Raw genomic sequence first — 522,819 nt, 5'->3', positions numbered from 1 at the left:
CGGGCCCATCCTCATCGCCCTCAGCGCCCTCCGCCTCCCCGCCCGCGCCCCGCGCAGGAGCGGCCGCGCCGCCGGGAACAGATGGGCGCGAGGGGGGCCGCGCGGGGCGGGGCGGGGCTCCGCGCGTGGGGGGGGCGTGCCCGGGAGGAGGGAGCACCAATGGGAAGGCGCGATCGGGCAGGGGGCGGGGCGGAGCGGGCCCGGCGGGGCGGGGACAAAAGGCGTGAGGGCGGGGCGGCGCGCGGCCGTGCACGAGGAGGGGGCGGGGCCCGCGCTCATCACAACAACAGGCCCCCGGCGCCCGCCCGGCCGCGCCCACTGGGGGCGGGGCTAGAGCGGTGGGCGGGGCGCTCCCACACGCGGCGGCTCCGCCGGTCCCGGTCCCGGTCCCGGTGCCCGGTGCCTTGGCTGGCACCGGGAGCTGCCGGGGATGGCTCCTGGTGCAGCGAACCGCTGGGAACCCCCCAGGATTTCTGTTCCCACTTCGTGCCTCTGAGTGAGGGAGCCCAAGCGGCGCTTCTTGTTGTCCGCATGCGGCTGCCACGAGGAGCCGGACGCGCTCCGGTGCCCAGGGACAGCTCTGCGTATCCCCCACACTCCCGGTGCCCCCGTTCCTCCCGGCTCGGAAATGAAGAGCAACGCTGCCCTGTTTTGAATTGTATTCCGGGAAAACGTTCAGCGACAAACGGGGATTAATTACCTGCTTGTGGAGCTGCGTTAATGGGACGAGTTCCAGTGGAACACCGAGCAGCTGTGACCTCGTGTGCTGTCACTGCAGCACCTGACAAGCTCTCTGTGGCCACCGCAGTCCAGCTTCAAAACAGCTGCCAAGGATCACTGTGCCCAGCTCTGCCTCAGCCTAGGCTTAGCTCCAGTGACACCAGTGTGAAATTGGAGTTCAACCACAGCAGAGTTAGGCTGTGGCTGAGGGCAGCTCCTTCAGAACCGCACTAATCCCACAGCCTGGTCTCAACTAGCGTGGAGGCAAGAAGCAGTGAAATGCCCGAGTTGCAGTGGGAGGGGGATATCCCCTTCCAGGAGCAGCCTGAAGCTCCAAGGGTTCAGGCTGCAGATTCAGGTTCACCCATTCCAAGTTCCCTGCTCTGTCTCTGATTTGGAGGGAAAGGCTGGTGGCATCACTCAGTGCCATCCTAACACCTGCTGACATAAAGCAGTCTGATTTCAGCACGCACTTCTGAGATCTCCAGGGTTTCCTCTCCCTTTTTCCACTCAAAATGACCATATCAATGGAGAGTAAGGTGAAGGTATAAGCTCTGTGCTGTGTCTCAGGCCACTGCCTAACAGCCTGACCAGGGAAAACTGGCTGAGGATGGGAACGAGCTGGTTTAGAAAAGAAACAAATCAAGGAGCAGCAGCGTCGCTCAGCAAGAATGAACAAGCTCTAATTTCATTGCCCTTTTTCCTATTGCAGGATCAAGGGATACCCAGTGAAATTGGAAGGAAGCGAATTTAAAATGGTGCAAGGAAATATTTGTACCATGTGTAATTAACACATGGCATTTGTTACCATGAGGTTTCATTGAGGCCAGGAGATTAGCAGGATTCAGAAAAGGATTAGACATTTATATGGATACCAAGAACATTCATGGTCACATTAGACAGGATATAAATAAATTTTAGAAGGGATATAAACTGTCAGGCTTCAAGGCACAATATAACCACTAACTGATGGAGAGGGATTAGGGAAAAACTTCCCTTGTGGGCGGGTTATTCTATAATTGTCCACTATGGGGTTTCTTGCACCTTTCTTTGAAGTATCAGAGGGTAGCAACTGTTGGAGTGAGAAGACTGGATTAGGAAGGCTACCAGGCTCATCTGGTGTGGCAACTGCTGTGCTCTTTGGGTGTCTGGGAGGGTCACTTGAGAAACGGCATGGCTGAGAGGATGGCACAGGAGGTGTCATCAGACACCTGATTTTTCTTCAAACACAGACCTTGCTTTCCTTCACTGTAAATTGCACACAGAAAATGGATTTCCTATGCCTTCCTCACCAGGTTTTTGCCAAAATGTACTCTATTTTTTAAGTGCTTTATTAGTTATCTTCCTAAGTTCAGCCTTTGCATCTGTTTTCCCTAAAAGCTTTTGACTTGGTTCATTTATTGTTTGAAGGAGACCAACATGCTATACTGAAACCCTGCCTGTGTTTCAAGGCACAATGACTGCAAGACTTGGTCTTGAGCAAGACAGAATCTGATCTCTTGTGTATTGTGTCTGCCTGCACTGGATTGAGCCAGCTGCAGCTCCCTGCAGTAACTGTGAGAGGAGAGGGCAGGCCAGCTCAGGGCACTCTGTCAGCATGCAGGATCACTATAAAACACCAGCAGTTCTGTGTGAAAGATCTAGGGGTGACAATTCCTCAGGCACAGTTTCCTCTGGGCTAGTTACAGAATTCTACACTATTACCTAACGCCCAGTTCTTCCATGGAGCTAACTTTTGGTGCCCTGGCCATGTAAGGGGAGTTTATGTTGCATTTCTGTCTTGCTCGGTGCTGACATTCCTCCCTGAATTCCTGCCATGTCCAGCTGTGGCTTATCTTACTGCTGCATCTTTGCTTGTTCTTGACACTGGGTCAAACAGCTTTGTAGTATCCCCACTCTCTACCCTGCTAGGAGCTTTGTGAACTTTAAATGAAGACTCTTAATTCTCTCTTTTTGTCAGAAGATCTACGGTACCAATTTTGCCTAATGTTTTTTTGAATTAATTTGGCTCCCTCTATCGTCACCATTATTTCTGTTGGACTGTGTTTTCTCTTGTATTGTTCTTTTTATTCCAGGATGCTAGGGGCTGCCCACAATCACTTCAGGTTGTTTCCTTTTTCTAGATTCTTAAACTATTCTTAAAAGACTTCTTTAAACTTCTTGTTCAAGCACAAAAAGCTCTGCTCTCCCTCTGCTATTCAACAGTAGGCAGAGCCTTGGTGAATACACTATGGCATTTCCTCTTCTTTGATCCATGTACTCCTTCTCTTCCAAGCCACCTTTGGTTGTGAGTTTCCTGTCCATAACTAACAAAACCAAAGCCTGCTCTGGCCAGTGTCCTTTCCAAGTATACTATATTCTTCCTCTGATCTTTTTTTTTTTTTTTTTTTTTTTTTTTTTGCCTAGGCTACTGGTAAGGCCTTCCCCTACCACTGATTTTTTAGCTCAATATCCAGTTTTGGCTGTTCACTACCTTCCATACTTAACCTCCTTCCCTGTCTTCTGTGCTTTTTCTCATCTTTTCTTCCCAAACTGGCTGAAGGTTGAGTCCTTGTACCATGTAGAGTCACACTGAGGCTGATGGACCAAATCAAAGCCTCTCATTTTCATTGTTCCAGGTCATCTCTGGATTTGTGAGCTCACTTTGTGGAGGGAAAAAATAAATACCAAATTCAAAGTGCCAAAAGCAAATTTACAAAAAGATTGTAGAGTTGCAGGGACTGCATGTCCCCATTCCTGTATGACAAATCATTTAATCTAGAAACAAAAAATAAGGGAGGAGTGTTTTCCACTTTCTCCAGAAACACTGATCTAAAGCTTAAATGTAATGCTAGGTTGATGACAGGTAGATCTCTTGTAGCCTGCCTCTGAAAGATAATGGATTTCTGACAGGCACAGGTCAGTTCCTCACCAGCTGAAGTGATATTATCATTAATAAAGATCTCTTTTGAAAGAACTCTTAACTTCCTTGCATTTCCACCACCTGGCTTTAAGCTAAAGCCCAGTGGACTATGTTCCTATAAACTAGGTTCAGGAGGAATTGCAGTCTTCCCTTGTAAGGAATCAAAAGGAAGGAAAACTTGCAGAAAAGACCCACCAAACCTCAGATTCTGTTCTTACTGGCAGCACATTCTCAGAAGGACTTGGCTCTGGGAAGGTCAAGTTTTCCTAATTCAGGGGAAAATGATTTAACAATAGATAAAGCCTAAAATTTCTGCTCCTTCAAAACAGAACTTTTGCATTTCTGGCTGTGAAGAGCTTCATCTTCCTTTTCTAGCCTGTCTGAATTTTACTGCTTCCTTCTTGTGTTGTCCTCCCTCAACAATCTAACACCATCAACTCTCACTGCCTTTGCTTCTTTTTGCTGAGTTATGAAGTAGAAGACAGATGTGATTTAGCCACCTACTTTCACCCCAAGCTACTTCTACCTTCTAGGATTCTTCATATTTTGATCCATCTTCAAGTCCCTTGTTCCCTTTTCAATGCCTCCTGAGCAAAGAGGTTTTAGTTTACATAGCAGAGTGGAAAAGTGTTCCTGAGCAGGGCAGAGGCTGCAGCATTTAGCACTGGGAGGTCTGGATCTGCTTTTCCTTCTCAAACAAATCAAGGAAACTGAGGCACACATAGTGAAAATGAAGGCGCAGATTTTTCTGCGTAGTGGTAGAGCTGGAGTCACAGAGGCAGCCAGAGGGATCACAGAAGAGATGTGGAAGCAGATGAGAATTTTTAACTAAACCAGGAGAGTCAAGAGAAAAGAAAGCTATGTTGCATAATTTTGATAATTACTTCTTTTGAGCCACTAGTTATGATTTCCTAAGAAGCAGGGAAAGCAGTGGCACACAGGGGGCTGACATAAGAGGAGTGGTTGAAAGAGAGCAAAACAGATTTGAAACAGAGGACAGTCAAGAGACTGTGTAGGATGAGAGAGACACAAGGGATGAGAGAAACTGGTGAATACTCTGAGAGGGGGAAGTAAATACTAATACTAATTAGCAAGGAGTAAGGAAAAGTCTGTAGTCACAAACACTTGAGGAGTGGAAGAAGCTGGAATGCTGTGAGGGGGAGAGAGAGAGAAAAAAAAAGAGTGGGGAATGTCTGAGAGATGGCAGTCAGGGAGGGATAAGCCGGATAAACCAAGAAATGCACAGTGAAGGCAAGGTCTGCTGGTGAGTGGGATGCTGCAGGGCTGCATGAGAAGGTGAGATGAGGAAGGTAGAAAATGTGCAGTCTCAACAGCCTAACAATATGAAGTTTTAAGTTATCGAGAGAAAAGATGAGGGAGTCAATAAAAAGGAGAGCCAGTTGTTCAGGCAAAGAATAGAAAAGAGATGGGTGGGCACAGCCAACAGCTGTGAAACGGAGGCATGAGAGAGAACAGGGACAGTGCTGGAAAGCGTGGGAGACAGGAACTGGAAACAGAAGTAGAACAAGAGAAAAGTGCCATTCCCACTGCTTTTGGCATTGTGGTGCAGTGAACCAGCTTGCACAGGTCTGTTGCTGAGGTTGGATATGTGGTACCAATACACTTCAACTTCAGCTACCACCAACAGGGCTGCAGCTTTAGCTGGGACACAAACACTTCTCTCCAGCTTTGAGTCACCAGAAGGGTTTCCATGATTCCTGCAGCCTGCATCCTGAGCAGTGTGGGTTTGAGGTTCTGCTGAAGAACCTGCTGCTTGGCTGGAATGCACTCTCCAGCTCCTCAGGTGCAGACCCAGCTGTATGCCATGGACACATCTGAAAGATCTGCTTCTTTTGTCTTCTGGATGTACACATTCCATTTGTCCAGTGTGAAAGCAGCCACTCGGGGAACCTGACCTAGCATCTGAGAATCTGATGGATTCTCTTTGCAGCACCCCAGATATTTACTCCACAACACTATTTTCAGCTGAACAAACCACTGGAAAGGAGAAGTAATTTCACATTACTGAAGTGGAGCCACACTTTCCATGAAGCAAAGCAGCAGTTGCACACACCACCATTGGTTTAGGCAGAAAATTAGCAACATTGGGCCTCTTTAGCTTGCATGGACTCTCTTCCTTGAAAAGCATCTCCCTGCTGGGAATTTGGCTAGCACTGATGTGGCAAAGCACCCTCCATCACAGCTCCTCTCCTGTGTGCTTTACTGAACTACATATCAAACCAACAGATCTAAGCCTTAGGTCTCAACAGATTTTCTGCTCCTAACCCATTGGGGCTGAAAACCACAGGTTGTAACTTGATGTTTTGTCCCCTAGAGAGCAATCACCAGGCGAATGAGAATTTGTGGCAATGGATTTGAAGGCAGGGAATGTGGATCTTTCCCCAAAGAGCAGCAGAGAGAGGGGCCTGCTACTGCATGGGGGTTTGTTTGTGGTCATCCATGCTCACAGCTGCTGCTGGGTACATCTGGCAGGGACATGAGTCAGACACAGGCTGCCTTGAACAGCCACAGAACAAGATGGGGAGCCAGTGATCTGCCCTGGAAACCTCATTGGGAAGCAGAGTGGAGACACAAACCCCTACACTTCTGTGCCTCCCCAGGTCTGCTGTCCCTGCTCCTGCTGTCCACAGCTACTCCACAGGCAGGAGCAGTATTTGGGCATAAACAAGGAGATGTTTAATTGTTTCCAGAGCAGCAGTGCTGATATGTGTGCTCCAGGACTGGCTCCTGCAGCCTGCCATGAACAGCAGTGAGGGCTCACTGGGACTCACCCACAGCCTGAGCTCCTCTGGCTCAGGTGCAGCACTCTGTGCTGAGGGGTGAAGCACTCACAGGCAGAGAGAACAGCCCCAGACAATGCAGAGGATGCTGCACAGCAGGGCAGTGCTCCATGCACAGCACCATCCTCATCAGTCACTCCAGCAGAGATAGATGATGTTCCTAGAGGGGAGTTAAAATTCCATTTTGCTTACAAGCCACGACAACTCAGGTCTCTGTTCCTTCCTAGATGGGGATTGGTGGTGTGTGAGCAGAGCTGGCAGAGTGGCTGAAAGTCTCTTTGTGGTAACCAGGTCTTGTAGCCTGGGCCTGAAGAGGTGATGTGAGGGAAAGCTGTATTTCTGGTGTAAAGCTGCTGATCTCACATGCTGTGAGAAGAGCTGAGCACCTCCTGCACAGAGGAAAGGGGCTCCTGCTCAGTGCTGGTGCCAGTGCTGTGCTCCCACCAAGGTTTCTGGGCCAGATGCAGTGTTGGTGTAAACCACTGAGCCCACACAGGTTAGAATTGTGTGCACACCAATTCCTGCAGCTGTGGTGGGGTTGGAAAGGCAAAGCCTGTGGTGGTTTCAGCCTTTCCAAAGCTTTATTTGGCACCCACCTGCCAGTTGCTTTTCCTGCTGTGCTGCTTCTGTGGGGAATGCAGCTCTCCAGTGCTAACTTCTTGTGACTTCAGCAGCATCCATTTCCAACATCACCAATACCTCCACACTTTGCTGCTGCATTTCGCTAGAGGGATATTCAAATCCATTCCTTCCACAGCAGTCAGCAGAAATTGAAAGTGATTGATCTCTAAATCTTGCTAAGGATGGGATACCAAGCTGTGCTGGTGCACAGGTCTAGAAATAAGGTAGAGCCTCACAGAGGGCTGAGCAGCCATCCAAACATTAGCAGGACTGAGCCATGGTCCCAGCTCTTTCACTGAATTGCTCTGCGAGTAAATCAATTCAGGTATATCTTCCTCATCTATGAAATGGGAATGGTCATATTTAGATACCTCAGGGAAGTTGTGAGACTTAATTAGTTAATGCTAGTGCCTTGTCAGTTCTCATTACCATGGTATCTGTGTTTATTGCTGTGAAATTGTAAAATGCTACTTACATGCTAAACATTATTATTCTACATGAGGTGGAGTGACTTAATCCAGTTTCTCTGTAAATACCAAGGGCAGGGAGTTGACATTCCCAGTATTGGCTTTAGTGAGAGGTCTGCCTTACTTGTAGAAAAATCTCCCTGACATATAACAAAAATTATTTATTTCCAGATTCCTAATGTAGTTGGTCTTGAAACAGTTAAGCTGCACTATTACTGGTTTACCTAATTTGGTATGTGTAAATAAATTCACCTGGGATAAACATAATTTAAACTGGTTTAGATAAATGTTGGTTCCAGTGTCAGGGAAACAGAACAAGGTCCATGAAAGACTTTCAAAACCTGTCAAGTCACTTGGAGGAAAGTGACTGTAGCAGCCTGAAATGGGGGATGGCTGGCAGATTTATGGGCTGAAGGGATTTTGGGTGTCCAGCCTCCAAATAAAAGAGCTAGTGATTAATCCAGTGAGTCATCTCCAGACCTTTCCCAAGCAGTCCTGCTTGTAACTGGGGAGTTTTGAGATACTCAGCTTTTTCTGTCATGGGTTAAGAGAGCCTGAATGCCCACAGGAGCACAGTCTTGAACCTAGGGGCTGTTAGAAAAGACCTGAGATGCTGAAAGTGGGATGGGGGCTGCCTGCACCCCTTCTCACCCCAGCCTCTCCAGCAACTGGAGGCAGGGGCTGCTCCTCCCACTGCATTTCCACAGGGGCTGGGAAATGGCTTTACACTTTGCAGGTATCACCTTCATCCTCCAAGTCACCAGAAGCACACCCCTGTACCTCAGCCTGGTACTCAGCTCAGAAAACCAGCTCAGTGCCTCCCCAGGGCTGGATGCAGCCACACAGTGACAGTGGCTGCTCAGCTCTCTCTGTCACCAGCCCAGTTTAAACCAGCAGTGCAGAAGTGGAAAGAAGAGACCTGCTTGCACTGTTAGTGGCCCTGTCATCCACTGACTCCTCCACTTTCAGCAGCTCTCACCCAACACCTGAGCCTCAGCTCCAGAGGTTCCCATGCTAGCAGGATATCACTACAGTTAGGCAGGAAGGATGCTGCAGGCTCCTGAACAGAGATCTGATAAACACATCACAGTGTTGGCCAGAAGAACCTCTAGGTTCCTGTTCCCAGCTCCCCAGAGAGCTCTGCCAGTGCACTTCTGCTTTTCCCTGAGTTCAAGATGAGGATCCTGCTGCAAACCACCTGCCTGTGGTGGAACGGCTGTGCCTGTGGAAGCACTGGCTTGTTTCAAACCCGTGACCCAGTGAAAATACAAGTAAACAGGCAATGGAGAAAGGAGAAATTGGCAAGAGAAGGGCCAGCTGATTTATTCCTTCTTCTGCACTTCACAGCTTTCAAGGTGTGGGTTTCCTGGTTCACCCTCATGCCTAAGCCTCATTTTCCTGCTGGGAGGAGAGGGATGAATGCCAGCAGCTCTGTCTGTGTGCCCCAGCCCCCAGGATACTGCCTGCCCTGCTAGACCATGGCACCAGAAACACCCAGCCACTCCAAGTTAATCACCCAGATCAACAATCCCATTTGCAAAGTCCTCAGCACCCAACCATGCTGCAGCTATCTGAGTGGCCACCTCTGCCTTGCCTGCTCCCAGCAGTGCAGGAAAAACGGGGTGACTCTGCTGGCAGCCGGGTGATCCTACTACATGCTCTCCTGAGGGCAGAATCTGCCCCCAAGCCCCAAAATGTGGCAGGAAGGCTTTGATTGATACATCCAGACAGAGCCCCACAGGGAACAGCCATATGGAAATAAAACCTATTATGCTTTACAATTAGAGAGGGGAAAAAGCTTAGGGTTAAAATATGAAGTGGCCAAGCTATTAACCTTCTCATTTAGAATGAATGGTCACTAAATTACAGGGCACATCCCCTCCCTCCCACAAAGAATGGCCTTACGAGGAGTAGCTAAGTGTATTCAGCCTGGAGAAAAGGAGCCTCAGTGAGGACCTTATCACCCTCCACAACTACCAGAAAGGAAGCTGTAGCAAGTGAGCGTTGGTCTCTTTTCGCAGGTAACAAACGATATAACAACAGGAAACGGCCTCAAGTTGTTCCTCAAGAGGTTCAGATTGGATATTAGGAAAAATTTCTTCACCAAAAGGGCTGTCAAACACTGGAACAGGCTGCCCAGGGAAGTGGCTGTGTCACCAGCACTGGAGATATTTAAGACATGTAGATGTGGCACTGGGGACATGGTTTGGCAGTGCTGGGTAATGCTTGGGCTTGATGACCATAAAGGTCTTTTCCATCCTAAATGATACTGGTCTGTTATATGAAGCAATAAAACATAATTCATCCTGTCCTGAAAATATGATCAAATCCTTGCAGTGAGCCACAGCTGAGCCTGAGGGGGCTAAGGAACTGCAATCAGAGAACCAGCACATCAGGCAAACAGCAAATCCTCCCACCACCTCTTGTCACCACAAACACCCAGCTAGTGTTTGTGCTCCTACCAGTGACACAAAATGTGCAACCTTACCTAGATTCCATGGGGGGAGAGCTCAGTTTCCACAGGGAAAATGTGCATTTGGGGAGGGAAGGGGATGGAGTTTTCAGGGATCCTATTTTCTCAGAAGCAATGTTGTACATAGATTTTAGCCAGTCCTGGTGGTTAAAATCTCCTTGGTAGTGTTTGGGCACAGAGGGATGTGGTAGAGAAGTGCTCTCTCACCCACCTCGGGTGGGAGATCTATGGTGCAGGATTTATCAGTTCCCTTTCTAATTCAGAGTTTCTGAACAGCCATCACAACTCCACCCTCATCTTTCCAAAGCAAATACTTTGTTCAGCTGTTTTTCCTTTCCCGTGAGAGAGGGCTACCATTTGTCTAAAGCAGCATCATAGAAATCCAGTTGAAAGCAAAGCAAAGCAAAAATTCATTCATCGAGCAAAACATTCAGATACCATTACAACAGTGATATTAATTATAAACCAACCAGACAACCAAAATTCCCCTGCAGCCTTTCCAACCCCAACTTTGAAGACCATCCTGGGGAAGATTAACAAACAGAAAGAAAAGCAAAGATGACTTGAAATAAAAAAAAAAAAACAGCCAAACTAATTCCTTTGATCCAGCTGAGAAAAAAAAAAATACAGGAGGGAAAGAGCTAGCAAAAATAGTATCCTTTGGGGTTTTTTTTAGTGCTGTTAGTATCAGTGATCATTCTGCCTCAAAATCCCAGTTCTCACAGGGCGTCCTTCATGCCAGCCTCCACAGCTCCAAATTTCCTCCCACCTGGGGCTGGGGACACAGAGGAAGGCAGAACTCTGCAGGGTCAGAGTCAAGAAGTATTTTAGGTACTCCCCATCCTTTTCCTGCTGTTGGCTGTGCTGTTTGTTTGTAACAGAGGGGGAAGCACAGAGGCAGATTTGTTTTTGAGGACTCACCAGTGCTCACTGTTGTTCACCAGCTCCTGTCTCCAGGCAGGGCAGATACTCCCATCCTTCTCTTGTCATTTCCTAGGGAGGTGCCTTTTATGGTTTAGTACCAATTTCCTAAAAATAATAATGAACTTAATAAGGAATCAAACACTTATTCCTGTTCTAAAACCTATTCCACCTGCCCATTTTGGGTGAATCCAGCCTGTAAGTGCCTTTACTTAAAGTCTACAAACTGCCTGAGACTGATTTGTTCCACATGTATGTGTTTTACCCACCACCTTGGGCTCTACCACTGGGGTTTGATGCACAACCACAGCTGAATAAAACAGCTGATCTGAGAAAAACTTGATCTGGAAGGACAGAAATAGTTGTGTGATAGCACAGGGAATAGTTCCGGTGTTCACTTATGCCTTATGCCATACCTTTAGCAAAAAAAAACCACATCTAATTTTTAAAATTAAGCTGGCAGATGCATTTGCTCAGCTGTTTCTGAAGTTATGGCTATGAAACAGCAGATCAGTGTCAAGCCAAACTCTGTCACTGCAGCCATACCCACAGTGCCAGAGCCTCCCTGTCTCCCCACAGAGATCTGCCCTCAGAGCCACACCAGCAAGGCACTCACAGCACGAGAACAGCTAAAATTGCAGTGCTGGGACAAATATCTGCCCCTCACAAGGTGCCTCTCCAAATCTGAGCTGAGAGCACCTCCAATCTCTGCAGAGGAGCAGAACCAGCACATCCACCCTTCCTGCAGGACATCCCTACCAGCGCCACCACCCAAAGGCACCCAGGGCCCTGCTGCCAGCAGGGGCTGGCACAGGGCACAAATCCACCTCTCACCTATTTATTCTGGAGCCATGTGGGGGTTAAGGCTCCCTTTCCCAGCTGCAGAGTGACCCAGGTGGGAATAATGAGTGCCTGCCTTGCTTAGCTAATTAGAAGCACTGAGAGCAGCAGGCTGCAGTTCTGGGCTGGGGCACTTGCAGAGGAAATATAGGGGCTGAAGGGTTTATTTCTAGATTTGTTTCTTTGTTTTTTGGGTTTTTTTTTTTGTGTTTTGTTTTTGGTTTGGTTTTTTTTTTTTGTTTTTTTGGGGTTTTTATTGTTTTTTTTGTTTGGGGTTGGGTTTTTTTGTTTGGGTTTTTTTTGGTTTTTGTTTTTTTGTTGGATTTTTTGTTTGTTTTTTGGGGTTTTTGTTTGTTGTTTTGTTTGGGGTTTTTTGTGTTTGTTTTTGTTTTGTTTTTGGGTTTTTTTTCCTTCCTTGTGGTCAAGTTAAAAACCTCTGTCAGGATAGCACAGCACAGATGGGAAAGAGCAGAGGGAGGAGGCTCCACAGCACTCTTCTAATCTGTATTATTCCGTGGCATGAGAAGGAGGCAGGAGTAAAAGATAAGGAAGCTGGACCATTTGTTCCCATTCAAAGACAGATTTTCAATGTGTGATCTAAATCCTTCAAAGGCCAGCCCAAGCCTCCCCCCCACTTGCACAACTCACCCACCTCAGCAGAGTGTGGCACAGCCTGCACTCTGCCCAGGGCCATTCTGGGGGACACTTATGGACCCCAAAGTGCTCTGCAGGGGCTTCAGCCTCCCTCCCCACCCGTGATGCATCTTCCTCTCAGTGCTGCTGCCCGAGGATGCTGAAGGAGAGCCTTCCCCAGCAGGAATGTTGGGAGAAACGGAGCAATTACAGCTGCTGGGCTGGGCACTCCTGCCCTGCCCTGGCCCCTCCCGTTTGCACATCCCCAGAGGGTTTTGCCATTGGGGCACAAGACCGCGGACAGACAGACAGACAGACGGACTGACAACCGAGAGCCAGCGCTGCTGCCTGCAGTTCCCACCCGGCAACAGCCTGGGAATGGAGGGCAGCGCTGGTGGGAGGTTCTGCAGCACGGACCGTGCCCAGCGGGGCTGAAATCGCCTGCCAGGGAAGGTTTGGGGTGCAGGAGCCCAGGGCAGGGGGTGATGCTGGTCAGGGAAGGTTTGGGGTGCAGGAGCCCAGGGCAGGGGGTGATGCTGGTCAGGGAAGGTTTGGGGGGCAGGGCAGGAGGTGATGCTGGTCAGGGAAGGTTTGGGGTGCAGGGCAGGGGGTGATGCTGGTCAGGGAAGGTTTGGGGTGCAGGGCAGGAGGTGATGCTGGTCAGGGAAGGTTTGGGGTGCAGGGTTGATGGTGGTCAGGGAAGGTTTGGGGTGCAGGGCAGGAGGTGATGCTGGTCAGGGAAGGTTTAGGGTGCAGGGCAGGGGGTGATGCTGGTCAGGGAAGGTTTGGGGTGCAGGGCAGGAGGTGGTGCTGGTCAGGGAAGGTTTGGGGTGCAGGGCAGGGGGTGATGCTGGTCAGGGAAGGTTTGGGGTGCAGGGCAGGGGTGATGCTGGTCAGGGAAGGTTTGGGGTGCAGGGCAGGGGGTGATGCTGGTCAGGGAAGGTTTGGGGTGCAGGGCAGGAGGTGGTGCTGGTCAGGGAGGTAGTGGCCAGAGCTCTAAGGCTGCTCTGGCTGTCCCATGTGTGGCAGTGGGCTGGCCAGAACGTGACAGCTCGAAGGGATCTGGGTTTTATTACAACATCACCTCTATCATAACACACCCAAAGAAGGCCTTCAGCTGCTGAGGAGCCTGCCCTGTGCTCAGAGGCTTGACCTCAAAAAGTTGTGGTCTGAGCTGTCTTTTGCCTGCCCAGCCCTTCACCTACAAATTTCAGCCACTGCTGAAAGGTGTTTCTTTTTCACCTCTCTCTTGCAAGCTGCATTTCCCTTGCCTCTTTCTAGCTGTTATTGAGTTCCCTTCGTGTTGTTTTCCCCTGGCTTTTTCTTTGTTTCTTTCACAGGAAGCAGCACATCATTATGGCTGGTCTTTCTCTAGGGCTCTCCTAGCCCAGGTCATTACTTAGCTGGGGAGATCCAAGGAGGTGGCTGTTTGTGCGGCTCTGAGACCTGTGAAAAAGCAGCTAATCAATTCAGAAAATCATCTGGGTGGTAACCCCACTGTCAGCTTATTTTCTTCCCTTCCACTTAGACATCAAACTGGTTGAAGAGGGCTCTGGGGAATGAGGCAGGCACTGAGAGCTCCTCCTCTGCAAACACATCTGTGTCTTTCATCAGCAGGGCTCAGGGAATACCACTAACTGGAGAGGGGAAAAATCTCTTTGGAGCTGAGAGGCTCGTGTCTCCATCCTCCTGTCTGAAGAGACCCTGCCCAATGGGAAGCAATCATTTGAAAAGTGGCTAATGCACTAACGCTGCTTGGCAGAAAATGTCACATAACAGGCAGAACTGGGCAGGACAGGGACCAAACACACAGCAAAGAGGGTGTTAAGTTATGACAGTGAGCAGACCCTGGCAGCCCAAACAGCCTGCAGTGGCTAAGTGGAGCAGCAATTGCAATAGGACATGCAAATGGCCTTCTGGTGAATGAACTTACTAATGGTTGCACTTTGCTTTCACTCAGCCTTCCTCTGGTTTGTGTCTTTGGGGGACTGCATCAGGACAGGGAACACTCAGAGCCATAAAGCCTTTACCGTGGCCAGTTTTTAGGCTCTATTAGAAATGGAGATGCACAGTGCCTCATACTCTGGGATTTTGTGGTGTCATTCAGCAGAGATAAGCCATATCAGAAAGGCATTCTGGGCCAGCCAGCCCTCTGAAGGGGAGTGTGTCACACAGCCACAGAAAGGTTTGTGTTGGGAGGGGCCTTTAAAGGTTTTTCAGCTCCAGCTGCCCTGCAATGACAAGGGAGACCTTCAGCTACATCATACTGCTCAGAGTCCAATCCAACCTGACCCTGAATGTTTCCAGGGATGGGGAATCAACAACTTCCATGTGCAACCTGTTCCAGTGCTTCACCACCCTCACCATAAAAAAACTTATTCCTTACTATCTAGTCTAAATTTAGTCTTAGTTTAAAACCAGTACTGCTTGTCCCATCACAACATACCCCACTAAAAATGTGTTCTATCTTTATCTTTCTTATAAAAACCTATTTCAGTACTAAAAGGCCACAATAACTTCTCCCTAGAGCCTTCTCCAGGCTGAATAATCCCAGTTCAGTAGTTCCTTAGAGGAGTTCTGTCCTGCTGATCACCTTGCACAAGTCTCACTGCCATCCATATCCCCCCCGCTCTGGGAACTGGCCAAAATTTCCAGCCCAGGGCATTGCCACCCTCAGCCCCCCAAACCTTCCCCATCCCATGAGGGGTCAGGGAGGGTGTTGGGGCCAGACTGGGACATGAGGAGCCCTACATTCCATCCCAGGGGACCCCAATCCCAGGGCCAGAGCCAGCACCCCCAGAAGTCCTTAGCAGCCACCTGCCATGGGGACCAATCCTCCGCTTTGTATCAACAAGGATTTTGTCCCACATCCTAAGAAAGGTGGGGAGGGAAGAAGGGGATTTTATACTCCTTTGGACTGAAATGATTGAAATCATGTAGGTTGCTGTTGTGTTTTACTTACAAGCAAGATGTCATTAAGCAAATGTCTTTTCCATAAGCAAGGGACACTCACACATAGCCAAGCATTCCCTATTTTCCATACACAGTAAAAAAAAATATCTGCATTGACTTAGCAAGAATACTGGACCCTCTGCAAAGATTTGCTGTTAAGTTCAGAATGGGAGAACAGCCTGAATTTGAGGTTTCCTTCCTTCTGCAAGGTTAAGTCACATCCTTAGGTCTCCTTTTAGAAAGCTAACAAACCATGTTAGAAGAAAGGGAAAAATCTTTAATGGAGAAGCCTTGCACTCAAGGGAACACAAAACACTGACCCAGGCCACAGTTCAATTCTTGGGCTCATTTCCTGCAGAGACACACAGACAAGACAACTGCACACCTTTTTTCCTGTTAGAAGCAAACTCTTATGCTCTTCACAGCCAGACAACTTTGACAAAGGATCTCAGAGATAAATGAAAGGCTTTAATGTTTGTGAAGAGTGAATTAGTGCAAACAAATTCCTTGAAACTACTGTTTTAAAAAACCCACCTCAAATAGAGGGAGAAAGCAGGAAGCTCAACCACCTTTAAAGACAGTGCCATCCTACAGAGCAAGTTCTGTATAAAATCAAGATGTGCATTTGCTTCCTTTGGTGACTCGAACACTTAAAACAAAATAAAGCTTTTATCCTATTATATTTTAAACCATGACTGACAGCAGAAAAACAGTTCTTGCCTTATTTCCTCTATTTTACCAACATGAAATGTTCTACCCATGGATTTGGCCAGTAGTCTGGAAAATGTCAAGGTTAGGAAAGGCTGAGCTTCGTTTGCTTTTCACAGATCTGAGTAATGAATTGTTCATTTTAAAGTATTGTTCTAGCTTGAAAAGGGAGTCTGTAGTGCTGGCATCATAGGGTTCCACATCTGTCTCTTAGTTGCTCTGGACTACATTGGCTCAATTTATTAAACAGGGAGGGATTTTTATGTTCTGCAACCCTGCAAACTAAACAGGAGGCCTGGGGCTTTAGTGGGGTTTTTCTCTTCATATGCACTTATCAACATGGCAAATTTTGCTCACTAACACTTCAGATCAATCTCCTACACTGGCATTGCTATTGCAAGAAAACTGACAAACCCAACGTGCAGGAAAGGTAAGAGCATCAGGAACTTATTTTTGACACTAGACAGAGTACTTATTTATAATTATAAATGCAAATAGGAAGCAGAACCCACAGTAAAAACAAAAGCAGAGTCTCCAGACAGAGTTGGGTAAAAGTCATTGTGGTTGCAGCTTGATAAAGCTCCATGAAAGAATGAGCAGCTCAAAAAGATTCACTGGGAACTCATCTCTGGGTTTCATTGTGTGAAAACCAGAGATATTCAATTACATTAGAAATCATATGAGGGCAATTGGAGGCAGTCCCTTTTCACACTGTGCACATTTACCTATGGAATGTGCTTCTGCCATGTGTGATGGAGCCCAGGGGTCTCAGCAGGATTCAGAAAAGAGTTCAGCAGGTCTCAAACATTTTTATAGGCAATATTAAAAGCTATAATTAAAGTAACAAAGGCTGCTAGTGATGCAAGCCCTGCTTGCCAAAGCTGAATTCAACCTTTCCCGGTGGAGTGTGGGAAGTGTTTCATCAGTAGGGATGCTCTCCTGCTCATACCTACAGAAGATTTTTGTGTCCCTGCCCATGATGCAAAAACAAAGATCTAGAGAGAGCAAGAGTTAGTCTTATCAAATCAGTTTTTCTATTTTGTTTAAACTGCTGAGCATCAAATATGCCCCCTGTAATCCTGACCAGTCCTAAGGGCAATGCAAGGTTGGAGGGGTGGTGTCCACTGAGCCCTGACCCCCATAAGGGCTTGTGTGGGGCACTTATGAAAAGGTGCAAAAAAAATCCTTTGCCTTAAACAAATGTCTTGGGCCAGCAAGTTCCACAGCTTAACTACCTAGGTGGGAAGCAGAAAGGCAAACTTTCCTTTTATTAATTTCTCACAGAGGTTGATTTCACTGGCTCTGCTGCAGCAGTGGCACTTCCAAAGAGAAAGCTCCTAAATGTTTTCTCTCTTAAAGTGCTTTACCTGTTTGAACACCCCTGCACTGTGCACATACCACCTGCAGTTGCTGAAGGGCTGCTGGCCCAGTGACACAATTCCCCTGGGTTGGAACAGAGAATAAGGGTTTATCAGCACCCAAAAAGGGCCCAGCCTGGTGGCAGCTTGATTGTGTGAGAACCACTGGAGTTACTCCCCAACATCCACACTCTCAGTGGTTTCCACACAAGTGCTGCCAAGCACAGCAGAGGAGTGAAGGGGGAGAAGAGCTGCCCCAGGCACAGCAGGACCCCAGGGCAAGCACGAGGGTTGCAGCCTAAGCAAGGCAAACAACCCGTGTGAGCCTGCCTCAGCCAGGTGGATTTAGTTCCTTCCAAGGCTTCCACTTCTTTCCTGGCCACTGCACACAGCTTGAGTGGGGCTGGAGCCTTGCAGGAGGAGGGTGAAGCACTAGAGGCAAAGCTCTGAGCATCCCTGGGGAGGCTGTGCCTGGGATTTGCAGGGGGATATGCTGGAGGTGGGGAGCAGGTGGCACAGTGCTGAGCTGCTCAGCTGTCGTGGGGCTGGAGAGGGACAGACACAGCTGGGTGAGGGGAGGGAAGGGAAGAGCTCAGGGTCTGGCAGTGCTTCTGCTTTCCAGAGCTGAGGAACAGCAGAAAGGGATCCAGCAGGGATGCAGGGCCCTGCATGGTTCTGATCCCAGGAGGGGCAGTGCCAGAAGCACCCTGCAAGGGACACACACAGGGTGTGTGGCAGCCCTTGTGCTGGGTGAGTACCCTGGCACAGCCCCTGCTGTGTGCCAGCAGGGGCCTTGGCAGAGCTCTCTGGGGCATAGATTGATATCTGTTCATGCAAATAACCTGGAAGTGTCCCCCGGGGTGGGACAGCTGGTCCCCGCAGCGCTTCTGGGAGCATTCTTTATGTGCCCATGTAAGTACCCTGGCAATCTCTGCTGGGGCTTGCCAGCAGGGGCCCTGGCAGAGGCCAGGAGCAGCATCCCCCTGGCTGAAGCCATGCCAGCTGAAGCTTTCCAGCAGCAAGGCTTTCTCCTGCCCTGAACAAAGAACCAATGTGGCCAGCATTATTGATTTGTTTCGTGACTCGCCGCTTTTAGCAGGAGTGTGGCAGGAAAAGACCAAGAGGAGTTTTAATTTGTCCAAATGGTTTTAGACAAGGTTAATAAAGCTCATTGATAAATGGCACTTTTCATTAAGTTTTAATTACAGTGTCATTCCAACAGGCTGGATGTGCATAGTTTGATTTTTCCATTTAAGGTGATGCCTCAGCAAAGTTGGTGTTGTTTGGTTTTTTCATTTAAGATGTGCTTCCCTGAGCTCAGTGATTAATTTCCACTGTGGACCAAGGAGCTGCCAGGTTGCTGGAGAGCCTGACTGACTCAGTGAATTCTCTTTGGCCCCCATCCCATGCTGTGAATTACAGCTATTTAGGCTAAAATGTGAGCCTAGCACACTTCTGCACCTTGAAACATCATCATCTTGGTCCAGAAAAGGTGCTGGTTGCTGCTAGCCATCTCTCCTCCTCAGGGACTGGTGAGGATGCTGAGTGTTTCATCTTTCCTGCTGTCTCCCAGAAGTGGGTTTGAACACCTGAAAGAGAAGCAGACAGGATCTGGTTCAGGTCAACTCATAGCAGGGTGAACAAACAGAAAATACCAGAACCACTGGTCAGTTAGAAGCTTGGTTTGGCTGATAGTTCTCCCTCTTCAGAGTGAAAATCTGAATATTGTTTTAGCTTAAGAAGGTCTGAGTACACACATTTATCTCTGAGACAGTGCTCCCTCCTGTGCACTGCACTTCTGTCCCCAGCTCCGTTTCACAACTTTGTTAAAACAGCTATTTTTAAGCAGTTTACAATGTCACTATTTGCTCCCTTTCTTAACAGCAAATTTCCACATTCTTTCCATGTTATCATTATAGAAGTGGAGAAATTCACTGCTGCAGAAGGCAGAGGGTTGTCTGCTAAAGACCTTTCACTTTAAAATGTCCACTGCTGTTTCCATCAGCATTTGAGGAGCTGTGGTGCCCCAGCCTGGGGATTGGCAGCAGATTATATTCATCCCTTGCATCTCCACCTGCCTTCTGAAGGCTCACACAGCATGGTAGCTGCTGCCAGGGCTCTGAGATCATCCCCTGGGGGCTTGACTGCCTGGGTTCAGGGCTGGCTTAGATAATCCCACAAATGCCTGGTGTCCAAGAGAGCTCTGCAGGAAAGCTCTGTAAAAAGCCCTGGTAAGGGCCTGTCAGGCTGCTCGCTAGCTGAGGTCTTGCCCCTGCTCCCCAGCTGGGCTGCCTTGCCCCTACAGCTGTGCCATGGACCCTGTTTGTGTGGACCTTGGCCTGTGGGCTTCAGTCCCTGAGCTGACCTTGGGTCCGTCTCGTCACCGTGGGCTGGCCTGGCAGTCACTGGGCTGTGCCTGAGCCTGGCTGCCATCCCCAGATCTGCTCTGCTCTTCTTGCCTGGGGACTGTGTGCCTGCACCTCTGCCACTGCCCCACCCCTGCCTTCTGCCACCCCCAGCTCCAGGCTCACCTTCCCCCATGGAGCCAGCCCTCACAGGTCACACCCTGATTTATGCCTACATCCCTGATGGTGCCTGTAGTTTTGACTGGCAGAGTGAAACCACAGCAGGAAAGAGTGACCCTGTGTCTGCAGAGGACATATTGGTCAGGCAGAACAGAAAGGAAGAAGCTCTCCAAGATTATAATTTGAAGCAGGAATGGGCAGCAGCATTCCTGCACCCTTGTGCCACACACCAAAATCTCCAACTGAAGGAGGCCATGGGAAAGTGGAATTTCAGGCAGATGGTGAGCCTGGAGAAAAGGAGACTCAGAGGTGACCTTATCACTCTCTACAGCTCCCTGAAAGGTGGTTGCAGTCAGGTGGGGCTGGGCTCTTTCTCCAGGAACTGACAGAACCAGAGCACACAGCCTCAAGCTGCACCAAGGGAAATACAGGTTGGATATTAAGAAAAAGTTTTTCACAGAAAGAGTGATAAAGTTCTGGAATGGCTGCCTGGGGAGGTGGTGGAGTCACCATCCCTGGATGTGTTTAACAAAGCCTGGATGTGGCACTGGGTGCCAGGTTGAGGTGTTGGGGCTGGGTTGGACTCAATGATCTTTGAGGTCTCTTCCAACCTGGTCATTCTGTGAATTCTGTGAATAATGGCTCCCCAACAGCCAGTCTGAAGGGCTGTGCTGGCTGTGCACTGGGGTGCCAGGGTGGGCTGGGCCCTGCAGCTGAGCTGGCTCCCACAGCTGGGAACAGCACAGAGCCACTCTCAGAGCTGGCAGTGTCAAGAGACAAGGCTTGCTCACCAGCATTAAAACAAGGTGGACTTGAGCTCTTTGTTTCAGCCCCTAGGGTGGGCTGAAAAGTAGCTGCATTCTCATGGCTACCAAAAGACACGGGCTGTTTGGGTCAAAGACGCCACAAGCCTCCCTAAAGTCTCAGTCTGTGCCTGAACTTTGTGAGTTCAGTGATCTCATTGCAGCTTATTGCTGAAGGTCTTGTAAAAGTGGCCCTGGCTGTGTGCTCCATGCCTTTGTCACCCTGTTAGGGTGGGTGCCCTGGGGACTTGTCTGCTGGCTGCGATGACGCAGGCAGTGCTGCAGTGCTTTAGGGGAAGAGCATCTCTCAGGGAGATGCAGGGATTTAACCAAAGGTGAGATTGTACCAATCACTACCTGCAGGGTAAGGCTGGGAGGGGACAGGAGTGTGTTGGGCTGGGCTGAAATACCTCTGAAGAACGGGATGAACAAGTCTAGGCATGCCAGAAATGCCCTGAGCTTTGTCTGTAACCATCACAAGTGGCTGGGCTCTGCTGTTTAGGGTGTACCCTGCTGGGATGAGCACCCTTCACCTTGCTTTAAACTCTGTTGCTCAGGTGTTGCCACAGCTGAGAGCAACACAAATCCCTGCAGAGCACAGCCCTGCCTAAGGAGCTTGGGGGAATGAGGTTTTGCTGGCAGGGCTGCTAGTGCTGACTGGCTTGAAGCCAGTGTCTGCATTTGCAGCATGGTGCATGGAGGTACCTCTAAAGGGAACTGTGCAGAAGCCTTGTTTTGACATCTCAAGGCTTTAATAAAGTTTGGATGTTTGCCTAGGCAGGATGAAGCTTGGCTACAACGCAGGCACTTTTGGCCAGTTGTGTTTTAACTCAAATGCTCCTCACTACTGTTAATTTTTTAGTATAAACCCGTTCTAAATGCTGACTTGCTTGTCTCATGCACAGAAGGAAAAGAAACCATGCAAAATGGGGTGACTCCTGAGCAGCTGAAGGTCAGTGTACCTGCTGATCTGCTTCCCAGCCCTTGCTATCCTCTCTTCCAAAATATTTCTAGAGCCTTAGAGTATAAGATAGCTCTGGGATGCAATGTAAAATGTCTCTTCTGGTGAGACTTCCATGAGAGGCTGGGGTCAGAGAGAGAGAGAGAGAGAGAGAGAGAGAGAGAGAAACATGGTTCAGTGTCCCTGCAAGGCCTTGCACATTTTACTGATTGTGTTTGAGGTGTGTGTGATGGTGGAGCCCTGTGGGTGATGCAGACACAGAGAAATGGAGAGGCAGGGAGATGAGGGGATGGCTGACATGCAGAGACAGGATGTCCTGGCAGAGGTCAGGGGGATGCTCACAGCTGCAGAATGACCACAGATGAACTCAGATCCTCTGTGATGGACCCCAGGGACAGAGGTGGAGGGATAAGGACAGAGACACGGTTGGCTTTTGGTTCTGTTTGGGGAAGTCGGGTGGGAGGAGTAGGAGGCTGGGAGTGGGGAGGATGTTTATATGGAATATAGCTCCTAGGAACAGGAATTTTGCCTGCTTTTATGCTAGGGTGAATCCCTCCAAAAGCACTCTAACCCGTGTGTATCCATCCCCCAGCACAGCCTAGGGATGGACAGACACCATAGGTTGGGCAGGAAACCTGACATGACTAACACAAAAAGCAAGAAAACACTTCCCATGGTAGCACTGGGCTTCCACCCTCCCTAAAGTCATCCCCCAGAGAGAGAGTCAAGTACACTTACGAATCCAGGATGTTTTGGTCGCCTAGTCTGCTCTCCTTTTTGTCCCTGTGGGTAGGAGAGGAAGAGAATACAAGAATACAAATAATAGACTTGAGGCTCTGGGAATCTTTGCACAGAAGGCTTGGTGTCAGCTTGGGACCTGCCTTGGATGGCACTGAGCCCCTTTCCCAAACACCCAAAGCTCTCAGCTTGTGCCCTGGGAGCCCTTGGCAGGCTGCTGTTTGCCCCCAGAGCAGTGGGGTGTTAACACTCACCAGCTCACTTGGTTTTGTGCTTCCCCTTCCCAGGCCTGCAGGGTGGGGTGACAGCAGCAGGGAATTGGGCACCTGTGGAAGGTTGGAAGGAAATGATGCAGTTTCTCTTATTTATCTGCATGCTGAGCTCCAGCAGCAGCAGTGACAGTGGGCTGACTGCTGAGCCCCTCTCCTTAGAGGGCAGATGCTGATGGAGCTCTGAGCCCCCCTGCTATTGTGAGCAGGATTTGAGCTTTTGCAGGTGTGCTGGGAACAGCCCAAAGCACCTTGTCTCGGTTGCTGGTCAGAGGAATTCATGGCTATTCTATCTGGGAGCCAGGCAATGATTACAAATCAATGACTCCACTCCCAGAGTGATTCATCATTAACCTGGGAATTTAGCCCTTTCCCTGGCTCTCTCCATCAGCAGCTCCTGCTCCTGTGGCATCTCAAGTGTCTTATTCATTTTGAATCATTGGATAGTTATGGATGCAGCTGAGGAGGAGTGGAAGAACAGATGCCCTGAGACATGGTCAGGCAGCCGAGGGGAGGGAGGGCTTTTGAAGGGGCATGGGCCACCTTGAGGGTGAGCAGAGCTTGGCTGTAGACTGGGGAGCAATGCTGCCAGCAAGACTCAGGGCACAGCAGCATTCTCCCTGCTGTAGGGATCCCACTGATGTCCCTGTTGGGCTGGGAAATGCTCCATGGTTTTGTCTGCCTGGGCACAAAGTGGGGTGGAAAGAAATAAAAACACCAACCTGTGCCCAGCCAGACCAAATCAGGGGTTATGTAGCACTCCAGTGGGGAGGTTTTAATGACCCCAAACATCCCAGGACAGACTATTCTTAGTAATAATTTACAGCACTTAGCACTGTTACATGTCCTTAGCATTTTTCAGGCATGAACCAGAGAGTGGGACTGCTTCAGAGCAGGGACTGGCACTGTGGTCTCACCCAGCCCCAGCAGAGGGAGGGACTCTCCAGAGCCTGCCCTCACTCACCTGTGCACCTGCCCAGCTCTGGCTGTTTTCCTGCCCCTTGTCCCACCTCATGCTTTGCCTCTCCAAACTAGATGATGTCTCTTATGCAGACTTGCTTTGCAGCAGCTGCTGACCCAGGGACCATGGATATTGCACCAGAAAATACAGCAAATAACCATCACAGCTAGGCAGGGAATTGGTTCCATTTCACAAATGAGGCAGCTGGCACAGAAGGAATAGCTAACTGGTGAGCTAGGAACACATTTCCCAGCTCCACTCCTCTCTTCCTGGCCTTACAGCGATATTTCCAGCAAGCAGCTTGGATTACAACATGTTCAGAGAGGCTAGGAAGCTAAAAGGCAGCCCCACCCTCTGTGCTCTCAGAAATGCTCTTGTTTTTGCATTTGGCTCACACAAAAATGGGTTTCCCCCACAGAAAACACAGCCAGGACTGCATCACCCCTAGGCCTTGCCTCTGCTGGATTTAGCACTTTTTTAGCTTCTGCTGTCACCCACACACTGCCAGGCTTTAACTGGGGCTGGGAGCTGCAGGGGCACACTGCACTGCAAGCTGACCCTCCACAGCAGCAGGAGGGACTCTGCAGGACCTGAGCTGAAAGATGAAGTGAGAACCACACATCTGCAGGCCCATTGCTGCTGCCTCTGTGGTCCTTCCCCCTTCGTGCACCCCCAGAGCTGCCCACTCTCCCTGTGCTGCTGCTGCTGCCAGGAGCAGGCTGGTGGGAGCTGTGGCCACAGCAGGGGACAGGCAGGAGGGAGAGGTGGGGAAACACTCTGGAAATGGTGCCTGTCACCTTGAAGGGCCTCCAAAGGGTTGTAGGAAAGCAGCTCACACGTGGAACTGAAACTGAGGCAGGGGGAACTGGCTGTGAGCACCCAGTGCTGGCCACCAGCTATTTAAAGCTTCAGATGCCTCTGAGGTGCAGCTGGGTAAAAAGAAAGGGCACAACTGCAGCTTGCACAGACACACCCAGGACAGGGGCTTTGGGACACTGCTGGTACAGCTGCAGCAGCTGAGAGGTCAGCAGGGGCTAGGAACCAGCCCAGAAACCAAGGAAGAGCTGGGCTGTTTGAAGGAGCAGGGGATGCCTGGCTGAGCAGCACGTGGGACCAGAGCCAGGGAGCTGAAGATTGTTCCAGGGGCCACACAAAACTGGGCAGGAACTGCAATCATGCTGCTGTGGACAGACACAGAGCTATTGCAAAACCTCCAAACAGGCTACTTGGTCCTCAGGAAGAATGCAAAGAAACTGGGAGAGGTGTTGGTGTGGAAATGACAACTGTAATATTCCTGTTCGTTCTTGAGACAGGCCAAGTCTTCCTATACCACACCTCAGTTCCCAGGAAAGTCTGAAGCCAGGGTTTTGGCTGTCTGCAAGTACTAGACAAACCCAATCCTCCCCCAGATGGGGTTCCTGGTTGCCCTCTTCTCCCTCTTTCCACCTTTCATGTCCAGACAGATCCCACCTAAAAGCAGCTGTAGTCCTATTTCACCAGGATTTTTTTATTTTCAGAGCACACACCACATTTTAATAGAGAGCAAAGCATCTCAAACACCTGCTTATTTCCTAGTCCAACCTATTTCCTAGTCCAACCCCTGCAACATCTGTACAAAACTCTCCTGGCAATGTCTGCAATTGTTTGTGTGGAAAAGCCACAAAGAAGTGTTTGAGCACTGGACTTTGGTTGTGTTTTCCAAATGTGATTTGAAAGGATGAACCACTACAAATCTCTGATGCCCTCTGGCAGGCATTGCCAAGACCCCTGCCTGGCTCTAAGCTATTTGAGATCCCTCACACAGCATTTTAACCCCCCTCAGTGCTCCACAGTGGGAACCTGTCTCTAGCACCCAATTGCTCACCACAGAGCCAGTTTTCCAACTGCCTGGGCTGAACTCAGTTTTATGGAACTAATGCTGGGGTTTACTACTACAAGAAAATGAAAGCAATTCCCTTCCTTCCCTGATATTGCTCCCTTGAAGGTATTTGGAAGCAGAACTCCTGTCCCTGCTGAACCATCCATGTGCTTTCCTCCTCACACCTCCCACCCTCAAGCTGCTTTCATCAACCAATAGTTGCTGCTGAGCATATTTGGGTCATCTTTCCACTACAGCGATCTCCCTTTTTGGGAGCAGGATCATCTGGAGACTCAAGGAATACCCATCCTGCTGAGGAGCAGGCAAGGGGGCACAGCCACCCTCTGGCCATGCTGCCATGGACAGGGCTCAGGGGGTATTTGGGATCCCTGGCTGATCCCTGCATGGATGCTGGGGCTGATCTCAGTGACAGCAGAGAGTGAAGGGAGCAGGAAAAGCTGGCAGGTGTCTGGCTGGGACAGTCAGGGAGGGGAGGGTGGGCAGCCTGAACACCCTGCTTTCAGTCTCTTGTGCCAGCTAATGAAATTTAACCTATTATTGACCAGACTCTGCTGTCTCTGCCTCAAAAACAATCTTTGTGACTGCTGTGAGTTGTTTTCGATAGTTCTTAACTTACAAGATCTTTCTTTTTGTTTTAATATTTAAAATTATTTTATTTTTGGACTAAATTAAACCAAATGGACTTTGTTCTCCCCTGGAAGCTGTTTATGTAACATCTCTTTTAAGTGGTTTTAAACTCCTAAATTTAAGTAGTTTAAAACTCCAGTTCGTTGGACTGTGTGAAATAAAAGGCTGAAATCACTGTATTTGTTGTGATTTTTTAGAAGTCCATCCCCCTCTACCTGACTTGCTTCCCAGGCTGGAGTTTAGCCCTGTGTCTCAGTGCAGCCGCCTGGATTGATGCCTGCCCCATTCCCAGAGCCGGCAGAGACCGGGCAAGACCATTTCGAGGTACAAATTGCTGTTTTCTCAGGTGTAAAGGCATTAGCGAGCAGAGTTTGCAGTGTCGCGGGCATTTAAAGGCTCTGTAGCACACCAGGATTAGATATCCAAGCCCGTGTATTCCTGGGACAGCGAGCAGGGTGCGGAGTCTCCCTGCACCAGGAATGCGCTTCTCCCAGGGTATTTAAAAGCGAAATGTGCGCGCCAGGGAACGCGGCACGGCTGCACAGACAAACCCCCAGAGATGCCCTCGCTGTCAGGCACTGATGGGTTAAAGATCTGGGGGGTTTCCCTGAGTGACCCCGCTTTTTTGGCAGCCCCGCTCCCCCGCCGCTGCCCGTGTCCCGCTCTCTCATAACCTCGCCCGCCTCCTCCTCCTCCTTATATATTCATGAAGCGGTGCAGCTGGGCTGAAATAAAAGCTGGGCTGCACAGGAAGAGGAACTCCGTGTGCCTGGCTCGGCACGGCCCTGCCGGGACGGACCCCGCTCTTTTTCTCTCTCTTTATCTCTCTCCGTGCCGGGGCAGCGCTGGGCTGGAGGCAGAGCCGCTCCCGGGCAGCGGCTCCGTGAGCTCTGGATGCCGGGAGGAGGAGGAGGAGAGCTGACAGTAAGTGAGTCAGTCCCAGCACGGCTAAGATAACACTTTCTGGGGGACGTTTCCTTTCCTAAGCTCAGAGCCAGGCCTGGTGTGGGGCTGCAGCCACCCCTGCTCTGTTTGTTCCCCTTCAAACCACTAAAAGGGCTGGGGATGTTTTCCTGGACCTACAGGTGGAGGAGAGCCTGGAAGGAGAAGACACATGCACAAGCAGAGCCTTTCTATGTAATTCACATAGGCTTATTTCAAAATACTGAGCCCTTCTCCAGGCTGTTTTGCTCCGGAGAGACTGGCAGGGAGGGTCACTGAGCCTGGTGTTGAAGGATTATATTGCAGTTGTGCTTTTTTGGGGGGAGGGAGAGTGCTCAGAGTTCACAAGTGCCTGCCTCCTGGGATCTCTTACTACTCCCATGGTCTCACTTCCATCCTCTTGCCTCTGGGATTGCAAGGAAAGGACACACCTCTGTTACTGCAGAGAAAGCCTTGGGGTATCCTGCCTGTAAAGTAACCCTTGGGATAGCTGGAATATACTAAAAGGGTGCAAGAGGATCTTCTCTCAGCTGGAGGGAATAGGGATCTGATCAGCTCAAGCCAAGCCCCTTAGCTGGACATCATCAGCACACCAGCACCCCTTATTCACTGAGAGCTCCATCCCAGCTTGCAGGCAGCATCCTGAGCCCACCAATCCCCCATTCCAGGCTGGCCCTTTGCCTTACTGCATGCCAGTATGGTCCAAGGAGCAACATCTCTTCACCCTTCCCAGCCTTGCTGTGTGTGTAATCAGCAGCCATAGGCAGTGTGCTGATCCATAGCCCAAATTCAGGGGACACTGGTACCAGGTGTCCCTGCCAGTTCTGAGCATCCCATTAACCCCCCGCCTCTGCATGATGTTGTTGTTAACCCAACAACTTCACATCCCACTGCCAAGGCGCTCCCTTCTGACCTCTGCTAATGCCTCAGTCTTTTCTCCCTGTCCAGGTGCAGCTCTAAGATGAAACCTCCATCTGGGCAAGGCATCAGGCTGGCATGCCTGCTCCTGAGTCTGGCTGCCCCCTGCCTTCCCAGCCCCCTCTGGAAGGACAGGGACTCCCTGATGCAGCAGGAGAAAGCCCATCAGACAGGTGGCAACTTGGTGCTGAGCAGGCAGGAGCAGCAGCTCAGTACAAAGCTGGCAGACCTCAAGAAGAAGGAAGTGGAAGCAGCCATAACTACAGGACAGTTTCCTCCAAGCATGCACTTCTTCAGGGCAAAAAGCCTCATTGACCAGAGCAAGGTGTTCAGCATCTTAAAGCGCATGCCTAAAGGTAGGCTTGGCTTAAGGAGCCTCATCTTACTCATCCTTTCTCATCTTTTGCTTTCTGAGCTGGGACAAAACACAGGATGTGGGAGACAAGCTTCTGAGAGCTGTAAATTGTGCTCTTTGGGTTTCAGGAAAAGCCCTGAGGAGAGGAAGAGGGGGATGGATTGGGTGAACACACATTTCCAGCAATTGTGGCATTTGGTTTAACTTACAATATGGATCTTAAGTCTTTCAAGAGTGGAGAAGGGACAGAGGAAGCAAAGACAACAAGAAATACCAGACATCCCTATTTACTCAGCATGCTCCAGCCAGGGCCTCTCTTTTCCCACATACACACTCCATGAACAGGCTACCAACCTTATTCTGTCTCTCAGCCAAAAGTGCTGCATCCCCCAAAAAGGGTTTCTGCAGGTGGCTCTGTAGCAGACCTGAAGTGTGCTGGAAAGTCTGGGGGCACTAGAGGAGGAAGGGGCTACCTCTAACACTGAAATCTTTATGTTCTTTGCTTGTTGTGTACAAGTCAAAGCCTGTGTACTACCAGCACTTAAAGTGAGCTTATAAAAGGGAGAGAGAGCAACATTTTACACGGGCAGGTAGTGACAGGACCAGGGGGATCAGTATTGAATTCAAAGAGGAGAGATTTAGATTAGATATTAGTAAGCCTACTCAGAGGGTGGTGAGGCACTGGAACAGGTTGCCCAGAGAAGTTGTGGCTGCTCCATCCCTGGAAGTGTTCACAGCCAGATTGGATGTGGCCCTCAGCAACCTTCCCAACTTCTCCTTCCCAGTCCCTGCTGTGGGATGCAGATCCCAGTCTTGCAGCATCCCAACCATTAACATAAACAATTAGTATGTCAGAAATGTCATTATCCTTTCATGGCTGAATTGAACAGTTGGAAATTTAAAAGTACTCCCCTCTTCACCTCCAATATCATTGATACTAAGTGGGAGTCAAAAAAAATAATTAACACTTGTCAATCCTGGCAATGTTTAAACAGGCTCTTGGATACTTGGCAAGGGCTGTAAGCTTTTAGGGCCAAGATCACATCCTTGTAGCTGTTTGAGTAGGATTTGATCAGAGCCCCTGGGAGTTCCTGTTGTTTCAAGCACTACTGTAATGTCTGTTGCTGCTCTCATAGGGAAGAAGGTGACATTGCCAGGCAGAGGAGGGTCAGACAGCTGCAGCATGCCCAGCCTGGTGCACCAGCTCTGCTGAGAGCAGCAACCACAGCTCCTCAGCATCTTTACAGCCAGACCCTCTGTAGAGATGGGTCATAGACATGACTCTATATTAGATTAGTCCACTGTAAGTTATAGTCTGGAACCTAATCTAATGTCAAATACATACCAGTCTTGTTCTTGCTATTCCTGTTCTCCCTTTACCCTTCAGGGCATCAAAGCTATTTAACTGAGAGGTCTCCCCTAGACTAATAAAATACATATCTAAGACTTCAGCTATCCCAGTGTCTTCCCTTTACAAAGCTGAGGCTTAGTTCAAGCACCAATAGCACCATGAGTCTTTGGAAAATGAGAAATTTCAGCAAAATGAAACGATAAAGAAGGTGAGCATACAGAGGATGCTTCCTGTGCCAGGAAGACTGGCAGCTGCCAACATACTGCACAATAACAGAGCACCCCAGAGGCCCTCTGTGCTGGCCAGCAGCAGATGTACAATGTAAGCAAGCATGCTTTTGATAAGGCACAGAAGTAAACTGTACTTCTGCATCTGAGTGCAATTCCCCAGAGTAACATGGTCTGGGATTTTGGTGTATGCCAGAGCTCCAGAGAGCTGAAAGAAGAGACACAGACTAGGCACAAAAGTTGAAGCTGGGATCCAAACAGCTTAGATACAGAGCTTTGCTTCAGGTGTCCTCCAGCCAGCATGCCTTGTGAACTGCTGCCTCCTGTGCAAGTTTCTCTTTAAAACAGTGGGGCCTGAGCCAGCTCACAGCGAACTCTGCCTGAAAGACCTTTAATAACTCGGAGCATTTTCCATCCCAGTGGAGCAGCAGAGCTCCCTATCGATTCCCCCCTCCCTGTGCTCCCAGGGAGCTGTCACGCTCTGCCTGCCCAGTGTCTGATGTGGAGGGGGGGGGGGCACATCCTCCAGCCGGGGGGAGGCAGAGCAGCAGTGCAGTCTTTGCTGGGAGAATTCACTCACAGCCTTCTAAAGCATTTCCAGACACCCCTAGATGGGCAAACAGTTACCCCATCATACCTGGGCAAACAAACTGGTACCCCATCAAACCCGGGCAAACAAACTGGTACCCCATCAAACCTTCTCCCCAGCTGCCTGGGCTCACCAGGACATCCCTGTGTCCCCCACCAGGTGCTGTGCTCCACCTGCACGACTTCGCCATGCTGAGCGCGGGCTGGCTGGTGTTCAATGCCTCCTACCTGCCCGACTGCTACATCTGCTTCACCGCCGCGGGCTCCGTGCGCTTCCGCTTCTCCCGGCCGCGCCCGCCGCCCGCGCCCTGCTCCCCGTGGCTGCTGCTGGACACCTACCGGCGACAGCTCCGCGACGTGGCCGAGTTTGACCGAGGGTGAGTGCAGTGCAGTGGCCTCCTGGTGCTCCATTCTGGGCCAGCTTTCCCGTTTGCACGCTGCTCTGCGAGTAAGGAACTCCGTGTGGGGCTGAAAAAGCAAATAGCAATGTATGGAGGGGGGGCTTGACGGCTAGCTTGCAAGCAAAGCTGAGTCAATAGAAGAAATAACAATTGATGATTTTTGAGTTTATCTATAGCAAAGAAGAAGACAAAGCCATCAGCATAGAAACAGATTGGAAACTTTTTTCTTCTTAGACCCTGATCACGTGTGTATGTCACATCCAACCTAACAGTGACAGCAACGTAAGAGTTTGAAGGCTGCTGCATTAAGTGCACCAGAGTCAGGGACCATAAAAACTGAATTTTTCTGTGCACACATGCTGAGGACAGAAGTGGAAGTGGATTTATGAGACCTGGCCCCAGCTCTCCTCAGCACTGAATGGGGTCTCAATGTGGGACAGGGCTACATGGTGCCTCAGCCAGTGAGGTATCCAAAAATTGGATGGGGAAGCCAGGTAGATGATGAACAGGCTGTCCCCAACAGCAGAAAAGTGCTTTGCAAAGTCATTGTTTTGATTCAGAGCAAGAAGTTGGGCAAACTATTTATGTTAATTACTGCACAAGCAAAACCCCTCAACTTCCCAAAATAAAACCCAGCCCAACTGTCCCTCCAAACACCAAACTTGTTTTCTGCCTTTGAACCCCAGTGGCACCCACCACCTGGAAGCATGAGGCACTCATTCCCAACAGGCACCAGGAGCTGTGGCTCACCCTCCTGGGCACTGGCTGAGCCAAGGAACCCCACACACAGGACCCCTGCCTGATTTGGGGGCTCCTTCCCCTCAAACACCCTCCTGCCAGCAGGGCTCCTGCCCTTACAGGCAAAGCTCCTGCAGCTGTCCAGCTGCTCACACCTCAGCTGGCTCCCCAGAGCATCACTCACCCTCCTGCAGGAGCTCTTCTCCCTGCAGGCAGCTCCTGCCTTCACTGCTGGCAGCCTTTTATCAGGACTGGGCTTGTCTGAACCACCTGGCATTTAATCACTTACAGGTGGCTGGGAAGAGCCTGGCTCCCCCTCTAGCCACTGGTGATGGGAACACAGAGTCCTATCTCCCCATCCAGGGGCCATTGATCCCGGGACAAAGCCCTGCTGAAAAGGCCAAGAGAAAGCATGCAGCTCTGCTGTGGTGTGTGGGGGGCTGGAGAGAGCACACTAAATAATGCATGAAGTCAGACACTGAGCGATGAGGACAAAGGAAAATATTGAGTAGCCATCCATTGAGAGGGCACTGCTGTCCGTGGCACTCTGGGGGCTGGGGTCTGCAGGAAAAACAGTGTGGGGTGTCATGAAATGACACACAGTATTGCCATGCCAACACACAAGGAGAGGGCTGGACTGAGGCAGTGCAGATGACCCTAATTCCAGCATTTCCCAAATGCAACTTGGTTGGTTTTACTGCAGTGCTCTCCAGTGAGGTTGTGTGCTCTTAAATGGAGACCTTTTAACTCTTAGTGAGCTGGTGTCCCCCCCCACATGGAAGCTGTCTGGGCTCTGTGCCCTGCAGGTCTGGGAAGGAGGTCAAGTTGGGAAGCTGAGGAGCTTCCAGACTCGTGGCATGGTATTGCCTTCCCTCCCCAAAAACAGCAATGGGCAGGGCAGAGGGGTCTGACTCTCCAGGGCATCCACCATCCCTCTCTTCTGGAAGTCCAGGAGAAAGTGATGCCAGACCCTGGGCTCTTGACCGTTTATACCCTGAGGCTCAACTGCCCTGACACCCGTGATGGACGAAACAAGATCCAGTGAGAAGTCACTGATCTCTGTCTTCCAGAGGGAAAACTGGTTCCCGATTAGCTCCCTTCCATTTCTTCTGGGAGTGATGAGGAAGGAAAGATGACAGCAGCAGCTCTCTTCAACCACACCAGGAGACCCATAAATAACGTGCAAGAGATTGGATTTTGAAACAGCTTCATTTCCTTAAAGCCCCAGCAATTGCAGTGGGCATTTAGAAGTGTCTCAGGAGCAACGCTTCATTGCTTTTGTTTTTGGTTGTGTTTCCATGGCATGATGCCACTTTCTGCCAGAGGCTGAAGGGCAGGGCATCCTGTACACCCTGTACACCTGGGGCTGTGCCTTGTGTGGTTCCCTTTGCTCCTGTGTGGAAACACTTGTTTTCAGAGGCAGTAGTGCCACATTTCTCTTCTTTTGTGTTTGCCTGACAGTGTTTAGTGGCCACAAGTCAGAGCAGGACTTCAGAGTGGCAGGCACTGCACAGGGACACAAGACAGAGCCTCGCTGCAAGGGTCTCCCCAAATGTAGAGGGGCATTCTTTTGCCTGAGCCAAGAACAAACTTGGATCTCTGGCATCCTGGGTGCTCACTTATCCATTTGAGTATGTTGTCCTTCATTTCTTGCCCTTCCATGCTCATCACCACAAAATCACAGAGGAGTCATTAGGCATAATGTGCAAACACACCAACAACAGCCACACAGAGGCACTTCCCCTCCTTTTCTCATCTAATCCCTGGGCACTAGTCTAGGGGTTAGGAATGTTTTTGGCTGTCTGGAAATAGGTCTCTAGCCAGGAATAGGCCCCAGTCTGTTCTGCTTCTCAGTTTCTGGAAACTCTCCCAGTCTCTTGAACATGTGCATCCCAGGCTACCTCTCTCCTGCACTCCTCTTTGCCCTTGAGCACTGACAAGCTGAGAGAAAGCAGATGTCAGAGGAAAGAACGGATGGATAGTTGGGTGGTTTCAAGGAAGTGTCAAGGGAATATGGCAGCAGGGAAGGGCTCTCATGCAAGGCAGGGTGGATCAGCAAATGTGAAGGAACAATGGAAATGTTTCTGAGAAGCTGCACCTCTTTCACCTTACAGTATTTCTGACCAAGAAGGGGTGGAAGAAAGGGAAATCTGCAGGATTTTTTTTTGCTGTTTGCATTTTTACGTACATAGACGTGTGAGTGTGTGTGTGTGCTTTGGAAGTGACTCCTTTTGTTTGTTTCCCTCAAGAGAAGGTCTAATCATTCCTATTCAAAGCACACATCTCATGGGCCAAGACCCTGGAGTATTGTGTTATTGGTGAGCTTCCAAAAGGATGCTCTTAGGAGAGCCAGGAGACCACGGGCCAAGGGGCAGGAAAGGAAGGGAATTTTGCTTTCCTACTTAAAAGGAAAAACAATCCTCACTTATTTTCTTCACAATCAATTATAATGCAGGAGAATGTCATTCTTTCCCTCAAGAAGCAACATAATGGCTGCCACCTCCAAAGCAAGAGCATGCCCCCAGATATTTAGGGAAGCAGCATTGACATTCCAGCTATTTGTAAAATACCACTGCACACCCCCCACCAGCAGCACAAGGACTGAGGCTGTGCCCAGCAGAGCTCTCTATCACCAGGATGAAGTCATCTGTGAGGGAGCTGACACCACGGCCCAGGCTTCAGGGACAACTCCCCTGGGCACTGGCGGCTGCCCCGGCTGCCATCACCTTCCCCTCCATGTCTTCTGACTGCCTTATCTCACAGAAAAATAGGGCAGTGTGCGCAGTAAGAGGGGGGGAAAAAGGGAATAAAAATCCACTACAGAAACAAAGCACTCCACTCCCTCTACAAGTCTCCCCTTGGGGAGAAGAAGAGGGGATGAGAGAGAGCGAGAGCAAGCGAATGAACCACATGTGACAGATGTTAGTCACACTATTTAATGCACCACTGGAAGACATTCAGATAGCACGGTGAGGAGAAGGGCATAATTACCCATCGAGAGCAGAAAAAGGAGCAGGAAAAAGAATCCCTTTAAAAACAAGGCAACAAAACCTTTCACTTCTGGATTATATAGCACAGGAAAGGAAAACAGGGAAAAAACGCAGGAAAAGAGAAAGCAAACCTACAGTTGAAAATAAATAATCCTTGGCTGGTCATTTTAGCTGTGGCCCTTTGGGCATATGCATTGCAATAGCATTGTTCAGTGCATATATGACATGACATGGAAGGCTATTTGTAGTCTGCACCTGATCACTGGCCAAGGCCCATTCCAGAAAAGAAGCAAAAAAGAATGCATTTATGAAGCTTTGCTTCATCTGCATGAGCTACTGATGGCAAAAGCCCCCGAACCCTTAGGAGATTATCTGGTTATCAAGGATGGATCACTATTATGCAATAAATCTTCAACAGTTGTAAGGATCAATAATCAGTCTCAAAGGGAAGGGGATTATAAAGAGAAGCACAATTTGATTTATGTGCTTTTAGGAGCAGGGTGGTGTGGGGATTTATGGCTGTTTCTAGCCCAAGAGCACAGGCTAAGCAAACAACCACGAGTTTGTAGAGGCAGATTTAAAGGCGGGGAGCGGAGCCCTGCGTGCGCTCATTGCTGGAGGAGCCGAGTTCTCACAGGACAAGGGGAGAAAGCGGTGGGAGCCCGACTGAGCACCCATCCTTATCTGGAACGGAGCTGCCTGCAGCGGCGAGATCGGGCTTGCACGGCCTTTTGATCCACGGGGAGGTTTTTCCCGGAGCCGCTGGGAACGGCCCCGTTCGGCTCCCGGCTCCGGGCAGGTGCCGAGCTGGAGGGGAGCTGCCCTTCGGCCACGAGGGAAGGGGAAAATCCTCCTTTCCCCAGCTCTTCCCACACGAAACCTCCCCGATGAGCAGCAGCACAGCCTTTCTGCCCCCCTCCGCAGCTCGGGCAGCTGGATCAGCGCCTCCAGGATGCTCCTGACTCCTGCATTCCTGGTTTCTAGGGTGATGCCGCGGTGTCTCCTCGCTCCTCGCCCCTTCCGTGGTCCAGCTCGGTCTTCTCTGCTTGCATGGATTACTGAACAGTAGCTGGGGTTGCCCAGTGTCCTGCGATAATGGCACCAAAGGCCCTATTGTAATGCACAGGAGGGCAGAGCCCAAGTTGCTGTGGAAACCTTAACTCTGAATTTTCCTGACTGTTGAGCATTTAAAGTCTCATCCTTAACAGTAGTAGCGTCTCTTTTATGTACAAGGTTTGCTTCTAAAATTGTTGCTGGCAAAGAAATGAACAGAGTGAGGAAGAAATGAAACTGCAGGCCCTGGAAGAGAATCCTTAGAGAGTGAAACAGCAGGCAAAACCTGGGGGAATGGGCTCTGCTTTATGGGCAGGATGGAGGGATTCAAAAGGCATATCTGCCCAGGATGTCTTAGTTTATGAATTTGGACCAGATCACATTTTACATCTGTAGGGGGGCTGTGGGGGTTTAATTCCATCCACAGAAGTGTCCTGGATGAAGATAATAAGATCACAAATCAAAGCCACACCTCCCATATAACAGACCAGAGCACTGCACGAGGATGGGGGCCAAGACATCAAACAGGAAACATTATTAAAGATCAGTAGCTGTTATTGAGGGGTAACAATATACCCAGATGAAAGCTGAAGCATGGCTGAAGGTATTTCTATCTGAACCTGCTTAGCCCCTGACATGAGATAAGCACTAGGCCGGCAAGAAAACATCTGTAGGTTTCTGTGATGGCTTCCATTTGTCCACCCAGGAATGAAGTTCATCACCCCTGCTTTGCCATTTAGACTTTGCCCACTGGTAGGAGAAATTTGTTATCAACTATTCTTCAGGTGGAAGAAGGAGGGCTGTTGCCAGAGGCAGGGCTTCAGGTGGGATGAAGGCTATCAGCTTGCCAGAGGATGGTGGTGTGGCACAGATGCTCACCCTGTCCTAAATGCAAGCTGTCACCCACAATTAGATATTACAATTTACTGGCTCCCTTAAAGTCTGCTTGATAAAACTACCCACTGTCTCTCTGGATTTCTGAAAGAGGCTCATATGCCAGCTGAGTGGATGGAGGAAATAAATACATTTCCATCACAGTAAGGAAAAGCCAGGACTGAGATGCTTATCAGCTGTTTCCCTGAAGTAGCTATCAGCAAGGCAGGTGGGGAGTCAGGCTTGTTCTCAGTGGCTGGGAAAAATGATTTCTGATTCAGAACTGTCTTCCCCTTGCATTTTTTTGGATGGCATATTTTGACAATACAAAGGTACCAGGACAACTTACGGGCTCAGCAAGCAGGCTGGTGGTGGCCCAGCACATGGCATCTCCTGTAAACTCAGTCTGCCTTTTAAGTGCTGAACAAAAGGCCAAGTGTTGTGACATTTTATGTGCATTGAAGATTCTTGGGAAAACATTGTTTGCAGGAGTAATGTGCATGCCTGCTTTCAGATTAGGGATACCCTGGGTAGCAGAGTAAGATTTTCAGGTTAGGGATACCCTGGGTAGTCGAGTATAATTGATATAAAGGCACCATACTTGCTTTTGTAATTCTGTTCCTTTAAGCACCTACTTCTACCCTGCTTACAGCTTAACATGCATCATACAAATTCTGTGCCAGCCATTAGAGGAGTAAATACAGGTGGCAGAAAAATGACCTGAATGCTTCCTAGTTGCACCAGCCACTGTTGTACTGCAGTGCCAGCAGGCTCTGTTTGCTCTCCTCATTCCTTCTCTTCTCCCTTTTCTATAGCTTGCTGAGAAACCTGACCCTGGTGACAGATACCCCTGAGCTGGCCTACCCTTCTCAGGCTTTCATTTGGAAAAGATTTGAAGAAGTCTTTCTCATTGCCTCTGGACTTATCTGCTATGCACCTGTGTTCAAGGCCTATTTCTACCAGGGGCTGCTGGAGCTCTATGAAGATAACATACAGTATGTTGAGATAAGAGCTATCCTGCCTGCGGTACGTGGGGTTTGGCTTCTCTAGCAGTCTTTTAAATCCTTATTTCTCCATAGCTTTTCTCAAGCCCTGTCTTGAATTTAGTTTTTGGATGTTTGCATACCTGCCCTTCTAAGGATGCTGGAAAACCTTGATCATATTCAAACATCTTTCTTGGAGATTTGCATAGGCAAGGGCTTGAGAGATTCTTTGTTCTTAATGGCTAAGGGAGATACCTGCTGTGACATAGGCACAAAACTACATTGTACAGACTGGGAGCTGGGTCAAAATCTTGCTCATTGGGAAGATGTAGCTCAGTTTTGCACCAGAATCACCTGTTCTGTGGCAGCTGCTCTGAACAAATTTCCTGTCTTGGATAGAGACTTATTCTGAATAGTTATGCTATTTTAAATCCTCAGCTTATTTCAGAATGATTACTCTGAATAGGTGAGTCAATCAATTGGCAAAACACAACCTCCCACAATTTGCAGACAACCCAAAATTTTGGCTGTGTGTATGAAGTACGAACTGCTCTTTCATTGCCATTAATACTAAAATCTGGTAATGGTTCAGGCCTTTCACCCAGAGCTGGTCTGGTTGTCTTCCAAGCCCACTCTGCCCTAATGCCTCCCCAAGCACCAGCAGACCACACCACCCAAAGTGTTCCCACTTTCCCAGTGACAATTTTGTCACTGCAGACATACCTTTCCCATGCAATTCTCCAGCCAAGCTCTATGCAGGACTCCATGGGGGTGGGAGTTCTGTCAGTCTATCATACCTGAGAGGAGAAGGAAGTATTGCAAAGAAGGGAAAAAAATGGACGTGGAGAAGTCCACAAAGTTTTACACGGGTCTTACTTTGCTGGGGGTTGCCATAAGCCAGTTGCTCTGAATTCAGCCACCACCTGTCTTTGGGGTACCTGGAAAGAGAAAATAACAGCAATGTCAAAATGCCTGTGCATTTTGTGAGGCATCCCCCCAGGCCACACAGGTTTCCAGGCCAAGAGTATCTGTCATGATACAAATGCGTGGGCCTGCCTGGAAAATACCCTGCCTTTACCATCAGCCCTTAGACACGGTTGTGAGTCCTTTTGAAGAGAGGCTTGGCAGGGAAGATTTGCCTCCCATCCAGCTCCTGATGCTGGCGGCAGCCGTGGGAGCCTGCAGAGCCCTGGGGTTCGCCCGCAGCTGGCAGCTGTGAGCTGCAGGGCTGTGAGCTCGAGTTCTGTAAGCTCCAGGGCTGCGAGCTGCAGGTACCAGAGCAGGGAATGCCAGGAGCTGTGGCCATGCCGGGATGGAGGGCAGCATGGGCAGCAAAGGGACAGCCAGGCTGAAGCTGGGCTGAGAGGGCAGGGAGATTCTTCATGGGCAAAGTCAAGGTGAGCAGGGTGTGACAGGAATAGCAAGATGCTCGTGTGGCTGGAGAGCCTCCACAAGGCTCCACAGCAGCGCTGAGGCTACAAAAGCTCTCCTTGCAGCAAAGCCTTCCAGAAGCGGCCCCGAGGTAAGTAAATGAAACTGGGATTTAGTGTGAAACAGCAAACACTGTGGAAAAGCCCCCTAAGCCCAGCTGTGTTTGCTGATTCAGCTGTGTAAAGTCTCACATTCCCATGGGCTGCAGCTGGGGAAAATTCCCTCTGAGCATCTGCAGCTGCCCCATGGCTGCTGGTGCCTGCAAGGGAGACACCGCATTGTGACAGGGTGTGGGGCTTTGCAAGGGCATCCCTGCAAGGGACAGCACCAGAGGGGAAGTTAGGGGGTGAAGTGGAGCAGTTGAAGGCTGGAGGACGAAGGTGACAGAGAAAAGGATGGTGAGAAGGGTGAGAGGTGAACTGATGGAGTGGTTTCAGCTGCTGTCTGAGAGTGACTCCAGGCAGGGCCTTTGTGGGTTAGTATCAATTCAGGGTCTCCACCCCTGCTGAAATCAGGGCAAAAGCCCTGAAAATAGCCCTGGTGGAGAGAAACTTCAGAGCAAGTTGATGAGACAGAGCATGCCAAAAGGATTATTTTTCCCAGTTTGCAGCCAGAGACCTGGGAAAGCATGGCAAGACGAAATGACTGACTCAAGGTCATGAAGCAAACCTCCGGCAGAGGGGAGCAGGAGCCCAGCTCAGCTGGTAGCTTATGGAGCTCAGCCATTGCGTGCCTTGGGGCTGCCTCAGCTGACAGATTGCCACTGCAAGGCACAGAGCATGTGTGAGCTGCAGACAGCTGGACAAAACACTGCAGTGCTGGATGCAGACAGGAGTAAGAGGTCATGGTCTCCAAGGGGTTCTCAAGGGCGTTTGCTTGCCACGTCTGAACACGGAGAAACTTGTATCACATAGGAGGGGGGAAACCCGCTCCTTGGTTCTTGCCAGCTGGTAAAAGCTTGAAGAAGGAAATGTTCTGCACAGATTTTACCGCTTTTGTTTTCCTGCCCTGTTGTCAGGACCACAGCACTCTGCTTCTCCCAAGGCTTTTGTCACTTCATTTCTCCCACCTTCCAGTAAAACACCTCTTCTAACTACTGCTTCTCACGCTGCAGGTGTATGAACTGGATGGCACCAAGCACGATAAATCATGGTCTGTGGCAGCCTACCGGGAAGTGACCAGGCAGTTTGTGAAGGAGCACCCAGACTTTGTTGGAGCCAAGGTTATATTTGCAGCTCACAGGTAGAGGCTGAGCAGGGCTGAGAGTGACCGTGCCTCGTGCAGGGCAGGGGGCTGGGAGAGGCAATGCTGGGCTGGAGTGCCAAGGTTGGTTGGCAATGTCCACGTGGGTTGTTGGAGCTGGGGTGTTGCCTCCTGAGACATTCCCTGGCACGTGTGAAAGACTGAGGGTGAGAATTCATCCACGTGGGTCTGCCTATGTCCAAGGCAAGCACCAGAGGAGCGTCCATGAGCCCTGGGAGTGGGAATGAGCCCAGGCAGGGCTGCCTGTGTGTGTCTCCAAGCCATGCCTGCTCTCCTCTGAGCCTGGATGCACTGTCCCACCCTGCAGACACTGAAGCAGTGAGGGCAGTGCCCGAGTTTGGGCACCTGGCGTGGCAGAGGTGCCCATGGGACCTGGCACACACCGCTGCCCACAGCCTGTGTACGGCACGTTCGTGCTGCTGCCCTCCAAGGCAGGCAGATGCCATGAAGTCATGTGAGGTGATCCTCAGCAAGCAGAGCAGACCTCAGCAGCACTGACTCGCTCTGGTTTGGCACAATGCCCTCTCCAGTTCAGAGCTGGCTTGCCTCTCTGGCCACAGTCTGCAAAATGCACCAAGAAGTTTAAGTCTGATAGAGCTGGAAGAAACCTAAATGGAAAACTCTCTTGAAATGCAGTTACTGCCTCACCTCCCAACAAAACAGCTGGAAGGAAAGAAAAAAAATGAAACATTTTCTCTCCACATTGTTGTGTTCCCTTCCCTGCTTGGTAAATGGGAAATCCAGTGAGTTAGACAAGCATGCCTCAACTCAAATGACAGCAGGGTCTAGCCAGGCATTTCCTGGTCATTCATGGGTTTCGTTTCATAGTATCAATTTTCTACTGCTGTTCCTCTAGAGACCTGAAGCTGGTTGTCAGATTCAAGAGCAACTTGCATTTTGGAAATACCCCTGGGGGCCCCGTTTCACAACTCAAACCCGGAGAAGGCAGGCCCATGGGAGTCAGCTTCTGCAGCTCTTTCTCTCTCTTGCTCTCTAGGATGCTGAATGTCTCCCAGATTAAAGAAGACATCATCACTGCCATGGCACTCAGAGCCCGCTTCCCAGACACCCTGGCAGGCTTTGACCTGGTAACTGAATTTCTTCTGACCCCTGCTGATATAACCACATATATCCCATGGCATATGTTCTATACCAGAGCCAGAACCTCTGCTGCTGTACTGAAATCAGTGTTAATGAATTGCAAATCCTCCAGCTAAGGATTTTGTTCAGGGTAATTGACAAAATCCCCTGAAAGAATCAGCTCCCTACCCCACAGCATTGTAATTTCAGCACAGCTGGCACCTAATTTATACAGAGCTGTAAGTCCCACCATCTTCCCAAGCGTGCTCAAAAATACCTTTCTTCTTTCCCCCAGGTTGGTGATGAGGACAAAGGTCATTCTTTATGGGAGCTGAAGGATGCCCTGACCATCCCATATTCCATGGGGGTCAACTTGCCATACTTCTTCCATGCTGGGGAGACTGGTGAGCATGAGGACTCAAGGCTTGTTACTGCTTGCAGAGGCAAGACTGAAATCTTGCAACGAAGCAGCAAGCCTGGCTTGCTTGCTGCCTGTATCAAGAGAATGTGTGTGCATACATGTGCACATAACCAGCTTCCCCTAAGCTTCTCCCCATATCAGTTTGGGGCTGTGGCATTCCCACACAACCCCTCCCTGCTTTGGACTGTAGGTATCACATTGCCCAGCATCTCTGAACTGGTGTAGGAGTTATTGCTGGTAGCCATTTCCCCCTTGGAACAGCACTCACTTCCCACCCACAACAGCAGCAGAGTCCCCCAGCCATCATTTTACAATTTAGGGTGAAATAATATTTCACCTTAAAACACATCTCATTCTAATGCACAGGCTACTCCCCAATAATTGTTACTTCTCTCCATTGACAAGTAATGGAGTCCAGCATAATTAACTCTGCTGCAAGAGCAATACTGTAAACATCTAAAGCCAGGTGAGATGAGTGGGTATCTCTATGCTGGGCAATATCCTGGGCAGATTTAGATCCCTGTTTCACTGAAAATGCAAGTGGAAACTCTGAGCATGAGCAACCCTCTCACCTCACAAATGGAACCTCTATTAATAACATCATCTAGCAGTTTGAGGAGCTCTATTTCCTCACAGCACTGCAGTGACTCTTGTCTGTCTCTGCTCAGACTGGCAGGGCACCTCTGTAGACAATAATGTGCTGGATGCATTGCTACTGAATACCAGCAGGATTGGCCATGGACTCGCTCTCATTAAACACCCAGTAGCCAAAAATTTGTCTCTGAAGAGGGATATTCCTGTAGAAGTCTGTCCCATCTCCAACCAGGTATGTTGCTATGTGGCTGGGCCACTGTTAAGGGGATCACCATTGCTGGGAGGGTCAGCTGGGGGGCACCTACAAGTTCTGATGCACATAGGCTGGCTTAGTTTCCTTTGCAGCACCTTACACTGCACTTTGCTATGTAAGGTGTTGCAAAAGTGAATATAGTTAAGGCTTGTAGTGCCAGTCAGCAAAAAAATAATTTAAAAGCCTATCAAGAGAAGTTGGGAAGGCAGTCCTCCCTAGTGGAGATGAGGCCCAGAAACACAAAGGTGCCTTTAGAGACATAATTGAAAGTACTTCAAAACCAGGAGGGCCAGAGGCTGAGAAGCAGGGATTGTAACTGGAAGTCCTTGGTTTTGCAGAATTCATAACCAGTGGGAACTCTTTTGCAGCACATTAGAGTGGTGCCATTGTCCCCTGGGTGCAGCAGGAAGGACTTTGGGTGGAGATTTACTGGTGTGAGCCTTAAGGGAGAGAACCCTGATACCAGCTCCAGATACCTCAAGCTAAGCACCACAGCAAATGTGTAACCAAAAGACTGTTCCTGAATTGCTCGCAGTCAAATTGTTCTAAACAAGCACAAGTTATTCACCCCACCGGACCTGATTAGGGTGATTTATTTAAGAAATTAATCTCCTTGTACAGTCAGTGCAGACAAGCTGCTTCCTCCTGCAGCAGTTCAGAGCAGAAAACATTCTGAGCAGTCCTCTGGAGCCCATCCCTCCCTGACCACTACCTGGCTGGTCAGTGTGACACAGCTGCAGCAATAACCTGCTGAGGTGCTGTCTCCCACTCTTCCCCACCCAGGTCCTGCTGCTGGTAGCTGACCTGAGGAGTCACCCTGCAGCTGACCTCATGGCTGAAGGGCACCCCATTGTGGTCAGCCCCGATGATCCCTCCATCTTTGGGGCAAAGGGAGTCTCTTATGACTTCTATGAGGTGTTCATGGCCATTGGAGGGATGAATGCTGACCTGAGGACCCTAAAACAGCTTGCACTCAACTCCATAAAGTAAGTTCATCACCTCTCTCACCTTGCCATAGTAATCATAAGGAGACTATCAGCTTTCCCCCCTTGCTTGCATTTGGGTTTTGGCCTCAGAGTCTCCTCTACCACAGGAGCTGGGCTTCTGTCAATCCAAAATCTCCTCTGTGTGTCTCATCCAAAGGCAGGACACAGGGAGCCCAGAGGCTCCTCTGCCTGTGTTCTCAAGTACCTTTCTCTGACTCCATGTCCCAGTGTATTCCTCCTTTTCCACTCTTTGGGAACTTGCTTCCACCACCTGGTTCTGGGTTTGGGAGAAATTCTACGTCTTTGTATCGCTTGTCTATTTCTGCCAAAATTTTACTTGCTGCAGTGTTTGCCATCTGAGGAACACAGGAAAACAATTAGCATTTAGTTTGGGTGTGTTTAACCCCTTTTTCTATTAACTGTTCTGACAGTTCTGAATGTCCAAAAATAGTTTGGATGTGATGCCCAGGGTCCTCCTGCACATTCCTTGGCTCCTGCCTGTTTTACACCACATTACTCTGCATGGTGCAGGCATGTCCTGCAAGGGTTAATCTCTTGCTGCCTCCTGCCTTTTCATTTCAGTGCTGCTCTTGAAACAGCTGCCCCCTTGTCTCCTGCCTGACACTGACTTTCCTCCTCCTCACAGATACAGTGCCATGCTACCGGATGAGAAAGCCAAGGCCAAAGAGCTCTGGCAGAAAAAATGGGACCAATTTGTGGCTGACCTCTCTGATAGCTTTCTAAGGGAGCTGTAGAGAGGACAAGGCTCATCTCAGAAGGCATTTGGCAAGCTAGAGTGAGCCAGACTGATTGCTAAGAGGGAGACTGCTTCTTCCATGTGACCTGAGCAGATGAATGGACGTCAAAGTCTCACCTGGCCACCCTGCTAAGCCGGGCTTAATGGGCTTAAAGCTAAGAAGGAGCTGCACTATCCTGTGAACATCATGGGCTGGAGGTAAAAGGGAGCAGTGAGCCTTTAGAGCAACCACAAGAAATCACCCTGCTCAAAAGAGTCAAAACAATTAAAAATTGCCAATGACCAAACCCTGACATCCTTATTCAGGAAAAATACGCTTTCCAATTCGAGTCAGCAGGAGATTGCCAACATGAGGATCTCTGAATTTTGCCTTATCATTACAAAATGCAGACCTTGGCTGGAAACAGCAAAGACAAACATCCAACCATTTGGGCCACTGACCTTCAAGAGAGCAAGGACTGAAAATGACTCTTGTTATGTTTAACCCTGGGCCTGCTGCCAAAATAGCACTGCTAGGTCGAAGAACCAGTCATAGGTCTGATGTCTGCTATTTCAGGACCTACCACGGCTGGAAACAAGCTAGTGGAACTTGCTCCCAGAACATTTAAGCCTGGTTGCACAGTGATCATAAAGGCAGAAGAGAGGTGCCTCAGTTGCCAGCAGTTTTTTTACTACAAAGTCTTTTCCTTCCTCTGGTCAAAAGGAAGACAAAACACATTTCAGGTTAAGTCAAAAACATCCTGGCTTCCCAGACCCAGCTTGATTAAAACTATCCCCCTGCACAAGGCTGTGTTAACACAGACATTTATAGGAAACACCTTTTGGTTTCACTACCAGCCTTTGTTGCTGTACTCATCGTGCAAATGTGGCTTTATCCAGCCTGTCAGAGAGATTTTCACCTTGGTAGAGAACTGCTGTGGGTATCCACAGGGCTCATTTGGACCTCTGTGTTTTCCAGGTCCTTGGCAAAAAACCCACAAAACCTACATAAGAAATAGTCTCTTGACAAGCTGATTCCCTGTCTTAACATCATCAAAAATATCAGGAGGAGAACTAGTTGCAGAGGAGACTAAAAAAAACCCAACAAAAACCAGAAAACAAAACAAAACAAACCCAAAAAATCCCCAAAAAAACCAGAAAAAACAGAAAAAAGAAGTCTTAAGCAGATTGCTAGATAAATTCAGAAAAATCTTTCATCACACACATGCCAAGCATGCAGCCAGGATCAAAGACCATCTTTCCCTGACTTCAGTACAGTCATGCTGCTTTGCATCAGTCAAGGGAGAATTGACAAAAATTCCTACTGAAAGACATCTCCCTTCTCTGAACCACACACTTGCAAAGGCTGTTGTTTGCTAATCTGACCAGCCTGGGCCAACTGGCTCTCTTTATGCTTTCTGTTAATTGTCTCAAGCAGCTTGGCCACTGTGCTTATTTCCACTGACCTTGGCTGGAGCACCTTAGCAGGAGGCAAACGCACTTATTGCAGAAGTGGATCAAGCTGCACAGCCTGTGTGCCCCTGTGTGAAATTGCCCACAGTTCACAGGCTGCAACCTCATCTCTGGTTGTCCCAGAGAAAATAAAAACCATCTAAACCACACACACTACGAACCCCATCACAGAACACAAATAACATCACAACAAACCACAGGTGTGTGCATTGCAGAAGGCAGCAACACAAACCACAGAAATGAAAAAGTGAGAACCCAGTCACACCCCTCACTAACTAGGGGGAGTTTAAGTGCCTTACACCCTCAGCCCTTTCCAGCCACAGCTACCTCTGCTCCAGCTCTCTCTGCCCACACCCCCAACATCTTCCTCTGAAGCATCCTGATGCTTTTTTTGCAGACTGACCTCTCCTGGGCCTTGATACAGATTTGGTTCTGGGAAGGAGTTTTAGACTGGACGAGTAGCCAGAGCAGAGCCACCCTCCCTCCTCCTGCATGGGTGTTGCACCCAGAGCTCAGACTAAAGGCCTCAGGGTAGGCTTTGGTCATGGCCAGGTTATAAATGCTGACTTGGGAAGTGCTTTTCTTGCTAAGCAGAACCACTGCAGATGAGCAACAACCCAAAGCCCTTTCCCTCTCAGCAACCTGATCTTTCAGCTTTGCTATATGTGGATGGATGAAGACCTTTATTTGCCATGACTTGATTCTCCCTTAAATAAGCCTCTTTGCTGCCAAGGTGAAGCTAATCATTACAGAGCCATTGTGGGAGGAGCTGAGCTCCTCAACACACAGGTTGACCCATGCCCCTTCCTTTCCTACCACAGCAGAAAGCTTTCAGCCCTTCCTGCACGTGGTCTCTTGAGGTCCTGAACCACTTTTTGCTTACCTGTAGTCCTCCTTTCTCCTCATTACCTGCAGGAGTTGCAGGGCTAGATCTTCCATTTGCCAAATGCTTGCTGGAACCAGTTGACCTGTTGTGTCCACTCTGTTCTTGCTTTCCTAGGAAAAGCCTGCTGTGCACATGGCCATTTACCTACTTCACAGCTGTGCTGTGATGGGGCCAAGTGCCTGGAGCCACCAGGGTGTGATGCTGTTCAGGATTACAGCTGAATCTGGTTTCTGCAAAAATCACAGGGGTTTAAAATGGCACAGGTCTGATGGAGCCCTCAGAAATGTGTGAGAGAGAGAGGGCCTGCCTGCCTTACTGCTCGGAATCTGCTCTTCCTTAGAGCACATCTTAATTGGGAGAAAGGTGCAAATTGGGAAGCCCTGGCTGCATTCTCACCTCTCTAACTCCAGGTGTGTAAAAAAGGAGGAATTTAGGCTGGAGCACAGCAGTTATAAAAGATCAATTCATTCAGCTCCATTCAAGCTTTGGGTAAATTTGGCTGCAGGGACTCAGCATTTAGTAGCAAAATTCCAAGGGTTTTGCTGCCAGTCTACTCCCTTTTGCCCAGTACCTTGGCTCCTTGCTCACATTTGTTGGCAAATACATCACATACAATGCTCCCTTGCTTGTCTCTTTCAGAACATAGTCTATAATTAAATTTTCAAACCTGTCTTAATCATGGGTTTTTTTTTTTTTTTTTTTTTTTTTTTTTTTGGTTTTTTTTTTGTCTCCATGTTAAAAAGAACAGAGGATACCTGGATTTGATGGGGTGTTTTAATCTGGAACATGCAGTGGAGGAGGATGTCTCACATCACTCAGCCTGGAGTGATCAGGGAGCCTGAAATGCCTTCTCAGCATGCTGCAGAGGGCAGCTTGATCTGTAGAGCTAACACAGTGTTAAGCCTGAGTCACCTGGCCAAGACACTCCCCAGGACCCCTGTTCCCCCTTCCCCAAGCCCCACAGCAGCTGCACCCAGCTCAGGGCTGTGTTTTGATACAGAGACCACCTGACAGACAGGATTTGCTCGTGCTGCCTCTCCTCCCACTACAGTTTTGTACCATCTCTGTGGCGGTTACAGCACGGGAAAGTAAAGGAATGACTGGAGGTCATTTAACCTCCTTTTAGCATGATTTTAGGAAGGGAAGTGGGGAGAAGGCTAAATGATCAGCCCATTCTTTTCAAAGAAAGTGAATTCTTTTCAAATAATTGCCTTGTGGAGCACCAGGTGACTCCAGGGTACCGGTGAGGCTCTTTGCCCAAAGTGCTGCTGGTGGGCATGGGAAGAAAGTGCCACCTTGAGAGCTTCAATATCTGAGATGAAAGAGGAGGAGGCAGCCACAAGGGTGGTGGGAGGCTGAGTAGAGCAAACATAGAGGCAAAAGGAGCCTGCTTCAGTCTCCATCCAGACTCAGGAGGAAGGAAAGAGAGTAGAAAATCCATGGAAGTTTCTATTACAGTTACTTCAAGCAGCCATAGCAATACTTAAAGCTTTATGCCTGTTATCTCCCCCATCTGTCACTCCCTGTGGCCTCTTCAGGTTCAATTTGTTTGAATGGGAGGTGGATGGAGCTTTGTTTGCAGCACAAGTGTTCGCTGCAGAGCATCTTATTCTGCCTTTGGGGCAATTTAGAGGATGAAATGTTTGCCTCCTGGTCACTGCCTGCCAGGAAATGGCTGATCCAGCACTAGTGGTTGCTGTCAAAAATCATGCCAATAAAAACAGAGGAGCAAAGTAAGTGGTTGAAAACAGAGATGGGCCTGAGCAAGCAGCTGGATCTATCTGTCATGTGAGCCTCCATCACTGCAGTGGGACTATGCAGGTGCCAGATGCTAAGCAAAGCCCTCTGGCCATAAAACACGGGGCTGCAGATGTTTTTTTCCACCAGCTCCAAATGATCAGCCTGCTTCAGGTTTTCTTCCTATCTAAGTCTCTGAATTAGCCTCTTCACAGGTAGCAGAAGGACATTTCTTTGGTCAGAAACCTGTGGCTCTAATTGGCTCAGTCCTTCATTCCTTTCTTTCCAGGCTCGCAGCAGTTGCAATCACAGCAGGTCTATCAAGTGTTTTCTGTGCACTGAGGGACAGGCAGGTGAAGGGTCTGGCTCTCAATTCTCCTGGTTTGTCATTTTTATCAGGTTGTGTCCTCCCCCTTGGTCATTACAGGATAAGAAAGGCATTTTACTGTATTTTCTCAACCTTTAGCTTGTCCATCATTCCACGAGCAGGCTGCAGCATGGGAAGAGGAGAGATAAACTGTGGGGGGAGGGTTGCTTCAGGCCATTAGAGCCTCTGCAGTAAGGACAGAGATGGAAGGTAGGGCTGCATTCGAGGGGGGTGTGAGAAGGTCAGGAAGAGGGGGGTGATGACAGGGCTGTAAGTCCAGGGAAAACAGAGCTGCAAAGTTTACACAGGCACCCATGGGAGAAGGCTGTGGGCAACTGCCTGTTTTGCTTGTCTTTATAGTGAGCTGTGAAAGGAGATGGGAGACATCCAAGCACGGCATGGACAGGGGAAGAAGAGGGAGTCTCCTGTGGGTGGTGTAAGAAGGGCAGACAGACAGACGATCCCTAGGGGTATTTGGGGTACAGCTGTTACCAGATGTGCCTGCAGAGGACATCACGAGGTCCGTCCATGTACAGCTCACGGAATGGGAAGCTCCAAGCAGACACAGAAAAATTCCCAAAGCTTGAAGGGAAAAAGACACAACGAGCATTCAGCACAGGGATGATGGGCTAAATCCTGCCTGCGGGTGCAGGGAGGGCTGGGGCTCGGCAGGCTCTGCACAGCGCGGGACTTGGCAGCCCTGCCGCTGTCGGTGCCAGGCTCAGCCTGTGCCCGCCCGCTGGCAAAGTCCCCCCGGGTCGGTTTAAAAATAAGCGCTCCAGCCTGTTGGACAGCCTTGCTTGGAAAAATAAACACGGCAGCGCTGGCAGCCCGCAGGGCAAAGCACACGCACACTTTGGGGACACCTCTCCAAGGGCGGATACCCCCAGAGGCCCCCTGGGAGCAGAACAACGGGTTCCCTTCCCTCCCTCCGCGTCCCCACCCGCATCCCCCGTGCCCGGAGCCCCCGAGCCGGGGCGCAGGGAGCGCTGCGGGCCCGCCCGTGCCGTGGAGCAGGAGCGCCGCCCGCAGGGATGCGCCGGGGTAACAACCCGCATCGGGGGGATTAAACCCTCTCCAAAACTCCCACCCCCTTAACCCCAGCCCCAAAACCTCCATCCTCTAAAACCCCATCCCAAAAACCCCCACCTCCATTAACCCCACCGCCAAAAACCCTCACCCCCAAAATCCCCACCCACAAATCCCTCTCCTTCAAAGCCCCCACAACCCCCAACCCCATTAGGCCCAGCCCCCAAAAACCCCACCCCCATTTAGCCCACCCCCAAAAACCCCCAGCCCAAGGAACCCCAACCCAAAAACCCCCACCCGCAAAACCCCCACCCGCAAAATCCCCCTTTCCCAAAAACCCCCACCCCCAAAAGCCTCCACCCACAAAACCCTCACCCCCAAAAACGCCCACCCCAAAAACCCTCTTTCCAAAACCCTCCACCCCCAAAAACCCTCTCTCCAAAAACCCCCACCCCTAAAAACCCCTGCCTCATCCCCCTCTTTCCCCTCCACTGTAACTCCTGGATATTTAATACACTAATTTTTTTTTCTTTTTTTTAGCAATGAAATCTCTGTGATAGGGGACAGGCTGGATGTCTCTCCCAGCTCTTTTTTATGCCTCGGGAACAGGAAGAAAGATGCAAAAGTATCCCTACACTTAAAATAAAAGGGACTGAGAGACCCCCTCAATGCAGTTCAGTCTAGATGCACCGAAACCAGCAAGCAAAACAACCCAACCTGTCTAACTTGTGAGTGGCTGTATCATTAAAAGGCCATAAATCCACGTTAGCAAATACCCTAAGCAGAAATCACAGCAAATCCATCACATTTTCACTCTGCCAGGAGGGACCGCCCTCAGGTGGACGGGTGAGCAGCACTCGAGACAAGGCTCCTGTGTTTGTCATTAATTTCAGAAAGTCTTTGCCTCTCTCTCTGACTATTTTTCACTGACAGCCAGGGAAAGTGAGGGTTGGAGGCCTCTGGTTTGTACATAGCTGGGAAGGCACACTTCAGAATAGCTGTAGTGTGTTGATGGAAGAAAGTTTTAAACCCAGTTCCTCACAGAGCTAAATACTTTCAGTAATGTCTCCAAGGCCAGCATAAATTTTGCCAGAGCAGGATGAGCTGCAAACACTTCTGAGAAATTAAAGTGATCCTGGCAAATTGAGGAAATTACAAAAAATAAACAGTAGGTGATTCAGTTAAGGCAAAAGCACTTAAGGAGGAATAACCATCTGTACAAATGTATATCTCTGAATTGCCACTGCTTTAATAGCTCAGCAAATAGGGCTCTAGGTGTTAAAGTGGGTCAAAAACAAATTAAGGTTGGTGTTCATGGCAATGGAAGCGTAAAAACAAACAATTACAGTGTGTAATTGATGCCTAAAGTCATACGTGTTAAACCTGCCCTGTCGAGGGACTCAGGAGATCCTAAGCCCAGTCAGAAAGCAAACAAACATTGCTTCATCTCCATAGATGTGAAATGAACCTTTTACTTTCCCCACGTTTGGAAAGGCCTCAGCTGAATTCAGCATCAAGATTTCTGTTCCAGGGTGCAGGAAAGAGGGATGCAAGTCTGTCAAAGGGTAAAAAAAGTGACCAGAGTTTTAGAGAACCTTATTTATCTGTAGGAAAAAGGGTTTGCACAGAAAAGGCTGAGCAAAGGCAGGGCAGCAACTTACAGAATTCTTAAAGTTGGAAAAGACCTGCAAGGTCATCAAGTCCAAACTGACTGACCACCAATAGACCTTGTCAACCAGACCACGGCAGTCATTGCCACATCCAGTCATTTCTTGAACACCTCCAGGGATGCTGATTCCACCACCTCCCCGGGCAGTCCGTTCCAATACCTGACCACACTTTCAGTGAAGAAATTCTTCCTGATGTCCAGCCTGGCACACCTTGAGCCTGATGTCCAGCCTGGCACACCTTGTCCTGTTGCTGTTGCCTGGGAGAAGAGCCCGACCCTCATCTCAGGGGGAGGTCAGGGAGTTGTAGAGAGCCATAATGTCTCTCCTGAGCTTCTCTTCTAGCCCCAGCTCCCTCAGCTACTCCTCATAGAACCCCAGACCCTTCACCTTCACTGCCCTTCTCTGGACTTGCTCCACACCTGAATTTCTTGTAGGGAGGAGCCCAGGCCTGGACACAGCACTCGAGGCGGGACATGCCCAGTGCCAAGCACACGGGGACGATCCCTGTGCCCGTGGGCTGGCCGAGGTGCCAGGCTGCGGTGCCATTCCCGGGCACGCAGATGGCAGGCAGGGCGAGCAGTCACCAGTCCGACTGAGGCCAGGCCGCGCCCGGGCCCACGCCTCCGTCATCACGGAGCAGCTCCGGAGCACTTCCCTCACAGACCGAGAGCCTCCCGTTCTTTGACTTTGTGAAGGGCTGAGATAAACCCACTGTGACTGCACTGTAGGGCTCAAAGCCTTTGGCTCCCTCCTGCCCAAATCTCTACCTACAAGAAAATATCTAATTCTCCATGGCACACCAAGCACATTCTCATCACATAGTAGACCCTAGCCCCTGACCTATCCTAGGAGCAGCCGCTGCTCTCCTAACCACCTCAGGACTAACAATACGATTCCACTACAACTCCCCTCGACTCCTTATTCTAGGCCTACTCTCCACTGTTCTCATGTTCCAATGATGGTGTGACATTGTACAAGAAAGCACATCCCAAGGCCACCGTACTCCCACTGTACGAAAAGGACTACGCTAGGAATAGCCTTATTCATCACATCAGAAGCCTTCTTCTTTCTAGCATGGCTCGCCGGGGATTCTGCACGCCTCTAGCGTGGCAGGGCTGCTTGTGGCCAGCGCACTCCCTTTCCCGGTGGGTCCCGCTGCTTCCAACACCCGCTCCTCTCTCCAGCTCTCACCGAACCCGCTTTGCCCCGAACCAGGGGTAGAGCCCTTCCCTGGCAGCACCATTGCCCGCAGCCGCGTGTGGGCAGCCCGGCAGGGCTCCGGCCGCTCCCCGCGGGCCGGCAGCGGCGGCGTGCCCGGGCCGCAGGGGCGGACGGGAGCTGTAGTCCGGGCGCGGCGGGAGCCCGAGGCGGCCGGGGAGGATGGCGCTGCGCGGCTCGCTGCGGGCCGGCCGGGCGCTGCTGCGCGCCCCGGGGCCGCCCGCCCGCGGGCTCTGCGGCCGGGTGCGTGCGCGGAGGGGCGCGGGGCGGGCGCGGGGCGGGCGGGGAGGCTCCCGGCTGACCGTGCCCTCCGCTCGCCTTGCAGCCGCCGGCCTTCGGGTTCCTGTTCGATGTGGACGGCGTGCTGGTGCGGGGCAGCCAGCCCGTGCCCGCCGCCCGCCGCGCCTTCCAGAGGCTGGCGGACGGCGGCGGGCGGCTGCGGGTGCCCGTGGTGTTCCTGACCAACGCCGGGAACTGCCTGCGTTCGGACAAGGCCCGAGAGCTGTCCCAGGCGCTGGGGCTGCAGGTAACGCTGACGGGGCGGCGGGAGGGAGCCCGAGCGATCCCGGCAGGGCAGCACCGCCAGTGCCCGGCCTGGCCGCGGCCCAGGGGCTGCAGAGGGGCAGCTCCAGAACCGCCGGGAGAAGGGGACAGGTCCTACCTGCGGGTCCCAGCCGGGCTCCCTCCGTCCCGCAGGTGTCTCCGGAGCAGGTGATCCTGTCCCACAGCCCCCTGCAGCTCTTCAGCCAGTTCCACCAGAGGTACATGCTGGTGGCCGGGCAGGGGCCCGTGCAGGAGAACGCCCACAAGTATCCTTTGTGCCTGGTGGTGCTCTGTGTGCCCTGCTAAGGCTGCTGCTCCTGCCCCAGCCCCAGCCCTGGCACGCTCTTGCTCAGCTTCTGAAGCACAAGGAGACACAAAGGTCACCGGGCTTACCTTATGGGGCAGCGTCCTTATGGACAGGCTCAGGTGCTGTTGATGTCCATGGTGGTCACTGCCTGGCCCACCTGTTTGGTGTTTGGCTTCTCACGCTCATGACTTCTGCTGTGATTGCTGTTCTCTTGATGGGATGTGAGCATGAGGACTCCGTCAGCTTTAGGTGTCTCATTTTTGAGATAAAAGTTGTGCTCCTCCCGTTCTTCCATGGCAAAACCCATTAAAGGTCACTCCCAACTGTCCCATGGATGAGGTTTTCCCCAGAATCTGACAGCAGTTGAAGGAACTGAAATATGATGGGGCTTTGAGCAGTCTGCTCCTCCTGTGGATGGCTGAAGCCAAGATGCCCAGGTGAAAAGCATGTGTGGTACTTGATTTAGCCCATTTCATACTCCTCTCGTGCAGATGATCTTTCCCTACTGTGATTTTTTAGCATTTGAATGCTTTAAGAGTTTGATTGTACAATGTAATTAACGGAAGGTGTTTTTGTCTGGCTGAAAGCTTATACTTTACCACACTGCTCTGTTACTAGGACTTGCATTCCTTAATCCTGCAGATGCTTCTGCAAGTAACTTACAGAAAAACTGTCACTTAAAAAAAAACCAAAACCAAACAAGCCAGTCTCCACAACATTCCTTGATGGTCTGAACTAGCCTGGGGTTCAAGCACGTGGTCACCATAGAGGCCCTGAGGAAGGCGTATCCCCTGTTGGACATGGTGGACCTGAGCCGCAGGCCGAAAGAGCTGGTAATTTCCTGAAGCATCAGCAGAAGGGGTGATCTGGGGCAGGGTGGTCACAGCACACAGCAAAGGGACAGGGCAGCTGTCACTGAGGTCCCTCAGCAGGAGCCTGGCACTGGCACTGAGCAGGCAGCCCCTCTGCTCTTCCCAGTGTTGGCTCCTGCAGGAAGGGCAGTGACTCTCCCCTCCCTGTCTCTGCCCTCCATTGCTGTTCCTTGCAGTGAGGGGTAAGATGGTTTGGTTGGCATCTCCAGCTCTGAGACAGGAGTACAAGATCTGTGAAATCCCATCTGGGATGAGGGAGGCGGAAAATATTAGCATTAGGTTTTGCATTACTAATCCAGCCTTCCTTTTTTTCTGGCAGCCTCCTCCTCCCCCCACTGGCTTCCCCACTATAGAAGGTAAGCAGAGGCCTGTGTTTACATATGAGCAGCAAGCAGAGCTAAGAGCAAGGCAGGCCAGCTGGGCTGGGAGCTAATGATGTGCTGTCAGCTCACTGCTGTCCATGGGCAGCACATGCAGAGGGCACAGCCAGGAGGCAGCCTCACTGCTGGGAAAAGCTGGATCAAAGCAACTTTTCCCTGTGCCGTGTGCCAGTATCTGGAACCAGAGGTGCACATGGTGCAGAGATGTGCAGACTGGAGCCCTGGCACCAGCCACGTTCCACTGGTAGCTGTACCTACCAGGGCAGCCCAGCACAGGAGGGGTTTTGTTAGCAGGTGGCTTTTGGATGCTGTGAGTTTCCAAACAGCTCTCAAAATCTTGCAGGGGTGATTCTGTTTGGCGAGCCAGTGAGGTGGGAGACGAGCCTGCAACTCATTGCTGATGTACTCCTGAGCAATGGGAACCCTGGGGCAGAGCTGCAGGATGTGCCATACCCTCATCTGCCTATCCTGGCCTGCAACATGGACCTCCTGTGGATGGCTGAAGCCAAGATGCCCAGGTGAAAAGCACGTGTGGGATTTGGTTTAGCCCATTTCACACGCCTCTCGTGCAGATGATCTTTTCCTACTGTGTTTTTTTAGCATTTGAATGTTTTAAGAGCTTGATTGTACAATGTAATTAGCAGCAGAAACATGAAAGCTGTATGAGAAATAAAGACTAAAACCTGGAGAGCAGCAAAAGCCAGACCACTGTCTGTGGAGGGGCGTGTGGGCACCATATCCACAACAGGCAATAACCAAGGAGTGCTTGCTGCCTCAGTGCAAGCAATGCTGGCAATGCTGATGACCTCCTTTCTGGGGCAGGTTTGGCCATGGCACTTTCCTTCTCTGCTTGGAGAGCATCTACAAGAAGGTGACAGGCAAGGAGCTGAAGTATGAGGCCCTGATTGGCAAACCCAGCCCCATCACCTACCGCTATGCCCAGTACCTGATCCAGCAGCAGGCAGAGAAGCAGGGCTGGAAGGCTCCCATCCGACGCCTCTATGCAGTTGGGTAAGAGATTTTTTTCCTGCTGGTTTCCTTAGGGAGTTGCAAACTGACTGCTCTTTAGCGGTGGTGGGGTTTTGTTGGTTGTTTGGGTTTTTTTTCTGACTTTCTTCCATTTTTTTTCCTCTCTGGATATTTCTAAAGTTAATACCAAAATTCCAATGGTATTTCTGGAGCCTCGCATCCTGGAACAGAGGCTTGCTGGCTTTTTGTATCCTACACAGCAAAGCTGTGGACTAGAGGATGCAGAGTGCACAAAGAGTGACTCAAAGAAGACAAAACTAAGAGACCCAGATGTAGCACTGTTAGCTCAGTTTGGCCAAACACTTTGGGCAAATAATCCAGGGATATGATCCAGTCATGGCTGAAACTGCTCTGGGTGCTTGGGATGTGCTGTGTCCCCTTTGAAAGGTGCACATGTCCTGAGCAGGGCTCATTGGCCTACTCCAGCTGCTCCTCTTGATGTTAGCAACTATCTCCCACCCCTTCCTCCTTCAGTGCTGTCTCAATCTCAGTCCCCCAGACCCAGAGGGCTTGTTTATCATTTCTGAGCCCATTCTCATGGGCTTGTTTCTCCTTTCTGTTTCACGCTGTGACCTTATCCAGGGATAACCCCATGTCTGACGTCTATGGGGCAAACCTCTACAACAACTACCTCAAGTCAGCTCAGCAGAACCAGGCCCAGGCTGGGCTGAGGAGGAGCCCACAGGCAGCCAGTGCCCAGGCTGAGTTTTCCCTGGAGCTGAGGAATGACTGCAACAACTCAGTGGAGAGCTGTGAGTCCATCCTGGTCTGCACTGGGGTGTACCGCCCCGACGGCGCCGCTCCCAAGGAAACAGAGGAGACAGTGTTCCATGGACACCGGGACTTCTGCTTCGACCCCAGCCTGCTGCAGGCATCCCACATAGTGCAGGATGTGGATGAGGCTGTGCAACTTGCTTTTAAGAAAGAAAACTGGAGCTAGGGGTTCAGACAGGTGTGCCTCAAGATCTGCTGTAAGGGGTTTTATGTACCGGAAAGAGGGCAAGAACGGGGAGGGACCTGGGGTGATTTTCTAATCTAGCTAATGTTTAAGAAAACTCCCTGTTGCAGCACTAAAAGCCCCTTAATTTTTTTAATACTCGTCTGCCCACAGAAAGTCTGCCCACAGACTTACAACTGTGACTGCACATTGCTGCCAGCCATAATTGAGCCATAATGGAAACAGGGTATAAGGAGTAGGCTTGTCCCAGCAATCCCAGTTTTGTTCAGCTCCCACAGCTCATTCTTTTCCACACTTTGAGTGCAAAGATCAGGGGAGCCCACCCTCCTCTTTGTGGGGTGTTTGAGGGCAAAGCTCTTCCCCACACAAGGAGCCAGCATCAGCCATTTGTAGAATGTGCTGTTTGTCCAGGCTGTGACTCGAGCACACCAAAAGCTGGGCTGTGATGGCTCCATGCCAAGAGAAGGCTTTAAGTCTTAACATTCTCCTCGTGAAGAGTAAGTGCCTACAGACTTTAACAAATTCTCTTTGCCTGGGGATTTGCCACTGCATCACTGTCAGCCTGAAACAAAGTTCTGTTTTGCAGTCATCTGGCAGCTGTGGAGAGGCAGAGCCCCTCAAAGGAAGCTTCAGTAGCCAGAGCAACTTGCTGCAGGGCTGAGGTGAAAGTTATATTGTTCCCTCCCCCCTATTTAGCATTCTGTGAACACCCCTGCCTTTTCACATCCCACCAGGGAGCCAGCAGCCTGTGCTCAGCAGCAGAGGAAACCACCACAGAGTTTGAATTGGCAGAGTTGTCTTTGCCCAGAACTCAGTGCTGCAGCAAGAGGCTTTTTTGGCACCCACTCTGATCCCAACTGTTGCAGGGAACATCCACCTGCTCCAGCTGGCACAGCTTCCAAGAGGGGCCCTTCTTTGGAACAAGGGCCAAACAAAAAGAGTCGCAGTCCACCTTTGCTCCTTCCTTGCATGCAAAGATTCAAAGAGAAGATCAATCAGGCCAGGATGGTACCAGAGCCCCAGATCCCCAGGCCTGATCTTTTAGAATACAAATGTCTGTGTCTTCCAGTTCTTTTGTTCCTCTCATCCCTCATGTGGTTTGCAGCTCAGGGATACCTCATACAGTCTGACCTCTGGTCCCTCCTCTTTCTTTAACATGCAGGTAGAGTCCCCCTAACATGAATCAGCAGCTGGGACTTGCCTGCCCAGGAACATTTCCCCAACACCATGCACCTTCTATTGCCTCTGTTCTCCTAGCTCTCCTATCCAGAGAAAGATAAGACTTGTGTCTCCATAGACATTCCAAAGAAAATAAGCAAAGTTTGCATGAGAAATTAATGTGGAAGATTGGGCTTAGCAAGGAGTGTCTTAATTCCAGAGGAGCACTGTGATTTTAGAAGCACAAATCAGCCTGTGTATATGAGGAAATGCCTTGGAGCCAACACAACTGACTTGATTTTCCTAATTACACTCAGCTCACACCACACTGAGGTATCAGAAATGGGTCTGCTCTGCCTCTTCTTTCCTCCTTCCTGCTTTTCCAGGCAGCTCCATACACAGGGTGCAAACATGTTCTGCACAGAAGTTTGAGTTCTTGATTCAAGTCTCAGCATCCATGTGCACTGAGATTCTGCTCCAGCTGCTCTCCATCCTCTCAATACCCATCTGTCTTCTTAGGAAGGTCATTGCAGCCTAGGCTCAATTCTTAAGTTGTGCCAGGCTCTGTGTGTGAGGCAGATCAGGTGCTCTTTCAGTTATCCAGGCAAAAGAGTTCCTTCTCTGTTTCTCTATCCTTCCCTTCCTGAATAGGAGCAGAAAAACACCTCTTTGCATGTGTTTCCCTCAGTGAAATCCACAATGGGAAGCAGTTTCTTCCGCTCTTACCATTACTTGGGGTAAGACAAGAATTGCTTGGCTGCTTCTAAAAGCAGCTGTAATGGGAGGAACACAGATTTGAATCCTTTTCCTTTCACTGCAGAGAGAAGGAAATTACCATTTCATCTCGTTGCACAAAATAAGGGCTTGTCTCCAGTTCCCAGAAGAGCAGGCACAGGGAAGGACTTGGGATATAACACAGGAAGGTCCTTTAGCTCAGCACCTCTCCAGAGTCACAGCTGTACTGTGCACCCAGCCTGCAAGGCCTGAAACTGGAGCCTAAACCCCATTTACTCACAGGGTGGCTCCAGTGTCCCTCAGCCTCCCTTTCCAGGGGTGCCATCCACTGCAGAAAGAGGAACACTCCCTTTCCTTGCAGTGCTTGCTGACTTGGGTGCTGACTTTCCTGGCATTCCTGGGAATGGTGCTCATAGCCAGACCTCAGGGAGGTGTTTGCTGGCAGGAAGAAGGAGCCACACCTCCAGCGTGGTGAGTGCTGACTGCAGAAATGCTGAGGTCTGTCCATCTGCAGCCAGCCCTTTGTTCCTTGCTGGAAGTGTGGTGCCAGTTGCTCAGAGAAAAGGTGCTGCTGAACCACTGTGCCCTGAGGGCTGTGGCACCTCTTCCAAGGAAGGAAGAGGTTTGCCTTTGCACAGAGAGGGAGCCAGGCATCTCCATCGTTGGAATAGCAGCAGAGGTGAGCTGACTGATGTGAATCTGCTTCAGATTCCAAATCTGCTTTTAGCTCTGGATCAGTTTAGGTTTTTTTTCCCACCAGTCTTAAAAATGTGTAGGAGGAACTTCAGTGATAAGGAATTTTAAAAAAATGCTTTGCTTGCGAGTTGAAATTGAACAGAAGGGAGGAGAAGGAATCTAGAAATATCTTGTACCCTTTGCCTGATTCATACCAAGTAAGGTTGCATAAAAAACTCTGCTTTGCTGCTCTCTGCACTAATTAGCCAGATAGGCTGCCCTTGGTCTGAGCAATGCAAAGACCTTTCCCCTCTTCCCCTTCTTGGCTCCTTGAAACAGTGCACTTTGTCCAAGTCCCTGCCTGGGAATTGCATGGACCCACTGGATGGAGTAGGAAGTCTGGCTTCTCCAGCTGCTGTTGGACACTGGCTTGATTCTGAAAGGTTTCTGTTAATGGCATTGCTTGGCAGGTCTCCTCTGTTCCATGAGTTGTGCTAGAGTGTTGTACAGGCTTGTAACTTATGTCCAGTTCATTTATGGACATCTCTTATTGCCAGAATTCAGTGAAATCCTTTTTCCTTGGAACTGCAGCTCCCTGGAATTAGCTTCCAGCGTGGCTGGAAGGAAACTCTTCCTTTGTCTCATGTATTGCTCAGATGAGGTGTCTCCAAAGCAGTATTTCTGTTCTTTGCAGCTGTCATCCTTCTGTGCAGATTGTGCAAGGGACCAAGCAGGAGAGGGGACTTCACTGCTGATCCAGTACCTTAAGATTTACATGGTGCACTGCCCTGTACAGCAAGCAGGGCAAAGACCTGATCCTAGCAACTCCATCTTCCAAAGATGAACAGGTTTTAGTCAAGCCAGAAGGGAGCTTGCAACTGAGGCTAGCAGGAAGGAACCAAGGGATAGACCTTGTTCTGGATCTGAAACCAAGAGCTTTTTTGGCATGCAATAACATGGTGGCCAGAGAAGTCAATTCCTTTCTTCCACAGGACACATGCAGCTGCTAACCTGGCATTCAGGGCATCAGATAACACTGCTGTCCCCTTCCTTCCAGTCCTTACCCTGCCATGTCTTTCCCCCTCCAGGAAATGGTAATGTTTCAGATTGTGTCATGTGCACTGTAGAAGAGTGATTATATATCATTCAGAGAAATCACAAACTGTGATTATTTTAGATTTCATATTAATTTCAATGCAGTTACAGAGTTGCTGCTTTGTTCAACCACATATGTAAAATAATAAAATATGTTTTCTTTGAGATTGATTTTAACTTCCTGTGTGTACATTTAATGGGTATTATCCTGCTCTCTTTCTAATCTTTGCCCTAGAAGATTATTGGGGCAAATTATGTTTACTTTTTCTTGTTTTTCTCCCTGTTCTTCAAGATATTACCAGATTTTCTTGAGGGAACCACCCTGAAAGTTACCCCTTCAGCAATTAACTGGCAAACTTTCAGACTAGAACCAAAAGCTTCCCCTGATTTCAACAGAAAATTCAAAATCCTGCTAGGTGAAACCATCATCTTTAATAATCTAGAAACAGCCAATATAAAAACTTGCATTGTTTTTTATATTTTATCAGAAAGTTTCCCATCTACAAAGTTCACAGCTCACAGGAGGCACATTAGACAGCAAAACAAGTGCGAGGCAGATCCTGAGAACTTGGTGTTGAAAGCAACAATCATAAAGCAGTTTTGGAGGGACTGGACTAGGATTCCAAATTTCAGCAGAGAGAGGATATATATATATTCAGAATATAACTGAATTATATTCTACATCCTGGAGAAGTGACCTACAGCCCCAGCCTCTAATAAATAATGATAAGTGTTAATCAGCCTCCTCCTTTTATCCAGTGCTTTGGTAGTTGGAGCAGTCACCCAAGATAGGGTTAATCAAGGTTTAGTTAAGCAGGGAGAGATCACAACCTGAAGCTCCCAGGTGCTTTTAATCACTACTGTCAGAGCACAAGGGCAGCCTAGGGTGAGGGTGTCCCCTGTAGGAGAGGCTGAGCTGGAAGTTGGAGTCCCCATAGAAATCCTTACCCAGCCCAAGGTGCAGAGTTAAACACTGAAGAAGAACCAACCTGAAGAAAGGATTGAGAGCCCTGGAGGAGTTTAGGAGTTTGCTCCCAGGGGAATGCTGTGAGAAATGCCTGCCAGGGTAACCCTTGGGAAGTGCTTGGTCCCTGCTTGCCCTGATACCTTTAGGGGCCTGTCCAAACCCTTCTATTGCCAGGCCTTCCTAACCCCAATTATAAAAGCACAAATCTGTATGTTTTTTTTTACTGCTGCAGTTAATTTGATGAACACTATGCACTTACAGACCTGCAGAGACCCAGTCTGCAACAGTTTGAAACCCTGCACCAGCAGGGCAGCGATGTGTTCTCTAGGAACCAAGCCTCCATCAAGAAAACACTTAATTCACTGTAACACACATACTTTTCCTTTTCAGTCATCTAAACTATGAAGAGCTTTCACTTTCTCCTCAAGGTCAGCTCATATGCTAAGACTGAGTAAAGACAAAACACCAAAAGCAAACCCCAAATCCCCTCTCCAAGCCCCCTACCCTGCTACAAGCACGAAAAGAACTGTCTTGGCACTTTCTGCAGGCATTGAAAGCTCTTTGAACCGAAATGTAATTACAAGCAATAGACTGTTAACACTTCAATATCCTTTTGAAGAGGATCTGCTTTACCTGAACCATAACACCAGGATCAGCAGTTCAGATACAAAGGCTGCATTTGGAAGCCAAGGCATCGTTGAATTTTGGTGCTGGCCAGGTGAAACTTTTTTACATTTATCTGTCACTTCAGCCCTGACCATTTGAATGGGTTAGATAAGTGCAGCACAAAGTGTGTGTCAGAGAATCCCAGAAGCTTCCTTTCCCACACAAAAGGCATTTTAAGTATGGTTGGAGCAGATTATGCTCGAACTCCCTGAGATCAGCTTTGCCTCTTTCCCTCCCACTGCTGCCAGTTTCTGACAGCTTACTGCAGGGTATAATTAGGTATCTAGTTTCTGGTCTTTCTTTCAGGCATGTATCTGCCCTGTTTTTCTTTTTTTTTTTTCCTTCCCCCAAGAAATTGAGTCATTATTTTGTTTCCTCCCAAGTTCAGCCCTCAAGAAAGTTTTGCCTTCCCCCAACAGGGGTATTTTTGAGGGCACACTTGTTTCCATTTGCAGTGTACACTAAAAATGGTAGCATTTTAGATATTCAGTATGACTATTGCACAAAACTCTGTCTGCTGTTTCCCTTTAAATATATGTATACACACACATCTCTGTGCATACACATCAATACATAAAAAAGCCAAAAACATAGCTTGGGAGCTACTAAAGAGTAGAATCTATTTATAGTTTAGCTTTTTAATGTTTTAACAGCAATGGTTAAGCACTAACACATCCAAGGACTGCACATTGCATTAAATAACTGGATCACATGGGAAGCATCATCTTGTCATATCCCATCCTACAGTGTGCTACAAAAAGCTCTTCAGTGCTTTCTTCAGTAGAAGTCACTTTTCCCCTCATTCCCGTTTTGAAGCAGAGGCACAATTTCTGCTTCCTTTCCTACAAATAAGCTCCTTTCTTATCCTCACCTCTTTGTTTTTGTTGTGTTTGCACTGCTGGAGCCCATACTCAGCCCAAGGAAGCCCTTGAGCTTCCACCCTCCTTCCTTTGTCCCCCCATTCCTTGTCATAGCTCCCCTTGCTGTGCCACCATGAGTTCTCCCTGTTCCCACCTACCTACCTTGGATGCAGGATCCTTCACAGCCCCAGCAGGCATCCTGTGGTGTCTGGAGAACCATTTCCACGAGGCTGCTCTTGCCCTGCTCACACAGCCTCAGCCCAGCAGGCCCCCTGAGCACCCAGCTCCCTCCCAGCTGCCTCAGTTCCCTGCTCCCAGCTCCCCACATCACCTGGGTGGCAGGGTCAGAGCCCATTTCCCAGCTCTGCACGCCAGCTGTGGGTGGCAGCCCTCCCAAAGCCCAGGGATCCCCACCCAAGTCCCTTCACCCCAGCAGGGGGGACACCACACAGCCTCCCAAAGCTTTGGGGAATCTTTGTGAAATGAGTGCCTGGATGAAGAGCGGAGCTGTGAGTGCCTGTGGCAGGCTGCCAGGGCAGCATGTGGGCATGTCCAGCCCGTGGCACACAGGGAATTGCACTGCTCAGGAAACCCAGAGCAGAGCTGTCACTGTCTGCTGCCCAGGCAGGGCAGGAACAGCCCTCTCTGCTTGAGGGCTGTTGCCCCCAGCAGCACAGATGGATGCTTGGTTTTCACTCCACATCCTCTTGTAGGAGTGGGAAACTCCCCTTGCAGCAGAATGTGGCAAGAGCAAGACAAATTTAATTCTGAGGGCTGACCACACATGAATCATGGCTTACCTGAGAAGAGTCAGGTGAAGGCACTCACCCACCTTGGATAAAAGCCAGGATCCGGAACGTAAGGATGTGGTTTTACCCTCTACCATGGGCCACACGGGCTTACACTGCCATCCAACCCAGCCTTTATGTGGAAACCACATGAGGAGGCACAGATGGTGCCATTCACATCACTCTGAGCTGTCCTGAGCTGGGCAGCTCCCAACACCAGCCAAGGAACATGAAACAGCACCAGAGAGAGTAATCATCCTCCATGGCCATGGACCCCAGCCTCCTGCTCCCCATCAGAGCCCATCCACAGAGCCTTCAGAGAAATCTTTGTGGGGCTGTACAAAAATTCTAGACTTTTGTAGACAAAAGTCTAAGCAATTGTTTGGCCAGGGGTTTTTCTTAGGCAGCAAAGTCAAAGAGAGAAAGCCTTCCCCTGATTGTTGCTGTGTGGCCAAAGAAATCTTTGTGTCAATCCACCCCAAGTTCTCCCTTTCCCTTACTCAGTTATCTCTTTGCTTCAAGTTTAAGCATGAATTCTCCTTGTACTCCAGACTGATTTCTCCTTGTAGCCAAGAGCAGCCAGGGACATTGACTGGAGCAGGGCTCCTCAGGGAGCCTGCAATAACATGTATTAGATGATTGTCACTGCTGTCCTGGATGTCCTTTCCTCAGCACCAAGCAGCATTTGCTCAGTGCCATGTGTTGATTCAGCAACATGCTGAAAACGTGAAGCTATTTTGGATCTTTATCACAAAGTGTAGTTAATACAGATGTTTGTGGAGACAGTTTATTTGATGTGCTGCACATCATTGTCAGGCAGCACCCGGCTCATCACTGGTGGGCACAGGTACAGATGAGGAACTGGTGTCCCAAGTCATTAGTGCTGGTGATAAACAGATGCAGCCAGCTATTAAGCTCAATTCGAGGCCATTAATCGTGGGTCAATAAAGGTCCCAATTGTTGCTTTCAGTAGAAGTAAGAACTCCAGAGCTATTCATATCAATTCAAAGGCTCTGTCCCATCATGGCAAACTGGGCAGGGCCCTCAGCATGTGGATTGGCTCAACTCGGAAAGCTGGTGGGATAAAAGACACTACTTTGATGAACAAACACACCAGACCAAATGTGGGGGCCGATGAATGTCCAGCAGCACAGATGAGCCACAAATGAGCACTTCATTGTAGGCTCTATGCCAGGCCAACTGGTCTTTGTCTTGGCCAGCCTGGAGAGACCAGGGGAGGCTGAGGCACTCCCGATGTTACGGAGCAGGTGCCGCGGGGCTGTGGCTCGTCCACGGGGGCGGCTCGCGGGGTTCCTGCGGGGCAGGACGCTCCCCGAGCTGTGGAAGGGGAGCATCCCGGGGGACAGGGCGGGGGCGCCTTCCTCACCCTCCCGTTGTCGCCCCCCTCCTCCCCTCCCCCGGCCGCGCAGCCTCTCCCCCAGCCCCAGCCCCAGCCCCAGCCCACCCACCGCCGCCAGCCGCCCGCCCCGGCTCCGGCAGCTGCTGCGGCTGCTGCTCGGCGCCGCCCCCGGGCTCCCCCGCCGCCCGCCGCCGCTCGGGCTCTCCGCACCGCTGCCGCCGCCGCCGGGCCCGGGGCCGGTGCGGGGGGCGGGCCGGGGGCGGGCCGGGGGCCGCGGCGCGGCCGTCGGGCCCGGCGCGCCGGCTCGGGGGCCGGGGAGGACCATGCACCGCGCTGCCTCCAACCAGCGCTCGGTCTCCTCCTCCTCGGGCTCCTTCCAGCCGCCGCCGCCGCCGCCGCCGCCGCCGCCGCCGCCGCCGCTGCCGCCGCACGCCGCCGACCGGCAGCCCCTCTTCCAGCGGGGCTCCAGCAGCGGCGGCAGCCGGCGGGGCTCGGGGTCGAGCTCGGGCTCGGCGCGGGCCCGCCGCCCTCGCAGCCCCCGCAGCAGCGCCGAGGAAGAGGAGGAGGAGGAGGAGGAGGAAGAGGAGGAGGACAGCAGCAGCATCAGCAAGCCCCTGGTGCCGCCGCCCGCCACCCCGCTGCCCGCCGCCGCCTCGCCGCTCCCCAGCAGCAGCAGCAGCATCAGCAGCGGCGGCGGCGGCGGGAGCCCGGGCCGCAGCATGACGGCGGCGGAGCTGTACGGGGCGGCGGCGGCGGGCGGCGGGGCGGGGGGCGGCGGGGCGGCGGCGGGGGCGCTGCTGGGGCCCGGCGGGGCGGGGGGAGGGCGGCGCTGGGGCTTCCAGGCGCTGTCCCTGGTGCTGCTGCTGGGGCAGGGCGCGCTGCTGGACCTCTACCTGATCGCCGTCACCGACCTGTACTGGTGCAGCTGGATCGCCACCGACCTGGTGCTGGCGGCCGGCTGGGGCATCTTCTTCTGCCGCAACAGCCGGGCGCGCCGCCGGGAGCGGCCCCCGCCGCCCCCCGGGCCGCCGCCGCCGCACCCGCTGCTGCTGCACGGCCCCCCCGGCGGCCGCGGGGCCGGGGGCCGCGGGGCCGGGGTCCCCCCCCGCGGCGGCGACTTCGCCTACGCGCACCTCGCCTGGCTCATCTACTCCATCGCCTTCACGCCCAAAGCGGCGCTGATCCTGGGCACCTCCATCCTGGAGCTGATCGAGCTGCGCCTGCCGCTGGGCACCACCGGCTTCCGCATCACCCTGGCGCTCTCCGCGCCGCTGCTGTACTGCCTGCTGCGGGCCATCGGCACCGAGGGCGCCGGGCAGCTGCTCCTGCCGCCGCAGCCGCCGCCGCAGCACCGCGCCGCCGCCGCCTTCCTCGCCACCTGCCTCGACCTGCTCGACAGCTTCTCCCTGCTGGAGCTGGTGCTGCAGCCCGGGCGGCCGGCGCCGCTGCCCGCTCCGCTGCGCTACCTGCTCATCGCCGTCTACTTCCTCTGCCTGGCCTCGCCGGTGCTGTGGCTGTACGAGCTGAGCGCCGCCCGCCCGCCCGGCGCCGCCCGCCTCGCCCTGCACCTCCTGCTGCCCGCCGGGCTGCTGGACGCGCCGCTGCTGGCGCTGCGCTGCCTCCTGCTCCTGCGCTACCAGCAGCCGCTGTCCCTCTTCATGCTCAAGAACCTCTTCTTCCTGACCTGCCGCGGCCTGGAGGCGCTGGAGACCTGCTGCCTCCTCCGCCCCGCCGCCGCCCCGCCGCCCGCCAAGTACGGCCCGGCCGCCGCCGCCCCCGCCGCCGCCCCGCTGGCCCACGGGCTCTCCGACGTGGACGTGGGTCCCCACGGGTACGTGAACGCCTTGGCGGTCACCGCCCAGGGCTGAGCCCCCCCGGGCTCGCTCCCGGCAGAGGCTCTGTCTCTGCGTTCTGCTCAGGTTCCCTCCGCCGTGGCCGAGCAGGGGAAGGGGACGTGGGTTTCCCTGTCAGACTCCCGTTCCCCTCCTCCCTTCCTTTTGGACAAACCCAGCAGCGGAAGCTCCGCACAAACCCGACTACCTGCAGGAGCCTACGGATGACGCTTGTCACCAGAAAACGCACCGGTCCTTCATGACAAGATTTCTTCCAGTGCTTCTGCATCTCTACTGTCTGGAGAGTCCCACTCTTCATCCCCCCCTCCTGCCCCAGGACATTGTGTTGCTTTGTCACCGAAAAGGTTCAGTTTTTTTCCTTTCATCCTCAACAGGGACCAGTCCATTTTGTCCCCTCCTTTAAGAACTCCTGCTGACCACAATAATGAGATGCAAGAGGGGCCTGACCAGCAGGTGTTGCCTCCAGGTGTGGGAAGGACAGAAGGAAGCACGCTTTGGTTTCCCTAGGTCCTGCAAAGCTGCTGCCTGTGTTTCCCAGGCCTTTGTGTGCCAGCTAAGGAACCTCTGGAAGCACGCTGGCCACTCGGTCACTTCAAGCCCATGAGCCACCTTCTCCTAGCCAAAATGTCTACCTCTGTGCTTCAACCTTTTGCATCTTACATTGACTTCACACGCTAAAGAAACCAGTCCAGCATGGACTCAGACCAGGGCTTAGGCCCCATTTCATAACCACCAAGACATTTATTTCTGGTGAGAACAGGGTTTACAGCAGCCTCCTGCTGGCATCCCCAGGTGCTGGGGCTCTCATTTCTCTGTGAATATGCATGTTTACTGAATCAGCGTTGGTTTTCTTTTACACGGAGCGTAGGGTCTTCCTTTACACAGCCAGAAAGGCTGGAAAATTTCCTCTGGCCCCCTTCTATGCCTGCTTGAGAGAGCAGAGATGGGGCTAAGCCTGCAAAGTGCCCCCTCTCCAAGGGCAGAGCAGAGCAGAGGACGCTGGCACTGCTCGGGGTGGGCTCCATGCTCAGTGAACCAAACGTTTCAGCACAGAAAGCAAAGTGCTGCAGGAGCTCTCGGGGCAGAGGGGCTCTCGAGCTTTGGTGAAAGCCCATGGATCAGCATCCTGTCCTCTGTGTGCATGTGGTTTAGGGTAGGTGGGGAAAAATTGTTAGTAACCTCTCATAGGAACACAGTTTTCTTTGGTTTTAAGCTCCATGAATGTTGGGGGGTTAAGGCCTGCTCTTCTGCCTGGCTGCCGCTGCTCCTGAAACCAGCCCATGGAAGGAGGAGCACACAGACCACGTCTGGAGGAAGGACTTTGCCCCTCCCAGGCTTATATTTTGTTATCTGGGCAAGGCTGCAATAATTGTGAAAAACAAGTTTCCTGTTGCAAGTTTTTTTTTTTTTTCTTTTTTTTTCAAGCTGTCCTGATGGGAAGGGGAAATAAAGCACAACCAACTGCTACCCACAGCAGGACTGCAGGTGCAGCCCAGACTTCTTCCGCACACACATTTATTCTTTCTTTCAGGGCTTGGGCTTCAGAGCCTCTGCCCCACCTTCCTTGTCACAGAGTGGGATCAACTGCCTGCTCCGGTGGACTGCTACAACAAAATGTTTACAGTCTGGTGACTTCCAGCTCCCAGAGGCAGAAGTGGGGCTGCCATGGGGCTCTTCTCCCCCAGCTCTCGGTGGCTGATGGGTTTTGAGGGGCTGGAAAAGCCCCATGAGAAGATGGGTCAATAGTGCTGTTCTGTTCAGAAGTGCAGCTAGGATGGGTGACTCGCTGCTCTCCTCGTGCCAAATGGAGAGTTGGCAAAAGCTAGGCTTAACTTTCCCACCAGTGCTTTATTTTTAACCTGAGCCCTTACATGGGCAGTTGTGTGAATTTTGGCCAGTGGCCTTTCTCTTCGGTAACTTCTTCTTGTCTGGACAATCTTGGTGCTGTGAGTGACTGTGATTGTAAAACTTGGTACTGTGAACTTTTCCTATGTGATGTGAAATGTGTTGAGGGGATGCTAAGTTCCTGGCCAAAGGAGGTGTAATTACAGGCATATTACGCTTGTACAGATATTTGTTTCCTTGCACCTTCCTTTCTCAGCATTAAATAGGTAGTGGAAGCTCAGAAATAATTATTCAAGAGAGAATAAGGTGACACCCAAACCTAGGACTAATCCATTCTTCAGTCACACAGCTGAAAGGAAAAAAAAAATCCCCAACCAACTTTGCTAAAAAGAAGCTGAAGGAGAAAAAAAGCTTTTCATCACCAACTATGTTTGGCTGCTCCTATGGCCAAGTTCCCAATAGCACCAAAGTGCTAATCCCTAATACACTCAAGCATGAGCATAGTTGAGACATCAAAAGAATCACAGCACAATTATTAATGAGTCTTACTTCAGTACCCCTTCATAGCCCATAACAAAGTTGCTGTTTCAAAAGTGAGTGCCTTTTTCCAGTTAGGACGTTATTGAGAAAAATGGCATATTTGAAATTTATCTGGCCGTGGCATTTTTAACCCATTGGCAGTGAGCTCACAGTTCAGATTTTTCCAAGGATGAAAAGGTTGCCCGGGACACACGACCCTGCAAAATGACACTTGTGTTGCATAGAATTCCTTTGTAGAAAAGTTGTTCTTTGTGGTGCCATGGTTTCTAGGTTGTTAGGAAATGTGCTGTTTGGAGAGTGTTAAAGCTCTTGTAGTTGCCTATACTGAAGCCCCCTTGCAACTAAAAGGGCAGCTCTGCTGCTCCTGCAATTACTTACTACGAAAAAACATTTAAAGATCTTCAATGTCTTGTTTATAAATTTGCTCCTCCTCTTGAATTCCCTCCCCTTTGGTAACTGAGCTCTTGCTTCCTTAAACCTTTCTGTTTGCAGAAGAGAGCTGGTGGTACCACGGAAGTGCAAACAATACCTCTCCTGATGCACCTTGCACAACTCCCGTACATTGTGCCAACATTCAGTTACTGCCCAGGTCAGTAACACTTTGCTGAACGAATTTGTGCCATACTAAGACACAGGTCCCTTGGGATTCTGTTACACAACTCAGTTATTTAGCATTTTACTGCTCTTTGTTTGCTATCCTGACAAAAGAGATGACTACTCCCAGGAGGGGAAATGGAAGTGAGAGATAAGGCCTGTGGCTGATGGACACTTGGCATCCCCCTGGCATTAATCAGAACTTGTATTTTTTAAAAAGCAAGATTGTTAAAATAAAATTAGAAACTTGTGACTGATTTTGTTCCTTTTTTCCCCTCCTTTGATTCCTGCTGGGCTATTTGATTTTGTATTGAATAGGGACCAACAGATGTGTTAAAGTTACTTGTTTTCCTCATACTGGATTGGTAAAATAGTGTCTGGATTCTCCCTTCAAACAAACTTTTTGTAAGTGAAAGCAAATTCTAAGTGCTGTAACACCAAGGGAGTTATTTGAGACGGGAATGACTAAGGCAAGGAAATTCTGATGACACTTCTGAGCTTCCTATTTAAGTGATTTATAGGAATTTATACCACTTGAAAAAGACTCACGGGGGGAAAAAAAAATCAGATTTACATGTTAATTGCTGTAAGATAAAAGAAACTTTTAGAAGTGGGATCATCAAGATGGCAATTACTGACATAATCTGGGAAATGGGTTCTCACTAGAGAAGCATTGAGATCACAGCTGCCTCTTGCTTAGCTCTGTTGGGTTAGACTGGATTCCTGTTGGAGCAGGAAGGCTCCCAGCCTTAGGCCTGGATCCCTGTAGGGACTGTCCCTTTGTTATTAAGCTGTCCTAAGAGTCCTGCATGGAAATTACAAACAATTCCTTTACCACTCCTTCTGAAGGGATGTAGGGATGCTTCCCATGGCTGCAGGCCCTCAGCTCTGTCCAGCTCATCTCCATATTGTGATTTGCAGGAATATTTTGACATTCATGAGCCAGTTCAGTTCTGGCTCAGTTTTGCCTCAGATTCCTGTAACAAATACTAAGAACTCAACATAAGGAGTTAGGCAGAATTGAGGACACAGAAGTATTTAACTGAATATATCCAAAAAAGTATTCTTCATTTTTAATTTAAGGAAAAAAAACCCCACAGGTTTGACACAAAATTATAAAATACACACAATACAAAATAAATTGCAAGAGAAAGAATAGATTCTTTCGAAGACATTAGATTTTAAAAAAGCTGAGATAAAAGATTTTTCGACAAGTTAGATGGATGAGAAAACAACAAAGGAAAAAGGCCTGGATGTGTTTACATCTCACAGGTTGTTATCCAGTGATAAGAAACAGGGTAAATGCCAGCCTTACCATCACTGCTCCTGGAAGATCAATCCCTTAGTCTGTTCAGCATTCCACTGTGGTTAATCTGAGCTACCTGTGCTTGAGCTTAAACCCACACAAGTACATCTTACAGTGGTTTTTGCTCAGCCTCCCTTAACTCAGATTTAATTTCCACTCTAAAACAGCATCTGCTGAGGCTACACTTTATCCTCCTCCAAAACAGTCCTTTATTTCCTTGTGTGTCACTATCTATATCTTCATTTCACATCTTCCTGGTGCTAAGATATCCAAAAGCAAACAGCACTGCAGCAGTGTGTCACAGAATACACCAGATTCCCCTGATTCTGTATTCAGCTCCACATTTCTTAAAACTGTAAAAAAAATCCCAAATTCCATTTCTTGGTCTCCTCTTCCCCCTTCACTACTGTTGCTGGTTTTCAAGCACATAGCTCCCAGTAGAGAGGCAGGAAGAGTTATGGAGACTCTCAATTTAAACATTTATCCTACTTATTCTCAGCTATTCCACTTGATTTCCAAATGACCATGGAAATGCAGCTGCAAATGAATGATGAGTGGGGAAAAGAAAATCTTAGGCACATTTATCAACCAGGGAGAGACAGCCCTAATCTAGCCGAAATTTAAGGCATATGTCTTTAATGCAGTATTTACAAGGAAATGTTCAAAATGTGTATTAAAATGGCAATGCAAATGTCACCATGTTATCTAAACCTATTTTCTAAACCATGCCTGTGACTTTTATCCAGTGCAATAGAATCAGCACAGCTGGAGGGCATTTTGAAGGCACGAGTGGATGAGCCACAGTAATTTTTCTGCCATCCATCAGTGAGAATTCAGAGTAATGCTTTTCCCCAAGGAACAGAAGCACTGCCTGTTCTTTCACAGGGGTGGCCAATACTCCTGGCTTCTCTCCACAGAGGAGCAACATTCCACATGTGCTGGGCAGTGCTGCATCCCAGCAGCACAGGAAGGTCCCAGCACTAAGCCATTTACAATGCAAGGACAAGGATAGTGCTGGAAATGCAGTCTCAGTGCTGCTCTGCATGGGACCACCTTCCATCCCTGTATTTCAAACAGGGCAGGTCCCAGGCAGAGCCTAAGAGTCCTCCAAAGACTGGTCAATGTCCATCACCTCTGCTGGATAGCTCCAGCTAGATTGCCTCTGAATGTCCTGGAAAAACAGCTGCTTCTGGAGGCTCTTCAGACTGTTCAAAACCTCTGGAGAGAGCTCGTGGAAGCCCCCCTGTTGTTCCTGATCCTCCTCCTCTTCCTCCTCCTCCTCTAGAAGGTCCTCAGGAGGCAGAGGGGAACATCTGGAGATGTAGCCCTGGTCTGACTGCACTGATTGTCTCTGGTCTTTGCTCTGGTCATCAAAGACCAGCAGGTGCTGCTGGTCAGCCTCCCCCTGGCAGAGATATGGCTCTGAAGGGATGACACTCTGCTGATAAAGAGGGCACATGAGTCCATCCAGATGGTCACTCAGCTCATCTGACAAGTTTGCAGGACTCTGGTCAGCTGCTGAAGCTTCAGAGCCTTCGTGGAGGATAAGATTATTCCTCATTGGAAAGCTTGTCTCCAGAAGAGGAACTCCTTCCATACAGTCCTCATTGCTCAGCACATGGTGACTGAGTATATTTCTACCTTCCATGGAAGAGACTGGCTCCACTACCTGAACTGGAGGAACATCCATAGGAAGGACCACAGTCTGGGAGTTTGGGCCCCCACATGGATTAAGCTGAGGCTGCAGCTTGCAGCCTGTACTTTCACCTTCATGCACGTGGAGGCTGATGGTGTAACAGGGGTCAGGCTCACGCAGGTGCAGCTGGTGTTTCACAATTCCACCTGGCTCACTCAGCAGTGAACCCACCTGGCTCTCTCTGCTCAGGGAATGCAACTCTTCATCACTATCCAGGCAGATGGTTTCACTCTCAAACCAGTCTGGGTGCTCAGTCTGCCAGTTCTTGAACTTCTCTATGGCCTCTTTCAGCTTCCTCCCACTGGGGGTATCGATGTAATTTTCAGCTGTGATTTCCTGGATTCGATGGATCCGCCCAGGTTCAAACTTCTCCAGATCCTGAATCCGAAAATAAATATCCTCAAACTTGTCCATCAGTTGGTATCTGGATGTGACATTGAACAGATCAGGTATATCTCTCTCACTGCTTATTCCCTCGAAGTAGCAAACTATGTACATCCCAAAACAGGCTGGCTTCTTGAAATCTGGCAGGATCAGGTTCAAGGCTGGGGTGAACAGGTCTCCCACTGGTTTTTGCTGATCTTGCTTGAGACACACAGGCTCACTCCCGAGCATGGCCTGCCATTTGGCCTGGGTGCCCCGAGAACACAGGATGATGATCTTTGAAGACAGCTCTTCCATCTCCTTCTTCTGCCGCGTGAGCCAGGGTAGGGGCCCCAGCTCTGAGATGTGGTGGTCCTCCAGCAGATCCAGGGCCACAGCAGTGCCACAGACTGTCATCAGGAACTCAGCAAACTTCAGCACCACGTCCACGTAGAGCAGGTGATCAGCGGAGTACACGATCCAAACCTTCCGCTGCTTCAAGGGTGGCAGGGGCAGCTCGGTGTACGGTGCTGATGGAAGGCAGGAAAATGTTAATTACAGCCACAGCCCCCAAATTGTAAAGGTGTGAGTCAGCACTAATCAGCATAGCAGGCTATTAACAAAACTTTTAAGCTTTAATGCCATTTTGGCAAGGTATGTGGACAACATCTCATTTAGTAAATTTAATATGAAAGTACAGGCACAGTGAAGCTGTGATTTATGATAATGCCCAGATGATTCATCAACTTTCACCTCACAAAAACACTGCAGCAGCTTCAAGAGGTTTGCAAATATTGCTGTATTCTCTGGTGGAGAGCTGAGTGCACCCACCCCAAACCAATCTGCTGTTGCTATGGCCTAGATGATTAGCAAAGCTCCTTCTGCTAGTACAGCCTTGGCTGGGTAAAAAGTCTCCCCACATTCCAAAGCAATTACCTCCCATCTCACAAATACAGCATTTCAAATTCCGTATACAAAGCTCCTTTTAGCTAAACAGGCTAACTTTTGGTTTTGAGAAGCATCTACAGAGTAGTTAGAGCCGACAAAAGCCCCTTCTGGGCAACAGTGTGAGACCTGCATGAGAAGTGCTTGACCAAGCACAGTTGCATCTTACCAGCTTGCAAATGGTCATGGTTGCATTTCCCTCGCCGGCGCTCTGGAAGAGAGAGAGTCACTGTCAGTTCTGAAAGCATGAAGTAAGATTAAATGCTTAAAATCACACCACCTTCCATAGATTAGGTTAAAAAAATAAATCTTTAACTGCGTAGGGAGATAAAGCTTTAAGGAGGGAGAAGCCTACTAAAAAAAACATACTGAAAGATTAAAGACTCTTCTACAGCCAGTTCTTGCTAAATTTTTCCTTTGAGAGGAGACAATGCACTCAAAATGAACTTTCAGCTTCTTCCCCAAATCGTGGCAGTCTCAAGTACAGAACCCCCAACTGTCCTGTGACCTCTCTTTAAGGAGAAGAGGCTTTTAAAATACGGCTTTTTCTTAAGAAGCTTCTCTGAAGGGGTGACTAAAATGTCCTTAGCTGCATCTTATAGATGAATTTGATGTTAAGAAACTTTCCAAAAGATGGTCAGTTCTTCCTTTCATGTAAAAAGAAAACAAAACAAGCAGTGAGTTACACAGCTTCCCTGAGATAACTGCCTCATGGCTGCAGCACAGAAAACTAGGAGTTAGCCCTTAAGTACCCAATTTTCCAAGTTGCTTGATGCCTCTGTCCTGTTTTTTTTTCCCTTCCACTTCAATTGAAAAACCTTATCCAATCTCACAATAGTATAAAATTAATTTTGCAGAGACTTTGGGGAACAAGGGGAAGACTACAGTGTGGACAAACAGGAAGCTTCTGTTCAACAACACTCTTATGCAATGCAGGGGGAAAAAACGTGCAAAAATCTGCAGGAAACCAAGGGCTGAACTACAAAATTCCTTTTTCCCTTCATGACCTCTGAAGTGCTATGAACGTGGAGCATGAGAGAGGACAACCTGTGGAAGGCTTTACTTATCTAGAGGATGGAATAAGGACATTGCAAGTCCCATAATGTAAAACAGAAGATGAGATAATGTTAGGCATTATCTCAGTGGCAAGGCAGCAGAACAGAAAGGAACTAAACCACAATAGGAATAGGTACAGAAGGAGAAAAAATATTCTTTAGCATTGGATTTTTTCTTCCTGGCTGGTATGAGTCTCACCTGCTCGTTTTTTAGTCATACACAGCACAGCTGTGATGACTGACCCCACCAGCAACACAGAGATCCCAGTGATACACCAGTAGAGCCATATCATCATATCATCTGCAAAACAAAAACACTCCTCAGACACAGTTCCACCAAAGAGCAGAAGGTCCTAGAGCAGCAGAAGCCAAGGGAGGAGGAGCCTGGCTTTGCTGAGCAGACCAGTACTTCCCCCTTACAACCCACAGCCACTTCTCCAAACCAATTCCTGCTTGCATGGTGCTGCTGTACACCATAAACTTGCTCCACACAAAGAACCATATGTGCAGCACACTGAAAACACAGATCAAGAACCTTCCTCTAAATAGCAATGTTTACCCAGCTTTGACAGGCATGCCGCCCATGTCCTGCCTGTTCATGTAATCTAGCTTAAAAAAAAAATAAAACATCCCTATTTTGGGTCAAGAATTTCAATTTGCAGGTGTTTTTCCTTTTTAAAAAAAAAATTAATTTTGGGCAAAAGATCCTTACAGGTGTTGCAGCCAAAAAAAAAGATGTCAAATCATTATGCACAAGTTATCTTGACATTCATAAAAATGAATATATGCATGCTATTCTCTCCAAAAGCTGCTTTATATTATGCAAATTTTTTAACACTGAGCAAAGTGACAGAAAGTATTTTATATTAAGACTCTTCTTGTCAAAACTGCTTCTCAAAGAATTCTATGCAAGTGAAGTGTCTCTCAAAAAATTGCTCTTTAAGGTTCACACTGCATACAAATACTTGCCTCATTAAATCATGGTGAAGTCATTCTTAGCACAATTAATTCTGAACTCAGTGTTACAAGGGGACTGTTAAAGAAATTTTAGACACCAGGCTCTCATCTCCATCAGAGATTTACTGCACATATTGATTATGATATATATATACCTGGCTGGGTGAGCTTGGTGGCTCAAAGAGGGACCCTGAACAAAGAAATCCCTGAACAATTAAACCCTTATGACCTAAACTCTCCATCCCTCACATGACAGTCCAGACCAAGAGCATTATTAGGCTCTGGGGGCTCCCTGCTCTTCATTGGTTTGGTGCTTTGTTACCAAGTGGTTGCCACGTGCTGATTTTCACATTCTCTGAGGTTTCAGTGGGAGCTTTGGTAGGGTTCCAGTTATGGTTGGTACAGTTCATGCACCACTTATGGGCTGTCCACTATTTTCAAATAATATAAAATTTTCAACAGTGATGTTTCCTGCCCATTGGGTCATTTGCAGGAAGGATCATTTCTCATTCTACACAACAGAAGAGCAGCAAAAAAAGTTTCAGGGTGTTGCAAGAACTTCTTACCCGATGGTTCTGTACCTGCAAAAGACAAGAGTTATGTTAAAAATTCAGTTCTCAGCTGTAAAACAATGGGAATCTAATTCACAGAGAAGTGGTTCTCACTTGGAAGTGGTTCACATGGGATGGAAGCAGAGTGTCTCAGACAGTCTGTGCCACAGTTTGCAAAGAATGGCTGAATCTGCAGTTGAAAAGAATCCAGAAAACAGCAGTTATTCTTAAAAGAAATTTTGCTGCCTGATTTACTTTCTCCCTGCCTCAATGTTCCTTGTATTTTAGGACAGAGACACAGAGTTCTCATTTCCCTTCCGAAAACAAGATTAATCAAGAATTCTTACACCACACATGACAAAAGCTGTCAGCTCCTGAGGCTGCACATTTGCCATTCTCACTCCCATAATCTCTGACTTGGCAGCCCTGCACTAAGGAAAAGCCACTGACTACAGAGAATACCTGTTGTCATCTTATGGCAGGGGTTCCATGCTGTTGTCTCCTTATCACAAAGTTTCACACCTTCCTGGTGTTTCTCGTGGGCAGCTCCTCAGAGCACTGACTCTTTCTCCTTCACAAAGCAGCAACTGACTCCAGTTCCCTTCTCAAGGGCCCGACCCCACTCTTTTATAGCATCTTCTTCTCACTGGTCACAGCTGTGGCCTGTTAAACTCAGGCCTGTTCTAATCTTTGATAATTGGCCCAGCTGCAGCTCCTTAGGGGTAAGATTGCTTTCTACACCATCTTTATTATCTTAGATTCTATCCCCCTACAAATACCTATATAAAAATTCTTTCAGTCATAATATTTCCCTGATGCAGGTAATTGCAGATTAGCCACTCTCAGAACAAAACACTGTGAAAAACTCCTGACATTCCTAAGGTGCTCACTGCCTTGACTGGGAAGGAAGGACACAGGCACAACAGTGTGATCCCACCTGTATTTTGTATCTGCAGCAAGCTTTTATGTTCTCTATTTTGATTGTGACATTCACTTGCTGTTGCAGTCCATCCTGCAGAAATCAGATGCAAGTTATAAGGGAAGGAATAAAACCAAATGAAAGCAGGGAAAAAAGAAAAAGCTGACATGTAAAAATGGAGTGGTCCAAAGAAGCAGAAGCTATCTTTTTTTCCTTTTGAACAAGAAGCCCAGAGAGAAGAGAATGGGTAAAGGTTCTGGCCCCACCTCTGCAGCTGTCCTGTGTGAGAATGCAATTAAGACAACAGGCCAAGATTGCACAGGTAACAGGAAATAATTAGGGATGTACCTGGTACAACTTCAAAGGAGTTAAAACTTACATTTTCTTAACAATGTAGATGTCTTCAGCTCTGTAATGTGTAAACATTAACAAGCCTCCTTGTTTAATTAAAAGCAGCTGCCAACACTACTTCTGACACTAGAACAGGCAAGTAAGTTGCCCTTGCTACCTGCTGTACACAGTCAATATCATGATAACCTAATTCTTCACAGTGATTAGCAGATACAAACTCCAAAATGAGGTGTATTCCCTTCCACCAGGGAAATACTCACACAGCTGTCCCATCTGTGTCAGTAACAGCTTAAACTTACCAGTGCAGGCAGTACTAAGGGTTTTAAGTGTTAAGGAATAGAAAGACTAAACAAACTGAATGCCAACATATCTGCCCTCACACAAGGAAGGGTGGAGAGTGATTCCAAATATTCAGTATTTCTCCTCCCTCAAATGCCTGAAGGGAAACATTTTTTATATCAGAACACAGTCTGGACACTTTAAGATTCTCAGCAACACAGACTATAAGACCTACAGAAATTGATTCTCAGCTTGAATGAAGCATCTGTTAGTAAATCACTCATTCTTTATATAAAAGATTTAATTAACACCTTCCTGTGATCATCTTTGATAAAGTACTTCAATGATTTATTGAAACTTTGCATCTCAATTTTGGTTAATTTGCTTAGTCTTAGCTCCCCAGGCACTGGCTTGAAAAAAGTAATAAAGCCCAGATAGCCAAATATAAAATTTGACTTTGCAGGTGTTTATAGGCTGCTTTATACATTATAAAACCTCTTTTTTTGATCTTTTACCTACCAAATTCCCCTTTCCAAAAGCAATTAAAAAATAATTCCTTGAAAATTGTTGTTCACATGTCCTGGTTTAGCAAGCATTTAAGATGTTTGCCCAAATCTCCAGAGCAGGTGTGACCTGGGAAGGGACTTACCTCAGTGAAATCCTGTGTGGTCATTTTACACCTCTTCTCATGCATGTAACTGGCCACATGGATTCGGTACCTGGCTGGCTCCATCCATGGGTGGAAGCTCACAAGCAGAGTTGTATCATCTAGAACTTCACCCTGGATCCTGGGCTCCCACAAGCTGCCTGGAAGTAGGGCAGATATTGTCGTGTTTCTCAGCTGTCAAACATTCCAACAGAGCACCCATGTCTATGTGACTCAAGTATTTTTACCTGTCTTGATACACGGGATGGTTCTTCTCATCAGAGAATCGCTGCAGTCTGCAAGAAAGACCATCAGTAGTCAGTCAGAAACATTGTAGCTCCATTTAGGAAAAAATCACATTTTTTATCAGAAGTCAGAGACCTAACCAAGGTCTCCTAAATGAGCAGACACCTTTGTTCTAAAGCAGTGACAAAATTCTGTAGAAGAACAGTACTGGTTTCCAGTCCACTCACTGATGTCATGGGGTGTTTGGTTCTTTTTCTTCTCAGAACCAAAAACATACCACACTACAGCAATAATGTAACACTGGTGCAAAAAGGGTGACAATAGTGGAATTAAAACCTCATATTCATCCCCACACCTTGTAATCACACCTCAGCAATAGATTCTTTCAAAGGCACTCTGACACAGGAAATCAGGAGGCTGGAATCTTTCTTATCCTGAAACACTCCTCCACATTTCTAATTCCCTTTATTTAGCAGATTGGCCCTGCTTTTTGGGACTTGCTTCACAGTTAAATCCAGAGTTACATATTCAACATTTAGCAATGGGGGATTTACAACTCTCAGCCTTAAATTATGCCTCTCCTCCAGGGTTTGGACAAAGGAAAAGTAACAACTCCCTGCTTAGACAGTTGACATAAAACATTTCACATCTCAAATTTCCAACTTGCAAAGTTACCAATTTAAACTTCACAAAGTTTATGGATTTACAGTGTCTCTGTAATTCATGTGTAAGCTCTAACCAGCAAAGCTCCCTGCAGCTGCTGAGCTTAACACCACGCATCAGGTTTCTGAAGAACAGTAGAGGATAAAAGCCTGGAAGTTCTTAGTGTGAACAGGCAGAAGAAAGGGTATGAAGGCTGAAAATTGAGTGATCTCTTCTCCTTTTCCAGCTCACATTGGCTGACACACTCCACACTTTGCCATTTTATAACTACAAAGTCAGGTTGACAACTATGAGCAAGTTAAGAAAAAACTTAAGAACCAGTTTTCAATATCTGTATGAAGCACTAAATATTTATGAAGCAGTCAGTGCAGCCAGAGGGACCTGCAGATGCTCAGCAACCTTGGGGAACACAGTAAAAATTCTTTTAGTGATAGGAAAACTTTCACATCGACAAGAAAGGGTCAGACACCCAGCACTACCAAATTTCTTGGTAAATTATGCCTAACTGTGCCTTTGAAATTGACCTTCACATGTCTAGGACTTAGTACTAGAAGCCAAACTTCTGATTTGGAAATTCTGACCTGTAATTCCAGCTGCATCAAGCAGAGGGGTAGCTCTGAGAGATTTTAAATGAAGTAGAAGGAGCAGTGATGTCAGGCCCACAAACCCCCACATTCCTGCCAGAGGTCCACAAACCACCACGTTCCTAAACTCAAGGCCTAAGTGAACTAAATCACCTCTTACCAGGCATTGTGAGAGACGTGGACTTGCAATTGTAGTCTCCATTTACACCCAGTTTGGGCAGGTGATACACAGTCACTTGGTAAGTCTGGCCAGGCTCTACTTCAAAACGGTCAAAAGTGAAATTCCACTGAAAACAAAACACATCCACAAGGACTTTAAAGGACAATTTAAGCACTGAAATTAACAGCTGACTTGGCCCTGTTCCCTCAATCCCATGTAACCCTTTAACTGAAGCTTGACTATGAAAAATTGGAACTCAAGTGTATTAAACACACTTGTCTCTTTCTCTGTCTCAATTCTTCTGTTTAGAATTAGAATTTTTCTTGGGATCTTTGCGCTGATACAACAGTTTTACGCCAAACCATTGTGTGGAACTTCCACCAAACTACATTCTGAACTGAAAAGAGACCAGAATAAAATATGCAGTTTCAAGATGGAAATTTCAGTCTAGTATGAATTTTGTAGCACTGTGCAAGTGCTAAGCATTTAGAATTGCACTTATACATATGTAGTTCTGTACCTGGCCATTCCATACATATATTCTTAAATCTACACTGTCTTCTACATCAGCAATGCTGTGCAAATTCTGGGAGAGGCACTCTGGGATAGTGGTATTTGGTAAGTGGCAAGCTAACTATGGCCAAATTCTGTGTGGTTAAGGAATGGAATCCTTACTGTTTATATTCCTTACTGTTGTAGATGCTTAGCACTTTTCTGATGAGTTCCCTAGAAGGAGTGTAATCTGAATGACCATCCCCAAGGTTGGTGCTTTCCTCAACAACAAGAGAGTACAAGAAAGAAGTGGAAGCAATAGTAAGAGTTGAGTTTAAAAGCTATAAAATATCATGCTCTGAAGCAGAATGCAAGAACCTGTCACAGACATGTTTTATGAAAAATCCTTTCCTTAGGACTTTTTCTCCTGAGAAGCTGAGAGGCCTCAGGAACGAAATGTAAACAATGATTATCTGCTGCTGTGGAATGCAGCAGGTGCATCTGTGATTGGTCTCATGTGGTTGTTTTTAATTAATGGCCAATCACAGTCCAGCTGTCTCGGACTCTCAGTCAGTCACAAGATTTTATTATCATTCCATTCCTCTCCTTTCAAGCCTTCTGATGAAATCCTTTCTTCTATTCTTTTAGTATAGTTTTAATATATCGTTTTCTTTTAATATAATATATTTATCATAAAATAATAAATCAGCCTTCTGAAACATGAAGTAAGATTCTCATCTCTTCCCTGGTCCTGGGACCCCTGCGAACACCACCACAAGAACCCCTACAATGATTTGCTTTAAGCAACCTCCCGAGTGGTGACACAGGCCAGGCAACTAAAAGCAGCAATTCTTAAATCCTGAAGGATGGGCAGAGTGACAGAGAAATGGGAAATGACAGCAGGTCTCAAGTCCAACACAGACTCTAAGCAGCCTGTACTTTTTAATCAACAACCTTGCCATGAAACAGTGAAAGCAGGAACAAGTCCACAGACTAGAAAACATAATTTGGATCCCTCTGCACTCACCCGGCCTCCATCTGGACGGACCTGAAGGGGCAAATTGTTCAGGAAGTCAAACTGGGCACAGATCTGCTGGTTGCTGCTGACCTGCATGACGGCGAGCTCGGCCCCTTCCAGAGAGCGGATGCTGGCTGCAGGGACAGAGGGACAAAGCTGCTCACCTTTCTCTCTCTGCCCATGGAGAGGCTGCAGCCCCCCACAGAGAGCACTGCTGTGTCTGGCCTTGCCACAGTTTAACTGCTTTCAGGGGCTGAGGATCCCAACGTGAAGATAACTGGCCATGGGAAAGGGAGCATGCAGGGCTGACTAACAGCACTCAGCCTAAAGGATGTCCTGCATGGCAGAGCTACATCTGTGCGAATGAAGGAGCAGAGGAGAAGGTGACTGCATTCTCCACACACACCCTGGCAGTTCCACAGATGTGGTATTGTGCTGAGCTCTCTCCAAGCTGCCTTGTTCAGCTTGGGTGCCAAAGCAAACATGCCTTTGCTTTGGTACACACGGTCCCAGTGAGAGAGCAGACAAGCACAGGTGAGTTCAATGACTGGGTTACCTGAGTCACACCTGCTTCTACACCACCCTAGCTAGAGACCATAACTCTACAGCCCTCAGACAGCCCCTGCAGAAGGAAGAAATGAATGTGTTTAATTCTGTCTTAAAGCAGTGCAAAACTTTGGACAAGAGTATGCAAGGGAAGTATCATTTACAGACAAACAGTCCAAGATTTTTGGGGAGTTAGAAAATGTGACTTATTGACAGTAATTTAGGCTCCAACAATGAGACAATTATTGCTTTACCAAGGCGCACAAAGACGAGATTACACCCACCAAACAAAATTAAGCAGCCAACCTCTCCACTTCCAAAGATCTGCTTTCATGACTTGAAATCATAGTTCTCCTCTCTATCTGTTGGAATCCTGAATGCTGAGAATTTTAAACTTTCTGTACCTAAAGGCACAGACCCACAAGAGAACACTGCATTTGACCTGAGGCTGTGAAGAAGGCTTCCAAAATTGATTGATAGCACTGGAATTACAGGGGTGTGTAGTTGGTTAGAAGTGTGTGATATGACAGGGTGGAAACTTAAGAGCTTGGGATTTTAGAATATAGAAATAAATATGAAGCAAAATGGAGGTTTTAGGGTGGAGGCAGGTTGTTCTTCTTACCTTCTTCTTCATGGGTTTGGGTGAGGTGTTGTAATTGGGCAGACAAGTCCGCACTGGGGCTTCCAGGGATCAGTTACTGGGTTAAAAGGGAAAATGATCTAGGTGTCCTTTCTTAACTGGATAGTTTAGTCTTAAAAGACCTTGTAACAAAAGGTAGTTAGCCTTTTTGTGCCTTGCTAATGAAAAGCTGCCAAACTCATGGTTGTGAAACTGTTTTACTGATAGAGATAATCAACACCTGAGTCTGAACATGAATTACTGTCTCAAGTGCCTTCAATCCAGACCCAGAGAAACCATTATCTATCCTTACTAGATCCCACCTTTTTCCTCTGCTCCAGGCTCAGATTAAACAACCACCACTTACCATCTGTGGCCACTTTCCACTCTATCTGAAGCACAGGGACCAGTTTTCCATCCTCCTTACGGAAAACATCAGAAGAAACGTGGAGACTGCTTGGAGCAGAGGGAGTCCAGGCAGCAACCTGCAGCCAGCTCGACTCCATGCAAGTGCCTGTCCAGCAAAGGAAACCCACATTTAGACTGGGGCTGAGCAACCTCTGCTTAATTGCAATTATGATCTGCTCTCTGGGTCAGGTTTAATCTGAGGGGAAAACTGGGTGACAGACTGCTTCCAGCTCAGAAAATTAGTTTTCTGTATGGAAGTTCTCTGTAAATTGCCTGTAATAATCTAAACTTATTCTAGTAACTTCCACTTCCTTTTTTCCTTAAAATCTGTTAGTACTTGTCACTATCAGTGTAGTCAGGCAAAACAGATCAAGTAAGTTTACTCAGTATTTCCTTAAACTTTCTGCTGAAACAGGCCTATGTTAGTGCTAATTTCCAGCCTTCCAGTGATAAGAAACCTGTCAGATACCCAGGGAAATTGCTCCAATAGTTAATTACCAAACTGCTTTTCCTCACATTTGAATATACATCTGAATTCAGCTTCCAACAACTGCCTGTTATGCCTTGCCTAAATTAATGAGGTCCCTGGACAGAAAAATAAACTGTGGTTGTCAGCAGAGAGTTAGGGAGAGCTGGTCCTGTAGCATCATCAGAAAGTGAAATCAGGTATGACAGGCATCAGACAGACATGATCCACTTAGGCTTTTGTAACACATCTGACTTCTCAGAGCATGTTAAAAATAGCAGTCAGGCCCCCCCTAAAGTACACTTTGGGTCTGTTTTGATGGATATGTGATGGAAACAGGGGAAAGTGGGCACTTCAGTCAAACAGTACGGCTTTAGGCTTAGGAGTAATTAGACAATCCTCAAATGCTCATTTTACAAAAAAAAATCTACAAAAAGCCTGACAAGAATAAAGTACCTTTCAGTAAAGAGTGTACTAAACACTAAAAAAATCCCAGATTTCCCCTAGAGCAGAAAAACATAGCAAAAGCCATAAAGCAGAATTTAAACTAAATTTTTAACCTAGGCAGCATTTTTATGCTGGTGCTGCAGTTTGGCTTAGCCATGTTGTCAAGCTGTATTCCAGTGGCTGTGTGCCAGTGGGAAATATCCAACCTGATCCCACCCAAACCCTCTCCTGCCAAGGAAGTTTTAAATCTAGTTATTTTCAGCATAGTCCTCTCCCTGATTTGGCGAGCCAAACACAAACACACTGGTACAAAAATCCTTGTGTCAGTATGACACAGGGCTGGGCACGGAGGCAGGAATGAGCTTGCTTAGAACAAGGGCTGAAAGGGAAAGCCAAGGAGCTCTGCAGTGCTGCCCAGCTGCCTCCAGGTTCCAAAGGGACAATTTCAGAACACTTTCCTTTTGTTTTACAGAACACTTTTCACAACATTACCCATAATTATATTAAGGTCTTGTAGAGGCATGCCATTGCTAAGACTTGACCCCTTACACCCAATAATTTACATTAATTGCTCTCAACTGCACCCCTCTATGCCCCTTTTTTAATTCTACTTCATACACTAATTTTTCATCAAGTACTATCATAGTGGCTTGTAATGAACATTTACTTGTCCTTAAATCCCCATTTCTTTAAAAACTGATGATTCCAGCTTTAAATAGAAACTAAAAAAGTTGGGTTGGGTTTTACTCATGCCACTCCTTCCCCCAAACTCTATCCCAAAAAAGACATAACTTTCCATTCCTCTTCTAGCTGGAGCTTATAATGGATCAAAGTGTAAACTCCCAAAGCAGGGCATGATAGCAGTGTTTCCCTTTACAACTCTCTGATTCTAGCAGGAAAACATGCTGTATGAACCCAGTTAAAAAAAGAACAAAAAAAAAAAAAGAAAAAAAGCGCATGATCTGATGAGAAAACTGCAACAAAGAAAAAAATTACTTACTATTTCTTACGATACAGTTTAAATCCTGTGGGGGAAAGAAACAAGAATATTACTCTCAGAATAAAACTGACAGCAACTTGCTCGTGCTCAGTGCTGGGAGAGGGGCAGGAAAGAGCACTTCAGTGATGCACACAAATTAGAAGAATTAACCATGATGGAAACACTGGGCTGAGCTGCTAATCAAACAACCAAAGACACAGAGCATGAAACTTGGGCACAATTTATGTGACATCTCTGAGATCATCCAGTCCAACCCATGACCAAACACCACTGTGCTGAGGAAAGAAAAACTCATCAGAATTAGACACTTTCTTATTAAGAATAAAGATGCCCTGATCATAAAGAAGCAACCAGAAGCTATGTGGGCTCTGCCTGGCTTCTCCCAGTTATATTTTGATTACACTGGAAGGCCCCATGGTCACCAGAGAGAAGCAGGGTCAGCTTGCTTGCTTAGTGTGAGAAGGAAGCCTGAAGCTGCCACTGACAGGGAAAATCAAGAGGAGGGCTAGGTTTGCTCTCACTCATTTCCTGTGCCATGACAAATAAAGCTGGGTATCATGGTCAACCATTGCCACCATATAATTCATTTCAGTGGAGCAGGGAAGGCAGCTGGGTTTTGAGCTCTCTACAACTTCCTAATGTCAACTGCAAATGTATTTGGGGCTATGTCCAAGGGTATATTTCCATTTTTAGGGAAGGGTGCTTGAACAAGCCAGCTGTGCCTTTTTGGCAATGAAAATACCTCAGAGATCAATGCTTACGTTTCTGCTCATGTATCTGTTCCTTGGAAGGAAAGCAGGAAGATTTGCCATTAATCCTCATGCTTATATAAAGAATAAAACCTGAAAATCTCTTCCAGGCTTTTGCTACACAAGTCCAGAACAATACACACAGGTATAAATCCAGCCTTCAGGCACCCTTCACAAGAAACACATCCACACTCCAATTACTGCACCACAAATGCAGCCAAGATAGAGGTATATTGAAAAACAGCACCTGCAACCTAAATCCTTCAGTAATGGAAAAGAAAAAAAAAAAGAAAGAAAGAATAAAAGAAATTAAAAGCAAAGAAGGAAATGCTGATGAAACCAAACTGGCTAACTACAAACACTGGAAAAGAGAAAAATAAAAATTGTGAATACCTGTACGGAAGAACAGATTAAGCTATGAAAAAAAACAGACCCTCAATCAGACTTTTTAAGGTAAATTATGTGGCCTGACAAAGCCCTTATGTGAAAAGGTGCAGTGGTTTTATCTGAGATGGAGTTAATTTTCTTCACAGCAACTGCTACGGTGCTTTCCACTGAGGGCAAAGAGTGAGTGGCTGCTCTGGGATGAACCCTCAAAAGGAAACAAAAATAACTGGCAACCAACCATAGGGATTTTTTCTAATGTAATGATTTCTGTTAAAGCCTATCACTTAATATTCAGTCATTTTGTCCTTGTTCTACTGCAGTCATCAGTAATTATTGTACATGGCATCACAACAAAGCCCTTATAGAAAATATAAGGCATTATTAGCCTGAAAAGCAGCAACAGCTGCTCTCATTTGAGTGCTGGTGCTCTGTGTCAGAGCTGACAACACAAGTGAGGAAATGCTGCATTTCCCCCTTTTTATTAATGATCAATATGAATATTGATCCAGCAGAGCGTACAAAGGGATCCTCTCTTCCTCCAGGTCTATTATCCCAGGTGAAGCCTTCACAAGGATGTTCCCAGCTTTGATGAGGCTGTTGTGCCCTTTCTGACATTTATTAAAAACTCCAGAGCCCAGTGAGGAGCCATCTGTCTGTTGATGAGGATTCAGAACTGACACTTGCTAATTAAAGCCTTTCTTATCTTTTCAACACTGGGTTTCTATGGGGAAACAACAGTATTTTATCTGGTATTTTATCACCAACAGTATTTTATCACCTTTCCCCAGCCCCACTCAGAGTTTTCAAGGGACTACCTACACAAGTGCTTTTCCTGCCCTGTACTAACCCGCTTACCTGCTGTGCCAGCAACTTTTTTTTCTGTGTAGCTGATTATACTGAAGTGTTTTAAGCTGCCATCAGTTAGTCAAGCATTTAGCAGGTCTGCCACAAGAAGAGGGAAAGGATTCTCCCACTACAAGGCACCAATTAACTTCTTGGTCCTCTCCCTTCCCAGTCCCCAAGCACTACAGGGATGACCCAAGAGCTGAAAATGCTTTTAAGAACAACTCCTCCACACAGGATGTCCTCACTATTGGCATAAAGAAGCAAAGATAAAGGCACACTGCAGGCAGAGGTTTCAGAAGCTCAAGGAAAGGCAAGTCCTAGAAAGCACTTGCCATGAAAACCCCCATCTCCTTTTTGCAGAGTACCCAGGTGAACAGGTCTGGGCATAGCTGAGGGCACACTTTTATACCAAAACGTGTAACTCCAGACAATGACATTCAAAAGCCAGGAAGCAATCAGAGCAAAAGACCAGTTTGGTTTGCAGCACACTAAGTTATCCACTGTCAGATCTGCACTGGCTCCCTCCTCAGCACCTGAGGGAATACTTGCTGGCTTCTCCTTGTAAAGGTCCAACCAACACAAAACCTTACTTGATGCACTGGCTCATCCAGAGTACATTAACAAGGCTCTGGACAGCAGAAATATTTAACCTAGTTTCCCTACTTGAGTGTGCTGTAATGGAGTTAATTTCCTTCCCAGTAGCTGGTATGGGACAGAATTTCGGATTTGGGCTGGAAACAGTGTTGATAACAGAGAGATGCTTTTGTTCTTGCTGAGCAGGGCTTGCACAGGCCATTTCTGCTTCTCCAACACCCCTGCCACCAGCAGGCTGGGGGTGCAGGAATCAGGAGTGAACACAGCTGGGATTGCTGACCCCAGCTACCCACAGGGACACTGTAAGGCATCAAACTCAGCATCTAAAGCTGGGGGAAGAAAGATGAGGAGGGGGATTTCAGAGTGATGGTGTTTGTCTTCAGAGTCATTGTTATGCACGATGGATCCCTGCTGTCCTGGAGGCAGCTGAACACCTGCCTGCCCAGGGGAAGTGGTGAAAAACAACTCCTTGTTCTCCTATGCATGGCTTTTGCTTTACTTATTAAATGGTCTTTACCTCAACCCACAATTTTTCTCACTTTCACCTTTCTGGTTCTCATCCCCACTTCCATGGTGAAATGAGTGAGTGAGTGGCCATGTGGGGCTTACTTACTAACTGAGCTGAAACCAGGGCTGAAAATCAAAGCTGCAGACATGGGAGGCATAAATATGAGAAGGGATGATTTTGAGGTGATGCTGAAACTATTCTCAGCAGGACAGGCACGGTCAACTCTTGTCTACTTGCTGTATTTTCACAAAAAGTTAAGCAACTGTTTCACTCTTTTTAAATGATTTTTGTTTTGCTTTTGACATAAAAAAAAACCCCAAACAGACTATATGCTGTGGAGAATTCTAAGAATCTGAATGAAATAAACCTGGGAAACTGATTAACAGCATCATCCCATAACAATTCAATTAAAGTAATGGGAGGCAAAGATTTCCCAGCAGGATGCTGTGGTAACTAGAAAGAAACCACTGGGAGCCAGGCAAGTGTCCAGTTTTCCTTTAAGGAGTAGCTGCTGAATGGGAAGGGCTCCAGCTTTCCAAAATCTGCCTTTCACCTTTGAACCATTCTATGTATCTTCTGAGGCTTAGATGATTTGAAGTTTACTGCAGTTTCCCTTTTCTAACTCCTTAGCAAAAAGAAGCAGAGATTAACACACTACAGGCATGAATGCTGAAGGATGATTTGTTTAAGGCTTGTAGGAAACCAGCATCTTTTAGAAAACTTTTTAATTTTTTAAAGCATTTTTCTCTACAGGTTCTAACTTTTTATCTTGCCCTCATATCAATTCTCAGCAAAATCAAATCCAAATTCAAAAGTTAAAATTTCTTCATAACAATCAGTTCTAAAGTTGTCTTTATAATATTTTCATAGTTTTGCTCGGTAACCCTTTTTATGCTGAAGTTCGATAGTTTTGATCCTGAATCCCTTTTCATGCCAAGGAGTCCAGAAATACTTTACCAGCACTCATGGGTTGATCATGGGTTATTGTTAACATCCTACAGCAGAAAGATGCCACAGAGGGGAAGGACAGAAGTCAGTCAACAGCAAAATGAACAATTTGCAAAGGAGAGCAGGGAAAAGCTGTCCTCACATGCACCACCATGGCAACATCTTCATGGAAGATGTTACATCAATTCTTCTCCAGAGACTTCCAGTGAAGCAAGCTGGCAAGATAAATTTCAGAGACCAAACTATGTACAGCTATCCAGCCCCTCAAAGACAGCAGGGCTACAACCACTGCATTCCTCCAGGACCCCCAGGCATGCCACATCCCACAACAGCTACAGCACAACAACTGAACACAGTGATTTAACACTTGATGGTGAAAAAACAGATGGGTATTTAAGCTGTGGGATGTTTTTTCCCCCTGCACATAGGAAAAAAGCCCCTGCAGATGACATATACAAGCAATGGTTACTGGTGAGAACTGGATTTGCAGCTGTGCTATTCAGCCCTAGTTTGATGGAGTGGTGGTGAATAAGGCCCATTAAGTGCATTTTAATAAGATGAGCTATTGACAAGCATTTATTTTTCCTTAGAGGTGTCCATTGATACTGACTAATATGACACTTTCCCTCCACCACTTCATCTCCCAAGCAGGCCCTGCCTCATGAGGGTTTTGCTGAGGAAGCTGCCATGGCTCAGCCTGACCTGCTCCAGAGCTCAGCAAGAGCAGCGTGAGCAGGGTGGGTTAGACAAAGGAAGAGGCACTCACCCACCCTGCTCAGCTGCAGCTCTGCCTCTGAGCCACGCCACAGCCACACGTTGGGAGGGAGGGTTACCAAACCACCCACTGAACACAGCACAGCCCACAGAAAGGGAAGGGAGAACTGTTTTCAACTGTCACAGCTTCAGTTGGTGATGGGGCTTTCTCCTACGTGAGTCAGCAGCTTCAAAACTGCTTCAGGAGGCTGCTCCTGGGCTTAAGCTGACTCCTTTTTCTTCAGTCTATCTGCACTTTGGAAATTGGCTTTTTGCTAGAAAGGGCCAACATAGCAGCTCTTTCACACAGCCCAGCATTCACTGCTCTGTGTGCACACCAGAGCACGGGGCAACACAGCTCCTCTGTGAAAGTTGGTGATGTTCTGGTGAGCCCTCCACCCAGTTACTGTGGTCATACTTCCTAAAAAAAGAGGGACAGGCAAGACAAAGTCAGTCAGAGCCCAACCATCCAAGGACTTGCAGAGACTCTTTAATATATTACTGTCAATCTCTGACTAACAAGGTTTGGGATATCATGGTTTTGTGAGATGCCTAAGCAATATTATAATTTTCCCTTTGCCAAAGTTTACATTTTGTAACTCTACAATGTCCAGCCTAAAGTAAAATTGCAGAACTGGTCTGTTTTCTTGGGGTCTCTGAATAAGAGAGAAAGCAGCAGAGCAGAGGTCTGGTAAAACAGGGGTAAGGATACAGTCAAACATTAGGAGAAGTGCAAGACTAGACAAAAGACAGGAAATGTGAACAGGAAAAGATTATAGAAGCTTTCACCCCAAAGGACACATTTTGTCTATATAGTCCATAGCTGTACCTGACTATCTGTCTTTTCCAGACTGCTGAAAGTGCACCATGGCATATAAAGCTTAGACAACAACTGCCCATTTTCCTGCCTCACTGCTATTGTTAACAGAATTAAAAAGCAAAAGCAGATCTCTTCCACCTCCTACACACTCTGAAACAAACAAAAAAAACCCACACCCCAAAACAAAACAAAAAAAAACGATCAACAAAACAAATCCAAAGCAATCCTCAAAAACCACCAGAGAGAGTGACCAGCTCGGAGTTCCTACTCAAAGTTCGCTCATGTTGGTTGTTCACTTTTTACAGCGCCGCTTCATTGGCAGCTCCTGTCTGGCCGGTTTCACAGGGAGAAAAGGCAACCAAAACCCGCCTGCTCAGAAACCTCACGCACATGCAATGTTCAATTCCCCGCGCACTCCTAAAACCTCCTCCTCTGCAAGGAACTGGTTAAAACTTTTAGGACATTGGGCAACGTCAGTTCTTAGCACAGACTCACATCCTGCTCGGGGACTGCGGCCGCTTCCCGCACGGCTCAGCCGCGGCCGCTCCGAGGTGCCGGGGGCAGCAGCGCTTCCCCGGCCGGGGCACCCCAGAGAGGTGTGCGGTGTTCTCCGGGACACCGACACCGGGACGGCGACACCGGCCGGCCCCGAGCCCCGTCCCACCACCCCGGCTCCCGCCCGGGCCCGGCGCTCCCGGCGCCGCTTACCGGCTGCGAGCATGTGAAAGGCGGCGCGGCGTCCAGCAGCAGCCGCAGGGCCGCGGCGGCGGGCGGCCGGGGCAGCAGGAGCGGCAGGAGGAACAGCAGCAGCGGAGAGAGCAGCGGAGGGAGCAGCCGCGGCCCCGCGCCCGCCATCGCCCCCGCACCGCCGCCCGGCGCTTCCGGGCTCGGGCCGGGCGGGGCCGCACCTGAGGAGGGGCCGGGGCGGCGCGGAGCGGGGCCCGCCCGCCATGTGGGGCCTGGGCCGGGCCGGGCCGCGGGAGCAACGAGCGGCTCCTCCCCGCCGGGAACAGCGCCGGTCGTGCGCTGAGCTTGGGGTTAAAGAGCCAAACCTGCTTCGAGCTGGGGGTCGTGTTCCTGTTCGCGGGTCGGCGGGACGTTCCTGGGGTCTGCGTGCTCGTCACGGGATCGCCAGGGTTGGGAGGGACCGCTGGAGATCATCCATGCCAACAGCCCTGGCAAGGCAGAGTCACCTGGAGCGGGTACGGGTGGGTTCGGGGTGTCTCCAGAGAGGGAGACTGCACGGCCTCCCTGCGCAGCTGTCCCAGGGCTCTGCCACCCTGGATGTAAAGAAGTTCTTTCTCTGGCTTCGGGTAAATGGCGTGAGCTTTAAAAACTGACATCAGCAGTGCTCTGCAGCTGCCGAACAAAAAGCGTTGTAGGTGTGTGCTCTGCCTTTCCAGCTGTGGGGCTGCTCTAAATGCATCCACTTCACAGGGGACTCTGCAAACCTGTTACTCGTTCCTGAGGCTCACCCCGTTTCAGCTGTCTCACAGGTTTCGCTCCAGGTTTCGCACTCTTTTCACACTGCAGCACGCCCACAGCCACTTTCACCTGTTCTCTGCCATGGATTTCACCTAATGGTCTCACACAGAGCTGTAACTCAGCTGAGCTGCCAGCTCAGGGAGTTTTCCAGCAAAGCTGAGCCCTTTGCTGGGCATTGACCAACAGCCATGAGCACGGTGGTTTCCTATGGTTTTGTGGTGGCAAATGTCTAACTGGTGGCCAGTCTGAGCCTGCAGATAATGAGGTGAGCCTTCTGCCCTGCACTGATAACACCTACAGGTTTCCATCACCCCCTAGATTTTTAACGTTTGGTGCCACCAGATATTTAATAGTAACAGCAGAGCCTGCAGTTCTGACAGTTGTGTGCAAGTCAGGGAAAAATATTTATATATACACATGTAACTGTAAAAAAAACATTCTTTTTTCTTTAGGCATTATTTTACCGAATCTTAGACTGATGTACTTGGGCTGAGCACGCTGTGATTTATAATGCTGCAGCACAAACACAGTGCTCAGCTGGCATTGCAGTGTAATTTCCTGATAACCGTGGTAGAACGAATTTGCTCAATCGACAAGCAAATGCGTGGAACGTTACTTGTTATCATCCCATTAGCTTCATGGCTTATGTATATACTAATTACACTGTATTTAAGCTGAGGGCATTCATTTTCTGTTGCATGTGCTTGGTAAGAAGGAATCCAGTAGAGAAAATGTTAAGCGTGTGGTTGCACATGAGTCACACGCTGGACATCGTGACACGGCAGAATTTCTGTGGTGACAGCAGCACAGACAGCGGCTGGATTTCCTAAGCTGCTGTTTAGTGGGGCAGGCTGTGGCTGTCCAGACCATTCTGCAGCCCCTTAAACAGGGACAAGAGCCCCTGAATGGCAGCAGGGCCACCGATGGGAAATAAGGGGCTGCAGGAAGCTGTCTTTAATTTTCAGCCACTGCTGGTAGGAGGGAGCAATGTCAAAGGAGTTTTGATACCATTTACAATATTGAACAAATCTGGACATTGTTTAGAAATTTATTAGCAATTTTAAAATAACATCATTCCTTAGATAAAAATGCAATCTTACAGGAATATACATTTGTCCCACACAGAGATGACCCTATAGCTCACTGAGGGCCATTCGCTCTAACTTTCCTCTGTTGATTTTAAAACGTGCGAGAGGGCAAGACGGACTCTGGCACTGATGACAGGCTTACATGACGGTTACAAACTGTACAGCAGTATTTACAAAAGCATTTCTGTGGGTTCATGAAAACTAGATATAAAAGTGTGGAAGGAGGTAAAGAATTGAGACAGGGAAGGGCTTGGGTGGAGGTGCAAGGGAGGGCTGGGAAGGTGGGCAGGGAGCGTAGGGAAGAGTAGGAGAGGAGGTTTATATCTGGACTGATTTATACTTGAGAGAGGTCATTTTACAGCTCTGGGCAATTCAAATGAAGGCAAAACACTTATATTTATCAACATTTATAGCTGATGATCAGAGCAGGAAATGGTGTTCCAGGGCCTGAACTGAAGAGGTGCTGAGGAACCCCATCTTCCCTGAAGTCACTGGGAGACACTGGTATGCAGTACCTGCTGGGCCAGACCCAAACCATGCACAGACAGTACCCCCCAGACCTTAAACCCTTTGGATCCTGCAGTGCTCAGTCCTTGGTGCTGATGTGAATTCAGACTGAGTGAGAGATCAGCTCCTCAATTACACTTTACTCCTGAAACCGGACTAGTTCCAACCACTTCTTGCCACAATTCACCCAAAGTGACTCATCCCTTGCTCTATCAAGCGGCAATTGTTTGGAGGGAGATTCATCATTCAGAATTGATTTTTAAGGCAGTTTTATAAGTATCTCCCCTTTTTTTTTTGTGTGTGATGCAGCAATGTTTGTCAGAGATATTTACAATGTCACTCCTCCTCCTCCAAAATCTTCCCACATTCAAACTGTTAAGACTAAATAAGCTTGAAACAATCATTTCTATGAGCAATCATAAAGTTGATGATGCTTAGATAGTATTGGCTGCCAGTCTACCTAGGTGCTTGAGATGGGAACAGACTGACTTAGGATGTTTAAAATACTGAAAGCATTTCAGCCTAATTGGGAAAGAATTAACAGAAAAACACAGGTATTTAATCACCTGGATGATGATGCCAGCAAATGGTGTCAGAGTTTGTGGTTCTGTCTCAAATAGGAAAAAGCTTTGGAAAGGGGCTATTGGAATGCTGGCAGAAAAATCTGTGGTTCAGTGGAGTGACGCCTGCTCTTGCCTGGGCCTGTCCCAGCTCCCCTGGGCCTGGGATGCAGCCTCTAATCCTGGCCTAAGGAAAGGACCAGGCAGAGCACTGCCAACTTCAGGCCGCAGGAGTGGAGGCAGAGTGCCTGACACGGGGCAGAAAAACAACAGCATGGGAGTGTGGAGACAAGCTCCTGATCCTGCCTAACTAAGCCCTTGGTAATGCTAATGAAGATTCCCTCATTACATCAGTCATTGGTGCTGCTCCTCTCAATTAGCCCTTTAGAAAGGGACTTGATTAAGTTGCCCAATTGTCCCCTGCCACCTGAGATCTCTGCCGTCCTCTGGGGCTCTGTGACACCAGCCCTGCCTGGGCCAGAGCTGTGCCTCTCCCCACCAGCTGTGGCAGACCTGGCAGAGGATTCTGTAGGGTATCTCAAATGGCAGTGGACACCCACGTTTAGGCAACTGAGTCGAGCCCTGTGCCCCCAAAGAAGGCCTGGTTTTTATGCTCAAGTGTTAAGCTCCCCGTAAGGGGGAGGAGAAGAATGGAGAATTTAACTAGAACACTAAAGTTTGTATCAGAAGAGGGTTTTTTTTTTCATTCCAGTGTCATGCTACTGAGTTTTCTGAAAGCAATTGGAGCCCAATCTGTCTTCAGACAGGACATATCTCCTGCTGTGCTTCTGCCCTCACCCACCCAACCTCAGGGAGCTGTAGCAGCAAGGCCAGAGTGGTTTCAGCTTTCCAGAAACAAAGCAGGAACAGAGACAAAAGCTCCACGGACTGAGATCCCATTGGAAACTTTCTGCATCCCTGGGCTTGCTCACCCAGAGTAAAACTTTAAAAGTTTCACAACATTCAAAAGAAGAAAAAAAGAAACCCTGTGCAGCTATTGAGGATTGTATTTCTTAGACTCCTTTGAAGAAGAAAATAAATGGGAGAAAGATGTAATTAAATTTTTCAGGGCCCAATTCTGTTTTCCACATCCTTTGCATCAATACAACCTCCTTGGCCTCTAATGCCCTCACGTTAGCAACATGGGAATCGAGGCTTCTAAAGGCCTGGAATGTTTTCTTTATATGCACTACAGTTTTCATTATGAGAACTGGCAAAATCTCACTGCTACCAGAAACCCCCAACTGGATTCTGCTTCAATATTGTTGTGCTCCAAATTCCCCATCGAGTGTTGCTCTCCCCCCCAGTGCCCCTGCTGTGGGGACAGTCACAGCAGGACCATGGATGTATCTCAGGATACTCAGTTCTGTCTCAGTAGGGCTGCTTCACTTCAGCTCCCTGGACCAGTGGGTTGGGGTTTCTCATCTACTCACACAAAGCAAGGCCTCCAACTCCACCTGTGACACAGGTGACCAACCCCCACGGGCTCTGGGTGCTGCCACCTCGTCTGGTTGTGTCTGTGTGCAAACGCGCATACATTTCATACAGCAATCTGAAACTCAGGCAGAAAAGACACAGGAGCCTGGCTGAGACCCATACAACTGTTATATTGGCGTCAGTCTAAAGAAAGCAATGATACATTGCTTTGGAAATTATCAAGAAATGTAAAAAATGCATTTGCCCTTTTTTTTTTTTGTTGTTGTTGTCGTCGTAGTCACTGGGGCAGGGTTGTGAGTCAGAAAACAAAGCAGAAATAGATGCGGTTCTGTACATGGCGCCTCTCTGGCTGTCCCTCCGTGCTGGGGTGGGGTGGGCAGGGCAAGAAAACAGGCGGGACCCCTGCAGTAGCAGCAGCATCTACACACCATCATCGTCCACATGTCCAGCTGAAGAGGCAGATGATGCACAAAAGGTCTGTGGACAACGAAACTCCAGCTCTGGATCATGAGTTCCACTTGCTTTCCCATCACGTCAGCCACACAGAAATAGGGAAGAAAAAAAGAAATGCACCCGATGTGGCTGACCCAGTACTGTCTGGACTAATGAGCAGGAGTGATACAGGGAGGAGGTTTGTTGTTTTATAAGAAATGTCTTTAGTCTGCAGTGTCCTCTCGTGAGTCAGAGATGCTCAGAGGCAAACAGCAGATCATTTTCCCCATTCTTTCCTTCCACGCCACTTCTCAGCCATTGGTTCCTTCAAAGCTTCCATCCACAGCACAGGGATTGTACCCACCATCCACTCCCATACACAGGGAAACACTCCAGGAGCTAAACCTGCCCCCTCCTTCCCACTGTCCCCCAGACTCTGCCTCACTCGCAGGAGGCAGCAGCTCTTTGCTCAGGCCTGTCACAATGTGCACATTGGAAGTACCTCAAATGAAAAGAATAGAAAAAAAAGCCACCCTCCCCAGAAAGAGAAGTTTGCACAGCTGGCACCAGCAATTACTAAATTTAACACCTACCTCTCAAACTGCAGAAGTCATTTGCGTTCTCTGCTAGCCATACATTTTCCACTCTGCAGCACCTATGGGGTCTTCCAGGAGAGAGTGGGGTTTTCCCTGGCCATAGGCCCTGACCCCCGAGGGAGCAATATCTTTCACTGCCTGGGGCATAGTCCTTCCTGTCATTTTCCTTCCCATCAAGAAAAATCCTAAAAGATGGGCTGTCAAGCGTCCAAAATATTCCTTGTCACCACTAATTTAGGTAAGCACTGTTTTTCAGGAGTGAAGAACCCCTGTCTTCCATTGGGAGGGTCAGATGGACTTTGCAGTGAAAGAAAATGAGTTAGGGAGCCCTTACACAGCATTTTCAGGAACAGCCAGGCACGGGCATTCTTCCCTTTCGAGTTCCTTTGGAGCACATCAGCAGCAGCAGCAAACTCACAGGGAGACACACGTGTGTGCCCATCTCCATACAGGCACCAGGGATGAAAGGATGAGACTGACCCACACCAGCTGGTCACTTTCTCAGGGAAGCCTTGAATTATGACTTTGATGACAGATGCTTGTACAACTGGATTCATATTTCTCTACTATTTGGTTTTTTCCAAGGTATCTTGAGCTGATACTGGCCAGTTCAAAGAGTACAGACAAAAAACACCCTTTGCTATTTCTCCTTTGTGCCCCAGAGAATCGAGAAGAAAAACAAGAGTGTCACAAAAATAATGTAATCAATGTATGCAGTGAAGGGTGTTCTTGGACATCTGCAGAAGCTCAAGATTTGAATCAAAGTTTAGCTCTGAGTCAGATCACACCTCAGAACTGATCTGCAAGTTTGTGAATCATCCTGAGGAGGGAAAAAAACCCAGCAGTAGTCTAGACAAAAACCGGTTGCATAAAATCTAACAATACCTGCCTGTTTTTTCAGCCTCTCTCAGGGTTAGGGCCAACCGTCAGTGTGAGAGTTTCACACCTACTCGTCAGGAATTGTGGCTGGGACATGCTGTGCTGCCAGATGTCTTGTGACTTAGTACCCTCCACTAAAGTCTGGGAAGAGGATTGAGACCATGCATAGGAACACCAAAAAGTCACTTGGCACCTGCATCTTGACCAGCCTGCAGCAATTCTCCTAATAAAGATCCACAGCTCTCTCCCTCTCCCTCTGCTTTCAGCCCAGACCAGGGTTAGGTAACTTTACTTTGCCAACTGTTCTGATTCTTGCATTTCTTATCCCAGGATCCTGCTAAAACTGATCAGGGTTCAGCTATTTAATAAAATAATTTCGAAGCCAGATTTTTTCCGCCCCGCTCCTTAAATTGCTGGTGCCAGCTGAACGTGTAGGATGGATCTGCCAAATGGGCTTTGGGGGTCTTGTCACCCTTGAGTGGGACAAGACCTTTAGAGGAACTGAGCAAAAGGAAAGAAAACAAAGCCTGAATAAAATGTCCCAGTCTTGGGAAGAAAGATTCTCTACCGATAAAGTCATCGTGCACGTTAAAAGGGAGTGAGGAAGAAGGAAAATGAACACAAGATATGCAAAATCAGTAACGTTCAACCTGTCAGTGGATTGCAGAATAGTTACTTACACCAGGTACACTTTGTTCATCGTACAAATTAAAAAAGGAAAAAAAAAAAAAAGTAGTACCCTTTCCCCAACCACACGTAAAAAAGCACTTAAAAGTTCAAAGGTAAAGCTTGGCACATTCCAAATACGAAATGACTCACTTGACATGCAGCAAAATATACAAGAAGTGATTCTTTTTTTTTCTTTTTTTTTTTAAACAAACTTAATTCAATTCATTATCTTTGCTTGGCACAATTGCAATTCATTTTAAAAAAATATTTGAAAAATACTGAAACTGACCTGAATTCAAGTATAACGGTTTCTTCAACAGAAACATTATCAATGCAATAAAACATCACACGGAATATATCAAAGCGTAACGTCTTCTGGTTTGTTTTTCTTTTTTTGTTTCCCCCCCACCCCCGTAAATTTTTTTCTTTTTCTATACAGTTTTAATGCCGACACAACTTACAATTTTATTTTAAAATTAATATTATTGCATTGTTTTTGCATATCTTGTGGAACAGAAAATGCAAAGTTACTGATTCCCTTTTCGAAAGCAGAGACAGTGGTTTGTTTTTGCATTCGAATGGCCCCAGATACAGATCTCCTGCAGCTCAAACCAGGACGTGGAGAACTGCTCTTACACACACACACACGCGCACACACACATGCGCTCACACTCGGCTCCTATTGCTCCCACACTCACAGATACACTTAGCACTAAAAAGAACCCAAATCAATCACTCAAATGTGCAAGACTATATCAAGTGCATTGCCTACTATCTTTAAATTATAAAACAACAACAACAAAAGGTTTCAGTTGCTAGTAAATAAAATTACAAATCCTCGGTGTACATAATGGTTGGCAAAACTCATCTATCATTATACTTCTACCAAATTCCAATGGAGAAACCACCCCTACCCCGGTTTAAATAATAATACAACATGATCAAACCAATTTAACATCTGCAAAGGTGAAAATAAACCAAAACAAAAAAGGTAGGTGATTACAAAACGCTGTAAACACTCCCTTCTCCCTCAAAATAATAATAATAATAATAATAATAATAAAATAGTCAAAATAAAAACTGCAACATGCTTTCAAGAAAATACCAAACTGCGAAACAAGAAGAACTCTGCACAGGCCTGGCGGCCTCTCAGCCCCGCCGCCATGCCTGCTCTCCCATTGGCTGGCACAGCTGGCGCGCTAGCTCTGATTGGCCAGCAGAAAACCGCCTAAACTCGGATTGGCTGGCGAGTGACCGCCCGAGCTCTGATTGGCCGGCAGGGGCCGCTGCCGGAGTCTCAGCAGGGCTGGGCCGCGCCTCGGGCTTCTCCTGCTTCCTCCTCCCCGTGGCCGTGTGGGAATCCACAGCAGAAGTCTTCCTCTCCTTCCGAATCAAAGGGCCTTGGCTTTATGGAGACGGTGAGGCTCATACAGAACATGTGCAAAATGATTTTTACAAGCAAGGTTGAAAGACACCCGTTTGGCGCAGGGTCCTTTTGGCTAGGGCGATCCACAGGAAGCTGAGGTTCCCCTTCGTGCTCCGGAGGCAGCCGTCGTTCCTTGTGCAGGGACTGAAAAAAAGAGGGAGCTGGCTCTCCTCCTCTTCTTCTCCTCCTCCTCCTCACTCTTCCCTCATGGACACGTGCTGGGGTTATATCCGCTCCTGAAAAGCTTTCTTACACCACCCAACTCTGCGACTCGTCCCAACAGAAATGAATGAAGAACGCTGTTCCGGTTACTCCAGGTCACGAGAACAGTGAGGCACTTCTGAAACAAACCCATTAGGAACATTGAAACAAATAAAAAACCAGCATCGCTTCCAGCCCTGGCAACTACAGGCTGCTGATATAAATCCTGCTGTCCTTGAGCTCCTCCTGACTTATCCTACAATCCGGGTTCTGCACCTCTTCCTCTTCCTCTCCTGCACTGTCCTGCCCTGGGTCCCTGCAGTTAGCAAAAGGCAAGAGGTTGCCATTGGGGCTCTGCTTGCTGTTACCATTGAGAATGTTGTCTGCTGCATTTTCCATCTCTTCTATCGTCATGTCGCAGGCGTCTGCGAGCTCCTGGGTTGTGACCTCAATGAACTTTGGATCTTGAGCAAACTGCATCAGTCCTTCCGAAATCAAGACCTTCAAAAGCAGGTGGGGAACCAGAACACAAAGACACATGTTAGTACCCTGGAGCGCCAACGCTGCCGCACCTCCAACACAACCCTCTTCACTGCTGTGTTTCCTCCTCCCATTCATGCTTCTAAACCCGGGAAAAGGGCTCTCCTACTCCCGGCATTGCGAGCAGCAGCGGATCTGCCGCCCTGCTCTTCCAGGGCCATGTTCCTAGCTGGCCGTGCCCCAGCATCCTCGGTGCCCGTGCGTTCTTACCGCTTCCACCAGGCTGCTGGCGCTGCCGTGGAACTGCCGGCTGCTCCCTGCGGTGGGGCTGGGCACGGTCAGGGACACGGGCCGGGCTCTCCTGGGGCTGCCGCCGCTCTCGGGGTACCGGGAGCCGCAGTGCACGGACGGCAAGCTGCTGTTGAGCTTCTCCGAGGAGTCCGCCCCGTCGAGGCGCAGCGTGGGGATGCTCTGTTGCGGCCAGCCCCGGTTGCAGGGCGTGGCCGGGGGCGTAGCACACAGCCGAGAGAAGGTGGTGGGGGAATGGCTTCGCTGCAGCAGGGGACTCAGGCCGGCCACTGCCAGTGCCTGCGGACACAGAGGGACAGCGTGAGCGAGGGACTGCAGGGCTGGAACAAGGATATAGTAGGTACTTTCGCCCCCGATGAGAGGGAGAGAATGATGCATCTGACTCCATCTCCACTAATTAATTACTTTATTATACTATGTTATCCTGTATTACATTACGCTCTATTACATTACATCTAAACTGAATCTGCCAGGCACTCAACTCTGCACACAACTGCCTGAATCTCGTGACTGTCACCCGACAGTCCCAACTCACACACACACCTGGCCCTGACAGGCCAAGGAAACAAAACCCCATCACTCTGGGTAAACAATCTCCGTATTGCATTCTTCTTTGGCACAACACAGGCACAGCAAATGAGATAAGAATTGTTTTTCCTTTCTCAGAGGTTCAGATTTTCTCTGTGAAGAGAAATGTGGCTACACAAGGAGGTGCTGGAGAAACCATCCGAGAAAGGCCTGGAGAGTCTCGAGGCTTGTGAACACAGCTGCCAGCTCCTTCAAGGGTTTGGATGTGTGCTGCAAACTCATTTTGCAAGCTTTCCTTTAAATGGTGTGCCCTGTGCTAGTGCCAAGCACTGGATTGGAAATTATCAGAACCACAGCTCTTTAGCCTGGGAGCCATGACACTGCCTGGAGGATGCAGCCCCATTGCCACGGCACTGCATGGAGGATGCTGCCCCATTCCCATGGCACTGCCTGGAAGATGCAGCCCCATCCCCATGGCACTGCCAGGAGGGATTCAGTCCCATTGCCACGACACTGCCAGGAGGGATGCAGTCCCATTGCCATGGCACTGCCAGGAGGGATGCAGCCCCATTGTCCCAGCACTGCCAGGAGGATGCAGCCCCATTCCCCACAGTTGTCCCAGAAACACCACCTCTTCTCCAGTGGGGGAGACAGCAAGTCATTTTCCCACCACTGATACCACACACAGCACAGGCTTTTATTGCCAGTTGCTGTTTTAAGTGTCTCCTGAGGAACCTGAAGAGATAGATACCAGATATGAATTTTAGATGTGTGTGCAGTTGGCAATAGCTTGAAATCCACCACTGGATTTTAGGCATCTGCTGTTGGTGGGAGGATCAATATCTGATGATTATACTTTCAGCCATCCAGTCCTACCTGTAATCATATACACAACCTCTGAGTCATTCAGCCTCCTCTTAAAATGAATTCCTCTTGTTGCACAGGGCTGATGTGATGCCTTATTGATGGTGACTGTTTCCTTGTTCTATAAGCAAGACTGTCAGAGTCATGAACTCATCTCACAGAGCTCATGGCTGAGCAATGAAATAAATGCATAGAAACTACAAAAGGGTGTGGATTGTGTTGTGTTCAGGCTGGGGCAAAGCTCTGTGTGTAGTCTAAGCTAACTGTGCAGAAAGGCACTGGCAAGCCTCCCTGCTCTTCAATGCCTGCCTGAAAACACTGCCTCAAAGACATAACTTACACAAGATTTAAACTTAATTTGCCCTTTGGTGATGCTTCTTCCCTCCACTGACCACAGTGGGGTTGAACTGACTAATTTAAATTAGCTCACTTAAAGCTACCTAATGTTCAGTGAAGCTCAGTCCATCTGCCACTGAAGTCCTTGGGAACTGATAATTATGTTGTGCTGGTGACTTCAGTGTCAGAAAAAAATAATTTTCATTCTGAAAAAAATAATTAATTCTTAGTCACCTGCAAGTTCAGTGAGGTTTTCTCAGTAATTAGATGTCAGACTCCTATCAAATTTCAGTGAGGAAGAAAGCCCTTAAAACTTCTGAATAAGTCATACCCTGCAGGCTCTGATGGCCTCAGCACATCCCTTAAACTGCCAGGACTTCAAGGAGAGACCTGGATCTGTCAGGCAGGACAATAGAACCAATTTTCCAGCTTGTTGCCAGAAACTTACACAAAATGTTTTATCAGGAAGGTGAAGGAAGCTCTGTAAGATTGCTTTGAACTTCAGCTGAACACATTTACTGATCATGATGTACAGGTATTCCATGGGAACACCTCTTCAAGCCTTCACAGCAACAGAATCCATTAGGTTTAGCAGAGGCAATCTTTCCATTCTGTGGTCTTATTTTGGGTCCTGTTGTTGGTTAATATTTTTGTAAACAGGAACATTTCTGAGTGTTGTCAGCTGGCAGCCAGATGCCTCTTTCAGGGTAGCCCTTCAGCCTGGCTGAGTGACACTTGTGCGGGCAGAGCCCCGTCCCTCCAGGTTTTGGGCTGCATGGTGGGATGGGGAAGGGTGAAGAGGTTTGGAGGGAGGTGATTCTGTCAGCTGTGTGGGCTGGCAGGGCTGTGTTCCCTGTGTTCCCTCTGCCTGGCCTGCCATGGGAAGGGAGGAAGTCTCAGGAGGGCTGCTGCTGCTGTGGTGAGTGTGGGAATCTGTTTCCTGACCAACCCTCCCTGCTCCAACATGTTTTCTGGTTGTCCCTGCCACAGCTGTAACTCTCTGCAGACCACTGCTTTCTGGAGCTCAAGAATTAAAGGATAACTGTCTGGAAGTAGAGGTGGGGAAAGCCAGGGAGCCTCAAGCCCACCCCTCTCTCACTCCTCAGACTTCTCACTCCTCCCAGTCCTGCTGTGTGGCATTTCTGCCTCTGTGGCAGCCTCAAGAAGCAGCAAGGCCATTCTACCCTGCCTGGGGGGACTGCACAGAGCAGGATGCCACACCTGCAAGGCTGGCACTGCCATCTGCACCTGTTTCTTTTATGGTGACAAAAAGAGACATCATCAAACCAGAAGACACAGCTCTCCTTTGGAGCCTGACAGCTGGCTGATCATCCAGTAGTGTTTAGGCATGCATTTGCTAGGCTGCTGAACACAGTTACAAAGGGCTTTAGAAGCTGATTGATGACATGTAATCAGTTTGTGTTTTAAAATGGTTAATTACACTTACTGGTTACCTTTAACTAATATTAAAGTAGACTGTGCACACTTTATTCATGTGCATACTGCCATCAAAGGCAGTGTAATTGCACTGCAGCATGCAATGTGGGTAGTTATTTTCATCTTTTTGCTAGAATTTTCTTCATTCATGAGCATCAGACAATGATAACTGTGGCTGACTCCAAGGGACATATTCCTGTAGCATTCTGGGAATGATAAAAATCCTGATTGCTAAAACCTGGGCCTTTGGTATGGGTGAGAATCTATCTCAAATGGTTTTTAAACCATGGGTTGGGATGTTCTGGGGGGCACTGCAGGTGGCAGGGGCCATGACTGGTTTTTAACACTCACCTGATGATGGACCAGATGCAAAGGCAGGACTGTCTTCTGTGAGACATCCACACCCTGGTTCTTCTGTCTTTTCAAACACTCTAAGTGAAAAGATGCTCTTCGACCTGAAACAGCAACACACACAATGTGTCCATCACTCATAACACACTACAGGAAATCTGTTTTCAGTTTCTTTTAGTGCAGTCCCACTGGACACACAGCAAACACACATACTTCAGGCTCTTCCCCTCAACACTGAGCCCTTTCCAAAGCAAATGTATTTACAGAAAGCACTCAGGCATCACAAACCAATCAACTCCACCTCCCAAGCAAGCTGCAAGGGAGGATTGCTGCAAGGCAGATTCTGAGCACTTTTTTTCTGAACACTTTTCTCCTTTAGAGCACGTGCAGCTGATCTCCCTCCCAAGCAGTGCAGTGCTCTCAGACCTCTGTGGCTGAGGCAGAGCCCTCAGCAGGATGTGACAGCTGAGACTCTGGTGCTGGGCAGGCAGGGACATTGTGCTGCTGCTCAGGTGACACTGGCACCCTGCTTGCATGTGATCTGTGTCCCTCAGCTGCCAGGCTCACCACACTTTGTGAGACTGTGCCTATAGCAAGGTCAAGTGCAACTGAATCCATCAGTGGGGAATTTACTGGTGAATGGAAGGTGACTTAGACAGAAATGAAGCATTTTTGGAATTTGGGAGGAAGGGGAGAGAGAAAAAAACATTTTAGAGGGAGCTGCTGAAACAGTCACAGTTGTTTACTCACTATGAAAACTTTAATTATATAATATATATCACATATATCACATATATCACATATAATACATATATTATATGTAATATATATAATATATAATATATAATATATAATATATAATATATAATATATAATATATAATATATAATATATGTTTCATATTTTTAAATATATTTAATAAAATTATATTAAATTTTACTTCTCTAAATATGAGAAAAGTACTCCCAATGAGAAATTTAAAACTACTGAAAAGTATGTTTATGATCAAGTGCTTTACTTCTGAAAAATGGCACATAAATTCAGTATTAAAGATTCATGGCACACTAAAATATTTTGTGGTCTTCTTCATTTTGTTGACATTTTTCTAAAGAAGGAAAAGCAATCAGAATTCGGAAAATAGTAAGTATCTATAATATTGGATTGCTGAGAAAAAGCCCTCTCAGGCTTGGAGAAAATATGTTATAACCCAGAGAATGAATGTTACAATGCAGGTTAAAAGTATTTCCTCTTTCTAGAGAAAAAACTCAACTACTAAAATGAGTATGACATCAGTATATAAATATTCACTAGAATGTAGTTGGTGAAGCACTGTATCAAGGGCTGACTGCCTTACAGATAGATATAGAAGTTGTCATTGCCTAATATTTTAAGATTTGAAATAAAGTAAATGTTGTTAGAATGGTGAAGCATCCTGAAGAATTTCAGTGAAGGCTCAGTAGCCTCACTTTAAACATGACTCTACCAGTCTCTCACTGTTATTCTGTAAAAATGTATTTCATACACACAATTCTTTTTAGTTTCTCCCTTCAATGCCCCTTTTCACCACACCAATACTCAGAAAAAGCCTGAAAAATGCTATACTTAAGAGTTCATTTTGTCACAGACTCTTGATACTTTCATAAAACCTTATGATTCATGGGTTTCATCTCCCAGTGAAGCACTTGAAAATCTCCAGGTACAATTAGAGCAGAAGGCAATTGTATGTTGTATTAACTTAATCTGACATTCAGTGTGCTCCTGGCAGCAGCCAAAGGAGACAATCTCTCATTTCTCCTTGCTGAATACACACAGAGCAGAACACTGTAGGCTCAAGGCTCACCCATTCAGTGACTCCCTGGTGATTGTTTGGAGAGTCTACAGCTCTCAAATAAACTGTCCTAATTCACAGGCAGGATTGATCAAACACATCCCAGGGACTGTCCAAACAGCTACAGGTTCATCTGCTGAAGCCAGCAGAGCCATGTGCCTGATCAGGATTGCCTGCAAGCCCTGGGATTCCTGCTCTCATGAGCTGCATGCAGCAAACAGCAACACCCAGGCTGGGATTCCTTCAGGGACATGTGGGAACTCCATCAAGGTGGAGGAGACCCAGCCCAGCCCTGCTGGGAGCTTACCTAGAGCTGAGGAGCACAGGAACCCCTTCTTGGGAGAGTGTCGGGTGTCCTCTCCTTTGCTGTGTTCTGGTGGAGTGAGTTGTCTGTTTTCATCATCTTGGTATGCAAGCCTGGGGAGGAGAGCAGAGGGATTTAGAAAAGGAATGCTGATATTGGGCAGAAAAAGCCCCTCTTCCAGCAAGGAAGCCAGGAAGGTCATGCTAGCAAAGGGATGCAAGAGCAAGCTAGCTTCAAACTATTATTGGTCCAGGAGCAGGAACAAGAGACCATGAGACAGAGAACTCTAAAAACCAGCTCTGGGAACATCAGGAAGTAGAAGTGAATGTGGGGGGCAGCCCTGAAGATATCTCATTCAGAGAAAGAAAATCTAGGTGAAAAATAACCTTTCCAATGTTACTTCAAGGGCTGAACTAGAATTATTTTCTCATATTTGAGTTGTCTAAAATTTTCTGACCTTCTCCCATAAATTGAAATTTCTGTAGAAAAATGTCACCTCTTCCCACCTCTCCCCCTTAATTAAAGAACCACCCAAACACCTTGACTAAAGCTGCAAAGCTCACATTTCGGTAGAGAGCAGACTTGGTTCACTACAGTACTCAATGTCTTCATTCAAATTTTCATCATAAGTCTCATCCTGAGACACTTCCTCTTGGCAAACAATTGCCAGCTGGCTGTCTCTGGAACTGGAGCTAATGAGCAAAAAAGACAAGTCAAGATATGGAGATGGTAAAGACAACGTGTTACAAAGACAAGAATGACAGGCTCCATCTGTCCCAGTTTATTATAATGCTGAAGAGCCTTCATAGGAAAATCGATGACTGAACAGAGCTGCAGAGTTCACAAATACAAGGCAACAATCTTTGTCTGTGTCCTCTTTCTTATACTGTAAATGTATTTTGTCCTTTGTGACTACCTGCACTCTGTGAATGTGCACATCACACTGATCATTTCCAGTGATACATCTCACTGAACTCACAGTAAAATCTGGGATGGGCTCTCAGGAATAAGCTTTTTCCCTTGTTGCCAAAGACTTGGTTATGGATTTCAGAGAAGCCTCCTGGACACTCACAGCAACCTTCTCATCTCTGTCATGTGTGGCCTTTGCCTCCCACATCCCTCAGTCTGCACCAGCTCTGCCCTCTGCCTCCTGGTCATGTTCTCATCCTTGCTGGCTTTTCCACCTTTTGTCCCTTTTTTACTGCAGAGTGCTTCTACTGAATTCAGGATCTGTTCAAAGTCTCAGGTGTGCCAGCCCTTAATTCCCTGCTTGCCTCCTCTCTGTCCTCCTGTTTCACATTTCAGCACTAGAATTTCGCTTCATTTGGACTTTGCTTTTTCTAAGGAGTAAAGTAAAATCTGGAGGTAGCTTGAATCTTTGAGGTATGGACATGGAGGTAGTTGAAACTATTTCAGTTTCTTACTAACATTTGCAGAAGAGAGCAAGGTGGCATATTTTTTTTTTTTACCTTTTAGGTTCTGGAGGGGCAACATTATCTTGTCATGTGGTTAAAGCAAAAACCACTGGGAGAAATGTGGGTATGCATTGTGTGAAAGAGCCTGTAGGACAGTGCTGCAGTGACCCTCCTCTGAAATGGGAGGCAAGTAAAACTGCTGAGGTGCAGAGGGGAACAAAATCAGTACCTGGCATCTCCTCCTGTTCAACTGTCTGTGTTTAGCCAAAACCATACAGAATTTTTGCATGGACATGCCAGAGTGTACTTCACTGTGTTGTGATCAGAGGATGTATAAATGTGTGAGCCCCAGCTAGAATCTCTAAAAACCCCAAATCGAGAAAATAGCCAGAACATGGACCACTACTTGCCCCGAGTGGGGAGTATTTTCTGGAGCTGTCATGGTGCTCAGTATCTCTATTCCAGCCCTACTGACACCAAAAAGGAGAGGTCATATTCAGCATTAATGGGAATTTGGAGTTTGGACAGGATGAAGACAGTGGGTCTTACAGCCAGGCAGGATGAGAGGGGTATGAAGAACACGTACCGTGCCAGTGTCTCGTAGTAATGTGTCCTAAAGCAAGGAACGTGCCCAGGGAAGCAAGGAGAGAAAAGAACACCCTGTTAGCAGTGTCACACCAGCACGAGTTCAGCAGGGAGGAGGGCAGAGGGAACACATCTTGTGCAACACCCCATGGCCTCCCTCAGGAAGGCATGAAATAGAAAAACCACAGGACTCTTCACTTGGGCAATTCTGCACCCACTGAAGCTCCTCTGTCTCATTGTCCTATTCTGTCCTTTCTGGGGGCAGCATTTGGCCACCTTTTCACACTGTTCACTCTCTGCACTGAAAAAAAAATCCACCTCTTGCCTGCTGTTTCTGAAAGTATTAAAAGAAATCCCCCACTGAGAAAAATTATATTCCTTTTGTGTTAGTCATCTGTGTGTAGAGAGCCTGAAAACTCTCCAGAGAAGGGGATTTTCTTCACTTCTTTTCTGAAAACCTTGCCTCCCTCCTCCCAGAATGCCTTTGGTGACCTCTGTAGGGATGTGACCTGCTAAATGAAAACCCACTGACTTCAACAAAGCTCTCTATTGGGCTATTAGGACATGAAGAGCAGTCTCCTTCAGTTACCAGTTGATAAAACACCTCCCTGTGGTGAAGAGGGATAAATAAGGTTCCCTTTGGATTTTACAAAGGTTTCTCCTGATAAATCCCAAAGAAATCACGTGTGTTGGTCAGTAAGAGTGCTGGTGCTTTGCAGTGGCCAATTGGTGCATATCTGTGGGCTTTGGCACAAGTGGAGCACCAGAGGGCTCAATCCAGGCTGCAGGCTGGGCAATGCCTGGGAGTGACTTTGGCTCGGCAGCAGTGCTCTGGTGTTTGCATGCACCTTCCCACACCTGCTCCCTTGGCTCCCTCTCTGCTGGGACACTTACCTTTTGGAGGGGAGCTTCCAGGGAGCCTCCTGCACGCATATGGTGGGTGACAAGGGTGTCCCATGGCCTTCCACCGTGCTGACAGTGCTGGGGTAGCTGGGTGGGCTGGGGAAGCGACACAGGGCAGTGTTGTTGGCGTTGTTGATGTTGGCATTGGAGCCTGAAGATGAGTAGCTGCTGGGAGTGAAGGTGGAGTCCACCAGCTTCTCGTGAGATGGAGACTCGGTGTCGCCGTGGTTGTTGCCAGACTTGTTGATGTGCAAAGGTCTCTGGGTGGTGAATGTCTGGGGGAACCCACTCCTGCCATCACTTTGGTAGTAGCTCACATGGTTTCCAAACAAGCCTCCAGCTCTCTGCCAGAGAAACAGGAAGGATTTTTCCTTTGTGAGTGAGATGTGCAAGGGCCCTGGCGTTTTCCTGCTTAGACTGTTCTTAAGGAAAAAAATAAGGACCAAAGTGAGCATGATGGCCCTGGTGCTGTCTCTTCCAGAAGGCAGTGTGAGGACTTCTGTCACAGAGACTGGCTACACACAGGCTGGGATTTCAGAGGACTGGCAGCTGTATGTCTCCCACACCTCCCACCAGTCCTGGGAGTCCAGGACAGGGTATGGATGCAAGAACCTGTCTGGTTTTCCCAGTGCAGTTACAAAGGAACATTTAGATATGAGGGGGAATTTGAGAAGAGCACCAAAAACTATTAAGTACCTGGAAGAAGAAATGAAGAGAAATTTAATGAGCCAGTTATGTACTGTTTAGATGGGTAATGAAAGGGACTGACAGCATATTTTTGTAAAGAAAGGAGGAAAATGCCAAAGGAGAGGAAAAGTTACCAAAGAAAACAATTATAAGAAACAGGAATGAAATTCTGAGCTAAGTTGCTCAGAAAATTTTCCCCTTCCATAGGAGCTCTGTTGTGTCTTTGTGTACTTTTTGGAAGGATGCTACCAGTGCCACTGAAAGGAGTGAACAAAACACTAAATTGTGCCTGGCTGTTGCTCTGCAGATTGCAAGATGGCTGCACTGATCTTTTCTTTAATTTAGGTTTCATGAAGGAATCTTCCAGTGAGAAGTTTCCCTTGAGAGAAAGAGAGAAGGAATTGGGATAAAACTGTGCAAAGACTCTAGGACCTTTCACTTAGGACCTAGGTCCACCGCTGTTTTCTAGTAAGATCTGCCAAACAAGGAGGGCCCAGCTGAAACACAGAATGAGCAAAAGAGAATGTTGTTGCGTTGTGATTTCGGGGTTTACCCCAGAACCTCGTGTCCCTTCCTGAAGATTCCCTCCCAGGTGTATCAGTCACCTCTCCTTTCCCCTCCCTGACCCCTGCTGAGCGCTGTCTGTCAGTCCTGGAATTCCAGAAGGGTGTGGAGTGATTGGCAGATTCAAAGGATGCCCTCTACCCCTGGGGGGGCATTGGGCCATCCAAGTGTCCTTTGTCCCTTAAGACCTCCTCTCCTGTACCTGGTTGGTGGATTCCTACCCCTTCCCTGCCCCTCTCCCCGGGGTTAAAGGAACAGCAACCACGCGTTTGGGGGAGTTCTATTGGAGCTGTTGCTGCATTCAGAAGCCTCTGGGCCAGAATAAAGTTCTGGATCCAAACCCTCCATCAGAACCAATTCCTTTCCTTCACCATCGCCTTAAAGCTTCTCTGCCAGAGGGAAACCCAAGGAGCAGACCCTGTTATGGGGGGAAAGGTCCATCCCAGAGCCACCAGAGCTCCTGCATGCCTGGACTTGTCTCCAAAGCACTCTGAGCTCAGCCTCAGCTCGCAAACTTGTTCAGAACCTACCCGGAAGATATCATCTTCAGAGGCAGCAGAAACAGCTTCTTTCATGGCCTTGTCCAGCTCCTCTTCAGCTGTCAGGTCTCCAGAAATGGCTCGTCGGATCTCGGGCCCGATGTCGTGCAGCGTGCGCAGCCCAGCCTGCAAAACAGCAAACTGTAGAGCTTCATATCTCCGAGTGGGCACAGGAGAGACAGCAGCACTGCCATTCCTTCCTCAACACTGTGGGGCCCCTTCAGTCAACACAGCACCCCCAGCTCCTAGAGAAACACCAGCAAACCCTGTTCTTGCATCTCCACCTCAGGGAGAGAGAAACTCCTGGCAATACAAAACAAGGAATGTTTGTTGCTTGTCCTTGGCTTCATCACAGCAGGACATAGACATAAATCCACAGGCCTGACTAAGCAGGTCTGCGTGCTTTCAGCTCTGGGTTCTCAGATCCACAACCAGAAGCTCTAGAGCAGCCACAGTTCCAGCTGAACCATGTACTTTGGTGCTTCGGAAAATCTCTTCTTTTTAATCGGCAGCTTAAATACGGATTTAACAACAAAGCTTCTGGCATTTGGACCTACTAAGTCCTCAAACTCCTCAAACCCCTCACTGACTGGAGTCTGTTCCAAAGAGTCCATCCAGGGTGGTAAGCTGTGGGTGTACTGAGGCCTTGCTCTGTGTTTGTGCCCACATCACAACACTTTGCAGCTTGCTGAAACTCCAGAGCCACACTTTTTTCTCAATGTATCCTCAAGGGACATAGATAGCACTGCTTGTGCAGTCAACAGGGTTTTCTCTTTCTGTCACACAGCCTGGTAATCTGCTGAGTGAACATGTATCACAGTGGGGAACAAATCCCAGTCCTTAAAGTCCATACTGTCCATTGGATGGCCTTGGCATCCAGGTATGCTCTTTGCTTTTTAAGTGATTTTGTCTCCTAGAAACATGCCCTCAAAATGGGTCAAATGTTTGTGGGAGTAAGCAAATGTCTGTAGGACACTTCATACCAGTCCAAAGGATCCCAAATTCAAATATTACTGGCAGACTGATAAATTATGATTATGCCTCACCTGTGCCTTCCAGAGCGAAGGGATTATGAGCCCATGGTACACAGGTATTTATCCAAAAGGACTGGAATGATAATTCAAGGTGTCTATGAACTCCTTTCCGGTAGGGATAGCCCATTGCAACCCCCAGAATGGTTGAAGAGGGAAGTGGGACCACCTGTCTCTACTGTACCACCCCTGTCCGCTCGGGGCCCGCTTGTCACCTGTAAGGAGAGCGCGTTGCGCTGGGAGGGCTTCCCCACCAGCCCCTGCTCTTTGCGCTTCTTGAACTTCCTGAAATACTCCTGGATCAGGAAAGTGGCGTAGAACTTCCCCACGGTCACCTCATCATCTGCGAAGGCGGGGGTGAAAAAATAAATTAAATAAGCTGCTGATTTATTGTGCATTTGCTAATGTAAGCCTTGCAGAAACACTGGGCACTGCAGTTCATCTCTGCTTTTTATGGTGTCAGGATGCAGGGCTGAAGGGAGGGGTTGCTCTGCAGCCAGAGCTTGCTGTGAACAGTCAGGAGCAGAGGTGCAGGTGGCATTGGGGCAGACTGGCTCTGCTGACACAGAACCCCTGCAGCAGGAGCACATCTAGCCTGTGCAGTCTCTGGTGTTGGTTAACCACAAAGGATCTCGTTATAGCAGCAGCCTCCCAGTCTGGTCAACACATGCTGCTGTCTTGTGACAGCCTGGGGTAAGACTTATTCACAGCCTCTGACTGATCATCCATCCCAGGCCTGCCCTGACCCTTGTCTGCACTGGAATTCTGTCCCTTTGTGCCTAACATAGGTGTAAGTGAACAGAGGAGACCACCTCTCCCCTGAAATGCAGTCACAGCTGTGTTCCAACACAATAAAAACTGTCAGCCAGCCAAAATGTGCACTGTGTTTTTCTCCAGGTAGCTCTCCTCCTTTCTGCAAACCCACTGGAAATTTTAGAAGACATGGTCTGCTGAGTTCAGAGCAGGCTGAGCAAGGCTCAGGACCTGGCTGCTGCTGCTGGCTGACTGCCAAGGGCTGCTTTGTGCCCATGGGGCCACCTGGAAAGTCAGTGAATGCCACACTGGATGCCTATGCACCAGCTCCTATTTATGCACATTTTTTTTCCTTTCTCTGATTTCTCAGCAGTAAGAACAGCATATTCCTGTTAGTATAGAACAGACCTCAGCCTGATGAAACACTGATAGCTTTGAGAAGAAAGTCTGTCCCCCCTAGTCCACCTGATGATCACGAGGTGCAGTAGGACAGGACAGGTGAGGGAAAAAACCAAAGATATTCAGAGACAGGGACAAGATCCTGCACTCACCACCTGCAGGAGGCACCACCTGGTCCAGCAGCTTCATACTGGTGCGCTTCCAGATTTTCTTAATTATTGCCCTCAGCTCTTCGTTGGCTTGCTCCAGGTTACCTGCAGGGTGAAAATCATCAGAGACAGGAATTAAGCAGACCCTGCAGAGGAGCAATTTAATGTCTGGCATGGAAATCTCAGGAGGTAAATATCAGAGCGTTTACAGTAGTGGAAAGTTTTGGGCCAAGAGATGCTCTGACCATTCCTAAAGCTCCCTCACAGCAAGAGGTCTTCTTCCTAAATGTGCATAGTCATCTCTGGGTAGGGAGGTGACTTTCCTTCTAGATACCCATTTCTTCTCAAATGAGTTGTCTTCAGTTTTATTTCTTGATTTATGTACATTCAAACCCCTCTCTTGTCTCTCTCTAGGTGTCTGAAACCAGTATCTTGTCCTCCTAAAGGTGTTTTTCCTGCAGTTTTTCTTATTTCTCCCCCGCACTGAGGCTCCTGAGGGTGCTGCACAGGGCTCTGCATGGCAGTAGTTCTTGTAATAGGATGCAGTGAAGATAGGGACATGGAATAACTTGCTGAGGATGCAACACATGGACAGCATCAAAGGCAGAAATCTGACACAGCAGGGCTAAATCCAAACTCCTACCCTGACCACTTAAAAGATCCTGCTAAGGCAAGAGAGAAAGCAAGCAGTTTGAGGCTTTAGATGGTTTCCCAGGAGTTTACTGGCAATGAGTCCAAGAGTTTGAGGCTCTCTCAGACAGAAAACTGAATCCTTTTTGGGTCTCTGTTTCATAAGACACAAGATGTCTTACAGGGATTGTGGGTGGCATTTTCTTCTTCCTCAGAAGAGTCTCTTGCACTACAGTCAAATTCTGTTTAGCACAGTTTTCAAGGCCTTAATATAATTTTTCATTTTGCCACTATTTTTTTGGCTCAGCAGTGTACAGCTGGCACTGTAAGGCAGAGTTCTGCTGGTCACTGCTTCCCCATGCCTGAAATGAAATGCAGCCACTCCTGAGGCAGAGGTGTTTAGCTGTGAATCACAGACCTACACTCTCTTTCAATGCATCTCATTAATACATGAAGCCAGATTTTGACTCAGGACCAATATCTTTCATTACAGCAGGTGACAGAGAGCAACAAAGAGGACAAGCTGAGTCCCGAATCTTGTCTGCTTTCCTCAAATATACCTGCTGTCTATGCAAAGCTATTAACAGTCCCTTTATTCCTCATCTCTCTTTACAACACCACTGTTAGTATAATGTAATGTTCACTCATGCTAATGGAAGCACAGGAGGAGTTTTTGTGAGATGAGACCCTCCAGTCCAAGCTCTTTTTCCTCCCTTGGACTGGAAGATCAGTGGCAACAGCAGTCAAGAAGTGGCTCAGCTCTGCAGACAGGGTACAAAAAGGAGGCTTCTTTGCCCTTCTCCTAATTGCTGTGTGAGCAGACATTGATCTAAAACTTTAAACTTTCAGACCACTATGAAGAATGTGATCAGTAATTTGAGATGATAATACAGGAAGCACCAGCTTCCTAGGCAGTGGGAAACACTGTGCTTTCCCTAGAAGATATTATTCCTCCAAACCTCTTCACATAGCTTTTTGTCCCACGTGCTGCATATGAGTAATTTGGATCATTTGAAACCAGTTGGACACCTTGGCACGAACACCTTTGTATCATTCTAAACAAGATGTCCCTGTTGGTTTATTCCAACTCAGGACATGATCACCTTTGTATCCTTGCAGTGAGCAAGCTTCTCACCTTCTGTCTTGATCCTCAGTGCTGTTCTGACCAGTGCAAAGAGAGTGGCATTGAACATGACGGTCCCATCGCTGTTCAGTGGCATATTCATGGAGACAAGGCGCTGTGGGATGAAGAGGAGAAAGAACAATCACTGCCACACATGGGCTGAAGCATGCCCCTCCTCATGTCCTCATGATGCCCTCCAGACCTGCCATCCCTCTCATGTGAATATCCATGGCCTGTAGATTAGTTCCACAATGAGAATGCCCTGTTATTTCCACCTCTCCTAATGTGTCTGGAGATGGGAGTTTGACAGTACAAGCAGAGGTGTGTTCTTGGTACTTGAGAGCTGAATTTAGCACAGATGTGCTCTCCTAAGCAGACCAAAGGCTGATGGCCCTGAGAAGTGCACAACCCACCTGCTGGTGACCCTCCAGCCCTGGACTGGGTGGTTGGAGCCCAGAGGAGCTGGCGAGGGGCACAGGGCAGCCCAGGGGTTGTTCAGACATGCTGTTGCTGGCTCTGCCTGGTGGGCAGCAATGTGCCCAGTGAGTGAGGCAGGGTCAGCTGGAAAATGCCACGGCAGGCTGGTTAGTGTAAAACAACTGGCCTGGTGCAAGGCAGCTCTGCCAAGCACGGAATTAGAGGGCTGGAATTAGATGGGCTTTACGGTGCCTTTCAGGCCAAACCATTGTGTATTCTCTGGCTGGTTCTCTGGTTTAGCTGCTGTGAGCCCAGGCTCCCAGAGCAGCAGTGCCTTACTTTGCAAGCCACCCGGTGAGGGCAGAGCTTCCCGAAGCCCAGCGGGGGCTGGATCCGCCGCAGCAGCGTCACCACGTCCAGGTGCTTGATCCGTCCCCTAAGGAAGAGAGCACAGGCAGGGCTGTGTGAGAGACAGCTGCTCACTTGGAAAATTAAAAAAGGTTTATTAAGCCTTGACAAAAATACAACAAAAGGACTACATAAGGAAAAAGCTGCAGCACTGGGAACTGCTTGTGTGCACACCACATGGCAAGTTCATCTTCAAGATGGATGCTCAGTCTATTATACCCCTGGGGCTTGTATCAGCCAGCCCTGGCCCCTCCCAAAACCTGTCAGGCAGCTTTTCTTTGCCATTTACTGGTGGAGACTGCTTTGTAACTTGATTGGAGGTCAGGTGTTGCCATGCCTCACCCCCTAAGCACCAAGCTTTTCCATTCCCAGCTGCCCCATGCAAGGGACGTGTGCAGCCTCCTTTGTACCTGTCCTAGACAACTCAGGCTGTCTGATGGCAACAATACAGGGGGGGAAAGGGAACTATGGGGAGAACAGAGGACATCTAAACTACAACATAACTATACATACATCACTTAAAGCTTTTCTTAATATTCACACAATAGTTATCTTTTAATTGTGAGAGCCAATCATCCCATTGTCCATCTATAACAGGCTGCATCCTGACCAGGGCTGACCTGCTGGCCCTCCTACAGAGTGCAGCTACAGCTAAAGGTGTCACTAAGGTCTCTCCAGCCTCATGCTGCTGCTCCCTGTAGCCCAGGCATAGCTTAAAGTATTATTTCAGGCCTCTTGCACCTGGTGCCTTCTGCAGGATTTGTCTGGCACTCATATGTCACCGTCATATTTTCTGGAAAAATCTCCTTGCCCAGGACTTTCTCCTGGAAGCTGAGAAGCCTCAGAGAAAACAGAAAACAATAATTATCTGATTCGCTTCTCCTGTGTTTGGCTGCTTTGGAATGTGTTTGGAGATTGTTTACCCACAGGTGATTCATTGGTTTAATGTGAATTGCTTTTCACTCATTGGCCAATCAGGGCCAAGCTGGGTTGGGACTCTGGAAGGAGTCATGAGTTTTCATTATTATCTTTTTAGCCTTCTGTAAGTATCCTTTCTGTGTTCTTTAGTATAGTTTAGTATAGCATTCTTTAATATAATATAGATCATAAAATAATAAATTAGCCTTCTAAGAACATGGAGTCAGATTCATCATTCCTTCCTGCCACGGGGCACCCCACAGATACAACACTCATATAACTTCTACTAGTGCAGAAATCCCAGCTGTCAGTCATACTTGAGTCAATGCTTGCAAGAATTGACCTCAGCCTTTTCAACGTTGCGGTTTCTTAGTGCAGGAACCGATAAGCTGGGGTTCTCTTCCCATCACTGACCTGCTCAAAATAAATATCTGCTTATTTACTTGTTGGGCTGAGGCCTGTAGCAGGCAGAGAGGTGTAAAGGGTCTATTTCTTTGTGGTTTACCTCCCATGTAAATAGCCCCAAGCCACTGCCTTTTAATACTTGTTTATGCTTTGGGCTGTTTTGTGAGCACAAAACAAAGCACTGAACTTCCTTCACGGCAGCAGTTGGGTTTCTCTTAAGTTTGGTAAATGGCATCTCAAAAGAAGAATTCTGTCAGGGAGGGAGGAAAGTTAGCAGAGCCAGAGGAGGGGCATGGGACATGGATGGCGAAGAGGAATGAAAGAGATTCCCATTTATAAACAGGGAGGAGCAGGATGCCATCTGAACTGAGTTATATTATATGGCTTCAGTCACTGCAGTCTGGTCTTCAAGGAAGCACACATAGTAGCATCTGTTTTGTTAACAAATGGTGTGTTTATTACTAGTCTGTGCTTATTCCCCATCCATATCAAAAGTCCCCAGCCCAGGAAGTCACCATGAAGGTGAAGAAGTGTTTAAATTCATGTGTCACTCTCATAATGTGACACACCCTCACGTATGGCAGAACCTAAGCCCAGACTAATCTCAACACTTTGTCTCCTAAAGAGATCTGCTTTCAGTTTACACCCAAATCTCTCTCCATGGCTTTTGCATTATGAAGGGGGCTTTGCAATTACAATTGTCAACTGTACAGTAATGCCACAGGGATCTAATGCACTTTAAGCCTAAGCATGTGTCAAACAGAGCATATAATACTGAATGCCAGTTAAGCCCTCATGTGAGTTGTTGTAGTGTAACTTTATATCCCTGCAAGTCTGCTCTTGTGAATAACCCTGCAGACAATGTAATGCAGCCATGTGAATGTACAGGCTGTGGTGGGCACATATGACGTAGAAAAAGATCAGAGATTTGAGCAGAGCAGCTCTGCTGTGAGCACAAAGTCAAGCAGAAGAGTCACAGCTCAATATCACAAACAAGTACATCAATACTCCAACCCCCTAATCTCTTTTTCTCAGTCTCCTGCTCCCCTAAGTCTATATCTCCCTGACAGAAAGTAAAGCAATGGCCTGACAGGGAACAGTGCAGCCTAAATGCTGAGATTTCTGTGAGTATCTTTGCACTTTGGGCTTATGGATTCACCAGCAGTACCTAGTGGTGATATTTGTTTTAGGAGTTTTGTACAAAAAAAAAAAAAAGAAAAAGTGTTCCTGCAGGAGGAACATGGCACTTACTGCACTGAGTCTAGAGAACAGAAAATAATGGGCCTGTTCTCCCGAGGAGCTCTGATATCCAGGCTGGGTTACTTACTTAGCTTCAGGGTCATACTCTGCCCAGATCCTTTTAAATTCATCCAGGTGGTGTGGTCCTAAAATGGACCAGTCCCGTGTCAGGTAATCGAAGTTATCCATTATAACAGCTACAAAAAGATTGATGATCTGCAAACAAGGACAGAGATGATGTGATGGATGAGGCAAGGAACAGTAAATTTTACCAGGTTCTCCATTTAAGGTCTGAATTTGGACTCACAAAACTAGGAAGCCATTTGGGTTAGCTTCCTTATTCCCACATCCCAGCCCCCCAGTTTAAATGGGAAGAGCCCAGAGGTGGAATATTCTCAGCTGGTTACATTTTTCTCCTCCCTACTAAATGGACGACACACAAATTTGCTGAATTCTTATTTCTGCTGTCATGGCTTTTTATTTACCTATGTCTCTGCCTGGCAGAACGAGGTGGGATTTATCTTCAATAGGCAGTGGGGCTGAGATAAAAGTCCTTTCTTCTGGCCCAAGACCAAAACTTTAGAAATGCTGCTGCTGTTCACTGGGAGGGTTTTGGGCACTGCTGCCAGCTGCAGAGCGTGTGCTGTCGCTCTGAGCAGTGCTGCACTGCCAACACGGAGCAGATGCAAGTGGGATATGTGTATTCTCACAGTCATTGCTGCTGGCAGAGGAGGAAAAACCTGCTCAGCAGCCAGAAGGAAGGTAGGAGGGAAGGTGGGAAGTGTGGCTGAGGCGTTGCTAGCCTCAGCACAGCCCACAACAGACTAATTTGGTTTTCTCATTTAGGGGGAGGGGGAAAGAGCACTCCTTTGCCCTGCACAAAGGACAGGGATTGGAAGCAGAGCATCCCCCAGAGCTGGAGGGAGGCAGGGAAGGGGTGTTGTCACTGAAAGGGTTCTGCTGGGAAGGACCCATGGGGAGATTTGAGATCCTTCTTGTCCTGTGCATTGCTGATGTGGGGAAGCAGAAGCTGAGTCTGCCAGGGAGGGTCTGGGCTGGGGCACTCACCAGGAAGGCACAGAGCATGTAGAAGCTGATGAAGTAGAAGACGGCGAAGCTGCTGCCGCACGAGTGATCGGCCTCCGTGGAGTTGGCCGGCTCCGACTCCGGGTCGCACTTCTTGTCAGGGAGACATGCCAGCATGATTTCCTGCCAGGCCTCACCTGTGGCACACCTGGGCAAGGCAGAGGGCAGGGGGAGACAGCAGTGACCTTGGATGGGACAGGGACTGCCACATTAGCAACCTGCTCCTGATCCCGTGAACGTTAATGAGACTTTTGCCACTGAGGTCAATTAAGAGCAAGTTAGGCTTGTTAGGGTGTCAAAATATGGCTTTGACATCCCCTGGCATATCCTGCTCTGTCACTGTCATATTTTCTGGAAAAATCCTTTCTTCTCCTGGGAAGCTGAGAAGCCTCAGAAAAAAAATGAAAACAGTAATTATCTGATTTGCTTCTCCTGTGTTTGGCTGCTTTGGAATGATGTTGGAGATGGTTTATCCAACACGTGAATTGTTTTTACTTAATGACCAATCAGAGTCAGGCTGTGTTGGACTCTGAGGAGTCAGTCATGAGTTTTCATTATCATTCTTGGTAACCTTCTGTCTGTATCCTTTCTCTATTCTTTAGTATAGTTTTAGTAGACTATCACATCATATATCATATCATATCAAATCATAATAAATTAGCCTTCTAAGAACATAGAATCAGATTCATCATTTCCTTCCTGCCATGGGGGACCCTGAAAATACCACACTGCTTGTGTGCTGCTGATGATGGCAACAAAACCTCTGTTTGGTTTTGTTGCCATCATCAGCATATAATTTCTGACTGGCTTAGGCTGCTGTGGGTACGGGGCTCTCACATTCCAAGCAGAATCATGGAGATATGTGTGACATGGCTGTGGATTGCATCTAAAGAAGTCCTTCAAAATTCTCATAGTGTTGAATTTGTGCCAGCTTCCCACCCCTTCAGCACCCCTCTCTGGCCTCAGCTGGAGTGGGATGATGAGCTCAGTGCTAAGCAGAGCTGGACATGGCCGTGCCTAAGCACGAGTTCATCATGTCCCTTTCCCTGCTGGAAGTCACACTGGCCAGATTTGAATCAAAGAAGGTTTTGAGGCATATCAACCTTGGAGAGCACTGGAAACTGGCTACCTTCCTTCTGTGTAGGAAGACTCATGTCCCTCCCCAGCACCGAGTGTAACCAGGGTGAGCTGCTGGGCTACAAGAGACTCAATGCACTGCTCCTTCCGTCTGACATAATTCCAGGCTCCCCCACTGAAGGACAACATGTTACTACTCACCTCAGGAACATGACACGGTAGGAGGAGATAATCTGTGCCCGAGAGCAGAGGAACGGTGCTCCCAGGCTGACACAATGCAGAGCTGTGGTGTACCTACCTGAAAAGCAGCAGCACTGCCTGGGGGAAGGTCTGGAAGTTATTGTTGCGGTTGATTTCTGTGGTGTCGTTCAGCGCAATTTTACCAAACACCTGGCAGAAAGCAAAGGTCTTTTCAGATTAGCCCTGCAAAATCCCCAAACCTCTTGTCACCTGTAGCTCTTGGCCTCCCTCTGACTCTGATATTTAATGAAATCTGCTCTTCTATTAAAAGAAATTTTCCTGTGTCTTTCATATTTTTTGTTGCTTCCTTGGCTTCTGCTTTATAACCACAAAAGCACTAATTTTGCAATAAGAAACATCTTGTGTCAAAACAAGGTGTCCTTCCTTATTCATACACTGAATACATGATATGGGGCATTGTTTTAACAGACACTCAATTGGGAAGGGAGTCCAGCTGAAAGAAATCAGTAACAGAGAAGAAAAGGCTCCTTCCTTCATTGCTTATCTATCTTTGTCAGGACAAAATGATAGCAAAGGACCAGCAGCTGCAAAGCCTTGAGCTTCCATCTCCGTGGGGGGCCTTGGATCTTCACAAAACCATGTAAATACATTGCCTTGGATCTGCAATTGTCCAAATGCCTGCCCTTCTATAGTCATGCTTGTCTCCAGCAGGTGTTTCAGGGGTCCTCCCAGATTGCAGCAGCATGAGATGATGACCAGATCTGCCTAGACAAGGATGCCCTAGAGCTTCCTCCCATGCCACATCAACCAAGCCTGCAACCATCAGCAAACCTTTTTAGGGGCCTGTCTTTGGGTGTGAAGTCCCCAGTGCAGCAGTTTCAGGCTTCTTTAAAAAACCTTGGATAGCTGTGGTACTTTCAGGCAGTGAGACTGAGAGGTTAAACAAACCTTGTGTGGCAGAAAGGTCTCTACACAGCACAGGCAGGACTATTTATTCCCCACTGATAACAACGTGGCAGAGATCTCAGGGGCTGAGAGCTGTAATCTCTCTGTAGCCAAAACAAGCAGCAGGAACAGAGCAGCTCGGAGAGAACACCTAGCTTCTTTTCAAGGAAATGTCACTGATAATTAGCACCCCCAGAGAAACAGCGACACGGAGAGGAGCACAGGGACAATGGTGGGATGGCTTTGCCAGACGGGAGGGAGGGTCAGCACATGGCAGTTTTCCTCAGGGGTTCCTCATGGATACATGGGGAACTTCTGCCTGGCCAGCCCCATGCCACAGGCAGCTCTGACTGCCCCATTGCACCGAGCTTGAGCTGAGACAGCTCATATTTTTCATTTCAGGCAAATGTAGATAAGGGAGCTCCTCATGATCCACCCTACAGCTTCCCTCACACAGGAGGCAGCAGCTGCTGTGGGTGTTTTGCATTAGGCACCTGGGAGGAGCCATAAGTGGGGGTCCTCCCTCACAGCCTCCCCAGTCTGTGCCTCCTGGGCCTTCCCAGAGCAGCTCCATCCATCAGCATTAACCTGGATGTTTTCCACTCAAGCACTTTAGGTAGTGAGGCTTGAACGTTGTTACGCTCCAGGTTGTGGCAGTAGCTGACTTAAAGTAGTAGGTCTCCTTTATATGGGCAATTCTGATATTTTTATCAGTTCTGGGACATCCAGTCTTTCATGGTAGCTGCTTAATGGAGTGAGGGATGATTTTCCTTCCTATGTGCCCCTGTGTGTGAGGGAACTCTGTGTGTCAGCACGTTCAAGAGAGCTGCACACAAAATGTCTGAGATGCCATTTGGACAAAAAGTGATAATCACAGGTCTGTGGGCTCTGGGCAAACAGGGAAAATTTAAAAAGTTGGTTTTCTTATTGGAAGACATGAGGGCATGAAGGGACCTAGTAATCTAGATCAATGTGAAAGGCAGATGTATGACTTTCAGGCTGCTGAGATGATTTAAACAGAGGCTTGAATGTAAGCCAAGGGTTAAATAGGTAACTTAGAACTAGCTGAAAGAAAAAGGAGTAGAATTACAGAACAAAGCATCTGGTCTTGGCAGTGCCCTGACCACTGTAGACATATCTGTGTGGGTGCTTGGAAGTCACTAATAATGCTTCGTGCAGTGATGTAATACCAGCTTAATACTCTGAAGTGATTTTCTGTATAGCACAGGTAATTCTGTAGGATCTTGGCCATCTTAGGTATTAGAGGCAAAACTGGCAAGTTTGCAGTATGAGCTTAGTAGAGTAAAATGACAGCTGTGATTACTGGGGCTATTGAGATAACCTGTGATAATTCAAGAAAACATTAATTTTATCTTTTACAGTGGGACAGTGTAGATGGAGTTTGTGAAAACATATGATTATAATAACAGGAAACAAATTAAAACAAGGTCACAGAGGTCAGATGAATTTCATTACAAATTCTGTTGCCATTGTGAAACCAAGAAGCCTGTCTCGTTTGAAGACCTCTGGAAGCAATTATGCCATGTCTTTCCATACTGTGGCCTCTGATCCCAGATGGCTGACTTGTCTGAGAACTTTGATTAACATGGAAGTGGAAAGTGAAGCTTAGCTTGAAGAGCAGCACAGCAAATGAGGCTGGGACTGTCACAGGCTGTGCCTGTATCCCTTGCTGTCTTCAATGGTGTCTGTGCAACATCAGTTCCTTGCACAAGTGAATGCTCAGGATGATTCCAAGCACATTTTGCAGACTGAGTAAGATGTTGTGTTGATGTGAGTGTTGGTACATTGGGTCTGATCCCATATTTACCTTCATAGGTGTAGATCAAAAGCTGCTCTTTACAACTCAGTGGAAGTTGTGCCAGTGTGAAAGAGATGCAAGGGAACATTTTGGTTTGCTCAGTGCAGCATGGCCATAAGCCCACTTAAAAAGCTGTTTTGGACCAACAGGCAGGGCAGTAAATCTTTGTGGATATTCCTTCAAGAATGTGGAGAGCAGGCATGGTCCTTTTACTGTTTGCATATTGTGTTCTGCCCTTAAATGGGTCAATTTTTTTTTATTTCCTTGCTTTTTTTTCTGGATCATGTTGGAGGTACCCAGTCAGACAATGTTCTCCAGCCAAGGTTAGCTTCTATCTCACCTTACTAGCCCCCACAACCACACACTGATCTAGTTACCCTGTAGTCCTGTTCCCATGCTCTAGCAGGAGACAGACACACCCGAGCTCTTTAGGCATCACTTACCTGCATCCCAATCACAGCGTAGATGAAGAACAACATCACTATTAAAAGAGCCACGTAGGGGAGAGCCTGGAAAGAAAAAAAGAGAGGGCTGTGTCTCTGCCTGGTTCCTGCCGCTGGCTTTGGGACAGGGGCGCGGCTGTGGCTCTGTAGTGCGGGCAGTAGCCACTAGATGCCTCTGCAAGCCCACGCTTGGTTTGCCCGCCCAGCCCAGCCGGCTCGGCTCTGTGCCATGGGGGATGCATGGTGGAGGGATGGATGGATGGATGGAGCTCCGCTGCCTTCCCGTCACTCCTGCCCTTGACCGAGCCAGAAAAGAGGGAAAACCAGTGTCTACACCTGCTTACCAGGAGGAGAAAGCTCTCACAGCCAGCACTACTCTGGCACTAATGGCAATGTGATATTTCCCTGTGTCTAGAATGGTGAAATAAAAGATGCTACAGCTGCTGGAATCTTAATTCAAGGCTTCTGCTATAATGGCTGGTACCACCCTAAGTAGCTAAAGCAGCATCAGCACCTTCCTGTTGAGTTTAGGTGTCCCTGATGGTGCCTGCCATGCAGCGAGTGTCAGTGATCAGCTGCTGGAGAGGAAATGCAGAGCCTTGATAAGCACAGCTGCCTCCCAGGGAAGGGGTCAGTGCAATCAGCAAGTGCTGAGTGCTCCCGGTTTCCTCTACCACTGACAGGAATCAAGGGCTCGGGACTTCATGGGCTCAGGCTTTTTGAGCAGGAATCTTTTGAAATATCTAGCACTCAGAGCAGAGGCTTTCAGAATTTGATTCAGAGGAAATGGGTGGACACATACACTCTGAAAATGTGAGCACAGTCCCTGATCTAAAACACCTAATTTCAGAGAATATAGTGAGCCTACAACATTATCAGAGGGCTGCAGCACCTCTGCTATGGAGACAGGCTGAGAGAGTTGGGGTTATTCAGCCTGGAGAAGAGAAGGCTCCAGAGAGACTCTAGAGTATCTTCCAATACCTAAAGGGGGCCTACAATAAAGACATAGAGGGATTTTTTTCAAGGGCATGCTGTGATAGGAAAAGGGGTGATGGTTTTATACTGAAAGAGGGCAGGTTTAGATTAAATATTAGGAAGAAATTATTTACTATATGGATGGGTGAGACATGAACAGGTTGCTCAGATAATCTGTGGCTGTCCTGTTTCTGGGAATGTTCAAGGCCAGGTTGGATGGAGCTCTGAACAACCTGGTCTAGTGGAAGGTGTTCCTGCCCATGGCAGAGTGGTTGGAACTGGGTGATCTTTAAGGTGCCTTCCAACCCAAACCCTTCTGTAATCCTAAATTCAACACAACTAAATCCTGCAGGAAAAAACGAGGGAATATTTTCACTGGCCACCATGGAAATTTGACTAAGATCAGCATAAATCATCTTGAAGAGATCTGAATATTAAAATGGCAAAAAATAATCAAATCCTTTGGACAATGTCTGTAATCATCACCTTGAGTCTCAGGACAGATTCCTCTGGCTTTTCATTGGGCCAGACAAATCGATATAGTTACCTCACAATGTCACTGAAGAGACCACCAGCTCAGAACTGGGCTCCAAACATTTTGTGATGATTTAGGTGGGACTTGATACACACAATACCCAAGAGCTCCTGGGATAGTGTCCAGACAGGATCTGAGGTGTATAACCTTAACAGTACTTCTAAGGTGTATAACCTTAACTGTTTTCTGACAGTACTGCTGTTTTTCCCATCCAAATGGGGGTGGGAAAGTGTTTTCTGTCCTCCCTGTCTGCCCCTTCACTTCCTTTTAGTGTTCTGCTCAGTCCACTCCTCTCCTCTAACGCACCTTCCTGCTCATCCCTGCCCCTTGTTCCCCATGGCTACTTCAGCTTCCCGTATTCTCCATTTCTGTCTCTGTCCTCTCTGGCTCTGTCCTTCCTTGGCGTTACCACTTTGTCCTTGTCATTCCCACGGCCCTGCCGTGCCCTCAGCACCCTCTCACTTCCTTCTCCTCCTCCCACTCCCCAGGCTGACCCTGTTGCTGTCTCTGCAGACAGCAGGAAACCCCATGGAGCATTTTCCCACCGCTCTGACGGTGCCCCAGCTCCTACGTCAGCACTTCATGCCATGCCCAGGGCACCTGGAAGCGACCATGGGATCTCACTCCATGGGTCCCTTGCTTGTTGGGCTGCCCTGTGTGAGCAGAGATGCTTCCTGGAAGCATGTGGGGACACTGAAGAGCCTGTGCCAAAGTCTGCTGGGATCCCACATTCTGACGGTGGGAGCGGCACAGTGGCTATTCTTAGCTGCCAAAGGAACCTCCCGGTAGTTGCAACAGGAAGAGCTTGGAGCAGAGAATTTCATGTTATAAATGGATAAAGGCTTTCAAGGGAAAAGGCACTTGCTTGCAATGCTGCCTGTTTTTTCCCCCTCCCCTGCTGTGGAAGATGCCTCCATCCTTTCTCCCCCCACCCTACAGCCCTGCCTGAAGTGACTCTCCAGTTGAAGAGGTCTGGAGGTCACAGGAGGGAAGTTCCAGGTGCTCCCTTTCCCATCCATCTCCTCCTCTCCAGCCATGAGCCATGACAAGTTCAGCTCAGGGCAAGCTATTGCCAAAGAGGCAGGAGGGGGCACAGGGGCAAGGGGAGGAGAGGCAGGAACTGGAAAGTGTGACTCTGTGCCCTGCCTCGGGGCTGGCTGAGCTGTGCCAAGGGAATCTCATTCCTACGCACGCAAACAAAATGGTTCCCAGTGGCACTGCTCAAATAACAACCTGGAAGTTGGCAACTCTGCAAGCAATGGAAAAAGTCACTGTGGAGTGGATGTGCCAGAAACCTGCTGTGCAGGGTTAGGTCCTCTGACAGTCAAGGAGTGTGCAAAATGAGTCCTTTGCATTAGCCTGGTGGTCTGGCTACTGGGACCACTGAGAGCTGCACTGGAATAAGCCTGTGCTGGTCCCTGGTGTGCACCTGTGCTGCTTCTGCTGAGAAGAGACAGAAGTTGCAATGAGCTGCAGCACTGCAGGCTTTGGCCCCAGCTTGTGTTGTCACTGGTGAGGTTCAAGTTTTAAAGTATGGGTCAATTCCTTTTCCATTTGAGTCAATACCAAAGCTATTGACCACTTACAGCCTCAGTCTGAGGGCTACATAGGTGCTGTTTCAAGACTTGTGTGTTGCACAAGTTACTCTTTCATGCTTTTGCCCAGTTGTGTGTTCTGCATATTTGCTCATGTTTAGACCACCATTTGTATTCCTGTGCTGTGTTTCCCTGCCGATTCCTTTGGATAAGCCCCAGCTAACATCCAGGTTGTGCTGGTCCAGTAAATCCAGGTCAAGTACTTTTAGAATGCAGGAATATGCCATGCTCCATCTCTATTATTTTACTATATGTGGCTAGGTTTTTTTCTAGCAAATAACTGGCGTGTTTGTTTTCCTCCAAAGGTGATGATTCTTATCCAGTCTGATATTCCTCACTTCCTCCTATCTACTCTGGAACTTTATCTACCACTAAAATGCAACCTGTCTCCAGGGAAGAAAGCAGCAGCAATTTAATAACTTGGCATTGTTACCAGCTCAAAAGAGTAGGGCTAAAAAGATGAATTCTTCCTGGATGAAAGTATGGAGGCCACACACCTCTAATACTCACTGGAAATCCTCAAAACAATGCTTAAAGGAAACTTAATTGAGACACAGGCCTTCCCCCAATAGCTGTGTATTTCACTTAGAGTTGCACATATGAAACACAGCTCAAATAAGAAAAAAAAAAAAAGCTGAGACTGAAGGGTTACAGACAGGCAGTAATTGAGTTGAACTGAGCTATTAAGGCTGTTCAGAGGTTCTCCAGCAATTCCTCATGCTTTAAAGATGAAACTCATACCCAGGCAGTCATTCCCTGCGAGTTCCATTTACTTGACTCATTTGTGCCACCTCTCCCTGGGCACATTTGAGCTCAGGCACTGGGGTGAAACCTCTCCCTGAGAGGCCACCGAGGGAAATCAAAAGGAGTGGGGTCTTTCTTAGAGATGAGTGAAGGAATACCTGGAAGGACTTGATGAAGGTCCACAGCAGTGTCCGGATGCCCTCCCCTCGGCTCAGGAGCTTCACGAGGCGCATCACGCGGAAGAGTCGGAAGAAGGTGATTGAGATGCGAGAGTTTTCCTCTGCGTTCTGGAAGCCATTGGCACAGAGGCAGAGTTACAACAGCACGAGAGCAACCGGGGCCCTGGGCCACAGAGGAGCCTACGCCGAGGGTTCACTGCACTGTTCCTTGTCCTGCTACTGCTCCCTGGGCTTGCACTCCCCGGCACCCCAGGGACAGGCCGAGGCTGCTCCAGCCTGCCCTGTCCCCCATGGTGGTGAGGCTGCTCTAGGGGGCCTCTCAAGGCCACCAGCCTCTCCCTTCAGTTTGCCTGGCCTTTCAGGGATTATGCTCATGCCTCTCCAATACATCTCCCCACATCGGAAAGAGGCAATTCCCCTTTGACCTTGCACTGGAGGAGAAAGACACTTTCCCTTTTGGCCTGCCTTGAGTGTCTCACCCCAGTGGGTGTCTCAGCCAGCAGTTCTGCTGAATCTGGTGTCAGGCACCAGCCATGTTCTGCTTGCTCTGCTGGGAAACAGGAGCAGGTCCCAGATTTGCCCCTGGCTGCAAAACCCCACAGGGGCACCCCATGGTGTGTATTGGTGTCACTGGCACCACTGCCAGCCTGGCTGTCCCTGTGCTCCTGTGGCTATGCTCCTGTGGGCTGGCCCCTGGTCACTCTCTCCCACTGCTGGGCCTTTCTCATTTCTCATGACCCCTTTGTATTTCCCACAGTCTGCGCACTGACTTCTGTTTTTTTAAAAACATTTTCTTTTGGCTTCGCTGCTACTGTTCGAGTGTGGAGTATTTTAAAATAGTCTTTCTTCTGGCCTGTTTTTTCTCACAGCATCTGCTTTGTCCCTAAGCATTTTCCCCTGGGGTTGCAACCAGCTCTGACGTTCCTCAGCCTTCACATGTGTGAAGGCAACATCCATCTGAAGGCTGCTGCAGCAGCAGGCTCACCTGGCCTTGGCAGAGGACTTGCTGCCTAGCTCAAGGGCACAGCAAATGCCAAGTTTTCCAGTTTATTAACCCCCTAAAATACTGTGCCAAGCCTGTGAAGCTGGTGCCTTCCGGTAGCAGCACTGTGGGAATGTGACCTCCTGTCACAGGGGGAGATAACACTGTCACCCTGCCACTTGACCTGCTGTGGAGCACAGTGAATGGAAACCCCCTCTCTGTCCCCACCCAGCTGCAAAGACTGCAGTTTGAGTCTAAACACCACCAAAAGAGCAACATTTAGGAGGAAGAAACAGTGCAGATCACCCCTGCTGTTAACTACTCACCACTGTGTAAACCAAGAGAGAACAGACCCTTTGGATTTCCTGTCACTGGGCAGTGAAAACAGCAGCCTGTCTGCTTCTGATAAAAGCCAAGGCACAGGAGCAGCCTGGGTGGATGTTTCTGGGATTAAATGCCCAGATGCAGATGTGTACCTGGGTGTGCTCCTGTTTCTGAGCTGACTGGTGCTCAGCTCTGTCCCTGTCTCTATGCAGGGGCTGTAGCTCGGTGCTGGGTGTGACCCCTGCTTGCACAGAGAGCTCAGCACCATGTGCAACAGATCAGGATTGCATCCAGCTGCAGCTTGTCTGTCTGTCTGTCTGTGGTGTGTCTGTCACCAGGTAACTTCCACCAGGCTGTACCAAAGGCTGACACTTGCTGCCCATGGAATAACTGGGTGAAAAAGATTAGGGAAACAGGCTGTGTCATGAAAAGCCTGAGTGCTCCCTACCCCTCACATCATCCTGGTTTGATTACTTGGACATCAGGCTGTGGGTTTCAGCAGATTGGAGGGAGCTGCTCTGAGGTGAAGGAGGGAATGTGACCTCCAAGGAATCAAAAATCATGGCACTGAATACTCTCAGTGCTAGAGTCCCAGAGGGATAACTGTAAGGTCAAATACCTCTTCCAGTCCTTTAGAAGCCAAGCTCTAATACCATGTAATACCATTTAAAACAGAGCTGAGGTACCAATCTAGAGGTTGTATGGACAGCAATCATGCTCTGGTTGTGACTAAAAAAACAGAGTTTTCTTATTCTACCTGCTGTTCTTCTGGTTGGCTTGGCTCTTTAGGTGGCAGCAAGTGGGGACATGGGTCTGGACAGAGGTTTTAGTATTCCTTTGTCCTTCCTTGCTGAGAGGAGGCAGCTACTGTAGGCAGAACTTTATCTCTGCCCTCCTAGTGTCCTGCAGCAGGCAAAGTCTCAGCAGCAGATAAAATAGAACAAATCCCTCCCTGACGCAAATCTGCAACTTACTGGCATCAAACCACTTAGCCAAAAACTCTGCCATGCCTCAGAAGATTACAGTCATTTTCAAACTAGGTGGCTGTAGATTAGCTGATGCTTGAGTAGTCCTGCTTTCTTCCTCCTGGCTTTCATCCAGCTTTTTGAAGGCCTGTCCTTGCCAGAGGAGGGAGGTTCTGCAGAGTGGCAATCCAGAAACTGGAGCTCTCTGGGGGTGGTGTGGGAACTTGCACACCAGGGCAGCAGTGTTTTGTGCACCATTGCACCAGCTTCTCTTTTTTTGTGCAAAATACGAACTCAAGTGTTATAATGAATCACCTCATTGAAGAGGAGCTTCAGAGTCCCGACTCTTTCTTTTCTGGAGGCTTGGACATGAAGTCACACTGCAAACTCATTCAGCGTCACATTGACAGTGACACAGGGACATTGCGGCTAACAAGAAATCTTACCAGGTCCAGTTCTCTCTTGGTGGTTCATTAGAAGGCAGAACAACAGTTAACTTGACCAAAGGAAAGCTCAGGATGCACAAGAGATACACATGTGCAGCATATTCACAGCTCATGTGAACACCAGACTCACACCAATACATGACATGGCAGCTTCATGCACAAATAACTAGGCTGGGCTTGGAGAGAGAACTTGTGATCACGGAGAAGAGAAAAAAGGAGTGTGTTAGAAAGAGTGTCACAGAAGCTGGGAGGGAGGTCTGTATTTTTGGTCTTACCATAGAGGAAGAGCATTGGGTATGTTCAGCTGGCTTTAAAGAAAGGCAGACAGAAATAAGCTGTAATAAGTCTCCAATCAAAAGCCCTAGTAAACTAGGTCTTGGCTAACACAGGAGCAACAAAATGGCAGAAGAGGGCAAAAAGGGATTTGAAAGAAATGCACAAGAGGCTGGGCTTATTCCCTAGGATGCCCAGGATCAAGGCTGGCCATGGCAGAAGTGGGTACAACTGCCTCTGAATTTCATGTAAGCTCTCTCCACTACCACCACACGTGAGTCACACCCAGTGTCTCCTGAGTGCTGGACACCCTGGCAGTGGAGGTACTGTAGTGGTAAAATGTTTCTTGTATCAGCACTATGAGTTCAATACAGGGGCTGATTTGGCTCTCCAGCTCAGATCCAGGCCATGTCTGCACAGGGACCAGCCAGCTTCCAGTGCATCCATCTGATTTGTAAACCCATTATATCGCAGTGCTAAAGCAACACTTTCTGTTTCTATATCCCCATTCCCTTACACACAGTTCTGGGTTGGGAGAGTCTAAATGGCTCTTGGCAGCCCTACAACACCCAGCACCAGCTGTGGAATGTGGGTTGGTGCAGCTAATTAGCTCACTCTGCCTTTACCCACCTCACAGCAAAGCCCTAGGCACTCAGTGGATGTGTTCTTGGAGGCCAGGCTGAGCTGAGCCCAGCCCTGGTCACGCCTGGAAGAGTCAAATTGTTGCAGACACTCTGCCTGATATTCCTTGATTAACCTCTGGGGCCATTTCCAATACTGAGAGCAATTCTAAAATATACCCAAGGCTGCAAGTATCCTTAGGTGTAAGAAGCAGAATTGTAAATTAAACGGAACTGTCTTTATTAGGAGTCCTTCAATTCAATAGTAACATAATCCTTCAGGGCTAACCTCTACCATATGCCAAACCTGTCTGCTACTTTAGCAAAGTGGGAACTGATGTATTTCTTCTTCTGCCAGTGTCAGAATTCCCCTCTAGTGCCATGGAGGTCTCCTGCAGCTTGCTCCTGCTCTCCAAGGATGCTGCAGGAATCAAACTGGCATTGTATTACCTAAAAAAACCCCTGTAGTTTGGATGCACGGCCTATTTTGGTGACATGGGCAGATGAGAGCAATTAAAAACCCAAGGTAACCAGCTCATTTAATAATTTGGGTTAACTCATTGGTTTGGTTGTGTCAGCTTTCATTTTTTTCATCCTCCTCTTTCACATGTTTGCTCTTGTGTTTTCAGATCACATACAGGCAAAAGTTGGCTTGAATACCAAATGAAGCAGCAGTGCCCATAGAGACATTTCTTACAGGTCAGGCATAGATTCTGATTTTGTGTTGCTAGGCAAACATCTTTCCAGCAAAGTATTTCTCTGTCCCATCCCCCTTCCTCTTTCTAGTTCTGCAAATCACCTTTTCTAACAGTAGAAGGACCCTTATTCTGCTGCTTGCTGCATTCCTGGTAGAAGGTACAAAGGTCCTTCAAAATAACTGAAGGAGGCCTGAAAATTTTCAGGATTCTCCATCCTTCCTGGCTGATGGTGTTTGTGCATCTGTGACTGACAGGCTGAAGAAGCCTTTTGAGGTGCTGTGGGATATTGTGCTTTCACTGTCATTTCTTCTCCTATTCCCTGAGCTAACTGGGCTGTGTTTTAAGCTGTGGTCAAAAATGTACCAAATTATATCACTGTCTATGGTAGAGGCTCAAAAGCAGCACAGGGAAGGTTCTGCTGATGCTGGCAGGCAGGATTTATACAAACTGTGGCACTGTGGGCTGAGGTGCCTGCTATGCTTGTGTGAGTTCATGAGGGGGAAATCAACCCCCAGCTTTGGGTTGCTGAATGCATATTTGGATATCCCCAAAGGTTTCAGAAAGGAGACAAATCCTACCACCTGTGCCAAAGGGGCACCCCATGGACCTGAGCACGGGAAGCTGAGAACCCATTACTGGAACTTTCGAGTGTGGCCATTCTGAGCCCTAAAGCTGAGAGAGCTATTGCTAGATTATCCAAGAATCTTCAGCCTTGCCAGTGATGTGGAATGCCAATTTTAGGACAAGGACAGGCAACTGGCACCTGAGAATGCAATAATTCCCAGAGATGGAAGCGTGGTGACAAGTACTTGGAATTAAAGCCAGTGTCTATTGCCCATCTGAAGTGGACAGGATTTCATTTCTACAAATCTCAGAACAATGTGGAAAAACAAACCCTCATCTGTTTGATGTCTCTGGAAGAACTTTTGGAGAAGCTACACCACTGAGCAGAAAGCACTCTTGGCTGTGTCCCTGCTCCTGCATGGTGTTTAACCTGCAAAGGAGCTTCAAGACAAGACTTCTGTCCTGCCCTTCTCCTTTGAGACATGAGTAGCGTGAACATACTGAATGGGAAAGGTCCACAGCAGGGACATCAGTCAGAGATGATGTTCTGAGCAGTTTCCCTCGTACAGAAAAGGGATCTGAAGTATACATCACAAGTCCAAGGCCATATTTGGAGTGATACAGAAGAGAACCTGCAGGCTGAGTGGGAAAAGAAATATCTGAGGCAGGATGCACTTGTGTAAAGACACTCAGGGGGATGAGTGCAATGAGAACTGTTTGGGTATTTTTTTTCTTTCTTTTTATGTCACTATATTTAAAAAGGCAACAGACATGTTAAGGAGCAGAAGAGGCCAAGAAAGAGAAGAGAACGTTCTAGAAGCCCGAGTAAAAATTCAGTAGGATAAAAACTGAGTGATCCCTGCAATATGTCTGAACACTTCCTCAGAATATTGTTGCCTGCATACATCTCATTCATATTCAGAGTGTAACAGAACACCAGCTTTTTAGGCAGATAAATTGCTTCACTTGCTGCAAACCTGTGAGCATTCTTAGAGCCCCTACAGGCACAAAAGACAAAGTCAAAGCTTGTGCCCATCATGAAGTCGGGATCCCAGGTTAGGAAGTCTCTGGGAAAGAAGCCAGGTTTATTCAATGGAGAGATACTTGAAATCTCAGAGGCCACAGCACTGGATAAGGGAACTGTGTTCCTGGTAATCCTGCTCTGCCTGGGTAGGTGGCAGTGAGGTTTACTGGGAACTGCTTGTGAGGAACACAACCCCTCCAGGTCCTGTTGAACCTCCATAATGTCTCACAAATCAAACTTGGTGTCTGAAAAAGTTTCTAATGCGTTGTGCTTTGGAAGCTAGGAGAGGATAAAATTTGCACTCCAGAATAACCAGTCTCTATCTTTCAAGAGCAATATGTAACAGAGTCAATATAGTGGGATATTTATGCTGTAATGCAATCCATTCTGAAATTCTGAGAAGGGATGATGTGGCTTTTCAGACCTCTAAAGACAGCAGCAAAAATATGAGCAAAAAGGCTTTGTATATTCACAGTAGTATCAAAGTTCCCTGTAATATCCATGGCTTAGAATATCTTATGGATAAAGATTTGGAAGAAAACAAGAAAGTGTGTTAATAGGCAGATTCAAATGAAAGTTTCAGTAGGAAATTCCAGAGAAGAGATATTAACCCCACCTCATCCTTGTGGAACACTGGAGACAGAGGACCATGTTGGGAGGTTTGAGCTCCTTTTGGCTGGTTTGCTGACAACTGTAATGGCTCTGCAGAGCAGCAGTCCCTGGAAGTGTCTGAAAGGCAGCTTCATTAGGTCTGTACAGAATGTGCTTAATCCACATCACCATGGAGGCTCCTCCACTGCTGGGTAAGTGTCAGTAGCTGTTCAGTAGCTGCTGATGACAGGACAGGCAGGCAGCATTCCCATTGCTGATGGTAGCAATTCTACACCACAGGACACACTGAAGATGAGTTCAACTCCCTTGGAGTGGATCTAGCCTTTGCTACGAAGTCCGAACTGATCTTCTCCCTGAAGTTTGAGGAACAGAACTTCCTTGCTGATAGCTTTTTACTTTTTAACAGCATTTTTTATTCGCAGGGAGGAATCTCTTTTTTGCCAGAGATAATTCAAGCTTTGTGTTGTGGAGAGCATTTGAGCAGCTGAATGCACAATGTTATAACTGCTTCACTGGAGTTGTCTCAGTCAATGCAGAGGTACAACTGCAACCTTCTAGTTATGCCTGATAGCTCTAGTTTGGAAGAGATGAGAGGAAATGTGTCTTTGAGATGCTGGCACCACAATATGACAGAGTAGCTCCATATTTCTCAGGAGAATGAGTGGTCAGATGCTTATGCTGCCTTTTGTGACCAGCAATCTGTAATGCCCTTTCTCCACTGAGGAAACTGTGGCTCATGGATGAAGCTTCTAGGAGCCCACTAAGAGCACTGGTTGCTGGTGATGGATGTCTGCTAAGGTATTTCCTTGACTGTTGAATTTGGAGAATGAAAAGTTACCCATGAAGATGCCATATCTGTTGGAAACTTGACAGTTGGTCTGTCAGCCTTGTCCCATGAGGATAGGGGTGACACATATTCTCTTCTTGCTTTTTTCTTCTCACTGCAGGAAGGGTGCCTCTAAGAACCTGCTCTGCAGAGCTTCCTGAGCAGGCTGAAGTGTTGTGTAGTTCCTTGGCATTTGTAGGATATTGGTCCTTTCTAGATCAAGGTCTTTAGATCTCCTCCAAGAGTCCGACTTCAGCCATGCTGCATCTGTGACTTAGGACACAAGATGAAGTATGGCAAGAGACATTCTGGGGAAATGAACTCATCAAAGCTGTAGGCAAGATGTGGAGGGGAATTAAAAGCACACATTTGGCAATGAGAAACCACACTGCTCTTCTGGAGATGTTTCCTTCCCATGTGGTTACACTGAGATGGGATCTGCAAGGTTGTGAGTTTCAAGAAGAACAAGAATTTACCAAAGTATGGGGGAAAAAAAAGAGGTTTAGAAGTTATCTGTGCCATAGAGACATGGTAAAAGAAGACACTAGACATCCTCTTGTATTTGTAGTGTCAAAAATCTGAAGTGACCTCAGGAGGCTGAGTTGCACAAGTCTTTGTGGAGAGCTGGAAAAAGTCAGGGCTTCAAATCAACCTGACTGCTGGCAGGTAATAGTCTGCCATTCCACTGGGGAGTTACCACAGCCCCTTCCAGAGCCATCTGTCTGCCACTGCTGTCTGAGGTTTTAATCACAAGAGCCCTGGAGATAACCCACCAGCCACCAAAAGTCCGTGAGGTTATTATGAGGCCAGGCAGAAATGTATCTGTTATTTCTCTGACAGGGAATACTACTCGATTGCAGATGGCATAATAGTAAATTCCCACAATCTTACAGTGAAATCAAATTATTAGCAGGGAAAAAAAAAAAACAACCAAAAAAAAACCCCCAAAAGTACCCCCCCAAAAATACCCCACAAGAACAAATCAGAAAAGCTTCTCAAACTGTGCCATCTTCCTTTAAGTAAGGAGCTCTTTGAAAATTTCTGGGAACATTTTGAATAAAACTAGCCAAAATTCATTTTTTTCCCTCCTGCAAAAATATTTTCTGTTAGAAGAATGCTGATGCTGAAAGTCAAATGTTCTGTAGAAACATGCCAATTCTGAAACAGGCATTTCAGAAATGTGAGGTTGAAATCTCACATTTTGTCCTCACACATTTTAATTTGGTTTACATTTCCATTATAAATCATATATAACTGAGAAAAAAAAATCAATGCCAGATTAAACTGCTTTTACTTTACTTAAGCATATGTCTTGAATCTTGATTATTTCAATAAAAATGATCTTTTACTGAAAGTTTTTCAACTTTAAATTTTCCTTCTATTTTAAAACAGAAAAAAATGTTACAAGGGGCTTTTGGAAACAAAAAAAAATCCAGCCTCCCTGTAGCTCTAATCTGGGTGAAGCACTGGAGGCTTTTTTGGATAATTTAATGCCTATTAGAAAAGGGCACCATCTTACAGGAAAACTGGGAATTGAGGGGTGTGATGCTGCCTTTACTGGGGCAAATGGTGAATACCTTGTGGATTTCCCTGGAAAAAGCTCTGAGGGTGTTCCAGTGCAATATAAAATGCTGATACTCAGCTCTGCAGAGGAGACTGAGCTCTCCTGCAGCAGGGAGTTAAAATTTCATTTGTTGCAAGGAGGGGAATTGGGGAAAATGCAACATCTGCAATGAGGTTTGCCATTACATTTCTGCCTGCATTAACTCATGGGGGCCAGGAGACACCAAGTGTCAGCTCATCCAAATGCAATATATATGCATTTATACTTCAGTGATTCCACATGATCTCAGACCTCAGGGGAAACATTACCATATCCCTATGCAACAAAAGCCTGTTTTGAATACAGTTAATAAGGGCAAGGTAACTTCTTAAGCAAATGAGTCCTGCAGCTATCAGTTTTTTTTTCCCTTCATTTCCTATGGATTCTAAGATTTTGAAATTCTGGAGCTTGCTTTTCTAATTAGCTTCTAATATGCAAATCATACAAATTTGAATAGCTTATAAATTATTTTCATATATATATATATATATCCAAAAATTGTCAGACAGAAGTCTTATGGCTCCAAGTGCTTAAGGTAAATATAAGGAAAGTCAATTGCTTTTATTTGGTTATGCAGATTGCCCTAGATTGACAATTAGAGACAAGTAATGAAAGGGCTGCTTTTCACACAGCTAAAAGCTCTAACTTTTCCCCATGACTTTCAGAAAAGCAGAACAATTGGTAAAGTATATCTATGCAAATTATTCTTAATTTTCAGGATATTTTAATAATCCCTCTCATTAGCTTTGGGAAATCAAGCCTCATGGTAATCAAGCCTGGGAGGCTCCTGAGAAAGAAGCAGATACTGACCACTATCAGAGATGTAGTGCTCATCTTCAGGTACAGCTACTGGTCTGACTCAGAGAGGCAGGTGCAGCTTGCCTGTGCTTCATCATTTGAGTTCTGTGGGACAGACAGCCAGAAGAAGCCCTAGAACATCTGGATGAGAAGGTGCTAAGGAAATTGAGCCATGAAAATAAATGTTGAAAGGCTACATGTGTGCAGGGCTTTTTGTTTTACAGGTGGAGAGACTTTGAGGATCTTCTGTTCGAGTAAGAGAGGAGAGGTTTTGCTGATTTGAATGCCTCTGCCAGGAGCCATGTGTGATGAACTTTTTTTTCATTTAACTTGGCTTTTCATCTGACCAGTTCTTGATTCACAGGGCAATGGCTCCCCAAGGAGATGATCAGTCTGTCCCAGCCCAGAGCAGCCTGAGGGGGATGACCTTGGGAACAGAACAGGCCACTGAGCAAGAAGGAGAGAGAGCAAGAGGGAGAATTCAGCTTTCCAGCTTTCCTCACTTTTATTACCATCCATGCCAACAGTGTCCTCATTTCTGTTCCTGAGCAGTCCAATGTGCTTCACTGCATTTCCTGAGGCAAAGTTAACATGGCTTTTAAACATCAAACTCAGCAGTGTATTTATCACTGTGCTGGAAAAGGCAGTCTTCTTTTCCTCCACCTCTTTAGAGAGATTTATGTTCTGAATTACATTATTCATTATTCTTTCCTCTTTTTTTCATTTTCTAGGAGGGAAGAGGGAGAGAAACCCGTGGACAGGTTTTCTGAAAGGAGCATGGCCTGTATCTGGTTTTCATTCCAAGTAACAGATATTTTCAAATCCAGGTTGTCCCATCCCAAACACCCAAATAAATCCATCATCTTGACTTACCTGCAGCAGTGTTGTGAAAGCACAGCTGCTCTGGAGGGCTGCAAGCTGGGAGATGTTTTCTGACACACTTGGCCTGCTCAGGTTCTTGTCTACTAAGAGCATGACACTGATTTTGATGTCAAAATAAAACAGAAGAAAAGGACTGTTCAAAACATCCATGCCAGTCCAAATGACTTTGTTGTGCACTGTGTAAGAACTGATTTTTCCATTTCTTGTAGCATCCCACAGCCTGCCTTGGAAATGAGAATGGCAACAGAGCTCTTCTCTGAGATGAACTTCCTGAGCCACTGATAGGAAGGAACTTTGTGTCCAACACTTGGCAATGCTCCATTTGTGCTGAGAGGGTGAGTGGCATCTACAGGCTTCTTCTTCCCTGTAGACTGGTGATTTATGAGGATTTTGGTGATTGATGAGGAATTAAACAAACTCCCAGAGGCATGTCCTTCTGCTGCCATGGCTGTGTTTGTCTTCTCTGCACTGGATGTTTGAGCACTTCTGCAGATCTTTGTTAATTATTTCTGAATTGGCTGATGGGATTTCATGGTGTGGGAAAAGGACAAGGAAGAAGGAAAAATGAAGAACAGAGTGAAACTTGGTGCTGTCTGTGTATTGGGTGTTTCTGGGGTTTCTCTGGTCAGCCTCAGGCTGAAAGGAGGAGGGAGACCTTTGGAATTTGTAGGGTTCCAGAAGCATATGAGTCCAGAAGGAAATTTCAGTAGCTTCTTTGTTGTACTGCACAAGTCCTGATTACACTGGGGGTGTTAAGGTTGGAAGGAGCCCTGTGGTCTGCAGCAAAATCCCCACTCCTCAGTAGAACTCTGGGGAGTGCTGGAGCCAGAGAGACTCTGGACCAGGAGCGGGTTTTCCTGGGAAGGGAGGCAGGTAGGCTACCAGCTGAAAGATTCCACATGCAGTGTTGCCAGGACCCATCCTTTGGAAAGCCCAGAGGCTCTGGGAGAGTGTGGAGATGGATGGGCCATCTTGTGCTTTGATGAAGGTGCTTAAAGGAGCTGCACATGCTGGTGGAAGCAGGAGAAAACCCAATCCACCTTGGTTTCAAAGCACTGGGTCTGTGGATTGCAAGAGGCTCTGGATGACTGTAGGTGAACTATCAGCCCCAGTCAGTTTTGTGTAATTAATCTTTGCTCAAGGGAGGATATCCAGAGATACCAGCAGCCCAAACAGAGAGATTGTTATCAACCATTTTCATCTGAGATTTGTAGCAGCTACTTTTAATTCCCAGTCTATGTCTTTTCATTGCCTTTTAAATTAGAAAGTTATTTAATGTTGATACAGAACATTTTCCTAGGAAAAAAGCAGCCTACAGTCTCATTGGATTCCTGTGTGATATTATGGGATACAATAAAGTCTGTGCATGTCATTCTGGGATTTGAAATGCCCATCACAGGCATTATCAGAAAACATTAGAAGTGGTCATATGGAGACTGGGAATAGATCTTACAAAGCTACTTAGCAACATTTTCTTGTTCTACACATCTTTCCAAGAATAAATTATTATTGATTTGATGAATTCTTTGGTAAAAAAACCAAACAAGGATAGGGACTGTTTAGATGATATGTAATGCTCACTCTGTGTGATTTACTGTGTTCAAGTATGGTCAAACAGTTGAGTCTCAAATTCCTTGTCTCTAAACATCAATTTGTTTTGATGTTTTCCTATTAACAAGTATTTCTTTACAGATGAGCCATCTTTGCCTTCATGTCTGTTCATCTTATATAATGATGTCTGGCTTTGGATGAAGGAGATTTTCTCCCAACCCCTCAGACAAGGCTCAGCAGGCAGCACTGCTGGCTGGTGTCTCAGAGCTTCAAAGTGGAGCTGGAGACAACAACTGGGGTGCCACCAGCTGGGATGTCCCATTACCCTGCAACAGCAATTGGAGCCAAGTCACATTTTTTGGCCATCAATCAGCTGATCATGAGCTGATTCCAGTCCCCACAGCTTGGTCATCTGGCTGCAGCAGGGAATGGGTCCTACTTAGCAGATGCCCAGGGAGATAGATGAAGCAGAAGTGGTTTTGTTGGCATCTTGTGCCAGACAGTCTCCTCAAAGAACAGATCAGGGATTGAAGGTAAGAGCACAGCCACTTACAAACCAGATGTCTATGAAGAAATAATAAAAGAACCACCCCTCCTGTGTTTGCCTGGCTGGTGTATGAGAATGTAGAGGAAGCAAGGCAAGAGATAAATGAGGGTGCTATATTGACTATATTAGAAAGGGTAGAATTAGTTTATATGTGTTTACCTTTGATTACAAATCTGGGTGAGCAGCAAAGCCCCCACAACTGGATGTGTATTTGAAGGGAGGTCTGTACTTTTAGGTTTGCAGACTGGTACCATCCCCATGCTGAAAGGCTGCCCAGTGCCTCACAGAAAAACGCTCACCAAGGGGAGCAGCTCTTCCCTGGACTGATGGGATCTGGCTGAAGACAGAGAGGAAAATCTACTGCTAGATAAGATAGAGGGGAACTTCCTACTGCATTGCTGTAAATGTCTGCTGCCCAAGATTTCAGCAAAATTCTGAGAAAATCACTAGGGAAAAGAAGATGGGGGAGAAGAGCAAGTTAAAGAAGAAAAAAAGTAAAAAATGCTTGTGTGTGTCTTCCCTTCTTCCATCACCTCCGTTGCTTTCATTGCAACTGGCAGTGCAGCCTGGGATGAGTTAGAATTTATCTAAATATGTACAAGATGGTGCACACAGTGAGGTCTTGTACACCAATACTAAAAGCTCTTGTGATTTGCATGAAGAGCAGGAGCTAGCTTGCTGCTTTTTGCAGCAAAACTGAGTGAGTGAAATGCAGGGGTTTTTGCCCTCTCTGTTACTGCAGCTTGTGTATGGAGAACAGCAACACTGGAAAATTCCTTGGGCATTCTCAGCAAGGTAGGTCTGAGAAAAAAGAGAATTAAATGCCAGAAACATCTTTCACTGCTTCAGGGAACTGCCAAAGATGACAGAACCAGCTGGATTTGAACTCACCCAAGCACCTTTTTGACCATGGAATTTAGGGTGCTTAGAGATCATTAATTAACATTAATATATTTAGAGATGATCTTAGGAATATAAGAGTCAAGAAAAAAAATCAAGAGATTTTCCTGTGGATTCATATAAAGATACAATCTCTATTAGAGTTCAGGGAAAGTTAAAAGAAACTTCTGCTAGGCAAAAGGAATGATTTATCCTGGCTAGCAAGCCAATGGAAAAAAATAATCAGCTTGGGGTAGCTCTTTTTAATTTGAGTGTTTTAACTAGCTTTGTGGAAAAACACATTGGAATTAAGAGGAAAATGAAATATAACTGTAATATATCACAGATGTTGAGGCCAGAATATTGTAGTGGGTTTTTTCTTCTAAGTACTGGGATAGAAAAATGACAAGTAAAATTAAATACTGGTCAGAAAACCTGGATATAGGCTTTTAAAAGAGCTCTTTGTACTGAAATGTAGATGTCATGCACTTATTTTTACTACTGAACCAACACAGGACAAGGTCTGTGGTTCTTTGTGTTTCTACTATTAGCTTTTACTATTATAGCAATAATTTACAGTCAAATAAGAAAAGAGGACTTCTGCTCTAAAGGCCTTAAAACCCTGCAAGGTTTTGGGTATGTGCAAGCCTGCTCTAATTAAAAGCACAATTCACTCCTCAGGGCAGTCAGTGAGATGCTGTGGGCCACCAATTTAAACATTTTCACTCAGAAGGACTCCAGACAGGTTTATGCATCAGGTCTTACAGTCACAGGGCTGTCTAACTTTCTTTTTGCTGCTTTCACATTAAGCTTCTAAAAATTTGTTCTCCTGGATTCTTTATCTTTGGTTTCTCCTATTTTAATTAACGAGAATATGTGTGGTTAAATTTTTCCAGTAAGACAAATTTATTTTTATGCTACTCTTAAGTCTTCCCTGCATTAAAATACATTCTGATTTTTCCATGGGCCTGGAGTAATGTCAGAAGCCAAGTATAACAATTTTGTGGAAATCACAATATTGAGGTACATCCTTAAAATTGGGTGGTGTGAAGAGTCTTTCAAAGTGGGAATTACCTGCCTTCTTCTTACAGTGCTAGCACTGCTAGCAACACTTCAAATACTCAGATAAACTGAGGAAGGAGTCATTTGCATTTACTATCCCTTTCTTTTGCAGAAAATACATACTTTTTTTCTGATAATCCATATTTCATACAGATTTCCATACAGAAAAAGTTGTGCAGTTACCAAAATCACCTCTTTTAAAGAACATCTCACATTATGAACTCTGGAAATGCACTCAAAATACCAACATTTTAAAGAAAAGAGATTAAAATTAAAAAAACCAAAAAACAAAAAAGAGGCCCCATCATCATGATAAATATATACATAAATATAACCAAAAATAACCCTGTTCAAACATGGTTGTGGTTGGGTAGTCATACCATACTTCTTTCTCACCAATACAGGGTGAAAAACATGCACTAAAATTGTTGATTAAGCATGGGAAGTGATCAAATTCAAATTGACCTAAACCTAATCTGTGGAAGAGTCCAGGGCAGCTCTCCTGAAGTTCATCAAGGCAAAATAAAGCACTTGCCACTGCTACAGCTCACAACCATGCTTCAACATGGTTTCCTACAGCTGGAGCCACCGTGGTGTGTTACCTGAATTATTCCAGTGATAGAAAACACCACCAGATTAAAAAAAAAAAAAAAAGAAAAAAAAAAGGCAAACTCAATCCACCCTCCTTCCCCCCACCAATTTTAGCAGTAGTTTTTCCAGAAAGAAAACAAGTCATATACACATACATATACACGCACACAGGGAGAGCTCAGGACTACGGACAACTTCTGGGATGGCAGCAGTAAGGGAGTGACAACACAGGATGTCAAAAGAAGCCACTGTGCTTCTCCAGCCCTTTGCTACATAATTTGGAGGCCTCTGCTACCCAGATGGCATTTGAGAGGGGGAGAAAGGAGAGTGGGGGGAGATCTTTTCTGCCTCTTTCAGAAGGTTTGGTTACATGAGCTTGCGAGTTGTGGGAACCGCAAAGATTTGGTGGCGGCAGCCGACGGCCAAAATCTGAGCAGCAAAGGGCGTGGAAGCGGAGAGAACCAGACAGGCAGAGAAAGACAGACAGACAGGCACAGCGACAGAGATGAATGGCAGTCCCAAGTGAGGTGCAGGCTGGATGCAAGTCGTCCTTCCCGCGATCCTTGCTCCCTTGGAGGGAGGGGTGTGTGCCCAGGAGGGCGGCAGGGCCGCGCGCTGCAGTCCTGGCGCAGGCGGCGCCGCCTGGACGAGGACTGCAGGGTCTCAGCCCTGGTTCTCTGCCTTCAGACACATTGGTTGGGAGTGAAAATGAACTCAGGGGGTTTAGTGTGGCTGGAGAAGGGGAGAGGAAAGTGAGGGAGAAAAGGAAGAGAGGCAGGGTGTGGGTTAAAAGGGAGAAGTGCAGGAGAGGGTGAAAGGGAGATTTAGGTATAGGCTTTCAGATATTCTAAAGAATGGGAGCAGGAGCTCGTGGCAAATAATATGAAGCCTCTTGACACCAAAAGCAAGATGATTGTAAAAAAAGGCCTCATGCGCCTGGTTTAAACATCAGAAATAAAATAGACTAAATGAGAAATCACTGCACAAGTCTCCAAGTTTTGGGAGCTCAATGCTTTGGTATTTCTCTGGCCTTACTGCACTAGTACTCAGGATTCAATCAAGCTGCAACCCTCTGCTGACTTCTTAAGAGAACTTGGAAAACTTTCCAGAAGTGCAAGGTATAAAGTACTCAGCTCTCCTGAACACCTGAAGGACAAACATCAAACCATTACCCATAAGGCTGGGGCAAAACAGACCTCACCAACATTTTTTAGGGAAGTAACACACCAAGGTGGGGTTTGTGTTTCCCTAACTTTCACAGGGGGGCTACTTCCTGAGACACCCAAGTCCTTTGTCTCCCAGATGCCCACACACAACTCTGCACTCCCTTCCTGTCATCTCTCCCATTAATGCCCCACCATTTCCATCTCAAACCATTTGCAATGTTCACTCTTAGAGAAACGTGTGCTGCTACAACAGGAGGGCATTTTATGCACGAAAATATTCCATTTTCACAAAAACCCTCAAGTCACCAGTTCCCTACCCCTGACAGTTCTCATCTTGTAACCATGCTCACCCCCTGGCTCATCACATCTGCTGCATGGCCTTGTGTACCTGTGCTGGGTAACTCCTCCTCCCCTGTGCCTCCTGCAGGGTTCACAGACACACTCAGACACTGTGCAGCTGTGGCACTGAATGAGCAGGCAGGGTGGCCACCAGTCCAGATGGTTTTTCTCAGTCATCCTCATGCACCCCCAAGCACAGCTGACAAACACAGAGGCACCTGCACATGCAGATGTGCTCAGAGGTACCAGCAGAAGCCCTCAGAGACAGGCCCACAGATAGGCACAAACTCTCCCTCCCTGACAGCCTTTCCAGACAGACAGATGGAATCAAACACTCAACACCCCCTCTGTCACTGTGCTGCTCTGGAGACACAGGTGTTCCCACCTGGACATGCCCCTGGAGCTCTCACAGGCCATGAGCCGCCCTCTGCAGCTGGATGAGCAACCCCCAGAGGCTCCTCCAGCTCTGTGGGCACGGATGTGAGCCTTGCTTTGGTGGCAAATGAGCACTGAGCCACGCAGTCTCTTTGGTCTGACCCTGCCAGGGGGAAGGATGAAGGAAAAAGGACCCTGTGGACCAAGGCAAAGTCAGTTTTCCTCTCTGACCAAGGGGAAGGAGGTGACATGAAGAGCTTTCCCAGTGACTCAGGGTGTAACTGTGTTTCTTTCATCACTTTGGGCACTGTGGCACCGCACAAATGGAACTTGATTTTCCCATTTGATACAGAGCAACAAACAATAATGAGAAACTTTCTTAGCCTGAAGGAGGGGACAGCAGGCTGTTAGTCACCTTTACAGCACTCAACTCCAGGCTGTGTCTGCTGACGTGGAAAGGAAGGAAGTGCTACTCTGTGCTTGGGGCTACTTCTGGGATGATACAGTCCAAACCTGCTGGGTTTTATTCAACTCCTATCAGATTTATTTCTAATTATAATAGAGAGTAATAATTTTTACCACCTCAACATTTTCTTCTAAAGGGGTTTTGCAAACTCTAATAATACTTTTTTAACATAAGGAATAATAACAGTCTCCACGGTTGGGAAGACTGAGGTACAGGGATCTAATAAAAGTCCAAAGAATATAATCCACAGGCCCTACATCCCAGGCCTCACACATTATACCATTTTTCATCTTACTCCCCAAAACCCATTCTTTGTTTTGAAGACAGCAGTAGAGGTGGTCTCTGCCTTGGAAGTTCTTTTGTTTAACAAAAGATTAAGAAGTCCTTTCCTCCCTCTTTAGTTACTTAAGAAGTGGCACAAGAGTGCCCCAAAACAGAAACACTGAATATTTCAAAAAACTTTTTTAGGGGCAAAAACAAATCTTAATTTTGTGGCTAGAAAGTTAGTTGTACAGCAGTCAGTGAGAGGAAAGCTCTGAAAATGCAGCTTCAGAGTGATACAATTTAAAGGTGAATTTGGCAGAAACTGTACCACCCTGAAGTTTTCAAACCCTCCAGATTTTGACCTTCTCTGTGCCCTTTGCACTTCCTCAGTTGTGTGAACTGCCTCTGTGTGTCTGTGGAGCTCCTTGAGGGGACTTGGGAGATGTTCCCAGGATGCAGGCAGCAAGATGGACTTATTGCTTGACATGGTTGGACTTACTGCTTGACATATTCCCAACCATGGAGGTGTTTTACATGAAGGTTTCCTGAAGGACTCAGAAATGCTGAGGGGGGCCTACCCCTGCAGCCCCATGGCTTCCCACTATTTTGGAATGCACAGCCATGCTAATGACGTGCTGAGCTGGGCATGCAGGTGCACACTCACCCACGGGCATGCAGGGGAGCATTCCTGCATTCAGGGAACTCCCAGGCACACTCATCCACACCCAGGTCCAGCTCTCACAGTGAGCCAGTCACACGGGCTCAGTTACACACACAGCAGCCCCTGAATCCATCAACAGCAAATACACATGAAATACTTGTGCTTGCATTCACACTCCTTTCCCTCCACACAGGGATTTATGTCTGGACACTCTCCTGTGGATTTGTGGCCCATACAGGCATCCAAACACATTTAGGGACATGGAGCACCAGTAATGGAGTGCGCACACAAACACCCATCCATGCACACTCACATATATCTTAACGAAGGTTTTGATCTGGGAAATCCCTTTTCAAGAAACAAAAATAAATGTCAAAAGAAAAAATGAAAGACATACCAGAACATGGGGAACTGCACAAATAGCAAGCACATATCTACACACACACACTGTGAAGGCTGTCGGTCAGTCAGGGCTCTCCTCACAACTACAGCTCTGTGCCTGCTGGGTTTGCTTCCCCTGAGTGCAAACGTGGGGTGAAGCTCACAGATTTCAGGCTTATGTCAAAGGCTGCAGGTCAAATTGACCTGTGCCAGGAGTGTCCATCTTCCCTTCTAACTGACCACAATGAGAACTGACCCTTCACTCCAAGAGCAGCACCTTCCAAGATCCTACCACAAGCACTCTTCAGCTTCTAAGGAGTTCAGCAGAAATATTTTACCTACACCTGACCAGTCTAAACATCTCCTATTAGTAGAGCTGGTTGGCATTTTAGGGTTTATTGTTTCTGGCCTTTTCAGACCCCAGGTCTCTTGGAACAAGACAAGACAGAGTACAGAAACACAGGGCAGGGCTTGCTCAAGCCCACAGACAGCAAGGAAGCAACGAGCCCCCGAGGAGAGGGGAGAAGTGTGTCTGATAAACTGCCTCACACTGCTTGGCCGTCCAAGATGGGCTGCTACTTCCAAAGCCCATTTTCTACAGCTGTAACATATCAAGTGCTGCTAGCAGGGAGGGAATCTGACAGGACAAACCAACATACAAAACATTCTCTTATTCAATAAGGGTTATAAGTGCAAAGGGATTTCAGAACATTTCAGAACAAACTCAATCCACAGCTGCCGCTTATTTATCAGTGCATCAAAAGGTTGTGCAAGTTTTTAGTAACAAACATTAGAAACTAGTAGCAAAGGACTTGCCTAGATAAAAAAGAGAAGATTTAAACATGCCAGGTAACAAAAAGATGTGTGCAGAGATCTGTAAAACTGTATAGAAGGAAAGGATTCTTTAGAGGAAACAGAGGGACCATCACACAATGCTCTTCACAGCCCTTACTAAAAGAGTCAGGGCCAACCCTGCTGCCTCCTCACCTGAGACAGCTGCTGGTTGTTTGGACAGAGGCACACCCTCATTTTTTGTAGGCTTCTGTAACTGAAAACTGGATTCTGGGCCTTGCCTGACATGAACTTGAATTGAGACAGAGCCTTGTGGCTGGCAATTAAGCACAGCAGCACGGACAGCCCTGGAGACTGAAGATCACAACAACCATCAGCAGCATGTCTGTCTCAGCAAGATGCTGAGGATGAATGTGATTTATACTGCTTAAATTTGATGTCTGGGAGCCGGGTGTCTAGACAAACCTAACAAAGCTAGACACTCACCAGTCACCAGTGGGCACCTCCAAATAGAAATTTATTTCCTTGTCACAGATGTGTCCTGGGAGGGGAGCATCCCTCACCACTAACAGCAAGAGGTCACCTGGCTGTGACTCTCTTCCTCTCAGACAATGGGAGCTAATGAGGAGATGAATCTGAATTTCTTCAAAAGGACCCATTGGATTTTCCTGCAGTCTAGGATTTCTGACTATTTATGTACCAAAACAAAAGGATTTCCTTCCTTTCTGCTTAGAAAATTTTTGTATGGATTCAAACACATCAGTCAGGGAAGTCTTATTGATGTTTAACATGATTCATTTCCAGTTAACTGTGCTTACTCCCTCCAGTGCCATATACAGTTCTCCCTCCATGGATGAGAATTGAACTTTTCCACAATCTGAAGGCTATTGCCAGGTTCCCTACTTAGTTTGCTTGCGACAAGTGTGGCAGAGAAAAGGTTTTAATTTCACTCTTAAAAATTAACAACTTCAGCCTCATTGTAACATCCCTCTACAAAGTCAGACTAATACTGATCTCTACCTGGTAAAAGGGTAACCAAGATTGTTTACAACATTCTGTGGGAAATGTTGAAAGCAACTTTTTGTGTCCAGAAAGCAGGACATTTAAGAGATGCAAAAGAAAAGTTCCTTTCTAGTTAAAAACTATTTTCCATTCTTTTAAAAGACAAGGAAAATAAACTAGTTAAAAAAAATCATTTATTCAAAATAAAAATGTTACAGCTTGAATATATATTCCTGTTTTGGAATTATAGAATAAAGAGGAAAAAAAAAGAAAAAAAAGAAAAAAGTTGAACAGAAATTAAACTAGAACCAAGATATGAAAATATTTTGGTTGGAAAGTTTCAAGTGAGGCATTTTTATTTTTCAAAATGGTGCCTGATTATTTTTCTCTAAACACAGCAATGAGTGAAAACTGTGCTGTCACTTCTCTGCTTGCAATGGGTTGCCTTTGCAGCACATAATTCCAAGATGGAATGCTTATTCAAGAGCCACACAATTTTGAAAATTCATGAGTGATTTTCTGCTCTTTAAGATATTTACAGGCAATTTTCTTTCAATTTTTCTATTTTCCTGGCCTTTATAAGCTGCATTTTTCAGTGTAATTTTTGTCCATGCTCATAAACCCATCACAGTCTTTCTTTTGGAAATCTGTGTGTTTCCTGCCTGTCCTTTGTCTATTTATCCTATAATTCTATATCCATCTACCTCCAAAAAAAGAGATATAGGAAAAGAATTGCCTGGTGTGATTTATTTCCTGCACACCAGATGCTCATTTCAGTCTCTGTGGCTCACTCACCTGTCTGCTGAGATGGGCACGAGTGGGGCCAATCAGTGCCAATTGGGCTGGTGCAATTTGAGAGATGGAGCAAATCAGGTTGAAAACAAACAAAAAAAAAGGGTCGGAACTCTGGTGCTTTGTTTTCCTTTGGGATTTCTGCTTTATTTTTATTTTATCTACCTTTGTTTATTATAGTCACATTTGAAACAGAACATTAGGAGCAGATTCCTCTAAACAGAGACAATTTGGTATTTATTTCTTTTGGAGGAAGCCTGAGTGAGGAGGCACAGGGAGGATTCCTGTTTTGGTTCCCTCAGTTCCACCTCGAAAGAACTGACCTTTATCTCTCTGTGGGGTGGAGAGTATTGAGCTGCCATGGGAAGCACAGCATAACACTGGGCACACCAAAGTCCTGTTCGAGCAGCTTCCCATGGCACAAAGAGCTTTTCCACTTACACTCCACGTTTCCCATCACTTTTCCTGCTATACAGTTTAATTCATGCCAGGCGGATTATGGAGGGAAGAAAATGATGCAACAGTCAAAAAGTCCTTTAAGTCGTTCCAAAAAAAAAAAAAAAATTAAAACAGAAGAAAACCAAACCAAAGAAAATGCAAAAAAGAAAAAAAAAAAGAAAAAAAAAAGAATAAAGAGCTTTGAAATTAAACAAAAAAAATCTGAAAATAAAAGAAAGGAGGAAGGGAGAGGGGGAAAAAAAATAAAAGAACCCGGGAAAGACGAATGTTAGAGCAGGCACGATCATGGACAGACGCCAGCTACTTACGTTCACCTCGGTGATTGCTATATCAACAATGCTACCCACAACAATCAAGGCGTCAAATGTATTCCATGCATCACAGAAATAGTGCTGCATGTGGCAGAGAAGCCAAGGAGAGAGAGAGAAAGAGGAAAGAAGGAAGAGGAAGAAAGAATGAGAGAGAAAGAGAGAGAGAGAGGAAAGAAGGGAGAGGAAGAAAGAATGAGAGAGAGAGAGGAGGGAGAGAAAGAGGGAAAGGGAGAAAAGAGGGGAAAAAAAGTAAAAAGTAAAATAAAATAAAATGAAAATAAAAACGAAACAAAAGCATGAAAGAGGGAGAGAAGAGGAAAAAAATAAGAAAAGAAAGAGGTTATGTGGGCATATTAAATAGTCTCTTACCACTCTACAGTATTGGTTGCTCAAACCTCTGTAACGTTTCACATGATGGAGGGTATCAACAAAAGCCTGGTTAGTCAGAAAGTTACACTCAAGCATGTCTACCTTTTGGAGGGAAAAAAAGCACACACACCCCAAACTCTGTGCGCTTTCACCAGTCACAGCCTTGGGGCCAGCTATGACAAGTGAAAAAGAAGGAGGCATTTCCCCCCCTCCTTTTTTTTTCCCTGGGAGAAGGAGAAGGACGACGGCAAGTTCAATAAAAGCATGACTAGAGGGAAAAAAACCAGAAAACAAAAAGAGAGAAAAAAAGAGAGAAAGAGAGAAGGAACAGCAGAGGAGGAGGAGGTGGTGGTATCCTGGGGAGGGTAGAGTAATACTCACATTAGTTTCACTGAGAATGACGTCTATAATGCTGCCAATTACGATGAGGAAGTCAAAAACATTCCAAGGATCACTAAAGTAACCCTACATAAGGAAGGGGCAGGCAGGATGGGGATTAAAAAGGAATGTTAGACAGACAAAAACAGTTCAAAATTACCATTAGAATTTCTGCCCTGACACCTCAAGGGGTTTTCCTCTTAAGTCTACTTGTTGTGTCTCAAGCTGTAGCCTAGGCCTGGGTTCCCTGACTCGTGTGAGCAGCCCCTCTCCAGTTCATGGGATTCCAGAGAAGCCACCCTCCCCTCCAGCTCTGAGACAGGGGATGAAGGGAAGTCACACAGATCATTTTGAGCGTGGCTGCTGGCAGGAATGGGGCTTGCAGGACCAGCTCCTCCAGACATCTCCATTCCTGGCAATGCAGCACCCTTCCCATTTGACTTAGTGGGGAGAGTACAGGAATAGGGTAATGTGGTTTCTTCAAAAAATGGCTCCCCAGTGTCAATATCAATCCCCCAGTCCATGTTCCAGCTGTAGAGCTCTGTGCTGGCACAGGGAATAGCTGGCTGCTGTGCCATGGAGGAGAGGGCACAGTCAAGCTGGGGATGTGCTATCTAAATCTCACCTCTCTCTATACCCAGCCACAGTCAGTATCATTTCAGTCATTACAGTTTCTTTCAGTAATGCTTTAGGTCTCGTCTCAATAATACAGAGCAGGACTGGTATCTCTGTTACTCTGAAAGCACACCTGCACCACAAAATGGAGCTGTGAATGCAGCCTGGCTTGTCCCAGCAGGAGCAAAGTTTGCCTTAGCATTGCCCAGAGCCAGACCTGTTGCTCACTCCTGCTAAGGACAGTGCCACAGCAGCACTGTCACCTTGGCTGTCCAGGACAAGGGATGGCTGATCACTTCAGGGGCCACCCCAAACATCTCACTGTCCTAAGCAGAGCTCAGGAAATGCTAATCAGCACTGCTTACTGTCCTTATCTTGCATAATTTTTTGGTGGATAGGCTGCAAGGACACAGGACCTTTTTGGAAGGGTCCTGTTCAGCCTAGGGGATGAACCTCTATATAAACTTCCTCTACAAGTCAATGTCATGAGCAAAGAAAATTCATCCTGGCTCACTGAGTACCTGTGCCAATCTCCTGCCCCTGTTCTGCAGTCTTCAAAGGAGGCAAACATACAAAATCTTCCATGCTCCTTTCATGTGTTTGGTTTAGTGAGCATGGGCTAACCTGACCTCCCTGTTTCCCAGCTGCAGCTCGTCTCCTGTGAGACTGAACCCGAGCTGCACTGTGACTGCTATTCTTAGTCCAAGAGTCAGGTCATGGGTAAAGTGTGAGCCTGTGTTCCCAGGCAGCATTGCAGAAAGCAAAAAGGAGAAAAGAAAAAAAAATAATTAAAGACAGGAAAGAAAAAAAAAATCCCAGTACTGGCACTGTACAAAGTCAGGCTTGGGAACCTCAGATTACTGTGGGTTCAACCATCACAAGGAGCAGGCACTGGCAAAAAGTGTCTTTCTATCTGCTGAAACACTGCCTCCATGAGACTTTGAGGCTCACATTTATGAACAACATTACACTTTGGGCAGGAAAAAAAGAAAAGAAAATATGAAGCAGAAAAAGCCACTGCCCAGCTGGTTCCATGCCAGAGCCAGTGAAGGAAGCCAGTAGAGGGGACTTTGAAATCTTCTCCTCAAAACCAGAATAACACACCTTTATTCTGCAGCCTGAAATAGGCAACTCTCTTAGCAGATCTACACTGGAAGGAGCAACCATCCCATGGCTACACATTACTACACAATTAGCTACAACAGGGAGGAAGCAAACAGGAGCAAAAGCAAATTCAGAGAATATTATTATTCAGCGTCCAGCCTAGAAATACACAACAAATATTAGAATGGATTCAGCAGTGATGTCCAGCATCATGAACAACCAGATGGACCTGGAATAAAACTGTAATTAGACTTCACCAAGAGGAAGGGGAGGGAGAGAACAGCAGATTAAATTGTAGAGGCAAACGCATTTTGAATAAATGAAGGATAGACACAGCTCATACAGAGTTACACAAAGTGCCTTTGCAGCCTGATGCGACCTTGGCAGACAGTGCACTTGCAGGATCAAAGCAGAGAGTAGAAGACAACAGACCCAATCCTCCTGCCCCTGTCCATGGGCACAGTCCTGCAGAAGGCAATGGCACTGCCCACATGCCAAATGAATACGAGTGTTCAACAGCATGGTTCTCTTCTATTTCCTCTCAAATTGCACAATTTAGGAATTAGTAAGAATTTCAGCAGGAATCCAAACAACTTCAAAAAACCCAAGAGTTTGATTTTGGGCAGCTGCAAGGGTAAAGATCCAAAATGTGTTGTTTAGATGATGACTTTTAATGATTTTCAAATCTCTAGTGACAGACATTTGGTATTTTTACTATGATTGGCATCATACTGCAAAGAATGTTTTTGGTGTAACCAAATTTACAATTTCTTTTTTCTGAGCAGCTTCTTACATAGAGCCCAATAATCATTGCTCTGGTAAACCAGCATTTGCTGTTGATACAGAACCCAGGTGACAAAGTGGCATCAAACCCTGTCCTCAGATGACCACCAAAGCCATTCAGTGATTTATTGCTCCCAGTAGTAGTAATACAATCTCACTGGAATCAATGACACTGCACTGACAGAGCTGGCACATCTCAGGAGGGATTCAGGCCTGGAAAGTAAAGGTCCCTTTTTCATTGCCATCAAAAATAGCGGCTTTGGACCTCTGAGACACCACAGTGTATTTGAAGCCACTCTGCTGACTTCAACAGTGTTGCTCCAAATTTACACTGCAAGTTCTTTCTCCTGGGATGCTCTACTGAGTCTCAGCAGCAAGATCCTTGCTTGAAAGTCATGGGCTGGTCTGCTCTGGGATCCCAGAAAGAGCATTATCCCAGTCTGTTATTGTGTGGCTGTAAGGTGACCACAGAGAGCTCTTCTCTTCCTCCTGTGTCTCTTAGATGAATGATAGAGAGGAACCATGGATATGAATGAAGTTTTACTCAACCCCACATCCAAAATGCCAGTGTTGGATTAATGAAACACATGGGTTTAAAAACCTTCCTTTCCTCCTCACCTGCTCCCTCTGTGTTTCAAACAGAAGGGTGAAAAACAGGAAGATATTATTCACAGAAAGAGAGCTCAAGGGAACAGAGAGCACAGACGCTTCATTGGGGTGCAAGTGATGGAATCCTTCCCTGAAAAGCCACCCACCCTCCCCGGAGACATTTACCTACAAATGGCCCCCTGGGACTTTGCTTTGGATCAGACCTCATAACCTGGTCACCAGTTATGAGTATGTAATGAGAGTGAGCTACACCCCTCAGGATTTGCCTCTTGTGACCTCAAAGCACCTCTTCAAGCCACATTCCCCACTGGAGTGTACCAGGGTGGCTCATGAAAGATGAACTGAATGAGGGAAGAGCTTTCACTCTAGTAAAGAGGTTGTATTTCCAAAATATTTTTTCCCACCAGAAAGTTCTGCATACTTTTCCCAAGAGGGTGGAGGTCTGACTGGAAATGAATTGATGGCACTGTTTGTTTTTGCAGTACAGGAATTTAGAGTGTAATACCATATTTTACCCATAAAGGGAGAGGCTTGACTCTGATTTAGCTATTATTGCATGCCACATAATGGCATCCTCAGGGGTTTACTGGGGAATGGTAGTCACCCTCTCTTGTGGGATGACTTTGGAGATCCATGAAGCTTTTGGGGAGAAAAGAGGACAGAGAGAGACCAGGAGGATTGGATTGAGTATTCAGGAAGCATGAAATAGCCCCGCCAGTAGAGCACATTTTTTCCCATTTTTTTCCCCCCCAAAGGTAGCAAATGATAGTGTATCACCACATGATCAATAAATTCATGAAAGGCTGAGCATAAATATGCAGTAGCTGACTGGAATGGAATCTCATTTGTGTGAGAGGAGCAGACATTTCAAAATGAGCATGCCAATCATTTTTAGGTTTCCTAGTTGCTGAGATTAGCTGTTAAAGAAACTAGGTTTTATTTAGGTGCTAGGAGGCAGTGACATCTCTGGACACCATTTCTTCTACTTTTTGTGGATACGAGATCCTAAATAGGACATCTAAGAAGCCTCAGTAATAACAAGAGGGAAAATTGCCCAAGGGAGTATATCAGAAGCTCAGAGTCACCTGGAGACCATAACAAGAATATGATAGCTGGAGTGCTGTGCACCCCCACAGAAGCACAGAAGTCCTCAGGGGAAGGGTGCTGAGTTGTGGTACTGGCTGGGTTTTGAGACCTGTGGGACCTGCAGGGTCACTTGTGTGTTAGTTTACATGTAGTTTTTTATCTGCTTAGTCACAGGTTTTCATTTCTGCCTCTTCTGATGTAGCTGGAAAAATTTAACAAACCCTTCTGAGAAAAAAATTCTCTAAAGATGAAGAGCACAGCAAGGTCAAGGCTGTTCACTGGGCGGGATCTGAATGTAGGTGGGATGGTCCCCAGTGGAAGATGATGCCTCAGTGCTGTAGCAAAAAAAGGGAAGGACATGCATGCAGGTTTGTATTTATGAATACAGGAATGAAGCATCAAGGAGGAGAAACTGAAACACAGATAACTGCACAGCTTAAAAAGAGGGCAAACTGCAGGATGACCTTGCTACCACTTCTCTGAAATAATCCTGCATGCTAAAACAACAAAAGGAAGCATCAAGTCTAAATCAGCTGAAGAGAGTACATAGGAAGGAGAGAAAGGGGCTGATACCCTGATACTCAGTGGGATTTCTTAGAGAAAATTTCCCGCTGATTGTAAAGGGCAAAGCAGACTTTGCTAGGGATTTACAAAATGAGATGAACTGCTAGTCTGGCTGATATTTAGTTAATACAAGGACTCGTTTTTGAAAATGCTGCAGGCTTTTTAGAGCTGTAAGAGTCCGTTCTCAGACTTCATTAAAAGAGGCTTTCCCTGAAAGTACTTTTGCAAAAGGGACAGGATTGAGTCAAAGGACATTTGCACAGTTCCACAGCTCTTGGCACATGCTCTCACAGCAGATTTGGGGGATTCATGTGTGTCCTGAACAATCTTACAAAGCTACAATAGCTCCAGACACGGACCAGAGATGTGTGTCAGATGCAAATTCTGTTGTGCTGAGATACCATTTAGCCATAACAGCAATCAGGGAAATTAGCAGAATGTTAATAGAGAAGGAATCAAGTGGAGGATGCAGCTGCTTGGAGTTCCTGACAGGCTGCAGGTAAACAGCATCTATTTGCATACTATCTATCAACTCTCATCCACTGATGGATTAATTCTGAGACAGAGTCCCTGCAGTTCACCTACCAGTCACTGTAATGAGTCACTGCTGCAGGGAATTAAACAAGGCTCCCTTCTACTCCTTCAAATCTTTCCACAGACAGGCAAAGAAAAGGGGAGCATTTCATCACTCCGGACTGTTCTGGTGAGTTCTGAAGGAGCCTCATGACTCTTTGCTTATTCCATAAGAAAACAAGACCAACTTATAGCCCAAGATGGACACTCAAAAATGTTGATGTTTCCCTTTATCCTCCCTCACTTGTTTCATGCTCTCTCTCACAATGAGGGCACCTGTGAAAGCATACAGGTGTCCCTTGTGGTCCGAGGGCCTGCTTGGGCATCCTGAACACTCTCCTTGACAGAAACAAAAGAGTTGGAGGATATGAATGGCTCTGTGATCTGGAAAAAGACCTCAGATGTTTACTTCTAGGTCATTGCTAGAAAACTGAGGTACCTTGTTACTGGCCACTTTGAAGTGGACGCTTCCTGATTATTGTTTGAGATCCTGTAGATCCTAAAGCAAATTACAGGTGTTGCTTGTGCTTCTGGGGAACAAATACCTTCATCGCAGGAAAAAACCCCAAAAAACCCCACTGCCTGAACCAAAGTCCCCAGGCCACTATTAGATAAAGCTATTAACATTTATGGAGGTTGGAAATAGAGAATCTCTTTTTTATGCTCTACACACCTAATGATAATGTCTGGAAGATGTGACTAGAAAAGACTGTATCATATCTGTGAATGGAGAATTTCCACTTCCAGATTTTTCAATCCAGTTCATGTCACCAGAATTGTATTTTCTAAAGAGCCCTGTGAGTGCCTCCATGCCCATCTACATGGACTCAAGGGATGGTTTGGCCAGGAAGGGACCTTAAAGATCATCCAGCTCCAATCCCTGCCATGGTCAGGGACACATTCCACTATCCCAGGCTGCTCAAAGCCCAATCCTGCCTGGCCTTGAACCCTTCCAGGGATGTGACACCCACAACCTCTCTGGGCAGCCTGTGCTAGGACCTCACCACTCTCACAGTAAAGAATTTTTTTCTAATCTAACCCAGCCCTCTTTCAGTTTGAGCCATTCCCCCTTGTCCTATCACTATGTGTCCTTGCAAAAAGACCCTCTCCAGCCTTCCTGTGGGCCCCCTTCAGGCGCTGAAGGTGCTGGCACCTGGTGGCACAGTCATCTTACATCTCCCTCTATTTCATTTACTGTAAAGTGGTTGAAATACACAGGCTCTCAGCCACAGGCGAGGCTGGAAGTGCAATTTCTGGTCCCAAGTCCTCCAAAGACTGGAAAAGAAGCATGACAAAGGCAAGACGGAGGCATTTATTATGAAAGCATCTCTTAGACATAGCAAAGAGTATATTTCTAGACAATATGCTGAGAAGGCCTGAGGAAACTATAGCAGTAAAGCATGCTGAAACTAGATGATTCAACTAGCTGATCCTGATGTAATTTTTGGCCTGGATTGCTCTTAAGTGCCTTTGAAGGAAGGGTGAGTAATGCTTCTGAACAATAATGACTAAGGCCTTTTGATATAAATGCATGAAAATGGTGGCAGAATAGCTGAAAGTTCTCTTATAAATTTTACCGTCCACATAGAAAATCAGATAAACATTTTTGACTTTCCCACAGGTATTTTGTGACACAGCAATACCCCATGAGGAGTCAGGCCCTTTTTCTCATGAGCAGTAAGCTCACAGCAGTCAGTTAACAATTACTGCCCTGCAGCCAGAAACCAGACTTATTCTCAGCAAAGAGAAACAAAATCAGCACTGGTTTTACCAGAAAGACTGAAAAATGAATGTGATGGGTGAACAGATCTTTTATCACAAAGGGCATTCCATGAGAACTTTGCTGTCAAATTCCATTTGGAAGAAGCTGCAAGTGCTCAAAGACTTTGGAAGGTCTAGAAGCAGCATGTCTTGATGAGGGCCAATAAATAATTCCTGAAGGCAATAAACCAACCCAGCAATATGAAACAGTCCTATGAAAAGAGGGGGTGGGTTTTATTGTTTAAGATGGTCTGTCTCCTAAAGTAGGACTGACATCCCAGCCCAGGCAAGAATGATTCAAAAGAAGGAAAACTCAGGCTACAAGAACAGAAGTGCCACATCTCTCAGAGTGAAGAGTCACTGCAAGTTGTGGGAAGATGAGACAGGGGCAAGCAGTGGGTGAAGAAGCATTCTGAATATGGGGCTGGACTTGGAACAGCTTCCCTCTCTCTGTATGAAGCATGGGAAGAGGCTGTGGACTGCTCTGATGTGGCTGCTGAGTGGCAGAAAGGCACAATGTTCCAGAAACAGCACAGTAGGTGTGAGCTGTAGATTTTTAGATAGTTTCTTTTAAGTTATTTCATTTTCATAAAAGGCTTAATTTTATATGGATTAGAGTAGGTAGTAAAATAATACTTATTTTTATGTAATCCATCAATCATAACTTGCCAAAAGAGGATGATTACTCTCATTTGACTCTTGGGGAAGCAGAAACAAAGAAAACTAAAGTTTCCAAGGTCTCCAAAAGCCAGATGCATGACAGAAGGGAGATCACCTCTCTTAGATGTCAGCCAGGTTTCCATTTGCCAGTGGAAATATCACTTTCTGACATGACACATGGTTCTCAACAGGTGCTGTATCACAGCCTGTTATCTGGTACCATTCTTATGTGAAGATTCTCTGAGAGCCTTGGACCCTTTAAAACAACCTCACAGGAAGTGACAGAGGGCTGGGATTTTTTGTCTGTTGCTTTTCCCTGGCACTGTTCCCTTTCCAGGCTGCTGCTGCTGCTGCTGTGAGTGAGGCCCTGGTTCACCATCCCACTGGGCTTTTAAAGTCATGTGGATAATTTTCTGTATTAAATAATTAAGCGCAATAGCTAATACAGTGCTTCCCACACTGTTGCATTGTGCAGTCATATAATTATTTTTGATCATTTATAACGACATTAAAACCCCCAAGTGCCAGACTGAAAATACATCTGTCATAATGTTGCAGCAATATGCAAATTCTCTGGGTATGTTTGCTGTGAAGGAAAAGGTCCTCTATCATTGAAGCTCTTACACAGCTCCTTTAACAGCCTTTCCTGCCTACTGAATTCTCCACTGATCCTTCAGAAAGCTGGAGGATTGCACAGCTCTGGCTGATCCATGTTAGAGATTTCACACGTTCTCTATAGTAATTAGAGGATCTATTTGCAGAAAATTGCTGGCCTTGTCCTCCAGGAAGGAGAACATCCTGCATTTAAACAACAGATCTAACACAGTGAGCAGCAGATCAAACAGCCTTTTTGTCCCTTACCAACTGTTTCCACCACAATATGAAAGGATAAGCTCCTTTCCTGAAGAGGGAAGTTTGTTCTGGATACTATTTTGTTGTTGGCCTCTTTCTTAGGGGCAACAACAAAGACACCAAATAAGGTGCACTCTGCTCATATCTCTGTGCCAGATATATTTATTTTCTGCAATAAAATGGGAAAGAGCCACTTTATACAGGATATCAACCAGTGCTGACAAGGAAGGCTTTGATGCTTCCTGACCCAGATGCAAGTAGAGTCATGAGCTAGGATTTAGGGTGAAAGTTTCATTTCTCATCATCCATCTCTTTTCTTCTGTTACATTCACCTACCAAGTGTTTTTCACACTGCATGACTTGTTTAGGCTCAGTCACGCCTATGCCATCTCAGAATATAAGCATATGCACAATAGAACAACTTTAGTCTGGCACTACTTTCTTCTCCTTTAAAGTGTTTGGAAGGGCCAGATTTCCTCTCCCACACACACTCAGGAACTGGTGAGGAGCTCAGTGAAATCTAGAAGCCACCAAAGAGGATTCCCTGTGCTTTCACATGATAGAGAAGGCAGCTATCTGCTAGCTAACTCCTCATTTGTAGAAACTGCAGAAAAATCAACCTCATCCCTGAGCATTCTGCTGCAAATTTCCTTTCTCTATATTAACTGGAAGATTTATTATTCAAGGCCCTACTTGATGGGCCAGCACTAGGAGTAGTGCTCCTGTAGTTCCTCTTTTTCAAATTTCACTGCCTTGTAACAAGTTGGCAGCACTCTCTCCTGAGTAGCTTCAATTAAGTACCTGGAATAACAAATCCAGGCTTTGGCTCTTGGCTAGAGGGGTCTTCCATGGTCTGTGAGAAAGCCCCAGTGCTGAACTGCTGGGAGAATGCTGTGGCACAGACTGGGCTGTGAGAAGCTCACTTTCCTCCTTAGTCTCTCTTTTCCTTCCTTTCCCTGGACATATGGGCAGACAGAAATTCTGTCAAGCAAGCAGCTCCCAGGAGCAAGTCTACCAGCTGACTATGCCAACCCACTGATGGGCACAAAGGACTGGGATGACCTGGTCATCCATGTCCAGAATAATTATTCCAAGTTCTTCTTCCCACCAAAGTCACCTAAACATGCTGCTCTGACATACAGTACTTTTAGTATTTACTTTTTCAGAAAGGCTTAGAAAAGAGGCTCCTTCTTCCTTCCAGACCTGTGGACATGAAAGACAACAGGCTCAAGTCTCTGCATGATGTGTATCCTGTGCAAAATGCATGGGAATCCTGGCTGACAGGTAATCACAGGAAAGAGAAAGCAGAGGAGTGATTAATGAAGGGAGATTTTCTTTATCCCCTTTTCCTAGTTTATTTCCAAAACTCTTGAGGCTGATTCAGCAATTCCTTGAGACTCAGGATGACTTCACACAAAATGCAGTCACTGGTGTCTTTATCTGGGCACGACAAATTCAGGGATTTCTGGGTGTATGGCAGCTGCTGGGCTCACTGAAGCAGCTGAGATTAATTCCAGCTGGGCTACTGGTGGTATAGAAAATCCAGAGGAACATACAAGACATTCAGACTTTACCACAACAAAATTTGAGGTGAAAAAGGAAAGACTTTCTGGGGTAACCTGATGATGCATTTTGAAACAGGGTGAGTTTAATCCACAGAAGCAGGGAAACATACTGTACCCAATTTCTACTGCAATTTATTCTGATGAGAAAGTACACAGGGGGCTCTGTGGCTGAGGTTCTAGTGTGCTTGAACATGGAGACCTGGGATGCCTGCCAGGGAACTTTAGAAGCACAAAAAGATGCTCATTAGCTTAAAAGGTACGGGTTTTAATTCAGTTTTTAATTTTCTAAAAATCCTTTCCCATGTTTACTTTTTCTTTCAGTCCTGTTTCTGTTTTTCTTTTCCTCGCATCACTTTTTGTCCAATCATTTCTTCCCCCATTTTATTAATACTTTACTATTTCAAGGTCTTAAATTTATCTTTTTCATTCTGCCTTTAAGGATATTTTATCTTTTCCCACTCTTCCTTATCTGTATGGCTTTTCTTACTCCATGGACTTGGCTTTTCCCTCTTTTCCTCTCAGACCTGTTGGTTCTTTTTGGTTTTGTTCTTTCCTTTTCTTCAGCTAGCAAACTGTCTTACCTCATCATTCCTAGCTCTCTCCATGCTCTCTACTCCTTACCCAACATCAAGCAGAGCTCACTCTTCCTTTTTTTAAAATGATGTACATTATTCCCCACCCACAGCTTTTGACACATAACCAGCTTTCTTGAGCTTTCTTTTGCCTTTTAAAGTATTTCTTTCACCCAAAGCCAGGGTGGTGGTTGGAGGCTGACCTTCCTCTTGCAGGGGTACCTGACTCAATCATCAAATACTCCACATGCAGAGGCTGCCCCTCCAAAACAGAAAGGGTGATACTGAAGCTGAGGAAACAATTAGGTGGCTACCAAGGTTAAGCACTTGCCAAAACCAGCAAAGGAAGTCTGCAAAGTAAGAGCCACTTGACAACCATCCCTTTTGGCCACACAGCACCGTGTGGCCACAGTCCATGGAAGGAGGCAGCTGCCTGCACCACGGGCTCACATTCACACAGCTTAAACCACTAATTTATGCCACCATACTGCATCCCAGAGCATGTGATTTTTAACTAAATGTGATTCCTGTTGGATGGAGCCGAAGTGTTATTTAGCTCTGAGCAAAAGACCACACAGTTGTAACCAGTTTTCCTGATATTTTTTATCTGTGCAGAATGTCTTTACTTCCCTTTCTCTGTATAAGCTGGAGAAATAAAACTGCCAGGGCACCATCCTAAGCTATACAGGTATTTCTACATGTACTAGAATGAAAAAGTACAAAAAGCATTAGATTTCCAAAATTAACCAGCATTGTTTCTATGGATATAAATTTCAGCTGTTTGTGAAAATGTTGAAACCTCTATCCTGACCAAAGAATAACAGATTATGGTTTTGGTGAGAAAGAAGAATGTGAGTAGTATGAAGCAGCCAGTGTGACTTTAGGAGAGACTGCTCAAAGATCTGTTTATAGGCATAAAAGCCTGAGAAATGTACTGGTAAAAAGGGAACAAAAACAGATGAGTCATTTTGCAGGTTTTAGAAGAAATATCTGTACATCAAATGCATGATAAACGCTGACTGAGAGCAGCTTAAAGAGGAATAAAGAAGCGCAAATGCATCAGGGGAGAAAGAAACACTGAGGACACGTAGATCCATCAGTACAGGGAGGCTGAGAAATAACCATGGGTGGCACTTGTGACTTCCACAGCACAGAGGGTCACAGCTCTTCCTGGGATCACATGGGACTGTGTGCCTTGTGCTGAGTGTGAAGCTTGTTTGAAACAGCCCCCTGAAGTCCGAACTGCTGCACAGAAATGACAAGTAAGAATGGCAGGAATGCAGAGTTAAGTAGCAGTGATAAATGAGGGACTGAAGGAACTCTCTGAGGCAGGACAGATGGCGTTTGTTACAGGCTGCTTTACAAGTAACATCTATAAACACCCAGGGAAGAAAGGTGCTGACAGTGTCTGGTAAATGGAATAGACTTGTGATCTGCAGTCTCTCTGATAGTCATAATTCCACAGAGGAAATCTCCAAGATTCCCTTTCCACACTCAGGCACAGATTTGACAAAATATATGATCATGTGCTTTACTTTATGCATAGCAGTAGTTCGTGGACATGTCCTCCCTAGTTTGAGATGACAGGCACAGCAGGAGAAAATTCATAACTCTTGGATTAGTGGTCTTGCCCTAGCTAATAAGGGGACAGATGAAGTGTTTTCCTGAAAGAAAAAGTAGATGTGGCTCATCAGGAAAGCAGCCCACTCCAGGGAGCTGGAAAGATCTGCAATTCCTGGAGGAATATCCATCCTCACATTAGCATGTACATTGACAGATGGTGAGGCTTCATATGAATAGGAATTTTAAGTCACTGTCTTTAACTTGAAAAGATAAACCCCAGGCAGGTTTTGTAGAGCAGCTGGCCCTTCCTGGACTGGTTCTTGTGGGGATTTCTTCTCTAAGAAGATGGAACAGTGGTAGCTGTGAGCACCACAGACAGCACAGCACCTCATTCCCTTCAGTAGTTTTCCCTGGAAAAAGTCTGAAGCAGCAGCAGCAGGTTTCTCCATGCAGGAATTGGAAAATAGCTCAGGAGACTGGCTGGAGAATTTATAAAATTAGAAAAACAAAGCAGCAAAAAGCCTTGGCTCAACAGCATTACTTTTAGACTGTCTGTCTCTTTGAAGTAACTAGTCTTGAATCAGTTTATGAGCATCAGCCAAAACAAGCACTGAGGTCCATTTGAGAGTTTTGCTTCAGAGCAGCACATTAATACTCTGTAAGGACATGCAGGGCATGGAGTGGATGTTTTCCTTATCAGCAGCCCTAATCACCCCAAATGGCTCGAGCTCACTGTTAGCACCCTCCTGACAAAACTGCAGACATGGATGAGCTATGTCTGACACAATGCTTAGATTAATCCTGCAAAAAAATGGGGTAAGTGACCCTCTGCACCAAAGAGTGTCACACAAACCCACAGGGTTCTCAGAAGCCTTGTCCCAGCCTGGCATGCACTGACTGTGCCACAGCAGCAGCTGCTCCAGCTGATGTACCCCTCTTCTCTACAGCCTCCCAGGAGATCAGGCAGACCAAAACACTGCTCACAGAGGATGGCCAGCTAAAAGGACAAGTTTCAAAGGGACTTGCTGACCAGAGCAAGCAATCTCAGCAGTAACAGTATGTTAATTAGGAAAGCCCTTGTCTTCCTACTCCCTTCACATATTTCCTGTAAGTGTTAGGCGACAAGCCCTGACTTGGACTTGGCTCCTTGTTCCTACAGCTGGCCTTTCAATAAGTAAAGCCTTGCTCTCACCACAAGAAATGAAGAAAAAACGGGATACAGTAAAAAAAACACCCCTATTCAGTCAGGCTGCCACGTTTTCTGTTGTTATGTAGGTAATTCACAGTAGCACTGGTGTGCATTGTATTTAGTGGATCTTGGCAATGGTAGCTTAACAGCTGGACTTGATGATCTTGAATGATCTTGATGATTTCCCAACACATTTCCAGCTGAATCTGTGTGTCTGTAATCGTGGATGCCACACCATGAGCAGCAGCAGGAACTCTGCAGATTGGGCTTCCCCTAAAGCTGTTCCACATGGGCACATCCCTGGGGTGACTTCTGTGAGAAGGCAGCACAATAGCAGCTCCCAATACCTCAGGGATCTGTCCTAGTTCCCTTTCCAACCCTCCCTGGTGAAGGTATGAATAAACAGCAGCTGGTTCCACCTTGTGCAGATGGAGAAGTCCTCATCCCTCTGTTCTGCTGCTGCAGACCTTTCATTCCAAGGTGCCTTTAGGTAGTGGCTGTGCAAGGGAGAGCTCTGTGGTGGCTGCTTCAGAGTCACAACTCAGTTCCTGCTTGTCTTGCTGCAGTTGAAGGTTAAGCTGCAGCATCCATGACTGGGTTAAGCACCCCAAAAAAAGGAGAAAACAGACTGAATGTTGTCAGCTTCAATTCTGTGCTCAGTTCTGTTCTGCCACATTCTCCTGGGGCTTGTCATTAGAGCACAACACCTTCAGCTAACCAAGTTTCCTCCTTTCTTGTTGTCAGTCATAAAGCTTACAGCTCTTTTATTTTAGGGTATTCTTCTCACAGAAAAGAGTGATGTTTGGGCACAAATTCAAAATGAGACAAAGCAGCTTAAACAAAGGCTGGTTTGTGTTTTACTGCTCAGGAAATGACAGACAAATCTGTCTGCAGCAGAGATGAGCATTTCATCTTGCCATTTTCCATCTGGGAAACACTAATAACACTCAGCATGTCATTTCTTTGTTGGGGCCACTTGGTTGGTTAGAGGGCATAGGTAATGATGCTCTGCCAGGTGACAAAGAAATGCTTTTGGACTTTCCCAGCTGGTGTTCCTGGGGACAGCTTCCATCTGCAAATGTAGTTTGACCACAAGGTCTAGCCAAGCAGAAGATGGAGAGAACTACTTTCTCCATGCTGGAAACTCCCACTTCAGAACATATTCTAGCCAAGTTCATCTGCAGCACTGGTGTGCAACCTGAAGAGAAGCAGACAGCGCTCCCCAGTGCTGGTCCCCATCAGTCCCAGTGGTCATGTGGGAGAAGGGGTTGCCTTCTTTGGAGAGCAGGGAATGAAGGCTGAAGCCAAATCCTCATACATAACAATGACAAGTCACACAAGGAATTTGGTGTTTCCAAACCCGAGTCACTGAACTGGTAGTTAATATAATTCAGTATGAATATGCTGCAGGAGGAAAGTCTTTTTCTGTGTTAGCTGTTTTCACAAGGTCAGTCTTGTTTTTCTTCCCTGTAATCCTTTGCTTCAATTTTTGAAAAGTTGGGGTTTCTTTCATTAAGGTATTTAATTAAAATATGGGTATGAGTTAGTACCATATTTGGCATGCAGGCCAGATCAGGATTTGAAACATTTATTGTTAGTGCTGGCTATTCTTTCATTTGAGGTTGTTGTCTGAGTCCTAGCTTGAAAGACTTCATTAAGACTCTACTATTCTCATGATAAGGAAAATTTCTTTTTTACTCTCACTTTTACTATAGTGTAGTAGCTAGGGATTTAGTTTGGAGATTACAGAATCATGGAAAATTGGGCTGAGAGGGGCCCTGTGGTCTATTCCATTTGCCTGTCTCAAGACAGATCATTGATTCCTAAACTGTCTTGAATTAAAGATTCCCCCAACTTAATTCTAAGTCCTCAAACTATAAAGATTCCACAATTACTTTAGGAAATCTGTTTCAGTGTTTTGCCCTCCAGAGATACTTGCTTACTCTCAGTTGATTTTTTTTTAGTATTTTTTTGTGCAGCAAAACTTGAAAAGGAGCTTGAACAGAGGAAAGTAAACCACAGGAAGTAGAAAGGACTTCCACTACCATCAATGCCATTTCCTTACTGTTGGAAGCAACCATGTCAAGTAAAGCCTTCCTTGTATGTGTACAGAATTCAGTATTTGACCTGGTTGAACTTCTCCCCTAAATGTTCTAAACCAAATTCTGCTGAGATTCTCATCTCCTTGAAAGTTATAAATCTCCTGTGAAGCAGAACTGCAAAATCTGAAGAACATTATAAAGCCTATGAGACGCACTTCTGGGTACATGGTGTGCAGATAAAACTTTTATGAAGTGACAGAAAGTTTGCTTGCTAACAGACATGGTGAAATCTCAAAAATCAAAGATAGATCTTTCCTGAAAATTAAAAACTCTGCTGAAATAGATAATGATGCTTCTAAATTTCCCAAGAAAGTTTTTGAGATCTCACAAAAAAACTCCACAGCCCAGTCTTCAGCAGAACTGCCAAGATGCTCCTAACTTCCAAGAGAACTACATCCAAGGTAGGAAAGTGATATGGGGCCTGGGTGAAAAATAAAATTACAAGACTATTACAAGAAGAAGTCCTAGAAAGTGTGGAAGAAAGAGAGAAGCTGGGTGGGAAAAAGTCAACATGAGGTTGAAAAGAAAAAAATAAGGCCAAATTCAGTAGAAATGGAGAGCAAAGTTTCTGAAGTGAGGATGAGGAAGATGTTAGATTACACCTGGGAGGAGCTAAATTCAGTCATCCCCTAACTTTAACATGAAGGACAAGCATGACTGCCAGACCTAAATATTCTCATTTTTACCAATTCATAACTGATGCTTCAGAGAGCATCTTGACCATCTCCACAATGTTTCAAAGCATCCTTCAAGACACAACTCCATATGTCAAGGCACCACTGAAGATATGAAATGACACGAAGGGACCTATATTTAGGTATCTGGATTCAACTTTTTATGACACATCACTGAATTTAAATCCCACAGAAGGAAGTCTTGGGTAATTCTGTGAGGTCAGGATCTTTGTCCTTGCCCTGCAGCAGCTGTGAGAACTTAACTAGAAGAGCTTGGAGGTTCTAATCATACCCCACAGTGCAGCTAAACTAGCATAGTATCATGGCCCAATGCACAGGAGAATACTTTCAGACAGGACCTGCTGGGGTACTGAATATTATCAATGAAGTCTTAAATTCAAAACCAGAGCAATCTAAACCATCACTGAGATGTAGCCCTCCCAGAAGAAGCGTTTTTTTTCCAAAGCTCATAACTCAAAATGAGTCATGCTTGATTAACTTCACTTGGGTCAGGAGACTAATCATGAGATGCTATTTTTAAATTATATAAGGAAAGTCAGAGAGAGAGAGCATTGGAATAACATTCAGAATGGAAGACATGTTACAGCCTTAGCAGAGTGTCACTGTGATAACTTAATGAAAACTAGGAACCATCTCTATTAGCAGCTGTTGCCTTTTTTTACTTTTTTTAGATGTTTTTTTAAAGTCTGTCTACTCTCCAGTGAAAATGTTATTAAATATAAGTGAGACTCCAATCCAGAGAGCAACTGTCCAGCTCAGATCTTGGTGGGGTAATAGATGAGAAAGGTTCACCTCCTCCTTCTCCTCACAGCTGCCCCGCACACATGCACACACACACAGAGGCCAGGGAAATCTACTCCTCGTGCACCTACCTTGGGTTTGAAGGCAATTAACTTCAGGACCATCTCCACAGTGAAGAGCCCAGTGAAGAGCATGTTGAGGATGTTCATGGCTTCCTTGAACATGCAGCTCTGACCATAGTGCTGAAAAATAGCATCCCAGTAAGAGTGTGAGGATAGGGCATGCCAGCAGTCAGGAATACACAGGGCCCCTCCCCTTCATGCCAAGGTTCTCTAAGGAAGACCCCAGAGTGTTTCATTTTTTCAATTAGGAATTCCCATTTCCCTTCATTCATAAGCACTCCCATGCCTCTATCCATTTTTGCCACCTGGATCTTGATCTCCTCTTTTTAGAAGAATCTTTTTGAGGAGTGGCTACCAAAATCATACTTATCATTCCAGTTCAGGGCTCATTAAAAATTTGCACAATGTTACAATACAATCTTCAATTGTGTTTTTTATCTCAGCCTTCCCTCTTGGATTGCTTTTTTGTTTAATTGTAACTGCACAGCACGCAGGGGGTTCACTGAGCTGTCCATAATGATACCCAGCCATTCCCCAAGTAATTACACTAAATTCAGGATTCTGCAAAGCACACGAGCAGCTCAAATCACTATCTTGCATTTGTCAATTCTGAATTAAATTTGCAATCATGCTGCCCATTCACTTAACTTTATTAAGATCTTATGAAGTTACTCTCCATCTTCTATTGATTAATTCAAGCAGTGTCTTCTGCAAGTGTTGCCACCTCACTTTTCATACCCCTGTTTCCAGATCATGATACTTGAACTTATTGCACTGCCTTATTCTAAGGTCACCTTCCAGTTCATGTTACAAGACCCCATTTGTAGTTACTTAACTTTAATAAACTTCAAAGAGCTGGGATGGATTTTCATGATCTGTATTGGCACAGGGTGATTTATTCAAAGCAGTTTCAGATAAAACAATTCAGCTGCAGCTGAATGCAAGGCTGAGAAAAATAGTGTTGAGACATTTTCAACATTTTTCTTGAAAAGCTCTAGTACTTGCAGGACTCTGTTTAAAAACAATAAATTTGTTTGGTTTTAAGGAGTTAAAACAGAATTGTTGAAAGAGTCAGTTATTAGCAGGAAGAGGGTGAGAATTAGTTCCTTATTTCAACTAAATGTCATCAGAAGTGAACAGGGTACAATGTTTTGTTTTTTTTTTTAACGTGCTTGTCCCTCTCCCTCAACACATGGTGTGAAGGTCAAAGTAGGTCTCAACTTCAGCCATTTGTGCATTTCCCCCAGCAAAGTCTACTACTTCATCACCTGGAGGTTTTCTGCTTGCTCACTTACTTGCATGGCCAGGCAGATGGTGTTCAGCAGGATCAGAACGAACATCAGGTATTCAAAATAGGTGGAGTTGACCACATACCAAACTTTGTACTGGTACTGGTTTTTAGGGATGTATCTCCGCAGAGGCCGGGCTTTCAGGGCATACTCAACACACTGGCGCTGTGGGAGAGGCAGGGTACATTTAAAACTCAAACCCAAAATATCAGGGTGGTCAGCTACCTTCAAATGTAATTAAAAATACAATGTTTCAAGTTTTTTTTCTGAAATTAAAAAGCTTAGTTGAGGAATTTCTATTAGGTCACAATGTGAATGCGCACATTCTACCTGTTTAAGAATTCTACATGCAATTACTTTGGCCAGACACTGCTGTTGCGCTCTTCTAGTCTCAGTGAAACAAACGGTACAGCAAACATTTTTAAGTAATTGTCCCTTGAGCAAATCTTACAGCAAGATTTTTTTTCTACCTGACTCCTAAAAGATGTCAGCAAAGCCAGCTTACAGTTCTATCTTGTTGGCAAGCTTAACATTTTCCTCTCTGTATGCATTTATCTATTAAAAGCTTATTCTCAATGCCTTTTCTACCTTTGTTGACAGCAGGGTATTGTAAATTACCTGGTTTTTGTCCAGCTCACAGTTCTTGTACTCTTGTTCTCCTTGTTCCTGAAATGTGACGATGACGAAACCAACGAAGATGTTCATCATGAAGAAAGCAATGATGATGATGTAGATAATAAAGAAGATGGAGATCTCAACCCTGTGATTATAGATGGGTCCCACATCCTCCATGTGGGAATCAATGGACCTATACAGCAACCTGAAAGCAAACAGGAGCCAAATGCAGAGAAAATCTGCAACTGCCTTGAGGCCTTATAGGTGATGTTATAAAGTTTAACTTTGTGATTTTCTTCCACTTGTATCAAAAATAATTCACTCAGAGATGTACAGACTTGCACTGATCTGAGTGCAAAGCTTGCAGAGGAGAAGACCTAGCTCTTACTAATTCTACATTTGAACCTGTTCAGGGGTGAAATGTCTTCATAGTTGAACAAAATCATGTTCTTCAGGTAACAAAAGACAGGGAAGTCCCAACAGAGTTATTGGGAACTGAGTTTTGTGAGAAAAGGGGATCCCAGGAGTTGGGAAAACAGACACAGTCCCAGTTGTTAACACTGCTGTGGCATCACTTGGTGACACAGGTCAGGGTCAGCCCCTGCATGTCCACGTCACCCTGAGTGATTCTGTGGGAGTCCCCAGCTCCAGGGGCACAGACAGCAGGACCTGGACAGACACCCCATGTGTGCCAGTACTGCAGAGGAGGTGTTTCACATTGCCCTGCTGGCTCCATGGGGAGACTGAAACCTGGCAATGCTGGAAAGGACCTGATCTGCATTTTGCATTCATTTATACACACAATAATGCTAACAAATATTAGTATCACTGCTACTAATGGAAATCATCTTTTAAGAACTAGAGACAGTGCTTTACACTGTTTACAAGTACAGTAACAGAAATCCCTGCAGGCCCTGAGGAATTTACAAAGTACATAATACTGCAGTGCTACTACTGCTATATTTAAAGCTGTGGACTTATTTAAATACTTAGAAAGGGAAAGACTATGCTCTGCCTTTGAATTTTATCTTTTGAAATGAATGAGGGCATTGCTAGTGTTGTGCTGGTCCCAGAAACACTCACTCTGGCCAGCCCTCAAAGGTGGAGACGGTGAAGAGGGCCATCATGGCAGTCAGGACGTTGTCGAAGTCGAACTTGCTGTTCTCCCAGCTGCGGGGCTGTATCATGGGCTGGCTGACCTCCCCATCCTTGTAGGTGATGTAGTACCCTCTGTGGGGGGAGAGGGCAGACACAACGTGGCACACCTGCACCGCCAGGCGCCGCGGGCAGCCAAGGGCAGGGATTGGAAAAGCTCAGACCCACCTGCATTCTGCTTCTGTCTGCTTGGAGCTGTCAGTGCAGCTGTACAGCTTGCCCTAGAAAGGAAGAAAGACAAATGAGGCTTCTGCTTGTATGGTACTTTTATATGTGTCACCATCATATTTTCTGGAAAAATCCCTTTGCCAGGATTTCTTATCCTGGGAAGCTGAGAAGCCTCAGAGAAAATGAAAACAATAATTATCTGATTTGCTTCTCTTGTGTTTTGCTGCTTTGGAATGTGGTTTGGACACTGTTTACCAACTGGTCATTGTTTGATTGGTTTCATGTGAATTGTTTTAACTTAATGACCAATCATGGTCAGGCTGTGTCAGGACTCTGGAAGAGAGAGTCACGAGTTTTGATTATCATTCTTTGTAGCCTTCTGGCTGTATCCTTTCTCTATTCTTTAGATATTATATTATATTATATTATATTATATTATATTATATTATATTATATTAGCCGTCTAAGAGCATGGAGACAGATTCTCAATTCCTCCTCTGTCCAGGGCACCTCACAAATACCACAAATGTGTACGTCCTCAGCATTTGTCAGGAGGGTGGTGAAAGGCAAAGGGAGATAAAAGCAGACATAAAGAAGGGAAAGAACAACCCCTCATGGTCATCTGCTATGCCCTTTCCTCTGCAAGATGGGAGGCAGAGAGCCTGCAAGGAACAATCCTCTTGAGCAGCCCCCTTCACCTTCCCGGGGCCATGTCATGCCAATGTAAAGCTGTTCAGGGAAGAACAACATTACTGATCATTTATTCTGATCACAGATGATGGGCAAGAGTTCTGGATATGCCTGGCTCAGTTTTGGAGAACTGCTGGTAGCAGAAGCCCAGGTAACACTGACAGTGCCCCAAATGTCTTGCTTATTACACACAACAGACCCCAATTTCCCTTCCTCAGGCTTTTTATGCTGTTTTTCTCCCCATCCCTGAATACAGCCCAATGTAATGGATGAATGAATGGGTCCAATGGTTTTACCTTAAACAGCTGAACTCCAATGCAGGCAAACATGAACTGCAGCAAAGTGGTGACAATCACAATGTTCCCGATGGTTCGGATGGCAACAAACACACACTGGACCACGTGCTGCCAAGGGGAGAGAGGAACAAAAGTCACTTGTGGGATTGTTCTCAACTGCTCTGGCTAAGGGAGAAGCCCAAGAATAAAAATAACAAGAAAAAATTATTTAAGCTGTACCCATTACCCAAGTAATGTCTAAGGAAAGGGGACCAACTTATTTAATTCCTTGCTGTATTTTTAGAAGGATGCAGAAAGGGGTAGGAAAATACCAGAACTCAGCTCTCTGAAACTTCCTGCATATTTGGGCACCCACCAGCACATAGGAAGGAGTTTATCTAATACAGAAAGGTTATGCTTAGGGTTGTGGGCCCATCTGTAACCTCAGAAAACCACATCATTTCACCTCTGGGCTGATGGGGCCATTCAGCTGAAAAGCAGCTTGTCAGAAAAGGAGCTGGTGGACACAAAGTTAAATATGAGCCTTCACTACAAAGATGGCAAGTGCTATCCTGGGCAACATTAGGCAAGATTTTAATAAGTTGAAGGAGGTTTTTAAAAAGGATTCCTCCCCTTTACTCAGCACTGGTGAGGCTGTGCTTGTCGTACCGGGTCTAGCTCTGGCTCCTCAGCACAAGAGAACTGTGGACATACTGGAGGAAGTCCAGTCCAGCAAAGAGCCACAGAGATGACTTAAGGGATTGGGGTGAGAAAAGGCTGAGAGAGCTGAGAGGAGGCTCAGGGGAATCTGGTCAATATTTCAGCATATTAATGGCTGAAGGGAGGATGCAGAGGAGGCGGAGCCAGGCTCTTTCCAGTGGTTCCCACTGACAGGACAACAGGCACAAATTGAAACAGAGTAGCTTTATCTGAACATTGAGAAGCACTTCTACTGTCAGGGTGACTGAGCATTGGAACAGGTCATCCAGAGAGGTTGTGGAGTTTCTCTCCTTGGAGATACTCTAAAGCCTGGGCCCTCAGTAGCCCTGCTTGAGCAGGTCCCTTCCAACCTCAACCATACTGCTGATTCTACTGAAACATTACTTGAACCACTGCAAAAGCCCTTGTAGCCTGAAATAACCTGAATTTATAGTTTTTAGAATGCACTTGGACTTTTCTAACCTTTAGTCCTTTGGCTCTGTTGATGGCCCTCAGTGGCCTGAGGACCCGCAGAACACGCAGGATCTTCACCACATTAATGGCACTGGACCTGAAAGAAAGTATTGGAAGGTTTGAGAGACACAGCAATGTGGGGAGTGTGCAGCAAGGACAGACCTTTGAAATTCTGCACAGCCTGAGACTGCATAAGGGATTTATTCAACTCTTTGCCAGGGCACTTCAGGAGTAAGGAAACCAATTTCTCTGTTTTCTTCAGAGGTCTGACTGCTTGTTCTGGATTCCATAATCTCTGCTCTATTAATGGAGGGGGAATGGAACATGGGCAAGGTGTATTTTTAGAGCAGGGCAAACATTCTGTAGATATCTATGCTATAGAAATTGTGCCAAGATCTAGTCATTACCAAGGCATTTTCAGATAAGGCTCAAAGAAGCACTCCACTGAAATATTCATTGAGACTGAAAAGTCCAGGAGACTCCAGCATTAAAGGTAGACTATCCACCTGGAGTTTGATCCTACAGTGCGTCTGGCCCCTGAACCCACAAATCAAAGTGCGTACATAAATTTAAGGATGTGAAAGCTCCCATTGAATTGGTTAGGATGACTTATGTGCTCACTTTTAAGTACTGAACACAACTATCTTCTGCAGCAGAGCTCTCTGCACCTTCCAAGACTAAAACCCTGAATGAGAATCTTCCTCGTGCTCAATGACATCATTTTCTCCTACTGACTTTGGGAACAGTTTTAATGTTAACACACCAAGAGTCTGACTTAGGTCTGTAAGAAAGAAACAGCAGGTCAAAAGAAGACCTGTGCCATTCTTAAGACTGTGACTGAAAGCCCAATGGACCCTACAAATTGCCCTACTTGACTTAGTGTGCAACTTATGTGAGCTGCTAACCTATGATGGTAACAACTGGGAGCTTGTTTCTTACCAGATATGAAACTAATTAGGGAACTTCCTACCCAACACATAGTTGAGTAAATCCATAAATTACTAAGTAAATTAAAAGATGAACTAAAGGAAAACAGCATGACAGAACAGCCACTACCACTCTGAAGAGTCTCATGAAATTTTTCAAGTGCTTGATGGCCTTCCATTGACTGAGACTCACAGCATCTTAGGAAGTAGGAAAACATTATCAACCTCATTTTCCAAAGAGGTTATGAAAAGTCTAGGAGGGAACCATAAGTCACTGAACTGTCCTGAACTGATACAGTGAAACAAAGGCCTTGGAACAAAGCTAAGTGTCATGATTCTCAATACACCCATTTTTTGTTCTCATTTGCTCTTTCTGAAAGATTCCCCCCTCCAGGTCACCAGAGTAGCATTTCCCAGTTACTACCTCCTCCCTTGAGAATGAATTTTAATGGCCTTGAACCATCTGAGAAAAACACCTCATGAATACCCCAAAAGGCTAATGAGAAAAATCAGATAAAACAACGAGCCTGAGCCATCCCTCCCAGCCCAGCCCTACAATCCCCACCCCAAAACCAGCTAGCTGGAAATAGCTCACTCACTGGATCCCAAAGGAGATGAGAGAAACGCTGACCACCAGCAGGTCCAAGATGTTGAAATAGTTCCTGCAGAAGGAGCCCTTGTGGAGGAAAGCCCCGTAGGCAGTCATCTGCAGGGAGCACAAACACACTTTGCCATCAGCAGCTGCTCAAGAGCCAAACCCACCTGGCTATGCTCAGAGTGGATAACTGGGGAGGGGGCAGTATTTCTATTGTTGGCAGACAATTTACCCCCAGACCCCAAAGGAGAAGTTGAGCCCCAATGGAAAGAAAAGAGAGTGAAAAAGACAGCAAGATAACTGTGAAAGGCCTAACTAAAGAAAGAGAGGAAAATATGCACTTTAAGTGCACTGGGTACATAACATTTAGAATTAGCAAAGCAGCAGAGTGACTGTTTGCAAAAAGTACTCTTTGCAATCATATGCTTTTCCCTTTTTCTTCAGTGACACAGGATACTTGTGTTATATAAAGGCCTCTCTAGAAGAATTGAATAGAAAATACAAAATAAAATGGGTTCTTCTGTAATGCTTTTCAGTACTTAGACCAGCTGCAGTAGACAGTTGACTGCTCTTCGCTTCATGAAGGAAGAACAGAATCCCTCAGGGATAAGACACTTTAGAGCTGAACTGAAAAAACAGGAGGAATTACTGCTCTCTTCAGCTTGGTCCTTCTGTTCAGCTCAATGCCACATCCCTTTTCCTATTAATTTTTACTCTAGATGTAGTTGCATTTTCCCTTTAGTTTTCCTTGCAGAGCCCAGTCTGTACTCCTTGGAACAGAGCAATTTCTTTGTGGAGATAATCATTATCAACATCACTGGGCAGAGGGAGGGAAAACAGTTACATATTTTGCAAGGGAAACTCTGCCCTGCCTGGGTGTGATGGGGTATTGAAAACCTGCTGGCTTTGAGGAGGATGTCACAGCTCCAGAGCTGGATTGAGTGACAGTGTAAACAAAGTTCTCTTACCCAATGTGACTAAATGAGCCTGGCACAGTTAAAGAGGGTGAGCTGATGGGGTTATTTGTACCACCTACCTTAGATTTGATGATGATCTAATGTAGCTGCTTTGAAGAAACCCCATCCCCACAAGTGCTAATGTTCCTTCATGAGGAATTCTCATTCCCATCCAGGAATACAGGCTTCTAAGTTTGGTCCTCTGAATCTCATTTAAGTTAGGTGTCTAAAGTAACCCGAGGTGGACACCACGACACTGAGCTGTAGCCAGACTTCCAGCTGAGAAGTGTGAACTGGAAAGTCAAACTGGAGTTTTCTGGCTCCCACCAGTAGCTCAGGATGGTGTATTGGCTGGAAGTTTCCAGCCTGTGACAATTTTATTCAGAGCAAAGTTGAAGGGCACATGGTATATTGGATTATTTTCTTCACCAAACATCCATGACAGGCAACTGGCTATCAATCAGACAGAAATTAGAAGGGGAGGAAGTATAAACTCTGGTCTTGGCTTAGAATTTATACTTATAGACACATTCAGTTGGGGAAGGGAGGAGGGGTTCTTGCCATAACAAAGGTGGTAAAGATGCCCTTTACTGGTTAGATTTTGTATGGCAATCTTGAAAGAAAGACACCATTGAAATCAGGAGGGGAAGCTCTGCTGAGTTTAAGTTCAGTACAAACTGTGGTTCTCTCAAGCCTTTTGAGGGATTTTGTCATCTCAGAAGAGACTCTCATAGAGTGTATAATCTCTATCCGCCTCCTACCTGGGGCATAAAACAAGTTACAGCCTTTTAGGATGCCAGTTAAATATCCTTGGCAGTCACCTTGCCAACATCCACCAGAATGCAGGTGTTGTTATAAGCAACATGGGGGCAGATGAAGCTTGTTCCTCTACAGCCTTGAACATCCCATGGCCATTCATTCTTTTGTTTTCACCACCTACATTAACTTTGCTGTTTTGCAAAACAATGTGCTCAGTGAAGGCAGCAGAGAAACATGCACTGAGAAACCAAGCTCTTAGTGACTTAAACTTATGGTCCTTGCACTATTCTCCCACTTAACTTAAAGAATATCCAGGGATGTTGTCATAAATCACTGAAGTTAACAGGAGGACCTTGGGAAGGCCCAGGCTGGGTTAAGTTCTGCTTCCACTGAAATCATTAGGAATGTTACCACTTCCATCAGAGCAAGCAGAATTAGTAATTGTGAGTCCAAACAGGTAACCTTGAACTATTGTTTCATTTTTAAACGTCGCTGTCGGGATATTTTCCTTTTCTTGACAGGCCTTTTGGATCTGCCATGTGATCTGTGCACATCCAGATTTATTGTGTAAACACAGATGCAAACTGCACGCAGGCATAATGTGTACATCTCCCTGGAGAACATTATGGCTTTGGTAATTTCAAGTCATATCAAAAAAAGCACGTTTCTCTATAAAAATGTGCTGGGGCCACCCTGCTTGCCAGCCTTCCATATAGATACTGTTATTAGGGTCTTGAGCTGAAAATTTGAGCAACTCTAAGGCACTGCCTGCCAGCACTTAGAACTAGCTTGCTGAGAAAAAAAAACCAAAACAGCTGCCAAGTGAACCTAGCATTTAGAAAGCCAGAACTTCACTCAATTACTGTTATTTAAATTATTAGCCTACCAATTTGAGAAAATTAGAGTTAAGAACAAGGCAGCCTATTTTTATTTTCTTCCAAGCTAAACCATTCTCCTGTGCATTCCCCTTGGTATAGAGCACGTTCGGGGAAATGGGAAGCTGGGTTTTGGTGCAGCAATTTTCATTGGCAGCTACCGTCCTTGGTGTCTCAGGGATTTGTACTCTTGACTCTCTCTCTACACCTAAAAAGTGAGGTTTTGCACTGTGCTCCCTGCCTCCTACTTCACTGTGCTCACAGAAGTCATCAGCCACCCTTTGGGCTGGTTTCTGCAGAATAGAGACCTTCTCTTTGCCTGTGTAAGAAGTGTGTGCATTCAGAGTTTCTTGCAGAGCAGAAAAATCATGTTTTGGAAAGACTGGCCAGGGTAGAGGGAGAAATTTATCAGGGGATGGCCTTTTTCTTGGTCCTCTCTTATGTTTCCCAACATTGCATCCTTTCATTGTGATTCCCCTAAAAAGCATTATTTTGCTATAGGCCCTCAATTACCAGTCTGAATATGAAAATTCCCCAGGAGACTTTTAAAGCAACTACAGAAATGTCAAATGAAAAGAAAAACAACCCTTTGTGCAGAGATAATAATGGGGTTAAAAAAAAAAAGAAAAGAAAAAGAGAGCGAAAGAAAGAAAGAAAGAGAAAGAAAAGAAGAAAACAAGTGTATTTCTCAGATTGGTTACCTTAAGAATAATTTCTAATGTAAAGATACTAGTGAAGACATAGTCTGCATTGCCTAGGATCTGAAAAATAAGCACAGTTGGGTTAGTGGTACTGAGCGTGACCCAGAACAAACAGGCGTGTGTGTTAGCAACAGAGACTGGCAGAAAACCAGAAAGCTTGGGGACAAGTAATGGTAGAGAAGATGGGCACTTTACCTTCAGAGCAATTTCAATGGTGAAAATGACAGTAAAAACTATATCAAAATAAAAGAGAATCTGTAAAAACAAAAGGGGATAGGAGTGGGGAGGGTAGGTCAGTGAGTGATCACTTGAGTGGGAAATCACAGTTAAAATCAAATGCACGAGTTCTTTTCATGAGGGAATGAGGATGACTCTATAGGGAATGGTTTTGGAACAAGGTCCTGTTGAATGCAGTGAAGGTCCTGGCACAGAGGACAAGAAGCACATTACATGAAATCTTTCCTGAGTTATAATCCCATGAGCACTATAGAGGCAAAATAACTTTTTGGTTGCTGTAGGATTTTTTTTTTTAAATCTCATAAAGAACATTCAAGGGTTTTCCCAAATAGGATTCCAAACTGAGAGTACAAAGAATGCCTGGTCTCTCAGTGGAAAACATGAGATTCCTTCTTATTAACTTCCATTCAGTCTTGTCCTGTGCCTCTCTCAAAGGAAGGAAAGCAAACTGCAAAATCATACTCTAGCTATTTCTTATCTCTGTCCTGAATTGCTCTGGGTTAGCATGAATAACAAAGAATGAATAACAATAACCAATTGAATAGAATCCCAGCCCTTGTATTGCAACCATAATTTGTTCATTTGCTAAAGGTGCCTAACTTAGATCCTGCATCTTTCTATTTGCATCCTGAACAACCAGCCAGCTGAAATGCTCATCATTCCCAGGAACCTGGGCCTGGTGATAGAGAAACTCATGGCATGCACAGCAGACCACAAAAAGTGGCCTCACAGGAGACAGTGACAAGTCTAGAAGTGAAAAGGGGCTCTCAAAGTAACATCATCAAGGACAGGAATGTCCTTCATTGCCAATATGTTGGCATCCCACATTAAATGGGAACTTTCTCACTGATTTATGGGACCAGGATTAAACTCTCTTTGTTTCCAATATATTTTAACATCCCATTCCACTTTAGTGCTATCTACACTACAAATGTTGAACATCAGAAGTATCATGCCCATGGTTTACTGCTGTTTTACCATAAACATGTTTTAAACCAGAAAGCTGTAGAAAACTGATAATTTGTGAAATTTGGACCTTTGCTGCTAAAACACTAATAAACATAAAGCAAGAAACTGCCTGCTCCCATCCCACAGGGGTTTATTGTATCTCAGTGCCTGTAACCTCACTTAGATTTATAGGTGGCTAAATTCTTACAGCTTGGTATGCAGAGGGGCAGCTACTGCAAGCTCCAGGGTTATTTCACATTGCACTATTTAAGCACAATCCAAATCTGGATTGAATTGCAGATACTGCATGTCAAATGGGGGGATGTATCACTTACTGCTACCTTATAACTCAAAATTCTCCAGGTCACTGCTCAATTTTTAATCCCAAATTCTTCTCAAGGCTGTCTTTGGGCTCTATCAAATTTTGCAGCTTAGAGAATTAAGAAAGGGCCACTTCAAAGGGACAGATCTTGATTTTAACCTATATTAATTTACTTACATTACAACTGGAAATATCCTTTTGCCTTGCTGCTTTGTAAGTCCTGACATTTGATTATTTTATCAATGGAGTTATTTTATAATCAATGGGCGAGATTTGTGGGAACTTTCTAACTGCTTTGCATGACTCCAGCAACATAAAGAAGCTGCAAACTTGATTAAAGTGAGCAATTAAGCTGTACCTGTTGCTGCTTTACCTCAGCAGAGGCCTGCAAAGGATCTGGAGCACACTGGTGAACGTGGCCCCAAAGGTGCAGCTAGCAAGGATGAAGTCATGCCTAATGAAAATGGTCACTGCCCCTCCTGTGCAGGCAGTCCCATTTATCAGCTGGCCTATTTGTTATTATCTAAATATGAACTTGCTCTGGAACATATTGAAAGGAATGAGCACCTTGTCAAGGTGCTAACAGGAGAATATGGTGAGCACAGTCTTAGCACTTGCTCGGACTTCAAGGGCTTTTGGTCAGACTGGGCTGGCACTTCCAAGTACTCTCTGCCTGAGCCCTGTGTGACACAGAAGGACACAGCCTGCCCCAGGAAAGAGCAGAGCCCAAGCCTCTCCACCAGCCCTTGCTGGGCTTTTATTAATCCCAAATTCTTCTCAAGGCTGTCTTTGGGCTCTATCAATTTTTGCAGCTTTTTGTCATTTTTGTCCCTGTTTTCCTGCTCTGGGATAGTCTGTGCCAGCAGCATCCCCAGTCTGCACAAGTCCTGGAGCACAGGCTCATGCTGAGTGAAGGCAGAGGCAGCTTTGCTTTCAGCTTGATTTCAGCTTGCTTTCTTCCTTTTCCTCCCAGGCCTCCGTGTGGGCACAGGGCAGGACAGGATCTCACTGTTCTACTGTCACAGTGCCAAGGCAGGCCACATTTACAGCCCAAACATCCTGCCAGTGTCCCCTTGTATGATACATTTTAAACATCTGTACCTGCAAAAGTTAAACACAGATTTTCATGCAACACCAGTGGCTTTACATATACACAAAACAATGCTTTGCCTCAAACCTTCAGCTCTTTAATCCAGAACAACCAGCTCTGACTCTTTTTCTCCATCTCATTTAAATGTCTCTGCTACAGACTCTGTGACAGTTTCTGTGGCATGTCAGGAGCCCATCTGCCAGCTGACATGCTGCAGCATTAATACATATTGGCATTCAGTTATCCCTACATGGTGTGCACCCTCATTTGTGCACAAGTGGGTTATTGGTGGCACAGGTTTGACTGGATTATTTAGCATCCTCCTTCAGGACAAAATGCAAAGCCACTCTGAGATATACTCAGGAATAGACTTCCATTAACACCTTCTCTGCATGCACATATGTGTTCAAATGCATGCTCAGGCCAGGATATTTCAGGGAGCATTAAATTAAGGTTGTATTATTAAACAAGGAAAAACCATCCCACTCTTCAATCCTAGCAAACTCTTCAGGCATCAAGGCACCAAAATGCCACTGCAGACACCAGAAATCAGAGGCCTTGCAGTGATATGTCTGCTGACTCCTCATTTCTGCAATGACCCCTGACTAATGGAAACAACCACTGGCAAAGTTAAAGGAGCAATGAACATTTCAAAAGGCAAATAAGAATGGTCAGGAAAGAGGGTGAGAATGTATCTTTATGCTGAATGCCTTCCTCTTCTCTCCCCAGGCAGGTAAGGAGAGGAGCACAGCATTTTTTGAGGGTTATCTCAAATTTAATGATAGCTTTTCAGCTTGTGTTCAAACCATCTGATTCCAACCATGATGACATCAATTTCCCCCAGAGTGACAGCATCAAACTCAGGAATATTACTCCTGATTTACACCAGTGTGAATAAAATGAAAATCAGGCCCTGGGTTTTTTAGTTTAAAAGACAGCATGTGGCAGCAGAACAAATGTTCCACAGGGAACCTGAAAATCCCTTAAAACTGAATTATCTGTATCCACAATCAATGTTTTTAAAGCTCATTTCTACTGCTTTAATCTCAGGGAACAATAATTTTGCTTCAGCCTCCTGTTCTTCCTTTCCCTACACACACTTCTGAAGTGAACTAGAGGCCAGATTCTGCACTGACTCATGTTTCCTGCAAAAAACCTAATGATTTTCACACACAGCCTACAAAAGGCAGAAATCATGGAAGGCAGGCACTCCCAAGCCTCTGATGCAGCCTCTTCTGCCTTTCCTGGCTTCAAATCATGATCAGCTTGTCCCACACTTGCAATTCCCAGTGAGGGAAGGAGGATGTGGAGCATACTTGGTTCCTAAAGGAGAGGTGTCTCACGGGGTCCTCAGCTGCCAGGGAGATGCTGCTGAGCAAGATGAAAAACAGGATCAGGTTGGTGAAGATGTTATCGTTAACGATGCGATGGCAGTGCACACGAAACCTGCAAGAGAGGGGAGAGGCACAACTTTAGCTCTCAAAGAACAGCAAGACCTGGAAACATTTCCCCCCTCCTCTTCTGCCAGCAGGAGTGGAGGATTGCCCTGCAGAGCATCTTCCCTCTGCCCCAGCACAGGGACAAGGTGTGCAGGGCAATGCTGTGACAGAGCTTTTTGTGATTTCCATGTGGTCTGAAACCTGCCAGCCCAGAATTATATCCCTTGCTTTCATTTATGGAACCATTCCTGATTCATTCAGGAGGCAGGCACCAGAAACATGTTTTAGGGTGCCAATGTCTTTCTGAGCTTTCTCTCAACAGGACCTGGGGAGGGGGGTTCTACCTTGCTAAAGAGCACAGGCCTGGCCAAATGGATATAGGCCAGCAAGTGACTTCTGAGAAACATCATACCATGCAGGTTGTATGCTAAACATAGACCCACTTGGTGCTCTTAATGGGAAACTAGAAGGTAAAGAAGGAGCAGTCTCCCATCAAACTTGCTTACTGGAGACCATTACACCACTTTCCATACGTTGGTAGCAGGATGTGAGGAGTTAAACCCCATAATAGCTCTGTGCATAATTCTACAGGCACTTCATTAACCTATTTAGCTCTACTCTTGGCTGTTAGGGCTCCAAGTTCCAATTACAGCAATTTTACAGATGACTGCAGAGGTTAATTTAGTTCTACAAATGACAGGGGGTGGGTGGCAAAGCTAGCATTACAGTCCACGAGCCCCAGCCATCCTCAGTCCCTCCCTGTTACACATACCCAAGGAGGAGTGGCACAAGCTCTGCTGGGACAAAACTGGCTCTGAATTCAGCAATGCAGGAACAGCCCTGCTTTCCTCTGGGCTGTGTTTGAAGGCTGAGTCCTTAGGAGAGACTGGAATATGTGGTGCTGCACAGAGCATTGGGCAGTGAGCTCACTGCTGTACCCTTGCAAAGATAAACTCACCTGGCTCCTAACTGCCCTCCACCCACAGGTCCTGCACATCTGTTCTGGAAAGGCAGGTGTGACAACACATCCTGCATTGCAGGAGCCCATGGGTGAAGTGTGAGAGGAGGACTGTGCTCCCTAGGCTCCTCTCAGAGCTATGGACTCTCCTCCCCCTCTCATTTCCTCTTTTTTGCTCATTCTTGATGTGCAGCAATGAGCAGAGACACATGAGCTCCCTACTGGGAGTGGATTTTGGGCAGCCCTTAGGACAGGAAACTTCTACCTCCCACTTGATTGATTGCATGATGGCTCTCCTGCAGTTTGGACCTGAATGTGTCAGGAAATTCCAATTACTGATTTGCCTCTGTGTCCCTTATTTCTGAAGCTTTCATGATTTGTGTCCTCAATCAGCCTTGCATGTGCCATGAACTCCCATTGAATATTTTCCCTACAGTTGTGGTTTCAGAGGATTCCATGCCTTAAAGGAGAGGTGGGTCAAAGGAAGCCTCAGGCACGAACTGCTGAAAGGGAGCTCTGCACCTCATCGCCTTTGTGGCCCAATGTGAAAGGGGTACCAGCCCTTCACCTCTTTCTTCTGGCTAACCAATCTCTCAAGTACCTGTTGTTAGGACTGAAGATGAAAAAAGCACTGGCATCAGGCATGGGCACAGCCTTTTCCTTGAGGTGCAGCTCAGACATCGGGCGAGGTCGAGGGCCGACAGGCATCTCGGGTTCTTCCTCATCTTCCTCTGCTGCAAGAAGCATTTTTGTCTTTTATTGCAACACACAACCCATTCCAATGAGCTGAGGCATTTGTCTCTGTCAAAACTAGAGCTAAAAACCATTAAAAGAGGATGCTGAAGCCTTGAGTCTCCTTGCCCTTCCTTCCTTTGAGGCAGTGCCCTTTACCCAGTGCTCACCCTGGCAGACCCTGGTCTTGTCTCTCTGTAAAACCATTAGTGCTGGTAAACCTACAACATCCTCAAAACACTCTCCTCAGATGCCTCACAGTTCCTTCTGCAAAAAACAAACAGAAAGGTTTGTTTTATATGGCTTTTCTAAGGTTTGTCTTCTAATGGCTCATTTGAATCTTTCTTTCTTAGGTCTAGATCCATTATTTGTTTTCTTATTTTCCATGGACACAGAAAATTAAAAATTGCCTTCCTCTTGCAGAAAGCTTTTGCATTTGAGGACCACAGTTGTGCCTCTGGGAGAATATCTGGTTCCTAGAGCAAAACAGCAGCAGTCTTTCCTGAGGTGTTGTGTTCCCCAGGTCTCTGATCACTATTGCTACTTGCTTCCACATTGTCTGCAGGATTAACCTGCAGTTGAGGTTTTACTGCTTCAGATGAAAGCTAGATTACTCCTTATATCTTGTGATATTATCTTCTTGTTAAATGTCCTTCATGGAGAGTTTTCATTATACTTTGGCATTAATTTGCCATCAGTGTCAGATATGCACAAAGCACAGATTATTTACCACAGAGCAACAATCTGGCCTGTCACTCCCCCCTCTGCATTTCTGCTGCTGACTATTCCCAAAAGTGGCACTTAGACCTCAACTGTACTGAAGGGCATATTTTTTTCTCTTTGACCATTCCTCCAGTTTATCAAGATTGTTTTTCTTCTATTTGTGAGCATCTCCATGGAGCTGCTGCTACATCTGGAGCTGTGTCTGGATGAGCACATGTATGCCCCAGAACAAACAGTGAGCACATGCACATTGACTTACACTGATCAGAAAGTCTTAAAATTGTCCCCTTTTATAATTTAGTGGGGGAGGGAAGCTCAGAAAGATGGGAATGAGGCTGAGACTCTTGAGCCTGTGTCATCTCCAGGCAGATCAGCGAGCATCCTCAAGATAGAAAATGCAGAGATGAAGGCTAAGTGGTACCTGAAAGAAAAGCTTCTACCTTTGAGGATTTCTCCTACCTGCTGAAGGCAGATGTTGTTTTGTAAATGACATGATAGGATTTTGCTGTTTTAAAGATCCCAATCCTCTCACTTAATCAGCAAGACAGGAAAAAGTCTTTAAGAAAGGAGCCTGACATGTTAGATGCAACTGATTCATCTTCCAGGCAGTGCAAAGGAGGATACTCTAATTAAAAGGTTCATCTTGAGTCCATAAAGGGAGATAAGCTCCAGGAATGGTGTTCCTTTAGGGTGAGATACTGCACTTGATCTGCTTACAGGACACATCAGAAAGAACAGATGAATCAGCACAGATCCTGATCTAGATAACAGAGAGAGAGGAGAAAAGTACCCTTTTTGAAGGCATGCCATTATTACATGTAAATAGGATTCTTTCTTTACACTTCCAGTACCAAGAGTTCAGCTCAAATTCACTTGATAGATCTTTGCATAAATGTTTGAGCTGGTACATAGAGTTTGTACTTTTTAAGTCAGTCTATTTTTTAACAGCTCAATTTTATGTGCAATATACTTCATAATACTCTTTCTACAGGCTTTATTAGTTAAAGAAACATCTTTCAGAAGTACTTTTTTACACGGGACTTGTAAAATAGGTGTTAAGGTTAATGTGCAGGTTTATGTAATATAACCATACCTTGCACGTGCACCTTTTATCTTTGGGCTTTAGGGAGGCTGACAAGGAGTGAGGTAAGCAAATTCTTTTTGTTCTTGAACAGGCCAGAAAACCAATGCCTGGGATCATGTGGGATATTTGAAACTCACACTTAAGAAGAGTATTCTGGGTCCCTACTCTGTGCCTTCAATGTGAGATCATTCTTTTTTTATTACTCAGAGGAATGCTTAAAGTACACTTTTAAATGGGCATGGAGCAATGCCTCTGGAAAATAGACCCTCAGCAGAAGGATCAGCCCCATGAAGACCATAAAGAACATTGTTCCTCTCCTCTTATTCTCCTGTCTGCCATACAGCAAGAAATATAGATTAATGACTCGGGGAACCAAATACTTTCAGACTGAAAAACACATTCAGTTCCTCAGCCATAGATAAAGAGCAATGTTCTACTTTTCACTTAGAGTCTAGGGCACAGAAGAAAGGAAACACTGAGGGCCAAATTCACAAAGAATAACGAGATTACAGCCGCATCCCAGGTCACTGCCCATGCTATCTACCTCCATATAGGAGCAGCACAGCTGCACACATTTGTAGAAGCAAATGTTCTTTGGCTGTGGAGACAAGCACAAACAGGCTACAGGGCAGCATCAGTGAGAAATTTGATGATGTGGAGTTTTTTTTTTTTACTGTACAAAGACCAGAACTCTCCTATAAGGACATTATTTTGCTTCAAGCTCCCATGAATCATCCCAGGCTTTTACCTTCATCTGACGTTCCGAATTCTTTGTCTATTTCTGTACTAGACTGCAAGGCTAGCTCCCTGTCTTCCTGTAATAAACATATCATCATAATAATCCTTCTAGTGTACACAAATCTCTGGGAGAACTAGTCTGTCCTTCCTAAAAAGAGACCAGGTGACCTGAGGAGCTGCAACCACTCTGGGGCTGAGGAGCAGCACTGTGCAGCAAGCAGAGTCAGGAGAGGTTATTGAGAAAACTGCTTTAAGGAGCAGAAACAAGCAGAGAATGAGCAAGGTAGGTTAGGAAAGGACCTATGTGAGGAAAAATAAATGAAGTGACCAGTGGAAATGGTTTCTGAACACTGAATCTTCAGTCTTCACAAAGAATTGACAAAAAATTCAGAGAAAAGGCCTGTTTGGAAATGGCATTGATGCCATACAATGGCAAGCGAGTAAGATGGTGTCCCTTTGCATTTCTAATAGGAGACAGGAGAAAACCTGATAATCCATTCAAATTTTAGGTTGTGTTCAAAAGTATGCTAAGACAGAGATTGGCACCCTGAGGCAGGCATTGAAAGTGTCTTCACTTCATTTTCTGCACTCTAATTCTATGCATGGCAAAAAGAAAAAAAAAGTAGATGTAGTGTTTTGTTATAATTTTCATTTAACGAGCTTATCTTTCTAAGCTATCTACAGAAAGTAAATAAACATCAATTCTATTAGCAGTAGACTTAAAATTGACATTCAGATGACTTTTGTTTCACTTGAAAAAAATGTAATTTTCTGCAAATCCAAGCCAGCTGAGAAACAGAAACAAAACTGTATCAAGATGTTTTAATTTGTGCTTCTTACTAAGGACTCCCACAAACCCTGTAGCAACTGGGGATGTGTGTCCAGTAAGTGCCTGGGCCTGCAGAAGTGATGGAAGGATTAAATCCAGAGTGACCTTCCTCAGGCAGTGTTAAAATAGCATTGCACAAATTAGAACCACACTCTACTCCTGATAAATTTGCTATAAATATGGAAGAATACAAGTACAGCATATGTGAGGACTTCTTGTACTGAAAATCAAATGCAATGAACAGATTTCCATTTTTCTTGTCTGAAGCTCTTGTCCATCTACTCAAAATGAACTCTTGTGTTCTTTTTTACCCTATCAAATCAACCTATTATCAGACATTTATTTATTAGGAATCATGGAAAAGAAGAGAAAGTGTTTTACAGCCTATTATAGCCTGTTACATAATCACAGAAACACAGAAGAGCAGAGCAAGGGGGGATCACAAAAGGCCTCTGGTTCATGCCTCTGCCAAGCCAGGTCCAATTAATTATTATATCTAAGCCTTTTCTGCGAGACATTTTCTGTCCTGTCCTTAACAACATGCAGTGGTGCTGGGCTTCCACAACCATCTCTGTGAACTTTTACAGCCTCACCATTAGAAAATTCTGTCTGCTGTGAATCCTATTAAATCTGTTGCTTCATAATGGAAACAATTCTCCTCCTATCTGTAGAAGGTTTTTAGTTATATGAAGATGTTTCTCCTGCCTTTCCTAAGTCAAATGAGCAAATTTTATCCAATCTTTGTTCTTGCTACCTGTAAGCATTGTTTTCACCATTCTCTTCTATTCAACCCCACTTCTCTTAACCCAAAAAGAGATATGATATTCCAGATTCCAGAGATCTTATCAATGGTGAACACAACAAAACAATTGCTTTGCTCTGAATAGCTTCCATTGACCAGTTCAAACAAACCCATAACTGGACAAAAGGCTCATTCTTTCTCTGTGTTATAAATCTCACTACTTGCTTTTCAAAGACAGCAAACTGTTGCTGACATCTGTTGAGCTTGTGGTCATAAGATTCAGATCTTTTCTCAAGGACTGTTACCTAACTAGCTGTCACCTAAGATCCTTTATTTGTGAATTGTTTATTCCTGTCTATGCGTAGAGCCTGGCACTTTCAATTTTATTTAGACCATTTATCCAGGACCTCAGGAGCTCTTTGAATTCTAATGCTGCCCTCCAGCACACTTCTTGTCCTTCCTAGCTTCATGTCATCCACAAATGTAATAAGCATATTGCCTCTTCCATCATTCAGGTCGTTAACAATGAACTGAGCTGAACTCCAGACAGGCTTTTGGGTTGTACAAACTCACTTGGGCTATCACTCCCCATAAAGGGTTTGATAATTTCTTTCACCATCATCTAGACCTGATTTTTCTAGTCTGTTTATGAGAACACTGTAAGAGATGGTCAGAAGCCTTAGCAAAGTTAAAGAATATATCTAGTTCTTTTCTCCTGTCTTCAAGTGTTTTCAGCCCCCTTCAGAAGAAAATAAGGGTGGCTTGATGTGATTTGCTCTTGGCAAATTGTGTTGGCTGCTTATCATCTCTTTATCTTGTGGTCATATAGTTTAATCCTTTGTTCCAGCACTTTTCTAAGAATGGAAGTTGAACTGACTAGCTCCAATCCCACCCCCCATTTGGGTCCTTGAACACTGCTTAAAGTTCTGAGATTTCTTCCACCAATCCTACAAGTATCTGAGAATGAAGTTAATTGGGCCCACCTGACTTGAAAACCAGCCTAACTAATGCTACAGCTTGTTTCTTGCACTTCTAGGCTGAGATCTTATGCCTTTAGAGTTATGCTGTGTCACATTGTGCTTTTTGATTAGAAAAAAAATGCAAACAGGCATTCAGCACTTTCCCTTTCATGACCTTTTGTTGTGAGACTCCCCTGACCACTGAGTACTGATAAAGCACACTGAAAACAGTGTCATATGTATATTTTCAAACAGGTTTTTATATTATTTGGTTCTCTGTAAAACTCTGTATTTTCCAATAAAGAGCTTTACAGGGAACCAAATCAAATATGATTGATCAGGATAGGGACTTCAGAGGGCCAAGTCCACACCTGTGCAAACACATGCAAGGACACCATCTGTCCCACCATGAAAGCATTTCCAGCAGACCTGCTACCACAATTTGGCTCTGTGTACATGAGCAACTGGAGCTTTTTTGAGTGAGGGGTACAAGGAAGGAGATGTATACCTGGTGCTTCTGTTGTTGGATAAGGGCTCTTTTCTTCATTTTCATTGGGCTGATAATCATCCACATTGATCTGACAGAAATGGAAGGAGAAGCATCAAAGCCTTTATCAGACAAGGCAGACAGTTTTCATTCCCTTAGAAACCCAAGCTTCTCATGCTATCACTGCGCAGAGAGTGCTGGCTGCCAGCAGACCTTACCTTGGTAGCAGGTGGTGACTCTCCATCAGCAGTGATCGATTTCAGCTCAATTTTCTCCTCCTTTGTCTCTTCCTCCACAGCTGTTTTCTCCATCTCCTGTTTCTTTTCGGGACTAGCAGTCCTAGCAATTTTACAAGATAAAAACCAAAGAGTTACAAAGCTGCTTCCCTTTCAGGAGCTTCATGCAGTACAGCACACACCATGAGAACAATTAGCTGGCTGGCATCTCTGTTCTGAGTTCAGCTTCCATACCAGTGGCTGCACCTTGTCCTCATCTGCAGGCAAAGGCAGAGGCTCTGATCTATTTTTATATGGTGTCCCTTATTTTTCATCTTTCTCAATGGCATGTGTTTGTGAAAATGCATATTTTAGGTCTGTCAGCTGAGATCCCTTTGCTCACCCAATGACAAAGGCATGGACCATTTTCAACCCATATCTTGTGAGCTTCCAACTGGATTTTCTACAAAAGTTTTGCCCCTCACTGCACCCCTAGAGAGAGGGAAATCTGCTGAGCTGCATGCAGGATGAAGCAGAAAGAGCTGCACAGGAGATCCCCTCCAAGCAGCCTGGAAGACAGTGAATAGGAATAACCAGTAAAGAGAGGCTTCCCTGCTGTTGGCAGCTGGGAATGACAGAGCAGCTCCTCATCCAGCTTGCGCCCCTTGAGTGTCTACAGAAACACTAAAAGAACTGGCAAGGGAAGAACAGCATGTGGCATCAAAAGAAAAAAGAAGCTGCTAAATCTCATGGTGGGAATGACAGAAAATATGCCTCATGGCCCAAAGCAATCAGAGGATAGTAGGGAGATTCAAATGGGATTGACACCATTTCATACTCATTCTCTGCTGATGCTCTGAAAGCTCATCAGTAACCAAGACTTCCTTTCCTCTGAGCTGAACTCCAGACAGGCTTTTGGCTTGTACAAAGTGTGAGTTAGGAGTCACCTCACTGCAGCAGGGGGGACTCCTAGGTCACGCTTTCTTGTCTTACAGCTGGAGTTCCTTCGCATAAAATTTTATATATACATAACTACAAATATAATTACATTAATCACATAAATAACCTATACACATACAGATAATGATATATATTACATATACACACATGTATGAATAGGCATCATATTAATATATATCCATGCTGTATGTAATTACAGGAATGTGTGCAGATAGGTGTATTCAAATGGATTTACCTAGCTAGCTTTTTCCTTTCTTTTTCCTCTTCCTCCTCTTTCTGTGCAGATGTTAAACTCTCAGCATCAGCAAGGTTGTCCACAGCAATGGCCAAAAATACATTCAGCAGGATATCTGTTTGTGTGCTACTTAAAGAAAACAGGCTTTGAAAACTGCAGAAAAAGATTATACCAAAGGTTTCTTAATTGAAGATTTTTAGCAACCTGTCATCAGATCTCTTGGATTTTCTAAACTTCCATTTCACACAACTGCATATCCATCATGCACAAACCTACACCTTCCTTCCACACAGATAACACACTTTGTGGGTTTTCAAAATTTCACAACAGAATGGCTGATGTAAAACAGCAGATTTACAAATTTACATTTTAGTTTCCAGTTTTCCAAGAGTGTCTCCCTTTGTGCAGAGGATCCCACTGAACATAAGAGGAGTATGGAATGCTTTGCATCTTTTGACAGTTTAGGTTGCACCAGCGGATTTTATGGACAGAAAGCACAGGACTCTGCTGAGCATTTCTAAGGTTAATTTAGTCTGGACAGTGAAGGGTTGAGCTGACAACTCTGCCATCTCCTAGCAGAGAGTCCATGCATGGCCACACATGCCCATGTAGCTGCAGGGCAAGGAATCACAACTGTTTTCTTGTGTTACCAGCCAGTGTTCAGACCTCATGTTACAAATCTGACCAGAAGGTTGTTTTATACATTTCTTGAGTGTAGGTCTCATTACACCATGATAACTTTTAAGCAAACCCTGGTTCAAGGCTTAGTCTGGAAAGACAGACATCCCCCCCTCCCTGGGCTCCAAGGTCTAAAAGCTCCAAAGTCAGCCAGCATTGTAGAGTTGGCTCACATTTTCACAAGGGGATCCAAGTTGTAGCTTTTTTTCTAAGCTGTCAGCCAGATTGCCTACCTTGACCTTCAGATAAGTGGAATTGCACCACCTCACTTTGAAGTGAGGGCATGCAGGTCAACCAAAATGTCACATAACAGGGTTTGAGAGATGTGAATTATGGGCAAAGGCCAGAAGAGCTGGGCTGAGTCTATAAGGTGGCGTTATAGAAGCATCAGTATAAAAGGAAATGTCACCTCTGACAGAGGAGGGCCATTTATTAGGGAAGCAGAAACTAAACATGGACAAATTTGGAGCAAACTGAGATAGGGAACAGAATGGCAGCTCTATGTTACATGCAAATTCCTGTGAAGAGACACTCAGAGCACAATCCTGCAATGTGCTTTGTGCCTCCTGGGGTGTGTACAGTGCCCTCACTTCACCTTAAAGCCAGACAGAACTGAAGTTATTCAAGACCAGCACAGGCTGGAAGATAACAGAGCACAACATTTTCTGTTTGAAGAACACACAGATTGCAGGGACTGAAATGGAACACAGGTCCTGTTAGTTTATACATGAATTAATACATGATCTCACATAAATCAATTATGTCAAACATATGTTACTCCTACTACAGCATTTGTATATAGCATATTGCAGATTATACATATTTTTATTCCACATAAGGTTTGGATGGAAGCACATGGAATATATTACTAAAAAAACCATTAAAGTAAAAAAAAATGCAGTAAGTACAGTAGGAACACCAGAGATTAGTTTGTGAGAAGGCAGGAAAGAAAAACCTATGAGTGAATTGACAGGAATGAAAAATAAAAACACTAAACATGTAAAGGTACTAAATAAAATCTAGCATGTGGAACTGGGCATTTAGCTGGCTCTTACAACTGTTTATATGCCTTAGCACCAGCTGAAACAAAATGAACTTTTTAAACTTTTGGCAGTGCAATACTGAAATTCAGACCTAGGGAAAAAGCAAAATGTGAGGTGTGAAATTCACTATTTTCTGACATAACAAAGTAAATAGTGGTTTTAATTCATCCCCTCTTGCAGAAAAGAGTAGCATCAAAGGATACAGTTTCCACAGATGAAGAGGATGATGAAGTAAATACAGACCAACATTCCTGGAAAAGAGGGGCCGCCATAAGCCATGATCCCATCATACATCACCGAATTCCAGTCCTCCCCAGTCAGGATCTAAATGACACATTCCCACCAATAAGGGATACAGTGTTAGACCACACAGAGAATTTGAAAACCCCATTAACACAAAGATACCCACTGCCCTAGAGAGCACCCCCTCCCCCAGCATGGAGCTGATGGAGACTCTGGCAGTGTCCATCTAGAGTATTAAAAAAAAAAACAAAAACCAAAACTAAACTAAAAAACAAACCACAGAACAAAGAAAATGCAAAGAAGGCCCATGCTCAGAGTGTGAAAAAGCCCCAAAGAGTGTATTCTTGAAGATGATGGCTGAAGGCAGTGGCTCTCCTGGACAAATCCATCCAAGTGTCCCCGTAGTTCCAAGCATTTCCCTCCCATGCCTGTTGTTTCAGACAGGCTGCACAGCCCTGCCCTCAGCACAGCCCTCCAGGCCGTTTCCCTTCTCCTCATATCTCAGTGAATTCATGGTTCTGATGCTCTTGGTGGGTCACTCCCAAGGCTGCAGAGGGCTTAAAGGCCATGGGATTATTCCTGTGAGCAGGTATTTGTCCCCAGAGCAGGGAGGACAGCAGCAGGGCTGGGCTTTGGCAGCAGGTGCTGCCCTGGGACGTGGCAATGGCTGTTCTCTTGTCCTGCCCTGACAGACCCCTTTGTCTGTGGCCTTGCAACACACAGGAGTTTTATCTGTGGTTCCTACTTTGGGAAGGAATACCCTGTGCTGGCAGCAGAACCAGGCACCCTGCTCCTGGAGCTGTCAGGGTCCAGCCCCACCTTGGGGACTGTCAGGCTGCAGGACCTGTCTTGTTCCATAAAAAACCAAAATATTGGCCCCAGGGGGACCACTCGTGCCCTTACCTGAAACACAGTCAGGAGGGACTGAGGGAAGTTGTCAAATGTACTCCTCCTGGTCTGCATCTCATCAAAGTTAAACTTGCCCCCAAAGAGCTGCATCCCCAGGAGGGAGAAGATGATGATGAAGAGGAAGAGAAGCAGCAACAGGGAGGCAATGGAGCGGACTGAATTCAGGAGTGAAGCCACAAGATTACTCAGGGAGTTCCAATATCTGGGAGAGAAAATAGAAGCAGTTAAAATTCCTTCAGTTCCAGACAGGTGCTCATGGACTGCACAGGATATTGGTTCAGGCTGCCTTCTGTGTAAAGCAGGCATTTCCAAACACCCTGTTAAGCAGTGAATCATTGATGTGCCTCCCTGAGATAACGAGACCTACTGCAGCTAATGAGTAATTTTACTACCACACGTGTACACACACAATTCCCTCCATCCCCCCCTCCACACACACACCCAGAAGATTATTACAGCACTCTCCATCTAAGGCTCTGCACATCTTCTATCAATATACAGTGATTAGTTCTTGCTGCTTCAGTGAGTTACATTCTAACCAACCTCATTACAGCACTCACAGATGTTGTGGCAGCCAGAATACCTCACTCCAGAGAATGGCCTGTAATAACTAGCAAGAACAGATGGGGAAACTGTTTGGATGCAAATACAAACTTGCCCAAAATTTGGAGTGTGTGAGTGTGTGCTTGGGCTCACTCACAGAGGGGTTGCTGAGCTCTCTGGGACTGGGAGAAATGAGAAAGATATCAATGCTCCTTTTACAAGGAGCCTTAAGCAAACTCCAGATCTACATTCATTTGGAAGAGCACAACATCACTCGTTTTTTTGGTTTTTTCGTTTTTTTTAATCCTTCAAACAGGCTACAGAACATTTTCAAATGGCTTCATTCAAGAGATAGGATGGTTAAGACCTTTTCTCCCAGGGTATTCAGGCTTGTGCCCAGTTGCAGGGAAAGGATCTTCTTGCCCTGGTGGTTCCACTTTAGGGTTCAGAGAGATGCCAGCAGCACGTTTGCTGCAGCATGTAAGTTCACATTCTTTGTCAGCCTGCAGAGTAGTCACAAGCTGGAAAGAGGCTTTAGAAAAAAATTCCAAAGAATTCACCACATCACCCATGAAGCACCTTCCACTTTGGTCTTGCATCTGCTCAATCACTCCTAAACTACTGCTTAGCTGGTCATGAGCTCTTCTCTTTTGTGCTTTGAGGCTGGCAGAGCTTTCAGACTGGGCTGAGGATTCACAGCCATCCTCCCATCACCTCATTTTGATACACCTTATTAGCAAAGCCTCAACAGCTTTCACAGGTCAGCAATCCAGCAAGGTTTGCCTGTGTTCTTCCTTCTGCCTGGCCTGCCACCATGCTTTGAGAGTCCTCCAAGGCCCTCTAGTCCCTTCTCCCAGGGCCCACAGCTTTGAACATTTCACTCAGAGGACTCTGTGTTTTTAACCATACTTTCCCTGAAGACAAAAGTTGCAGGTAAAAGGGATGGCAGACAGGTGCGCTGGCTCTTCTGTGGAAGCCTTATCCTTCAACTCATCATTTTTTCCTGAAGGTAGTCTACATCCTCATTAGAGACAAGGGTTCTTAAAATCCTACTTAAATTAATATTTTTAAAATATTGATCTAAAAAGAATACTTTTCTTGTCCTGTGGAAGGCAGGACTGCCTGACAGCCCAGTCACTTCAGGAAGATTAGCAATCTGATCTGCAGAGGGACATCACTGTGTCCTCTCAAGTTCAGCAGCAGGTTCATCTCCAAGGACTGAGCTTCAAAGAGAGCTGTGATGTTTTCCCTCCAGCCCAGCTTCAGCACTTCAGAGAAAACTAGGATGCTTTAAAGTTTAACTGCAATTAAAGAGATGAGCAATGAAAAACTACAGAGCAAAGGTAAGGGCATGGAAGCTGTGGGCTCAGTGCCACCAAATATCCACACGGAATGTGCAATGTAACAGCTCCCTGTGTTTGCAGTTATGCTCACAGCTCACATACTTTCACACTTTGGAAAGAAGGGAAAGTGACACAGGAGAAGGGAAAAATTCAGTCTGATGAAAGTCAAATGAATTCAGCATTCTTAAAGCAGAGGTTGATGGGCTCCAGAATATCTCCAAGCTCCCCAATGTCAGCCAGGACACACATTTTCTAGGTCTTTCTAGCAGTGCCCTTAAGAAGCAGTAAAGTTGTTACAAATGTGAGCAGTCCCAGTGACTCAGTTTAAGCTTAAAGGCCTTGCTATCTCAGCTCACAACCGTGCAGACTTCTCTCAGCTCTGCATTTCCACAAATGGCTCGGTACCTGGTATTCAGATTCTTATAGAAGTATGAAGCTTCAAGCAATTAACTGAGATGGCCTGGTGGTAAGATTAGTGCTGTTTTATCTGTGTACTAGTGTTAGCTAGAAATACAGGACCACTACAAAATAAACCAATAAAGGGGAAATAAACCAATAAGGGGAATAAACCAATCAGGGAAAAAAAAAAAGAAGAAAAAGGAAAAAGGAGAGGATAAGAAATGCTTGACTGACTAGGATGTGAAAATAACAATGGTCTTATCTCAGGGTCCTAGAAGCCTGACCTGAGGGTAGCATCTATCCCTTTTGATGGCTGCAGAACTAACATGAACTCCCTCAAAGTGACATCTGGGATTCTCAGTGAAACACAAGGATTTCATGTCAGCAATGGCTGAAGCCCAGACAAAGAAGGGTCTCACTGGTCCAAACCCTCCTATTCACATCCAGCTGGATGATGGATGCTGGATGGAATAGGAGGGTTTGGACCAGGCAGCTTTTAGTGGGAAATATGAGAGAAAGCAGTGCTGCTGTCTCAGATTTATGGGGAAATGGATGTACCTCTGACAGCCCCCACTGCAGATGCTGGGCCCTTGAGGGTGCCATGAATGAAGATCTGCAGACCCCCAGGTGAGCAGGACCTGATTGTGATTGCTGTTCAAAGTGGAGGAATGATGCAGAGAAGTCAAGATGTTTGTTCCACCCCTGGGTTAGAACTTCACCTGTTCTGCTCTCTTCCCTCCCCTCTCTCTCCATTGCCTTCCCCTGTATCTTTAGGATCCCATCTCTGGCAATCACAGATGCAGAGTTTAAAGCAGCAGCCACAGACTCATTATTGGGAAACTTCCCACCCTGTTCATCCCATATAAAACCACTTTGACAGTGATTTTTGACAGAAAGTACAAAAAATGGGGCACCCTGTCTCTCCTCCCTACAATTAACAGTGACTTACCTAGTGGCAGGATTAGGTAGAAAGCATCAAATTTCTGTATGCTGTCACAATTATATGATTTATTTTTTAAATACAAAGGGCTATAATATATATAAAGCAGTAAAGGATTATTTATAATGAGAAAATAATCTGTCTTCTCATAGCAAAGTGAGATGTTCTGCTCAGCACTTTAAAAATTAGGGAGAATAAAACAGATTACATTGTCTGCTTGTCTAATGTATTTATTATTTTGGAAGAAATGTTTGGTCTTGAAATTCTAAATGCTGTTTCTAAAAGGGTGCATTGTTCATCTGATAGTATCTTTATTTGTTTCTATTCTATTATGGAGCTATTTTTGTATTTCTTGTAGAATTGTATCACCTTGATGACCCAGAATTTGTTTGTGCATGGTGTTTACCATGGGAAATCTATGCAAATATATAAAGAATAGTCTACCATCTGATATATTCTCACCAGAGTAATTTTCTTGATTTTTACCTTTTTAATATCCTAGATTATCACTATTCTCACTTCTACTGTATGTCCCCATGCTCATGAATGTATGTTTGATATAAAACAAATAACTCTATAATTATTGTTTGATTTAAAACAATAATAATTCTATATAATTGTTTGAGATAAACCAAATAATTCTGTAATTCCTCCTGCCCCTCCCAGCTTTCCAGTGTTGTATCTTTCTGAAGTATCATTGCACTCGGGTAGGGTATTCCACCAGTGCTGATAATGTCATGAATAAATCCTCATTTTATTTAGAGCTGAGTGAACAATAGAAAAATGTGTAATTTACTAGAGAAAGTAAAAGTTTGGCTTTAATGCCAAGGTATTCTGTGCATATAGAATACCTTGCAAGGCGTGAGTGAGCCGAAAATACTGCTTTGGAGGCTCGTGTTAGGGCCTTCCACATGAGGGTGAACTTCACCCACAGAGTGAAGACTTATGAAGAAAATTATGAATAATTACAAAACATATAAATTTGAAGCTACTGCAGCCTACTTGTCAATCTTTTAGGAATAGGAAAGAAAGAAAGAAAAATCTGATTAATACATTATGCATCATGAGTTCTTCCTTAGCTCTGTGCTTTACACGGAGACCCATGCACAAATTGCAGGAGACATATTCCAGGTAACCCTTTTTCCAGGCAAAATTGTATTTTAATTGTGCTGCAGAGTGAAGGCAAATGTAGCCAGTCCTACTGCTGATTGGCTCCATCATCACATTTCTGCCAGAAGCTTTAGGAATATATGAGTACTCCACCAGCTCAGGCTTTCTAAAGTTTTAATGATATTCTCTCAGTGTTTGCCTTTCTATTAGAGAATTCTCTTAGCTAGCTTATATAGGATTGGAGACATGTCTTGAAAAAACAATGACCTCTCCAGGATGCTATGTTGAAGCTCATGCTTTTATAGCTGTTGGTATGTTGCCCTGGGTGTATCTGATTACCCAGTGCCTGAAACAGCTACTGCTTTCCTCAGAAACCAGGCCTGGGACTTGGGAATGGATACATTCAGGAAAAACAATCCCCAGACCAGAGATCCCCACTATTTCTTTCTTGCTGGAAACTCTTGTTTCCTCTCTCTGGGAGGAAATGTTCCCCTCTGGAAGGTTTTCCCCTCTTCTATGAGCACACATCCAAACACTTTTTCCCCCCCCCCTTTTGGAGCAGTTGTAGGCTTGCTTTGGCCTCTCTCTCTGAGACTGCAAACCAATTTTCTGTCTCTGCCATCTGACCCTGAGATCCATCCATCCTGCCAGAGATCTGAGGCTCAGAAGCTTTAAGGACAAATCTCGTATGATGCACAAGTCCAAGTCTGTTGTTTTTTTTCTGCCTCTCAGCTCAGCCATCTTGACTATCTTCCAGTTTTGGACTTGTTTTTCTCATGTGCTGTGTTTTCTATCTCAAATTTGTCAGAAATTTCCTCTGGTGGGGGATGTAGGGCCACTTTCATGGCTGAGCAGGCAGAAAAAGAACTCTTTCACCACCTCAGTCAAGCTTTTTTTAAGGTGCTGGCTGGTGCCCACATGGGGAAAAGGCAGACCTTGGGCTACCTGGGGCAAGAGCTTGGATGGACTTGTTGCAAGAGCTCTGGGTAAGTTTGGAGCTGATCTCTCTTAGAAACTCCCCTCAGGCTGAAAAAGCCCTGCCAAACCAAGCTGGTGTTCTGGAGGTACCTGGCTCAGCAAGCAGTGCCTGTTTAATAGATATCGCTGTGCCTTTATGCAGAGGGAGAGGGGAAAGAATGAAAAGGGAAAAGAGGAGATATTAGAAGCTGGAAAAAGTCTGGTTTCTTCATAAAGTTGCTGCTTTGTGATGGACTCCTTGGAAGGGGAATAGCTGGCAGCATCCTTTGCCTATAGCTGCTGGTGTTGACACAGTCTCCCACTCGGGTCACTGTTGAGTCTGCTGGAGCTGGCATGGGCTCCTCAGTCAAATGCTGTTTTGGCTGAAAGCCTTTCAGGCTCCTCTCTGTCATCAAAAAGCGTCAGAGGAGGTCACAAGGCTATCTGCTGTTTTGGTTTTCTTGGTCTTTTGCAGAGAATTGTAAGAGCCTGAGCTCAGTTCACACTAGATGTAGAGCTCAGTTCACACTAAATTCCAGATTTCAGTTTAACACTTTACGTGGTATCAGGTGTTTCCAGCTGTCTGTGCCAGACTCCTCACGCCTCATGTTGGGGATAGATGTCAGTCTGTACAGCCCTCCCCACCCTGTTACAGACTTCCGAAGATGAGGACTGTTAATCTAGCACTCTCACTACCTAATTAGTGGTAGAAAAAGTGAAAATAAACAGGGAAGTGAGTGGCTTGTACCTATACATATTGTGTATCGAGCAGCAGCCCTCCTCCAGCCCCAAAGAAGCAATAAAGTACCTTGTGATTTTAAATATTCTGAGGAGTCTCACACATCTCAAGACCGAAATGCCCAGGGGTGACATGATCTTTGTCTCCACCAGGATGGTTTCCAGGATGCCTCCACACACGATGAAACAGTCAAAGCGGTTGAAGAGGGACACAAAGTAGGCCTGGAGCCCAAGGCTGTACATCTTCAGCAGCATCTCTGCCGTGAAAAGAGCTAGCAGCACCTTATTGGCAGTGTCTCATGGAAAGCAAAAAGAAACAGATTAAGGAAACTTAGTCAAAAGATCATCACAATTAATCATTGGCCCTTGCTTCTAAGAAAGCATTTTAAGGATCAGCCTTAAAAGTTAACTTTGTATAGCTTGGGTCAAAGAATGGGTGCAAAGAAAAGCGTGGGCATCTCATTCACAGAAATGTTTTAGCAAGAAGGTTGCAGGAGTTCTCATGTACTGCACATGCAGCTGCAATGTATTACACAACCTCCAGTGGCAGGGACACGCCTTCCCTGCACAACCTGCCTTCACACCCGTCATCTGCAGAGGAGAGTGGGAATAGAAGAGCTGCTGTGCTACCTACTGTTGCTTAATTAAGCCTTTTCAGCTGCTCTCACCTCCAGAGAGAATTCAGCTGTTCTGCAGACAGAAGAACTTTGCAAATCACTCTTCATCACCTCCCTAATAATTAGAATTTATCATAAATGCCATTTCAGGGGAAACCTTGGACAATGTGAGGTTCCCAGTAGCTATCCATAAATTGGGAATCCAGTTGCTGCAAATATAAATTTAGCATAATCTCCTGATTTCACTTACACCTAATGAAACACTGCTTTGGCTGGAAAGGAGGTTTTTACATCTTTTCTATAACTTCTCCCACCACAGCAGATAAGTTAATTGTATTTTTTAGGATCCTCCACAGACACAGGACTGCTTGGAGCTGTGCACACTCCCTTTACACTGTGTGGTTTAATGCATCAGCTCTTCTCTCATCTCCCTTTTTTGACACCCTCCATAATAAACAGAACCAGCAGCTCCTCCTCACCTTGGACCTCTGTAAGCCAGTCTGGCTGGTTGTAGTGCTCAGAGGCAATGGTGAGGGTGTTGAGAAACACGAGGAAGATCACCAGCCAATAGAAAACATTGGACTTGACAGCAGCACGGCACTTCCTTCTGCAGAATCGATTCCATCGGCGCCAGTAGCGACTTGAAAAATTGAAGAAAGGAAAGTTTTTTTCAGAGAGGGATCTTTAGGCTATTGCAGCTCTCTGTTAAGAGAGACTCTAGTCTTGATTTATTGTTCAAGAATGGTAGGGAGTAACTCAAGTTCACCCTGAGAAACACTCTTTCATATGAGTCAACACTTGTGAACAACCCTCCTATAGCTATAGGAATAAAGTTTGTCCTAAACCAATTTGCAAGAGCTTCAAGCAATACTTTTATCTGAGTAAGACATCCACTGCAGAAATCTCAAGAGATTTCAGCTCAGTTGCCTCAAAAATAAATATTCTCCTTGTACTTGATTCTTGTGGCCTGCAACAGCACCTTGCCCAGCCTCAGGACAGTCAATAGAAAGATACTCTATCACATGGAGCTGAAGGATTAAGTCTTTGGAGAGGTGAGGTCAAATAAAATCCAAAGAACATTTCCAGCATTCAGCAACATTCAGAAGTAAGCCCTATACAAGGGCTAGTTCTGAAAAAAAATCCCAAAACTTAGGGGGCTTCAGCATCTCACCTTCATGCAAAGGTGACTAAGGGAACTAAGGGTACCATTTGCTAATCAAGAGAGTTTTTAAAGTTTGCCTTCCATGAACACATCCCCTTGTGTCACTGATTTCTCAGGGTAATTACTAACCACAGAAGATATTTAAAGCTAATTACACACCTCCTACTCTTCAGAATTTAACTTGCATAGCAACCAGTTTCCAGGCAACACTTGCCACTGTATATTAAATCTAATAGTTTTATATAGATACTACATACATATGTGTGTGTGTGTCTGAAGTGACACACACACACACACCATGTTACAGGAGAAAGAACTTTTCTTGGCTATTCTTGCCCTTTGTATAATTTTCAGTGGCAAACTAGAGCCATGCTTGAGATCAGGGCTCTAATCCATAGGAACTAAAGCCAGACCATGTAAACACAATGTGAACAAGGATTTTGCAACAACATTTTAACAGGTAGTCAAATCTAGGGTTTTTCACCTATACAATTTACAAAGGCACCCAGTCTATCACAAATACATTGCATGTTTTGCAGTGGATTTGGGACAAGAAATAATCTTCCCAACTTCCAAAGTGGGCACCACACTTAGACATTCATGTTGTCATTAAAGTATTTGCAATCTCACACGCTTTTGTGTGTATTTGTGCACAAATGTGCATGGACCTGACAATGTATGGTGTTTTCTGTGCTTTTCTTTCTCTCTTTACATAGGGATGCCACACATGTGCTTCCCAAATTGACATTACTCATTGCTCCTTAGGTAAGCAGAAGGACTCAGTTACACACTTGCTCCAGTTATTCTGAAAATTCATTTAGTATTTCATAAACCTGACTTTGAATTCAGGGTTATGGAGGTAGCTGAGATCCTACCAAAGGGGTAGAAAGGGACCTTAGCAATCAAGTTCCATGAGTTCAGTCAGCCTCTCCAGTGAAACCCCAGAAATAGCCATCTTAGGACTGCTTCACTTTTCCAAAAGCTCTGAGTCAACAGAAAGCCAAACACCATCAGAGAAGATCCCCATGTCCCAGGCTGAATGGCAAAATTTCACAAGTAAGGTGCCAACTTCATCAGTTGAAATCTTTACAATCAACAAAGCAGAGAAGTTCAACAAAGAGAGCCTTGAGTTGACAGGGCTTATGTTGATGGATGTTGTGTAATCATGTGGTTGAACTGGGTTTTTATTTCTGATTTTGTATTTTATGGTTTGAGTTACTTAGGCAGCATAGATAGGTACTTCAGTAGTCAGTAGTCCCTGTGCCTTATTTCAGTGTGAAACTAAGAAAAAATTTACACCTAAAATCTGACATTTTGAGCAGGATCTCCTAGAATCACCACTGCATCCCAACAATGCTGGTGTAAACCACTTCAGAAAAGAGCAAAACACGGTAGAAAGGAGGAAAAGGAAAAGTCAGTTTTACTTACCTAAACTTTGATTTTGAGATCCGATGCCTGAAAGACAAGAATTGCCATTAGAGTCTCTAAAGCTGTCCCACACCTCCCAGGCTTTTGTGAAAACAGCAGTAGAAAGAAACAAAGTGAAGATCAATGCATTTTTTAACCCATGCTGTTTTCCCTTCCATCTGTTGTAAGTCAATGTAGGCACTGAGCTTGGCTAGAATTCCCCAATAACCAAATCTTGTGTGTTGGTAGGACTCATGAAGCAGAAGTCATGGTGGCATTCTACCACCTGTAGATATCAGTGAACTCTACAACTGCTACCAAATTTATTTCTGAAGTATGACTATTTTTTATTTTTGTCACTATTTCTTTTCTTATATTAAAATATGTATGACTTTATACAGACAGACTTGTTGCTTTCACACATCACCTGTCACTTCAGGATGTATACACACATTATGAAACAGTAATGGTAAAAATAATGCTTTTTTCAGTAATTGAAGGAAACAGTGCATGCCAAATATTTTCAAACTTAGAAACTAACACTTATTTATCTTGGTTGTTTATGTAAATCAGTTTGCATTCAAATGGGTCTGTACAATAATAGATTCTGTTGATAGCAATGAAATTTTGAGAATTAAGCATTCCAGAAAATTTGCCCATATTCCCACTATATATGTGTTTAAATATCTAATTCCATGCATTTGGATTTATTCATCTACATAATCTCATTAATCCTTTATGAGAAGTCACAGGCAAAGCTAGAAAAAGGCCCCAGTTTTTAAACCACTACCTTGCTCTGCTTGACACATGTCCTGTAAGGCCTTTGAGCACTTTGGCTTTTGGTGAATCCATAATGGTGCACAGAGGGAAATAAATGTACATGGTTACAATGCTGTGAGACAGAGCTGACTTGGGGAGCTGCAAAATCTACTACCAATAGCAGCAGAAATGGAACTCTGGGGAATGACTATGGAAAAAGAATTTCTGCTGGGTTGAAGCACTCCTTAAGGTTCCCTCTATGACAGGAAAGTGGGTCATTGTTGACAGCAGAGGTCTTACTGCACTGCCCTGAAATTGGATTCACTGTTAGTAGAGAGGGGAAGATGTAATTCTTCAAGCATCTAACACTCCTTACTGTAGCAGCCCTAACAATGGTCCTGCCCCTGCCTGAGGACATCAGTTACTGACAAGTAATCAGTGATAGGTCAGGTTCCTTATCTGCAAGAGGTTTTAGTCAGGGGAACTTTTCACCAGCAGATGGGCTGAGCCAAAAAAGAGAAAAGGGCCTTTGCAGCACATACTCAAATACATAATTCCTGCTGTGTCACAGGCAGCCTGTCTAGGCCACACACTGGGCAGCGGGGAGGGTACAGACACGTGCAAGACTCTTGAGGAAGAAGAAATAATGCACTAGCAGAGCAGAATGCTAAATTGTGCTGCAGAGACAAAGCAAGATCTAACAAGGATGCCAAGTGAAGCACCTACAAAACACATCCTTAATGTTAAAGCTATTCCTGCTTCTCACTGAGAATCCTGGCTTGATGATCTCTACCTACGAACTGTAATGGAGATTTACAGGCAACAGGAAAGAGGGCTCGAGAAGGGGAAGTGAAAAGATGTAAAAATCACAACGAAGAAGAAAGCTGAGCACTGGAAAGGAGGTGGTGAGGATTTTGATAGGAATAGTTTGGCAGGGACAGGGGGAGAGAGAGCAAGAGAGAAAAAGAGAGAGAGATGGAAGGGGATGGACAGGGAGTGTGAAATCCTCTGGTGACCTCTCTGGTTAATGGTTCCTCAGTGAGGGAGCACTGGAATCTTTTATTTATGCAAAAGAGATGCAGCAGGTGTAGTACTCATCATGCATGTGATAATTATATCTTTGGAGCATTATGAGCAGCAGCCAAGTGCATTCAGTGCTTCCACAGGTTACCTACAGCCTTCATCCCCCTCCCTCCACCTTGCCTTACTGCTGTGGCAGAAGGCTTTATCACATGTGGGTGTGCTATATATATGGAAGAGGACAAGGAAGGAGGATTAGATTTATATTTAGAGGTAGAATCAGAGAGTGAAATGGAATTTTGGAAATAAACTGTATAATAAATGTTTCTGAAAACATTATGCATGAATCTGAACCACGTTTTTCAAATGACTCTTATGATTAAATTTTTTCAGAACTTGGGTTACCAATGTCACCTAAAAATGCTTTTATGGCATCACTAGGGTCTGTCAAATAGTCTGGAAATTCTGCCACAGTGTCTGTGACATTTCAAGCTGGCACTTAATGGGTTCAGAGTGGGCCAGATTCTCTGCTGAGTTTAAACATGGATTTCTTGCAGCTCTGGTGTCCTAGGAGGTTTATTCATTTATGGGAGAAAGAGGGTGACTCCAATTGTATCCAACTCTGGAATGTCTTGAGAAACTCTTGTTTAAAATTATGGTATAGGAGCATAATTAAAACCATGCCAGATCACTACAGAGTGCTTTTATCACAGGAACCATGTAACTCAGCTTGTCTTTTAGAAAAACAAACACAAAAATCAGATCTCTGTTTGACGAGCTATCTTTGAAATTCTCTAGAACTCCTCCAACCTTACATTGTTATATACGACACACAGATAAGATGGTGAAATTTAAAGGCTTTTATCAACATAAACTCTGGATAATCAGCATAACTCAAATGTAATGAGATATCCCACATTCTGAGAGATAAAGTCTTCATTTCCCTGTTCATGGTGGACACCAGAGAAGGCATTTGTGAAGGATGTGACAGTTTTGTGTAACAGTGATTGAGGGCTCTGTGGAGTTGTACACACAACAGACAATTCTAGCATTCACACAACATTCAAATTCTGGAAAAATCTTGTAGGTCACCAAGCATGACACAAAAGGCCACATTACAATTGTTTTCTGGGTGTGGACATTATCAAACATGACCATTATCTAACTCTCTGGTCACAACTGCTTTTATATTGTATGATCCCAACTTAGAGGCAGCCACATCTTCATAAGGACTCATAGAATACCTTTGGACACCAGGAAAAGCTGTCACAAAGCAGCAACACAGAAAGGGACTCTACTAAGCTTCTAGGTTATATACAACTTTGGAGAACATCCAAAGAGCTTCTCTGGCCAAAACTTACATATTTTAGTACTGTGAGAAGGCAATCCTGGTGTGACATGGATTCTGCTTTGGGGCAACATGGTGCATTTGTGCAGTAACTGGCAAGGTAGCACAATAAGAATCTGCAGAATAACCTTAAAATTGGATCTGTCTAAATAAAACTGAGTTGGTTTGCCATTCAACAGGCTTCCTTACAGGCTGGGAAAACAGGCCAGCATTTCAGCATTCAGTAAAAAATCTTGCTCTCCCTGTGACAAGTCACAGAAAGGCCTGTCAAAGAATCTGAGGAAGGAAGAAAATTCCCCTTCCATAAGGGCATGCTACTGTCCTTTAGACACACACCTAGAGCTGGCTGTGAATATTAAAAGCACCTTGCTTGCAATAAATTGGAGAGCAGTATCTGAGATTACACATAATCTGTGAGTTTTCCTGCTGAAGTCAGCAGTGGTTTCAGAGCTTGGGACAGACTGTTCTTCCCACTGTTCCTGATGTGATGGGAACTTCAGTTCCATCACCTCACAAGGAGCCCATCTTCTCATAAGGTGAAAACCAGCAACAACTACAGCAAACCTGCGAGAAAACTTTCACCTTTACCACTGGCTCCTGTGCTGATTGTTGCTAGAACTGCACAGGAATTAATTTCCATGCCAGAAAAGCACCAAGGGAAAAATCACTGACCATTCAGCTGCCATGGAAACCTTCCATTGCTCATAACACTTTCAGGACACTGTTGTCAGTTGGAAAGCCAGTAGTAGGTTGTTAGTTTTTGTTTATCCTGTTTTATTGTTTGAACTGTCTTTGGTGGAAAAGCAATTGAACTGTCCCCCATATGTATGGAAATCCTGGCTAAGGCAAAAATGCCAAGTGGGTTATTGTTTCAATGAAAGCAGATAATTTTAAGCTCTCTTTCCCTTTGAGCTCAAGTGCTTCACTTTTCTATTGAGGCTCTATGGAGCATTAGCTTCCACAAAGGTCTTTTTTTGAGCTAATGCATATGTATAAAAGCAAGCTCTATTGTGGCACTCCAGATCTGTATGGTTGTATTAGAAAATTAACATCCTGCTTGTATTGGAAGATTATATATGCTGACACCCTGCACAGAACAGATTACTCCTGATTATGAGCAATAGCCTGTCCTCAGGAATCTGAGTCCTGCACAGCAGTAACCCCAGAGGATCAGGGAAATTACTCACTATTGGGAAGCTCTGGGTGTAAGAATATCCTGCAAACAGAGCCCCACTGCTCCTGGGTCTGGGTTTGTCCCACTGGTGCCTGCTGCAGAGGAAAAGTGTTTCTTTGTACTCTGTACCAACAGGTTGTGAAAGCTGTGGCACATCAGAATAAGATAAGTTCCACTCCCAAATGCTGTCCTTGAGGATAAAAGCTGTTGTGCTCCAACTGCAGGGCAGATGTCAGCCAAGTACAAGGCAATACCATGACAGGAATAATATACTGTGGAAGTTGTGGGATGCTTTTCAATGTCCTGTGGAAGTCTGCAAAACCATTTTCAAATTCAGATGCCTGATAAAGTGCACTTCCTTAGGAAGTGCTGCTGTGCCACAGCATTCCCATTGCAAGCAGAATTACACCAGAAATCATTATGAATTAAAATGGTTGGTTTTTGTTTTGCTATAGTTCTAAAAGTCTTAGATTAGTTCTAAAATTCTTGGAGACCTCCTGAAACTCCTGCTGGTTTGAAGGCTGGCATTACTCCAGACAGGACAGGTGATAGAGGCAGTTTCTGTAGTGTGGATACTAGAGATATAAAAGCTTCTTTGAGACAATTTATCAGTAGGCAATAGCTTGTGTTTGAGAGCTACTCTCCTGATCTCACATAGCATATGTCTCTGTGGAGCTGAGAAAGGCTGTCAGAGAAGATCTCCTTTTCCAAAAGGCACTTTTGAGCCTGGCTTCTCAAGCAGATCTTTCTGTCAGTCACAGACCCAGCCTTTCAAAACTCTACAGATTTTAAAAGAACAGAAAGAATAGTGAGTAATTCTAAGTTGCCTTCAATGAAAAAGCGTTTTCTTTCAGTCTCCTGGGCATCTTTTTCCTTTTATCATGAGTGCATTTTGATGGCAAGCTCAGCCTGTAACTGTAGTGGTGGTGCTGGGGTGTCAGGCAGCTGGATGTCAATAAATAAATAAAGAAATATATTGCCTTTGACTTGAAAGCCCACATTGCTTCAGTCATGTCTAGCTGCAGCCTGCCCAGAGCAGCCTCTGCCTCTGGGAGAGTGTTCTCATAGCAAAGCAATGGATTCACAGGCACAGGGTGAGTTTAGAATGCTGGTAAAAACACAGAGACTCATCTGAAACAGGTGAAACTCAACAATCAAACAAAAATCTTGGCTAACCATTCCAACTGCAGAAGGAGAGAGTAGGTGACTGCTCAAAAGTCCAGGCCTAATCTTCAACTAGAGCAAATCAGGATGACATGACCGTATGCTAGTATATTATTAATGCTAGTACTCAAAACCTAGTGCTTGATGTGGAACTTTTTTTAAAAGCTCAACTGACTTCCCAGATGAATTTTCACTGTTCTAAAACACTGGGCCAAATTCTGATTCTTAGTCAGGTTCCAATAAAAGAACACACTCATTCAAATAAATCCTTGCTTATGTTTTGTATGTTCCAGAAGGAATCTTGACCTATGGGGGGTTTGAATGGGGATTCAGCAAAAAGAAGAGTACTTAGTACTTCTTGAAACAATGACAGCTGGTTTCTTTGTCTGCCTAAGTGTGTGATACAGTAATAAAGAAACCAGAAGGGATTCTAAGCCTCAGAATCAGAGGCAGGTCTGAGTTGGCCCATAACTAAGGAATTTCCAGATCCACAAGTTTGAAACAAACATTTTACAAAACCAGACGGCAATGGCAAAAATCTGTATCTCACTCCAGAATTTCATAATCAGTGATACAGCCATTCATTTTCATGGAGGAAGGAGCCTATCCATCTCTTAGAGATGAAAAGCAATCTGAGGGAGGCCTTGAGGATTCTCAACTGTCCTTGGGGAAGGACTAAACAAACCCTCCTAAATAACATATTTTGATTTGACTACTATACATCACCCACTTCCAGATGAAGTGAAAAGTGGCAAGGAAACTTTATCTCCTGAATCTTACATGTCCTGCTCTGCTGAAACTTTGGGCCCTGTTTTAACATTTAAAACATGAGAAGAAGAAATGAAACTCTGTTTTCCTGTAATTTTCCTATGTCTTTTCCCCTAAAATATATTGGACTTAGCCAAATCAGGCTTCTCCTAATGTCAAATCAGGGTACTGCCATTCTCCCATGAGCACGCTGGGTTATTTTAAGTAAACTCCATTCTAAGCCATGATTACATTTAGAGTTGGGTTTAACTTCAGCCCTCCTGGCCACATTCCAGCTAAGATAATTATGTTCTGGTTGCCAAAATTCTCAATGCAGTTTCTGCACAAAACAAGTTATCCCTCATACAACCCCTTAAACACTTGTGCCTGTTGTTTTTAAACACCTGTCACATTCTATCCTGAAGGTGGCTGAACTCTAATGCTGTGAAAACAATCCCTGCATTTACAGTTCATAAAGTGCTTTAGGATCCTTTGGGATTAAGAACATTAAATGAATGCAAGCTGTAATATTAAAAATACATGAAACCTTAGAGTAACTGCTGCCATTCTTTTTGGCACTGTGTCCAGATGTATGAGGGACTTTACTATTCTGACATATTCTGAAGAAGCAACGCAGCAAAGCAAAACCATCCAGGAGGTTCCTGGAAAGCAACAGTGACAGCTTTCTGACACAGGCTGTGGAGGTTCCCACAAGGAATGGTGTGCTGCTCCACCTCATACTAACAAACAGGGAAGGCCTTGTTGGAGATGTGAAGGTTTGGGTCAGCTTTGGCTGCCACTCTGGACCAGATGAACCAGGATGGTCCCTTCCAACCTGACCCATTCTGTGAACAATAGCTGCAGAATAAAGAGGTTCTCAAGAGTGGATCCAGCTGATGCTTCCAGTACAGTGCCAAGAGCACAAGCAGCTTGGTGGAGTGCCAAAGAAAGGGCTAAACTGCCCCAGTGCTGTGTGCCCCATCTAGCCTGGTTCCTGCAGGAAAGGGTTCATAATCTTAAAAACTCAGCAGGTTCCCAACAGCAGGCAGGTGGAGAAAAGTGATCACAAAGAATTTCTCCAAGGGCCTGCAAGTCATTGACTGACTCTTAAAGGAAAGCAGAGATTGAAATTACAATATATTCCACATATCACGTGTTTTAAGGCAGATCACAGAATAACACAGAACTGACCTAGGATGGAAAAGATCTATGAGATTATCAAATCCTACCTAAGGCCTAACATCACCTTGTCAACCAGACAGACCATGGTACTGAGTGCCACATCCACATACTCTTCTTTACTGAAACACCTCCAGGGATGGTGAGATGGATCCCATCTGGTCCATTCAAGCAACATCCACGGGCTCAAGGTAGCTCCCAGGATAGGACAGAGCCTCAAAATACTCCAGCATGATACAAGCTATAGCACTGATATGTTTAGCTCATGTGTCAAGGAAATTTGGAGGGAATAGCATATTGCCCCACAGCATAAAGGCCATTTTTATTTAAATAATGCTAAAGGGAATAAAGGACTCCTCTTGCCTAAACTTGTTCTCTGTGAGGCTAAAAAGTACACCACATATTATGGCATTTCCTAACTGCAATCTCACATATTCTTGAGCATCTCCACTTATTACAATGGTGTATTTTCAAAGAGGCATTAATCCCTCCTAAATGTGTATTTCTTTATCACTTACAGTACCCCTTTCAGCATTTAAAGGGTGTAATTTGGTCTGCAAGATGGGAGTTACCCTCAATGTATTTCTATTACAAGACACTGTGAAGTGTACAAGAATCTTTAGAAAAATTAAAATAGACCAGTCATTTGCACTCTTCAGTCTACTTATACTGGTTTTGAAAGTCTATCACCAACAAGGAATTTTAAAATAAGAACACTGTTATCCACCGGTTTCTCTTTTAGATATTATACAAAACCAGATCTGCTTATTCTGGGCACTCTGTCCCTTATTTACTTTTATGTTAAACAAGAGGTTCTTCACTAATGTCCAGAGCGAGTTAACATCACAATTAAGATAAGAACCTGGATCAATAGATCTTCTTTGGCCTCTCCTTTCATCCCCTGTGAGTTTTGCTCATCTTGAAAAGCCTGACACTTGCCTGGCTTTCCCTCACAGTTAAACCCAGCCCCTGACACATGATCTGAGTGCAGGTGTGGCTGCAGCGCTCTTCAGAGAGCAGCAGGCACAGCTCTCTCCCAGGATTTTTCCTGGGAAAGGCAGTGAGAAGCTCAGAGAAGAAGAGAAAACCATTCTTATCTCTACTGCACTTCTCCTGTTGCTTTGCACATGTAGAATGCGTTAAGGAGATTGTTTACCCAAGTGATTTATTAATTGGATTCTCCTGAGGGTTGTTTGGATTGATTGGCCGGTTGGGTCAAAGCTGTGTCCTGTCACAGGTTTTTCTTTAGTATTCTTTAGTATAGTGTCTCTTTAGTATGTAACTTAGTACAGTATCAGTGTAATGTAGTATAATTCCTTCATTATAGCTTAATGAAGGAATTGTTCAGTCTCCTGAGTCATGGAGTCAGAGCACATTACTCCCATGCCAGGGCTCCTTGGCATGATGTGTGGGTACTCACGCCAGCCTCGCGCCGCAGTTCTCGCCTTCCATGTCCGCTCCGGGGACGTTGTCGGTGTTCACGGACTCGGTCTCGCTGGTGGGCATGCTCACTGCAAGAGTCAAAGGGAAGAAAAAGAGAGGGATGGCCATTAGAACCTGGCACACATCTTAATGAGTGCATGACTGAAGGAGCTGGCTTCGTGAAAAGACCCTCAGGTGCAGCTCCTGAGGATGAAACAATTTGCTGAGCAAGTCTAGTGCCTCCCTGTACAGAGTAGGGTGGGCAGGTAGACTTCAGGAGCATAAAAGTAACTCAAATGCTAAAGAAAAGAGAAGAAGCAGCTGCTCTCCTTCTTTCAGTGTCAGTTTCTGGAAATTTTAAGAATGAGAACCACTGGAAAGTAAAAAACCTGACAAACCCAGCAAGAAGCTTTTGTTTGATTCCATTGAACATTTAAAAAAAAAAGCCTCTTTACCTGCAGCAGCCCAACCACCTCACTGCCCTCCCAAATCTTTTGTGTAATGATTAGAAGACAAATAAAAATTACCAGGATTGAGATGCATGCAGATAAACAGCTTCTGTCAGCTTGATAGCAAATACCACATGAAAAAATACTGATGGCACGTGTGTCATTTACTAACCATGAATGTGATTCAACCTCACACCTAGAAACTGGACCTAGAGGTATAAGAGAGAAATTCAGAATCTCTGACCCACTCAGATATTACCAAGAAAGGGGACAATGAATATGGACTCTGGTGCAGCTTTATATTGACTCTCACAGCTAAGAGCTGGATAGAACCTTCTAGGCTTTTACAGAAGTACCATGGAACAAACAACAAATGAAAGCAACCTTAGGTGTGAATCTCTCTCATCTAGATTCAAGAACCTGGTTTTAGTTGTTCTCAAACCTCAAGATTTTATTTGCTTCTACAGACCAAAAAAAATCCCTCAAACGCACACCATTTTCATTTCCCCAGTTGCCCACAGCTCCTGCATAAGCTCCAATCACTCTTTACACATAATCTTAAAGGCAGGAAAATGGACAGGATCCAATATGTGTCCTGTTCCCTCCTTACCCATTTTGGAATACACAAAAAAAGAGGACAAAATGTTATACTTAAAATTGAATGATGGAGGAGTTAAACAGACTTCCCCCAGGAGTCTGGTAGAACTTCAGAACATGACCTGCATTAGCTGTTGGATACATATCTCAGATGAGGCTTGAGAGCACATGCTCTTAGCTGTTGGAGAGATTTCTAACAGTTACATATTCATACAGGAATATGTAACTCACTAGTAAGAATATGTCTATTTGTAGGTCATTGGTGTAAAATGAGCCAATGTAGAAGAAATAGGTTCTGCATTTCATTTGGGAAGATGCTCATGGGGCCATGGTTTTCTTTCAGGGGCTAAAAAGACATCAGAAATGTTCTTTCTTTCAAAAATGTTCTGGTTTACTGCTTTGAAAGCATTATGGTACAAATGTCCCTCAAAATGAGCTATCTTTCCTTCATCCCATCACAACAATTCACATACCTCCAACACACTTACTGGGAAATCTAAAATTCTTGTACTGTGTTCTCAGGACCACATGAAATAATGGACTCTCTAGCACTTTTGACAGAACTATGAAATATTGTACTCAATGGTGCCTGCTCCTTTATGAAGACAGATGTTTTAATAATCTTGTCTATTTGGAAAGACAAATTAAGGAATAAACTGAATTCATGTTCTGATATACATGAAACAGTCAAGTAAGCTTTGAGAGAAAAACCAACATTCAAAATTAATTTTTTTTTGTCCAGAGTAAGCCTTGCAGGAATAAAACCAAAATACTGATATTTCACAAGTCAGTTTGGAAGATGAGGTAGAACACTTTCAAGACATATTTGAGCTTATTTGCAAATAGAAAACTATTCCGAAGACATCAGCAGGAGATTGATTTGCAGAGCAGCTTGTTATCCTGAGTGCATGAAGAGGACACTGCACAAGCAACAGACAAAGCCAGGCACTCACATGCAGGAGAACACAAATCTGATTTATAGGCCAGTCTGCACAGAGATATACAGACACACAGACACATGCAATGTGGACACAGAGTGCAGTGGAACATTACCATGGCTTTCTGTGGAGTGACTAAACCAAGCAAACTTTCCTTTCTTCTCATCAGGCAAACCAGCTGGAGGGCTTCCTTTCACAGACAAGATGGTCAGTGTCAAGTACCAGGAACAAGACATCAACAGAGAACATGCAGCCAGTGACAGGCAAAAGACAAAAACAAGGAACTCAGCTTACACCTGATATCCACTTCTGTCTGAAAACTTCATCATGTGAGTTAAAAGTGCAAAATGCAAAACACAGGTATACAGAGGTATGAAATATCACTAACAGATTGTCAGACCATAACTCTCACTTGGTTCCTGTTGTTTTTTATATCCAGCTCTTGAGAACGTGAACTTAATGAATTTAAGTTTATGGGTCATATCCCAGAGACATCTTGAGTGTGTCCTGTTCTTCCCTGACTGTACTGGCGCAGAAAGTCAAACTTCTGTAAAGTGAGAGGTGCAGGTGCAGTGGTACTTGGGCTGAAGAGACCCCATGGATCACTTTGCTGGCACCACCTCACAGGAGCTCATTACATTGTGCTGATGGAAAATGTTAAGGACAATCAAATGTATTAGCACGGTATGAAGTAATAGAGGAACGATGGTCTAGAGGATAAAGGTCAGGACAGAGGGGATATTAGGGCTGAGTTCCCCAATGCCATGTGCTCTCAGAAGCACAATCTCTTTACCTGGCACCTCATTCCACCTTCATTCATATCACCAAGGGACAATCAGGTGTGCAGTGCTGTGAGGTTCATTCAGGCCAGTTAACAAAACCAGAAAATAGAAGATGCTGCAGAAGAGTTGTGCATAAACTGGGGCTGAATATGAGAGGAAGTAGACCAAGTACAGCCCAGATGGCTTTCTTATCTGACTCAGTTCTCAGAGAAGCCAGACCCTGTGCCCACACCCTGGCTCCAGTCTAGAAACAAGGCAGGCATTTTTTGCAGTCCGGGTAATTAATTACTGGAACCATGTACCAAGAATGCTGGTGGTAAATCCACCACAGGAATGTTTTAATCAGGAAGAGATGTTTTTCCAAATGGTGGGCTCAAGTCCAGACCAGAGTTGTGTTTAGGACCATGGCATACAGACAATGCTGTCTCAATGGCCATTTCCTCCCTGTAATTTTGGGAGTTGAGACAAAGACAAAAAAATATGCAAAGGCTGATACAAATCATGGTGGCTTTGCTTACATGGCAATCTCCTTTTTTTAGATGTATCATTGTATCCATAACCCACTGGAGCTGATGAAATCTCCCATTAGTTACATATTCTCTAGGCAGCATAGATAGCAATTATTTTAAAGGGAAATGAAACGACTTTCTAAAGGCAGACAAGTATCTCATGGTTTCAGCAGAGTGCAAATCACAAGGACCAATAGGTTTGATATTCTCTCTCCAGTTCCTTCTGAAGCCTTTGCACTTCTTACATCTTGCCACAGTGTGGCTCATCGCTGAACACAGACTTTTCTCCTGGACTACCTAAACTCCAATTTCACATCACTTACATGGCATTCCTGCAGCAGTTAAAGCAGCAACAAAAGCTATACAGCAGCTTCCTTAAAAACAAATCTGAAAAAATGTTTTGCGTTATGTTAATTCTAGCTCTGAGACCTAACAGACAGAGAAAAGCAAGAGCAGAGTCTGCAATCTGTGGATGACTAGGCAGATGTGCAAGACCCTTTGAGAGCCTCTGTTCCATGTCACTGGCATCAAGCTCTGATACCAGCTCTACTCTTGCACTAACATATGTCCCTCCCCCGATGAAATGCCCCATGGGCATGCAATGAATTATTGGATGGCAGGTTGCCAAAAGACAGCCAACCACTGAAACAGAAAGCTGGCACAAGCAAATACCCTTCTGTGCAGTCCTGAGACAATTTTTCCTTCACACACTTGGAGAACAATATTTGCGTCTCAGTTCAGAAAAATAATTTCCACTGTTTCATCTTGCATTTATGAAATTCTTGTCATCTTGGCAGTGGAAGTAATTTTAATATTCAGATTTATTTGCATGGATTATATAATGCTGTCACACTTCTTGCTGAATCTCACTTTAATACTGTGACATTTTAAGACTCAGAGGCAATCATGCTTGGGCAAAGGGTGCCCAGTTCCAGAAACACAGACAAAACAAACTTTTCACTGATTTAAATGGGACATATTATTACCTGACTTTGCAGATCTGGGCATTAACTATAAAACTGGATATATTGGAGGCTATTCACATTGTCTGACTTCCCCTCTCTGATTTAGCTGTTCGAGTTAGGCTACAGAGGCAGATAGAAACCACAGGTTTTCTGAATGCCCTGCTGATGTGTCCCTCAGTTGTGTGGACTGGTTAAAGAAGACATTTACTTTACATCCTTGGTTTAAGCACCTGACTTGAAACAGTGGGACTATCCAGCAGTACTCATCGTGAAAGAGCCTTGCAGTGGGTTTTCAGATTTAAAAAAGCCAGCAATACATTTGATTGACTTTTATAATATGCTCACTCAGAATCTAATTTCTCCAATATGCCAAAGTCTACTGGTAATTAATTACTTTGCAAAATATGGGTGTAAATAGCCCCCTTTGCCCACACTGGCATTTGAGGTCTGTGAGACCTGAAGCCACTTGCCCATCCTTTCACTCTATTGTGTCACGTTGGCCATATGACCAAGCTTTTGTACATACCTGTTCAGTTTCTCTGCCAGGGGGGTGTAATTCTGCAGTTGCCCTGCCAGCCTCTCTGAGAGGTGCAGATGACACACATCACACTAAGTGCTAAGTCCTATAGTTATTACTGATGCTAATGTCTCCCAAGAGGGACTCTGCACTACTATAAAGCAAATCTAAAGAGCAAAGTAGTCCTGTGAGTTCTCTAGCTGGCTTCAAGATTTCTTTTCCCTTCAAGCACAACAAGAATAAATTGCAACACCATGTCTGCTTCCTTTAACAGTATGTCCATCAAGTGAATGACTTTGTCTCTGGTAAAACCCTGCTTCCTTTGGTGCCTTTCATGCCCATCATTTCATGAATGAGTCTATGGGCAGAATATCAATTGACTCGTGTTTCTTTGGTGGAGAGCTCTCATTTTAATTAATATGTGAATATTGCCTATCTTTCCTCTTCTGCCTGTTTTGAAAATGCTGCAGTCATTCATCTTACTCATTAATTTAAATAAGATACAGCTTTCACTGTGCTCCATGCATGCAGTGCCTTGGGAACAATCAGTGGCTATGCTCTTAAATGCAAGCAGCATCCAGAAGGTAAATTGCAGAGGTAAGACATTAGTTTTCCATGGATGTCCTGATTTTGTCAGGAAAATAGAGTAGATGTGACTGGGGAATTCTTTAGTGTTTTCTGCTTTGAAAAGGAGCTCTGTGACAGAAAAGCTTTTACGGGAGAAGAAGAAAGGGAACTTGAACTATGTGTAGCATCTTGGTGGTTGCATGCCTCCCAAACTTAGACAATTTGTCAATAAATCTAGCACAGTAAAAAATACCCAGAAAAATTGTGAAAATACTTGGAAAAGTGTTTTCTAAGGGTTCAGAGACTAATCCTCATAAGGACAGTATTATACACTATATTACATTAAACACATGTAACATACACACTTTGCATAACCTGATTTTGGATGATGCACAGATGAATACAGCAAGGAGAACAAGCTGGATTCACCCTCTCACTCAAGGTCAGCCACAGAACACAAGGATAGCAATAAAGTAATTGCCAGTTGCATCCACTTCAGTCAAACAGGAAAAGACTTTTGGTAAAAACACCTTTCCATCTATGGAAGGGACCACAGCCCCTGTGTAGGGCCAGGACCTGTGATGACACCAAGCCAGGCTGGGCACTGGGCTGCAGCAGAGGCTGGTGCAGTGTAACACTGCTTTACTGAATGGAGCAGCACAAAGCAGGAGCATTGCCAATACTGAGATGAAGTATTGTACCATCAAATGTTTCATTCATAGATAGATTATCTATTTTACAATATAAATTGCAAAGTGTATATTTTATTCATAAATGCTTGTTTTAACTCATCCTTCTCCCCTTCCAAAGAGTCACCATATGTCCATACAAATGTTGAGGAGATAGAGCTATGGGCTACATAAATCTATATCTTACAGAAGGGGAAGAGGAGAGAGAGTGAAATGTATTAATTGTGCAGGCCTGTGATTAACAGATCTGTCATTACCACATGCAGATTACTGCTCACCTATAAATGCATTACCTTGCTACTAATTAATCTTCCTGGGACTTATTTTACTGTAACAAACTCCTCAGCTAGTTTGAACAGCTGTCATTTCCCTTCTTTTTATAGCAATATTGACAGTAATATGCTGGATTCCATAAATATTTGTTCATTACAGCCAGTGAGTGGAATGCACGTGCACAGAGGACCAAGTAATGGGCACAGTCAAACTGCTGGCCCTGCCAAGTGACAGCCTTTGCCAGTGGCACACATGTTTTGCTCTGGAATTGAAAGGAAGAACTTCAAATCTCTTTGCATTTCCTGCCTGAAGGACAAAGCTTTTCTTTGCATAACCAGTGGTATCTCAAAATATCTTGTAAGCACAGGGCATGGGACTCCCCCAAAAGTAGACTTTGCAGAAAGGAGTCTCTCTGCTGAAAAGGGCAAGAGAGGCAGTGTGCCTGGATAACTGCTGTGCTGCTGAGCAAACACCTGAGACTGCTGCAGGAGCCCTTTCCATGCAGAGAATCTGCCTGCAAGGGCAATGCAAGCCACTCTCACAGTCCCTGTGGCTGAAGGAGGACAGATTGGCCGGGTCACAGGGTGACAGAGGTGCTACCAGAACACACCTTGAAAGATGTCCCTCTCCTGAATCTGGATCCTCCTGTGACCTTCTAAACTGATTTTCTTGTCTGATAAATGACTTGCATCGTTTGCCTTGCTAGGAGCAACAATTAAGGTGCCAAAGTGCATGGCATTTATTTGCCAGGACATGGTTTATGGTGCTTCTTGTGCCAGTATAATACTTTTTAGCAACCTCTCTGGTTCCCCACAGAATTCTGAAGCAATTCAAGGATGGACAGACAAAATGAAGGAAAGGCAAAACTAGTGAGGATCTATGACTCTTTCAACAGCATTTTGTGAACAAATTACAACAGCCCATTTGTAGGAGTTCAACAAGTTTTCTCTCTCATTCTTTATGATTTTTAGTAGAGGAGCTAAAACGGGCAGCAGAGCCATCAAATGCTCCTGAAACAACCCCACAAAATTATGTGTGGGCACAAAAAGCAGGACCATCTCACTAGAAAAACAGAAGGATTCCATTACTGCAGGCTGGTCTTGCAGGCGCCTTGGAAATGGGGACAAGAGAGCTGCAAACCCTGCAGATAATGTGTTGGGAAGTGATACAAACATTGATCATGAGAAAAATAATTAATGGCAAAGGAAGTGCCCTGGAGACAGCAAAAACCACCAAAAAATCCCTCTGCTTTTTGTGCCGCTAATAATCATGAAGTTATTCATATTTCTCACTGGCATTGTCATTAATGAAAATAGACAGGACACAGGTTTTCAGCACAAATGTGGTTTCAAAGCAGCCCACGTGCTGGGTTCTGCAACTGCAGCTCATTCTGCAGTTCCTGTTCGTGGGGAACTTCTGCATCTGCCCACCTACACAAATATACACCTGCATGCTGGGGTGGTAACTCTGATTAGGATCTCTACTTCAGCAGCAGCATCTTTGTTCTTGCAGTGCACAGCCCTGTGAATCCATCCTCCCTGCAGAGTCTGGGAGAAGCAAAAAAAATTATAGAAGCTCCTTCCAAGCTGATCTGCTTAGGTCATCAGAAACTCTCCAGGGAGTCTAGGTGTCTGCTTTACACCTGGACTGCTAAGCTTCAAAGTGACTGAGATGCAGCTCTGGCTGTTTTATGACATTCCCGCCTGTCAAAAGCCATTTCAAGGTGGGTGATGCCTGAGAACTCGGTGAGTGGCCTACAATTTGTGATCTGCAGCATGTAAGAGGATAGGTGGGAACAGCAGGGACTGTTTGGGTGGTGCAGTGGGTGGGAAATCATGCCCTGGTAGCTCACAATGGGCATTTTCCCCAGAGGAAGCCTGCACAGCCTTACACCCAGTGATCTTAGGCAGGAATTGTGCCAATGAGAAGGCGTATCTTCTCTGGTATAGAAGGAGGAAAGTATTATCCAAGAGGCTGACTCTTGCTGGCAGACAAAACTAAACAAAAAAAACCCCCAAAACCCTAAAAACCAAACACCAAAAAAAAACAAACCCAAAAAACCTAACAAAACAACATCCCCCCCAAAAAAACCCCAAAAAACCCCAACAAAACAAAAGCCCCCAAAAAACCCAAAGAAAAGTGAATGTGAGGGAAAAACTGTATTATTTCAAAGGACAAGCAGAACAGCTGGGTAGTGACTGGGACACAGGCAAAGAGATGGTAGGAAGGAAAAAGTGACTGGGAATTTTAATCTGAAATACCACTCTGCAAGCTGGAAGAGTACAGTGTGCTCCCTGCATTTGGGAAAACCCGATTTAGGAGTAGTGTTTAAAATATTTGGGCATTAATCTTATGAAGAAAAAACAGCATCAAGGCCCTGTCCATCTGAACAGACAGTGCCTGACTGAGACGAGTGCTCAGCAAGTGGAGACATTTTCTAATAGCAGGATTCATGTGGGATGTGTGAGAAGGCTTATGGATGATGCTTTCCTTGATGGCAAACAATCAAGCAATTCATTTCACTGATCAACAGACACAGCAACACATACATTTAGAGATTTAGGTCTCTCCAGAGCCAGGGCTCTGTGAAAGCACCAGCCCCGTGGAGCTGTGTTCTTGCACCACTCTGAACAGATTCAATCCAGCCTCATGACCTGAAATGGAGCTCATCTCTCCTATTCCCAAATGTGCATAAAACTGTGCTTTGAAACCCTGCTCTGTTGCATTTCTTCTGTGCCTAGTAAATAAAATGCTTGTGATTCTGTGTGCTGCTCCTGCAAGTGGTGTTCTCTCAGACACTTTTACTAACATATTGACTAGTCTGATACTAGACACTATAATCACAATATCATGAGTCAGAAGCACGAGACATGCTAGCTGGGCAGGCTGTGTATTACTGTGCAGCCAGGAGAAAAGCAAAAATTGAAGTTAAAGAGCCTTGCCTCTGAAGTCAGCTTGTCAAACATATGATTAAGCCTTTCCTGCCTTTTGAGCAAGGCATTGAGAATAGGCTAATTACCCTGAGCCAAAGAAATAGGCATTTTATAGTGGCCTTGAAATAATAAATTCCTGGTTTGCAAATACTTCCAGCATGCAGGAAAGTCAGGGACTGATAACAACAGCTTGAGTTAAGCTTAGTGTGGGCAGGTGTTATGCAAGCTGCCCTCACACAGCTGTGTTAAAACAAGTCATTCATGACCTGGCATAGCCCTGTTATTCAGCTCCTGGCTCTTCCAGCAGCCACATAATACACTTACATTTTGATCTGCACATCTGTGAGGATCCAGCAGCTCTGCCACTGCATCCTTGTTCTGATGCTTAACCCTTCTGCTACTTCAGACTAGGGATTTTAATGTAGTTGGTAACATCCTCACCCTGATCCAAAGGGACCCCTATCCTTGGGTTCACTACAAGTCCTTTATAGTTTGAACCTGGACTGACATGTCTGAGTGCAGCCCTTCCTCAAGTGGAAAAGGAGAAGAGAGATGCATCATGCTGTGGTTTGTGAACTTTGTAAATGAGAGTGAGGATGTGAGCAGCCCTACAAACACCTGTGGGCACTAAAGCTGAATTTGAATTTGGGCCTCAAGATCTGAAAGGCCAGTTCTCTAATCTGTTGTCTTGTCTCCACAATCCTGCTAACTGAAGAGCTGCTGTCATCAGCAGGCAGACTCAGTGCCACTGCTATTTTCAGCTCGGTTCCTCAGTTGGAAACATTTTCCTTCCCCCGCCACCTCTCCAGGCTTGATGTTGTCTATGAGATAACTGGCATGGAGAGACCTGCTTTTCTCCCCAGCAGCAAACACAAGAGATACAGCAGAGATTTTTATCCCCCTAGCAGACCGTACTGAGTGGATACCCAGCAAGCAGAAGGGAGCAGGCACAGAGTGAGGGTGTGACTGCTGCTCCCTTGGAGCCATGCCTGCACCAGGGTCCTGCTGCAAGCTTCCCAGGCTTCCCAAAGCACTGAAAAGGGCTGGGTGCCATTCACAGCTGTCAGCTTCCTCAGCTGCTCAGCCCTGGCTGCCAGTTTGGTTACATATGTGCCAGTTCAGCTGTGTAATGTCACCAAGACTCCCTGTGTCTGAGCTGTGCCTCAGATCTCCCGTCAGCCACAGCTCATTGCACAGCTCCACTGCACTGCCTGTGCAACAGCAGGGTCAGTGCTCCAACCCCACACTTGTGTTTAAAACAGAATACTTTTATCTTTGCCTTCCTCTGTGCTTGCTTGTGAATTGACTTAAGCAAGTGATGAACTACTCAAGCTGCCTGATAGTCTGGGGCTGGGCAAGGTGGAGGAAATGAGATTTTCTGCAGGAGAGCTCTACTAACGCACCTCCTGCATCCCTCAGTCTGTCCTGGGCCCTTGAGACTTCCTGCTCTGAGCCCTTCCCAAACAGAGCTCTTGGTCTGGGCTTCAGTATCTACCTCTCTGCGCATGAATCTTCAAGTTATAACATAAAATACATAAGGGAAGACAAAGAGATAGGTCATGATGAATAAACACTTAGACAAGGGAAAAAAAACCAACATCATACCAGAACAATTTCTGTTACAGCTGGTTCCATCACACTCTTTTAAGACATTCAGCTTACAGGATCAGTACTGAAGGTTCTACTTGTACTAAACTTTTCCTACATGTCTTCAGACTAACCACGCTCAATTGCCTTTTCTGAGGCACTGGATGACATTTTTGACACCCCATTTGGGATATTCCTTCCAACTATCACACTGCAAGAGTACAAGCTGCTATACTTGACCTGTCAGTGCACAATGAAGGTCTTGGGTATGATGAGGTGTCTAAATTGGCATTAGATTAATGTGTTTAGTCAGCTGAACCCCATCTTTACTAGTTTTGATTTCCTGTAAAAAGGAAATGCATACAACATACTTTTAATTTCTGTATATACAGTGCCAGACACACTGTGGCTTTGATCTTGGCTGACATTACTGTAATAAAACTGGTTCTCATCCCCAGCAGTTGTTTCTAACTCAAAACACATGCTTCATGTCCCTCAGCTACCGTTCCTGAGCACCACAGCCCCTCTCCTGACAGCTCTACATACCACATCAAAACAATGCTCAGGATTTCAGCTATCAGTCCTGCTCACCAGTGCTTTCTTCTCATTTGAAGAAATGAGAAGAGGCTCTTGAGAAGAGGCTCTTGAGACTACATCTGCAATGGTGACTTACTTTAAAACACTGACCATGGGCCATTCTCACTGACTTCAGCAGGAACTGCTGAATACTCCACAGTTTTTAAAACCACTTTATAAGTGTCCTTGCAAAGATTTAAGAGCACACTTTTGTCATTTGCTTAAAAAACGAAATAAGAAATGGCCTTGCTCTATGAATACTCAGCTTGAAGGTTTGTGGCATTTCTTCCAAAACTTTTCTGTGGAGATGCTGGTATCAAATGCTTTCTATGCCTCTCTCACCATGGGAAATAAAGCAATTAATCAGAAGGTATGGCAAAGGCATCTTTTCCACAGAGTAATGTCCTCTCCTGAGGAGTAGAACCAGTGTCAATGGATTAATCTTGACAGCTTCAAGAAACACTTGCCAGCAGGGCAGGTAGAGATAAAACTATTTGCACAAATGGGTCTTTGCCAGCTATATAAACAATGGATTCCCTCTAAAGCCTTACCTGCAAAGATATTTCTATGTAACAAACTGGTACTATAAGAGAATTCCTACATCAGCACAAGTCTCTCTTCTAGCAGGGAAAACAGAGGTGTTATCTCCCCAGTCAGTCTTTGCTAGGGAAATAGCTTTTATAGTGGATAAACTTAACGCCCTATCAACATTAATGTCAGTCTCTCTATGCTATAGCTGGTCACACCCCACTGCTCCAGCAGCTCTCAATATAAAGTTCTTTGTGCTTCAGGACACAGGAACCAGGGAAAGGAGGTATTGGAAGAACCTGTGAGTAGAACAAGTCAAGCCAAATTCTCAGCTGCAAGAGAGCAAGAGCACTGTAGATCACCATAAAACTTTTTCAGTCAGAGAGGATATTACAGGAAGAGGTTGTTTCCCAAGATGTAAACTACAGTAACCTGGAAGCTTATCTAATTGCTGTAAGCTTTGGTGCCTGCAAGGAGCAAGAAGAAAAAAATGTGCCTGTGGGCAAGAATTAGCACAGTTTGGGAGTTTAGTCTCCATACTGGCTTCCATTCTCCCATGCAGAAGTGGCACAGAGATTTGATGCTCATCACAGTCACCCTCTCAGGATCAGCCAATTATCTCAGAGCTGCTCACTCAATGAGCTGGCTGATGGAGTCAGGCACATGCCTGAATTTAGCCCACCTTCCCAAAGTGGGGGAATTTCCCTGATTTCTAGAAACACTTTTTCCTCTTCACCAATTTATATCAGGCCTTCTGATGCTCTGTTGGAACAAATTACTGCTGAATTATAGGTTATTGCATTGGCCACAGCTTTGTCCTGAATACCAGCAGCTTCTTCTTTTGCTCTTTGTTCAAACAAAGGAAACATTGTTTTCTCCACTGTGCTTTGACAGAAAATGCAGGCTTGAGCTAAACTGCTTTAGCATCTTGTTGGGTTAGGTGGGATTTACCTCCCTAGCAGTAACTTACCAGCAGAGAAGGAAGGGGAAGAAGACGGTTTTCAAATGGTTGCTTGCTTTTTGTTTTATGTTCAAATCTTCCTTTGAGACAGAAAGAAAGAAAAACTGGGAAGTTGTGAAATCTACAGGACAATGAACCTAAAAGCTGCTTTTGCTAAAGGCTGGGTTATTAAATTATATTGCTGACAAAAACCAGAAAACCAGACCTTTGGAGTGAACCATCCATACATTCAGGGGAACAAAAAAACTCTTGTATTTCTTACAATGATTGGTATGATTACTGTGAATTGTCAGAGAAGGAAAATAGTTCAAAACCACCCTGATGAAACTTGGAAATGCCTTATATGATGCAATCCAGGATCAAAATTCTGCTCTGTCTGCTCTAGAGGGCAGAAAATGGTGTGAGAGCCTGTGCCACTGGCACTGTGGGGGTGGGTGATCATGAGAATATGATTTAGCTTTGCTATGTCTTTTTTTAATTGGACAAAGGAGTCCAGAAAAAGATTTCACCCCTCTCCAAATATCACCCTGCATACACATATTTCAAGAAAACAATGTTGTAGCTGAAGCATTTTAAAGCATAATTTAAACCCTCAAGTTTTAAATTTCACTTTGTTGAGAAGACTAACTTTTTTTCCCCAAGTATTTCCTCTTGGAAATGGAGAAAGACAGAACAATCAAGGATAAGGATCTACTGCTTCCTTGTTTTTGCACTCACAAAAAAAAAAAAAGAAAAAAGAAAGAAAAAAAGAAAGATGGCAACATATTAAGAGAGTCAGGAAGAAAATCTATAAATCTATTCTCGGTTTGATTTTATTCTAATAGGGAAAAATCAAATGTTGACATCATAGTTTTGTTGACATTGATGGAAATGTGGAAGAAGAATCACCCTAAATGATCTTTTTTTTTTTGTTACTTGTGCTGCACAGAAATTATAAAATGAAAATGATGCTTGGAAATGGCAGCTTTACTTTCACCTACATCACTGAGATCATTGCCCTGTGTACTCTGCTACCACAACTACCTGTAGGGTCACTATAAAGCCTCACAAATGCTCTTAAAAAAAAAAAAATTCCTGACGCGTATAGCTTTTCCTTTTTAGGATATCAGAGTTTACCTGGATCTGACCACACATTTATTTCAGTATAGTTATGTATAGTTGTGTCTGGCAGTTGTGTCTGGCATGAATGGGAACCACATGCTTGTAATGACTGTGGATCCCATTCATGCCAGACACAACTGCATTTTAGCCAGTGGAATGCTGCACTGGGCAAACAGTGCTCAGTGGAGTGCCCAGTGCTGTAAGTGATTTCAGGCCCCAGATACCTCACACTCTCCCTTTGGTGGATGCCAGCTACACAATACTCAAGTGATGTGTGAGCACTGAGAAGCCTGTGTGCTCCAAGACCTCACACTGGGCAACCTTTTAGAGTGCTGACATGAGCATGTTTTGTTATTGACCTTGGATGAAACTGATTGGGGCCCAAGTCCTTACCCAGGCAAAATCCCCAGGAATTTCAGTACAAATTTTGCCTGAGGACTGTAGGAGTGATTCAGCCTAATGTGAGAACTAATGTCCTGGAAGCTTTTTCTAGGCAGCATCCTAATTATAGACTCAAGCTTGACATCTGTAGCACAAACCCTTGCTGCATTTTGCAACCTGAGCTGCTCTGTGAAGAGCCACACAACAAAAACAAAGCTGACTTATCATTCAGAAAGGCCTTTCATTAGGTGTCCTCAAACTCTGGTATTTAAATTAAGAGCAGTGTATGAGCTGCTTCAAAAGATGACAAGGTAGGAGAATGCCACTGGGTTTATATTCTATTGGGCACAGCACACAGCTGGCAGCTGCTGTCACTCCTGTCCAAACAAACCATATGTTGGAACCTCTGCACATTAATACATGGATTTGTTTTCCCCTAGAACAACCTGTTGGCACAGTATACACTTCTTTTGTCCCTCTGTCTCCAGGTGAAAGAGAATAGATCTATCCCAGTTACTAAACTTGTGAAGTACCTATCAGGTGCCCTTGTGAAATGCCTACAAATTGTTGGCACTGCAGCTCATCTCTTCTGGGTTACCAGATGATTATTTTCCACATCAGTGGACAATGATAAAAGTAGAAGAGATTGTGCTTTCTTCCTCTTTAGATGAGGTGTTGACAGATAATAAATCATTTTACAAGACTGGCATTGATTTCCTTGTATTCGGATATGGAAAGCAAAATGCAACCATGTTCTATGATGCCTTTCTCAAGCCACCCACTGGTATTGGAAAAATTCAATTAATAAGGGTTTCATTTTCCAGCCTGTGCCTCTTAGAGCTTTTGTTTAGATGATCTTAAATTCCATGCAAGCTCCATGTGGAATTTTTAAAATTGCTTTTTGACAATATCTGTACCTGCCTGTCAAGGGGTGGTTGTCCATGTCCTTCCATGTGTATGTAAAATACATCAGGACAGATTCTGTGGATGAAACTAGAATAATGCAGGATGAACTAATTTGCTGTTGGCAGACAAGTTCAAGTATTCTGTGCTAAACAGAAATTAACTCAGAACAGCCTCTCTTTGCTCATACAGTAAGAAGACGGGTTTTAAGGCAGTGAGGGTCAAGAATGAATGTAAAATAGTTATCTTTTAAATATCCACTCATTTTCCCCTCTGCATCTTCCATGGTGATTCCCAGCTGTGCACTTGCCCATTAAATTTCATTGCAGAAGATGGACCAAGAGTATTTTAGGCCACTCTGAAATTTTAGCTTGTAACCCAGTCTTTGAAAATCCTTCCTACCTTAGACATTATCCCAGAGCACCATGATATTTTATTTCAGGCTGAAAGTAATAAGCCACTAAAGTCAGAACACTAAACACATGATTTGGAGGCCACTGAACAGGCTGACACATGAAATTATGAATTATGACATATGAAATTACTAAAAATACAAATTGAACAAATGTACAAATTGAAGTTGGTGTTCTTTTACCTTTGTCTCATGACTAGATCTGTACACAAAACTCTTTCTATCAAACAGGTCCACATCACTAACTTTCCCAAAGGGTTGCACAGAATTTAGTGACAGCTTTCATTCCAGTCTGTGGAGGGTATTTTGTACATAACCTCACTGAAATCAACATAGTCTCCTTGTGGTGCATAAATTCACTGTGCAAAAGGAAGTCAAGTCAACAGGAATTGGATAGATAAATCCTAAAATGCCTGGTCTTTTAGGGACAGGTGGTCATGCTTTTTTCCCTGTTACTTAATAGAGTCAAACTACTATTGGAGTTCTTGGGAATAAAGCCCTGTTTGGGCTGAAATTACTGAGGTTTCTATTTTTAGAGTTCTAAAACTCTTCCCCTTCTATTTAAACTACCATCTCTCCTGTTCTCATTTATGGCCTGATGTGCAGAAGCAGGAATTGTTCCCATGAAAGACACAGATTTTCCAAAAGCTGTAATGGTCTAAGAAGTACCAATTTATTTTGAAATTTTGCTTTTCCTGCTGAAAATTTCTTCTTTGTCTCAAAATAATTTTTTTTCCAGGAAAGACTCTCCTAAACCTGTGATTAAATGCAGTCTCTAATTCCCAGTTATGGAGATGTTCAAAACTAACAGTGGTTGAAAGAGTGAGACAAAACCTATAGTCCACCAAAAAGTTAGGTTGTCATTGACTCCTTAGAGGCAGCAAACTCAGATGTTAATGAACATTTCCAAAGGTCACTAAGGCACTACAGCAATGCTCTGAAGGTGAAGATTGAGGACTATTTCTTTTTAAACTGATTAATTTTTAATATAAATTTTAAAACCTGCCTGTATGTCTGTACTTTTTGTCTTCAGTTGTGCACTATTCCCACTTCAATATAGGCATAAATCTGCATGTACAGACACACACTTTTCATTATTTAATGTACCACCTGAAATATTATATGATTTTGATAGGCAACACATTGATTTGTACTGGGTTTTTTTCTGCTGCGCTACACGAAAACTTGATTATCTACAGCCATCAGTTCCATTACAATAGGGCCTTGAAGAATGATAAGACTTTTAATTTTAGTAGGGTAAGCTACTTGCAAATCGGTTCTTGAATTTACAGTACTATGTTGGATATGACTTAACAAGCAGGATTAATTGTCTGGAATCATGGAATGCCTTTACAAACCAGTGGGGATTTTTTACTTTTAGGGACTCTGTTGACATTAGTGAGGTCAGACTCTCTCTGCACATGGTGGCACCAAATAGAACTGAAATAAAGGAAACAGAGGGAGGACAAAACCTGAGCACTCAGAAACATCAAATTAATTCATCGTGCCCATTCATAAATTAGTTGTGACCCCACTGCAGTCTGTGGAAGCTTTGCCAATCAATTTCAATAGGAGGAGAATCTGAGTTGGACTGAAGTTTCCTGCTTCTGCCCATAGCAACAGAGGCATTCCAGACCACTCTCAGGAAGGGAAAATAAAAGTGCAAATTCCCAGTAACTGTGGCAACAGGAGGGGCAGTTTTCTTTGCCATCCTGTAATTTTGAATTCAGCAGCTGTTCTGTGACATGATGTGTTTCTCCCCTCCATTAAATTAAAGCTTTCTTCCCATGTGGAAGGCACATCAGGGTAAGAGCACAGAACAAAATCATCAACACAAACAGCCCCCAGAAGCCTTTTCACATTTCCCACCTCACATCTGTCACAATGGCAAATCCATGTTTGCAAACAGCATGGAAAAACTGCCTTAAATGTGGTAATTCCTCAAAGACAGGGAATTAGCTCAGCCTGCTCTGTGATGTCTCTCAATCCATGTGAGCAACAAGTGGTGATGAGCTCCCTCAGCAAAGTGCCAAGACCTCTACTATGTAGAGAAGAACTAAAGACTGCACAGGTTGTCCAACTCTGGTTGCATTTATCTTCCTTTTTTACCCTTTCCTTCACTAAGGTGTTCTCTGTTGTAGCCTTGGACTTGGTAACTTCATTAAGGGCTGCAAACTACCAGTGAGGCTTTGGGCAAAGTTTGAGAGCCTCAGGAAAGCAGCAGTGTATGCAAAATATGAATGATGATGCCCTAAGGACTGTCACAGGCAGTTAAACCAAAAGGGGATGCAAGTGAGTTTCTCTTCCCTTCCACCTTGTGTCCTCTGTTTTACAGGAGGCAGTGCCCATGCTGACAAGTGGGCAGCACTCTCTACAAAGTTAAAGACAGAAAAATCTGCCTCTGTAGCTGCCAAGGACAAAGAAAAGATGGGAAACATATGTTCTCTGTGTTTGGGATGATTCAGTGTAGGTAGACTACCTGGGTCAGAGCCCAGATGGTGTAAACTGCTGAGTCTCAGAACTTACATTAGCTGAGTCTCTAGATTAATAAGTATTTTTTTATTTGAACTTCTAAACTATTCTGATACTCTTTATTAAAAAAAATCCAAAAAAAAAAAGCTCTCAGGAAAAAGTAAAGAAGCAAAAACTGATGTGACTTCTTTAAAGTATTGGTGTGAATCAGTGTCAGAGCTCAGGCAGGAGCACATGTCCTCTGAGCATCAGTACAACACCACTGATGCAAAGGCCACACCTGAAGTTTATTGAGCTAACACAGCAGCTTAAGGAGGTCTGAACTGCCCTGCATGCTCCAGTCATCTGTCATTTGAAATTCTCAGGGCTGATACCTCAAAAGTCAACATTAATTAGTCACTGAACAAAGTGAGCTTGAAAGGGCAGTAACAGTCAGCCATGGAGTTCAGATGCTGCGCTAGAAACAGAAGGTGATGAGCTTTGATGAGCACTTGAACAAAAGACACTGAAGGTGCACAGGAGGCAGCTGAGCTAAACATAAGAAAACAAGGAAGACATTGGAGTCTTGGTGATGTAAGCTTGGACTGAGAGTAGGTGGGATTCAAATGTCTTGGGAACACTCAAGCCAAAGGGACTTATGAGGGATTTACATCTGTGCCATCTGTCCTTCACTTTTTTTGTAAATGGCTTTTGGAAGAGAAATAATGCCATCTTTCTCTTCCAATTTAACCCTACTGGTGACTGACTGCTGGCAGGAATGCCAAAGCATTCAACCCAGGAGATAACACACCAAAAATAAACCTCACCCTAAACAAAATGCCCTGCCCTGTCACTTACTCACAGTACCTTTTCTGTGATGTTATCTTAAACTGAAACCATTACTTCTCAGCTTTTCTGACTCAGATGTGAAAGGACTAATTTTGATAAACCATGTCTTCCAAAACTCACCTTATCAAATTGACCAGGAAGAACTGACAGCAAGCTGGAGATGTGTTACCTTTCACTTCTTAATATCACCACCCACTAAAGGGGCTTGTTAGCTCAAATATGGATTGACCACACTCAACAGGTACATGCAGTGAACCCTCATCTGATTTATTCATGTATGGTATGCCACTGAGCAGCAAATTTTGGACATGATTAATATAGTTATTTTTGAATGGTTGCTGAGGTGAAAGTAAACTATATGAGCAATGAAAATACCAGCATAAAAATCAAAATAATCTGATTTGGGAAAAGTCTGAGTCACCACAGTGACTCCTTCAAGTCCAGATACCTAAGTATTGTGGGTATAACCCGATATTAATGAGCCCTTTTTTTTTGAAGAATTTCATTGTTTTGGCAGCAATAGTGGTTACTAATATTCTAAAGGTCATGAACATCTACTAAAAATCTTGTTGAAGAGAGAAAAGCACAACTTTGCCATGTCCAATTTTCCTGCTACTGGAAGATATGTTTGTGATGGGACCATCCCATAGATTTTGATTGTCTGGTAAGAAGGGTGATATCTAGGACATGTTTCATGTCTTCTCTTCCAAAATCAAACAAAGAAAATGCATATTCCCATGATGAAAGTCAAGAGTAGAGCCATTGTCCATGGGCTGTGTAAGGGTTCCAAGTCTGACATTTCCCAAGTGCACAACCAGCAATGACAACTGCTAAGTGGCTCTGAAGTTACACAGCTTGTGTTGGTAAAAGAGAAGTTGTAGAAGATTCAATAATGCTAATGAAATGTTGGGGAAGCACTGCTTTCTTCAAGGCCCTCTTTCTTCAGGATTTCTAATAAGAGATTTTTGGTGAATTTGCACTTTGTACAAACACCTTGTCAACTCCAAAAAAGAAGAGTAAGAAGTAACACCCTTAGAAGAAAAGTCTGGGAGCTTAACCCATCCTGGCAAAAGCAAGCACAAATCCACTGTTTTCAATGGAGTTACAGATGGCACCCTTAAGATACAACAGAGCTGATTTGGCCCTCCTCCCGTACTTTAACTCTCCTTTCCCTGAGAAACCTTTGCTTTCAAAGGAACCAACCATGTGCAAAAAGCCTACAACAATGAGCTTCAATTAAATAAATGAATGGACAGCACACTTGTACTTTAAAACTTTTCTCAGTAGGGGACTTTACCAGCAAGTATTGACCTTTCATCTGTTTAATTTCAGGATCTAATGCCCCTATCACAGACTAAACACTGATCTGCAGAATACCAATTATTGTACTCGTATTTCTGCTTCCCATGCTTTCCTACAAGCATTAAATTGGAATCATGTATAAGCATATTGCACGTCTCAGGAAGGAAGAACTTGTTCTTCCTTAGAAGCCACCTCAGCACTACAGCAGATGGGCACAGGCTTTGTGGCTAAAAGCACGGAGAGAGACAGAGAAAGAGAGAGAGAAAAGAAAAGAAAGTGAGAGAAGAAAGTTGCTTACTGTTTCGAGGCTTCTCCTCATCCATGCCTTCATCTTCATTTTCTGGATCAATATCTTCTGCTTGAGTTATCCAGTCTAAGTATCCCTTCAGATCCTCCTCTAGCTGCTGCTTTTCTCGAAGCTTCTGGAAATCGCCTCGAGCCTTGGCCTTTTCTCTTTCTTTGGAAAACTCCCTAGCAAGAGGGAGGGAGGGACAGGACATGGGCAGAAAGGAGGAAGAGATGGAAGAAAAACAATGGGTTAGAATGATTTCCACCAGAAAGTCTCCTCAGTCTGTGTAGCACATCCAGCTGTTTCTATTCTCTCCAGACAAACACATGTATGGACCATCCTTGCTGCGCACACACGTGTAAAACAGCTGGAGTGTCCACATATCTACCAACACTTAGGAAAAGACTGATAACCTTTTTCAAAACTTTCCTTCTCAGCATTTGATTGACAATTCAAATAAAACATATATGTGACATTTATGTACAATTTTGTGTAAAATACCAGACATTTTCTAACATTCTGTAAACACTTGATATTCTCCAAGAGTTATCTACAAATGTCTATATGAATAATGGTTAAAGATGAACTGTTTGACAATAATCTGACATCTGGAGAGTGAGCTGGTGGCTCTAATTTCTAGCCAGGTTTCAATCAGTGTTTAAGATTTTACATTTCATCACAACTAATTTGGGCTAGTTTAAGTGTAATTAATGGTACTCACAATCCTGTACACATTTAATTATGGACCATTTCCTCCACAGTACTGAAAAATATAGTTAAAAACTCAGACCTCAAAGTTTTACTGAAGAGTTTCAGCATTCGAGGCTGTTATCTAACATGAAATATATTTTTCAAATCTCACACTGGATGGACAAATACGCTAAATTATGGATAGACAAAACTAATAAATTCTGCCAGAAAGTGGACAGGGCAAAACATTTGATGATAGTTTTATGAAAGAACACTGTTGGGAACACAGACTTAAAACCGGGCATAAGAACAAGAATTTCCTGTTGCTTGGTTATGATCCTGGGTTCTTGGCTTTGTCTTCTTTTTGGCTGCAGTGCTGTTTCTTCTCCTCTTTCATCAATAATTTTTTTCAAGAAATGCTGACCTCCCTTATTTAGAGACTCATGTGGTTCTAACCCAGGTTTTAACACTTGTATTTTAAAAAGTAAGTTTAATGATTGTGAAAATTGCTGGACCAAGAGTACTTCAGCATTAAGTCTTATATCTGCTGAAGCAGATCACTACACAAGACACACACAGCAGATAATACAGGCCACTTTTTCTAGGAAAAGAGGTAAAGCCAATCTCCCCAGTGCTCTATCCATTACTGTTGCTGAAGACTGTCAGCAATGAATGGATTTAACAAAATGCTACTCCACTTGGCATTTGGTTTAGATTTGTTCCTGCAAAAGTGAATAGAAAATCTACCACTGATTTTGCTGGCATAATATTAGGATAATGAAAATCTTAGCCAAAATGTGAATTTTGTGAGTGCCACGTGACTGAGGTGGAGGTGGATTTCTAACAGTGACGGTGAGTGCTTTCCTCCTGTTGGGTTCAAAACCTGCTGAAAGACTTCCATGGACTTCACAGGCTTTGCATCAGGTTTTCAGAATTCTGAACTGTGCATGACACCAGGACTGCAGCAGGATCAAAGCAGAATGATCCCTTTATTTCTAGCCAAAATATGTGACAATGCACACCAGTGTCATGTGCACCCCTGTTATGCTGCTGAAGGTTCAAGCCTGCCTAAGTAAGTGTGGTAAGGTGGAGGTGAGGAAGAGAACCACTGGCTTCTCTGGCCTGAAGTTAGTCCACAGTCAGCTCATGGTCCAAACTCAGCCTCAAGGCATGGAAAAAACGAAAAATGACATTTTCTCATACTGGGAGTGATATTTTACTATTTACAATATAAAAGAAACAAATAAGCCCAACAATAATAATAATAAAAACTGTACAAAGATTGTTAGGAAAAAATCCATCAGTGGTGGTTATATTTTCTGCTTCAGTAACACTTTTCCCCTGGGCCTGCTACACTGCTGTATGCAAATTAATGAATTAACTCTTAAAAAAATAATCACTTAATAATCAATGTATTATTAAGCCTGTTACATCAAATTCCAACATTTCAATTTTTAGCTCATAAAGTATTATTTTAGAATCTAAAACAAATGGGTCAAATTTTGAAATGGGCTGAACCTAGAGTTTTCTGACACAATGCAAAATACTGTGATTGCTTTGTGCAAATGACCTGCAATTCCATGTCTCTTCCCTTGGTACAACGCATGACACTCCACATCTCAGATGACTCTCCAAAGAAGACAACTGGTTTAAATTGTCTTAATTTCTATGCTCTACTAACACTAAACCATTGAGAACAGGTGGCTCAGGAAATTGCCACTGCAATTCAAACCACCTCCCACGTGGGCAAATGTAGCTCACAATCAAGAGTTCTTATCAGTGGCCATTTTCCATCCCATGGCAAGGGAGCTGGTGGCCTCAGCCCAGGGTGTATTGCAGGCAGGTGCACACATTGCTGCTGCCTCCAGCACAGCTGGCAGTAAATGGTCACTGCTTGCAGCTCCAGCAGGCAGGCCAAGGACCACAGAAGCTTTTGATGGAAGTGTCATGTTCATCTAGAGTCTTCTAGTCTTTTTGCTTCCACAAAAAAGGCTGCACAATCATGGCAGGGTGAGGTCAACAAAGGCTCACACAACTAGCAAGCAATCTGTCTTTTTTCAGTGAACCCAAAACATCAGTATAAGAGTGGGTGCATCTGATTGTTTTTACCACAATTCAGTTTGTTTCACTTTGGTTTACTTCTCCCAGAAAATTATAGAAATGCCTGCCAGTGGGAACACCAGAGAGCAGAGTATTCTGGAGAGATGCTTTCTCTGTGTGGGGTTAGAGTGGGTCAAGATCATAAACACCCAGCTCTGCATTATGTGCTGTTTCAGAAGAAAATTTCTTTTTCCTATCCCAATGATGGAATTTAGGTTAGTCTTGTTGATATGATTTCTCACATTTAGAGGCGAGATGGAAAGTGAGCAAAACAGCAGAATTCTAACAGTTCAAAACTCTTGCTTACTACTCAAAGTGGAGCACAAGGCTCCAAATCTCATCCACCCTGAGAAGTACACCAAGGAGTAGGACGGGTTGGAAGAGGAGTCAGAAATTTAGGAAAAATACCTGAAAGGTCACAAAACCTGCTCAAGGAGGAGCTACAACCATAGCCAGCCTCCTGCTCACTCTGACCTCTTTCTTGGCAGTAAAAGCATCAAAAGCAGCCAACTGTGTTTTGCAGGAGCCTCTCAAGGCAGAAGAAACCCTCTGTTCTCCTGCCCTCCATTTGCCTTAGGCAACTGCTTGTTTGGCCTGTGTCCTGGGATCTGGATCAAAATATAAAGGAAATGGGACTCTATATTCTTAGGTGTACTTGTCTGAAGGTTGAACCGCCTCTGCCTTTTTTTTCCTCATTAATTAACTGAAATAGATAACAGAGATATGAACATCTCTGATCTCGAGTGACTTCTTATCACTGCTCAGAGCAATGATGTGGAATTGTTTTGCCTGGGCTTGGGGAGGTCTGCTGTGTGATCTGCTGACTGGATATTCCTTTGGAGTACATGAATTTTGTATTGTGCTCAGCCAAGTCAGGAGGAGATTACAGCTCCACATATAAATACTCTGACATGCTATTTAGGCTAGTATGTGATTAGTAAATTCACCAGGACCATGAATGGATGATATACCTGAGGAAAAACAAATTACAAAAGAGCTCTTTCAGCAGAGCAGAATCCAGCATTTCATTTTGCAGGTGCAATCAAGGTGTCTTTGTGAGTACAATTAATTACACTTATGTATTCAGAAGTGATTACCCTCCTCCCCCCAAGCTAATCTGTCATTTGTGAAGCCTACCTACACAACATGCCTGCTGAAGCTCCTGAAATAGATAAATGGGAAAAAAAATCAGAGATGCCCAGAATGGATATTCAGAGATAACCAGGAATGCTGCTTTGTATCTAGAACAGACAGGTGGATCATCAACATAGATCAGACAAATAGCAATAGCAACTCTCCAAGAAAAAAAGCTGAATCTGCAAAGTGAAGACACTTTGTAACTCAGCAGAATTTAGAACTGCTTTAGAAAGTTAATTGTTTAAGAACTGCTTATATAGACCAAAGAAAATTTGGAAAATTTCTCCCATAATTTCTGTGTTTTTTCATGGATGCAAATTCTCAAGTTTCTTTTTACTTTTCTCCAGTTGGGGACATTTTTGCAGAAACAGTGCAGCTGTCATAACACTGTGAAGACAGCCAGAAAGAGTGACTCACAGCTTAAACAAGGTGAACTTCATCTTTGATTTCAGTTCCCTCTACAGACTGTTTCCATCTCCTACCACTAACTGTGGTGGTTTAGCTGCAGTATGGCAGGAGGTGGAACATTTAGGCCTCAAAAGACTTTTTTGAGTTGAAAATGAAAGAGAGAGGAAACTAAATTATTAATTATTCACAGGTAAAAATCCAAGTGCAGGTAAATTGAATCAGCAGTGCTTGAATACTATGCACTCCCCATGGCTGGGCTCACAGGCACTTTTTATCCAATCAGATACCACATAATCTTTAACAAGATTTCTATAGGGTCCTTGAGCACACCTGTGATAGATCAGATCCCTTTCCCTGTCAGCTGATCATTCCCCACTAGTGCTGACATCCTTACCTGCTGGGCAGAGTATCCACCTGGAGGAATGAGGAGTTTGTGTTTCAAAGCTGTACCAGGGCATCACTCTCCAGATATGCAAACACAGACTATTGCCCAACACTTCATTACCGAGGATTTTCTCCACACTTCCATTATGGTGTGGAAACCCTTCTACTTGCAGCAGCTGTCACAGTGGCTTCTCCTTCAATGGAGTCATGAAGATAGAAATAATACCTCCTTCTGACCTTCTATTACCTGTCTCTTTGCCTGTCTCCATGGCCAAAGGTGGATCTTTTTCCACAGTCCCACTGCTGCCCTTCCTATCTTGTTGGCCCAAGTACCGAGGACATATTTCTATGAGGCATCAAGTCCTCTCTCCTGCTCAGAGATCATTTTCCCTCTCTTTTGATCAAAAGACAAAGGACTTCAGGGGTGCCTGCACAGGCAACCGGTACAGGCCTTAATGAAACTAATTTAGAGCTCATCAAAGGAGGAAGGATGGTAGAAACAAAAAGAGGATACATAAAAATCCTCATACCATATTTATCCATGTACACAGAATGTCTGTAGCCCCCATTCATGCCCAAATATGGAACTAGAAGCCTAATCCTAGAAGATTTTTTTTTTTAATCTTTCAAGGAATGTTTGCTGGCTTGATTCCTTAAATTATGTGTCTCCCCAGGGGCAGTAAAGTTTTTAAGTACTGGGGACAATACCCATTGTTTTTAATCAAAGCTACTAAAATGATGCTTTGCAGTGAGGGTTGTACTGCAGAACTGAAACACAGCTAAATATCTGGATGTCTTAAAAATGCTTAAACACTAAAAGGACTTCTGCTTCTCTGTTCATCCTTGGAAAAGGTCAGAGGGAAATGATCTTTTCTCCCTGCATCATGCCAAGTTTGCAATCTGCACAATAGAGAAGATGGGCTTACTGAAGAAGAAACGTGCCCAAGACTCTCTCCAGGGAAAATAGTCTCCTGGTAGGCTGTGCTTCAGATGTTCTAAACAATGTGAAAATTTCTCCTGTGAGAAGACATAATTTGGCAGGAATCTCATCCTACAGATGTAAAGGGATTTGTCTCATGCTCTCATTCCTCCTTCAATCTTACTGACTCTTCCAGAAATTCTACTATAATCTCCTTCTATGGTGCATGGATTGCTTTGCCCACATGGGAGCACAGCGCTGTCCTCTCCCCACAGTGTACAGGTAGAGGAATGTGTTACAGACAAAAAAATTGTCTTATATTCTTTTGATTTAGTCCAAAGACTCCTTCTGTGATACTAAGAATGCTGTATTTTGCTATTGGCACAGCAATAGCCTAGGCCTTCTCTTAAGGTTCTTGAGATCAACCCGCCACTGACCGTTGTTTTGGTAACCAGAGAGTAGGAATAGAAATACAGATTTTTAAAAATAAACAATAATAAAACATTTTCCTGGTACTGCTTACCCGCTAAGTACACCGAGAACCAAGTTAAGTACAAAAAATGACCCTATGATGATTAGTGTAACAAAATAGATCCAGGGCCAGTCCCTTCCTATGGCATCATTGACCTGGAAGAGTGGAATGATAATTAGTGAGACAAGCTCAGATTCTGAGCACTGCAAGGCTCCAGCCAAAGAGATCCCAAGTCACCAGCAGTAAGGTTCTTCAATAGCCAGTTTTCTAGAAATTTATGACAGGTTGACATAAATAATTTTGAAGGCCCCGAGGTTGAATTTCTCTGTCAGGGAATAACACCGCTTTTGTTACCTGCATTGTTATTTGCAATATTTGAACATTTTGTCAAAGTATTTCAGAGCTGATGTGAAGCTTCCTTGGATTCAGATTTTTAATCCCTCTGAAAGAATCCTGGTGACAGGGAAGAACCCTTATTATGGAGTCTTGCCCTGTAGCATTGGAAAAAGGACACCAAAACTGTCAGCTTACCCGCTCAACACACCAAGAACCAGATTTAGAACGAAAAAGGATCCAAAGATGACCAGACTGACAAAATACACCCATGGTAACTCATAGCCCATAGCGTCCTGCATCTGGAAAGACGAAGGAAAGTTAGAAGACAGAGAGGGAAAGCAGAAATGATTAGGCAAAGGAACAGATGGAAAGGTTTGTAAATAGAGCCTGTGGTTGGTTTATACATAATCATACCAAGTGTTTCTGTTTGTTCTTTCTGATGTGACCACTCCTTTGACTGGTTTTTTTTCTGATCTATTTCCTCATTGACGTATTATTAGTCAGTGACTATTACAGCCTAAGATATAACAACGCGCCCTACTGGCACTTTCTTGGATGCTCAAAATTGTGGATTTACTTTTTGGAATTTACTTAAAACACCTCCAAGGGTCCACCCCATGAATTCTAAACTTGGCTGCTCACATATATGACTCTCTGTTGCCAGGGAAAATACTTCTAGTTTTTGGTAGGCATTGCCACAGTGTGCTGTCAGATCACATTTACTTCCCACGTGCAGCACAGGTACCTCAGGGAGGAGCAGGTGGGAACTGGGAAAATACTGATCTTTCTGTGTAAATCTTCACAGTTTACCACAGTGAGGGCAGCAGCTTTGTTCTTTCCAGGAAGGTCTTTTCAAGGCCCACCATGTTCTGACCTGGCCAAGTGTTTCCTAAAGCTTCCTTACAAGCTTCGTTCTCTTGTCTTGAAGGATGATTCACTTACCAAAACACAATTCCTACACAACAGAATACTAAGAGAATCTGAGAGTGTAAACTGAATGACATGGATTTCACACTACTTTAAGCATCTCCACATGAGGCAGGCAGAATTATCTTAGCACCAGAACCTGTATTATACGAGGTCCAGTTCTAGCCCACAATAAGATCTTGTATATATTCTAAAAGCATCTAGTACATAAACGCTATTTCATCTTGAAGTCTCCTTCAAAGTTCAAAATTTTGGAAAGTTGCTGGATATCTTAATCGAATCTCACTTTCATAATGGTATCAAAAATACCAGAGTCCCTTCTTTACTCTTCATAAACAATTATCTTTGAATCCAGAAATAGCATCATTAAAGAAACAGATGGCGGTTAACATTTTCAGGAGCACTAAATTGATTTATGAACATAAATTGCAGAATTTAAAGTACCTGAAAGCATAAAGAAATCTACATTCCTTTGTTTTCCACTCTTTTGAAAATTTTGTCTTCTCTTTCCAGGAAAATGCTCTTTCCTTTGCAACCTAAACATTTGTTGGAATCACAGGAGAAATATCCTTCCATACATGGGCAATGAGACACACTTCAGGGGAGGTAATTTCACTCAAGATTCATAACAACTTAGGAAAGGAATTTCAGACCTTCAATAAGACAAGGCAGGAGAGTAACGCTAATATAATCAGTTCTTTGTGGATGGAATCCCATTATCCATTTTCTTCCAAAGTAGAGTCACTTAAGTTCTTGTCTGGAAATAGTCCACAGTAAATGGACTGATCTAGAACTCCATCTCCTTCAGCTGTGACTGAACTGAAGTAGACTCATTGAAAAATAACCTCAAAATCTGCCTCTGTGAAAACAGTTCACAGGATCTCCTTCCTCACAGGATAAATACATTTGGTGGGCAGAAGAGTACCTGAGATGCTAACATTCCCTAAGCATAACATACTTCTTCCCTTTTAATAATTTGGCAGGATTTTTCAGTTAGTTTATAAATCATACTAATTACTATTTATGCTTGCAAGCCACATTTCATCCCATGGGACCAAAAAGTAGCACCCCTGGGGTCTGCTGCACATCAGGGCTTTAATGAGAACAAAGCATCCTCAAGTATAAAGATGGAAGCAAAAACTCACCTGAGATCCCAGCTGGGAAACCAGGAAGGCAAAATGTAAATGCCCAAGTTGGAATTAAGTAAAGAAATGAGATTTAACACCCTCTCTCTCCTATAAAGAACACCAATATCTATTTAAAGCAATCTGCACAAACAATCAGTATGGATGACATTGAAAAACTACCATAAGAATTTGCCACTGTGGGCACATTGATGAATTGACATCCCTCTAATTATGATAGATGGTGATAAAAAAGCCTGAGCTGCATGGTATTTATCTATCATCAGTTTGGGATTTTTTGTCAGCTGGAAAAGTAGAACTTCTCAAAGCTGTGGTACAAGAGAAATGTAAAGAGCAAAAGCCAGGGCGTCAGGTACAGAGGTCATATTCATGTCAGGAGAAGGTCAAACCTTCATTGGCATGAAGAAATTTCCAGATGGCAAGAAGTTCCACCATGTCCTGGTAAAGTATATAACTAGAATATAGTGTACTCTGTTATTCCCAATGCCTGCACAATTGCATAACAATTGTACCAGCTAGCATCAGCACAAATTAGTCCTGTAAAGCAGACCTGCATTCTGGTACACAGAGCATTTGGGACTTCTCAGACTGAAAATTTCAGAGGTCAGCTTTTTATCTCCTTTCTATTGCACATTTATATACATAACAGAGAAGCTGAGGGGCAGAGACAGCAAGAGCTTCTCAAGCAGAGAGAAACTGCCAGTATTTGGCAGACAGCTGAGTCTGTCTCTCTTGCTGGACTTCCCTACATTTGGTGCTCTCATGTCTTTTTTTCGCTTGTAGCATGTGAGATTATTCCATTATTATGAGGTGAGATTATTCCTGTGGGAATAATGTCACCCACAGGTGACAGGAATGTATGTTATATGATCATATAATGTTAAGTGTTTGTTAAATTATGTTAAAGCCTCTCTGCAATAAGGAAAGAGTACACTGTGAGCTTACACTGTGAGCTCCTGAAAAACAGCTGCAGGAGAAATGCAGAGAAATAGGTTGTTTGGTGAAAGCTGGGGGGAAAAGAATAGGAATAGACTTACTCAAAACAGTACCAGCAAGGCCAGAAGTGTTTCCTTCTGCACCCTCCTGAGTGCAGAAAATGAAGTCTGCAAGATATATTTTGTACTGTTACCCCCAGAAAACAGGAAGCGACTCACTTATAGGTTACCTCTCCAGGATGAGCAACTCCTGGTACACAGCTCAGTTTTGCAGGTGCCTGAGTGCAACACTTCTCCCTGAGTGTTTACTACTAACCCTAGGAATCCAACAGAAAAGGTAGATCATCTTCTAAATTCACAGTTCTAAACAAAGACTATAATACCAACCAGTTGAGGTCCAAATTATAACTTTCAGTCCAGGTGATTGCAACCTGATGCCAACTTAAGCATGTGTGGAACAATAGTTACATCAGCTGGAAGCTCGGAATGAGTGGGAAGCTGCAGATTGTCATTTATGGAAATAATTCTGCTTTCTGAGTCAAACTGCCCAACCTCTCACAGCTCACATCTCAACACTTACATGTCACTACTCTCAACAGTGAGGAAGCTGGCACATTTCAGAGCATTCATGCATCATCTCTCAGAGAGCTTGGAGATAAGGATTCCTTCTCATTATTATTTCCTACATAGTCTCTCTGGCACTGTGGGGACATCATTTGGCTCATTATGCCTCCGCTTTCCAATCTGCAAAGTGGGAAACTACCCCTGCCTCACTGGATACTGTCAAAGAAACCACTCAGTTTCATGACAAAGAGTTCATTTCAGCATATCCAAGGTCTGCTGGAAGAGCTCCATCTTTGCCAAGCACCCTTAACTGCTCTCATGCCTGAGCATTTCAGCAAAGGTTTTTCTCTCAATGGTACAGGTAATCACCTAGAAATAACACCAGGGTTTTTAATTCTGTATTCTGCTGCTCTCATTTATTATCAGCAGTTTCAGTAGGGGCCAAGGAATAAAAGACTTCTTAGTAGAACTTTGTGCCTCTGTTTTCTGGGTTTTGAGAAGACACAGGTGAGATCACATTGGCAAGGCCACAGGAGACATTCATGCATTAGTTGTTTGGTCATTTTTTTTTTCTTTCCCAGGGATAATAGTCTGGCACATTTGCAAGTGTCTCATTCCTTACACAGGCACCATAGTTCAAAGACAATGTTGGAGGCATAAAACCTATTACCACAGTGGTTGAGCATCACCAAGCACAGGCTTTCAGTCACTTAATGGGAGGGGTAGACACAATTCACTAAATTCTGCTGACTTTACATGTCACACACTCACACCCTGACACTGTGTGCTGAATGTCTTTCAAAAACAACAGAGGGTCACAGGAAAAGTTTAATCCATCAGAAAAGGGCAGCTGGAAATCAGTCAACGGAAAGCAGCAAGCTGAATGAAAAATGAAATCTGCCTCGTTCGGTGCACAGTGCTGTAGAGCTGCAGCTTAATGGAAAGTAAGTTAGGGCACCTGGGCTAGGCTTCTGTTCCTCAAATAAAGGAACAGAAGCTGTTTGTTAATTGATTTCTAATGACTATAGAATGGTGTGATAACACTTTTTAAAATGTTAGTACTACAAGTATTCTAATGAATGTAGTATTCTATAAGGAAGTGTATAACGTTCTACAGAGTAACATTCATTGAGAGGAGCAGCATATTTAATAAAATTAAAGGGCAGCAAATTTGGAAATTTTGCAAAGAAATGCTATTTTCTGTAACCCATCTGTGGAATTTACTGCCTCAGAAAACAACCTAGCCAAAACTAATGGTTATGGCCAGTAGGAAGATCTCTAGCTGAAACCAAGTGTTTCTTGTGACAATCTAAAATTGATGAGTATTGGGAGCAGGAGACAACAGAAATAACACATAACTATCATTAAATCTGTCCTCCAGCTTGAAGACTTTGTTTTGAAAACCATCTTTTCAGAAACAGAGCTTAAGCACCTTCCTAACTTTTGGGATATGTAGAAATCATTTCCTCAGCTCAGATCAAAGATCTCATGGTAGGCTACTGGCAGGCAGAGCTCAGGGGATGCATAAAGCATCATGCAGGTATTGATGAGAGATTGGGATATTTATCATTGATCAAAGAGGTTTTGCTTCAAACATAAATTTTCCTTTTCCACCTCCTCTTTCCTTCTCTTCCCATGAATATTTGGGTGAATGCATTTCATTCACAAATAACCTCACGGAATGAAAACTTTAAACTCTTCTTTTTTTCCTTTTTTTTTTTTTTTTTGTAATAGGATGATGCACAGTTTTGCACTGTCAGGGAAAAACATTCTCTGCCATAACTTTCAGTCACAACTTGGGTCCAACTCCAATAATAATAAATAAATAAACATAATAAATATATATTATATTCTATATAATTATTATAATTACTCAATAATAATTATATATAATTATAATAATAACATATAATATATTATTATAAAATATATTTATATAATAAACAAAGGATGGTGCTTTACTCTTCACAGCTATAGTTGAGTTGACAATATTAAAGAAAAAAATATCCATATCATGGACAGGAGGTAAACCCTACATCTCACACTAGGGTTATGTGACCTGGGAAGTAGAGTACTCCTACTCTTATAATATTTTCTTTGGCTTCCATTAAATGACTTCATTAAATCTTTTCTTTGTTTCTGAAACTTCACTTCTTTTGAAATTTGCTCTCATACAGTCAGGGAACAAAAAAGATGTCATAAATCCAGGTGTTCCTTCTGAAATAAGGTAGGGTGAATTTCCTACAAAGTGTCTGCATACATCTGTCCAGTGAAGAAGCCAAACTTTGAAAGAGCTACCTTTCCTCATGCTAGACATATTGCATCAGCAGAAACAGATGAAGAACAAAATATTCATCCCAAATGAGGAAAATTATATTGCTGGCAGGTCCTAACAACATCTAACTAACAACCATAACTGGTGACAGCAGGATTTTTGAGGGTGCTCTGCAAAGAAAAAAAAAATATTTTGCTCAACAAAACAATATCTTCTTGTTTAACTCCTCCACTGCAGACCAGATTTGGGCTTAAGAACCTTTGGCTCTAGAGTACTTTGAGTCTTTACCTTGAAAGCTCTTGGGAGTTATCAGAGGATGTGTGACAAGAACGTTTGACTCCTGTCTTTCTCTCAACTTCTGCTTACGGATCTGAGGCATCTGGGAATTGTCTCATTTGGTCTTAACTTGCAGTGGGTAATAGGATTGTGACTATTGAGACTGTGACACAAATAAATCAACCTCTAAATATGCAGAAATTTAGTGTTGTTAGCTCTGGTAATGAATCCTGCACATTACGCTTTTTATCTGATTTCTAAACTGTACACTTCTTATGTTATAATGGGGCTTTTTTATGTAATACCTGTGATAATTATATTAACTATGCAATTTTTAATGTATTGTAAACCTTGCTGCTTTTAACAAGGAAATTGTTTATTATTATTCACAATTTCTAATTTTACAAATCTGTAAATGCTTAAAAGAAGCCCCAGAAATATGTCAATGAGGTGACACAGAATTAAAGATTGAGTAATAAGAGACACATTACTAAAATTGACTTTCTCTGTATGATAGGCTCAGTAAGCCAAGTTTTTACAACCTATGGGGCAAAGAAGGAGATTGTTTCTCTAGCGCTGAAATTCTGCATCTCCTGAATCTGCTGGTTTGTTTGGAGCCTGAATGGTGTGCGGTTGCTGTGTATCACGTCAATAAAGACATGAAAGAAGTCATACTTTTACTTGATAAATTCCTGGTTGCTCTCCACATACACTTGAAGTAAGTCTATAGACACAACATACATTCACCTGACTTCACCATTCAGGAAAGGAGCAAGGAAAGGATCATATTTCCCATTACCCATCACATATCCTAAAAGGTGGATTTAGTGCATTATTACATAAGCATGCAGATTCCACCTTGCAGATCCTCCACTGTGTAAAATCTAATTAATTGTCTTTGCTTGGTTGGTTTTTAATCCAGCAATCATGTGTGTGCATAATTCAAGGCACATAAATGAATAATTCCACTGAGGCCAATGGTCAATATTATTGTTACCAGTGGAAATGAGCTGATATGAGTAAGTGCTTTGCTCGAATAGGCTGGGGCACAGAACTGGGAGGAATGTATGATTAGGAGGTAATCTTCAGAAATTCCTCAGGAAAAAAATTGAAGCTTAACGTACATAGTGACTAAAAAATGACAAAAAACATTTAAGCATTTCCATCTATAAATTTGAGTGCATAAAGAAAAGTATTATCTTCTTGTTGACCTGGAATAGTCTTTCAGATGTTCTGAGTCTTTAGGACAGGTGAAAAGGAGTGGGAAATTAAGGTCTCAGAGCTGACTCAAGAGAGAGAGAGGGGGTAAAAAAATGACAAAAAATCCTAACTTTGTAATAAGCAAAAATGTAAAAACTAAAATAAACTAGACTTACTTTTAATGACTTAGGAATAATGGCTTAAAACACAGGCAAAGGCCTCCAGATGTCTTTGCTCTTTGTCTGGGTAGAATTTCTTGCTAAGCATCAACACCCTAATAATCTTAGAGGGACTCTAAGCCACAGTCACTCCTTAAAACTGTTCCTAAATTCACATTTTGTAGCTGGTGCTATCAGATGGATGCAAAGGAGACACCAGAGAGTTCAACCCAGCTTCAGTTTGAACAGATGACAGTCAAAGAAACAAGCAGCACTTGATCAGCTGGTCCTGTTTTGACAATCATATTTCTTTTATTTTGAAATACTGAAGAAAAAAAGGAAATTTTAAGCTCAGTTGTCTTCTCGAAGCTCTTAAGGCTCTACTTACTGTGTTACCTCAACTATGGAATTTTACAAATTCTGTATGTGCATTCTCTAGGTACATATAAATACCTATAACTTTTTTCAATGTCTTCATGAGAAAGGCAAGACAGAGCTCGGTGAAGAAGACAAGGGCACAGGGATCATGAACCAAGGCAGAGAATGCTCCAGAGAGGTTATTCTGCTATAGAGCCACTGTGGGATAAAGATGAATAATTTAGACAAGACTCATCACATGTTGGAGAAATAGTAGGACAGTAGGAAAAGTAAGAGGATTCCAATGTTTAGCTTGGTTCCCCAATCATTTTGAATACTCTCTAGTGATGGAAAGAGCAAATTAAAAGTCACTCTGAGGCAGAAACATTGGCAATTTGTACAGAATTCTCTGCAGGAGCTAAATGGAGCCATTAACTGAGAAAGAACTGCCTTGATGAGGACAACAGAAACATCAAGATTAATTTACAACAGAGAACCCCTGAGAAAGAATCAAAGAAACTGCAGCAATAGAAGATGAGTCCAGAAGAGAGAAGGGGAAGGTGGCAGACAGATCTGAGAATGGGGAGTCTGCAGAGGTTGCTTCTTCACCTCTCCTAACAAAGATTGAAGGTCTTCAAAGATGTTGAACCTGCTATAAACGTCCTCACCCAAGTTCACCTGCCCTGATCCAGATGAACCATAACTTGTGGTTTATTAATTAAAAGCTTTTGGTGTAGCTATAGTTCATTGCTACACTGCCTGATCTCCCTGACAAGAGGGTGCAGTCTCCAGAAGTGACCAAGATTCCCCACACAGCCCTGCAACAGAAGACAAATGGAAGCAGTGCTGGGGCTCAATCCTTAGAGCTGTGAGAGAGCACACTCCTGCAGGAGATACACCTTGACTGGCTTGAGCTTCCTGGGACACTGTGCAAAGGCAGGAGTCCCACAGAAAGGGTCCCACCTCAAGAGCAAGGTGGGAGCTGAGATCAGCTCTGCCTCAGAACCAGGTCATTGCTTGATGGCAAAGTGAAAAACATGTCAAATAGCTCATATGAGCTTCTCTAAAGTTATACAGGAATGCCACTTTGCTGTTACATGGAGCAAACCATGTTTGCTTTGCTTGCATGCAGTTTGAGGGAAGTGTATTGCTACCAGTAGAATTTGCCACACTTATTTTTTATAGCAGCACATTTTCATCACTCATTAAATACAGGCCCATTTTCAAGGATATGCACATTTTATCAGCTGGGAAAGACTGTATAAAGTCAGAGAAACATAGAAAAAGACCAAACTTTCATCTATCTAGTCCCAGATGACTGATACTGACTGTATGTTGTCACTGAGTCTTTCCACTGTGTTTTTTAGCTCTCAGTATATAAGCACTGAACTCCACAACATTATTTTACTCGTTAGTGAACTTCCACATTCATATTTCATCTGTTTTCAGCTTGGTTGCACATTGTTTTTTACAGCCTGATGTTTTTTACCAGACCCAGCCATTATAAAAAAAACAAGGTCTCTGTCTGAGGGTAGGGAAGAGAAATACAGCTTGCATTCAAATACCAGCAGGTCAAAGTGTCTGTGGCACACAATGCTTCAGCTGAGCTGTTTTCCACTGCAAGTTATTTCTGTTGAAAATGCTTCCTGATCTCCAGCACAGCAGTTTGTGCTTGCTGGAGAGGTAGAGAATCATAGAACCATTAAGGCTGGAAAAGACCTCTAAAGATCAAGTCCAAGCACCAACCTAGAATCAATACCCTGTCCAGCACTAGAGGGGAAATGCTGAATGTGTTTAGCAGTGTCCTAGTTAAATCTGTGGTTTCAAATGCCCTTCACCCATGTTTACTGTACAACTTCAACAGATGGCAAAGGCCATTTAACTTCACACTTTCTTCAAAACAGAGGGAAAAAAAAACCATTAGGCTCTCCCTTCACTTAAAAAATCCCAGCAGTGTTACTGGCCTTTGTTTTCACAAAGTGGCAACTTTTATTAGCAGCCGGTAGTGCTCCAAAGGGACATGCACTGTCATGGCAAATCAGCTATCTGAAGAGTGGATTTGCTGACAAAATCTCAGCATATTAAATTTTGTTAATACAACTACCTCTGGGAAATTCCTCTAGTCAGCTAGGGGAGGGGAAACAAAAATAATCAGGAAGCAACCATTTATACATCCTCCCATCCCACCTGCAATTTTGTGCTTTCTTGAGGGACTTCTCTGTTTTTCTGTGAAAACTGGAGGGTGCTACATATCTCTGCAGCATGTTTGGCAATACAGGGATTCTGAACTCCCACTAAAAACATCAGTTACATAGCAAGAAATCCTTACATCAAATAAAAATTCTAAGCTCCAATAAAACTCTTGCTTTGCCACCTCACTCACTTTCTCCAGGCTTAATATGTAAAAGAGAGAAAAAAAAATTGAATGTATCTCAATTCAGTTTAACATGGAACACGTTAACCAAAAGTGAAATATTGAAATTCAATTACTGCAAAGTGATAAAGCAACTCACATTCTAGAGCATGCTGAAACAGCTGCACTTTGAGGATGTAAAAAATTCCCTGAAACTGCTCCCTCAGAAGTCAGATGGTTTTTCTCAGTGGTGGCTCAGGTCACTCTGTCTGCTCTGAAGCTGTCTGGGTCACACAGACCAGTGGGGAAAGAACAGGCCAGACACAGAGCCAGGCTGGCTCTTGAAGATGTGAGGCCCGGACTGAGCAGCTCTTCAGCACTTCCCACAAACACATCCTGCAGTCAGCTATGCCAAGCCCTTGCTCTTGATCCATCCTGCTTGTCGATACAGATGACTGACAGATCATTTCCCCACCTCTCCTGTACTCAGCAGCTGCCATCAATAGTGGTATTACTTTGGCCTGATTAGCACTCTGCTCTTCATGGTTCCTGAAAAGTGGATCTGCTTAGAGGAGGTTCCTGCCTTTGAGCCACCTGCAGTGTTCTGCAAAGCAGAGAGGCCAAGAAGGGCCATAAAGGCTCTCCTTTCTCTCATTAGACTGATTACATGTGTGCTTGTTGAGTGAATTTGCAATTCGCAGAAATGCCATGGAGTGACCTCCAAAAATTGTTTGGTGTTGTGTGACTTAATCAGACTTAATCAGAGCTCCAGAGATAAAAGTCACAGAGATTTATATGAGTTGCCTTATTCTCACATAAGTGTGTACAACTTTTTTTTTTTTCCCTTTAAAAGGAAAAGGTTGGGCTTTGAAAAAGTCATTCAAGAGCCCAAAGGCTATTTAGCCACAGTTCTTTCATTACAGCCACTGCAGCAGTTCCATCTCTTACTGCTACTCAGTTATGTAAAAACCTTTTTGCCCTTTAAAGTCTTTGGAAATACATGCCAAAAGAATAAAGTGCTCAATTCAAGCATAAAAATATCCCCTATGGTGGTGCATTTCCAAATATAAAAATTTCACTTCATCTTAGAATTCTGGGCTATCCCTTCCTATCTCTGTTTATTTTGTGTTTACATTTGCATGGCTGATTATCCAGAAAGGATTTTCTGCCTGTATAACTATTCCTGTTTTATAAATGCTTCTATTTATCTCAGTGCAGACTGATAGCAATTTCTTCCACAGCTACATCAGAACAGTACTGATTGCTGCATGCACAGGAATATAAAAGCACACACTATTCATTGATTTCCATAGTCAATTAAGTCCTTAAAAATAAAGATTATGAAAAACAGCACTATAAGATGTAGATAATCACTACCTTCTTTAAAAAGTGAAGACAAGACTGTCAATTTTTTTTTTTTTTTGCACCTGATCAGTTTATTCCAAGTTCTTCCATATTCAGTTCACAATCTAGGAATCCTAGGAAAATTCTACAATTTAGATAATTAATCCAGTTTCCAGTTGTGAAATCACATCCAAAATGATCAAATAAAATGTACAATATCTAGAACTCGTAGCACAGAGATAATAAACCTTTGTCTGATAGGCACTCAGGGATACTCTAAAAGCTCTAGAGGGTTGCTGGAGAAATTATTATCAATGAGCCTGAATGGGCTCCAGCTGCATTAGTGACACAAAACTACCCCTTCTCCTTTTCTTGTGAGTCTTATAAGCAACACCACATATGTAAGATCAACACAACATCCAGACTGATTCCTTCTAGATGTGCTTTAAAAGTCAATAGAGTCAATGCTCTGTGGTGAATATTCATAGAATAGTTTGGGTTTGAAAGGACCCTTAAAGGCCATCTACTCCAACCCCCTGCAATGAAAAGAGACAAATTCCACGAGATCAGGCTGCTCACAGCCCTGCCCAACCTGACCTTTAATGTTCCCAGGGGTGGGGAATCCATCAACTCTCTGGGCAACCCGTGCCAGAGTTTCCCCACCCTCACTGTAAACATTTTCTTCCTTATATCTGATCTAAATCTGTCCCCTTTCCATTTTAATTCATCACCCTCTGTCCCATCACTACATGCCCTTGTAAGAGAACCACTACAGCTCCCTTGTAGGTCCCCTCTAGGTACTGGGAGATCTCTCTGGAGCTCTCCTTCTGCTCTCCAGACTGAACAACCTCAGCTCTCTTAGCCTTCCACAGAATCACAGAATTTCTCCACAGGAGAGCTCCTCCAGCCCTCTGATCATCTTCCTGGCTCTCCTCTGCACTCACCCCAACAGCTCCATGTCCTGCCTGTGCTGGGCTCCAGGGCTGGATGCAGCACTCAGGTGGGGTCTCACCAGAGCTGAGCAGAGGGGCAGAATCCCCTCCCTCTCCTGCTGCCCACAGTGCCCTGGATGCACCCCAGGACATGGCTGTGTGCGCATTGCTGGGTTATGTTCAGCCTCTCATCCACCAAAACCCACAAGCCCTTCCCAGCGGGAAGACCGATACCTCTCATTGACTTCTAAACCCTTTGTTTTACACTTCTGGTCTCTGTATATTTTGGAAGATATGCTCAATATTGTTTTTAGGTCACCAGTTTGGGTGCAGTTCAGAGGGTTGGAGTTACAAGGAGACAGTTCTAGAGTGGGCTATGGGTGCAGATAAACTACACTCTTATGACCACTCATCATACTGAGCCCTCAAATCCTGCCCAGGCAGAAATCCCTCTGAAACCAATGAATAAAGCCAATATTAATGGACTAATTCTCTTTGCAGGCAGGCAGGACTTGATATTCACAGTAACACTGCTGAAGATTTAATTGTATTGCCCTTTGTCTTAAAAGCAAGATGTTAAAACAAGTTAAACTCAAAATAAACAATAATTTAGTAAATGGTTCTATACCCATGACTTGTGTCCTGACCTTGGGCCTATTTCCTTGTCTTTTTCTTTCCCAGGATCTGGGTAATGAACCAGTCTGTTATTTGTGAATTTGTCTGGTAGATATGGGTCCACTGGTAACAAATCTGATGATGTATTTTTCAGAAGGCATCAGTCATCATTTCTTAATATAACTGGTGGTAAGGCTCAAGAAGTGCACACACAAACAGAATCACTCAAAATCCTAAATTGTGTAGAAATGTCCCAGTAGTTTAGCCATTAATTTTATAGCTCTGGGACAAAAGATTAAAGACAAGAACAGTCTCTGTGGTGATTAGACAGCAGCAATTAGGATACAGTCTAAAGAAGAACAAAAGAAAGAAAAGTGAAAGGGCAACAGAAAGACAGGGCTATTAAAAAGGTCCTTCCTACACAGGAGCACTGGGCAGAGGGTCTCTATTAATACCTCCCATAACCAACCCAAAAAAGCTTATTTTTAATAGAGAGTTTCTTTTTATATAGAGGAAGAGGGCTGAGAAGTCCAAAGTTGAGTTCTGAAGGGCTCAGAAAGACTTCATTTCACACAACAAGTGTATTGGACAAATGTTCAGCAGCAGGTTTTTGTGGCAGGTGCCAAGGAGTAAGTCACTGCTGTTACTCACTTTCAAGTGAGTGGTACAGCAACCATTACAGTTGCATGCACAGTTGTTAACAAGGAAAAGGAAAACAGATTGAGGTCAGAATTTATGCAAATTAAATGTGCAAACTGCTTTTTCAGTGCATTGATGCTGTGGCCCTTCAGTGCTCTGAACTATGGCCCCTCTCCCCTTACCCACCACTGTTACAGCAGATGGAGATGAAATAACCTCTGCAGTCACAGTGATGGGCTGCTCACACTTGCATGCTTATTCTTTGTAAGTTTTTCACATTCATGCAAACCCCTGCCAAAAAGATGATTAAAAACCCTCAACCCCACAACAATAAAAGCCCAGCATTTTCTTGGAGGGGTGGAGGTAGATGGGGAATAAACACCATGGAAACATGTAGACAGATATATTCTTAGAATCAGATCATTCTCTTTTGTGGAAAGCCTTACTAATTCAAGCTTAAGTGCTGCAAGAATAAAGGGTTAGAAGGAAAAACACAGCTGGCGAAAATTGGGGGTTGCAGCTCTGCGTTTAATGTCTTCCACTTTGTGGCAATATCTCTGAATTTCTCACGTCTTCCTCATTGGCTGCAACAGGCTGGAGGAGGGGGGTGAGAAAAGCTCACAGAATCTGTCAATGCTGTCAGCAAAGTAAATTACATCTGTTGTTCAATTTGTTCCATTCTGATTTCATGATAGGAACTGTAAGGGTGACTGTAAGCCCGTGTTTCAAGCTGATTTAGTGACTCTTGAAAGTATGACCTCAAAGACTGAGAGGTGGAGGGAAGTTCCAGGACAGCCTGTATGTACATCTATATCTATATGTGTTTCTCTCTGCTGTCCCTGGGGATGTGATGCTCCTGAAAGTTTACACTGATTCAGTCTCACTGAGTTGTATCTCTCACTGCACTGTGGTGGCTCTTCTGCACTGTTTTAGACTATTAACTCATTTTTTTTGCCTAGGGGCTGGGGAAGACTAACAAGGATTTTTTAAATCTGAGGGAGTTAACTTATTATGTGCCAGTTTGGACATCTCTTGCAAGGACAGGTTAGTGGCCTGGATGTCATCCAGGCTTGGCCTTAGTCCATCTATAATAATACCACACTCTTAAGTTTACACTTAGAGCCTTGAGGTAAATTGTTCCTGGAGGCACTGCATGTTATTTTCAGAGACTCCACCAAGTATTCTGAAGTGTTGTCCAAATGACATGGGTCAGAGCCAAGACTCCAAAACTGATGGCAGGCTCAGGGTTGCTCATTATTTATAATCTTCAAGCAGATCAAGCAGAATTACTCAGTCCTAGAATTCAAGCTGTAAGGGGCAAGCAGAACAACTCAGGACCAGGTTCTCCACTACCCAGCAATGTGAACAGCCCAATACAACAACATTTGGTTGTGTTTTGCAATTTCTCTCTGCTTTGTTTTCATTTATACATACAATTTCTTAGATGTGGGGCAGTGGAGAGACCAGGAATGTAAAACTCAGGCTGCAGTGGATAGATTGGCATGCAGTGTCACAGGTCTCCAGCTACAGAGAGCACATGGCACACAAAGATGAAAACCTTTCTAGAGACAGGGCACTGGCCAAATTGCGTTTAACTCAGAAACAAAGGTTCCCCTGAAGGAGAGTAACAAACTGATTAAAAATAATTAAAAAGAAGATCCATTAGGGAAGGTTGAAAGAACTGAATCTCCTCAGATTAGAAAAAGATTAAGGGAAGACAAACAATGCCTACAAATATTTAAACACTATGTTATGAACTGTTCAGAGACTAATTTTCCTTCTTAGTCAACAAGACAATACAAAATAATGGACTGCAGCAGAGGCTGATTACAAAATACCAAATGATTCAATTTTCAACATCTGGATTTTCGTCTGCTGTTGGAAGTTTCCAAGACAGATAGGTCTTCAGAAATGGGCCTTGGTGCCTGCACCAAGCGAGCTGTTAATGCTGACTGATCATACATTAAGGAGAGTTTGGAGAATAATAACCTCAAATCCTTCTAGAATGCACAGGAAAAGTGATAATGGGACATATCACAAGAGGTGCCTGTTTGCTCAGTAGTTCTGTGGACTGGCTGCCCATGAGACCAAGGTGCCTGCATGGGACAAAATAAACTTGTAAGACTGAGGCAGTACAGGAGATGTGTTTCTACAAACACATGACACTCCCTTCCACAAAGATCAATTCTTCAGTGAAGAGTTAACAAGGCTGTTTTGCACAGATTTTCATCCTGTCCAATATAGTTATTTCACATTAAAAATTTGGCTCTTTTAAAGTAATTATCCTACCTTCCATGATAGAAGTGTCAACCTGTTCTCCCTAACATTTTTCTTTCCCATTTAAAAAAAAAAAAAACAAACATCTATTCACAAGTCTTATCTGCTAAGAGAGAGAGAGGAGATTGGAAAGTGTATCGATCTTAGTGATGTCAAGTCCTTCTAGGGAATAAAAGTTTATTGCTCTCCTGCCTCTGACTATCTTTTTGTGAGGATGTGGATCATAGGCTGGGAAACAGTACTCCATGAGAGAGGAGACAAGCTTCTCTGCACAGGTGGAAAGGCTGCACTGGGAAGCATGAAGAAGGAAGCAGGAAACTGAAGTTAAAATTTGAAGAGCTATTAAGTGAATTAGGAGTCTAGGGCTTGTGGAAGGTCACACAGCTTTCTAACTTTCAAACATGCAGCTTTAACCTTGCAAACTGTGGCACAAGACAGACATTGGTTTCATGAAAACACTACTATATTTTTCAAGGCAACATGCTGAAATGTGCTAAGCTCCCTCCATTCCCACTGGGAGAAATGCAGAGATCTAGGGATCTGTCAAAAGTTGGGTTGTTTTGGGGTTTTTTTAGAAAATAAGAAGATATAATTGAGAAGCAGTTGTATAAAAGCACAAAGCAAGGGAATTGCTCTGTTGCCTCAGCACTGCCAGCCAAGTAATTCAGCCCAGAGCTTTATCTGTTGTTCTGCTGAGTTTTAGGTCAGGCACACATTTTTAGGTTTAATAAGGGAGCAAAGAAAACTCTCTGCATCTGCATATATGTCCTTGGAAGACTAATCTCAACAGATACCAAGGCCCTGATTAGGCATCTGTAAGTCCTTACACTGTACTATGACTGCATGTGAGAAATCTCAACAGCATGATCAAGATTTTGCAAAATACAAAGTGACATCCTGACCTTTTGAAATTAATGAGAATTTTGCCATTGACCCCAGCAGGACCCCAGATTCAAACCTTGTTATCTACCCTGAATTGCAGAGGAGCTAAGAACTTGACAGTCTGCTTGAGCTTTGAATTCTCAGCACTTTTAAATTTTAGCTCACTAGCTTAGATTGTTAAGTGTAATGAATGACCTCTGAAAATCACCACTTAAAATTTTTGTCTGCAAAACTGTCCAATTTGCAGCCAAAATTTTCTTTCACTCTTTTTCTACTTGTACTTTCAGTTTAAAATGGACAACAAACTCTGTATTTCTAATTTAAATGACTGTGCAGATTTACTCCCTTAAAAAGCAAAATTTAATTTTTGTGACCTCACTGTGGTTTCAGGAGATTTTTCAGAGCTGAGAAGAGAATAGCCTCCTATCTCTGCACCCTGTGGAGATGCAGCTCCCAATGGGCTGTCTATGACAAGTCCCCTCTTCCTCAGCCAAAAAGGCAAAGACCAGGGAATAAAGTTGTGTATGAGTCAGACTGCAGTAAGGAAACAGTGGCTCACAGTAAATTTAAGGTAGATATTCGTATCCTACCTTACTGAAATTCTTTCTCCAGCAACTGAAACGTTGCATCTTTTCTATCCTTTACTATCAAGAGTACTCTTCCTTTTGATCTGGCTAAATTAAGCTGGAATGCCCTTGTCATGGACTCTGGATCTGACTGTATAAACCACAATAAAGATGGTTGGAAATGGCATGAAATGGCAGGGTGAGTGTTTAGAGACGGTTTCTACATATAACTATAAAAGCAGTAGTGTTTCTCCTAGGTGTGCTCTGCAGCAGGTGCCCAAGCAACACCTGCCCCCAGCATGGCACAGACCCCTCTGCAGAAGGAAACACCTCAGGCACCTCCCTTACCAAAAGGCAAACACTGCTCAGAGCCGAGTTCTGGCTGCTTTGTCCATATAGCACAAAGAGGCAAAAGTCAGATGGGACAATTGTATTCTTAGGATTGTTTCCAGCAGCTTAACTGAGAATGTCTGCCAGCTCAGGTGCTCAGGCATTTACTCAAACTTTGTATTTCATGGTCTTCAAACATAGGTGATACCTTTTTTTCTTTATGAAATAAATTCCTTCCTCCTCAATTACTGTCTTTTTTTTCTGCAGTGCTAACTCTTATCATTTGTAGTCTTGTCTAGGAATAACTGGGAACTGTTGATAACAAATATTTTTGCTCTTCTCAAAGCAAGCATTCTAACAATGCCATCATCTAAAAGGCTCACTATATGCATGCCTCTAAAAATGACCATCCATCTGTATTAATTTAAGGTCTAAGTTCAGCATTCTGTCTCCAAAGGAAAAAAAAAAAAAAAAGAACAGCTCAGGAAATCAGTGAAAGAAAAGCTGGCTGAATACCAAACAAAAGGCACAACTAAAACCCAGTTTGCTGCAGGGACACCATAAAATCAGACTGTCTGCTGCAGTCATGGTAGAAAATTTCTTGGAAGTGAGTATTTACTTTTGGCTCCTGTTATTAGATAACTGATAATGAGTTACAAATGATTCATATCAAGCCATGAAAATGACACATGGGCCCTAAAGGGTGGGAATTGGAAGGGTCTTTCATAGCACATGTCTTTGGAGAAAGTGATGATAACGTGTGGAGAGGTTTCACCATTCTGAATAATAAACAGGGCCAAAAATATTTTCATTTCTTCTTCTAATATCATTTACTCTCTCCCATTCCCCTGTAAATAAATCCTCTCTATCACACACAGCATGGAGAAATAGGAGCTAAATATGGTTAAATGCACGTGTGTTATATGTAGCCATAGCTGAACTGTCATTTCACTCAGTTGTTCTTCTGACTTTAACTTCTGCTCTTCATTATTTTATTAATATATACCCTCTTTTCTAGTAATGGCAATTTTTTTTCTCTCTGAGACCCAGACTCCCCTTGTGGTTTGATCTCTGCCCTTTATCTCAGGCATTAAAAAGAAGCGATAGTCACTATTCTAATCTAAGCTTAAGAAGATAAAGAGACAACTTCTAGCTGTTCCACACAGAGACCGTCCTTTGCAGATAAGCTAAATCTTCAAAGGGAAATCTTGCAAACTCTAAATCACTTGTGGGTAGAAGGCAGCTTTAGGCTCAGGTCTAAGAGAGAAGCTTGTTGACTAACAGTGCAAGCTGCCTCAGTCCAGATTATCCTTTTGTGCGCTTTGAGCCTTCTCAAGTCAAACTGCATCATGCGTTTTAACACGTCCTTCCATCTGGAGATCCAGGGGTGTCATGACATGCCAGACTTACAAGCTGGTATGAGTCTGGGTCAGTCTTACACAGACAGGACTGTGCTGTGTATGAATGAAAGCCCTAGGTCATGACATACTGCTGCAAAAAGCCAATAGCCAGAGCTGTATCCAGAAACACATTCATCTATGATTTACCGGTGAAAGCTAAACCTGGTGTTAACTCCTGCAGTATAATTGTATTGCAGTGAATTTCCCAATACATTAGGAATTAAAAGGTACAAATTAAAGCTGAAGAAATGTTCAGAATTAGGCTACAGGACAAGATGAGTCTCCATTTATATTACAGGTAATATCATATTTTGACTAAACATACGAGCATGATTGATACCAGAATCAGAGCTAACAGCATTAGAATAAATCCTTCTATGACAAAATCCATAATCAGGAGTACTGCTGGAATTTGTGAGGCCTTTCTTATAAAATCTATAAACTGATCAGTGTAGTGCCTTTGTGACACAAATGCCATGGGTAGAGCACACGGTTGTCTGTCACAAATTCTTCTACAACAATAATCTGGAGATGTACAAGATGTTTCACTCCTGCAGAGAGGGTCTTTCAATGACTTTCTCCTCAACCAAGGTACATTGCAAACCTCCAAATCAATAAGCCATCTTCCATAATTCAAAATTAAAATATCAATGGAAAGTCAACATTTACATTTGGTTTCGTTGCACCAGAGAACCCCTCCACCTTACTGAGCAGTAAGCTGAGTTAATTCAAGCTCCATGCTAGCAACCATGCCTTCGCTCTAGAGAACAAGCAAGAAAGCTAAAGCCCCCAAGTTTCAACAGAGCTGTGAGCACGAGCAGGACTCAGCCCGGCATTTTCAGATACGTACCCAGTAGAGCACATCTGTCCAGCCCTCCATGGTGATGCACTGAAACACCGTGAGCATGGCAAAAGCAAAATTGTCAAAGTTGGTAATGCCATGCTTGGGTCCCTCCCAGCCCGCCTTGCACTCGGTGCCGTTCTGACACTGCCGCCCGTGGGCAGACTGGGGGGCACACGGGGACGGATCATCTTCTGCAGGTGTATCTTAAAGGAGAGAAGGGGAGAAAACAGCTGAAGGAAACCATTTGGCACACTGAGAAGCAAGTGAAGGATATCAGATTTCAACAAATGTATTTCACAGTGAGTTTGACAGATTTCTCAGGAATACACAGGCAACTGCTCGCTGTCGAGCTTCACTTTCTTTTTGCAAAAAATAATAGCCAAGCTGTCAAATTTTATAGTCAAAACAGAGATGAACTTTCCCTCCCCCCCGCCAAAGCATACCCTCCTGTGAGGAGGAATTCATGCCTTCCAACATGACAGGGAGTATCGGATCAAGCCTATCATGTTTCATTAGGCTGAGTGTCACGGCCAGCATTCTTCACCTGGCATCTGGGTTAATCTGGGAGGCACAGCACTGACTGGCACTGCTGGAGGAGGCTGAGCCCCTGCAGCAGACAGGCTTCAGTGCTCAGGAGACAGGCTGATGTGGCACTGGGCCACTGCTGAATTACAGCAGGGAGTGTCTGGGGCTCTGCTCTTTCGGCATTTAGATGATGTGTGGCATTTTATCAGTCGCCCAGTGGCACTCAGAAACTCTAAGTCTGCTGCTTGATTATCCATCCTTTATTCTGTACAGGTGTTTTCAAAGACCTGACAATCTATACAACAAAGCAAACCAAATGCTTTGGTATATAAAGAATGCTCCAGAAAACATTTTTATAAGCACAGTAACTTCTGCAATGTATTTTTTTTAATATACAGATTTCAGATCTTAGTGCTGCATTTTTAACAGATGCAGGTATGTATGTACGTGTAGGGGAGTGGGTAATTATGTTTGCTTCTCATCTTATTATATGGTAAACAATGTAATTTTCCAAAATTGTGATCACATACTGATTACAAAAGAATGCCAGAAACAGTAATATCAGAATTAGATGCTGTAATGTAAATACTTCCAGACAGAATGAAGAAAAATACACCCACTTTAAAGATGCAAACCACAGTGACAGCTCATTATAGTTCTAGCATCATGTCCAGAAAATGAAATCTGCCAACATTATAAAAGCAAAAAATATTGAACTTTTGAAAAAATTTTCTGCTGTACACTGTTTTCTTATGAGCTGAACTGGGTACTAGGCATTAATATCCTCTACCACATGAGAAATATTTGCTGTTCAAGATCAATAAATCAAACTAAAATTAACAGACAGTTACATGAGTGACAGCGCGATTGAATTGTTTTGAAATGTGAATATTTCTTTCTGCAAATAATATGAAATAAATAAATTTCATGATGGATTTGATGTAAAAAAGTTTCTTCCCATTAATATAATTTTATTTTCTTTCTGGTTACGCTTGTAACCAAAGTTGCAGCCTGTGACTAAAAAAAAGATACTGTCCTGAATTATGTGTTCCTTTACAACAATACTGGTTTAAAACAAAGATGCATTTGTGTATGACATTAATAATAAAATATATGAGGTTGTTCATTTCTGTGACACTGTGTCCTGCATAGCTCAATCTGCAGCAGAGAAATTGTGAAACCCTTAAGAAGTGAGCAGTGAGTAACAGCCATCCATCTCCTGTGCCAGAAGAAATGCTCTGTTACACATGGGAGAAGCCTCCCCCTGAGAATCTTGTCTGTTTGTGTGTGCTCCCCTTACCTATCAGTCCCCCTTGCACATGGTAGCAGGTCTTGTGCATCTTCCCCATGAATAACTCCAGTCCAATGATGGCATAGATAATAATGACAAACAGCACCAGCAGGGCAATATGCAACAAAGGGACCATGGCCTTGATAATTGAATTTAAAACCACCTGGAGACCTGCAGAGAGAACAGAAGGAAGCACTTATCAGCAAGAGAACAAAATTCAGAGAGGCTATAAATTGCACAGTAGTGTTTCAGTTTTATTTTTCCCCCTCAGTTTAACTCATTATTGTGATGATGCAAAGATGTACATTTACAGATTACCTCCCTCCAGATGACCCTCCAGCATTTCAAGAATTTACCACTGCTTCCAGATCACAGACCAAAGTGAAACAGGTATTACCTTACCTGTCACCAAAACACCCCCATGCTGAGGAGGGAATATATCAGCTAGCTTGTTTGTTCTTGAAAAGCAGACCTAAGGTGTTGCACACATGGTGCTGAGGTGAATTACAGTATAGGGAAAACAAGGAACAACAAGCCTGAAGAGGGACAAGAACTATGATACACACGAGAGGGCAAATGCTGGGGTGCACAGAGCTGCACTCCAGAGCATGGGAAGAGGTGGCAAACTGAAGTCATGTCCCTGCTCTTCTGGGGCTTCCAGAAGTCAATCCAGTCCCAGGCAGAGCCTGAGATTCCCAAGAACCACCAAACCCTTATTGAGTGAGAGCTCCCAGCCCTCTTAGGATCTTCCTGTGCTCCACATCCACCTCATCTAACTTCAGTCTCAACAGAGGGAGAGTCAGAACCAGCAGTGCTGATTTTGTCCCAAAATTTATGGATCACCTTCTAACAGAGGTTGCCCAGAAATGGATATAAGCAAACTATGATTACATGATTGTTAAGGTTGAAAGCCCTAATCATGAGCAAGCTAAACATTCCCAGAATGGCCCAGAAAAGGTGACTTGTCTACAAGTTTTCTAAATCACTAAGCAGCTGTACCCTCAGATGCACTTGACTCAAGCTGCAGATTCATGTGCCTCCCTCTGTCTCCTTCCCCTCATTTTGTAAAACCAGAATAATAAAGCCAGCCTCATAAGCCTTTAGTAAGGATTTGCATTTACAAAGATCTTAAAGTTATCGCTTTGAGTAGGAATGATGGCAATCACTGTCACTGGCAAGTTATTAATGATGGAAGTATTGAGAGGCCTCTAGAAATCTATAGTCTACAAATAGCCAGATCAGAACAATTACAAGCTCATGATTTTGCAATGACTGAGAGCCAGAAGTCATTAATGTCTCCTGCAAATGCTGTCATCTCCTCAGAGAAGTTGGTATTAGCTGTGATTTTTGAAAAAAGTGATTCATGAGTTGTAAATGTCTGTTATACATCTGCCAAGAGAGCTTGTGATAACTAATAACTTTTAAAATCTATCATCTAAGATCTTAGACTTTTTTTTTTCCTCTCCCAAACTAATTTAAATACTTTCTAATGAGGATGACACATCTCTTGACAAGCACTTTCCCTTGAAGACAATCCACTTATCAGCTTACAGCTAAGGCTGAGACTGCCTTTGCTCTACAGCTGTGATGGAACACAGCAGAAACAACCAAATGTGGCATCAGCTGCCCTGGCCAGGAGCATCCCTCACTGCTGCTAACAAATACAGGCTGGATTCTAACATCTCTCAGACGTCAGAACACTTTTTTAGGTGTCTACAGGTGGTTCAGCTATCTATCCAAAGGTAATGCCATTCAGCATGAAACATTCTGGCTTTCTCAGAGACTCCTACATGAATCACATTACTGAAGCATCAAAACATCCTGCACAGGAGTGGGCCACTCTGCTTGCTCAGTTGCCTCTGGGTGATTTTCTCAATAAGCAGTATCTCTGGGGAAAAAAAAATTGCTGTGTTTACATGAGGCAGTCAGCCTTTTCCTAAATTCACACATCTTTCAGTCTACCAATTCTAAATATGCACCAAAAATGAAGTGGAGTCAACACCAGCATTGCTCCAATTCTTTGCATTGGTCAGGAATGTTACATTCCCCAGAAAATTAAAACAATGTCTCACCTTCTCCCAAACAAGGTGCAACAGTACAAGAAAATTAAAAGACTACAGATGGCTGCAAACCTGAAAAAAACCCCCACAAACTTTGCAGAATGAAATATTTGTTGCTTCAAATAAATCTTCACAAAAGCAAATAAAGGCCTCCCTTTTCAGTGACTTTAGGAGTCTTGTTAATCCAAAATGTAGCCAAGCTTATGAGGTTAAGAGTTCTAACACCAGATTTTATGTAATTTACCCTTAATTATTATTATTAATTAATTTTAACATTCATTGTCGGTTATACCCAGTACTCTTGAGAGGGTACTGAGGACAGACAAAAAGACAAACAAAAAAGCTCTCTCATTTTAAAAACAGCTTCATTAATACCATGAAAGTGCTTCAGCCTACTGCAGATGTCCAGAGAAGATAATATCTGCACAAAGCAATGCCCTTTGTGTTAACAAAGCAGTGTTTGTGAAAACAAAGGTTTGCACCATAAACTTGAGATGATGTTTAGATGGTTGAGGAGAGCATGTACCACCAGAAGATGTACAGCACCTTCAGCCAGCTTAGAGAAAAGCTTCTTGAGGATAATAAGCCAGCTTTGAAGAGGACATGAGGTACTGAATGCTTTTAGCATGAATTGATGTGTGTGCTGTGCAGTATCCCTTTAGGGCATAGCCTGTTTTTAAATCCAGATGATTCCAGTAATTGGCAGACTTAAATATGTTACCATCAAAGTATTCAGAGAGTTTCTAAAAGCTAAAAAACATTATGTGGCAACTTCACAAATGCCCTCAGGAGATGTAATGGATGCTACCTGCAGAGAGGCAAGAGACCCATGCACATCACCAGGCTGATTGTTGAGCTCATTGCTGCAACACAGCTGCTGCCTGCAAATTGCTTTATTCTGTCAGGCAGCACAAAGAGCTGCTGCAAGGAATGGCACAAGGAACCATGCACAGGCACTCAGAAATCTCCTTGTACTGGCAAAGGGGAGAACCGGGAGAGGGGATGAGGAGGGGTTAAAGGACAGGGGAAGAACCATGGGTATGTGGAACAGAGCCACTTTTTTAGTAAAAACCTCACATGCTTCAAAACACATCTAATCTGTGTTCTGAAACTCCAGAGGGGCAGATGCATTCTTGATCAGAGTAAATCAAGGAGAACCACCCCCTTATAAGCAGCCACAAAGACTTTTCTAACCAATGGTGAGAATTCTCTACACTTTTCTGGGCTTTTTCTCTGTGCAGAGGAAGAAAAGAGAGTTCAGCTTATAAAAGAATGACTTCTCTGTCCCAGCTCATGTATGCTCTAAATGTGTGCATGGTGCAACACACAGGTGTCACCCCACATGGGTGTTCACACCATTGCATATCTTTGGCATTTTTTTCTCACTTGTGGAGAAGGCTTGCAGTTCTAGCACTGAGCTGTGCAGCTGATAATGATAATTAAATCAGAGTGCCTGGTGACTTGACCAGACTGCAGAGCTGGCCTCTGGACTTAAAGGAGGTGATGCCAATAAGTGCTTTCTACAGCAGAGCCAAGTTCTTACAGCGCTGCTTGCAGAGGCTGGCAATGTCAGCACTGGCCAACCATAAACACAGGGTCTTGAACTTAAGTACTGAGAAGTAAATATAAAAATAAAGGGTTTTCAAATATTTGGCATTCTAAATCTACTTGTTTGTGTGCTGGACTCTCTGCAGACATCTGTTAAGGTAAAGCATCTGCCTTGAGGAGCTCACTCCAGGCTGGACACAGAGAACTACACAGGGATTAGGGAAAGTGCAACGAAAGGGATTGTTTGCACTTTTTCAGCCCACACTTTGCATCTGTTAATAATTGAAGATCTTAAACAACTCTCAGTATTTATTTTAAAAGCACTTCAGTTTACCTTTAAAAAAGTCCTCTTGGCTCTGTTCTGTTGGCTGACACTGATTCCATAAATGTTTCAGCAAGCAAAACATGTTAATGCCGTTCCCCGGGCTCACAGAATTTAGCATTTATTTACACTGATAAAACATTTTAAATATTTATTACATGGGAAAAACATTGCTTTTTATACCAGGTCAAGCCCTTTTTAGCTCTGCATTAACCCAAAAGTTTAGAATACAGCTGGGAAGAAGAGAGACCATGGAAGAATGAAGGAAAAACTCTTATACCAAGTAACATTGATCTTTCTCAAAGCTATGGGAAATGCACTTTTAGGGCTGCTGCAGGTGTTTTAGAGCTATTACATGGTGCTGCGTTTTTCTCTCAGGAAGATGATGAGAGGGGCTGTTTGCTGGCTCATCGATTCAGGCAGTTATTGAAGAATGTGCTGTATCTTTGAGCAAGTGAATGTCTGCACCTAAAGCAATGGGATTACCTATATATCCCATTGTGTACTTACAAGTTCTTTTGGATTTCAACCAATGTTTAGCAAGATGGCACAAGAGAAAGAGCCAGCTGCAAAAATGCACTTGGCATTGTTGCCTTGTGAAACATATCCAAGGAAATGAATGGTAAGTTTGCTAATAAAGAATTCCTCTCAAGAAAGACATGCCTATAAAAAGTAAGACAATTCTTAGAAACACCTAACTTGCCTTTTTTTTTTTTCAAGATTGTGAACTTTCAGACCTGAAAAATCTTCTGAGACCGATTCTGCCAGTTTTTTTCTCAAAAAGATAATATCTCTTTGTTGCACAGTGTTCATAAATTCCCAATTAATTAGGGCATGAGTATTGATTTTCTCATCCTTTTCCCCTTGGGTTTCCTGTCCTTTTGTACCCTTCTATTTCCCACTCTTTTTCCTCTCCTTTTTCACCTCACATTTCCTGCCATTTTTCCTCCCTCTTTTTCTTCCCTTTCTCACTCTATTTAAATATTTCAAATATTGGAAAAGGAGGATTTCCTCAAAATTTAAACCCTTAAAACCAAGGGAAAACAGGGATTCCCTTGCAATTTAAGCCTTAAGATGATGAAAATAGAAGATTTTCCCTATTTTCAAATCCATAAAATGGCATCAGAAAGGTTATCCCTTCCATTAAACTAGAAAACAACAATTCCTCCTCAAGTAATACCTTTAAATCATGGAAAAGGTTGGTTTTCCTTCAACTGATACCCTTAAAATCACAGGTGAAGGGGAGATCCCCTGCAATTTAAACATAGACAATAATGGAAAATGAAATTTCCCCTCAAACTCTGGGGTCACTGGGGCACACTAGGGAGGGACTGGGGGCACTTGAGAGGGACTAGAGGCACTGGGATGGGACTGGGAAGATGAAATCCAAAAGAGGGATCCCCAAAAGGGATCTTCCCTGTGCTGCCCCACCTGCTCAGGTGTGCTGCTGCCCTCTCCTGCACTGCTCTGGGGCACAGGGATTGTCCCTTGGCACACCTGAGCAATGCCCTGGGAGCACCCAGGTGTTCCCCCTGCCCTGCAAATGCTGTCCCTGCTGTCCTTTGGGAGATTCCCGGGGATCACCCCCTCCAGCAGGTACAGGAACCCCCCTGAAAGGTACAGTACCCAGGAACCCCCCTGAAAGCAGCCCTGAGCAGGGCCGGCCCCTCCTCATCCTCACTGACCACACCTGGGGCTGCTTCACCCCCTTCTAATCCTCACTGATCACACCTGGGACTGTCCTGACCCTCCTCATCCTCACTGACCACACCTGGGACTGCTTCACCCACTTCTCATCCTCACTGATCACACCTGGGGCTGCTTCACCCCTCCTCATCCTCACTGACCACACCTGGGGCTATCCTGACCCTCCTCATCCTCACTGACCACACCTGGGGCTGCTTCACCCACTTCTCATCCTCACTGATCACACCTGGAGCTGTCCTGACCCTCCTCATCCTCACTGACCACACCTGGAGCTGTCCCAACCCTCCTCATCCTCACTGACCACACCTGGGGCTGCTTCACCCCTCCTCATCCTCACTGATCACACCTGGGGCTGTGATTTCTTAACTTCCCAAACATTTCTTAACTTCCACCAACATTACAATTAATTTTATTTTAGGCAAGGACACCGAGTGCTCAGGAGCCCTGCTCTTGAAGCAGTCAATGCACTTTTTGGAGCTATTTGGACATTAGGAGTGCTATGGCAATTAAGGAGCTGGCAGCTTTTGTCCAAGGGGCAGTGTGTTTGGACACTCAAACACTGCTACCTTTCAATCTGAGCCCTCCTTCATATGAGCCCATTTTCTGCCTGCTTTGGAAGGGCCATGTCATGACTGAGTTCTGCAGGCAAAGCTTAAAACATTCTTAGGACGTTGGTCTCAGAACTAACATTCAGGCCCTGCCAAGCAGAGCCGCGCACACAATTTTAATGTGTCTTCAATTTTGGATCAAGCTTGGTTTGCTGGACAGGGCAGTTTCCTGTTCCCATCATATTAGTAGTTCAGTTTACTCTGAGTACTCTTCCTGAGTTCACTCTTCCATTGGTTTTTCAGGGATCTATTTTGCCCACATCACAGGGTGCCTGAACCAGGGCTGTGAGCAGACACAGTCTCATATAAATGACCTCCTAGAAGTGAGCAGGAATAAAAGGGAAAGGAGAGGACCATCCCTCCTCTGCCTTCCTATACACAAAAAAATATACATTTTCATCCTTAAGGCAGTGCCAGGGGTGTGGGAAGCAATTATTTTTCTGCTAATACAGTTCAGAAGAAAACTACTACTTTGTGCAAGCAAGGAGGAAGCAGGGGAGGATTTGTGACTCAGCACAGGGCCTGAGTCAGATCACTTCTGGGAACCACTCTGAAGTGGTGGAGCTGATGCACCATCGCCAGCCACGAGCAAGGTCTAGCCACAAATCACATTTATTTCTGACAATGCACTGAGAGACTGCCACTACAGTTCTATTTCCAAAGCACAAGCAATATAACCAGTAATATTCCCCAAAGTGGATGTTTATCACTTAATAAATGTAGACATTGGCTAAGAAAATTGAAAAATATTAAATATTCATAAATATGAAAGTTTTATGGCAATTTCAAAGGAAGCCTGGAAAACAACAGACAGTTTTAGCACAGAAAGGTCCACAGTCGTGGCAAGATATCTTAGATAAGTACATCTACAATGATTTGTGAGAAAAAATATTGAGGACTTTCTTCACCACTGTTGCAAAGGGAAAACATATCGTACAGTTCATTTAAGGACAGCTGTACAATAGCAATTTGGGGAGGTAGTCTTTTTCTGTCTTGCTGGATTCTCAAAATGTTAGTGGCAGATTGCTAGATAAAGTAAATTCTGTGGGTGTAGCCCAGCATTCATGGGGCTGCAGATGTCATTTATATTTCAAGAATAATAGGGAAGGTCTTGGAATAGTATGGAAAGACAAAACACAGAACAGAAAACTAGTTGATGTAAAAAGAAATAGGAAAGAAAAATTTCAAGCTTCAGGGAGACTACTTTTGAGTAGGCAATGCTGTTTAAACATACACAAGCACTCAATTCAAAACCATGTGCTGTAAAAAAATAGAAAAAAGAAAGTTTTGGCATCTGCTCATGATGTTCTCATTGCTGCATTTTCAAACCATGTCTTCATTGACTTCTCAAACCCAAATAGTTACACACAAGGGGATTTGTGCAAATGGGCCTGTGGATGTGAACACAATTGCTTTATGCTTGCCGGGTCTTGCAATACCACCCTTGCCTCATCCTTTGAGGCAAGAAAGGATCAGCAGAACAAAACCAAAAGCCACAACAAAACCCCAGCTCTTCTTTCTGGATTCTTTTCTCTTGGGAAGAAGTTTAGCTTGAGCATCCTCTGCCTGCCAGAGTGACCTGACTTAAGCAGACAATGCAGCTTGTCCTGAGGCACAGAGCCCCAGCTTGAGGAGGATGCTTGGATAAATGTACACATGGCTTGGGCTCCTGGACTCTGCTGGAAGAGACCTCTAGTACCACTCACAGAAGCATCCCTCTCTCCTCCTGAGGGACTTTAACTTTTTTTAGTAGCCTTGTGTTCAAGGTATGCAAATGTCCACTTTCTTACAAAGTTGCTTGATGACTAATAAGATTTTCTTCACCTTTCCAGTTCCAACATAAGAGGTAGCTCCTGTAAGTTCAGCCTCGCTCTCTAACCATTTGATTTTAGCCCAGTTCAGCTGAGGATGAGATCTAGACAAGATCTTCAGACTTTAAATGTAAAAAAATCAAACCTAGAAATGGTGTGGTGTCCCTCCCATGCAGCTACCTGAATATAGAGAAAAGCAGCAACTGAGTGCCTACAGAAAATTCCACATGACAGAAAAAAGGCCATCTTGAGCAAAACCAAAACGAAGTTCAGTGAGCAAACACCAAAGCTGATTTGAACAAAGACCACAGTGTGCTGCCAAGTAGTCTTACACAGAGTGGGGAGGTTGAGGTCAAATACACTCTGCCAGACAGAGACTTCTGAAGATGGTTTAAAGTTAAGGCAGGTAAAGGCCTTCAGGAGCCCTGGTAGTCTCTAGGCCAGCAAGGATCAGCTGTCACTATTTCCCAGGAAATAGCTTTGATTTTCTGCTGACAGGATGATCATGGACTGAGAAAACCATTCATGGGCTCACTGTAAAGGTTTTATCTGTTCTTAACCACTGTGAAGGACCACAGATAGGAAGAATTTTTCTTGACTCCTCTTCCTACAGAGCTATCCAAATCCAAATCCAATCTGGCCCCAGGACTGCCCCAGTTCTCAGTGAAATGATCCATCATATTTCTGTTTTTTTTCCAATTTCTTCATATACAAGAACAGCTGTGACAGGGAACAATATTTACAGGGGGAAATTTTGGTCTACTTCTATGCCACTGGATTAAATCAGAAAACTTGGGTAGGAATATGTCAACATGATGTTCTGTCTTCAGTCTGGACAGGTGAACAGAAAAAACAAAACCCAAGCCAAGAGTTAACCTCTGAACTGAGATAATGACAGAAAAAGCCTTGTTTCAGGATATCAAATGCTGCTCTATGCAGCTCTGAAAAATGTCCTAACACATGTCCTAAGGAAATAGTTTTGCAAACAAGGAACTTTGAAAATCTGGAAGCACTAAATCCTCATGGTAGTACAAATGGGCTCAAAGCAATTTTGTCTCCATCATTTGAGTGGAAGATTAATAACATTTGGGTTACAAACACCTGTATAAAATTGTTAACATTTTTTACAGTATGCTGACAGAATTCCACAGGTAAGTGGACATCAGCCTCCTTTCTCTATTACAAATAATAAAGAGTATTTTATTTGTTTGATGCCCTTCTCCAGTGTTCTAACTCATCACTTGTGTACAGGTTTAGAAAAGGCAATAGCTTAAATGTTAACAAATGTTAACAGGGATTCTGTAAATGTAGAACTCCAGCCAGGGATTATAAGATTACAGCTTTTTACTATGTGGAGAAAAATATATTGATGAAAGAAATTGATCTTCTTGCAGGTTAAATGCTCCAGCAAACAACAAGTGGCTTACTAAGTTTACTTACAAGTGGCTTTACTTTTGGCTACACAGTTTGAACTTCTCGTGATAGAAGGATTACAACAAAATATTGGACAAAACCTAAAACTTTGTCTTTAGATGTCTGGGAAGAAATACAGCACTGTATGTGACAAATAATAGGTTGTATAGCCCTGGAGAGGAAAATTGACCCAAGCTCTCAAGGTGGGATGGTGCTTAATGAGCACAGATGGGACTGAGCTCTGGAGAGACACAGTGTGGCATTTTCAAGTCACTGTCATGGAGGGTTTCCAGGAGAATTTTGAGAATCCAACAATAGAAATCTACCAGATCAGGTAATTAAAGAGCTGATGCAAACCCCACAATGTGTGATCATTGCTGTGTTACTGTCTTGGTGCACATGTGGGATTTGTTTTCTCTTCCTAAACAGCTGAAAAAAAAGACATGGCCAGATAAATCTGAGCAACGCTGACTCTTAGTTTTAAGAACAAAGAGTGGATTTAGGGACTTATCAACTCAGTGGTTAATCAGTCCCCTCTCAGAATACCTAAAACTCCAGCTTTCTTTTTTCTTCCACATTAGTGAGACTGTTGCTTTTGATTTTTATAAACCTGATTAGACTTAAAACTCTTCTTGCACACATCAGATAATAAAATGCTTTGGGGGAGAAAAAAGCTTTCTGACATAATAAGCAAAACATCCTTTAGCTCACTAAGCAGCCCCAGTATGTTTTGACAGAAAAAATAATGGTTGCCATTTTCATGAAGTTGTATTTTTCAGAAGAAAGAATGGTTCTTATTGGTGTTTGCTTTCTTTACAACTCTCTTTACAACTTGCACAGTTCAAAGGCTTTTTGTACAGGTTGTGTGTGTGTTGCTAGAATACACTGGAATTAAACATTTATTTTTTTAAATTTCTTTTTACATATAATAAGCTGTCAAGGGGGAATCATAAGGCTCTCCTGCTGCAATCTGATCAGCTAAATAAAATTCTTAACAGATACAAAAATCTACAAATATAAATCAGAGTAATCTGACTTCCTCCAAAGGAAATTTTTAAAGTGAAAAATCTGAGTGCTGGAATAGGAAAAGCAAAAGGTGGGCTAAAAGCTTGAGTTTAAATTTTCACCTATATTGTGAGGGGAAGGGTGACACTCAATGCTAAATTCTTTCATTGGGTGCTGTTCATATTAAAAACCTAAACTGTTAGATTTAGAACAGGCCTTTGTAAAGTCTGTGTGTATTCATACCTGGATGTATTGATTTGACTTCTGATCAAGACATCAAACCTGATTAAAATTATCCTTTGGTAATTTTCAGTACAAATAAAAGCCAATGTACATCAACAAACTTCAAGAAAATGCCAGCTGTAGAAAAGACCTGAACAGCTTATTGCAGGAAAAAAAACCCCAGCCAATAACCAAACCCAACAACCAATGCAAAAAAAAAAAAAAAAAAAAAAGAGAGGCAAAATATAGACAGTCTGCTAGCTTACTGTGTGAGCAATAATAGAAAAAAACCACCCCCAACAGATTATACTTCTAAGATGTACAGCATTCGATATGCCCCAGTTCTCACACCACTGCCTTAGCCCTCTGCAAGGAGGGTGTGTGGTTGAAAGATGAGATGCTTGAAGAAAGTTTATAGAGAATGTTTTGTATTCCTGTAAAGAAATTGAATTTCTATAGCCATTTCCACTGCTAAAGAAAACAACATTTAGTAAGGCCTATGGAAAGAAGTGAAAAAATAGAATTTTTATAATTTCTTCTATTTCTTTTATCCCGTGAGCTACATTCTGTCAAAAACGCTTCTGATGTAAAACTGTTGAGCAGCTTTAGCAGTACAGAAATTGAAAAAAAAATTCTTTGGAGAGGGTTAGCAGATGTTTTCTGAATTGTGATTGATGTGGCAGGGCAAACCAGCAGAAGATAATCGAAAACTGAAAAAATAAAAGGCATAGCTACTCAACTCATAAAAAATAGTTGCAACAAAGGGGAAAACACATATGGGATAAGTTATTGTTACATGTGTTAAACAGGAATTGGATTTGCTTCTGGAAAAAAAGGGAGATTAAGAAACATGTCTGATCTCCTTCCCTTTTCCTTGGCACAAGGGAAACTTAGATAAAACATTAAGAGACTGGGCAGGTTAGGTGGGCTCTCATTTCCATACTTCCCCATGATCAGAACAGCAAATTTGTTCCACCAGTGAACATCTTAAGCACTGAAAAGTTTATTGGTTGTTCATACCAGCCAGCATGACTGTGCTCTCATCTAGCACAGCAATAGCAAGCAGACACAACGAAGGCAGTACCTAATTTCAGAGAAATCCACATTAAAGAGTAGAGGGAGGTTCTCCTATAGATTTATGTAGACATTGAAACTTAAAAATATTATTTCCTCATCCTTGCCTGTACTTAATCCATGATTTGGTGTTTTTTTGTTGTGGGTTTTTTTTTTCCCCTACTATAGCACTTGAACAAGATGCAATATTATTATAAATTCAGACTATCACTGAAAAAAATTATCGGCAGGCTTAAAATGCATTCACTGGCTGTGAATACTGTCTGACTGGTCTGCTGCTCTGTGCTTTGCTGATATTTTAATAATGCTCTGTGAAAATCACAACAAGGACCACAGGCATCCAACATGGCTTTTGGAAAGCTTGGACAGACAGAAGTAATTCAATTGCTGCCAGAGTCATGGAACATCCATGTACCATCTTGTGTCCTGAGCAAAACCTATGAACTCTCCTGTGTCCCACTTTTGATTTGACTGCTACCCAGTGTGTGTGCCAGTCACATCCTTGGGACAGGATGAGAAAGAGAAAGCTAAAAAGTCCCATCAGGGCAGCAACACATTAACAAACACACAGTAACTAGAGAAAATGAACAAAGAACATCAAATCATTGCTTACAAGATCTTAAATTAATAAGCAATGCATAATTCAGCCAACTGAAATCAAAGTATGCAATGACATTTGTTGTAAGCTTGGGATGACACCAGATGCAGTAGAGGTGTCATCTGGAAGGGAATGTCAGAAACACCCAAAGCAGATAATGCCCTTCCTACTTTGATGTGGAACAGCCAAATCTTCCCTCCCCAGCGTGGTGAGAGCAGCAGCCAGAAATTACAAGTGAGCAACTGGGAACCCAACGTGTTCCCATTTGTACCAGTTAGCTACAACCTGTACAGCTACAATACAAACTGTTCTGAGGAGACAGCAGATGGCATTCTCAGATTTTTAGATGCTTCAGGACAAGCATCTTGGTGGCGTGGCCTCCCTTTCAGACCTGTGCCCTACAAGCAATCTGAATAACTTTGGGCATTGCTCGAAGAATGAAAAAATGGTACTGGAAATCTCTGATCCATCCAGAGCCCTTCTGGAAATTCTCTTACTAAGCCAAGAGAGATTTTTTATTATCTCCCTGTCTGTTCTTTGATGTCAGCATGTAGCTTGTTTTCTTCTTTTGGAAGGGACTGCCTACACCCTGATGTGGTCCCATATTATGATATTGGCATTTTTTCTGTTGTGAAGACATGCTGAATAATCATGCCAGCATGCACAGTAACTCGTAGGATAAAGGCTGAGGCAGTTATTGGGTAGATTTGTAGTCAGTGTTATTTTTAAAACAGCTGCATAGGCAAGATCAAATAAATATTTCCATGTTTTCATTGGCATTCCTTAAATATGAGAGAAACCTTTATGAGAGCAACAATGTGCCCCTGTGAGTAATCATCCTTAGCAAGATGAACCCCTCTTTGCTACTGCTACACAGACTTCACTTCTTCTGCCATAAATTACATAATTTTGCAGGCTGTACCTCTCAGGGAAGCAGGCTTTGATTCCTGGTTGTGTAATCCCTACTCACAGGCATGATCCTTACCTAAGGGAGATGCTAGGCTGGAATCAAATTACTCCCTGGAGTAACAGTGACCTAAGTAAATAAAGGACTTGCAAGCCTGTGTAGAGCTTGCAGTTAACCACGAAGAAACAAGCCTAGTGAGGACATTGAGTTCAGACTGTTCTATCCTTTCTATACCACTCCCTTCCCATTTGTAACGAAAGTAAAACAAATTGGCCACTTGAGATTAAAAACAGCGAGGCAAGGACATGGGAAAGGTGGTGCAACTTGTCCTCTCACAGTGCCGTATGTGCTGGAGAGGTGGCACAGAGGGTTAAGAAGTCTTGCTCAAGAATGAAGGAGAACTTCAGGGATCTGCCTGAGAGCACGTTTGCTACAGCTTCTGGACCTCAAGAGAAAAGGAAGATTTTTTGGCAAAAACTGACATTATTTAATGTAACAACAGCAAAATTTAGGGCAGAACTTATATTTGGAAGCCAAATTTTGCCTAAATGCATATTAAGTGATTCCCTCTGTTGTCAAGGATCTTTGTCTTGTAGGTTTGGGGGCAGTAAACTGCTAAGTAAGGATCCTAATAAGGATTTCCTCATTATACATCTTAATGTATTCTTTAGTTCCTACACACAGACCTGTCACACTTGGGGAGCTCTGATCAGGCCACTTCTCCTATGTCCTCCCACTGAAGGCAAGCCACAGTCCTGCCCTGGTGTGTGGGTCATAACATAACCTCAGGAGGGCAGATTTGAGTCCCCTTGCTCCACCAGTGACAGCGAATAAATGCAAATCATGTGCAAGACACACCTGTCAACCCTACTTTGTTAGGAGCATATACATTTTAAAAGTCCATTCCAAAAGCATATACATTTTAAAAATACATTTTAAAAGTGGACTTCCTTACATCAGTTAGCATTTCCTTAAGACTTAATACCTGCTATTCAACATGTAGAGACAGTCAATGGCTTAATGTTTTTTTGTCATATTCCAAAAACACATGGTTATCAAAAGAGGTGCCATTTTGGATTCCTTGAATTCTCTGTGTTTGTTACCTCAATTAGATTATTTCCTCAACTCTATGTCATAGTGTTAATTTTCTCTCACAGAACAGAAAATAATGAGAAATTACAGTTGAAAAGTTTGATTGGGCACTGAAAAAAAAAAAAAAAGAAACCTGAATGCAAACCAGATAATTGCATTGGACGTGCTTTGTTTCAACAGCTGCAAAATGGAATAATTGCAATGGGTTGAGCTGTGCTGTCTCAGTGGCTGGGAAGGAGGAGGGCAATCCCAGGCCACACAGTCAAGTGCCTGGGATGGACTAGGGTGAATGCCACCACTGCACATTGAGATACAGGGAGAGACAGAGCTGAACATCCAGGGTTGCTCTAGGTCCTGTTGTCACCCTCCAGCAAAGTGGCTTGGCAGACCCCAAGCCACTTTGATTTTCCAACCATGGAATCATGCTACAAATGAGAATAGTGTGTTTTCCTTGGGAAAGAACATTTGAGGGTGGTTAAACATCACCATTTTGATGTTTTACTCTGTGCTTTACACAGCCCAGGCAGAATGGAAGGTTCCAGAGGCAGAGTGCCTTCAGCAGGAGCTGAGCCCTCTACATTGATCCTTTCTAATTGGTCCAGCCTTCTGCACACACCAAGCAAAGAGGCTCTGAAGACGTTTCAACTACAAACAAGCTCAATCTAGCTTCTAGAATTATTCAGGTTTACAAGGATTATGCAAGATAGAAAATGCTGAAGCTGTTCCCCCCAGTTAAGTACACTCCCTCTAAATCAGGTGTAGTGGAAGACAAAGTCTCTGCTATAGGATCAGTTTCTAGCTCACAGCATCAGGAGCTCTTCTTCTTGTGGGCAAAAAGCATCAAACACCCATTTTACCATAAACCCTTCCAAGTCCTGGAATCAAAGATGAGATAGAGCAGTTTCTTACATTAAAAAAATGACCATGGTGGTTCTGAAATGTCTCTGCTGTCTTAAACTCTATAAGTTACTCTGAATTTTGCTAAAAATGTCCCCCCTTATGTTTTTATTTTCAGGGGGAGGTATCGCTGAATTATGAGCCCATACAGACAGAATTCTCCTGTGATTTCAAATTGAAAAGGGGGAGAAAAAATATTGCCAGTCTTAGTGTGAGGAACAGTCACTATTGGAAAATACAGACTATAACCTCAGTATCTTGTAAGCATTTGAAAGCTTTTGCTCTTACTTCTCCACAAAAACCTGATAGTGATTTAGCACACACAATATATTTAGGCAGTCCCACAGACAAAAACATCTAGACAGGACAAAATCCAGTCTTATCACACCTGTGATTTCCTTGCTTCATCTACATGCAATAATATAGCAAATTAACAATAAAGACAACTGGGTGACTTTGCCAATCCAGGATCTCTCGAATGAGCAAAACCTTTCCTCATGCATTACTCTTCCCATAGAGCACTCAGGGTGTATTTTACTTCTCATCTTCATTGCTGTACGTGGTGAATGTGGCATTAGAGACCTGGATGGCTCAGATCTATCAGGACATTGCAAGGAAAGGCAGAATACTTTCCTACCTGTTACAAAGCTCAAAGAAATATTTTGATTAATGCCAGAGAGTTTGGGATAAGGAGAGAAGATGACTGTGGCAATGAGAAAACACTGCAATAAATATGGGGTAGAAAACACTGCTGAGATGGAGAAATCGTTATACCTTTTAATAGAGCATTTCAGGGCAGATTACTAATTGCAATGAGATAGACCAAAATCTAAAAATGTCTAAATTTTTCATCTACCTTGTCTGAAGGTGCCCAATTTTGTCATAAACTCAGAGTAACCATGGACTGGGATATAAGCATCATTTTGAAAAAGTATGTGTTCTAGTTAATTATTTAAATACACATAAAAGTAGTCATCTCTAGGCATTCACACATGAAAATTCTGGTCTTATTTAACTCAAAAATGTACTCTGCCAGATACATGCTGCTGTGTCACTAACAGAAGGACATTGCATTGTCATGGGGAGGGTTTGGCTTAGGTCCTTTTGCTCATCCCTCTCTTTCCCTGTTATACAATTGCTGCATCTCCAGCAGACCATGTAAGTACTGGTGCTAGAGAGGTACCTACACTGCCTTTGAGTAACTCTCCTGCTACAAGACTCCAGTGAAGCTTGAACATATCACAAGCTTAGCTTTCTGTAGTTTTAAAATAAAAAAAATAAGAGAGACATCATGGTAAGTTTTTGTTCCAGTGGAACAGTCAAGTTTCCTCTCTAGGTTCATTAAGAGCAGCAGGGTCTTCTGCCCACATAAATCTGTGTTGTCAGCAGAGGCTCTAGTTGAAAACACAAATGTGGAGCACAGTAGCTACTCAAATCATGTGACTTCCAAATTGTCTAGGAGAGCTTATCAATTAAGCCTGGCAAATATCAGATAGGCAATAACCAGTGGCAAAAATGCAGTTACATTAAGACGAAGTACAACATAAAGAGAATGAACAGAATGTATGAGGGGGTATAATTGAGCAGCATGAATAAAGGTGATAGAAATGGAATTTTATAAATTAAAAGGGCATGAGCTAGCATGCGTAGGAGTAACTCGTTGCCCTTTCCAATAGTCAGGAGTGATTTTCTTCTTTAATTGGATCATGCTTCTTCATTGCCCAATTTGATGTTTCTTTTTGCCCTCCTGAAGCATACAATGCTTAAAACAGGTTGTAAAATATGTAATAACATAAAACCAAGAGAGAAGAGTAATCAACAGAAAACTCATAGCACAAAAGGGCTGACTAGATTCTTTCCATAGAAAGCTTTACAATACTTGACACTCCTGCCAAGGAGATACTGGGTAAGTTTCCAAGACACTAAAGTGATTAAGTTTTGGTAGACATGCTGATTTTGCACTTGTCTACTTATGTCCATCAAGGGAATTGTTTTCCTTCTCTCTCCTTTCTCAAACCACTATATTGATCTTAATGCCACACATCAAGACAGGTGCTCTAAAACACATATGAAGTTTTCCTTACAAGAAGACTGCTTTGGTACTCCAGCAGTAAAGTTCTTTTAGCAACCAAACTAAAGTGCGCACTGCAAGAACTCCGTTAATATGGCAGTAACAGAATAGCTGAACAGTGAAATCTGGCCTGTGTATCAATGATATGAAGTTCTTAGATCTCATTTTCAAAAGTGACTTTACTATGATGAAACCTAAATAATCTGTGTGCTTTGCAAAATAATCACCATTAATCTACACACTAATTCCAGGCTAGAAGGACTGAGTGTGGACCATTTCTCCAGAAGCAGGACTTAAAAAAAAAGTTGTGGGGAAAAAAAGAGTTTGCTTAATTAGCTCAAACTCTTTTCTGTTCACAAAGCAATGGCCAGCAGTGGGATGACAGCTGTGGGAAGTATCTAATCTACTGCTCTGCCATACACCTCACACACAAGAACTGTACCTCTCACTCCAAAAAAGTTTTCTGGAAAAGAACTCAAACTATTTTAAAGAAGAATCTAACACAAAATCCCCTCAAACCAAATCCAATTGATCCCTGTGGAGTTTCTTGGAAATGTGTAAATACTTAACACTATTTTTTTTAAGTTGTACTGGGAACCCAAACACTTGGAATTCAGTTCCTTTGAAGGCTTCTCCTGTGATGGTACAGTTACTTTCTGTGCCATGGATAAAAAAAGTCTGTCTTATCTTTTGAACAAAATGTCTTGTTTTCTTCCTTATGACAAGTGGTCTTGTGAATGTCCACATAACCACAAAGCATAAAAGTGTCATCTGTTCTCTTAAAAATTATGAAATTTTGATGTGCCCACGACCATCATCCAGATGTAGTCTTCAGGCTTTGTTGAATTCATGATCTCAAACCCTTTTGATTTTAGGAGGCACTAACGTAATTTGGGGCCTTGGACAGCTTGATCCTAACAAAGATTGTCAAAGGTACCTTTTTGCTTGTCTGCCCATGCGTGAACCAACTTTGCTTGCACAGGAACCACTTACTGCATGGACAGGGCCCCCATTTCTTGGTTGAGATATTCACTGGCAAGAGACAGCCAAGCCTAGGAATTAAGCATGCATGGAACTTGGAAGAAAGGGACTGTAAACTCTTAATATCCTCTATCCATCTATGTGAAGCTGTTGGATTGCTGTGTTGTTGACCTAAACATCTAGTATTGGTAGCCAATAGGAGACATAAATAATTAGAAGCCACTTCTGGAAGCGTTAAATCTTGAACTTTTGTTTCTAGCTCTCAATCTGCAAAATGCAGACACCAGTGATTTACTTCAGAGGGAAATTAATATGTCTTTACCCCACCTCAAATCAAACTTACATGGAAACTCTCTATATGCTGAGACAGGTCTTTAAATGCATGAACCTGAATACAAAACATGTCCCTCTTAAATTGGATTATTTCCTATGGATTGAGCCAGAGACAAAAAAAATCCCCATAAACTCCTTGTGACTCAGAAAAAAATTATTCCATGCTGCAAGCCAACCTCTCCACCTCAGACAAACTATTTCCCAAGACCAATTCTAATGAGTATAAGACTTGCATGCAAAAATTCACCATGTGTTTCAAAAATTTGTTTTACAGGAATCATTGTACTTTACACACTTTTTTTCCCAAATAGTGGTAGTTAGATCTGGACCTCAAGCCAAGCAGCAGATGTTGGAATTTCCATGCAGAAGGCAGCTGCCAGTGACCCAGAGGATCCCCTTTTACTAGAGAGCTGATGCTTCCATACAGAGTCTGATAAGTGAGAAGGAATTGCAGCGTATGTTACATTCATGTAATTTTAGGACAAATCTGTGCTGACTTTTTTCCTTACGGGGGAAAGCCTTCTGCATTTTGGAAGGGCAAAGAAGCAAAAAAGCATTTCTTTATAAATGGAAAAACACTGCAAATGCAATGTTGGCAACTCACCCACTGGTGTTTATGATGCCTCAGGGACAGAACTTGAATGGGACCTGAGACTTGACTTCTAAACCTCTGCACTAAACTTATGTAAGAATGTAATCCTGTAATGTGCTATTTATGGTTAGCTTAGGCAATCTTATCTAAAAGGCCTCATGAGAAAAGTTATGCTCTAATACATATGGATGCGATAACATCTATTCTAGGCTAATCAACAGGCATTTGTACAATTAAAAAATGCCCAGTCAAGATTGAGGCTGCATTAGCTACAGATCTCAGTAGGCTCTTTAAAGCCACATTGGCCCCCAAGAAGCCTGGTTTAGCAAATATGTCCCTAGTCAGAACCAGAAAGATTAATAGAGGATATCTCGTCAGATGAAGTTGATGGTTTGCTTGCTTCATGATGCATTTTATGGTCTAGACCAAGCGTTTATTAGTCTGCACCAGGCTCCCTGGCTCTGTTTCTGGTACAAATTAAATACTCCTTGATGAGAAAACTCACAAATGGACTGCTAGTCTATGCTGGGATTGAGATTGGACATGAACTCTGTCAGGCTTGGTTCCCTCAGCTTCCTCAAGCCCTCCACGAGCACTGAGCACACAGCCAAGCTCAGTCTGTATCAGAACAACTGATACCACTGAGTTTATGGCAACTCAACTCAAGGTTTTTGCATGACTAAGGCTAGAAGTACTTTAAGATACTAGACTTGCAAGATCCTCAAATAAAAATAAACAAAGTGCTCCCTACAGCTATTCTGGAGAAGATTAACTAATTTTCTGCTCACTACATTTCTCTTTGCTATAATCGTGGAAACCAATGACAGTTTTCAACCACCTCTCTCTCCATAAGTTAAACAGGTCCCATCCATAACAAACTCTCAAGCCAAATGATATAATTTTCCCACATTGTCATGTCCATATTCCATCTCCACAATGGAATTAGCAGATTTAGTTACTCATAGTTTCACTGCAAACAAGAAAAGGGATGAAAGACTATCAAAGGCTGCTTGAGGACTTTCACAGAGGTATTACAAATAATTTAAGCAAACCAGACTAACAGAGAAGGTGAGTATGTTTTCCTGTATTCTGTTGCTTCTAAACTGTTCCCAGTTCTCTTGATCTGAACATCACATACAAAAAATAAAATTCAATTTTAATGAAAAAGTTCCTTTCCCTTCAAAACGAACACACATTACCATACAGAATTTCCATCAAAGTCAAGAATTTATAATACCAAATTTCACCATTTAAAAGATTTTATGCTTGAAATCACAAACCCCCTGGATCTTCCCCTTTCATTATTTAAAAAGGTTGCACAATCAGACTTGACATACCATGAGACTTCCATTCCTTTTCAGCTCTGCTTTGGTCATCCTTTCATTAGTGTCATGCTTATCACAAATACGTACATTTGAAAAAAGTCTTCCCCCACACACCAAAAATAATCTGTATCATGCTCTGTCTTCAAAACTGTTACAAAAATTACCCCTGCTGCATGTCACACCACAGACACAGCTGAACACAGTGGTATTACTTACTAGGAACTCCAGACACCAGCCGTAGTGGACGTAATACTCGGAAAGCCCGCAGTGCTTTAACATCAAATCCGGCACCTTTTCCTCCTATTGAATTCCCCCCATCTGCTTTGGTTGCTTGTTCTAAAATTGCACTAAAAAGCCTGCAAAAAGAAAGAGGAAACAATCTGTAGGCAGGCAGCAAGGCTTGGGCTAAACAGGAACAGAGATCATCACCATCATATCACCCAAGCTATCTCACAGACCTGTGAAGGGTGTCACACCTCTCTCTGACATTCCCATATGGTGGAGGAGAGACAGACTCTTCCCATATGCAACAGCCTATTGGGGATGTCTATACCATTTGCAAAACACTTGTTTCTGGAGCAGACATAAACATGACAAAAAGCTCCTCCTTCACACTCCTCCATGGCTCCTTGCAGCCAGCTATGGGCTACCAACACTTGCTGTCTTTATTAACCAACAATCCACCCTGGGGGAGAAAATCATCACCCTTAATTAAGCCAATTATTAATTATCTGCCACCCACTTTACAAAGAATTAAGATTCACCAATGGGACCGCAGGTACAACTCAGTGTAAACTTGAGGACCCTTCAAGGGGCAAGTTTTTAGTTAGAGTGTATGCTCACACTGTGTGCTTGTGGATCCATTTGTAAATCCCCTGATGCACTGGCTAAGGAGAGTGCAAAACTGTAGGAGTCTTATTATCAGAATGTTTTATTATACCAGCCTTAATGTTTTATCTTGGCTAATAGGAGTAGATGCTTTAAGGAGAAGATGTCTCTCTCAGAATGCATTTAAAAAGGCAGAGCAAGAAAGAAAAGGCAATGTTCTTCTGTAAAAAACCTGAAGACTCACCCTATCTGTTAATAAGAACTTGATTTAATAAATTAGCTTTCAGGAAGCAGCTTCCATTTTTCTGGTAAAACATTAGTACATTTGGGGGAGAACGGATTCCTCATGAATTTGCTAATGATATTGCTTTCAGCCTTGAAATCCTCAGCCTGAACCCAGCCAAATTCAGTAGAGGTTAAAAGCTGTTCCAGCCTAAAGGGATGTTTGGAGCTCTGTAAATAAGGCTTGCCTGGGAGTGGCAGAGACCCTTTGGTCTGTCGGGTGCCATGGAGGTAGCACAGACAACTTGAAAGAAACTTCCTGAGATGAGAGAACCAGTCCAGATGGAGAACCTGGACAGAGCAATGGTTTCTCTTGTAGACTTTGCAGTCTGTGGTGCCCCTCTCAGGATCTCATCCATATCCTGATTGGCACATTCCACAGAGAGCCCCCAGACCATGGGTCAAGCAGACACTTGTTGGCTGATGGCTTAACAAGCAGCTCCAATGCCTGCAGATAAATCTTACTGATGGGGTCACAAACACAGGGAGCTTGCCCTGGATATTAAAATGAAGATTCATTTACTGAAACATCTAAATGAACAGATTCCCTGAGCACTAAATCCACACAAAATCGTGGATTAGGGAACCGCAAATGCGAAATTCCTTTCTTAAGCAGGTTTTTGTTGATTTTTTTTTTTTTTAACTCATATTGAGAGTCTTATAAAACTTGTCAGCTGTGACTGAGAAACTCCTAACTGGATCTATTCAAAGCATCAACTTCAAGCACTGCAGAAAGATTTAACAACTAGGTAACGAGCATGGGAAAAACTGTGTGTGAGGAGGTTGGATGCTGAGCTTGTAGGTGTTGCAGAAGCAGGATACAGAGAAGAAAAAAGCAGAGCTTATGAAAAATACTGCATTGACTACAGATCTCACAGAGAGAGAGAAACAAGGGTTGATACAAAGAATGTGAATTATTGCAATGTATGTATCTCTTAAGCTGCGTACACAAATTATACAGTTGCAATTATCTGCTGGTCTTCATAATAGAAACACTGTAGGTCAAATTTGGCCTATTGTATTTTCAGTAAGCGACTGATTAAACTCTAGCAATGTGCTCTGTTTCACATTCAAACATTTCTATCTTTCTAGTCCATAGAATTCCCATAATAGATGATGAGTGACGTACCTATACAACAGATCCAGTCTCCTGGGATCCTCTAAAGGAAAAAGAATTTACTGCAGAAAGGATTCTAATACTGTTTTTCAGCTCCAAGACTGGGAATCTCAAGGAACTATGAATCAGCAATTGTGCAAAACTGGGGGTCCATTTTCCTGATCCCCATTTTCACTGGCCCCATGTTTTCCCAAAGAGCAGCTTCTTGGCACTGGGCACCAAGGCTCTTTCTGCTGCCACTTGTACAGTGAGCAAACCAGACTTCTCTAGAATTCTGCTGCCCAAGCAATGTCCTAAATTAGTTCAGGAGGAGCAGAAACACAACCAGTAGGACAGCTCACTCCTCTGGAGCTGGAGCCTGCCTTCCCAGGCTAGTGCAGCTCCACTGCAGGCCAGCTGGCCTTATTTTTGTGCTCCAGCACTGGCATGCTAAATGTACTCTTTTGAGGTACCCACCGTCATCTGCTTTTGCACTTCAGCAATAATTTGCAGTAATTCCTGCTGCTCCTAATTTTAAAACCTACATTTAAACTTGAATTGCATTATTCCTGCTAATCCTGCTTTAATGCATTTATTCCATGCTTTATATTTCCCCTGTACTAATCCTGCTTTTTCCTAATGCATTACAACTTCTTATTTCTCCCATTTATTTCACTCTGGCTTCTGTATTAGGGTCTAGCCTGCACTCAGTGTGGCCTACTGAATCTCTACTCCACTCTTCAAGTTTATAAAATATCCTGTAAATTTTTCTTCTTTGTCCTCAGCACCTCCCTCAATCAGGCATGGGCAGACATCCATTGATGTACAGGTACCTAATGCTCTTTGGTTTATCAGATAATTGTTTTCTGAGACTAAACAGCCAGATGGATGTTAAACTACTGATACAAAAGATGAGGCCAGAGGCCTTATATAGGAAATTCTGCTATTTGATGAAAATATTTTGGGAAAGTTTTCAGTAGGTATGGTGGAGCAAGGTGCAGTTCTTTATCAGTAGATGAGTTAGCATGCTCTAAACATGGGGTGAGAGAACACTGTGCTGATGGAGAAATATGAGTTTGGGTGGTAGAAAAAAGGCAAGAGGGCTAATCTCTTGTGGCCACTGGAAACCTCACCATTAAACTTCCTCTCCTCCAAAAACCAGACATCAACCTTATTTACTTTCACCTAATTACTTTCTGCCAGTGTAAATTCACGCCCCATTTTCATTTGGATATCATACTTTCCACTGATGAAGCACAATTAACATCACCTTAATTTCTGGATTTCATTTGTGACATGACTACACCTTAACTAAATTCATCTGACAGACATGAACTATAAGAGCATAAAACCAAAATTTTATCACATGCATGTATGGACATGCTCCATGCTTTGTTTGGGGTTTTTTACATTTCCCTGTGAAGTAAGAAGCTAGCTTCCCTGGGGTTTTTTTCTTGTATTTTTCTATTTCCCTTTTGACATTTGATATATCAAAAGGGTTTTCACTTTGCTAGATGACCCCAACAGCAGCATGATAAGGCTGTAACCTGCTCTTCATCTCTTTCTCTGTGGGGAGTACACTGTGATTTTTATAGCATAAAAAAAAAAAAAAACAAAACTTGTCATGGTCCTCCAAAATATAGGTAGAAAACAGAGGCCTTGGTATTTCTAAGGCCAAAAAGCAGCAGAAAAACATAGCTGAAAAAAAATCCTCTTAGGTATAAAAAAAAAAAAAGAGTAAAGCACAAAGGTTTTTTTCACAGTGTTTTACAGTTCACCTGTGATTTGTGAGTGTGAAAATGTTTGGATCTTCCCTCTAGAAACTTCCCATAGGTCTTCAGTAAGACAGAAACTGGGACCACATTTTCCAATCTGCTCTGACTTCAGATCTTGTCCAAATATCTTCACTGCTTCCCTTCCCAAGTAAGACTATAACACTGCCTTTCAAATTACACCACCTTTTTCTCTGGCAGTAGTTACAGGTCCTTGGAGAATGACTGTGCTTGGCAGACAAACCACAGCACTGCCAGGAAAGACATTTATTCTTCCCTCACAGTATTGTCAAGCTGGTCTTCTCTCAAGAGAAATTTCATAATATTAAGGGACATCACTGTGATATTTGAAAGTTTTAGTGTTTTCCTAAAGAGGAACAGCAAAAATGAAGGAAGAGGGAGACAATTTTCCTAATCATTAGTGCTTGTGGGTTGTGCCTCATTGAGTGGCTTAGGAGTCTGGTTTCTACTATTTATTAATAATGTTGGTAGAGCCTCTGATTGATACCCTCACACAGACATTCTTCAAAGCCGTATTTAAAGTGCTGCTATAGCAAGGTCAGAGGCTATTTAAAGAGAAGTCAGATTCAAACTCTACAAGACCTAGCTGATGAATAAACAGGTCTCCCACACTTCAAGAATGATAAGCTGCTACAAGCTTACAGTTTAAAATGCATCCTTTCACCAGAAAACAGAGCAGCTGTATTCAGGGCTTCCCTCTGCTGCTGTTGCATATTCCTATGGCCTGTTAGAATCCCTGACTCTAAAATCCCTTTGGATACCAGGGGATCTATCTTCAGAAGGCAGGGGGAAGTATACAGGCACATTGTTATAAACATTTTTCATAGCAAATGTGACTCCCCTCTAAAATTTATACCTGTTCCTTCACATGTCCATTTTCCTCTTACTCTACTGACTAGTTCATGTTAAGGTGAAGGAAGCCAGATGTGCTATTATCTATTGAAGTTATATGTGGTGAAGTATAGGTGATTTGAAAAATCTAATTTTTCTCCTTTAACTTGCAACAGTACTTGAACAAGTGCTTCCCACCTAGCCAATGCTTTGTAGGATCTTTGAAAATTAGAGATGATTAGTAAGGCAGAGCAAACACAAATGGCAATTATCACAGTCACACCATCCTTTGCCCCATACACCAAATAAATCTCTCTGCTTTCTGCCCCAGTGTTCAAATTACTCAGCTTTCTCCAATAGCTCCATCAATACGTAGAAAAAGGCACCAGAAAGAAATGTTATCAGCACTTGCTTTCTTCCTCTTTCCTCTCTGTTTTCCAAATTTATTTTAAACCTTTTCCATGGGGCTTCCTTCCTGGCAAAATATTCAAATACACTGAAGTTTAAACATAATGTCACTGAGGGATTTCAGACAGCCCCTAGGAAAAGAAGACAGGGCAGGAGAGGAACAGATGGTATCACCAAGTAGATTTTGCAGAGGGGCTGTGGAGAGGGAAAAGCAGCACACCAGCCCAGGCTGTGGTACTGTACCAGTGAGTTTAAACAGATAAACATCAAAGGAACCCATCTGGCCTTGAAGTGGAATCTGTCACTTGAGATTGTTGCTATTTAACAGAGACCTTGGGGTCTTGGCCATGTTTATTATACTCATGTAATCCTTCCCCAGTTACATTTTTTCTTCCCCATCTCCTGACTAAGAGCTGCTGGAGGCAAAAGCAGACAGAGGAGCTGAGAGCTGCAGCTTGTGTCATTGGCAAGGGAATTAATTTCAGCCTGAATATCATCTTGCTGATTAACTGCCCTCGTAGGAAAATTGAAAAGGACTGTACTTAAACTAGATATAATGCTGCTCTGTGATTTCTGGAGTCCTGCTGTCTCACATCCAATGGAAAAAGAGGAGATAATGTGTCCTCTCTTTAAAATGCCCCTTTCTCATAAAACTGAAAAGGGAATAATCACATTCACAGGAGTTTTGTTCTTCAATCTTTCTTCAACTTAGGCAGCAATTTCCAAACAGGTGAGATATCCGATGGCACTTAAAGGCAGAACCAATGATGAAATTGAACATCATTACCAGGGGATGGGGTGGGGATTTTCCAGTTTTCAGGTACTGACATGCTAAGGGATCCTCTGTCTGTGGGTAGGAAAAAAGGAGAAGCACAATGGGCGTTGCTGTAAGGAGAAGGTATGCTCATGTGGAGCAGAGAGGTCTTGAGACTAAGAATAGGCTTCAGCCTCTTCTCCCTCCCCCTCACTGGGAATTCTCCTTCCACCCACTCTTATCCATGGTGATGGGAAGTGGGAGGTATTGGGAAGCACACAGCACTTTGCTGATTAAATATTTTGGAGCCAGCACAAAAATGGTCAGGAAGGCAGATTGGTGTGGGGCAGAAATTGTGAGGGGGTTTTGATGACTAGGAGTGTCCCTTTTGACGTTTTCCCTAGGAGCTGATGCAGGGTTTCCTTGGGAAAAAGGTGAAAAGACTACAGGTATTTGTGGGCGATGAAACTCTCTAACAATGGAGTGGTGGGAGGATGGGACAAATTATTCAGGCAAAGAAATACTTGTTCCCTTTGTATTCAGAGGTAGTTTATCCTTCACCTCTTCTCTTCAACAACCACAATTCCAACCCCTTGCTTATCTCTAACCCGTAGGCAGAAAAAGCAGAAGATGCATTATTTTGCTTTTATTCAAATAAATTAAATGCCAAATTTGAAAAACATGGAGAGAAATAAGAATTAGAAATGTTGCAGCTCAAAGTGGCAATTTGATCTACAATAGTAAAACTAGTCTTTAAAAAGGTTAAAAGATTTAAGAGGTCAAAATTAAAAGTGTTGAAATCACCAGCTGAGCAGTGCAATTGAACTGAGGAACTAATTTTTGTTTGCAAGTAGGAAAACGTGTGATTTAAATTTTTCTTCCATCTTCCAGAATGAGAAACATCAGCAAAAGTTCACATTATGGCAGAATTTATCTGTCACCAAACTCCTAATCTTAATTAATGGATTACCTAGATATTATTTTTTAAAATTCATACAGATTTAAAAACAAATGCATTTTTTGCAGTTAAGCACATTCAGGCAATTGACTTTATCTAACAGCTTTGGACTGCTTTCTCTTCTTAATTCCGGCTCCCAAAGAGCAGTTTAATTTCCCTGTCTTGCAAACCATTAAAAGGGTGTTTACCAGAGGAACAGGATGGACAGCAAGGTCTAACATCACCCATGTGTAACAAAGCATTGACCCACTCTCATGGTCCCAAAGGTTGCCAGTATCCCCATGTGGACAGTGCCTTGAAAAACAAACTTGGTACTCACCCTACTACCACAATTATAAAATCTAGTAAATTCCAGCCATTGCGGAGGTAAGCGTTGGGGTGAAAGAGAAGTCCGTATGCTATTACTTTTAAAAATGCTTCCACTGTAAAAATTATGAGAAAGAGATATTCCACTCGTTCCTGGGGAAGACAAGAGAACAAGAGAGATGCTGGTTAGTGTGACAAATCACAAATCAGGATGTTTTCTTCTGTCCTAGTCCACCCCTGCAGTGTCCAGCTCACTGGCTGCCACCAGGGTACACCTCCCACTCAGCGTGCTGGCCAGAGGGCTTTGCTCCTCAGCCTTGCATGGCCTGCAGCCCCTCTGACAGTACAAGGGGCAGTAAATTTTAGTTCCATTCTGAAATTTGCTGCCCTTTTCTTGGCAGGGACTGACCCCTGAACTGGCTTGTGCAAAGCAAAGGAAGGGAGAGGGTCAGCAGGAAGTTCCCAGGGCAAATATTGCCAGCCAATAATGAGCTGCATCCAGCCCTTTTCAGCCTCTGGAGAGGAAATGTTGCTGCGTGCAATACTGTGGAGAGAGATGGGGAGAATTAAATGAGCCCACCTGAGACTGATGTGTATGTCAAACTGAGCCTTCTTTGGGATTCCCTTTTCTGCTGCTGGGGAATAAGTAGGCTGAATATTGGTGATAAGTGATTCACAGATCAGGCTGACTAACGCTAGAGGCTTTTAGTCATTCTGTCAGAATTGTACATATCCCTGCAAAATGCAGGCTGCAATTAAGCATATCCAAACAAAGGCACTTCCAGTTACAGTAGAGCCTGATTTGGGACAAAAAAGCAGGCTTTTGGAGTCAGTACACAGGCTCCCCATCTCTCATCCTCAGGGCTTTCAGCCCCAGTGAGGAATAAGGATAGCAGTATTGCAGAAATGGTAGGGATTCTCCTCCTAAGTAGGAGGGAAACTGCAGCATTAGGTAATCACTACACAAGTGCTGCGTGGCAAGCTGAGTGGGAGATAAGTACATGAAAACTAAATGAGAACAGAAGGAGACCAAGTCCCTACAAGGTTAAACTACAAAGTCATTAGAAGTTCACACTGAAGAAATAAAATCTGAGATAAATACAAATTGAAACATCCTAGGCATTCCTGACATATCTTCAAGGATACCCAGCACAATAGTGAGACATTTTTTTTCTGCTCCAAATTCCAACTGCCCCGTTCCTCTGTCCAGCTGAATGCATGTATGACATTTTCATATTATACAGCAATAGAGAATGAGCAGGATTACAAAAAAATTAGTTCCATCATTTGACAGCTGCCCATTTGAATATCTTCAATTCAGCTCTGGGTAATTAACAGCTCACAGGAAGCCTGCAGATCCAGAAAAAAAAAACCTATTGCTAGTTCATCTGCATGTTTACATTAATGTGATATTTTAAAAGGCTGAGAAACTCCATCTGACAGTAGCAGGCACATTTTTGTGCTTTAAAATATTGCTGGTTTGCCTCAGACAATGCTTTCCCAATGCCTGCAGTATCCCCCAGTGCTTAGTACAAGGAATGCCTAAAAAAAGAAAAAGTGTCATTCTGCAGTTATCTGATCCAGTAGTAAAGCTTTTGAACACACCCACAGCAGAGGATTTGTCTGTCGTTGTCCCAGATGGAGACACAGCAGCACACCAAGGATTTCCCTTCCCTTGAACTCAGAAAAGGAAACAACAGCACACAATACTATGTTCCCAGCTCTACAAATAGTAAGTCCTTGCAACCAGGAGTCCAACCAGGGACTTGAGCACAGGAAATAGCCCCATGATGGCTCCATGAAAGGACTGACATAGCGGTCCTTCTTCCACTACAGCTGAGAGCTGTCCCAGTACTGATACACAAATCACAGGCAAACAATGATCCATCTCCAGGTACACACTGGTAAATCAGGACCAGCTATTGTGGAATCTCTCAAACAAAAATGAAAAGAAATGCAAAATGACCCCATGATGGGAATTCCATGTGGTCTTCCCAACTGCCCTGCACCTTTGTGCTGCCACGTGGCTCTACCAAAATGGCCCGAGGCCCAGCCCCACACAGACAGCTCATGGGAGCTCTGTCTCATGGAGCAATTCTCCATGAGACAGAGAAGGTAAAGCCTGTGCAGAGATCGAAGAAAGATGAAAATGGGCTCTGAGGGGGAAAAACCTGCCCTGAACTGAGGATAGGAATAGGGAGTGCTGTGCCTGAGATGAACATGGCCTCACCAGTGCCAAATGAAAACCTTTGAGGAAGGAAGTGAAGATTTCTCTTTTGACAACCCAACCAATAATTAGTCTTACTTGCTCCCTGTTTCAACCGGGGCCTTTGCACAGTTGTGGGCAAGCTCTTTGTCCCCTTCTCACAAAAAGGGCCAAACTACTCCTCATCCTGCCTTTGAGGCTGCCTTGCAGACTCAGTTCATCTCCCTCCATAAACACATCCAGGCTCATGACAAAGTGTTGCAGGCCCTAAAACCTCTTTTAGTAGCCACAGCTGAGATGGCACAAGGGGATGTGGAGGAGCCCACCCACTCATTCAGCAGCTCCAGGGCCATTAGAAGCAGGTGGGCAGAACAGGTGAAGTGGAAGGCCCAAGGTTGATCCTGTGCCCAGCAATTTAACAGCAGACATTGTCACTGGCCCCCAGGGACAAACGCTGCTGCCAGCTCTGTCTGGCTTTGTTCTGCACAGCCACAGCACTCTGCAGGCCAGCACAGCCTTTCCACTCCATGAATTTCACTGAAATACCTGTGCTAGTGCCAGCAAAAGGAGTCCATGAAAGAAAACACTTGGGAAAATTCTGGAACAACTTTTTTTTTTTTTTTTTTTTAATTAACTACTATTTTAAAAATATTTAGTGCTGTACAGAGCAGACAATATATCAACAACTAACTTGTTCTATTTGGCTGGGTTTAGGAGCCTCATACCTTTTCTGTCTCTAAAGATGCCTATGGGAATACAGACACTTTTTGTTATTGTAATAAATGCTGCTTGTTGAACCATGTTATGGGAGTAATAACACACCAAAGTAATGCACACAAATGCATGTATATACACCTATACATTGATATATACATATATGCAACTACATGCTCTTTGAATAAATTCCTTACAGTTCTTCAGCTAAGGTGGAAAGATCCATAAAAAAATAAAATTCTATAAAAGGTTCTGAAATTAACATAAGATACAGAATGTTGAGCTGAGGATAGGTTTTATGATCCTCTGCACTTAAATTAATGATTTCAGGGTGTAAAACTGAAGGAAAAATACTGCTGAGATTAAACAGTGCAGCTGCTCCAAGACCATTTCAGAAAGCCACTCCTGCTCAGACTCCAGAAGAATTTGAAAAACCGACTAAATAACTTGTGTCCCTTTTTCTTCCTATACTATAAAATTAAAGAGCCTTTATGAACAGAGCATAACTCAGTAATGACATAACACAACTGAGTTCCCCAGAATGTGGACTGCAGCCCCACTTCTGATGCCACCTTGCCCAGAGAGGGCAGAGATGTGACTCAGCCACTCCCTGTCTCAGGTTAGAAGTCACAGGAGTGTCTCTCACCCTCAGCAGCCACAAAACAATGAATTTGTCTCTGCTGAATGGGCATCTGCACTTTTGATTGCTCATTTGAAGCTTTGCTCTCACAGATGAGGTAGACCACAGTCCAGTGTTTCAATGTCCCAAGGGACAGAGCACTGCAAAGTATCCATCATCTCAACTCCTCTGAGAAGCTATTTTGGTATAATTTTAGAAGAAGCCAAGCTAGAAAAATATTGGTATTTCTCTCTGAGAGAGTTCCCTGCTGACAGGGAGGGAGGGAGCTGAGCACTACATTTGTGGGACTGAAAGGAGATAGCAACAGCATTGCCCCTTGGAACACTAATCCAAACCACAGCATCAAAAGAGAGGGAACTTTGGAGCTGCAAGAAAGAAGGAACAGTATTGTTTTATTTGTCTCTTAGAAATGGGAGCTATGGTCATGTGGCTGAGGCACATGAAGCATACTGCAGGCTGCAGAATTACAAAGCAGGAGCTTCCTCCTTGGACAATAGGGACATAAATGTTTTGAAAACCAAAGGAAAAAAAAAAGCCAACAAAATATGACTGGAAGAAGAGAAAGGATAAAAGTTTTAGAAAGTAGAACAGTCCCTGGAGCACACATGTTCTGGGACTGGCTGTACCCCTGCTTGACTTTGTTTTGGGGCTTTTTTGTAGATCTAGGACACGAGCATCAGCTACCCTAGCTGATACATCAGCCAGCAATAACACTGCCAAGAAGCAACCTGTACATCATCTTACTCATAACAAAGAAACAAATATTAGCTTACTGTAAAGTCTGTAAGATATATTACCCAAAGAGGATTACTGTATTATGTATGAAACCCCTCTAATCCCATGTGTCTTCCAAAGCAGTCATAGGTTTGGTTTTGTTTATAATTTTTAAACTGTAGCTAATGTCATCTTGGGTTCATAAAAGGAACCTGAAAACAGGAAATCCAAGGAAATTACTCTAGGGTGTCATAAGGCTTTTCTCCTGTCAGAAAGTGAGTAGATCAGTGCTATTTCTGAGAAATGGTCATCAGAATGATTCACTATATCTTGATCCCAGCTCTCTAAACTCTATCCATCCATCCATCCAGCAGCACTGCTTAGTTATAACATTTTCATTGCAAGAAAGATTAAATCACAATCAGGTTCTTGCATTTCATACATGCCAGTTGAAAGAGCTTACAATCTAAAATTCAGTCACCAAATGTTTTCTAGGACTTTGCTGTCTCTCTCTCTCTCCTTGCACTCTGACCAGCTTGCTACAAACCATGTTTCAAAAACTACAGTTTATATGTTTGAAGTAATGAGTCACAAGCACTGTGCAGTTAGAACCTTTATGGGGCTGCCTGTTTGACCTCAGCTACATCTAAGCCTGCATTATTATTCCCTAAAGCTTCCTTAAACATAAGAGAATGCATCTCTTCAGTAATGCAAATACCAGACATCCAAGGAAAACAGCAGTATTTTAAAGGCCTCTGTCATATAGGATGTTTTGGCAATGCTTATGGAAATAGGCTCTGAAAGATATGAATCAGAGTGGAAGCACTCAGACCTTCCCCTAGTAGGGAAAACAATCTTTTCTGGTGGTCAGGAAGGAGATTGAGCTGCAGTGCTGGGAAAGACAGCCCAGAGAGTCCATGAAAAAATGGATTACAGGTTTGGATTACAGGTAACCTTAGATTACAGGGTACCATCACATCTGGGATATGGACATCCTCAGTGTGCCAATATGCTAACCTGGAGACTACTGCTAACATGAATAACTGTGACCTTTGATGAGGAAGAGCCACATGTGTGCACTCAGAAGGTCAGTTCAATAAAGAGTTTTTAAGACAGGTTTGTTGACAGTGAGTTACTTCTGAGTATACTTATTTACTCAGAAGACATTTTTAGCTAAGTATGCATGAAAATATACAAGCACATGAGGGAATAAAACTTAAAAGACAGAACATGTTTGGATTTTATTTTTTTTCCAATTTCTCCTTAAAACTACTGTCACTGCAGAAACAAGTGGTCATATCCATTTAAAAGAGAGAAAGGGATGATAAGATGTCATACTACTGAACATAACTGCATTTGCTGCTGTTTCTGGTCCTAAAACACAGCATTCGTTCTACACATTCCCCAAAAGGAAATTCCCCCAAAATTAGAGCAGAAGAACACTATCTGACTTTACCTGACAAAACAAGCCCAAAGAAGAAAGTGGGTGACTACTGCTGAACTAAGATTAACCCACCATTATGGCAAATAGAAGTCAGGAAGGCTTCTGAAAGGTTTGATTTCCAAATATGATCAGCACTGCTTTCTCTCCCCTCCAGCCAAAAACTGTGTCAAGCTTTCAAACGAGCAGAGTGAAATTCATACCAAGCACTGCAGAAATACCAACTTTTAATTAACCCCTGGTAAGTGGGAGATTCACTCACATCTGCCTTAAAGGTGGCCAACACAAGAAAAAATGAAAGACAGAATTCTCACTAATCTGAAAGAAGTAATTATAAAACAGGAATATAGTGCAAGCCAGCCTTCAGTACTTTATGATAATTCACAACATGCCCACGATGTATTTAAAGAACTTCCCCTGAAATGAATAGAAGAGAGAACATAAATAGTTTTAAATTATTACAGGCCTCATACACATGCCCTATATTCAGGAGTTCCTTGGCAAATCAATGAATACTTCATGCAGAACTCTTGCACAACTTAGTTTCTAAGGCCCTTGTTTTTCTTAGAGCACTTTGGCAAACATCAAATTGAATTTATTTACAGGTTAGTGGAACTATGCTGTGTGTCAGAGTCCAATTGTAATGCAGAGCCAAGGTAGAAGGGGATTGTCCTGGTTTAGGAGGAAACTTCCAAAAGGATCCCTCTAGAAAGAAGATTCAAGCAGCCCCTCCCCTAACTTGTTTGGGAAAAACAAGTTTTTCCTAGGAGAAAAGTGGAAAAAACCTGTTTATTTAACAAGCAAAGTATGCACAGGCATAAAAAATGAACATTAAACAATAAAACCTCTCACTGTTCTGAAGGGATGGCAAATTCAGAAAGTCCTTTTTGTGGACTTTTGCCCACTTCTTTTCTTCCCCTTCACTCTCAGAACCAATCTTAAAGGTGTAAACCAATCTTACCTAGTGCAAACACACTTTCCCTTCCAGTCAGCCACGTGCTCATGCTCACTCAAACCAGAATACAGATGATGAATGCCACTGCTGTTCTGATTTATCATCCTTTCATGTACATTTTTCACTAACAGAGTGTGGGAAAACAAGCCCCAAGTAATAATAGTGTAATTATTGGGAGTTACAAATTTCAGAAAGGGGTGACATGCCAATAACATTTGGGTAGCAATACAATAGGAATATTGTTTTAAAACCTTTATACTAGAGAAGGTTCTGAACAGCTTGGTTAATTTTGAAGACAGTTCTGCTTGAAGATAGAATTTGAACTAGACAACCTACAAAAATCCCTATTCAACCTATATTTTTTCTGAGACTCTAAATGCACATTTTATAACTCTAAACGTGCCTCTAGTCCTCAGAATAATCTAACAACCTTGATATTTCCTTTCCATTTTACATCAATACTTTCCAGCGGGATACCTCATTCTTCATAACAGAGATGGTCAAGTAAGTACCTTTCTGGATAGACATAAAGGATTATACTTCCATTTCAACCTAAATCTTGAACTCTGGTGCCAATTAGACAATGCCTAACACTTATATTTCTTTACTGTCTTTGTCTAGCAATAGCAGAAATCTCTTGGGCATTGTTGCTCAAGATTAGGTTTGTTTTTTTTTTACTGAAATAGAACAATAGGATCCTGTCTATATACGAGTCAAATCCAGATAATATGTTCCTTATGGGTTCAGATTTTCTTTGGCATGACCAAGAATTGAAGCCATACAAACAGGTCTTGAATTAATATTCCAAACTGAACAGCTCTGAAGAGGCAAAGAAGCTTGTATCCTAATTTTTTTTTTTGTCCACTGCTCTGATTAAACTGAAATGAGCTGTCACTTTATATTTTGCTCAGAGCAATAAGAGATTACCCTTCTAGGAGGAGCAAAATCAGGAAGGCAGCATAAAGTTTATGACTGAGAGAGCCTCATTTAGGATCTCTGCATAGAAATTAAAAGGTGGCAAGGTGTTTTTACCATGCCTAGGAGTTAAATTCACCCCTAGAAGACGCTTTTACTGGTTTCCTTTATGCATTTTTGAGGCAATGAGGCAGCCCAGTGTCTTCTCCCAAGCTTAACACAGCCATTAGAAATACCCCCACCATTTTTCCTTCTACCAACCACTGGTCCAGACCAGAGTACCAGAAACATCCATTTAAATCAGAGCAGTCCCAGTACAACAGCTGTATCTAATAGATCATAACAAGGCATAAGTGTCTCATCCAGCTCCAAAAATGACTCAGATAAGTGAGAAATTGGCTACCCACCATGCTCAGGTGGCTGCACTCAATCACGTACACAGAGAGATACACAAGTCCAGCAGCCACAAAGCATTTCAGTATTCTGCTTAATTAATTTTTAAAATCATTATTAATCTTAAAAAAACATGCTAGTGTTAAATATTGAGTGTTTTGTTGCCAGACAACTCTGTGTGTGTGTGTGTATTTATCTCTACTGAAGGAGGGATTCTAGAGAACTATCTAATTAAATAATGATTCATCAGGACAGTTTCTAAAAGGTCTTCTCCAGAGTGCATCATCTAAGCAAGGATACACCAGCACACTTGCTTTTGGAAACAGCCTACGTGACCTCAGCAACAACAGCTCTAAGGATTTTAGTGTTTTGCACCACCCACGAGCCCAGTGCTAAAGGGGCAGCTCTGGAGCTCTTATCACAATATCACTTAATCTGACCATCATGACACAATCAGTGCTTTCAGCACATCCCTTTTCAATGAGTCCCTAAAATTCTTAGTGGTAGGCACAAAGCTTGACTAAGGTGAAACCCAACCATCTGACGGCTAAAAAGAAGTCACCTTGCCCCTATGAGATTTATTAATTTCTAATCATTTACATGATTTCAGGAGCTGATGATTTAACTGCTTGCAATCCACTTTATGGCAACTATGGCTGGTCTGCCCTTTGACTTGCCACATCAACAGGCACAGTGGGAAAAATTCATGGTTTTATTCAGTCATCTTTCCAAAAAGATGACCAAAAATTGGGCTCCAAAATGAAGGACTGAATTCCCGACAGAACTCAACATGGGGACAGTGAGTTCCTTTGAAAATATACCTGTAATGAGACTTTCTATGTGCCAAGGATTTTTACAATCCCTTCATGGATAAGAGGAGTGGAAGAGTTATAATCCATACCCTTAACTTAATGAAGAATCATTTCTCTCAGAAAGTTGGCTTTTTTGGGTTTTTTTTTTTTGTTGTGGTTTTTTGGTTTGTTGGTTTTGGTGGTTTCTTTCTTTTTTGTTGTTGTTGTTTTTGTTTTGCTTTAGTGGGGTTGTTTTGTTTTGATTTTGTGGGGGGATTTTTTACTTGTTTGATTTTTTGGTTTTGTTTTTTTTACTTTTTAAAAATTCTTTGGTCCTACAAAGTTTTGAATAATTCTAGTGCATGCTAGGTTAGGCTAAAATAGTCTTAATCGGGGAGAATTTTGCTACTAATTGTCTGTAGGCTGAACTGCCCATTTCTTTTTCTTTACAACTTCTCAGGTAACACTAAAACATTATAAACTATCCCCGGACTGCCTTGCAAGGGGAACCCAAGCTTGCACCCCCATGTGCTGAGCTGACAGAAGGGTTGGTGTCGCCCTTCCCCAAGAGAACATTTCCAAAAGGGAGCAGCAGCCAAAGGAAGGAGGATTTGGGCAGCTCTCCTGGGAAGAGATCTCAGCACACTTGGGCTCCTCAATGAGCCATGGACACACCCAGCAATATTTAGACCCTCTCTGGATCACTCTCCACCACTGAGCTAAGAGCCAGAGGTGCAAGTGAGGCCCTGCAGAAATCTGGCCCTGGACCTCTGGGTTTTGACTTTTCTGACTACCCATGCAGAACACCTCACCAAATCCCACTTTTGAAACATCTCTGTCAAATGCATTTTACTCCCATCACTCTTGCACATTTTGGGATGCTCTAATTTATGTTTTTAATCTACTACAATTCTTTTATAATTGTTTGTGCAGTGATGCCTGACAGGGAATGCTTTATAAATAAATCGAATTTATGACTATTTATAACCACTCTCTCTTGAAATTTCTCAGCAAATAAATTGGGCCCACAGCTCAGTCTTCTAGGGTTGGGGTTTCTCTGTAGGCATTCATACAAACACACAATGTGCATGCATGAAAGGAAGAGAGAAAGGGACAGAGAGAGAATGTGTGCACGTGTGTGTGACTTTCCTTTCCATGAGTAACTTCAGGGCATATTTAACATTCTGTTCACAGTGCTTAAGGCAGACAAGAAAAACACAACTGAAGGGGATGAAAAAATGAAAAGTCCTTGCGGTTTTTTCATCTCAGGCTCCATCGTTCCTTTCCTGGGACAAAGGTTTTCATGTTTTGTTTACTACTCCTGGGTAAGTTTCTCTTCGGTTTCTTGCTGCTTGAGCAGACAGGACACATGAAATGAGGCAGATATAAGGACCTCTGACTACCAGCACATAAAACTCATTTTATTTCCTTAATGGAAGGCTAATTGGTAATTAAAAACATGACTGTGACCTGTGCAGTACCCAGAGAATAGAAATTGATTTCATTTTAAACAGATAAAGCTCACAGGACTGCAGCTCTGCAGAGTAGCAAGACTTTCTGGGCAAGGAGAAGTGAAAGAAGTCCTCTAGTTTTTAGCAGGTTTTGCTAATTTAGGCAAACCAAAAAAAAAAACCTGAAAGAAATTTGCCAGTTCTTCAGTCCCTTGGTTGACTCCCAAGAGCCCCTCTGCTGACCCTCACTGCAGCTGCTACTGATGTTGAAACAAACTCAGGGACAAGAAGCTGAAAAATGGAATTCAGATTCTTGCCTGGCCTCCCCCAGTCAAACCAGGGCAGGAATTTTCATTTCTTGTAAGACAAGTGTGTGCCTCATCCTCCTAGGTGTGTATTGTAGGGATAAAGAGAAATTAGAACTCTTACTGGGTGCCAGCAGCTCCTACCCAGGCAGGCTGGGGTACCCCCAGGACCCTCCACCAGCCCCACAGAGCTCATGGCACTGCTGGGGTGCTGCAGAGTAACACGAGGTTGTGTCATAATAAAATATTTGGATTTGCTTCAAACAAGCCAAACACACTGATCTGGGAATGTTAAAACATTTTTGTTCAATAAAAATGTCTAAACATAAGGCTCTGCTATTTCTGCACTTTCTGAAACTCTCTGAGAATGTCCCTTTACAGACAAGGGGAATATTGCATTTAAAATACTTCCAACTTGGCCTTCTAATATTCAACAAAACCACGTTTCGAAATACTGGAATTTTTCAGACAATACCTAGATTTCCACCAGCCTCACTGGCAAACCAACAGGAACGAAAATGGAAAAAAAAGAGAAACAGCTACGAAATGGGTTAATACATACTCACGCATTTAATTAATTAAAAATAAGGAAGAAGGATTTCTAATCAGGTTCAGACACTAATAAGGAATGGAGATTGCACCCATGCCATTTTTTGCAATTGAAAACTCTGTAAATAAATGTGGTGAGCACTAATTATCATGCCAGAAGAGAGGCATCCCATGTACCTGTATTTTCTTTTACTATAATAAACCCTTAAGACAATACTTATTCTTGTGCAGATAAACTTCAAATAAAAACCAAGAGAAATACTAGAGTCTGGACAATGAGAGGTCAAGAATCTTACTAATTTCCTATACTGTCCTTTAATTTAACTCAGCTTCATTAGCTTCTGGCTGGTTTGCAAAAAGGTATATTCCTCCTATGTTCCCTGGCTGCAGGGGCAGCTTTGTCTCCTGCAAGCATTGCAGGCTGTGGGATCTCTGTCTAAAGGGAAAACTAGATTTCAGCTGGCCTGTCTGAAAAAGAAATAAAAAAGGAGATCTAAATCCCACCCACAACCAGAACTCCCTTTTATCATTTAAGTCAAATTCTTATGGCACCCCTCACTCAGGGGGAACCATCCTGGTGAAAACAGCTCTGAGAACTCAGCCAGATTTCCTCTACGTCAGAGCCCTGCTCAGGGCTGGCAAGCATCCTGCCAAATGGACTTGAATTTCAGAGATTTTGTGTTCACTTGATGAAAATAAGATGTTACGCTCTGTGTTTTCACTCTCTCTATTCCCAAGGCTCCTTTTCTCTTCAACCACCCTCAGGCTCAGAGCAAACAGGATTCATATTGATCTGTCTGAAAATTATTTTTAATGCTATTAATGTTATATGCTGCTGTAATGGACCTCTTCCAAGTTTTTCATCCTGACTAGTTGTTCTGACTGACCTGCAACACACTAAACACATAACTTGCCTTGCTGCTGGCCAAGACCCAGCTCCTAGAACAGGAAAAAAAAAATCTAAAAATATAAATATAAATTTGACAAGCACGATCAAATTTCTCACGAAACAAAGGCCTGATTTTGAAAAAGATTTTAAATTAGGATTTTGAATTAATATGGATGTAAATTCCATCAACTTGTAGAAGGTCTGTACAATCAAGAACTGAGGCCAGTAAACTTTGGCCTAGTAACAGCAAAAATATTCTACACTAAAACAAAATCAAATTGCATAGACTTGGGGGATTTTAGCATTTCCTTTTAGTTGTCTACAAGTTGTGCTAAGGCAGTGCTGTGCTAATGTTTGAGTTCACTGGGGGAACTAATTAAAACTATAATTAAATCGAATAAGCTGCTATTATTTATGAAACAGCGAAAAAGGTGTTAAAAGAACAAACACAGACATGGAAAAAATAATGTTGATATTGCTTTTTCATTCTGTTCTGTCTTTGGTACTGTTAGTAACACACAGATGGAAGGGGAACCAGTTTTGCAGGTAATAAGCATTGCTCAGTCCACAGTTTATCCTTATCCTTTGACAGACTGCAAGAACAAACACAGCAACCTAAAATTCATTCATAGAATATTCTATGAATGGAAAAGGAGCTGATGATTCAATTTTCACAAAGGCTTTTGTGTTCTGCTGAAGGCTTCTCATTTTAGTCAGTTGGTCTAAACTGAAATTTTCCAAAATACTTTCTTTCCTAAAAATTTCTTCCTTATGAAATCCATCAGAATTCAGGAAGATGTAGAAAAACATTGATAGGATAGCATGCAACAAGGACTTATCTTAAGCCCCTGAGCATGACTCCAAAGCTACTTTCCACAGCTTATATTCCAAACAACTCTGTCACTTGCGTGTCCTCTGTTTCACTCTCCTGTGCTGTCTCACCCTGCTTTATTTCAAACCCAATTTGTTTTCACAAGGAGATTTAAAAAAACCAATAAGCAATGAGGACTATGAAACCACCGGCCTATGGCAAACGCCATAAAATAAAATAATTAAGGGAAATTCTTTAATTTTAATTAGCTTCCCTTCTGCAATCATTCCCTTCATGAAAAGTTCAATTACCAAGAACCAGTGCTGTTAGATTCACTGCACTATATTATAGTTAGCTGGGCTGTTGCACAGAAATGAGAACTGACAGTGAAATCTCTTGTACAGCTTGCCAGATATGAAACTAATAGGGCTGAATTATCCCACAAGTCTTCTGGAGTTGCCTGAAAGGATAAGTTTGTCTCATCATGTAAGGGCTTTAGATCTTCAGAGAAGGCTGCAGGGGTTATAAAGTCAATCACATACTGAATGTGACTCAATGTCATGCTGTTGCAAAACAAAAAAAGCAAACACCACACTAGGATGTGTAAACAAATGTACGAGACGCAAGATGCAAGAAAAATTCTTTCTGCTCCACACAGCAGGGCTGAAAGCTTGGCTGAAATTCTGTGAATGAAAGGATGCATGGGTGGACTGGGGTGATCCAAGAGAGATCAACAGGGATCTCCTGAAGTGTACAAAAATTATCTGAGAGGAAAAGCTGTGGTGAGACCGTTCAGTACAGAGAAGGGGAATCAAGACAAGGCTCTAGACTGCTGCAGAGAGGTGGTGAATAATTCATTTGCCCACTTTCACTTCGGATACCACAGGAAGGAAAGGCTTTAGACTGGCATAAAGAAGGTTCAGGATGGACACAAGGAAACTTTTCCTTGGGATGCCAGTATTGGTGAGAGGGCTGTGACAGAGCACTGGCTGGGAAGTTACAGACTAAATCCCTAGAGGCTAAATTCTCCTGTGGGATAGGATGACTAAATGGCCTACCAGGGTATCTTCTAGCCCCAATTTTTGTATTTCTGAGGCTCTAATAGATGTCCATGGCCTCAAAGTCCAGCCAGATTTGTGTCATCAGGGAGGCAGCTGTCTGTTGGGCTTGGACAGAAAGACTCCAGGGGACAGTCCTTCTCTATTCACGAGTGAAAAACTATTCAAAATGTTTTTGACACCCATGCAGCTAAGGCAGATCGAGGCAAGAAATCTATTAGTCATTTGGGATTTCAAGGAATGCTTCCATGTGTCATCATTTGAAAAAGGAGCCCAGTATCTCTCTTGGGGGAAACAGAATTCAGGCTTCTCCCCAGGGCTGATCAGTTTGGAAATGTCACTGCAATTGTGCTGGGATGGAGTAAGATTTTCTGTTCCTGTGTAGCAGTTTCAGGGTTTTCAAAGATTACTCTGCAGAGCCCAAGTTAAGAGGAAGGATTTTCCCCTCCCTGGAAGGACTCTCAAGCACCATGATTCTGACTGATTCTCATCCAGGCTGGTGATATTTATAACAGGAGTTTCTCTTCCTCAATGGATCTGGTTCTGAAGGGCATTCAGGAACACGACCTTGTGAATATTTAGTCTTCTTTTGATCTCTTTTGCCTTAGGTCCACAGAGCCTCTGCAGCAGAAATCTATGAGATTTGCTGAGCATATTTGTAATTAATCCTAGACTTAGAGAAATGTGGGGATTAGTGGATTGCTGAACTCCTTATGTCTCTGGAGCAATACTGGAGTTTCCTTGTCACAAGCAGCAAAGAAAGAGTCAGAATTTGGCTTAGGACACTGAACCTACTGATTTCCATAGATCAGAGAAGTCTTCAAAGCAGCAATACTACCAGCTTGAATAAATACAGTCTCCCTCATCCAAAGGTTTCAATAAGACTCCACAGACAGTAATGAATGAATTAAAATATAAATCATACCCCATGGGCAAAAGAGAAACTGTCTCTATTTCACAATTGGGAAAATTGAGAAATACATAGGATGAAGGTATTTGAAGGTTTGAGGTCTTCCAATTCATAAGTACCCATTTTAGGACAATGACAGTCTGATTTTAGTCCTTTTTATTTCCAGAGACACCAAGTGGTTTGTTGACTAATTGGAGTGATGATGCCTCTAGGGATAGGAGCTTGGCACAGTGACTTGACTGATTCAACCAGCTAACAAGCTAATAGCAATTTACAGAAGACAAACCTCTGACAAGCATGAAAAGACCCTGTCTAAATGTTTAGAAATCTGATTAATTCCTGGTGGATGAAAACTGAGATGCTGCTGTCTCTGCCCCTCTTTTGTTGCTTAGACTCCACCTCCTGCCTCATGCTTCTGCCATCCCTCTAACCTTTAGTCTCTTTGGTTGCTTTGTTTTGCACTCCACTTTTCTTTTTGGATACAGGGATTTCCAGAGGTTCAGCTGAAAGCACGGACATGTGGGTCTCCATGTCCAAACCAAAAGCTGATCAAAACGGAGAGACAAATTTGGGAATTGGAACTACTTGATTACCACCTCATGAGAAAATCAGGAGAGGGATGGTGGAATCCTGGGGTGTTTGCTATTCCACACCACAGATACATTGCAGGCAATGTTTGTACATAGCAGGCAATGTCTGGGAGGTGCCAAAGAAACTTCTTTATCCCAAAGGATGTTTTTTTGCTCACTTTTGCAAACTGACACATAGTACCCTAGGAACACACCTATTATTTGGTGACATTTGCACTGTAACATCAAAATGGCACCAGAACCTCACAAATGCAACAGCAGTGCAAATGGGGACCAGAGGCACCAAAATTCTCTCTCAGCAGGATATTATCTGTACAAGAAATTACCAAAAACAGTTCAGCAGCTTTTTGTTGCAACATTTTACAGGAAGATATGGTATATCAGAGCATGATGAATTCTTTGCATTGCAGCTAGGAGGAGCTTTCCCTTGCTAAAAGCTCAGTTTTAGCTGTCAAACCCAGAGTTGATTGCAGACTGGGGTGCAGAGGCTGCCTTGCGCAGTAGGGACCAGGCTGCACCCACCAGAGAGGGACTTGCAATACTTATCTGCACAACACAATTCTCCTGTTCTCTATTAACCCTAATTTGGACCAGTTGACAGGGTCCCAATAAAGTTGAGTTACACCCTGTGCACCAACCTGCTGCTCCTCCTACCTGTTGCCATCTTTTCTTTTCTCTGCAGAAGCAAAACTTCTCTCACAAAATTGTGATTCAGTTTGAGTAAAACAGCACCTGACAGGATGAATTCTCCAGACTACAACAGAGTAATGCAGAAGGCCTCTGCTCTTTGAAACACAGAATAAAAAGCAATTATCTAAAAAGATGGTGCACCTAGTGAGTGCACAACAAGGGGTACATCTCTAGGTGTCTCTTGTAAAACAGGCACAGAACACCTCACTGCAACAGCACTCCTTCCTTTAAGGCAATCAAGAGAATTCATGCTGTGGGTAGACTGATGAAAACAGGAGATTGCAGGTCAAATTCTGAACAGGTCATAAGTAAAAAGAGAGAATATTGACTTTCTATAGACAGTGAGCATTCTTGTCTTCTGCAAACTCACAGCACTCCTTAAGAAATCCCTGCTGGTCCACTCTGGACAAGGCGGTGCTGCTCTAGAGCATTGCAGTGTGAGCAAGGAAACCCTACCCAAGGACGGAGATCAGGGCTCTGATAACCAGAAAGATTGGTGGAGCCCCAGAAGTAGGGCTGTGATGTTATTCCAGCCCCAACTGTGCCCACAATACCCTTCCCTTCTCCAGGACTCCTACTCTGTGTTCTCCCAAGAGGAGCTTTACAGCCCTCTAAAATAATTTTTATGGGTCTGCATTTTATCAGATAGTAATTTCTGAGAGAAATACTGCAGCTTTAGCAGTTATTTTTAACTGTTTCAGAGTATGCTGGTGTTTAGGTAAAAAAGAACACAAGAATAACAGGTACTATTAATTTCTGATTTTCACTCTTTGAAACTCAAGCCATTTAGGAGGAAAAAGAGAAATGCTGCCATGTATGCAGGCCTGTGAGCATCAATATATTTTAAGGGATAAATTTCTCTCTTACATCTAGCCTCTGAGTTTTCCCACCTCTGAGCAAGACCTGAAAATGCACTGCATCATCTGGATTGCTCTATAACCCAAAATCCCAAGTTTCCTTAGGAAACCTTTCTTTCTGAACAATTTAATATGATGTGATATTAACATCCCAACAGTTTCCCCCTCATGAATTAGAAGTGTCACTCTTTGTTTTGACTAATTTCTGCTAGATAAATAAGGTCTACCTCGATTAGAGAAATTCCCATGTTCTGCACTTTTTGACTGTTGAGGCCTTTTTTACTTTTACCCTGAGCTCTTCAGTGGCTTTGCCTCATTTAAAATCTGTATCTCTGCTCAGCATGCCTGCATTCCTGTGGAGAGTTGCTTAATCCCTCTGTATACCCCAATCTGCCTGCAAGGAACACACAGAGCATTCCCAGATCTTTAAATGGAGGCAACAAAAAAAACCTCCTTTCTTTTATTAATAGAAAAGAATTCCTGTAATATTTAAAAAAGAAGAAAACAAAAATCAACCAAGCCCCCTCTTTTTTGGTTTTATCCTTTTTTCCTGCTTTACTCAATTATAGCTGATTAACTGCCATGACATATGAGTCATACAGGATCTAGGACACAGGATGTGTTCAGAGTTGCTTAATCATGTTCTAATATCTGACATGTACACTTGTTTACTAGGTAAGAGGGTTGTGCATGATTTACATTGTGCCATGTTAACTTGGGATGTTAAAACTAGAATGGACAGAGAATGATAAACAAAAATGATACAGGCAAATAAAGAGGGAGAAAGAAAAGATAAACCAAAGCACGATGAGAAACAGACTTCCAGGGCATGGGAAGAAAGAATTCACATTCCTTTTTTTTTTTTTGTTGGGCCACTTATAGGTCTTGTCTTGGTTATATCAATCTAAGGTCAAGGTACCTTTCTTTTCTTGGTGAATGTCTGGTTTTATCCTAAAAACAGCCAACCTCTCAATACCTCAAATTTTCCTCATAAGTACCTAACTCCCAAATGCCCCTAAAACTCCTTCAGATATGAGGAAAGCCATCTGTGCACCAAATAATGACTTTTGCTGCCTATTTTAAAGGGTTGACATCTGCCTCTAATCAGTTAAGGAAAGGAAAAGGACATCCAATATCCAAAAAATATTTTTTTTTCTCCTCTCCCTCCCTCATTACAGCAGTTACCTCTCATTCAGCACATCAGCTTTCAAAAGAGCACACAAAGAAGCCAAACTGTCTCTAGGTGAAGCTGAGGATCACAGCACCGTGTTCAGTGGTGGGCCAAGAATGGTGGAAAAAACAATTTAGCCCAAAGATTCCCCTCTAAAGAGTGAGTATCCCATTTTATGGGTAAAAATAATTGCTAAAAATGATTGCTTGGCTGTGAAGCTTACCCAGGAATAACAGAGTTACATAGACAGGATGGAGGAAAGGAACAGAAATAAGATGTGCTCAATATAAGCAAGGAAATTTGAATGCAGAATACTTAAGAAAGGTAAGGAGTATGCAAAATTTAAAAAAATTTCTATTTGGCCTGCTTCTCCTGGAGGCACTTGACATCTGAATGTGGTTTTGAAAGGCCTGAAGGGAGTTCACCACAGGGACTGCGTCAGGGCAGCTTTGCAGGAGAGAGGACAATGCATTCTGCAGGGCACACAGGACAGATGCCTGTTTTAGAGAGATGGTTTGCTGTCTCCAGGGATCCTCATTGTGGATACAAGACAACATGGAGCACTGCAGCAAGCACAGTCACAGAAATAGAGCTTAACTTGGAAACTGTTTTACAAACTAATTGCTTGTTACTTCAACTCTCCTTTGTTTTTCTTCCTTGCACTTGATGGCTTTTGTCTCTTGTCCTCCTACCTGTGACTTCTCCCATTTTCATCCCACTTTACCACCCCTATTTAGATACATTTTTTTTTTTACTTCTGTCACACTCTGACAGAGTTCCCAAGCTCCTGATAAAACACTGCAAACACCCTATAGTAATGATGCTTTTAATCCCTAGGCCAGTCTTTTTTAAATGGAAGCTTACAAGAAAAATGTGTTCCTTGGGAGTCAGCAGAAGCTGACAATGAGGCATGAGAACTCCAAACAAGAGAGCACCAGAAGCTGATGCTTGCTGGGTGCTCTGGGCAAGACTGATCAATTCTGCAGGGATCCCTCATGTCTAGTTCCTCTCCCTAGGCTTCATTTCTGATTTTTCTCTTTTTTTACCCTTAGCCACTAAGCAGGTTTTTTGTTAAGAAACCTCTGAACAAAAATTCCCCTTCCAACAGCACAAACGTCTCAGTGACATGGCAGAAAAGCTAAAACACAGAGCAATTAAGATATCACTTCAATTTATTGCCCAATTTAAGTTATCAAGGCCCCAGCACTGCCCACAGTTCTCTCTGAAAACAAAATCTGAAGGGCACAAAACTCATACCTCAGCTCTGCAATGCTTGTTCAGAAATGTTACCACTTTATTGCATCACAAGTGATCATAAAAACAGCGTCTCCGAAACCAAAATAAAAAAGAGCCTTATAAAAATTGTTTAGGTGTAAAGAAGGAAAGAAAACCAACAGATCTGTGTTGTTCACCAATCTGCTAAACTAAAAAAGATTAAAGCCTACTGATTTACAACATTGGAAAAGAATTAATCTGACTCATACAATTACTAAAGGACATTTTTCTCCATAAGCCAGTAGGCAACTTCATTTTTCATCCTGTTGAACAGTATTTCCAACTTTTTTTCTTTCCCTGGTTAACAAATAGCCTTTTTAGTCTTGTTGCTTTTTAACCGTTATTCAACCAAAAAAAAAAAAAAAAAACCACCCCAAAAAACTAAAGGCAAAAAATTAACCCAAACATTAAACAACCAGAATATCTCTGTAGGATATTTGCTGTGTGGGGCAGATTATTGAGGGAAGACACTGAAATCCTCTCAGCCTGATCCCTGCAGTGAAAGAGAAACTCTACTAAAGCTGAAAGGTGAAAGTCAAGGTTCAGGAACAAAAGTGACAAGGGCAGTGGAAACACTGAAAAGATGCAGAAATTAGGTAATGCCAATTATCTTTGCTATGCTTTTGGAAATATAAATTCAACCTACACAACATGGATCTTCAAGAGGACTGAAGGGTCTTTTTACAAGAGCATGTAGTGACAGGACAAGGGGTCATGGCTTTAAAGTGAAAGAGGGCAGGTTTAGATTAGTTATTTGAAGAAATTCTTTACTGTGTGGGTGGTGAGACACAGGTTTCCTGGAGAAACTGTGAATGCCTCATCCTTGGAAGTGTTCAAGTACAGGCTGGGTGGGGCCCTGAACAGCCCAGACTAGTAGAAGGTTTTCCTGCCCATGGTGGGGGGGGCTGGGGGGGTTAAACTAGATGATCTTTAAAGTCCCTCACAACCAAACCATTCCATGATTCTACTACTTTTTAAAAAGCCAATGGGGCTCCTTACAAAACACTTTCATTTGTGTATGCCAATATAACCTTATGAATGAACTTATTGGTCTATATGAAATTATATGCCAGCAGGAGCATATAATTTATATTGGTCTATATGAAATTACATGCCAGCAGGAGCTTGCTGGTTTGTGTGGATGTTAGCAGCAGCATCATTAAAAACTCAGCATTGACACCCAAGAACCAAGGAGAGAGGACCTCTCCTTTTTTTTTTTATTAATTCTTACCAATTTGCAGAAGACCCATCAAATTCTAGTTCTCTAATTGGCCTCTCTAACATTCAGATCTTTCATAACCTCTCAGATTTCTCAAGTTACAAAAAGGAGAGGGGAAATCTATTTCTTCTATCCTGGGCTGCCACAAGCAAAGGCTGAGCAGGCACAGTGATGGTTTACATGGGCCCTTCAGCAGCACTGAATTAGGGCAACTCCTCTGTCTCCTGCAGAAAATGGCAAAGTGCTCAGAAACAGGTGAGTATCTTCTCACATGTGGCCTTCTCTGGGCAAAAAAACCACACTGGCTGGCTTCAGGCTGCAGATATTGGCAAGTTAATTATTGCCAGCACGTTAATTATTGCTGCTGTTCTTATTATTTTCTACTCATCATCTCTCCTGTAACGACTCACTGGCTGCCTTGGAGAAAGAAATGTGTCTGCGGGTAATGATTTCACTGCTTTTCCTCCTCTGCCCGCCTCTCTGTCGCTCTTTTATATTGAATAATCATTTATGTGGTAGCTTAATTAGCTAATTATGAACGTGTTTGGGTATTTTAAGGAGGAAGAATCATTGTTTACTTGTTGGTAATTAAGTGGGTTCCATTTGATTTTGGTGTTGGGAAATTTACAAATATTATTTTTCTGCGTGGAGCTACCAAATATTAAAAACGTAATTATTTGCTTATATCTTGGTACACTGAAAGGAGAAGTAAATTTCCATGACTGTAGGCTTTGGGCTTCTGGTGGATTATTAGTACAACCAATCTGGATTTACTTATTAGGATGCAGAAAGAGCAGTCAAGAAAGGAGGTCAGTTATGGATAGAAAGACCTGCTGCATTTTGGACGCCTTGCAAAATACCCAATTCACCTGTCTGCCATCAAAGCCAGCGCAAACAGCTTCCAATTCCCTCCTCTCCCCATAAAGGTGTGGGCAAAAGGAAACATCTCAGTGGGTCACCCATGGTCCTTGGGTCTGCTTGCAGCTGTTTGGGAGCCCACATTCCTCTCGTGCACCTCAGAGCTGCTCTCTGCCCGATTCCCCTGACACTAACAAACAAGACAGGCTGCCAGCCAGCACCAGCAGGCCTGGGTGGAAGGAATGAGCAGGAGCAGGGCAGGCAGACACACCAAGACTCTCTCTTTTCCAGCAGGATCCCAAGAGAGGCAGGCAGGGGCGCATCTGCTGCAGCTCTGCTCTGCCATGAGCGATCAGATTTATACAATCGCAGGAAAGTTTAGAATGCACAGGCTGTGAAGCAGGGCTGAAAAAACTCATGCAAGCCTGGTCATGGTGTACCTTGAATATTGGTAATAATTTCCCAGGATCAGGTCCCACCTGTGGCACTCATCCTTCCCTTCCCATGGGGGACAGCATGGAATGAGATGGATAATGCAGAAGCAATACAGCGTGAAGACTGGCCTCCTCTCAGTGCGCTCAGTTTTAGGAACACACATTACTCAGCCATTCCAGCTTAACTGAGTATGGTTTTAAGACCTCCATTTGGCAGTTTCAGGGGCAGCTGAGAAGACATTTTAGTATTTGGTAATGCAAAACAAGGAGTAAAATGTGCAGTGCACTGTCTCAAGGTGAGAGAAACAACACGTTCCTGCCAGTCTACTTTATGTGACAGCGTCAAGAAAGGAGAGATGCCTGTAGGAAATCTACACTTCAGTTCCCTCCCAAGGGCTGACTTTATTTAAAAAAAAAAAAAAACAGCACAGCTCCTATGGTTTTCAGCAGCACTGCACCCAGCAAGATTAATGGATAACAAGGATAAACAAACCAACCTGCCTTGTAACATGTCCCCTATTCTGTTCCTTTTCAAGCAAATTTTAGGGTAAACCATAAATCAGCTCTTCCACACTCCATTTTGCACTTTCTTGTATACTGCTGGTTGCTCTTTTCAAATGTTTTTTTTTTTTCCTAAGAGCTCTGAATCTGTTTCAAACCAGGACATACTATAACAAAAAGCACTTAAATACACAAATCCTGAATTTGCCTTAAAAGGTCCTAATAAGAACAGCAGAACTGTGTTTATAGATGTTTTTCTTTGATTTATAATTTCTGAGGCTTTACTACACATTTTCAAACTGCAAAAACTATGCAGGCTAGAATGTTAATGTTTTTAAAACTAAAGCTGAAAGAAATGTAACTGCAGAGGGCTGGGCTATCACAAAATAATCAACTACTGTGAAACTCAAGGTAAAATCACGAGATTTAGCAAGACATGCAGGTTAGACTAAGTGTGCAAGCAACATCCATTGCAGCACTGCAGAATCCATCCACACCCAATTCCTATTTACAAAGGTCCCAAAAATCAAATCCATCTTATAATGTGAACTGAAGGTCATTGGAGATGGGTCCAGCTGCACCAGCAGGAGACAGAATCCTGAAGTCAAGGACCTGGGCTAAATATAACCTGCCATCAGCTTCATCCTGCCTTAACCTTGAGGCCACTGTCAGAGCATTCCGGGGAATTTCAAGTGTCCTGGTGTCATGTGAGAAGATAGTTGCTCTCAGGTATTCATATCACTGCAATTCACAACTTCACAGTTTATTAATGACATGTATGCAGGGAAATTTCATGTGTGAGCCTTAAGCCTCCATGCCCTCACACCATTTTCCCACAAGTATGATTTTTTTAAAACTAGAGTGGAACTACAAATTGAGAGCAGAGTCCAGTCCATACTTTCATTATTATTAATATCTTACCTATATGAACATTTTATTGCCTCAACACTAGAATAATCTAGTTTATATAATTTTCCTAATCTAATTTTTAATAATCAATAATTGTTCTTCCCTCAGTCATATGACCCATCTGAACTGACAAATTAATATTAAAGACTTTTTCAAATATCTTGAGGTTACAAAGACCTACAGCACTGTGACAAGTATGTGAAACACACATGTACATCCAATAATTTGGAGTTATGTTCACTCCAGGGCTGGCCAGACTGCAGAGCCACAGACAACTGCTGCAAGCTTACAGCTGGAGCTTTGTTCACAGCTGGGGCAAAATCCTCCAAAATTTCAGATTCTTGGAATCAAATAAGGACACTTGTCTTGTGCATAGCCCCTGATGCAGGCTCGCTGCATTTTAAGCCAGCAATGCTACCTGTATGTTTTAAAAAGATCACTTTGGAGCCAGAAAAAAATGTTGGAAACTCTCAGCAACATATGCATATGATCAAGAGCCAAGAAGATTCTTATGTCTCATTAGATAAATTTACGAAGCCACCACCTTCATTAAGAAAATATCTTAGCATGTCTAATCAATTCAGGAACAGTATCCCTCACATTTCAGCCCAGGTATTACAGTCATTATGACCCAAGACTTCAGAGTCCACTTAAATTTAATTTTTTGCAGATAATAACTGCTAAGGGTAGAAAAAAACCCACAATATCCCATTAACAATTGTGTTCCAGACCCAAAACCACAACAGAATGTGCTGCTGAGCACAGAGGCCCCACAAATGCTATATATAAAACTTAGATTTCTGTTCCTATTGTTGACAAAGAGTAGGGGAGAATGAGGCAGAGCAAGGGGAGGTAAAATGCATTCAGAGATGATCAGAGAAACAAAGAAGAGATTGACTCATTTTTTCACCCCTGGCCTTGAAGGACCCCTGCTTATTCTCATTTGATGGTTAATACCACACAGAGACACATCTTATTATGGCAGAAGCAAAGCTACCAATAGCCCAGACAGCAAAATCAGAATAATTGTAACAGTGGCAGTTGAAGAAACAGGGCTGGGCTCTACAGCATATTCTCCCTGCAATGCTTTTATTATGCTCACATTGTACAGATGGAGCTTCCGCTACTTGATTTCCAAGCTTCTTCTCTATGCCAGGCAACTTCACAATCAGAATGTTTCCTAACACTTCAGCCACCATTTTGTTTGTTAAATACTACTAGTTTTTACTCTATCTCCTTTCTCCAAATCAGCTTCCAAACCCAAGGAGTTCTCCTTTGAGTCTTTTGGGAATATGTTGCAAAAGTGTTGCATTTTTCTGCAGTAAGAAATCAACCCTTTTTTATTCAGGGCTTACAAAAAAAAAGTCCACTAAAATGGATCAGAGAAATTTTAAGCCAGGGTGGGAAAGGGAGTACAGATTCATCCCCAGAGTATGCAAAACAGAAATGAGATTGAAAAGTGAACTAGGCTCAGATAAAGTCACCTTGTTTCAAATCACACAATTACACACTCCCAGGGAAGATCTCTGCGCTGCCCAAGCAGCCAGGCTGCAGATTGCATCTTTGCTCCAGGTTTATCAGCTGGTGTAAGGATGAAATCAGCAACAGGATAAGCGAGACCAAAACAAACACAAGTGGTTTTGCTGCTGCAGCTGGAGGAAGCTGAGCACCCTCCAGCCACGGGGCTGCAATCAGGACAGGCTGGAAGAGCAGCCTGGAGCCAGCACATGAGCCTTAATCACTGGGCTCCAGCTGAATTGCAGTGCACCACACCTCAGCTTTCTGATCCCCCCATTATCCCTGATTTCCTGCCCAGGAAAGGAATGCACTGCTTCAGACACAGCATTTGGAAGCAGCCAGGAAATACATTTAGACCCAAATAGTGCAAAGCCCATTCGGACCTCACTGTTTGTTTATAACTGGAGTGAGCACAAGGATGGATGTGCATTAAGCAATGCCCTGAGGACTGGGGTTCTGCCCAGTGCACTTCCCTTCTCCCTCCCATTCCCCAGAGAACAAGAGACCTCAGGGTCAAGGCTTGTTGTGCAGTCTGGAGTAATGGTTACCCTAGAAAATATTTCTCTTTACTAAGGCACGCTTATAACTTGTTAGGTTGGGTTATTCTAAGTGGAAAATGCATGAAGCTGCAGATGAAGACTGTTATACATATAAATTGTGTTAATATAAAATTTTTTTCATGTACTGATGAAAACAGTAGTTGGCAGATAAGTGCATTCACCTTTTCCTTCTGAAGCCTGTTCTTCAAAGCCTGCAGGAATCTGGGTCTGGAGAAGACAAGTGACATTCTCTGAGGTGGGCAGCAGGAGCATTTCAACATTTTAATCAGTCTCAGGTACATGCACCTCACAGGTTGTACAAAAAGGACATCAGACCATAAAAGATGCTGCTGTCAGTCAGAAATTTATTGTAAATCCATTTAATTTGGGACCTTAAGATTCTAAAATTGAAGAAAGTTGTACAACTAGCCACTATGATTTGGAAACTGCTGCTCCTGGACTGGAAGGAGGTTTAAAAGGCGCAAAGCTCAGTTATTTGGTTTGCCTTTAGCCTCTCCAAGATGGACTGTTCTGGACACTCATTCATCAAGCAGGCATCCACATTAACGGTCTCACCAGCTTCAGGAGGTGCTTTGGTGAGCAAAAATTAAAAAATTGTGTGTTGGGGGATCTGGAGGCTCTGGGGCTCTCAGAGCTGATGAGATCCCTCCCTAAGGCAGCCTGGCTACAAGTACATGTCTGTTCTCTCTAAAATGCCAAACAGGCACACTTGCACCAGCATTTCTTAACAGGCAGCTGAAAGGGAGACAGATTATTTCTAATAGCCCATCCTATCATCAGAGGTCCTGATGACAGAAGTGACCCACATGGAGAGTGGCATGCTCCTCTTCAACCTTCACCTACATCAGCAGGAGGAAGGACAAAGTAACTGGGTGCAAGGACACCAGAATGCAATGTGAAAAGTCTCTAACTTTAGACCAAAAAGGTAGAGCCTGGGGGGAAGGAGCTCAGGTGATCTAAACAAAGCAGAATAAACAGAGACAACCTGGACTTTCCTCTGGCTCATTGCTGATGCAAGGAGTGCCAGCAATTTAATCCTGGGAAAGCTCCAAGGCAGGACTCCCAGGAGCTAGCAGACCCCACCAGCTGCACTGGCAGAACACACTGGCACTCTGTTCTCCTTTTGCTGTCCCAAGGTGGCTGGGTGAGTGCAGCCAATCTTGTTAGCAGAGGGAATTTTCTCAGCACTGTTCAAACAAATCTGGGACATGTCATGAGCCAAGATGTTTAACTCCCATTTGCCTGACCCAAAGCCAGTGTGTGACCTTCTCCTCCATGACTCCCCCGAGACAGTTTGGTTGTGTCTGGCATTGGAAGGTTCCAGATCAGAACCTTCTAGGCTTTTAGGTAGGGGAGACCCAGCAGCTGCTCAGAGTTAGGAGCACTTTGGAAAGCATCAGTTACCTCTCTTCCCCAAATCCTGACTGACATGATGGTACAGAGGCACAAGTAGCCTGTGAGGTAGCACAGAAACAAAATCAAGGTCCTTTTGCTTTGAGGTCATCCTATTGATCTGCTTTTCTTGTTTGCTCCCTCTGTCCTTCCCACAATATCCCACACCATCACTGCAATATCCTTCTCTGTGGCTTCAGCCAGCTGGAAGAGCTACCCAGCATCTCCCTACTTCATTGACTCTGTGCAAGCCACAGCTCAGTGAAATGTGTGTGCAACAGTGAAAGTTGGGGAGTGAGGGTGTGTAATCAAACAATTAGGAAAATTCACTTGTCAGGGCACAAACAGCAGTAAGGACAATTTCTTTCTATCCTGGAGTTAAGCAAATGGGGAAGCTGTTAGCCAAATGAAACCCAGGGAAGTAGGGGCTCTCTCCATCAGTGGGAATTCAGCAGGGGTTAAAAGTTCAACAGGAGAGAACACTAATATACACTGGATAAATCTCTTAGGATTGCAGTAATAGGAACAATAATATAATATTAGAGATACCAGCAGGTGAAAAATTTACTCAGAAAAACACAGGCCAGCAAAAAATAAGACAAAGGTATTCTGGTTCCTGGCTGAGGAGAGCTAACTGGGTCAGAGCCATCTAAAAATATTCTTTATGTAGCTCTCTTACCTACCCTTCACTTTCTGAAAGCATTTATGAAGTACTTGTAGTAATGGAAGACAAAGATATAGTAAGAAAGAGTTCTCTTTGCCCCAAAATTTATCATCATGATAAAAGATTTTATTTTGCATACCTAATTAGTTTTTTACAAGTTTTCCTAGGTCAATAAGGTACTGATATTTGTCCCAAACAGAGATTTAAAGAGCTAATTTCAACAGTAAGCTTCACTCACAGTTTTGTGATTATATTTAATAAAGAAAAGTAAAGATTACAAAGTAAAACAGATCTTATTTTTCTCATTTGTAGGAGATAGAATTTGCAAAAAACCTCATCCCACTTGGGGAAAATAGAATAAAACAATAAATGTAAGTATGAATATTAGAGGAAGGAAGAAAATAAAATATATTTATGTTCTGCAATATGAGAATCCAAAGAGCAATTTTGGTCAAGATGACAAAGGTTTAAACACATTCTAAAAGTATAGGCCATGTAGAAAATTATAGGAAAGTAAACCTTCCAGCATCTGAAATGACAAATCTAGGGATCCTAACACAGACTCTTTGCAGGACTCCACTTTGGTCTCCATGATAGAAAAGGAAAGAGGAAATTAGTATGAGGCGAGTAAGCACTTGGAAGGATAAAAGATCCTCTCCATGAGGAATGGAGGGCACAAGGAGCTGTGGGCCTCTCACAAAAGGGAGAAAACCCAGGAGCCCTGGCACAGACAAGGGAACAATCTGGCTTCTGAGGGAAACCAGGGGTGCAAAACTACAGACAGAAGAGGCAAAGGTGCAGAAGGATGCACAGGGCCCATGGCAGGAAGGGAACCATGTCACAGTACATGGACAAGTAGCAGGAGGCTCAGCCGGGCAGGAAAACACAAAAATGCCTGAAACCCTTTAGGTGCAAATGCCCTTACATACCCACAATGCACAAGATGTGAAGCTGCACTGATGATTACTCTGCTTGGCAACAAATTAGAACAGATCAAAACAGGAAGTCTAAAATAAGAGGAAGCAACAGTCACCAGGACAAGGATGACATCTCACCAGGGAACACCAGGAGATGTGCTGCAAGGAGGGAGGGGACTCCAGACCAACCACCCAGAGGCCAGGACAGCAGTCTGTGCTACAATTTTCTCTACTTCCCAGCACCCAAAGAAGGATATGTAAGGCTGGCTACACAGAGATGGACAAGTTCTTCTATGCACAAAGAGAACTGCAATGATTCCCAGCAAAAGGAGAGGATAAAAAAGGTATGGAGCTCCTTTGTAGCTCCCTTTTCACAGACCTTCTTCCAAGGCCAAAGAGATGCTGAGCTTTCTTACCAGAGAGTATATTCTGATCTGGAGGCAGGTCAACTGCTTAATGCAAACTAATTAAGACACAACACCCTTTCTTCATTCTATTATATACATTACTTTCCTTTTATTTGTGCTCACAGTCCTGTAGCAAATAGAAGAGCAGCTTATACATGTGACTAGTATTAAGAAATGTGTTTAATGTACTCTAAGTGCCTATAATGAAATTTAGTGTCCAAGGGAAGAGACTGCACTTTGTGACCAGACAATTCTCTGCAGACCACATGAAACACAAAACTAGGGTTTGCAGACCACAGTCAGCCAGCTCTAAACTACACATTAATGGAACAAATTTTTGAACTGTAATAGGTTCTAAAGAATAGAGACTGCCAGAAAAACCTGAGTACCTTTTACAGTATTTTAAAATTTGTGGCTGGAGGGAATATAGCATACATGATACAGCTGAAGCACAAGCATTTGACAAAGCATTTCAGGAAACATTACTCACAGAATTAATTTGCTTGGATCTCGACAGGAACAAAATCAACCAAAGCAAAAGCAGGCTGAATGACAGTAAACAAAACCTGGGTTTTGGCTCTACACCAAGTTTGCACACTTAGCTTACTGGAATAGTATATGGAAGTATGTTAGTCCACTTTTTACCCAACATCATCATCATGGCTCCAGAAAAAGTGAAGGGTGTATTAAAAAAGAATGGCATGGTTAAAAACTAAAAGAAAAAAACGAATGGTTAGAAAAGCTAGATCAGAAATCAGAAAGTTAGGAAAAAGTAGAGTTAAAGGCTGGAATGACAACTGGAAAGCCCAAGCACATGAGGACAGCAAGTCTGACTGTGGTCACACAGCAAGAAGCAGGGCTCAGACTGGCCTCCCCACTCAATTCAAACCACCAGATTTACTCCACCTGCACAATTTATTTGCACAGGTACATTAGGAGCCTTTGCAAGTTGTGAGTGCTGGCTGCCCAGAAACAGAGAAAAAAAAAATCTGTTTTACAAGGTGTTCTATTTACATGGGAAGTCCTGTAATAAACAGAATATCTGGGAATTCCCACATAGATTTAAGGGATCTTGTGACCTCCTCACAGTCCCACGAATTAAAATGGTTTTACGAGACTCTGTCCCTCTTTCTAGAACACTCAGGGACATTTCTTTCACTTTGAGATATCTCATTAACTTAAACAAAAATGGAGCTAAAGCAGTAGCAGAAGAGAAACAATAACATCCGGGGGCTGATTTAAAAGAAGATGTTAAGAAAATGAAATACACAGACCTTGGCTTGAAGACAACGAAGAAAAAGAATACAACCAGAAATGACAAATACTTGAAGGCTATAAACACTAAGAAAGGAGAGGAATTTTGGGTTGTGCAAGAAGTAGTAAATCTATGAGTAATGACAATAAATTATGAAAAGATAAACTTTCATTGAGACACCAATTTGTCTTTACGAGTAGTTCTAGTATGACATCAAGCAGTCTTCCAACAGCAAGTTCAAAAGCTCCATTGCTAAGGGTATTTCGAAAGATTTTGGACAAAAATTGAAAGTGCTCTATAAGGAAAATATTCCATATTAGGAGCCAGAGAAGTTTCATGATTTAATAAGTTTTTTCCTTACTCTGACTTCTCTGAGTATCTATTTTGAAACAAGCCCATTAGCATAAGATTCTCTAGCTCACAAAGATGGCAAAAGCCAATTTATCTTCTCTTGCTCAAGAGGTCCCACAAATTACACAAGTATTACACATCACTTATTGAATGCTGTTTGACATCACTGCATCTAAACTCAGTGTAACCTGTTTAAAAGGAAGGGAAAGATAAATATGCTGACCTTGGCAAAGAGACAAAGGAGAATTCAACAGACACATCTTTTATAGCTGAAGGATATAAACCACAAGGAATCAGATACAGAAGCATACTCAAGAAATGGTAGTTTAAATTACTTCCTCAGAGTCCAGGACTAGGCAATGGTGAAGCCAAGAATTGATTCCAGGGGTATCTTGAAGATGGACACTCAGGATTTCCTTGATTACGTACATGCTTATGTCACAACTAAAAGCTCATTTCCTCTAAAAAAAAATGTACTTTCAGTAAATCTCTGCAAATCTAAGAGGTACCAAGAAGCCTGCCACCAATCACAGAAAATGAAACGTGTTCAGCTCAAACCAGTCACGTGGTGGAATGGACACATTGACCTGTATGAATGGAATGTGACAACAGAAGCACAAACATTTTTATATTAAAGCTACTAACAGCACTTTTCACAGATCACAGAACATTCTGAGTTGGAAGGGAGCCACAAGGAGCCAAATGAATGGGACTTACAGCCTGAAGGGTCAAAAGTAAAACAATTGCACCTGTTACACATGCCCAGGTTTGAATCCACAAATCATGTTCTCATTCAGGCATTGAAATATTTGGGTGATTTTTATAGCTACTGGGGAACTGAAGAGAGACCTTTCTGACCTTAAATGAGGTAATTACTTTGAGGTTCTGAAAACAGATTCAATGCAACTAAAAAGCCCTTCCCAAACTTTACTCTGGTAGAGAAGAAATAGCAATGCTTGCTTGTTTATATAGCTGACCACCAAACTTGTCCCTTCCTACTAAAGGTTGTTGTGTCAGTGTTGGCAATGGCTGCAGATAATCCAGGCAGCTAGGCTTGGAAATCTTCTTCAAAAGCCTAATGATTAATCAAGTCTGGATATGCAGCATTTGTACTGTCAGGGGTCACAGACAGCCTGATGAGAAAAGTCCAATCCCTCAGAAATTAATTCAAGTCCTTCTAAAGGGATGAAGCAATTGCATCACCAGTGGAAAAGGAAAGCGTCGGCTCTAAGTTACTGCTGACTGATGGAACTGAAGGGCAGCAGCTGGATCCCACTGGATCACTGTGCACTTGCCCACAGCCCTCATGCAACAGCTTAAACCTCTGCTGAGAGACTGAAGTTATGGCTATTCTCAGCTTAAGGCAGAGAGAATTTACTACAGGACCCTAAGAAAACAGGGGGCAGAGCAGACAGGATCCAGCTGCAATCTCATTGAGGAAATAAAACTTAGTGACTGCATCTCTAAGAGCAAAGTGATACTGGGTTCACACTGCAGGTGGATGGATACCTGGCACAAGGACTGCCTGCTCACAGAGTGGCACATGCACTGCCACAAGACCAGGCCTTCTGTGGTGTCAAAACACCAGTGAGGGGACAGTGCCACTCCTTCACACCTGGGAGATGGGAACACTGCCATGTCAGGGGCAGTCAGGGCTCCCTGGCTCCCCTGTACCAGCATGAGGCTGAGGTTTCAGGGGAATGTGTGGCTGAACCATGCTCCAGAACCCATCTCTCTGCTTTGAGAACTGAGGTCTCCCACTGAAAGAAGATCTAGGCTTGAGCTTGAAGGTTTTCTGGTCTCTACAAAGCCTGCCTTTTCCTTCAGTTTAGGACTTAGAGTGAAGCTGGAAGGATGGGGAGTGGAGGGAGAAGCATGGCTTACAGCTATTGCATCAAACACAGAGAAAAAGAAGCACTGAGGTGTTGGAGTCAAACACACCAGAGCCCAGCAATGGTTGTGCCACACAGCTTGGCAGCTGCTTCCCTCTTATCCCGTGCTCATCCTCAGCTTCCCCACCGCAGCATGTGCAGCCATACATATCCTTTACAGGCCATGGGACCTGGCAGCCCCCATGCTGCTGAGCCTGATGGACAGACACCACTGTTTTCATTCCATGCAGCTGCTCCAAGGTGAGCCTGCTGGAAATGCACAGCCTGAGGAACATGCACCAAAATGCACAGTCACAGGAACCTCCCTCCAATGCACACCTGACTGGGAGAGCCAAACTCCAGCTCAGCTTGATGCTGCCTGCCAGGATGCACCCAGGGCCACTCTAAGCAGCAGGAAGGGGAACACACCCATGAGAGAAAAAGGCAGGGGTGGCTGTGGCTCTGAGATGAGCCTGTGTGTAGAGCACAGCCCCTCTCACCCCAGGTACAGCACTGAGATAACAAGAAGCTGCAGGCTCTGGGTGGCAGGCAGGGAAGATGGAAGTCACTGTTTTTGTCACTCTGGAAGGACACTGGGAAATGACTGGGTAGGTCTATAGCCCTGACTGCACTCCCCATCCACTCCTGTGTCCCAGCTTGCTTTTCCTTCTCTCCTCTCCATGCAGCACTGCACAGCTCAAGGCAGCCAGCGGGGCAAAAATGCAAAGTATCACTAAACACAACAGCTTTTTTAATGAAAAAGCTGAAAAAGACTCAAGCCTTGGCCAAAACATGAATCACCAGAAAACTACACTTGCAGAGATCCCCATAAAAGGAAATGTAAATAATCATCCCAAGCCCCCAGCACATTCAGACACCCTTGTGCTCATGTGCAGGCCAGCTGTACTGGGTTGAGTGCATGTGTGGGCACAAACGTGCCCATGCCTGGAAAGCAGTAAGAGGAAAAAAAATAAATCAGAGAAGAACACAAGAATAATTACAGATGGGACAGCTGGAGCAGAAAATATATAGTAGCACAATATTCAAATAGGGTCAATGGGTCTCAAAAAAAGACTGCAAAAGTAAAGATCATATCCACCAGGTTTCTTTGCGAGTGCACTGTACTACTAATAGCAGCAGTGTTTGAGCTGTCCTGACCCCCACAGCTTCCCTCCTGCCTCAGAGAAAGTGTCACTGAGACACAGGAGGTGACAGCAGTGTGCTCACACAGGCACAGCCAAATCCTGACCACTTTCTTCTGAAAAAAGATCCCCATATAAGGAGATCTGAGGCTTTCCCTTCGGGGCTCAGGACGTGGGTGGCTGTGCAGGCGTTACACACCCAGCCACTCTCTCTGTTCAGCATTTTAACCCATTCCTTGGTGACGTGGATTCAGAACTGCTTGGCCATTTCAGTGCCCAGGGTCGTGGAGACAAGGCAGGGGAGCAGGGGGAAGGGGATGTCTCAGAAGAAGGGCTGGGCTCCTGGCTGCTCTGACCTCTCTTGGTGGGGCTGGCATTTGCCACAGCCACCACCACTGCACCCTTGGACAGCGAGGTGCTCGGAGCAGCCCTGGCAGTCCAGCCTTTGAGTCACACTGCCAACACAAGGCAGACAGAAGGAAGGTACACAGATGCAGTTGATTCAATCCAAACAACTATTATTGGAAGATGATTTCATTAATGAATTATCCCAATTGCATTTTAGCTAGTGGGCATGTGGGAAGGCCAAGTCATCGGCTAAAACTGAAGTGATTTTCTTTTGTTGTGTAATTTAGCTCTTTGGGAGGTGTCAGTTACCAGTTTCTAGCTACACACACACACACAGAGCTCACTACACAATCCATTGGCTCATTTCAGCTCACAAAGCGAAGGCAGCTCCCATGTCCCAAAATGCCTTTTTGATGGAGTGCCACCGTCATATTTTCTGAAAAATCTCTTTGCTCAGGATTTTTTCCTGGGAAACTGAGAAGCCTCAGAGAAAAATGAAAACCATATTATCTCATTTGCTTCTCCTGTGCTTTGCTGCTTTGGAGTGTGTTTGGAGATTGTTTCATTGGTTTAATGTGAATTGTTTTTCACTTAATGACCAATCACAGTCAGGCTGTGTCGGGACTCTGGAAGGAGTCAAGAGTTCATTATTATCTTTTAGCCTTCTGTAAGTATCTTTTCTGTATTCTTTAGTATAGTTTAGTTTAGTATTCTTTAATATAATATAGTATCATAAAATGATAAATGAGCCTTCTGAGAACATGGAGTCAGATTCATCATTCCTGCCTACATCTGCAAACCACACGAATACAATAACCACATTAACAGAATTGGAGAAGGGGGCAGGGCATGAAGAGCAGGTGACATCAATAGGAACTGAAGAGAAATTCACAAAAAGAAAGAAGGGAAAATGGGAAGGAGGGAAGGAATGAAATAAAGAATTCAAAGTATACAGTCAAATGCAAATGTACTAAAAACTGCTATAAAAACCATGTATTTTAAGGACAAGTTTTAGTTTTCTGAACAGAGACATTTTGAAAACTTGTAAAATTTTCTGAGGTAGCCATGCTGGGCTGGCAGATCTGCCATGGACCCTAATGAAGAGCCAAGCTCTCTTGGAGGCCAGATAGGATAGTGTGGGTACCTAAGAGGGCACATACCCAAGCTTAAGCAGCTGAATTGCACTCTAAATGTGGAACACCACAAGGTAGAGACAGATATCCAATGAGAAAAGAAGAGAACCAGGACCACGAGGAACAGTGGCAGAATCAAATGTTCTCATTCTTCAACAATCTCATCAGATAAAAAAAAAATCCCTGAGCTGTTTGAAAATTTGTAGCCACTACTGTACAAAGCAGGGCAACCCATCATAGGGTGGTCAGACTGATCAGAGTTACTAAAACCAAGAAGAGGCATATTTGGATTAGGCCTTTCTTGAACTTCTGTGAACTCTTTAACATCCATGACACCCTGCATGAAGGAGATCCCCAGATGTCTCCTAGGACATGTTAAAAGCCAAGTTCTTGTGACTGCTTTGAGCCTGCCCTGTCACTTGCTAGTTTCATGTAATCCTTTGCCTGTCAGAATCATTGCCTTGAAGATGGGCTACTTCCCTAGGTTCCCACCTTGTGGCAGTTGTAAAAACAAAGCACAACCATTCCATGCAGAAGCCCTGATGTTTATCCTATTTGTGCTTCCCTGAATGAGCAAGTTGGCTTTTATTTTTCTTCTGTACACTTGCTATTGTACATGGTTAACAAGACAGAGGGTAGTAAGATAATCACACTCGATGAAGCAAGCTGGGAGAAGGCAATCTGAATGTAATTTCTTACATCTTCCCCCTCCTCAGTGGGCTGATCCTGCCTTGTTAACTGCAAATCTCATTGAGTAGCTTCACACAGAGTTTTATACCCTTCACTAATGCAGCCCAATTGAAAATGGCTTTTTCAGGCTAACTGCAATGCAATGCACTGTCTGTGGCACATGTGTGCTCCTGTCCCCAGCAGCCATCCTGAAGAGAGGATAAAGGAACAGCTGCTCCTAACACTGCCAGGCACAGGAGACCTTCCTTAGTCCCAGAATTTGCACCTGCCTCTTCCCTGCTGTGGGAGAAAGGTCCTTTCATATGCCTTGGGTGGGAAGGGAGAAGTGTGATTTATCATTAAATGAAACTGCCCTCTACACTCACTGATTCATTTGCTGTCTGGACATTCCTGGAGGAAATACAAAGGGCAACCTTCATATCTATCAGCACATCAAAACACACAAATTCCCAGCTCCCGACAGCAGCACTGCCTCTCGAGTGCTGTGGGTTGTACTTTGGGGTGAATCACACCAGGATTTTTTGTCTTTTCTGCACATCCCTTCTCAGAGAACCACAGAGAAGGAATAAAGGATCTCCTGTGGAAGCACAAGAGTGGAGGCTAAGATGGGATATGTGAACACAAAGTGGGAAGAACTGATAGATTAAGCAAGGAGAGGAAAAATAATGGAGAAATGAAGAAAAGGAGATAAGCGGAGAGAACTGAGAGGACAGCTGCTCATGTGATGCTGCACAGTGACCATTTTTAATTGGGTCAGCTCTATGAGAAGGCAAATGACAGTCTGTTTTTACTGTGTATTTTTGAACTTATGTAACCTTAGCACGCTCCATTATTGCAATACATTTTATTGCTAACCATTTCCATCTGCAAAACCATCTCTTTGTGAAACAAACTGTATACAGCACATTGGAGCCAAAGTTACAGTTGCTGATTTTGTAACTGATCTGGACTTGTTTGGGATTGCAAAAGCTGATTGCTGGTTTTTTTGCACCACTATGTAAAGAAAGCCACAATTTTAAAGCACTTCAAAAAGAGCTTTATGTTTCAAGAATTCCATACCTATATTCAAAGTTTGAAAAATTATCATAGGAAATAATTTTTAATGCTTCCAAACCAGGGCTGAGTTTGAAGATGCAATGACATAAATAGCCTTAGAGTTATAAAATAAGACAAAAGTATATTGTTATGCATCCACAATTACATATGTGCAGAAAGGACAAACCTCCCCAGAAGACACTGATATATCTTTAGTCAGCTGCTACTACTAGTATAAACAAAACAATAATACAGACATGAAACCCTCTGTGGGAGAGCTTTTTAAATCATTGCATATGTATGGAACTGCTTTAAAAAATCCATGTGGGCATAAAGTTTAGATTTTGGCTGCACAGAAGCCAAGAAACGTGGTTGTGGCAAGATGTGGCTTATTGGCTTTTTGTAAAGCTGCTGACCTTGTAAAAATCAATACAAAAGACCTGAGGAATTTGTGGAAGATATGAGTGAGAAGAAAAGTACCTGAAGATACACTTTCACCATTGAAGCCCTTAACCTACAGCTACTCACATTTGAACCTCTTTTGTTTGGGCTAAAATAGCATGCTCAGATCCACAGACATTATTTTTAGAGACCTGTACACTCCATCTGGACTTGCTGCTTGCTCTAAGTATTCCTCCTTTGAAATAGCTGTGACAAGAAGGAAAAAGGAATCCACCACAGGTGGTATGGGTTCAAACACCAAGCTAAAGACATAAGAAGAATGAGGATGGAAAGGATTTTCCCCACTCTGGGCTGTTCCTATACAGCTCTTGGGCAATGTTTATTCCTCTATACAGCACCAGCCCAACTTACACAAACCATGAGAGTTATTTTGGTAGGAAGCCATGTCAGAACTCTCCCTGGGTATCAGCCTGAGGAGCACCTGTTCCTTTCCTGATGGTGATAAACTGCTAGATGCCCTCTTTAAGAGTATCAACGCACAGAGCCAAACTTTTCTAGAAGTACAGAAAACAATACAAACACACACAATGTATTTTCCACTCAGTTTCCTGCAGGATCTCTGAAATCTCACAGCAGCTTCTGCAGCACAGCTATCAAAAGCACAGTTCAGCTGTGACTGCAGGCAGCTGGTCACCCCAAGTACAGATTCCCTCCTTTTGCAGCAATATAAAAAGCCAGGTGCTGGCTGCAGACAGGAGCAGGACCTGTAAGTGAGAAAAGCATTCCCTTGGGTGGGAATGTGCTGTTTCTGTGTGTGGCAGGGAGACAAGCAGCTCCCTGCATAGGGATGGAGCATGCAACCTGCAGCTGCTCTAAATCTGAGCCTCAGGGCTGGAGGCTCTGCTGCTTAGACTGATTCAGCCATGGGAGGAAATCTGCCTAATTAAAGACCAAAACAGACAAAGCCTGTTCTTGTCTACCTATCAGATCAGGTAGAAAACAGAAAAGGAAATGTCCCAGGCCTGATTACAATGTCTCCAAGCACTTAGAAATGTCATTTGACAATGACAAAGCTGTGGGTCATTTTGTCTTCAGCAACAGCAGCTGCTGGCAGAGGTTCACTCCATACCTCAGGCTAGCTGGACTGGCAAACTACTGTGAAAAACAACTGGCTAGAAGTGAAATGCAGTAAAAACAATAATAATAGTATTAATAATGAGAAATACTAGATAAGTCTGAATTAAATATTTTAGTTAAAATACAAGAGTGTGTTGTATTGCAGCAAGAGAGGAGGACATTTATTTGCATTCCTCTGTATCATGAGCACTAGCAATAAAACTGTTAATCAAAGTCTAGTTGTGCCTCAGAACAATACATCAACTTGAACCAAGAGCAGGCCAGCTTGGCTCCCAGATCACATTTAAGAAAAGCCTCACACATTTCTTCACTTACAGATCAAAACGTCTTGAGAAGACAGTACTGTCTCGTGGGACAGCATAGAACCCACACAATTTAATCACGTTTAGATGTCGATGCTACCCAAAGTAAGTCTTTTAAAACTAGTCAGTGTTAGGGAAAATTAGCTGCATGGGATTATCAGCTACTAATGGAGGGCTGAAACCAAAAGTTAAGAACTGGATTTGGCTCTCATATCAGCGCTCTCATCAAGCAGCCAAGGCAAAGTTTCTGCTTTGTTCTTGCCTGCACGTTCCTGCTCCAGGACTTGCTTCCCCTCAGAAGCTGGGGAAATGTAGAGCTCACTGCTCTGGCTGGCACCTAAGGATAATTAATACCAAGGATAACAGAGAAAGATTTTCAATGCAACCTCCTAAGCAGAAGCAAAAAGATCCAGAAACCTGGAGTAAGGTTTCACAGAGATAAAAGATGTAAACTCAGCTTAGAGATAGTGCTGCCTTAAGGAGGTATCTGAAGATCACATTTCCTACAGCCTCCAGAAAATCCCATTTTCGCACTATCTATAAACGCTCTCTGTTCATGTGTGCAGAAATTGTCACTTGTTTACACCTACCCAGTATCTGGAGAGACAGTTACAGCCTCTTCATGGGCAAATGCACACTTGAATGCATTTGTGCATTGCTCTGTAGACGTGTTCATCCACTGACATTCTGCACAGTTTGGGCAGCTACTGCAAATCTGACTTGAACAAGTCAGAGCCAAAAGCAGAAACAAACTTGGATGGAAAGATCCAGATTTACACACACTCTTCTTTTGTGTCCTGGCTTGTCTAAATTTGGGAGGGTGGTTATACATAAAGGGGAAAAGAATTGTCTGTTAACAATGAATCCAAAACTCCTCACATACACATTTTCAAACCTGAATATAATTTTGATTTATGCCCACTATAAAACTAATATTTACAACTGTACCTAATCGTTCTCTTCACAAAGGAAAAAGGCATAATGGAACAAGTAACATGAAAAGCGTTAGTAAGAAATCCTAACATGAGCTCTGTAAGTAGCACACCCATTTCAACTCATCTGCTCTCATGTGCTAATAAAAATCTTTTAATTCCAGCCTCCTGAGATTTAGCATGTATAGTACCTCCTGGTAGTTCCATCAACACACCCACACTCTCCTCTCAAGCACGGATGTCCCAGTGTCTGAGTGTCTCTAACCACCACATACAGCACCACCAGCAGCATAGAAGCAAAATCCTTAAATAGGCAGACAGAAACCAGGACAAAAATGCATCCTTCAACTTGCAGCTCCCTAAGAATTTGAATAAACATATGTTTAACCTACAGGAGTTAACATTTCCATGCAGGAGAGCTATGCCAGCTCTTAGGGCTACCAGGAAAAACTGAGGGCTTTTGGTTACAGTGTCTAACCTGAGGGTCAGGTACGAGGTTCACTATTGCTTCTTGGAGCACAGAGTTCTTCAGTAAAGTGTGTGCTAGAGGAAAAAGCACTCATGGAGACACAGCCAGAGCTCTGAGCCAAGGTACAGCCTCACCTCAGCAGGGAGGGAGGATTATCTGCCTGAGCTGTTGAGTCAGAAGCTGCAGGAACGCTGCAGGACATTGCTGGCTCCTGGCACCTCCTAGTCCCTTCCCTCTGTGCCACAGGGATGCCTCTACATAAATCTTCCCTAGAAATCACCCAGTCTTGTCAGGGAATTTATGCTTTACAATGAAGAGATCTGCACAAAAAATACCAAGTTCCAAAAAAGAGGTAAGTTTCAACATCATCCCTTGCCTTTTAAGTCTGTGAAAGCCAAGTACTAACATCTATAGTATTCCATCTTTAACAGCATTATTGAATCCTGATATCTGTGGTTTAGGTTGTTTATCCACCAATTTTACCTTTTCTCCAACAGGGAACTTTTTAACTTGGTAGATTTATGTTCCTCCCCTTACCTTCAGGGAATCAGAATTAAATCTCACAGGGAATTGTAAAGTTCCCCACTGCACCCCCCACCCCAGTGCAGAGAAAATGCTGTTTCTCCATCAACAGAATTTGCATGAATCCAGTTCAGTAATCCCAGGGTGCACTGTGCACTTCCCTGTAACAACAAGATGAATTCTGCTGCCCAGTTCTATAGCTGCAAATCCAGTAAAGATTGTTAACAAGACTGAACAGGAGAGAAACCAGAACAATCCAAACAAGGGTTAAAACATCATGTTGCTTAGTCTGCCAGAGAGTCTTACATCAGAGCTATCTAGGAGGAAAAGAATGCTTTTAAGAAAGAATTTATCATTAGCAGAGATCTCAAGAAATTTCAGAGACATTATTCTAATCCATGAATCAGCATAAATACACTGGAATCACAGAACCCCAGATCTTTGCATGACAGTTTGGGTGACCTTTGTAGACATCTGCAGGCAAACACGTACAGCCATCTGGGTGTGATGTCTTAGTCCTTTTCATGACATTTCAGTCTTCTATTCTTGCATATTAAACCCCTCCTCAAAACTGCTTTTTCTTGGTAGTAGTCTGCCATTAACCTTTTATTTCTATTTGAGTCCTTGTTCAAACTTACAACCATTTATTACATTAAATAGGGAAACCTGCTTCTTTATCTCATCCTTAAAGGTTTCAGACAAATAAACCAGCAGAAGACTAATAGACCAACCAGCCTTTTTCAAAACCAAGGTAATTAGTATGACATGTAAAACAAAAGTGAGAGCAGAAAAATTACACTCCTGCAGAGTCTCTCATGGGAAAGAGAAGACTGAAGAACTGTTCTTATAGACAATGATAAAGTGAGAACAACACACTGCTCCAATATTTGCCCCTGGAAATGCAAAACACGTCAAAGGGCAAAGAAATCCCACATTTGAGGAAGCTGTTTCACTAAGGACACGGGCAGGATCTGCTCAAAATATTCCCGGAGAAGATGGCATGTTCTTAGGTGGGTGACCAAGTTTTACCTTCAGCCTTGTCAACTTCACGAGCTTCTAAATGCTATTGTTTGTTCTGGGTTGGTAGTTTGAGAGCTGCTTTCTAGAAGAAGCTGCTGGAAAGCATCCAGAACTGCACCTAACCTGTTATCAGGCACCAGGAGGTGACAATTCACTGATTATGCTCTGTTATGTGCACCTACAACACCAAATAATACCAAAGGGACTCTCTTGTCCTGCCTTCCCAACAGTTTGGTTGAAAATATCCCTATCAACATGTACCACCTCAGGGCCTGTGTGCTTCACATTACTGCCTGTCCAGAGGAGGTGCCCAAATATGAATTTGTGAAGGTAACATCACACAATATCAGGAATTTCCTCACTCATCTTACTCATCCTTCAGCTGTTCCTGTGGGACTGTACAAAACTGCTCTGCAGCCAGGGCTCCCAGAGGAATCCAACTCTGTAACACTTAACCACATCATCAACAGAAGCAAGGAACCCCAAAGTTCTTGATTATTCCCCCAGAAAAATGAAGCAAATCCTTTTCTCTTCACAGGGAGTCAAATCTTCCACCCTAATTCCATCTTTTTGTTTTATAACATCAATGCAGCTGTTGGAAACAAAACAAACGTTTCATAATGAAGAATCAAAATATTCTGTTACAAAACTCAGGAAAGAAAATGGTAGGATGTTTTGCTCCTGTTCTTCCCCTATTTTATTTATTTTGTCCAATTTAAGACACGTCTTTAAGTATTTCAAATTTGCTGGAATTACTTTCAGAGAAAGCAAATACTTCCAGAAAATATCTAACCAACTCCAGAAGTTGTGTCAGTCACTAGCACTTGTCTGTCTCTGCACAAATGGGTTAATGTGTCCAGTGAGAGGCTGTAAACCTTGAGTTTGAGATGGTTACACTGGTAGCTGGAGATTAACTGCTGTTGATTAACTAGACCATGACACTTAATTATCAGCACATTTGGTGTGAGATGGAAACACCAAAAGAGTTGTTTGTATTCTAACATTTCCTTTTCTTTATCTAGTTAGATTCAGTTTTGCAGAAATACAGACCAAACTTCACAGAAATATTGAATATTTGGCCTTTTGTGTTCAGAATTGCATGACAGCAGTTATGCTTGAAAGATGCACCAAGTATTAGGTTGTCAGCAAACAAATAAAAGATATTTTCGTATATGAAAACAGCATGAACTTTGAATTTGGAGGAGGATCTGTTTAAATATCAACATAAATCACTGCTCTCACTTGTTATTTACTGTGCTTGTCCTAATCATATAATGCCAATGCATCTATAAATTGCCTTGTCACAAAGTGACTGCTGAAAGTGATGAAAGCTGCCATTTAATCAAAAAGCCTAAATTAATCAAAAGGAAAGGAAAGCAGGCCCAGCCCTGCCATTAAGGCCTTTTCCTGCTCCACCAGGAATGACAGACATGACAGACACCACTGAAGGAGTGCGGAGTTACAGAAAAAATGACAAAAAAAGAGAAAAGCTGCCAGGCCTCAGTGTCAAGGCAGGTACCCTGGCTGGCCCAGCATCTTCTCCAACTCACGTCAGGCTACTCTGCAGTTTTAAGTCAATTTATCTTCATCTCCTTTGTTCTCATGATGGCAATAACAAGTTCTGTTAAGAAACTGCTGCATCCCACCACAGGGCTGAGGCTTCACATCAGCAGTGGACACAATCTTCATGCCAAGTGTGCAGATCCTTTCACAAAGAACTTTCACAAACAGAAACTGCTTTTGGATTGGGCAAGGCAAGCAGCATGACCCTTCAGCATCACTTCTCTCCTTGGAGCTGCTGCCAGGCCCCAGGCCCAGGTTTGCACAGCAGAGTGACTCATCCCTGCTGATTAGAGGAGTAGAATAAACAGGCTTGATCAACACTCAAAGTTGTGCTGCTTCAAATCCTTCTAACAGTTCCCAAACACAAGGCTACATAATTTTCTCTTGTAAGGCAATGCATTCCCACTCACACCAAGGCAGGTTTGGTGTGTGATCCCTTCACCTGAGGCTAGCCAGGAATAACATCACACCATGTGATGCCTCTACACAAATCATGGTATATACAAGGGAGAGAAAAGAGCTTTTTAACCAAAAGGACATCGTGGCTCAAGAATGAGCTCATGCTGCTGATCTTGAACAGGAATAAGAAGAACGATTTCTAACCAGAAAAGAATGGAGATCCTAGAACAGCCTCTCAAGTAAGAAAGAGCTATTGTAAAATGGGGTTTGACCAGCCTATAAAAGGGATTACTCTGTGCTTTGACTGCAGGACTAGCAGACTTGGCTTCAGGGATTATTCCCAAATTTTGCTTTAAGTTTTCCTTTCCCTTTTCCATTCCACAACTAATACAGACAGAAACACTTCAGCAACGATGTCACCTACATTCCTATGCAGAAGCCAAAAAAGAGCTATAGAAAAACCTAAATCTCAGTCCTTGACCTCCACGAAGCCTTGAAGATCTTGATAACATAAACCAGCTGCACGTATGCACAATTTCTTCCTGATGCCAGCTACAAGTTCCTTAAAACACAAGGTGCTGACATTTATACTTTTATGCAAACCAGACTAATCACTACTTTTATTCAAATACAAGTCTAATCTTCTAACCTATTTGCCCATTGCAAGACAGGTTGAATTGCATGTTGCACAGAAAAATGTCTTACTTTAGCATGTTAAATTTCACTCCTTTCAACTAAGCCAGGACATCCAACTCAAGCCTGACACCAAACCATGTATTTTTTCATTCAGACTGCCAGTGAGGATGCTGCCATGTGATACCACGAGTTCCAGGCACTCTGCATGTGTTTCAGGGCCCAGATAATGGGCTAAACTTAAAGCAAAAAGGATTCCAAACAAAATTCTCACTGCTCAGCCCTTTCAGGATACCCTGGAAAATTACATAAAATTTCAGGATTACCCTGGAATCTCTCACACAACCAAGGACACCTTCAGTGTGTCATACAAATAATTAGGGGTGCCCCAACATTTCTGTTTTCCACAGCGCAGTTTCCAGCTTACATTTGATCTCCCCAACTGCTTATCCTCTTCTGATTCATTCTGTTATAGCTTTAACAAGTCTCCTTTCCTGCCATTACCATACAATTCTTCCACTTGCTCCTTTCCAGAACCCAGGCTCATGTGCTCCCCTCCATTTCTCCTTACTTACAGACTCCACCCTTCTTCTCTCAGCATCTCTCAGTGATGGCACATGAAGAGCACTCCTTTCTCTTCTCATATGTGTCAAACATGCACTTTGCTATGTGGGTCCCACTGGTACAGAGAAAATCTGTTTGCTATTCTCTGCTTTCTGAAGGTGTCACCAGTAACAAACAACGTGGCATCTGCTTCGTGTTTGTTGCTAGCAAAGGGTTTTAGAGCTCAGTGATTTCTCCATGAAGTACTCCAAATTAACAACATCCTGCCCCTTCCATTGATAAGTGATGGAAGGTCAAATTGTTTGGTTTATTTGCTCTTGGAGATGCTCCAAAAAAATAGAAATGGCAAAATAGAAACGCTCTGCCTATAGACTCCTGCAACTTTCCAGCTTCAATTATGGCACAGCTCTGCCACATCTGTTAAGAAACTCATATTTCTGAACAGAAAAAGGGCATTTTCATTCCATTTTAGTTGTCATGTTACTCACTTGAAGGTTTCTTTATAGACCAGCCCCCTGCCAACTCCCAGAAACTGTAGCACAAAAACTCAGAGAATGCTCCAAAGGAATTCCTGCAACTTCTATCATAACTTGTAACAAGGCTGAAAGGATCCTCATGATTGCATGGAACTTATGGCAAACTGTCACTCAGTGGCACTAAATCCAGGACAATGTCCTGCTACTAGAATGGTCATGACAGGAGAAGATCCTTTCTGATTGCCAAGTTACACTGCTGAAGCACCCAATAACCTGCCCTGCTCAGGAGCTGGGACAGGTGAGTCATGACTCTTTTCTTAGGTATTCAAAGCTGCTTCCAAACCCCCTTCTCCCTTTATGAGAGAAGGGGTGAAAAAACCCAACCTATAAAACCAATCTTTCACCAAACTAATGGGTAATCTGATTTACTGAATTTATTTCTCTCTCCTCAGAAAGATAAAGACGTTACTAATGACTCCACAGCCTCTGGTAATACTGACTGTCTAACTGTAAACTTTCTTTGTGGACAAGAAATAAGCTACAAAAATAAAGGGATTTGAATTTATTTCTGACACACATTTGTCAAAAATAGCTGCAAACATTTTGGGGGGCCCTTTTCTTGCCATTTGCAGAAAGCCAACAAGAATTCAAACGTCTAGGATGAGCTCTCTTGCCTTGACAAGCAATTGAGAGAGCCAAGGAGGACAGAAGAGAAGATTATATGTTATGGTTAGCTGAATTAAACCATCTAAATATTAAGAAAAGTCAAGGACAGTCAAAGGAAATTCTCAGTGCAGCTCTGGAGCAGGCAGCGTGGTAAAATGGGAGACCAAGGCCTCAGGTACAGGGACAATTTCTGGCTGCAGGTCACCATTAATAAATTTTAATTTCTATCAGCCAAAATGTCAGTGGGCATTTTTCTGTCACTTGTGCCATCTGCATTCAAAGCAAACAGTGCATGAGTGTATGGGACAAATAAATCCCCAAAATAAGCAATCAGAATAGACAGCAAATCCTTTTCCAGACAGACACAATTATGTATGGCTCTCTCTTCTCCCAAATCTACCAAATTGGCACAAAATTGAAAAGATGATGGAACAAGAATGACCTTTCCACATTGAGCAACCAGCTAGGGCAGGTACAAAGATTCAAGCAGCTGTTAAATAATTCACATTAATTTATTAAAGACAGCTGGGACTTCTTTAGTTGATGTACTGCACACACACACCTAACACAAAACGTGCCCTGGGGTAGCTAAATTTGGTGACCTACGTGAAAATTGCTTTTCAGTAAAAGAATAAATATACTTTTACTAATAATTGTTGACATAAATCAGAGTGTCTGCCAAAATATTTACACCCAATTTGATTACAATAATGATCAGAGCATTGTTTAATTTACTGTTCATTCAGTTTTGGCAACAACAACACAAATATGAAATAATTGTCTCTCTTCAGATCTTTCATATGCATGCAGTACATGTTAAATTATGTATTTATGTGTGTTGATAATTGTGTGTACTTTTAGATATAAATGTGTGTATATTTTTTTTAATGTATTCATTTAGCAAAACCAGAATCACCCCCAGTGTTTCTGATGTAAAGCAGCAGGGGTAAGTTAGAGGTTCCGCACCCTCATTAAATTAGCACTAATCAGATATGCACCCAGTCCACATTTTTTTCCTACTGCCTTGAGAAATGACACATTCTAACTCTGTATGAATTTTTAATTCCACAATATTACTATGCAGTTCTATTTCAAGACAATATTTTGCAGAGTAACAGAGGTTATTATAAACCAGCCTTTTGCATGTAACCCTCTTCCTCCTCAGTCTGTCCAAAGAGCTCAGATCTCCCTCTGGAAAACACAGAGTGGGGGTTGTTGAGGTAGCTCATGGCCATACCAGAATACCTGGCTGGTGGCAGCCACCCCTCTAAAAATGTCCTATGCAGACCACAGCCAACTTTGTGAGGGAGCTTAACAAACCAAGAATTCAGGCTAAATCTTCTGCATTGCACTGAATCTCTCTTTGTAAATAACCCAAATACCAGAAATAGACTTTGACTGAGTACAGCTTGGTTGCTCTGAATGTGATGAGTGCAAGTGGCAGGATTCACCTGCCTGCCCAGAAGGCAGAGGAAGGACAGGGCTGTGCTGCTGCCCATGCTGGCCCCTCAGCATCCCCCTGGTGAAATGGAGGCCAGACCTTTATCTCAAACATTCCCCGATACCAGAAGTGAACCAGAGTTAACACTGATCTCCCTTCTGCAAAATGCTGTTAATGAATACATCCAACAACCATCAGTGTGTGCTTCAGAGGGAAAAGAGGGCTGGTGGGTGCAAGAATTAAATAAACTGTCAAGAAAGAGAAGATCCACTAGTGGAGGAGTTTCACTTTAGTGCTCTCATAGTGGCCAGAGTGCTGCTGCAGAAGCATTCCAAAATGCTGTGGGGTTTTCCTTCTTTATCATATGGTGGCTGCCAAAACGCCTCCCTGGCTCCAAATGATTTGGTCACTAACAAAAACACTGGCATTGCACCATCTCCACAGCAGAGTAATCTTTTAAAGAGAATTTCTCACCTTGGGGGGCATTTTCTGCTCTGTTTACAGCAGCAGCCTGTTGTGAGATCTTTAGCTCAGGGCCTTCATTTCTCATTAAGATTCTCAGCTTCCTGGAGAAAGGTTTGAGCACCAAAAGCTTCAGGCTCTGTGCATGTCAGAATGGTTTCATGGCATGTTAAATTCAAACAAAGCCATAAACTGAAACTTCTCTTAAAGCAACTGGAGTTTCTATTAACTGCAGCAATTACCAAAAAGTGTCTGTAAACGTTTCAGTGTCTGGCTCAGTTCTTTTTTTCTGGCTGGAAGGCAGGATAGGGTGATAGAATAAAACACCTTGCAGCAAAGGGGCTTTTTGCAGTTACAAATGAAATAGAAGGAAGGTATACATAGTGTTAAGAAGTAATAGCAGCACTTGACTGTACCTCCTATCTGCATCATCCAGAACAGTTTTGAAACACTAATTAATTAAACATTTCAGCAGCCTGGAAGATGTGTGAGAATTATTCTCATTTATGGATGGTTAAACATAGGCTCAGGGAAGTTAGATGTCTTATCCTAAAACACAAAGCCAACTAATTGCAAACCTGGCACCTGATTTTTTTCAGTGCCAGACTCTTGCCACTAAAATAATCTCATGTCTCTTGGAAATAAAAATGTGATGAAATTATTTCTGGACATGCTCAGTTGTGTGATCCCCTCAGTAATGCAGGAATCTTCCACAAGTAGCACTGTTGATGGATGTGCTGTTGTGCATTTAGATGTATAACTGCAGCAGGTCCTCCTCTACCTCTTTTCCTAAATTATCTGGCACATGACTCAGAGTACATATCTTCCCATAAATGTTATCATGTACTTCTAGTGGATTATTTCATGTTGCTTCTTTAAACATAGGGGCTTCCTTTTACTCTGCCCTCACTGTCCAAAAGTATCCCCAAGACCTCCATAGCTCCTTTAACATTAGCAAGGCTTCATCTGCTGCTGTGTCTGCCTCATCACAAAGATCCTCAATGTATATAGCATCTCATGGGAAGGTGCAGGGAGACCTAAATGGAACAACTGGCAAGGATTACACAGGAAAAAATGTGTGACTTCAGCTTTCTTATATAACAAGTATGTCAAGGTGATGAGAGAAGGTACAATGCTGGAGAAATGAAGAGTAGCTGTCAGGAGAGTATGGACCTCAATGACATCCACATGCAAAAAATGCAGAACAGTAAACACTGCCTTTGAATCTTGGTGTGCCCCGTTGTCCTTATTTTATAAATCAGTGCTAATGTACTGCAGCTGATAAGAAAATGCAGGCTAAACTCCCTAAGTCAGGCTTGTCTGCCATGGGTGAGGCAGAAGAATCCAGAATCCCTAGCCATGAGTTCTAACTATGCTACTGAAAGGGGAACTTCACAGCAGCTTCTTCCTCCTGTTCCTCTCCACCATTTTTCCTTTACAAGCTTTGACCTTTATTGTCATGCCCCAGCACTCCCCATCTCTTCCTCCTACTCCCAGGATCCTCCAAAACACAGATTTAGACTCTTATCTCGATGATAATCACTTTTAGCTTCAGGCTTAACACCAAGTGGAATCTAGAGATTACTAATGCTGCAATTTGTGATCCATGGGATGCTTCAGCACACAAGAGCAATCCCTCATATCATTGTCTACCTGCCAGTCAAGGAAAATGGACACTCTCTAAACCTTGATGCTTCCCTTGAGGATAAAAGGAGGCTTTCCACAGACAGGATGGCCAAAAGGAACTTTCCACAGACTGTGCAGAAGGCTGGGACATGAACAGTGGTGAACATCCACACAAGGAGACAGAGAGGTCAGAAATTGGGACTTTATCTTACATATCACAGAGATTGAGAGAGGTGCAACAAACAAAAAGGCTCAGACTCTTGAGCAGAGCTAGACCTGAATTTAGTGCTCAGAGGCTTCACAGAGCTAAGAAACTCACTGGAAAAGGAGGAATCTGGATAGTTTCTGCAGAAGGAGACCAGATAAATACAGTGAAGAGTCCACAGATATTGTGAGAATCTCTGTGCCTCAGTTATGTACCTCTAAAAATCCACTTGTGAATTTCCACACTCATCACAAGCAGAGCTACAGAAAAGGGCATAAATAAGCAATAGGAAGAAAATATCAGAGTTGAGGGTAGGGAATAAGTAGTCAGCACTGATCCTGAAGAGAGAAGGCAAATGAATTGCACACTACAGAGAGGATCAGTTGATAGTGAACTTCCACCCACATTGCAGAATTTACAACTTCAGTAGCTCTGTATCAAGAAAGAGGGGCTCTAAGTGGTGGGATCAACACACATCAGCCTTAAACAAAATGTGGATATCATACCCTGGGAGGAAAACAAGGTTTTTTCTAAGGAATACTCATGGTTTGATGGGCTAAGAAAAATTTATATTTTCTAGACAGAGTGCTTTGGAAAACTCAAGTCAGTTCTTGCCCTGACAGATGTTCCTTGAGAAATATAAGATTTTGGAGAGTCTAAAAAAAATAGCTGTGGCATTTGCTGTTACATAGCTGAGTTCATTTAGAAAAGCTCTTTCTGCAATAAACACTTGCACATCTTTCTGATACATACTTACTTTGCAGAATACAAGTTCTTCTTTTGAATCTCTCATAGGAATTGTTCAAAACATGAATATAATAGTATAACACTTCAGTCCACAGCCTGGTAAGCACTCACAAAACACACATGAAAGAAAATCTCATAAAAAGGGGGAAGAGGAGCAAAAAGTTTCTTGAAAGCATGCTGCAGTTATGGCAAGCATCATTCCCAATTTAGGGGTCAGGTTGGTTTCTGGAAGGAATTGCTATCAGAGCTAAAAGAATAGCTGATCTAGAACTATAAATACAATTACAAAAAAGCTACAGTAATTATCTTGTGTAGCAAGAGGCTCTTTTTTCCCAGTCTATGTAATTGAATAGAAAAAGGCAAGAAGTTTCTTACCATGAAACCCCTACTAAACCCTGTTTTATGCTTCAATTCAGGCTCATAGCTCCCCTGCCAGTCAATGGTAGTCAACATCTGTGGCTATCCAGAAATATAATTTTCTGTCCCAGAAGAAGCAAAAAAAAAAAGTCCATTCATGTTACTCAAACTATTAAATATCAAACTTTTAAATGATCATTAGCTTAATTCTCTAAAGGAAAGGTCATCTTCAAATGAAAAAAATAACTATTTTTAAATCTAAAAAAAAGTCAAAATAGATGTATTGCAAATTTGGAAAATTTCTTCTCCCCCAAAAATATTTGTCTTGAAAAATTAAATCAAAACTAACTTGTGATGTGAACTGCTTCAGTTTTGATGCATCCACTTATTTTAAAAATATCATTTTCATGGAAATATTGATGACTAGCTCCATGGAGTTCCTAGTAGTACAGAACATGCTGTAGTGTCTCAGAGCTGGAGTCACCAATCTCACTGGGCTATACCTTGTTGACATAGGAAAAAAAATATTGGGGCAAAGAAAGTCTTTGCTAAATTGAGAGCACCCTCCCAATAAACTGAGAGGTTACTTTCTTGAAATCAGCTGCAAAACCTCTTTAAAAGTTCTAGGTAGGTGAGATGTTCTACTGCATCTATATTAATTTGATTACTTGAAAACTGATCTTGAAATAGTCATGAAGTTAGACTAACACGATGAAGCAAATCCCTAAAGCAAGGATAAGGGAATCTTGAAGGACAAACGTCCCTACCATTAAACAAAGTTAAGAAAACTCTTAAATTGAAATAAAACATCCATAAGGGAGTGTTACATTTTGCAAGGAAAGATGACAGATCATACTGAGAAAGGGAAAACATTTTACTACTACAAACATTCAAGAGGTGACAACCAACCTCCAGCCTCCGATTTTGCTGTGGAACAATACTGTTCCATCTGTCATCAGAAAACAGCCCCAGTCCCTCAAGAATGAGAGGTAATTAATAGTTCTGGTGCAAATAATCAAACTTAAATCATTCAAAATGCTGGTCTAAAGCTGAAGAGCTAAGTTCATTCTCTTCAGTGTTTTGCTACAAGGCAATTGTGATCCTGCCAGCCAGTTTTCAATGTGAAAGAAACCTTTTCTGTATGGTGAGGAACCAGTAGAAGATGGAAAGTGGGAGACAGGATAGCAGCCTGGAATCCTGTTCTGGGTGGTGTCCTGACTGCAAGGTGGAAGGTACAGGGTACAGACACAGTGTGAAATTGCACACTGATGCAGAAAGGCTGAGAGAACTCCAGTGCAAAGCCAGAGGTGCTGGTGGCACAAAGTTCTCAGATGTATGACAGGAAAGCCAGTTTTCCTTTTCTAAGTATTTTGCAACATTCCATTAACTGTTTTCTTGAGATGCACAGGACAATCTATCACTGCAAAGGGCACTGATTATTTTCTCTTAGATTGCCTCTTAATGTGATCATTCTCAAGACTAAGAGCTTTCTCCATTTATGATAAAACATGAATAAAAACTGACAAAGAGATAAGACTTCCCTTTCTTAAGATTTCCCTAAAAGGCTGAGGAGTCTAAACAAAGGAGTCCTGATTATTAGCTCAGGACAACCTATCATCACTGCTGCATGGACAAATTGCACTGCATGCCAGAGCACACTCAAGACACAATTTATCAGCCAGGAAGCAGAAAACTGTACAGTGCATTGTGACTTCCCAGACCACATTTCTTGCCTTTAGGTCTTCTATTTCTGTCCTAAAGAGACATTGCAATGCAGCATAAAGCTGAAATGGACTTGTGGAGGGTACAAAGAAAGGCATCACATGGAATAGTGCCAAAATCTGAGCACCAAATTTAAAACCCTACCTTAGGTATTGAGTTGAGGGGCTCTGCTAGACTGTAACTCAAAGAAAGTGAATCCACACTGCTAACACAAACACACATCCCATGACTTCTTATCAACTATTCCAAGAGCTGATAGAGACTAATCTCTGAACTTGGGCACCTGAGAAAGGGAGGGGATGTGAACGAGTACCCTCCTGTTTGTAAAATCTGGGACAATATGAGAAACATCTGGTGGCACAATTTACAGGGAAAAAATTAAAAGTATTCAGAGTTTCTCCTTTTTCCACTCTTAACAACCTAGAATACGAAGGCAGCACAACAGGAAAGTCAAAGGAATGGACCTCAAGGGAGTGAGTGCACTTCAGCAGTCTCAGAGGGTTGGCAGAAAAGGTCTCCAGAGGATGGTCTAATGAAAAAAGGCATTACGGAGAGATGGAAGCTCTTTAATGAAATAATTCTTATGGCCTTATCTGCCAGCTCTTTCATGATGGGGAGAAGACAAGTGAAACAGTAACCTTGACCAGACCATGAGCTCTTCACTGACCTGAAAAATGAGAAGGAAGCAAACCAGCAGTGAGAACCAAATGAGATTACCACAAAAACGTACCAAAGCCCAACAAGATTACATTAAAATACAGAGTGTTACTCAGTAACAGTGTTCAGGGTACAAAGTTGGATGCAACCAGCACGAAACATGAAGAAATCATTCAGTAAAGGCATGAACAATAAAGGAAGGCTCAAGAGTATTCTGCCATGAAACTGAGCATGAAAGTCATCGATGTATGAGGTCAAAAGGGTCGAGTTGTTAATGCTTTTTTGTGTGTTGATCATCACAAAAGACAAGGTTTCATCAGACAGATATGAGCTCTGATTCCAGTCACAGAAGAGCAAGAGCTAAGTCTTTGAATGGAAAAAACCTGCCCCAGTTAACAAGTATTAGTTAAATTCCATTGTTTGCAAATTTCCTAGATCTAATGAGCTTCATTCCAGACCAAACCTAAAGGTTTGACTGATGAGATCTAGAGCTTTTAGCAGTCATTTTGATAACTCATCAAGAAAGGTAGATGTGATGTCTAATATCATACCCATTCTCTAGTTTTTTATTTCTTAAAAGATGTTAAAGAAGAATTAAGTGAATTAGAAACAGCCAGTTTAACTTTAATTTCTGGAACAAATTATGAGATGTTTGTAACTATATAGAAGGTAATTATCAACATTCAGCAGAGATTTCTTGTGGAAAAAATCCTCTCACACCAATCTAATTTCTCTTTAGGACCTGGTAGTAGAGAGAGAAGAAACAAGAGCTGTATAACTTGACTTCAGTAATGTATGTAAGGCATTCTTATGTGCTGCAAATGTAGAAAAACTAGACTTAGATGAAAAAAGGTTTAAACTGGTAGGAGTGCTGTTTTAGAGATGACTTCACAATAAAGTCATAGCTGATATTGAAATATTGATTTGTATAAGAAAAGTTAACGTGCAAAATCATCTTTCCGTTCTATGGAAGGCTTCAGGTCTGGGTGCTCATTTCTGGATGCCACGCAAGGACTGATTAAAGCAAGTCTAAAGTGAGCAATTGAAACTATGGGAGAACTCAAAACCATGATCCACAGATGTCTACCCATGGCACTGGCACTGATGGGTTGATAAATCCTAAGCATCTTCCATGTCAGAAGTCCCCAAATAGTAACTTTCAGTAAAGATACAGAAAGGGACTCCTCCTATTTATTTCATATTTTAAGATCAGTTCCAGCTTATGTACTCTGGAAAATTAATCTTTTGTGTTACACATGCTTCAATCCATCAGCCCAAAATGATTGGATGCTGTCATGGCAGTATACAGTTTTACACTGAATATGTGTTAAAGTGTGCATATATAAAAATACATATAAATATATGCATATATACACATGCACAAGACGGTGTAGTACATCCTCAGAACAAACATGTAGATTTATAGATCTTAGAAATGTCTTTCAATATTCAGACTGTGAATTCAGAGCCTGGGGAAACCTCTATATCCTACAAGTACTCTTTACCCTGCCCTCTTTACCAGCTCGTTCATTACATATTCTCCATATCCCAATCAAATTTTCAATTAGCTACATAGAGTAGGATTTCTATTCTTAAATCCCCTACTAACAGTTATTTAAAGAAATTTACTCCACACTTAAAGGCTTGTGTTTCTTTATTAATTACAGGGATGTAATTAAAGAGTTTTAAGATCTGCTACAGGTTGAAATCTGACAGTGCCTGCCCTTTCAATCATCAGGAGAGAAATCAGGAGGATTTCTGTCCTGGTCAATTCCACAGAAGCCATGATTGCTGTGAAGGGCTCCCCTTGCACAGGGCAGAGGTCATTTTAAAGGATCATGACTTTAAGTAAAGATGCCAAGGCCTGCCATCAGAGCTACATTCTGACAATCCAGACTTCAGGCTGGATTTCTCATGATGTCCTGTTCTCTCCCCTGTAACCCAGTCATGGACTTGATGGACTCAGAATGCCCCAAATCAGAAGGGATCCATCAGGATCATCAAGGCCAACTGCTGGCCCTTCGCAGCATCGTCCCCAAGAATCCCATTGTGCCTGAGAGCATTGTCCAAATGCTCCTTGAGCTCTGGCAGGCTGTGCTGTGCCCACTGCCCTGGGGAGCTGTTCCAGTGCCCAACCACCCTCTGTGGGTAAAACCTTTTCCTGATACCCAACCTCAACCTGCCCTGGCACAGCTTCAGGCCATTCCCTCAAGTCCTGTCACTGGTCACCAGGGAGAAGAGGTCAGTGCCTCTCCCTCCTCTTCCCCTTGTGAGGATCTTTAAGATCACCACGAGTTGTCCCCTCATTCTCCTCTTCTCCAGGGTGAACAGAACAAGTGCCCTCAGCCTCTCCTCACACGACTTCCCCTCAAGGCCCTTCACCACCTCTGTTGCCCTCCATTGGACACTCTCTAATGGCCCAATGTCTTTTTGACATTGTGGCACCCCAAGCTGCCCCAAACACAATATTCAAGGTGAGGCTGCCCCAGTGCAGAGGACAATCCCCTCCCTTGCCCAGCCAGCCATGCTGTGCCTGATGCCCCCCAGACACAGATGGCCCTCCTGGGCTGCCAGGGCACTGCTCTCTCATATTTAACTTGTCATTCACCAGGACCCCCAGACCTCTATCTGCAAGGCTGCCCTCCAGCCTCTCATTCCCCAGATGGATAAACTTCCCTTTCATGCCCTCAGATCACGCTGAGCTAAACCCCCCACTGCTGCAGGCATGACAGCCCAGCCAATTTCCTGCCAGCTTTGCTCCAGCCCAGCTCTGTGCCCCCTCTCTGCCCGTGCCCCCAGTACTGCTGCAGCAGCTGCAGAGCTGTGCCACCCCTAATTATTCCCAGCAGCGCCAAGCTGGAGGCGCTGCTGTCACGGAGGATGGCAGCAGAGTGCAGAGCATGACAACAGCAGCAGCAGGTGGGCAGAGCAGAAAAGGCCAGATTACTGTCTATGTGATTACTGTCATTTATCTCAAGTCAGGCAGAAGGCAGAACATGCTCTGCCTTTGCTCGTTCCTTCCCTCTGTTGCTACAGAGCAATTCCTGAAAACACTCTACAGGGATGTTATGTGCTTGTTAAGCTTTGTTTTAAGCACTGAAAGCCACCACTGTCAGAGCAAGTAATTGCCCCTTGCAGCAGTCACGGGTTTTTCTCAAATACATGTGCTACAGAAAAATAAACAAGGAGGCATCCAATGTTAGAACCAAGATGAAAAGCTGTTGGATTTTTACAAATTGCACATGCCTGTTTTTCTGTCTTTCAGTGTATTGGCCAGAGCAGCATTTGAAATGTAAACAGGAGCTTTATCCTTCCAGCTCTGCCTTCTTGAGGCAGCAGGAGTGTGATGCTGTCAGGGCAGCTGCCTGCTGGGAGAGCTGCAGGAAAGCTGATCAGCTCCAGTGCAGAACAGCCATTGCACAGGTGAGAGAAGCAGCACTCCCCTCTAATGCCGGGATTGATCTAAAACATGCTCTTGCATCTGGTTCCCATCTTTGCTAATTCTTGTCCCTGATATTTAACAGAGTAATTCTGTGTCACAGCTAAGTGTTTTCAATTCTGGCTGTCAGATTTCTAAATGAAATCCATATATTTAAAAGCATACAGACTTTTGTATCAATTCTTTACACAAAAAAGTCATTTCTGAATCTTAAAGTAGACTTACTAAATTTAGCCAAAAACTTAACACCATCACAAATACAGCCTTCATTGCAACACATACTTTCCTCCTCCAAAACTGGATCCAAACTTTGCTCCTTGACCTCATCATTAAGTTAAGAACAGATGACAAAATAAGACTCAACCAGAGCCTGTGTCCATATGAAATGTAAATCTATTTTGAGGCCTGAAAATATTCCATTGGTCGTGAACCAGAAACAAAATTGGGAAAAGATTTGATTTTGGAGGGAATTTTTTCCTTTTCATATTAAGGGAGCAGAAAACTCTATAGCCCAAATGAGGTTTAACAAAAACCTCCTGCATAAATCTATGGGCCTCCTGAGGGTTTTTTCATCACCTGCTCAGACAGGGGAGAGAAAATATAACAAAAGGCTCATGGGTCGAGATAAGGACAGGGAGAAATCATTCAATTACCATCACGGGCAAAACAGACTTGACTTGGGGAAATTAGTTTAATTTACTACCAATCAAATTAGCGTAGGATAATGAGAAATAAAACCAGATCTTACAAACACCTTCCCCCTACCCCTCCTTTCTTCCAGGCTTAACGTCACTCTCTGTTTTCTCTACCTCCTCCCCACCAGCAACACAGGGGGATGGGTAATAGGGGATGCAGTCAGTGGTTCCTCCACTCCTTTTTCCTAGGGGAGAGGATTCCTCACTCTCTGCTGCTCCAGCACGGAGTCCCTCCCACAGAAGACAGTCCTCCCTGAACTTCTCCCACATCCTTCCCCACAGGGGGCTGGAGGTCTTCACAAACTGCTCCAACATGAGTGCCATGCTTCAGGAACAGGCTGCCCCAGCAGGGTCACAATTCCTGTGAGCAAAGCTGCTCCAGGTGGGCTCCTCTCTCCATGGGATCACACATCCTCCAGGAGCCCACTCCAGCACAGGTTTCCCACGGGTTCACAGCCTCCTTCAAGCATTCACTTGCTCTGGTGTGGGGTCCCCAGGTGGATTTCTGCTCCACTGTGGACCTCCAAGGGCTGCAGGGGCACAGCTGCCTCACCATGGCCTGCAGGGGAATTTCTGCTCTGACACCTAGAGCATTCTCTTCCCCCACCTTCATCCATGACCTTGATGTTGGCAGAATTATTCTGCCATGTATTTTCCCTCCTTTTGCCAGTTACAATTACTGTTGCCCAGCAATATTCTCCCCCCATCTTTTAAAATTTGTTATCCCTGGTTGCTGCCCCTGTTGCTGATGTGCTCAGCCTTGCAGAGCAGGGGATCAGTCTTGGAGCTGGGCTGGGATTAGCTCTGTTGGGCATGGGGAAGCTGCTGAGAGCTTCTCCTGGAAGCCACTCCTGAAGTCCCTCAGATACCACAACCTTTCCATGAAAACCTAGTACAGTCATTAGTGTGAATGCATGTGAAGAATATAGGGGCATTTAAAATGTATTGTGATGCTCATTTGTCTGTCTGAAAAACTGAAGTTTTTCAGGGCTGCCAGTTTCACGTGAACACAGTCTACTTATCCTTGAAAGCAAAACTTATTTGCTCCTGCTATTTGTAGTATGTTCTGTTTTAAAAACAGGCAGTTAGGAAGATCCGTGTTGGAATATTAAGGAGGCTCCTGCTAGACCAAACGTTCCAAGATCACTGTGAACATGGGCTATGCACTGGCTATTTTTAGTCAGCAGCATAACTAGAGAGGCTTCACCTCACACCACATACATCCACAGCTAAACAGCTATCTCCTGGTCAGATGTGCCCCTGAGAGCACACAAAATCCCAGAAAAGATCAACAGAAAGGGTTTTCAATCTGCCCTGGAATCAGAAAATAGTGCCTTAATTCCTGCTTCCATTGCAATCTCCCTAACCAGCCTACTCTCTCCAGCCATTACAATTTCAAGGAAAACAAGCAGTGAGTGTACAGAAGACCACTTCAAGCAGCTCTAAGCATTAGGTTGCCAGAGTTACAATTCCTTTTGGTTTTGTAGCTCGAGGAACTTTGGTGCTTTCCAGCCAAAAGGCCTGAACGCCACCAGTGTGACTTCGTAAGACAAGCCTGAATGCATGAAGAGAAGTGGGTCCTTACTGGGGCCTCTGACCTGACTCTATCTCCTGTAACAACAGCCCCCTGACCATGGCAATCCAGCAGAGAGACACAGCAAAGCTTGGGAAGGGTGAGCGGAGACAGGGAGAGCCAGGGAAGTCAGGAGTGCTGACACTGCTTGCTCCTGCACCCTGCTTTGGCAGGCAGTCCTTCTACCAGAAGGCCAAGGAGGCAGCTTTTCCCTCCAGCCCCAGATGTCAAGCTGCAGAGGGCCAGTTTTAATGGTAGTAACTAAAGGTGTAGCCTCCACACCTTCAACAGGGATAAGCAAACACGAGCAAAAAAAAAAAAAATCCAGAATGAGCACACATGACAGCCTGCACAGGTGGGTCAGAAAGCTAAAGGGGACCACAAGTTGCCCAACATCTACATGATGAGTAGTTTGAGAAAGTGTGGCCTTGAAGCATGACTTCCCAGTGCCCAATTGGTGCCTTCTCTTGCTCTCCTTCATTCCTGAAGGCCATGACAACCTTCCCTCAGCTGGGCTGTCCTGCTCCTCTTGCTGCATGCAGGCAAGCAGGAGAGGACCTTGGTGGCACTGTATGGCAGATGCTGCAAGAGCTGGTGCCACCAGCAAGAGGAGGGACTGACGTCTGGAGACACAGCTGCTCACTGGGGCACCTTACAGCAGCACCCAGGTCGTGAATTGGCCTTGGCCAGAGCAAAGCCCAATCCCTGGAAGAGTTCAAGGCCAGGTTGGATGGGGCTTTGAGAACCCTGGTCTAGGTCTAGACATCTAGAAGGTGTCCCTGCCCATGGCAGGGAGGTAGAACAAGACAGCTTTTAAAAGGTCCCTTCCCACCCAAACTACTCTGTGGAAGCTACCTGACTAAAACACTGAGTACCAGAGGAATTACTCCTCTCATGGCAGGGTTAGCAAAGAGCCACCCAGAACACCCAGCTGCAAAGGAGTCCCAAAAATCCCACACAGCTGTGGCTTTCCAGCTCTGCAGCTGCTCTCCCAGGAAGGAAAGAAAGGAGATTTCCCACCTGCTGCAGATCCCCCAGGAGCACCCTGTCTATCCAAGTACCCACCAGGCAGTGCCATTTCCACCTGCCCCTTCCTGCCTACTCCTGCCATGAGTCTGATTAGCAATAATTAACAGACTTACTAAGTTTAAAGCAGGGGAAAAAAAAACCCCAAACTAACCCAAAAAACCCAACACCTCTCTGCTATCTGCCTCCTCCTTGACATATTAACTCCAGATACCACACACACACTGCTGCTTTCAGTCTGCATAAGATAAAAGGTGCGACAAGCCGACCTGAGGTTGCCATGGAGACCAAAAATCTTTCCCAGTGCCATGGTAACTGACTCCAGGATGTGCTATGAAAAGCTGACTGCACACCCGAGTTGAGCGGTTTCGTATTTTTAAACCAATTAACTGAGAGTTCAGTTAAATTAGTTGCTGTTTAAAGAAAGGCACTGTCAAAATGTAAGACATGTTAGTTGCTGTCTTTTTTTCCCTAGCCAAACAGGAGAAAACAAAACCTGAGGGAGATTGCCAAGCTTCATTTGATTGTTTCTGAAAAATCAAAATCTTGTCTTTCCACATAAAAAATTTCATCTTTATGTTTTTATACCAAATAAGAAGAAAGAACTGAGCAGCTCTAAGCCTACCTCCCCTTCCATGCTTGCATGTCCCTCCATGTCCAAGTCTGACGTCACTGGAAGTTTTAAATGTACAAGAAATAAGCTTCTAGAGGAGAATAAATAAGGCTTCAGTAATATATTTGAGATAAACATAATAAAACTGCAATGGCAGCTGGACATGGCACAGCAAGCAGCAGCCACATTCAGACCCTGATCAGTGAGAATGGAAACTCTCCATCAGCCCTGGCTTCTCTGCACCTCTGCTTCCCCACTTGACTGAGCCATGATTTTCCCCTCTCTTCACAGTATCCTGTGATACCTGTGGACTAAAAACTCCCAGATTTCATCAGCAGGCATTTCAGATCTGTTCTTTTCCTGTTTTGGGCACATGCATCACAAACACGCTCCTTTCTGTGAAACTTGACATCCAGAGCTTTCTGCACACAAGGCTGCTACTGATAAACCATGTTTTCCAAGATGCTGCTCCATCCTCTGATGGCAAATGTCCAGCATGTAGGTGCTGCTGCTCCAGGCTAGGAATATAATACAGCTTAATCTTGACCACATGATTAGGAAAGAGTGGAAGTGGACAGGCACGGGGGACTTAATAAATCTAAAATAATCCACTCCCCAGGGTAATACTGAAAAGGCTGAGCAACACCTGGGGAATACCTGCCAGTCCTACCTGCCTTGTCTGCAGTGCTGTCTTTGTCAGCTGAGCTGGAGAGAGCTCACCAAGACAGCCACGTTCCTATGGTTCCTCCAGGGCCTCCCAGAAAAGTCTGCTAATTCAGAAATCTGCTTGGAATCCAGCTCGTGTATTTTGGGGGTCGGAAATCTGGTCCTCAGAAGCGAGAAGAGTTAAAAAGAAATAAAGAACATGCTCATTTCAGTGATGTAGGTGGCAGAGCTCTCCTACTGAAACAGCGTAAAAAAGTGTCCTCGTTTGACCCCGTTGTAAAGGACACCTGTGCTATGGACTGAGAACTGGGCAGGTGCAGTGGAAATCACAAAGCACTCCAGGTAAGGAGACCTGAACCCAAACTTGCCTCACTTTCAGGTTTGCATTTCACCTGTTTGCCTGCATTTCAAACTCATTTTTATTTTAGCAAAAGCTTCAGAAAGCAATGTCTTGGGAACACAGCAGCGAGTGCTGCACAGCCGCTCTGGGCTCCCAGCACGTGTCCTGAGAGGGGCCAGGAAAAAGGCTACTGATTCTGCAAGCTTTGATATGAAAACTGCCACTGCTAATAAACAGCTGGTAATAACTAAGACCATTTTCTTTGAGCTCAGAGTGAGCAAACTCACATTTCTATATAAGGCAGCTACTGCATCAGTAGGTCTAAAAGAAAAATGAAAAGCAACTCTACAGTCTTTGTTCAGAAGACAATTCCTCTCTCGTTTTTAGTTATTCTTCAATAAAAAAAAAAAATCCCGTTGCATTAAATACAAAGAAATGTTATTTTGACAGAACTTCTGTAAGGCACATTTCTGGAGAATCACAAAAAGCCACGCAAAGACAAAGAGACTTATGCCAAAAAAATACAAGGCAGATACTAGAGTAAACATGTTGCAATCACCATGGAAATACACCCCTAAAGTTTTTGAAAGGTATTTACTCAGCAAGTCAAAAGAGCCTCAGCAAAAGACATACAGAGTAGCAGCTAGAATCCATATGTCTCCTTCCCTCAAAAGAGGGAACACTTGCTAGGAAATAGTTATTATGGATATTGAATAAAAAAAAAAATAGGTGAGTAAAGAGTGCCAAGGAAGCAGATCAGAGATATTTTGATGGCAACTACTGGAGAACACAGCACTGGCTGATCAGCAGCAGGAATCCATCTCTGAGTTTTTCAAGAGATGCTAAAAATAGCCACAAGGATAAGATGCCAAACCAGCCAGCTAGTTGAGGAGAAGAGAGAACAAAAGAGAAAAAAACCCAGCGTGTTACAGAGAGGATTTATGAAGAAGCCAGCAGAAAAGCCAAACCAAGAATGTACTTCCAGCTCCTGCCCATATTCTGTTCTGCCTCATGTTTGCTGCACAATTTATTTAGAAAACCTTTTCTAAACACTTCACTGCAAGTAAAATCATGGAATAGGCATTTGGTGCTAGAACAGCTTTGTCAAAGAGGTTCCACATGGCAGAGACAAGCACTCTAAACACAGGATTTAACCACAATGCCTCAATACACTTCAATGCAGTCTCATCTCAACTTTGATTTGTACTCTGCTACTCCAAGGACAACTTTGAATGGTTTATCCTCTAGTATGTGCAGCTACATGCTCAGTTCTGTAAGAAAAGTAAATTGTCATCCTGGGTGGCTTTCCTTTTATCTGCCTAGGATGCTAGTGAAGTTTGTCTTAAACCAGACAATTAATAAGAGATTTAAGCACATGTCAGACCAAAGTACAGATTGAAACATTGGCTGGGAGGGCAGATCTGAGCTTCACTAATGAACCTACAGAAACCAAGTCTTACATTGTACTGTAGATTGTATTTCTTGAGATTCAGAATTAAATTACAGATGGAGATGGATGCCTGTCTCTGAAAATAGCCACGCATTCTTCTTTATCATGCTGTAAAGTCAAGCATACTTTTTGAAAATATTCTGCATCCTGAATTGCTGTGGCTATGTGGGGAAATAGTTCTTCATCTACTATGAATATTCTGGAAGAAGAAGCTTCCCAGATGCAAGAGAAATGACAAACAAGATTAATAACAATAAAGAATTCACAGCTCCATTTCCTCCTTTCCTGACTAAATGCAATGCTAATTGTTTGTAAGCTGGATGAAAATAATAATCACTTTGAAGACACAAAAATTTCATTTTCATGAGTTGTCATTTCAGCATAGGCATGTACTTCCACAACCAAAAAGAAATTATCTGCACCTTTGTTCTCATCTAAAGCAAATATCGAAATTTCCCAACTAGTTTTTGATCAGTCAAATGTTTATTCTATTTTTATTCTACAGTTAAATGTTTATTCTACTTGCATAGAATATTCTACTTGTTTCTACACTTCCATACCAATCCTCAAAATATCACAAAAAATCCTCTTGTCAAAACACCCTAAACTCTTTGGAAAGAGGTAATTCCCCAAGTTATTACTGGGAAGTTTTCTCCCTGGAGATTTTGAGCATGGTGCCATTAGCAGAAGCCTGTAACCTCCCCAATGCTGTTTCCATTTGGCTTTTCAACAAAACACATCCAGGTGAAGTCTGCTACCATTCCCACCTGGAGCTTGGTCAGGTATGGCTAAGGCAGAACTCCACTTGTAGTACTTCATCAAATTAACTGACTTTGCTGCTCTTTTCTTTCCAGCTACTCTGACATTTTACCTGTTTACTCTGAATGCACTTTAAGAGCTGTATCAACAGCAAAAGGGCAACTGGCAGACCCTGTGTTAAGCATTAGCAATCCTTAGTAGCACTTTAAGCAAGCAGATAAGCAGCACCAGCCAAAAGAGAAGAAATTACAGAGGTTGTAGGGTTTTTTTCCCGTCCCACCCTTCATATTGCGGTACAAAAATCAATGGAATGGTTTGCAAAATGATGTCCTGAAAGGGGGAAGAAAACTTTCTTGAAAGCCTCTTTGGTGAAAAAATAACATCTTCAGGTACATTTCCAGGGGAAAATTGTCATCCTGAGCTGCTCCCTCCAGAGCCAGGCAGAAATTAGTCATGGGCAAAGCTCAAATACCTTGAAGGTTCAGATGGGCATTTACAATATCTGATGCTTATCATAATCCCTCGGGTCTGCCAAAGAGTCTTTATTGTGGTTTCTTGATGCTTCTGCACAAAGTGCAGAGATAGGAAAAATGTGAAAAATTAAGATAAAAAAATGGCCAAATGTTTCTGAAGTACAAAGAGAGATCCATTTGAGGTTTGCGAGAGGACTGCAGTTGGCTGTTATTTTATCTAAACTGGCTTATGTATCCCTAAACAGCTTTCATGGTGGGACTGTTTGGAATTCTTCTAATCCTTTAAGCTACAAACACTACCTTAATCATATTCTAACCTGCTATCTCAAAACTCTCAGGTATCATTTTTTAAATACAGCAAAACAAAGAAGAATTACATAAATTTTTGTGTGCTAGCAGAGATTTCACTGATTTGGGATAAAGACAGGAAAAGTGGTCACAAACAATCATCAGTGTAGTGAAATCATGTCTTATAGCAGTGAATCAAGGGAAAGAATCACTACTGTGTGCAATGCTCTACAATATCTGATCATGAGGAAAACTAGAAATAGCCAGATAATTCTACAGCTCAGTACAGAAAGACACAAAAGTGAATATTAACCAAACTTATTGCACCATTCACATACTAAATTTCACTCACTGGACTATATTCAAAACATTATGCAAGCAAAATAGGCTTCACAGCAACGTACAACATGGGCATATTTTTCCATGGCTTATCAAAATTGTGCCGGTGCTCATGGATCTGCAAAATGAACTAAAAGATTATGCAAAAGATGAGCAGATAACTATCAGTTCAGATACACAAGTGATGGGGGAAAAAAGTCTCTAATCCTGATAGATCAGTCTCCCAGGCAGAAATATTGATGTTTATGTTCCGTGGGGAATTCTGTATTATGAAGAGAAATTTCAAATCAGAGCTGGAGCAATGATGTAAACGAACAGGGGAATAAAAGCAACAGGGAACTGCAACAAAGAAGAGAGAAAAGAGATCATACCAGGCCCAACCACCTTCTTCTAAGAAAGTTTCTGACATAAAAGCTTTCTGATATAAAAACTTTCCATCATCTATTTTTTGCTCCAATTCTGCCAAAAAGAAGAAATTATTCCAATATTGTGTTTCTAAAGACAATCCCTCTATGAATTCACAGTGAAAGAGGAACTAATTGTATGTGGGGCCACAAAGAGTCTATAAAAACAATATTTAATTCCTTGCACTAACTAGCCCAATGTTAAATATACTCACTCATCTATTCTGTTATCTTCTTTGCACTCTTCATTTATTTCTTGTGAAAGACATGCTTTATCTGAATATAATATGTCTTTGAAAAGTGCAATACTGCTTAAAAAAAATTTAAAAATTCAAAAATCTGAAACTTTAAATTATTCTTTATCTAAAACTGACAATTTTACATGGAAAAGTCAGAAGCCTGAAGAAAAAAACTGTATGAAACACAGATAATGTAATCTGCATCTTTCTACTGGTAAGTCTGGCTATGTAGAGTGAAGAGCTGCAGGGATATCCCAAACCCATGCAGTTTTTCACTCTTTTGGAACAACGTAAAAAAATTCTCTCTTCAGAATCTAAAATTTACCTTTTGAAGCAACAGATCAAATACTGGCACAAATTTAAAAAGAGAAAAACTGGAAAAAAAATCCACAAAATCAAGTATTTTAAAACTTAAAAGTAGCTTTGAATAATGATTTGCTTGTACTCTACTATGGTTGTACCATTTCTGATACTTAGAAAAGCAAACAAGAAAACCCAAACCTCTGTGGTAGCATGCTGCTGCTACTGGACATTTTCTTTCAAGTGGTAACAGATCTGCTTCATTCAGAACATAAATTTTTAAGTAATATGATAAATAAAAATATTACAACACAGGAGGGAAAAAACCCCACAAAAGCAGGCTAAAATACTGCAGAAATGCTTTAACTAAAATATTATGGGGGTTTTCCTCCATAGATTTAACATCAGAAGCTCAAAGACATTTTAAAATGGACAACAAATGTAGCTCTATCTTCATTTTGCCAGTGAAATAAACATCTTGATATTAAATGCCTTTACTGAGAAAAGAATGACCAGCCTTCCTTTCCAAGCACCAGAAGTTTATAAAAAACAGCAGGAAAAAAAAAACAGAGGGCCTGTGACACCAAGCCAGGATGAGTTCATGTGTAACAAAAAGTTTTAGAGCTTTTAGCTCCTTGGATAGTTAATGGTCCAGTGGCCGAACATCGTGGGTGTTTTTCATGTTACCAAAGCCACTTGCAACTTATTAAAGCGTTCAAAAACTTCAGGTTCCAGAAGAGGCATTAAAAAACTTGCAAATCAAATGTTTTGACATCAGCTCTGACAAACAGCAGAGACAGACTGAAAGAAAACCCTGAACTCAGGTTATTTTGGTTAAGGGTTGTTAATGTAGTGTTTCCTTAGAGGACAGCTGCTCCACAAAGAACAATTACGAATAGTTTTGTCTCTCCTCTACACTCTACACCTGTAAAATTTAAGCTTCATGAGGTTGTCTAGGAGTAACTAAGGACAAAATTGGGCTCATGCAGTTTTTATTCCAGCTGTCTGTACCAAAAAAGGCATATCTAATTATAAGTTTGCATCCATTCCTACTTTTGTTGTACAGGAAATCCAAAAAACACCAAAAACACTACAAACAAAAAACCTCCAAACCCCACACACAACAAAAACCTTTACTGTATTTGAAGCATGTGAAAACAGATGCCCTGGACAGCTGAGAAACGGCCAACTCAAGTATTTCTCAGGAAAATTTAATTATGAACAACCAAAGACCTATTTAAGCCACATGTTTAGATTTAAAAATGGGGTAAAAGAACAGATAGGTTCTTCTTGTTACCTTCTTGCTTCAGGCCTCTGCATCCATGGTAACACAATTACCATCTTCAGGACTAGAATTGATCAGAATTTTTATAATTACATTCATCCCTAACAAATCAAGTGCCTTGTGCTCTGTTTGGTGGGGAGGTTTTTTCTTTTCCATGCAAATTTTATAGAGTTACTGCCTCAATAATCTCCACCTCCCCCCCCCCCCAATTTTTTTTAATTGCCACTAAATGGTTTCTTTTTCTAGTCCTCTTTGCTATGAGTCTAATCAGCTAGAAAATCCTGTATAAAGCAGGGTCAGCTATGGATTAGCTTCCATGTCTTTCCCTGTGTCTCCTTTGATCAGTTACATTTTATTGAGAAGCACATCCTCAGCATTAGAGAAGCAGAGCACAATGAAACAGCAAGGGGGGTTTGAAGCCTTGCCTTATCACTGGCTTTTCTGCAGTTGCTACATTAATTTTGTTGACTTGCAAACTCGTGGAAAGGCCAAGAAAAAGTGATTTTGTGTTATCTTCCAGTTCTCATTCGCTATTTAGTGGCTTTTATTTGGAATGATTAAGTACTCGTGTCATCTGTGTAATTCCCCTTTACAAAGGGATATTCCTGGCTGGTTTTCCCAGACCAGGAGCCTGCAGTGCCTACCCTTATTCACAGGTAGAATATAGAGAGAAAAAAAAACAGAAAGAAAGGTGGTCTCCCTTCAGCTATAATAACATAGAGATACCTACAAACCTGTGCTAAGAATGAAGGACAGAATTTAATCTGTAATATGTAAGAAATAGAAAAAGAACTAATTTATACCAGGTAGCAACCTCAGAACTGGAGAAGGCAAACAAAGGAACGCAGTTACCTTTGCTGCCTAGAGTGTGTGGGAGCCAAGGCAGGAACAGCTTGGGAATGCCCAGGTTTTAGACTCCCTGTGAATTGCTGAGGTGCAGCTCAAGTGAAAGCAAACTCACGAGTATCACACTTGCTGAGCATTCCTGAACAAAGAACAAACCTCATTTTCTTGTGCTGGCAGATTAGTTCATATGGCAGCCCATGTTCCTCACAAATAAGTTTACCACATCGAGCAGATACTATAAAACCCCCACAAAAGAAAGAGGAACTCTTGGCTGTTGAACGGCCTGCGCTGTCTGGAACACGTTGCCCATAAACCAGGAGGACAGATAACAAAATCTGTCCATTGGAAATCACTGGAACTTCCCCAACACCCAGGGCAACCAGGACTTGCCAGGTTTCTAGAACAGAGAAAACAGATTTTCAGTTCCCTTAGCCAAATGCTCAAAGCTATTGAGAAGACTAAAAGGGCTAATAGAGCCAAGTGAGATTTTCAGACACAACTAACCAAGTCAGGCATCCATCTCCCCAGCCCTAACCTGCTTATGCACTTCAGAAAATCTCATTAGGCACAGATCTGCATCTTCAGATACCTGTCTGCTTTCAGACTCTGCTTTCTTTCTTCTACAATTCAACCTTCTATATCTGCTTTTTTGCCTATTCTTCCTTACAAGATAGAGTAGGCTTTCGACCTTGGAAAAAGAAACCTGGAAAGCTTTTTTATGGGGTATTTTTTAAAGGAGGGACTAAGCACAGAATAAACCTCTTGAAAGAATAGGCTGAACAGTATTTTTTTTCCCTGTTTAACCAGCACAGCCATAGCTTATAAGGAGTTTGGTTTCATTACATAACAACCCATCATTGTTCCCTAATACATTATCTCATCAGGAGGCCCCATTTCAGAGAGGCTACATAGACACACATTTCTTAATAGCAGAGCTAAGTGGCAGCATGATCTAGTGGATTAATTATATAACTGGCAACTAGGATTTCCTGGTTGTAATACAATTTTAAATTTACATCTTTAAATAAATTTTTCAGACAACTAACAACATTGGCTTTAAGACAACTGTATGTAGCTTATTTATTGAAAAAAAATTTCATTTGCCTCTTTAGGAGCTTTTTTAATCGTGCTGATACTCAACACAATCAGAAACTTTTGGGAAAACAAGTTAATGTCAAAAGACTACAGTTAATACCTCACAAATTTTCAATATTGAAGATAAGCCAAAATAGACAACATCTTATGCAATTATTCTCCTAAGTAAAGAAAAACAAAAGAAGGGAAAACCAAGTGGAATCTTAGAGTTCTTACCAATTTTTGCTTTCAAATGAGCCTAAAAACACCCAAATGAATAACTTCAAAGTGATACCCAGTTGCTGACTTGGGTAGAAGCATATATGAATATATATTGATATTCTAAGAGACCCTTGGGTAGTGCTGCTCCTGCTCTACCTGGAAAAGCTACACATTTGTTGTTATGAAATATCATATGAGACTATGCATTTAACACCCACTTTTATATCTTCTCCATATGGTACAAATCCTTCTATAATTGTAGACTGTGTGGCTATCAGGATTTATGAACAACGTATGCAAGTCAGGCCACTGAAGTGGATTCTAAAATAAAGCATGATAGATACATCCCATATGAATTCTTCCCCAGACACACACTTTTTTCTGAGGTTTTTATTCAAGAGCAGCTAAGAACCAAAAGCAGAGGACTTTCACTCTTCTGGAATCAGAGCACCTTATCAAATTACCCTAAGTAGTTTTGCTATACAATTATTTTAATGCTCTAGACATAGTTTCATGCTGAGATTTATGAAGGCTTACAACAAAACCTCATTTTTTAAACAATGCTGTGGTTTACCTTTGTACAGTGAAAATGGAAGACAACAGAGAATTGGTCCACTCTGATCATCAGTGGCAGAGCCAACCTCAGTAACAAGAGTCAATCCAGTTTTGAGGACTGCAAGGTTTCATCCTACTCCTTTCATCACATACTTTTATATATTTGTTGGGTCTATTTAACGCCCTCTCTGTGAGGGCTGAATATGATGCGGGAATGTCTTTCATTCCTCCTTATTGCCTGCAGCTTCCATCTTATGGAAATTCTCTCCAGATGAGAGACTGAATAATAATTGTATTTATTGATACCCATTGTCCTTCACAATAGGAATTGCCCTGTTGGGTCAAATTTATGAAATAGACTAACAACAACTATTCAGGAGCAAGGTGGCTGCTGCCAGTCAACAGCCAAGCCTCTACTTCCCTTAACCCACAACCAAAGCCTGTATACTCATGAGAGGGATCATCTTGGCCCCTAGCACACTCATAAATTAAGCCTGAACCAGATTTTGAATCTGACAGGAGGAGATCATTTCCATTCCACCTGATTCTAATCTCATGTGCACTGACTTTTCACTACTGCTGATTCTGCTGGCTTTATTGGGAGTGTTCCTAATCTTCATCATTGTAGATAAAAATAAGAACCTTATATTTCAGGTTTAAAGTCTGACGATCTTTTTCCATCTTGAAAAATTTGCAATTCGCTCTCATTCTATGCATGTTAGTGAAAATCTGGAGTCACTCCAGCTGGAGACTGTAACTTTTTGGCAAGTGGATAGCGAGAAAAATTTAGCAACAGTTTCTTTTGCTCATGTAGCAGACGGCAGCTCCAGTAAAGAAAATAGTATTAATGGTCAAAACTATAAATTCTAAAATCTTTCATCTCTTTTAGCATAGAAAAGAAATTAATTTTATCATGATAAAACTTATGGAAAGGAGACACTTTTGTAGTTATAGACTGACTTGACATCAGTCAAGGGATTATGAAACTTTGAGAAGATGCTTTTGCCAAATAAGATTAGTTAACAAATGCTAAAGAATAGTAGCACAGCATATTTAAGAGGAAAAGTATAAAAATTTTTAGCAATAATTTTTATTATCACAATTCATATCATTCTGTTAGAACTTGCTGCTAATTTTTGCACAATGGAGGGGAAAGAAATGCTAAAAATGTTGGCGTAAATTGAAAGCCAGCCCTCCCACAGAATCATTTTAGATAGGTAAGATTATGCACAGTATGAGTTACAGGGTTAGTAATGTAATTTGAATAAAACTTAACAATTATCTCTGAGCTACAGATTGTCACAAAGTAATGCTTGATGGACAGAAGAGAAGCGATGGAAGCGATAATATTTAATAGCAAGGAATCCTCTACTTGTCTAATATTTGAAAATAATCTATTAGGTCATCTTTTCCTTAGCAGATGCATTGGTTCCTGCTATTATCACTATTCAAATTTCTTCCTTTGGGATGGAAAAGAGTTTTGTCCAGGATTGAATTCAGGCTGAGGAAGCAGGCAGCAGTAGTGCACTAGAGCTCAGAAGACCAAAGGATCCAACTAATGGGGTCCCAAGGGATGGGAAGTGAGCCCTAACATCAAGTTCTTCCTCCATTTCTTGAGTTGGAGTCCCTGATTTCTTTTCTCTTTCTTTTTATTTTTTCCCCTTCTTTTTTTTTTTCTCTCCCAGGCCTGGTCTGAACACATTCATTCTCTTTTTCACCTCTCACATGTATTCTCTTTCCCTGGTTTTGGTTGTTGGTTACTTGTGATTTTGGTTTTTCTTATTTTATGCATGTGGATCTGGAGGAGTTTTTCCCCCTGAGAAAACAAAGAGGTCACATTGTTTCCCTTACTCAGGTGTAGTGCAGGACAGTGATGCCTCATTTCTCTGCTAAAAGAGTAGTATCGGTATTGCTTCATGAATCTACAAGCAGATAGAGTTTAGGAGAGAAACGGTACTAATCAAAATCAAATAGATTCCACGGAAGAACTTTTTCAAGAAATACTATTTCTTGTCATTTTCCTAGCTTCAATGACTGCTTTTGCTTAAGCCTGGCTTTGATATGGGAATTGCTGTGATTTAAGTAGCTTTGGCTTGAGACTGAATAACAGATAAAAAGGAGAAGATCAATCTGAAAGTCACACGAATGCAATAATTTTGAAATTGTCCAAATAATTAAATGTTAAATAAAACAAGGACTGGCCTTAGTGTCAAAGCTGCAGGGAACTTTTAATATTTCCTTTATCCATTTCATTGGAGTATGAAGACAGATGACATTTATGCTAAGATGATCGATTGGTTGATCACTGACTTAAAGAAATAAGCATTCAATTACACAAACTTGATTTCCCTTCATTAATCACTGCATGTCACATGATCACTCATCAAAAATTGGCATCCATTGCCCAAAGACTCAAACAACTGCCATTTTTAATGGCACTTTTCATGGAACAAGTGTGTGCCAAAACATGCATGTAATACAATGCACAAAAGTTCCATTTTGGGGGAGAATACAAACATACATCAGCAACTCAGTGCAGATTTTCTGTTACACACAGAACACTCAGCAAGATCTCTGTGGAAATGGTGGCTCTGATCAGTCAACTCAACAAAGCTTTCTAGAACTTTTGCTGAGGGAGAAGAGACAATTGAAATTCAGATGAGTGGCATCCAGCGAAGCCTGGATGTGTATTCCCTATTGTTTTGTGGGAAAGTACTAAACTTGCATGAATTTTGTCATACATCTTAATACATCCAACAATGAAAAACTGATGTACTCATTAGCCTTTACAAGACAATGTCCATTTTAAGGCAGCCTTTCAGTTTGGACATTCCTGCATTGTCAACTGCAGAGCTAAAAATGCTGCTGGAAAAAGCACCCAAGTGGCCACGTGGCAGAAAAAGAGGTGGCTCTTGAAGACACATTAAGAACATACAGCTCTAAGAATGCAGGTGGCTCAGACAACTTTTCTTGCTAGTAAGAGGTTTCATGTTTTGGTCAGCCCTAAAGTGGTCAGACAGTTGGATTAGGTGATTATTGCAGGTCCCTTCTATGCTACTCTAACCTCATGGCCACTTGGAAGATATTTAGCTCGAAAGTTCTAGGAGAGCTTAACAAATACTACAGACATTGAAATAAAGGCTACATAAAACACCAATTGCTTTCATTTTGAAAAATATAACTGGAAATATTGTATTCCTGTTTCATTTACAGGCCACTACATCTAAAAAGCTCCAGGAGTTAGCTGTCCAAATCCCATCATGGGACTTTGACTCGAACCAAAACAGAAGAGCTTGCTAGGAGCTCATTCAACTTAGAAGCCTGTGGAGGCCTTTTGAACTTCTCCCTAAACATCCATGTTAGAAAATTCATTTTATTTGCATCACATAGCAACTCATTCTGAAAATGACTATCTGGATTCCTAGAGATTCATGTGCTTTCTTACCATGAGAGTAGATAAATTGAATCTTTATCCTATGTCTCCCTGCTGCAGGTGACCAAAAGGCAGCCAGCCAAAACTGTTTGTGTACCCATCTGTTCTAATTAGGCCTAAGATCACCAATGTCTGTCCCTCTGAATTCTGCCTTGCATTTTAGTGTCCCATAATTTAGCTTTTACACCAATGACCTTTGAGTAAAAATATCCTTGTTTCATTCCTGAACCACTGAGCTGCCAAAGCACTGTTATTCCATTACTAAACATTCCAGTCTGCATTTGTACCTTGCATTCACTTGATCCCCAGCTCAGAACCCATGAAATTTTATAGCTGGTTGGACATTCCTGCCTTCCACAGGGAAATTCTGAAAAGGCTGGGGCTGAACATCAATGTGTAACATTCATCCTTTTACAGTCTACTCTTACATACCTCAATTACTTGTTATGTGCTGCTATGTTATAGCTACTAATAATTTTCCACCATCATGGGGAGACTTAGAAAGGTATCAGTATATGAAAATAAAATCCAAAATACGCCACAGAAAGAAACTTCAGGACCACATACAGCCCTGTCTTTGCTATTTTAATGCAATTTGCCCTTCTCAGAGAAACCATTTCAGAAGATAAATTTAAATTATTATGAAATTCTCCTCCCTGACCCACACCCCTTCTCTTCTTACATATTACATTTTTTACTGTGGGAATAGCTATGTCACAGTGGGAGGATTGTCTGTCCTAGAAATGCATTAACTATCCAATAGACAGGGGATATGAAAAGAATAAAAAGGGTGACAAGATTCCCATTTTCATATACAAATAGAGAACGTAGTAAGTAACAGTTTTGGGACAAGAGTCTCCTGGGAAAAGAATCCAATGTGAAGGGTAAAAGGATTTCTATTTATATATTATGTTTCCATTGTATGTTCACTAAGTGTGAAACCTCTTTTTTAAATCTATGTCTCCTGGTGTCTTGAAGAAGAACAGACTATTCCTGCCTGTCTGACTCATGTATCTCTGGGCAGTCAGACCTTCTGACTCACTGGATAGTCAAAAATCTCAGATTAATAATAGTGCATGGCTGCTAAAAATAGGAGCCACAGACCCTGGGACTGAACGTGGGCAGAAATAAACACATTTCCTCTGAATACCTGCAATCAGTAAAACAAACAGAAGTATTTGCATTCTGCTCCTTCACTTGCATTGCATTCAATTTTATCTGAAAACTGGGTCTAAAACCTCCTCTGCTTCTGTTTCCAAACATCAGCAAAGAGATCTCAACCATGACCACATTGTGTTTCCAACCTGTACACCTGGAAGAAACCTGGTTATGTTTAATAAGGGACCTCAAAACATCATTGTTGTGGGGTCATATCTTCCACGCTACAGCAACTTCAGCGCCTTTCACAGGCCTCAGGACACACATTCCAATGCCCAAACTTGTTAGAAGTATTTTTGCTTACTTTATTCTGTCCTTGCTTTTGGTTTGTGCTAGTAAGTTAGCTATTCTTGAATTAACCAGGACAGATTTCAAGATACACTGAAAAAGATGATCTGTTTGTAAAATTCTGCATACGTGTTTGCCAACTCTTTAAAGTGGTGTGATCATTGTGATATAAAGAATGAAAGTAAACTAAACACCTTAATCTGGTATCTAGTCCTATAAAATCTCCAGGAAAATTCACCACAAAAAGGCACTGAGATTATTCACATTGCCTTTTATCCTGGAGTCAGTGTTGATGCTGAGACTGACAGTTCACTTGCTCATCAGCATGGTGAATTTGTATTAGTGTTTCAATTATATCCTTTTAACCAACAAAATAAATTGACCTGTATGGTAAAAATTTCACAGAATTGAAACACCAACTGTCTTCTGAGTTGATACAATGAAGGAATTCTGATCAAATACAGAACTGGGGCACGTGATCAGAAGAAACTCCTGAAACTTAAACTTCTGATCTCCTGCATCAGCACATTTTTTTGCATAGAACCTTCAATATCCTTACACTGTCTGAATACTCTTGGCCTTGTAAAATGGCCCCACGTCGGTTACCTAGAAACTTGAATTATCAATAGAAAACGGCACCAGATTGCTCAACTTAATGGATGGGAAAGTTAGGGAATTGCTTACTTCAAAGAAAAATAAAGCATAAGAACTCCCAAAAAAATCCTATCAAACAGCCAGCTTTGGAAAGCAAGATTTTAGGCTTGAAAAAGAGATTTAAAAAAACTGTCAGAATTGAACAGACAGCAGCGCTTTAATCAGGTTCTAGATGCAACTTGGGAAAAAAACAACCGAACAAAATAAAGAACCAAAGCAACAAAACAACCCAAATATAACAAAGAAAAAAAGCCACAAAAAACAAAAAAAAAAAAAACCAAACAAAAACCCCCAACCCAATATGTAGAGAAGAAAACAGGTCTCTAAACACCTTAATATTTTTTCTTACCCTAAGTACTTGCACAACTGCTTCTACTGGGCTACCTTTTAAAAAATACTTATTCCACATTGTTTCAAGGAGCACTTTTTGGCTGTAATTAGAGATAATGCTTCATCTAGCAACCCATTTTTGCTGGTCCCTGGAGCAGCATTTTAAAAGAGGCTAGGCCAGGGTGAAACAGAAATGATGTGGTCTTGCACAGGCAGTAAAACTGCAAAACAGATATTGAAGGAAAGGTGGGGAAAAATCCATAGAATTCTGAAAAAAGAAATAAGATTAGCAAGGATTAATGTGATTCAGTGCCAGAAAACAGCTCTGCAACCCAAGTTGTCCAGTGTTTGACTTCTTTCTTAACTCCTGTCAAGTCTAGGCAAGAGTGCTTTGTAAGAGAGTGGTAAAAATCCAATGTGGCTGCCAAAAATTAGCCAAGATTGACTAACAGACTGAGATGGCTTCTACTGAATGGATCATTGAACTGGCTCTGGAGAGATGTAATAGACAGCTATGTGGACATGGAGTCTTTGACAAGAGCAGAACTTACTGTATTTATGTCACACATAACAAAACTGAGGTGCTTGTTCTTAAACCTCTGGTCTGCTCTAGGCAAGAATATCACAGTCACTAAGAGCATTCATAGTTTATTAGGACATCCGCTTTCCATCATCTTTAGATGGAATTAGGTTGAAAATGTAATCCTTCTGAATTAACCCATATTTTTCTAAGAGAGTCATGGAATTAAATGCAGGAATTAAAGCTTGTGTATTTTGGCACAGTCTTGCTAACACTTGAGAGCACACTCTCACAAGTTTTGGTAATCAAATGACCTTGAAATATTTCTTTTTTTCTTCTCTTCCCTTTCTTTCCCTCCAGGATTTTTTTTTCTGAGTACACTCTGAAGCTACAACCACAAAACTACTCATAGAAACTACTAGGTGCTGTCAAATTCATTGATTTGAGGTTGGTTGAAAGAAGTGATCAGATGACATGAAAGAAGTGGATGCAGAGGTCCACAGAAGATCTGTACTTGGTGGATGCACAGACAAAGTGAATGCTGGGAGCAGCAAGATGCACCATCATTCTCTAATGAGACTTGTACTGGTTTTGAAAGAAACTTGAGCTACTTCCTGTCATCATTTATGTCTGGATGATAGAGCTGACCTGTTACAAAGGATTTGCCTACACAAGTATATTTGGGGGGTTCTTTACATTACTATAATCAAATAAACTGAATTCTTATTCTCCTTTCAGTTCCCACCACACCCTTATCCATGTAACAGGCACCATTGGTGCCAAATGACCTTCCTGGCAATCCTGGCAAGACACAGAATTATTAGGCCAGTAATGATAATTTCTTTGTGATTTATAGCTTTTATTATTGCATACTTCATCCTCTCAAAAGCATAGATTGAGTGTGAAAAGCTCAAGCAGAGCAGTAATACTAAGCATACTTCAGAATAGATTATTCAAGTGCATTTTAATCTTTCAGGCAACTTTTTTCTAAAAAAAGTCACTTTATAATGAAGTCTTCACAGTATTTACCACTGTATTAGAGCACAATTCCAAGTAATTACAAAGTCAGACTGTTTAGCAGATTTTCTAGAAAACCTCTTTGCCATAGAATCAAACCAGACATAATTACACCAATTACACTCTCAGTAATAAAGATTCAAATGTGTATCTATGAAATGATGAACCTTCTTCTTAACAGGGTGCAAATGCAGCTCGAGGTGCTCCTGCTTAGACAGCTATAACTTGGTCCTATATAAAATACAATCAGTTCATAGTCACACACCAGAATTTCCACATGCAATGATTAAGAATTTCCTACATCCCAAGCCAATTAAAACATCTGCTATCTTCACTGGGACCACAGTTTTACAGCATTGAAGCGATAATCATTTTTTTGCCATCTCACATCATTAGCTCTTTACTGCTTTGGAGGAAAAAAACCCTGAATTTTGCATTGAAGACAGCCCTGATCCCATCACCAGTACATGTCACACTTCAGCGAGTCCTTCCACTGGGGAGAGGCCCTGGGCAGCTTCCACACCTGCTCTGGCACATCTATTAGCAACTTTGACCCATAATTATCTTGGGCAAAGCCCCAGCTGCAATTAATTACTGGATTTTCCTGTATCCATGTGCACATAGGAACCCACACAGAGAGCAAGCTGAGCCAGGCAGCATAGCAATATTTTGCTTTTTCTATTTTCCCCAGCTATCAATGCAATAGAACATCAGCAAAAACTTTCTAAAAATCTACATACACTTAGGAAAAACCTCAACAAAAACCAGCCTGCAATAAAACAGAGAGCTTGTTCTTAAACTTTGATTCAACTAGGACTTAACGTTTTCCTTTCTCTGCCTAGGATAAGTTAAAAAATAGGAATTACTAGGGTCTGAGTTTATTTAAATATCTTGCACAGATGCTAAGCAAAAATACCTTATGATAGGTATGCATAAAAGGGGGAAAACAACTCAATCACTTTTATCCACATCAGCTTTTTTAGAGAGTATTTTTCCTCTAGAGAGGAAAATTTCATCCATAGCTCTATACAAAATCTCTTCTGGTTCTCTGGGATATTTTGTATATCAATACATATAAAAAGCCCCATGAATTAGTTATACTGACTACAGCAATGTTCAACCAATGCATCTAAGATAAGAGACCACAGATTGCACTCACTTTTGTGGAAACACAGGATAGGCTTAGGAAAAGAAAAAAGTCTAAAAATTCCAGAGACTTCTTAAACAGAGAAAAGAAAGAATGGAAGGGAAAAAAAGGTAAAACATGATTTTAAATCTCATTTGAAAGTACAATATACAGGCCTAAATAACAGTGGGGGATCCAAACATCTCAAGTGCTTAAAAAAATCCTCAAAAATCTGACCTTGGGCATAAAACTAGAGGTTTTGGATCTTAGTAAGCAGATGAGAGATACCGGGAGATAGTGAGCTCTGTATTCAGGAATATCTCTATGAACCAAATGGAAAGACCAACTTCTGCATTGTTGGGGGTGGTGATGTCATTTTTCTTTCATGAAGACACTTGTCACTACATCCTCTTAAATTCCAAATCTCTGACAACACCAGAAGTAGAACCATGCACCTCGTGTAAAACACGAGTAAGGAGTAACCATGAGATGAGAGTGAGTGGACTCACAACATCAATTCTTTTTGCTACAGTAAAATTTCACAACCAGACATTGATGTTTGGTGCTAAGAACAGGCAACTCTATAAAGAATTCTGACCACTCCTCAACTACCTTGAGAACTTAACAGAATTTTTAACACATCACTTGGACACACACCAAAGCACAACATATAATTAACTAGCAGTATTAACCAGGGGGTGGAGGGGGGTGTTGTGGTTTTCGCTTTTTTATTCAGACAATTATATTTCTTCTGCTGTGCATGTATTAGAAGCCATTAACAGATGAGCCATTACTGCAAATCCCAAGTGTAAATGATGCAAAGACAAGGTCTCTTCCCAAGGTATGAGCAGTAGGTCTTACTCCAGTATTGTTTCACTAAATAAATTGACTGCTTCGTGGCTCACTCTTGCACTTCTACAGATGTTTTCATTTGTGTTCCAAGTTTCAGAATTAACAGCCTTCTTCTATTAGTGAGACTAAAAGGGAGATTTGTTCATGGTTGACCTCCAAAACTTCCTGTGTTTTGCTATGCTCTTACACAAATGCCTTTTTAGCAAAATGTCTGCAGGGGAGAACATTTTATAATTATTCTTTGTCCACAGGACTGAGCTAGTATTTCTGCCCTTTTTACAAATAACATGAAGAGAAAAATAGAATATTTTCATATGCCTTTCTGCAGAAACATTTTGAGCAGCTATAAAAAAAATTACTGCATCTTAAAACACCAGTGGCCATTTAGCTTAATTTTTGACAGCAAAGTCTATCATATTTGTTGATCCATTAAGAGTGAGTGATAGAGATTAACCTAAATTGAAATCTGAATTTCAGATCTGCTCTGCCTGCTTTGCTTTTCATTGCTCCAGCAGCAGTACTGTGGAATCACAGAGTCAGAAGGCCAGGAAGAACCTTCAGAAGCCATTTATTACAATGATTTTCATCTTCTGAAAAGCAAAACTCCCTCTTGGGTTACATATCTTCATGCAACAATTATGTGAATAGGGGCCAGAAACATCAAGGTCAAATGCTGTTAGATAGAACCACTGCTAACACTTTAAGGTTCTTTGAATTCAAGAGTAGCATGACCCACAGTTTGAAAATCACCAGTTTATTTCATCTCTTTAACCATAATTTACTCCTTCTACATGTTCCAAGGGAGAATCAAATACACTTACATCATTTTTAACAGATGTTTGCTTAGTCTTTTGGAAAACTTCCAATGAATAAGATTCCACAGCCTTCTTTGGCAATGTATTTCAAAGCTTCACCATCCTTATTGTTCAAATCTCTTTCCTCATATCTAGTCTGTACTTCCTGTCTCTAGACTAAACATTCCTAAGCTGCAAGTCATGCTTTGATCCTTCTTCCTCTGCACTCTCTGCAGCTGGTGCACACCTCCCTTAATGTGCCCTACCCAGGACTGCCTCAGTGCTTCATCTAAAGCCTTGCCAATGCTCAGGAGGATTGAAGGGTTCTGTCCTTCCTTCTGCATCCTGTTTTCCTGCTTGCGCATCCAGAGATTGCATCTACTCTCCTTAAAAGAGCATAAGGGGCTATTTGGCTCTGTGCTGACTTCCTAATATCACTTCCTTGCTTTTCCTATCAGAGATGCATCTTGCTTTTGCCTCAACAACCCCTGGGTGCCAGAAGACCCATTTGGGACCCCAACCCTCAGGAATATAATTTACTCCTGCTGTGAGCTTCTTATGCTGGGACTAGAGGAGTTCCCAGCCTACACCATAACAGAGCTGTGTCCCCCAAGAGCACCAAGCAAGCATAGCCTGGAAGGCAGTGGAGGACCTAACACTGAATGGGTACCACAAAGCCAGCAGGTCTCTAGATACATTAATTCCTGCCCTGGTTTTGGCTGGGAAAGTTAATTTTCACCCTAGAAGCTGGCACAGCTCTGTGGTTTAGATTTAGGATGAGAATAACACACTGAGTTTTTAATTCCTGCTAAGCAGTGCTTACCCTAAAAGTCAAGAGGTTTTCAGAATCTCAGCTCTGGCAGTGAGGAGAGGCACAAGAAACTGGGAGGGAGTGTGATCAGGACAGCTGACCTGAACTGGCCAAAGGGATATTCCACACCACAGCAATTCCTGTTTCACACATGAACTGAGGGGAGCTGCTGATCTCTGTGAGGACAGGCTGGGCATCCATCTGTGGGTGGCGAGCAATCGCATTGTGCATTGCCTGTCTTGGGGTTTATTCCTCTCTCTCTCTCTCTCTCTTTCCTATTATTATAATATTTAGCTTTATTTCAAATATTAAACTCTTCTTATTTCAACCCACGGGTTTTACCTTTTTTTGGATTCTCTTCCCCATCCCACCGGTTGGGGAGGGGGGAAGTGAGCAAACATCTGCGTGGTACATAGCTGGTGCCTGGGATTAAACCACGACAATCTCTAATGTGTTTCTATAGCTGCAAGGCAAATAAAATGGTAAATCACACAGCTGTTGGTCCATTGTATTCTTATTTCTACAGAAGGCAAATGCATACAGGCTGCAGAGCTGCCAAAATGATGATTGTGTAACTTCCCAGGACTAACACTGCAAACCTTGTCGAAGTGTTTGCTGCACTTAGTGCTTCTGCATTTTCTTTTACAAAATTAAACTCAAAAATCTAGAATGCTCCAATCTTACTTTTCAATATGAAACTTCATTTTGCAAGGAAATGCAGACATTGATCATTTCAAGGGAATTTGAGCTAAACCATGTGTCTTTTTTTAGATAAGTGATAAGCTAGTTAAAGGTGCAAGGTAGTGCCTAGGCTGTGCAGTGCTGAGAGCTTGATGTTCTATTTGAAAACTTCTACATTTCCTCACCTGCTGCATTCCATTATGGAACCTTGTCAGGAGCTCTGGCAAGATATAGATATTCCTCTCCTTTTTCTTCCTGCCCTTGCTCCCTGACATCTGTCTCTCCTCCGTTCTTTCCTCTTTTTTTTTCCCCAGAAGGAAGAGCAAATAGTGTTTTCCTGACTTGCTCAGAACCATACAGCCTCTTGCCCAGCTGAGGCAGGCAGCATTCTCTTGACTTCCAGGAAAAGTTGCTTTTGCTTTGCTTATCACAGCTTTAATTTAGAGGAATGAAGCATTTTGAATATGTGATTATGGATCTATAAAATCAGAGCTTCCAAAGCTTCAAATACCTGCTGGACCCCTCTCATATTCCTTATGTCCCTTACCACATGAAAAGGCTCAGCTGCAGCTCCCATCAGGAAGGAAAATATTTCAATAGCCCTGAGCAAGCCTTTAGGATGACTGCTGACCCCAGGATAATTTTCATACAGTACACAAAATTAATGAGGTGACCACATCATTATTTTTTAGTTTCTGAAATGAACTGAGGAGTTGCATGGTAAGAAAGCTTTCCCAAGGGAGTTCAGTAATAGTGTGTGGCATTGAAGGCACCCACACAGTGCAAGTAACAGTGGGAATCTAGGCTGTGCATTCCATAAGCAAACATGACAACAATTGTACAGTTCCTTCTTGAGTTAGCCAGTCCTGTTCCGATGAGTGGATTCCAAAGACACTAAAACCAGAGGCCTGAAAAAAGGTCATCTTTATGAGCTAATTCACAGGTACCTATGGACATATTAGGACTGAAAGATGTCCAACAGGCACAGCAATGAAGCATAAAAAGAAACACCTGTGTACAGTGTACATGTACTCTAGAGTAAATCTGGCTGTTACACACTTGATTCCTGTCTGCAAGAAGTGGTATTCTGCAATTCTGCTCCCAGGTTTCTGATATTTTTTTATTCTGGAGAAGAAGAAAGCCTCTTTCTTCTTCTCCTGTATAACCCAAGGGACTATGCTGGAACTGCTTCCATTGACTGGGTTTAGGGCAAAATAAAATTTTTACCAAAAGCTTTATGAGACCTGTATGAAAAATAAGTGCCAGATGAAAGACCCAAAAATCAAAACAGTTACTATTCTGGAGGAAAGGTTTGGGCTTCTCTCTAACACATTTTTCAGTAGAGGAGAACCTGATGGCTTTAATCCTTCCAAGACTTCAATAAAGAAATCAAAGCACTGAATCTCTCACTTACTCCATGACCTTTGCTGGGGGAGAATGAGCAACAATCAATAGCAAGAGTTTTGCTTCACTTGAGCAGAAGTAGTCAGGGAAATTGCTCTTTCACTTCCAGAGTCCTCATTGGAGGAGTCCTGAAGAACCCAGCCTTTCCTCCACATTAGCCGCTGTCTGCACCAGGCTGCTGGGAGAGCCAGTGAGAGAACAAACCCTGTGGTGCTGGCAGTCTGTGAGCCAGCCCACAGCTCCAAGGCTCCTTTTTATCACATGTAAACAGCACCATCCCTCAGCTTTCTCAGTGCCTCCATGAAAACAGCATGTGGAGGCACAGAACCTACCTACTGCTCAACAACCTACACACCACTGAGTAACAGTAAGAAGCAGCTTTTTTCTCTCTTCTCAGAGACATTTGTCCTCAGATTTTTCAACTGGGGTTTATTTAGTCCCATCTGCATTCCTTGAGACATCACCCAAATAGTCACTGTAGCAAGAAAGCCCAATCCTGTGCATGTCTAGAGAGAAACAGGACCAGAGAGGAGGAATCACCTAAGCACCTGTAGATGCTGCCATGGTTATCTCAGATTTACGCAGTTGGAGGCACAAATTACAGAGGGGCTTCCCTGCAATGCTCAGCTTCCTACTAAAATCCTCTGCCTGATACACAGCTGAAGGTTCCTGTCCAGAAAAATGAGTTTTCCTGGGATTATTTTTGGTCAAAGTAGAGCTACCATTTTCCCTTGTCCAAGCCTTCCTACAGCACCCAATTTTCACTGACACAGCTTATGATGTCACAAATTTCAGAGCAGCTAAGTCAAGATCACACTTACAAGAGCAGTAGCTGTTCATAGTTTCATTAGTTTCAAACTAAAATTCAATGGTTTTTTTCTGTTGAGCTTTCCCTTGAAAAAATTTTACCCACACACAAAAAAAAAAAAGAACAAATAACAACAAAACCCTGTGCCTAAAACAACTCCTTTCTCCAGAGTGGAAAGGAATTGACCAAGATCATAAATTTTAAAATATTTCAGAGATATTAAGATATAACAGCCACATAGACTATACAAACACTTCAGTGGATGGTATCCAAATTCCACAGGCACAGATGAGAGTACAAAACCCATTAAGTAATATGTGAGAGTCCCACTGCAGCAGTCCCAGAGGAAAGACAGACCCTTTCATCCTAGAGAAACCAGTTTATAGTAACTAGGTCAGATTAGTGGCTAAGAAGGGATTACTTTTAGGAACCTTATAAAAAACAAAGTTGTAAGCAGAGTCAGGGGTTGAGATTTATGCCTCCCTCATGGTAGGGATCAGCAGAGCCTCTGTAGTGCCCTTCATCAGAGACTGTAAGCTAGAAAAAGTGGACCCAGGCATATTTGCTGCTATTAAAATATTTAGGGAATATGCAACTCCATAGGATGAGGCTACAGTCACTTTCAGACTCAACCATGCTGCAGATGAACTGCCAGCTACTGAAGCTTCCAAATAATGACTCAACTCATTAAAAGAAAATCAGTCACTGTCAAAACCTCTGAGTAAGAACTCAAGAAGTTGAAGACATCCCTCTCTTCCTTGTGGCTTTACAAGCACTGAAGTTGGTTCATGGCAAATGAGGGTTTGCTTGCTTAAACACAGCTTAAACTCAGAGGTAGGAGGGAGAGTTAGAAGTCAGTGTATACAATTTTGGCTTTTCCTGGTGAGAACTAATCTGACTGGGGACAACTCTGTGGGAAAGTGTTTTATTTATGACAGGTCCATGGATATTATATAAAGCCTTCTGCTTTTCCAAATGGGTCTTGTAGAGGATTTTAATAATAGTGACCCAAGAGGGATAGGTTACAGTGCTATTAATACCTTAGACCATGAACATCTTTCATGTAGCAATGGATACTGTAGACTTCTTTCTCTATAAAGTGCCAGCTGGGTAACAACTTCAAGAGACCAGAAAAGAAACACATCGCTGTTTTGCAACACAAACTTCTGAAACCCCCTTGACTAATTTCCTCAGCTGTTTTTATCTTTCATAACTAAAACTATTTACAGATTAAAGTAATTTTACATAAATATTTGATGCTAGACTTCATTATGAATCTGGGTTTAGTAACAGCAACTAAGACAGAAGATTTCACAGACAGCATTTTCCAATACAAAATCATTTAAGCATCTGCCGGCTGCAAGAATAAATGTCTCAACCAACTTGTCAGAGCCTGTCAGGCCTATAATTATGTTCTACAGCATTAAAAGAAACTACTTTTGATTGTGTGGGTATGAATTGCAAAAATAACAATACCAAATTACGAAGGCTACCAGCAGAACAGTCTCAGAGGGAATGTGCACGGTGTTTACCGGCCAAGGGCTCCTTCTCTGTTGTCCCCTATGACGTGTGCAGGGGCCCTGGCAAACCTTACATCTCCTGGGCCACCCAACTGCACAGGTTTTTCATTGCAAAGCTGACATGCACCTCCCCTGCTGCAGATCCTGGTGTCTCAGCATCCCCTGGGAGCCTCCAGCCTGCCCACCTGGCACTGCCACACCCTCAGGGTCAGCTGCTGAATGGGGGCCCTTCAAAGGACAGAGCTGGCAGTGGAGGACGTGGCAATATTTCCTGTATGTGACAACACAGGCACCACACACACTCAGCTGCTCATTTGAAATTCTCACTGCAGTTTCAGCCTCACCTCCCAGCCCAAACTCTTTGCTGAGATGGCTTTGGGCTGTTGTGGAGCTCTCAGGTTCCTCTACACCCCAGACAGCTGCAAACATGTAAATAGCATACAAGCATCGTCCATACAGCCTATTTCTAACCACAGATAGGGTTACAAGTTTCAGTATTTGCTGACTTCAAAGAACAGGGGCTTCTAAGCAGTGTTAATTTTAAACTGAAATAGCATATTTTCAGCTCTCTAATCCAAAACACATCTTGATGATAAAACTTTAAAAGTATACCTATGCTCAACCTGCATTTCTCACTTCCAAAGTGCTGAAAGAATCATTAGTTTTACTGCTTGTAATTAGCTTGATAGTATAGATATTACCTATAAATGATACAGGATGTGCTAACTATATAGATAACAAAACTACTTAGAAATGAAATAACTTTAAATTGTAACAGAAACAAATTCAACTTTAAATACTTAATCATCTAAGATGAGAAAAACCCAATCTTATTATAGTCTTAAATTTAATCCAATCTCCAGAAATAACCATCACTTTTCGTAAAAAAAATAATTGTCAAACTATGCTATGAAAATGTTTATTAGCTTGTCTGCTATTTAAGCCCCTTAGGAAAACTAACCTGCAGTCAGAAAGAAACCCACCACAAAACCCAAAGCACATGAAAGGTTTATGCTGTCACATTAGCAATAGGCAACATGGAAAAATTAATTTCTATGATGCATTCTTTAAAAAGAATGCACAAAATTATGTTAGGTAGCCGACAGCATGGAGTTCTGCCAAAGCCCCCACAATGCTGTAAAATAAGCAAAGGAAACCCTCGTGAAGTCACTCTAGAGAAAACCCCTCCCTCTTGTCTTCATCTGTAGTCTGTCATTCACCTGGACCCTAGTTGCTTTTCCACTGCATTCAGTGGAAAAATGGCAATGGACTTCAGTCAAAGTGGAATTAGGCTGCTACCATTCAAGGCCTGAGGGCCATAATTTTCTTTCAAGAGACAATTATCACTCAAGACTGGGTCTATATAGTCTTGTTTTGTTACAATTCTGCAGTTAAGGAAGACATCTGCTTTGTTATAGGGTGCTTATAAAGAGATTTTAAAAATGGTGTCACAGGTAATATAATGTGTAAGTCAGAACTATAATCTTTATCTTGAACCAAGAGAAAAATCTATAACAGTAGCTGCACAAAATATAAGAAAAAGATTTTATTTTCTTGAGAGTTCTGTTATTCCTTGCTGTGTTGGCTGGATTTTCATCTTGGCATACAGTCAAAACACTGGTCACGGCTACATTACTCACAATTTCATTTTTCTTGTGGCATCACCAACACAAGCTTTTATAGCTTCACATACAGCTGAATAATACCCCTTACCTATTTGTAAAAAACCCTAATAACTAACAAAACCCACAAATGTACAGTAGGGACTACAAGTCTCTGACCAGATTAAGGAAAACAATGCTTGGATGGGGAAGAAAATCTTCATCCTTTCAGCAGCAGCTGAAGAGGATAATTTCCTCAAGTGGTCTGACTGTTGGATCAATCCATGTCTTGGGAACTTGGTCACCAGTCAAAAGTCATTTTCAGGAAGGCAGCCCTGCTTTCCCAAATATAAGCATGACTCAGGAATGGGCAGAAACAACCTGCAGGAATCTGCCATTATTTGTTGTGCTTCACTTAATGGAAGGATAACTTCTCCTTGACTTCTCTGGAAACACCCACCCATCTTTTCCAACCTTTACCAACCCCCTGCTCCAACCGCAGTCTCTCCCCATGGCATTCAATCCATCCTTCCCAAGATTATTCCTCCCTGTGTTAAGCACACGAATAACCAAATATACTCCTTCCCACAGCATTGCAGCTTTGTCACTCTACCAGCACTGGGGACATCAGGGATGCTTGGTAACACCATGAGATGCCATTTCTCCTAGAGGCATCTTCCAGGCTGCAGCAGAAATGGCAACAGGGGTATCAGACAGCACCCTCAGGCAGGCAGAGGTGTTGAAGTGCTCAGATAACGTATTCTGCTCACATCAGTACTTCCCTGCCTCCTTAGAGTCAAATTTAATAAAGTTGGACAGAAGTGTTTTCAAGCAGGCCTGCTGGCATGAGTGATCATAAATTTTTTTTTTCCAGGAAAAGATATTCTTCCATTTTGTCATCAAGGATTATGTGAAATGAATCATGAGAATCCCAGAATTTTGGTAGAGAAGAGAAAGGATTGATCTTTATTAAAAGTCTGCATCTGAAATAGTTACTGAGATTGTTTAAAAATTATTTTCCAAGTTGGCAGCAAATAGGAAACAGTTCTAAGCTAAGATTCCACCAATTATTTGAGACATCTACTTTGAAATAGATGAATCTTATTTTAGACACAGACTGCTCAATCCTACCCTAAAGGAGTTGGCCAAGGAAGTACAAGTGGAGGCATCGGATTGAGATGCATCCATGCTTAACTCTGCTATTTGTTTAAATATGGCTGCTAAATGATTGAAATTTCAGGAATTGTTCAGGAAAAGAAAACTGAGGTGGCTCAGTGGAACAGTTGAATTTTTATGTCTTCTCTTATTGGACAACTGTTCTATGTGAGACTAATTTTCTAGAATATCAGGAATGAAACCTTTTAGAGATATTACAGTGGGATCTTGTTTGTTTCAAACTGGTCTCATTATATTACAGTTAGGTCAACTGAGTGGTGAACATGCATCAACAGACAGTTTAGATTTTCAAGTTCCATTTCAATTAAAGCTCATAAAATGGCATGAAGACCACACAAAAAAAAAAATCTCAATTTTCAACTGTGCAGCAGCAGAACTGACAGGGTATAAAGAGACACAGTAGAAACCAAGAATGCAATGTGAATTTCTCATTTTATTGCTTGTGCAGCTGTGTCTCAAGGGTATTTTGCATGGGACCTAGAAGCTGAATGTTATTTTGCTACTAAATTCTCATTAAGAAGGTAGAAAATGTACTAGTCAAACACACCAAATAAAAGCACCATCTGGGCAGAACTTTTGTTTGTCAAAAAAACAAATAATAAAAGAAGGGGGTGGCAATTAATGTAGAGATGTGTGACCTTGGCTGAAACATTTGACAACTTCCAGGAAAATATATTCAGGAAAATGTATGAGTACAGCACAGAAGTAACAGAAAGTCCCATAGAGTGGCAGTCACAGAGGTTAAGAGAAAATGGGATGCTATGGATGCCATGGCTACTGGTGAGATGGGGTGGGTGGGAGGAAAAAAAAAAAAAATGGAAAGGTAAAGCAGCAGCAGTTTGTTTTGAGATCTGAGATTCTGCAGATAGAGCCGATTGAACAGATACATGTCTGAAATGCTCTGATGTGAAGAGAGAGATCACATGTGGGGCAAGGCACTCAGGGCCACTGCTGATCCTGCCCTGGGGATGCTCTCATGCCACTGCTACCGGCACCTGCCACGTGCTACTCACTGTTTACTATGAGCTGGGCAATCCAGGTTTCCTTCTGCTCTGCTAGGAATACACAGAAATTACTGCTGGCATGCTGAAGCCTTGATTGGTGTGAAATATGGGGTTTTGTAATGCTGCAGGGCAGAATGAGCACACCAAGGCTGGAATAGCATAAACAGAAAAGAACTTGTCAAAAATGGGAAGTTCAGCATGTCACTTGATATTTCAGCACTGGCTTTTTTATCCAAGTAGCATGCCAAAACATCATGCATGTTTTGTAGGACATGAAGTACCAGAAAATTTCAAAGGCAATATCTTTTTTTGTCATTAACTGTTATAAATTGAAACACAAAGCCATACTTTGAATAAAAATAATTTTGTTTTGAATGGAATTTATGAGTCTTGTAATTCACTGTAATGGTCAAACAAAGGGTATCACAACTTAAAAAATCCAAAGGAAGGGCCTAAGCCAGGAAGGGAACAGGGATATGCACCATCTCAATAGAAAAATTGACATAGGACCACTGAAATTCTGCTGAACAAGGATTAACATCACATTGATCTAAAACTTATTGGTTCAGCAGCTTGTACCTCTAAAGAAAAATGACATTTTCAATTCCAAAAAGAAAAATCAAGAGGTATAGGCAAAACTGTAATTTCCTCTATGAGAAAACGTATTATTAGAAAATTGCTAATGCTTAAGGAAAGAAATAGTGTGTGTATATATACATACATATATATTTTCATATTTGACACGCATTTTATAATAAAAATCTCCATACATAATAATTTTCCCAAAAATCTACAGAGCAGAACACTTTGCTGATTGCAAAGGAAGCAGGTGGCAGAGAAAGGTCAAGCAGAGCTGGCACATAAAGGGAGCTGTTGCTTTTCCCTGCTTGCAGAGTCACTCAACAATTCACCTTACAGGGGAGAGGAGCATCACTGTGCAGCCTTAACCCAAGCCACAGCTGCTGGCAGCTCCAGGCACAGCATCTCCCCCAAAAGTGTCTCCCTCCTTTACCCAGGGTGTGACTCCAAAACTGCTGCAGCCAAAATCATCATCTTTCAAACAGTCCACAACAGACACCAGCAAAATGGGTTTGGAATTGGCTTCCTCTGATGCATATTGTGAGTCACCCAGAAGCCTCATGTTTCAGATGTTTGTTATGAGCATGAAGCCTTGGTTTTGCTCAACGTTTGTTTTCACTAGATGCTGTTTTATCCTGGGCCTTAAGATTTTTAATCAGTTTTTTCCTCAGGAAGATTTTTCCATGTGTTTTTTTCTGTGGCAAACCTGCAACACACTACTTTGTTGGGATTGTATAGCTTACAAAAGAGAGGTTGTGAGCCCTCTCCCTCTGATGTTAGAGTTAATTTAGTGCTTTTTGCCCAGTCATGATCCCCTTAAGCAATCTTAGATCATATCAGCCCACAAATTGAACAAGCCTTGAATGGGAGCAGGGATTAATATTTGGGAGATATTTACTTATTTGCAATGCTGGTCTTTAACTTTGTTTCTTGAAAGGAAAAAGTACTTAAAAATACTTAACTTGGCAGGGCTGAAAGAGCTTTGTTTTGTTTTAAATCTCTCCAACATTTCCTCTACCTATTATTTATTCTGTGTATGCTCGGAAACACTTGGGCTGGCTTTTAATTCTGCATGGAGGAAGCAGAACATGAGGCAAGTTGTACAGCATCTGAGATTTCATCTTCTTTTTCTTAGTGGAAGCAGCAACAGCTCTTACACAGTACTCCAGATCAGTGGAATTTAATGTAGATAGTTGTCAAATGGTATGGTATGGTATGGGTGTCAGGGCCCTCAGTTTATCCTTCTTTGGGGTTGTCACCAAATCGTTGCAGAGAATTTTTTCATAAGCAAGAGGAAGCCAGGTTAAACTTTGGCATGTAGAACTTTAACAGAAAAAATCAGAGCAAAAGAGATTTCTTTAACCTAAACAGACCAGACTAACCCTAACTGCATTGCAGTGTTTCAGACATAAAATGCCATAGAGTGAAATCTATTGCCCCAACAGAAAAACCTTCTCAAATCAACCCCATGGTTCTCCTGGAGTCTTGGTCTTCAATAATATGCATACTCATACTGAAGTTACACCTAAAATTAGTAGGAGCCAAGACGTTGCAAACTGAGTAAAAGACAATTTATATTTTTAAGCATTAGGTAGTTTTCAGTGGGGAGGGGGGCAGAAAATTCCTTTTTTTGGAAGCTGTCACTTTGCCTGCACAAGGGACCTGTGCTGCAGTTATGCAGTCAAAAACACCCTCAACATCTTGTAACAACAGAGAGATAACGTGGTTATCTCATGGTACCAGAGATCTCAGGCTTGCACTTGAGACCAGAGTTCTTCAACAGGTTTTAATCAGATTCTGGTTTTTCCTCTACTGGCAGAGAAACTCAGGAACATAAGGCTGGGCTCAAGTGCAACCTCTGCCACTCTGGGCAGCTGGCTAAAAGTCAGCTTTGCTCTGTGCAAAACCTGATCTCCAAACACAGCTATGAGCAGGAAATCAGACATACCCTTGGTTAAATACATTGTGAAGCAGTTCTTGTATTGCAAAACTCATCAACACAGCCCCAGCTTTGCAGTGTGGCAGACATGACACAAAAAAGATTAAAAATAAGAATACCACTTGCATTTAAAGATACAGAGCTTATTTAAATACACATCAAATTTTCTCTCTTCCTGCCCAAGTCCTAACTTCACTGCAACATTATTAATATATGACACATACTTGTAAATCTATGCTAGAACTTCATGCAGCTATTGCAGAAATGTATCTGAAATCCTACCATGGCCTGTTTTCATATGTGAAAGACACAAACAAAATGGGTGAAAATCGGAGTTTTCACATTGGGGAATATTTACTGAACAGTTTGTATATTCTGAATGAACCTTATGTAAGAGTCAACATGTTCAAACAGCCAAAAATAGGTCTGAAAAACTTTGGTGAGCAAATTCACCATATTTCTTTGAGTTTTATTTTTAAAGGCTATGTGCTTTGCCTCCTTCCTGCAGTTTTTGTTTCCTTTCAACAGGCTGTAAAACACCAAAATCTTCAAGGATTTAAGCAGAATACCAGGTTAGAAATCTACACCTCAGTGTCTGTGATGTCACTCAACAGTAATGGAATTATTTCCATTTATTTTAAACAAAACCAAGCCCACCAGAAAGCCCTACTAAAGTATATCTCAATTAAGTTAAATAAGCTCCACAAGGAGGTATTTTACACTTGGAGAAGGAGATATACATAATCTTCTGCTTATTGCCTCATTACTGCACTGCTTGAGCAAATGAAGAAAGATGAACAGACTTAAAGTCTGACCAGCCACGATTCTTCCCTTACTCCCTCCTCCTTTATATACCATTGCTGCCTATAATAGCCAAACAGTATAAGTAACTTTCTCGAAGAGTAGATCCAAACTAGAGAAAGTTTGCCAAGAAAGCAAACAAAGAACAAGAGGGCTTGGATTGAGGAGGACAGGGCCAACACCTTCATTAAAGAAATAAACAAAGGCTCTCCCTGCCTGCAAATCGCTGCAACCTCCAAAGAGCTTTTGGATGCAGCCTCACCTAGAGCTCATCAAAGCAGCCTATTCTCAAAGTGACAAAGGCATTAGCAGACCACACTCCTCATCTTCTCAGTTTCTATTTCTAGCCCCATTGTCAGTGCTGGGAAGAGGAGGATTTATAGATATTCTCAGAAGATTTTGCCTGTTTTCAGATAAGTAGTGTTCATACAGAATTGATTTGCAGTGTACTCAAAAGTAGAAAGAAAAAAAAACAAAAAAGCCCAAGAAACATAATATGAGGAATTTATGTCCCCCTAGAAAACAGTAATTGCATTGGTTACAAATTGATGTGATGTAATGCCCAGAAGGAAAAGTTATGAAAGAAAAGAAAATTTTCTAATAGCTTATGTTAGTAACACTTGCTGCAGGGTAAACAGCAGCTCTTGCTCCAGAAGTTTTTAAATTACTGAACAAAACATACTTCCAGAAATCCTTGCCTTCTTCCTTGAAGTCTGTCCCCTCTGAGGTGCAAAAGTGACCATGATAAAGGGACTGACCGTAGGTAAATGAGGAGTTGGTTCCAGGCAGACTGAGCTGCATACAGGTAAGAAAGAAGTGGAAAGCTTTCTTTCAAACAATACCTGATAATGCAAAATCCCTGGTCATGGTTTAACCCTGAGTGGAGCTAACCTACCTCCTGCTCAGCTACCAAGAGAAATAGAGAGAACCAACAAGAGCTGCTGTAAGATAGCAAGATAATAATATAGCATTTTCCAGCACACATTACATGGAACAGTCTGATGTCCCCAGACATTTCATGAGAATTCTTGAGGAACATGCCCTTCCTTTGGGAAAAGAAACTTTAAGAACATTGGAAAGTTCAATGTGTACACTTTAAATTATTTAAAAACATCTTCCTCTTACATTGTACTTCAATCTTTTTAATAAAAGCCTTCATTTAAGAAGCATATTATGAGCAGTGGCATTAGAAAGGTTGCAAATTTGGGAAATGGAGCAGAACCAGCTGCATTGTACAGAGCCTGGGCAGAGGGGAACTGCAGGGTTACACACATGGGAACCTTCCCAGCAAGGGCATGGACTCAGAGTAGAGGTTCTGACCCACACACCACCACCAGGAAAAGTGCTGCAGAGCATTGTAGGACTAGAACTGAATAGAGCTGTAACTTCCCATAAAATGAAGCAGAGAAAAATCACTTTCCTGAATTAGAATATGATTGGCAGATACATGCATGTGTGTACAGGATTTCTATCCTTGTGAACTGCTCAGAGGTATTGCTGACAGCCAGAAATTGATCCTGTGTTCTGTTCGGTCTCTAGCAACTCAGGAGCTCCAAAGAGACATTAATTCAATATTAACTTGCACCGAAGAAACCTGTCACTGACACATCTGTAGTCAATGCACAGAGAGGTGAACAGTGTAATATTTTATTTTGCTATCCCTAGTGAAAAATTTGGTATAACTTTCTTATGCATTTTCTTATTCTGCTGAAGAGGACTGACTGCCAGCCTGCACTGCCCTCCATGGCATACCTTAATCTTTCATTACAATTTCTGAATGTTTTGGACATTTATTTTACATATGCTGATAGCAACCTGGGGACAATTTGTAAACCAAAGGGCAATTTCTGCTTGTATTAAAAATATTTATAAAAAGCAGTTATCCTTACTCCATTAAGGATGTCACCTTGGGCAATTTATTCTGTTCAGCCACAGCCATGTAACAGGGGAATTCCCTCAAACAGAGAATTGGGCACCACAGGAGTAAGGAATGCTTTACTGTGCATGGCTAAGAATTTCTTAAAACCAAAAAAGAAAACCGTACATATTCTGGCTTATGTTAACTTGCACTATTTCTTCTTTTATAGACCTTTTTCAAATGCAATTTTGTACTTGACCCAAATTGTCCCTTAAGTAGTTTTGTCAGCAGGTTCCTCTGAAGCTTCCATTGTCAGCCTTTGTCAAGCATTTTCTTGCAATTTCTGTCAGGGAAACAGGTTTGTGTATTCATGTTGGTGGGACCCCTGAGGAAAAACAATAACTATATTGCCCAGATTAAACCCCTGATCCAAAAAGCACTGCCTTCAGAATAGTTCCTGAAGCTGGAAGGCAGCAAAATATCTTGTCCTTGTTGCCTGGGCTGCAGATTGTCTGACCCAGTTTCTTCATTCCTCTTAATGCTCTCCAAATCCTCCTTGACACCTGGATGAGCCCTTTCACTTGCCTCTCAAGCAAACTATAATCTTGTGGCACCCCTGTAAGCTCTCTCAGGCTTCTGCTTTTTCCACTTGTCCAAGCAGCTCCAGACTAAAATAAAAACATATGCGAAATGCACATGCATAACACACACAGAGCTTGCCAAATTTAGATGTGCTCACAGGTTAAATCCTGCAGGTATGGATAGAATGGTTTTGACACTCAAGTCCACAGGACATTTCCCACTGAACACTGACAAAATTATAACAGGTCAAACTTGTGGTCCTGGTGATAACACCCAGCAGCTCACCTGGAATGGTAACGCTGAGGTTTAAATTAAGCCTAGCACTAAAGAGTCTGGGAACTTTGGAAAATATCACAGCTCAGCAAACCTTTTGCACAAGTGGAGTTAGAAAGCCACATTTGTAGTTTCCCTAGCAGCTAATCATAAAAGCCAAAATTTTATCTTCTATCAAAAGGGTCTCTTGCATTTTGAGGGTAATTTATACTTAGGAAGAAAGCAAAAAAATGAGAGAAAACACACCAAGGGCTCCTACAGAGCTGTGGGGTCAGCTTCCCCTCGTTCCCAGAAGGTGGACTGAAGTAGCACATTACATCAGTGCTCCCTTCAGCCAAACCCCAGCTCCTGGGGGCTTGCTCTGCTCCCACCTTCCTGCCCTGGCAGGGAGAGGCAGCTCAGCCTGGAGCCCGGGCTGGTCTGGGCAGCCCTCCTGCTTTCCAAAGAGGGGATGGCGTCATAAGGAAACCCTGCCACCAATGTGCAGCCCTAGAACAGCGTTTCCGTCAAAGGCTTTGCGTTTGTCAGGTCGAGCTGGTGTGAACGATTACTGTATCTCATTTAGAGCACAGCCAAGCTGGCTGGTGAAGGGAGCAGCCTTTAAACACAGCTGGTAAATGCTCCTTGTCAATAGTGCAGCTCCCAGTGCTGAGAGCACCGGGCGTGGGGGGTAATTTCCCCTTCTCCCCCTTCCTCCTCGTTGTGAGTAATTGCCATTAGGAATTTAGACACCTCAACCAACAGCAAATAAGCGAGTTCAGAAAATTTGCAGATAAAGTTCAAGTTGTGTTGAATTTTCAACATTTTTTTTCTCCTTCCATTCCACTTCCTTTCCTGCTTGTGAGATCACAGGGTCATTCACGAGTCAATCCTGAGAAGCACTGACACATTTTTGGGCACCCTACTTGACAAATGCTCCTTCCTCGAAGTTCAAAGTGGCCAAGTTGCATGAGCCTGGTTTATACATCTCAAAAACACTCAGAATAAAAGAATCTGACATTCCTCTTCCCAACAAAAGTATTGGCCTCCCTAGCTATTTAGGGGTGCAGGTTCATGGGTTTCTTAAACACCTGTGCCCAGGATGTTTTATTAATCTTCGTTAAGCTAATTATTAAAAAAGATAAAAATCGTTTCTCCTCTCTGTCCATCCTTCTCTTCCCACTTTCTCTGGTTCCCAAGCACAGAGACCACCTTGGCAGTCTCAAAACAAAGACAGTTGGATATCAGACTTACAAACCAAAGCACTCATATCTTGAGGATATCTTTACTAACTCAAAAGCAAACCCCTCTTTTACTACGCAAATAAGGATTACTTCACAAAAAGTGTTCACAGGTGTACAAGTTACTGGAATAAGGGACCTTATCGCCACCTGGCATGCAAAGTGTTCACAATGACAAAGCAAATAAATGCATAGGCCTTCAAAATCATATTTTTAAGCACATCCTTACTTCTGACAACACTACTCCCAGCCTTTTAACGCTGGAGTGATTTCTTCAGCTATTTGCCAAGAAACTATTGCTACTTTCTGGATGCTTCACACACAGACAAGTGTCTGTTTCCTCACCAGTGAATAAATCAGGTAAGACAAATGGAGCAGCTCCACATGATCTAGCCCTCTTGATGCCCAAGAAGGCGTTTGACTCTTCGTTAGTGTTTGTGGTGCCTTGGCTGTCACCAGGACACACAGGATGTGCCCACAGGAAGGGGCACACACGCTCAGCTGCGGGTTGTTAAGCTGCTTTTAGCACCTGAGACATACAAGTGCTATTAGCAGGTTACTCACGCCAAGCCCTTTCTCCTAACACGGCCATTACCCCGTTATCTCACCGGGATTATCTCCGCATTAAATTACAGCAGTTGCCCTCTGCGGTGCCTCCAGCTCACTGCTGTGGATTGCGGGCACTTGGCATTTCTGCAATCTGCCCTGGATAGAGTTTCACTTGGTGACTATTCATATTTATGTATTTTATACAGATGACTTCCATTATTATCTCATTTTTCTATTATAAAACAAAGACAGGGCTGCTGCCAGCAACCAGTGATTTTTGGGAGCTCATTTGAACTGTATTGTATAAAGGTGTCCAAAACTGCTCCAGAGACCTCTGCTTTGCAGAGCTGGACAGGGCACACCCAAGGAGGTGAGCTCCTGCTTCACAGAGCCCATACTAAAGTGTTTTCAGTTCTCAGCCCTTGTTCATTACTATAAAAGGAAGGAAGACACAGATTTGCAGCAGAGTTGAGTCAATTTCTAACTAGCCAACATAGTGTTCCCTATGCTAGAAATTCTGAATCAATGAAGCTGGAATTTTTCATAGAAAGGGGAGCTCATTGCCAATGGAGAATTTTAATGACCTGGATGTAACTTTCAAGTAGCCTTGGGTCAAAGTCAACATAGAGATTTGCAGAGATCAATATTATCCCATCACAAATAGTTAAGCAGTTTTTAAGCATCTGTGAGGAACCCTATGCAGAATGTACACATTTGAGAAATAAAGTACACTATCTAATTCTCAAAAAATTATATATCAACATGTCTGATCAGCCCCCTTCAAAGGAGAATATAATTGATATTAAAAGTGGTAATGCTTTAGGCTCAGATGGATTCTGATTACGCATTATCAAATATTTAAAACGAAAGGCTGAGGGCTCTTGTGCAAAAGCAATGCAGGGGAAAAGAGATGACAGTCTATCCTTTTAAGTTTATACACAAACACATATTTGGGTGAGATATTACTTACTGAACTAAAGATATACATCTGAGCAGTTGTAGATATTGCAATAGGATCAACAGGATTGTAAGAAAGAAAACCTGAGAAATCCAGGCTCAATAAAGCTCCTGTCATTCATTTCAGTGGAAGGGGTCATGTTACACCTGGGGTCAATGGACACAAAAAATACCCTTTAACACACTCAGGAGAGATAATTTTAAAAATTTCCAGCATTTTGGGTGGGACCTCAGAGAGAAAATCCAAATAGATTTAAGTAGCAAGACACTAAAGCTGCAGTAGCTGGCATATCATAGACACAATTCATGGGATGTGTTACCAAGGAGATAATGTTAATAGGGAAGAAACAAGAGAGTAGGAGTGGAATTAAGTAACTATTCTCTCTGCCTGTCGAGTCAGTTGTGTTCGTGTATATGGAAGGATAAATAATCTATTTTTAAAAAGCAGCGAAAAGCATAGCTCTATTTTAAACATAGTTACTGCAGAGCTGAAGCTTTAGCTCAGTGTAAGGGTTTGTCAAAGAAAACAGCTCAGGCAGGAGGGTGGTCTTGTTTGTTCCACCCCTCCTTGAACACCTTTTATTTATTGAGAAGATGAGTACAAATGGTTGAACAAAAAGCAATTTTTGATAAAAAATAATGGATGCCTGGAGCTCCCAGCACTTCCTCCTGTCCCCAGAGTGACAGCTGTAGTATTAGTGTGCTCAGCCTCCAAACAACCAGCAGCTTTAGGTGCACTCCCAGCATACAAAAGCTCTCATGCTGCAGCAACAAAACACTCAGATTTCTCCGTTCCCGCAACTAATTATTAAATTACTGTATTTATTGAAAACTGACAAAACAAAATGCCCTTTTGAAAGCTGACTGCTTGGAGATATTTCAGCTTCAAATGGATACACTGTGCTTTTTTTTGTACAGAGATTAACAGGAGCTATTTAGATTTAAGGAAAATTTCTCATCCAATAGGTGGTGCTAACAAGTTCTCCAGTTATCTAAATAGCTGATATCAGTATTTCTAAAAAAAGACAGAAAAACACTCTAAAACTCACTTAGAAGAACCAAACCCAATATTCTGGAACAGCAGACTTCCACAGTACAGTTATATTTGCTAGCATAGGATTGTTGCTTTCCTCTGAAATGATAGCATTTCTTTAATTTAAAAATTCTCCAATGTTTTCATCAAAACTGCATCTGATAACACCAGTTTGTGTATGGCTGCATGATACCAGTGACCAGCTATTCTACTTTCAAATTTCTGCTCTATTTCACATGCCCATCATTCCTTAAAGTGAAAGGGGATTTAATACTCCTACCAAATTTCAGTGATATTATATACTTTCTTCCAAGGCACCAGATTTTTTCTAATCATCCAATTGTAACACATTATTGAACACAGGAACTGGCTTCCTGAGGAATGCATGAAACATGAAAACAAGGTCCAAATCACCTATTTTTAGGTGTCATCTCATTATGTTCATCTTCCCATCAAGAGATGAACGGTTCACATTTATTCAGCTACAAGGCCAAGACTAAGGTACATTTTCATGTGAGCTCTGTACCACAAGTGGGAAAACTAACTCTGGTTTTTATGAGATGAGGAAGAGATGACAGAAGATCAAGGTAGAGCCAGTTTGTGGCAAAATACTCCATGAATAATTGGATTAAAACAACAACCCACCCCAAACCTAGATGACAGAAAGAATTTTTTAAAAATCATGTCAAAATAATTGCATTCAGAATGTTTCAGCTTGTCATTATATTTAAAAAAAAAGCATTTAGTCTAAAAAAATGTCTTCAATACATACAATGCAATATTTTAAATTCTAAAACTTTTTCAGGTCCAAAACATTTGGTTTTTGCTTTTTCATCTAGTTATTATTTACATTGCACAAAACCTTCATATTTTTGCCCATTTTTATCATGTTTTCAACATTAGCTGGAAACTAAGTACAACTTCACAGAAGTCACTGAACTTCTTTGTCTGTGTGACCAAACTATAGCCTTCAGATACTAAATTTATACATTAAGTCACCATTTCTCAGCTCTTTCATCATGAAATTGGGAAAATACCTGAATTTTCTTGTCTATTAAGTAATAAATGGCACTAATACAAAAGCAAGCACAATGTACATTGCACAAAGTACTTTGATAATTCATTTCCCAGATGTCATTTATAGTGCCGATTATTTTTCATAATATTTCTTACGGTAATAGTAAATGCCCTTGGGCATATTTTTATTACTTAAGACTCCTTTGCTTTTAGAAGACCTCAGTGCAGCACTCTTCTGCTGAATTTTTGCTAAGTGGCAGGGAAACCACCATTTTTCTGCTGGGCAGATAAACAAAAATCTAATTGCTAAGGTTTCTTGCATCTTTTAAGAGCACTCTGGCTTCCCACACTGCTTTAGATTCAACTGCTCCTGAATATCTTTGAATCATTGGCATAAGAAGCAAGGAAGAGATAAAGAAATTAAAAAAAAAAATCTATATTTCACCCATTGCTGAAGCCTTTCCCACCTTAGTTCAGGGAGAAGAGAGTATTTGCAGCAACACTGAAAGACAGCATGTGAAGCTGATCCTATCCAGCCAAAAGAGTGATTTAGAAGAGAGGAATGCGTTTCCCAGAGTTGGAGAGGTTGACATCCCAAACCTTGCAAAGAAGCACAACTCATGACCATAAATAGGTTGAATGCTGTAGTTTTCCAGCTATGTTCATGAGGCTCAATGCCAATTTTTAAGCACATGCTGGGGTCCAAAGGAGCAGTCTGCCCACTCAGCTCCTCATCCCTGGACAATTCCCATCTACCTCAGCTCCACTGCAAACCAGCTATGGCTCTCCTGCAAGTTTATCTTTCACCCTGATCTGCCTCACCACAGAACTGCACAAGAGGTGTGCCAGAAATACATAATTAAAGGCAAGAAAAATGCAAGTGTACCTCCCTGGCAAGGCCCACAAATGATAATTGAACCACAGTTTTGCTTTTATTTACTCATTATCTTCAAAGAAAACAAAAGCCCTGCAATATTCAGCCTCTCCATAGTCCCAACATCCTGAACGTTATTTTTTGTTCAGCATTTCTTTAAGATTGCAGCACATTCTAATGTGGCTGCACTGTTCTAGAAAAACACCTGGCAACCTCTTCTGCACTCCCCAGGTGTTGAGCACCTAAACGTTCCCTTCTGGGGCCTTCTGGGAGATGGTAACAAGTCTCCAACACCTTGGAGAGCAAAGGAACCACCTATAGCCATGAATAGTTCATGCAAGGATCATAGCTCATATGAGAATCTGACTTAGTTTGCAAACACAAGGAGTGAGACCCAATAATATTATGCAATCAAGGTGTACATTAGTGAAAATGCTGCAGGTAGCAAATTGAAACAGCTTCATTACCCTAAGCATTCCCAGTTTTGGGGTTTTTTTAATTTTAAGGATAGCAACAGATATTTTTAATGGAAAAATATAACCGCTCCTACTTGTCAGAAGTAGGAAATCAATGGATTCAAGAAATACCAAGGCAAATTCAACATATATTGCCCCTGGTTTGTTCCAAATTTCATTATTGGCAGAGCTGTGACGGCTCTACCTTTCTTATGCCAAGTGGGCTGACACCTTTAAGATGTTCTTCATAGCCTGAAGCTGTTTGAACAGCACTTCCAGACCAAAGCCCTGAAAACAGGCTGGTGTTTGTACTGTTGAAGAAAAAAGGCCCAGCATTTGTGGTGCCAGTCAGAAATCAAGGACATCAAAAGCATTTGTCTTCTACAAGCAAGGCCTTCCTGTTCACCTCTGCTAGTTTGCTTTCCTTTCAGTCAGATGAACAGTAGAATCAGCCAAATCTGAGAATATTCTTTACTCAAAACATTGTCAGCAAAAGTTGTTATCAAAATACAACAGGACAGTTTCCTCTTTTACTTCTGAGTTATTGGTATCCAGAGCCCATTCCTCTTGAGATTATCAATATTATTCTTCATCAAGTAAGGATAAAATGCATCCAAATGTTTAGAGTTCTGAATACAGCTTTTAACATGGAACCTATGAATGGCCCTGATTTTGGAAAAGCAAGACAGAAAGAGTTTCACAGTTATTAATGGGTTAATTTAACTCCGACATGGTGTTGAATGCCTTCTTTGTAAAACAGTTTTAATAGCATTTTGCATAGAGCTCAATGAGCAAACTTAAAATATTTGGTAATGGACTCAACCTGCAGTTTCACACCATAATTAAGCTGCATCTACAACTAGGACACCTGCATCTCATTATGTTAGATGTACACAGATTTCACCATATCAGTGACTTAACAAGAAACATCAGGTAGCTGTGATCTCAAATGGCCTAAAGTCCCTGTTTTCTGTGACAAATCACAAAACCTACAGGCTGACAAGACTTTTGTATACCAGCAGAGACCCACATAATGATGATCCTGCAGCCAAACCACTGCGTATCCCCTGCTTGCCCTCGGCACACCTAATGCACAAACTGTACTCATCTCACAGCCTCTTTATTGCCCAGGCAGCTTCTCTCTGCCAGGCACAACTCCATCCATTGTGGTGATGCTCTACAGGGCAGACACATCTAGTACATAATTATTCAAAGCTGCTGAATTTTAATAAATCATGTTTTTCAAACCAGTCCACTCTGTTAGATGGAAACCCTTTTAGCTAGACTAGCAAGTTGACAATTTGGCATCCTGTCATTTTAACAAATTACATAGTTTTTGAACAGAATTTAATTAAAAATGTCTGTACTACATACACTGCCCTGCAGTTTATTGTACAATTTGCAGGTCAGATGCACTTATTAGTGCTACCTTTTGATAGTCACAGCTCTCCCAACCAAGCACACTAAAGATTACTCAACACAGGCTGCAAGAGCCACTAGATAGCAGCAAATCAAGCTGTGTGTTTAGCAGTATGTGCAGTGCCCTCTCCCCCAACCATTCACTGCATGCACAAGCAGCTGTGCTCTCAACATTCATTGTGCAAAGGAACACTCAGAAAGGGAACACTACCTAGGAAAAAAACACAGGCTCTCCATAAACCACACACATATGGATGCAACCATGGCTAACAGGCATCAGCACTCTTAATAAAAGAAATCCAGGCTAGTCAGGTGTTGTACTCACATGGCTGCTTGTGCAGAGGGATCAGGAGCTTTTCCTCAGCAGGTACCAGTCTGAAGGAAAGTAAATTCAGCCTTGAGGAGATGCTTCCTCCTCAAGGGAGCCCCTCTTTATGTCCCACTCTGCCCCAGCAGGGAGGGGCTCCTTCACAGCCCTAATGGGGGCAATGAAGAACACCTGGGCAGCCCTCTGACCCCCCACCACAACACTCTGGATTCCCTGTCCTGCACAGGTGCACCCTCTTAGAGGTGCTTTGCTCTTAGGAGAGCAGCCTGTGCTGGCCAAATCAACACCTGTGCCCTTTTCAGCTCAGCAATGAGTCAGGTTCTGCAGGTAACACCCCTCTCAAGGTCACTCCAGAGATCTTCTGTGATTCCTAGAAGCAGAGAACTGAAGACAGGTTTCTTTACCCTGATTTTCAGTTCTTTTGCTACTTTCCATACTGTGCCACAGAAGGCAGCAAGTGGACTTGCACTTTCATATTTTCCTGGACATCAAAGCTGGCGATGTGCTTGAAGAAACAAAGGTAACCTCAAAGGCTTTAGTAACAGGCATTTCTTAGCACATGTGAATGCAAGAAAAAGCATAGAGGAGAGAGTACAGAGCTGGGCAGAAATTCACTACAGCTTTGACAGCACAGACAGAACAAGAGGAAAGGGGGAATTTCACTGGCTCCCATAAGAGGCCTTGAAAAGATTAGATCAAAGGAACAAAGCTGGTGCAGTGATATTGCACAGCTCCTGTTGCCTTCTCTGGGACAGCTGGGTCAGGGCTGTCCCTGCAATCTCTCAAGAAGTGTTTTGTTCCTCTTTGTGACAACCACTGAGGAGACATGAAACACTCAGGCCTTGACTCCCCACGGTGGAGAGGCTCCATAAAGCCTCAGCAAAGTCAATGCTGGTTTGAAATAGCCAGCTGTGTGGCAGGAAAGCCCAAAGGTGCACTACTCCACTCCAGTGGAGGGAGGAAGCGAGCTGCCAGGAAAGATCAATGAGGAATGAATTGTTTCCTGTTGGGGATGTTTACCTTCTAAGCACTCTGACCATAATGGAAGTGACTGAAATTAAGACTGACATACACTTTGGGAAGCAGCAATTCCTCACACCACAGACTCACCCTGAGCCTCTGTGCTGATGACCACATAAAACTGCAAATTTTCAGATCAGAAAGAGTTTTTGCAGCTCCAGGGTGTTCAAGGCTGGGCTTTGAACTCGAAGCAGCTTTTTAGAATACATCTTGGGAAAAGATGGTACACTGCTCTGTGGAATGACTGACATAAAAAGGATAAGGAAGAATTTCTGGCAGTTCCATCTTCCACAAAAAGAATTGTGTGTGCTTATGCAGGTGCAATTGCTGTATGCAGGTGGGTGTAAAAATGCACAGTGACTGTGGGTATATGCAAGCAGGGAAGAAATAGATAATAAAAAATATTATTACTAGAAAAAAACAATTTACAGATGTTTTTCCATAACATATCATCATTAAGAACACAATACTAATGAAAAAATGAAAAGCAAGTAGAAGTTTAGCAAGTTTAAAGTGCTAGATATGGAGGAATCATGAGAGAAATCAAACAAGCAGCAATGGATCTGATCCAGATCCTATTGCAACTCCAAGTTCTTTTACCTTCCTAGATAAAAAAGTTCACTGCCATTGCAGAGACCACAGACTCATCAGTACATGCAATATAATTAGTACTAAATTTCAGGTTATGGCTCAACAGCAATCAGGCAACAAAATGCAGATGCTCACTACTGGAACTACTGGAAGAAACAAGTGGTAAGAATTCAGTGAGTCACATTCATACCCTCAGGAATCTACCCTCAACCTTCAGGAGGCTGAAACAATGTCTAAGCTGAAATAAAATCAGTAAATTGAGGATATAAATACATCCCTTCGTGAACTCAAATCCCAAATTCCAAATGACTGATCATGGAAGGAGACACACATGCTGGGTAAGGCTTTTTTGATATTCTGACAGCAAAAGTCCATCTGAGTCAGTCAACTAAAAATACAGCTTAAAAAATGGAAGAGGTGTGACTTACTGACAAGTCTTCTCACCCACTCTTTTATAGACTCAGAACATGATAGATGGAAAATGGAAAAACATTTGGGTAAATTGTAATTAGAACTCTGCACACAAATTAATAATGGAACATTGAGGGAGCTTCTGCAATGCAACAGCTCATGTCCCAGCTAGGAAACAGGAGGGGGAAAGGCTGAGCCAGAAGAAGCTCCACTGGGGGATTCTCCTTCACCTCCTGTGCCAACTGTCCTGCTGCAGAGCTGGTCTGACAGAAAATATGTTAAGAATGTCAGGAATGTAAAGGTGAAGCCTGAAGAACTAGATTACTGAGATGCTCACACAATTATTTTTCCTTTCCCTTCTTCTTTTTTATTTTGACACCTTTTAAGATGGGTTTTTCAAAGCCACCCATTCTGGGACTCCAGATCTTTTAGGCAACTTGAAAAATCTCCCTCTTTCTGCCTGCTTTGCTTGGTTTAACAGACCTGTCAATTGTCCCTCTCAGGAGGAGGGCTAATAATTCAACCTCTTTTGCTCAAAGTAAAAGCATCCACTCTAGGGTGTTCCTGGTCAATCCGAACATTTAGAGAGCTGTGATACCGAAGTAGACATTGTTTCTAAACTATTTTGAAAGATGATGTTCTCATTCCAAATATCTAAATTAAATCTGATCTTTGCATAACATATACAAGCACTAAAGAATTTCTTGTCTGTGGATTGAAGAGGTTCTTTGTTTGTTTGTTCTGCTTTTCTTAAGGTATTATGGAGGCAGAAAAAGTTATTCCTTTCCAGATAACCTGTTTGGAAAAGAATACGGTCCTGGGCCCCAAATTCTAGTTTTACAAAGGAATCTAGTTCACTGAGGGTGGAATCAGGTCACCATGATAGTGGAAAGTGTTCAAGAAGAGCTCACACAAGAAAACCGGAAAATTAGAATTCTATGCAAAGAATCACATGGCACTAGAGCTGTGTTAAAACAAGTGCACAGGACACACTTTGTGCTGGCAGGAAGCAGGACAGCTAACACAGCACAAATTTAAAGCAGCAGTGAAATGTGTACAAGACCAAAGAAAGATATGGAAACTTGACAGATGCATAACTATGTACACAAATATAGAACTCAGGAATACTGTAGTGTGCAAAAGTAATTTTAAATGGTTTGTCTGCTTTAGGGAGGGAGCCATCCTACTTGCAGCCTTTGCTGTTTAAACATGAAGGTTATGCGTGTCTGGACCTGGACTAGCTAGTGTTGGGATCAGCTGGCAGCTGTCACATATTCTCCTCTAATCTGTCTCCTTGTGCCCAAATAAGGCTGCTGACTAATCCCATCTGTCCCTGCAGCAGGTGAGCCTGGCCTGTTTGAAAAGGACCACAGGACATCTTTTATGAGTAGCACAGTGGTGCTGCAGCATGACAACAGCAGGCAGAAACATGGATTTAATTGAGACATGAACGTTACTTGAGTCAGGGACAGTGAGCTTTCCCCTAGCTATGGATGCACACAGCAGGAAAGTGCATCATGGCAGGCTCAACATTCTCCCCTTGAATATCAAGTGGGTTTAACCCCAAGCAAATCTTGAATGCATTTCCAGTGTTGGGTCAGCATTTTTCATTTCAGGCCAGAACTAATAAACAGACCTCAAAATGCAGAGGAGAATGTATTCTCAGGGAATTACAGAATCACAGAATCATTTATGTTGGAAAAGACCTTGGAAATCGAGTCCAATCTTCAAGTACCGCTTTGTCAACAAGACCTTGGCACTGAGTGCCACATCCAGCTGTTCCTTGAACACCTCCAGGGATGGTGGCTACACTGCCTCCCTGGAAAGTCCATTCCAAGACTTAACGAGCCTTTCCCATGAAGTTTTTCCTCCTGATGTCCAGCCTGAGCTTCCCCTGGCGCAGCTTGAGGTTCTGTCCTCCTGTCCTGGTGCTGTTGCCTGGGATAAGAGCTTGACCCTCACCTGGCTACAGCCTCCTTTCAGGGAGCTGTAGAGAGCAAATGAGGAGTTTCCATCAATTTTCTTTTTGTTGCCTAGTGAAAAAGCTTTAGAGCTGTCCCAGCAACACAGGTAAAGACTCAAACAAATGAGAGAATCTAATTAATACACTATGAAAATATTATTGGCAAATATCTGAGGAAAGAGAAAAGTCCCATGAGCATCTAGTCAGTGAACCAACCACAAAAATCAATACAGTGACAGCAATTGTGTGCTTCAGAAATTGCAGACTACCTGCCAAGGCATGGTGGTCAAAGGAATTTGAATTATATTTATAGTCTTCTAATAAGTATTCTATTCCATGTTGCCAGATTTCAATTCCTCTTGCATTTTTTTTCTATACCTGTCCACTCAGAATGACAAACAAGAACCACCTGTCCAGCACTGTTGTACCTAAAACATGCTGAAGATCATGATTTTAATTATTAAATATTTCCAGCAATTGTTTGAAGATGGTAAAAAATGTTCAGAATTGTTGCACTATTTATGTTTGCCACTAACCATTGAAAATAAAACTCTTTAATATGATATTAGAGGGAACTCTTGCAACCTGAGATATTGCTTCTTAGATGTGTTTGTGGTGTTTCATGCCACATTCCAGAGATCAGATCTCCCATGATGGATGCACAGTGTACAACCAGAGAACAGGCTGTGAGTGTGTTGTAGACCAAGGCTAATCCCTACAGAGCAGAGAGGCTGCAGATACTTCAACTATTTCTCTTGTGAGGCATTAAATCAGCTCAGGAAATCAACAGCAAAAGGAAGATGTTCCTGTATGGTTCAACACAACGAAAAATTTTGTTTCAGATTAACCAGACTCAAAATTAAATATTTTTCTTTCTCTTCTAAAGAAAACAAAACACTGGTAACAGTTTTTTGAAGGAAAATTTAAGTTTTCCAAAAGACAAGTTTTATTTCAAGCAATGTTTCTAGAAAATGTTGCAATAAATAAAAACACAGACCAAAGAAATCCTCTTTCATTTGCAAACTGCTTGAAACTGTTGCAAAACCTAATCCTCTCAAGAGATATCCTGTTCCTAAACCATAAAAACAAATCACTTGTGTGATTCTCTCTAACAAAGAGAGTTTCTGAATTGGAAGCTGCAAGAGCAAGCATAATCAAAATTTTAGTTACATATCTCAAATTTTACTGTAAGCTGGATCAAATATATTTTATTTGTTGTCAGAATAGTTCAGATGTATGCCTTATAACATCCCAGCAACCTTAGTATGTGTTCTCAAAGCATGATTTGAGAACCAAATTTAAAACAGGGATGTGTGAGATGCCCATTGCTATATTAATAGATAAGTACCATAACAAGTGTCCATGATGAAATATTGCTGCTGAGACACCATAAAACAAAACCATCCAGAAAGATGTCATGTATAGAAACAGGACTTAGCAACCAAAGCTAAGTGGAAAAAATAGTCAAGAGTCAACATTACCAAAAGCCTTTTCCCTGTTGTGGCAATAGTTGTAATAAATAGTCAAGAGATCCTTAAAGCTACAGATACCAAGAGCCCTGTCATTTGCCCTTCCTTATGTATCCCACTGGGAAAACTTTCATCTAATTATGGCTTCATGCCTCTCTCCCCAAAACAAAAAGTGACTAAAATACTGTATTTTCCTGTATATGTCTGTGCTACATCTACCTTTTAGTTCTGCACCCACAATTTCTAGTACCATTGGGGAAAAGCCTTCTATTCCTTCAGAAACAGATTCCTCTGAAAGACAGTCCTCAGAGCCATGAGAATATTTATGGGTGATTAAAGTACGCTTAGAGAATTGTTTTTCTTGGTTTAAGTTCAACTTGGATTCCAGCTCAGCTCCCATTCTGAAGAAAGGACACTTGAACCAAAGAAAACCCCAAATAAAGCTTGTTGGGAGCAGTTGTCTCTTTAGTTCAGATATTTTGACTTCAGCTTACTCACAAAAACAAGTTGTGCCAGACATTCTGGGTAAAAACATTTCAAAATCAATCAAATCAGAGTTTACGATAGGAGCTAGAACAATATTTAGGTACCAGCATTATAACCAGCTTAAAGGTTGACTGTGCATTTAATTTTATATTTAGGAGGTCCCTTAGCTAGTCTCACTTTTAGTGTTGAAGTAATAGGATCTTTTTTGCTAATTAAATCTTAATATGCAACAAAGGAGAAGCACATGAAAACAATTCCATTTTGGGACTTCATGTAAACAGCTCTGCTCAAAGACAATTAAAGTGTGAGATCTACAGCCAGCCTTAATGTTCTAACAAGAAAGGGGACCAGCCCTAAAGCCACTGCAAACCCCAGTGTGGTAAACCTGCTTAGCTCCATGTCCATCTGCAGACCACCAGGCCAGTGGAGCATTATTTTATAACCACGAGTGTTTCCCATTTCTAAAAATATCTGTAATATCTTTTAGCTAATTTCATAGAAATACCACGTCAATGATGTAGCAAGTGTTAAATGCTAGTATAGAACTAAACAAACATTGGGTAAAATGTGCTGTTGCTAATTATATTATAACAGCACATTAAGTTCTCACCTGGATTCAGATTCAGTAGTCAAGGCACTTCATGACACACCACAGAATAATGTTTCTTTATAAAGAATCACTTCACAAAATATGAAAACAAGGGAATACAGAAAGGAAAGAAAGTAGAATTGGGCAAGCCATACAGCCAGTTTTTCACCCATTAAGGAGACATCAGCAGCCAGATTCTCCAGGAGGATGCCTTGGGAAAATGGGATAAGTGAAGGTTCACCATGGCTGTAAGACTTTATTATCGCACTCCTTTAGGTAAATGCAAAGAAATTGGGACATATTTTCAAGATATGCACTTAAGTATTAAGAATAATACTTCACATCTATTTAATCCAAAACTGTTCAGATATTTAAAGATGATAAATTGAGCCATCACACCTTTGAGACATAAGAGATCATTATTGGTTTTAGAATTGTTAATGAATATAAAATTAATACATTCAGGTGAGGAAGCCATGACTCTGTTGAACTCTGTATATCTGCCACCAATTTCAATCAAAGCCAGGATTTCACTCAGTGCTGGAAGGCTGAAAAAGATTTTTACAATTCAACAAAGAAACCCAAAAAAGAAAGGCTGAACTTGACATGGTCATTTGAGAAAACATTAAATGAGGCAACCATGGCATGGTGTAGGGATGAGAAGATTCCTTGGGAAACAAAACATTTTGGAGGCACAAGCCATTCACATTGCCAATATGCAATGAAATACTGTCTCAGAATGTGCAAGATGACCTCATAAATAAATTCAGTAAAATATTTGTATTAAGTTGTTTAGGATTCTGTTTGGAGATTAGCAATTTTCCCAGTATGGGGTCAGCTTTCGACAAGTTTTTCCACGCAAACACATGTTGCTAGCAACATAAATATGCTAAGCTTCTTTAGTCAGAAATTACACATTTCATTTTTATTATAGTGGCTAACACTCCTAGTCTACAAAAAATAAAATCAAATGAAGAAGTAAGTCACTCTAATTGCAATAGGTATTGTGAAACTTCATTAAATATATTACATTTCAGAAATAAATCAAAATAGGGGGCTGCCCTTTATTATTCATGGCTTTCTTTCTTAGAGAAATCTTGAAGGCTTGTGTAGCCTTTCAGATTTATGCTCTAAGAGCTGTGAAAGCTGCAGTATTCTCTGGAAGAATGGCAAAATGTCAGTTGATCAGTCATCTAATAATTTTTAAATCTGAAATAATATTTTAAGGTATTTCCCATTTTCTAACCTTTTAAAAAAGAGGATCCTTTACATATAAAATTCTGAGATTATCTGCAACCAATCCACTTTATTTTACAAACTATGTTAATTTAGTGACCTTATCCCTATTTTAAATTACAGTTTTCAATTATTGAGACGTCACAAACCAGGGATGAGCTGCCTGGGTAGCTCTGACAGCAGTTTTGACTGCATAATAAACCAAGCCACTGCAAAAACATATTTATCCTAAAAATGTCAAAGAGGAGAAACTGAAAATGTTGTTAAGTCTCGTAGTCCAATGACGAGTGTTGAACAATGACACAAATTCTACTTATAGAACATATGGCAATAACTAATTCATGGGCAGATCAAAAAAAAAATCAACTCAAAAGATGCAGTCAAAACAATGCAATCAGCAAATATATTGAAATAAAACAATATAATATTCTCTCTTATTTCTCTTTTGAGAGTTTCTCTTCTCTGCTTAGACAGTCACTGATAGAATCACATGACAAGGCAAGTGTATACCACAACCAGAAACTTCAGATGTCTTCCAGAGTACTTAGCAATTTCAAAACCAAATTGTCCAGGGCAGTGAATTATACCTCCCCTCTCAACCATCTCCAAGATATCCTATATCCCCAATAACTAATATTTTTTCAGTATCTTAAATCATCAGATTACACTATCTCCATGGTCAAACCAAGTTTAAACAATGTGGTAGGGGGTGGGGGAGAGGGAGGCATGGGGCAAAACAGAAAAAGCACAAGCACATAAGGAAAAAGTCAGCTTCTAATCAGAGATGCAGAGCTCAAAGGGTATAAAATCTCCCTGTCTGAGCTGTCATGAATAGGGCTCTAAAATCTCTGTGATAAGATTATGTTTTCTGACAAAAAGAAAAATCCTTTAGATACACTCTGCAGATGAAAGTGGAGCAATTCTTCTGTAAGTATTGATAATATTTAAAAATACTTCGCAATAAGAGGCATTCAATGTTCTTTTTAAATGAATTCTCAGTCCTTTTCAGAAGAAACTAAAATACAAGATTGGCAGGATAGAAAAGAATTAGGATAGAAAGAAGAAAATCTGCAAGCCGTCACTGCACAAGTGACTCACAGATTATCCTTCCATCTTTTGACTCTCTTCCATAAAATGTGGCAGAAGAAACATTGCAAAGCAAAAGAGCAGAGGGCTGAGCATGTCAGACAGCTGAAATTAAATGAGGGGTCAGCAGGATTTCCAGGCTGACATGCCAAAGTGCAATTTCCTTTTCCAAACTGGAGGTTAAGTGGGCCAGAAGAAACTCCTCAGTAACTGGAAGATGTGAAGGAGGGAATGGTAAAAAGAGCAGAGGAAAACTTCCTTAGGAATGATACACCCAAGCAAAAGGGTGCAGGGTGGCAAAGAGGACAGGAGATTTTTCTAGAAAGAAACTTCCCTAGGCCTTAATGAGGGCAGTTACCACAGAATCAAGTAAAAAGAAGGCAGGTGGGAGTGGGTTATCAGACAGGTTGTCAGACTGGAGAAGGAGGCACCTGGGGCGACTTCTGCAGGTTATTAACTCAGTAAGTTTTTAGGCATGGCAGAGAAAGTTACAAGGTGGAAATGGGAGGGACAGATGGTGTCACAAAGTTGTTTAATTAGAGGAAGAAAAGAAGAGGGGCAGAAGAGGTCGGAGGAGGCAGCATGAAACCAAGATAAATGGCTAACATCTTACTTTTGGAATTGTGACTATGGCTTAGTGCATGCACAGGCAGCAGGTCTGGGCTGGTTGATTTCTTTCAGGCCACATCATAAAACAAGTAGCAATCCCTATTAATATCTCTCTGAATTAGTATTCCCTCAGGGCATCTAAATATCTCCTGCATATTGAAGTAATTTTGCTCATTGCTTGCTCTCCAACAAGTCACTGGCTGGAGCCTTTCATAGCTGTCAGTATTTTGACAGTGCACGAGCATTTAATTCCTTGTTGTCCTTACCCTCTAAAATAATTTTGCCTGAAGACTTAAGTCAAAGTCTCAGACTTAAGTCTCACCAAACTCACTTAGCATTTTGGTCAGTGACAATGGGAAAAAAATAAAGTTTGTGTGCCTTTGCAGGATTAAATCTATGTTTATATTCCTGGTGAGAGAAGTGAAGACAGCAAACATATGTAGTCAGTTCTTCGGGAAGGGAATAAAAGCATGCTTGGATCTCAAAGAATGAAACCTCGAGAGTCCTTGTTTGTGGCTTAGCAGAAAGAATCCATCTTGGTTCTGCAAGGGATTTGTAAGTGGATTCCAGCAGAGTAGAACTAGGCAGGCAGAAAGAGAAATTTCATGCCTGTATCCTGGCAAGAAGAAGGTGATGCACATCATAAAAGTGCTTTTGAGCACCAACATTTACAAGTCATTTGTGCATGATGCCCCTTACCTGTGTAGTAAATCAGCAGTGATTTGGGGCAATTGGGTGTGCCTCCACCCTCTGGCTGAGTAGTGCCCTACTATTATTAGGTGGCAGAGCTGGATTAGAAATTGGTATTTCTTCACGTTTCTCCTGCATAGGAAATTTGCTGCATGTTTATGACAGAATTTCCAAAGAGCTGATTCAAAAGGCTTTCCTTAGAGGACAGCAGCACTCAGCCACTTATTTTTCAGAAAGCAGCAAATTCTGCCTAATAGTGAGGATTCCCCACAAGCAAAATTCTCAATCAGAAAAATGTTCCATGTGTGTGCAGGGCTCTGGCCATTCTTCATTTCTTTCATATAGTTAGGCAAGCTTCGATACTGCAATGACCTAATTTCAGGCAGGTTTTTTTTTTGAAAATGCTGGAAAGTATGACTTACCTGAATTTGTGGAGCAATTTGTTAGAATATCAATTTTTATGTTTCTCACACTTCTTGCCCAGGAATACAGAATTCCTCCCTGCAGAGTAAAATATATTTTCCCATCTGTTCCTTTAACTCTCTGATGGAAGCTATCCCACTACTGACAACCAGCATATCAAAACTGCCATAGGGAAAAAAAAATTCTGCCATTTTGTTTTGTAGGCTCGGGTCAATGTAACAGTATAAGCCATTTATCCTTTAATCTTCTTTTCATAGTAGCAGAACCCTCAGAAAGATATCATCCTGAATTTCCTTTCTCAGGCTCGGCAGCAGCAGGCTCCCATTAAAGCAGGCTGCCTTTTCTTCTCTCTCTAACTGTACTTACAGCAAGGACAAGATGGGAGCATCTGTGTTTCAATCCAGAGTGACCTTCCAGAGCAGGAGTAGGAGCAATTACCTGCTAGTACTACAAGCACTCCCACTAGGAAAGCGTGTTAGCATTTTGTGTGTCATTCAATTTTGTTTCACAGTGGCAGCTAGTATCTGTTCTTTGCCTGCAGAGCTGGAAGAATGGAAAACTATTGTCCTGTGACAATACTTCCCTTTTTATTCTGTGGCACACCTTATTTTCCTCCATCAAGTGCAGCTCTAGAATGCAGTGTGATGCCCCATCATTTGGAGGTAGAAAGGAGAATGAGGAAAATAATGGTGACAGTTTTATCACAACACTGAGAACCTATGGTTCAAAACCCACATCTTTTTACTCTGTCTACAGAAGAAATTTTTCTAACACAACAGAAGAAGATCATTTGGTCAGGGCACCTGATACTCAGGCCCTTACCTCTCCCCCATGTGATGTTCTGCTGTAAATTCAGATGAAATCTAATCTGTTTTCCTGGATCAAAGCATTCCCACTCAATACATGATGTAAAGTGCTCTAGCAGACAGATCCCTGGTTCAGACCTCCCTTAAGGATTTTATATCTTCTGGACATGTAGGCAGATCAGAGCCTCTGCTCTCAGAAGAATCTATTTAACATGAACCAAAACCACACATGAGAAATGTAGCAAGAGGGGGTAAGTGTAGGCAATCACAGTATTTGTTTCAAAACTGCACCACTCCTCCATACCAAAATGCTAAGGTAAAGCCACCTTTCATTTGGGCTATAGTGGGGTAATTAAAAATAAAGAAGTAACACTGAAATAAATACTTAAGCAATGGGACTGAGTCTAGAATGGATGTGGAATGCAGAAAGGCACAGAGCTGGGAAAAGAGGGGCTAGGCCTGAGCACTGCAAGGGCTGCATGGATGTATTTATATCACATGGGGCCCATCACTTCATTCTAAGGTGTGGCTCACTTATTTTTTCTGTCACAGTGTAGAAAGTGAACTCAAACTTTCTTTTTTTGGTCACATTTTTTCATCTGAAAAATTACTACCTGAGGAAATGCACACAAAGCTTTACAAATATTTATGCTGCATCTTTTTATGATCAGCAAAGAGAAACTTCTACAACCTGAAAGTCTAAAGTCTACCCAGCTGTTATAATAGCCTGAATATGATAATGGGAATATTATTTTCCCAGTCTGGTGTACAGCAATTTTCAATGCTGTTAGTTTTCCAACTTGTTCTTTTCCAGTCCAACAAAGCCATATTTGCTGAGGGCATTCAACCCTGATGGGCTAAGACAGTGTGGTATGTAAGAACTAAATTATTTGGCTTAGTTTTGGAAGTGATTTGTGGTCCTGGGAATTACTAACTGCCAAAATATTTTAAAAGAGATGTCTGTACAAAAAAGAGTATCTATCAAAAATATTCTTATTTGAAAAAGTATTCTTGTTTGAAAAGAAATATTCTTGTTTGAAAAAAATATTTTTTACCCTTAGAGACATTCAATTATTTCTCTTTAAAAATAACTACAGCAACAAAATGAACAAGCAATTGTTAAAAAATGAGTTCAAGTTGGCCCTTTATTTGTATATTAAAATGTTAGTCAAGACTCCTGTTATCAGATTTTATGAATGGACAAAAGCTTATGTAAGTGGTATTTTTATACTCTCCAAAGATTGGCAGTGATTCTGCAGGATGAGGAAAATGTAATTCAATTGATATGGTGCTTAACACAGCTCTTCATAGACTCAACCAATTCAACAGAAAATTTGGCCATTTAAAAAATCTTTTAAAATTAACTCACACATAATAATGGCATTAACGAGGTTACTGGAGGTGTCGAGGCAAGTTTCCTTTTAAGTGGGAGGATGAGATGAATTTTGTGTGTGAAAGCTCAGCATAAGGCTTGGGCTTAATACATTATTATTTATTAATACATATAATTAATGCTATTAATATTTAGCTCTAATGTGAGTGTTGCAAGGAGGGTGGGTGTGATGCATAGGCCTCAGGCTGGCTGTGAGCACTGGCAGAGGAAATTCTCTAAGTCAGTGTTCCACTTGTGTTTGACTCATCAAATAACCTGCAAGAGCCTGAAAACAGTATTTTCAGAAAGGGGGCTTACCTTCTCAGCTTTGCCATCAAGCCTGTACTCAATACAACACATCTGAGTCATTCTGTTTACAGAGCACAACCAAATAACTGAGCAAAGGACAATATGGAAAACAGAACAGCTTGAAAACCCTTATTAAAGTAACACCAAATGGAAATTTGCACTTAACACTGTAACATGACCTTCCAAGAGGGAGAAAAGAGAGGGAAACAGCAGAGTACCAGCTGTGAAAGAATAGGCTCTGTTTTCATTCCAGATGAGGTTTTCTTATCTAAGTTGTCTGTTCTACACCAAATGTACCAAGAGGTTAACGATCTCTTCTTACCAAAATTATACCTTTAGAGTAAAAGATGAGATTTAATAATAATTTAAGGCAGACAAACCCATTCAAATGTGCAGTCAGGAAGGGCACATTGAAAAGAGAAGCATTCAACAATGCATGCAGGTAAACAAGGAAGAAATCTTTCTCATCCAAATCCATAATTCTGATCCAAATGGAGTCAGATCCATAGCTCAACTAACTGCATTTTGAAGTAGAGGATGCACTAAGGTATTACTTACTGCAGGCATGAATAAAAAGAGAAGGAACTATACCACTATACGACTAACACCATTTGAAAACTAAAATTCAGTAAATTTAAGAGAAACTGAATTTCTGAAGTGAAATATATTTTTTTCTTACTCTTTCTATGCTAAACTTGAGGAATTAATTCATCTCATTTGGAAGTCAAAGGACAAGATGAGTTGCATAACTTTATCAATAACATCATGAACAACACATGACATTACTGTTGTCCAAAATGCACTTCTGTGGGAATAGGAGTCTCATTCCTCACTCCAAAAGATCCCTGCATGCCTTAAATGCTGGTGGTGGTTTTGGGTTTTGTTACGTTCTTCTGATGCCACAAATGATCAGCATTCCCAAGTAAAGGTATTAGAGTTGGGGTATTAGACATGATTCATCCAACCATACCCTGCCTATGTTCTTCAGAAATTGTTCCTAATTCCTACAAAGTTACTGAATATAAAAACATAAAGAATATAGGAGAAACAGATCCCTGGCACTGAATTCAGCCGTTGTTTGTTCATCTAAAACCAGTCATCCCTACTCTTCTTTATGTTTCCCAGTGCTGCAGGAAGACCTTTTTTTTTTTCAAATGTCTAGGATGAGATTCAATGCAATATGACCAACAGACAACACATTCCAGATGTGGGGAACACACATACAGTGTAATAAGGATGCTTGCAATGTCAAAGATAATTTGTACTATTTTCAGATATGTATTGGGCATAATTTTTAATCTGGTCCCTGCTTGGGGTGTTTATCTGGGAGTGCACCAGGTGCATATTAACTATGGATAAAGTACTTCCAAGCTATTATGCCAAAGCAGCAGCTTGTTACAGCTTTCATTTCACTGCTTTTATTGTTACTGGTGGTGATAGAAGTAAAAGTCAGTGAAATGGCACAAGCCATTGCTTAGGAGGCTCCTGTACATTTTAAATTCTGCAGGGGTTAGGAGGACAGGCGTGGAAGGACAAAGTCTGTTTACAAGTTGCTGGGATCACAAATTCCCACTGAGATTCCAATTTCCAATGCAGGTAAGAGACAAACCCTGCTTTTCAGAAAGGAGCTTAAATTGCCAGGCCAAACAGGTGCCAAAGCAGAATCTGGGACAAAAAATATAAGCTTGCCACAAAAATGCCCTCATGTCCTAACTCTCCCAAAGCAGGGCTTGTTAGTTTGTGTGAGCACATACCTTTTGAGAGCAGAGAGAACAGAAATATTTATTTTTGGACTCTGGAAAGGGCTCCATATCCCTTCCTATTTCTCTGTGTCCTGACCAAATATTTTCCTTTCTCCTAAGAGAAACAGTGGAACTTTCTTACAGAACTAAAAATGTATTTGAAATTTCTTAGATGCTTTTGCATTTTGGAGAACCAAAACCAGCTGTAGAGCCTGTAATGTTGACAGAAGGTATTGTTCATCTTCCCTCCACATCACTTCTACACTGTGTTTAAACACAAGTGAACTTCTCTAAGATCATAAAATACTTTCTTCCATCTTCTAGCCAGGACAGCTAGGAAGTATAAATTCCATTTAGTGGAAGCTTGTCCTATTCTTTTTGGTTTTGTTTTGTTTCTTGGTCTCTGATTGGAACAGAGCACAGTCCCTTTCTGCAGTGACTCTTGTGATTATAGAGGTCACACCCCTATGAGACCAGGTTTAAGTACACAGTTCTTAAAGATGACAGAGATGGAACCTGAATATGTGATTTCACCTTTCTCCTATCTGGAAGCTCCTCCAGAAACGTTTTGCAACACAGATGTAAATTCAGACAGACAAAAGTGAAACAAAATTTATCTCAAGGGAACGTATGGGTCCTATGTCCCTTGTCAAGGTTTGGTTTTAGCAGCTGGGAGACCTGAGTTCCTGCTCAGAGAGCTGGATGAAGGCATGGCCAGGTATGAAGCTGTGTGTTCCACTGCCTCAGTTCTTGGAAATGACTGGGAGCTCATTTTAATTAATTCTTTTTGACTGTTGTTGTTAGAGCTGGCAAAGTGCTTAGAGTACCCAGCTCAAGGACCTGTTTTATCACTTATTGTGAGGGGCATGCTTTTGATGCTGAAACAGTCCATAGATGCAGAACCCTAAATATCAAAAGAGAAGTGGCAGCGAGGCACTGGCACTTGAGCCATAAGATAAAATGGACTAACTTCCAGAGCATTTTATCCTTTGGCAGCAGAATAATCAGGTTTCCAACATAACATAAGAGGATAAGAAAGAGTCAGAGAGCTGCATTAGCTATCCAACAAGAAAATTGCTTATAATGACATTGTCTTTAATTGTCTCTTAATGTGCATTTTACACCACTGCTCTCTGTTGAATAGAGCCCAAATTTTTTATGGGTGTGCAATGGCCCTTCCAATTCCATCAATATGAGGTGGTGTCTCATTTAACTCATGTGGTTTGTGCTCTTGGAAGAGTGCCTGCTTTTACTGCAAGATGTTCTCAGATTTTACCAGGAAGTTCTGACTGGCTACAACAGGCAACAAAATGAAGATGGGGATCTGATAAGGCAAAAAACTTGGCTAATGTCCTCTTAAAATTGAAAAAAATTACGAAATTTAGCACTAACATATTTTCCAGTAGTTTGAATCTAGATTGTTTTGGGTTGCTATTGCCCCAGATTTCAATAATTTATTTCATTTCTTCTCTTCTCTGGTGAGATTAGATTTGGAAAACCCACTACTACAGCTGACGTGTGTAGCAGGGACATGTTTGTAGACACAGGGTGAAGGTTCTTCACTTTTGGAAAGAGGGAATTTAAAAGTATTTTCATTATTTTTCATCAATTAACTTCTATGTAAGGAAAAAAGCAATTTTAATGTAAGGAAAAAAAAGAAGAAACTTTCAAACTTTCATCATCAGAAGAATGCAAGCTGAATAAGAGAAATTAATTAATTTTTCCAGCTTTAAATTTTTGGCTGATTTTTTTCATTGTCCAGGTCTGGGGAGTTACCCTTCCCTGCTGCCAAATCCTAAACCTTAATTTTCTAATTAATTTTCTGTTTCTTAGTCAAAATGAGCATTTGGTAGCTGACAAGGAAAAGGTGAAAACCCATAAATAGTCCTGGGTCTTATACTTGTAAATGCAATTAGAATTTCAATTTGAAACAAAGGAATGAAATCATTTTAGTTTCTGCAAATAAAACAAATTCTAGTTTGTCATAAAAATTCTACCTTCAAAATATCCTGAAGGCAGAAAAAGCCAAAGACTTAAAAAAATTGATTGCCAAGATTTTTTCCTCTTTGAAGCACTACCACCAACTTTCTCAGCAGATAGGACCAATCATTTTAATCCTTCTGCTCCTTATTCTCAAAATAAAAGTAATTATATTAATTTGCCAAGCAAGGTTGGGATATGGCTTTTTGTATTAAAGACAGTACAGGACTTGAAGAAGTATTTTTTGAAGTCAAGCTGCTGGACATTAATAGATAATTTGAAGAGCTGCAAATCAGTACCATCTTCATTAGAAGGAAGACTAAGAAAAATATTTATATGACTTTGCTACGTGTTTCCACAGCCAGATTTCTGAAAACAAGCTTCTGACTCATGTTTAAATATTTAGAAAGGCAGTGTGGTTTTAAAAAGCACAGATCTCAGTAGATACCCACCTGGGAAGATGAAACATGTAGAAGCCTAATTTTCATCACACCTTTAAACTTTACTTAAGGCCTGGCCCTAGATATTCTTCTAATTATATCACTTGAATTTTCCATCATCTGAGTACCTCAAATATTTGACTTTGCAGAGAAGTACAGATGAACCAGGTAGCCTTTTCCCCCTCTGTGGACATGGCAGTGAATGAGAAAAACCATCTGCCATTACTCCTTCCCTCATTCCACTTCCACAAATGTTCCAGAAATGTTCTGGGATCAGAGGCACAATCTGAGCACGGAACCCTGAGTGGAGGAAGGGCTCCAGCTTTTGCCAGGTAAAGGAAAATGCTCTTGCTTGTTGGCCATGCCATGGGGAAATGTTCCCTGGAAACAGATCAGAGAGATTCCAAGCATTCCTGCACCATCACTGAAGCTGGGTCTGCTCACTCAGCATGGGCCCTGGACTAAAGGTGGGTGGCAGAGGAGAGAACATCATGAGCCTGAATTATTATTTCATACAAAGAGAATGGCACTACAGCGAGTGAGATTAAGAGAATGCTCAGCATAAACAATCTGAGGAGGAATGCAGAATGCGTGGATGATTATCCCCAAATGGAGACTCTGCCTGAGCCATTTTAGGTGCTTTTAGGCTTCAAAATAGCTCTGGAGTGCTAAAGCCTAAGTCTGAATTTTTCGGAGAGGATTGTAGGAACCAAACCTCTGTGAGTGAGGGATGCCCCAGTAAAATCTGAGGAGAAAACTCAAGGCCTTATTCAAAGCTGAATTTTAAAGAAGGTTTCTATATTTTTCTGTTCCTTATTTTTGCACTGAATTTCAATAGCAAATGCCTTTCTGAAAAAATCAAAGGAAGATGAGGATAGATGAATCTAAAATAAACAGAGAACTCTTACTTGTTTGTGAAGAGAACACAGATAGCTGAAGGCAGAATCTGTACCTAAATTATTGGGACCTCTAAGTTTTAATTAATATTGTCACAGGATTCATGGTCAAGCAAAACAAAACCTCTTGGAGGGTTTGAGGACTGTGACCGATATCCAGCCGCACATTTGCTCAGCAACAAAGACAGCAAATGCAGCTCTGCATAATGAAGCATCTCAACATCAATGTGATGCACTGTCATACCATCCTGCAAAAAAAGCAAAAGCCAATCAATTCACAGTATTAACAGAATGGATTTGGAAAGCTCACAGGAAATGCTTTGAGACAGGTCCTCAATCACCAAGCTGCTCCTCTACTCAGGACAGGATTTAGACATGGAAACCACCATCAGGCCAGAAATGCCCTGGCCAGCATCCAGCCAGCCAGGGGTCTTGGTCTGACTAAATCAGCTTGAACTGCTTTCAGTATCTCACATTATCAGCCTGTTCTCCTTTTTTCTGATCCTGAGCTGCTCCAGGCATTTCTGGAGGAGAAGGAGGAGTACTGCATATTGTCAGGGCCACCAGTGCCCCAAGAATGATGTAGGTGATGCTTTTTCCCTTTGACTTCCAAAGCCTGGGAAGTTGGGTGCAGAAGAGAGAGGAATCAGACTGTCATCTTCTGTTATAATACAGCTCATCTAGGAAGGGACAAAAGCTGCACAGATCACACACAGGTTACAGGACACAGAATGTGATGGTCATGGGAAACAAATGGGAAGTCAGTGCTTCCTACTGTCTTTCCATAAAGAGTGAAGTTGACCTGAATATTTCACATCAGGTCCAGTTCAGAAAATCTAATTTTCATTTCCAATCCGTTCAAAACCTTCCCTTCAAATATCACCTGCAAGTGTCACAGCTCTGGTCCAAAGGGCACTTTCCAGACAGATCTCACTGTGCTTTTCTTAACACCATCAGATCCCAACACAGCCAATTACTGGCACCAGACTGAGCAGGAAGTCTGTTTGCTGCAGCTGATCCCAGTCAACAGCTTTTTCAAGAGTAAGAGAACATTAGCAGGGAAGGTCAACGTGCAAAGTCACATGGAATTGCAGACCAGAAGCTGTCCACCCAAATAAAAATGGTGAGCAAATTCAACAACTATTTTCAGGCTACCTAGAAACTAGGTTTGAATTCATGTGAGATTTGATTTGCATGGCCTAGATGATCTGCTGGTAGTCTAAAAGGTTCTGAGGATCCAGCACTGAAAAATTTAATCATCTGTTTTCTTTGAGAATTTCTTCAGGATTTACTATAGGGAGCTAACTTTACTTGCTGGAACAAGCCTTTAAAATCAAAGCATTTCAGAAACTGAAGAAATGTCCAGATTTATTTTTGGAGGAGAACCAAGGGACAGAATGTAAAATTAGGAAAGTGGAGTAAAAACAGAAACAGAGGAATAAGTGGCCCTTTTCTGTTCTGAACATTTCTTAGATTCCCCAGTCCTCTGCTAGCCATCATCCAGCTCTGGGTCCAAGCTAGTTCTCCTGGACTGTACACATCTAGAGGCAGGAATGAGAAGATGATGTATCCTGGAACAGAAGCCTGGCAGCACAGAGAATGGAAGAGAATTAAGTTCATGAGGTTAGACTTCATTAGGAGGCAAGACCATCTCTAGCTGTACCTGAGGACTGACTCTTGCCAGCAGCCTTCTTGTGGATGATATTAAGAATGTGGCCTAAGAGCCAACATTTGAAATATGAGCATGGAGTGTTATTCTGAAGGTGCAGATTGAAAACAGGATTTAGCTTCACTGATCTTGGTAAGCACATCTGATTTCTAAGCCCTGATATGCAAATATGGAGCACTGCAGGAGGGAATAAAACCTCTTAAAATCAACTGGTAAATATGGTTATTTTAACAAGAGAAATTAATAAGCTTTAGAACCTGTACTTGTAGAAGAAACTTGGGGTTTGAGATTTGTCACAATCAGAGGTGATGGAAAAGGTTGTGTTGATTTCTGCATCCAGAAGTTTTAGCTGCTGTTCTTGGTATTTTTAGAGTATCCAGCAGTAAAACCTCTTTTCCATTTTATCCTTGGCCTCATTTTTCCCTATGTTAGAGCTTTTTTTACCTTTAACTAACCTGAAAGAGCTCTTAGGATCCTTCCTTTTCCTTTCAAATATTTCATCTACTCTTTATATATCAAATCCTGTTCTCACCAAAAATATGGAATGAATCTCAATAACATCAGTAGGATTAGCCACAGACCCCATGAATTAAACTGCAGAGGTCTGAAGAAATTGCTGACAGGCCTTTATTGAAATACAGAAAAAGAAATGCACAAGACAGATGAGCTAGTAAATCACTGTTAAATCCCCTGAATGGCAGTAAATCTTCTGATTCAGCCATATTGCTGTCACTCTTTCAGTTTGTAGTACCTTGGTACTACAAGGTGGGAATAGGTCATTTCCAAATGGAGACTTTCCAAAGGAAAAAAATAACAGACTGCAAGGATTGTTAGTGAGTTATTTCTGGAATCTGGTTACATTTGAAGCATTTTGTAGGTAGGGACCACTTTTCAGCAGCAGGAGGAAGCTTTGAATCAGATCTGTGTCTCCTAAAACCCACATATCCACAGAGTGCATTTGTTAGCCTTGTACCCCAGATACATTTCCACCTGTGGAATTATTTCTTAACTTTCAGATATGCCCAGAAATGTCTCCTCTAAAATCATGCTGTAACTGTGGATATTTTAACACAATTGCTCTATTTCACAATGGAGGGATCTTCTAATGGATTTGTTTGTTTGCCAAATAGGAAAACCCAACTCTTACTGTTAAGATAAGAACTTCATTGGGTGAGATGTGAATGTATGACTATTGTGCTGCATTGCCTTGGATTACACAGGCCTGGGAACTGCAGTGAAGGAAGGGGGTCAGGGGTGGGGATGGTGGAGGAGGAGAAAGAAAAAAAAAACCTTTGGAGAAATTTTGACTTGAAGGAAAAGGATTTAATGATGCTTTGCTGCCCCGCCCCCAGCTGCATTTTGCTTCATATTACACACCTAGCCTGGGATGATGAGCCTCTACGTCCCTCTGAATACAAAACTTGGCAGCTGCTTGCTTGGGACACCAGTGAGGAGCAGAAATATGGAAAGAGTGGGGAAAGAAGAAAGTACTTTGTAAATTTCCCAGCTGCTATATTGGATTGGCAGGCAAACAACCTGGAAAGGTTGTGGCAGAGCCATTGGCACAAATACAAAACAGCATGTTTAATTTAATAGAAGAGAAAAAAAACAAACCCTGACCAGAAAAGAAGTTATGCATCTATATTGTTCTACCCATTAAACTACATTAACACAAATTCAAAAGGTGCACTTCAGGCCTTTGCTGGCACCAAGACCTTTTATTCATTAATCTTCTTAATGCAGCCAAAGAACTTTAGAATTAAAGAATATGTTGTTGCTTCTGTGATTCCCTGAATTATTTTTCCCAGCTTCATACATCTTGTTAGCTGATCACTATATGTAAACAATACTCAATAACTTTGATGAGAATGAAAGGTGTCAATTTGCAGAAAAAAAAATTATCTTATACACCAAGATGATATTCCTTAACTAGAAAAATGATAGATCAAGAGGCTGCAAACACTCTGTTTTCTTTGACAGACAATATACAGGTTTTACTCTTGGGAGAAGATGGGAAAGAAGCATGACCCATACATCAAAATCCTGCTATGACTGCAAGCACATATGTTAAACCCAAAGTTGTTTCTTCAAAGGGGAAAAAAAAAAGAGGGAGTAGGATGATCAAAACAAAAACACCATCTCAAACCTACTCTAACCTACATATTCACACATTTTCTCACATAGATGCTCTTGTTCCCATCTACCCCAGCGAGCCTTCATCTATCTGCCTAAACAGGATGCTCATCACCACTGCTGGCACTTATGCACCAGCACTCACATAAACTCCCTTTCTCACCCACATACACGTCAGTAGTCCATGGGCTGTCGGTCTGTCACTACACTTCAGCCATGACACAGTGAAGAAGACAGAGGAATGTTCATTCAGTCTCCTGGGAACCAAGTCTAGCAAACTGACTGGAGTTAGTTAGTGCTGGGGGGCTTGTGCAGCACTCAGGGGTACCACATCATCCTTGTTCATCCTGTGTGACCAGAGTCTGGTAAATCCAGGGATAATGACAACATCCATAGCATTCCTGTCCTGCAGTAACAGCCAACTTTTCTGGCTGTCAGTGAGGACTGAACCAGGGCAAAACACACACGTAGAGGAGACACAAGGCACAGAGTTCCCTTAATCAATATAAGTTTTACTACACATCATAAAAGGTTTCCATCAGACCCAACCTTTCTTCACCCAACGTAGTAAGTGCAGCACTGACAAGGCCCTTCAAAAATGCAAAAATAGGTCAAGCTAAAAATGCCCCCAGCTCTGAACTTTATTGCAGTCAGTGGGAGTGTGGCTGAAGTGAGTTTGGCCTTTGAACTGCAGAGAGAATTTGCACTGCATTAATCTAAAGTCACCTTTTTTTTTTCCATTTTTATTTACTAGTGGGAGACTTATAAGCAAAAGGACACCACTAGAGAAAAATGCTGCATTGAGAAAATACAATGCTTAGGAGAGCAATCAAGCATTACAGTTGTTGGTATTATGTCTTCTTTGTAGACTATAGATCAAGCAGAGCGAAGAGTTATCATCCTGAGGTATTTGTGTTTCATGTAATAATGCCTTAATGATTCAATTAGCATTGATTCTTTAGCTGCAACAATATTTTCTGACTGATCTTGTAATTTAGCTCTCACTGTTGATTGATACAATTCCTATGAGTAATAAAGCAGTTTGAAAGAAATTTATTTAATAATTCACAGAAGGTTTTAAAAGAAGATTTTTATTGCTTCTGCCACTAGTAATCCCTAAGATTTAAGAAAGTGAGCTATTTCTTTTAACAGTCTGGCATTTTTAATAGTGAGTCTTTCTATTAGGAAGGCTTTTTTCCCACCTGGCATGGTTGGGATAATTCCATATGAGAATATTCACTAGCCTTTAAGTGGGGAAGATTAAGACAAGTGTGGGTGATCTGAGGATGAATTTATATTGTATGTAATGTGCACAGATCACTTAGAAACAACATAGGCAACTTGTACAAAGACAATAGAGAAAATCTGGGCTTGAAACCCCGCCAGAAATCTCACTAGCTATATGGAAATAATATTAAGTGTTATTGGTATTAGAGCAGGTCTCCACAGAGAGAGTTAAAAAGGTTACTGAAGGTTGTCAGAGAGAGATATTCAAGCTGCATGACAGGGCAATTTCTTCTAGCATGAAAATGGTAGTAAATAGATGAATTGCAACATCCTCCTAAGTGTTTTGGGGAAAAACATCTGTTTAAGAACTTCTGCAGCAGAGGCTTAACCAATAACAGCTTCATGGTCTTCGTGATGATTCCCGCTGCAGTAGCAAAAAAATATATACAAGGAATATTTCAGTAGCCTGTCAAAATAGTATCCTCCCTGTGATTTCTGCTTGTCCATGTTGTACAGTGCCTCATAAATCTCCACGCTGATAAGTAGATCCTGTCCAAATGAAATGCTCTTTTAATGTGTTTGTATGTGTCTCTTTACATGTATTTATATACACTTCTTATTTCATGATGGCTCCCTAGGCAAAATCCCTTATTCTACTCTATTAATTGGCTAGTGTTTCCTAGGGAAAGCAGTTCTGGAACACATGGGTTTTCCCTTAAGTCATATTGTTTGACATTTATTCTTAACTCAGTGGGGAGCAATCTGACTGAAAAGACAGTGTGGGAGGAAAAAAACCTAACAACTATTTCACAAACACAAAAAAATAAATAAGAGAAACCCACATGAAGTTTGGGGGAGGATTAATCCTCACTGGGATATATCAACTTTCCTGTTAATTTCAGTCTTTCAAGGAGGATAAATAGCTCTGGGTTTAAAACACAGACCAGAGAGACTAAAGACATCAGTTCTCTTCCTTGCTCTGACTAAACTCACTGCATGACCTTGAAGATAAAAGGTTTTCGTTTGAAGCTGCACTCAAGCTACCTGCATTTGCCCATATCAGCCTTTTGCAAATATACTGGTTCAACAGGTGTCTGCTTTGCTATGAGATAGTGCTTTCACAATTTGGGGATGAAATTCAGAGCCTAATCTTCCCAAGCTTTAGCATCCTATCTTGCTCCTGCATAAAACAGCGATAATGACTCTTACCTAGTTGTACTTCACAGGCGTGTTGCAAGGCTCCATTCATTCATACAATATTCATAAAGCTTGCTGAGATCCCAAATAAAAGATTATACAGAGCTACAAAATTATTGTTTAATGGTGGAAAATCGAAACATGGCGTGTGGAATGCAAATGAGAGGGAGATGTGGTGGCTTTGCTCTGGCAGACAGAGGTTGCCTCCTTCCACTGAGTGTCAGCCAGCCTGCAAATGGGAATGCAACAAAGCTGTGCCACAAAAAGCCCCTTTAGCACAAGGTTCTCAAGAGCAGCAGAGGTTCTTTCAAACGAGGTTGTACAAACGGCAGTTTGTACAAAAAGGAAAACAAAAGTGAGTATCCACTCTGAGTCTGTTGGTCCCTCTCATCCTGTCAGCTAAGGAATTCACACATGCAGTTATGTTCCCCTTTCTTTACTTTTAATTGATCTTATTAATATATCTAGGTCACAATGAAAACATTTCTAGGGCAGGTGAACAGGAGGTGACACAAGGAACTGGCTGGTGCATGGTTGCTTTCATGCTGTTTTAGAATGAATGTAAAGTACAGAATAGAAAAAAAACATTTAATCTTGTTTACTCTTAACTTTCCTCAACTCTGTCCCTGCTACACAAATCACCATTTAGCAACAGAGAAGCTTCTGTTCAGTCCTGCCCCGTTTGGTACAATGCTCTGTGAATTTGGGACGTCCCCAATTTTCCTGCCCTTCCCTACCACAGCTACCAGCACTCACTCATCACAACCATACAAAGGATTGAATCTGCTGGAGGATGTGCTCACTGTCAGCTCCCTCAGACTTGCTGAGGAGCAGGTCACACTGCCTGCCTTATCCCCTCCTCTGCCTCCATGCCAGCCAAGGTAGAAAATCCCATAAACCCCACAAATAAGCACTTTTATAGCTGCAGGGGTAACACACTCGAGTGCATCAATGACACCAGGTAGGCCAGACAAGGGTGAGGCAGATCGTCCTTCAGCCCTCAGCGCTGAAATATCCCAGGAGGAAACAGATACCAGAGCCATTATCTCAGACATCAATGGGACCTTGGCTGTTTAACAGACTATAGATTAAGTGTTTATAGATCTAAAGCCTTTCCAACACAAAAAATGTTTTCTTCTGCTGTGGAACTGAGGCATGGGATGCTCACTTCCAGAGAAGGGAGGAAAGCTGAATATTCACCTTCCATTCAGGATGACCAACTCATGTTTTAATGCTCATCTCAGTTTAAAAGAAGTAAAACCCCTTCAGTATCATTATTTTTCATCACAGGAGCTCATCTAATATCCTCTTATGAAAAAGTAGGACTACAGGAAATGTACAGAGCACTGTAAAAAAATCTAAATACGAAAATGAGTATAAGGTTTACATTGCTTCCAGGGGATTGTCTGTAAGTGGGACTTATATAACCACTTAAGGTTTCTTTATTTTTGCTTCTTGTTTTAATATCATGCTATCAAAACCTCTGATAAGAATTTCAACGAGGTTTCCTATCATGTAGTCTAGTTAAATCCTTTAAGAAAGAGAAGAGATATATAAAACAAGTTTTTTATAATTTATATAATTTAGAGATAGTGAACATTGTGTATGAACAGGAGAACACATTTTCCTCCCAAGAACTGTGACTATGAATCTCAAAATATACAATATCATAGAAAGGTAATTCTTTTTGATTTGCCATAAAGTTCTGAGGTATCATCTGTAATTTACTAGCTTGCTTATAAACCCATCCACCTCTAAAGTTATATACTCCCAGATAGGCAGAGGAATTCTGGTGAACATTAAAATAATATGGACACCTTACAATGCTGTGAACTCCTCACTTTTGGATTTCACCTTTTATCTGTAGTGGTACTCAACAAGGGCTGTACCCAATGGAAGTGGCCAGCTTGGTGGCCAGCAGAAGGAAAGGGAGAAGCAGGAAGAATGTGCTGAGAAGTGAACTGTCAACAGGAGAATTAATAAGGATATCTTTAGGTTAAAATCATTTTAGTAAAAGCTGAGGCAAATATAGCAGAGATAAATATTTTCTCACTGGACTTTCACTTTCACTCAACCATGTTATAACCCTAAGAGTGGTTGACCTCATTTTGGAGTGTCTCCCTTGCTGCACCATGTGTGTTATTAGCAAGCAGACCTTCTGGACAATGAGTGACTGCTCCTGCATCTGTAGAATGCTGAGGACATTTTGTATACCAACAATTTATAAACAATAAATTCCCACTAGTGAGAAATGAAGACCTTACCACAAGTGTGTAGCTTTCAAATAGCTGGACCTACTCCAGGATAAAAATCAGTAAATGTAATTTACAGTAAATGTAAATAATTTTAGATGTCACTGGAAAGACACTTTTTCCTAGATTTGTAAGTTCTTACACTTGACCTAGAACTTTTATGTCAAGGACCATTAATTATCTTTCAACATGCTATACTAAAGCAAACACCATTTTTTGAAGATTTGCTTGAGTTTAAAAGGATGAACTAAATTAACACAACTCAGTCATATAAAAGATATAGTCATTTGACTGTATCTTTTCCTTAGCTGGCAGCTCCACCACTCCCGCACTGTGTGTTGCCTGCAAATTAAAAATTACTCTTTTCATAGTGCTGATTGTTTCCAGCAGTTTAGTATTGGTGATTCATGGCTGTGGGATATTGACAGGAAGCAAAACATAAAAAGCACCATCTAACAGATCCTATGACTGCTTCCATATAACCATTCCTCCCTTCCACAGTTCCAGTGGGTTTTCAGATTCATAGGATCATATCTGAACACCATTCCCTTCTCTGGGATGATTTACTAAAACTGGTTAGTGCCTTTAAGACTCAAAAAGATAAATTACCCCTGTCTATGCACTCACTAGGTGAAAGTCAGCAGAAAGCCCTATACCCTACAAGACAACCAAGGACAGAGAGTTGAATATAAAAGTATTGTATTTGAATGGGAGAAAAAGATATTAAATCTTCCTTTATTAAATAGGAGAAATATTTTTGTATTTATATTAAATATAAACACATTGAAAGTGAAATAAAGGTCGCAATGAAGTATATTGAGAACCTGACAGTTATTTTTAAGAGTCATTACTGCATCCTTTTCATCTCCTTGAGTACAATGTCAAATTGTTCCCTACTGTACATTTATTAACATTTTGTCCAGTCTATATTTAAATGTGTCAACATCAGGGTTCCCACCATTTCTCTGTTCCATAATCTATTCTCCTCAGATCTAAAATTAACCTGTTACAATTTCCTGTCATTAACTCTATTTAACCCTCTAGATCCATCCTAAAAAAGTTCTCTTCAGTACTAGATTTACACCATTCTAACATGTCCCCACTTGCTCTCTACTATTGGGCAAAGAAGCTGCCACAGGTGACAAACTCTTGTCAGCACATGGAGTTTGAGGCTGTTAAGTGTTCCATATTGAAATGTCTTTTTTCCGCTACTTATTACTGACATACTAGAAATCTTGCTAGAAATTTTTCATCCTACCTCAAGCTGAGTTTGGGGGATTTTTTTAGATTATTTCAGTAAAGATAATTGTGCTGTTAGCCAACTGGAAAATGTTCTTTCCTCTATGTTCTGTCTAAGAACTCCAGTGAAATCTCCTTTGAGCAGGCCAAGCATGGCAGATTAAGAACAGAAACCTGAAATATGAATAATCTTCTCTCCTGTTCCTTTTCTCTTTTTTTTGTTTATACACACTTAATTCGAGCAAAACCTTTTTTTAATCTCTCAAGACAAACTCAATAGGAAAAACTGTATTTCACAGACAGCCACCTATTGCTTTCATTAGCACTGTGATTGCTCTTGTGAGCTCCCATTTTCTGGAGCATTTCTGGCAGCCTGTCCTGCCGGGCTCTGATTATCCTCAATAATCAATGGAAGCTAAGCACGCTACCCACGGCACAGGAGGCCCTCAGCCACTTAAGATTAGCAGCATATCAAAAACATCACAGGAGCAGCCACTTGCTGATATTAAAACTGCTCTTTCAACCAAAAAAAAAAAAAAACAAAGCCAAAACCCAAAAGGAGGTCTTATTCCTGATGCAAGCAGAGCTTGCTGCATTTAAAATACATTATTAACTGTAGGGAAAAGTGGTCAAACTCTTACAGGGAGGAAGGAACTTGAGGGGAAAAAATGGAAGAGAATTGTGATCTATAGCATGTGCTTTGCACACTGTACAGGCCCATCCATCATGGGACACAAAGAATTCCCTGTTCATGCCCTAATAACTACTATGGAAATCAGGGGTGGAAGAGGAGCATGAACCAAGGGGAAATTTGACAAAAGCACATGTTTCAGCATATGTTATAAAGCAACAGCAACAATTTCAAGTACCTTGGGACAAAAATCTGTCTCTATGGCCCATCAAGTCCAATTTAAGGCTTGTTTGAGCTAATTAGTTCCTTCCTACAGCTGAGTACGTCCTTCAGAACCAAGTGGTATCATGTGGCTGTCCAAATATTATCTGATCATTTACATGAGTAACTTTTCAACAGCTCCAAAGCTCAGATGATCTATTCAATGGGATAGGCTGGATGGACTGACTAGTCCCTCAAGGTGAGCAGAGATGAGTACTGCAAATATAAGACTTGTAGCCAAGCCTTCCACTCGATAGCTCAAATAAGGAATACATGTGATGCTGGATACCAAAGGATGATTCCCACCAACTGCATAATGAATATCAGAAACAAGAACCACTGTCATTCCATATTAAATACTCAAGGCAAACTGCTCTGTTTGCCAAATGTTACATTAATTCAAACAGACCAAAGACTACTAAACCTGCAAATCAATAAAAACCACCTTGACATAGCTCTGCTTTTACCTGGTTTTGCTCTGGGGGTTAAAATAGGTATTCCTCTGATGCCTAGAGAGTCTACCTAGAACACAGGCTAGACAGAGTTAAAAGAATAAAGGAGGCCTTTATTAAAAGGCCTTCAAAGGTTACACCTTGGGCAGTACAAGAGCCCAGCCGTGGCTCCACCCAAGATGGACCCGAGATGGACACGAGATAGATGACCGGTGATGAGTTTTCACACTTTTGTAAGTTTTGGTCCATTTCCATGTTGGGTTTAATTGTCCAGTTAACAGGTTGTGAACTCCTATCCTCCCAGATTGCTCTCCTCAATTCACCATTGTTCACAATTTTGGGCCCAAAGCTGCAACACTGTCCTTGGTTCTCAGGCTGGAAAAGGATTTTTTTGTCTGACTAAACTGTGAAGAGAACTTGCTAACACTTTACATGAAGTTCACATTTACACGCTAAGGTAGTACAGAATCTGAAAAATATGAAATCTAAAACTTAAGGCATTGCCTCCCCTTGCAGAACTTTCTGGTCAGTAATGTTTTGCAAAGTACAGCAGTGTGAACTTGCTAGCAGAATTTTTTGGGAGGAAGACAAAAAGACAAAAACCAGGAAAAATATGGGTTGTGGTGTCTCCAGATGCTACAGAACAGTAATTATTCTACATTAAAAACTGGGATACCTCTTTGGAGTGTTTTGGTATTCTGTGGGTTCCTTAAAAAATCTGGGGACCACATAATTTAGAAGTGTTAGAAACTGTTAGACTTTTTAATACTTTACCTTTTAAGAAAATATGCAGAACTCAATGTGGAACAGGAATTACAATGGTAAAATCCAATGCAAAAAGAAAAACAGGAAAGACTGCTGCAGCAATATAACATTCATATGTTTACAGTATAATATGTATTTAAAAAGAGCCCTTATAATCTCAGATAATTGTTTACACTCCCAATACCTAATTATGGAAGACAATTAAGAATTCTCAAAAGACATTTAATGGAAAATTGGCTATTAGTCTTATAAGTGAAATGGAGATGCTCTTTAACGCATTTCCATTTCATAGGTACAATAAAAGTCAATTAGATGTAAAAGGTCTGTAAAAATGAATGTTCTGGATTCACACCATCTATGAGCAAAAATGCTCTTCATTATGAAGTATTGCCTATATGATGCCAGGCCTACCACCAACACATTCATTTAGAAGAACTTTGAATTCCCAAACTCAAATACTACAACTGAGCTCATGGTAACTGCAAAATATTCCAACTTATGTGTCACAGGAGGAGAAATGAATGATAAAAACTCCTTTGGATTTGCTGAGGGGGATGATTGAATATGTGGAGATTCCACTCACAAGTGGTGCAAAGTCTATGAACAGCCACATTCCCACAGTTATGCCTGAACACAGCTTCCAGATGTTCTGGGCTGGGATTCCCAGGGTGCCAAACAAACTGCAAAGCTTCCATGAGAAGCTCCAAAAACAGTGGGGCAGTTAGCTTGAGTTGAACTCAGTGCTGCTCTGATTAAAGAGCTCCTGCTAGCCAAGATATTGAGTTTGAAAGCTAGCTCTGCTGCTTTTGCACAAGCTGCTGTTATGTATGCCATTGTTCCGATCGATCTGTCAGCTATTTCAATTGAATAAGGAGCTGTTTCTGAGTCTTATAATTCCCAAAAGATTTCATGTTGTGTGTATTTGGAAAACATTTCCTACTCTACAACCTTCAGTATATGTAAAAAAAAAAGGTATTATTTTTTTTAAATACAGATATTATTTTCTTTATAGCTTCTGATGATTTGAGCATATGAGGTCAACACATCAGTTTGGAACCAGACAATTTACCACTTCCCTTCCTGGCTCCCTCTTTTGTGGCCCAACATTTCACAGAAGCTGAGCTGCGTCCTGCCATCAATTCTGACTCTCCCTGGAAAGAGATGTGAATATATGACTGAAAACGTTTTTCCCTTTGCATAGTTTACATTTGTGGTGCCCTTACTCATTGCAATCTCACAGCAACAACATGTGCCCCGGTCACCACGTGGCCGGAAGGGTTGAGATTCTGCAGCTCCCAGGCTCGCAGCTTGTTCAGGATGGATTAGCCCATCTGCTCCTCTGTTCCACAAAGAGCCAGCAGATTTAGGCTGCCCTGAGTGCCTCCTGGGGGCTGCTCAGACTGTTATTTTGTCTGGAAGGTCACTATGGTATGAAACCCCAGCTGGAAAGACCCTCTATAGCACAGAAACCTCTGTACTGACGTGGCAGCATCCTTGTTCCAGGGATTCTGCTGCTGCCTGTTGAAGTGTACTTTATTGTGGCTGATTTCCTGATAGTGGAATTCACTACTCTACAGTATCCATTTCATCTTATATTCCTAGCCATTTTTTATTAAACAAAAGCCTTCAGCATTTTTGAAATATCAAGAGGGTTTTAAAAATTATATTTATTTAATGATTACTTCTGGCCTTATGTTTATTAATGCAGTTTCTTTCCCAGCTTCCCTTCTGAGCCTGTAGATGTGTAAGAGAGAGAGGGATAGTAGGATGCTGCCTTTGTTTTTAATCTGTTTGCATTTTAAAACTACGTTATTTATTTAGCATTACTGAATTTTAATGTTTAAATGAGTGATGCCTTGTTTAAACAAACAGAATAAAACAAGAAATGGAGAGTGCTTTATACGTAAGAGCAATGTTCTAGTTCTGTTGGCTTCAGAACAATTGTCTAGGCAGGACAGGGCTGCTGCTCTTAAGCATTACCATATATAAATAACCACAGCTAACATTAGTAGTGGACCGAGATCCTGAGGCAAAAGTGAATTTTTCCCATCAAGAGATAAATAGCACCTGCACAGAGCAGCTCATTTTAGAGCTGCAGGGTGGTCCCTGAAAAAGAAGCATAGCCGTTACCCAATCCAGGGACTCTAAAGGCTGCTCTCTTCAAGGAAGGGAACAATAAGCAAATCCCCCTGGCAGCCTAAGGTGAGGGGAGGCAGATAAATCTAAAAAATTAAGGAACCTAAGGGGAGGGCACAGAGAAAAATATGCCTGATGGAAGATCATCAAGGATCAAGTGAAAAAGGATCAAGTGAACAAGCAAGCACAATCAGGACTGAAAAAGAGACCATTTTGTCTAGACCTAAAATTTTGTATGGGAACACCCAGATCTGTACAGGTCATGGATGGTGCAGCTTCCACCTCAGTGCTAGTTTTCAGTGGTGCAGGGAATTGAGTGGCTTCCAAAGGTCAGATATTTTGCAAGGAAACTGTTTTGTGAGAAGGTTTCTTCATCTTCTATGATACAAAAGGCTGGAGCTACCAACATAAAGTATTTTTGGCCAAAGTCCTCTCAATCTCACAAATATATTTTCATTAGAAGAAAATTTACAACATATTGGGATGTTTTTCAAAACTGCATTTAAGCTTAAAAGCCTATCAGAACTTCAGTGTAAAGCAAAAATAAAGGCAGATAAATGACTGCACTAGTTAATTCATTTGCACTGATATGATCCATTTGCTCTAACTATGATTAACCGTGCACTGTCTCACCCATGGTTGCTACAGCACTAATGCAAACATCCAGCTTCTGTCTGCATCTGTCATTACAAATGTTCTGTCACACAGCAGAACACACAGAGAAATAGGGAGCAGCAGAGAGGACAGTCTTCCAAGATGCTGAGTGCTAGTGAAATGACTCTGCCTGAGCAAAACTGAAAAAAGCAAAAGTGCTGCTGCACCCACCCCTCTCCAGCGCTGCAGGATGAGCAGGTGCCCTCGGTAGAGTGGCCAGAGGTGCAGACAAGCAGAGAGGAGCAGCCCCCTGAGCTGTGCCAGGCACCCCAAAAGGGTTAACCCTGGCTGCCAGGCCGGGGACAGCACACACACATCTGTTCAGCACACCCTGACTAACCGCAGCGTTGGCGAGGCTGGAGCGATGCCGAGCCCCGCGCTCATGCGCGATGCGCCGGGTGAGGCATCGATCCGCTTGGCTTGTGTGGGCTTTAAATACCCAGAGAAGCCTGCAAAGCTGCAAGAAGATCACATCGATATATTTACCCCACAGGCTTCCCTCTCCCCTCCTGTCATTCTGTTCTGTGTCTACCAAAGGTCTGTTGTGAAACCATCTCCTGAGCCCTGTTGTGTTGTAGCTTTCTCTAAGGCAAAATTAATTTCCCTTGGTAACAGAGACACAGCACCTCAGCAGTGTTCCCCCTCTGAACAGCTTCTCATTTGATAGTGGAGGTATTCAAAATGGCATCTAGTGTTTTCTTCATAAGACTTCAGTGCTGAATTATTGATGAATTAGAGTGTAATTTTAAAGGAGCTGTAATTTAGCAGAACAGCTGGGTGAGTGATAAATAGAGGGTTGACACATTTTCTCGGTGATAAGTTTTGCCTATAACAGTAGTACATCCAATTTCAAGGTCAGGACTCTCATTCTCAGGCAGCACTTAGCTTTAGGAAGAAAACCAGCAAGGCACAAACCTAAATTCCCTCATCCCCACAACTTCTATATGAGGCAGGTAGGTGTTATGACGTCCATTACACAGAAAACTGCATCTTCTGAGACAAAGAGTCCTGTCCAAAGCCTGACACCAGTCACCAGAGAGATGTTTCAACTATAGGATCTCTGAAAGCTGGCTAAAGATTTTTCAATTATATATTTATTGGATTTTTCCTCAGAGATGTTGATAAATTGAAGTCAAGACTTCAAATGAACACCTATGCCTGTATTAACAAAGACAGATACCCCAAAAAAAGGAGAATGGTTTGACCAAGCTCAGTTTGGCAGTGAGAGAATCTAAATAAGTAAAAGAGAACTCATATTCTAACCAGAGTGGGAGGTTTAAACTGCTTCAGGTAAGCACAGACTTTATAATGGAAAATTAATACCTGTCCTACTGCTCTAGGAGGAGCATATTTCCTTTCTTTGAAACATCTACATATTGAGTCAATATTTTAAATGTTGCAATATCTCATGGGATAGGAGACAGTCTTTCTGCTCTTTACTACTAATTGCTTCTAAAGTCCAGGTCAAATAATATCCAGAAAGTTTTGCAGAAAGATAAATGAAGTTGACATGACTGGGGACATAGTTATCTTGATCTTATAGATATTATCAAAACCAAAATAAAATTGGCTCAGTCCTTCCAGCAAGCATTCTGGTACCAGATGAGAGCTAGAGCAAATTCCACCTCATTGTGAAGTGGGCTAGAACTTGTACAACAGAGAGGAAAACACTATGAGAGAAGTTACTTCTGACTAAGAGAATCTTGTTGTAGAGAATACAGAATAAATAGAGGCAGGAAAAAGACAATTCAATTTCATGCTAATCTGAGCATATAGTACTGGAAAGTGCAGATTTAAATTTATCAGCATCCATTTTTAAATTATCAAGTAACAAATATATTATTAGGATTATTCCTCTTGATCAGTTCACTCCTAAAATCTAATTGTTAAGGAAATCCCTTTTAGCAAAAATTTTGTTTTATTGAATCCCTCAGTTTTATCAGCTTTCAGAGAGCATTTATATATATCTGTATTTATTTATTCATTTATTATATAGCTCCAAATGAGGAGATGCTAACACAACTGCTTTTAAACTTATTGAGTTAATAAAGGTCAGTCCAAATCAATCCTGTAAACTGCCATTTGGAGCTTGTGCCATACAGACCCTACTGACAGCCTTGTGATCTGCAAATTTGATTCTTAGTGTCATCTTTTCACTGCAGACCTTTGAAAGGACCCTGTTTGAACTGTTTTCCAATAATGTCACAACAACACATCACTTGAGGTGTACAGTGAGTGTTTCTGTCTCTCATCTTCCTCCAGCTGGACTAATTTATCCAGCTGTTTCTTGGCCTAGTTAATTCTCATTTTAAAAAAAACCCAAACATAATTTAAATTTATTATTTTTACTTATTTGTTAATAGAATTCTGGAATATGACACTGATAAAAGTATGGGGAGAATGGCAAAGGCAAAAAGAAATACTTTTTTTTAAAAATTATGCTGGCTTTCAACCCGAAGTTACCATAGCAGCCACTTGAGCACACTACCTGAAGACTGGAGAGAAACAGATAAATAAAACCTGGCAGAGATCATGTTAAATCCTAAAGGTCTGTTTAGAGGCTTCTCTATTTGCATGCATGAAAACAAGCAGAAATGTGTGTTGTTTTGATTCTTGGCATCCCTAACTTGACAGAACCATGCAGAAGGTCTCCCTGGTCCTCATTTCCTGTGGCAGTATTCTGCAGGCATCCTTTGTGAATTAATTTCTGGTAGGTTTATATAATAATACAGGTCCACAGAAGCCATACTCGCTGATGATGAATGAGTGTTTCTTTTCAGTTTTCTACAAATGAAAAAGAATGCCTAATCCCAGATGTTATCAACTCCCTAAGAATAACCTAATCTGATGTGAGATCTCTGAATTGAATGCAGACTTCCAATGATTCTCTAATGATAAAGTGATTTGAGTTTGCAAGTCTTGGAGAACATCTCATGCATATTTTATATTCATGCATATACAGAATCAAAATCTATGTGATAAACTATATCCAGTTGATATTCAGATGTGCCACTGATCTTTTACATACTGATTTATTTTGTTTTAACATTTCAAACCACTGGGTCCTTGTTTGCACTGCTGAATGGCAAAACTATTCTATCATTGAGAATTATGTCATACATCAGGTTAGCTAAACCACATGGTGACCTCAAGATGCTGGATCCTGCAGCTTGCCTATAGCCACTACAATTAATTTCCAAAGTTCATAAAACTGATAGCAAAAGTAACACCAAAGAGCCATTACTGCTGTGTATGTCCAACACAACTCGGTTTGGCTTCAGAACAAAGTTTGTCCTCAGCTTCAAAAACCTCCACAGGGATGAAGAGGGATTCTTGCTTGAAGTTTATTGTTTTTTAAGAAGGGATTTCCTCACTGTTACTTTTCTGGGTACAAAGGAACAATAGAGAACATAAATAGACCTTCTCAAAGGTTAATAAAGAAAATACTTAAGCTACATAGCTGGGATTCTTCTCTGCTACTAATGTACATGACAACTATCTCTCCATGCTAGATGGAAATCAGGAAAGAGATTACCCAGTTCAGTCCTACAACAATGTTAATGAGATTTAGTCATTTAGTCTCAGTGGGGTTCTCTCAGTGTTTGTCAATTATGCCATTTTACCTGTCCCTTTGGCTTTCATTTCTCCTGGTGACTTCTCTGTGGAGCTTGCCAAATAACAATGAGTAACAGTAATGAAAACTTGCATTTTAATGCAGCTTTTGTCTGAAAAAAATAAACACACAGCTACAGAATATAATTCAGGGCCTGGATACAGAAGAGTGTTTAAGAAAATTATTAACTTCAGACATATGCAGCAGTCTTACTAATGCTTAAGTACTTTCCTGAATAGGTTTTGCAAAAGTTTTTGTCTGTGTAATATATTTCCATATCACCCAAGATGCAGGAATTATTATTTTCCCTGAAGCTTTATCTTTTTGTTGCTGAGAGTGCTTATGGAAGTTCAATTCCCATCACTTCTAGGGTCATATTTCTACATCAGTTGAGACAGTCCATGTCTCAAAGACATTATGATGTTACGTAGACAAGGAAGACAAATGTGAGAGAACTGAGGGCAATAAAAGAGTAACAGTAAGTAACCACCAAAAAATGAGAGCTGGGAGAACACAAACCCAAGAGATATATTATGATGTTCAGAAGGAAGAGTGGAGCTAAAGGATGCTAATAGTGGGAAGGGAAGGCCAATCTGTTCTCATGCATTCCCATAGACTTCAAATACACAATATTGTCCAGCTCAGACTTAAATTTTGACTCCTAATTTCTGCTGGCTTGGGAAGTTAGTGCACCTGTCTTTAACATTGAACCACAAACTTGAATGTCAAAATGTCCATTCAAATCCAGTGCTGTGCAATTGCTTAGAAGGAGAGTGGAAGTATGCAGGAAGAATTTAACTTTTCTGACAGATTCAGATTCAGCTATTCCTAAGTATAATTTATGCAATTTTTCTTTTGTGGAAATTAGCAACTGAAATATTTAACTAAATTAAATTGTGTGTGAAGAGATGAAACTTATAAAATATGTATTGAAAGACTCATGAGTAAACCTAAAAAAAAAGGGAAAAAATCAGCTCACATAAGAGGTCAAGTTAACAGCCAAGTGTGAATCTGTTCAGTCAGCTGAAAGAATTGATGATTGCCCTGACATCAATGAAAAGATATAATTACCAACTAGACCTAAATCTCAGTTTGTGCAAGGATTGCAAATTTGCTTAATTAAGACCAGCCACTCATAAAGCCCAAATGGTTGTCAGTTTAGAAAAAATCTCACTGCAATCTGCTGAAGTTTGTGTGCTAAAAAGAAGTGTCACAAGGATTGGCAGGATGGCCTTGTGGTTTAAAAAGAAAGTTTATTTATGAACTTGGACATGCCTGCTTCATTTGAGACCTTCAGCCTGCACTTCAAACACTATTTAATTCAAGTTCTTATCTGCAAGGTGAGGATAATAATATGTGGCCTTTTCTTAAAGCATTTCATGATTCTTGGCTGAAAGAACCTATAGAAGTGTAAACTATTTATTATTATGCAAATTGTTGTTGAGAATGACTCTGTGGCAGCTAACTGTACTTTCTTCACTTCAAAAACACATCATCTCTTCCAATGGAATTCTCTCCTAATCCCAAAATATTCTTTCATTGTATTAAATTACCACGAAAAAGCCTCCAGCGACAAGCTCCCACATTTTCATTCATTCTTTTTTCAGTCAATGTGAAGTTAGTAAAGTGTCTGTTTAAATAATAAACGAGTGAAAACTGATTAAGGAATTCAGGATTGAGTCAGGAAAGTATTATTTTCCTATGCACATGGAGGAGGAAGCAATTGACCTTCCCTAGACATTATCTTTGTTATAATACAGTGAAATAGATTTGATATATTTTTATTATTCTTAGTTAAGTAAAACACCCCTCAGCATCACACAATATGCATTCTAGCTCTCATTTGTCATGCTAAATTTATTCAGGTAAGTTTTAAAATAGCTAAAATTATTTACTCAAAAATTTAGGCTTATCAAAGAAGCAAAGCACATTGTTTTTTTCCCAAAATCTTCAGGAGCCTCTCTAGGCCGATTGATTGAAAAACAAAACAAAACAAATCCCAAAAACAAACAAAAAAAATCAGGATTAACAGATTCCTGAGTTCAATATGCATTTGGAAAAAGCACATCCATAGCAATGTTTTTATATTCAATTCAGCACCCCTGTCTGAAAAATCACATATCTGAACTATAGCCCCCTAAAGCTGATGAATGCCTTTATTTTGACTGAACTACATCTGGCAGACAGTTCCCAAAGCCTTTCATAGTCCACTTAAATTCAGAGTTTTATTTTCAATATGCAATCATTACTCCACTTCAATACAGAGCTACTGCTAAGCAGATGACAAACACTAACAATTTCATGGTACATAAAATTCTACCAATTGATAATGCCACTCTCTTTCTGTCCAGGTTCAAATACTCTAGAAGTCGTTCAGAAATTGAATTCAATCTTTGATCGTCATCCACTTGGATTCAAAAGAAAATAAGCAAACTGCACATCACCATGAAGTCTCCTTTAAGAGACTCAACACCACAGCTATTAAACAGGAAATGGTGTTTCCAAGAAACAGCAGATCTCTGCAGAAGATTTTCTTTCCTATGAACACAGTTTATATCAGTTCCTGGAGAACAGGTAAAAATCAAACTTGCCTTGAAAATTCCTTCCCTGTTGTTTTGTTTCACAGGGAAAAGTAGCAAGAACATTCTAGGCATGAAACTCACAGAGGGCTCAGCAGAATATCTCCGACAAAACTTTGCATGTTTACCACCACAGCACCCAGAGAACAGCCCCATTACAAACTGTCTGGAAGAAAACACATTTTCCCCAATCCAGAGTGCTCTAAAGTTTGTGAGATGTGATCAGCAGAGCAGGCTATTTCTACAAACTTCCCCCACTTTTCTGAAGTTTCTCATTTCCACAGAGGCTAAATGGTCTAAATGCTCCCTCCATTGATTGCTTGAACCCAGGTCATCTCTGCCTCCTGCTCTTTGCTTCCCTGCCCTGACTGCTCAGTCACTTCCACCACCTTTAGCAGACCATCCCTTCACTCACAAGAACCTGGGGGAGAAAACAGACACTTTTCCACAGGAAGCTGGAAGTGAAAGGGGTCTTTGATTTGTCTTGCACAGATCTATTTCTCCAGGTTGGCAACCACAATGAAAGGGTGGTTTGGTCCCCTTCAGGACCAATAGTTTGAGTATCACTTGCTGGGCCTTAGCAGAATCCATTTTTTCCTACCATGCTCTGCCCATTGCTTGTAATTTTCTCTGAGATCCTGTCTTTCATCTCTCCATCTTCAGACACCTGATGGCTCTAAATTTTTCAGGCATCTTTCCATCAGTGACCTTCAACTCAACCCTCATTCTAGGACACCAGTTACAGTATTAAACATATCTTTCCTTTGACATTTTATTAGACAGACATCAGAATGTGTGCAATAAACACATTTCAAGATACTTCACTGCAGTGAAAACATTTTCCTCCAATATCCCTGTGAATACTGTTACCCCTTTGTGTAATATTTCACTGTAATATTAATCCCTCAGTGTCAGGACCTTTTGTTTTATTTGTCTGTAGAGTGCCACAAACATCTGTGGCTCTGTAAAAAAATAAAAAATAAAGTCATGAAAATACCATGTTCTTATTTTTCCCTAACAGTTTCTTGTCTTTCTCACCTATTAATGCAAAGTCAGCCTGAAAGTTTATCACAAGTAGACTGACCTTTGCTTTAGGTTTTGTCTTAAAATAGACATGCTGTGTTGTAGAACAAGTCAAGAGCCTTGCCCACCTTCTGCTGTTTTGCTACGTGGCAATGGCTCAGATGTCTCACTCTGCTATTTCAAGTGGTTAACTGCATTATCTAAAGTAAGCCTTGATTGTCAAAGCTTGAGCCCATATCCTTCCCTGTTTTCTCTGAAGGTAATGCAATTTCAGATAAACGATTATTTCATCTGATGAGAAAATAGAATGACAATGCTCTCTCTAATGCACTGAAAGGATCTGAGCACTAATGTCTTAATACACTCTAATGAACATTAAGAAAATATCTTTTCATCTTGTGAAAGAGAAAAATTTTGATTGCAGAAATGCATCTGTGATAGCAATATTACACAGCATTGCATATTCAGCCCAGGCTGATGATGCTTACAGAGCACACAACACAAAGCACTTCTTTTTTTTATATGCTTTTGTTCCTGGATTTTAAGTAAGATGCTCAAGGAAAGCGTGAGGGCAATATTTTGAAGTTACATAACACACTGTCAACCCTTCACAGTTAAAAATAAAAGCATTCAGACTCTGCTTCATAATTGTAATTTACAATGAAGAGTTGCATAGACATATTCTCCTAAAGCTTTTCAGTATTTATTCCTCTTTTTAGCACTGTGAATCATCCCACTTCTCTCTTCAGGCAAGTTACACACACACAGTAACTTTATTGGATTAGCAACAAAAAAGATCAGCTCCAAAAGCGTCCTTGTTTTCTGCTTTTGTCGCTTACCGGCAATTGATAGAAAGTTAAAGCAAACTACCAGCATGCCCCTCAAAGCTGCTGTTAGAATTCACCTCAGGTTTTGTTTCTCCCCAAAACCCTCCCACATACCCTTCTCTTCTCCTAAGTGCTGCATATTTGCTAGATACAGTTACACCACAGCTGGAGCAAGAAACTTCAGGGTAAGAGAGACACGGTAGGACAAGGAGGAATTTGGGAAGAACTGGTAGGGAGCTGCATGTGGCTAGCAGGGGAAACACCTGGCACAAAGGTGCTGCCAGACCTACAGAAAGGAGAGAGAAGCAGCATCTTGATTTTTTAATCATCTGGTTTGGTCAACTGAGGTGAATAGAGACAACCAACTGTGGCTCGACCAACAATTACAATCCTGTATATATTTTTAACACCCTACCAAGGAGAAGAGAGTCCTTCCCCTCTATGATAGTCCTATTTGTAAAAGCTGCATTTTTCTATGAATTTTTAAGGCTTTTATTTCCAAAAGAATGATGAACTATAAGCAACCACCTGCAACAATGCAATAATTGCAAAAAGAGTTGTAGCTTGGATGTATTCTAAAACATTTTCCATCCTGCCAACAGCTTGGTCACCAGACTATGTGATTGAGAGAATAAAGTGTTTACTGTGTCAGCAGGGTAATTATATCTGGAAAAAACCCCCACAGGAATTCTCAGAGTCTCTCCCCAAAAACAGAGCCACGTGCTAAAATAAAGAATGATGTCTGTACAAATATTCTCAACCTTTAAAGAATTTTCTCTTGCAAAGCTCCCAGCACCCCATCCTTTGCTCCCAATCTTCCCAAGATTCTCACTCATCTTCTATCTTATCACTGTGAGCACAGTGCAGCCCAGTGCTGCCAAGTCCTTATCCTGGGAGAGCAGTTGAGTGATTAGAGGTTTCTCTTTTGTTTATGTATTCTTTCCAATAGCTCCCTCACTCTTAATAGTAAAAGAGAGATATGTTTTCCCACTACAAAGTTTGTCTAAGGCTTCCACTAACAATTCCAACAGATACCAAAAAGACTCAGAATGTTCCCAAGCCTTGTGTTAAAGCCTTAGGGTGAATTACAAAGCCCTGAACCTGAAGTAGAGGCAACAAAGGACATAACCTCAGCTTTCAAGTCCTAAAATAAGACTCTTGGAGGCCTTGAGTAAAATAAGTCTTTAACCTAAGATACACTCAACTTTTCCAGAGTCCTGAATAGGATTGACAAACTGTAAAATTATTACCAAAAATTTCAAGGCTCCAAATAGTACTGTAAATTTTGGATCAAAATTAAAAATAATCTCTTTATAAATATTAGATTTAACCCTTTTAAGTATTTTGTACTAATTAAATTATGTTAAATTCATATTTATTATGATTTCCACCAATCTTTGCATGAGAACCTCAGCAATCTAACAGTGATAATCTAGACTTGGAGCTAAGACCAATTACTGATGGAATGAGACTGTACCGATTGTCATCTCACATAGCTAAGGAATTTACAATAACTCCATGCCTTTACAAAACTGAAAAGTAATCTCCCATAAGTAGGTCACTATCTTGACAACAAAATCATTTAAGTCATGGGGTTCAACACTGCTAAGTCCTAGACCAAGAAACTGGTATAAGTCCCAATGATACTAAACAGAATACTCTCAATCAGCAAGTATCAGAATTTTATCTGGAGCTTTATAGCAATTTTTTTTTAAACTCAATCCAAATTACTGACTGCAGCTGCTTGAAATCAACACAATTTCACACGCCACATAATAGAGCATTTAAACTATGAATGAGGAATGGTGTAGAAGGCAAAGCAAGTGGTAAAAATACTAGATGTCACCATTCCTTGTAGTATATATACCTGCACATTCAAGTTCTCCCCCCGACATCTTCTAAATCAAGATGTGTATCCCACAAATTCATTACTTCTGTAGTTTGCAGTAACACAGGAATTTCAGTCAAGTTTAAAATTATGGAATTGAGCATTAGCATTTGGTATTTTACTACTGCTAAGAGACATTATGAGATGACAGCTACTAAAATATCAGACCAGTCACAGAGTATTCTATTCCTCTGAAAGATAAAGGAAATGAGTATATCAAATTAGTGCTTTTCTATTCCTCTTAAAGATAAGGGAAATGAGTACATCAAATTAGTGTTTTTATGGACAACTATAGGCCACCAAAGGGAAGCATACCTGAGGTTTAATAGAGTATGTTTGAGTATTGTTGGGTAAAAATGACAAACATTTCACTTCTACTTACCAAAACCCTCAAACCTATACCAATATATAGTAACTTGTAGAAAATCTTAGACATTAAAATATAAACTTTTTTTTTTAAATCCCAAACCTATAAATTCATCTTTAAGATGAGAAATTCCAAGGCAAATGTCTGTGACCTACCTGCCAAGTACAGTGTATCAAGCCTCATGCTTCTTTCCCAGGTAAGACAGGGAATATTTGAATGTCCTGGTGTTAACTCAGCAGGACCCAAGAGATGCTGGTGTCAGTCACTTCATGAGTACAAGGCAGAGGCTCCCACTCAGTTCTGAAAGTGGGAGCCTCTATTCAGGACCTGAGAGGAATTTGTCCTTGCAAATGTTTTTGAGGGAGCCTGATGTCCCAGATCTCCATTTGTGCTGGATCTGCTCTCTGCCACTTCCTCCTTTCTCTGTTTGTCCATCAGCACATGCACCAAGGCTGCTTCTTTGCTCTAAGCAATCTTGTTCAGAACTGCCTTACATATTCAAAAGGGCAGTGACAAAATCAAAGATCTTCATTACCTGCTGTTTATGGACCACTGTCTTTACATTGATGCCAACCCAAAAAGAATGGCAAACCAGCAGGTATCGTGTCCAAAACAGAATGACTCAGAGCAGCCTTTCTATCCCCACAGAAACTTCTCTGAGCAAAATCAAATTTGAAACTGGCAAACCTTCCAGGAAAAACAAGCCTGCTTTTCTGTAGATAATACTGATTTAGTTTTAACATACAGTATTTATTAGGTTGTGATTTTTTGAAACCAAGCAAAATTCAGCTTCTGATTACCAGTCTGAGGGCATTCTTGACTTTACTTTTTCTTCCATTATTATGATAGGTGCATCACTTCATTTTCACACTACAAAGGAAAAAACTACAGCACGCTGCAGTCTGCAGGAAATCCTCTATTGCCATACCTCTGTCCTGGTTTTGGCTGGGATAAGGCTCATTTTTTTCTTAGTAGCTGGAAAAGTGTTGTTGTTCCAGGTACAGAATTATGTTGATAATACACTGATGCTTTCTGTCAAAACTAATTAAAAAAATAATCTAAAGTGGTCTCATGATGACTGGGACAGCTCCCTCAGCTCTTATGAACAAAGCAATGTGTCCCAACATCCAGAGGAGAGAGCAGTCTTTCTGCCACAACTTTCTGTAGCAAACTTTCATTCCAAGATTCCAGAAACTCAAAAACTAAATTTTTATGTTTTGAGTGAAAGTAGAATTAGCAAAAAAATGTTAAAAACCCTTACATCTGAACTAGTATTACATATTGCATTAATTTACAAAGGATATACAGCTTTCTCCTGTTGCTGGACCTCAATGCATTAAGTGCTTAAAATTCTGCTCTGTTTTACAACCTCTGCACAAAAGTTGCAGGTAAAACTGTAGCATCAGCTGTGGCCCTGATGTCCTGCAGAAGGTGCACTTCCAGGCATGAACCATCTGAATGTAATCAGGAAATATTCCATCAGCACAGGCTGGGTGCCCCTGGCTGAGAGCAAAATTCATAGAGAGTTAAAGGAAAAGCTTTGTTAGCAAGCAAAGGAACAAAACCAGGTACCAATGCAACTGCAGCAGTGATCTGAACAAAGACAACAAGTGCACAAGAGTGCAGACAATGACTCAAAAGATGAGATGAATTCAACAGCAGTAGATCTCTATTTCCTGGCAAAAATTGGAATCCCTGGCAATGCGTTCCTTCCTTCCTTCCCCCTCTCCCAGCACACGGAGGCCCTGGCACAGGGCAGCACCAGGAGCAAGCCAGGGGCTGAGGCCCTCAGTGGTCATCATGGGGCTGTGGTCCTTAGTGGCCATCAGGAGCTGAGGCCCTCAGTGGCCATCAGGAGCTGTGGCCCTCAGTGGCCATCACAGGCCTGTGGCTCTTACCATTATGAAGTTGTAGCCTTCAGTCGCCATCATGGGGCTGTTGCCATCACAGGCCTGTGGACCACAGAGGTCATCATGGGTCTATGGCCCTCCATGGCCATTATGGGCCTGTGGCCCTCGGTGGTCATCATGGGGCTGTGGCTCTCAGTCACCATTACGGAGCTGTAGCCTTCAGTTGCCATTATGGGGCTGTGGCCCTCAGCGGCCATCATGGAGCTCTGGCCCTCAGCAGCTGTCACAGGGCTCTGGCCCTCAGCAGCTGTCACAGGGCTCTGGCCCTCAGTGGCCATCACAGGGCTCTGGCCCTCAGTGGCCGTCACAGGGTTGTGGGGCTGTGGCTCTCAGAGGCCATCATGGGCCAGAGGTCCTCAGTGGCCATCACAGGCCTGTGGCCCTCAGTGGCCATCACAGGCCTGTGGCCCTCAGTGGCCATCACAGGCCTGTGGCCCTCAGTGGCCATCATGGGGCTCTGGCCCTCAGTGGCCATCATGGGGCTCTGGCCCTCAGAGGCCGTCGTGGGCCTGTGGCTCTCAGTCACTGTTATGGAGTTGTAGCCTTAAGCTGCCATCATGGGGCTGTGGCCCTCAGCAGTCGCCATCACGGGGCTCTGGCCCTCAGTGGCGGTCACGGGGCTCTGGCCCTCAGTGGCCCTCATGCAGCTCCGGCCCTCAGTGGCCGTCAGAGGCCTGCAGCCCCCGGCCAGGCCGAGCCCTGAGCAGCAGCGCCGTTGCCATGGCAATCTGCTGTTGCCAGGTAGCCAGCAACTAAGAGTAGACTAAGAATTAGCAAGGCCTAAAAATAAAGGTGTCAGGTTTTTTGGTTGGTTTTTTTTGGGTTTTTTTTCCCCTAGATGCTCATATGTAATAGGCAAAATAATAATAAAACTCCCTCAAGATCTCGGCAGTTACGGGGTGTTTCTATTCCACAGGCTTTGATCACCTTTTAAAATTAGTACATTTTTCTAAGCAATGAACACAACCAAAACATGACAGTGGGAAGATATTCCAAATCAATGAAAACATGAGACTAAAAAAGCAGGAAAGGAGATAAACTGTTCTGAATATTCAAAGAAACTGACAGATAAAAGACTAAATCCTTTCTAAATCTCTGCATCAGCAGAGTAAGAAAGCGTGGCAGCTCTGCTGGTTTACATCACCCATGCAAGAACTGCCCTGTACTTAAGGGATAGGGGAAAAATGGATTTAATTTTCATCCCTAAACATTCCATATATGTATGGACCCTATAAAATAGGAGAAAATGCAACTTAGGAGATTATGCAACCAAGGACATCAAGGGCTTTGGTGTTCTCATACTGAAGAGATGATGGGAATTCAGGATGTGCTGTGTCTCACTGCAACAGGGTTTGTGAAAGCAAATGTTGCAAAGGCTCATCCCCAAGCAAGGAAAGGCTGTTGCACTGAAAAATTTTTCAGCCTAAGTCACAAAGAAGAGCAAAAGTGGCCTTTCCTGCTTCTTCCTAGTCACTACATGGATATATTACAAAACAAACAAACAAAAACCCAGAAAAACAAACAAAAAACCACCAAACAAACAACAAAAACATATAAAACAAACCCAAATCTAACCACAGGTCACCCCAGGCCACATGGAAAGACAGATCTGCATCATCTTTCTTCCCAGGAGCAAGTATTTTAAAGGAGAAAAAACAGTAAGAGCCCCTGGAAACTAAAATATCAGAAATCAAGTTTAATTGTAACCAGTTGTGTTTTGCAGTTATTGACTCCAAGATCTGCTTGCATTTGTGCTACTGGATTCCCTGAAACCATTCCTTAGGGGATTCAAGGGATAAGCCCATGGCAGAAATACTGCAGGGTTGGGCCAAACTGCTTGTCAGGCTGACTCCTTTCATAGGAAAAATTAGATAATTAATGCAATACTGAGTCTGAATCCATTTCAATGTACAAAATAATTTCTTTCGATTGACTAAACAAAAAAAGGAATTTTACTTTTTCCCTCCCCCTTCGTTTAAAGTAAGGACAATTTGATGGAACATCAATTCTTTCTATTAGGAAACACTGTTTTCTTCCATTTTTTTGTGAACTGAAAATAAAATGCAATGACATAAGCCAAAAAAGGAATTATGAAATTGAAAGTAACTTCAGATTTGAACAGTGTAAACTTTCAATGCTTAAGATGTTAAAATGAAACATTTGGTAGTTTTTGAACATTGTTGCTTCAAATGAGTAACTTGGCAACAAAAAAAAAAGCAATTTCTAAAATGTCTTGGATGTTGCAAAGTCTGTGTTTCAGGAGAAGTGAATCTGGTGAAATGTTCAGTCTTCTTCTATCTCAAGCACCCAGCCCAGAAAAACATTTCCTTCCTAAATTCTGTGCTGTATGGGACCCTATGTTTAGAAAGGCAGAGCACTTAATTGCACTATAAGGACAATGATTCCCTCACTTTTACTTTTTTCTTTTCCATGTTTCAGTGAATAATGTATATTCTTCAGTGTATATTAGGAATCAATGGGAAGTGGATAATGTCACAATAAACTTAATAGCATCATGGTGTATTTTAGAAACAAAGGCACCAAATAATTAAAAAAAAAAGGCCAAATTTGAGTGGAAAATTACTCCTAAAAATGAACAAGAACAATAGAAAGGAAGCTAAACAATGAGAGCAGTGTTTCTTACTAGCAACTGTTTGTTTTAAGAAAGGACTGAAAATTAAAATCCCTCTTCAAGTTATAAGACTCATTCTAATCCTCTTCCTTTTGTTCTGGCATCCATGACTGAATTTTATATATTTTGTCCTGCTGAGTATCAGATAAGATCAATTTATACAAACATAGGAAGACACACAGAGCTCTTAATGTAAATGTGTGTTAACTCAGCTGATTTCAGACCTCTGCTAGAATTTGATTTTTGTCCAGATGGGCTTCAACTTCCCCAAAAACACTAAGCAGTTGCAAGTGTGGTGATAATCTTTAAGGAAGCCACAAGCTTGAATACCAAAAAGTCTGACTTGATTATTCCCTCTTGTTCCATCCCTTAGGGAAAGGCAAATACCCATCCCAGGGATGGTTTCCAGAGATACAATGTTCTCTGAAGTTCAAAGGAGTTTGTTTTGAACTCTCTGACTTTCTGAGCTTTTGTTCTAAAGCACAATTAGAGATTGCTCAGCCCAAGCCAAGTTCTGGCATATATGGAGGTGCCAGTTCTCAGCTCCCCTAGGAAGGGCACTGAGTGGGATGACTTTATAAAGACATTTTATTCCCTGTGCCATGCTTGAGACTCTCTTCATCTCCAACACTGTTTAACTAAGCCAGGGACACAGTGCTGCCCCAGGAGCCTTTCTTTTACCTGTGCTTCTTTTTCCTGTAGTATGTCTTTCTTTTGGCATCTTTTAATGCTTAAAAAAAACTATCAACCCTCCCCCCCTCCCCAAAAAAACCCCCACAATGGCAGAGAATTTGCATAAAAATAACTTTTACAAAATTGCAATTTTTTTGCAGCACGTTGATGTCAGCTAAGTTTTTCATAGACCATTGTCAAAGCTTTCCACTTCAGGTGTTGAACACAGCAAAAAAAACTCTCACACTAAACTATTATTTGTAATTGTAAATGTAAAAACAATGTATATTATTCTTAGTGAGGCAGTGCAATAAAAAGGGGAAGTAAAATGAATCAAAATGTTTTGATACCACTAAAGTGATTGCTATATTTTGAATTTCAATCCCAAAAATGTTAAATATTTCAACTTGAAATTATTTTCTGCCTGAATTTTGAAATTACCCATAGAAGAGGAAAATTGATAGTTTTTGACACAAATATCTGTCATACATTCACATAAATCTTCTGGGGAAGAGAGTTAAATCCCAGAAGCATCAGCTAAATAGAACATACTCAAGAAAAAGTAGCTATTAATTTATCTTCAGAATATTGGCATTAACATGGAATTTAACTTAAAAAAATTTCATATATCTCTTCCTCTAGCCTCCAGAATAGTTTTATATTTATTCTTTTTCCTTTTTTTCTTTCATATCCACATTATATTTTATAGTTAGAACAACAGTTATCCCATGAAATACAATGAAAAAGCTCTCACAACATTAACTCATTTCCTTGCAACAAAGAAATAAAAGCTTTGCGTTCAAATAACACATGGGGGAGCAGGAAAATGCATCTGGTTGGAGCCCCACATCAGGAAGCATGTAAGACACAGCAAACCTCTCTATTAATCCAAAATTTAGACGTTGAACAGTGAAGGAAAAAACTGCTGATAAGACCTGCAGCCAAAAAGAACATAGATCTCATTCTAGTGCAGCACTAGATCTCATCTCCCCAGTTCCACTGGACCATTGCTCAGTTTGAGAAAATTTCACCCTAATTGCAAGGTAAAAGCATAATATATCATTGGAAAAGTGGTCTGTCATCTGGGAACATTTTTTTTTCTTCCAAATGTATAGCAGCACAAAAATATTTATCCTTTTCTTTCACTGGATTCTTCTGCAGTTTTGCTCAGTTGTAGTTAATTCAGTAGCTACCGGATTCTCTACTCTTGTCCCTTGATTGGGTAAGAATTGCAAAATCTTTGGCTCAAAAATTCACACCTAAAATGAGCATATATCCATTTTGGTGGGAACATTTTTTTTTTTTTTGCCAGTATAACTCTACTTAAACCTAAAATGTAGAGTAAAATTTTCCCTAAAATCATTGAGTTGCAGCTAGTTTGCACTAAAAACTTATAATTGACTCAAATACACTTGAAAGATTCACAAATCTCCTTATGGATTCTCTTCTACAAAGCAGGCCATAAATATAATTCTATCAACATGAACCGGAGCTACACAACTTTTTTATACCTAATTGCCTCAGGAGCTGCTTTAAGTTCCTTTTCTTCTTCCTATCAATGAGGAAAATCATGTTGATCAAAGTCAGACAGGCTCATTTTTGACTTATATATCAATTTATAAGTTTCCATTGAGAGCCCAGATCTGGAAGTTTATGGCACCTGTAAAACCATGGGCTTGCATAAGTTTCATTGAGAGTCAAGTTATGCTGCAGAATATTATCAGTGATGCACAAAGTAGGAAGGAATCAGGCTTGTCTTTCTTTGCTAAGGCTGCAAGGCTGACAGCAAAAATATCTGTAATCTAAATATATTTGATCTGAAGTTATAGAGAAAGAAACATGACAACCTATCACACCTTTTTTCTTTTTAAACAAAGTCACATTTTGAGAAGCACTGCAATTTCAGGAGTCTTTCAAGTTTTGAGGTCTGAGTCAGTTATGAAAGCTGAAAGTGGGCATAATGAACATGCAAAGCTCCAGCAAGTACCTTTAGATTCACATCAATCATTTCACACGCCCCTTGGAAGGGTGGCTTTCCCCCAGAGACGTCCAGGAGAACTGAACAGAACTTTGTCCTTCATAAGTGATCACCACATCCCATCCCCTGGGAAGCTCTGGAAAGCATCTGGAAAGGCTAGAAATCGTCCTGTGCTCCATTGCAGTGGTTCTGCACCACTTTCCTGAGAATGGCTTCCTAAGAGCGGCCAGGAGACCTGTCAGCCTCATCCCTGTCTCGCCACCCTGCTGCTCCACCCTCATTTCTTCACAACACCCACAGCAATCCACCACTGCTGGGTTATTTTCCTCAAAACAACTCAGACAGGGGTGAATGCATTTTGAAAACCAGATGCACCGTCTGAAAGGCTCAGATCAGAAAGTGATCTATATTTTCTACAGTTTATTACTTTTTAATTATTCTAGCCCATCTCACTGAAACAGACTCATCACCTTCAAACAATAAACATATCCATATGGAATATTGGTAAGACTGGCAGGAAAACAACACATTTACATAGTGAGTGCTTTTGAAGCTTTGATCTCTTTTGTTTTTTGATTAAATGAAGGACTTGATCACTTATCTCCCATGCCTGTGCATGCACTAATTTACACTAATCCATACCTGTTTTGCTGAAATTCTGACCAAGATTTTATGTAATTGCCATCAAAACTAGAGCATCTTACTTCTTGGGAAGAAAAGGAAAGATTTAATCAGCTTTTTAGGTGAGGAATAAACCAATATAAAATGATAAATTAAACACTGACTTTCAAATATAGCCCCAATGACCGAAAAAAAAGAAAAGAAAGGTAGCATGACACATCCTTTTTGCTTCAACTAGTAGAGACACAAAGGAAAAACAGAGATGTTGATCAGCATCCAAAGAACATGAGGTTCTTGAATATGGATATTTCTGACTCTTTTGAAAGTTCTCTGACATAGCACAAATCTCTAATTTACAATTTTCAAAGAAAACTTGATTGTGACAACCGAGAAAGAGTCAAATTAAACCTAACAATTATCTTCTTTCTCAATAATGGAGTCTTCAAATACACACAGTATTTAAAGTAAAATTTTTACAATTCCAATCTATCTTTGGGGTGAGAATCCTTAAGCAGAGATGCAAGCACAAAACCTCAACTAGATTCAGCTCTACCTAAAAGGAAGAACAGTGCACAAACACACACATGAAAAATAAATGGAAAAAAATGGCTCCTTAGGCTGTTCCAGCAGATTTACACCACATCTTCTGCCTCCTGTTCTTTCATGATGAGAAGCACAGCTCACCCCATGTTTCCTGTTTTATTTCCATTAGATTTCCAGGCTTCCCCAGATCCCTGCAATGACAGCTACCCCCAAAAGACTTTCCGCTTATCCCCAAATTTGCATTATTACTCCACATTGTTCTCCACACTCCTTTACCTCATCTCCTGGCAGCAGCATTCCTCATTTGCTCCAAAACCCATTGGCCTGTCTTGTTTGGGCAAGGCAGAGCAGGGGTTTGCCCAGAGCTGTGCATGCTCTTTGCTGATGTGATGTGTCCTCCCATGCTGGTTGCTTGACTTGCACCCTTGTGATGCCTGCCTGACCAGCTCCTGCCAAACTCCACAGACAATGGCCGAGTTTTCTCTGCCATTCTGTCACTGGAGCCATTAACAGGATTTTCCTGCCATGTTTTTTGATAATTGTTTTAGGAACCCAACCTCTCCAAGTTATCTGTCAACATGCTAATTTTGATTAAAGTTTGCCAACAAACTCAAAACTTATTATCAGGAGACTGACAGAAACTGCTGTCACTTATTTTTTTCTTCAAGAACCTATGTAAAAACACAGTTCAAAAAGCTGTCATTTGTGGTTATTCTTTCTTTTGTCACAAAACTCATCTCAGATTCCTATAACTAATATGTTTTCAGTATAACTTTTGTTATATTACACTTTTTTCCCTTGGCCAGCTCAGCTACAGCTTCATACAGAGTTAGGAGAAATTGTGAGACTTTGTGCAAAACGACTTGCAATGTGTCACTCCCACTCCAGGTTATTTGAGCCCCAAGAAAAGAGCATGAGGGGAGACCTCTTTGCTCTTTAGAAAGACCTGAAAGGAGGTGATGGTGTGGTGGGGGTCAGTCTCTTCTCTCAAGTAAAAAGTGACAGAATGAGACCAAGTGGCCTGAAGCGGTGCCATGAGAAGTTTGGATATTAGGAAATGGTTCTTGCCCCAAAGTGTTGCCAAGCCCTGGAAGAGGCTGCCCAGGGCAGAGTTTGAATCACCATCCCTGCTGGTATTTTCAAGGTGTGTAGAGGTGGCACTTGGGGACTTGGTTTAGTGGTGGCCTTGTCAGACCTGATTAGTGGTTGGTCTCACTTATCTCAAAATTCTGTTCCAACCTAAAATCTTTGATGATACTATGATTCTAGTTTCTATTTCCCTATTCAGTCTCTCGCTGCCCTCCTATACCAAAAATCTTCTATTTGATTTTTTTTCAACACTGGAAAGTGTGGCCCTTGTATTGGTCCTTCTAACAGGATGTGAACTTCACCTTCTTTATAGAAGAAGGGTATCTAAGAACACACAGGAAAAATCAGGGCAAACTTGCCTGAAAAGTATTCTGTTCTAGTCATTTAGGCAGTTCATAAAGGGGTGGCAGAAGGAAAGCTTTTAAAAAGACTGAAATGCTGCTGCAATATCTTTGATGGGATTTTTCCCCCCTAAAACTGATTGTTTTGTTTCTATGAGATTTTGCCTTTAAACACATTAATTAACAATTCACTATAAAATTAATAAATAATCAAGAATCCTGTCAGTTTTCTATCAAAACTTTCTACAAAATGTTAAAAATAAATACAATGCTCCCTCTTCCAAATAAGTGACTCCTATTTCAACAGATGGAATGTGCAGCACTGATCCTTTTGATTGAATATAGTGAGCCTCAGATCTTGAATGAAACCACACAAGCAGCTCATAATATTTTATGCCCCTTCTTGCAAAACAGTCCACAACCTTGTTCTTAAATTTCTGTTGTATATACATCAAATGCAAAAGAGATGAATTGCAATAGTTGAAAATACTCTTCTATTTTCATCATTCCAGAGATTTATTTTCTGTGGAAAATAGTTAGTAGTTTAAATAGGTACGTGGTTTCTGAAAAAATGTGTTCTTTTAACAGCTTCTGACACAGTATTACATGCTTTAATTTCTGTTATTTCAGGTACATAACTGTTTTCTGGCTAGTTCTGCTCTCCTCCCTTGTTACCTTCTCCAGCTGTAAGAGTTCTACAATGACAGCACTGAAACTTGTGACTTGCAAACTCTGGCCTGTGGAGCACTTATTGTCCCTACAGTCTCCATGCAGAATATTTCCCTCCCCTGACTCAAGAGGGAAATATTCCTTCCTCAAGAAGCAACACTTCATCTGTAAAGATCGACAGAAATTTTATAAAATCTCTTTCCTCCCACACAAGTTTTTAAGATTTGGAAAACTGTTTGCCACAAAAATAAGAAATACTTCATATTTTTTTAATTTAAAAGGAATTCTAGTGCTGAGCTGTAAAGATCTGCCTGGGTACATGGCAGAGAATGCCTCTGACATGCAGAACATGGAATCTTAAAACCCCTTCCCACAGCCAGGACAACAAAGCTTTTAATCCTAGACAGCCTAAACTCAGCTGAAGACTTAGCCACAGCTGTTCTCTTCGACTTTCTCCTGATGTAATAATCCTGTTCTGTATGAATAAGTAGTAACAGGGACAGAAAAATGCAGCCCTCACTGTTTAACAGCCTCTTGTGGGATGAGGAAAACCAGCTCTCACCTGCTCACTGCAATTAACAAAGCTACACTTTTCCAGCAGTCAAACCATTCCAGCTGAAGTGCTGTCCCAGGTTCCCAGAAGGAATCACAAGAGAACTCAAACCCCAGTTTCCTGTGTCCCAAATTGGTGCTTCATCAGCCACAACACTGGCTATGCTGGAATTGCTGCTAGCCAGGAATCCCATCCAAGATTTCAGAACCCCTTCTGATCTAAGTTCTGTCAAAAGCACTAGATTCTTACAAAAGCTTTCTTTTCAGTGGACTCATTTTCAGATGGAATCATTTAGATGAAAAAAAAAAGAAGCCCTTACTAGCCCTATTTACAGTTGTTATGCAACCATTTTTAAGGGATTTGCAGACCCTTATGAAAAAACAGACTCCCAAAACCCAGCATTAGTCAGTATTTTGCTAAGTTTAGATTTTCTTTTTTGTTCCTGGTGTTAAACTGTGGCCATATGTGTCCACATAGAAACGTGAACAGGAAAGGACTAGGAAAACCTCTAGCTCTCAGAGTGACCTTGGATATTAGCAGCTCAGGAACGTTTTCATTGCTCACAGGGAAGGAGATACTAGAGGTCATATTCAAGCTGGTTTCATGGAAACATATAAATCTCCAGCATCTATTAGATGAGGAGTTTATTTCCAATATTCCATTGTGACTAATATTCCATTTATTCCAATCCCTAAGAAACCAGCCAAGCCTACTTCACAGCTGCAGATGCAATGGATTTTGGACTCCATTAGGGTAAAACACCAAAGCAGTTGTGCTGTCCACAATATTTGAATGGGACACTCCAGGTATACAATGTTACACTATCAGTCTTTCTGCTGCTCTAAAGAGAAACACAGACATCAATTTAACATGGATAGGCTGTGGAAATAATGTAAATAACATTTGATTGTACATAAAATTCCTCACTACTCATACCTGAGCTCCTTTTACTTCACCAACATGCTCAGGCTTTACTCAGCTCAACTTCCACCATTCACTTAGCACCAAGCCTTGTAGCAAGGAGCTTGCCCAAAAGCATAACTGGTACTTGCATCTGTGGACAATGTTATTCATGTCTCTGAGTGGTTATTACCTTCTCTGCTTCAAAATATGCAGGAGTTGCTTGGTTTGTAGTAAGGAATGAAAAAAAGTTCTATTTTTCTATATAAAATCAAGGCAAATTTAAAATGAGGCTAAACAATTTCCCCAGCAATGCTATAAACCACAAAATTATCCTTTAAACATGGTATTTTTCTATGTAATTCTTACTCCCTGAGAACTTGTAGGCAGTGACTGTACCTCCTCTTCAGCTTTGTTTTCTAAGCAGAACCAGTGCAACTACTGCAATCAACTTGATAGATAATGGTTTTCATTCTCTTACTCCTTCTGTTACGACTTTCCCCACCCTTTGGGTTCATTCACATCTAACATTAAACATTTTGTACAACAGGGTTATTACCTCCTTCAATCTGTTGGACTTCTCTTGACACAAGGAACATATTAACCTCCTTCTAAGTTACACTGGAAATGCACGCTCAGCCTCTAGCCAAACTATAACCACCTCAGCTTTTTCCAAAATGCTCTTCCAGATGATGCCAGCATTGCTTCTTGTTAGTTCCTTAAGGCATTTTGTGCTACAAGATTACATCTTATTTTTACTACTTTGGTCTAATCATCAAGTTGTTCTCATATATCAAATCTTCTTTGGTAGTTCAATGTCTCACGACTTGAGTGACCAGCAACTTCCATCAGCATGTTACTAACTTTTTTACTCAAAATCAATAACAATGAATAATATATTTAATAAAACATGTTAGTATTCAAGGAATTTCCATCATGGGAAACAAAAAATCCCCAAATCCTCATCTGCTTACACCAAAATAGGACTACTCCCTAACAAAATGTCAGACCTCAAAGAAAGATAGAACTTACATTTCCAAATCAGATTTTTTGAATCTCTTCATGTTCTCTTCATTGTCTACTCAAAAAAAAAAAAATTCAAAAGACAAAAACACTAAAAAAGACTTTGTTGGGTCTCTTTCACACATCCATCTCTACTGGCCACAGACTTCTGGTAAATCTTTGATTGATGATATTCTGGCAACTACAAACATGTTAAAGTATTCTAATTATGCTTCCTATTTCATCAGATCTAGATATGATATACATGCTCCCTGATTTTCCAGGACACATCTATTGCAGCCTCTAATGAGATTTAAGAAACTGACAGGAATGATGGAAGATCTAGGAATATTCAAGCTGTGAATGTATTTATGCCAAAGATTATAAACCAGTTCCCAAGTATGAAATAGCTTTCCTCACATGACTGAAATGCCATCATCTCAGATATTCTATTTCACAGTATTTGTTCCATCTTCATTCCTGAAGCAATGATACTTAGCATCATTATGCTCTCCCTTTCAGGATTACTTGAACAACAAGCATCAGCTCCATTCCAAGGAAACAAAAACTGTTGCAACTCAGAAGGCTTACAGAAAGGAGACCAGCACGGTCTGGATATGGACACCATCCAAGAACAGTGGTGGGTCTGAATGAAAAGAAAACTAACAAGAAGTGAATATTTAGTCCCCCAACAGAAGGGCAAAATGTGGAGGCACACCTTAGCAAAATTAAGTCAGGTTAAGGAGCAGAACCAAGGTTAAATCAAGGAGCTGGTGCAAAAGATGGAAAGAAAGCTGTTTGGTTAGAAGAGTCTCATTGAAGAAAGCAAAACCACAGAAGAAATAGCTACATATATGTAGTAATATTTACACTATAAAAATATGGCAGACACCATGCTATGCTATTAAAGTCCATCAAAAAAAAAAGGTTTTAGCATTTATTTCACCTATATGTGAATGCAACTGAAAATGACAGGTTCCTCTCAAAGCTTCGCTATAAACCAAATAAATAGGTATAGTCTGAAATAACAAATTGAAAATTTCATTTCTAGTTCTTCACTGCCTACATAGCAAAGTTAAACACACAGATATCTAATTCCTGGAGCATTGAAAAGATTTTTAGATAGCAATTTTCTATCTATATAGGCCTTGTTGCTGGAGAAAGCAATATGATTTTCACAGGTGTATATTAGCATAGAAATATTACATCTAAGTGTTCTGGATTTTGTTTATATTTTTAGTGCAGTTTTGGAATCCCATGGCCTTACATGCTCATAAAAGACTCATGCTAATGAAAAAGGACCAAACTTGTTTTCAAGAAATAATGCCTTCCATTTTAGTATCCCAAAGAAACACACAAATGTTGAAAACTATATATGAAAGAAAAAGCTATCTAGTTGCTAAGAGTTCCAAGTCCTCATTTGTATTATCTCCCAATGTTGTATGCCTCAAAGTTATTTAGAATGGAAGCTTTTCCTTTACTTTTACAAATTCAGCTTGTCACAGAAAAAAATTAGAATGGAATTTAAAAAAAATAGCATTGAAGTGTTCTAAATTATTAAAATAAATTGCAGTTTCCAACTACAAATATATCAGCTTTCTGTGATGGCAGGATGTAACTCAGACCAGACTTTATATGTATATAGAAAACCTTACCACAGCATTTCTGATAGGATATTAGCAGAAACGCTTCATCACAGATGTGGTCAAACTGACAGGCTGTGGGATCTCCATCCTTAAAGGCAATCAAAACTCACCTGGACAAGGCATGAGTAATGAGTTCCATGTAACTTCAAAGCTAGCTCTAATTTGAGTGATGGCTTAGACCTGATGACCCTGAGAAGTCCCCAGTAACCTAATTTATTCTGTGACTTTGTCTCCAAGGTCAGCCTTTCCAGGTTAAGGACAGAAGCATTCTGCAACTCTCACGAGTACAGGCTGAGGTTATCACGCTCCTGTGATGATCCTTCACAGAGTCCCACCTGCTGCTCTCTTGCCAGGTTGGTTTTCAAAGCACACCTTACATTGCATTACCACCTACCCCTGGCCAGTCATCACTCAGGCCTGCACACATTTCCAGCCCCTCTGAGGTTTTCTGTGAGCATCCATCCTCTCACACACCTCAGAGTCCTGAAGGAGGAGGGACCCCTTGCAACTCTGAACGGGAGCTTCTGTACTTTGGTCTCATTCAGACATTTCTATCTCTACCACCAAGGGGAGCAGAACATTTATCTCCACATTGTGGTTCAAATGGGAGATATGTAGGGGCAGCAGTCAGAGGATCATGAGTTTGAATCTAGCTGAGGCATTCACAAGCAAGTATGTGAGATAAGAGACACCTTCAACAAAAGATAGGAATTATTTACATTCGTAGGACCAAAGATCTATCCAGCTTTACTAGAATTTTTACTTTCTTTTTAGTATAACCCAGTAGACATGACTGAGTTAGATTGCTAAGGTTTACTTCAATTTGGACTCACACATAGTGCTGAGTAAGAAAATAACCTTCCAATATCCAGCAGTGAATTATTTGCCTTTGGGCCATTTGTTTATCTCCGCTTGTTCTGATTTTTTACCTGACTGCCCCAATTAGACTAAATATGTTTGTAGAGTAAATACTGAAATAACCTAATCAAAGTAACATTCCCAGCATCATCTGTCATGCCACTCCACAGTCTTACTGATTACCCTGAACAGCATAAGGAAATAAAGTGGGATGAGGTAAAACAAAAAGTACCATGATTTTATCCTTCCTAATGAGTTAGTCCTCAGACATCTCCAATGATTCTATTATTTTAATCTATCACAGGCAAAAAAGATACAAATGCAAATTGTACAGGCCACAGTATCCTAGCCAAAGTGTGTGGCTCACTGATGCTTATTAATTAGTATTTCAAGAAAATAGAAAAAAAATTCTCATTATGAGAGCCAATATTATGTTTCTCTTTGGAATCTACTCCTTATGAACTTACTGTGGTGGTGTAAAAGAATGTAGAAACTGGCTTTCTGATTCAGATGTCTGTGCATGCATGCACACAAAAACAGTCTGCATTTTCCTTGCTGCTACTGAAGTGTCAGCTTTGGCTTAATTTTATTATCACTGAGAAATATGCTCCTCTGACTTCATCTGACCTTTAAGAGAGCTGCCTGCTAATGCTAATAGCATGCTGCTGTGTCTCGAGCATACCATGAAAGAGACTGGCTGTTAGATATGCAGTGTACCCTCAGTCAAGGAAAACCTTTTTAACTCTGAGCAGTGACAGGCAAACCATTGGAGATTTGAGGTTCTGTTAAAGCACCCCAAATGGCTGATTTCCCAAACCTTACCAAACCTCTTTGGTCTTTTAACACAGAAGTCTGGCAATAACAGATGTGAGAATTTGTGCTTCTTGCTTTGCTGTATTTGGTTGATTCAATATTATTTTTTCATGGGAAGTTTCTGGTCCCTCCCAAGCCTGGCCTGCCTGGAACAGTTGCCCTTCCATGGTGCAGATCATGAACACAAGGCCTTCACTTGAAAAAGGAAGTTTAGAGTTCATAAAAGTGAACCAAAGTGGATTAACTTTAATAAAATAGAAACATTAGAGTCCTGACTGTGTGATTTCAATTAAAAATATGTGAGAGACTTCACAGTTACTTCAAAAGTAATCTGATCTAGGTTTAGTTCAAGGACTTGGTAAAGACAGAGCCAGTTCTAATTTTATCTGAGCTGATTCACCTATTTGTAATGGCTGTCCTACGTGCTCTAATAACACAGTCCTGTGGATCTTAAACCAATGCTGTGACATAGGCTTCAGGTTTTTAAGACTCTGAAGAGGTTTTTGTGCTGACAAACTGGCAGCTTGACCAAGCATATCTTACTGGCTCCCATTAAGGGGCACACACTGTGTAGATTCCCTAGGACAAACAATGGGACAGCAGGCAAGACAGTATGGCCCCTAAGGAAAACAAATTATCAGCCAACTCAGAACAAATATTAGAGTATAAAAACAGCTTTACTGTACTAAAGGGAAAGAAAACAGCAGTGTGTGTTAGAACAAAGTAAAGGATTGCAGAATACATTTTCTGTGAAGACCCAAAAATAGAATTACTACTGACACTATTGTCCATGCCACTGGAAAAGCAGCAGCAGAAGAATAACTGAAACATCAGTCATAAGAACAGAAGACAGGACTGCACAGTTCAATACCTTTCTTTATGCTCCTCCTGTTAATTTTCATTGAATTTTAGTTTGGACAAAAAAGGAAACTTTTACAGAATTAGAAATGAAGGAGGTTGACCCAAAGAACATCTGCAGCAACATCACCAAACTTTCTCCCCTCTCTCCCTCCCCACACTCCATATTCCCTGCCAGTGCTTTTAGCATTGGCAAAGCAGAACTCCTTTGAAAGGCATTGAGGATGATCTTGCATGAGGATGATCACTCAGCCAATTATGGTCAAATACCAGTGGTGAATTTTCTGATGTGGGCACTACTGATGATTTATAGAGACTATTACTCTGGCAGAGAAACATTTACTAGAAACTGGACTGGGGCCACCAATTCATTTCACACAAGCTACTGGAGCAAGTAAAATGTTCTCTTGTCTCATTTCTAATTTGAGCCAAAGTTATTTGGTTCCTTTAAATCAGTGTTTCTCATTAGCCTGCTTTGGGTTCAAAGAGGCTCCTTACAAATTTTGTGACAATTTATAAGGCTTTTAAGCACTTAGTTTAGTCTAGTTCATTGAATAAGGGTTAAAGTAACTGAAACATCACAGTGAAAGATACACAGGCCTTTTTCCAAATTTCTTCCTGTTTTTCTTGGAACATTGCAAAACAACAAAGGCAGTTTAATAACACAAATGGTATTGCTTTATTACTGGATTTCATAATTCTTTCTGACCATTAATATGGGGAACTGCAAAGAAGTCAGCTACAAGTAATTTGGTACATAGATTGACACCCTCTGTCCACAGAGAGTCCTAATGAATAGTAAGAAGAATACATACATAAAATGGATGGAAGCCACCTATCATATTTAACACTGAGGAACTGTATAAGACCCCATCTAGACCCAGAAAATTGAATCTAGACATGAAACAAGTCCCTAGATTCCTACTGCAAGAGCTAGAAATAAGTTTTACTTACAGATGAAGGTATTCTGGAGCCTAGAAGGAAAAAACAGAGCCCTTACCCACTGCATGAAGGAGCATCTCTGCAGCTGAGTGTGGCATCCATCTTGGGATTTGGGGAAACTCCAATACAGATCTTTGCTCCACTTATTTAAGGTGGTGAAGCTTAATTTTTAAAAATACTTTCTTAGCAAATAGATAGAGAATCATTGCCTCCAAAGTTTCCTACTTGAGAGATTTTATTATGTATAAACGATTGACTCACTGCAGACCAGGCTTGAATCTCTGGCTGTACATCTCTAGGGATTGTCCTAACTGTGGACATGGATTCAGCTCCCTTCACTTGTTCCACACTGTAATTAAGCTCACCAAGAATACATCTGGCAGGAAAAAAGCCAGGAATGATTCTGTAGCCTGGTGGTCAGGGCATTTCCTGGGTAGAGAAGCCACTGCTTTAAGCTGCTGAGTTGTTTGAAGACTTGGATCTGAATCACTGCATTGAGTGAGGGCCCTGGGCACAGAGCTGCCAGTGGCTGTTTCAGGTTCTAGGTTTTCTCATCTTAACTATAAATTCCTCTTTGAGGCTAACTAGCTTTTCCTGCAGGAGCTGGTAGTGTACACTGCTATAAAAAGTGGCTATTGTTATACACACACACACGTTCCAGCCTGATTTATGCAATTACGTGACTGGGACTGAAATAGAGGACATAATTGCTGGGTTCTCTGTCTTTAAAAATGAGGCTTCTATCAAAAAAAATATCACCCACTGCCTTGCTTCCTCCATCTCTGTGTAAACAGAATACCACAGGAATCTGGATGAGTCAAGTGAAGATCTGGCATAAGTGAGCAATATGATGGTAAATATGATAATGCCATCTTGGATGAATTTAAGCACCTTCCTTCCACACAGTTTAACAAGCACACTCTGGTGATCATGTTCCTCCTCCTCTTCTTTCTCCTCATGCACTGAGGAGCCCAAAGATCAAAGAACCAGAAGAAAAAAAGGAATAACCAATCTCTCGATTGTTAAATTCTTTCTCCCCTGCAGCCAAATCCAGGACAGTAGGACATTCCAAAACTAAAGTTTACAACCAAATTAAGGAACATCACTACCTATGTTATATATGTTATATATGTTATATAACATGCAATACATAGCTATGGTTTTTTATCATCTGAAGATGCTTCTGAAACAGAACTGCTACTTCAAAGGAAATAAATGAACGTGAAAAATTTAATATTTTAGAATTTTACCTGGAACATGACTGTGAATGTGAGAAGATGAAATAAAAATACATCCTGGCAGGTACAGTGTCTCTGCATCAGAGACAGGACAACCCTTGGCTCAGCAAGAGATGAGACATGTATTTCTCATTGGATAAGACAGCCAGACTTTAATCCAGAACATTTGATTTCACAGCTGTAAGCATAAAATTTGCTAAAAAGAAATCCTGAACCCCAGTTTGGAGTGCAATGTTTCAGCAAAGCGAGGTAACCAGATAAGAAAATCCAAACCTCCATTAGGCAAAGGTCAGTCACCATCTGCCAGAATATTTCAGGTCATCTTTTCTCACTCAAACAGCCAACTTCGTGTGACTCAAGCTACACACCCTTAGTTTATGTTTGTGCTACAGCAACCAGTGCCTGAGGACAGTCTCCCAAAATGTATTGTAACTGCACAAATAGATTTTGTTCCTTGGTGTGACAGTTAAAGATGAAAGATGACTGTGTAGGTGGAAAGACTGCAGGAAAGCAGTAAAACAAGGAAATGCCCAGGAAAGAAGAGATTATAGTTTTTGGTTGTTCCCCACCCTCACCACAGTTAAGCTTGCTTTTTAACACGAAAATTCTGTTTCCAGGCAGTTAAAAGCCAGTCTCATTGAAATCTGTGTGGTTACACCAATTTACACAGTCTGAGGATCCAGCTCTAAGACCGCTGTTTGTTTGGGATATTTTATTGTAAACTGCTTCATCTTCACAAATAACTCCTCACCATAGGAGCCTCATATGGGCACAAATGATCTCATCTCAGTGGCCATCCATGAGTTGTAATTAAATAACTTATAGTAGGAGTCCTGAGGCTCCTGCCTGGTTTTAATTTGTGTTTTCATTAGAGCAAGTATTGTTATTGTGCAAGTGAACTGCGAGTTCTGCAGCAGGGCCTGAGCTGCCTCTGCAGAACCTCTGTGAATCACAGGCTCTGGCTGAGCTATTACACCCTAAGAAACGAAATGCTGCAGCTCACAATGCACACAGGCCTCTTTAAAGCTACTTGATTTAAAGGAAAGCAACATCCTTATTTCCTTCTTTTACTTTGCTGCCAAGAGAAATAATCATACTAAGCCAGGACAAGGGAAAGCAGCCTTATGCAACAGACAAATGGCACTTGCAAACACATTTGCAAGTCTCGTGATGCTGTTCGAGTAATGCAGGCACAATATCCTTCCTTACAGAGTAAAAAAATAATAAGGATGGTACCAGAAAAATGCACCTTCCAACTGAAACCTGGCAAAGAAAGCAAGCAGTCTGCACATCAGGCCCAGGCTATGCAGTTTTGGTTTAACATCTGCTGCAAGAGTAGCTTTCCTTCCAAAGCCGCTGTGGTTATTAATATTGAGAAAATAGGATTATTGTCTGAACAGCACAAAGATGAAAAACTATTTGTAACTGCAAGCTGTCTGCTTATTTAGAAAGCATTCATTTCCTCTTGATACACATGCGTAGAGCAACTTTGGGAAAGCAATTTTTTTTGAGTAGTTTTTTCATTTCTTTTCCTCCCTGCAGATGACCTGTGATTCTTTTTTTTTTTTAAGTGACAGTAAGCACACAAATTCTTGCATCTTGCCACTACATGCACGGGAAGGGCTTCCAAGTGATTAAATTCAAGGAGTCCAAATCATAATATTAGAATAATAAAGAATGATCTGGAGGGCTGCCTACCACAGGAAGCTTGCCCTGAAGTACATAAAATCAGCTATTGCCATTACATACAGAGGTAAGTGTCTCTCAGGCTGTTTTTATTTCATACCCTAGCTACAAGGAACTAGAAAACACTTCAAAGGCAAAGTGGATGAAAATACTGGCCCTGATGATGGTTGCTAGGCACCAAGCAATGCAGAGAGGACTACTACTGGCCAAGCTTCAAGTAGATTTAGATATTGTTCTAATGAACATATTAAAAACCAAGGTCTGATTTAACCAATTTTGACCAGAAGACTGAAAAAGCAAAATAATTTCACCTTAGTCACATCTTCAAAAACAGATACAATACCCAGGCAGGTGAACTCATCATACTGAATTCCCAAGGAAAGGAAGATTAAATTGCATTCAAGACTCCTCCTGAGCTTGAGTTCAGTGGTTCACTTGCAAAGCACCTGTGGCAGGGGGAGAACCCAAATCCTAACTCATCCTTGCCAGTCAGCACAGCCCCCAGAAGGGACATTCCTGTGTGCCAAGGTGTGCCACACCACGAGGCACTGCCAGGGAGCTGCAATCCCTGTGAGTTCCTCTGGCACAAGCCCAGGCTAACATCTACCTCTCTGAGGCTATTGTTAAACAGAGCAGAGACACAAGGAACTGGAAAATAATCGAGTTTGGAAGGGACCTCTGGGGGTAGTCCAACCCAGTCCAGGCTCTGGGCTCAATGCAGACAGAGCAGACTTCAGATCTTTAAACAATTCTGTCCTTAAATAGATTCAGTTTCTGAGTCTTCACAGTTTGGGGATTTTTTTCTTTTTTTTTTTTTTTTTTTGCAAGTTCAGGTCTTTGATCAAAGTTGGTTTTGTGGATACATGATGTTTCCTCAGCCTTATCTGTCATTTCTCTTCATGCTTTAGATCTAGAAACTGACTGGGAATAAAATAATATCCTTAGTCATCCCAGATATTGAAACATTAACTTCTCAGTTTTTGTCTATCTGTTCAAAATATTTAGTTCGGACATAGTTTGATTCTGCTGCTCTTATTTTCTCCTTACAGCCTGATTATTACTATAGGTATTTAAATAAAAGCAGTTTTTTAAAAAGTCTACAAATTACCATCACTCCAATCCAAAAAACTCCAAACAATCCTGTGCAAGTCAAGGAGAACATGGAACTGCATCAAACTACAAATACACACAGAGACAAAACTCTGTTCCAAAAGTTTCTTTTTCATGAGGCCATACTAATTTTCTCTATTAAAAATGGTTTTAATGAACAATTTCTGAAAAAAAAAATCTTTAGGTCATCTGATATTAGAAGCAGAAGTGTCTGTTTAAATATTCAGTTATCTTACATCACTTCTTAAGAGCATTTTATTTTTTTTTTACTTATCTTACCATCTTTTAAAAAATATTTTTGAGACTGTGTCATAAATTGTGCTCCAATCTACTAATGGTGTTTGGATGGAATTTCCACTTTTTAAAGGTTTGTTAAACTCTAATGAATTGGTTCTTTTTCATGATTTATTGTGTCAAACTTAATACCTTTATTTTGTTATTCAATTTACTCTGGTAGCAAAATGCACATAAATGGCCTTCTCCAATTTTATAGTTGAAGTTTTCTCTTGCTTTTTCCATATATCTTTCAACCATATTTGAACAATTTTTCTTCAAGCTTCATAAATGAAACCATGCAAATTGGTCTCAAAACACCTCTCCTAATAAATTAGAATTCTCCCACTTAAAAACTGAATTATTACTAGTTTTCTATGGAGAGGATTGGGCTACGAATTTCAGCCATTATAAACTGGTAAAAAAATGCCATCATTCTTTGAAATAGTTATCTCCCTCCTATCTCCAGCTCTTCACCCAGTTTTTGATCCAGACCGCAGCAGAATCAGCCCAGGAAACAGAAATTTAAATAGATTTTAAACCATGATCATACAGGAGTTTCCATTTTTTAGCTTCTGGCATGTTGTGTCATACTGCTGTTGGTATTACCCGTATTCACTGATATTTGTTACAAAAACCAAAAGTTTGTAAAGCAACTGCTTGAAGCTGGCCTTCTACACCTGTTCTACAGCAGCTAAAGCAGTGGTTTAATTCTCAAAAGTGCTGAGCATACTGCTTCTGCTTGAATTTTCAGAACAAAGATTCAAAGCCATAAGAATTCTTTTTTTTTTTTCCTTAAGAGTGTGGTTCTCAAAGTTTATTTGACATGCTTTCTTTTCTTTTTCACGATACAGCTAGGAAATTTAACAGGTAAAGCAGAAAAGCCTGACTAAATAGATAAAAGCCTTTATATCAATACTGGAATTCATTGCCACATTCCTCATACATGGACACAAAAATAGCTTTAGTCTTCCTTTTTGGTCTTAATATAAATGCACTGCCATGAGTTTATCCAGAGTATAAATTTTGACATTCCAGATCAAAGACAGCAATATCCAGCCTCCTGAATTTCAAACACAACCACAGGATCAAAGTTTTGCCACCCTGATACGTTTTAAAAAAGTCAGAAAGAATAATAATCAAAATTATCCTACAAACTCGTATCCAGCACAGCCAGATCACTGATCTGGTCAGTTAATCTAGATTGGGTAGGGGCCAGTTTCCAGCATTGCATCCAAAAACACAAAGTCTCCATCATACCTTTGGACAAGGTTGGAAAGTTGTGACCATGTGGAATGCACAGAGATGCAAGGAACTTCACTGACTGCCACAGGCAGTGGGACCCCCTGTGTCAAAATCTGCTGCATAATTAGACTATGATAATCATTAATTTCCTTCATTGGAGTCCAGCTGTCACATTGTTTTATCAGAAGTCCTACAAATTATAACTTTATAAGCATTTCACAAATTTCTGTGCACAGTTATGTGTGAATAAAACAAAAACACTTGTGTTCCTAGCGACATTTTTACCCTTGATGTAATCACATGCTATAAACTTTAAGTAAAACAGAATTAAGGTAAATAATGTTCAAGGTCTTCTTCCTTGTCCTGGCACAAACCAGAAGCTGCCCCCAGTCAATAAGTTAATTTTACCTAATGTAGCTGGAAGAGTGTCAGGCCTGTCAAGGAGATGGACGTGGTCACACCTCTCCTCTGCCAGCTGCACAGCTTCTCCAAATCACTTGTCACGCTCAAAGAAAAGATGCAAGAGTCCGTCTTAATCCACTGCAGCGTCACACCACAAAGTCTTCAGGACAGTGACTCACTGCAGTGACTGATGTTGAATGATTACACTGTTTGATTTGAATCTCTCTGGATCCAGAAGAAAAATCTCCTTCTCCATCCTGGTCCTAAACCAACATTTTATACCATGTAAATCTGTAACAACAAATCTCCCACCAAGGTTTAGACTTGAGGAATGGGATGAAGAATTTAGTGTCTATACCTCTCTTGCTTTAAGAGGTCAAGGAAGGCAGGAGAAGCAGAGCTGCAAAGGCCACAAAATGAGAGTGCAACTTATCATGATGATTCCATTCTAAATTGCTAGTTAAAAGGTTTATTTTCTTTTTTTTTAACAAGTTATCATAACTCATGGTTCTTTAAAAACTATGTGCTGTTCAATCTTGAATTGTTATCCACCTGTAGGGTATCTAAAGGCAATGAGAGATTAGAGCCTTAAGCCTATTGTTCCTTCTCTCAACCAAGTCCACTTCCCTGATTGACTTTTAATTCCTACACCACAAAATTGAAAACTCTTTGTAAATTAAAAAACATAAGCCTTTGGCCACAGTCTCAAATCAATCACCCAGAAATTAATTTCAAAATGCTGTGGCTACATCCATGATCCTTGGTGCTTAATCAGTTTAAGGTATGACAGCTCTCAAACCTTAAATCACAAAACCTAAGGAGGTGTGGGCACAAAGAGAACCTAAACACAGAATGTAAGCAGAAAAATTACAGAAAGTGGACTGGTTAATTATAGGGGGCATTTTCTTCCCTTCTAATCCCCAGTGAGCCAGAATGGACCTAAACACCCAGGTTCTGAACACTGGCCAGCAATGTAACAAAGTCATGACATCTATTCCAGGCAGAGGGAAAAGGTCCATAAAGATGGCAAAATCCCACTTTATGGGATTATTTTTTTGGTTGATTTAGTTTGTTTTAAATTTACTTTGTCCTATTCTGATTTTTTTTTTCTCTTGTGTTCATTAGATGCAGGTGAAAACATAGCTATCACAGGTGAGCTATTTTTGTAAAGAACAAAAAATTTCCAGTGATATTTTTATATTCTAAAATGCTTTCTTTAGAGGCAGTGGTACTTTATTGCACTTCTAGACGTGCAAGAAGCATCAAAACACCTCTTCTTCCAGTTGTTCTGTATCAGAAAAAGTACCTTAAAAAAAGATTAACTTCAGTTTTACACTGACAGATACAGTGCTATGACAGAGTATTACTAAACCCTCTCCTTCTGTTTTGGTAAATTTACACAGCTTAAGAACCTGAAAATGTTCTGTAACCTCACTTATTCTTAAAAATAGGCTTGTAAAGCAGTAATTGCTATGATATCTGCCTCTTGCTTTGATACATGGCTCTGGCTTCAAGATAGCTCTCGATATACAGATAAGCTCACAGATATCAGCTTGTATTGGCAGATAACTTCTCTGCTCTCCTTGTGAAAAGGAACCTAGAACTTGGGGAAAACTGCTCAAGTCACACAGGACTGCTTCTTCCAAGCACTACACTGGAAGATTTGGGGCAGGGATCAGCTTTTGTTCTTTGCAATGGGGTTGGGCCTGGCTCTGAGGCCTGGGGCAGCTTTGGTTCTTTAAATCATTTCTCTGCAGTCTGATGGCAGGGATGGCACACACAGATCAATCTGTGCCTGCTCCACACTGCTGAGGCAAATGCTCTGTGCTGCTCCAGTGTTATTTCACTCCAGAGAGCAAAGCTGAGATGACAAGACTCACTTCAATCTGAATTGAAGATAGATATTGTGTATTCTCAGCAGGATACACAAAATGCTTCTAGAATCAGCTCTAGCCCACTGAAATTCAAGCTGCTGCTTCAATTCTGACAGCCTGCTGCTGCTGCACTGCTTTCACCTGAGCAGGGATGGCCACAGACCCTCCTCATCCTCCCAGGCACAGCAAATGCTGATCCATGGGCAGAAGTCACATTGCCAGCCACAAAATGTTCACATCAGTAATGAAGGGACATAGAACCTCTCAGAGCATCAACATAATGTACAAACAGTGAACTGAGTCACAATTGTTAACAATTCCAAAATCCATATTTGTACATTATCTTGCTCGTGTTATTTGATATAGTTCAATGCTGCCTAAAAAAATCAGATAAATATTAATAAATGCAGCTTCCTTCTCTTTTCCAAAAAAGTTCTTTCAATAAACAAGTGCATAATTTTACTGCTAATGACTATTTATCTGATAATGACATAATTTAATTTGGAAAGGAATATAGAAATGTTTACTTCTCCAGTTTTCAATTAGTCTCTTAAAAAATGCCTATCAGTGATACCACACAGAGCCTTCTCAGAGCCCATAGTGCTATTCACATAATTTAGGTCACATATATTTTTACTGGATTTATTTGTGCTGGTTGAATTAGGCCTATCAGCCTGAGTCACTTACCGGAAAGTTTCAACTCAAGGATTTTTATAACCATTTTATAACTCCTTTGTCCTATGTACTATCAGAGTCTTTTCAAAAGTGTATAATTAGTGTTCTTAATAGAACTGAACTGCTTTTCATAGAATCACTGTATGAACTATTACTAAAATGACAAAGGCATTGTCATGATACATACACTTATAATTTACAAGTGCAGAATATTATAACCCCTCGTGGATGACACTTATGTGGGTTCTGTGACCTTCTCATGACATTGCTAAAACTGTTCTCTTTAAGAAGCGTCAGACAGGACCTGATACCTGTCCTAACTCCAAGTATCTGACTCTGGAATGAAGGCAAATGTAAAGAAACAACAAACATATCACTATTTCCTTATTAGCTGTGACAGGATTATTGTTTTCACATCACAGTTCTATTCCCAGAGAAGTTGTGAAATAGGAATGATATAACAAGAAAGTATCTGGTCAGACTTCTCAGCCATTAAAAAATAAAAATTAAAATTAAAAAAAAGTTCACAGAGTTTGAATTCAGGTAAAGTGCAATAAGTGAATGTGGTGACCTGAAGAACCATTATAGGATCCCCTTAATCCTGTGGGATGTGTTCCTATATCGCTGTCCTGTTTTTAATGTGGGGTTTCCCAGAAGTTCAATGATCCAAGTAGTGGCCTGTGCTAATCATCCTCTAGATCTGCAGATACAGAGGGCACAATGGTCAATTGGAAGCCAAGTAGATCCAATCACAGATTAGGTAACACAGCAGATTTGCTTACCCATCTTAAGAAATTCACTACTGTAATTCCAAATTGCACTGGCGTCTTTTAACATCCTCAGGAAATGAGTAGCAACTGATAGCAGTCCATAAAAGAAACCTTATCAACAAAAGATGAATTTAACAGCAAAATTTTACAGAAGTACAGAGAAAAATATCTCCATTTGCAAATGCATCAGTGTCTGGATTCTAATGGCATCCTGGTGATAAATTAGCCAGCTAAAAACAATTTTTCAAGTTATTTTTACCAGCTTTCAGGATAGTTTTGCTGAACTGTCTTCCTAGAAAATCTGAGAATTGCCAAAAACTAATGCAAAACCAGCAGGATAATTTCCAGCATAAAGAGTCAGCACCCAGACAACACCACGGACTGACCTAGATGCCACAGGGCTCATGCCAGGCTAGCTCCTGGGCCCAGAGAAATTCCCTTTCATTGCTAATACAGAGGGTGAATGCACTCCCCTCCAACTTCTGCTATAGCCAGCTTTGAATTGGTTCCAGTACCATCTCTGCACAGTGGCGAACTGGCTAGGCCACCGTGCAAAAATGTCAGCCTGTGCTGTGCTTCCTCTCCACAGAAGTGGCAGGACTGAAAGGGAAGCAGGAACCTTGTAAAAACAGGGTAGGACACCCCAGTGTGAGCAGAGCTGGCACTTGTTGGTGCTGCGTGTGAGCACTGAGCATAGCTTGTTCTCCTAAGCTGTCTTCTAAGGAAGCTCCCCAGTCAGGAACTTTATTGGAAAGACTGAGAGGATTCTGCTCCAGCAAGGTTTCTGAGGCCTTAGAGGGATCCATTTTTTCAGCTATCTGGGACACTTATATCTGGATTCAGAGTGGCTGGGGAATTGATGAAAATAGGGACAGTATCTAGACCATGCTGCTAGGTCTGTTTTCCTTGGAGAGAGGCTGAAATGTCTTGGGTCCTGCCATCTCCTTTACAGTCCTTGTATGTGACTCTCCACTAAAAGCTCCTTGAAATAAAGCTACTGAAGGACATCATGAACATAACAAAGTGTCACAAGTCTGATGCTGAATTGTCAGCTTCTTTGTGAACCTACATTGCCAAGACTAAAGCAGGGTTCACAGTGCCATTTCACAGATTTCCAGTTTCTCTTGCTTAACTGCAGTGTGAAAACAAAATTAGATTTAAAGATACATGTTTTGAATATAGGGCTATATCACAAATGAACAAACCAACAGTGAAATTATCTCACTTCCCCTTAATTTCTAGCTGAACTTGCCACCTCAGCTTAATATCACTCTTTTAACTCTTTGTACCTTCCTGAGATGAAGAATTTTTGCTGAAAATTCTTTCACAATTACTAAACTTCCAAAACAAACATTTCCCTATTTAACAAGAAGACCACTTTTACAATACATGACAGCATCCTGAAAGATTCAGGAGAGCACAGAATTTAGTTTTGCTCTTGGAAATGCCAAGGTAATACACATATGATCAGCATTATCACATGGATAATGTGCTAATGTGATTGGCAGGAAGGTCTGGTGTGTTTGGTTTACAAGATGTGGCTTTAGACCAGCCTAATTATAAACCTACTGAGAGGGAATCAAAGGCATGTTCTTGGGAAGAATTCTCCCATGTGAAGGGATGCAGAAGTAGAAAATTCCCTGTAAAGGGTTTTACCTGTCACAATCAGATTTCATTTTCCAAATTCACTCAGATCCAAGTCCACAATATCCATGAAGCCAAACTTTATTACCAACAAAATCAGCAGTTTGAGACAAAAGTGCATTTTCAGATGTCCATCTGAGTTTGGTGGTCCTACATTACTGTCTCAAGGAGAACATCTCAGTTGACAACCTTGAACCTTCCTCTTTCCTCAGTTTAATTACAATAAAAAGCCACAAATCTTCAGCTTCACTTAAAATTATGTTCTCTTAAACCAAACTGAAAGGCCAGGCTGGATGGGCCTTTGGGCAACCAGTGTCCTTGGCCACCACAGGGACATTAGAATTAGAGGATCTTTAAGGTCCTTTCAAACATTGGGATTAGAGGATCTTTAAGGCCCCTTCCAACCCAAACAATTTTTCCTCTATGAAAACTCAAGGACAGCTGACCTTAAAAGACAGATTTTCAAAATACACTGGTCCCTTTGCTTTCCTTCTCCTCCCCTCCATGCCAGCTGAAGGTTGGCCACAAAGCCATAAAGCAAAAGCATTGTACTCTTTCTGTATTTTGAGCCCCAAAATTCTGGTTTTCAGGCTCCCTTCACCACTCCAAAAAAGACTTCATCTAACTCAAATCTCTGCCTCCAGGAGCGACCAAAGTCAAAAACCAAAGGGAGATCAATGACAAGACAGGCTCGTACCTCTCCTTCATCCTTCTCCCAGCCTCCAATTATTTTCAGCTCAGGGAATTTCCTCAGCTGGATGCAGTTTATCTAATTACTAATCCTCAATGGACCTGCCTTCCAAATTCTTGTTCCACTCTCCCCTGGAGTTAATGTAAACTTTCTGCATTTTTATACAACAGTAACACTTCAGACTAAACCTCTTGCTTGTTCTTGGAGTAATGTCAGAGGGGAAGAGCAGGAAGAATGAGTCATTCCTGTCTCCTGACTCAACTTTTGTCCAGGAATGCTATTTTTCTGGGAGGCTACAGGGAATAGGTGGGAACTACTGCTCCTTGTATAAGTCAGTCATTCAGCTCCCAAGTGCAATACTTCATTTTAATAAGCTATCAAAACAAAAGGTTTTACTGAAAGTCATAAAAGGCTGCTTAAAGATGGAAGCTGACCAACACATAAAGCCTATAGACTTCTCCAATTCACTGAAAGCAGATTGGAAAATGAACTTTTGCTCACTGAAACAAAACATCACCAAGTAGCAAGAAAAAACCTACTCAGAACTCAACCTATTTATCAGCAGTTCAGAGTAAGATTATTTAACAAACTACTTTTGCTGTTGCAGGATTGAGTGTTTCAACAAAAAAAAATATTTAGGTTGAGAAAGACTCAACAACCAGTATATCTGTAAAATACCACAGACTCATAATCTAGAACAAATCTAGGAGTATTTTTTTAACAGAAAATGATGAGGCAATGAGCAGACTTTCATTTCTAAGTAAATAACATCCATGTGAGAATACAGTGTTTTGTTTTCCTCCTTGCCTCTCTCCTCCATGTTCTAGCACTCAGTGATGGAAGCAAAGACAAGTTGAAATCACTATATGCCATCAAGGCAAAACTGTCCCTGACAGTCTGGCATCATGCCCAGGATTTTACTCACTCCATGACGAGTGGTGTTCTCTTCAGCTCAGATTTATCCAGCCTCATCAATAAATACCTCAAGCATGGTCATCTGATGGGCATGATGAGATTAGATTCCAAAACATTTAGGGCTGTATATTTCAGTATGGTAAAGAAAATGGCAAATATCCTGAAGCAGGAATTTCTTTTCCTTACATTAAATGTCTGAACAAATTGTTGTACAATCCTTGATGGCCAGGCATGACATGAGAGCTTTTAAAAAATTTACTCAGTGTTTTTTCTGTGTATTATTCTGTGAACCATTTTCTGCTCAGTGTTTGCTTTGTAATCATCACCCCTTTACTCACTTATGTATGACATGGGAGAATATCTGTGTCTTATCTGTGTCTTATCAAACAAGATCTGGATTTGCTTACAAGCTTTCAGACCTTGCTTTTCTGAATCAGACCAGGGGATCTAAAATAACAGGTTTTAATGTGGCAAGCAAACAGAACAGACTCAAAGCTCACAATCAGTCTCTTGCTCTGCAGTCCAATTAAAGCATATTTGCTGATAGCAGAGGAGAGTAACTCCATAATCACTTGTGTGCAGTACAGGGCTCCAGGTACGATGGAGAGAAGATGGAGAGACATGTCAGGAGTAGCCAAACAGCAAAGGAAACACAACATTTTGTCTACAAGCTGTTCAAGTGACACTCACACCCACTGAGATCAACCTGCATGTTTCCAATTTTGCTGAAGCAGGGCAGGCTTAAGCGTATTTATCAGAGAATTGGGAACTATTGAACAATCAGTCTCAGCATAGCCAAAAGCAAAGGCATGAGCTTGGGATCCAGGAGCACAGGTCAGGCTTATCAAACTCTTATTACACATTGGAGAGCAGCAGTTTCTCAGGGCAGCTTCCAGATCACATCCAAGGTCAACTCAACACTAGCATCAGGGCACAGCCTTTGGATAACATGGCTAATAAGATTCCAGGATGCCCTATGAGTTATTAGCTTCTTTGCTGTGCTAGTGACAGCAAAATCAAAAGCTTTGTCTACCTACAGTGGCCTTCAAACATAATGAGTGTTTTCAGGAGAAAGAACAAAAATAATTATCAGCATCAGGAAATAGTGAGAACCAATGAAAAAGTTACAGCCCTTGCAATACAATCAAGCATAACCTGTCAGAATTTACATGGAGTTAAGAAATACATTTTCATTCTCTGTGTAAATTTGTAGAGAAGAAGAGGAATGTATGGAGGAAAAAAGCCCTCTCTATTTTTTCAAGTTATATCATCCTTTAACAGCTTTCAATTAGAAGATTGCTCTTACCAGTACATTATAAACATCATCCCTTTTCTTGATAAAGCAGTTATAGCATGAATTTAAATGACCAGCAGAAAGCAACACTAGAGGCCTGAAATCATCACCTCCCACTTTAAAATACAGTCTGATCTATGGAATTTGCCTAAAAACTTGGAATTTGTGCTCACCTCTGGGTCCTGCTATGGTCTCGTTCATTTGGTCTCTGCCTAATCCCACAGGGTCAGACACACTTTCAAGAGGTCATAGGCCACTTTATTTTAAGCAGTTCAATGAAAAAGGAATAATTTTCAGCTCCCTATGGATTTTCATGCTTTCAAGAGGTCAAAGGCTCTGCAGAGCCCAGTTTGCCTTCTGGGCTGGAACAGTAAAGGCACATGAGTTTCTGTAGCCAGCGGCACCCAGAGCAGCATGAACTGATCCACACATGCAGATGCTTCGATCAGAGGCAGCTTTGGACACTGCTGACCTCAGCTCAAACAGTGCCCAAGGGAGAGCACTGCAGGGCCTCACCTGCTCTGCTCCAGAGGTAGAACAGCCTTCTCTCCTATCCAGGCTGCTGAGAGGACCTGCTGCCCACCCCAGTGAGACAGGAGGGGAGGTGCAAGGCAGAGGGAGAGGCTCCCCTCCTGCACATGCAGCTGCTGCTGTGTCTGCATGCAAGGCAAGGGAGCAGCTCCAGCCTGGTGCCTGTGTCCTGCACTTGTGTCAGTACCACTGGCTGCTGCTGGAAAAGACTGGGAATGACAGGGAAAAGACCTAGCTCTGACAATTACACAGCCTGCCAGTGAGAGCTGTGGTGTGACTTGCTATGGGCATCACCCAGAAACATCAAAACCTTCACCCACAGGAAGAGCTCAGAAGCAGAGCCCAGCAAAGGCAGATCCATGCTCTTCGTAAGTTCTGCTTCAATGAAATGGTTCAATAGAGGCATTAAGAAAAAAAAAATAAAGCCCAAGACATACTGAAGAACCAGTGACACAAAAATCCTACTTGGGAAATGTCTAATTATTTAAGAATTGTTTGTGATCAGTGAAACTTTTCTTTGTATATTATTAAAGAGCAGCAGTGGACACACAAACTGGCAGATGTGTCTGGCTTATGTCTGGGTGATGGAAGGACGGAATGAACCACTGTTTAAAACCTGTTAAAACCCTGTTTTAAACACACTCCTAAATTCACATCAGAACCCAGAAGTGCTAGCTGTGTACCATGGAAAATGACCAGAGTAACTAAGATGAACTGAGGGAAACCCATGAGCAGCAGCCTGAACACAAGCTGTGATCTGTCTCAGTCTCCTTTTTCAATACATATTGAAATGTAGTGAAAGCAAAGGTAAACATTCCCAAAGGGAACTCTCAGCCAGGACTGAATTTATTTCAAGAGCTATTTACCAGAAGTATTTCCAGGGTTTTATCAGCAGTTACTTCTCTCAAATACCACACTGCATTTCCCTTAGATTAGCTCCTGCTCTTTTGTACTGCTCAGTCCCTCATATTGCCATAGCCTCTGTACAAGGACTGTTAAGTGCAAGCTCAAAATTTAGCAGAATTGGGCCTTCTGAAAGTTACAAATGCATTTCTGCATTTATTTTCCCCCCCCTTTTTCTTTCACTCCGTAAGATTTCAGTACAGAAAAAACATCAAAAATACTCAAACATTATCATATTCACAGCCTCTGAAAGGCTAAAACGTTCAACTTTCCTTCAGTTGCTTCCTCCTTTTTTCCCCTATGAGCTGTCAAATTCTTGCATGATGTATCAAAAGAAAACAAAGCAGCAGCAGTGCTGGTTCTATCCTAGGGACAAGGAAATTGGAGATCAAGCTGATCTGGACATCATGATTTATATCCAATATTTTTTTAAAAAGCTGAAACTGGAATGTCATTTTTAAGCATGTAAAATGTAGTAAACACTTAATTTGAGTAAGTAAAGGACAATGCTGGAACATGAACTGCTATAAACAAGAATTTATTTATGTCAGGAGGAAAGCATCACACTCCTGAGATGGATAAAAGTTGTGTAATTGTCAGATGAGAAGTAGGATTCAATGAAAAGAAGATCTATAAAAAAGCCAGTGACTTGTTTCACAGCTAAAACTTGGTTCAGGTTGAATAAGGAAGGAATATATCATGGTTAATGACTTACAACAATTAGCATACAAGTTGTTTGGGTGAAAGGAGATTTACGAGATATTTGCTGGTCCATATCAATGCAGCATAAGTTGTAAACCACAGCTGCACATCCAGCCCAGGCATCTCCATGTAGGTGTCAGCCTTTACCTACTGCTCTCCCTGCTTGGACACAAAGCACTTTTTTCACAGAAAACCCCAGATGAAACTCCAGTATCACCCACATTGATTGATTTGCACATGATTATTCAGTATTTGCACAAGCAAATGCCCAGTTGGGTTCTTGGACTCCGAAGGCACCTGAGGCATCTAGCAGAAGCAGGAAGCTGGAATTCCTCTATTTCCTTCCCTTTGTGGCAAGGACAGCAGTGATTTTAAAGAGCAGAAGCAGCAGATTTGCTTGTTGTACAGCAAAACAATCCTTAGCAATTAAATTCCCCAAGACCTGTCACCACAGTGACACCAATCCTGTGCATGAGACCTTCCTTTGTCATTGCCATGATTTAGCCACTGCTATAGAAGCTGTGCATTCCCTTTGATGCTATTTCAATTCACATTTTTCATCTCAGCCAACTGCTCCTGAAGGGCATTGATGTGCCTTTTGTACAGATTCAGGCATTATCTTGATGACCATAATGAGGAGAAGCTTTCTGTTTGTTTATTTTTAAATACAAGTTTAGATTGTGAAACAATTATACAACTAGATCTTGAAAAAATCTTTTGTGACCACATGTTTGCCTGCATAATCTCATCTAAACAGGGATTCTTGTTTAAAAGTGACTCAGACAATAAGGCCACACAAGGATAACAGCCCTGTAAGAGGTTTTCAATGGATAAAAATAACAATAATAAAATTACATGCAAGTTCCGCTTTTTTGTGAGGTTTTATATTTGAGGGTATGTAATAGAACTGAAACATTTTAAAATGTCCACATAAAAAGCATTCACCATGCTACAGATCAAAGAGTTGTAGTAAAAGATTAAGCACATTTATTGCTAAGTAGAAAAACATTTCAACATACCAGATGAAGATAACCATATGCAAAAGACGTTTCCTTCAGTTCCTAATATAAGCTACCTAAATATAAATTTTACAAGCAACAGACAAGAAGACACCAGCAGAAGATGATGAATTCCAAAAGCCCCAAGCTCTCCACCAGTGCAAGTTTATCAGGACAGCCTGAAAAACAGCTGCACACTTGCCAACACAGCCAGCCAGGGAAGCACACACATCTCATTTCCATTCTGGAAAGCTTCTGCTGAGCGAGCTGGGCACCTCACACGTGCCATTGCCAAATTCAGCACACAGGGCTAAAGGTGCTGGCACCCCTGCTAGAGAGGCTGGAAAGGAGCTGTGCCAGCAGCTGTAACCCCAGGAAGGCAACAGCTTTCAAAGGTGCTCCTCTGGCTGCTCAGTGTTCAAGCTCTGTATGGGTAAGCTCACCACGAGCACCAAGACATCCATTTGCATCTCATGTCTATCAAACTTTACAGCTATAAAAGTGTCTCCACTGAACAAAATATGCATTCCTTGGTGTCCCAGAGATCATCACAAGCTGTTAAGGTTGTGGCAAACACAGCTGCTCAAAGATGGTCCAGCTCCCTTGCCTAGGCTTAGCTGAAGCAGAACTTGCTGAGGGTCTCTCCAGGAGATAACCTGCTGAGCCAACCTTGCAGCATCTGCCAGAAATGCAGCACACTGCAAAGGCATCAATGGACACTTCCTGCTGCTTGCTGGAAGGCTTTGCCTAACCAGTGGTCTCACAACATCATACTCTTCATCAAGAAGTATCTTTGCTAATTCTTCATGGGAATTGTACAAGCAGGAAAAGAAATTTCATTCCATAAGGTTATATATTGACAGTATCAATTATATTGTCCAGCATTTTTGAGGTGAAATCCAAGAATGGTCCCACTTTGTTTTGAGACTGTCTGTCATTCAGCCAGGAGGACTTAAGAGCTGCTATGACATACAGACCCTCATGTTTTAGGAGTTAGAAAGCACAGGAAAAAATAGGAATTGTCCTTGAGAGGAACAGCCAGTCAAAACTCTGACAACCACACAAAACATTCCTCCCTTTTGGCAATTCTGTCCCTTGGCAAGCAGCACATCCATTATTTTACTTCTGAGGGAGCTATGAAAAGTTCTTGGGGTTTTTTCTAGTTTGAACGAGTCCATGAAGCATTGCCTTTAGAGTCAATGATTTTGTACACGTCAGCAAAGCCCAATGTTCCAGCAATTGTTTGTCAATGGCATGCACTGAATTAGTGGATGGCTTTTGGTGACAGCCAAACTCCAGTGAAGTCAATGAGAAGCTTGCCTGACTTAGAATGTGGTATAATACAAACTATACATAAAGGAATATAAAGGTGATAAAGGAATGTAAAGGAATTTAAAGGTGATATGTAACACGCCCGATGGAATTTCTAGATTTTCTAGATGCTTATTTCCTTCCCAATGTCATGAAAAGATTCTGAAGAGCTCATGAACAGAAGTCAAACATCCCAAAGACTTATAGAAGGATAAGGATACTTATCCTTATCTTTATGCATTGTCCTTTTTGTATCAAAAAGGACAATACAAAAATGACCTGCCATTTTGAAAATTTCCACTGCTTCTAAAAGACTGTTACTTTTGCAGTAGCAGGAATTAGAATACAGTGAAAAATATCACTACTTAAATACTCTTATTTGGCCTGCTTCCACATTTTTTCTTTCTAAAACAGGTAAAATAAGTGGTAAAAAATCCAAATGAAACAAACACACACAAAAAAGCTACACTGAACCTGATGTTTGATAAACAAGAATAATTACCACCTGAAAAAAAAACCCACTTGTTAAGATTTAGAATGCCTACGCATAAAGAAAACGGTAATCAGAGCTGTCTACAAAAATGGGATAAATGGTTTCATGTTTGGACTAATTCAGTAAACTTGCCATCAATCAGAACCAAAACATACAACTAAAATTTCAAAATCACTTACACAGAAACATACAGCCTACAAATTTCAACTTGCTCTTTTCATGGGGTTTGATTAGTTAGTGGAACAGTTTATCATTCTTTGCATTTTGCACAGCTTACAGCCCTACTGCAAGTGCATATGAGTGTCCACAGCTACTGCTGGAGTTCAGACTCACTGGGAAGAACAATGATTTCAAAAGCAAATGGCTCAGCCTAGGAGACCAAGGTGTAGAGAATGAAGCTAAAAAAATAAGGAGATAGAATGTGCACTGGGATTAATTACTTGGTTACAGAGTCCAAGTTTAGGAAGAAGAAGGGAATTCAAGAGTAAAATTAACAAGAGAAGCAGTCAGGAAGCTGAGTAAGCAGAGCACTGAGGTCAAATGAGAAAACAGGTGGGAAACATGAAACCACTCTGGAAGGGAGACTGCAGTTAGGAGGAAAATGGAAAAGGGACAAGTCTGTTAGAATGTGTACTGGAACAAGGAGAATTACTTGGCAAGGATTATGAATTTAAAATGAAAAAGAAAGGGAGGGACACAGCCATGAGAGATCTCAGATCCCATGAAGAGATGGCAAACACCAACAAGCACAGACTGGATGAGGACTCTGGGGCCACTGGTACAAAGAGAAGCTCAGATTTGGTCAGGACTCTGAACCCAACAGCTTGCTCCTGCTAGTAATACATATATCAGTCTCTGCTTTACCATTTTCATCCCCACAAAGCCTAGGAAATGACATGAATATGTTAAAAAAACCAGCAAAACACCTACTTTTTACATTTCTCTTTAGTTTTTACATTTCTCTTCTAGTTCTTGACTACTATCTTGGAATTTACTGCGAGGGATTTTGTTCTTTCTTTAGTCTTTTCTACAGTATTTCTTGTAATGGTGTGATGGAAAAATTAAGATGGCAATTTGTCCAAGGCCATACAGCTTTCCAATACCAGGACCAGAACACAAGTTGAATGCCTCCCTCTTAAACCCCATGCTTATTCTTCCACCCTGAGCTTCTCTGCAATCGGGGTGCTGAGTATCACCCTGTCAGAAGCAGGGTTTCTGACAACTTTGGGAAATGTTGAGCCTAAATTCCATTATATTCGGCTTCCTCAGAATCACACAGTGATTCACAATCTTTCTGGAAGAAACCCTCAAGGACTTTTTGGCACAATTTCCTTTCTTCTCATCCTGACTCCAGCCCCTTTCCAGCCGCCTCAGCGTCGTTTTTCCAGCTCCTGTCACTCAGCCCTCCGCGCTCGAGCCCTGTAACTGTGTGAGCTCCCCCAGCTGCAGCAGGGCTGGCACCAGGCCCAAGGTAATAAACCTATCAGAGCTCATTAGCTCGGTGTGCACTCTGTCCCTCACCCCCCGTGCTGTCATCCTCTGCTCGCTCACTGCCTGGGAACTGGCACACACCAGGGTCAGGGCACCGATACAGCAGAACCAAAAGCTTTTGTGCAATGCTCTTCCCCACCCTTACCCAGAAAAGCCATCCTTTCTGTTACCAACACTCTCACCCCTACTTCGCTCCCTAACACTTCCTGATTTCACATAAGAAAAACGAAGCCTGTTTCATGGGGTGATTCTAGAATTCTCTGATACAAAAATTGCTGAAGTTTGTTATGACAACGTATAGAAATGTAATAGATAGTCACATCCACATGCCAATGTAATAGATAAACAGTGCAATGTAATAGATAGTCACAATATATAGTTTTTAAAAAAAATTAAAGCAGCTTTCTCTTTTCCTGATACAGGAATCCCCTGTTCTACATAATGACCAGGTATTAAAGCAGCCATACTTCTAAAAGGCAAGCTCCCTTTCCATTGTCAGACACAAACACTGGCTGGCACAAGAACTGAGAAGCAAGCAGAAATCCCATCTTTCTTTTCACAGAGTCCTTTTTGAGGTTTAAAAAATCAGCCTGAATGTGACATCCCATTTTTTATAAGCTCACATATAAACACAAGAGATCTCTCTTTACATTTAACTAGAGTACAACAGTATTTCCCTCCTGTAAGAAGGATGAGGAAGGGAAAGCAGAACTATCAAAGCAACAGCAGGAAGATTTCCCTGCTCTTTACCCAAAGCATAAACAACCAACAGAGCTGCCTTCCCTGGAACGTGTTGTAAACCTTGGTCTTAACCTCATTATGTTATCACCAGGCTGTGACACTGACCAGGCTTGTGCCATTTGCAGCTGCCAGTAAAGTGACAGAGGCATTTTCCTCTCAGCTTCCTATCTTAGGCAGTCTATAGTTTTATTCCTAAATGTATGTTATCTCTGTCCTAATGCATAATTGCAGGGATAACAAGCAGAAAGCCTCTGTATCAGTCACAGCCTCTGCTGCAGACTGACTTTAATTCCCCTCAAACCAGCTCCAATTTTTCTGGTTGCATTAACACACAACTGTTCTTTGCAGAGAGTTATACATAAGCTTGTTTTAATTGTGAATTTAAATTAAGTCTCAGCATGTTCATTAATACAAAAAAAAAATGCACCTAATACAACTGCCCTCCATCTGTGTAAGTTCAATAGTTTTCCAGTGCTTTCCAGTAGCAATAGTTTTTAGTTACTTTTGCAGTAACACTGCAGAAGTAACACATTAAAACTGCTGAACCAATTTCAAGCATTTTTTGTGAGTACATTATACTACCCTGGCATATTTCTTAAAGCCAGTGACAAAGACACTGCAGTGAGCATAAAAATAGGAAATGTGGGGTTTAGGATAAATGTTCATTTCAAAACTGAAAGGGCTTCACAGTTCAAGTTACTGTCCCTAGACTTGATAAAAGAGGCCTGAAGATGTACAGAAATTATTATTGTAGGAAGAGAGATTGCAGAGAAACAGGCAGAATATCTGTGTGGCATTAAACCTAAACTTGTAAAACACAACCCTGGCTATTCACAACTCCTGGCTAATGCAAAAGGGAAGGAATTATTTACTGGGCTCTTCTGTTTCTATTTCAATGCTCACCACTGAGGCATCATATCAAACAGGTCGTGCAGCTAAAGACAAATGGAGACATGGAAGAGGTCACCGGTGTCGTTCAGGTACACGGGGAAGGCACACAGCACTGCCTGTGCCTTGTGTGACCAGTGGCTGGTCTCATGTGAAATCCACACACAGCAATTATTTGTCAAGCATTATTTAGGCATCATTTTTCTACTTTTACAGAGAGAAGGAAAAAGGGCACTCACATAACCCAGGATTCCTCTTCCTTCCCTCACCACCCTCTACTCCATTAGCTTGTAGAAGGCAATTGATTGAATTTTGACCTCAGTCACCAAGGAAAATGTTATTTGAAAAGTTATGATGAAACTTTGGAGAAGGAATACTCTGAGCCTAAAGCAAATCTGGCAGCTTATTGGAAAATTGTTCTGGCACTTTCAGAGCTTGTAAAACAGTTACTGCCCATCGTGTTTTCTGTAGATAGTTTCTCGTATCTCAAGAAATTAGAGATTTCTCAGGAAACCAGGGATGTGGGAGCTCCTGTGGTAGCTTTAACCTTAAACCAGCTAAATGGCAACATGAAAGTGAATCAAGAGTTCTGGGCAGCTAGAAAGATTCTGTATGCATTCAATCACCTTTCTGCACAGTACACACATCTGTGCATAACCCACATGCACACACTGCACACACAAACTCCTTGCCTGTGTCACATTACAGCCTTTGCAGCCCTCAACTTCATGGCTACAAAATAAATCTGATTGTGAAATAGATGCTCACAGGTAGAAAAAAAAACAAAGATGAAGTGATTACATGAGCTTTTACAGGAACACATTATTAAACCCAGCCTCTTTCCAGTCCCTTCCATGTGCAGTTTGGCTCTTTGACAGTGAGGTCCCACTCTTGTACAGTTCCTGCCTGATGGAATAACTGTGACTCTCATCTATTCTTTCATTCCATTCCAAAACACAACTAACACATTTTTTCACCCTTATCTCACCCATTTGCCCCCCATTCCCTCCCTTTTGCTCTGGACTTCACTCACAGAATGCAGCAGAAGCTGTATACTCAGGCAGTGTGCTCCTCAACAGCAGTGTACACATGCCAAGGGATAAGTATGTAAACTGAGAAAGCAGCAACAAAACACACAAAACCCAACAGCAGCAAACACAGACCAACAGGAGAGCACAGCCTACTGAGCAGCCACAGCTCCAGGCTTTTCTCTATAACGTAGAATGATCTTGGCTTCACAAGTCTACACCAAGTATCCAATTTTCCAGTTTTAATTATTTTTGCCATGAAGACACAAAAAACAAAGTGGAGTCAAGCAGATTACTCATTTAACTTCCTTCTTCCCCTACTTCTGTGAAACAGCTATTTAGGTAAATTAACAATTCCTCCTCATCCTCAAGGCTCTAACATGTCCATACTTCCCTGAGATGGCAACTCTTTCTTGGCTAGGTTTTTTTAAACTCCACCAACAAATAACACCGGAGTTTTTACAGACATTCTAAATGATGCAAAAGATGTCTTGGAAAACAGATGCAGAGTGGAAACTCAAATCACAAGGTGCACATATTTCTTGGTAGCAGAACAGTTTCAATGCATCTTGTTCAATTACAGAGATACTTGCGGCCTGGTTTTAGCCAGCACTCTCCTCACTGAATTGAGGCACATCCCCACAACCCAATTAAGCTCAAACCAAATTGTGAGTCCTCTAACCTTCAAATGTGCTTCATTTTCCTCTTTGAACCCTGCAAGTCACAACACGCAACGAACGTACCTGTTAGCCTCACCAGGAGATCAACCGAATGTGGTTTTAATTAAATAAAATACAGTAATTTTTGAGAGGTGCCCTACTGAAGTTTTTTAAATACACACAGCACAACTCATCATTGTTAAACACTAAGTCACACCAACAAAGAACAGCCAAAGAGACACAAGACCAACTCATGTGTAGTGTAAATGTAGAGAGTAGTTAACAATCACTTACCACCTCCTGCTTCTCTTTTTGTACTTCTTTAAGGAGTTACAGTGCAAATGCACCACACTACAAATTTTTTACTACCTTTTTTTTTAAGCATAGAAGTATTGTTTCAGCAATTCCTGAAGTTTGCAACGTGTTTTCTAAAACTTCAAGAGAGATTTAATCAGATGACTGACTTCCAAGAGCAGCATGAATCTTTTTTAATTACAGTGTCTGTCAACCACCCCAGTTGTTGCTACTTTAGAAGTATGGCTTTTGTTCTCCTCCACTGTTGCTCTAAAATTTCTTAAGTCTCAATAAATTTTATTCAGGAAATAGCATCCCTGCTCCTAAACTCTGGGAGTAAGTTTTCATCCTGAGTCAACCTGACAAGTAGGAGATTTATTCACATATTTGAGAGGGAAAAAAAATGTTTTCTGCTAATTCAGTGAACTGTGTTCCAGAGCTGGTTTGTGTTTCGCCCTTACTGAACAGAATTCTTTGCTATGGCTTCATGCTAAGCCAAAAGTAAACACTCTTCCTTTTTACACAGACAGCTCAATCCCAAAGTACCAACGCTGGCATCAGTGGTGACAGATGAAAAGCTATATTCCCCAAACAAGAGGGAATGATTAAAAAAACAACAACAACTAAAAATTTAAAAAACCCTGCAAACCAAACAAAAACCACCAAGTGCGCAAATATTGTTCAGGCAAATCAATGCACGTGTCTGAAATGCAAATAATAATCAGTCAACAATCACCTGAGAGGAGGACAGCACCATTTTCACAATGGCACACAGTAAGACAAAAACCACCAGATTAAAATCCCTGATTAAAAGATATCTCCCACAAATACCTGCAGGTTAAAATTTACCAAGCCCATTTCCAGCATGCTGAAATTTGTTAACCTAAACATCACACCCAACACTTGTCCAACTTTTTGGAATATTCTTCTCTATAACCAACTCAACTGAGACAGGTAATAAAATGAATTGACAAGACATAGCAATCAAAACCAATTTTTGTGATATTCTAATCTTTGGTAGATATATTTACATTCTCTACCTTCACAGGTCTCCATTTTCACTTTTCAAAAGGAATTTCAAAATAGCAAAACTAAACACCATTGTGGACTTACCAGATTGGAATTGGTGGCATTGGAATCATCTTCTGGAAAGGGGATATAGATAGCTAAGGCCACACAATTGGCAAAAATAGTCAGTAAAATAATTATTTCAAATGGTCTGAGGAATGGAGTTAAGGAAATTGTTCCAAAATGAGCACACAAAAATAAAAGAAATTTTAAAAAAACAATATTTATAAGAACTCTGTTTAAAGAAAGCATTCCAAGCCTCTTATACTCTGAAAAGAAACATATGCCTTTTTAAGTGCTTTTAGGAGCTCCCAGCCAAAATTCTTCCTAATATGTCAAAAGCAGTGTAGGCCAGTCACGTGCCAGAGTAAACAAAGGTTTCTTAAAAGTTTTTTTCTTTTACTTATTTAGATTGCAGTTTCCCAATTTTCCTTCAAATGTGGCTGCACTACATAATAAGATAAGATAATAATAATAATAAGAGAAACCTGTACTACAATGACTGTCCTTGCTCTTTTTACTATTATTTTTTCTTGGTTGTTTTCATCTGCATTTATAAATTCTCAGATAATTTAAACAAACATTTTGGAGTTTCTTTTCTTTTGTTGTTGTTGCCGCTGTATTCTTGTCTCTCTTTCTCAGTTTGTCTCTCATATCTTGGAGTTAAATGTGAGGACTCAAGCAATAATAACCACTGTTAGAAGATGTTTAAAAAAAGGATAAATTTTGTTAAGGTAAAAAAAGTCTTTTGTCCAAAATGTGCTTACACTGCACATCACCATGTATACTTGTTTTGCTTTAAAATTATTTGAAGGAATATTTATTTTTCTCTTATTTGCACTTCACTTGGCATCAGAGGGAACACAGAAGTTCAGTATTTTAGGGACAGCAGGAAGCTGAGAGTCCCTTCTGACAAAGAAACAGCTCAGAGGCATTTCAACCTTGCAGCAGCTTTGTTGGGGAAGAGAGAGAAACCAAACGTTTGGCATGTTCAACAAAGCAATCCTGCACAAGAGCTCAGTGCCCCCCTGGCTGTCCAGGGGAACCAAAGGGCATTTTTCCACTGCACTTCATCCACTTCCATGGTCTCCCTAATCCCTGCTGCTGTGAAGGGTCTCCAAAGTCAGCCCAGAACCAGATTTATGGTCTGTCTACATTTACTGGCCTGCAAGAACATCCTGGAGGCGACTTCTGGGATAACTCCCCAGCGCTCAGGAGGGGAATGAGGAGCAGGAGAGAATGCCAAGCATAACCTGTGCCACAGAGTGCATTTGAGCATGGCTTTATCTACCATGGGGCTGCCAAATGTCAGTGCAGCATGGATGATTTTGGTCAGCAGACTGCTGTTCTCAGCAGGCCTGAGCAGAAAGAACAGGAGATCTTCGAATGTTAAGCTGAGCTGCAAGATATACACAAATTCCAGGCACCTGACTGCTGTTTATACTCAGATGCATTCTGCATTTCACACATGGAAGACTCAGAGGGCTCCAGACTCACCAGACTACTGTGCTTAAGCCTCTGAATAATAGGAGATAAATGGTACCACAGAGGCACAAGAGCAGATCAGGGCAGGAAGAGAAATCTACATGAGAAAGTCAGTAAGACTTCTCAGGTGTGTACTACCCCAGGCTGTTTGTATAATGTTTACTGCTTAAATACCTGGATTTCCACAGGCTTTCATTTCCTTAATCACTTTTTTCCCCCAATTTTTTTTGGGTTTTTTGGCAGGATTATTATCCATTAATTTATCACTGTTTACACATATTTTCTTTCACTTCAATTCTCTTTTTGCATTGTAAACATTAAATTCTATAAAATCTACAAATACACTGCACAAAAGGCAGAAAATTAAACACACAGCTAATCCTTGTAAAATAAGGTAATTACTTCGTTTCACTTTTTTCTTGAATGCAATTGCTCATTCAGGCTCTTGGCACTGTAGCATTTGGGTAAGAAACACTGCTGAAGTACTATTTCATATTTGTTTAATATCTATTATGCTTAAATTTAGTGGTACAACAAATTAGGCTAAGTCTTTCTCAGTAGTTTTCAGCAAGTAGGAAAAGTCAGAATATAGAATTAAACTAAACCCTGTCACCACCCTTTGATATTGCCTTGTTGTCATTGAAGTGTTTGATGTTTACAAACTCCAGATGTCCAATGAGAGGTTCTGATGGAAAAAAAAATCCTTCCATCAAGTCACCTAAAACCAAACAAAACCCCAAACTGCAAGCTTCAGCATCTTTGTGTTGCTTTAATTGCACTGTTTGGTCATCTCTTGTTCTGAGCAGTGCTGCACCCTGGCTCACAACACCTCATTCCCATCATTTATTGCTGATCTTATCCATCTATCAAATGTTACTCTGAAGACATGTGGTGACTGGGGTGCTGCTAAGAAAACCAATATTCAGTTTTATCCTGTTAGTCATCACCCATCATCTCATGCCTAAAGTATCAGACTTATGTCAGAAGCAATAAAAAATAGCAAACTTAATCAGGGGATTAAAAATTAGCATCTGAAGAAGAAAGGAACAGGCAGGCAGGTGGTTTAAGGACATCCAAAGATTGACAGGAGCATTTTTAACAAGTTCTTAATCTGAAAAGTATGTCCATGTCAGCAATACCTGATATACTCATTTTCTGTTTTCACCCAGCATCCCACCAGACACCCAAGGGAATAATATTATCACGTTGTCTTAAATGCCTTAATTCATTTTTTTTATCATATTAACTACTGCCAAGTTCTGTACTGCCTTTCCTTGACATGCTTATCTACCCCTAAAAACATTCTTTTTCTTTTGTATTTCCTGAAGAACCCCATTAGCTTGTGATTACTGCTCAGGGTTAATCCTGGTTTCTCTTTGAGGATGCAAAGGAGCAACATTTAATTTCAATTTGAGTTCCACCTCAAAGACTTAAATTCCAGCTTGCACTGATCAGACTGGGATGCTTGAAAAGGCTTTGCTCTTTGCACACCATAAAGCAATGATCAGACTCTCCCTGACTTTCCAGGGAAGCAGCACCAACCTCTTCACTCTGCAGTTCTGTGTCAGTGGTTATCATCCATCATCTGTGACACCATCTGTCTCTTGTTCAGACTGTCTGATCTGGCTCTGCACTGCTTTTGGACATGTTACTTTAACTGTATTTATTTTTCCTTTATCCCTTACCACACAATACTGTGTCTTATGATTTTGACCAGAATTCCAATAAAATTAACAGTCCTCAGCCCAGTCTCAGGGTCCTACTGCATACCTTTGGGGATTTTTACCTTGCCCTTTTGCCCCATTCTTTTCTCCATACTGTAGAAAGTGTGATGTCACATGTTTAACAAAAAGGTGTATTATTCAAAGTAGCAGAGCTTTGGACTGGTGACACCTCTAAAAAACAAATAAATACAAAAAAGGGAAAGCCAGGAGCTGCTATCAAATACCATAGATTGATAGTCCTGACTTCAGATACCTTGACTATCTCCCATGCATTTCCTGGCCCATACTTTTTCAAAGAGCAGAGCTCAACCACTCAGCCTTATCAAGCTATTCAAGCTTCTAGTGGTCTCTGACATTGGGGTGTAGTTAAGAATTCCCTTCTAATCCTCTTTCCTCACCTGCTCCCCCTTCAGCATAAACCACCTCAGTTAAGACACCAAAAATTATTCATGTGCTTTGAGTTCCCAGTGGTGGAACTTTCAACCTGATGCATGGATTTCCACCCAAGGCATGGATTTCAACCCAAGGCATGGATTTCCACCTGATGCATTGATTTCAAACTGATGCATGGATTTCCAACCAATGCATGGATTGCAAACTGATGCATGGATTTCTACCTGCTGCGTGGATTTCCACCTGATACATAGATTTCAAACCAACATATGGATTTCCACCCAAGGCACCACTGATTTCAACCCGAGGCATGGATTGCAAACCAATGCACAGATTTCCACCTGATGCATGGATTGCAACTCAACGCATCGGTTTCAACCTGATGCATGAATTTCCACCTGATGCATGCAATTCAACCCGAGGCGTAGATTTCCACCTGATGCATGAAATTCCACCCAATGCGTGGATTTCTACCCGATGCATGAAATTCCACCCGATGCACCACTGATTTCAACACAATGCATGGATTTCCACCCGAAGCACGGATTGCAAACCAATGCATAGATTGCAAACCAATGTATAGATCACAAATCAATGCATAGATTGCAAACCTGGTGCATGGATTTCCACCCAAGGCATGGATTTCAACCTGATACACCACTGATTTCAACCCAATGTATGGATTTCAACCCGATGCATGAAATTCCACCCAATGCATTGATTTCAACCCAATACATAGATTTCAATCTGATGTATAGATTTCCATTCAACACATGGATTGCCACCTGATGCATGGATTTCAACCTGATGCATGAAATTCTACCTAATGCATGAAATTCCACCCGATGCATGGAATTCCACCCGATGCACCACTGATTTCCACCCAACACATGGATTCTCCCAGCCCATGCACAGGAGCTGCTGTGCACAGAGGCCTGTCTGGCCGTGTGAAGGATATTTCCATTCGACGATGCTGATGCACGCCCTCCGGATGGGATTCTTCAGCGTGAGGCACAGCAGTGCCCGGGGAGGACGGGTGGCTGTGGTGGTGCCCTGCTTCTTCTGCTTGCCATACTGCTGCCGTTTCCTCTGCGTGGAGCTGGCCGTGGAGATGGTGGCGTTGCCAGCGCTGCCCATCAGCTTGGCTTGCCTGGCAGCATCGATGGCAGCCTGCCAGGACAGAGCTGCCCCCGGCGTGGGGATGTGCTCCGGGGCAAGCCCTGCAGCTGCATTGGCATTCATGTTGGCATGAGCTGGACGGGGACTCCCATAGTTGGAACCTGTGAGGGGAAAAAAAAATTTAGGAATAAAATAAGCCAGAGAAATTTGTGAAGATGTTTTTTTTAAACTGTGGGAGAGATAGCTAGTGCTCTTTTTAAACCTTCAGTGTAGAGTAACTCAAATTCTTCATTGTAAAGTAATACTGCTATGCAATCCTTGGTCTTGCAAGAGATCCCCAACAAGACTGATGGATACTGAGTTGTTAGAAGTGCCTCCAATCAATGCAGCCTCCAGACATTCCAAGAAAAGAAATTATCCCTTCTTTTTCACCCACATATTTTGCAAGTTGAACTGTTTGAAAGTTCAAAAGGTGAGGCTAGTTCTCATCACCTTCTCACTCAGACATGCAGCATGATGCTATCTGGTACATGGTAAAGCACTCAAATGAAATTATCAAGTCCTATCACAGAAACATTCATGCTTCTTGGAGATTACCTGAAGGTAAGGTGAAATTTTGCCAATAAAGTTAATTATCCCTGCAAATAACACATATGTACAGGTCTAAGAAGAGCCTGAGCAGAAGGTACAGTGAAGCAGAAACCAGCACACAAAGACACAGCTGGTGGCTTTTGTGCTCTGTATGTTCCTGTGCAGAGAGTTTAGGCCCACCACATGTTTAGAAATTGGAACTAATTCCATATCCTGATAAACTACTGAATCAATGGAGAAAGTTATTTTAAAAGCACAAAATAATAAGAATGCTAAAACCTGGCAGTCCCCAGTGTTGCAGCTTCTTTAGCCAAAAGTGAGGAAGTATATGCATTTGCCCAATCCTAATGATGGAATATACACATCAGGTGATCAGGTGACATGGGCTGGTGTTGAGAAGGTCTTAGCAGTACAAAAAATAAAGCCACTCTTTCAAGCCAGTGCAGTTGGTCCAGTGTTTCAGTAAAGACAGCTAAGTCACCTGTGCCTCTTCAATGAGGCTTTTACTGTGACCCAAATTAAAACCCCAGTCAATTCAAGAGGAAACAATTTTGAAACTTCAGAACAGATTGCTTTACTCTTTGGGCTATGCTTCAGCTGAGTTCTGCAAGAAATTGTGAAATATTAACTGAATTTTATCCCAGACACTTTTTTGAAGAGACTGTAAGCCCTGTTTAAAAAGTGCAGCATAGATTCTACACAAAGTCACAAGAGAAATTCTGATTGAGAAGAACACCTTGCTTAGGTATGTCCTGTATCACATTTAAGAGACTATTTAATTTATTATGGACTTGTGAGTTTGCCTGTGGCCCATAATTTGAGGTACAGGTAAAAGGAGGCCTGAGAGGCCTGCAGATCTTGTTCCTCCACAGTTCAGCTTCAAAATCCTGCCCATTCCTGATTCAGCAAGAACCTGAACGGTGCTTCCACTGACATCTGAGCAGCAGGCTGTGCTTCAGAAAGAGTGCACACACAGGGGGCAGAGAGTGGAAACCCAGTCAAGGAGTTAGATCACCTGCTTCAAAGCAAGCTCAAAGCCTCCTGTTGACCATGTTCCACTTTAGATTAGTGTAGAAATGTGGTGTTATTAAATAGGACAGATGAGCTCCTGCAGACAAAAGCTAGACAAAGCTAGACAAAGCTAAGGGAAGACCACTTGTGACACTGTTTCTTTTACAGTATCAGATGAAAGACATTTAAAACCAGGGAGTTGGAAAGCTCTTCTTGAATGGAAATTATTACTCAAGATACATATTTCATGGCTGGATGTGCAGTGCCAAGGTAGCACAGCACTGACTGCACTACAAATGAATGAAAGCAGGTGGAATAAATACAATTACATTGACACACAGAGTGCAACAGGATATGCCTCTACCGAGAAAGCATTCAAGATTTGTAAATTCATCTCACTGCATCACGAGGAAGGACATGATAGAGTCAGATGTTACTGTATGTCAGGCATTGCTGTAAGATTTTCAGCCTGTTACAGAGCAGGGAAATCCAGAGCTTGTCTCTGCTCACTGAGAAACCTCCTTACTGCAAACCAGCCAAAGGAAGCTGATGAGTAATGTGACTCTGATATGTGAAAGGGAAAGCTGAAAGAAACAAGAAATGGGAAATGGTTAATTCACATCCCTCACATTTTGAAAATGAAGAAAAAGAGCTTTCAGAATCCTACAGGCTAAGCAGATTTCCTCGATGAAGCAGGCAATCAAGTGGCAGACAAACTTAGTTTTCCAAGGCTAAGCAAATTGTGCACAGCACTACTCATGGGATACGTATTTATTTTCAGACTTGTTCCAGATGCAGTTTTTCTCTTAGCATCTCTTTGACCTCCCTAGCCTGAGGCATGCTGGAAAGGAAAAATAAATGGAAAATCACTCTAATTATTCTCCCACTCCAGCTTTTCTTTAATACTGACCCATTAGAGTGGAGAAGAAAGATGTGTGTTTTCCAGTAAAAGCAAACTTGCTGATCCCTCTCCACAGTGTTCTTATCATGCTGACTAGACCATGTGCTCCTGTAAATAAACAGCTGCTGCTTCTTAATGAAGACTTTTCTGTAATTTGGGAATGCGTCAAGTTCCATCATTATTACTTCTTATTAGTTAGGTTCCACATGAGGATCCAAGTCATGCATTTTGACTTTGATATGCCAGCAAAGTTAAGGATCCAGCTTTTGGTGGTTTTATTGCTTTTGCTTCTAATATGAGACAAAGTGCTTTGCTATGGGACTGCTGATCAAATTAGTTTCAAACAATGAGTCAGTAATGACAGATTTATATTAACAAATATTACAAGTATTGGTTACTGATAAGGATCTCTCTGTTTTATGAAGCTCTGAGGCTGCAGACAGGATGTCTAGTAGATGAGAAATGGCAATGACAAAAGACTTGTTCTGGAGGTACTTGATAGAAATAGCTTGAATAAAAGAGCGAAGCTCCCACAGCTCCATTCAAGAACTGAGCAAAATATTTTCAAAGACAGCATAGCCAAAGTTTCAGGGAGAATGAAATGCCACCCTATAATCTAAGTGCTTAGGGTTAATTCCTGGGAAGTAAGGAAAACACAGTTCCTATTGAACTCATGAGGCACCAAGCTGAAATTTCAACTACAGCACTCATTTCTCTCCCTCCACAAAACTTTACTGCAACCTGAGAGCTGCAGTTACTGGATTTGAGGGTTTTTTTTCCTTTTTTGCAGTGCAGCAGTGAAATACTCCACTCAATTTCCCCGCTACAAATAAAGTTTCACACTAGCAAATACACCACTATTCAGCTGGATGTTGACCAGAACTAGGAAATGGAGATTGAGCCCCCACCCAAATGCAATAACTCACTAAGCACTGTGATCCACAGCATCATCACCCTGCTAATCCCCACCACCCTTCAGCAAGAATTTCTACTGTTGACTGTGTCCAGCTGGTGCACAAAATTCTGCCCTTCTGTGCTATGGATCATTAATTTAAGCATCTAAATATAATTAAACAGAAAAGAGCATATATGTCAACAAGTTTGATTACAAAGTCTTTGGAAAAGACTTTCACTTGTGGAAAAAAAGGCAGATTTGTAGAACTAAAACAGATGCAGAAGCAACAGAAACACAGGTCTCAGAAATCAGAGTTAAGTCACAAAAGTAACAGGTAAGGCTGCCCTACAACAGGAAATGAAGCACGTTGCACAAAGTACCTGATGTTGAAAGCTTACAGCTAAATCACCAAAATTGTCATTACCAAAAACCCTATTAAAGTACACAGTGATGACCATTTTAAGTGGTATTTGAATTCTAATACCATCTGCCATGCCACCTATTACTATATCAAAAAAGCATCATAAAAAACCCCAACTATGCAGTGATCATTTGATACAAGACATGGGCAAGTTAACGACACAATGGAATCTCAGCTTCTGAGGGTTTTTGACTTCAGCTAGTTAGCCATACATTTATTTTAGAAAAAAATGTGCTTAGATTAATTATTTAAATGAAAAATAGACCAATCCTGATGTGGAATGTCATTACTCGTTTTCCCCAACACTTTAAAAACAGCAGATCCTAAAATCGCACACCCTGAAACTGCTGTGTTTTCCCCCAAAGCAGAGGAGAGCTGGGTACAGTAAAAGATGAGATTGGTTAACTCAGTGTCTTAACTGCTCTCAGAATGAAGGCAAAAAGGAAGTAGGAAGCTGGTCACATTGCTAAGATCATGTGTGAGACCAGTTCAAGCCCATGGGAAAAATGTTTTAAAATATCGAAGTGAGAGGTGTCAAAATCAGAAGCACAAAGAACACCACCAATAAAAAAAGTCAGTGTATGATATCAGCTGTTAATGAGGAAGAATGTGGAAAACATTGATCCATTAACCAATGGAAAAATCAGAGCATTTGATATATGATTCCAAGAAGGATTAAGTATTACATGACGTTTTTGCATCAATTTTTACTAAAAAAACATCCATCAAGAGTTGACGACTAGCACAAATAAACCCCAAACCAGAACAGGTATCATTTCCAACTGTAAAAGGGAAGTAAGTCATTGGATGATGTCCATGCTTTCAGCTACTTTGGTAGCTACTTTGCACCCTAGAATGTCCTAGAATATTTAAAGCACTTTCTGAAGTCACCTCAAAGCTGTTGGCTGCTGGCTTGAACTCATGGAAGACAGGAGAGATCTCAGAGGGCTCAGAAATGGTAGGAAGAATCCTACCAAAAAAAAGTAGAAGGAGGGCAAATTTACATCCAGATCAACTTCAGTTTCAAAAAACAAAAATAAAAAAAACTGGAATAAGTAAAATAAACAAGCATCAGTAAATACTAGCAGGACAAGTAGAAAATGAGCAAGAGACATGGACCTGTCATGAACACATTGCATCAAAGAAAACCAGTTTCTTCCAGACCTGAGCAACAGAATTCACAGGCAAAGTGGAAGCAGTAGGTCCATGCCTCCTCATTTTATTAATAGTCCTATGAGGTGTTGTGTGATAGTTTCATAAGAATTCCAGGGACATACAAGCAAGAAAAAAATTGCTATGTCATGAATATGAAACCAGTGGATGCCTGGGATCAGGTATCATTGCTGCACATCTAAACTGGAGGATGTGTCACAGGGAGGTACCCAAGAGCCTGCCCAGGATCTGATTCTGTTGCATGTTTTGATTCTGCTCAATTAATGATCTGGGTGATTAAATGGTGAGTAGTGTTATTAAACAAGCAGGTAACTGTGAAGCTGGGAGGTAAAGCAAATACACTGAAGGACAGGATCTGAATTTAAAATTAACTCCATGAATTGAAGAAAAAGCCCTTAAAATAGGATGGAGTTCAGCAGGGACAAATGCAAAGTATTTAAGCAAAATGAATCATCTGCCCAAATTATTTTCAGAAAAGCCTTGGGGGGTTTGTATTGGATCCCCAAGAGAAGTTGATATTGTCATCCAACAGAGCACAAGTTGATATTGTCATTCTGCCCTCTTCCCATTAAAATGCAGTCATAACCACGGAGTGCATGAACAGGGACAAAACCTGAAATGCAGTGGGTTTGCAGGTTTGGCTTCCCCAGCCCAGACAGACTGGCTCAGCTCAGGCTGCCCAAAGTGGGCAAGGAAACCAAGCCAAGGCCTGGAAAACATGAGCCACGAGGCAAAAATCACAGGAATGGGAATGGCAGGACTCAGCCTGCTGCTCCTGGGGATGGGAGGGTGGCATGATAACAGCCCTGAAGCATGCCTATATATGTAATATATATATTTTAGATATATATGTATGTACTTCAATGAACAGAAAGGTCATAACCATCACCCAACTCACAGGTAATAAGCAATGGGTTTTGCAGTAAAAAAAACCTCAAGTTGTACCTTCCACACTCTTAAGTCTGTTAGACCAGGCCAGCAAAAATCTCTGTCTGCAATCACACACCCAAGGTGAGGTTTCTCGTGAGCAGCAGTTTCTTTTGCTCATTTAAAGCAAGTTTGACATGAAGAAAAGCCTGTGCACAGAAAGATAATGTATTTATTTCATCAGTTAGTCCATCAAAAGGGACCTCCCTGAGTTAACTCTGCTTCACCCCAGCCTTTAGATGATCAGCTACAACAGCACCTCCTCAGGTTCCTGTTTCCATGACTGTGTTCATCACCCCATGGTAGGGGGAAGGATGGGGATGCTCAGGACCATCAACCTGGAACTCTTTCTTTGGTTTTAGAACCTCATTTTGCAATTTTTAAAAGCCTAATAGACTTTCTAAAGCCTACATTTTAAAAGCCTAATAGACTAACCCTAGTATCTCAGGACAATGACCAGCCATATTCAAAACTTAAAATCTTGACATAAAATAAACCCACTTATTTTTATGAGAAAGCAGTTTTTTTTCCAGAAATCTTTAGTAACTTTTCAGTCTCCTTGCCTGGAACTTTCCTGCAGTAAATGCAAGGCTGCACTCACCTAAAACTCTTTCTTTGAAGCATGATTTGGATATTTTTTCCTTATTAGCCTTTTAAAAAATTGACAAGACATTAATTCTGTTATCTAACAACTAAAGTGATACTAGGGCTTTTCTCCCCCTAATAGAAGGGTTTTCTGAAGGCATTCTGTAAGTAGAGGTAGGAATTATAATGAAAGCTGAATTGCAACTTGAACTGGAGATTTTTCTATAACGAAATTTATAATAGACACACACACTTTGAAATACCACATCAGGCTGAGACTCAATGTAGTTTCTAGCCCAGATAAGAGAGTTAAGAATTTCTCCTGTAAATTTTTGGGGGGTTTTAGAACTTACATGTACAAAGAAAATACATTATTTAAGACAGTTTGTTTGCCAGAGTTGAGACTAAACACTTTTATAAAAATCTATATAAAAATATAATTTTCAAGAAGTGTGCCTCACTCAACATGAGATCTTTGTTTTCCTTTCTTCCCTCCTCAAAATCAAGGCTTCTTTTTCTGCATGCCACTCACAGAAGATGCAATGAGCTCCTAGCAATGTGAAAAAAAGCCCATTTCAATGAAGAGCACAAGTGCACAAGCTGCTCTCACTTCCAGTACCAAATGCCCCCAAGTTAAATATTTACTCCTGAAAATTAACTACTGACATTGTGTGGCAAATGATTGTCATTTTGCCAACACTGTTTAGGTTTGGAATTTTTCAGAAAAGTTCCACGTTGGTAGAACAGGCAGCACAGTGGATTTCTGGCTCATGAATGAGGCACAAGACTACAAGCAATAATAATTCCCTAGGCAATATATTCCCTTCTGAAATAAAGCATGGGACAGCTCCTGCTTAAAATCACCACCTAAACAGTTCTCTCCATGCAAAATTCCCACATTTCAGAGTAGGTTGCAAATAAGGTCATTCTTCTGTATGCATAAATCTTGGATGTACAAAAGATCCAGACAGCAAGATACAAATTTGTAGGATTTCCCTTACTTTTCTGCTTGAAAATGCTGTGGTTTTCAAAGAGCACAGTTCAGGTGTTTAGGGTGGTTTGGGTTTTGTGAAGTTTTTTTGCTTTGTGGCTTTTTTTTTTTTTTTTGTTGTTTTGTTTGCTTTTTGGAGAGTGGGGAGAAAGGAAGGGGCACTGCTTGTTTTGCATTGTGGGGTTTTTTAATGAAAGACATCATCTCTTACTTGTAGTAAAACCAAACTGTATTCCTACTTAATGATAAATTTGGGGTTTAAAGCAAATCTCTCTATTCTGTCCCCTTCACCAAAGAGGCATCTCAAACCTTGCCCAGGAGAATCTAGAAAGCTCAAAGTTTGAAAATTCTCAGCAGAACACAAAGATCCATCTAGCTTGGGGTGATTCTCTTCTGTTACTATGGATTCAAAAGAAACAGACTGGGAGGTGAGGTTTGGGGTTTTTTAGAGAGGAGGAAGAGGGGGGAAAAGCATCAACCCCGCTAAGTAATAGGACCAGAGGCAAATGCCTGAGAGGTAAACTCAGCTGAATCACAAATTCTATCAGGAGAAAAATTTATTAGGGTGAGGAGGTGTTAAGAGGGCAATTTCCTTCAAAACACGTGCATTTTTTACATTTTGTGACTTTCAAGCTACAAGAAAGGCCAGAGAAACTCACAAAGAATCCTTTTTGGGTTTCTTGAGATGAGTTCCTGGTGGCAATAGAAATCAAGCCAGGGAACAATTCCCTTCAACCACAGCTCAGTGAAACATTCATAAGACTCAAAATCAGCAACAGAGGAGCAGTGACAAACATCTCTTTGCTGATAAGAGGATTTGTATTTGTCTGAGAGAACCCAATTAGCCCTGTGTGTGCAGGAACAGCTAGAGAGGGTATTTTTTACAGAAACCCACATTTCTCCTGGGATAACACCATCTCCAGCTGAACACAGAGCACAAGGGCAAGTAAATAAAACCCCAAAGTTCCTCACCTTCAGGGAGCTGTAGATGCATCTCTCATGGTATATTGCTTTGGTACATCATTTTAAAGTAGGACACCTATTTTTACGGCATCTGTCAGCACAAAACCTTTGCAGTAACATGCTCACACATCATGGTGAGCTGCTTGGAGGGACACCAGGCTTCCTGGGCAAACTCCAGGCACAGATCCTCAAACAGAGACACCAAGAGAGAGCTTTCCTGCTTAAATGTCACAGTCATATTTTCTGGAAAGATACCTTCGCCCAGGATTTCTCTCCTGGGAAGCTGAGAAGCCTCAGAGAAAAAGGAAAACAATAATTATCTCATTGCTTCTCCTGTGTTTGGCTCCTTTGGAATGTGTTTGGAGATTGTTTCGTTGGTTTAATGTGAATTGTTTTCACTCTTTGGCCAATCAGGGCCAAGCTGTGTCGGGACTCTAGCAAGAGTCACAGGTTTTCATTATTATCTTTTTAACCTTCTGTAAGTATCCTTTATGTATTCTTTAGTATAGTTTAGTATTCTGTAATATAATAAAGTAACTTAAAATAATAAATTAGCCTTCAAGAACATGGAGTCAGATTCATTATTCCTCCATTCATCTGGGAACCCCACAAATACTTAAATGCAATTTTTTTCCACTGTTTGTCTAAATTATCATTACCACCATTACAGATCCTGGGTGCAAGCACATTTTGGTAAGACTTCCTGGACTTCAGTAGAATTTCTCTGGAGATTAACTGTAGCTCAATAAATTGCATTCTTCTGACAAACCTGTCGTCCTAACTGCTTGTCATTTTCTTATTGGTGAATGATTACTCTTCACTTGGTGAGTAATCTAAATATAACTTCCTTACAGAAATTAAGCTCTTACATTCAAAAATAATCCTCACCATATTAGATGGCCTCCAGATTCCTTGTCTGAAAATGCAGAGGGGGATAGAAACCAACACACAAACCTGTTAATTTGATTTGCCTCACCCAACCCAAAGCATTTTAAAAAAGGGATTTTGTCTAAACCCCCTCCACAGTCAATGGGAAGATCATTTCTTCCATCCTTAGGACAGATTTCTGAAATACAAGTGAAAGCAGCTGCTCAAAGTGCCAGTCTCTCTTACTGTACAGAAGTAATCTAAACCACAAGTTTAATTGCACAACAAATTTCAGTGGATTAAATGAGATTAAATGACTCCCATTTATTTGGGGGGAGCACATGCATGCACATGTGCTTGTGCACAAGGTAGAGAGCAGTTCTGCAGCTGCTTTTGGCCCTAAGCATGTGACACAGTTTGGAAAATATGTACAAGCATATGATATCTAAATAATTCAGAGCCTGCAATTTCAATAGTCTTCATCCTAGAAAAATCAATCACAGTCCTTCCACAACTCATAGTATACTCAGTCCAGAAATAGCAGTCTGTTCCCATTTACAGCAGATGATGGCTAAAAAGCACAAAGGGATCTCTATGTAGGTCTGTATCTGAGTTGCAGACAAGACGTTTCAATAAAGGCACACACATAAACAAGAAATCAAACTTTGGCATCCAGGTCTTGGGTCCTGACAGACAACAGAGAGTGGCAATTCTGACAGGCTGAGGACTTTTGCTTCCTCTTGCTGTCCATGGGGTCAGCCCTCAGCTGCACAAACCCAGAGAGCAGCAGGGTTTGTGGGGAGGAGCTCAGCAAGCACAGAGAAGGAGAGTGTAAATCTAAACTTCCTATACCAGCCATAAGCCCTGGCTGCCAGCCCTCCCTCACAGTGGCCATACCCACAGCAGGAAGTCATTAATCTGCATTATGACACTATAACTCTGATTAAAAGGGACCTCTGAAGGCCATCTGCTCCACAGCCTCCTCCTTTTCTAGCCCCCTCCTTCCAATTGGTCAAATTTCATCAACATCTTTGGCTCTGCAGCCCCACACTCCCACACTTTGCAGCATTATTGGTACCTCTGAGTCTGTTCAGGGTGGTGAGAACTCACCCAAATCAAAGATTCATTCAGGTAGTGGCCATACAATTTAAGAGAATATATACATATATATACATATGTATATATATGTATATATATATATGTATATATATATAAATCTCAATATATAATTGAGATATCTATTATATATTATTACATAGAGATTATTATATAGAGATATTATCCATTATATATCAATATATAATTGATAATTATATAAATCATAATTCATATTATAATATATAACATCAATTATATACTGTTATTATAATATCAATTATAATATTGATGTTATATTATATATCAATCTATATATCTATATATTATATAATAATACATATCTATTATATATCTATAATAATAAATAAATAATATATATATTTATATACCTATTGAGATTTATATCTCAATATATAATTGAGATATAAATCTCAATATATAATTACGGTATAAACCTCTCCAATTTCCAGAGGTACCTACTATATGATCCTCAGTGAAAACCAGACATTGGCACACACATGCAAAACAGGCACTTAAAAACTATTTCTTGCTTTCCAGAAAGGCAAAAATTTATTTTGATCTACATTTACCTAATTTTAGATAATGCATGCAATATCCTAATAAATTAAAGATGCACTCCCTTCTTGAAATGCAGGCAGGTTCAAAGGAAAAGGTATTTATAAGATGCTTCAGAGTCAAAACTGACTTTTATTTCAGCTATTAATCTTAGTGTTCTAAAAACCACATTTTTCTATTTTTAAAGTCTGATTTTTTTTCCTTCCCCTGATGCTTGGAATTATACCAACAAAATATCACCAAAACCAATTGAAGACAAAAGTTTTGAAACGAACTGTACAAAAGGTTCAATCAAACCCAAGAATTAAGTAAGTAAAAATAGAAAATTTTGGTGTTTCTAGTAATTTCAGTCACCTAATTAACATTATCTCATTTTTTAATAACTTTGGACAAAATAAAAGTATTCAAACAGGAGGGCTCTTTGTAACTTGGCATCATTAAGCTGTTTGAAAGAGCACATGCAAAAAAAGGCAAAATTTGAATTGAGGGAAGAATAAAAGCTTCTTCTATCTCTATTTCCTTTCATCCACAAAACCCTCAAGAGAATGCTGCATACACAACATGCTCTGCAAACCAAGGAAAAGGAAGTCCTTGTGAACCTCCCCTCCAACAAACCCACAGAAAATTACCAACCACATGAATGCAAACCATGGTATACAACAAAGGAAAACAGTGGCTTGGTTAATATGCAGGGTGATATTAAAAGATAACTAAAAAAAAACAAATACCCAAAACCATTCATTTACTCAGACTCGACCTCCATGGTCTAGAGGTATTATAGCATTAACAGATTTAAGTCATATTTTTATAGCACTTTCCATAGAGGAAAAAATAATTTTACTGGGTTGTTTGGTACCTAAAGTAATATGTTCTATCTCCAGCATGCAGACTTTAATATTTTTTTTAGCTCCTGGTATCATCTTGCTGAATGTTCCAGGTCTAAATATTAAGCATGTGTAATATACAGATGCAAAAATAAGCACCCTTGGCTTGCTCTGCTAGTTGTGAGCATTCCCAACCTAAATAAGGCACTAATCAGGAGATTGCAACTGCAGCAAGGAGGGGAGCTGAGGGTGAGAGGTAATAAGGGGTGGGGAAAATCAGCAGGAGACAATCTTTGCAAGCACCTGTATGAGGAAAACCAGCATCTGCTTTACATCCCAGGCTGAACACTGCCACACGTAACCCCAGAATGGTTCTTGAGTCACTGGGTGACTACACAAAGAGAGTTAAGCCTCTTCTCTGTGACCTTTTCTGCAGTGGATGCAGACAAATGTTTAAAGAAGCCTTTGTAGATTCTTTCTAAAAATAAAAGCTGCAGTTTATATAAAAGCAGACCCATTGATCATGAGCGAATTTACACAGAGCAGAGCAGGGGTGGCACGAGCAGATCCACGCCAGGTCTGCAGAGCACTTGGTGAGAGCTCAAGAGGCTCTGGGTCAGCTCTGCCATTGGGAGAAGGCTCTGGCTGCTCCAGCTCTGCCTTTGGACTTTGCAGATCTCACCAAAGATGGTGAAAGCTGAGGCTCTTGTCTTCCTTTCTTCCACAGTTTGCAGGATCAGCATCACAAAAGAAGCCAGAAAATTCCCTATAAACCACTCATCTGGTCAAGAAATTCTGTGTTTCTACTGCTCATTAGAGAACAAAAAAGAGGAAAACACAAAAACCCAAACCAGCAAACTAACAAAAGCATAACAGAAGGCCTCAAAACATCCAGCCTATTTAAAAATTGCCATAAGTATTGTGCCCCCTCTGTTTGGAGGAAGGAGGTGTGTGCAGATTGACTCCTCTCCCATGACTGAGCAGTTCTATCCTTGTTGGCTTTTTTCATTCTGGACAGAATGAACCAACACACAGAAACATAGCCCTGAAAGATTTCCAACCTACGTGCGAGCCTGAAAGTCCAGGGAACTGAAAAAAAGGAGGTATAAGAAATGCAGAGCAGGATAACATCTTCAATGAAAGACTAAAAATAGCTGGAGCATCCAATCTTATGTAAGATAGAGTTATAAAAAATTGATCAGAATTAATGAGCACAAGCACGTGAAAGTTTTTTGACACACCTCATGACCCTTTCAACTTAATGGAATAGCCCTTATTATACCCAATATTTGGTAGCTGTAACTAAGCAAAGGCAGATGTCAGATAAGGTGTGCACTGGTAACAATGAGGAGCAGCAACCAGGGGAAACTTAACTGTGAAATGTCAGGGGTCACTTCCTGACATTATTTCACTTTATCTCCCCAGGTCAGGTCTGCTTCATTTTCTAACCCTTTTGGTGACCAAACAGCAGAATTCAGAAACTGTTGGGAGAGATTCTTCAGCCTAGCAGATGTCCTCAAAAATCTGTTACCCACAGACAGCCCAAGGACAGCAGGAAACTCAGAGCTATCAGGATGATCTTTAAAGTATTGGAAATATCTCTGTAAAAATGTGTCTTTTGCAACTTGTTGAGGCCTGCAGTGGGATAAATGCAACATTTTCACATGTAGACTGGGGATCCCCATTGTCCTTATTTCAAGTTATTTGCAGTACAATAGCTTAATCAGAAAAGTAGTGTTACAAAAACAGTTATATTATTTTAAGTAAATTACTCCCACTTAAATCCATACATTTCCTGAAACATTCTCTTGTTTTGAGTCATTGTATCATTACCAGGCACAGACAGTAAACGAGCATTCAAAAGCAAATGGTGAGACGATGACAGAAAACATCAGAGACAACCCCATGCAAAATTACAGAATATCTTTTCAAAGAGGCAAAATATATGTTTGTGATTTCTTCAGAAAGATTAAACTGGAAGCCACTGATGGTAAATACTAGATTTAAAGGTTGTTATTTAATTTAAAAATCCCCTTACTTCCTTTTTTCAAAATTCAGATTTCACAGCCGAGTTCACAAAGTTCAATTATTTCACCAGCACTTCATGAGAAGGGCAAGCATTGCTTTGAGCTGGTCTATCCCACTGCAGATGGCAATTTCTGCAAGGAGAATCTCTGGCTGGTGCTCTCCAGGAAGCTGAAATAGCTGCTTCACAAACCCCAGGTGCTGTGGCACAGCAGGATTTGGGTACCCCCTGGGCACAGCAGGATTTGGGCACTCCAGAGCTTGTGCAAAGGGCAGCACGACAGAGCCAGAGCTGCAAATCCTGGGCAAAGAGGCACTGAAGAGCTCCTGTGATACAGAACAACTTCTTGGCCCTGCTTGTGGCAGTGAGAGGGAGAAATTTGAAAATATGCACATTCTTTGAGGTGATGTAGTAGCACAGATATAAAGAAAGAGTGTGCTACCCTTTATTTATGCTGATAAAAACTTTCTCTGCCAAGAGAGGTTCACCTTTTCTGATGCCACCAGAAGGATTGCTCCCCTGGCTGCAGCCTGGGGGACAAGGGCTCTCCCTCTGGCTGAAAGCAGGGATCCTGCATGCTCTACCTGGAAATCCAGCCTCTGACAGGCAGAATCCCATTTGCCAGCATGTCCAAGGTTCAATAAAGTCACCAAGTTGCTAAGACCAAGTGAGTTTCACACCTCAGTTTATCTTCTCTTTGAGACCCTGCTTGAAAAGGAGTTTTCCATGACTCAAAAATGGCACTCTCAAAACCAGGCACACTGCATTTGTTGAGCCCACACAAAGCAAAGGGTTACAGCAGAGCAGCCTCTCTGCATTGCTGTCACCCAGCTGTTCATCTTTCCTGGTGAATTTGGTACATTCCTGCCAGCTCAGGTACCCACACTCACCAGCCAGGAAGCAAAACCTGAACTGATGACAGCATAATTCCTCTGATGCTGTGTCTTCTGCCACACTTGCCATCCCTCTCTGACACTCCCAAAACTCTCCTCTCTGACTCTGGAAAACCCATCTCCCTCCTGAAGCTGCCTGTTCTGCATTCACAAAGTTTCCCACTCCTAAACATAATCTCAGGAAAAATGGATTGTTCTCACAACACAGGAATTTAGCAGGAACATTCCTCAAGAAGCAGCTTCCGTGAATTTCCAACTGGGATTTTTCCCAAGTTGTGATTTTCCTTATCATGCTTTTCTTTGCCAATTTCTTTTGTTTAACAGCATGCATCCAGGCAGGATGTATACATTGAATGCATTTGCATTCACACAGGCCACCTGAAAGACAGGTGACTTAGAACTAAAATAGTCACAGAACTCCTGTCTTCCCACTATGCTTCTGTTGTTGACAACCAAAATTAGAAGCCACACACATGCACAAGGTAGAATATTCAGTGCAGTAGTTCCAGCCATCTGAAATCTGACATTTAGTCTAACTTAGTCACCAAAGCTTTAGCTACATAGTCAAGCCAGAGTTAAGTAGCTCCCAAAAAAGCAGCCTACCCCACCTGTTTCATATATCTATAATGTTCTTTGGCCATGGCTGATTTCCTCTCCACTTCAGAGCTGACTACACACCAGCTCTAAAGGATTAGCTCTAACTAGACAATTTAAACACCTACAGTGAGGTAAAATGAAATCTATGCCAAATGATCAGTTTTACTATATGAACAATGACAAAACGTAGGGCATATCTCTCTTATTTCACACTATTCTATTTCTTTCAAAATCTTTCATAACACACAGCCAGATCCTTCCAATCACCATCACTTATTCATTCTAGTCCACTAAGCAAATTATGCTTCTGCCTATATATACACAAAACTGTGTAGGCACAGTGCAACTGCAGACATCTCAAAGACATTCTAATGGTTCCCAAGAGTAGATAATTCTTTTTTTTTCCCCAGCTATTTGGAAACAAAAAATAAAAAATGCCTCATGATACACACTCTGGAAAGATGGCAGATAAAAAGCAGAACTATCTGTATATCTAAGTTTCTAGTCAAGCCCTGGAGGTGCCTAGTGGTAAGTATGTGTAGGTTTGGGAGGGAGAGAGAGGTTTAATGCCTCCTATCCAAGCATGCTGTGTGCACACACCCCACAGCACCATGTGCAGTCCCCAGAGAGAGCCCAGACAACAGCCCCCTTTCCTATCAGATCCCATTTGATCACAGCAATGTCTGCATTCAAGAGTAACAGACTTTGTCTCTGCAATTTACACCCAGGAGGGAAGTCCACACACATCCTGATCATAAAGCATCTGGCTCAAAATTCACAAGTCTGTGCACTGACTCCTTCTAAACCTGTCTGGTCATTTGTTTCCCAAGACATCAGCCCCCTTCCATGGCTGTTACACCCTGACTGTAAAACTGATCATCACCAGGGAAAGATTGCACTGACAAAGAAGAGAATCCTCTTTACTTATTAATATACAGCACTCATTAGTGAGGTTAAGGCTGCTCAGAATAATTGGTGCTGGGGCTGCAGGCAGATGTCTCAGCCTGGCCTGACAAGGACATGGAAAACTACTGGCCATGGCATGAGGGATCACCAGGACTGGCAACAAAGGGAGGAGGTGACAGGAGGTACAGGTGAGAAATGGCCACATTCCACACACAGCCCAGAGGGACTTGTCAGAGAGGAATAAACTCCACACTTAATTGAGCAAAGTACTGGAGTCCTATAGGGGAGTGTTCCAAGGACAGCAGTGCCTTAGTAACTGCGTTAGAAATGTGAATTAGGGCCAGTATTACTGAAAACCAGTACCAGAAACATCAAATTTGGGCATGGAGGTGGAAAAGCTGGTGCAGTTAGGAAAAACAACAAAAAAAAACAAACTAGGGTTGGGTTGTTTGTTCTGGAATGACAAGGGAGACACAAAGGCAGAGAAAAAGCAAGTCAGCAGAAGTGGGAAGAGATGAATCATGGAACAACACTTGCAGGAGGGCACCCATCAGGAGCCCTGCTCCTTGATCACCACAGCTGGAGCAGGACAAAATAACCAACCAGAGGGTCTAATTGTACCACAAGACTCAGACTTGCTTGTGGACTCAGGAGGAGCTGGGCAGGGTTTGCTCTTTCTGATTTACACCCAGACACAGGGATAAAACTTCCCAGTATTGCTGTGTCTGTTCCAGGCTTGATGATATCAGTAACTAAACACCATTTCATAACATGGATCTTATTAAAATTAAATAACTTATTAATTTCTTTGCATGCACCTCCTAGGGTGATATCTTCACATAAGCACACACAACATAGCTGATGAAGAAGGAAAAAATTAATTTTCCAAGCCTATTGACCTGGCACATTGGGAAGATGAAGAGAGCTTTTAATACTGGAAGATGTTCATCTTACAGGGACCATGACCATGTGAGAAGTAAATAACTTGAGAGAATGTATTTCTTTTTCAACCTTCCAAAAGGAAAGAAACAGAGCTTTTGTGGAGATATAAGACTTCCTGAAAGTCTCCATCCTAACACAAAAATAAATTAGAATACAGTCTGCTCCTCTAAATTTCCATACTCCAGTCTTTACATTAATCTCCCAAACAGCACCTGACAGTCTGTCAGATCTTTTGTAGCTGCAGAATCAGGTTTAGATACTTTCTACTGCTTTTAGCAGAACAACTAGCTACATGAACTAGAGGTTTAAATCCTAAGATGACAAGTGGGGCTTTCCATCTTCTGCAGTAATTCCATCTCCAAATAGTATTCTAAAATAGTATTCCAACACGACTCAGGGAGAGGAGTAATAAAATCCACCAATGTATTAAACCATCTGGCTGAGCTTACATCACATTCCTTTTGAAGTATCAAACACCACCAATACATGCTAAAAGAATAAATTTCCTTCCCTCTGATATTTGTAGAGCTGACTGCACACAGGGCTTTCCCATCCATATTTCTCATAAATTAGGAGAAATTATTTCTGGCCCTACAGCATGCATACCAAAATCCTTAGGAGCACTCAGTGCATTCTGGGCACTGATGTTCTCCATCAGAAACTGCCTTAAAGCACAACAGACAAAATCTCAAGAATGCACACCCCAAAACTAAAAGAAAAAAAATGTTCTGGTGAAATAAGAGCAAATTCAAGGCAAAGATAACAGCAAAGCTCTCAATAAGAATGCTAAGTACTGGAAAAATAAAGAACTGCTGACCCATATGTACTTATTTAGATACAAGCTTTGCCTTGAAACAGCAGGATGTATGTTGCAGTCAAATGCACATCTCTCCACAGAAATACTCCAAGCTGTGTGAACCACATTGCAAATTAAAAGCACTTAAGGAGATGTCTAAGCATGATGTTTCATAGAAAGTAGCAGAAGTTGCATTCTCAGCATTAAAAACTTCCTGCAGTGTTTTGTTGAATTATTCATACTTGGAGATGTGATCCTTTTTTAAGCACTTCACATTTGACCGTGTGCCATGATACATTCCCAGGGATTCTGCCAGGCACCTGTAAAGCTCCATGCTCAATTTTTCCAAAGTTGGATGGCTGAATTTTTTCAAATTTTATTTTAAAATGCTTTGGTTGCCTTTGAGAGCTGCCAGCAGCAAGTCCCTCTTGTCATTTTTGACTGATTTCCTGGCATGCATAACATCTTTTATCACTGCATGCAAGCTGGGACACAATTTTTCATCTCTGATGATCTTTCTTGACACCCTTTGCCTTAAAGCAGAGAAAAGCCTTCAAGTCATGTTCATCTTAGTCTTTCACTCTGCTTTTATTTCTGACTTTTGCCATAATGGCTGAAAAGACAAGAGATACTCAGAGTTCCTTTAGTCCAGTCATCACTGTCCCATTGCAAATCCAATTCACTGCAATCCATCTCAAATCCAAAATTTAAATGAAACTATTAACTTCTTGGTCATAATGTAAACCCAAAACACTAAATTAAGGATTTAGTTTTTCAGCATACACCCTCAAGAATGTGTTCATTTCTGATTTAAGCAATGAGCTTTGTTACATTGAAGAAGTAGCAAACAATTCCCAAAGAAAACTGTGGAGAATTTTTTTTTGAGAACTCAGCAGTGTGTGCTGCTACCTGCAGGACCAGCACATCCCAAACACCTGCTAATATTTCACATTCACAGAATTTGTGCAATTGAGCCAAAGCCAGTGAGAATCTGCCAGGCAAAATATTGGAGTTCTATAGCTAAAGCCATTCACTGATTTATGAATTCAACTTCTGATGCTGCTGGCACTAAACATAACTGGTGCTGCAAATCTCAGGCTTTTCACTTAAAATTTTCACTTAGGTGAAAGTGATGTAAAAGATTTCATGTAATCCACTCCTAGCTATTGCTCCTGGATACAGTCACACTAAAGTTCCATTAAACCCACAATTAAACCTGATCACTTTTAATTTTCACCCCATAAATGCCTTTTACTTCTCTCCAAAGACACCAATTTGAATTTAAATTACACCTGAAAACACTCTGTGCATCTATACAATTTATAATAGGCAATAATAAGAGGCAATATACAATTTATAAAAGCAATAATAGGCAATTTAATTATCATATGTGAATTTCAGCACACAGGTGAAGCTTTCCTCCCTGCACAGGTCTATTTGTGCACAGCTCCAGAGAGTGATGAATGCTATGGATTTCCTCTGTTTTCTTGATGACCCTTGGGACTATGCAACTTCATTTGCTGACTTTGCTGTCAATATGTTAAATTCATCCCTAGGAAATCAGACCCCTTTGCACTTAATTCAAATGTCTAATATTTACATGTAAGGTCTGCACTGAGAATATTCTTTTTAAATGGAAGCTATAAGATGGAAAACCCAGCGAAGTCTGGCATTGCAGATCAGTCTTAACTTTCAGCTTCCTGATATTTGTCAATCTGCACCAGAAATAAGGCTCAACATAAATCCTCTATGAGGTGTATTTAGGTGCAATAACTCATTTTCCCCTTCAACACACATCAACTTGAATTCCTGTATTCACACAGATTATGTTTGCTTCTCACACAGGTCATTTTTGCATTCCTGGAGCTAAAATTCAGGAATTTTAGCTAAAATTCCTACTACTGAAGCATTCCTGAAGCTAAAATTCTGCTACTGACAGCTGTATCACACAAGTTGCAGTTTCAAAATTAGCATTTTTGCCAGTACTACATGAAACCAAATAAAGCTGCTACCCAAGAGTTGAGCTGAGTTACAAGCAAAGAGACACAAGTACTCCTTTTGTCAGTATAAAAGATTATTTCTTCTGACAAAAAGTGATAGAAGTATATCTGATGTAACAATAATGTGTATTAAAATTCAAAAATTACATATTAAATTTTAAAATTGAGGCATCTTAAGAAGTTTTGCATCCAGCCAGCCATATTGGAGAATGGGAGCCTTTTTTTGTCCCTTGGAATAAAGAATCTGAAATCTGATCACTAACATGACTTTGTTCCTACAATGCCTTTAGGAAGAAATGTTGAGTTAATTACTCAATTAGAGCATATTTACTTTGTAATTATAATGTCATGTTCAGTCATTTTTAATTGTTTTTTCCAAAACACCCGAAGGCAACCATACACAGAGTGGGTTAAAAACCTGAATATTTTAGATAAATAACAATGCCATTTAGAGAAGGATATTTTAAATATATCATAGAGTATTCTTTAAGGTGGGGTGGTTCTCCAACAATATTTTCCTTGCAGCCATTAACTCTCTTATGTACAAAATTCAAAAACAGTTCCTGTGCAATCAGATTTCTTTTTATTACTGTTTCTGGTTTGAAAACCACTAGGTTTCCAGTCACCCTTAATAATTATTTTATTTTCATCTTCTGTCTTTTATTAAAGAAGCAAATTTCCCCTCCCTCCTAAATTTGTTGAGTTTCTTGGTGCCCAGGTGAGACTTGTGGATTTCTTTTATTTCTTGACAGATACCAGGTTAAATAACTTTTTTTTTTGTCCCTCCATGAACAAGGCTTTAACTGGTACTCTGCTAATTTCTCCCAGCTGTTGAAGAACATTCAACTTGCTGGTGGCTTTTCATGGATTCTGAATGTTTTGCCTGCTGAGACAGCCGCTAAAATTTAGAATTTTCTATGTGGGACTGAAAAAAACCACAGACACATGCAGGAAAAAAAAAAGGAAAATTGCAGAAGTCCTCTACAAACACCATTTTAGCACTCCTGTACAAGCTTCTAACATCCCAGAGATTCCCAAAATAGCAAATTATTCCCAAAGCCCCTCAAACAGCCTCTGTGCCTGATTAAAGACAGCAAACTGGCAGCAGCTCAGCCCTTGGGTGACACTGGGAAATGAGCTCTCCATCTTCATGGATACAGATTGAAATTTAGAGTAGATACCAACAACGTGGTGAGTTTGTTTGTTTGTTATGAAGGGAGTTAAATGAAACGCTGCAGTGAGTTTGGGTAAGCTCCATCCTCAAAGACATTCAGGATTTACCCTGAACAACCCCTTTAATTAAACCTGTTTGCAGTGGGGTGTTGAGCAGCCCAGCCTAGCCTCAGCAGCTCCCTCCCATCACACAGGACCATTTTGTTTAATCCTCGCTTCCCAGAAATGCAATTTTGGCACTGAGACCTGAGCCAGGGAGAGCAGCAGCTCCCAGAACCGTGTTTTTGGGAAGGATGCCTGGGAAGGTGACAGAGAGAGCAGCCCACCTTCAAAGCCATCAGCAGTCACTTCTCCCCAGTCTCATCTCCTCCTGAGGATGAACTGTGCTAATAATCTCTCAACTCTAGATTGCAATAACTCAACCTTGCTAGCTGGACAACTGCCAATTTAACCAAATAAAGACAAAATGTGATCCCATCAAATCTTCTGTCACCTTCTACAACACATATATTAGCATTTTCTCCTTTTTTTTTTTCTTCTTTTTGCCTTCCCACTTCTCTCACAGACCAGCAAAGGCACCTATCCAAACCACATAATGCTTAATGTTGTGTTTGGGTTTCTGGAGGAAATTCAGCCAGGTCTTTTGTTCTGGAAATCTCTATACATGGTACAGAGACACCTGTGACTCTTCCAGCTGGAATAGACCTATCCTGAAACCACCACCAGTTCTTAAAGAAGTTTATTCCATTCTCATGATCACGAGAAGTGCGCAGAAACTGACAGAAATTCTTCCAGAATTCTTCCTTTTCTTTCAGAGAAGGGTTTATACGTATTATCAACTGCACCCTGATGTATTTCACAACAGTTGCCTCTGTGATGTAAAACCTCACTACTGGATATCAGGGATCCCAACAGGACCAATCCACCACCTGAACCCACACCTGCTCTCTGCCAGGAGCACCACGAGCCCATCACTCTGCTCTGAAGACTGACTGGCACTTTCTCTCTCATTAAAAAAAAACCAAAAAAGTAAAAAGAAAAACTGAGGAAAAAAATAAAGCTTGACATAGCTTAAATGCACAGTGGTGCTTTTACTCCAATAAAACAGAAAATTTCTAAAAATGGTAATTTTTTTAACTTTCATTGGTATAATATTACTAAGAAGAAATTCCAATGTTATGTTAAGTAATAGAGGAAGTATCAGAAAAAGGAAGAGTGTTCAGTGGCCACCCACCAACATGTCTGAACCCTTAATAGCATTTTCTCTTTTTAAAATTAATGATGCTGAAATTCAGTAATAAACATTTTAATGAATACACTTGCTCTCAAAGTCCTATCATCCCCACTATCTAAATAAAACCAGTGTTTCAGATAAATGATTGACAAAAAATATACTGGGTTTGTATACAGTCTTTAAAAAAAGATAGGCAATTGAACCATTTAATAACATTATGTTTTGTAAAGCATATATCTGCCACTGGTAAAAGCCTTCTTTGGTGTTGATCTGATTTGTTGTGTTCAATAATTTAAGAGAGACTTTTACTGCATGCAGTCACATCTGTTATGCTGGTTGATAGTCAATAAATTTAGAGAACACTTGCTCAGAGGAGCTCTTCTATTCGCTGTTGCTGAACTTGAATGACTCTGTTCCTTTCATTATTTCCCAGAAAGGGTTAAACAAGACACTTCCCAGCAAGCTGATGGCCACAACGACAATTTACACACACACAAGAAGTAAATTTAAGAGTGACTGCCATTCAGGTAAACCCTACTTTAAGCATGGATGTAGAACTATTTTCCACAAAACTGAAACAAAGTAAGCCAAAACTGAGTACATATGGCAGCACTGCAGTCACAGAACATGTTCTCTGAAGTGTTTTGAGGAAACAAAACAAAAAGATGAGGACAAAGAATTCAAAGTAAGTATCTCAGTGGGATAAATTAATTCCACATGGCAAGGCTGTGTCGTGTCTGCTATAGTGAATTACTCAGATGAAACCCCAAACACATTAGAGATGCAAGCAAGACGGGGTTCATAAAGGGGCCTTGGCTGCAGAGAGCACACCAGGTCAGTGCTCAGGACAGCAGTGCAAACTCCAGCAAGATCCCCTCAGCAGGAACACTCATCATGACTTAACCAAGACTGGTCTCTGTGACTGGAGATACTGTCAAAGAAAACCTTTCAAAAGTCTATACTTTAAATTCCATGCCTTTTGCAGGACACCTAAATGCTCCTTTTAAGGATAGGAAATGCTTGAAAGCACTTAAATCCTTTTCTGAAGGCTCTACTGGCAACTTCCACAAATAAATGCAGTGCACTGTATTATGCAGAATGTTTAAGTACTGTTACTTAACACTACATGAAATAGCAGTGTAATATAAATATTTTTATATTACACTGCTATTTCACATTATATTGAATTAAATGCCTTACACCAACCAAAAGTTCAAAGTACTTTGGGGCAGAAGATAACACCTCATAAATACAAATGTTTATTGTTAAATCAGGGGAGGTTGGAATTCTAGTGCTGCATCTTTAAACAGTGATTCAGACTCTTTTTCTCCAAAAATCCTGAAGATAAGCTGTTTCAGACCACATAGAGATATTCCTTATGCCCCATGACTAATGCCCACTCTGACCAAGCCTTACAGCAAAGCAAGAGCACAAGAGCAAATACTCAAAAATTACAATAAAGTTTGCTAATATGGTCACTTTGTCCCCGTGGAAAGAGCGTGGCTTCTCCTACACGTGAAAGCATTGCCCCAAAACAAACAGGAAACAAAATTGATATTCTGAAAATAGAGCAGAAAATTAAAGCAAACATCCAATAAATTCTAGTGCCTATAGCCAATGGCTTTACTTTGTAGCACAGCATGAGACAGATTTCAACTCTTCAACTGAAATCAGCTGTGAAGTGTACACAATCATCTCTATTTATACCTGCAAAGTTAAGAGGAATATTTGAGGGTTTGACCCTCATTTCAGGTCAGAAAATGCATCAGGGAGTATGAGGGTGACTTGACCCTCTCGCTATCAATAGGCTTCCGAGAAATAAAGGGTATACTAATTAGTTCTTAATTTAACAGATACAGGAGATACAAGGACTATGAAAAGAGTGTCTTACAGGGAAACATTTCAAGAACAGGGTATGTGCAGGTTAGGAAAGGAGGTTGCAAGAAGACCTAATTATGGTTGACAAATACCTGAGGGGGTTCTCTTTCTACAAGCAGCAGGTAGGAATCTGTTCAAAATATGCAATAAGGACAAAGCCCAAAGGCATTATCTGAAATTGAAGGCAGGCTAGTTCAGGAAAAATGGCTTTTCACTCAGAGGATCATTACTGTACGGAATAAATGACCTACCGGGGGCTCTTCAGTCCTGACGAATTTTATCCCGGGATAGGCACCGCGCTCTCTCCGTGCGGAGAGCGGGGCTGCCCGCAGCATCCCGGGCTGCGCGGCCCTGCAGTGCCACCTTCCGGGAGAGGCTCGGGGACCCTGCTGCCCTCCCCTCCCCGGGGCTGAAAACCACAGCAAAACCTCTGCGGAGCCCTGGCCTCCCTCCCTGCCGCACCTGCCCAGCGCGGGGCGAATTTAAAGCGCGTCCGAGCAGCGCCGGCCACCCCGAGCAGCCCCCCCGGGCCAGGCGGGCTCGTTGCGCTCCCTCCCTCCCCAGAAGGGGCTGCAACACGTGGGCTTGCACACCCGTTTTCTATCTTATTTCAAAACACCGAGTTTTCAACCGTGTCAAGAGGGAACGCACTGTAGATGCCCGTCTAGGATTCCACCCAGTCCCACGTGTGCGGTAGATGTGATGTAGTTAGTTTTGGAAGCTTTTGCTGGCGCTTCTTGGGTGGGGTTTTGTCATTTTCTAGGCAAACATAAGCTGTATCAGTGAATAATTGCTATTTAAAAAAATATACTCCATTGTGTAGCAAAAAAATGAGCATTGTGTCTCAGCATCAACAAATAACATACTATTTACTTGCCTTTGTGCAATAGGAGGCTGTAATGAAAGCACAGTAGGCTTAGCATCCAAAAGAACCAGGAAATTCTTACTTTAAGGCCAAAGATTTTCAGGATACCTAGTCACATCCAGAAGTGTAAAGCAAGCATTATTACAAACCTACCCAAGCTGGCAGTTAAGAAGCCAGCAAAGCCCTTTCAAGCATAATTCCTGTTCCACACAGCCCTCACAATGTACCTAATGGCCTCTCTACACTTTATTCATTTATTTACCTTGAGTGAGCCCTGCTGGAGCAGCTCTCCTGCTGCCCAGGTAGCTGAGTGTGAGCTCAGGTGAGCTGACAAGGGGCTGGCTGATATCAAACCTGATATCAGGCAGCAGCTGCCAGCAGAGGCCTGCTCACATCAGTCACACCTCAAGAACAGACATCAAAATTTGCCTTGCACCACCAAGAACCTGGAACATTCACCTTGATGCCAGCAACTGTGCAGGATGCAAGAGCAAGGACTGATCTAAATCAGTCTTGCATGTCAGAAGCGAGGAGCAGACCAGGATCCCAGACCTGGCTTCATCTTCTACCCAGCTCCTATCACTACCTTGCAACTGGCAATCTGTGGCTGCTTTAATGGCTCCATTCCACCTTGTGATTGGTTTGCTCCCATCTCCTCACCACCAGGTTTTCTTGACTACTGATCAATTTAACCTTTCAGGCGCTGTTTGCATAAAATAAAAATAGATTGTAAATAAATGGCAACCTGATCACTATCAGGGAACAGAACTCCCTTCCACCTGGCTGATTTTCTGTTTGCTTTACAAGTTGCTCTTTCACCTGGGAGTAATGACAATCCGCATCAAGAGACAGATGCAAAACTGTTCCTCCAATTATATAATCACTGCAGCTGATAAGGAGGGAGCTGGATTTAGGTTGCCATAGCGTTGGCATATTGCTATGGAGGCTGAGCTCTTCATCCACTTTATCAGCGCTGGACCAGGAAGAGCAGCCCAATTATGCCTGCTGAATACATGTGCTGCAGACTCGCTCCCACTTGGAAGAGCACTCCGGATCAGGGGCTGCTTCCTTTCCCCTCCCACCTCATTTCGATGGAGTGCTTCGGGGTGGGGGGTGCTGGCTGGTTTTTATTCTTTTTAATCTGCGTTTAATCGGAAGGAGGGTGGTGTTATCACTAAACCCCACTACCCCTCCACCATGGAGGGCTGCCACAGCGCTGCTGCCCCTCCCCAGCTGCACCTCCAAGGTGTTTGGGGGTACCTGGGGGCTCGGCGGGGCAGGCTCGCCCCCGGAGCAGGTGTGTTGGATGCCGGGTGACAAACGCGTTTGCCGGCAGGGAAGTTGTGGCCGGCCGAGGCAGGGGAGGGGCTGCCCTGGGGAGCAGGAGGGGGCGATGAGGGAGAAGTTGGCCGGGGCTGGGGGTTCTGCTCTGGGGACAGAGACACCCCGGGAGCCGCTCGCTCCCGGCGGAGCGCTGCTCTTCCCTCGCCGAGGGGAGGAAATGGCTCTGCCTGCTCTGCAACACCGACGTGTGTGTGTGTGTGTGTGTGTGTGCATCCAGGGCTGGAGGGAAGGGAGGGAGGGGAGGGGGTGACACCATGCAGGTAACGGGATAAAAATAACTTCAGGAACGGCACATCGGGGTTGGGCGGGGGCAGGCTTCTGGAGTTTGGACAAACAAAGTTTTACTACAGGGAATAGCGGGGGGACATTTGCTAAATGCCGAGGAGCAACAGCACGGGTTGGTATCCATGATGCAGGCTGATCCTGCGAGGAGCCCGGCGAGAAATCACTGCCCCGAGTAAAACCCAACTTTCATTTCAACACAGGCACCCCCGGTGTCCCTGGTTCTCTCAGCATGAGCGCATGTATGGTGCACATGTGTGTAAACAGATAATTCTCCCTTCCCCTCCCCTTTCGTGTGAGAGATTGGAAATAGCGTAAGAGAAGGGAAGGGCTCCTCTCCCGGTGCCTCGGGAAGCCGTACCCAGATGGAGCTTAGGGGGACCCGGGAGGACCTTAACTGGGAAAGATCCCCGAATTGCGGCGGCCCTGCGAGTCAATCCTCGCTGGACACGGAGGAGCGGCCGCCCCGCGGCTCCCCCGAGCCCCCGGCCCCGGCTCGCAGCCCCCGCGCCGGCCGCCCCCTCCTCGCCCCTTCGCCCGAGAAGGCGACGACGGCGACTTAAAGGAACTTTTCTTTGCCCGGGCTCTCCTCAGAAGCAGCCGCTCTGTGAGGGGCTGCGGGGGTCTCCCCGGAGCACGCCCGGCCGAGGGGAGCTGTGCGCTCCGAATGGAGCCCGGTGTCAAAGGCTGTCCTCTGCCTGTGGCGGCGGCTGAGCTGAGCCGAGCCGAGCCGGGAGATAAGGGACAAAGGGCAGGGGAGGGAACGGTTGCTAGGTCCTCGGAGGTAAATCTCAGGCTTACCTTGATGGTTTTCTTCTGGAATGTACATCCTCTTGTTTTCATTGACCATTTAAAACGAGTCCAGAATAATCCCTCCGAAAATCGGCTTGGTAAAATTCAAGGAAGAATGGAGCTGCAGAATTTCCCCTTTTATTATTACCTGATTCCCATTATTGCATCAAACACCAAAAACTGATCCTTTCCACTACTGCCTCCTTTAGTGAAATTGCAATGCATCCTCAGTACATCCGGGCCCCTTCCAAGAATTTAGCACAGCACCTCTGGCTGTTAAACCATAAAAAAGAACAGGAAGGGGGGAAAAGAGAGGAGGGGTGGGGGGGAAAGGAAAAAAAGCAAAAGCATCCAGGAGAAACCTCTGAGGGTTAAATGTCTTTTTAAAATCCACCAACTATAAGATTAACAACAGGAGGACGAGGCAAGAAAAAAAAAAAAAAAGGGGAGATGTTCAAACGCCGCTGCTCCTCCTCTTCAAAGCCATTCTGAGCGCGTTGTGTTGGCAGGGAGCTGTTTCTGCAGAGGAAGAGAGCACAGTCCCAGCCCCTTACTCCCTCCCCTCCCTCACAGCGCGCTCGCTCCCCGCTCCCTGCCTCTCGCCGACAGACAGACACACTGAACGCTTCCAGATGTTCCAGCTGCGGCGGCTGCACGCAGCTCCCCGCGCACGGCGCTGGGCGAACGCCGGACTTGATCTGAAAGTTTAACACGCTGCCTGCTGCCTCCACTGCGCCTGCCGAAGGCTCGCCACAGACATGACGTCAAGGAGGCGAGCTGGAGCCGGCTGCTGCCTGGGGGAGCGGGGGACGGAGCGGGGAGCGGCGGGGGACGGAGCGGGCAGCGGCGGGGGCCGCGCCGGGGCAGCGGCACCGGCGCCGCTCCGCTCTCCGCACAGCGCGGGCTCTGCCCTGCGGTGCCGCTACGGAACGGGAGTGTGAGCTGCATTTCAAGGAGCACGAAGCCGCTGGCGTGGTGTGCGAGAGCCGAGCGGCTGCGGCTCCGCTGGAGCCCCCGCGGGCGGGCAGGCACGGCAGGCAGGCAGGCGAAGGGAGAGGTACCCAGGGGTGAGCTGCACAGAGCAGAGGATGCACAGATGTTTAAAGAGATTAATCAAGCTAGGATTTGCAAAATCCTTGGTGGAAACGCCGAAGTGCTCCGCCGGTATCCCACCACTTGCCTTAATTACGCCTGTCATTTGGCCCTCTATAATTGAAGCCTCCGCAGAGAGAGAAAACGACTCCTTTAAAATGAAATGCGAACTGAATGCAGTACATGTTAAACCTATCTGGACTCTCCGAGCTGCCATGTTAAACAAGATATGCAGAGTCCTAAAACACTCCTCAGAACCACTGCAGAAACTGACACAACCCAAAGAACTGAACCACTCTGCCATGCACGGAGGTGAACGCCTGCAATACCGAGCCCTAGGTGCAAACCCAGGACTGTAGATTCTCACCATAGCCAAGTATCCACCTAACATCACATGCATGCAATACTATTTGTGGAGCTTAGAACACCGTGGTTATTTCCTTTCAAGTGGTTTTCCATTTTAACTAGGGAAAAAAAGAGTGTTTACAATTCATAGTACCCCTATAAAAGAAATACTTTTGAACAAACTTAGTGTCTTCTCTACAGATGCCTTTCAGTATCAAATATCCATCTCTACATGAGGCTTTCTCCCCTCCACTTTAATTGAGCTGTCTTTCAGCTGGAACTCAATATTATAGAAAGCACCACCAGCTAACAGATTCATGGAAAGAAACCACAAAAAAAAACAAAAACAAACCAACCACCACACAACACATCCATTTGGAACTACAAGAAAAACTAGAAGAGATGTAAAGCACTTACCAAAAACTGGATGCAGCCAAATCACTTGTCCTAAATAAAGGTCATTTTGGTTTCTAATAACCACTGATCATGACAACTTCTGCATTAGACGCTATTCAAAGGGTAATTAACCAACACCATATTGCCATTGACAGCATGTAGAGGCACAGCTTTACTTCTGACTCAGGAGGAAGAGTTCCTCTGAGCAATTAAAATACTCTGTCCTCTCTTGCCTAGTTTTTCTCTAATAATGTCACATGCACTTACCCATTTAATTTACCAGATCAGGCAAGATCTCAGCTAGAGGTAAAATGACAATATATTGGCTTTCATTTTCAGTTCAAGTTTCCTTCCTTTAAAAAAGTCAAGTCCTCTCTTCACCATTATAAAAAGGACTGAACAGAAGATACTTCACTGCCTACATTTGTTGTGTAAATGTACATTTTGTTTTCCTCTTGTGACCACAAATCCTTGCCATTTTGAGTTGTTCTAACTCCATTTTTTCCATCCATGAGTCAACTGAGCCTTGCATGATTCACCCTTGCATGGACAAGGTATCCTGGGAAGCAAACACACCCTGATCACCCTTGCCCAGAAATCAAACACTGCTGGAGCACCTGTAAATGTTTCTTTTGCATTTCTTGGGTCACATCCTCAGCTAGCTGAAGATTAATGTACAGTATTATTTAAACAGTTAAAATCCACATAGCTCTGCTTTCTGCCAGCTCACATATGTATGCAGGCACATACACAAGCTGTCTCTGACACCTACAAATCTTTTCCTCCGTTCTTTATCCCTCTCTCTCTCTGCCAAGCTCCCACAGTAGGACACAAGTTGGGCCAATTACCAAAAATCAAATACCAAAGAAAAATATAACAAGAAACAACACTATTAGCTGGCATTAATTTCTCCAGCATAAATAAAATTCTACTATAACTTGAGGTTTCCTTACTCAGCAATTCTAATAAAATAATTTCCTATACAGAGAAGTGGAAAGAAACTGATTGTAGGATTAAGATGGAAAGATCCTGCTCATGAATCAGGTGGCCTAAGAGTGAACACCACAACTTCCCATAAAGTATTTGCACTGTCCAAGTACACAAAGATGATGCAATCCATGAAAACAGGCTTGGTAAAGAGGTGGCATTTGAAGTAAAGCTGCTTGTAAGATTTTTTTTCTTAATGCGATTACTGAAAGGCACATTTAATATAGATTCCATCAGGTAAGAACTTGAGGTGTTGACCTTCATAGAAAACAGGAAAATTAACCTTCTTCAGAGTTCAATCCCCATAGACACACCCAAAGAGGAGTATACAAGTGAGAGATCACCTTGAAAGAAAATTATGAAAGAATTATTATTTCAATACAAAACCAATTCAGAAGTTCTTAGTCCCTGCCTGATATGGCAGCCAGCAGATCTGGAGGTGAGATGGACAATGCAAAGATCAGACACAAGGGTGTCTATCCCACACTGGCCTGTGTCAGTGCTTGTGGACTTCCCCTAAGCCCATGATGATAGACTGGACAAGTGATCAATGTATATTCACAGCCTTAGGCCCCTATAAGGTGGAGACACAAATTTTCTATCCCATGTGATGGTACAAGAAGAATAATTGTTCTCCAGTTGCTCTGAGAACAGTTGTGATGAGGGCCATATAAAGCACCAAGTCAGAGATTCCTGAAAAACTGCTATTTAAAGTTGTAAAGTGTCAAAAAATGACTTGCAGGGTACACACTGTGAACATGCAAGTTCATTTTTCATGCCAGGAATGTTTTGTTCCATGTACAATACAGCAGCTCTTCCCTGTTATCCAGCCTTATAAAGAGTGTGCTGGGTACAACAACTTCAAAATCCAGTATGGCACCTGCATCCATCTTCAGAACGGAAATCACCTGAACAGGTTGTGCAGGAGAACATTCCCTGCTTCCAAAAGGAGGAGTTACTGTCATGCTGTATGGAACAAATGGGGCTGGAAAGCAACGGGATGAAGGCAGACCAGAGTGTGCAAAAACTCTGCACTGAACTATTTTTATAACTTATAACATTATTTGTAAGGCTCATTTAAGCAGTCTCCAAATTTCGAAAATGATGTAGGATTTCCACTGGGCCTGCTGCATAGGCTGTCTAATTGCAGTAGATTATGCTCACACTATTTTGGCAGCAATGCCTTCTACTCTAAAAGAAAAGGGTAAATTATTCAAAAGTGGAAAAGAAATGCACTTTTATCCCAGAAATGGTACTAATGTTCACAACACAAATGCAATTCCTTCCAGGGCCAGCTCAGAGAATTGGTGCCAGAGCTCTGTATTACTTTGCTGAAAGCTATTTTTTCCCCACAGATTTTACGTTTTGCACCTCTGCCAACAAACAGAGAAGGCTTCCCATAAGAATCTGCACTTTCTTGCACTGAAGATTATGGGATATTATTTTAAACAAATGACCATTCCAGCCTAAAGCAACAGCCTGAGCACACTAAAGAATCACTGTGCATGAACATGATGCTCCTAACAAGTCCTGTCACTTCTGACAGGAGTGCATTGTTGGTCCACACACAGTAAAATATCAGTATTGGGAATTTGCTGGTATTACACAACTACAATGTAAATATTTTTAAATGAAATATTGGTGATAATACATTTTCCTCATATTTCAGGACTGCTGTGGAAAGAAATGTTCTCCCAGTTATTTTCTATTCTTTTGAACTATGTATCATCTAAGACTGCACCATCCTCCACACTTGTTTGTTAATGAAAAAAAATTACCTTCTTGGACCTATGAATACAGATTTATAAAAATGTTCTTTGACTTTTCTTGGTTCCTAATTTTAATTGAAATTAAAGCAATTGATAATCCTATCTATCAAAGTGTGGTCAGGAAACCGCAGACATTTCAAAATTATCAGCTAGCTAGAACACAGGAGACTTTCCCAAGATAAAAAAAGTCTGGGATGGATGGGAAGCAGAAAACTGATGATCAGAATTTCTAGGTGTTTTCATTTCTTAAAATCTGGAACAGTTACATACACAGGGGTACTTTTGAAATTTTATACAGTGAAAAAGATTGATTTTCAAAGTTGGAAATTTAGCTGTATTTTTCACATTCAAATTAAAGAAGAGGTTACTTGACCTTGAAATTTCAGTCATTAGCTTTTGTATTTACATTTAAATGTTGTCAAGAAACTACAAAAAGTTAGAAGGGAAATTATAAGATCATCAAGGTAGTTGTATGGCCCACTAAAGCATATTAAGGCCTAGTATTGGTAGATGACAGAAAATGTTAGATTTAAGGGGAAAAAAGGGAAGAAAAATAATTGACTGCTGGGTAGGAAAGTAGCTAGTAAGGAGAATAAATGGTCATTAGACACAGAAGAAAAAGGAAGTAGATGAAACTGATGGCCTTCAAGTAGGTTTTGGTTTTCCAGATTGCAGAAGCCTCTGGAGAGTAACCTGGATGTCTGAAAGTGTGATTTTATTCAAATCTCACTGGCTATCCAGGCTGTCAGCTGTGATCTATGACTCCAATGGGTGGTGGCAGAAGTGTTATTTTTAATTCCAGCTGTAGAATGGAAGAAGTCACCATTTATCCCTGTAAACAGGGGATTGATGTCTGATTACTGTGCAGCACTGCAGGAATCCATGCACAATTTTAAGGTGTAACAGCAAACAACTGCTTAAACACCCTACAAAACAAAATAGGCTTTTGTCCCATGTTAAAATATAAATGCAGCTATGCTTATCAGACTTGAAAAGAACTTTTAGCAGTTTTCATTATGCCATCATCATCATGGGTACCTGGCCAGAAGGAAAGTTTAACACCTTGCAGAATTTAAATACAAAAGTATTGTCTGGAAAAATTTGGTGTTTCTGCCAGAAAGTTTAAGGGAAAGACCCAAACTTAACAAAAAGTGTTGCACCATGTCTATTTTAAATAAGAAATAATTAAGTCTATCTAGATTAGTTACATACTGACACAAAGATTTAAACTCAGCATTGCTTCATTAGCTTCTGCCAATTATAAAAAAAAGGGAGAGAAAGAAAAATTGTTGCTGTTAATGCTAGTCTAAAATAATTCGTTAAACAAGACATGAACTTATAAAGTCTACAAGGTGATGTACAATGAAAAATGAAATTTTAATCCAATCAGCCTACATTGGTGAAACTAACCATGCAAACTCTGAGTGTATCTTAGATACTTGCCACAGTTTACACAACAAAATTGAGAGTTTACTACCATTCTAATCTTCTATCATCATTCTAGAAATTACTCAAGAATATGGAGTTTGTAGCTTGTTCTTAACTAAGAACCACACAGAATTTTGGATTTAGAGCAAGTATAAAGAGACTATTTTGGAGGGGAGGGATTCTTCAAAGAATAAATGTTTGCAAGTTGCTGAGGAAGACCTGACAGTGACTAGAAGAACTACATGATGCTGACATTTGGAAACCTCAGTGGACCTAATTAGCAAACAATGAAAACTACACAAAGTGAAAACAAGAAGGCAATGCAGAAAAACATATTTAGCTAGGAAAACCAATGCCAAGTCTAAAATTCATAAACTGAGTTCAAAAAAGAGAAACATAATGATGTTGGGGTGGGTTGTAAGACCAAGTTCCTTCCCTGTCTTTTGGAATTTAAAGATTCAAAACTTTTAAATATGCTTTGTCAACACAGAAAATTATTGACAAACTCAAGGAAGCCAGCAATTTGGAGTTCTGACAGATTTTGGAGGATTTGCAATAATCACTAATGAGATAAAATAGTCTAAAAATACATCATCTTATGGATCAGCTGCAAGGAAGATGATTAGATTAATTTGTTAGAATAGTCAGTTACCGTGATGTTGACCTGATATACAATGTCAACATTCCATTTTCAACAATGACTCTGTACCGAAGGGCTACACTGCTTACTAAGTGTATCTGGTAATAATGCAATCTTTGTGGTGTTCCTCTGGCTTTTTTCCCCCCCAATTATTTCTCTCCAAGAAGTAGAAAAACACAACTCACCCAGAAATCCACCTCTATTTCAACTGCAGCAACTTTATTTTGTGTGATCTTAAAAATCTGTCCCACAACTTGCAGTTCTCCTATTGCCTCCTGTTAAGATGACTGGTAATTGTGTTTATTTGAATAATGATTTTGTGGTCAATTCAAAATAGGCACTAAGTTATAAACAACTTCTACATGTATCAATTCTTGATGCCAACCTCATTTTCTTGAATTGTATGGTTAGAGACTATAGACAAACCAGACTTATCTCAGCACCACCTAAACACTGTATTAGACTTTTTGCAAACTGCCCTTTAAAACAAAATTAGTTCCAATAGACTGTTCAAAAGAGGTCTCTATTTTAAAAAAATAACTGTCAAAACACCAAAAACAAATGCTACACAAGCCCTAATTGAATTGGTTACATCATCAGTGTTAAATAATGTATATTCCATTAAGGTGCCATTTTGACTAATTCCTCTGCTAGGACATCCTAAAAACACATTTAGTGGGACTTTAAAATGTTACAGAAGTTCTGGAAGTGTGCAACAGAGTGTTTAGAGGTGCTTTTTGCTGGAGAGATATTTGAGGTATCCTGAAAAGGTTCCTGAACACTGTATAAATTAAATCTGCTTCTTTTGCACAGATCTGGGCCTGCACACAACAATTGTTCAAATATCTTTAATTTAAAAATGGTTGTGTGGCTGTCACTGTGAACTCCAAGACTACTGAAAATAATTCCAAATACTTGTAGCAATATGTAACGGGTGGCTGCCTGAAAATGTGCCCTCCAAAGCTTCCACAGCTGCAGTGGAACCTTGGTGGAACAGAAGCAGAAAAATAGGTGAAGTGACAGGCAGCAAAGTCAAGAGCATTATTTGATTTGGAGGATAATACTGCAAGGTAGTAGGTTCTGAATTGACATAGTATAAGAAATGTTCATTATGGTTGCAGTTTCTCAAAAAAAATCAGGAGCTTTAGAGGCTGAGAAAAAATGTTATACTGTTATTTAAACTACCCCTCCAACACACAATCAGAACAGCTTATTTATGTCTCCACTTGTAATTCTCCCATCTTTGTCTAAACATGCAGACAAGCAAAATAAAACAATAAACAACTTTAAAATCTTTACTCACTGGTTCCACATGTTCTGAAGGAATTATTTATATTACCTTAACAGAAATGGTTAAGAGCTCAGTTATTTTATAATGTCATCAATGTGTACACTAGTTTAAAAGAGTTGTATCTGCAGAACTCCAGGAGACCATGAATGACCAAGCTAAGATCCTAACATACACAAGAAGAGAAGGAGGGAAAGAAGGAAAGAAAGCAAGAAAAGAGAGAAAGAAGCGCCAGTTTTATCTGAAAGTAATGTATCACCAGAAATAAATTTTCCAGATCAGGTCTAAAATCCTCTTTGATTTAGGGGAGACTAAGAGAGAAATAGAGAAAGACCTATTCTGCTTGAACTTCAAATAGAAATAGTTTTACAGTGCTGGGGAAACAGGTAGGTTTCAGAATAGGTTACATCTCTGGCTCAGACTGCTTCAACTGTCATTCATAACTCACCCTCTTTTACAGCACAGCTGAATTTTTAAGTCTTTATTTGCTTTACACTATGGGAAGAGAAACTAATGATTTTAATAAGAAAAAAAAAATAATGGAAAGCTCATGCCCATTACACATATAGCAAGCTCAGGTAATTGCATCATTTCATTCTTTGACATTACCCTTCTTTCCTGTCCCCTTCTCCTCAGCTTTTTGCACTGCTTTCTTAAATCAGAAAAAAAAAAAATCAGGAGTTGTAAAGAGCTGAGGTCTTGGATCCTGATACATTATGATACTTTTCATAGGAAATCTTTCATGTTGGTAAAAACCAAATAAATGCCTGTCCCAATGTTGCATAAGAACAAACTGTAGAGAACAAAAGAAGCCCCACTTCCCACTTTGTTCCCTGACTGCCTTTTCAAGTGTCCCCTATGTCTCAGTTTCCTGTGTTTCCATTAGACACAGTCCTGTGACTTCAGAAGAAGACTGGACGAGTGAAAGCAAGATGAACATTTCAGACCTGGCTCCATGAAATCAACAACTAAATCCCTGAAGCAGTCTCTATCCAGTTCCTCAGTTTCTTCTTCTACACTTCCAGAACAAAACAAAGCCATGCTCTTTACAAACAGGCACGAGTGCTCATAAAATAAAACACAGCATGATCCAACTTGATATGAAAACTTTTTTCCACACTGTGAGCTGCCAGGCACTGGACCACCTTTCTTTAGTCTGAGGATGTCTTCTCTTACATTAGGCTCCAACACAAAAGGCTCAAAATCTTACTCAGTTCCCTCTGCATCATTGCAATTCAAAAGGCTTGATAATTCTGTTACTTAACTGAGTAACTGTTGGACATCTTCCCTTTTCAGTCACAAGAGCCTGACTTTTCCAATTATTGTATCATCTGCTGCCATCTCCTGAAGAAACACAGCTTGAACTTTGGAGAAAGGCAGGGAAATGGAGATATCCACATTCTGAGCTTTCTACTGAGCTTTCAGTGCTGTCTGTCAGTCCCAAAGGAAAAGCATAGTCTGAAAGTTCCAGGCTGGTAGATTCTGAGAAGGTAGAAAATGATAATATGGGACCTTTACATCCCTCTGATTCCATTTCTCTCCCATTTGAATCCGTGGTGTTTGTGGCAATTGCTACCACAAACAACAGGGGCTGCTGGTTGCACTGCAGCCTGGGGAAGGAACTGTTATCAGCATGAGCACAACAGCAGAGCAGAGAAAATCTACAGAACACAGGCTGCACAAAGAGCACCTGATTTAATAAGGCATGTGTCTGTTGTTCTAACATGAACAGGCACAGACTCGTGCCCAAGGGATGGACTGACAGATTTCATGTTTTGAATATCTGTATTTAGCTCTACGCTACTGTACTGCTGTTTTTGCAGCCCAGCGGATGTCTACAAGCAAAAGACATCAATTAGCTGGAGAAGGAAGAAACTAGGGAGGAAATTCTGCTCTCAAAATAAAATAGGTTGGCAGAAGAAGAATGCTACGGAGAAGGGGGGGGAAAAAAAGCAAAAAAAAAAAAAAGGAAAAATGCACAACAAAACCTAAACAAACCCTGCTTGGCCCAGTGACCCAAAGACATGCCAGTAAGATGATCCTGACCACAGCCTGAAATGACTCCATATCTATGCTTACATAAATCTTCCTTTTTGTGCTGGTGTATCAGCTTCAGTTTACCAGAAATAGAACTACAAAAATAGATCTATAACCATATATAAACAATTTTTTCTTCTGAGCTCCGCCAGTTTTTAAAAATCATTTTAAAATCATACAGCTATTTTTAAACTAGATTTTTGCAGCTTAACTGGCCTAGCATATCAAAACAATGTAGTCATCAGGAGAGTTACAAAGATAGAGGAACAAGCACACTATGAAAGAATGGCAGATGGTATTATTGTCAAAATGGAAGTGAGCTGGTGGTCAAGTCTACTAATTCACTGAAAGCTACATCATGCCTGAACTTACACACATGAAGAACACAAGGTTTAAATGTCTTAATTCATTTTTAAAATATTCTACTGACGAATAACAAGCAGAACCCACAGATGCTCCCCAGTGCAGGGGAAATCCACATGCTTTCCTGGGGAACTAAACATATGTATTTGCTAAGATCAAAACTGTTTCTAGAGAAGCTGTTGAATCTGACAAGATTTCACACAAGAATTACACCGATGTAGGTCAATTGCCTTTACCAAATTACTCCCAACTTACATTATTACAAATGAGATCATGATGCCATTTAGTCGTCAATGGAAGTAAAATCTAACCCATAAAGATGCATCTGCACTTGAGTATTCAGCAGAATGGAAGTGATGAATCACACTCTTGCCCTAAGAGTGACACAAAGGAGCAATCAGCTTGAGCTGATGTTCTGGCACCAGTTAAGAACACACTCGTGACTCCCCGTGTTCGAAGTTTCTCAGTCCTTGAGATGAAGCTCCCATAGTTTGCAGCAGCATTAAATACAATCACTGATGATATTCAGAGTGCCTCGCATCCAAAAAAAAAAAAACCTTCAGAGCACACAAAAAGTGTTTAAAAATAATTTTACTAGTCACAATTGACATTTGAGTTAAAGCTTTATTTTGAATTAACCCTGCACCATACTTTGAAATTGGAATTGAAAAACGCCAACTGAAAGGATTTAGTGTTGTGAGAACTTGGTCAGAATATGAATATGAAAAGGTTCACTGAGATGTAGAATGACCATGAATTGAGCTAGCAGTTGTATGTTACAATTACAGAGAGATTGCACACCAGGCAGCACAGTGAAACCCAAACCAGAGTTTGGTTAGCTCAGTACTTCTTCCAGGAGAATAATGCAATCTGCTGACCAGCTTTTTACATCTGCTGTTACCCTAATTTCTTCTTGAAGTCCCATTGGATTAGTAACTACAAGTGATCAACTGATTGTGCAAGAGCTCAATTGCTGGGACTATGGCAAGCAGGACAACTAAAAGCTGGGCTACAGTGGAGTGAAGGACCAAATTGCCCTGTTTATATGGAATTTTAACCCTTTAAAGTATTGCAAAATATTGACTAATTAATTTTTAGAGTATCCATGAAAACAAAATAAAATCTTGTTCTTTATGCTTGGATTCAACCTGACTAAATGGCAGGGATTTTGGAAACTTCGTAGCAAAATGATACTTTTGGAGGCAAGATGCAAGGTGCTTTCAAATAAAGCAGGCTGTCAGGCCAATCCTGTGCTAGGAAATTAAAAGGTGAGTAGGTGGCAGCCTTGCAGTATTGCTGGATGTTAACATTCCCCTCTCTGTCCTTAATTACCTCTGAGAATAAAATGTTTAATGGACCCTCACAGCAAAGTAGCTTCAAGTCTCTAGCTTAAAAAGAGTTCTGTGCTTTTTTAAAAGAAAACTTGAGCTCCACGCCAGCTTCCACCTACTTTTTGTCTGTCTTTATGTACTCAGTGCTCCAGCATACAAATATTCTCTTCTTAACACACCAAACAAGAGACTTTGATGTGTTAGGCCTTTCAAAGACAAAATGAATGGTAGACCATGTAGGTCAAGAGTAAGGGGTAAAAGGCAAATCATAATTGGACTCCCAATTAATTTGCTGTTTCCTGACAGCCATGAGTAAGGAAAGCTACACGACTAAGGCTCCTTTCCAAGCTGGTGGAGCCAGACAGTGTGATGTGATGGAGTTAATACTAATGTTTGTACCTTCTCTTGACTAATCAAGAGTGCTGCTTCACTCTGGTTTGGCAAGGAAGGCGGCTGTTATTCTAAGGAAACACGAAGCAGGAATTTCTCCTTGTTCAGACAGGATTTCAGTTTTATAGTCAGTAGCCAAAGTTTTAGGCAGACTTATCTTCAAATTTTTATTTAAGAGCGCTGTCACAGTATTGGGAATACCGGTCTTCAAAATGCATTCAAATTTGGATTTTTTTATTTAGAGTTGTGGATCATTGCATCATAGGCACCTCTCTTCCCCCAAACTGTGCTCTAAGATAATATTTGAAAAGTCAAAGCAGTATCTCACAAGTAATTTCTTTTACTCCCTGACACAATGTAGCACTTTACAAAGAAATTGCAAGAGTTCCTTTCATTGAGCTGAAAAAACACCACAGTATGTTACACACCCTTTCCCTGAGCTTCAGAGGAGAAATTCAGGATATTTCTTTACTCTTTCAATCCCATCAGTGTAGGATTTCTTAAATAAGGAAGCATTTCCAAACAACCCAAATTTGGATACAATCTTGATACTGGAGCATTAACAATTGCCACCACCTTCAAATCAGTTGGGCCACACCCTGCAGAACTTACATTCATTCAGGTAAAATGTTAAATCAACCTAACTAGTGACTTCAGATCAATAAGAACTTCAT

The 522,819-nt window shown here is 42.7% G+C and overlaps 5 protein-coding genes and 1 long non-coding RNA gene across 6 annotated transcripts; 3 read left to right on the top strand and 3 right to left on the bottom strand.

The window, feature by feature from the left end:
* Positions 1–22,677: 22,677 nt before the first annotated feature.
* On the bottom strand, positions 22,678–38,375 carry LOC129046701 (uncharacterized). The gene is made up of 3 exons (XR_008508402.1): positions 38,302–38,375; positions 30,880–31,008; positions 22,678–22,749 (listed from the first exon to the last, which is right to left on the bottom strand). It is a non-coding gene; the product is annotated as an uncharacterized LOC129046701 (long non-coding RNA).
* On the top strand, positions 27,004–47,371 carry ADA2 (adenosine deaminase 2). The gene is made up of 10 exons (XM_036400673.1): positions 27,004–27,083; positions 28,050–28,375; positions 30,701–30,917; positions 37,411–37,621; positions 40,124–40,251; positions 41,270–41,360; positions 41,648–41,756; positions 42,442–42,599; positions 43,404–43,606; positions 44,253–47,371. Exons 2-10 carry the CDS (start codon positions 28,063–28,065, stop codon positions 44,359–44,361), a joined length of 1,539 nt encoding a protein of 512 aa, XP_036256566.1. The 5' UTR covers positions 27,004–27,083; positions 28,050–28,062; the 3' UTR covers positions 44,362–47,371.
* Positions 47,372–52,884: 5,513 nt separating this feature from the next.
* HDHD5 (haloacid dehalogenase like hydrolase domain containing 5) lies at positions 52,885–60,643 on the top strand. Its single transcript, XM_036401195.2, has 8 exons — positions 52,885–52,965; positions 53,048–53,248; positions 53,419–53,531; positions 54,312–54,405; positions 54,764–54,800; positions 55,168–55,342; positions 55,647–55,835; positions 56,436–60,643. Exons 1-8 carry the CDS (start codon positions 52,885–52,887, stop codon positions 56,791–56,793), a joined length of 1,248 nt encoding a protein of 415 aa, XP_036257088.1. The 3' UTR covers positions 56,794–60,643.
* A 4,759-nt stretch (positions 60,644–65,402) lies between these two features.
* TMEM121B (transmembrane protein 121B) lies at positions 65,403–70,204 on the top strand. The gene has a single exon (XM_054514813.1). The coding sequence runs from the start codon at positions 65,439–65,441 to the stop codon at positions 66,981–66,983; it is 1,545 nt and encodes a 514-aa protein (XP_054370788.1). The 5' UTR covers positions 65,403–65,438; the 3' UTR covers positions 66,984–70,204.
* Positions 70,205–70,982: 778 nt separating this feature from the next.
* Positions 70,983–92,124, bottom strand: IL17RA (interleukin 17 receptor A). Its single transcript, XM_036400671.1, has 13 exons — positions 91,978–92,124; positions 85,665–85,689; positions 83,711–83,857; positions 82,188–82,312; positions 80,669–80,795; positions 79,264–79,311; positions 79,019–79,176; positions 77,758–77,832; positions 76,935–77,010; positions 76,836–76,850; positions 75,512–75,613; positions 74,427–74,468; positions 70,983–73,842 (listed from the first exon to the last, which is right to left on the bottom strand). The coding sequence occupies exons 1-13, from the start codon at positions 92,122–92,124 to the stop codon at positions 72,350–72,352; spliced, it is 2,580 nt and encodes an 859-aa protein (XP_036256564.1). The 3' UTR covers positions 70,983–72,349.
* Positions 92,125–93,788: 1,664 nt separating this feature from the next.
* Positions 93,789–510,608, bottom strand: CACNA1C (calcium voltage-gated channel subunit alpha1 C). Its single transcript, XM_054514808.1, has 49 exons — positions 510,089–510,608; positions 482,366–482,689; positions 477,853–477,956; positions 289,361–289,500; positions 282,308–282,447; positions 261,535–261,696; positions 259,716–259,912; positions 239,886–239,989; positions 233,254–233,426; positions 212,684–212,774; positions 203,894–203,920; positions 201,783–201,943; positions 200,757–200,982; positions 194,651–194,858; positions 193,708–193,828; positions 191,784–191,898; positions 190,592–190,712; positions 190,395–190,464; positions 184,681–184,813; positions 182,999–183,128; positions 179,086–179,145; positions 175,799–175,905; positions 174,283–174,370; positions 173,122–173,229; positions 172,136–172,188; positions 171,896–172,042; positions 170,816–171,017; positions 170,204–170,362; positions 168,918–169,028; positions 151,756–151,839; positions 151,003–151,086; positions 131,743–131,775; positions 128,730–128,858; positions 124,723–124,788; positions 121,613–121,704; positions 120,220–120,385; positions 119,240–119,367; positions 116,521–116,617; positions 115,777–115,879; positions 114,015–114,116; positions 112,926–113,053; positions 111,671–111,805; positions 109,881–110,233; positions 108,988–109,014; positions 107,550–107,678; positions 106,990–107,099; positions 104,855–104,958; positions 101,300–101,617; positions 93,789–101,050 (listed from the first exon to the last, which is right to left on the bottom strand). The coding sequence occupies exons 1-49, from the start codon at positions 510,135–510,137 to the stop codon at positions 100,754–100,756; spliced, it is 6,516 nt and encodes a 2,171-aa protein (XP_054370783.1). The 5' UTR covers positions 510,138–510,608; the 3' UTR covers positions 93,789–100,753.
* Positions 510,609–522,819: the final 12,211 nt, after the last annotated feature.

The sequence above is a fragment of the Molothrus ater genome, chromosome 5, assembly GCF_012460135.2.
Source record: "Molothrus ater isolate BHLD 08-10-18 breed brown headed cowbird chromosome 5, BPBGC_Mater_1.1, whole genome shotgun sequence".
Lineage (NCBI taxonomy): Eukaryota > Metazoa > Chordata > Aves > Passeriformes > Icteridae > Molothrus > Molothrus ater.
Note: the sequence above shows the minus strand (reverse complement) of the source record. Positions and strands in the feature narration are given on the sequence as shown.

Excerpts from the sequence above, each read along its gene's own strand:
- CACNA1C (XM_054514808.1), bottom strand. The coding sequence starts at position 510,137 with ATGGTCAATGAAAACAAGAGGATGTACATTCCAGAAGAAAACCATCAA. Across the intron at positions 212,775-233,253 it reads TGAGGAGAAGCCTCGAAACA|TGAGCATGCCCACCAGCGAG; the intron begins GTAAGCAACTTT and ends TGACTCTTGCAG. Across the intron at positions 101,618-104,854 it reads TGCATCTGGTCCATCATCAG|GCACTGGCAGTGGCCGGCCT; the intron begins GTGAGTGTTAAA and ends CTGTGTCCGCAG.
- TMEM121B (XM_054514813.1), top strand. The coding sequence starts at position 65,439 with ATGCACCGCGCTGCCTCCAACCAGCGCTCGGTCTCCTCCTCCTCGGGC.
- HDHD5 (XM_036401195.2), top strand. The coding sequence starts at position 52,885 with ATGGCGCTGCGCGGCTCGCTGCGGGCCGGCCGGGCGCTGCTGCGCGCC. Across the intron at positions 53,249-53,418 it reads CCCAGGCGCTGGGGCTGCAG|GTGTCTCCGGAGCAGGTGAT; the intron begins GTAACGCTGACG and ends TCCGTCCCGCAG. Across the intron at positions 54,406-54,763 it reads GCCGCAGGCCGAAAGAGCTG|CCTCCTCCTCCCCCCACTGG; the intron begins GTAATTTCCTGA and ends TTTTTCTGGCAG.
- IL17RA (XM_036400671.1), bottom strand. The coding sequence starts at position 92,124 with ATGGCGGGCGCGGGGCCGCGGCTGCTCCCTCCGCTGCTCTCTCCGCTG. Across the intron at positions 80,796-82,187 it reads TCCGTCCAGATGGAGGCCGG|TGGAATTTCACTTTTGACCG; the intron begins GTGAGTGCAGAG and ends TTTTGTTTTCAG. Across the intron at positions 77,011-77,757 it reads GCTGCAGATACAAAATACAG|ATTCAGCCATTCTTTGCAAA; the intron begins GTGGGATCACAC and ends TTTCAACTGCAG.
- ADA2 (XM_036400673.1), top strand. The coding sequence starts at position 28,063 with ATGAAACCTCCATCTGGGCAAGGCATCAGGCTGGCATGCCTGCTCCTG. Across the intron at positions 30,918-37,410 it reads GTGGCCGAGTTTGACCGAGG|CTTGCTGAGAAACCTGACCC; the intron begins GTGAGTGCAGTG and ends CCTTTTCTATAG. Across the intron at positions 41,757-42,441 it reads CTTCCATGCTGGGGAGACTG|ACTGGCAGGGCACCTCTGTA; the intron begins GTGAGCATGAGG and ends GTCTCTGCTCAG.